This window comes from Echeneis naucrates, chromosome 12 (assembly GCF_900963305.1).
Source record: "Echeneis naucrates chromosome 12, fEcheNa1.1, whole genome shotgun sequence".
Classification (NCBI taxonomy): Eukaryota; Metazoa; Chordata; class Actinopteri; order Carangiformes; family Echeneidae; genus Echeneis; species Echeneis naucrates.
Genome location: NC_042522.1, coordinates 35,001 through 532,500, shown reverse-complemented (window position 1 = coordinate 532,500; position 497,500 = coordinate 35,001). Strand labels below are relative to the sequence as shown.

Below are 497,500 nucleotides of genomic sequence, written 5' to 3'. Positions count from 1 at the left end.
TGAACAGTTGACAGAAGGCATTAGCTATATCAGCTACAGCCACCGCAGCTGTCATCCCATCCATTGAGGCCTTTGGGAAGCACAAGTAAACCTCCATCCAGAGAGTGGAGGGACCTACTAGGACAGTAAGGAACTATCAGCTCTGAGATATGATGGAGCTTGGCCATTAAGAGCTTTATACGTTAACAGGATTTTAAATTCTACTGTGTTTTCCCGGCAGCCAATGAAGAACAGCTAACACAGGAGAGATGTGATCTCTTTTCCTACTTCCTGTTAATATTTGTGTAGCAGCATTCTGAATCAACTGAAGGCCTTTCAGTGATTTGCTTGGACATCCAGATATTAATGAGTTACAGTAGTCCAGCCTAGAAGTTACGAATGCATGGACTATATAGAAAAAACACAAGAAACTTGTGCGACAAAACAATGGACCACACTCAGTGATTACCATCCAAGCAACAAACTTTCGCCCTGCTCTATGTTCCCTACAGATAATATCCAACTAGGCCAGTGAGCGGTGATGCTATCATATCTTTGGGGTCATCAGGTGGGAACCTCCCAGAGTCCCCCCCTAATGCCAGCCTTCACCACTCCTCACACAAAGAACTATCTCAAACAGCACGACTGTAAACTACTCTGACCTTTCACCAACTGCACCAGTGAAAGCGGGGTGGGGATACAGACCCTGGTTCGGGAAGGGGGGAGAAATAGAAGAGGTGGAGATAAAAGTAGGGATGGGATACAGACCCTGGTTCGGGTAAGGAGCATGAAAGTATAGAGCGTGCAGGAGGTGGAGGCAATACAAGCTTCATTAGTAGATTCAGCAACTAAACTCGCCTAAACAGTCCTATATTCAAACAAAATCAACACACCAACACATTCCAACTCACCTGGACTAACCGCATGGTGGCAAAGAGGCTCAAACAGGCCACACCCTCCATTTAAATACACTTCCCCCTCCTGGATTTCTTCCTCTGCTTCTCCCTAGAGTCTGTCTATCTTAAGAGCTCCCCCTGCTGGGCCCGTTGCTACTATTACTTCTTACTGCCTCATCTGACATTTCCCTCACTGTTTTCCTCACCCTCTGTCCGCTTCCTCCTAACTCCTTCAACAAAGCAACAGCAGAGCTTGCGACAAACCCTCTACATCCTACTTCCACTGGACAAATCCTAATCTTCCATCCTCGCTGCATCCTTACGTAGATCTGCATACCTGAGCTTTTTCCTTTCATATGCTTCTTCAACTAAATCCTCCCACGGCACAGTCAGCTCTATGAGATATACTTTCTTTCTACTCCTAGACCACGAAATTATATCAGGCCTTAGCTTTGTGCAGGCTATTTCCTGGGGAGCCACAAGCTTTCCTCCTAAATCTACCTACATCTCCCAGTCACTAGCATCCTCTAAGCTGCCTTGCTTCCTTATTATCTTATTAACTTTCCCTCCTTCCTGCACAAATTGTATTGCAACTCTCTTTGTCTTAGACCCTCTAAAAATTGCCTGACTCCATATATCTTCAATGCCTGCAGCTAAGCTTTTAAAACCCGGTTATGTCGCCACATATATCGGCCTTGTGAGAGACTAACCTTACAACCGGACAAGATGTTCTTTAGAGTTGCAGTACCTGAACACAACGAACATAACGGGTCTCCATTTACCCAGAGTTTTAGGTTCTGGGGAGTTGGCAATACATTATATGTTGCCCCTATCAAAAATCGAATGCTACTTTCCTCCATACTCCACAGCGCTTTTCAACTAAGCTTTTTCTTCTCTACACTTTCCCAGTTCAATCACTGTCCCTGCTTAGCCTGAGCCACTGCACTTGCACCTCTTTATATTTCCTCCTGTCTACGAACCTTTTCCTCTACTTATTGAGATACTTCTAGACTTACTAGGCTTGATTCTCATATGAGCCCACTTTTGTGTTTTTATTAAGTCTCTCAAGTATTCTTTTCATACATGGCACCGTTGTAGTTATCAACGTCATGTCGTCCATATATGCACTAATTGGTGTAAGGCGCATCCCATCCTGCCGCCTCTCTCCACCTACAACCCACCTAGAAGCTCTAATAATTACCTCCATTGCCATTGTGAATGCTAATGGAGAAATCGTACACCCTGCCATAATACCTATTTCTAGCCTCTGCCAACCTGTTGTAAAGCCTGCCGTACTTAAACATAGTCTGATATCCTGGAAATATCTTCTTACTAAATTGACGACTGCTCCAGGCTCTCTAAAATAATCAAACGCCTCCCAAATAAGGCTATGTGGCAATGGCCAAAATGCATTTGCTAAGTCCAAGAATATCACATGCAAATCTCTTTTCTCACTCTTGGCTGCCTGAATTTGATGCCAAATCATGCTAGTGTGCTCCAAATACCCTGTGAAACCTGGTATTCCTGCCTTCTGTACTGAAGTATCTATTAAGCTATTCCTTTCTAAATAACTAGCTAGTCTCCGTGCAACTACACTAAAGAAAATCTTCCCCTCTACATTTAGGAGAGAGATCATACGGAACTGACTCAGCTCTAAAGACTCCTTCTCCTTAGGAATAAGAACACCTCCTGCCCTACACCATGCTCTGGGAATAGACGGTTTCTTCCAAACTATTCTTAATTGCCTCCACAAAAACTTTAGGGTATCAGGTGCGCTTTTATAGACCCGGTAGGGGACTCCATTTGGCCCTGGGGCCGAAGAAGCCTTCGCACGCCTGACTACCTCCTCTACCTCCTTCCACATAGATGGTCTAACATCCATTTCTTGACCTATCTCCCCTAATGGTGGCATGTCAGGTGGAAGTCCTACTACTCTATTCTGCTCAGAATCTGAATATGTATTTCTCAGGTACTCTTCTACTTCTATGTTTGTAGCTTTAAGCTGCCCTCCCTTTTCCTGGTTAAACAATCCTTTAACAAACTTGAATGGGTCCCTGTAAAATGCTGTTCTTACATATTCTTTCTTTTTTCTCTTTTTCCTAAGATGTTCGGCCCTTCTGAGTACAGCTAGGTTACTTCTCAACCCCTCTTGCAACACATTAATTCCCTCTCTCTCTTCCTCTGTAGCTCTTTTCCACTGCTTTCTTAATTGTCTTCTTTGTTTAACTAATTTCTCAATTTCTCTTTGACGTGTAGACTTAGCTACCTGTACTCTTTCAACCCTCTTTCTATCTTGCACCCCAAATCTTTCGACACCATAAGAGTCTCCCATTTTCTCTCATCTATCACTTGCGTCTCCTCCTAGTCTACTCAGAATTATTGACAAGTCCCTGTTGACTGTCTCCCATTCCTTGCTACTGTTTGCCCTCTGCCATCTAACTGTAGCTTTCTGCTCCATATTTCTCTCTCTGACTGGCTTGTTCACCTCAATATCAGCTGCATCCCTTCTTATAACCTCCTCCTCCACCTCTGTGGCTGAGTTGTTGATATCCTTCGAACTGTGGTTTTCTACCTGTCGCTGAATTTCATCTGACTTACTCAATTGACTTCTTAAAAAGTTCTGATCGATGCAGCCACACTGCCCTTCCTTTCCCACACATCTCATTCTTCCTTGATGCACTCTACAGCCTCTAACTAATGTTACTTTTTGCCAACTACAAGGACAAACCTGGAGCATCTTTCCCTCTAATCTACCATTTTTATTCTCTCCAGCCACACTCACTATACCCTTCAAACTATTCTGCCCACTTCTAGTCCTAGAGAATAGGTCTAGTTTTTCTGCATCATCCAGAGAGAGGATGTTTCAGATTTTCCTAATGTTTCTCAGATGGAAGAAAGCTGCCCTACTGACTTGTTTTATGTGAGGGACAAAGGACATGTCCTGGTCAAAAGTTATTCCAAGGTTTCTTACAGTGGAGCTGGAAGCCAAACTCATGCTGTCCAGACTGATTAGATGATTAGATAGCGTTTCTCTAAGGAGTACAATAGCTTCAGTTTTGTCCGAGTTAAGAAGTAAAAGGTTTTGGGTCATCCATACTTTTTTCTCTTCAAGACAGGTCTGACTCAAGACAATTTGATTATCTGACTGACTTCATTTGGCTTCATTGATAAGTGCAGCTGAGTGTCGTCTGCTTGACGGTGAAAGTTGATGCTGTTTCCTCATAATGTTGCCTAGAGGAAGCAGATAGAGCGTAAAGAAGATTGGTCCAAGTACCAAACCCTGTGGGATTCCATAACTGACTACAGTGCATGAGGAGGGGCTGTTGTTAACATGAACAATGTGATAAATAGGATTTGAACCACCTTAGTATAGTTCCTTTAATGCCAATTTAATTTTCCAGTCTCTGTAGCAAAATATTATGATCTCCGGTTTGGATTGCAGCAGTAAGCTCTAAGAGGAGAAGTATGTAGACTGATCCATTGTCTGAAGCCATTATAATATCATTGGAGACTTCAACCAGCACTGTTTCTGTGCTATGATGGAATCTAAATCCAGACTGAAACTCTTCAAGCAAACCGTTCCCATTCAGGCGGTCGTATAATTGGTTCGCTACTGCTTTCTCAATTATTTTAGAAATGAACAGAACATTCTATATGGGTCTATAGTTGGCCAAAACATCTGGATCAAGATTCGGCTTTTTCAGCTGGGGTTTAATAACTGTGGACTTAAGATTCTGAGGTACATAACCCAAAGGTAGGGTCAAATTAATCAGATATTGAATGAATCGCTCAATTAAGTAAAAAATCTCTTTAAAGAGGCTAGTTGGTACTGGGTCTAATAGAACGGTTGATGATCTGGATGATGAAACTACAGAAGCTAGCTTTGAAAGATTTAGAGGTGAGAATGATTCCAGATGTACAAGAGTCGTTGCAGTTGATTCAGGAGTTGCTGTATTCAGTAGATTATTGATTATTGTCTAATGTAGGTAAGAGCTGATTAATTCTTTCTCTAATTGTGAGAACTTTATCTGTAAAAATGTCCATAAAATCATCACTGCTGAGAGCTGAGGGGATCACTGGTTCAACTGAGCTATGACTCTCTGTCAGCCTGACTACAGTGCTCAAGAGAAACCTGGGGTTGTTCTTGTTTTCATCTATTAGTACTGAGTAATATGAACTTCTGGCACTGCGGAGAGCTCTTTAATACATTTTTAAGCTATCTTTCCAGGCTCGATGAGACTCTTCCGAGTTACTGGAACACCAACATCTTTCTAATTTCCTTGATGTCTGTTTTAAGGCACAAATTTGGGAAATATGCCAAGGAGCCAGCCTCCTCTGTTTGATTACTTTCTTTTTGAGAGGGGCCGCATCAAGAGTTGAACACAGTGTTGAACACAGTGTAATCACATAGTGTAATCACAAGGTCATCAACCTGTGTATGGGAGAAATCCTCATTTGAATTTAGATATGGCATTGTTGGAAATTATGACCAAATGTTCTCTTTAAATTTAGCCACAGCATCTTCAGATAAACATTTTCTATAGCTGAATTTATTTCTCAATGCTGTGCAGGCAATTAAAGTAAACTCAAATGTAATAAGGTAATGGTCGGTCAAAAGAGAGTTTTAAGGAAAGATTGTTAACTTGTCAATTTCAATGCCATATGTTAGAACAAGGAACAAGGTCAGGGATATGATTGTAGCGGTGAGTGGGTTAATTCACATGCTGGGAAAAGTCAATTGAGTCTAGTAGGGAAAGAAACCCAGAACTGAGGCTGTCGCTTACTACATCTACGTGTATATTGAAATCTCCCAGTATAATGATTTTATCTGTACTGAGTACTAACTCTAATATAAGCTCAGAAAACTCTGATTGGAATTCTGAGTACAGACCAGGTGGATGGTATACTGTAACTAACAGAACTGGTTTTTCACCTTTCCAGTTTGAGTGGGAAAGACTAAGAGTGAGTCTTTCAAAAGACATACAGCTAGATTTTGGTCTCTAGTTGATTAATAAGCTTGATTGAAATATCACAGCCACCCTCCCTCCTCGACCTGTGGTACGAGGGATATGAAAATTAACATGGGGGGGTGTGGCTTCATTAAGACAAGCATACTCATCCTGCTACAACCAGGTTTTTGCTATACAAAATAAATCTATAAGATGATCAGAGATCATTACTATTACGGATTTTGATGATAGTGATCAAATATTCAACAGTCCACATTTAATTGCAGTGTTATTTGAAATCAAATTTGTGGCTGTTTTGATTTCAGTTAAGTTTTTGTTTTTAGTTCCTCTTCTGTTTAATTTGGGTTTCATAACTTTTCTAAATTTAGGTGGTTGGGGGAGAGACACATTTTCTATAGAGCTAAACATAGACAGAGACTATATTCTATTCTCGGCAGGTGACCGCTCTGACTGAGGCGCAGATGAGCGTGTTAAACTGCCTCCTGGTCTCAACTCTGGTATGAGGGTTTTGGCTTTCTAATAAAATCGGCCATATTCCTAGATATGAGAGCGGCCCCATCCACGGTGGAATGGACACCATCGCTCCTAATCAGACCAGGTCTCCCCTAGAAAGACTTCCAGATATCTATGTAGCCCACATTGTTTTCGGGACACCACCTCGACAGCCAGTGGTTAAAACGATGACATGCGGCTGTAGATGTCATCACTGGTCCGATTGGGGAGGGGGCCAGAGAAAACTACAGTATCCGACATCATTTTGACAAATTTACACACTGATTCCACATTAATTTTTGTGACTTCCAACTGCCGAAGTCGGGTGTCTTTACTGCCGACGTGAATGACAATATTACCATATTTCCATTTATCCTTAGCCAGCAGTTTCAGATAAGACTGGATGTCGCCTGCTCTGGCCCCCGGGATACACTTAACTATGGCTGCTGGTGTTGCTAACTTCGCGTTCCTCAGAATAGAATCGCCAATCACTAGTCGGCTTTTCAGCGGGTGTGTTGGTGAGTGGGGAGAACCTGTTGGAAATGTTATAGCCTATGACTATGCCTCTCGGACAGTCACCCAGCTGCCCTGACTAGATCCCGGCTGCTCGAGAGCCACTGGGGGGGAGGAAATGAAGAAGTTAGAGGAAGAATAAGAAGAAAAAAAAATTTAAGTGTGCACAGAATCAATGAAGCTCCAGTGACTCAGTGCAGGGCCCGAGGCACTAATAAGAAATGTGAGAAAGAACAACAGTGACTCTGAGGTGTTCCCAGAGTCAATTGACCTCTGTTGTTATTGGTATGTGCAGGGTCCTGATGCATTAATGACTGACATAAAGAGTTATAATGGCGCATGCATATGTCCAGACAGAAATAATGGGGCCAAGGTAGAATGGCACATCATGGTCTTTTCTTGGGTTTTTTTGACAGCCCCAGAGGCTCTAATGCAGGCCCTGGAAGATCTGGACTACTTGGCAGCTCTGGATGATGATGGTAACCTTTCAGAGGTTGGGATCATCATGTCAGAACTGCCACTGGAACCCCCGCTGGCTAAAGCCCTGATTGCTGCCTGCGAATACGACTGTGTGGATGAACTGCTCACTATCGCTGCTATGCTCACAGGTGACACATGGCTGTAGGCAACTGACCTGAAAACTAAATGTGGACAGGCAGAGAGTTTTTGTTTTTTTGTTGTTTTTTTTTTTAATTAACTGTAAAGGTTTAATGTATTTCACAGTTCCTCAGTTAATATGTGATGTGATGTCTGCATCAGCTCCATCCTGCTTCATGACTGTGGAGCCCAGCAGGGAGGACACTGCTCTCTCTTACTGGAGACGGCTGCTTCACACAGAGGGAGACCACATGACCATGATCAACATCTATAAGGCCTTCACTGAGCGTATGTACTCTTAGCCATGCTCTTAGAGATAGACAAAAATGTGTTTTAACATAAGCACAATTTGCATTGATTAGGTAGATTTGGTTTGGAAAGTATTATCATTATTATTATTATTATTATTAACAGTTGACAGTTAAATTAAGTGGTGTTTCTGGTGATTGCAGATAATCAGGATGAGGCGTGGTGCATCGCAAACTTCCTCAGTCATGCATCCTTACAATTAGCTACAGTGATCAGGGCAGAGTTGTTGCATGTGATGCAGCGAATAGAGCTGCCCATCTCTCCTCCTGCTTTTGGTTGCCTGGACAACTGCTCAAATATCAAGCGGGCTCTCATCTCAGGCTTCTTCCTCAAAGTAGACAACATTTCTCTTACATTTCATTAGTTGTCTGTTTTATTTGTAAAATTTAATTCTCTTCATGCCCTGACATTTTTCTACCAAGTTGATGACTACTTTTGTTTCTTTTTTATGTGGTCCCTGTACTTTGTTTCCTTAGGTAGCTCATGATGTTGATGGCTCAGGTAACTACCTCTTGCTGACTCACCGCCATGTGTCCCACCTGCATCCCTTCTCTTCATACTTGTGTCGCCAGCCACGTTCCAACCCCCCCAGCTGGGTCCTCTACCATGAATTTACCATTTCCCGTGATAACTGCATCCGCATCGTTTCTGAAGTGCTCCCACAGATGTGAGTTCAGGTTTGAGACTGGATCTGGGAAAGTAAAATGCTGATTAGAAAAAGTTCAGATCCTCATCATATATTGTGCTCAGTCTGTAAAACAGGACTAATGGTTTTAGAGCTTCACAGGTGTTTACAGGTTTACTTTTGTTGGATAAGCTGTTCTCTATTTTGACTGTTAATGCTAGGGTGGCAATGTGGAAGCTATAGTCTTGATCTTTGTTTTTTACAAAAGACACTATTCACCTCACAAAGAAATAAAGCAGGAGGACTCTACAAACTGTTAGGAGCTAAATGAGAGAGAAACAGATCACAAGAAGGTGAGAGAGAGTGATATCACATCACCTGATCTCTAAAATGCTCTAATTTGGAGACCAGTGCTAAGTCTGCTCAGGACTCCAACCTTCAGAGTAACATATCAACGAGTTGCTCATATAGACTAGTAGCTAAGATAGGTGTCCCTTTGACAACAAAAAGCTTTCTTCCAGATTACAGGAGGCAGAAGCAGTTCCCATGCAGTCTGTAAATCCAAGTTAAGGTCTTTTTCTGACCACGAGTGTTGGAGAAAGGTTTAAAATAAAATGGCGTATGAAAGTAGATGAAAGCAGTGTCCTGTTGAACACACAAAGGGATCCAGGACTATATCTTCCTCAAATAGCAATAGTCCATTGACCTTCTGAGTCATGTCCCTTGTCTCTGCTGCAGGCTAGTGGAGCTGGCTCCCCAGTACTACTTGGGAAATCTTCCAACAAGTGACGGGAAGGAAATGTTATTGGAGCTGAAGCAGAGTCTGCAACAACAGGCTTACGAATGGCAGACCAGATCGGATGAGTGCAACAGGACTAAGAGAGATACTGAGATGATGGGAGAGACTCACAATCAGTCCAGCACTGAGCTCTGTGTTGTTCAATGAGATAACACCACACACAGCTGTCACTTATTAGTTCCATCTTTGCACCATTACTGTCTGATAAGACTGAAAACACTAATGTACAGTAAAATGTGTTTCAGTGGATTTAAAATATTTCAAACCTTAATTTTCTCCATCTCCTTTAAATGTTGATATTTAGATGTTTTTTTAAATTGAAAGAAGTTTTCTGCGGTTCTACAGAAATATACTGATAACGTTGTTTAACCTGGAAACAATGAAGGAATCAAAATAATTTGTCAATACTCAATAAGAGGCAATACATGCTCCTTTCCTTCACTTGTGTTATTGTATAATCTTAGACCTTTATCCAGATGCTGTTCTCAGCAATGGATGGCTTCTCAGGGTTGTGATGTATTGCAGAATTTCTATTTTCAGCTTTTCTTAACTTTGGATAATGTTTCTTCCCTGTTTTTCTTTGAGTGCCGCTAAGGATGAACCTGTGTGAAGAGGTTAGCTGATCCTGTGTGAAAGGTTGGATATGTTCATTCAGATGTGGCTTTAAATAAAAGTCTGGTTTTTCATGTTTGTTGGATGTCAGCCATATTTTTACCTGATTCCTTCCTACTCACCATCTGTAACAATGACACTGTTAAAGACAGTGCACAATTTCTCAGTTTTGCTCTTGTCCAGACCGCTCGCTTGTTGTTAGGCAGAGGACGATGTTACAATGCTAAACTTATGTCAAATCTATTGAATGATATCATGAAACTGAAAATCCAGAGTTAACCCAGAAGTTACCTTGCTAAGCTGAAATACAGTGCCACCAAATTGGTTTACTTTTTGTCGGGGCACATTCGCATGGTAATTTACACTGAATGCTTACCTGCCCTGGAGCAGGTTAAGTTTTGGATAAGAACCCTCCGGTAGGTATATGAGACTACCCACTGACCAATCAGTTTTCCTGGAAAATTATCTGCCCGAGTCCATTGATGTGGGTACTAGAATTGTAAGAAGAGCTCTGAGAAGAGAGAGGACATTCTGGGAAAAAGTCAACCCGTTTCATTTTCCATCCAGGGTACTGTACAAGAGATACAGATGTTGTGCAGCCACATTTTGGGAACAACAGCTCACTGACAGGTGCTGACAGTGACCCAGGCTGGATGTGTTGCACTGCGGTTCTTGTGATTCAACGTGTGCAAAACCAGGGTAAAAATCAAGATGACGTTTGGGGTCATCAAGGCCTATTTCACCTGCCACTGTGGGCTGTGGATGGCAAAATATATTCTGCATGCATTGTGCTCCACAAGTGACTATCCAGAAGAAGAGAACCCTTCTGTCAACTTTGAATCTGATGTACCATTGATTACCCTTCAGGGAGGGCAGTAAGAGATGCCATCACTGACTGAACATTTTTTAGTTAAGTACAAAAATAGTTTTTTGTCTTTTTTTTATTTCACTTTTTCCATTTTTTTTCCTCCTGTTCATGTAGAAAATTATACATTTTAGTTTCATAGTTTGCAATCCCTGAGAAAATAAATGTTTTTCTCATGCTGTACTTTTTCCACCTAGTTTTATTTTTTATTTTTATTTTTATATATCTGGTGTCTGTCTCCTTTTCCCCCCAATATACAATCAGCAGCAACAGATTGTATATAAATGTATATGATAGAATGAATTTACTGTTACCTGTCTACAGAACAGCATTTTTGTGAGGCCGGGTCACAGGGTCACTGTTAATGTCTCACAATCCAATGTGCAAAAAATATATCTTACTTACTTTCACACTAAATGGATAGTTGTGTTTTGTCAACCCAGTGTTTTAACACTGGCTCACTGAAGCAAACCATGTACAAATGTGGTGCTTTGTGAACTCCCACCTTCTCCATGGTGCAATTGGTCAGATACAGCAAACCATGCACTTTTATGTGAACGTGTACTGATCTTAATGGGGAAAACCCTGGGTTCAATTAGAAAGTTGAAAACTGGCTTTGTGACACAGCTGAACCGGAATGTTGATGTCTGGGTAAGTGAAGCCAGATATTGAAAGGAGATCCTAGGCAAACATGCATTTCTTTGGATGGTGGGAGGAAACCTGGACTGGCACGGGGAGGCCCCAGTCCCAGGAACTGAACCCGCGACCTTCTCATTGTGGGGCAACAGCGCTACTATGCCACTGTGCCTCTGGGGTGATACATCTGGTTGTAAAAAGAAGTCAGATTCTCTTGACGTCTATGTGAAAATGTCACTATTTCTCACTTGATTTATTAGCTCAGTAGAGGTCAACTAGAATCAGGTCAAAGGATAAGCAATGTGACTAATGTATGAATAGTAAATATTTATTCTTTTTTTCATGTGTCAGCAGCTGGCGGTTACTAAACACTCGCTGTTTTTACTAACCATGTTTTCCCGAAGTCTCTGTCTCTCCCAGCTCCTCCACTCTTTGCCTGTCCTCAGCCTGCAGGTGGTGACTCATCGCTATCCCATGTTCCTGCAACACCTGCTGCTCCCATATCTTCATAAATTCTGTACTACAGCCCATCCCCATGGACTTCATGCAGCGTCATGTTCATGCCTGCATCTGTTTTGGATTTCCCCCTCTCCTGTGTGTCTCTCTCTCTCTCTCTCCCACTCTCGACCCAATCGGTCGAGGCAGATGGCCGCCCGAGGTTTCTGCCTCTTAAAGGAAGTTTTTCCTTGCCACTGTCGCCAAGTGCTTGCTCATCGGGGGATCTGTTGGGTCTCTTTAAATAATTTTATGAAGAGTTTGGTCTAGACCTGCTCGATATGTAAAGTGCCTTGATGTAACTTTGTTATGATTTGGCGCTATACAAATAATTGATTTGATTTTAAATATTCTCATTTGGGCCTAGATCATTACATGAGTCTGCAGAGGCGTCTGTTTTCTTGTATCAGACTGACTGAGGAGGTGGAGCCTCAAAGACCCAAAGGGACTATAACTGCACCACATTTCTTCAGCAAATCATCAAGGGAAGTCTGTGTGCATTGTCATGTGTGTTGAAGATAGATTTTGTTCAGTTGATTGATGATTATATTTGAGTCAAAGTGTTTATAGTTTTTTGGTAATGAGTTATTTAAGAGGTGGCAACACACTGACTTGCTCCCAATTGTCAGGATTATTGTTTGTGCGTAAATGATTACAACACAACTCAACTCAATTTTTACTGTAGATACAAGCAGCATGTTATGTTTTTTTCACACACATGGGTTTATAGACATCAGGGTGACTCAAACTTAGTTCTGGACATGTGGAATACACCATTCCAGTCAAAAATTTGGACTTCCTTTCCTGTTCATTTGAATGGGAAAATGTGTCTAAAGTTTAGACTGGTGCTATATATGAATGTGAGTGCACAGACATGCATCAGAGCAAGGGTGAGTCATAATGTTAAAGGTGGCAATGACACTGGTCAGAGGGAGCTGCTCGTCACAGGCTGTTTCTTCAGAGCAGCATCCTCCATGGTTCGGTACTGGTACATCTTCAGCTCTATCTCAGTCTGTGAGCGCATGGACTAGAGGGTAAAATAAACAAGCAAATTATAGCACAACAAAATTAAAGTATGCCCACATGCTAAAATGATGCAAATGGTGTAAAACACACCTCAAGGTCTCTTGTGATAGCGTGGTTAGGTCCATGAGTTACCAAGAGGATGCTGTAGGCCTTGCAGATCATGCTGTGCCCCACTTCTATCTGACCAGCATGCCAGTGAGTGACACCTGCCCGCATGATGGCCATGCCCAGCTGGGGATTGTTGGGGTGGTACAACTTCCTGTTGGTAAGAGATGATCAGGTCCCTTACAAAAGCTCTACTTTAGTGCTGAGCAACATAAACTCTAGATGAATTACATGTATTTAAACTGAAGGATGTGTAAATGATTACAATTCTGGGGTAACTTTAGTGTTCAAGCTCAAAAAATACATTGAGGATAAAATGGATCTTGGATGGATCCAAGTTTAAATTGTCTTTTTTTCTGTTTTATTTATTTATTTATTTATTTATTGGGGTCTTTCCAAGGAGAAAACAAAGTAACCAGGTAAACTAAAGGTGAAGGAGATGTACAATGGGTACGGAAAGTATTCAAACCCTCTTACATTTTTCACTCTTTATTACATTGCAGCCATTTGCTTAGATCATTTAAGTTGATTTCTTTTTCCTCAATGTACACACAGCACCCAATTTTGACAGAAAACCACAAAAAATTCCAAGCTGATGCGCCATTATATTTCACTCAGGTTAAATATTTGTTACCATTTCTTCTGCTCATCCTTGAAATCTCTGGAGAGACCTGAAAATAGCTGTCCACCAACGTTCGCAATCCAACCTGACAGAACTGGAGAGGATCTGCAAGGAGGAATGGCAGGGGATCTCCAAAAACCGGGTTAGCTCAAAAGGGTGCTTCTACTCAATACTGAGCAAAGGGTCTGAATACTTTTGACTATGTGATATTTCAGTTTCTATTTAATAAATTTGCAAAAATGTCTACAGTTCTGGGTTTTTCTGTCAAAAGGGCATGCTGTGTGTATATTAATCAGGAAAAAAATCATCTTGAATGATTTTAGCAAATATCTGTAACAAAGAGTGATACATTGAAGGGGTCTGAATATTTTCTGTACCCACTGTATGTTGGTTGAAAAAAATATTCATTTTATTATCCACCTGTGGTCTCAGACCTCAGCCAAAGGCCGTATTGGAAGGAGCATGTATGGGTTTCCATCATATTTCAAGTTCAGAACCAACAGGAATTTCAGAACGGCATACTGGTTGTTATCTGACTAAGTCGGTTATTTGGGATTTGGAATGAGCTGAACTGCTGTAAACTCTACAATGATGGTCTCTTACAGTACGTGATGATCTTTCAGGACTGGGCTGACCTCAACCCCTTCAGTGGTTAAATTAAAGGTTCATAAGAGATGGAAACCTACAGATCTGTAATGTTTTCTACGAACCAGTTTTCGTGACCCACCCACCTCTTGAGGATTGACCACAAGTTCTCAATGGGATTAAGGTGTAGGTCTTGGCCATGGACCAAAACTTTTGTTCCCGGAGCCACTTAACACTTTTGCCTTATGGCAACATGCTCCATCATGCTGGAAAAGGCATTGTTTGTCTCCAAACTGTTCTTGCATAGTCGAGAGAAGTTGCTCTCGTGGATATTTTGGGACCATTCTTTATTCATCGCTCTGTTCTTAAGCAAAATTGTGAGTGAGCCCACTTCCTTTGTTGAGAAGCAACATAAATGGTCTCAGGATGCTCTACTGTTGCCGCGACACAGGACTGATGGTAGTGCTCACCTTTTCTTCTTCAGACAAGCTTTTTTCCAGATGCCCCAAACAATGATCAGAGAAAACAACTTTACCCGACTCTTCAGCAGTCCATTCCTGAGCAAGCTCTGCACTGATCCCACAGCTGAATCAACGTAAGGAGACACTTGCTGGACTTTCTTAGGTGCCATGAAGCCTTCTTCACAACAATTGAACCTCTCTCCTTGAAGTTCTTCATAATCCAATAAATCGTTGACTTAGGTACAATCTTAGTAGCAGCAATATCCTTTCCTGTGAAGCCCTTTTTGTGCTAAGCAATGATGACTGCACATGTTGCCTTGCAGGTAACCATGGTTAACAAATCTTAGCAGAAATGATTTTATGGGCTTTTTCACATATAAAATTATAACAATCAGAGAAAGAATTCATCAGCTTACCTGCATTAGACAATAATCTTCTACTAAATACAGAAACTCCTGAACCAACTGCAACGCCTGTTTTACATCTGGAATCATTCTCATCTCTGAACATCTCACAGCTAGCTTCCACTAACGGCCGGAGGGGGGGCTTAAATCCCCCTCAAAAAGTCTAAGCCCCCCCAAGCAAAAATAAAAATACTGTAAGCAGCATCCACAATCAACTGCTGCTCAGCTATGCCATTGCTGGGAGAGCTGTCAAAGCTGTAGCATATATATCAAACTAAATTAAATCACACACTACAAAAAAGTTATGCACATGAGAGATATGTGTGACCGACAAACAGTCAAAATTCATAAGGCTCCCCAAAGAAAAATCCAGCCCCCCATAGCTCCCCCATTTAAGAATTTCTGGCACCTAGCTTCTAGCTTCTATACTGTCATCATCATTGACCTGTCTATTAGACCCAGTATCGACTAGCCTCTTTCAAAAGATTTTCAACTTAATTAAGCCTTAATTTGACCCTATTGTTGGGTTATGTACCTCAGACTCTTAATCAAACCCCAGCTTAAAAAGCCGGATCTTGGTCCAGATGTTTTGGCTAACTATAGACCCATCAGAAACATCCTCTCTCAAGTGGATGCAGAAAAACTAGTCCATGCATTTGTAACTTTGAGGCTGGACTACTGTAACATATTATTATCTGGATGTCCAAACAAACCTCAGAAAGACCTTAAGTTGATTCAGATTTCTGCTGCACGAATATTAACGGGAACTAGGAAAAGAGACCGTATAGCTCTTGTTTTGGCTTCTCTTCATTGGCCGCTGGTAAAATTCTGAATAGATTTTAAAATCCTTCTTTTAACATATAAAGCTCTCAATGGCCCAGGTCTATCATATCCCAGAGAGCCCTAACCCTGTCCCAGTAGGCTACTCCGGTCTCTAGATGGAGGTTTACTTGGGGTTCCTAAAGTCTCCAAGAGTAAATTGGGAGGCAGATCTTTTAGTTATCGGGCTTGTTTGTCTCTGTCACCACTCACATGTATCCATCTGCCATCTTGTGGGAACACTCTGCAGCCTCACTGAATGACTGCAGGTAGGAGAGCACCTCACTGGCAACACTGAGAACGCGCAGCCTGTAGAGATTGGTGTCAGCCAAGATGTTGTCTTGCTTCCCCATACACTCATGGCACAATTTCATCAACTGAGAGAGGCGGGACAGGGATTTGTTGGACATATGAAACATATACAGCTTTGTGTAAACAGTCAGACAGCAAGGGGTGAAGGTGCTGACAGTAGCGTACCTCATGAAAATTCCCCTGAAGACGGAACTTCTCAATCTCCACCAGACACGCTTTACTGAAGGCAGTGACTTCGTCCACATCCTCAGCAGATGGCTGAGAGAGAAATAGCAAGAAGATAAAAACAGTGTGTAGTTAATGTGGCAGGTTTATATTTTTGCCCCTCTGTTGGATGATGATCAAGCCCACCCCACCACCACTCTTACTCACTTTGCTGCCCCCACTCTCTGCTGCTGCAGTCATCAGGTCGTCCTTTATGTGTTGGCTGCAGTGAGCACAGATGCACTCAAAGTGAAAATCTTCCTTGAGCTTCTTTTGGCGATCAGCAGACAGATTGAGGAAGTCCACATAACTGACTGTCAGCTCCTCCCCCTCAGGAATCTTTTCCAGAGCTCGCAGCTCGATCCTGGGGAGAGGAGGGTGGTATGGCTGGTGTCAGACAATTTCCTTCCTCTAGTTTCTCAATGAAAGAAAAAAATACAGTGCTGCACTTCGGAAAAACCTGATAATTGACTATGTATCAATTAAAAAAAATCTTCCTCCATTATAAATATTGACTTATATTGACATGATCTGCAATATATTCACATCTACATTAAATTCTCAGAATTCATATTAACCTCATCAATCACTTCTCTGCCTGTCCATCATCCACCATTTAATAATCTTTATTTGTCTATTATGGTGCAACAAGTGCTCACTAGAGTGTAAATCACATACAACAGTGAAACAGTGAACTGTGCAAGTGTTACGGTAAGCATGTTATGTCATTTCCTGTCACTGGTGGTTGTGCTCTGTTACCGTGTGTGCGGTCTCTGCTATTCTTTTGCTATTCACCTGATTAATCAAGAGTAAAAGGTTATAAAACTTATACTGGCCAAGAACTCCATCTCTTCCCCTTCCTAAGCTTCTGTAGCTCCACTAATCAAACGATACAATTAGCAAAGGCCTGTAGCTCTCTCTCTCCACTGCTCCCCCCCACTCCCGCCCCCGTACTGTGTGCCTCATGTCTATCTATTCTGCTTCCTTTTATGATAACACCTCTCGTCATAGATGCAGGAAGATGGTACAAATGGAGGCGAAAATTTAATTAGCGAGTTAGAATCAAGGTTCCACACCATAGCTAGCCCATCCTATTGCTAGTGTTGCTAGCTGCCCCCCTGTCACTCTATAGAAACTGTGTCTGTCCCCCAACTACCTAAATTTAGAAAAGTTACGAAACCCAAATTAAACAGAAGAGGAGCTAAAAACAAAAATAAAAACTTAACTGAAATCAAACAGCCACAAATTTTATCTCAAATAACACTGCAATTAAATGTGGACTGTTGAATATTCACCACTACAATCATATCCTTGACCTTGTTCTAACATATGGCATTGAAATTGACAAGTTAACAATCTTTCCTCAAAACTCTCTTTTGACCGACCATTACCTTATTACGTTTGAGTTTACTTGATTTGCCTACACAGCATAGAGGAATAAATTCAGCTATAGAAGATGTTTATCTGAAGATGCTGTGGCTAAAATTAAAGAGAACATTCGGTCATAATTTCCAACAATGCCATATCTAAATTCAAATGAGGATTTCTCCCATACACAGGTTGATGACCTTGTGATTACACTATGTGATTACACTGTGTTCAACACTGTGTTCAACTCTTGATGCGGCCCCTCTCAAAAAGAAAGTAATCCAACAGAGGAGGCTGGCTCCTTGGTATATTTCCCAAATTTGTGCCTTAAAACAGACATCAAGGAAATTAGGAAGATGTTGGGTGTTCCAGTAACTTGGAAGAGTCTCATCGAGCCTGGAAAGATAGCTTAAAAATGTATTAAAGTGCTCTCCGCAGTGCCAGAAGTTCATATTACTCAGTACTAATAGATGAAAACAAGAACAACCCCAGGTTTCTCTTGAGCACTGTAGTCAGGCTGACAGAGAGTCATAGCTCAATTGAACCAGTGATACCCTCAGCTCTCAGAAGTGATGATTTTATGGACATTTTTACAGGTAAAATTCTCACAATTAGAGAAAGAATTAATCAGCTCTTACCTACATTAGACAATAATCTTCTACTGAATACAGCAACTCCTGAATCAACTGCAACGACTCTTGTACATCTGGAATCATTCTCACCTCTGAATCTCTCAGAGGTAGCTTCTGTAATCTCATCAACATCAACCTGTCTAGTAGGCCCAGTACCAACTAGCCTCTCTAAAGAGATTTTTTAATTAATTGAGCCATTCATTCTAGATCTGATTAATTTGGCCTTATCTTTGGGTTATGTACCTCAGACTCTTTAGACCGCAGTTATTAAACCCCAGCTTAAAAAGCCGAATCTTGATCCAGATGTTTTGGCCAACTATAGACCCATATCCAACCTTCCATTCACCTCAAAAATCATTGAGAAAGCAGTAGCAAACCAATTATACGACCATCTGAATGGGAACGGTTTGCTTGAAGAGTTTCAGTCAGGATTTAGAACCCATCACAGAACAGAAACAGCGCTGGTTAAAGTCTCTAATGATATTCTAATGGCTTCAGGCAATGGATCAGCCTTAAGAACTGTCTTGTTCAAGAAACAGGGTCAATCCCTGAGAATGTGAAAGCCATGAACAATGACAATCCTGATCTCAGTGGGGTTCCAGAGTGTTATCATGATTTAAAAGAAGTTTTTAGCAAGGCTAGAGTGACTTTCCTGCCCCCTCATCACAAATATGACTGTGCTATAGATTTACTTCCTGGAGCTCCTAATCCTTAAGGCCGCCTTTATTCCCTTTTTGCACCTGAATGCAAAGTTATGGAAGAGTACATTCAAACCTCACTCAAGGCAAGGTTAATTCGGCAACAGAGTCCTCAAAGAGTCCTGCAGAGAGTAACTATTCTGTGGGGGACTGGGAGCTGTTGGCAGTGAAAGTGGCGCTGGAGGAATGGAGACACTGGCTGACACTGGCTGGAGGGGCGCCCCAGCCGTTCCAGATCACAAGAACTTAGAATATATAAAAGGCACCAAGAGACTCAATGTCCGACAGGCAAGATGATATGAGAAGTTATTTTTCTTAAGGTTCAATTTCACCTTGTCTTATCGTCCTGGCAGCAAGAACACAAAGTCAGATATCCTATTCCGCCTCCATGCCCCAGACACTGAAACCTCGGAGCCTGCACCCATACTCCAAGACATATGTGTGCTTGGGGGATTCAACTGGAGCATAGAATCTCAGGTAATAAAGGCTAATGAGTCTCTCCCAGCCCCTCGTGGGACACCTCCTAATAGATAGTTTGTTCCTCCTCCCTTACGTGGAGAAGTCATTGGTTGGGCTCATAAAAATAAGCTTTCTTGTCACCCAGGCATTCGCCGAACCCTCTTCAGAATGTTAGTGGTTTTGGTGGCCTGAAGCCCGCAAAGATATGTCGGATTACATTGCTGCATGTTCTGAAAGTTCACTGCAGAAAGTCTCTAATGCCTCGCCACCTGGCCTCCTACAGACCTTGTCCATGCCCCAGCACGCCTGGTTGGAAATCTCTGTGTTACCATCTGATGGAGGAAGCCCAGTTATGAAGTCCACAACCATTCTCACAATGGTCGACAGATTTTCCAAGATGGTTAACTGGTGGTTCAAAGACATTTGATACTTAACTGAGCCATTCATTATCGATATGATTTATTTTTGTATCTTTGGATTATGTACCCTAAACTCTAAAGACCACGGTCATCAAATCCCAACTTAAAGAGCCGAATCTTGATCCAGATGTTTTGGCCAATTATAGACCCATATTGAACCTTCCCTTCATTTTTAAAATCATGGAAAAAGCACAGCATAGAAACAGCACTGGCCAAAGTCTCCAATGATATTCAAATGATTTCAGACAATGGAGCAGCCTCCATACTCCATACTCCTCTTAGATCTCAGTGCTGCATTCGACACCATAGATCATAATATTTTACTACAGAGACTGGAACATGAAATTGGCATTAAAGAACCTGCACTAAATTAAAATAAATATTGCTTAAATAAGTGGTTGCACACTGGTGTTTTTTTATGAGGCAAGGTCAGAAAAAAATATAAAAAATATGGCACCAAGTGGTGCCAGAGACACAATAAAACACACTCTGGTGCTGGACCTGCTATGTGTATGTTTATGTCAAATAGGTGTGATTAGATCACATTGTGTGATAGTTTGAGCGATGAGCAGTGTGACATGTTTTAAAACCAATATACTAGGTTTGTGATATGTTTAATACTAACACATTTATAATGGTAATATGTTTAATATCAATACACTATGATCCTGCAATGCTTACTGTTACAAGTTTAGACAGTGTGAACCAGAGAGGAATAAACTGTTCATCTCAAGGCTACATTCACACAGAGGAGGAGATGAGTCAGCATAACAAGAGAAGGGAGACCACTTTGAAGGGCTAACATCTGCAGAGCTGTAGGAAAAGTATCAAACTCACTCTAATGGCAAGTTACTGATAAAAGCGTTTGCTATAGCTTTGTCCTTGAGAATAGAAGCACTGAAATGAGACATACGCATAACCTTTGGAATGTCTTAGATATTGAGGGGGGGGGGGGGGGGGCTGAAAAAAGTTTATAAAGCTGTGTTTGAGAAGGTTGGATCAGAGCTCACTGGTGTTGATGCAGAATTGACTCTGTATTGTGGGATCCCCAAAGACCTTTGCTTTTAAATAAATCTAGATGACAGTACTTCAATGGCTCCAACTGGTCTTCTCACATCAACCAAGTCGAGGAAGTCTGGTGACTTCAACAGCAGCTTGGCAGTACGTACCTCCTTTGAGAGTGGAGAGCAGAGCACAAAGCTGATTGGCTGTAACAGAAAGTGACATTCATTCAGTGTGTGTTAAGGTGTGTAACAGTGGGACTGGGCTCTAGTTTGCACCAGTATCAAGTCAGGTTTGCTCCCAATGACCTAAGACATGGTTAATGTTGTACATGATGATCATGATGATGATGTGGTTAATGACATTATCACAAACTAGCCCACAAGACACTAGAGCTATATTTTATTACAGCACAGAACAATTGCTGCTTTCTGCCTATCTGAGGATATTACAGTGAAATGTGGACAAGGCTATGTACACATTAAAACAGACTGGGTTGACCTAACCCAGCTCCAAGGTAGGCCACAGTCGACTCTGTATAGGTCCTTTAAAATCATCTGGACAATGCTAAGGATGTTCTGAACTAATCCACAAAGCCAGCGATGTTGTGGGGATGGATCTGCACACTGCAGTGGTGTCAAAGAGAAGGATGCTGGCTAAATTACAGGCTATCTTGGACAATGTCTCTCATCCATTCCATGGTGCACTGGCCAAAAACAGGATGTTTCAAACACCTCAGCCATAAAAAACTTCCCACCAAGATGCACCACAGGAAATCATTCTTGCCAGTGGCTATTAGACTTTATAACTCCACCCTCTGATCAACACTGTAATACTCACTGCTGTACCTGTAAATTTATTACTTAACTATATCTTTAATTTTGTCTTAATACTTCAGTATTTATTTTATTATTACTTTCTATAATAAAACTCTTCTTGTTAAATTTTTTATTGTAATCTAGAGCACTTAGAATGAACCTGATTTGCTCTGTGGATTCAAAGTATTTCTGATAAGAACATAGATGATCAATACTGTGTGTTTTTGTGCATGTGTGTGTGTGTGTTTCTATGTTGTGTCAAATGGTCAAACTATTCAAACTCATTACCGATACCATAAATATGTAATGGGACAGCATGGTTGTTCAAACTATGTAACTGATATGTTCAGTGTTGATAAACGACCCTGACAGTGAATTTCACAGGGTCAGCTGCTCAGACACGTACTTGCCATGGTTGAGGATGACTGTGCAGTTTGGCCAACAATCGTGGTTCACCAAACACAGGTTGGGGAAAAGACCCACACCAACAGCCTGGAGGCCTCTTTGATCGCTCAGAGTGAAGCCATTACATTTGATCTGCAGTCACAGGGTCAGAGGGTGAGGGAGAGACAAATTCATGAAGTAGGTGGGATTCAGATAAACAATGAAACATTCCAAATTACGATGCCAAAGATGTGAGAAATGTAGTCCACAGAGTGTTGCTTCCTCCCATGAGACCAGTACTCCTGGAAGTTATGCACATTAGTCTGGAGCTTCTTAAAGTCTTCTTCAAGCAGGTCAGAGATGTGGTCCTCTAGCTGGTCCACTGGGATCAGCTGACTGTCTGACACAATGCCTGTTTTCTTCTGAATACGCCACAGCACACGAGCTGCCAGACTGCATAGGAAAGGTTGGTCAAAAGGGGAAAGAGAATCATAATGAGATATGAGCCAGTTAGTATGTCCAGTACTAGTTAGATTTTAAAAACAATTTGAACTATGCACTATTAGACATTTAATTGAATTTTTGAAGTAACTTACTCGTCTACAGTACCTTTACTGTAAAGATGCTTCACGGTATAACCAATTTACTGTAGATATGTTTTACAGTACAACAGCTTTACTGTAAGTGAGGTTTACAGTTCAAAATTCATATTGTGAGTAAGTTTTACAGTAATTGTGGTTTATAGTATAATACTGTAATTCCTTTGTTCAGCATAACTAGTATATTCAGTAATTGTCCTTAAGACAATTTAAGACAAAGAGGTTACTCTTCGCTCAGTCCCCCTAGTGGGTGGGACGCTGGCATCCTCTATACAACAAATGTAGGCAGGGTTGAATGAAAATTTCAATGTTTTTAACACACTTTCAGCAACATGCACAAAAATTTGACGTTTCTAGGTGCTACGGTTTTATCATAGTTATTAAAATTTCTCAGACAGTAGAAGAAGACAGCAAGACCACAAGTGATGGGTACCATCTTTACACCGTTTCTTTCACCTCCAAAAAATCATATACTGTCATAGAAACAACAACAAAGAACAGAAATTGAGTTTATTTCCCAGTAAAGTTTTCAACAAGCCTGCTCACCAAAAACAAAAAAAGTTGGATGTTGGTTTTCTATCTCCGTGAAATACGAACATTCTTCGCTCAAACCCCGACTAAAACATTGCATAAAATCACAAGCTTGGCCTCAATTTAAAGCTGAAGATGTGCCCAACAATAATCCACAGTTTTTATTCATCCTGTCCAGTTAATCGGACATCTTGTCTTCTTTCCCCTCTGTGCTAATGCTAATTTAAAGGTCCGTCAGACTGCGCATCTACTACATGCAGGCAGCGTCTCCTGTCAAAGTCATGATGAAAACAAGTTTTCCATCCAATAGCAGAGGCCCTAAGGTTTCCTCTGATGTATAACAATCCCTGATTGGGCCATTTTTTCACCCCAAATAAGGCCTGCATAACGGAGCTGAGCCACACAGTCGGCACGGATTTCCCTTTATCTCTGTGTTTTCTCTGTTTTTATCGTCGTTTTTGTTGTTGTCGTGGGGAAATTTGACACTTTTTTACACCAATATGACGAATAGGGTGTTAGCACCGACGGAAGTGCTGCAAAAGTTGTATAGTGAGGACAAAAAGGAGGGCAACGTCGACGATGGCAGCCTACAGCCAGCTGGTCCCTTTGTTTGCTCTCTTCTCCATGTCAACACGTAAACAATGGACATCTCAACAAAAAGTGTGTTTTTACTGCCCCAAGTTTTAATGTAATTATGAAATTAATAATAAAAGACAACACATGAAATTTCATAAATTCATATTTTGAAGGTCTTTATTAATTTAAGTCATCACTGATAGTGATGGGTTTACTTCTGGAGTTACAAAGCTTCAAACTAACAACAGAAAACAGGCAAGAATAGGTCAAATTCATGTTTGGATAGGTTTTCGACACCATATTTTCATCCCTATAAATGCAATTTTCAAATGGAATTTTACTTATGTAACCAAAAAGCAATTATGTCTGCGATTGGCCCCAAAAGGTTATCTGTAAAAAAAAATGTATACGTGTATACATCATTGAAATCTTTTTCAGTGAAGTTTTTTATTTTTCCCAAAAATATAATATTTTAGGGAATGACTTAATTCAATCTTTTAATAGAATAATCAATAGATGTAAAGGGATGTAAAGGGATGTAAAGTGACAAATGTTTTCTTTCATTTAAGCCATCAGCCATAGTTCTGTGATTAGTACTTCTGTAGTTATAAAGCTTTATTTGCAATAATACAGAAACAGGCAGATTTTGCCAAAAACAGCCTCTGCATGAAGAGGTTAACAGCGTAACACATTAATATTGCAGTGTAATACGTTTAAACAGTTTACCACATTCAATATAAAACATTTTTCTATGAACAATATTATTTAATAAAATAAGAATTAGTCTGAGAATAGTAAATAGAATAGGCATTTACTAGCAACAGATTTTAAACAATTAAATCCATTTTCAATGGCATAAAAACTATGTCACAAACCAATGAACACTATAGGGCACTACACAAAAAAGTACATGGAAAACAACACAGCACATGAAAAAAATTGTACAATCAGTACATATAATACATAACAAAGAATGTCTCAATTATTATCAGTTATATTATTCAATAAGGGATCTAAATGGCTGAAGTTGTGTCAAAAAAGCAAAACTACCTTAAGATAACTGTTACTAACTTAAACATAAACCGTAACAGACCTTCAAACATTTAAGGGACAGAGAATCTTGGGAGGCCCTATCAAGCTAATGTTAAACCCTTAAACAATGGCACCTTAGATAACGTTGTGTAAATGTTAGCATAAACTAAGAATAAACTTTTACTAATTTGCTCTTTTGACCAAGCTAAGACTTTCCAGTATTTTCAAAATTTAACGAAACTAAGCCTGACTGACTTTAGTATATTAAGACAAAAAAATACATGCTCTCTTTCCCGCTTCAAAATGAATACATGAATAGGCAGGAGTGTCTCAGGATTCTGAGACACTTTACCTTATAACGTTGTGTGACACAGTGAGCACAAAGTGAAACAAATCTCAGCAGTCCAAAATTAAGTGGTTTTGAAAGCTGTCCACTAATAAACGCTGCAAATGGTAGTGAACTGGTCAAATGTGGCTTTGTAATATGACGTTAAAACTACGAACAAAACTGAACTGGAAAAAAAAAATTACAGTAAGGTTGGTGGAAAACATTTAGTTTGAAAGCTGTACACAGTTTAAAGAACACCAGTAAACTTTTCTAATTTTCTCAGCATCTCACTGTGCTTTATATTATTGGAGTAGATCAAGACACATTCCTTACTTACCTTGGACTCCTAGAATAAAGTGCTGATTTTGCTTCAGTCTGGAAGTCTTCTTTAAAATCTCGCACAGAACCAAGTTTTTGTCAACCAGTTAGACATATTAGATAGGTAAATTCAGATTTTTATATTTAAAATGTAATGCATTGTTGCAACCAACCACTGAAACTGTAAAAACACACAAACATGATGAATCATTCAAATCAAATCATATAATTACAGTAGCACTACTACTAATGTGTTAACAGTTCATTACCGCAATAAAAAAAAAAATACAGTAAGTTACTGTATTTAAGAGCACTATACCTTTAAGGCAAAGCAAATTAACCAACTGTAACAATGTGTTATGGTAGGTTTATTGGGCATTTTGTGGTATTTTACTGTAAAAAATACAACAAAGACTGACAGTGTGGGTGATTTTTATTCCATCAGGATTTGAGTGTCATTGAATATATGTCTCTGTGTCTCTCTCTCACTCTTTCTCCTTCTCTCTCCCTCTGTCGCTCTCTCTCTCTCTCTCTACCCAACCGATCGAGGCAGATGTCTGCCCCCCACTGAGTCTGGTTCTGCCCGAGGTTTGTGCCTCATCAAGGAAGTTTTTATAAAATTATTTAAGATTGTTATATAGTTAGATGGTTAAGATGATTATTTAGGATGGACAGGTTCTCACCGGACATGCTCGTTGGGGGCCTTGCCAATCTTCTTGATTGCCCCACACTCCTGCTTGTGTTCGTCCCAACATGCAGTCTGGCAGGTGCGGTCACAGTAGTGGGCGAATTTGCACTGAGCACAGCGGTGCAACTTTGCCTGATGCCGGAAACAGCTGTGACACACCTGGGAGGCCAAACTGCAAAGCAAACAGACAACAGAGGTGACAAAGCAGGAAAAAAAACCCATCTTGTCATGCCATTTTATAAAAAAAAATTTAAATGTTGAGAGAAATGATGTAGCAAACACAGCAAAAGGAATTTCTTTTTAAAGAATTTAAGAGAAAAAAAACACAGATCACTTATTACAAGATTGGGGGAAAAAAATTTTTCTTCAGTAAGTCATTTACCTCATGGACTCAGTTGAGATTCCTTCTCTTTGAACTTGATGAGATAAGATAACACGATAATCCTTACGTCTCCTCTTAGATCTTACTACTGCATTTTACACCATAGATCATAATATTTTACTGGAGACTGGAACATGAAATTGGGATTAAAGGAACTGCACTAGGGTGGTTCAAATCCTATTTATCAGATAGACATTAGTTTGTTTATGTCACTGCGTTTTTTGCAGTGAAGTGCAGTGGAGTGTGAGGACCCAATTGCAGGAGCCAGAAACCAGGTAGGTTACGAAAAAAAGGACTTTAATCTAAACTAAATTTACAACAAACTGAACAAGAAAACATGGACAGAGCATGGACAAAATGACAAGGCATGGACAAATCTAACAGGGCATGGGCAAAATGACAAGGAATAAGGAACAAGGATCCGACAAGGACTAGACTGAAAACAGGACTTAAATATGCAGTGCTAGACAAGACACAGGTGATCCACATTAGGGCAGGGAAGGCAATGAACATGGGACACAACCAGGAAGTAAAGTAACGGGGAACACAAAGGAACCAGGACTACAACATAAAACAGGAAGTTACAAGGACAGAACACTAGACAGACTAAACTCAAAACCTGACAGTTTAGGTTAACAATAGGTCCTCCTCATGCACTGGAGTCAGTTAGGGAGTCCCACAATGTTCGGTACTTGAAGTAATCCTCTTTACTCTTTATCTGTCTCCTCTAGGCAACTTTATGAGGAAACACAGCATCAGCTTTCATTGTTACGTAGACGACAGTCAAATTGCAGACATGTCTTGAAGACATAAAAATCTGGATGACCCAAAATGTTTCTCTCAACAACTCAACAACAACAAAACTCAAGTTATTGTACTCGGCCCCAAGTACCTCAGAGAAACGCTATCTAATCATCTAATCAGTCTGGATGGCATTACTTTGGCCTCCAGTGCCACTGTACCTTGGAGTAACTTTTGACCAGGACATGTGCTTTATCCCTCACATAAAACAAATCAGTAGGGCAGCTTTCTTCCACCTGAGAAACATTAGGAAAATCAGAAACATCCTTTCTCAGGAAGATGCAGAAAAACTAGTCCATGCATTTGTAACTTCTAGGTTGGACTACTGTAACTCATTACTGTCTGGAAGAAAAGAGATCACATCTCTCCTGTGTTAGTGTTCTTCATTGGCTGCCGGTAAAATACAGATTTGAATTTAAAATCCTTTTATTAACATATAAAGTTCTTGATGGCCAAGCTCCATCATATCTCAGAGAGCTCATAGTTCCTTACTGTCCCACTCCCTAGATGGAGGTTTACTTGGTTTACCTGATATAGGCCTAGGCTACTGGGAGCTGTCTTTCCCAGCTCCTCTCCTCTTTCCCTGTCCACATCCTGCAGGTGGTGACTCATCGCCATCCCATGTTCCTGCAATGCCTGCCGCTCCTTTATCTCCATGAAGTCCATACTACAGCATCATCTCCATGAACTTCATGCAGCATCATGCCCCCCGTGCTTCTCTCATTTTCTCTCTCTCTCCCTCTCTCAACCCAACCCTAAGCCTGGTTCTGCCCAAGGTTTCTGCCTCTTAAAGGAAATTTTCCTTGCCACTGTAGCAAAGTGTTTGCTCATCAGGGGATCTGTTGGATCTCTTTAAATCAGTTTATAAAGGGTTTGGTCTCAATCTGCTCAATATGTAAAGTGCCTTATTGTAACTTTGTTATGATTTGGCATTATACAATATAAATCTGATTTGATTTGATTTGATTTGAAATGTACAGACAGGCATTTAGTGTTAATTTTTCATAAGCCTGGTTGTCTGCTGTTCCGGACTCTGAGGCTGCCGTACCAACGGCAGCATCTGAAACAATCTGTGGTTGGGGTTAGGGTTAGAAATATATTTATGATACACTTGGAATATAATAGAACAGCTCAAAATATGTGTGCACTGTGGAGTAACCTCTGTTGCAATCTGTTTCACATGGTTACTACACAAGCATGGAAAGGGTTAGGGAGCTGCTTCATAGACAATGAATGCAAAAACTAATTTTGTATTTTTTTAAATACCCATGGAAAAATGAAGAGACCTGGATACAGCATTGGAGGTGGGGCCCATTCATTCCTACAAACGTTGCTTAGTGGCACATTCTTTTCCGTTTGTCATGCCGGGCATAAAAACACCCATATCTTCTGCATCGGTGACATTTGGAAAACTTTAGGGAGCTATTTATTTAACATTTCATTCAACTTTATGAGACATACTGCTGAGCCTGGGAGCTCCCTGCACTTTTTCATAGATTCTAAGAAGAAGTGCAGGGAGCTCCCAGGAAATAGACATCCTTGTTTTAAAATTCTAAGACAAGGATGTCTATTGTCTAAGATTAAAAAAAAACATTAACATGTTGTAAATCTGATAAGCTGTTTAATAAACATATGCTTAAAGGCAGTAATGTTGCCCGACTTCACCAGTCAGAAGTCAGAAAGATTAATGTGGAATCGGTGTGCAAGTTTGCTAAAACAATGTCGGACACTGGAGTCTTCTCCAGCCCCCTCCCCAATTGGACCAGTGGTGACATGTACAGTCGCATGTCGCCATTTAACCGCTGGCTGTCAAGGTGGTGTCCCGAAAACAATGTGGGCTACATAGATAAATGGAATACTTTCTGGGGGACACCTGGTCTGATTAGGAGAGATGGTGTCCATCCCACAGTGGGTGGTGCTGCTTCTTATATCTAGGAAAATGGCTGAGTATATCAGAAAGCCAAAACCCTGACAGCCCCAAGTCGAGTCCAGGAGGCATAGCCGCAGTTTAACACGTTCCTTTCCCACTTAAACTGGAAAGGTGAAAAACCAGTTCTGTTAGTTACAGTATACCGTCCACCTGGTCTGTACTCAGAATTCCTATCAGAGTTTTCTAAGTTTATATCAGATTTATTACAGATAAAATCATTATACTGGGTAATTTCAATATTCATGTAGATGTAAGAAAACGACAGCCTTAATTCTTGATTTCTTTCCCTATTAGACTCAATTGGCTTTTCCCAGCATGTGAATGAACCCACTCACTGCTTCAATCACATCCTTAATCTTGTTCTAACATATGGCATTGAAAATGACAAGTTAAAGATTCTTCCTCAAAACTCTCTTTTGACCAACCACTACCTCATTACATTTGAGTTTACTTTAATTGACTGCACAGCATCAAGGAATAAATTCAGCTACAGAAGATGTTTATCTGACGATGCTGTGGCTAAATTTAAAGAGAACATTCGGTCGTCATTTCCAGCAATGCCATATCTAAATTCAAATGAGGATTTCTCCCATACACAGATTGATGACTTTGTGATTAGCACTATGGCCACACTGTGTTCAAATCTTGATGATAAAATATTTAAACAAAATTTTATTACTAGTGACAGTCACTGACGGAATGAAATAACACAATCTTTTAATAATTATTTGCATCTTACAACATGTTTGGTTTTGTTTTGATTTTCATCTCTTGATTTGATGGGTGCAGTGCCCTAGTGCCCTCCACTCACCAACCACCACTGCTATGGTGGTACTGCTATGCTCACCAGGAATGCAGACCTCCTGTGCATCACCCTTGTAGAAATTTATAAGCACTGCATCTGCTGGGACATTATGACCCATCCAGATTTATTAGGTGAATATACAAAAATAATTTTAGTTTATTTATGTGTTTTATGTAAGACACGTTTTGTTAAAAGGTTAAAGAAAAAAAAATTGTGGACTCCTACCTGTCAAAGACCACAGCGGAGAAACTAGGCTCAGCAAAGACAATCTCTCCAGCGCTGAGCTCTCTGATAGCCCTCAGGCCTCGTCCTTTCTTCCCTGTGTCAAACAGTGCGGCACTCTCAATGTTCCCTACAGTCATTGTACTGGAGAAACACAACACACAGGAGCAGAGGAAGGCGAAAGCGGCTGAGGCCGGAACAGGCTGAAAGGTAATGCAGCACAGAGAGATAGGCTTGAAGTTCTCACAGTGCAACAGAGCACTTTCCTCTGCTATAGCTAAAAATAAACATGCCCCTTCTGGAGGGTAGAAAAGCTCCTAAGCGTATGGGGCCTAAGCTATGGGTGATGGGAGGGGCTGCTGGAGAGCAGGGGGAGGCAGCAGAGGTAGAGGTGGTCCATGGATGTTGTCCCCTTGTTTGGGTTGATTCCTCCTGTGATATTTTGGTCAGCTGCAGCTGTGGCTATCTGTCAAAGGCACATGATGGGAAACAGACTGCTTGGACAGATATAACATATCTGCTCCTTTTTTGTTTTCATATTGCAGTGGATGTGCCACTTGTTTTTTTTTTTTTTTAAAGAAGAGATGCAAAGCCAGTTAAACATTTTGAAACATCTCCTACATTCACATTCATTATGTTTGAACCATATTGTTCAACAATGTGTTGACTCCTGTCAAACAACACATTATAATGTGTTGCCTTGAAGTTAATAAATAATTTTAATTTAGGCAGCGTTGGCCCACAACAAGAAGGTCGTGAATTTGTTTCTGTGCGGAATTGATCTCCCTGTGCTTGCATGGGTCTCCTCAGGGTACTCCGGTTTCCTCCCACCTTCCAAAGACCTGCATGTTTACGTTCATTGGTGACTCTGTAGCTATGATTGTGAGTGGTTGTTCGTCTGTCTCTGTATGTTGGCCCTGTGATGGATTGGTAACCTGACCATGGTGTATCCTGTCCTCACCCAATGTGAGCTGGGATTGGCTCTGACCAGGAAATGGATAAGTGAAAAGTAGAAGATGGGACAGTGAGTGAGTGAGTGATAATTAGCAATCTTCAAGACTAGGCTTAAAAGTTTTCTGTATGACAGAGCTTATAGTTAAAAATTTAAAGTCCATCTTCTCTTTAGCTATGCTGCTATAGGCCTAGGCTGCTGGGGGAAGGACTGAGCTCCCCCACACACACACACACACACCTTGCATGCACTGACAATAACCATGCTTCATAGAAATCCCCATTCCTCCCAGCTCTAAGCATGTGTACTGCATTCACTACTAGCCATGTTCTCCCAAAGTCTCTGTCCCTCCCTGTCTCTCATCCTGCAGGTGGTGACTCATCGCCATCCCATGTTCCTGCAATGCCTGCTGCTCCCTTATCCTCATGAATTCCATACTACAGCATTATCTCCATGAACTTCATGCAGCATCATGTTCCTGCCTACACCTGTTTTGAATATCCCCCTCACCTGCTCTCATTCTCACCCTACGTTACACCCCCCATTCCTCTCTCTCTCTCTCTCTCTCTCTCTCTCTCTCTCTCTCTCCCCCTCTCAACCCAATCAGTCGAGGCAGATTGCCACCCCTCCAAGCCTGGTTCTGCCTGAGGTTTCTGCCTCTAAAGGAAGTTTTTCCTTGCCACTGTCACCAAGTGCTTGCTCATTAGGGGATCTGTTAGGTCTGTTTAAATCATTTTGTAAAGGGTTTGGTCTAGACCTGCTCTATAAGTGCCTTGAAGTAACTTTGATGATTTGGCACTATACAAATAAATCTGATTTAATTTTATTTAATTTTAGTTACATACTATTCAAGCTTAAAAATTGATTTTCTAAGTTAAACGGTTTGAAACAATTGATGAATCTGATTTGTTTAAGGCAGCATGGCAGCAGAGTGGTTAGTGCTGCTGCCTCATAGCAAGTACATTGTGAGTTGATTTTAGGCTTAGTCATGAGGTCTTTCTCTGTGGAATTTGCATGTCATTGACTGGGTCTCCTCCGACAATCTTGTTTCTTCCCACAGTCCAAAATAAGGCATGTCTAGGTTGATTGGTGACCCTAAATTGCCCTTAGGTCTGAGTGAGAGTGTAAATATTCATCTTGCTATGACTCTATGTAAATTAGTAGAAATGTCATGTGCAGGGCAGTACAAGCACAGAACTAGCTTTTTTGGCTTCCACCTCGACTGTAAGAAATTTTGGAATAACTTTTGACCAGGACATGTCCTTTGCCCCTCACATAAAACTAGTCTGTAGGGCATCCTTCTTTCACCTGCGAAACAAGTAGAAAAACTCGTCCATTCATTCATTACTTCTAGACTGGATTATTGTGACTCATGATCTGGATGTCTAAACAAATCTCTGAAAGGAACTCAGATTCCCTGAAGTCCCTTGTAATATACTGGGTTGGAGTCAATAACCAGACAAGGTGATGAACTTAAGAGCGTCTTTTACTCTAGACTTCAACAGGCAGAGAGACAGAATTTGAGCCCAAACCTGTTATTTGTTGGCCAACCAAAAAGTAACCATACAACTGCAATGACCAATACTTTCCTGGATGTGGCAACAAAAAAACACAACAGGTTTACATCCCTGTTTCTCCCAAGAGAGTAATATGCAACCCTTTTCGTCTAATTTGACAGGTCGTTTGATCTTGGTTGACCTTTGACCTAACCCTAGGTGACAAATGAAAGTGTTTTCCCACCCCTTAACCACTCCCCTAGCAATGAGGTCACGACCAATGAGAGCATCCCTAGGCCATGTCCAATGAGAAGCGTGTCCACGACCAATGAGAGCGTTCCAGGGCGGATAGAAGAAGAAGCGCGCCAAAGTCATTTACAGCAGTGGTCCCCAACCCCCGGGCCGCGGACCGGTACCGATCCGTGGATCAATCAGTACCGGGCCGCACAAGAATTAATTAGTTATTTCTGTTTTATTTATTATCTAAGTCTGGGACGATAATAAAGGGGGACTTACTACTTCATCTACAGACTGTAGGAGAAGAAGAAAATATTAAGTATAAATGCAAATTACAAAAGATAATTAATTGTGCGGGGTAGTTGTTAATTATTTTTGGGTTGATAATTCTTAACTGACTCATCGGATTTCACGGGCAACAAGCTACAATGCCTACTACATGTTCTCCGCGCTCTTTTGTTATTTGCATTCATACTTAATATTTTCTTCTTCTCCTACCAACTGTAGACTGAGTAGTAAGTCCCCCTCTATTATAGTCCCAGTCTAAGTCAAGCGGTCTTTTATTTTGAAATGACCTTATTCTCCTCACTTGCGCGCCAAAATTTAACCCATCTAGCAAAATGAGTAAGAAACAGGCGTCTTTGGAAAGTTTCTTTGCGAAATGTAAAAGGCACAATGAAGAGAGAGAAAAGCAGCATACGACTTCCAAGAAAAAGAAAGTTTTTAACAGACAGTACCAGGAGTCCTACTTGAAGTATAGATTTATCGCGACAGGTGATTCCCACACACCAAGCCCGTTCTGCATAATATGTGGCGACCGGCTCTCAAATGAGGCAATGAAGCCTTCAAAACTGCTTCGCCACTTAGAGACCAAACACCCAGGAATAAAAGACAAGCCCCCGGAGTATTTTGAAAGAAAAAACATTAACACGAAAGACAGAAGAAATTACTAAGGGCCTCCACATCAGTAAATGAAAATGCACTGAGAGTATCATACTTAGTGGCGAATCGCATTGCTAAGGCTAAAAAGCCATTCACTATTGGTGAAGAACTGATCATGCCCTCCACTAAAGACATTTGCCGTGAACTTCTAGGAAACCAACACCACAGCCGCAGAACTGTTCAAATCGCTGGATGGTTACATAACAGGAAAACTGAAATGGTCCTGTTGTGTCGGCATATGTACCGACGGCGCTGCTGCCATGACCGGACGGCTGTCTGGATTAACTGCTCGGATTAAGGAGGTTGCACCTGAGTGTGAATCCACGCATTGTATCATTCACAGGGAAATGCTTGCAAGCCGAAAAATGCCACCGGAATTAAACAGCGTAATGAATGATGTCGTTAAAGTTATTAACCACATCAAAGCACACACACACGCGCTTAACTCACGTCTGTTTGAGCAGCTTTGTGAGGAGATGGACGCGGAGCACAAACTGTCAGGTTTAAGCCACCTAGAACATTATGAAACACACAGGGAAGACAGACAAAGGACAACAGCGCTCAGTTTACTTGCAAGGAGAACAGACAGAGATATGTTCAGTTACATTCTCTACCTGCTCTGACGTATCTCCTCTGTTCTCCCATCTTTATTTCCTTAGGGTGGTCCCTAGTTACATGACGTTGCAGCTCTAAAGGGTGGGGAACACACAGCTGCAACGTAGTGGATAGATGCTTATTGTATAATCATATTCAAGGTACACCTCTGAAACATGACACACCAAACACTTTGAGAAGCTAGTTCATAACCGAAGTAATCTGGTTTCCGTCTCCTCCCTATCTTCATGGTCCTCTTCGAAGGTCGTTGCTTATCTTCCGGAGGTATGATCTAAGCTCCTGTGAGAAAAACACAAGTTTCTGCATTCTTGCAGGGTTAGTAAGAGTTTAGCAATATTGTGATAATCATTTTATGTACATTTATTCTAACATTTCCCTCCTGTTTATCACATTCTTTCTCAAATTCTCATATCACTCTATTCAGTCACTTCATGAAGATTTTCAACTGCGAGATCATTTTTATGAGCACAAGTGTCAGGACTGGGGGGGGGGGGGGCAGAACGCGGTAAGCGTGTTGCGGGTAGGACCCAGATGCAGGAGCCGGAAACCAGGTAGGTGGAAAAAAAAAAAAGACTTTACTCAAGAAGCAAAAAATCTACAGGGCATGGGCAAGACAACTAGGCAGGGCATAGACAAGGCCACAACATGGAGACCCGACAAAGACAACAACACAGCGAAACGACAGCGACAATGGCAATGACAGCGACAATGGCAATGACAGCGACAATGATCCAACAAGGACAAGACTGAAAACAGGACTTAAATACACAGTGGTAAACAAGACACAGGTGATCCACATCAGGGGAGGGAAGACAATCAACATGGGACACAACCAGGAAGTAACATAACCGGGAACATGAAGGGACCAGGACTACAAAATAAAACAGAAAGTGACATGGACAGAACACTAACCCCAGCTTTAACCCAAAACCTGACAACAAGAAAGTTTACACTCGGAGGTTATGTCTTTAATATTCATCTTTTTAACCAGTGAACAAATCCAGCAAATTTTCAACAGAGTCTGTTTTTGTACTATACTCCTCATCAGTTTGAAAAGCGCCATCCAGCAAGGGGTACATTTGAGCCACTTTATCTTCCATAGGTGAAATTGCTGTAGTAATCAGACGGTTAATAAGAGAACGCAGGCAGGGCACACAACAACATCCACACAAGGTTAAAATTGCAGCAAACACTGCTATAGAGACCAAAACAGAGGACACTAGAGCTTTATATTTTCCAAAGACATCCATCCAGGAATCCCACATTGAGGTGTCAACCCCAGAGTGTTCTTTCATCTTGCCATTGAGAGCTCGAAGACCCTCTATGGCCTTAGTAAGGCTGCCATCAGCAGCTGTGTTGTTGGGGATGAACGTGCAACATGGACACTGGTAGTAATAGTGTTACTAGAGCACAAAATCCTTTCACATTTTTAGGCAATTTGTCAAATAATTTGTCATCACCACACCACCACCAAATGTCCCCTCGTGGCACTGGTTTGAAATGTTTAGTCACAGTTATTATCTCAGAGCACCGTTCACTAGAGAGATTGCCCAAAGGCTCTCCACCTCCTGTTAGATTTATACAGGCGAAGTTTCCAGGTGCAACTCTGTTGGAAAAAATAGGTTTCTCTTTTCTGACATAGTGACGGGAAACCACAAAATCCCACTTTGCACAAGTGATGTTCGGATTTGTTTTATTCATCACTTCCACAACACATGCTTTATCAATCATTGCAGGTATTATTTTGTAGTATCGGTCTAGGACCCATACACACTACACAATCACCTATAGTCATGTTTGCAGCTTGTTCTACCATGAGTAACCAGTTGTTGCTTTGTCCTGAAATACCTGTTATAACTTGGAACCATTCATCAACTTTTATCTCACCATGATGGTTAACAATTTGTATGTTAGCAGTACTTTTGGGGCCAGTCGTGAGGCCTCCTATGATGTCATTTTTCTGTTCCGTTTGTCCTGCTTCAGCAGGACTGGTCATATTAGGGCAGAGACTCAATTGTACACAGTGGTCCTTAGCAGACTGTCTATATACACAAAGGCTTAAAACATGACACAGAGCCTGTGAAGCAGGATCTTCACTATTATCTTGCAAAGGAACTGCGGTGGTATTAAACTTCAAAACGATCTGGTTGTTATCTACGTCAAGTTGTAATCGTTTAGTCCAGTTCTGTGCACGTGGATGGTATCCATATGAACCATGTGACCATCCGCCTCCACTATATGCAAACACTTGGCCCCATCCGTTCCCTCCACATGTGAGTCTAGTAAAAACACATATCCTTCCACTGATCAGCTGCATATCCCCCCAGTTTAAATGAATTCCGGGCTATGTATACAGTGCTAACAAACTTGCTTGCATTATAACAACATAGAGTTCAGTGATGATTCTTTCCCCAGTATGGGGGACGATTACATGGATTGTATGGCAGATTAGGCCATTGTCGTTGAACTGATCTTGAACTACGTCTGATTCCTTCTTTCGTCTGATTTAACGTTTGTACTATATCTGTTCCATCCCTTCGGGGTGGCTCCCACAGGTACCATATTAACAGAAAGGTTATTATAAGGAATATAGTCACCAACCATCCTCCGATGGCCCGTGATAACCACTTAGGAGTCATTTTAGTCGAAAATCGGTCTCCTCTACTTGGTTTGGTGTCTTGTAAAAACTTCACTGACTTTCAGGTCTATCCAGCCTCTAAACATCTGGATCTACCCTATTATCAGTCTTTGGCTCACCTCCCCTATCGGAGCTTTCAACTGAAATGACCTTTTTACAGTGCGTTAAATGAATCCATGTTGATCTTTCTGCTATTTTTACGGCTGTAGGTGTGGTCAGCAGTACCTGATGGGGCCCTTCCCACTTGGGTGAATACCAGTATTTCTTCTTAATACTTCGTACCAGCACCCAATCTCCTGGTAGTACTAATTGGGCCTCCTGCTGAGAAACAGAAGGATTATGATCAACAGATGTTTGTTTTTGTTTTTCTAACATTCTCCTCATATAATCTGCCAAGTTTGCTTCGTCATCGGATTCCCACAGATTTTTGAATTGTGGTAATCTATAGGGTCTTCCAAATAGCGTTTCGTACGGAGTTAGACCTATTGAGCTTGTAATGTTGATATACAGTTTCACTAGATCAAGACACTGTGTCCATGGTCTTCCTGTTTCTTCAATACATTTCTTTAATCTATTTTTTATAGTTCCATTCATTCTTTCTACCAAACCTGCACTTTGAGGATGATAAGCACAATGATTCTTTAGATCGATATGGAACATTATTCCAATCTTTTTTACTGTCTGATTTACAAAATGTGCGCCGTTATCACTATATATTTTCTCAGGAATTCCGTATCTTGGTATTATGTCTTTACATAGTGCCTTAGCTACTGTTATCGCATCTGGATGTTTGTTGAAAAAGCTCTATCCATTTTGAAAAAGGCATCTATTATGACTAGACAGTATTTCTTTCCCTCACTTTGATTTAGCTCTATAAAGTCCATATGAGAATTTTGGAACGGATATTGAAGGTGTAGGGAATCGCCTCTACGTGGTCTTAAATTCCCTTGAGGATTGTGTCCTTGCACATGTTAAACATATCTACAAAAATTTTTTGAATAAGAGTTAAATCCATAAGTGGTATAATGCTGATGTATCTGTCCTACCATCCCTCCTGTTGAGACATGTGTTACACCATGGCTCAATATTGCCGCCCACTTGAATAAATTTTTTGGTAGGATAGGTTTGCCGTCTGGTCATACGTACATGTCGTTTTGCAGCTTCGCTCCATTTTTTAACCATATATCTTTTTCAGATTGAGGACTTTGTTGTTGCATGTCTTTTAGTGTAGTGTCCTCTAAGGTTGTACATTCTTCCACAGTTAGCACTTGAACCTGTCCTGCTGCTGCTGCTTTTGCTATTTTATCTGCAAATGCATTTCCTAAAGAAACTTCATCTGTGCTTGTCGTGTGAGCTGCACATTTACATATTGCAATGACTTTTGGCAGCTGCACTGCTTGCAGCAGGCCTGATAACAGTTCAGCATGAGTTACTGGTTTACCTGTAGAGGTAACCATGCCTCTGTTTTTCCAATATTGTGCAAAAGTGTGTACTGTAGCGAAAGCATATTGGCTGTCCGTATAAATTGTGGCTTCCTTATTCTTCATCAATTTACATGCTTCTGTTAATGCCACTAACTCTGCAGCTTGTGCTGAGTAGTGGGAGGGTAATTTTTCTGCTTTTAACACTGTGTTTTGTGTAACTACTGCATAGCCTGTCTGGGTTTTCCCTTGTTCATTCTTCTTTGAGGAACCATCTACAAATAACACTTCTCCTCTTTCTAGTGGTTGATCTTTAAGATCTGCTCTGCTTTTAGCGGTTTGCTCGGCTAATTCTTGACAATCGTGTTTCACTCCATCATCAGGTACTGGCAACAATGTTGCCGGGTTTAAAGCCGTGCATCTCTCTATTGTTAAATGAGGTTGGGATAAGAGAATAGACATACACGACAAGTGTCTGGCTGGTGATAGAAAAGTCCTATTAGTTTGTAACAATAGTGCTGAGACTGCATGTGGTACTTTTAGCACAAGTGGATGAAACAAAACTATGGCTGCACTTACTTCTACTGCCATAGATGCTGCTATGACTGCTCTGACACAGTGTGGTAGCGCACAGGCCACACTATCAAGTTTTGATGAGAAATATGCAATTGGCTTCATTTTATCACCATGCTGTTGCACCAGTACGGAAGTCATGAAGTGGCCTTTACAATCCACCATTTGAATAAAGAGTTTACTATAGTCTGGTAATGCTAGCGCTGTACTGGACACCAACATTTGTTTTATCTTACAGAATGCTTCTTCTGACTCTCTGGTCCAGCGTAAGGGCGAGGTCATCTTTAAATCTTCTTTATACATTAGCTTATTTAAAGGTGCGGTTATGTCTGCATAGTTTGGCACCCAGTTTCTGCAGTAATTTGTTAGGCCCAAAAATGACATCATTTCTCTTTTTGTTAATGGTTTAGGAGCTTGGAGGATAGCGGTTTTTCTGTCTTCCACTATTGTTCTTCCTCCAGCACTCAAATTGTGTCCTAAGTATTTCACTTGCGTCTTACATATTTGGAGTTTATTTTTACTTACTTTGTGTCCTTCTTCAGCTAAATGTTTTAACAGGGCTAGTGTGTCTATTCTACATGTTTCCATATTAGGAGATGCCAACAAAACATCATCCACATAAATTAAAATTTGACTATTTTGTGGAGTTTGGAACTTAGCCATGCTAGCGCTCATTACCTGAGAGTAGATAGTAGGACTCTCACAATAACCTTGAGGTAATCTCGTATATGTGTATCTTTGACTGTCAAAAGTGAATGCAAACCAAAATTGACTATCTCTATCTACTGGTACTGAGAAGAATGCATTGCTTATGTCAACTACAGTAAATACCTTTGCATCTGGCCTTAGTGTGTTTAATAGAGTATATGGATCTGGAACACATGGAGCTCTTTGTATTACAGCATTATTTACGGCTTGCAAGTCTTGTACCATGTGCCATCCTACTGATGGTGCTTGTTTCCTTACGGGGAATATTGGTGTGTTACATGGAGAGTCTTCACATTTTATAATTACTCCTGCTGCTATTAAGTCATCAATTACTGGTTTTATTCCTTCATGTGCATCTTGCTTTAGTGGATACTGTTTCACACATGGTCTATATTCTGTCTTTGGTCTGATTTGTACAGGTAAGGCTCCTTTAACCAACCCAACGTCAGTAGGTCCTTTAGACCATAGCTTTTCTGGTACACTTTTTAACATTTCTTCCTCATCTTCAGTGAGTATCATTATGCCTCATGTGTTTTCTGAGCGCAGGTGTATTCCCTCTTGTACTGAGAATAGCCAGAACAAAGTCTTCCTAATGAGGCCAGTGGATGCACTGGCCCACGCACATGCTGAGGTCTCTTTCCAGTCTGATGCTCTTTCCCCCTGACGCACTATGTCTCCCAAATCTTTCCATTGCTGATGTTTACCTTTGTACAGAGAAACATGAGGAGGTGACCACATCTTCAACAGCTTCGTTAAGTCTGTAGTTAATGTTATGCCTAAAACAGCAGTGCTTTTCCCGTCTGAGTATATGTAATTTCCTGTGACTCTAGCTGGTGTTGCTTTTGCTAACCTTTTTTCATATTCCTTATCTGATCCAGGTGTCTGCTTATACCAGAGGGTTATATGTAAGCTGTCTTTAGTCATTTGGTCCTGTAGTCGCGACAGTATTTTTCTGCCTTCCTCCATCAATGCTGTAGCCGTTTCATGTGGAGGTTTGTTTGGGACGTCAAGTGAATAGTAGCAATGTGGCTGACCTGATCCCTGAATTACATAGAGATCCCCTTTTTCTATTTCCTCTCGTCTTTTTACTGCAATGTGTCCGTGAGGAGTGGGTATTAGTGCTAATCCTAACAATAACAACCCATCACGTCCTAAAAGATTCACTGGGCACTCTGGGAACAACAAAATAGACAGCTGGCATGTCTGTCCTTGGGGGTCTCTCAACCACAATGGTTCTGACTCAGCTACTTTAGTTAACTTTCCACTAGCAGATCGCACGGTTACACTTTGATCACTGAGCTTGGCGTTTGGTATTATTTCTTTACATGTTGTTCTACACGCCCCTGTATCACACAGGAAAACAATGCTTTTGCCATTCACATATAAAGTTACCTCTGGTTTTGCTGTGTCTAATGCTAGTAGGTCTTGGAGATTTAAGATCTCCTCAGCTCCTAATGAGTTCTCCTCATCAATTCTTTTATCTGACTGGCCTAGTCATTTCAACTCGCCTAATTTTTGTGGACAGTTTCTAGCAATATGTCCCTCTTTTCCACAACACCAACACTCTCTAGAGTTTTGTTGATATCCTCCTCTGTAACTTCCTCCTCGGCCTCTGCCTCTAAAGCCTCCTCTCCCTCTGTATCCACCACGTCCTTGGCCTCTGCCGCTATCTTGGTAGAACACCTCTTTTTCCTCTTCTCTCTCCTGATAAAACACTCCCTTTTCACCTTTCTTCTCCTTAATTACTTTTTCTGCATGGAGGGCATGGTTAACATAGTCCTCCATGGTCCCTGTAGCGAATCCTATGTAATGTCTATTAACCCAGCAACGTATTCCATCTTTTGACCCTGCATGGAGAGCATTTTTTAATTGTTGCTGGAATACCCCATCTATATTTCCATCATCTTGCAATCCACTGTGGGTTTTGAATTTAGTTGTCATTCTTATCTTATATTCTTCAAAGGATTCATCCTCCTTTTGCTTTACTCTACCTATCTCGGTGTAGTTAGCTCTATGTCTAAACCGTAGAGTAACTCTGTCATTCAGGTCTCGTACACGGTTATTTAACTCAGGGTCATCATGACCCAGAACACGATCTGCTCTCATAGGGTTCCATGGACCCCTCACATAATGCCAGTCTGGTCCTAGCGCCTGCATCCAGACCTGCTGCACTTACTGCCCGTTTAAATGGTAGGAATGTCTCAAGTTCTCCATATCTTGAACGAATTGTGTGACATCCTCCTTATGGGAGGTCACTCCTTCTATAGCTTTCTTTACATCATCTATAGTCCATGTCCTATAAACTAGAATAACAGGGTTGTTGGCCTGATCTTCAACATTTGGATTTGCTACCTCAATCATTGGGTAAGTCCCTATCTCATCCTGCTGTATTACCGGTGGAGATTTCTCTCCCGGGGAAAAAACTTTTCCCATTATTTTGGACCAGTCTCCTACTCTTCCCCTAGATCGAGTACTTCTAGTGGTTTCTGTTGGTCCATCATATGGTGGTAACTCACTCAAGTCTGGGTAAAGTTCTCGTCCTGGTCCTGAGGGAGCTGTACCTGCAGCCCCCCCTTCTGCCCCTTGGCCTAAGTCTAGGTCGTCTCTGGGTCGTCTGTTAGGTCCCGTCTCATCATCTTCTTTTCTCTGATACATTAAGTCTTTTTCACAGTCTTTGTCTTTATTGTTTTGTCTGCATTCCTGCTCTTTCTGTTTTTTCTTTTTCTCTCCTCTTTCTCTCTGTCCTGCCACTTTCATCCAGTACTGTGTTTCTTCATAACCTTCCTGCTTCATTTTTTTTGGATTTCTTTTAGTTAATGTTGTAATGCTGTCTTGTAATACACTTATCTTTTGCGTATTTAAACTTCCGTCAAAGTTGTGTTTAACAATCCATCTGTCTAATTTTCGATTTTTACATGGATCCTGTTGTTCTATGAATTTCCAATCCTGACACTTTAATTTATCTCTTGGTTTTTCTTTACTCGACCCCTTCCCCATTTTAAGAATTTGGTTCGACCTTTGCAACACCTAGGGTATTCTAGAGGTCGATTTATCAGTGGGGTAGTCCTCTCAAATTCCTGTTGTGGTAATTCTCACTTCAACTCTTTTGAGTGGAGAATTTCTTGCCTTTGCATCCACACCAGTTGACTACTTACAAATCCCACTGTTTTATTTGAGACGAAATACCTAGTGGTATGTCAATCTCCTTTCACACTCACATTCACTCTCCTACTCGGAATTTAAGGGTGCACACCAGGACTCCGTCATCCTCTGCAGAGACTCCCTTGGTCTCTTTCTGGACTCCCTTGGTCCCCTGAGACTCCCTTGGTCTCTTTTTTTTCTTTACCTGCCAGTGTCTAGAATATTCAGGGCTTGTTTACGCGCAATGACCCCTAGTCATTCACCGTGGCCACTCACTCTTTTTAAGTCAAGACTCAACTCACCTCCGTTGTCTTTCCTTCTCGGAATCCCGTCAACCTTTGGAATCCCAGCTGGCGGGCCGATACTCAGTCCCGGAAAGGGTTTATTTCCGGACTCCTGTTTAGGAGTCCGCCGTGGCCACGGTTTTCCTGGAATCCACCCCGCCCGCTGGAATCCTCTGGTCTGTTGGAATCCGGCTCGAAGGACCAAGTTAATGTCAGGTTTAAGCCACCTAGAACATTATTAAACACACAGGGAAGAAAGACAAAGGACAACAGCGCTCAGTTTACTTGCAAGGAGAACAGACAGAAATATGTTCAGTTACATTCTCTACCTGCTCTGACTTATCTCCTCTGTTCTCCCATCTTTATTTCCTTAGGGTGGTCCCTAGTTACATGACGTTGCAGCTCTAAAGGGTGGGGAACACACAGCTGCAACGTAGTGGATAGATGCTTATTGTATAATCATATTCAAGGTACACCTCTGAAACATGACACACCAAACACTTTGAGAAGCTAGTTCATAACCGAAGTAATCTGGTTTCCGTCTCCTCCCTATCTTCATGGTCCTCTTCGAAGGTCGTTGCTTATCTTCCGGAGGTATGATCTCAGCTCCTGTGAGAAAAACACAAGTTTCTGCATTCTTGCAGGGTTAGTAAGAGTTTAGCAATATTGTGATAATCATTTTATGTACATTTATTCTAACACAAACGCCTTCTCTTATACACAGAGATAAGATGGTTATCTCGTGGGAAAACACTGGCCAGAGTGTTTGAACTACGAGAGCAGCTGCAAAGATTTCTCTCAGAAAAGAAGTCACCGCTGGCAGCACATTTCAGTGACCAGGAATGGGTCACAAAACTGGCTTATTTGTGCGACATATTCAGCTTGCTCAATAAACTCAACCTGTCACTCCAGGGGAAAATGACAACTATCTTTAAGTTGGCAGATAAAGTAGCTGCATTTAAAGCCAAACTGGATTTGTGGGGACGGCGCGTGAACAGAGGCATATTGGACATGTTTCAAACATTAGCGGGGATTTTGTGTGAGACTGAGTCTGCGCCCTCACTCACCAAGCTGGTGCACGATCACCTGTCTTCGCTGTTAAAGGAGTTTGAGCGCAACTTCCCAACCTCAAAGGACCCACGAACGGCCAAGGAATGGATACGTGACCCATTTGTCAACAAACCAGCTGAATCCAGCATGTCCGTGCAAGAAGAAGACCAACTGCTGAAGATCGCAAATGACGGCGGCCTTAAAACAGTGTTTGAGACAACAACTCTGCCGGTGTTCTGGATTAAAGTCATGGCAGAATACCCAGAGATCGCTAACACAGCGCTGAAGATCCTGTTGCCATTTCCAACATCCTATCTGTGTGAAGCGGGGTTTTCTGCATTGACAGCCACCAAAACAAGGCAAAGGAGTAGACTGGACATAAGCAACACACTTCGGGTGTCTTTGTCTGCCATTACCCCCAGATGGGACCATCTCGTTGCAAAGAAACAAGCTCAGGGCTCCCATTGATTTAGCGTTACGGACAGTTTTTGATGTTTTAATATGTTATATTGTTGGAGCAATGTGTTAATAAAGTTATTACTTCCTAATGTTATAATAGCATTGTAATGTTGGAGCAATGTGCTAATAAAGTTCCAAATGAGTACACAGTGGATTCACGTTTATTATTATTATTATTTCAAACCCCCGGTCCGCAGTAAAATTGTCAAGCGTTGACCGGTCCGCAGTTAGAAAAAGGTTGGAGACCACTGATTTACAGGATAGCTGGAGAAGAGGTAGGTCTTATCCACGGCTCTGGCCTCTGCTGTAGTGAAACGAGAGGGAACCCCAAAGTGTTGAGAGCAAATTGACTATTTTTGTGATCGGTGATCGGTGAGACTCTGGTAGTTATCACAAATTACGAGGAGCTCCCAAGAAGCGGATTACAGGATGTCGGATTCAGACTCCAGCGCCCGAGACTCTCCACAGAGAGTGGAAACTGTAGCCCCACGCACCACAGCGGTGCGTGGGGCTACATGTTCAACTATACCTCTTACAAGATGTTTTTTTGCAGTTGGCAAAGGAGGAGGTTTACAGCCGAACGAGATCAAGAGCAACACTCACCTCGATAGATTGGTCTGTGTTGATGTTGGTGGGTCTATCAAATTTGAGAGTGGATGATGAGAAAAAAGAAGAAGGGGAATCATCAGCAGTTTCGGAAAAAAGGAGAATTGCTGTCAGCATTGTGTGGGAGACCAAGAGTACCCCCTCGGGTCAATGGTACTACAAAACCGGTGAAGGGTGCGAAGATGAATTTGTTTTGGAGTATTACAACAATGAATGTAAAGTATTTCAGAGATGTTTGTGCATTCCGTTCAAGAACTGATTGAAAATGATGGAGGAATATGCGGAGAAAATTAAAAACGTAATGAATAACTCCTCCTCCTCACAGCACGCTTAAAAAACTTGTCTTTCCTACCTATAACAGTTCACTCACCCATTCCTCCTCCTCCTAAACCGCAACTCTTGCGGTCTCGCCCGAGAAGGCATCTCACACGGCTCGCTCCTTTTCCGTTTTTCAACAATCTGAAATTCAAAAGACACGTGTAACAGAAAATTGCCAACCTGTACGAGAAGCTGGTCAAAAAAGGAGAGGTCTGCAAGTTGAAAGGCATCACAGAAGCTGTTAGAATAAATGTACATAAAAAGATTATCACAGTATTGCTCTACTTTTACTAACCTTGCAGGAATGCAGAAACTTGTGTTTTTCTTACAGGAACTGAGATAATACCTCCGGAAGATAAGCAACGACCTTGGAAGAGGAACATGAAAACAGGAGGAGGCTGAAACCAGATTACTTCAGTTATCAACTAGCTCCTCAAAGTGTTCGTGTGTCATGTTTCAGAGGTGTACCTTGAATATGATTATACAACAAGCACCTATTCATCTACTACGTTGCAGCTGTGTGTTTCCCGCCCTTTAGAGCTGCAACGTCTTGTAACTAGGGACCACCCTAAGGAAATAAAAAGGGGCGAACAGAAGATATACGTCAGAGCAGTTAGAGAATGTAACTGAACATATCTCTGTCTGTTCTCCTTGCAAGTAAAAATGAGCGCTGTTGTCCTTTGTCTTTCTTCCCTGTGTGTTTAATAATGTTCTAGGTGGCTTAAACCTGACATTAACTTGGTCCTTCGAGCAGGATCCCAACAGACCGGAGGATTCTGGCAGGCAGGGTGGATTCCAGGAAAACCGTGGCCACGGCGGACTCCATAAACAGTGAGTCCAGAAATAGACCCTTTCCGGGACTGAGTATCAACCTGCCAGCTGGAATCCAAAGGTTGACGGGAGTCCGAGAGGGGAAAGACAACGGAGGTGAGTTGAGTCTTGACTTAAAAAGAGTGAGTGGCCACGGCGAATGACTGGGGGTCATTGCGTGTAAACAAGCCCTGAATATTCTAGACACTGGCAGGTAAAGAATAAGAGAGACCAAGGGAGTCTCAAGAGTTTTAAGAGGGACCAAGGGAGTCCCATAGAGAGACCAAGGGAGTCTCGTGAGACCAAGGGAGTCTCTGCAGAGGATGACGGAGTCCTGGTGTGCACCCTTAAATTCCGAGTAGGAGAGTGAATGTGAGTATGAAAGGAGACTGACATACCACTAGGTATTTTGTCTCATATAAAACAGTGGGATTTGTAAGTAGTCAACTGGTGTGGATGCAGAGGTAAGAATTCTCCACTCGAAAGAGTTCAAGTGAGAATTACCACAACAGGAAATTGAGAGACTACCCCACTGATAAAAATCGACCTCTAGAATACCCTAGGTGTTGCAAAGGTCGAACCAAATTATTAAAATGGGGAAGGGGTCGAGTAAAGAAAAACCAATAGATAAATTGCAGTGCCAAGATTGGAAATTCATAGAACAACAGGATCCATGTAAAAATCGATAGTTAGACAGATGGATCGTTAAACACAATTTCGATGGAAAATTAAGTACACAAAAGATAAGTGTGTTACAAGAAAGTATTACAAAAAAACTAAGAAAAAAAAATGAAGCAGGAAGGTTATGAAGAAACAGAGTACTGGATGAAAGTGGCAGGACGTGGTGGATACAGAGGAGGAGGAGGTTTTAGAGGCAGAGGCCGAGGAGGAAATTATAGAGGAGGGACATATTGCCAGAAACTGTCCACAAAGATCAGGCGAGTTGAGATGACCAGGCCAGTCAGATAAAAAAAGTTGATGAGGAGGACTCATTAGGAGCTGAGGAGATCTTAAATCTCCAAGACCTACTAGCATTAAACACAGCAAAACCAGAGGTAATTTTATATGTGAATGGCAAAAGCATTGTTTTCCTGTGTGATACGGGGGCGTGTAGAACAACATGCAAAGAAATGATACCAAACTCCAAGTTTAGCGATCAAAGTGTAACCGTGCGATCTGCTAGTGGAAAGTTAACTAAAGTAGCCGAGTCAGAACCATTGTGGTTGAGAGACCCCCAAGGACAGACATGCCAGCTGTCTATTTTGATGTTTCCAGAGTGTCCAGTTAATCTCTTAGGGCGCAATGGGTTGTTACTGTTAGGATTAGCACTAATGCCCACTCCTCAGGGACACATTGCAGTAAAAAGACGAGAGGAAATAGAAAAAGGGGATCTCTATGTAATTCAGGGATCAGGTCAGCCACACTACTACTGTTCACTTGACGTTCCAAATAAACCCCCACATGAAACAGCTACCGCATTGATGGAGGAAGGTAGAAAACTAGTGTCACGACAACAGGACCAAATGTCGGAAGACAGCCTACACATAACCCTCTGGTACAAGCAGACACCTGGACCAGACCGAGATTATGAGAAGAGATTAGCAAAAGTAACACCAGCTAGAATCACAGGAAATTATATATACTCAGACGGGGAAAGCACTGCTGTTTTAGGCGTAGCGTTGACACCAGACTTAAAGAAACTGTTAAAGATGTGGTTACTGCCTCATGTTTCTCTGTACAAAAGTAAAAATCAGCAGTGGAAAGATTTGGGAGAAATAGTGTACAGAGGAGAGAGAGCATCAGACTGGAAAGAGACCTCAGCATGTGCGTGGGCCAGTGCATCCACCGTCCTCACTAGGAAGACCTTGTTCACGCAATTCTCAGTGCAAGAGGGAATACACCTGCGCTCAGAAAACACATGAGGCATAATGATACTCACTGAAGATGAGGAAGAAATGTTAAAAAGTGTACCAGAAAAGCTATGGTCTAAAGGACCTACTGACGTTGGGTTGGTTAAAGGAGCCTTACCTGTACAAATCAGACCAAAGACAGAATATAGACCATGTGTGAAACAGTATCCACTAAAGCAAGATGCACATGAAGGAATAAAACCAGTAATTGATGACTTAATAGCAGCAGGAGTAATTATAAAATGTGAAGACTCTCCATGTAACACACCAATATTCCCCGTAAGGAAACAAGCACCATCAGTAGGATGGCACATGGTACAAGACTTGCAAGCCGTAAATAATGCTGTAATACAAAGAGCTCCATGTGTTCCAGATCCATATACTCTATTAAACACACTAAGGCCAGATGCAAAGGTATTTACTGTAGTTGACATAAGCAATGCATTCTTCTCAGTACCAGTAGATAGAGATAGTCAATTTTGGTTTGCATTCACTTTTGACAGCCAAAGATACACATACACAAGATTACCTCAAGGTTACTGTGAGAGTCCTACTATCTACTCTCAGGTAATGAACGCTAGCATGGCTAAGTTCCAAACTCCACAAAACAGTCAAATCTTAATTTATGTAGATGATGTCTTGTTGGCATCTCCTAATATGGAAACATGCAGAACAGACACACTAGCCCTGTTAAAACATTTGGCGAAAGAAGGGCATAAAGTAAGTAAAAATAAACTCCAAATATGTAAGACGCAAGTAAAATACTTAGGACACAATTTGAGTGCTGGATAGTAGTAACAATAGTGGAAGACAGAAAAACCGCTATCCTCCAAGCTCCTAAACCATTAACAAAAAGGCAAATGATGTCATTCTTAGGCCTAACAAATTACTGCAGAAACTGGGTGCCAAACTATGCAGACATAACCGCACCTTTAAATAAGCTAATATATGAAGAAGATTTAAAGATGACCTCGCCTTTATCCTGGACCAGAGAGTCAGATGAAGCATTCTGTAAGATAAAACAAGTGTTGGTGTCCAGTACAGCGCTAGCATTACCAGACTATAGTAAACCTTTTATTCAAATGGTGGACTGTAAAGGCCACTTCACGACTTCCGTACTGGTGCAACAGCATGGTGCTAAAATGAAGCCAATTGCATATTTCTCGTCAAAACTAGACAGCGTGGCCTGTGCGCTACCACACTGTGTCAGAGCAGTCATAGCAGCATCTATGGCAGTAGAAGCGAGTGCAGCCATAGTTTTGTTTCATCCATTTGTACTAAAAGTACCACATGCAGTCTCAGCACTATTGTTACAAACCAATTTGACTTTTCTATCACCAGCCAGACACTTGTCGTGTATGTCTATTCTCTTATCCCAACCTCATTTAACAATAGAGAGATGCACCGTGTTAAACCCGGCAACATTGTTGCCAGTACCTGATGATGGAGTGAAACACGATTGTCAAGAATTAGCCGAACAAACAGCTAAAAGCAGAGCAGATCTTAAAGATCAACCACTAGAAACAGGAGAAGTGTTATTTGTAGATGGTTCCTCAAAGAAGAATGAACAAGGGAAAACCCAGACAGGCTATGCAGTAGTCACACAAAACACAGTGTTAAAAGCAGAACAATTACCCTCCCACTACTCAGCGCAAGCTGCAGAGTTAGTGGCATTAACAGAAGCATGTAAATTGATGAAGAATAAAGAAGCCACAATTTATACATACAGCCAGTATGCTTTCGCAACAGTACACACTTTTGCACAATACTGGAAAAATAGAGGCATGGTTACCTCTACGGGTAAACCAGTAACTCATGCGGAACTCTTATCAGATTTGCTGCAGGCAGTGCAGCTGCCAAAAGCCGTTGCAATATGTAAAAGTACAACAGGCACAGATGAAGTTTCTCTAGGAAATGCATTTGCAGATAAAATAGCAAAAGCAACAGCAGCAGGATAGGTTCAAGCGCTAGCTGTGGAAGAATGTACAACTTTAGAGGACACTACACTAAAAGACATGCAACAACAAAGTCCTCAATCTGAAAAAGATATATGGTTAAAAAATGGAGCGAAGCTACAAAACGACATGTATGTATGACCAGACGGCAAACCTATCCTACCAAAAAATTTATACAAGTGGGCGGCAATATTGAGTCATGTTGTGACACATGTCTCAACAGGAGGGATGGTAGGACAGATACATCAGCATTATGCCACTTATGGATTTAACTCTTATTCAAAATATTTTTGTAGATCATGTTTAACATGTGCAAGACACAACCCTCAAGGGAATTTAAGGCCACGTAGAGGGCAATTCCCTACACCTCAATATCCATTCCAAATTATCCATATGGACTTTATAGAGCTAAATCGAAGTGAAGGAAAGAAATACTGTCTCGTCATAATAGACGCCTTTTCAAAATGGATAGAGCTTTTTCCAACAAAACATCCAGATGCAATAACAGTAGCTAAGGCACTATGCAAAGACATAATACCAAGATACGGAATTCCTGAGAAAATATATAGTGATAACGGCACACATTTTGTAAATCAGACAGAGAAAAAGATTGGAATAATGTTCCACATCGATTTAAAGAATCATTGTGCTTATCATCCTCAAAGTGCAGGCCTGGTAGAAAGAATGAATGGAACTATAAAAAATAGATTAAAGAAATGTATTGAAGAAACAGAATGATCAACATGGATTCATTTAACGCACTGTAAAAAGGTAATTTCAGTTGAAAGCTCCGATAGGGGAGGTGAGCCAAAGACTGATAATAGGGTAGATCCAGACGTTTAGAGGCTGGATAGACCTGAAAGTCAGTGAAGTTTTTACAAGACACCAAACCAAGTAGAGGAGACCGATTTTCGACTAAAATGACTCCTAAGTGGTTACCATGGGCCATCGGAGGATGGGTATAATAACCTTTCTGTTAGTATGGTACCTGTGGAAGCCACCCCAAGGGGCCCTAATATAACCACCCCCCCTGAAGCAGAAAAAACGGAACAGAAAAATTAAACCATAGGAGGCCTCATGACTGGCCCCAAAAAGTGCTGTTAACATACAAATTATTAACCATGATGGTGAGATAAAAGTCGATGAATGGTTTCAAGTTATAACAGGTATTTCAGGACAAAGCAACAACTGGTTACTTATGGTAGAACAAGCTGCAAACACGACTAAAAGTGATTGTGTAGTGTGTATGGGTCCTAGGCCGATACTACAAACAATACCTGCAACGATCGATAAACAATGTGTTGTGGAGGTGATAAATAGAACAAATCTGAACATCACTTGTGCAAAGTGGGATTTTGTGTTTCCAGTCACTACGTCAGAAAAAAAGAAACCTATATTTTCCAAAAGAGTTGCATTTGGAAACTTCACCTGTATAAATATAACAGGAGGTGGAGAGCCTTTGGGCAATCTCTCCAGTGAGTGGTGCTCCGAGATAATAACTGTTACTGGACATTTCAAACCGGTGCCTCGAGGGGACATTTGGTGGTGGTGTGGTGATGACAGATTATTTGATAAATTGCCTAAAAATGTGACAGGATTCTGTGGTCTAGTAACACTATTACTACCAGTGTCCATACACTCTATCTCTGCTAAAGAACTCACTGCTAGCTTATCTAGTGTTTTGCCTGAACAATGGCACCGCAAAAAAAAATCTGTAACATGGTTAGCAGACGGTGATCCTACATACATTGATGCAATTGGTATACCACAAGGTTTTCCAGATGAATACAAATTAGTAGATCAAGTAGCAGCAGGATTTGAGTCAACTTTATGTTGGTGGTGTACAATCAATAAAAATGTAGACAGGATCAACTACATCCACTACAACGTTCAAAAGTTAGGTAATTGGACACAAAGCGGCTTTGAGGCGGTACATGGATAGTTGTCCGCGACTTCTCTCATGGCATTCCAGAACAGGATAGCCCTGGACATGTTGTTGGCTGAGAAAGGAGGTGTGTGTGCTATGTTCAGAGAGCAGTGTTGCACGTTCATCCCCAACAACACAGCTGCTGATGGCAGCCTTACTAAGGCCATAGAGGGTCTTCGAGCTCTCAATGGCAAGATGAAAGAACACTCTGGGGTTGACACCTCAATGTGGGATTCCTGGATGGATGTCTTTGGAAAATATAAAGCTCTAGTGTCCTCTGTTTTGGTCTCTATAGCAGTGTTTGCTGCAATCTTAACCTTGTGTGGATGTTGTTGTGTGCCCTGCCTGCATTCTCTTATTAACCGTCTAATTACTACAGCAATTTCACCCATGGAAGATAAAGTGGCTCAAATGTACCCCTTGCTGGATAGTAATTCTCAAACTGATGTAGAGAGTAGTGGGGAAGAAGACTCTATTAAAAATTTACTGGATTTGTTCTCTGCTTAAAAAGATTATGAATGTTAAAGACATTACCTCCAAGTGTAAACTTACTTGTGCTCATAAAAATGATCTCGCAGTTGAAAATCTTCATGAAGTGCCTGAGTGATATGAGAATTTGAGCAAGAATGTGATAAACAGGAGGGAAATGTTAGAATAAATGTACATAAAATGATTATCACAGTATTGCTCTACTTTTACTAACCCTGCAGGAATGCAGAAACTTGTGTTTTTCTTACAGGAACTGAGCTCATACCTCCGGAAGATAAGCAACGAACTTTGAAGAGGAACATGAAAACAGGAGGAGGCTGAAACCAGATTACTTCGGTTATCAACTAGCTCCTCAAAGTGTTCGTGTGTCATGTTTCAGAGGTGTACCTTGAATATGATTATACAACAAGCATCTATTCATCTACTACGTTGCAGCTGTGTGTTCCCCACCCTTTAGAGCTGCAACGTCTTGTAAGTAGGGACCACCCTAAGGAAATAAAAAGGGGAGAACAGAAGAGATATGTCAGAGCAGTTAGAGAATGTAACTGAACATATCTCTGTCTGTTCTCCTTGCAAGTAAAAATGACCCTGTGTGTTTAATAATGTTCTAGATGGCTTAAACCTGACAGAAGCCTTTACCCTATGGAGTGGCAGAGCCGAGTTGGAAAAATGGGGGGTTATTGTGGAAAATTGATGGCACATTTGGAGGAACACTGGACTACCAGCCGTTTAGACTTTATTTTAGAAGGGGTGATTAAAAATGCAACGAATGATAAACACACGGATGAAATGAAAAAGAGGTTGGACTCGGTTCAACGTCACACAAGGCCCTTGTGGGGTGTACTCATCGTGGTTGCCTTGCAATTCACAAATGGTCATTACCCGGTGCATTTGATGTAATTAACAGAGAAATGAATTATGAGAATGCGGATAATCTATTTATGATATACGCTTTGTTTGTAGATGTCATAATTCAATGTATATGAAACAATGTACCTACAGATGTCTCAAATGAATTGTTGAAGCAGCACTGTGTTATTTGAGCTACCATCGGTACCTCAGTGTTGAGGCTGCTCTGTCCAACCTTGACGACATTTGAAGCGTGTACTACTACTACTACTACTGTGTTATATGTATGTGTTGTACTATTGCCATATATTTTTAATGTGTTATACTATCACCATATATTTTACTAGTGTGTAGATTTTATTTATTTATTTTTTTTTTATGCCGACATGTTCTAAGTTGTATGAACAAGTAGAGTTGATTTTTCATAAACTCTGGAGAGGGGCAGGGGGAAAACATGTCTGAGAAAAGTGTCATGAAAAAAGTGCATTATAACCCAGCTCACCCAGGAGCTTTGGAGGACTTGACAGGGCAACAGGGTAAGATGAAACAGGTAAAAAAGTAAATGTTGAAAAAATTAAACAATTTCTATCGGAGCAGACGCTTATACTCTGCATAAACCGGTCAGAGTAAATTTTCCACAAATGCTTGTACCACGACTGTTGGTTCAATTTCAGGCCGATGACAGTTATCGTTATCATTTGACGGTCATAGATGTATTTTCCAAAAAGGTCTATGGGAGAGTTTTAAAGAATAAAAGCTCCTCAGAGACAGCAAAGGCTTTAAAGAGGGCTGGACCCCCAAAAAGTTACAAACAGACTCAGTTTGTAGTCAGTTCAGCGCCGGGCTATTCTACAAAGACATGGCAGGAGCTATGTACTTACTGGTCATCACCAACGGACCTAACAAAGGGTCCCATGGGGACCATGTCCAAATACATTGTGTTGGCTATGGTGTACCACAAAGCTTTCACAGGCAGAAGAGATTTGTCTCCTTTCAATTTTATCCACAACGAAATGGAATACCTGACCCTCTGTCAGGACAGGAGAGAGTTTTACAACATGTTTACAGCCACGGGGAGACACTTGAAAGATTTACCTCTGAGCATCAACAGGGTAGAATTTTAGCAGGGCTACTCTCTGTTTGTCTTTAACCTCAACGAAGGAAGATGCCAACGCCTTGTCCCCTGTTTCCAATGGAAATTTAAGGCTGGAAATGAGATTCAGGGCGCTGCTACCTTATACCACCACTCTGATCGTTGATGCTTGCTACAAATCTATTTTGGAAATCAACTCCAAATGACAGCAGCAAGTCAAGGAGCACCGGTAAGTCCCATCCCAGTATAGCAGCTACAGGCAACTTCTCCACCGCCCCCACAGTCAGCAAATATGGTTGCTCATCTACCACCACAGTAAGATCAGCAGTAGGGTAGGAATGGATGTCCCTGTGCAAACACAAAATGTCCTCCTGCCTGCTAAATCACACTAAATCCCTACGGACCAGTGTCCAGAAGCTACCTGAGTTGGCTAGAGCAGTCACAGGCTCACTGTTAATGGTAATGTCTTGAAAACGCTGCTGCCTTCCCACAGCCTTTTCATCCTCAGCACAGGGAGTGTAGTGAGTATAGTATGGAGTGTAGCCATGCCCTGATAAAAAGTTTGAGAATGTGTTAATACTTCAGTGTAGGCTAAATGTCATACAATGTTGAGAAATGTGAATGGGGAGAGAACTATCAGTAGCATATCAAGATGTTACCTCTATAGACCTTTCTGGATACACCTCTGTAAAGGCAGCAGTTTCCTCATGCTCTTGGGGGGTGAGCTCAGAGGATGATCTGCCTCCAGGGATTCCCTCAGCCACTGGCCTTCCTAAATTCTGGCATAGGGCCAGCTCCTCTGCCTTGTTAGAGCTGGCAATGGTGGACCACCGCCCGTTTTACAGGCATCTGTCTTCTTTCTTTTGGGGTAGAAGTCTGTGTTAGTTTAAATAGGCCTAATTGTTTAACTAAACATGATATAGATGAGAAGACATTTATGTTTGTCAAAACAGCATTATGTTGGGGACAAAACAACTGCACACTCAAACAGCCACTTCATATTTACTTTAAAATGTAAAACTGTTCAAAGTTTTTACTGGAATGTGCAGTCCTCTAGTGCGTATCGCACAGAACATACTTGCATCATCTTTAGCCTCTGGGCGTATTTATTTAACAATAAAGTGGGAACTGGTATGAATGGCCATGGTATAGTCTCATCACCATGGCTAACACAACACAGAACAACTGGCTGAACAACTCAGATCACTACACCACAATAGATAAAAAAACAAACAAACAAACAAAAAAAAAACCCAGCAGTGCTGAACAGCTCTTCTCTCTTCACTGTGGGACAGAGAGATACAGAAAATTCTACATATCTACAGCCATCAGGCTTTCTAATTCTTCTGCAAATGGTAGATGAGCTGATGATGCCCCTTTTGGGTTTAATAAAGTCATCCTTATTCATGTGTTAATTTATTGTATGGAACACAATACTTTTAATATTCAATGAATCAACAATGATAGTTTAGGGCTTATCAGTAGTAGTTACAATGAACATACCATTTTGAATAAATTATTATTATTAAATAAACAAGAAAAAAAAACTCAAATTGGCTTCAAACAAGACAAAACCAATTAACAAATCATGTCCACCTCAAGAAATGGAGGTTCAAAAAGGCAAAAAGTATTTACACTGGTTTCACTGTGTTAGTCCACAAGCCCTGGATGGGACACTTAGAGACAGCCAAGCTCATGTCACCTGGTTTGCAGGCAGTGTCACTGTGGTGGGGTAAGGAGTATAGCGGGGGTGTTGGGTATCATAGCCTTGTAGCCCACAAACCATTTCAAATATGTTTGCACTCAGGCATCTGAGGTGTGCATTGTCTCCTTGTTTCTGTGGCAGAAAAATGGCTTTTCAACAATGTTGTGACATGTTGTAACAAGTTATTTTCTTGGCTCAAAAAGTGACAGGTAGCCCATTGATGCTGATCATCAAATTACAACAAAAGTGTCGATCTCTTATCTGTGCAAATATTGTTCATGAGACTGAAGCCCCTTTCACATTCAGCAGTGCTGCAAGGGATAGTCTGCATGCATGAGTGGTGTGAGGCTTTCAGGCTCACTGTGTGGATGCTCCAGGAACTCTCTCATACCACTGACTGCTTGGTCTTCACAAAGGTTGAACCACGTGCACAGCCATTTGACTTGTGCTTCGCCATGCCATATTGCAGGTGTCGATGGCCAATTGCCTGTATCAAGAACGCTGAAATTAAGCATTTCAACCTCAAATGAGAGGCGCTTCTCCGCATTGTTCAGACTCTGTAAGTGTTGCTTTGCATTGATCGTGTGAGCTTTGCATTTGACTCCAGGGGCACAGATCCAAAATGTCCCAAAACTTGCGCTATTAGTGTTTCCTCTGGTTTCTCCCCTCGGGTGTCTTTGAATGATGCCAGGACTTTGGTGTGCTTCAGAAGCTGCTCTGCTCTTAAGAGTGTGACTGAATGGGCCTGCAGTTGCTGAGACAGGTTTGCAAGTGTGGTGCTAAAAATTTTGGAGCCTTCAATTTAGTTGGAACACAAACCAATCATAAATTCATTGCTAGACAATGCTACCCTGGGAATTATTCACCTTTTAATAGCAGATTGTAAAACACACGAGTCACATATTTTAAGAAAATACACTTTCTTAAAAGAAAAAAAAAAACAAACATTCATACAAAAAGGGAGGGGAGAGTAAATCAGTGTTGTGACCTATTGGTGGGACAAGAGCTAGTGAAGGGGGGAAGGATGCCCACCAAAACAATCAAACATAAATCAGCCAAGCACGTGACCAACAAACCGTGTAGTGAAAAACCCCACATCCCAGGAAAACACACACAAAGGGGAGGAGGGACATCAGCACTGCCACTACTGGCTCTCAGCAACTGAAAGGGGGGAAAAAACAAAAAAAACAAAAGATTACTGGCAAACACTACCCAAAGTATGAAACCAAAAAAATATACAAAACTATAAACACATTTCAAGAATGCAGAAGCCGCAGCCAACAATGGCAGCTGTGGTAACATGATGAAAGCATGGCCTCAACCACTGGACCTGCAAATTTGATTCAGAAACAATTTTTTAAATTAATACAGTAATCGCACAAGTGGTTACATTATTTATGGCGATTTATGATAAATGCAGGCTAGGCTACCTTTTGTGGTTAAAAGTAGGGTAGAGTGAGTATAGTTGCGACAGTACAGTAGAACAACGGTAAGACAAATATGTTGTGTATATGCAAAATAAGCAGAAGTGATAAATATTTAGACGTGAGACAAGATGTATTATAAGTACATATATCTGCAAGTGTTCAGTGTACAGCCATATTTAGCCTACCGGTTGTAATAAAAACATCTGGAAATATTTTTTTGTTCTTCATGTCAAAGGTAACTTCAACAATGATCTGAAAAAGCTGGATATCTTAGTTACAACTTGACTGAGCTAGCAAAGCAGTTTTGTGTTGCCATTCAATTTTGGGAAATCACAATGTCTAGAAAGCATTAACTCAAGTTGGTCGGCTGAAAGGACTAACACCAGACCTCATGCATTAACATTGAAACAGGGAGACACAGCACATGCTTAAAATGACTTAAAATAGCTTAAAATGACTCTGAAGTCGGCAGATGTCATAATGCTAAGTCCATGAAAAAAAAATTTCCCGCGGATATCTTAGTTACATGATTGAGCTAGCAAAGCGTTTAGTGTTGCTATTATGTGCCAACTTATTTATTTTGTTAAGGCTCCTGACTAAACTTCCAAGTCACATAAACCCGACCAATTAAATATTAATATAAAATTCAGTCCTGTGGCCCGTTTTTCCATTTTGTATTTTTGATCCGAGCCTAAAATTGCAATATAAAAATCAGGCATCTTTTTGTTTTTGTGTTGTATTAAAAAACAAATAAAATAACAAATCACTTTTTCATTTTTTGAATTTTGATTGCCAATTGAAAATAGTAAGAACCAATGATACACGGATTGGGGGACCTCCACACAGCTTTTACATAATGGAAGCTGCTGCCAATTCGCAGCACTTGTGAGCCCACTTCTTGTGCTGCTTGTGTTTCTGTGATATTATTATTTTATTTTTTTTAATTGGACTGACTGTAGAGACTGTGGATCTTCTCAATGAACACTTTGAAGTAGTTGACTACCTTAACCTCATCCACAGCATCAGATACAGCCAGTTACAGTGCTCATACAATGCCATGTGAACAGGTTAGGGTACCTTGCGGTCAGCCTCGTTGCCACAGCTGAGACAAATGAGACCCAATTCTTTTGAAGCCACTCATCACTGAAGCCTGCAGTGTCCAACAGTTCAGGAGAGCTTTTTCTATATCCTCCGCACTTCGGCTCTCCAGCTCAACCAGCTCCAGGAACACAAATTCAGGTGTAGCTCCATCTACTGAAGCTTTCAGGTTCACAATCATGGCAGATTTGTGGCTAAGAGATGTAGCCTCATCAATGAGATGAGTCAACTTGCTTGAAGACAATACTGTGAACTATTTTATTCATCTCTTTTGACATGTGTTCAACCCTTTTTGCAGAACTGTACCTTGAGTGAAGACTAGTGCCCATGTTGACACAATTTCTCCCCTGAAGTTCATTCATCTCGGCAAGATAGTACGCTGTTCTGAAAACGGCATCTGTCTCACTCAACACAGACTCTGAAAACACCTCTCACCAAATTCCCCAGTACATCCTGTCCACCCTTTTCAGTGAGCACCAGGGATGTTTTGTGTGCTCTGGATAGCTCATGTAATTGAATCTTGTTCCTCAAAGAAGTTAGTGATGTTGATCTTTTTGGGTTTGAGGACTGTATCGTAAAGAATACCCACTCCTCAAATACAGACACTCTTTGCAGCTCCACAAAATCAACTGGCATCCTCACTGAGCAAACAGCACAGCCTGGAAGTAAACAAAATCATGAAAAATTAGAATCATTATAAAGGTTTCGTATTTACATTAGCAACAACATCTGCAGAAGCAGGCAAAAAATTACTCCAAAGTATTTAATTAACTGTTGACTATATTGACATCATGGCTAAAGCATGCATGAAATATAGACTGAAGGAGGAAAATATTCTACTCTTGCAAGAGCTAACTGACATCTGACAACTACTCAAATAGCATAGTTATTTAATGGTCCTAATAATTAATGCACTTCAAACATGACAATGAATTAACTAATATTTATGTAATTATTGAAATTATGAAAATCAGTTAAGCTCCTCTTTGCATGTGCTGACACACCTATCTTTCTGTTCCTCCACTCTAACCAGGGATGCCTGCTATTAAATTCCCTAGCCTAACTTTCACTCCACAAAGCTGGCCAGGAACTCTCATCTGTCTCATCTGAAACAAGGGGATATAAACGTTATTAATTCTTATTAGTTCTGCCGCACACACAGTCTCTTAGTTATTACTCTTTCTTATAGATATTGTATAACCGTTCATAGTTATGTGATTTCCCTGATGTTCATGAACGTAACATACCAGAGTCCCCCCCTAATGCCAGCCATCACCACTCCTCACACAAAGACAACTATCTCAAACAGCATGACTATCACCTACTCTGACCTCTCACCAACTGCACCAGTGAAAGCAGGGTGGAGATACAGACCCTGGTTCGGGTAGGGGGCATGAAAGTATAGATGGTGCAGGAGGTGGAGGCAATACAAGCTGCATTAGTAGATTCAGCAACTAAACTCACCTAAACAGTCCTATACTCAAACAACACCAACACTCCAACACAGGCCAGCTCACCTGTACTAACCGCATGGTGTCAAAAGAGGCACAAACACAAAGAAGTATTTCAAGCAACACCACTGTCAACTACTCTAACCTCTCACCAATTGCACCAGTGAAAGCGGGGTGGGGATACAGACCCTGGTTCGGGTAGGGGGGAGAAATAGAAGAGGTGGAGATAAAAGTAGGGATGGGATACAGACCCTGGTTCGGGTAGGGGGGAGAAATAGAAGAGGTGGAGATAAAAGTAGGGATGGGATACAGACCCTGGTTCGGGTAGGGGGCATGAAAGTATAGATGGTGCAGGAGGTGGAGGCAATACAAGCTACACTAGCAGATTCAGCAACTAAACTCATCTGAACAATCCTATATTCAAATAAAATCAACACACCAACACAGGCCAACTCACCTGGACTAACCACATGGTGGCAAAGAGGCTCAAACAGGCCACACCCTCCACTTAAATACACTTCCCCTTCCTGGATTTCTTCCTCTGCTTCTCCCTAGAGTCTGTCTATCTTAAGAGCTCCACCTGCTGGGCCCGTTGCTACTATTACTTCTTCTAACCAAAATCCACTGACTGGATCTTACTGCCTCATCTGACATTTCCTTCACTATTTTCACTCACTCTCTGTCCGCTTCCTCCTAACTCCTTCAACAAAGCAATGGCAGATCTTGCTACAAACCCTCTACATCCTACTTCTACTGGACAAATCCTAACCTTCCATCCTCGCTGCTCAGCATCCTTACCTAAATCTGCATACCTGAGCTTTTTCCTTTCATATGCTTCTTCAACTAAATCCTCCCAAGGCACAGTCAGCTCTATGAAATATACTTTCTTTCTACTCCTAGACCACAAAATTATATCAGGCCTTAGCTTTGTGCAGGCTATTTCCTGGGGAACAACAAGCTTTCCTCCTAAATCTACCTGCATCTCCCAGTCACTAGCATCCTCTAAGCTGCCTTGCTTCCTTATTATCTTATTAACTTTCCCTGCTTCCTGAACAAACTGTATTGCAACTCTCTTTGTCTTAGACCCACCTAGAATTGCCTGCCTCCGTATATCTTCAATGCCTGCAGCTAAGCTTTTAAAACCTGGTTATGTCGCCACGTATATCGGCCTTGTGAGAGACTAACCTTACAACTGGACAAGATGTGCTTTAGAGTTGCAGCACCTGAACACAACGAACATAACGGGTCTCCATTTACCCAGAGTTTTAGGTTCTGGGGAGTTGGCAAGACATCATATGTTGCCCCTATCAAAAATCTAATCCTACTTTCCTCCATACTCCACAGCTCTTTCCAACTAAGCTTTTTCTTCTCTACACCTTCCCAGTTCAACCACTGTCCCTGCTTAGCCTGACCCACTGCCCTCGCACCTCTTAATATTTCCTCCTGTCTACGAACCTGCTCTACAATTAGCTTCCTCTTCTCTTTGGGATCTGCTCTACTCCACACCGGTTTGCCTTAGCCAAGCCCCAAGCCTCCCCGGCCTATCTGTACATTACACACAATCTCTGTATGCCTAAGAGCTGCTTCTGCTTCCTGCACTGCCATTCTTGGATTCCATTTTCTCCCCTTGGTTGGGTTTGGAACTACTTTACTAACAACCACATCTTTACTCCCAGATAACAGGAGCTCTGTCCTAACCTTAGTACATTTAAACTCCTCCACTAGACTAAATACTGGGAGCTGAAGTACGCTTTTCCCATACAGTGCCACAGTGCTTAAACATCTTGGAACCCCGAGCCACTTCCTAATGTAAAAGCTTACTAGTCTTTCCATTTTCTCTGCAGCCGATATTGGAATCTCATATACTGACAGTGGCCACATCAACCTAGGAAACAATCCAAACTGCAAACACCACAACTTCAACTTTCCTGGAAGTCCTGATTTATCTATTCTATCCAGACCCTCAGCAACATCCTTCCTAAACTGCACTACCTGTCCTCCGTCATGCAAATCTGCCTTGTACCACCTACCTAAGCTCTTCACTGGTTTTTCCCTAATTATTGGAATTGCCTCTTCATCTATTACAAACTTTCGATCACTTAAACTTCCTCTACTTATTGAGATACTTCTAGACTTACTAGGCTTGATTCTCATACTAGCCCACTTTAAGTTTTTATTAAGTCTCTCAAGTATTCTTTTCATACACCGCTGTAGTTGTCAACGTCATGTCGTCCATATATGCCCTAATTGGTGTAAGGCGCATCCCATCCTGCCGCCTCTCTCCACCTACAACCGACCTAGAGGCTCTAAAAATTACCTCCATTGCCATTGTGAATGCTAATGGAGAAATCGTACACCCTGCCATAATACCTATTTCTAACTTCTGCCAACCTGTTGTAAAGCCTGCCGTACTTAAACATAGTCTGATATCTTGGAAATAGCTTCTTACTAAATTGACAACTACTCCAGGCACTGGAGGCACTAACCCTAACCCTAACCCTAACCCTAAAATAATCAAACGCCTCCCAAATAAGACTATGTGGCACTGACCCAAATGCATTCGCTAAGTCCAAGAATATCACATGCAAATCTCTTTTCTCACTCTTGGCTGCCTGAATTTGATGCCAAGTCATGCTAGTGTGCTCTAAACACCCTGCAATTCAACCCTGGTATTCCTGCCTTCTGTACTGAAGTATTTATTAAGCTATTCCTTTCTAAATAACTAGCTAGTCTCCGTGCAACTACACTAAAGAAAATCTTCCCCTCTACATTCAGGAGAGAGATCATACGGAACTGACTCAGCTCTGAGGACTCCTTCTCCTTAGGAATAAGAACACCTCCTGCCCTACGCCATGCTCTGGGAATAGACGGTTTCTTCCAAACTATTCTTAATTACCTCCACAAAAACTTTAGGATATCAGGTGCGCTTTTATAGACCCGGTAGGGGACTCCATTTGGCCCAGGGGCCGAAGAAGCCTTTGCACACCTGACTAACTCCTCTACCTCCTTCCACCTAGGTGGTCTAACATTTCTTGATCTATCTATCCCCTAATGGTGGCATGTCAGGTGGAAGTCCTACTACTCTATTCTGCTCAGAATCTGAATATGTATTTCTCAGGTACTCTTTTACTTCTATCTTTGTCGCTTTAAGCTACCCTCCCTTTTCCTGGTTAAACAATCCTTTAACAAACTTGAATGGGTCCCTGTAAAATGCTGTTCTTACATATTCTTTCTTTTTTCTCTTCTTCCTAAGATGTTCGGCCCTTCTGAGTACAGCTAGGTTACTTTTCAACCCCTCTTGCAACACATTAATTCCCTCTCTCTCTTCCTCTGTAGCTCTTTTCCACTGCTTTCTTAATTGTCTTCTTTGTTTAACTAATTTCTCAATTTCTCTTTGACGTCTAGACTTAGCTACCTGTACTAACCCTAACCCTAACCCTAACCCCAGCCCTGCTGTGGAGGACACTGCACTCAAAAAAATAACTTGTTGGGTGAACATAATAAAATTATGGAAAGAATTTCCACCTAAATGAAATGGTTTAATTTAATGAGAAAGAATTTTGTTGACTCAACTAAATGTAAATATGCTGGGTCAACATGATGTACTGGGGTTACGGTTAGTTAATTACCATGGTTCAGTCCAACTAGATTTGTATAGGCAAATGTAACATATTTACCATAGGTGGATCTGACTTGATTTTTTTGGGCTATTTAAACTTGTATGATATGATTATGAGTTACTTAATTTAATAGGGTAGTTACAACTTATTCTTAAAGTAGTACAATTACATGAAGTTAAGTTTATTCATCAAATAATGCTTTAGGCTGAGATATTAGCCTTTTAATTTTTTTTAAAGAAAATTAACATAATTACTCAGAAAAGTCATTTTTGAAGTTTATATAGTCAGGAATTAAAACACTTATGTTAATTTAGTTTACCCCCAGCTGGGGTCAAGTTTGGAAAAGAAAAACACAGCAAACCGAATTTGTTGGAATTAAACTTTACCAGAAAAGGCAATACTGACTTAGCAACTGCTTAGAAAGATGTTGCTGTGAAAACACAACAAGCAGACAGCCTAAAACTTAAGTTCAAACACAGACAGTGCATTATGTCATGTCTTTTAAAACAAACAAAAAAAAAAGAATAGCAAAAATTGTAGCTACTGAGTTAGAAAATTGCAGCCTGCCTCCAGTTAACATGTTACTCAAATTCAACATCAACATATAAAATTTATTCATTTCAGCAAAACGGATCTATAGAAACTCAGGTAGAAATCTTTGTATAAAACTATGAACATTTCTTAGACTGGATTCTTGGATTCTGACTATGTAGCCACGAAAGCTCAAGTGGTTTTTGAAAAATCAGTCTGCAACATACATTCCTATACAGATTTCAAGTGTAAACCATTTAACAATTAAACATTAGATATCTAAATTAAGAGCTTTCTGATTACCAAAATACGAATCAAAGCTGGTTACCAAGTTATGTGCAGAACGTGGTCCTGGCAACTGAGTGCAAACAAAAATGTTTGAGGACAAACTGAAAACACAGTATTGTACATCCTTATATTTCAAGTGTCAAAGAATTTTTTATAATATTCCGTCGTTTCCTTTTGAAAATAACAATTTTCACACATTTTTTCTTTAACTTTTTTAAAGAGATATTTCACAACATTCTATTTTCTAACCCCCAAATAGCAACAGTTGGAAGTGGTAAATGACAAACACAGCATGCCATTTTTTTTAAAAAGCAAACTGCTCATCATATGTCTTCAAATGCCTTCCAGCAAGAGTAACCCCTAGGTCACTATTGACGATGACTATAACGTGCAAGTAGAGTTTTCAGTGCTTGATTTTTTTTTGAGAGTCTGTTTCCATCAAGCTCCATGATGATCTTCTGCAAAGCTTCAAAGGTATATCTCAGCTGTGGAGGGTAGCTGAGGTTCAGAGCATATACAAGTGCGAACAACATGACCAAAGCAAGTGGTACATTTCCCAATTCATCCAGAACTTTCACACCCTCCAGAATGACACCTACATCTTCCGGGTCATCATCTGGCTCTGCACCTTCTTTGCGAATGACAAAGATTCCAAACATTGTCTCCATCACTGCAGCTTCACTGCTTTCACCATCTGTGTCCTTCACAGGAGGAAAAAAAAGGGGGGGGGGGGGGGTAAGAGAATGTATATGGAAATATGTTATACCACTCCCATTTTAACTCACATTACTGCTATAATTTACTTAATTTCCATGGTGAAAGATTCTATAATTACATTGTCTTTTTCTAAGTACATAACTGCTTTGTTTACAGATGTCAGAATAAGGACTAGAGAATAAAAACTAAATTACATACCATGTATTCTTTCACAAGGTTCTCGGGCTCTTCGTTCAGGTACACACACAGGGCTTTGATGATGCACTCTCTCCTGACATCAATGGCGTCGGTCTAGGAATGTAGGCCAGACATAGAAACCACAAAAATAAAAAAGGAAAAACCATTTTAATCAACAGTAGATGTTACACACACATAATACAACATTGAATGACACATTCTTTCAAATGTAACACAATCTTTGACAAATGTTTTGATATATGAACGTGCAATATCCATGGGTGCATCAGTAGTATGTAACTTTCACATATCAACTAAAGGAACCTTAGATAATGTTGGTTAAAAACTCAGCACAGTCTAAGCAATACACTTAATTAAAGAAATATGTAAAATAAAAGCATTTATGTGGTCCCAGGAAACAGTAACTACCATTATAACTTCAGTGGACATTTTCAAACGTTACATATTTCATCAGATCATTCTGAGAGAAAGTACTTTACCCCTTCTTTCCCTCCCTCTTACATTACCTCTTTCAAGCCTTTGGTGAAGTTTAAAATATTACAACTGTACAAGTTTGACAGTTTCTATTTTTTCCCCAATTATCATACCTGGCTTATGGGCATCATGATGCTCTTAATCTTTCTTCCTTGAACGCCGCCTTTCTTGCCAAACACCCTCATCAGGTTTGAAGAGTGAGCATCCAGCTCGGAGAAGAACTTGGACAGCAAACCGACTGTTGTGATCCTCTTAAATTCAGCAGTTAGCTTACATGTAAAAAAAAAAAAAAAAAAAAAAAAAAAAAATGGTACACAAAAGCAAGTTTGAATATCATATCTTCAATAGCATTGAAATTACCAGCTAGTTGAACAATTGTCATCTTTCACCAAATCTTGAATCAGCTAACTTCAATGGCTATATGAATAATACAGTACATGTTAAATGAAGACATCATATTCCAATCAAAGTAAATAATTGCTGCGCATTTATTCACCTACCTCACCTTTTGTAATCAGCAACCAAGGGTGCATCACAAAGAACTTCTTGTCTTCTGTGTGCAAATGTCTTCTCCATCATTGCTGCCACTGTGTCCTCAGTCCTCAGTACTTCTAAAAGAAGGGCCTCTCTTATCTTTTCCAGAGTCTCTGCAGATTCACCAGATGGGTAGGTGGGGCAGTAATTTACTTCAGCCTTTCTGGGCTTCTTGACACCATAAGCAGGACTGCATTTGTCTGCAGGTTTATTTGTGAGGGAATTCAGTTCAACCTCTGGGCATCCAAGTCGCTTGAGTTTCCGTCTGTAGTTGGCAAGTTTGTACTTTAAGCTGGCCTTCCAGCCACCATATCCAGTGGCAGAGCCTGGTTCTTTCAAACATGGGTGGGATGTTACAAGGGCTTCAGCAACCTCTTCAAACTCACTGTCTGAGGGGTACACTTTGTACTGAACAATCGCTTCAGCTAAGCTGTCAAGAATGGCAGTTTTAAGTCTAATGTCAGGATTCAAAAAAGTTCCATTTTCTTTGAAATCAGTATTGGCTTTGTCCAGCTGCAGTTCACAATCATATGGGAAACGGGGCACAAGAAAAACAACAGGCCATCCAGAGGATCTTGAAGGGGTGGACTCAGGAATGTCCGTGTCATACGAGCTACCAGATGTAAGTTGTGACTCATTACTAGAACATGGAGTGGAGTAGGGTGGAGGGGATGTGGAGTAGGGTGGAGCGGGTGTGGAGCCACCAGGCAGGTCAGATGCAGCTGAATCAAAAATGAGCTTTAAGGTACTTCTGTCCTGGATCTCTGACAATGAAGTCAAGTTGGTAAACTCATTGCCAAACTCAGCATCCATAAATTGCAGCCTGAAGTGGGCCTCTACCCCACAATGCCTCTTAATGTGCTGAATAAGTTCACCAACAGTGTCTGGAATCCCCTCTTGCAGGGTGAGTCTCTGGGAATTGTTTTCCCCAAGGATAATTCTGAGTTTCACTGGAGCAGCTATTTCACAACTATCTGTAAATAAAAAACAAAACACAAACATATAAATACACATGTATTTGTACAAGAGTAAATCTTATCTAAGAAACCTAAGAGTTTTTTCCATTGATTATATGTCTAGATTCATTATTTTATATGAGAAGCATTGCTTCAAAAAAAAAAAAAATCTATAACCTCCTGGCCAACTAAAACCAGAAAGTATGAGGCAGCATATGGTTAGTATGGCTTTACAGCCACACAGAAAAACAGCCATGACTGTCCAAAATGCATCCTCTGTCTGGAGACTCTCTCAAACGAGTGTGTAAAACCTTCAAAACTTCAGCATCACCTGATACAAAAACATCCGACAGAGGCTGAAAAAACAGTAGACTTCTTTTGTTGTGTTCTTGTTTATTAGCAGTTTGTTGAAAAGTTTATTATGCAGTGGAAATGTAATACAGTGTTGTAAATATGTTATTATTATGCTAAGCAAATGAAATCATTATTGAATATTGAATAAAATTAAGGAAATCATTCTAAGAGTTGATGTTTCTTCACATATTTTGTTGGTGGGTTTGCAAAGGGGCTCCCCGGCCAGAGGCTAATGTTGTTTGGGGAGCCATTGCGTGGAAAAGTTTGGGAACCCCTGAAGTAGACTACACCACTGCTACCATTCAAGCAGTTTTCCCTGGTAATATTATTGTCATTGGAAAGGACTACATTTAACATGTTCAAACTCTCTGTATGAGCACATTAAGATGTCCAATTCCAGTGGGGTGAAAAATGCTGCCCGCCTCTTCCCTGTTGCCATGGTGACTTGTGGGATCGGGGCTCCATTGATGCTGTCTTTTTATGCACGCACTTACCTTCAGGTGAAACTACCCCGAGTTGACCAAACTAGCTCAAATCAGCTGTTCTGGAACCAAAAACACAGAGTTTCCTATCTTAGAGTAGATCAACTCAGAGTTCAGGGTTAGACGCATAGTTTGTCAAATCTGCTTTGTGAACCGGGCCTTTGGTCGGTTCCTGAATCAAATAGAATTTTCGTAATGGGTTATACCTCGAGTCTGAGGTCTCATTAATATAAATCATAAATCCTCCAGTTGGCTGTTAAGTACACAAGGGGAGTCAGTAGACTCACTGGAAACAGTTCTGAGTGAGTGGAAACAGTTGAGAATCAGATCATTCAGATGCAACGTTTCACTGACTCGAGTCCTAGCCAGAAGCACCACAGATTCAAAATGCAAAGTTTGCTGACTCCCCCAAAAGTGGACTAGTCTCGCCCACTTAAAGTCAGCACCCCCAAAAGTTGTGTCGAAAAGTTATTGTTTTACACTTTTAATTCGTCTTTCACAAGCACAAATAATGTCCGAAGAAAGAGTCTTAAACATAATACATTCATATAATTAAAATGAACACCCGCACCGCTCACAAATGGTATGATCCTCCTCTCAAATGCTCTCCCAGTACCTGCACTGCTCTGAAGTAGTGATAAGAATTCTGGCTCTGTTTAGAGAGCCAGCTCTTTTGGCTCTCAAGTGGCTCCTCAGATTTTTTTTGTTGCTTCAATTAATTTATTACCATAAATAATGTAAATTGAATTACTAAATGTAACGGGGGAAGGGTGTGGCCACAATACACAATCTCCGTGCATTCACATGTGCAAGGCGCGTTCAGTATATACATACATTTATTTAATTATTAGAAAATATTATTTATTAATTATGTGTTATTACATTTAATATATATATTTATATATATTTAAACTAGACATTACTTTATCTCGTCATCAAGTTTCAGACCATGTCTGTACTCATGTATCTGGCAGCCTACAGATGCTCTTTAATTTCACAGGATTACTATACATTACCGTTATTACCATTTCACATCATACTCAAACTGAATCTTCAACAAAGGTACACATTTAAAGTTATTCACTCATCTTTATTAACTTTAATCACAATTCACATTTCAATTTGCATTAGAACAAAAGCACATAGATAAACACCAGTACATTTATATTAAGTGGAATAAGTCAGGAAAATCATATCCACCCTAAACATCCACTATGAGTACTATCCACTCCATCCATACCCTAAACAGCAAAGTAATAAGACAAAACATATCAAACAAACAACAGCGTTATTCATTCTGATTATACCGCTTATCCATTTCCATGTGGCAGGGGGCAACCCCAGCTCACATCTGGCGAGGGTGGGGTACACATGGATAAAGTGTTTTTTGACCAGGTTTGGAAATACTGAACAGTATATCATGTTGATATAGCCATTTCCTGGAAGGACATAATCATCAAAGTCACACCCTTGAACAAAATCTCATCAAAGTAAATCATTGACAAGTTCTTCAGCATTTTGGTCATCAGGTTTGGGGGTGGCTGAGGTCAACCTGTGAGGAACATGAGAATGTAAAACATGACATTTCCTATTGTCACTAAATGCACAACAAACAAAAAACAACAGTACAACAAAATATAGCTATGTGTGCAGGCTATGAATCTTAACAAGTTTGGGAAAGCTGAGACAATGCAACATGATTTCTAATGGTCAATTCTCTATGACAATTCATAAAAGTACATCATCCTTACCCTGCAAAAACTTGAAAGGAAATTCAAAATAGCAGACTTCCTGTTATGGATTTTTTTTTTTTTTTTTTTGGGGGGGGGGGTTATCTTAAGGGCACATGGGCAGGGTGAAAGTTTGTTCGGGAGTTAGTCAATGAGTCTGGTCTGTTTTTGTCACACAAGTTTCTTGTGCTTACTCATTAATACTCATTAATTCATTAATTCACTCATCTTCAACTGCTTATCTGTTTCTGGGTTCTGGGGGTGCTGGAGCCAATCCCAGCTCACTGGGCAAGGGAGGGGTACACCCTGGACAGGTCATCATTCCATCATAGGACCAACACACAGAGACAACAACCACTTATACTCAAACCCAGACCTACACACAATTTTGGAGCCCCAAATTAACTCAAACATGCATGCCTTGGACGGTGGGAGGAAACCGGAGTACCCGAAGGAAATCCTTGCAGGCATGGAAAGAAAATGCAAACTCCACACAGAAAGGTCCCAGGCCCGGGAACCGCTATGATGATGAATCATCTATTGTGAAATTGTTATGGTAGAAAGAACTGAGAAATGCCTTTACACTGGATGTATGGCTTATTATTTTTCACCTCACCATGGAAGTTCAAACAGTGCATGATCATGCACTTAATAGATGAATGCAATTAATAGAGGACAATAAGCACACAGGGGAAGTTAAAGAGAACATGATCAAATATAAAACTCGGTAGATTTTCAGGGAGGTTGTTAAGTAACACACTTTAATTTTCTAGTACTCAGTTTACGATAAGAGATTTGATGGATTATTAAGTTGCGATAGTGTTACTATTTATTGAGATGCAGCACATGATTTATACCACTACGAGTCGCAGTTATATAGGCCATAAGTCAATGCCATTTTGTCACATGCTGTGTTAAGCCACACCCATGTTCTTCTACTATGCGGGGAGAGAACTCGCCATGTTCAGTCGGTATTGGTCAGTAATGTTAATGTTAATGTACGTTGCTGGTCACGTAGTACAACACTAAGTTTACAGAATAATGCTATTAAAAAAAAAAAAAAAAACCAAGCACAAAACAAATGTCAATGGAGGACAAAAAGTTCATGAAAACCTTCAGAAACTCAGCCAACGTTTTGGATGTCAGACTACCATTTAATTTCTGTATCTACCATTTAACTTCCAGCATGGGTTGGCTGGAAGTTAGATCACCAGAAAATTACTGACTTCAAGGTTAGAAGATGTTTTGAGCTCAACAACTTTGCCACACAAACCCAGAAACAATTTCATAATTTTTCAGATCCATTGATGTTGCATTCATATGCATGATGATGCATTCAAGTAAGAGGATTTCCCCTCAAAATGATTCAAATCACTAAACTGGAGCTTGCTGCTGCAGTGCTGGCCACTAGAGCGGATAAAGTACTCTGAATAAAATTACAGCGGCATCAAAAAAATCAATACTTTGTACATACCCATACAAATTGTAACTTAAGTACATACCCAACGATCACAAAGTTCCACACAACAGAACTCACCACCACCTCCATCATGTGGATCTGCAGATGAAGCTTAGAGCAACATACCCAACGATCACAAAGTTCTCAGGACTATTAAGCATTTCTGATCTCATTGCAAGTGTTTCAGTTTAATTGTCATAAACTTTGGTTTGATGGTGGATCATTTACAAAAAGAAAGCAACACTAAAGATCAATGGTCAAGACACTTGGAAGTCATCAGGTCCCACATCTGAGGCATGCAGGTGCCACTGAGTCTAAACGTCGTAGATGTCAATGTGATCCCCTGATGTGTACTTGTCATCCAGCAGCAGCTTCATGAGTTTTTTACATGACTTCTCACATGTGAGCACCTGACCTTGATCAATCATGTCTGAAAAAGACTTCCTGACACCTGGATCAGCTGATCTGGTTCTGGCCACCATGTACATGTCTGTGTCCAGGGGTCCTGATTCAGTATAGAAGAGAAATGTTGAACATGATCTTGGTTAACGATGGTTACAGCATATATTTTAAGACTTTTTTTTTTTTTACAGTATGTCCATGACATAATTTAGATTTAGATAGATTTTAGTGGAAGAATAACAATTATTTAAAAATTAATATTTATAAAAAAAAAAAAAAAAAAAACGCCAAAAAGAAATGCAAGGCAATTAATTTGTTTGATTTTTTTTTTTTTTTTTTTGTGTTTCATTTTATATAACCAAAATTTCAATAAGGGTTAGGGTTTATTATTATTTTATTTTTTTAAATGTTTTGAACTATTTTAACATGTTGCTATTTTTGATTTTCAAGCTTAATATGAATTACTGAATTACTTTTAAATTTGAAATAAATTATATCACAAACAATAATGTATTTTACTATTATCCCTTCATGGTGTACATTTTAATCAATTAATGATGGCTCATCAGGTCATTGATAATTAAATGCCTTGTTAAGATGAAGATTTTTTAAAGACAGAGGCAACCTTATTTAAGCAGTAAAAAGAGGAAGGTAAAATATGGCTTTACTGGTTGGTTTTCAGCATAACTGCAACTTCAGGAATAACTAACCTGGAGAGTAGTTCAGCACACGCAGGTCTGGCTCTTCTTCTGCCAGCACCCTGAAAATCATGTCTCGGGCAGCCTTGCCGGTACAGTACAGAACCCAGGAGCTGAAAGGCTGGAGGGCGCAAAGTGAGGAGATGTTGATCACGGTGCGTCGCAGACCTGCACGCTGTGGAAATGCCTGCAGGATGCTAGCAGTGAGGCACAAGGATGAGCTGACATTGAAAGACAGGTAGGCATCTACCTCAGCCATGTTGGTGAAACTTATAGCGTAACGGGACACATCACCCAGAGAGGCTGGAAGAGAGACATTTTGACAAATGTAAAACCAGTTATATGGGACAAACTTACTTCTTTTCTGGCCTGAGTTACAGGAAAGGCAAAAATGGCTACAGAAGAGGAGAAACTTTGTCACAGGTGATATATTCTAATCATTGATGATACCGCCCCACGTAACTCCTAGATCCTGGGGCAGGTCCCCCCTCTCCCCACACACACACACAAACACAAACATTTTTATCAATAACATTGATGGATGATTTTTTGGACTCTGGATTTTGAACCTTTTTGTCTTTTCAATGGATGTTTTGAGAATGTTGGCTCCTTATATTGTAAGAGTAAGTAATTGTTTAGTTTTCTTACAAGAACAATTAGGCACATGTGAATAAAATGAATTTTATCATCTCAGGCTATTGTGATCTATTTATTTACTTACTTTCATGTCTTTTTTTTAGCTTATTGTTTCAGCATTATCATTTTCATAGTACCGTACATAGGCTTCTGTAATAATGCAAATTTAGTTTGGATCTGAACATACTGTCCATACTCATACTTTGTCTCTCAGTTCCAGTTTTCAACTCTTCTGAATTGTTGACATATAAATAAATTTGGTTTGATTTGTTTCTCTCCCTCTCCCTCTCTCTCTCTCTCTCTCTCTCTCTCTCTCTCTCTCTCTCACACACACACACACACACACACACACACACACACACACACACACACACACACACACATTTACTGTGACAGAGAGAAAAACTCAAACAGCAGAAGTATAAATTATCATTGAATGGAAATATGGATATAGTAAATATCTGCTCTTTATGTACGCGAGTACATCTTATTTTATTTCAGGACTTAAGACATTGATCATCTGCTGTTCTCCTTGGACAACAACGCTTTTAGTTTGTAGGTCAGATTCTTCCTTACCGGCGTTGTTGACCAGGATGATGTGATCCATGTCGTCAGAGAAACTCTCTTTGGAAACTCCGACGACGCTCTCCACCCCCTCAGTCTGACCCAGGTCTGCCACCACGCACTTAGCCACCAAGCCGGCTCTACCCTCCTCCGACTCGGCAAGCTCTTTCTGCAGAGAGCGCAGATCGTCCTCGGTACGGGCCACAAGGACTATCACCGATCTCGGCTTCATCAGCTGGGACATCTCCCTGGCCACTGCACGGCCGAACCCTCTGGAGGCCCCAGTGACGATACACAGCGCCTGGCCCAGGTCTGTACATTCGATGGACATGGTGCTTAGAGTGAGTGGAAGAACCTGTCAGAATGTAAAGAACGAAAAGTGAGCTCGTAACAGTGTGTGCGCGCGCGCGCGCGACTGTTCTTCTTCTGGGGTTTGTACCAGCGGTGTAAAATCCACGTGTTGCCCTGTCGCCATCTCCCGGTTTCACACTAATTCACACGCTTTACCACCGATGCAACAGTATGGACATACTGACACAGTATAAGCATGTACACGTCTGCAATCACAGAAGAGAAAGCATAATAATAAAAATAATAATGATTATTGGACTTTTATGGACTACAGATAAAATTCTCACAATCAGAGAAATAATTAATCAGCTCTTACCTACATTAGACAATAATCTTCTACTGAATTCAGCAGCTCCTGGATCAACTGCAATGCCTATTGTACATCTGGAATCATTCTCACCTCTGAATCTCTCAGAGCTAGCTTCTATAGTTTCATCACCAAATCCATCAACTTGTCTATTAGACCCAGTGTGAACTAGCCTCTTCAAATACAGCTTACAGATGACCGCAGTCATCAAGACCAGACTTAAAAAGCGGAATCTTGATCCAGATGTTTTGGCCAACTATAGACCCATGTCGAACCTTCCATTCATCTGTAAAATCCTTGGGAAAGCAGTAGCAAACCAATTACACAACAATCTGCATAGGAACAGTTTGTTTGAAGAGTTTCAATCAGGATTTAGAGCCAATCACAGCACAGAAACAGTGCTGGTTAAAGTCTCCAATGATATTCTAATGGCTTCAGACAATGGCTCAGCCTCCATACTTCTCCTCTTAGATCTCTGTGCTGCATTTGACACCATTGATGATAATATTTTATTACAGAGACTGGGCATGAAATTGGCATTAAATGAACTGCACTAAGATGGTTCAAATTCTATTTATCAGATATACATCAGTTTGTTCATGTTAACAATAGCTCGTCCTCACGCCCTATTGCCAGTTATGGAATCCCACAGGGCTCGGTACTTGTACCGATCCTCGTCACTTTATATCTGCTTCCTTTAGGCAACATTATGAGGAAACACAGCATCAACTTTCATTGTTACGCAGACAACACTCAGCTGTACTTCAATGAAGCCTATTAAGTCAGTCAGATAGTCAGACTGCAGACATGTTTTGAAGACATAAAAGTCTGGATGACCCAAAGTTTTTTACTACAAAATTCAGACAAAACTGAAGTTATTGTAGTCGGCCCTAAGCACTTCAGAGAAATACTATCTAATAATCTAATCAATCTGGTGGGCATTACTTTAGCTTCCAGCTCCACTGTGAGAAATTTATGAGTAACCTTTTGTCCTTTGTCCCTCACATAAAACAAGTCATGAGGGCAACTTTCTTTCACCTGTGTAACATTAGAAAAATCGGAAACATCTTGTCTCAAGAGAATGCAGAAAAACTAGCTCATGCATTCGTTACTTCTAGGCTGGACTACTGTAACTCATTACTATCTGCATGTCTATACAAATCTCTGAAAGGCCTTCAGTTGATTCAGAATGCTGCTGCACGAATATTAACAGGAACTAGGAAGAGAGAGGAAAATACAGAGTAGAATTTAAAAATCCTTCTGTGAACAAATAAAGCTCTTAATGGCCAAGCTCCATCATACCTCAGAGAGCTCATAGTTCCTTATTTTCCTAGTAGGCCACTCCGCTCTCTAGATGGAGGTTTACTTGTGGTCCCTAGAGTCTCCAAGAATGAATCTGGAGGCAGATCTTTCAGTTATCAGGCTCCTCTTCTATGGAACCAACTTCCAGTATTAGTCTGGGGAGCGGACTCTTTAGCAATTTTCAAAACCAGACTTAAAACTTTTCTGTATGACAGAGCTTATAGTTGATAATGTATAATGTATAATATAATGAAGCAAAGCAGTCATTCTTGTCATGGATGCAGGGAGTGTGTCAGGAGACCTCGCTGGCCAATTTCCACCTTCCCAGGCTTCCACGAAACACACCTGTTCCCCATATCACCTTCAGCAAGCTCTCCATAAAAGACTGGTTCAAATCCCACTACGCTGCCAGATAGTTCTGCCTTGTTGATACAGTGAACTCACGTATTTTTGTCTCTCGCCCTAGTGAACATTGTCAGTGCTTTTATGCCTGCATGATTTTCGCTAACTCTTGGAAATTCTGATTTTGGTTTTGTCCTTTTATTTTTTTCTCTAGTGTGGTGTGCCTCGTGCCTGAGTTTTTCTGTTCCTCATTGTTTCTGTGGCCAGCCTGCCTTCTGCCGCCGCCCTCTGGATTTTGTTTTTCTTATCCTCAAGTGGCTGGTGTTTTTGTTATTGTAAACTGATTGACTATTAAATACCGGAAGACTACTCCTTTTTCCATCACGCCTCTTGGTACTCTGGTCCATATCAAAACTTATGCCAACATCAAAATTCTTCGGCTTTGTATGTTTGTATATTTAAAGTTTTTGGTTTGTGTAATTGTTGTTTACCCTCTCTGAAGCAACAGTATCTTCTGGAGGCAATGTTTATTGCACTAAATGCATCCACATATATTGCAGCTGTAATACACTGACTTCTTAAAGGTGAAGACCAAGGTGTGACGTGTGCTGAAACTAATCTGATTTGATGTTTTACTGGATCAGCCACTGACTTTTACAGCAAGAGAAAAGCAGACAGTAGAATGCCTTTTTTTCCTTGAGTCAAATCTTTAATGTTTCGCACTTACAATGATTTAGAGACTCTTGTTTAAATTAACAATTAAACAACACATATAAAGATACACGTGTACATTTAAAATTCCAAGTCTTTCTACCTCAAAAAACAACCAAAAAAAAAAAAAAAACATAAAATGTCTAATGTTCTCGTAATAATAAACACCAAGCCGCTATTGTTGGGAAAATTTTGATTGAATTTTGAAAACATTGATTAAAGTGGTTAAGATGGTCCTACCTGACGCACAGACAGATGGCTAAATGAAAGGAGTTGATCTTTCATCAGTTTGGGTCAAAGAGGAATGTAAGAAATGTATTGCTTCTGGGATATGACAAAGAAATGTTAACAAAGCAAATTAAGTTATGGCAATAGCTCTATGGTTAACAACAACCTCTAAAATTTAGGTCCTCACCCAAAAAACTGAATCAGCTGTAATTGTTTGTGTATGTGGACAGATGTGGCAGATGTTTAAGGTTAAGTTACATGTTGGATTCACTATGTGCATGTTTATCATTTTCAAAATCACTATCCTGGGAGATGAGCTTGTACGGTTTCTTCCTTTCTTTTTCCTCCAGCACAGAATTCCCCATCTCCACATCTCTGCTGCGGAGCTCGTGTCGAGACAAGAATTCCACAATGCCAGCTCCAATCGAATCACCCAACACGTTCGTGGTGGTACGTAAACGGTCCCTGTATCCCAGCAGACAACAGAGAGAATATCACAGGGCAAAATGACAGGAAAATGTGATTGATATACAGATAACTAGCTGTATGTACCCAATCCTGGTGAAGTCCTTCTTACACAGTCACTCAACAAAGTGGTGATTTTAAATGTTCGACAGATTATAGTTTTTTTGGTTTTTTTTTTTGGTTTATGTTATTAAAAATAGGCTTTGGATTGGCTATGAAATGCTGGTGTCAACAAAATTCTACAATAATAACTGGCCACTACAAACTTTCGGTTTAAGCGGATGCTGGCACAACTTGCTGCACCTGGTAATTTTTTAAGCATTTTTATGATTTTGCCTGCCTGGACTTTCTGGTGGGTCAAAGAGGAATGTTTCTGGTGGAAACTCCAGACAGGCAGTCAATTGCCGTGCAGTAGTTGGCCTAACCAGGGTTGTCAAGGTCAAACTCCACCGCTGTCAACTTTGTTCTGCTTAACATCTGCTTACTCACAAGCAAGGGACATCTCATCCAGGATCTCCTCTCTGACCATAACCTTGATTTTCTATCTGACAGAAAATTGGCAACACCTTAATGGCCATTCTCAATTAAAAGTATACACTCCTCTGAGCCTTGTTTACATCAGCCATCCCCGTGGCAATGGCTAATGACAGCCACCTAACTCCTGATCCCCCTACTTGTACCAAACTGAGCCCTGTAAATCTTTAATGAGTAGTAGTAGTCTTTAATAACTATGGAGAAGATTAAGTAGTGCCCCATGCTTCGCACGTGGCACTTTTACAGCTTTTCCAACTGTAGAAAACTTCTCCTCTTAGATCTCAGTGCTGCATTCAACACCATAGATCATAATATTTTACTAGAGACTGGAACATGAAATTGGGATTAAAGGAACTGCACTAAGATGGTTCCAATCCTACTTATTAGATAGACATCAGTTTCTTCATTCTAACAATAGCTCCTCCTCATGCACTGTGGTCAGTTATTGAGTCCCACAGGCCTCAGTACTTGAAGCAATCCTCTTTACTCTTTATCTGTTTCCGCTAGGCAACATTATGAGGAAACACAGCATCAACTTTCACTGTTATGCAGACAACAATCAGCTGTACTTATCAATAAAGCCAAATGAAGTCAGTCAGATAGTCAAACTGCAGACATGTCTTGAAGACATAAAAGTCTGGATGACCCAAATTTTCTACTCCTTAACTCTGACAAAACTGAAGTTATTGTACTTGGCCCTTAGCACTTCAGGGAAACGCTATCTAATCAGTCTGGACGGCGTTACATTGGCTTCCAGCTCCACTGTAAGAAACCTTGGAGTAACTTTTGACCAGAACATGTCCTTTGTCCCTCACATAAAACAAGTCAGTAGGGCAGCTATCTTCCTCCTGAGAAACATAAGGAAAATTAGGCTGCCGGTAAAATACAGAGTACACTTTAAAATCCTTCTGTTAACATATTAAGCTTCATCATATCTCTGAGTAGTTCTTAATGTCACACTGTTTAGATGGAGGTTTGTTCCTAGAGTCTCCAAGAGTAAATCAGGAGGCAGATCTTTCAGTTATCAGGCGCCTCTTCTATGGAAGGACCCCCCGCCCCACATATGCTGACAATAACCATGCTGTGGTTATGCTGTGATGTGGAATAGAGCAGGTCCCAAAGAGAAGAGGAAGCTAGTTGTAGAGCAGGTTGGTAGACAGGAGGAAACATTAAGGGGTGCGAGGGCAGTGGCTCAGGCTAAGCAGGGACAGTGGTTGAACTGGGAAAGTGTAGAAAAGAAGAAGCTTAGTTGGAAAGAGCTGTGGAGTATGGAGGACAGGAGTATTAGATTTTTGATAGGGGCAACATATGATGTATTGCCAACTCCCCAGAACCTAAAACTCTGGGTAAATGGAGACCCGTTATGTTCGTTGTGTTCAGGTGCTGCAACTCTAAAGCACATCTTGTCCAGTTGTAAGGTTAGTCTCTCACAAGGCCGATATACGTGGCGACATAACCAGGTTTTAAAAGCTTAGCTGCAGGCATTGAAGATATACGGAGGCAGGCAATTCTAGGTGGGTCAAAGACAAAGAGAGTTGCAATACAGTTTGTTCAGGAAGGAGGGAAAGTTAATAAGATAATAAGGAAGCAAGGCAGCTTAGAGGATGCTAGTGACTGGGAGATGCAGGTAGATTTAGGAGGAAAGCTTGTTGTTCCCCAGGAAATAGCCTGCACAAAGCTAAGGCCTGATATAATTTTGTGGTCTAGGACTAGAAAGAAAGTATATTTCATAGCTGACTGTGCCGTGGGAGGATTCAGTTGAAGAAGCATATGAAAGGAAAAAGCTCAGGTATGCAGATCTAGGTAAGGATGCTGAGCAGCGAGGATGGAAGGTTAGGATTTGTCCAGTGCAAGTAGGATGTAGAGGGTTTTTAGTAAGATCTGCCGTTGCTTTGTTGAAGGTATTTTGGGGATCTGTCTGTCTCTTACTCTCTCTTGATTGTTTTTTCGAGTGGATCACCTGGCGGACCCTGCGAGAGGGAGGGATACCAACTTTGACGTCACCGGGAATTCCCCGGGAGTGCTCCGCCTACCTCGTGCCTTCACTGCTCCAGCTGTAGCCGGACTGCTGATCGGCTGGGCCCGCCTTTTGTCTCAACCCCCAAGTATAAAACAGCTGTCAATTCTTTGTTCTGGGTGAGCTGGGTTTCCCCATACCCTGACTTGCCGTCACGCTGTGGCCATATACTTATGCTACGTTAAAACAAAACCGATTTGGGGTTCTTGTTCTTCTCTGAGATCTAGCTTCGTAGACATTTTGTGTACGCTATTAGTTTGGGTTCATTATTTTATTTGTGCTGATGTTTTGACTGTGGCCCTTCTTGTGTTCCCCTTTGGCCACCTTCTTTTGTTAACTGTTTACTTTTATTAATAAATACCTTTTATTTTACCTCTTACCATCGGCTTTTTGTGTTACTTCCTTTTCCCCAAACGAGCTGGACGTAACATAAGTGGGGGCTCGTCTGGGATCACTAATCTGTTAATGGAGACCCGGAAACCAAAAGAAGCTTGTGCTTAATTTTTGGCAAGTAAGAGTGAAAATGGCGTCCTTTGATTTGAACAGCTTCTTAGAGAACCCGTCATTGGACGAAGTTCATAAATGCAGAAAAGATCATTTGATTGAGATAGCTGCCCATTTCAATATTTCTGTTGCAAAAACTATTCAAAAAAGAGACGTAAACACTTTAGTCATAGGTAAATTGGTGGAACTGGGATTAATCATGTAGCTGGTGCTTAGTGAGTCACCTGTGGGTGCATCTGTCCCTGAATCTAAAGCTGAGAGCAAAGCTGCTGTACAGAGGGAGACTGATGAGGTAAGTGAGCGGCATAAAACTCTGTTTGCCTTGCCTCGTTATGATCCCCTCTCACCAACAAGCCACGATTCTCTGGTTGAGGCCAGACTGAAAGTCCGCCTGGCACGGCTTCGGGTTGAACCAAGAGAGAGCCGAGGCTCGGCAGGACCAGCTGACTATCAGAAAAATGGAGATCGAAGCTGACAAAGCAGTCCGCCTATGTCAGTTGGAGCTGGAAGCTCAGCTGAAAGAAGGCAAAGCACCGAGAGCATCTGCGGATGCAAGTATGCCTTCCCCTTCTACCAGCTTTACCTGTGACTCTTTTGACATCAGTAAGCACATCTCTCTAGTTCCTCCATTCAGAGACAATGAGGTGTACAGTTATTTTGCTGCATTTGAATGCTTTGCATCTGCACTCCAGTGCCCCTACGACGTATGGCTACTCCTGCTACAATGTAAAATTCACGGTAAAGCTCAAGAAGCTGTTGCTGCTCTGCCGTTACAGGAGAGCTTAAATTATGATTCTGTTAAAATGTCTATTTTGCATGCCTATGAATAGGTCCCTGAAGCCTATCGGCAACAGTTTAGAAAACACCAAAAAGCCCTAGCACAAACTTATGTTGAGTTCGGAAGGGAAAAGGGAAATCTCTTTGACAAATGGTGTAATTCTTGTAAAGCAAGTGACTTTGATTCACTCCGTGAGTTAATTCTGCTTGAAGAGTTTAAGAAATGTTTGCCTGAGCGCACTGTGGTTTATTTAAACGAACAGAAAGTGTCCTCTCTCTCCACTGCCTCTGTACTGGCTGGCGAGTACGTGCTTACGCACAAGTCAGTGTTTCCGTCTGCCCCAGAAAAGCCTCGTGTTCCAGCACAGCATAATGTTCAGACCAAGACGGTTAACAGGCGAGATGAGAGAGAGTGTTACTACTGCCACCGATCTGGACATCTCATTGCCGACTGCCCCACTCTTAAGAGAAAAGAGCAGAATGTTATAGGTGTCGACTCCTAATATATGATATGAATCCTGTCTCTTCTGATCATATAGACCCCCATTTCAACCCATACATTTTTGAGGGGTTTGTATCTCTTACAGGTGAGTCTGATGATCAATGCCCAGTGCGCATTTTGAGAGACACCTGTGGCTCTCAATCCGTGATCCTGGCTAGTGCCTTGCCATTTTGTGGTTATAGTATTTCCATACAAGGGGTGGAAATGGGTTACATCCCTTGGCCTGTACACACAGTCCACATTAAATCCAAATTGATAAGTGGTGTTTTCCCTGTGGCTGTATGTCCTGTCCTGCCCATAAAAGGCGTAGTTCTGCTTATGGGTAACGATATTGCTGGCGGTAAGGTCACGCCTGCGCTGGAAGTGCTGGTTTCCCCAGTTTCCTTCTTGTGCTATAACCCGTGCTCAAGCCCGTCAGCGTGATGAATTCACTTTAACTGATACCGTGCTTAGGTCATGCTTTTTCAGACCAGAGAGCCGTGGAATCTGTGATGGAGAAAGTTCCCGCATCTCCACCTTCTAAAGCTGCTGAGCCCGTGCATACTGCTAGTCCATGAATGTCCTCATCGGACAGCCTGACGCTGCTGGTGAGCAGTGAACGACTCACCATTGAGCAGAGGGCTGACTTGACTTTAAAGCGTTGCTTTCAAAGTGTCTTAAGTGCCGACAAAGCAAATGATGAATCAATAGCCTATCTGATTAACAAAGGAATGGATGGACTCCTGCTGTGGTTGACCCTGATTCTAGTGCCTATCAGATTGTGGTTCCTGTTGTGTATCGGCAACACGTGCTTAAGTAACTGGTCAGGTCATTTGGGGATAAATAAGACCTACCAAATGATTTTGAAACATTTCTTCTGGCCAGGACTGAAATCTGACGTTGCGAAATTCTGCCGAAGTTGCCATGTTTGCCAGTTAATAGGTAAACCGAATCAAGTCCTTCCACCTGCTCCACTCCACCCTATCCCTGCAATAGGTGAGCCCTTTGAAAAAATAATCATGGACTGTGTAGGCCCATTACCCCGCACTAAAAATGGAAATCAATATCTACTCACTCTTATGTGCGCTGCCACTTGCTACCCTGAGGCAATCCCGCTACGTAAAATCACGTCTACCTCCGTAGTCAAAGCACTGACAAAATTCTTCTCTACATTCAACCTCCCTCGAGTAATTCAGACCGATCAAGGGACAAACTTTCAGTCGCGACTGTGTAAACAGTTTGGTCTAGACCAAACTCTTTACAAAATTTTTTAAAGCGACCCAACAGATCCCCCAATGAGCAAGCACTTGGTGACAGTAGCAAGGAAAAACTTTCTTTAGAGGCAGAAACCTCAGGCAGAGCCAGGCTCAGGGGCCATGGCCATCTGACTCAACTGGTTGGGTCAAGGCAGATGGCCGCTGGAAGGGGAGACCCTTAAGGATGACAAGTACCCAGCAAAATTCCTCCACAACTTCCAATACAAGTGGAAAGAGGAAACTGGAAGCCCGTGGAACACAAACAACACGATGGAAAAAGCCTGTTCAAGTTGATGGTAATATAAGCTATACTGAAAAAAAAAAAAAAGCTATACCGGTACAGAAACACCTGGATGGTGTTGTGGGATTGATGAAGATGGACTGGCAGCTGTTTTCAGAACAGGTCGTGCATCACATGGATAGATGCAGAAAGGAGAAACAAGATGCAGAAGAGCTGAATAAACAACTGGCCAATAAACTAACACGGCTCCAACTAAGGGAGCTGTCCAACCAGAAGAAAGAAAAAGAAAAAGTCAGGACACAAGCCCCAGTGGTATCTGCAGGACAGATCCAAGCCATAACCCAAAAAGAACCAACCACCCAAGCTCCACTGATGTCTCCAGCGGTGCCACATCGTCAACCTGTTTCCTGTGTTGGTTTTGTTCTCTTCTGTTTGTTGCCCCCCCCCCCTCCTTCTCCTTTGTTTCTCTCCAACAACGCAGGTGGTGGCTCGGGGGCATGGCTGACCTGAAGAGCACAGCGAGGCACACCTGATTTCCATCCCGCAATCACCCACCTCTCCAGAAAATCCCAGCTCGGTCTCCACTACTCTGCCAGATGATTCAGTCTCGCGTAGTACAGCTCACTAATGCCTCCCCAGAGTCTTCCAGAGAATAATTCAAGTGTTCCTTCCTAAATATAAAATATTTTTTTAAACCTGACCGTGTGGTCTCCAGTATTTTTGGGTCCACTCGTTCTGAGGCCATAACACTTTACCCCCTATTCATGTACATGTGAATGGCAAAATGGGAGGCAGCAAAGGTGCATACCAAAGGCAGACCATACCGGGCAGGACCAGCTTCCCCACAAGAGGAGGGAGTCCAGGGATGGCCAAAGGATGTAAAGGTGCCCTCCCACAACAACGATACAGGCAACCAGCCAGCAGGGTGGACCACCTCCTCAACAGCAGGGAGCTCCTCTATTCCAGTATGGATGTGCCCAGCCCACTCCAGACATGACCCAGGACCCCATGAACAACAACTGTTGGGAATGCAGACAGGCAGACTACCGCAAACGCAACTGTCCAGTGATACCGTGGAGAAGTGCCAATGGGGGCCAACCAGGGCCCTGGATGGGACCGGCAGCCCTCTGGGACTAGGGGTGCCTAGAGAAGCCAAGAGGGGAGACACAGGTGCAACTTATTTGTGTATCGGAAAGGCTGGCTCCACACTTCCCTTCTTAAATTCATCAGTAAAAACTGTAGGTTTCTCTGGGAAACATCTGGGAAACATCAAATCATAGCCCTAACATAGTGCATAGTGCATAGTAGCATTGCTTCTTTACTCAGATAACACACCAGTGACCCTGCTCGGAGGTGATGACTCATCGCCATCCCATGTTCGTCTGCTGCTCCCATATCCTCATAAATTCCATACTGCAGCATCATCTCCATGAACTTCATGAAGCATCATGTTCCTCCTGCCCTCCCCCCACTGTTGCTCTCTCTCACTCCGCTCCCCCGAGCCTGGTTCTGCCTGAGGTTTCTGCCTTTTAAAGGTTTTTCCTTGCCACTGTCGCCAAGTGCTTGCTCATCGGGGGATCTGTTGGTTCTCTTAAAATAATTTGTAAAGAGTTTGGTCGATACCGCTTCTCCATATGTAAAGTATATTGATGTAACTTTATGATTTGGTGCTATACAAATAAATCTGATTTAATTTGATTTGAAGCCATTCCATTTGTATGTGGCAGAACGATCGGGCTATGCAAGTGCAGTGCTGATGCAGGATTCCCCACCAGGGAAACACCCTGGGCGGACTCTTTAGTAATTTTCAAGACCAGGCTTAAAACTTTCCTGTATGACAGAGCTTATAGTTAAAAAGTTAAAGTCCTCTACTCTTTAGGTATGCTGCTATAGGCCTAGGCTGCTGGGGGAAGGACTGAGCTTCTCTCTCTCTCTCTCTCTGTCTCTCCCTGTCACCCTCTCTCCCCCTTTCCCTCGCTCTTTCCTCCCCCCTTTCATGCGTTGATAATAACCATCCTTCTTAAAAAAAAAACAGTTTCACCCAGTTCTAAGCATTTATACTTCATTTACTAACCATGTTCTGCCAAAGTCTCTGTCTCTCCCAGTTCCTCTCCTCTCTCTCATCGCCATCCCATGTTCCTGCAACACCTGCTGGTCCCATATTTCATGAATTCTGTATTACAGCTCAACTCCATGAACTTCATGCAGCAACATGTTCCTGCCTACACCCCCCCCCCCCCCTCCAAAATCTGTCTCACTCTCTCTCTCTCTCTCTCTCTCTCTCTCTCTCTCCCACTCTCAACCCAACCGGTCGAGGCAGATGGCCGCCCCCCCTGAGCCTGGTTCTGCTCGAGGTTTCTGCCACTCTTGCCAAGTGCTTGCTCATCGGGGGATCTGTTGGGTCTCTTTAAATAAATTTATAAAGAGTTTGGTCTAGACCTGCTCTATATGTAAAGTGCCTTGATGTAACTTTGTTATGATTTGGCGCTATACAAATAATTCTGATTTGACCCTTTTGCATTTTACAGCACCAAGCTGAACAAAGTAGGGGCGGGATTGCCACCCTGCCACTGGGGCCAGGGCAGTGGCAGTGTTTGCATTTCAAAAAGCCTCCTCCTTAACAATAGGGCATCCTGTGACCTTGTACACATCACACCAACTGCATGCATTACTCACTAGCCCACACTTAGTATCACCTCATAGCCAGTTTTCCTGGCCTGAGTCGGTACAATCAGCACCCGAACTTACAATCCAATGCTGCAACACCATAAACCCTGCTACCAAGATGGTGCTGCCCGATGAAGGTGAGCCACACAACTGCATACACAAACACATTCACATGCGCTCGTGAAGATTTGTTGACGGCTCCTGTTATTCAACTCAATAGGCACAAATTCAGGATATGCAGCAGTATAAGTGCATAAAAATGGCAACAGATTTTTAGAAATCCATGCCGTCAAGGTTTCTCAGCTTCGCTCTGCCCAGCTCACGGATATTAAGGCACTGACAGAAGCTTGCAAGTTAGGTGCTGATAAAAAGCTGAATGTGCATACTGACTCAGCCTACGCATACTTTGTATGTCATGTCCACAGCAACACGTGGAAACAGAGAGGGTTTCAGAGGGCCTTGGCACGCCAATAACACATGAAGACACCATTTCCCGGCTGTTAGAAGACACGCATCACCCCGAAGCAGTAGCTGTCATAAAGTGCCCGGCTCACCAGAAAATCGACACCTTAGTGGCTAGAGGTAACGACGCAGCTGATGAGGCTGCAGCACAGGGGAATATACAATAACTCATCGTCGCAAAAGCATAGATACTTCTGGGGGGGGGGGCAATCATGAACGCAATCATGAACACAGGATGGCCCACATAAAGGCCCCGCACCCTGGAAACAGATAAAGCGGTTGAAGATGAACAAATAAAAGCAAGGGCACAGATAATGCATATGATGTTCAGCAGAAAGGTATGAGATAAGGGAGCTTAGAAGAAAAGCGATGTGGGCAGAGACAAAGAAAACAGCGTTGGCCTTGAGAAAAGTGATATGGGCCGGGAGAAAAAGCAGAACAAGGGAGACAGAGGGTCAAGGGCCAGAATAGACATGCAGAAGAACTGTTTAAAAAAGTACTAGCCGATGAGAGTGTGCCACGAGTAGAAAAGAGGAATCAAAGACAAATGGGGGGTAAAGTCTAGCAGTGGCAGATAAAGAACACGAAGTAGGTGGAATTCCAATGGTGAGGGCTCTCCTCAGGCTTGGTGTCTCTAAAAGGAAGGGGAAGCTCCAGGCTAAGAAAACAAGGGACCGAAGGGGTATATAAGGAAGATAAGTGTTTTCAGACCCAGGGTCCCAACCACTCAGCTGTTTGCTTGAATACTTGCTGTATTTTGAATAACACTGCAACCTCAGAAGAATCTGTACACTCTGAGAGCCTTCTTTTTCCTGAAACTTTGGAAGAACTCAACATCTGATTTGGAACATTGGATGACCACGTTGGGCACCACTGCCATGTCTTATCTGGCCCACTGCCTGGCAGTTGGGAACCACAACATTACCAGTAAAATTCTCCTAATGACCAAGCTCCATCATATCTCATCGAGCTCATAAATCCTTATTGTCCCAGTTTACTCTCTGGATGTAGGTTTGTCCCTCCTGTCCTACAGGTGATGAATCATCTCTGGTGTCACAGTCTCCAGCCTGCTTCACTCGGTAAATTTCTACGACCACACCCCCAGCTCCAGTCAATTTGCATTTATCTCACCTGCTCTCAGCTAATCATCCATGCACCTGGGAAAGCCTTCTTAAGCCTCAGCTTCACAAACACCATCTGCCAGATCGTCTTCGCTCTCATGTAAGCCTTTCAAGCAAGTTGCCGACCAATTTCGTCCCCATTCAAATCAAATCAAATCAAATCAGATTTATTTGTATAGCGCCAAATCATAACAAAGTTACATCAAGGCACTCTACATATAAATCAAATCAAATCAAATCAAATCAGATTTATTTGTATAGCGCCAAATCATAACAAAGTTACATCAAGGCACTTTACATATAGAGCAGGTCTAGACCAAACTCTTTATAAATTTATTTAAAGAGACCCAACAGATCCCCCGATGAGCAAGCACTTGGCAACAGTGGCAAGGAAAAACTTCCTTTAAGAGGCAGAAACCTCGAGCAGAACCAGGCTCAGGGGGGACGGCCATCTGCCTCGACCGGTTGGGTTGAGAGAGAGAGAGAGAGACAGGCAGGCAGGCATTGGAGGGTGGGGGTGTAGGCAGGAACATGTTGTTGCATGAAGTTCATGGAGTTGAGCTGTAATACAGAATTCATGCTATATGGGACCAGCAGGTGTTGCAGGAACATGGGATGGAGATGAGTCACCACCTGCAGGATGAGGACAGGGAGAGAGAGGAGAGGAACTGGGAGAGACAGAGACTTTGGCAGAACATGGTTAGTAAATGCAGTATAAATGCTTAGAACTGGGTGAAACTGTTTTTTTTTTTTTTTTTTTTAAGAAGGATGGTTTTTATCAGCGCATGCAAGGAGGGAGTTAGAGAGAAAGAGGGAGAGAGGGTGACAGGGAGAGACAGAGAGCGAGAGAGAGAGAGAGAGAGAGAGAGAGAGAGAGAAGCTCAGTCCTTCCCCCAGCAGCCTAGGCCTATAGCAGCATACCTAAAGAGTAGAGGACTTTTTAACTGTACGCTCTGTCATACAGGAAAGTTTTAAGCCTGGTCTTGAAAGTTACTAAAGAGTCCGCCCCCCGGACCAATGCTGGGAGTTGGTTCCATAGAAGAGGAGCCTGATAACTGAACGATCTGCCTCCAGATTTACTCTTGGAGACTCTAGGAACCACAAGTAAACCTCCATCTTGAGAGCGGAGTGGCCTGCTAGGACAGTAAGGAACTATGAGCTCTCTGAGATACGATGGAGCTTGGCCATTAAGAGCTTTATACGTTAAAAGAAGGATTTTGAATTCTACTCTATATTTTACTGGCAGCCAATGAAGAGCAGCTAACACGGGAGAGATGTGATCTCTTTTCCTAGTTCCTGTTAATATTCGTGCAGCAGCGTTCTGAATTAACTGAAGGCCTTTTAGAGATTTGTTTGGACATGCAGATAGTAATGAGTTACAGTAGTCCAGCCTAGAAGTTACAAATGCATGGACTAGTTTTTCTGCATCATCCTGAGAAAGGATGTTTCTGATTTTCCTAATGTTTCTCAGGTGGAAGAAAGCTGCCCGACTAACTTGTTTTATGTGAGGGACAAAGGACATGTCCTGGTCAAAAATTACTCCAAGGTTTCTTACAGTTGAGCTGGAGGCCAAAGTAATGCCGTCCAAACTGATGAGATGATTAGATAGTATTTTTCTGAGGTGCTTAGGACCGAGTACAATAACTTCTGTTTTGTCAGAGTTGAGAAGTAAAAAATTTCCAGTCATCCAGACTTTTATGTCTTCAAGACATGCCTGCAGTCTGACTATCTGACTGACTTCATTTGGCTTCATTGATAGGTACAGCTGAGTATCGTCTGCGTAGCAGTGGAAATTGATGCTGTGTTTCCTGATAATGTTGCCTAGAGGAAGCAGATAAAGTGTAAAGAGGATTGGTCCAAGTACCGAACCCTGCGGGACTCCATGACTGACTACAGTACATGAGGAGGAGCTGTTGTTTACATGAACAAACTGATGTCTATCTGATAAGTAGGATTTGAACCACTTTAGTGCAGTTCCTTGAATTCCAATTTCATGTTCCAGTCTCTGTAGTAAAATATTATGATCTATGGTGTCGAATGCAGCACTAAGATCTAGAAGGAGAAGTATGGAGGCTGATCCATCGTCTGAGGCCATTAGAATGTCATTGGAGACTTTAACCAGCGCTGTTTCTGTACTATGATGGGCTCTAAATCCTGACTGAAACTCTTCAAACAAACTGTTCCCATCCAGATGCTCGTGTAGTTGTTTTGCTACAGCTTTCTCAATGATTTTAGAAATAAATGGAAGGTTCGATATGGGTCTATAGTTTGCCAAAATATCTGGATCAAGATTAGGCTTTTTAAGATGGGGTTTGATGACCGCAGTCTTAAGTGCCTGAGGTACATAACCCAGAAATAAAGTCAGATTAACCAAATCTAGAATGAACGGCTCAATTACATAAAAGATCTCTTTAAAGAGGCTAGTTGGTACTGGGTCTAATAGACAGGTTGACGGTCTGGATGATGAAACTATAGAAGCTAGTTCTGAGAGATTTAGAGGTGAGAATGATTCCAGATGTAAAAGAGGCGCCGCAGCTGATTCAGCAGTTGCCGTCTTCAGAAGGGGATTTTTATCTAACGTAGGCAAGAGCTGATAAATTCTTTCTCTGATCGTGAGAATTTTGTCTGAAAAAAAACTAATAAAATCATTACTGCTTAGAGCTAAGGGGATCACTGGTTCAACTGAGCTATGGCTCTCTGTCAGCCTGGCTACAGTGCTGAAGAGAAACCTGGGGTTGTTCTTGTTTTCTTCTATGAGTGCTGAGTAATATGAACTTCTAGCACTGCGGAGAGCTTTTTTATACGTTTTTAGGCTGTCTTTCCAGGCTCTGTGAGACTCTTCTGACTTACTGGAACGCCAGTTTCTTTCTAATTTCCTTGATGTCTGCTTCAAGATACGGATTTGGTAACTATACCAGGGAGCCATCCTCCTCAGATTGAATACTTTCTTTTTGAGAGGGGCGGCATTATCAAGATTCGAACGCAGTGTGGCCATAGTGCTAGTCACAAGGTCATCAACCTGCGTATGGGAGAAATCCTCATTTAAATTTAGATATGGCATTGTTGGGAATGATGACCAAATGTTCTCTTTAAATTTAGCCACAGCAGCTTCAGATAAACATCTTCTATAGCTGAATTTATTCCTCAATGCTGTGGAGCCCATTAAAGTAAACTCAAATGTAATAAGGTAATGGTCAGACAGGAGAGAATTTTGGGGAAGAATTGTTAGCTTGTCAATTTCAATGCCATAAGTTAGAACAAGATCAAGGATATGATTGTAAAAGTGAGTGGGTTCATTCACATGCTGGGAAAAGCCAATTGAGTCTAGTAGGGAAAGAAACCCAGAACTAAGGCTGTCGCTTTCTACATCAACATGTATATTGAAATCTCCCAGAATAATGATTTTATCTGTACTAAGTACTAACTCTGATATAAACTCAGAAAACTCTGATAGGAATTCTGAGTACGGACCAGGTGGACGGTATACTGTAACTAACAAAACTGGTTTTTCACCTTTCCAGTCCGAGTGGGAGAGACTAAGAGTGAGGCTTTCAAAAGACCTGCAGCCAGATTTTGGTCTGGGGTTGATTAATAGGCTTGACTGAAATATTGCAGCCACCCCACCTCCTCGACCTGTGGTACGAGGGATATGACAGTTAACATGAGTTGGGGGTGTAGCTTCATTAATGCTAACATACTCATCCTGCTGCAGCCACGTTTCAGTTATACAAAATAAATCAATATGGTGATCAGCTATGAGATCGTTAACTAGTAGAGATTTTGATGATAATGATCGAATGTTCAACAGTCCACATTTGATCGCAGTGTTATTTGAGACTAAATTTGTGGCTGTTTTAATTACAGTTAGGTTTTTGTTTTTAGCTCCTCTTTTGTTTAGTTTGGGTTTATTAACTTTTCTAAATTTAGGTGGTAATAGAGCAGGTCTAGACCAAACTCTTTATAAATTTATTTAAAGAGACCCAACAGATCCCCCGATGAGCAAGCACTTGGCAACAGTGGCAAGGAAAAACTTCCTTTAAGAGGTAGAAACTTCGAGCAGAACCAGGCTCAGGGGGGCGGCCATCTGCCTCGACCGGTTGGGTTGAGAGTGGGAGAGAGAGAGAGAGAGAGAGAGTGAGACAGGCATTGGAGCGGGGGGGGGGGTGTAGGCACGAACATGTTGCTGTATGGAGTTCATGGAGTTGAGCTGTAGTGCAGAATTCATGAAATATGGGACCAGCAGGTGTTGCAGGAACATGGGATGGCGATGAGTCACCACCTGCAGGATGAGGACAGGGAGAGCTAGCTTCTATAGTTTCATCATCCAGACCGTCAACCTGTCTATTAGACCCAGTACCAACTAGCCTCTTTAAGAGATCTTTTATGTAATTGAGCCGTTCATTCTAGATTTGGTTAATCTGACTTTATTTCTGGGTTATGTACCTCAGGCACTTAAGACTGCGGTCATCAAACCCCAGCTTAAAAAGCCTAATCTTGATCCAGATGTTTTGGCAAACTATAGACCCATATCGAACCTTCCATTTATTTCTAAAATCATTGAGAAAGCTGTAGCAAAACAACTACACGAGCATCTGGATGGGAACAGTTTGTTTGAAGAGTTTCAGTCAGGATTTAGAGCCCATCATAGCACAGAAACAGCGCTGGTTAAAGTCTCCAATGACATTCTAATGGCCTCAGACGATGGATCAGCCTCCATACTTCTCCTTCTAGATCTTAGTGCTGCATTCGACACCATAGATCATAATATTTTACTACAGAGACTGGAACATGAAATTGGAATTAAAGGAACTGCACTAAAGTGGTTCAAATCCTACTTATCAGATAGACATCAGTTTGTTCATGTAAACAACAGCTCCTCCTCATGTACTGTAGTCAGTCATGGAGTCCCGCAGGGTTTGGTACTTGGACCAATCCTCTTTACGCTTTATCTGCTTCCTCTAGGCAACATTATCAGGAAACACAGCATCAATTTCCACTGCTACGCAGACGATACTCAGCTGTACCTATCAATGAAGCCAAATGAAGTCAGTCAGATAGTCAGACTGCAGGCATGTCTTGAAGACATAAAAGTCTGGATGACTGGAAATTTTTTACTTCTCAACTCTGACAAAACAGAAGTTATTGTACTCGGTCCTAAGCACCTCAGTGTCAGGACTGGGGGGGCAGAACGCGGTGAGCGTGTTGCGGGTAGGACCCAGATGCAGGAGCCGGAAACCAGGTAGGTGGAAAAAAGGACTTTACTCAAGAAGCAAAAAATCTACAGGGCATGGGCAAGACAACTAGGCAGGGCATAGACAAGGCATGGACAAGGCATGGACAAGGCCACAACATGGAGACCCGACAAAGACAACGACACAGCGAAACGACAGCGACAGCGACAATGATCCAACAAGGACAAGACTGAAAACAGGACTTAAAGCCGGACAAAAGATGGCTGTGGCGGCGGCGGCCCAGCCGGGACAGGAACAAAAGACGGCTGCGGCGGCGGCGGCAGCTCAGCCGCAACTGGAGCGCAAGGTGGCTGCGGCGGCGGCCCAGCCGGGACAGGAACAAAAGACGGCTGCGGCGGCGGCCCAGCCGGGACAGGAACACAGGTCGGCTGCGGCGGCCCAGCCGGGACAGGAACACAGGTCGGCTGCGGCGGCGGCCCAGCCGGGACAGGAACACAGGTCGGCTGCGGCGGCCCAGCCGGGACGGGGAACCAGGACTGCTGCGGCGGCAGCCCAGCCGGAACAGGGAACCAGGACTGCTGCGGCGGCAGCCCAGCCGAGACCGGAAGACATGATGGCAGCGGCGGAACAGGAGGTGGCTGCGGAGGCAGCCCAGCCGGAACTGGAGCACAAAGTGGCTGCGGCGGCAGCCCAGCCGGAACAGGAAAAAAGGACTGCTGCGGCGGCAGCCCAGCCGGAACAGGGAATCAGGACTGCTGAGGCGGCAGCCCAGCCGGAACAGGGAACCAGGACTGCTGCGGCGGCAGCCCAGCCGTAACAGGGAACCAGGACTGCTGCGGTGGCAGCCCAGTCGAGACCGGAAGACATGATGGCAGCGGCGGCGGCAGCGCGGATGACAGCCGATCCACTGCTGCCATACACGCCTCATGCATAGCCACCTGGCGGGAGAGCTTGGGATCCAAAAAGTCAAGTTCTGGGAGCTGGGGAACCGCAGGCTCAACGGACAGCCGCACGGTCCCCAGAGCAAGCACCGACTCCGCTGGGTCCATTGGCGTTTGGATCATTCTGTCAGGACTGGGGGGGCAGAACGCGGTGAGCGTGTTGCGGGTAGGACCCAGATGCAGGAGCCGGAAACCAGGTAGGTGGAAAAAAGGACTTTACTCAAGAAGCAAAAAATCTACAGGGCATGGGCAAGACAACTAGGCAGGGCATAGACAAGGCATGGACAAGGCATGGACAAGGCCACAACATGGAGACCCGACAAAGACAACGACACAGCGAAACGACAGCGACAGCGACAATGATCCAACAAGGACAAGACTGAAAACAGGACTTAAATACACAGTGGTAAACAAGACACAGGTGATCCACATCAGGGGAGGGAAGACAATCAACATGGGACACAACCAGGAAGTAACATAACCGGGAACACGAAGGGACCAGGACTACAAAATAAAACAGAAAGTGACATGGACAGAACACTAACCCCAGCTTTAACCCAAAACCTGACACTCAGAAAAATACTATCTAATCATCTCATCAGTTTGGACGGCATTACTTTGGCCTCCAGCTCCACTGTAAGAAACCTTGGAGTAATTTTTGACCAGGACATGTCCTTCGTCCCTCACATAAAACAAGTTAGTCGGGCAGCTTTCTTCCACCTGAGAAACATTAGGAAAATCAGAAACATCCTTTCTCAGGATGATGCAGAAAAACTAGTCCATGCATTTGTAACTTCTAGGCTGGACTACTGTAACTCATTACTATCTGGATGTCCAAACAAATCTCTAAAAGGCCTTCAGTTAATTCAGAATGCTGCTGCACGAATATTAACAGGAACTAGGAAAAGAGATCACATCTCTCCCGTGTTAGCTGCTCTTCATTGGCTGCCAGTAAAATATAGAGTAGAATTCAAAATCCTTCTTTTAACGTATAAAGCTCTTAATGGCCAAGCTCCATCGTATCTCAGAGAGCTCATAGTTCCTTACTGTCCTAGCAGGCCACTCCGCTCTCAAGATGGAGGTTTACTTGTGGTTCCTAGAGTCTCCAAGAGTAAATCTGGAGGCAGATCGTTCAGTTATCAGGCTCCTCTTCTATGGAACCAACTCCCAGCATCGGTCTGGGGGGCGGACTCTTTAGTAACTTTCAAGACCAGGCTTAAAACTTTCCTGTATGACAGAGCGTACAGTTAAAAAGTCCTCTACTCTTTAGGTATGCTGCTATAGGCCTAGGCTGCTGGGGGAAGGACTGAGCTTCTCTCTCTCTCTCTCTCTCTCTCTCTCGCTCTCTGTCTCTCCCTGTCACCCTCTCTCCCTCTTTCTCTCTAACTCCCTCCTTGCATGCGCTGATAAAAACCATCTTTCTTAAAAAAAAAAAAAAAAAAAACAGTTTCACCCAGTTCTAAGCATTTATACTGCATTTACTAACCATGTTCTGCCAAAGTCTCTGTCTCTCCCAGTTCCTCTCCTCTCTCTCCCTGTCCTCATCCTGCAGGTGGTGACTCATCTCCATCCCATGTTCCTGCAACACCTGCTGGTCCCATATAGCATGAATTCTGTATTACAGCTCAACTCCATGAACTTCATGCAACAACATGTTCCTGCCTACACCCCCCCCCTCCAATGCCTGCCTGCCTGCCTGTCTCTCTCTCTCTCTCTCTCTCAACCCAACCGGTCGGGGCAGATGGCCGCCCCCCCTGAGCCTGGTTCTGCTCGAGGTTTCTGCCTCTTAAAGGAAGTTTTTCCTTGCCACTGTTGCCAAGTGCTTGCTCATCGGGGGATCTGTTGGGTCTCTTTAAATAAATTTATAAAGAGTTTGGTCTAGACCTGCTCTATATGTAAAGTGCCTTGATGTAACTTTGTTATGATTTGGCGCTATACAAATAAATCTGATTTGATTTGATTTGAGAGAGAGGAGAGGAATTGGGAGAGACAGAGACTTTGGCATTCCTGCCTACTTGCCTTGCCCTCATACTGATTGCCAGATCCTGACCTGTTTCTGTTTTGACCCTGCCTGCTTGCCTTGCCCTCATACTGATTGCCACATCCCGACCTGTTTCTGTTTTGACCCTGCCTGCTCGTCTGATCCCTGGCAACCGACCTCGCCTTCGGTCCCTGACAACGAGACAACCTGCAAGTCCTTTCTGTGCTGGCTATCTGACCCCTTGCTTGTCCCTGATGGTCCATCTGTCATCTCCCTTGTCCCTTGTCTGGACTGCTGAGCACATCAAAGACTGCTCCTGTTAAAATGAACACGTCACCACCTCGTGGCCTAGTGGAAACATCACTGACTCTCCCTCTGGTGATGCCGGTTTACACTCTGGCTGTTCCATTAGCACTGCATACTGAACATTCAATAAACCGCTACCTGTAGCAAGCTATCTTTAGTAGAGATTTAGTATTTGTGTTTTATCGTTCCATCTGTCAAGATATCTTATTTTAGCTCAAGGTCTGAAAATGATCAGAAGCAACTAGATTTCTATAAATTGCTCTCCCTATTTAAAATGTCATATACAGCGGGTAAAATAATAATATTGAACACGTCACCATTTTCTAAATATATTTCTAAAGGTGCTACTGACATGAAGTTTTCACCAGTTTGGTAACAACCCATGCAACCCACACATGCAAAGACATCAAACCTTAGATGTCCATAAATTAAGTTGTGTGTGACAAAATTGAATGAAACAAGTAAAAGGTACTGAACACGTGAAGAAATGGAGGTACCAAAAGACACCAGCTGAAATATATCAGTAATCAGAAAGCAATCCTGCACCTTGTCTGTGCAGATTAATATCAGCTGGTTCAGCCCCAACTGATGGCCTATCAAAAGGTGTCTCATTGCCAAAGTTTCACACAAGAAACATCTAATCATACTGATGGCATTGGTTACAGAAGGATTTCTAAACTTCTGAATGTTCCAGTGAGCACTGTTGTGGCCATAATCCGGAAGTGGAAACATCATTTCACAATAAACTGGTTGCAACCAGGTGTTCCTCACAAGGTTTCTGACACAGAGGAATCAAAAGAATTATCAGAAGTGTTGTCCAAGAGCCAAGGACCACTTGTGGAGCACTTCACAAAGACCTGGAATTAGCAGGTACAATTGTTTCAAAGAAAACAATAAGTAACACATTTAACAGCCTGTCTGATTCCATTTTATTACACAGAACTTAATTTATGGACATCTAAGGTTTTATTTCTTTGCATGTGTGGGTTGCACGGGTTGTTACCGACATCTGGTGAAAATGTCAGGTCAGTAGCACCTTTAGAAATATATTTACTGAGAAAAATAGTTCCATCTTAAATAGTTATTTTACCCACTTTATCATTAATTTTCAGTACAGCAGCGCGACAGCATAGTGGTTGGTGCCCACAATAAGAAGGTCACGTGTTCAATTCCCAGAGCTGGGGCCTTTCTGCCTTTGTGGGTTTCCTCCAGGCACTCCGGTTTCCTCCTACCGTTCAAAGATATGCACATTTGGGTTAATTGGTGACTCTAAATTATCTGTAGGTCTGAGTGTAAGTGGTTGTTTGTCTCTGTGTGTTGGCCCTGCGTTGGACTGGTGACCTGTCCAGGGTGTACCCTGCCCTCGCCCAGTGTGAGCTGGGATCGGCTCCAGCACCCCCACAACCCAGAAACAGATGAATTGAAGATGAATGAATGAATGGATGAATTTTCATTATATAATGCATCCAAATTCTGGCTCCAGGGGTTAGATGACATAGTAATCTTTCTTTATGAGACACCCCTCATGTTTAGACCACACAATCCTCTGCTATAGGCTGTACTTATCCCTTTTCAGTATGAGAAGGGCCCTGGTTAGAAAGGCTTCTCCAATTCATGTTTGATGCATCCTAGTAAAAGGAAAATAGGGTTTCTTCTTATTACCCCAGTTTGCTGAGTAATTTCTGGTAAAGGGTATTCTAATTGGAATGATTAATTTGGGAAACCTAATTATGTTTCTATGTTAAAACTTAGCAGAAGATATTCAATACAAAAGGCAAGATGTAGAGCAAGACTCCAGGGAGGCAGAAGAAGTGTGTCACTATGTGGTAGTAGATGCTGTTTTTGACCTTTAAAATAAAATAAATTATTAATGTAGGGGTGTGAGGTACACCTACAGCACAACCAGTCATACTCTTATTAATGTTAATAATGATAAACTACAAAACAACAGCATTTCCCTCCAGGGATTAGTAATGTATTTCTGATTCTAATTTAACTGGATTGTCTATTATTTTTCAAAGATTAATGACACGGTAAGCTACTCACAGAAACCAATCAACGGCAATGATGAGAGTTATGTCATCAGTAGGGAGTCCAACAGAGGTTAGAACAATCACCATTGTAACCAGGCCAGCCTGAGGGATTCCAGCAGCTCCAATACTTGCTGCAGTTGCTGTAATGCTGAAAGACAAAAACACAGGTGAAACACCAACTGTCATTGCAAGGGCTTATTTTCCATTATCCTGTTTTTAAGGCTAACCTGATGGTGATTATCTGACCGAAGTTCATCTCCATATTGTTGACCTGTGCAATGAAGATGGCTGCCAAGGCTTCATACAGAGCTGTTCCATCCATGTTGATGGTGGCGCCCACAGGCAGGACAAAACGTGTGATTCGTTTATCAATTCTGTTATTTTCCTCCAGACATTTAAAAGTTACAGGAAGGGTGGCTGAGCTGGGACATGAAAGGTAAACACAATAGTACAAGTGAACTATTTACATCAGTAAGAAATCACTTACTATAGTAACTCTGTCATATCCACTCAATGTCCCTCAATCTGTAATTTTTTGTGACCCTCTCTGTGTCATCACGCTTATCCTCACTGTTATCCTTTTATAACCTTCACTCGTTCTTACAATTTCAGCCTTGCTGTCATATTCACAAATTCTCACTGCCATCCCTACCTTGTCAAAATCACTCTGTAATCTAAAGATTCTGTTATTGTTATTCTGTTATTCTGTCACTCTCACTTACCCATTTACCCTTACAATCTCTTTTTTTATCCTCCCTCTCTCATATTGTATGTTTTACTTGTATTCCACTGTGTCTATCCTGCTCTCATTCTCTCCTTTTTGTACCTCCCGCTCTCTCCCTCTCTCTCTCTGTCTCCCTCTCACTCACTCACTCACTCTGACTCAATCAGTTGATGCGGATTGGTCCTCATCCCAAATCTGATTCGGCCTGAGGTTTCTGCCTCATAAAGGAAATTATTCGTACCCCTGTCATCAAGTACAAATGGTGAGATTTCTTTTGGTCCCTTTCATGATTCTAGAGAGAGTTGGAACTGCTCTATGTGAAAAGTGCCTAACTCTCTTATGTTTAAATTTGGTTTCATTTGATTTAACGCTGTCAACACTTTCTCAGCCTCTCTCTGTCACCATCACTTGGTCCTTACTTTGTTACACTAATTCCCTCATCTCTTTTTCAGCCTCAATCTGTCATCACTTTTTTAAGGTCACTGTCATCACTTTCTCAACATCACTTTGTTGCTCTCAATATGTAATTACTTTTTTAATGTCACTCACTCTGTCATCCCTTTTTAGAACTCATTCTGTCACCCTCTCTGTTATCACATTGTCGTCCTCATTTTTTAGATGGCACTATATCACCCCGACTTTGTCAGTAATTTCTCATCATCACTCATCAGCCTTGCTTTGTTATCAACTTTTTAAGGTGAATCGGTCATCACCTTTTTAATAACATTCTGTCAACCTCAATCAGAGGTCTTCGTCACCTTTCATTGTGTCTAAATTTCTCCTATCTCACCCTTTTGTCACTTGGTTACCCTCATTCTGTCATTACTTTTTGACCTTCCCTGTCATTCATTCATTCATTTTCTACTGCTTATCTGTGTTTGGGTCACGGGGGATGCTGGGGCCAATCCCAGCTCACATTGGGCGAGGGCAGGGTACACCCTGGACAGGTCGCCATTCCATCACAGGGCCAACAAATAGAAGAACAATCACTCACACTCAAACTACGAGCAATTTAAAGTCACCACCAGTCTTTGGATGGTGAGGGGAAACCAGAGTACCTGGACGAAAGCCAGGGAAGCACAGGGAGAACATGCGAAGTCCGCACAGAAAGGCCCCAGGCCTGGGTGAATCATGAGGACAATTCCAAAATCGGTGATACAGGGAGGGCACCAAGGCAATGTAGTAGTTAGTGCCTGGGAAACGAACCCATGACCTTCTTCTATTGAAGATTTAATTTAACTCTGCAAGGTGTGTCAACTTTTTTGACATTGATGCATTAATTGTCTAATTTCACCAATTGTCTTGCAACTAAATAATTATTTAGTGTATGTCTGTGTGTCTGTGATGGCAGTGCGACACTACAGTGAATCTAGGGGGAAACAAAGGACAAATGGGGCATGAAAAAATTAAAAAGGGAAGGGAAGATGGCAGCGCTGGTAGTAGCGAAGTGAAGGTTGCTCTGTTTTCCTTCCATCCCCCGCAGAATTATGATGATAATTTTTGAACCTTGGAGAAATGGGAGTCCCAGCAGATGAACAGTCAAAGAATTGTTGACAGTGGATATAGAATATGTTACTAGAGGGGCATTGACTGGATATGCTAAACTGCCAGAGCCAGCACACGGAGCATTGGGATGTGACGAAGAGGACAGGCTCAGGCTGCCAGTGCAAAGTACACACCAAGACCACAGCAGGGCATGCCAGGCTTTTTCATACCCACCCTCCACATGGAGGGAGGCTGGCCCAGCAGACCAATCAGAGCCAGAGATCAACCACAGGGTTGAAAGGAGCAGAACTCCCCTAATGCAGCCCTGTGGTTGGTGGAGCTGCAGTGGTATTCCTTAATGTGAGAAAAAAATTATATACTGTATTGGAGGGTGGATACATCTAAGTGCGGGGATGGCATGTGCTAGCAGGTAGAATTAAGATGCAGACTGAGATTTAGAGAGTTGATAAATACTGACCTTTTTTCTGTGAGGTAAATCATTAGATTTTTTTGGGCTTCTCCAATGATACTTATACTGTAGGGATGTTCAAGCAGTGGACAATCATGAGGGACTGGTTATTTTTTCCAGTTAAGGATTGCTTCCTTGGTGATGGCTAGAGCTACAAGTATAGATCAAGATTGACGTTTTGGAGGAATGAAATTGTCAAAACGCCAATTAGGCAGAAGTTATTGGTTGGTGGAATTCTGTGTGACTGTTGACCAAGATAAATACTCTGTTATCACAGTTTCAACCTCACCCTGCCATCACTCTGTTACCTTCACTCTGTCATTGCCTTTTTACACTCTTTGTCACCCTCACTCTGAGTTTGTTCCATTATCACTTTTAAATCTCACTCTATCATAACTTTTCAAATCTTGCTTTTCGCCTTTACTTAATCATCGCTTTTTACCCTCACTCTGTTGGAATTTTTTTAACATTCAGTTTTTATCACGTCACCCTCACTGTCATCAACTCTACTTTGTCACTGTCATTCTGTCATCACTTTTTGCCCCTCTGTAATTGGTTTTCACTCATGACTCTGTCAGCCTTCCTCGCTCAATGTGATCTTGTTGGATGTAACTCACCTGGAAGATGTCCCAAGGGCTGTTACCAGAGCTTGCAGGAGCCCAGCAATGAAGATAAAGGGGTTCTGACGAGTGATGACAAAATAAAGAGTGGGAAGAATAAGAATAGCATGGATCATTAAGCCAATGATGACTGTGATGGTGTACATGCCCAGCTGGCCACCCATCTGTGTGAGATCTTCCATCTCTACAATCTTTCCTGCTATGAGGAACAGGATACCAATGGGGGCGTACCTGAGAGGAGGACAGGAACAGTGAGTCACCGACATGATGGTATCATTTGTTGAAGTGTAAACATCTTCCCCGAAAGTGAAGTCTTACCACATGATGATGGCAACAAGACGCATGATTGCTTCATTGAGGCTGTCGAAGAAATCCCTTAGGAGCTGACCCTGCTCCTTCATATTACCAATTATCAAACCAAAGCACATGGAGAAGACCACCAGCCCAAGGGCATTGACCCCATTCACCTGACCTGGCACTGGGATCACTTCTTCCCGAGTAATTTCCATGATACCTTGGGTGTCATTGGTTGAGTTGAAGAGGGTATCATTCACTGTCACTGTCATATGAACCACTCGCTTTCCATATTTGGTTTTAAACTGGAGAATGACAGAATTGAAAGAGAGGTGATACCAGTGGACTTTGTGAGGATGAAATAGAGCATTGTACTCTTCGCAGCATAAAGCATTAGGTTTAGTACTATTTATTCCATTCCTGGTACAGTAAATATTCTACTTACAACTTTAAAACACTAACATTTCTAACTACCTCTGACTATGAAGTTCTTTTAAGTCACCTCTTTACTTGACCTCCTACTCTTATTATATAGATGCTGTACTTAATTCTAAACCGGCTTTCGATACTTCTCTGAAGCGTCAGTGAGCCCTGTGAGTAATTTTGTATGGAAATGAGTTGATGTGAATGTATTATGTAAACATGATACTTGTCTGATGATAATTGATTAGTAATATTAACATATTCATCCTCAGTTTGTGCTAGCCTTCAAGAATACTGTTGGATTTAAGCTGGGTCCTGTCTGAAAAATTTTTTGGGCTGTCGCATCTTAGAGAGCAAAGGGCCTACTTGAAATAGGCTGCCTTGGACCAAAGCCAATTTTCACTTGAAAGTTAAACACTAATGGGAAGATGGCTGAAGCCATTCATTCTCTTCAGAGGATAAAGGTGAAGGTCATTAAGATGTTAGATATTTTAATTTCTGAGGTCTGATGAATACTGCTGGGGCTATGAACTGCTTGCATTCTAAGACAATGTGCTACAGATTTTGTAAATATTAAATGTAAAGCTCACCTGCTGTGTGCAGGCTTGGACCAAGTTCGGCGGAAACATGTTTCTGAAATGAGAAATCACAATGATGTTAAGATGGGGCTGTGAAGTTATTTTAAATATGAAATGAGAATATCATCATTTTCACTTCCTTAGGGACGAGCAGGCTACCTGATTAGATCTAAGAACGCGTCAGCAGGACTGACTTGCTCTATCGTCTGTTGCTTCCCAAACTCATCTTTTGATCCTTTTCCTGGGTGGATGATGAGGACGATAATGATACCTATGAAGACTGCAATGAAGGTTGTGGTCATGTAGTAAATCACAGCTCTCATGCCCATCTTTCCCGATGCTTTGCTGTCCAAAGCTGCCATTCCTTTGACAGAGGGTGGAAATACAGTAGATCTGAGTCTAGAGACATGTAAATATTCTTTACAAACAGAGATGTTCTGTTGATCCTAGTTTAATTATATAACGGTATGTCAGTTACTTATTTACTCCTAATATTACTATAGTACATACCTTATTAAGCTAATAAGGTTGTTTTCAAATGGACACTTTGGAGTAGCACATGCTTCCAGTGGAAATAACATATTTTGTGGACAGCTCTCTGTTAAAATGACTTTCTGCTTTGTGTACTGAGCTTCCATTTGTTTTAGCAATCAGTACACAGCATGCATCAAATGGGCCTATAGCTTGCCACTCCTTAAAACATACTGTATTCTGCTAACCAATCTAGCCTGGGCCCTACCCATTTGATCATCAAACAAAAAAAACCTTTCCATTGGTAGCCGCATATCTGAAAATGCTTTATTATCTACATAGTGCGAATTACGGAAGGGTTTAGGGGGTTTGACCACCCTAATTACGACTGCATCCCCCATGAAAGAGGTACAAATAACAGATTTGGGGGGTTGAAACCTGGGTTCCCTTTACATCCAGCAGAAAATGTTGACCCCCCTCCCAATTGTCATTGTATAATTCGCATACTGGCTATCTATCCTCATGCACATGTCATTGTATCTGGAATTAATGGACACAACCAACTCTACAATAACTCTGAGTCATTATTTTACACAGTTTTTTGGGCAGTTTGTTTGAACCATCTGGTTCTATTACATGTTGCTACACAAGCAAATGAAATAATGCAATTAACATGAACCTCAACCATACTGAGTCACTGCGTGACATTATCAACAGTTAAATGCCAAACTGATTTCAGCAGCAGTAGATTGAACGTAAGTGTTCTGTTCTATGGTTGTGAAGAATATTAGTTTGTAAGGATAAACATTTAAATTGACCAAACCAAACCATAGTTTACCACTATACAGTAGAACAGAACAACTTTTTTGCATACACAAACAACTGTTTATAGACAGAATAACGTTTCCACTGTTTATTTGTTTTTGTCTTTTGTCAGCTATCACATATAACATTTGCAAAACATAATTCTGATTGTATATGTGTATCCCGGCATTTCACTGTACCAATGTTTGTGTCAGTAACAATATTTCTTCTAACAGTTTTTCTCTCTATGAGCTTTGAAAGGCATTCTCTAATGTTAGAATGAATTCAGTAGCAAAAATCACTTAGTTTTCATCAATGAATGATACTCTTCTAATCTACCTAACCAACAGTTTTTACAATAAACTTTTTGTTATGATTCATGCTAAAATGCTTAAAATCAATATTGGTCTGATGTTATAATCATTTTTAAATTGAGATGTTTGTTTTGGTGGTTTATTACATGATGCAAATTATTACATTTTCATGAAAAAAGTGCAAAAACCTCATTTTGTAATAACTGGAGAAACATGTAACCTGTATTAGGAAATGCAAAATATTTTATTCCAAAACATGGCTGATTTTTACATAATGCGTTAGGGTTATTATTACATTATTACATAATAAAGTTAACTTTTATATCAGGCTCACTGAGCCAGGCAGGACCCACAAGGCAGAGTTGCACACAGGGTTGTTTAATTGGTCCAAGGTCAGCAATGGGTAATCAGTCAGCACAGGCAATGGTACAGGTCCAAGATGCAAGGGGCAAAGCCAAAATCCAAAACAGGTCAATACACAAAAACTCATTCTAATGGCTTCAGACAGTCGGTCAGCCTCCATACTCAATATCTCCATATCTCAGTGCTAAATTCGACAATTTTACTACAGAGATTGGAACATGAAATTGGGATTAAAGGAACTGCACTAAGGTGGTTCCAATCCTATTTATCAGATAGACATCAGTTTGGTCATGTGAACAATAGCTCCTCACTGTAGTCAGTTATGGAGTCCCACAGGGTTCGGTACTTGGACCAGTCCTCTTCACTCTTTATCTGCTTCCTCTAGGCAACATTATCAGGAAACACAGCATTAACTTTCCCTTTTATACAGATGACACTCAGCTGTATTTATCAATGAAACCTGATGAAGTCAGTCAGATAGTCCGGCTGCAGACATGTCTTGAAGGCATAAAAATCTGGATGGCCCAAAATTTACTCCTTAATTCTGACAAAACTGAAGTTATTGTACTCGGCCCTAAGCACCTCAGAGAAAGGCTACCTAATTATCTAATCAGTCTGGACAGCATTATTTTGGCTTCCAGGTCAACTGTAATAAACCTTGGATGCCCATCTTCTATGGAACCAACTTCCAGCATTGGTCCAAGGGGCGGACTCTTGAGCAATTTTCAAGACTAGGCTTAAAACATTTATATACAACAGAGCTTATAGTTAAAAAGTTAAAGTCCATCTACTCTTTAGCTATGCTGCTATAGGCGTAGGCTGCTGGGGGAAGGACTGAGCATCTCTCTCTCGCTCCTTCTCCCCCTCCCACCCCCCCTTGAATGCACAGACAATAACCATGCTTCTCAGATATCACCAGTTCTCACAGTTCTAAGCATGTGTACTGCATTTACTAACCATGTTTTCCCCAGAGTCTCTGTCTCTCCCTGTCCTCATCCTGCAGGTTATGACTCATCGCCATCACATGCTGCAACGCCTGCTGCTCCCTTATCCTCACGAATTCCATACTACAGCATCATCTCCATGAACTTCATGTAACATTATGTTCCTGCCTAAAACTGTTTTGAATATCCCCTTTTCCTGCTCTCATTCTCTCCCTACACCACCCCCCCACCCCATGCTTCTCTCACTCTTGATCTCTCGCTCTCGCTCTACCTCTCTCTCAACCCGACCTGTCGAGGCAGATGGCGGCACCCCCTGAGCCTGGTTCTGCCTGAGGTTTCTTCTTCTTAAAGGAAGCTTTTCCTTGCAGTGCCCAACCCTAACCCTGTAATGCCTGCTTCGTGCAGCATCATGTTCCTGCCTACACCTGTTTTGAATATCCCCATCTCCTGCTCTCATTCTCACCCTACGCTACCCCCCCCCACACACCCCACACCCTGTGCCTCTCTCACTCTTGCTCTCTCACTCTCAACCCAAGCTGTTGAGGCAGATGGCCGTCCCCCCAAGCCTGGTTCTGTCAAAGCTTTCTGACTCTTGAAAGAAGTTTTCCTTGCCACTGTTGCCAAGTGCTTGCTCATCGGGGGATCTGTTGGTTCTCTTTAAATAATTTACATATAATAATAATAGTTTATATAGTTAATAATAATTTAAAGAGTTTGGTCTAGACCTGCTCAAATATGTAAAGTGCCTTACTTGTAACTTTATGAGTTGGCGCTATACAAATAAATCTGATTTGATTTGATTTAATTTGGGAGAAGGTCTGGCTTAATGTTCTTAGCTCTTGGGGGATTTGACAGGAAGACATTGAACCTGGAGAAAAACAGTGCCCATCGAGCTTTTTGTAGGTTCAGCCTATTGGCTTTCTTGAGGTATTCAAAATTTTTGTGAATACCTTGTGAATAGTTTGGTCTAGACCTGCTCAAATATGTAAAGTGCCTTACTTGTAACTTTATGAGTTGGCGCTATACAAATAAATCTGATTTGATTTGATTTAATTTGGGAGAAGGTCTGGTTTAATGTTCTTAGCTCTTGGGGGATTTGACAGGAAGACATTGAACCTGGAGAAAAACAGTGCCCATCGAGCTTTTTGTAGGTTCAGCCTATTGGCTTTCTTGAGGTATTCAAAATTTTTGTGAATACCTTGTGAATAGTTTGGTCTAGACCTGCTCTATATGTAAACTGCCTTACTTGTAACTTTATGAGTTGGCGCTATACAAATAAATCTGATTTGATTTGATTTAATTTGGGAGAAGGTCTGGCTTAATGTTCTTAGCTCTTGGGGGATTTGACAGGAAGACGTTGAACCTGGAGAAAAACAGTGCCCATCAAGCTTTTTGTAGGTTCAGCCTATTGGCTTTCTTGAGGTATTCAAAATTTTTGTGGTCGGTCTGTACCACAAAAGGTTGTTCCGCCCCTTCCAGCCAGTGTCTTCAAGCTTCCAGTGCGACTTTCACGGCCAGCAGTTCTCAGTCTCCTACCGTGTAGTTATCGTCTTTACCCAACCGCTGGGAAAGGACAGCTCCAATGCCTGCATCTGAAGCATCTATTTCAACAAGGAATTGACCCATGCAGTCTGGCATGATGAGAATTGGGGTGGAGGTGAAGCTTTGCTTCAGGTGCTGGAAGACTGCATCTGCAGGAGGCGTCCAGAAGAAGAAGACTTTGGAAGGGGTGAGAGCATGGATAGGGGCAGCAATGGAGCTAAAGTTTAAGTTTCCAATGAATTTTCTACAGAAATTAGCAAACCGAATGAAGCATTGCACTTCCTTCGTAGCGGATGGACTTGGCCAGTCCTAAATGGCCTGGATCTTGCTCTGGTCCATCTCCATCCGTCCTTCTGAGATATCATACCTCAGGAATGTGACTATGGGTGAGTGAACCTGACATTTCTCTGCTTTGAAAAACAATTAGTTTTTCAGGAGTCATTGCAGGACCTCTCTGACTATCTGTTTGTGGGTGGCTGAATCTGGGGAGAAGATTAATATGTTATCAAGATAAACATAGATCGAGTGGTCTCCCTAAGACATCATTTATGAGAGACTGAAAGACCGCTGGAGCATTGGAAAGACTGATGGGCATCACCAGGTACTCACAGTGACCAATAGGGGTGTTGAAAGTGGTCTTCCCCTCATCCCCTTCCCTTATTCTCACTAGGTGGTAGGCATTTCTCAGGTCTAGTTTGGTTAATGCCCCGATACCTTGAAGTTGATCAATGGCAGAAGTCATAAATGGAAGGGGGTATCTGTTTTTAACGGTGGGAAGGGGGCAGCTGGGAGAAGGTCAATGGGGCAATTATAATCTCTGTGATGAGTGAGTGGCATGGCCTGGGTTTTGCTTAACACTTCCTTTAAGTCCCAGTAACATTCGGGTACCCCAGTGAGGTTAGGGTTGTCAGCGGTTTTAAACGTGCAGTTCTCTCCCCAGCATAGGATCCTGTCAGTGGGCCAATCAATGCTGGGGTAATGCTGCTTCAGCCACTGGTACCGTAGGATGAGAGGATGGTGAGAAGAGTAGTACAAATGGAAAGACAAGTGTTCATCAATGCCCATCTTTCAAGGTCACGGTTAGAGGAGGTGTGTAGTGTGTGACTAGGCACATAAGATGGCCATCAGCTGTAGCAGATGTGAGCTGGAGCCTCTTGGCTAGCTCATAGCTCATCAGGTTAGCATCAGCATCAGTTGATTAGAGCCTGGTGGGCTAATGTTTGAGTGTCTGTGCTGAGGGTTATTGGGTTTAAATGTCTTTTTGAATGAGACTCGGGAGAAGAGTGTCTTACCCCCATTAGACCTGGAGACCCCTTGGCCAGGCAGGAAGTGATGAAGTGACCATTGTGACCGGAGTGGATGCACTTTCTTTTCTTTACCAGGCGTTGGCGTTCAGCAGGGGAGAGGGAGTGTTGCCGATCTTCATGGGCTCCCGATGGTCCACCATGGGGGGGGGGGGTGAACGGTGATCCTGGTGATCCTTGTTGATGCATGACGCCAGGGACACCAGAGCCTCCAGTTCCTCAGGTAGTTCGAGTAGTGGCGTCAGATTGTTCTTTAGGGTCTCTGATAGTCCATTAAAGAAGGCGTCTACCAGGGTGACCTGGTTCCAACCACTGTCTGCAGCAAGGGTGTGGTCCTTTTGCTTTGCTTCAGGACCACTAGTGCTTTGGCTGCATCTTGACCTGGCATTGCCATTTGAAAAACGGTTTCCAAAGCCTTTGTGAAATGGGGCATGGGGTCGTGAATGGCTGACTGGCAACTCCATTCTGCCGTTGCCCAAGCTTTAGCCCAGCCCATTAAATGAGAGATAACATAGGCTATTTTAGTTCAGTCAGAAGGAACGGTAGATGCCTGAAACTCAAATTGGAGGGTACAGTGAGTGAGGAACAGATGACAGTCCCTGACTCACTGGGGAACTGCTCTGGGTTCACCAGACGCAGACAAGGAGCTTTGGCTGGGACTGGGTGAGTGGCCGGTGGGTGCTGCGAGGCTGTGCTGACGGCAGTGACTTGTTCGGCTGCCAGCGTCCATGTTGCTAACATCCAGATGCTGGAGACGGCCGATGATGACGCTCAGCTGTGCCACGAGTGTGGCCTTCATGGCCTCATCCCACTGGGAACCATTGGCCAATGCTTGGCCGATGGCTAGCAGTTGCTCCTCCTGCTCATTCAGTTACCTACCCTGAGCGCGAAGGGCAGCGTGCACTGGATCCGACTCTGCAGGTTCCATGAATGGCCAGATTGTGCTATCAGGCTCACTGAAGCAGGCAGCACCCACAAAGCAGTGTCATACACAGGGAGTATAAGAGAGGTTGTTTAATCAGTCCCAGGGTAATCACCGAGCATAGCAACTGAACAGGTACAACAAGCAAGGGGCAAAGCCAAAAATCCAAAACAGGTCAATATACAAAACCTCCCTGAGAAACACTGGGGAAAAAAAACACGGGTTCTCTTACTGGGAAACAGACAAGGCAATCTGGCAGAGGAGGGAAGGGAAGACAGTTTAAATGCACTGGGTGAAGGAGGCAACGAGACACAGAGGCAGGAACTAGACAGAACATGGGGAACAGACTTTCAAAATATAACAAGAAACACAACTAGATTTGCAATTTGCATGATTAATTAACCTGTCCAGGTCTCTTGACAGACGTGGTAAGTCCAAACGTGTAGTGCGGGTGAACATTTGGAGGAGCCCCCTGGCTGGGAGGCCTTGAAGTCCCACCTCTGTTAGAGCTTTTCTGACATTGCTCTGGAGGCTGAGGTCATTAAGCTCGAGTGGTCAATGTTCAAATCCTTAATTGCCCAGGCTGCAGCGGTGAGCTGTGGCCTAAAGGTCCTGGGTGCCTCAAGGGGTGGCAACCCTCAGACACCAGTGGTCAGGGAAGCCATCCGACTGAGGAAGGAGGGCTTCCAGGGTATGTTATCTTGGGGGACTCTGGAGGCATTTGTTGGGCCATTGGAAATTTCCATAACGGAAGTCAATGAGGTAGTGAAACAACTCCACAGTGGCAAAGCCACAGGGATTGATGAGATCTGTCCTGAAATGTTGAAGGCTCTGGGTATTGAGGGGCTGTCGTAGATGACACACCTCTGCAACATTGCGAGAGGGTCAGGGGCAGGGCCAAAGGTGTGGCAGACCAGGCTGGTTTTCCCACTTTTTAAAAAGGGGGACCAGAGGGTGCGTGCCAGCTATTGAAGCAACACACTACTCAGCCTCCCTGGGTAAGTTTACTCCAAGGTGCTGGAAAGGAGGCTAAGGCCAATTGTCGAACCTCTGATTAAAGAGGAGCGATGCGCATTTGGTCCTGATCATGGAATCTCCAATCTCTGTATGCCCAAAGTGAGAGCTGTGTGCGGGGTATTCGGCAGTAAGTCTGACTTGTTCCAAGTGAGTGTTGGCCTCCGCCAGGGCTGCGCCATGTCACCAATCCTGTTCGGGATTTTCATGGACAATTTCTACGCTCAGTCGAGGAGGAGAGCGGTGGCAGCTCGGGGGGCTCAGGATTGCATCGCTGCTTTTGGTAGACAATGTGGTGCTGTTGGCACCATTGGTCTGTGATCTTCAGCTCTCACTGGACAGGTTCACAGCTGAGGGTCAGGTCAGTCTTCATTCCTACCCTCACCTATGGTCATGAGAACTGGATCATGACTGAAAGAACAAGATCACGCCTACAAGCAACCGAAATGAGCTTCCTCAGAAGGGTAGCTGGCTTCTCCCTTAGAGATAGGGTGAGGAGCTTGGTCATCCAAGATGCGCTCAGAAGGGAGCCGCTGCTCTTTTGCATTGAGAGGAGCCAATTGAGGTGGTTTTGGCGTCTGGTTGGATGTCGCCTGGGTGCCTCCTGTGGGAGGTGTTTCAGGCACTTCCAGCTGGGAGGAGGCCCCGGGGCAGACTGAGGACCAGGTGGAGAGATTATATCTCCACTCTGACCTGGGAACGCATCGGGATCACCCAGTCAGAGCTGGGGAAAGGAAAGTCTGGGGCTCTGTGCTGAAGTTGCTACCCCCATGACCCAACTTCAGATAAGTGGACGAAGATGAAGATGGATGATTAATTTGATTGAAATTTATCAACCAGAACCAGAACCAGGCTTGGGGGGGCCGGCCATCTGCCTCAACAGGTTGGGTTGAGAGAGGGAGAGTGAGAGAGGCAGTGGGGGGGGGGGGCTACCACTTGGTGGCAACACTGACTGCAAACTCCACCGAGGGACCTGCACAGGGGCCAAACAATGCCTGACTGCCTGCTAAGGGGAGGGGGTGCAACCCTTTATCTCCCACATTTTGCTGGGGCCATGGGATAGATGGGCAGTATGATGCTCTGGGCAACCCTAACACTCCCAAGCGGCTCTTCAGATTTTTTTGTTGTTTAAATTAATTTATTACCAACAATAATGTACAAATATATGCAAAATTAATAACTAATGTGAAAACACCATGAGTTTTGTTTTTATTTATTTATATATGTTTTTGTATTTTATAATTTATTTTTTGTAGCACTAATAAACTGAATTTATTAATTTATTTACAATTGAACTTTTAACTTTTTAACTCTGTTACTGCTGATGTGCAGGATTAGCTGCAACAGTTGCGGTACACACACCGGCACCTTATCACGTTCATCTGCTTGTGTTTTTTCTTCCCATTGCACTGATGGGTGGACAGTTCTCAAGTGCCCGTGCAGGTTGTTTTTTTGTTTTATTTTGAGACTCTACACTCTACACTCTACACTAAAATTTAAATGGGTCCAGATTTTACTCTTTTTTACTGCTGCCACTCATTTTCTTCACTATACCTTCCGATTGTGTTGTCTCTCCTTGTGGCCCCTTGCTCTCTTTCTCTCGTCTCCCTCCTTCCTCTGTTCTCCTGTTTGTGTGTGCTGTGTGTGTGTAACTGCCGCAGACACAGAGACTACGCCACACTTGTTGACCAATCATGTGTGGCTTGAAGAGAAAAAAGTGAGAGAAAAGGGGAGGAAAAAAAGCAGCTCCCAATCAGGAGCCAGCTCTCGTTGTTCGTGTCAAAGAACAGCCCCTAAGAGCCGTTTCATTTGCGACTGACACATCACTACTGGACACATACCACCTACCTAAGCATTGCTGCAGATCATGTAGACCTTTTCATGGAAACAATATGCCTGATAGCTGTGTCTTTATGCAGGATAATGCACCATACCACAAACCAAAATGGGTCAGGAATGGTTTAAGGAACCCAGCAATGAGTAAAGTGTTGAGATGGCCTCCAAATTACTCAGATTTCAATCCAATCGGGCATCTTAGGGATGTGCAGGGAAGAGAAGTCTGATACTTGAAGGTCTCACCTTACAACTTAACAAACTTAAAGGATCCACTGCCAAAACCAGATACCTAAGCAAGCCTTCAGTGCAGTACAGTCCATGCCTCAACAGCTCTGGGCTGTTTTGGTAACAGGAGGAGGCCCAAACAATACCAGGCACACTGTCATAATTTTGCCTGATTTGTGAGTGTCTTTTTCTGGTACCATTTTTTTCATTACATTAATAGGAAGCAGGCAGCACGGTGGCGTAGTGGTTAGCACTGTTGCCCAATAAGCTTGCGGGTTCAGTTCCTGACCTGGGTCCTTTCTGTACGGAGTTTGCATGTTCTCCCCATGTCTTTGTGGGTTTCCTCCCACCGTCCATAGACGTCCATGTCTAGGTTAACCGGTGATTCTAAATTGACCGTAGGTGTGAATGCGGGCGTGAGTGGTTGTTCATCTCTGTTTGTCTGTGTGTGTTGTGATGGACTGGTGACCTGTCCAGGGTGCACCCCACCCCTCCCCCGATGTGAGCTGGGATTGGCTCCAGCAGAAATGGGAAAAAGTGGTTGAAGGTGAGTGAGTAATAGGAAACTTAATCTGATTTATTTTCGTGAAACACTTGACAAATTTGGCCTCTTTTTCACAGATTAAGTTCTGCAGCAGAGATTTAGAGGAAGGGAGAGAGAAATATTGTAATATTCACCAAGTTCTTGTCATATGAAGACTCACTTATAGGAACTGAATCATTTCAACTTGACCAAGGTCCACTAGCCGATGACTTATGGGTCACATGAAATGTGAAGGTGTTGTACCTGTAATCAAACTGGAGATGAGTAAGGGTAGAACAAGCATCTGAAGCATCCTCATTAGCAGCTCTCCAGGGAAGGAGAAGTACTTCACCTCTCTATAGGTCATCTTATAGGGACGGAGTGCAAATCCCAAAACAATACCTGCAGAGAGAGACACAGGGAGTCCTGAGCATTGTGACGGGACTCTGAGTGAAGGAACTCAGAGACATTGAGCTCTCAGAGCCACACACACCTACAACGACTGCCCCAACTGTGAAGAGCACAAAGGCGTTCTTCTTAAGGAAAGCCTGGACATCCTCTCTTGAGATCTCTTCCACTTTCCTTTTTGCCTTCATGGTGCGTATATGAATGCCTTCCCTGATTCGCTGCATCCTGTTGTAGAAAACAAAATAGTTCACTACTGAGCAGAAAGATATACAGAGACAGTTATCTTACCGTAATGTCCAAGCAGATAAACTGATCTAAAGCTTTTAAAGGAAATATACATGTCTGTTTTAATATAATATTCACAGGAGCAGGTACCTGTTGATTAATGTAACTATGCTCCATTTCTTTATCAACCTTAAAATGACCCCTTATAGGGGATGGAAGACAAAAAAATCCACAGTTCTTCTTAAATCAACCTGAATGGATTGAAATCAGGTCAGCAGTCTGGCTTAGACAACCCTTGCATGGACAGTACTTCTTTGCTGAGCCCAAGGAGGGAAAATTTATTACCTCCCAAGTGGGCTCATAGTGAATTTGAAATGAATTTACGAGGGATGTGGTGTTTTATTATTGAAGTGGTTACCCTGACAGTGGCAGTGTTAATGGAAGTAACAAGAATGGATTGCTGGGGGTGGGGCCTCAGATGCAGGAGACGCAGATGGCGTGTCTCTGTGGCTGTGAACATGGCTCAAGAGAAAAAGACGACGATGCAAAAGACAAAGAGGCAAAAGATGAACAAAGACCTAATTGAAAACAACTTAAATACACAGTGAGTAAACAAGCCCCCATGGGACGGCTCCCAGACATCCCCAGCATCCCGTTTAAAAAAAAAAATAAACACGGTCTGGAGCCGTTGGAAAACGGAGGAGGCCAGGATTCCGGAGGGGGTGGCACCGGTGGGGTAGCCTTTGGCTCCAGCAGCTGCAGAAGTTGCGCCGCGAACTCTGGAAAGGATGCGGCGAAATCAGGAGGCAGCGGCAGAGGCGCTGTGAAGTCCGGGGGGAGCGCCTCGAACTCTGCAGGCGGCGGCAGGAGAGGCGGTGAAGTCTGGAGACGGCGGCAGCGGGAGTTCCGCGAAGTCCAGGGGGAGCGCCTTGAACTCTGGAAGGAGGGGCGGCGGCGGCCCAGCCCAGACAGGAGAGAGGGATGGCTGAGTGGGTGCAGCTGCAGGTGCCGCGAAGTTCCCACAGACTGGACAACAGCCGACCGAACTGAGCCATCATTGCCACCCAAATCTCCTCCTGGCGGGAGAGTCTAGCCTCCTGTGCCCGCAGCGCGGCCGCCAGCCAGCCGGTCTCCGCTGAGTCCATACGGATTCTTTTGTCGGGGGGGGGTAGGGGTGAGGACTCAGATGCAGGAGACGCAGACAGAGGTTCAGGTGAAAAATAAGTTTGTTTGTTTTAAACTAAAGTGTCTCTGTGGGCAATGTTCAAGATGTGTCCATGGATCAAGAGAAAAAGACTACGAGAATTCGACAAAGTCTAGAATGAAAACAAGACTTAAATACACAGTGACTAAACAAGACCACGTTAGGGCAGGGAACGCAATCACACGGGAGGGAGACACTACTTTCAAAATAAAACAGGACGTGAACAACACAAACAGAAAACTCAATCCCTGACAACCTGTAGGTATTTAGAAGAAGCATTTTTACATTTCCAAAGTCCGGGTTTAAATTGAAAAGATCTGTTCCTCCACCGGTGCTCAGGGGTTACAATGAGAGGAAGAAAAGAGGAGGAGGTACATCTCTTCATTTACCGAGACAATTGTTGTCTTGTCTCAGTCTCACAGTTCTTGCCCTATCCCATACATATCATATTAGGAATAGAATCAACTACGCACTCTTCAAGTCATGTTTTAAATAGACGCGTTCTCATCTGAGAGACGGCTGTTGAACAGGATGTTTTAAAAATACTTTCTAAAATTACATCACTAGGTCACAAGCAGTCGTGTAATTGTGTAAAACATATACACTATGCATTATTACAATCATCTTTCACTACTATTAAAACACTTTACACTTTGTAAGGGGTTCTCTGTTCCCCTCTGTAGTCATGTAACAGCTTTTGTTTCATTTAAACAGATTTTTTTTTCACCCCCCCCCCCAAAAAAAAAAAAACAAAAAACAATTCACATCCATTGCATTGGAGAAAATGCCTTAAAACCAGAGCAAATAAAAAACAATTCCTTTAAGTGAGCTTGATAGGTAAAGTAATCCTTTAATACCCATATTATCACCGTACTCTACCTGTGTCCACCTGATCCTTCACGCTGTTATAACAGAATACAAAGTTGATCCCATACCTGTGTGGACCAGTGGTCTTTGTTCTTCTGGTAAATCTGTTGACCTGGCAGCGAGTGGAGCAGCAGAGCAGGAGCTGTGTAGGAGGACAGAGTGACAGGGAGATGAAACTCTGAAGTGAAGCACAGAAAAGAATGCTCTCCTGTACCTCCTGTGATTGAAAAGGAAGGGAGGGGAGGCACAAGAACAAAGACAGAGGGGGTGGTGGTTGGTGGTAATGGGGAGTAAAGATAACAAATGAGAAAATACTCTTCCTACACTTAACATATAGCACTGTGACACAGTTTCAACTAGAACCCAAATGGATGAAAAGTTTGGGACATGGAGAGTTGAGGTGAATATCACGAAGGACTTATTTCAAGGTCTTCCTCAAATTTTTTCCTCTGTATATTTAACATATTTATCATATTTTCTTCCCTAAATTGGGTGTGAGCAGAGTATAGAGTGTAGAGACGTATGGTTTATTCTTTCACGAAACAAGTTCAACTTATACACATCATCTCACTTGGGAAGTGTTATAGTTAAAGGTAATTCCACAGAGTAAAAGTCATACCAAAATTAGTAGAAAAAAAGTAGAACTTGTAATAATTGACCTCACGACATGGAACAATATTCCCTGGTGATGATGAATATAATTAGTGAAGAATACCCCTCAAATCAGGTCATGTAGCCTTACAAACACTGTCACTGTCATTGTTATTCTAATGAATGAAATATTTCTGGATTTGTCAATGATTTAAAGTCTTTTTTTTTTTTAACCCTGCAATCAAGCTCTTTTCCAATAAAAACCTCAGATTCAGGCCAGGAGCATTCTCTGCATAACTGTTATAACCAGTATTTGTCACAGTCTTCCTCTGTTCCACAGCATGGATTCAGTGATTTTCCACTGCCCCCCAGCTTACTCTACACACCTATTTTCACCTGATCACCCACCTGCAGCTCATCTCCACCAATCAAGGCGTGTATATAAACTCCAGCCTCACACTCACCCAGTTGTTAGATTGTTCTTTTCCTTGAAAAGACTTTCCAGCATTTTTTTCTGCGCGATTTCCTTGTACCGACCCTGTCTGTCTCCCAGTAAATCATCTCAACCTTCTGTCCCTGACCACAAGTTCTGCCTTTGCATTCCTGGTGGCTGTTTTCCTGCCAGAATGATTGTGAATAATTCAGAGACTTTTCAACAGATCCTGTGTCTCACCATACTGCATCTGGGTTCACACAACGCTCATCACAGTATTGCAGGAAGTCTTCTCTACATCTAAACATGAAACAACAACATTTTATTGGACTTTTGGCATTAATATTTTATTTAAATCAGCACTGACCAAATTATTTTTTCTGGAAAAACGGCCCATGTGTTCCATGTGGATAATGAGCAAACCTTGCAGCTTAGCTCAGTTTTTGGAAGTGGGATTCCTATAAAATTGTGGTTTCACACTTTGTTCTTTATAATTTGGTATTAGCGTGGTCCCAGGCAAGCTAACTCTCAAGTTAAATTTAACATTCAATGTCAAAGAATACAAGATGGGCAGGAAAAAATCCATAATGACTATTGCCCTTGGTGATACTCCGTACTCACATCATGTTGTAACTTTAAGAATAAAACAAATTAAAAAACAAAAACTTTAAAAATCATGTCACATCACTTAATTTTTGTTCAAATTCAAATAATTAATAAAATCTATTTGTATATCCCAAGTTAGATGTCAAATGCAACTTTAAGGATTTAATATGAATGAAGGAAAAAGAAGTGTTGCAGTGCCATTAAAAAGCTCAAATTTAATCGCCACATACTATGAAGACATTTGCCTCTGATTGGCTGGTGAATAAATTATTCGATTAAGGTCAATCCCCACAAGACACTATTTCAGCATCCATGAAACCATTAGACCAACTAGTGGTGGTAAACTCGGTTCCTTTTATGAACTGGAGGGGTAGCAATGAGAGGAAGAAAAGAGGAGAAGGTACTTCTCTTCATTTTTCTAGACCAGTGATTCCCAACCTGTGGACCGCGAAGGTATTGCAAGTGGACCGTCAAATAATTTCTAAACAAGTATGATTTTATAATTAAATAAAATAAAAATATATCGAATAATGTTTAGAGAGAGAGGGAATTAATGTGTTGCAAGAGGGATTGAGAAATAGGCTAGCTGTGCTTAGAAGGGCTGAAAATCTTAGGAAAAAGAGAAAAAGAAAGAATATGTAAGAACAGCATTTTACAGGGACCCGTTCAAGTTTGTTAAAGGATTGTTTCTCTCTCCTGAATGTAGAGGGGAAGATTTTTTTTAGTGTATTTGCACGGAGACTAGTTAGTTATTTACAAAGGAATAGCTTAATAGATACTTCAGCACAGAAGGCAGGAATACCAGGTTTCGCAGGGTGTTTAGAGCACACTAGCATGATTTGGCATCAAATTCAGGCAGCCAAGAGCGAGAAAAGAGATTTGCATGTGATATTCTTGGACTTAGCAAATGCATTTGGGTCAGTGCCACATAGTCTTATTTGGGAGGCGTTTGATTATTTTAGAGTGCCTGGAGTAGTTTTCAATTTAGTAAGAATCCAGGATATCAGGCTATGTTTAAGTACGGCAGGCTTTACAACAGGTTGGCAGAAGTTAGAAATAGGGATTATGGCAGGGTGTACGATTTCTCCATTAGCATTCACAATGGCAATGGAGGTAATTATTAGAGCCTCTAGGTGGGTTGTAGGTGGAGAGAGGCGGCAGGATGGGATTCGCCTTACACCAATTAGGGCATATATGGACGACATGACGTTGATAACTACGACGGTGCCATGTATGAAAAGAATACTGGAGAGACTTAATAAAAACTTAAAGTGGGCTAGTATGAGAATCAAGCCTAGTAAGTCTAGAAGTATTTCAATAAGTAGAGGAAGATTAAGTGATCGAAAGTTTGTAATAGATGAAGAAGCAATTCCAATAATTAGGGAAAAACCAGTAAAGAGTTTAGGTAGGTGGTACAAGGCAGATTTGAATGACAGAGAACAGGTAGTGCAGTTTAGGAAAGCTGTTGCTGAGGGACTGGACAGAATAGATAAATCAGGACTTCCAGGAAAGTTGAAGTTGTGGTGTTTGCAGTTTGGATTGTTTCCTAGATTGATGTGGCCACTGTCAGTATATGAGATTACAATATCTGCTGCAGAGAAAATGGAAAGACTAGTAAGCTTTAACATTAGGAAGTGGCTCGGGGTTCCGAGATGTTTAAGCACTGTGGCACTGTATGGGAAAGGCATACTACAGCTCCCAGTATCTAGTCTAGTGGAGGAGTTTAAATGTACTAAGGTTAGGACAGAGCTCCTGTTATCTGGGAGTAAAGACGTGGTTGTTAGTAAAGTGGTTCCGAACCCAACCAAGGGGAGAAAATGGAATCCAAGAACGGCAGTGCAGGAAGCAGAAGCAGCTCTTAGGCATACCGAGATTGTGGGTAATGTACAGATAGGCCGGGGAGGCTTGGGGCTTGGCTCAGGCAAACCGGTGTGGAGTAGAGCAGGTCCCAAAGAGAAGAAGCTGGTTGTAGAGCAGGTGCGTAGACAGGAGGAAATATTAAGGAGTGCGAGGGCAGTGGCTCAGGCTAAGCAGGGACAGTGGTTGAACTGGGAAGGTGTAGAGAAGAAGAAGCTTAGTTGGAAAGAGCTGTGGAGTATGGAGGAAAGTAGGATTAGATTTTTGATAGGGGTAGCATATGATGTCTTGCCAACTCCCCAGAACCTAAAACTCTGGGTAAATGGAGACCAGTTATGTTCATTGTGTTCAGGTACTGCAACTTTAAAGCACATTTTGTCCGGTTGTAAGGTTAGTCTCTCACAAGGCCGATATACGTGGCGACATAACCAGGTTTTAAAAAGCTTAGCTGCAGGCATTGAAGATATACGGAGGCAGGCAGTTTTAGGAGGGTCTAAGACAGAGAGAGTTGCAATACAGTTTGTTCAGGAAGGAGGCAAAGTTAATAGGATAATGAGGAAGCAAGGCAGTTTAGAGGATGCTAGTGACTGGGAGATGCAAGTAGATTTAGGAGGAAAGCTTGTGGTTCCCCAGGAAATAGCCTGCACAAAGCTAAGGCCTAATATAGTTTTGTGGTCTAGGAGTAGAAAGAAAGTATATTTCATAGAGCTGACTGTGCCTTGGGAGGATTTAGTTGAAGAAGCTTATGAAAGGAAAAAGCTCAGGTATGCAGATTTAGGTAAGGATGCTGAGCAGCGAGGATGGAAGGTTAGGATTTGTCCAGTGGAAGTAGGATGTAGAGGGTTTGTAGCAAGATCTGCTGTTGCTTTGTTGAGGGAGTTAGGAGGAAGCGGCCAGAGGGTGAGGAAAATAGTGAAGGAAATGTCAGATGAGGCAGTAAGATCTAGTCAGTGGATTTGGGTTAGAAGAGGTAATAGTAGCTAGGGGCCCAGCAGGGGAAGTTCTTAAGATAGACAGACTCTAGGGAGAAGCAGAGGAAGAAATCCAGGAAGGGGAAGTGGATTTAAGTCGGGGGTGTGGCCTGTTTGAGCCTCTTTGCCACCATGCGGTTAGTCCAGGTGAGTTGGCCTGTGTTGGTGTGTTGATTTTACTTGAATATAGGATTGTGTAGATGAGGTTAGTTGCTGAATCTGCTAGTGTAGCTTGTAGCTTGTACTGCCTCCACCTCCTGCACCCTCTATACTTTCATGCCCCCTACCCGAACCAGGGTCTGTATCCCATCGCTACTTTTATCTCCACCTCTTCTATTTCTCCCCCCTACCAGAACCAGGGTCTGTATCCCCACCCCGCTTTCACTGGTGCAATCGGTGAGAGGTTAGAGTAGTTGACAGTGGTGTTGCTTGAAATAGCCTAGGAGAATTGGCCTGTGTTGGCCTTGGCTGTTCAGGTGAGTTTGGTTGCTGAATCTGCTGGTGTGCTAGCGTAGCTTGTAGTGCCTCCACTTCCTGCACACTCTATACTCTCATGCCCCCTACCCGAACCAGGGTCTGTATCCCCACCCCGCTTTCACTGGTGCAATTGGTGAGAGGTTAGAGTAGTTGACAGTGGTGTTTGAGATTTGTGTTTGTGCCTCTTTGACACCATGCAGTTAGTACAGGTGAGCTGGCCTGTGTTTGAGTGTTGTTTGAGTATAGGACCATTTAGGTGAGTTTAGTTGCTGAATCTATTAATGCAGCTTGTATTGCCTCCACCTCCTGCACCCTCTATACTTTCATGCCCCCCACCCGAACCAGGGTCTGTATCCCATCCCTACTTTTATCTCCACCTCTTCTATTTCTCCCCCCCTACCCAAACCAGGGTCTGTATCCCATCCCTACTTTTATCTCCACCTCTTCTATTTCCCCCCCCCTACCCGAACCAGGGTCTGTATCCCCACCCTGCTTTCACTGGTGCAGTTGGTGAGAGGTCAGAGTAGGTGATAGTAGTGCTGTTTGAGATAGTTGTCTTTGTGTGAGGAGTGGTGATGACTGGCATTAGGGGGGTGACGCTGGGTCGCCAGTGTTCACGGTCTAGCCTTCTGGAGGTGTTGTGGGCCTAACTAGACAAAACACCGGTGAAAGGAGGTTCCCACCTGATGACCCCAAAGACATGATAGCTATCACCGCTCACTGGCCTAGTTGGATATCATCTGTAGGGAGCATAGAGCAGTGTGAAAATTTGTTGCTAGGAGGGTGTTCACTGAGTCTGGTCCATTTTTTGTCGCACAAGTTTCTTGTGTTTCTCTAAATAAATGTTAAAATTCAGTTATGTTTAAAATGATATCACGTTTGAATATTATTTTCATTATTTTATATTGTCTGTAGGCCCATGATTTCATATAAAAAACCCTAACCCTAACCCTAACCCGCAACCCGCAACTTCTGTTGCTAATTTGTTGGTATCTTAAAATAAAATAAAATAAAAAGCAAAGAAACTCTGAAATACTTCTCATACGTAACTATTGGCAACTTAAGACTCTGAAAGAAGATATTTTTATATTTGGGTTTAAGATGTTGCCATGTCCTTTTTTGGCCACTGGGTTTGCTTCTATTGAAAGTGAAGTACATATAAATCAAGGGTTAATAGTGTAGTGGGATGTGGGGGGCAGCACAGCAGCGTAGTGTTTAGCGCCATTGCCTCACAGCAAGAAGGTAGTGGGTTCGATTCTAGGGCCTGTGGCCCTCCCTGTGCGGAGTTTGCATGTTCTCCCCGTGTCTGCATGTTTTTCCTCCAGGTAGCCCAGTTTCCTCCCACTGTCCAAAGACATGCATGTATTGGTTAACTGGAGACTTTAAATTGACTGTAGGTGTGAATGCCAGCGTGAGTGGTTGTTTGGCCTTGTGTGGCTGCGATGGACTGGCAACCTGTCCAGGGTGTACCACGGACAGAATAATATCCGTACCCCTGCACTATAACTGACGTGTCTAGGAGTAGTGGGCAGCTCCAGTGACAGCGCCCAGCCTCCCACGACCCAGATATGGATAAAGTGGATGAAGATGAGTGAGTAAAAGCAATTGGGCTGATTTTTTTTTTTTTTTTTAATCAAGGTGATAAATTATTTTACAGGATTAATGGCAAAACTCAAGTGGCTTATCAGCATTATTGGGGTGTAATATCTATAAGTGCAGTCGTAATTTATTCAACTTCATGCTTTCGACTGCCATAGTTTTTAGACACAATGCACACACTGGTCTTTGTTCATCTCCCACCATTTAATGGCATGCAACATGAAAGTTCCACTGGCACCTGCTCTGCTCACCTCAACTCACGGCCACTCCCAAGTCTAAGCCTATTTCCCTCACCTGCTAGACACAGTTGGTCCTGATCAGCAATCAGTCAGTATTTAAGCCTCTCTGCTTAGTCACTTCTTGCCAGATTATCCTTAGCTCTCATGCAAGACTTTCCAAGACTTTTCACTGGACTTCCCGTCACCAGTGGTGCATGCCTCTCATTTGTCTCTGCACTGGAAAACTGACCAGCCTCCTGACCTCACATATTCTCTGCTCGTTCAGAGCCTATCAGCACCTGCTCCAGGCCAGTGGCATGCAGCTTTTTGATCCAAACCCAGAACCCTCACAACAAGTGCATGCAGTAATGTAATGACATTTAGAGGAATACAAAACATCTCCTGACATATTCCTGTCAGAGTGGATAGCTAAATAATTAATGAACTCAATCTGAGCTCTTCTTGCATAGCATGCTCTTGCTCTGTTAATGTAGAAATATGGCTTTGTTTTCTTCTGGTCCAGGAAATATGATTATATCAACACATAAATACTTTGTCAGTTTCTGTGGTTAAGGCCACAGGGGGCATACTTTTTTTTGTTATGCTGCTATAGGACTAGACAATTGGGAGTTGCAGGTATAGGCAGGAAAAAGATGCTGTATGAAGTTCATGGAGATGACACTGTAGTATGGAATTCATGAGGCTATGGGAGCAGCAGCACTGAAAAAACGGGCATTGATAGTCTGTTCAGTGTATTAATATGAATCAAAGTCTACTTCATTTTTTCTAGTTTGTCCTGTAAACATGCTTTAATTCAGTATGAATATTATAATACTACAGAATGTGTAATCTACAAGTATGAATCATGTTCAAGATAATCTATTTACTTTTTGGACATCTATGCTCCTCCCCGTCATTGTATCTCAATGCACTGCGCACATGCGGACTGTCAGAATAGGTCATGTGTCGTTTTGATGAAGGTGGTCTACTCAGCTGCTTCATTCGACAGACTATTTTAAACGGTCAGCATGCGCGTCGCCAGACACTTTTTACCGGGGCACGGGCCCGGTAAACATGCGTTGTGCCCCCCCGTAAAATTCTCAATGAAATTTGATGAATGAGTGTTTTTTTATCACAATATAATATCCGTACCGCTGCGCTATGACTGACGAGTCTACCAGTAGCGGACAGCGACCAGCCTTATAGGGCTGCAGTAACATCACTTCAAAGAACGGAGAGGTTGCGTTGCACGTGCAGATGCTGGGTGAGTCTATGCTGCAACATAGCTGGAACAGGCGACACCTAGCGCGTGAAATTTAAATACAAACGCTGCTATTGCTACGCTGTCACTGGGGGCGGACTGGACGTACTCTCAGTGGAGAGTTATCCTACATACATGGACATGAGAAAGTTCTTCAAAAACAGAGGCGATCGGGACAGAGAAGCAGCAGGACGGAGGAAAAATGGAAATTAGATGAAGAGAGGTAGATTAAGTTGTTTTTGCTCGTGCACTGCGCCAGATGTTAATGTAAATTATTATATATTGGGAGGGAGTCCAGCTAAAGTAGCTAGCTTATCCACAGGACGTTAACACACTGACAGTGTCTGTTAACAAACTTTGTTCATGCATGTTAATGTCAATAAATACAAGGGGGGCTGTGCCCCCCAAAAGCTGCAGGCCTAGCAACGCCCCTGACGGTAAGTACCATTTTATTTAAAATTTAATGTGAAAACATTGTTAACGCTGGTAGTCAGTGGCGCTGGTGAAGTGTGAATTGTGAAGTGGTCTAGTCGCTAGCTAATACTCATAGATATATCTATGGCTAATACCTACCATTTACTTGTTAGCTGGCTAATGCTACAGCCAACATTTGTGCTGTGGAGATTTGCCTTCATCAAATACTTACATATTAGCCTAAACCCTAAAGTATGCATTAGCTACACACTATCGGATATTGTTGGATGCACAGAACATGAGGTAAATAACAGCTATGTTGTTATGCTGTTAAAAACATTTATCCTTGTTTATTTTTTGTCCTCTGTAAACATTTTGGTCCTTAAGCTGGTTTCAGTCAAATTGACCAGAGATGTCTTTGGAGTTAAAAAAAAAAAAAAAGTATAAATCTTTTAACTTAATAATTCAAAACATTGACTATCTGTGAGCTAATTGACGCATTGTAACGTTTTATATAATTTGATCTGAAGTCTGTATGTGAATTCTTATAACTACTGAATTTCAGCCCACTGCCTTTCCTGCCACTGGTGGCCAGTCCGAGGGTCTACACAAAGGCTCTGTAGTAGTGGTGAGTGGTGTAATCTACACATACATTGTGTTGTTAATGCTAAATGCTAACTCTGTGCATGCCTCACGTGACTGCAGTACGCAACAGACTGTCACACCATGACGTTCACCGCGCTGCTTTACTTAGACAAAGGCTTTGATTGTTTCTTTGCAAGGTGATTTTAAATCACGGGGTTGTAGGTGAGTGATAAATAAACTTTATACTGCACAATGTGCACTACACTTTTTATTTTTTTTTTAATCGAGGTACACAAAACTGTCCCACTTGGACTTTGATACAAAGCTGCTGTTTTCATGCTCTTATTGTGAAAGGGAAACTTCCAGAAAATAGTCATGTGTTTCATTTGAAAAAAAGTTGAAAAAGTACTTATATATTTTTAATTTTATCTTAATGAATGAATGAATGAATATGCCTTACTTTTTTCGAATGTGCAGTTAACACAAGAAAGTATGGGAACCAAAAAAAGACAGCAATGGACACATGGATGAAAACAGGGAGTAGGCAGAAGCAAAATGCTAATTTATAAGCCTAATCTTCCCAATAATCTATTATCGAACTGTCTTACCGAACTAATTAAACAGGATAAAGAAAAAAAAAGTGCCATGTTGAAACAGAAAAATTATATCGGGGTTTTGGAATAGGCTAAGAAACAATTTGTTATCCTTTTTTTTTTTTTTGGTACAAGAAGTACCAGTGATCATATTGGTATCGGTACTCTGTAAATTTTTGGTATTGCGACAACACTATAACCCCACTAGGGGTCAGTGTTGCCCCTTTCCCTAGAAATGTATTGCCTTCTTCTTCTTCTTTCTCATTACAGACTCAATCATCCACACTTTGGACGCACTACCTGTTACCCTTGTACTTATTTAAGCTGCCCATGCTCATTCAAAACATGGAATGTTTTAATTATTCACCAGAGTAGGGTTCATTCCACTCACGTAGATCAGAGACTAAGAGAGCTTACTGTATTTTCTTGTCACGTATGTGGATGTCAGGCTTTATCAACAGAAAGGGACTACTTTAATCATTAACACCCATCTTAAGTGGAATGAGAATGTTCCCTGTGCAGTTTTAGATTGCACATTTAAAATTCATCAAAGCCTTAAACACACACCCCATTCCTTAACTGACTGCAAGCCTGGTATAGTAAGAACCACCAGACTAGAAACTCTACCAGACGTACAATCTTCTGATGGAGAGGAAGATGATGGCCAAGAGGTTTCTTGTGGATCCTCTTCAAAAGATGCAAGCACACAGAACCGTCTTGTTTAATTGAACAACTGGTAGCTGCTTATTAAAATTAGAATATTTAGTCAATTTGCCTGGAACAGCCAAATTTTTACAAGAGCTTCACCACTTAATTAGCTGTAAGCACAGTATCTAAAAGTTTAGTTGCTGACATACTTTGGAGCAACAACATCCAACTACACAAATTGACTATAGCAGAAATTGCCACAGCAGTTTGCTCAACTACCCCTTTGCACAAGGCTCTAGAAAAGGGTGGTCCTTTAAGTACTTTGTATCAATGCAGACATTATCATAACAAAAAATTTGGGGTTGCTGAACCAGTTTCATATGTTACATATGAAAAGCATACATTTCTTGTATTCTTCTTGGATCTTTGGTAACCTGCCACCTGGGGTCCCACTCATCTTTATCATCAATCTACTTGGTGCTACTAGCCAAACGTAATCATATCAAAATGTATGGCTATATTCAGGCCTCTCTTACAGGACCTTAAACTCCTAGAGGATCAAGGTGTATACATCCCATTGTTAGGTAAATCTTTGAAAGGTACAGTTCAGACTGTGGTTGCGGACAACCTGGGAGCTCACAGCCTAGCTGGATTTCAGGAAGGCTTTTCTGGAGACATTGCACAGCAAAGAGTTGCGACGTTCAATCCCATTGCATTGCATCAGGTGTTTTTGACCCAAGAACAAAAGAGCTGCATGAGTCTCATGTAAAGTCAGCACAGGAGATTAACAAAGGTTGCTTTGCAGTTAAACAAGGGTGTATCCTATCAAAACATTACTTTCATGTCGTTAGTGGCTACCCCCTGATCTGGCTCACGTCCTTTTTGAAGGAATAGTACCAGTTGAGCTTGCTTACTGAATTGCACACTTTATATCTAAGTGTTTCTTCACATTTGATTAACTTAATAAGCCATATGTGGTACCAGGAAGTCTTCAAAGTTGTAAATCCATAGGTGAAAATGCTCACGAAAAACTGGGCTTTGTTGAGGTTGCTTCCATTTCTGATAGGGCATTGTGTACACCGAGGGTGAGCTAGAATGGCTGGTCCTCATGGATTTGAAAGAAATCGTTAAACTTGTTGTTGCGCCCGTACATAATGACCAATCCATGTCGTACCTTGAAAGTAAAATTATTGAGCACAGGCAAAGATATCAAGAGCAGTTTCCTGATATCAAATACTCTTTGAAGCCAGACACAGGTTTTTTTAAGCAGATTGTTAGACATAGCAGCTGCTTCAAGAACATACCTCTGACCTTGGCTTCAAGACATCAGCTGAGGATAGCTTTCCATCTGAACTCTCCATCTCATGTTAAATCTTCCCTAGAGGTTTCTGATGTATCCAAAGTCCCAATAGATGTGGTGAAAGATGAAATGGCCTGATACACATAAAGTGCATCTGGCCAAGAAAGCATCAAGCTGTTCATGGGTCAAAATCTGGACTACCAGATTTTTCAGAAACCTTTCAGATGTGTGTCATTGATAAGTTGTTCCTCATTGTGAATGTGTTGTGTGCTTGGTATAATGAGAATTACAGAGCCTTTGCACTAGACCAACCGTCAAAAACAATTAAACTTCTTGAGCTTGATGAGCTGATGGATGTTTATCCATTGAGCAATTACTGAGTTGGAACAAGCCACATGAGAGAGTAATATGTACACCTTCTTGTCAAATTTTGACAGGTCCTTTGATCTTAGTTAACCCCGCCCCTTGAACGATCTGATTGGTTCTTTTTCCCCGCCCAGGCGAAGAGGTAACAACCAATCAGATCATTCGAGAGTTGGGTCGAGTAAAATGGCGGCAAATTCATTTTGAGGTTGACGGTCAAAGAGGGAGGACGTGTTTTGTTAGAGTGAAAGGACCATATTGAGTATGTATTTAAAAATGTATTTCTTTACAAAGAGGGAGTACAAAACAATCACCATGTGTTTTCTCGGTGTGAAGGGGTTACTTACTAGGGTGTAATTTTCGTCCGTTGTTAAAATTTCGGTTGTAATGAAAGGAGAGGAGGAGGAGGATACAGAGTGTTTCTTTACAAAACAATCATCATGTGTTTTCTCCGTGTGAAGGGGTTACTTACTAGGGTGTAATTTTTCGTCCGTTGTTCAAACTTCTGTTGTAATGAAAGGAGAGGAGGAGGAGGAGGACACAGAGTGTTAGGGTTAGGGTTAAAGGTTAAAACCCTTTCTTTACTCAGGGCTGACTGGAGAGGAGGTAAGTTTTCACCCCCTCATTCGAGGGCGGGCCGAGCAGAACGGCGCTCGATTTATATAGAGGTTGTTTGACATGACAAGACAGTGTTTCATTCTCTCCTTCTCTCTCATCCGAAATTTAAGAGCCAAAGTTGTGAAGGAGGTGTTTTCACACGACAAGATAGACAGAGTGTTTGTGAAATAAGAGTCATTTTTAAGATTAATCTGAAAGGCATTTTTACTTCTTGATGCAGACCTTATAAAGAACAAGTCAACTTTCTCATTCACAACAAAAAAGTTGTTCACACCTGATAAACACAGGGGACGCTGAGTCGAGGGACAAGAAATTTCTGCTTATCTACCAGCTTGACTCTGGGGGGAGACTGTAATTTGTTTTATTACATATCTTAAAAAACAGGGTGAATGAAAGGTTAAGGACTCTGTCTTCACATTAAATCAAATCAAATCAGATTTATTTGTATAGCGCCAAATCATAACAAAGTTACATCAAGGCACTTTACATATAGAGCAGGTCTAGACCAAACTCTTTATAAATGTATTTATTTTGAGACCCAACAGATCCCCCGATGAGCAAGCACTGGGCAACAGTGGCAAGGAAAAACTTCCTTTAAAAGACAGAAACCTCGAGCAGAACCAGGCTCAGACAAGATAGAGTGTTTGTGAAATAAGAGTCGTTTTTAGATTAATCTGAAAGTTGTTATTCTCTAGATGTAAACCTATAAAGAACAAGTCAGTCTTCTCATTCCAAAAAAGGACAAGACCCCGAGTCTGATGCGTTTATTACACTTAGATAAGCAAAACTTTTTTTCTTTTTTTTTTTTTTACCATCAGCTAGAGTCTGGGGGACTGTAATTTGTTTAGTACATATCATAAAAACAGCGTGAATGAAAGGGTAAGGGAATCTGCGTTTACCATAAAAAAAATACTCGCTTGACCATCAATTGCAGATGATTTACACCTATGTGACAGGGAGGGGATTAAAAAACCCAAGATGCACCTGGATGGCCACAGCCACCACAGCCTGTTTATTGACAGAGCGACCGATTGACAAGTTGTGATCAGCTGACCGCTCGGAGCTAACAAAGAAAAGAAATGAACAACGGTAAGTGATTTAAGACAACGCAGTTAATTGATTGTTTCTGAAAAGTTTTTTGTTGTGATGTGTATATTTTCTTAAAAGACTTGTTTTTACAGACGGCGTTTTAGAGAGTGAGTTGGAGTGTCTGGCTTTTGGCGATTTTCCTGAGGGTAAGTCTTGCGTCTTTATCTAGATTATATTCACATTATTATTTTTATTTTTACGATATTTATTCCCGGTAGTTTGTGCGCTACATCTGGACGAAATCCAGAGAGCTTTCAGAGAAAGTTCTCCCGCGCCAGCAGCCGCTACAGCCGTGACCGACCCCGTACCAGAGACAGCTCGTCTCTGGTACGGGGAGACAACCGTGGCTTTCCGCCCCGGAAAGCCACGGTTGAAGAACCGCTATTCCAGGCCCCGGAGGTCTCAAGAACGGAGGAAGCTCGAGGAAAATCTAGGAAAAGAGCCAAGGAGTCTTCGACCCGCTCTTCTTCTTCTTCTTCTTCTTCATCTTCTTCCTCTGCCGCTAGCAGAAGAAAATGTAAGTTTATTTATTTTTTTTTTTTTTTTTTACATCAGCCTGTACTTCAAACTGTGTACCTGCATGAACAGTGAAACAGAGCGAAGCTGTTTCAACCGTGTATAGCTCCGTGGGAAATGATTTTATTTTTTTTATTTATTTTTTTTTTCAGACTATAGAAAGGAGAAGAGGGGGAGGAGGAATTCGCGCTCCAGAAGCAGCAGCAGGTCCCCATTCAGGAGAGCAAGATCAACCTCATTCAGGAGACCGAGGTCCTACGAGAGAAGGAGGTCCTCCTATAGGTCAACAAGAATTAGGACGCCGTCGCCAAACTGCAGGAGGATACCGTGCAGACACCTCGACAGATTTCTGGACAGGCTGTATGAACTGGCGTACGAGGTTTGAATTCAAAAAAGGTTTGACATGGAGCGCAAAGGGAATGCCGAATGTAGGGGTTTTTCAGAGGACCCTTTTCTAGCGACAAACCTTGCTATAGAGTTGAATCGCCCTGAAACTCTGACAAACGTTGTAAACGATCTTCGTTCTATAATAAACGAATTGACCTTTGAAAATGATTCTGCGACTGAGCCCCCCGTCTCTCCTCATTTCTCTCAGGTTGATTCACCTTCTCCACCGGTTGTTTCACACACAGAGTGTTTGAATGCCATAGACAGGGCAGTACACCTGTTTGAGGGAGGAAACGCAGGTGTACTTTCAGGGGCTGAGGAGAGGGAGAGGGTGGGGCAGGGGGGTAGAGAGGCAGAGCAAGAGGAGAGGGAGGGCGGGTTAGAGGAGAGGGAGGGGGAGAGGGTTGTGATTAGAAACAGATTTAATAATATAGAAATCAGGCAATTTTAAAATTTTCCGACTCCGACGGGCATACCCGATTATGGAGAATTTTACGGTTCTGTCATGGGAGCCGCTCATGACCTGTTTGAAAGAGCATTCTCGCAAGCGCAGCCTCGTGACGTTGTACAGATGGAGTTGAGGGGGGACAGACTGAGTAAGACCGTGTCCTCAATAGTCAGATCTGAGAACGCTGACGATGGTCTCTCCGCCTTTCAGAATCTCCTGGATGAACTGGTTCAGTCCAACATGTCTGTCATGACGGACGCCGGTCTTGAATTAGTGGTGCAATTGATACGCAACCCCCGAGGCGGAGGGAAAAGAAGCGTGGATAAAATGTTGGATGAGGAGGTTTTGAAAAAGAGGAGAAGATTTTTGTACGTGGTGGACAATCCCCGCAACAAAATGTGCTTTGCCATTAATTTGGCACACCTGCTGCATCCCCATCTCTGCGATAGAGAGGCTGAGAGAAAGGGCAGAGAGTTTCAGACGGCTGTAGGTTTTGATGATCAGACGGAGGTGACGTTTGATGATGTTTCAAAGTTTGAGAGGGTGTTGGATTGTAAAATTGTAGTGTTTTATAGAAACAAAGGCACACAAGCCCTCTCCAAATTCCCTAGCCCTAGAAAAGAAAAAACTGTGTTCATGTTTTTACACCAGAATCACTATTACGGTATAAAAAATGTACAATCTTTTCTAGGAGCCCGTCACGTGTGCGAGCACTGTTACACAGGATACGACAGCGTTTGCAGCTAAATCTTATTCGCACGACAGCATACAGTAGCTAGAATGGGTTTCTAATACCCACGGCATCTTTATACAGCACGCTATGAACACCGGGGAAAAACAGCTGGGAAAGTACTTTGTAGACGGTTACGCGGAAGCAGGAGGCTTTAAGTACATCTTTGAATATTTAGGCTGCTTCTTCCACGGATGTCTGCTATGCTTTCAAGCCCAAGAACGCTCTCCTCTCACAGGGACAACATTTGAGGAGCTCCATTCTAGCACAGTGAGGAGATTAGAGAGGCTGCGTTCGGAGCACGGCGTCACATCCGTAGTCATGTGGGAACACAGGTGGGCGGAGATGAAAAACACACAGCAGGGGGTGAAAGATTTTCTCAGATGTTACGACGCTCCTCAGCCTCTGTCACCTCACAAGGCTTTGTACGGAGGCAGGACGTGTGCAGTGAAGCTGAGGCACACGGCTGATCCTGACGAGACCATCCGTTACGTGGATGTGACCTCCCTGTATCCCTATGTAAATTGCAGTTTCCCTTATCCTCTGGGTCACCCTGAAATAATTCTTAAAGATTTTGAATACCCCAGCAGCTACTTTGGGCTGATCAAAGCTGTAGTGTATCCACCCAGAGGTTTGCTATTCCCCATTCTACCGTACAGAACTCTTTCCGGTAAGCTTGTGTTTACTCTGTGCCGCGCCTGCGCGGAGATGAATTTTCAGCAGGGGGCGTGCACTCACAGCGACGAGGCCAGGGCCTTAAAAGGGGTGTGGGTTACGCCAGAGTTTAACAAGGCTTTGGAGACGGGGTATCGTTTGGCCAAGATCACAGAAGTGTGGCATTTTGAGCGCAGGGACGACGCCGTCTTTCTAAAGTACATGCAGACGTTTTTGAAAGGTAAACAGGAGGCTTCAGGTTACCCGCCCGAGGTCGTAGATGAGGAGAGCAGGGAAAGATACGTCAGGGAGTATCAGACGCATCAGGGTATTTTGCTGGACGCCTCCCAAATTAAACCAAATCCGGCAAAAAACAAATTTCTAAATTGTGTCTCAACAGCTTCTGGGGAAAGTTTGCTCAGAGAAATAACCTCTGTCAGACGTCTCTCATCACAGAACCCGAAGAGTTTTTCTCGTTTATGTTTTCAGAAAAGCACAAAATCAAATACTTTAACTTTATCAACGACAGAGTGGCTCTGATCCAGTGGGTGCACGGAGATCGCTACATCGCCCCTCCCAACAAGGTAGACAATGTGTTTGTAGCCGTTTTCACCACGGCCTACGGCAGATTAAAATTGTATGGTTACTTGGAACAGATGCAGGACAGAGTTATTTATTTTGACACAGACAGCCTCATTTACACCACTAGAGAGGGCCAAAACACACTGCCTCTGGGTAACTACCTGGGAGAATTGACCGACGAATTAGACGGGGACAGCATACAAGAATTTGATGCAGCCGGTCCTAAAAGCTACGCCTATCAAACTAGGAACAAGAAAAAAGCGGTGTTCAAAGTCAAAGGTATTACGCAGACGCATGACAGCTGTCAAAGAGTCAACTTTGACAGCGTCAAACGACTGGTGGAGAGCTATGTGAGACAGCGTGGTGGTGACAGTGGGGAGGAGCAGGAGGGGGAGGGGTTCATTCAAACCCCCCAACAGAACATTCTAAGAGACAAAAGGGGATTTCTCTTAAAAAATTCTTCATTTCAGAAAAAGTTTCACGTTGTGTTTGACAAGAGACGGTTGCTGCCTACCGGCCGTACTTTGCCTTTTGGTTTTTAAAAGACAAATGTCACACCTTGTTGAAGAAATTGATTTTGATCCTAGATTGGTCCTACCCTTTTCATGTCAGATTGTGGGGCCCAGCGGTTGTGGAAAAACTTTTTTTGTAAAAAAAAACGTGTACCGTGTACCTGAGAATATTGTATGGATTTATACTTCTTATCAAAGCATGTACGAAGAACTGCAGAAGAAAAATAAATATATTAAATTTATCGAAGGACGGCCGGACTCTTTTGAAGACGCCCAATTATTTCCCCTCAACAAAACCATCTTATTATATTAGACGACGTGTTATTACAAGCGGCGGATCATCCGGAAGTGGTAAGAATTTTCACGCAATACAGACACCATAAAAATATGAGCGTGATGCTGCTGACCCAAAATGTATTTTACAAAGGTAAATACAGTCGCACCATCAGCTTAAACAGTAATTACCTGGTGCTGTTTAAAAACCCACGGGATAAATTGCAAATCAACGTATTGGCTCAACAAATATATCCCGGTCAAAAAGATTTTTTTTATTCAAAGTTTTGAAGACGCTACTGGAGATCCTTTCGGTTATTTATTGGTGGACCTCACCACCCACCTGCCCAGAAAGATTCAGACTCAGGTCGGGAATACTACCTCGCCGGTGGCCGGTGGTTTATTTGCCTAAAACAAAGTGAAATCATTTACATATTTGAAAAAAACAAAAAAAAACAAAACGGTATGTCGGCGCGTATAAAAAGGAACGCTCCTCTACTGAGGGCCTTGAGTCGAGCCACGCCGCTGAAATGTAAAGACATTCTCCAGCACTGTTCCACAGACTTTCTTCAGTGTCTCAGCGAGCTCTGTTTAAACGTGCTGAAAGGAAACGTGCCGTTGAACGCTTTTCAATATAAGAAACTCAGAAGCTGGAAGAAAACTATCAGGCTGCTGGCGGACAAAAAAACTAGTTTGAAGAGAAAACGAGGGGTAAGCGTGTAGTGTGGGTAAGCGTGCAGTAAGCGTGTTGCGTCATTTCCGGTCACTGGCGGTTGTGCTCTCTATTGTGCTTGTGTTGTTTCCACTGTTCTTCTGCTATTATTTCCTAATTCACTCGAGTAATCAGGCAGAAAATTATTTTCACACCAACACTAGGTTTTAGAAGTCAATATCTCCCCTTTCTCCAAAGTTTATAACCGTTTCTGTTCCTCCGCTAATCAAACTACCCGATTAGCAATGTCCTCTAGCTCTCTGTCTCCACTCTCTGTTCCTCCTTCTCCTCCTCCTCTCCTCTCCTGTTCTCTGTGCCTCATGTGTAGTTATTCTTCTGCCTCCTTTTATGATAGCACCTCTTGTCATAGATGTAGGATGATGGTAGAAATGGAGGCGAAGATTAATGAGTTAGAATCCCGGCTCCGCACTTTAGCTAGCCCAACTTATGCTAGTGTAGTTAGCCCCCCCCCGTAGCCGGTGCGGACCAACCTAGACGAGCTCATACGGCAGCTAAGATAGTTTCCTCCCCCCCAGTGGCTCCCGAGCAGCCGGCATCTAGTCAGGGCGGCTGGGTGACTGTCCGAGACAAGAGGAATAATCGTAGGCAGCAGCCCCCGGTTCACCACCGACCAGTTCACGTTTCCAACAGGTTCTCCCCTCTCAGCGACACACACCCGCTGAAAAGCCGACTCTAGTGATTGGTGATTCTATTCTGAGGAACGTGAAGTTAGCGACACCGGCGGCCATAGTGAAGTGTATCCCGGGGGCCAGGGCAGGCGACATCCAGTCTTATCTGAAACTGCTGGCTAAGGGTAAACGTAAATATGCTAATATTGTAGTTCACGTCGGCAGTAACGACACCCGACTTCGCCAGTCGGAAGTCACAAAAATGAATGTGGAATCGGTGTGTACTTTTGCTAAAACGATGTCGGACACTGTAGTTTTCTCAGGCCCCCTCCCCAATCGGACCAGTGATGACATGTACAGCCGCATGTCGTCATTTAACCGCTGGCTGTCGAGGTGGTGTCCCGAAAACAACGTGGGCTACATAGATAACTGGAAGTCTTTCTGGGGGAGACCTGGTCTAATTAGGAGAGATGGTGTCCATCCCACCGTGGACGGGGCCGCTCTCATTTCTAGAAATATGGCAGATTTTATTAGAAATCCAAAACCCTGACAATCCCGGGTCGAGACCAGGAGGCAGAGCCGCAGTTTAACACGCTCCTCTGCGCCTCAGTCAGAGCGGTCATCTGCCGAGAATAGAATAGAGTCTCTGTCTATGTTTAGGTCTATAGAAACCGTGTCTGTCCCCCGACGACCTAAATTTAGAAAAGTTAATAAACTCAAATTAAACAAAATAGGAGCTAAAAACAAAAACCTAACTGTAATTAAAACAGCCACAAACTTAGTCTCAAATAACACTGCGATCAAATGTGGACTGTTGAACATTCGATCATTATCATCAAAATCTCTACTAGTTAACGATCTCATAGCTGATCACCATATTGATTTATTTTGTATAACTGAAACGTGGCTGCAGCAGGATGAGTATGTTAGCATTAATGAAGCTACACCCCCAACTCATGTTAACTTTCATATCCCTCGTACCACAGGTCGAGGAGGTGGGGTGGCTGCAATATTTCAGTCAAGCCTATTAATCAACCCCAGACCAAAATCTGGCTGCAGGTCTTTTGAAAGCCTCACTCTTAGTCTCTCCCACTCGGACTGGAAAGGTGAAAAACCAGTTCTGTTAGTTACAGTATACCGTCCACCTGGTCCGTACTCAGAATTCCTATCAGAGTTTTCTGAGTTTATATCAGAGTTAGTACTTAGTACAGATAAAATCATTATTCTGGGAGATTTCAATATACATGTTGATGTAGAAAGCGACAGCCTTAGTTCTGGGTTTCTTTCCCTACTAGACTCAATTGGCTTTTCCCAGCATGTGAATGAACCCACTCACTTTTACAATCATATCCTTGATCTTGTTCTAACTTATGGCATTGAAATTGACAAGCTAACAATTCTTCCCCAAAATTCTCTCCTGTCTGACCATTACCTTATTACATTTGAGTTTACTTTAATGGGCTCCACAGCATTGAGGAATAAATTCAGCTATAGCAGATGTTTATCTGAAGCTGCTGTGGCTAAATTTAAAGAGAACATTTGGTCATCATTCCCAACAATGCCATATCTAAATCTAAATTTAAATGAGGATTTCTCCCATACGCAGGTTGATGACCTTGTGACTAGCACTATGGCCACACTGCGTTCGAATCTTGATAATGCTGCCCCTCTCAAAAAGAAAGTATTCAATCTGAGGAGGATGGCTCCCTGGTATAGTTACCAAATCTGTACCTTAAAGCAGACATCAAGGAAATTAGAAAGAAACTGGCGTTCCAGTAAGTCAGAAGAGTCTCACAGAGCCTGGAAAGACAGCCTAAAAACGTATAAAAAAGCTCTCCGCAGTGCTAGAAGTTCATATTACTCAGCACTCATAGAAGAAAACAAGAACAACCCCAGGTTTCTCTTCAGCACTGTAGCCAGGCTGACAGAGAGCCATAGCTCAGTTGAACCAGTGATCCCCTTAGCTCTAAGCAGTAATGATTTTATTAGTTTTTTTTCAGACAAAATTCTCACGATCAGACAAAGAATTTATCAGCTCTTGCCTACGTTAGATAAAAATCCCCTTCTGAAGACGGCAACTGCTGAATCAGCTGCAGCGCCTCTTTTACATCTGGAATCATTCTCACCTCTAAATCTCTCAGAGCTAGCTTCTATAGTTTCATCATCCAGACCGTCAACCTGTCTATTAGACCCAGTACCAACTAGCCTCTTTAAAGAGATCTTTTATGTAATTGAGCCGTTCATTCTAGATTTGGTTAATCTGACTTTATTTCTGGGTTATGTACCTCAGGCACTTAAGACTGCGGTCATCAAACCCCAGCTTAAAAAGCCTAATCTTGATCCAGATGTTTTGGCAAACTATAGACCCATATCGAACCTTCCATTTATTTCTAAAATCATTGAGAAAGCTGTAGCAAAACAACTACACGAGCATCTGAATGGGAACAGTTTGTTTGAAGAGTTTCAGTCAGGATTTAGAGCCCATCATAGCACAGAAACAGCGCTGGTTAAAGTCTCCAATGACATTCTAATGGCCTCAGACAATGGATCAGCCTCCATACTTCTCCTTCTAGATCTTAGTGCTGCATTCGACACCATAGATCATAATACTTTACTACAGAGACTGGAACATGAAATTGGAATTAAAGGAACTGCACTAAGGTGGTTCAAATCCTACTTATCAGATAGACATCAGTTTGTTCATGTAAACAACAGCTCCTCCTCATGTACTGTAGTCAGTCATGGAGTCCCGCAGGGTTCGGTACTTGGACCAATCCTCTTTACGCTTTATCTGCTTCCTCTAGGCAACATTATCAGGAAACACAGCATCAATTTCCACTGCTACGCAGACGATACTCAGCTGTACCTATCAATGAAGCCAAATGAAGTCAGTCAGATAGTCAGACTGCAGGCATGTCTTGAAGACATAAAAGTCTGGATGACTGGAAATTTTTTACTTCTCAACTCTGACAAAACAGAAGTTATTGTACTCGGTCCTAAGCACCTCAGAAAAATACTATCTAATCATCTCATCAGTTTGGACGGCATTACTTTGGCCTCCAGCTCCACTGTAAGAAACCTTGGAGTAATTTTTGACCAGGACATGTCCTTTGTCCCTCACATAAAACAAGTTAGTCGGGCAGCTTTCTTCCACCTGAGAAACATTAGGAAAATCAGAAACATCCTCTCTCAGGATGATGCAGAAAAACTAGTCCATGCATTTGTAACTTCTAGGCTGGACTACTGTAACTCATTACTATCTGCATGTCCAAACAAATCTCTAAAAGGCCTTCAGTTAATTCAGAACGCTGCTGCACGAATATTAACAGGAACTAGGAAAAGAGATCACATCTCTCCCGTGTTAGCTGCTCTTCATTGGCTGCCAGTAAATATAGAGTAGAATTCAAAATCCTTCTTTTAACGTATAAAGCTCTTAATGGCCAAGCTCCATCGTATCTCAGAGAGCTCATAGTTCCTTACTGTCCTAGCAGGCCACTCCGCTCTCTAGATGGAGGTTTACTTGTGGTTCCTAGAGTCTCCAAGAGTAAATCTGGAGGCAGATCGTTCAGTTATCAGGCTCCTCTTCTATGGAACCAACTCCCAGCATCGGTCCAGGGGGCGGACTCTTTAGTAACTTTCAAGACCAGGCTTAAAACTTTCCTGTATGACAGAGCGTACAGTTAAAAAGTCCTCTACTCTTTAGGTATGCTGCTATAGGGCTAGGCTGCTGGGGGAAGGACTGAGCGTCTCTCTCTCTCTCTCTCTCTCTCTCGCTCTCTATCTCTCCCTGTCACCCTTTCTCCCCCTCTCCCTCTTTCTCTCTAACTCCCTCCTTGCATGAGCTGATAAAAACCATCCTTCTTAAAAAAAAAAAAAAACAGTTTCACCCAGTTCTAAGCATTTATACTGCATTTACTAACCATGTTCTGCCAAAGTCTCTGTCTCTCCCAGTTCCTCTCCTCTCTCTCCCTGTCCTCATCCTGCAGGTGGTGACTCATCTCCATCCCATGTTCCTGCAACACCTGCTGGTCCCATATAGCATGAATTCTGTATTACAGCTCAACTCCATGAACTTCATGCAACAACATGTTCCTGCCTACACCCCCCCCTCTCCAATGCCTCTCTCTCTCTCTCTCTCTCTCTCTCTCTCTCAACCCAACCGGTCGAGGCAGATGGCCGCCCCCCCTGAGCCTGGTTCTGCTCGAGGTTTCTGCCTCTTAAAGGAAGTTTTTCCTTGCCACTGTTGCCAAGTGCTTGCTCATCGGGGGATCTGTTGGGTCTCTTTAAATAAATTTATAAAGAGTTTGGTCTAGACCTGCTCTATATGTAAAGTGCCTTGATGTAACTTTGTTATGATTTGGCGCTATACAAATAAATCTGATTTGATTTGATTTTGATGAAACAGACCGGAGGTTTTCTTTTGCTTTCTGCCGTGGTGCCCATGTTCGGTCAGCTTCTCAGCGGTCTGATTCACAAAAACTAAATCATGAGTCAGAAAACGAGCCAGAAGATGTTTCTGCTGAACCCTCAACAGCTGAGCCAACTGACGCAGACGTCTGGGTACGGAACTCCGGCTCAAACCATGAGACGTGAGGCCGAAAGTGATTTGGATGAAAAAATGAGGGCTGTATTAAACCCCTTACGAGAAAATTAAAAAATACAACGCTCTGTTGCAAAGATATCTCACCCTCGTCAAACAAGATGACAGAGAGGGGGCGGTGAAGAGACAACCTGCGCCCGATGCCGCTGCAGAAGAAGAAGCGGCGGAACCGTTGCCACAGCAACAGAAACAACAACAACAACAACAGGACGACACGGTCTCTGAAGTACTGCAAAACCTGGCTCCTCGCGATCGTAAAAATGCTTCCTATATCACGAAGAAATTAAGCAAGAGCACCGGCGGGTGGACTCCAAACGGTGAATTTGTGTATAGGGGAAAGACTGAGAGGTTCTCATATAGTGGACCTGTTTAAACATTTGTACTCGTCTTATAATAAAAAAATCTACAGACGCCACTGCCCAAGGGTTGGACGTTTTTTTAAAATACTCTAACGGAGGTCAACATTCCCCTATTCTCCGTGAATAACCCTCATGCTCGCAAACAATACAACATACTCAGAACGGGGGGTGAGGAAGAGGAAGATAGCGGTGCTTTGGAAACTGCTCGGAAGAAAATCATCCTCTCCCCAAGATGGATCACGCCCCCCAAAGAGAGAAGAGACGATGAGGATGATGAAGAAACAGCTCTGGTTTAGCGAACGCAAAGCCCTTTCTCACCAAAGGCGCTACAAAACGAAATAACTTGCTAAATACAGAGCCTATACCTCTCCCGTACATCACAGGGGATCCGTAAAAGCCAGGCAGCGCTCCCCCTACTTGATTTTCGTAATAACTCACAAAACGGTGAGGGTCTGTTTTGAGACTGTGAATCATTTTTTTTATACACCGGAAAGACTTTTGACGTGCCTGAAATGTAATTTCAACACAGTCTTGCTGAAGGTGAAATCGACGGGTAGGTTTTGATCCGATTTAATCTCTATGCGAATGTTTTCAATGTGGTTCTTGGCCACGGGCAGATAGTAAGCGGGGTTGAAATATTGTGTGACCACGTCTCCGTACGTTCCCTGCACATTGACGATTCTCAAGAGAGGAGCGTAAGCGTCACCCACCACCTGGTGTTGTACCACGTCTGTGTAACAGTAGAGGTGGTACATCCCCGCTTTTATATCCGCAGGATAAGGAGCCGTCTTCGATTCAAACTTGATCCATTCTCTGGGCTGTACACCTAGGATGTAAGCCACGGGCGGAAAACAACGAAGATGAAACTGACCCCCGGCGTGATATTCAAATTTCTTGTGAACGTCGTTAAAGACTAGTTTAACGTCTGATTCGATACATCTAAGAAACGTGTTGAACTCGTCCGCAAATTGCTCGGCGCTTCTGTAATAACCTTCCGTAATTCTTTGACGACGACCCACCGTCTCTTTCTTGGAAGAGCTCGCGACCGCCGCTACCTGAACGTCCTCTTTTCTCTTTATGAGAAGAACGGCCTTCACCTCTTCGCCTGCTTCCTCATCCTCTTTAGGTTTCTTTTTCCAATCAAAGTACCCCGCGCCTTTTGGTACGTTAAACCAGGTGTGCGGGTATGAAATTTCCGTCAAGGCCACCTGCCACGGGCCCTCTAAATCAATGTGTTGAAGTAAATCCACCTGGAAAATGGAGGCCGTATTATTTTTAAAGACGTCGCAGCTGGCGTTGGAGGGAAGTGTGATGTAAAAACCTTCGCTAGCCGTCCCGTTTATGATTTTTTGTACAAACCGTACGAGGGTTAAAAATGAAGTGCGTACACGGATGGCTCGCGGGTTTTGTTTTATACGTTTTTCAGATCGTCGGCTCTGATCCAACTGTTGAATTTTTCGGGCCAATTTTTCCAGCGCACCAAGGCTTGCTTTTCACCCCCCAACACCCTCCTGGCTAAAATTTTCTCCACTCTAGAGCTTATTGGGAGCCGTCTTTACTTTTTGCAACTCGGCTTCGTAAAAAGTACCCTCGATAGATTCTCCATCGTAATCTTTCAGTTTATATACCGGCGGTAGACGCGGTATGCATTCAGACACTGTAAATAGCTCGTTGGTGAAGCTCTGTTCGTATTTTTTATCAAACTTTCCCCTCAGTCGGGATATTCTCACCGTGTCCCCCTGTTTCAAATTCATCTTAAACCTAGCTTTGTATCTGAGAGGAAAAGAACCGTACAGGTTTTGAAAAACTCGAGAGGTATTTTCCTCGGTCACCTGCTGAGGGGTCATTTTTATACTTTTACGGTAGCTGTTGTTATAGCTTTTCACCAAATCCTGTAAAACCTCTACCCAAGTATCTACGGGTGTTTTTAGCGGTAAAATACCTCCACATTCTAGTTTTCAGCGTGTGGTTAAAACTTTCCACCACCGAAGCTTTCAGATCACTGGCCGTTGCAAAATGTTTTACCTTGTGTTTCTTCATCAGCCTGTGGAAATTCTTGTTGAAAAATTCTTTACCAGAGTCCGTTTGTAACTTTTCCGGGGTCTGGCTCTCTTTGAAAACAGATTCAAAAGCCTTTGGAGTCTCCAAGGCGCTTTTATTCTTTAAAACTCTCACGTAGGCCTTTTTGGAAAAAACATCTATGACCGTCAAGAGATAACGATAACCTTCGTTGTGCTCGCCCAAAGCCTGCATATCGCAGAGATCGGCCTGAAATTGAACCATCGGTCGTGGCACAAACACTCTATTCCTAGGAAAATTTACTCTCACCGGCTTGTGCAGAGTATAAGCATCCTGCTCTGATAGAAATTCATTTAACTTTTTCCGCATTTACTTTTTTACCCGTTTCATCTCACAAGGCTCTGCGGAGTCTGTCCGCTCCTCCAAAGCTGCCCGGGTGAACCGGGTTATAATATGCTTTCTTCATAACGCTTTTCTCAGACATGTTCACACCAGCGCCTCTCCGAAGTTTATGAAAAAAAAATCAGCGAGACTCTACTTTTTTAATACAATTTTTTAATTTTGTATAAAGCATCAGAAATACGTTGCAAATATATGATGGTTCAAAAATACATTGAAAATATATGATGGATCAACACACATTATAATATTCAAATATCGAGGCTGTACAGGGCCGTCCTCATCACCGAGGCTCCGATGGTGGTTCTAATAACACAATGCAGCTTCAACAATTCACTCGAGACGTTTGTAGGCACACTGTTTTCTACACGTCGATTTATGACATCTACAATCAAAGCATATATCATAAACAGATGATCCACATTGTCATAGTTCATCTCTCTGATCAGTTCACCAAATGCTTCAGGTAATGACTGTTCGTCCGTGAATTGCGAGGCAACCGTGATGAGCAAACCCCACAAGGGTCCTGCGTGACTTCGAACCAAGTCCAGCCTCTTTCTCATTTCATTGACACGAATATCATTTGTTGTGTTTTCAATCAGCCCTTCTAAAATATAGACTAACCGGCCGGTAGTCCAGTGATCCTCCAAATGCGCCGTCAGTTTTCCACAATCATCCCCCATTTCTTCAACTCTTCTCCACCGTTCCACAGGGTGAAGGCTTCTTCGATGCTTTTCAACTCCAGAGCATTTCCTTTTTCAACCAGTTTATCGTACAGGTCAGCAATTTTCTCGTTCACACGCCTTTTGAATTTCAGATCGTCGAGAAAGGCTTCTGCCAGACCTTGGATCCTCTCACCCGACACGTGGATGGAGCGATTTTTCAAGGCCGCAGCGATGGCGGGAACAAATTTAGCCGTCCAAAGTCTTTCGTTCACCTGCTCAAAGTACTTCAGGTAGAAGTAGTCCGGCGCATCCTCCAGACACTCGTGCTCCCTCTGACTGGAGTGGTTGGTGATACAACCGTAGCAGATTTCCGAACGAAAAACGGAGATGACGATATCCGATCAACGGATAAGGAGCGATCCGGGTCAGATGTCTTTTCCTGCGAGACCGAAAAGCCGAGGACTCAGCGGATGAGCACTCGGCGGACGGAGCGTTGTGGGTATGAAAGACATGATTTTATCTTCTTGTTCTCCTCGTTCCTTTTAAAGTATGGATGAGAGGAGTGACTAGCACGCTGTGTTAGAAGCGTGTTTCAATTGGTCGGGAGGAGAAGGAGGAGGAGGCCGAGGGGTTATTCGTAGACCTATGGCATGGAAGGGGTGGAGTCTAATACACCAGAATTTTTCTCACCAGCAGAATGTCTCTGAAACTCTGACTGCTTGCAAACAGAGTCTTAATTTTCTCTGTGTATTCCTCCATCACACTCAGCCAGTTCTTGAACGGAATGTGCAAACATCTCTGAAAAACTCCGCAGTCCTTGTTGAAATACTCCAACACAAACTCGTCCTCACACCCTTCACTCACCCAACGGGCGGCTCTGTAGTACCATCGACCCGACGGGGTGTTCTTGGTCTCCCACACAATGTGGGCTGCAATTCTTTTTTTCGGAGCTCCTGATGAGCCCTCTTCTTCTTTTTTCACACCATTCACTTTTAAATTTGTTACACCCACCAACGTCAACGCCGACCAGTCTGTTGAGGTGAGTGTCGCTCTTGATTCTGCTGGGCTGTAAACCTCATCTTTTTCCAACTGGTAAAAACACATCTCTTGACAGGTATAGTTGAACACGTACCCCCAGGCACCGCCGTCCGACAGTCTCCACTCTCTGTGGAGAGCCTCGGGTGCCGGAGTCTGAATCCGACACAAATACGTCACCCGCTTCTTCGGAGCTCCTCGTAATTCGTGATAACTCAATACAGTAGTCTCGCAGATCACAGCATTCGGGGCAGCAGACTCTGATCTCAAGTTGTTTTCAGCCATTTTTTTTTCTTACTCTTGCAAAAAAAACTTTTTCCTTTCAGTGCAACACACGTCCTCCCTCTTACCCCGTCAACCTCTATATGAATCGAGCGCCGTTCTGCTCGGCCCGCCCTCGAATGATCTGATTGGTTGTAACCTCAGGGGTGTGGACACACTAGGGGGCTGGCTGCTGACCGTTCGGGGTGAAAACTTACTTCCTCTCCAGTCAGCCCTGAGTAAAGAAAGGGAAAACACTCTGTGTCCTCCTCCTCCTCCTCTCCTTTCATTACAACAGAAGTTTGAACAACGGACGAAAAATTACACCCTAGTAAGTAACCCCTTCACACGGAGAAAACACATGATGATTGTTTTGTAAAGAAACACTCTGTATCCTCCTCCTCCTCTCCTTTCATTACAACAGAAGTTTGAACAACGGACGAAAATTACACCCTAGTAAGTAACCCCTTCACACCGAGAAAACACATGGTGATTGTTTTGTACTCCCTCTTTGTAAAGAAATAAATTTTTAAATACATACTCAATATGCTCCTTTCACTCTAACAAAACACGTCCTCCCTCTTTGACCGTCAACCTCAAAATGAATTTGCCGCCATTTTACTCGACCCCGCCCTCGAATGATCTGATTGGTTGTTACCTCTTCGCCTGGGCGGGGAAAAAGAACCAATCAGATCGTTCAAGGGGCGGGGTTAACTAAGATCAAAGGACCTGTCAAAATTTGACAAGAAGGTGTACATATTACTCTCTCACATGGTAACCTTAAAAAGGCACATCATCGTTAAAGGTTGGTTTGATTTGTGGTGGCTGAGGTGATATGTTGAGGGTGGAGGATCACAACTGGCACACCAATTGGCTCCCCCAATTGTCCTAGTTCATGTTTTCCCCTTCTGATTTGTGTGCTGTCTGTAATGCTGAGATTATAATTTACACAATAATTAGTTACTACAAGGCATATAATGATGCACCACAACTTGGATATAAATAGATTTGGGGGGGCCACAAAGCACATCATTTTGCTGCCATGCGTAACACCCATTGTTATGACCAAATAACTCAATCTTTGTTTCATCAATACGCAGGACCTTGTTATAAAATGAAGCTGGCTTGTCCAAATATGATGTTGCATACCTCAAGTCTATAGCATGTGTGCCGAAAAGGCTTCTTGTGCATCGCTCCCCCTTACAGATTTTCCCTGTGCAGAGTGTGCTGAGTTGTTGAACGATGCACAGTGACACCATCTGCAGCAAGATGATGTTGTAGGTCTTTGGTGGTGGTCTGTGGGTTGTCTTTGACCATTCTCACCATCTGTTACAACCAGCTCATTGGGGAAAAAGGAGGTAACATAAAAACCTGATGGTAAGAGGTTAAATAAAATGTATTCATTAATAAAAGTAAACAGTTAACAAAGGAAGGTGGCCAAGCAGGGCCACAGTCCAAACAAAAAACAAAACAAAAATAACAGCTTACGCAAAAGAGCTGCACTCAGATCTACCATTCACAATATCTTACGAAGCTAGCTCTCAAGAATCCGTTTTCTATAAACTAGCACAGGTACATGGCCACAGCAAGTCTGAGTATGGAGAAACCCAGCTTGCCCAGAACAAAGAAATGACAGTTTTTTTTATATTTGGGGGGTGGAGACGAAAGGCGGGCCCAGCTGATCAGCGGTCCGGCTACAGCTGGAGCAGCGAAGGCGTGAGGTAGGCGGAGCGCTCCCAGGGAATTCCCGGTGACGTCTTAGTTGGTACGCCCTCCCTCTCGCAGGATCCGCCAGGTGATCCGTTCAAAAACAACAACAACTACTGAGACAGAGAGAGACTGATCCCCAAAATATGGCAGCGGCTTTAACACCATCCTTCGCCTTTCCAATATTTTTCTTGGCCTGCCACTTCTGGCCTTGACAAGAACCATGCCTGTGGTCTTCCATTTCCTCACTATGTTCCTCACAGTGGAAACTGACAGCTGAAATCTCTGAGATAGCCTTTTGTAGCCTTCTCCTAAACCATGATGTTGAACTATCTGTTTTCAGGTCATTTGAGAGTTGTTTTGAGGCATCCATGTTGCCACTCTTTAGAGGAGAGTCAAAGACAAGAACAACTTGTAATTGGCCACCTTAAATACTTTTTCTCATTATTTGCTGCACCTGTCTATGAAGTTCAAGGCTTAATGATTTCACCAAACCAATTTTGTGTACCAATTAATCAGTTCTAAGTAATTACAGGTGTTCAAATCAACACAATGAAAAAGGTGCCCAAATTTTTGCACAGCCTAGTTTTCACGTCTGATTTAATTTCATACAACGTAAAATATTGCTACAATAAAAATCTTTGTCTGGAAAATACCTCAGTACTCAGCTTTTATTTGAAAATGAAATGCCAATGCGATCTTTTCCTGTAAAGTCAGAGTAAATTATTATGCAGCCTCAGAGGGGTGTCTAAACTTTTTCATACCACTGTATGATCAATATTTACGTGTTAACGATCATGTATGTCTCTGGTGGTGCCAGAGCTTTGTGCGCTGAACAATTTCCTGATATCTTAAAAGCTTTGTTTGAATATTTTGGCTCAAAAGTAATTCCTAGGATGCAAGGGATGAGAATGTCACAGCAAATCTCCGATCTAGCCCACGCATGCACTCATAGGTTATTGTATCGGCGACCCATATGATTGATGCGTTGTAAGAAGGTAGAATAATCAATAATCAAAATATCATTGTATATCTTGTATTTCATGTTCCTTCTTATCCCCTCCACGCATCCCACATCCATAAACCTTAATGTAAATTAATTTTATTAATCTCATAGCTTCCAGAAGAAGAAGGCTGGCTTCTTTCTGCTAAAAATTTGATAGCTGAAAATCCCTTGACAAATTCAAAGCTCTAATATTTGAGATGCATGCTTTTGCAGAGTGAGGACATTGAAGTCAGGAGGGACTATGTACTGTGTGCTTATCGCAATGAGAACAGCAACACTCTCATCAAGGTACTGTCATCAAGTACCTGGTAACAAACTGTTTAACTGTAAGCTTTCAGTCTTGCAATGCTTTATAAGTTTATTTCAAAATAGTCAAATTGTTTTTCACCATTAGAACACCTCAGGAGCTGCATCTCTGGGCATCAGATGGAGAGATACCCCGCCCCCTACTCTTTGTAACTGGTTCATGTGTTACCTTGCTTCAACAACTTGTGCTTGCTGTTGAACTTGCCTGGGCCTCTCAGCTGGTGAGGCAAAAAGTGTTTTTGGAGTTATTTATTTTTTTCTCTAACTTACAATGAAAAATTTCTGTATTTGTGTTTTCTTCTTTGATTTTATCTCTTTCAAATTAGTTGAAGATAATTGCATTGAACATTGAAATACCAATGGTTTGCATATGTCATGGGATCTGGGAAAACCAGTCACATGCTCAAATTGAACATTTTGGAGTAAAGAGTACTGTACTCTTTTAGTACTATTATTTTTTGAGTGCAGGATACTCTGGCTCTGAATTTGGCTTTGTGTATTTTAAAATATTTGCGTGCATACTACAGTATCTTGCACCATGTGCAACAACAGCAGGATCTACACTTTTCAACCCAAGTGTGGCAGCCAAAGAGCGCACAAGATTATCAACGCACAATGATTAAAACAAGGACCTTAAAGGTCCAGACAACGCCACCCTGGGAATTTCACACAGAAGAATAATTCTAAAATAAAAGACGAGCAAGCTTGTCGTCCCTGTCACCACCACCGGTGAGACATCCGATATTTGGTTCCCACATTGGAATTCCGCCGCCCACAGGACCAACCCAGAACAACTGATTCTACGGAGAGTGATACAAAATGATTGACAGTTTGTGTGAGATTGCAGCGAAAACAAGATTCGCCTATTGGTTTGATCTTCTGTTATTGTATTCGCCAGCCATTGTTTTTAAATGGGTTAAAGAGTTAACTGCGTATTTGTAATTTCTTAGCTCCGAGTTCACGCCTGTTTTCATTATAATTTTGAACGAATAAGTAAATACCATGCTATGTTGATGAATATTGTCTATGCAACAGTTTAACTTGTAGATCATCACAATGACACAATGTATGCCTATAGCCTATTTTATGGGCATGTCGTGCAACAGATAACAGATAATGGGTAGGCTTTCAGGAAATAATATTGTTCAGGGAATGGATCATTGATTTTCGTATGAATCATGCACTTACTCAGAACTACTTAGGGTGTAACCTAATTCCCAACCCCATTTCTCAAGGGCGCAAAGTTGATAAATTCGGGTGGCCAGGATGGGCGTCTATCACGTGAATGTATGTTCATGCTGGTAAAATGAGAAAATTATGTTTGACAAACTCGTGAATTCTAAAAATAATAGCATTTTCTATGTTTATATGTATACGTTTATGTATGTATGGATATATGTATATATATGTGTGTGTGTGTGTGTGTAACAATTTGTCAGTAGAACTTAACGTCAATTTTACAGTTACAGCAGTTGTATGTTATTGATTCAAGAATTGCATCAGTGTAACCTAAATGTAAAATGATTGTCTCAGTAAATTATTTTGTTTTATACTCGAATATATTTGAGCTGTCACACTCCTATTGTCATCCATATCTCAGTCGTTGGACGGTAGTGTCGCGAAACTGCAGCATAAAAAAACGTTAATTTATTTCTCTTACACTCTTTACTGTGGTGTATCCGCCTGAGCAGTTGCCAAAACAAAGCTTCAGGAGCGTGTCTCATCTAAATCACAAGGACGTATCCAATCATGTTCGACTTCACGCTACGTACGTACGTACACACTATTACGTGCCATGATTCAGGGGGCTTCCGGTGTACACACTTTCCTGTCTTCGCTTTCATCTGCTAATGTGTATACATTCTGTTTCTAAAGCGCGGAGCGGAGGTGTGCGTCGCTGGCTCGGTGAACTTTGGGGCGGAAGCTCACCCGGTCAAAGTGTGGGATATATGGTATTTGCTACAACTTGTGAGATAGCTACTTTTGGCGTTTTAACCCATATGGTTATGCAACGTTAGAACCTTACCCGCCACTCTTAGTAGCATCCGGTCAAATAGACAGCTGCAGTTCAGTTCGTTGATTGAGGGGTCTCTTGAGTCGTAAAGTAGTCCCCCGGGTCAGCCAGTAGTTAAGGCAAGGCCTGGTGTGTTTATGTGTGTGTATGTTTACCAGACTGTCTGAGTCTTGTGGATAAGACAAGACTGACATGACTCTTCAGGTGTAGCTGGACTTTCCGTTTATTTCATGACTGTGTTTTCACTAGTAAGCATGGGCCGCCGCGCTATTGTGACCCTGTTGTGCTTCGGAAGCAGAGTTCTCAACTCTGTGTACCAGCACTCTTCTCGCCCCCTTCAAACTTTATCTCAACCGAGAGTTGGATTCAAACCGGAAAAGGTCGCGGTGGTCACAAAGACAACGAGATACGAGTTCGAACAGCAGCGGTATCAATATGCAGGGCTGTCAGAGGAGGACTTAAAACACCTGGTAAGACTACATTTCACTCTGCCCCCTGTTCCTTTAGCTGAGTTGTGCTAAACTGTGACGTGGTTATGTTTTTGCAGCTTGCCATGAAAGGCTCCAGCTACAGCGGCCTGCTGGAGAGACACAATATCCACACTAAGAATGTGGACCATGTGGTTAAATGTCTGTGGTAAGACATGACCGCACACACACGTTCGTCAGAGGCAGCTGTTGTTTTAGTGTTGGGACACACCGCTGAACACCTTTGATTATGCAGGAGAGAAGGCATCAATGTACAAGTGGTGAAGAGAGGAGAGTATAATGAAGAAGTGGTGCGATGGGCTGATGCCATTATCTCTGCTGGAGGTGGGAACTGTTCTTTATTTTGTGACTTGAATTTGGAGTTTTAATACTGGGGAAGTCAAAGCATATTTAAAAAGGAGTTATAGTCTTTGCTTCTGTTGTTGGATAAAAGACAAGGATGCCATCTCTGGTCCAGTCATGATGTAGACAATAGGTGGGACTCGAACGTATTCATCTCAAAGGGAATAAGAGTAACGTGAACAAAGGATTCACATAACTAATGCAGATGCACAACACAAATTCTCTAACAGCAGTTTGTTTTGTTAGGTGATGGGACAATGCTACTTGTTGCCAGTAAGGTTTTGAGAAAGGACAAACCAGTTATTGGAGTAAACACAGACCCTGAGAGGTAAAGCGCTGACAAGTCTCTGGGATTCACTGGATTCTTTTGAAGTCACAGAGCAATTTGATCACTTGTAATATTGTGGCTCTTTGTAAAGGAATGTAGGAAGTTGGTCCATACATTGAAACAACACTAACCGTTGAGCTTCTTCTGTCTGTCTCTTTGACCTGAAGGTCAGAAGGTCATCTGTGTCTGCCTGTTCGCTACACTCGAGCCTTCCCAGAGGTACTGGAGAAACTCTGCCGGGGTGAGTTCAGGTGTGTATTTACCCAAGTGCTTTGAGCCTAACCCTCTTAGCTTTGTTACATTTCTTTATTAGTGACAAGTTACATGTGAGTTTCTTTATCAGCTACAGCCAAAGGAAGAAATCTGTATGAGATTACTTCGAGGAGTCCTTCATAACAGTGTTCTGCTTTCTGAAGGCTAGTGTATACTGCTCTACAATTAGCTCTCATTTCTTTCATTCATTCATTCATTCATCTATCTTCTACCGCTTATCTGTTCCCATTCCGTCACGGGGGGTGTTGGAGCCTATCCCAGCTCACATTGGGCGATGGCCGTCTATTGGAGGGCCAACATATAGAGAGAGACAAAGATAAACAGCCGTTCACAATCAGACCTATGGGGAAATTAGAGTCACCAGTTAACCTAAACATGCATGTCTTTTGACTGTGGGATGAAACTGGAGTACCCATGCTGCCGCACTCAGGTGAAGAAAATTTTAAACCTGTGTTTGAATCCACTTCCTGTGTCCAGTGTAAATCACATGGCTCCTGCTACTGCCTATGGTTTTTACTGAATCTGCTTCTCAGGGTGGTTTAAGTACAGTCAAGCTCAGGCTCTTGCAAAAGTCCCCAGTAAAAATTAATCTGAGTAGGAGGACTTCTTAATATGAATTAATTAATTACAAGATACAGAGGCATTAACATACAGACATTATGCTATGACTACAATTTACAGATATATTTGGAATTGGATCTCTTATTAAGCCCAGACATTATGTTGCTGGGAGACAGCAGGTCTGCGCCCATCACCTATCCCCTGCTGCAGGTGGCTTTGGCGTCAAAGGATCCGTTTACACTTGGAGGGCACAGGGATTAATCCTACACCGGTGGACCTGCATGAGGAGCAGCTGAGCCTGGAGCAGCACAGTCAAGCCCACCGCCTAACCACCATGGACTGCCAGCACAGTATGACTTGTACTCAGCATTCTCTTGTTTGACCTTGTTCTCTGATCTGTCCCTGTCCTCTGCCTGTCTTTCATAGTTTTCCAATCTGTTCCTGTCCTCTGATCTGTTGTGTATGTCCTCATGTGTGACCTAGTGAGATAGGAATTTATTATTTATATGTCAGGAATTTAAAATAAATCAAAAAGTTGATTTTATTTCTGTAGTTCAATTCAAAAAGTGAAACCCATATTACACACAGACTGATATCTTAAAGTTTTGTTTTGTTTTGCTTTTTTTGTTTTTTAAACTTTCATGATTTTTACTAATAGCTAATGAAAACCTCAAAATCAGTATCTCACAAAATTTGAATATTCTGAAAAAGTTAAATATTGGAGACTCATGGTGTCAAACTGTTATTTGGCTGCTTACAGCTAAATAACTCAAAACACCTGCAAATGTTTTCCTGAGCCTTCAAAGTCTTTCAGTGTGGTTCAGTAAGCTATGCAAACGTGGGAAAGACTTTACAGTTGTCTAGGAAGTCATCACTTACTGTGTTTACATGGTCTTTAGTATCCCGGCTTTGAGCATAACCAGGATATGATGTTTAAATGGAACAAAGAGAAACCCGGTTATTCATATACATGACAAATACCAGTAACCCATTTTCTGATCACTGCATCCCATCTGCGCAGGTGTGTTACATTTTATACGTCTTTTTTTTTTTTTTTTTTTTTTTTTTTTTTTTTTAAATAAAATAAAAATGACACCTCTATGGCTTCTAGCAGGCCTAGCCTTGTGAAATACCCTTGCCGCCACGTTGTTTGTATATCTAGTGCGTAACTGCACAGATGGTGCACAGTTGTCAGAAACCGGGATACGGCGCATACATGCTCCAGTATCCTGGCTTCTATCGGAATTCTCAGGTGGCAAAGTTTCTCAAAGCAGAGAAAAGAGGTTTTCTGAATTCAGGATACGTTGTTTACATTAGTGATGGTAAACTCGATTCTTTTCACTGAATCGAGTTTAAATGAGTCACTCACCAAAGTGAATTGAGTTTTTGAGTCATTTGAGTCACAGAGTCAGTTACACAGTAGGCGCATACTCCCAAGCTCAAGTTGAGTCGTTCATACAGGTCAGTGCCAGCAGGTTACACACTGCAAGCTCCTATGATTCAGCATGCAAGGAGGGATGAGATGTGTCAGTGAGTGATACGTTCATCTTTATGGCTCGAGTATATCGCAAGCTGCAGCCATTTGTAGCTCACCCCGAGGGAGGGGTGAGTTAATGACTTGTGCATGCTGACGCTATGTACTGTGAGCTTAGTGAGTCTTGTGTTTGAGTGGAGCTAGTAGTCAGCTTTGTAACAAGTGTTTTTCCTTCATTCACAGCTCATAGCAGGGAAGGAAATAGTGACGGTTCACCAGGGGAAATAGGGAGTTCAGTTTCTACACGTGCTGTTAGAATAGCAATTACACAGTAATAATATACTGATTGGTGTCTTCAGTTAGCTGTGCAACTAACTAGCAGTAGCAGGGATGAGTCAGTGGGGACCAAGAATTGTGCTTCATGAGTCAGTAAAGTGATTCTCAAGTACTGAACGAGTCGTTCATGACTCGCACAACACTAGTTTACATGCACAAACACGGAATACTTTTAAAACCCAATCCAAACCGGGATACTAAAGACCATGTAAATACAGTAACTGACACCCTGCACAAAGCACGGAGGACACAAAATGTCATTGCTAAAGAAGCTGGCTGTGCAGAGTGCTGTACTGTAATGTTAAATGGAAGGAAAAAAACGTGGTAGAAAAAGGTGCACAAACAGAAATATCTGCAGCCATAAGAGGATTGTGAAACAGAGCCCATTCAAGAATTTGGGGGATTTCACAAGGAGTGGACTGCAGCTGGAGTCAGTGCTTCAAGATGAATAGGATGATGAGACTAGAGACCCAACAGTGCAGAAGTGCTGAAGGCTGCTATTGTAACAACCTGGCCTTCCATAACACCTCAGCAGTACCACAGACCGACTGTTTTAATGGTACCCAGCATTGCTGCAGTAATGCGTGCAAAAAGAGTACTGATCAAATATTGAGTTCTGTAGACGTTAATACAATTATTAGTCCAATAATTGTTAAATTCCTTTTTCATTGGTCTAACTATAAGAATTTCCTGAGATACTGAATTTTGGTTTTTCCCTACCTGCGAGTTATAATAATTAAAATGAAACAAACTGTCAGTCTGTGTCTAAAGACTTTGTATGAGTTTAACTATTTGAATTGAATTACTTAAATAAATCAACTCTCAGATGATGGTGTAATTTATTGGGATATATATATATATATATATATATATATATATATATATATATATATATATATATATATATATATATATATATTATAGACCTGCTAATATCTTTTTTTTGGGGAGGGCAAACCGTATTCACACCCGGGGTACATGAATGGCATTTTATTAGCTCCCGGCAGCATTTATGTAAACACCCAGGTAAACTTGTAATGTCTGAGTACTGGTAGACACCTTTCCCCCATTGAGCATGGTAATATTAAATCAGGAACATAACTTGCTACATGTTTCTCCTTAGGGAGCTAAAGCTACAAACATTTTTATAAAGGAGCTGTCACAGACCTGTCAAATCATTTTGCATGGTGCTTCATGGCTCTCTCCCTCCCCATCTGTGCTTGTGGGTTCATTGCACAGTTCTACCTGCCCTCAGTCTGGAGAGAAAGGGGCACTTTTTAAGTTAGGTTTACCCACTCCTATAGAATCTGCCTGTACCCTGATTTAGGTGGGAGAAGTGTCTGGAAGGTGTTTGGTTTTCTATTAATTGAATGAGATTCCTCAGGGGCAGGGACACTACACAAGAGCTTCTCCAAGACGAGTCTGCTCCCCATCAGAGGTCTAAATGAAATCTTCATTGGAGAGTCTCTGTCCTCCAGGTACTTCACCTGAATACTGCATTTGAACCAAGCATGACACCCCCTCCACATCCCTTCAGGACTCATCTGGCCCATTTCTGTCCACCACAGGGAAAAGTTAATCTTTAAAACATCATGCTAATCTCTTGGTCCCTAGGGCATCCTACTATGAGATTTCTGTGGATGGTGGCCCATGGGAAAAGCAGAAGAGCTCAGGACTCAGCATCTGCACAGGAACCGGATCCAAAGCCTGGTACATGTTGCTATAATCAACATTTCATGTGGGCATGACCCAGGATCAGCACCAGCACAAGGATCAGAAAATGAATTCAGTCTAGTTGATCATTCAGCCATAATGTGTTGGTCTGTGTGAGTTCCCACAGGTCCTATAACATCAACAAGCTGTCTGAACAAGCTGTGGAGGAGATTTTGAAGATTGGTGAGAGCATATACACTTACATCAGATGGTTACATGTCTGTCGCGAGTGTCAAAACTGACACGATGGTTGCATGTCTTACTTGATTGTCAAATGACAGTCACGTCTGTTTTCAGGAAAGTCTGTGACAGGTCTTGAATTCCCATTTCATCCTGATTTCATTGAGAAGGGTAAGGTGATGACTGTCCTCTGTTTATTCCTGCCTTCTGTATTTTCAGGCTCTGTGTAGTGTAATGGCACCTATATTTGTTTTTAGTGACTGATGAATTCAATGAGTCTTTGGTGTTTGGGCCAGAGGACAAACGTCTGTTCTATAGCATCAGGGAGCCCATTGTCAACAGAGTGTTCTCCAGCAGCCACCAAAGAGGCTTTGCAAGCAAGTTAGTGACCACTCCTGATCCAAAGGATGAAGCTCTCGGTATCAGATCTTTAACTTGTCTTTGATCTTCCAGGGTGTGTGTCCGCTCCCGGTGCTGGGATGCCTGCATGGTGGTTGACGGTGGGACTTCATTTGAGTTCAACGACGGTGCAATTGCAACAATCGGCATGAGTGAGGAGGACCAACTCTGCACGGTGGTTCTTCAGGACTGAAATAACTATTCGTGGTGTGTTCAAAAAGATGTACCAGATTTTAGCTTCTTCAAATGTTCTTATTTTTACACCTGCCTATCTAGGTTACTGTTGTTTCTATTTAAAAATTTCCACAGCAGATATTTTCAAATGTTTTTTTAGTTTTTATCTGAGGTCTGACAGGTCCCCCCACCAGCTTGTAAAGATTCATTGTGTTAGAGATGAACCAGAGTGTCTAAGACGAACTTTGACCATGTAACTACAACTGATAATCAGACAAATGGACAGAGGATTGTGATCCTTTGCACTTGTGTCACCTGTTTAGTGAAGGAATCATCTTCAGTTATTATAAGTTTGTTTAAATGCCAGCTAATTTTATTTAGTCCTGACTTTGTTCTTGTTCTGTTTGTGGCTCCTGTGGAAGAGAGGAGTCTTGGAATCTGACATTTCAGTGTATTCCTCATAAATCATTGTAGTTATCACTCAACCAGGACAAACACACAATTGTCACAATTAACTAGTGTGGAGTCTCCTGCATCAGGCTGCAGATAGACAATGAGCAGTAGTTAAACAGGATAAAGTGGAAGCTGATTGGATTTGAAGATGGGATTTGTTCACAGTAATGAATATATCAAAGATTATCATAATTGTTTCAAAAGGATCAAAATTATGGTTCAACAGCAACTGAAGCACAGAGGCTTGTTATTGACTATATCTGTTTTTGGATCATAGCTTATATTTTTATAACTGAGCTATGCTGGAGATAGAATAAAGTGCACGCAAACTTCCCATGTGTTGTAACTGCCACAGGTTGGGAGGACGATTTTGACTGAACCAGCCATGTGTGTCTTAAACAAACCTGTCAGACATCCTACATTGCAGAGTTGAAAGGGCAATATGTTTAAAAAAAAAAAAAAAAAGTTCTCTGAAAGGGTATATTTTTGTAAGGCGATATTTGTGTTCTAAGAACCAAAAGCAATTTCATTGTAGTTTTACAGCTTCTCTTGGGCTTCCCTGTGTTGCTCTAGTGACAACAGTTCTGTTTAACTGTTGTACTATTTTAGACATCCAATACAAATGTAAGATTTCAGGCAAACACTGTTGTCATAACTAAGTTGAAAACACCCTCAGTCATGCCACAAGGCCAGACCACCTGGACCTACCACCCAACTGTTGCAGGATTTCATTTCAAAGTTTCAAAGTCCTGAGGGCGCGTTTATTTTCTGAATACAGGCTCTGAGTATTCCGCTGTGGACTGAGAGTTTGAAATGAGGTTTCAGTATTCTAAGCTCTGCAGGTCATCATTCAATATTATATATACCTTAGATCTATAGAACAGTAAAATGTAGGGTCTCAGCACACTCTTTTAAAGCATCTTACAAAGACCATGACTTGTGAAGGAAAGGTCAAATGAAACCAATTTGTCATCTCGTGGTTTTACTTGGACAAAAATAAACTATTTATGAAATACAACTCCATTCATGTAATTTCTGAGTGAAATGAGCGACAGCATCAACTACAGCAATCTTCATTAAAAGAAGAAAGTCAATAATGATCAGCTCCTGATCATTTACCTGGTTTCTCTTTAACAGCAAAACATTTCTCATTAAAACCTGATTAAAATCAACTGTTCTTATTAGCTTAAGACTTTGGCGACAAAACTGGTGAGCCATCCCATGACATGAACTGGGTCTAACATTCAGATTTGATTTTCTTAAAAAAAAAAAAGAAAAAAAAGAAGGGCCTAAGAGTGGTCTATAATGTGATTTTGGTATACTACCATAGATGTCACAAACTCAAAATTCCCCTTCAGTAGGAGCAGGAGACACTGAATCATGGCTCTAGGCTGGATTCCTTGAGTGTGCTCGAAACCGATTGTACTCAAAGGGAGACAAGCAGCAATCACAGCCTGAACCTCAGCCGGCACGTCCTGTTCCACATGGTGCGGTCGCTGAGGTACCTTAGAGGCCCAATGGCAGGTGTGGGCCGTGCCACACTAGAGAAGGGCCTGGAGTTGATGCTGACGTGAGGCATGCCCTTTTTCAAGGCTGGCAGGTTTTCGTCATGCACAAGGCCAAAGATGTCCAGAAAGCACAGAACGGGGAACATCTTTGATAAGTCCCTGCAGGGGTGACACAGGTGAGACCCAGACTTAACTCTCACAAACTCACAGCAAAACAGGCAGATGGACTTACGTAAGAGCGGCCAGGTGAATGTGATAGCAGCGGCTAAGGGACAAGTGTAACAGGTACTTCAGTTGTGCAAGGACAGGGAAGCTGTCAGCCATCAGCAGAGTGCTGTCACTGAAAAACAGGATGCACAGTGACAGTTAACGTCACAATATTTTCACAAGGGCTGGGCAATGATTTCAAATTAGCATATATAATCACAATAGAAAAAGTTTCAATAATGGTGATATCTTTAAAAAGCATTTCCAATTCGTATTTATAGCATATGCCACTTAGATTGATTACCTGTGAATGTGAACCTCTGACTGTAATACAAATAACACAAATGAGCTTTCAAAAGTCATAATCAATAAATAAGGGGGAGGTATTCAGATACTGTCACCATAGAAGTTTAAGCCAGCCTAAAACACATCACCACCCCACATTTACATTATATAATATTATTATTATATTGTTGCTCACTTTTTTTTCAGTAATCAGTTAGCAGCTCAGAGCACTTTTCATATTCTTTATTATACGGAAATAATTTTAAAAGCCTTTGTCAAATTTGAAAGTTTATGTATAGTGATAGAAGGAATAACATCACATCCCAAACCAAAGCAGTTAAACATCTGACAGATGGGACAGGCTTTTAGGGAGGAGTTCAGTTGTGTGTTGTACTCACATACCATACAAATTGTGCATTGGGTGTGTCCAACTCACAAACAAACTGCTCATGAGCAATGACACCAACCTTAAATCTAAAGTTTGAATGTCAGGACACCGCTCCACCAGCACCTTCACATCTGAAACACACATGCAACAGTCAGGTCTCATTGAGGCTCAAACACAACTGTTAACCTTCACTGGTGGTGCTGATGAACAGCTGATAGTGTGTGAGTGCATTAATGAAGAAAATATGTGACGCCAGTATTGTCTGAACATAGTTGAGCTTGAGATTTAAAACCTACTCCATCCTCCTGCTGAAACCTGACTAACCAAGATGCAATATTAAGAGGCAATAAGCTCAGATCTGTTGGAGGAAGGCCCTTAGTCACTGTGCATCACTTTGTCCATTTCCTGCATAGCACAATTCCAGAGAGCACAGGAATTTTTATTTCGGATTAAATGTGATGAAACTCTGAGTATGAAGTGCAGCTGAGTGTACCTGTAGAGAATAGCCTGGTCTATGGACCACCATGAACCATTGTGAACTCACCATCCAGTGACAGACGTTCTCTGTAGCCGCTGAAGTTGAGGTGAGTCACACCCGAGTTCAGGTTACTGACAACACTCTTCACATGATCGCTGCTGAATTCACACCATGATATGTTTAACTGCTTTATTCTGAACAGGAGAAGAGATCATTATCAAACAACCTATTAATAAGAGCATAAAAGGAACAGATGACTATCATCATGTTCTGAGCAGCTGACCTGGAGCAGAGCCTGAGCATTTCAGCCAGAGTTAGAGCAGAAAAACCGGAACAGCCACTCAAGTTGAGCTGCACAAGGTTCAGGTTCCTGGCCAGAGAACTGAGATAAAAAAGTAAATTTATACACACCTTTTTCTATTATTTCCGGTCTAACATTTACATTCATTTCTTTGAGATATAAAAATTTACATCCATGAACCTAGTAGTTTACATCACAGGACTTGACACCCACACTTGAACAAATTAAAAAAGCAAAACTGCAGAAACACAGACCGATGAGGTGCCCCAAGGCAGACTTACTTTACAATGGCATCAGAGAGCTGTAGACCCTCCAGGCTCAGGTACTGCAGCCTGCTGCACTGACACACAATGCTCTCCAGAACACAGGTAGGAATGATGGAGCTGGACAGATCCAACTCAACCAACGACAATGAGCTGACGCTGACACACACATGAAAAAAGAAAGAAAAAACCGACGAAGAAACAAAAACTTGACATCTCCTTTCGTAGGCCAGTTATGTTCATTGATATATTTAAAAAAATAATTACTGTCAATTGCAACATGTGTGCAAAGTGTTAAGTGATTTATAGCTTCAGTTAATGCTATACGACATGTGCTCATGACGTTGATGACAGGAAGAATGGAGAGTTACTTGAATAAGGCTCAGAATCCCACAGAACTGAATCCTGTCCTAAACAGACTAGAACAACTATCTACTGGACTCACCCTGTGCAGTGCAGCTCCTCCACAAAGCAGCGAGGGCAGCGCAACCTGCAGACACCAGTTTTCAGAACCTGCTGCAGAGCCATATCCATGTGGGTCAAGCCCTCCAGATCCACACTGTGCCACAGAGAATCATCAAACCTGACACACATAAACAAGATATGTGTTGTCACATAGTAAAGCTCTGTCATGTGGGACTGGAAGAACTGTGGCCAGTCATATGGACATCCATCTGCTTTGTGATTATCTAGTGTCAAGAATTTTAACTCCATAGAATCCATGATAGTACAAACCAGACTCACACCAAGCAATGCCAGTGCTTGCAGACTGTGGACATCCTGAGCAAGTCCTGCAAAGGGAGGTAGAGGAGAATCTTGAGAAGCAGCTCGTCTGGTAGGTGTTCCCATGAAATACCTGCAAAGGAATGCGAAAGTATAAATAGGAAAGCTACAGCCAACACAGGTCAGCTGCTGAGAGGAGGTCAGAAGAGTTTCCTGCCTGACGTGGAATTCCTCTTCCTCCTAGACCTCTTGGCTAGGGCAAACTGGTTATGGTCATTCTCCTTTCCCTTGTGGATGAGCTGATTGTGCTTGATTTGGGGGTAACACTGCTGGGCAAGCTCTATGGGAGTATATTTGGCATCCAGGCCCTCACTCAGACCCTTGGACCTGCGCTTGTTGGTCCTCTTGGGCTGAGACAACTTGGAACCCTGGTGGCTCAGACAGGGCAGGTTCTGCAGTGGCATACTGTGAGGGGGTGAGAGAATATGATGCAACACTCATCCTCTAAATGTTGATGATACCCCATGCACTTTCAATTGCTGCTGGCCAGCTCTAGCTAGAGCTGAAACAACAACCTCTCTGGCCGCGTGAACTCTGGCTGCTAAAGACAAAAAGAGGATTCGTTACCCGCCTCTGTGTAGTTCACTTGAGGCCCCAGTCACACATGATTCTTATTCGTCTATTGTCTTTCAGCGGGAATGAGGGTCGGGTGGCTGGAGGCCTGGTCCAATTCTAATCGCGCTTTTAGATTATTACCCTCAGTTTCCAGATGAAGCCGCTAAAGTGTAGATTTACAAACACGGTAACAAAAAAGGCTCACAACTCACCCAAACATCGACAGTTCAGGGGTAGTGCATGAATAGAAACTGCAGAGGTAACGCGTTACTCCGTTTAGCGCTGGTTCAGTTCCTTACTGCTCCGAGGCTTTGAGTTAACTTAAGAGCTGTTTTACACAAATATGGCGCAACATGATAGATTGTACCTGTCTAAGGGCATCTCCTCCTGGTCAGAGCTCACCATTCGGTCAATAGAGTCGGGGTGGTCCGTCGACAACATTAATAAACTGGCTGTTCCTCCTCAGCTCTCTTCTTCTTGATGTTTGGTTTAATGGCAGTTGGCAAAAAAAAAAAAAACGTTATGGCGTATTACCGCCACCGACTGGTATGGAGTGTGGACCGGGATTATTACTTGGTCGTTCTAGCGAAGGAAACTTGTACAATTAAATAAAGCAAAGTTATATTCTTTTAATCAATCCAGTTCTTCTAAGATATCGTATCAAATCTTTTCTTTCCTCCTTATACTTTGTACAGTACAGTATGGCATGTTCTACTGTTTCCTGCTGAACACAATAGTCACATTTTCCTTATGCATGTTTCTTTTTTTCTATATATACAGTGCAGTCCTGAATGACCAAATCGTAACCTTGATATTACTGTTTCCTCTCTGTATGATCTCGATGTCTCTCTTGTTACTCCAACTCTTCTTTGAATTCTATAAAACCATCTGCCTGTTCTTTCTTCTTCCCATTTCTTTTGCCACCTTTCTTTTAACTCATTCTTAATTTTGGTTTTCATTTCAGTTTTGCTTGATAGAACTTCAATGTTAATATGATTGTTTCTTATTCCTTCTTTTGCCCACCTGTCTGCTGTTTCATTCCCAGTTATTCCTATATGAACAGGTAACCAAACTAGTGTTGTATATCATATATCTTTTTGGCTAGCATATTTTATGCTCATCAGAGATGAGCTGGAGAGAACACTACTGACCTCCCTGGTCTCCCTGGTCTCACCCATTCAACCCACTGGACTGCCACTAACAATGCCATCATCTCGCCTGTATATGCTGATAACTCATCACGGATTCTCCTGCATTCTTCAATGTTAAATTCCGGAACTACAAATGAAACACTCGATCTGCTGTCCAAATTCCTTGATGCATCTGTATATATTTGAATGTGGTCTTTGTAGTTATTTCCTATATGATCCTTTATTAACTGTGGTTGTAGATTAAATCCCTTATCTTTATGCTTTTTGTTTAATAGAGTGAGGGCCGCGCTAGGGTCAGGAAGTATCCAAGGAACTGGAGCTGGAACTGTTAGACTGATATTTATTGCTGTTATATCAAGTCCTTTAACGTTTCCCTCTATTGCCCACCCAAAGCTTTTTGTTTCTCTCCTCTCTTTTTCCCAACACAGTTTCAGTACTTCTTGTACTTCAGCACTACTTGTGTTGGGTGATCTTTATTATGCCCTTTTAAATTCACCCAGTAGTTTAGAGCAAGCTGTATTCTCCTTAATTCTAAAGGCATTTCTCCCATTTCCACTTGTAATGCTGAAGTGGAGGTTGTTTTAACTGCACCTGTACACAATCTTGATGCCTGATATTGTATGTTGTCCAGTTTTTTTTACCCTTGTGCAGTCTTAACATTCTGTATACTCCCCTTGTCCTATGGGTCAAAAATTACCCGCCTTCACCAAAGCACTAAAATAAAGCAGCTTAATTGAATTTTAAATCCAACATCTATTTTGTACGATGACACATCCTGTTATTTATCACATTAACTCAATTTTATTCAATTTTATCATATATTTTTTTCTAACAGTGAAAAAAGATGTTAACCAGTGAACATGATTATTATTTTTTTATTTTACCACAATCCAACTGTCGTAATAGTTTTCCTTTATACATTAAAGGTTTATTATTATTTCTATTATATCAATGTGAAGAAATTACGATTGAATTAATTTTATTGAAAGGAAAAATAACAGTCAACAGTATGGAACTTTTCCAACAGTTTATTCTTTGTTAATATTCTTTAGGAAGTGAATTGTCAAATGCATCTCTTCTCTTTTCTTGTCTAATAACAAAACAGAAAAAGGTTGCTTAACATTGAACATTAGCACATGGACAAGAGTGGTGGTGGAGGTGAAGGCAAACTTTATTGAGAAGACGATTCTCCTTCTTGTTGCAAGGAGTGCAGGGGGGAGTTCAGGCTTGTTTTTCCGAACAGTACCAACAATGGTCATTTTCCTTTTCAGGAGCTCATAGGAGGTGAAAAATTGTCACGTGACGTTGTGCCCCCTCAGTCCAACCGTCAAATCAGGTACAACACGCATCCCATGGTTCTTCTCTGGTGCTCTACTGGGCAGCTTCCTGGTTGAGACTTGCATTTTCTATGCATAGCTGGATTTTGCATCACAGGCCACCCATATTTTGATGCCATATTTTGCTGGCTTGCTTGGCATATACTGCCGGAAAGGACAGCGACGTGATAAAAAGAAAAAAATAATAATAATAATAAAAAAAAATCACAATCAGTAGTGAGTGTGAGTGTCACAGAAAACAATCACATGAATCAATAAAGTAAAAATATACATTCCAGGTAAGTAACATTACGAAAATAAAAATGTACCTTTGAATGGAACCAACTGCTCATCTACTGTGACTTCAGGTCCAGGGTTGTAAAGGTAAGGCAGACGCTCAACCCACTTGTCCCAGACATCTCTGATGGCTGCCAGTTTGTCCGTCACACACCTTGCTGGTCTTGACTCACAGTTATCAGTTATCAAATCTTAGCATCCTTGAAAAAGTGTGGAAGACTTTCAGCGGCATTGTGGCACGAAAAATTGCCCTTGATAGGCTTGCTGCCATCGCCAAGCTGATCCTGGTGTTGCCCCATTCCAATGCAGACGCTGAGAGGGTGTTTTCAGTTGTGGGACTGAACAAAACTAAACTCAGAAGTAGCCTGGCATTGAATGGCACCCTGTCCTCGATAATGGCCATCAAAATGGCCGACCTGGAGCCCTGCTTCAGATGGGAGCCCCCCTCAGAAGTCATCAAGGCCTCCAAGATGGCCACAGGGCAGTACTTGCCAACAGAGCTTAGAAAATGCTAACCAGCTTCTGAGCCACACCCGTTACCTCTTGTTACTTTTTTGAAATTATTTTTTTCATGTGTTGACCTATTCTATTGCTTAAAAAGGCTACTGTTGACGCACTTTAAGTGCTTTATTTGTTGCACTTTTTTGTTTGATAATGATATCATCATTATCTGTGATCAAGATAATGACCACAAATTTAGAAGAAGTACTCTACCGCTTTAGACACAACCGCACACACAAGGACTGGGACGTTTGGCATTTAACATACTGACTGCAGTTCTGGAGCACTGATTTCTTGTTCTGTGTGTCAATGAAGACTATCAGTGGTCTAAAAAGTGGTCTGAGGTATTTACAATTGCTGATATTTTGTCATGTGTCATTTCATTGAAGTTGACTGTCATTGCAACAGTGTTTTTATATTCATTCATGTGGTATTTTTACTGTAACGGCTTTGTATTGTATTGCTATGCTAATGATAATGGCCACAGAGGACCCCATGACAGCAAGGAGTTTTGCAATGCTGCAGGTAGCATCAATTTCAACTTGTAACCATTAGTTTGTAATTTTTCTCAGTCAGAGCTGGATAATCACTATTTTTTGTTACAGCTTTCCCTTAAGTCATTGGTGCAGTGGATTGCACCCATATCAGAATCAAACGCCCCTCAGAGGAAAATGAGGGAGATTACATCAACAGGAAATCCTTCCACAGCATCAATGTTCAGGTAAGAGTGATTTGTGGTTATTATCACCTACATAAATTAATTCTGTGCATTAAATGACCTTAATAGGTTCCATCTTATCCTTTCAGATGATCTGTGATGCTAACAGCCTTGTCAGTATTTTAGAGGCAAAGTGGCCTGGCTCAGTCCATGATTTCAAGCTAGTCCAGTTTACGAGAGACCCTCTCAAGGCAAGCCACACATTTTATTTGTAAGCACCTTGTACTCTATGAGTGTTTCACTCTGCACTGTAGTTTTATAAATTATATCTTGTATTATCAGGCAAACTCTCTGGTATGCTGCTAGGAGACAAAGGCTATGCCTGTGAGTAACTCCTCTTGACTCCCCTTGCGGACCCCAAACATCACCAAATGCTCACCATAGGCTGTCTTGTACTCAAAGTAATTTAATTCTGCTAGATAACACTCGGCCCTAAATGTAGCATTCAAATGTTTGTGAATTCAAAAAGAAAAGAAAGAATGAAGACAGAGCCCTCAGTCAGTTTTCATAATCTTCTCTTTATTGGTGCCATGGTGTCTTCAGGAACCTGGAACAGGGACCTGGAGCAGCCACCAGCAGCCAATACAGCAGGAACAACAGAGCTTTTTGCAGGAATAATATTTAAAACAAAACTTCAAAAGATAAAAACAGAGCGTGTTGTTTAAGCTTTTTTTTTTTTTTTTTTTAAACATTGTCACTTTAGTTCTTTTTCTGAGACAGCTCAACGAACACATTTTCTCTCTCTTAGCACAATTAAAATGCTTTTGATCTCCAGGTTGTTTTATTACATTTGAATATTATTAAAACTGAAATTTCTTCTGGGTGCTCCAGCAGTGAAACCACAAACCCTCTTCTGATTTGTGCACCAATTGTATCCATGACTTCCAGTTAACTTTCAAAGGAGCTCCATACTCACAGGTTTAATGGTTTAAATTGAGAAATACCCGTTTGTTGGTTTTAAAGTCACAGACATACCTGATTTATGGCATTTCCAGCAACAAGCTGCGGTAACTTAATGCTGCACTAATTAATCATTTATCTGTTATCGCCGAGTTTAGCTGCAAAACGAATGATCATTAGGCAGCCAACTCAGATTAAAGTGCCACATCTCTCATAATTAATAATTCTTGGGTGAATAAAACAACCTGAGAAACTTTCATTCAGTCAAACAAGCTGAGCAGGAAAGGAAACACAACAAAGGTATTCATAGGAACATTTTTTACATCAGCATCTTGTTGACAGTCAAATTGCACTTCACTAGAAAACAAAAAATAATTAATAATTTTTTTTTTCTATCTGGGCTAGATATAATGACCTATACAGCAACATTCATACTTTAAATTTATTTGGATTTAGACTCAATGAAGACATAAATAGAGATGAAACCATGCAGTGAGTGATGGAAGGAAAGGAGACAGTAAAAACATAAATATGTGAAATGAAAGAAGAAAGTTGAAAATGTGGACAACAAATGCAAGTTGACAAACTGAAAAAACAGGATAGCGTGTGATACATGGGGTCAGATGTCAATTCTATTTTTTTTTAGGAAACATTTTAGATTTATTACTTTTTTTTTAAACCTTTTGTAAAACTTCTCCAACAAATGTTATTAATCAGAGAGTAGCAGCAATTTTTTGTTTTTTGAGTTTTTTGGGCTCTGTTTTCCTGCTGCATGGGATGATGGGAACTGACCTCAGGGCAGCTGAACAGCTCAAGGTCACAGTGGGGTTATTCACACCAAAACCAAGTCAACCTTTGACATCATTCCTCGCTGTATGTTTGAAAACAGCAACATGAAGGACAGTTCCCTCTGGCGACTCTGATGGGCAGCTTTCCCAAATGAGCTGCCTCTGTATTGCTTATTAATGCAGTCGCAAACACTGAACTAAATCTCTCTCTTATTTCTAGGTTGACTATTGCTGAGGGAGCTGCCCAGCACTGTTACCAGAAGAGCAGTCTAGATGTTGTCGTGTGGCCAAAATCCAATATAATTTTGAACACTTAGACAGGAGGAGTTTGATCTGATGTTGGTGTTGATGTGGTTTTGGTCAACAGCTCCTGTCGCTACGAGGCACTGATTGGCTGCAGAGGCGGGCAGGGGGAAGAACTGCCTTCCTGTCTGGACAACAGGACACTGCAGGTGCTCAGGCCTCCTCCTCCTCCATTTGATGTTATTGCCCCATCCTGGACGGCGATGGTGGTGGTAACATCTTCATTGTATAGGCGTTTGATGCCATCATAGAAGTCGTCATCCTCCATCTCCTCCACCTGAACTCACAGTCAGACATGTATTGTAAATAAAGCACAAATGCCAATTGTTTTCACTATCAATTACTATCATAACTGTCTCAAATAATCAATTGATCATTTAGTCCATCACATGACTGATAAGCCAGTAACCTTTACACATGAGAAGGTGGAATCACATACTGCTAATGAAATGGATGTAGGCTATATAGTGAAGCTATAATTAAGAGTGTTAAATCTACATTGGATCTAATAACCATCAGGGGAAGGATTACAAGGGAAATATAATCCAACAATGACATAACTAATGACTAAAGATTATTCATAATAATTATCTAATTGTTATGATTACTCTTGTCATGGCTAAGATTGTTATTACTTTATTATAGCACTGTTTTATAGATATATATTATTTATTTACCTGTATACTTATTTATTCATGGTGGTGATTATGATTATGACTCAATAATGCTAATTGATTAATATTTGAGAAAAAAGGGGATAAAAGAAACATGGTAGGGAGAGCATTATTATGTTATTGTTGTCATTACTGTTATTACTATTATTATCAATGCTTTGCTGAGGGTTTTTTGGGTTCTATCAATATATAACATACAAATGTTATGTTAGTACTATTGTTACTATTACTGCTACTGTCATTATTAAGGTCACTGTCATTACTGTTTTGATACTGTGTGTTTTTTTTTATTACTATTTACTTATTGCTATTATTGTTATTATGATTGTGGTTAAAAGCTGTGGTGGTAGTGACAATAATGACAATAATAATAATTCTTGTTGTTATTACTATTGATAGTTATTATTCTAATCACTATTTTTGTCATTACTGTATATATAAAAGCTATATAAAAGCTGTTGTTGTTGCTACTACTACCACCACTATTAAGGTCACCATCACTACTGTTCTTCTTCTTATTATTATTAGTAGTATCTAGAATTATTATTTATTAGTATTAATTGCTGCTCCTTTTGTTGCCATAAATGTTATTGTTGTTGTTTTTAGTACTATCATTTCTGTTCTTTAACACCTAATATTCAATCATCATTCAATCGTGTCACGATAAATATAACATGTTGACGGTGTTGAAAATGGCATTGTAATGATAATAATACTGCCCCGACAAATTATTTACTTATGTTTACAATCATTATATACTTAAGTTATTATTATTTATATACTGTTATTATTGTAGTGCTATTACAGTAATTATACTATTATTATTATTACTACAACTACTACTGCTACATATACAACTTTATGATTACACACGTATAGCAGAGAATACACACACCCCAGCAACACTCACCTTGCCCTTACACCACAATTGCTTTAAATCTTTTTTTTTGTTTGTGTTTTTGTATGCATGGAAGAGGTGTCCCCAGTCGGCTAGCTCCTTCCCTCTCCTCGCCTTTCCTTTAATATACACTAAAGAATCACAAAAGCCACAAAAACCTGACAAAGATAAACTTAATTTAAGGGAGGGGGGGGTATTTGTTTATTTAATGTTATTTATTTATTTCAATGTTGATTTTATTTTTCAATTAGTCCAATCCCCTCAATAATTTCACTTTTGTACATTTCCCTACTCCAGTTGTTTTCAAGCCATCTCCAATTTTTTGCCTCTCAACACACACACACTTCTGTCATGCAGCTGGTAGAATCATACAAAACAATGTATACACGCAGGCACACACATATTCACACTGCCCTTCAACACCTTCAACATATAATGTGAAAATAAACCACTAGTTCCTGCTTGTCTCTGTTTTGTCTTTTGTTTTTGTTCGTCCTGTCTTCACTGTATTAACTGGATACGTTTATCATGTCTCTCACCTGTTCTGTCCTGTATTGCATCACTTAATAAAAAAAAATAACCATCAGGGGGCGATTGGTTGTGATGATCAACTTACAAACTGGAGGCTTAAAAATGGCAGTTTAAGGCAAGTTTAGCTATAAACTTAACTTATCAAAACAGCTGCGATGAATTGTGAATGGATTTTGAATCTATTAGTTAGTCCAGACAGCTTCAATCATTGGTTCATCAACTCTTCACATAATGTAGAAAATGACATGGTGCTACCTTGCGCTTGGCGGAGGCCTTGGAGCGCAATGTGACCTTCTGCAGGCAGTTACGATAGTGGAGGTTTTTGGGTGGGGGGAGCAGACTTGGGATGTTGCTGTTTGAGGGGGAGAAGGTGGCGCTACAAGGCTGCGGACACCCCCTCTTCCCTCCAGGGCGACTGTGGTTCCAGGAAGACACTGCGGTGGAAGTGAGGGTCCCTGAAGAGAAAAATTACAGAAATAGTTAAATAATTATTTGTACTGAAAAAAAAAAAAAAAAAGAAAATCCTTATCTCTATCACATCATTGCTGGTAGCAGAAGATACAGATGAAACCTTGAACAGTTAGCTTCAAACAGAATAGAGAAATAGTCTTCAGCTTCCACCATGCTAACTGAATGATAACTTTACCCAGTGTGCAGTAGGGGAGCGTAGTGTCCTGGACAGTGTGCTGTGGAGTGGATTGCATTTGCAGGGGTTGGTAGATATAGACAGTGTTGGGAGGAAGGGAAGCTCTCAGTGTGGACAGACTACGAGCCACCAGCTCTCGACTCCTAATCAGCTCGGAGCTGTCGATCTGAGAGACATCATAGTAAAATAGGATTACATTTAGGACACAGGTGTGAATACAATTTATTGAATTTTAGTTCCAAATGAAAACAGGTATAAGGTCAATAAAGGAGGGGGATTACACCTGGTACCAGCACCAACAAATAGAAACAGATTGATTCAAAGTCACTGACCAGTTTAAAAAAAAAACTCATGATATTACTTTGTTTTTTTCTTGGTCTTTGTTTTGCTCTTCTTGTTTTTTCAGCCGTGTTTCAGAATTTTAGTTTTCTTTCCTTCCTTTTATTTTTATCATTACAACCAGGGCAGTTCTATAATGGTGAATGTCCCAGACTACCTGATCATATTTCCACCACTGCTTAGCCAAATACAATGTTACTGGATTGGTATGGTTGCTAAGTGTGGGATTAGAGCTACTCCTCATTTTACAGGCAGTCTACCAAGCTGTACTAGTTTTCCAGCTACTCTGCAGTTGAATTCTCCAGTCTTCTTTTTTTCTACTGCATCAGTATAGCAGTATGTACAAATTCTATAAGTTTTTAAGAAGCTGTAGATGCAGTTTTTCCAAAGAAGCTGAATATCAGCTTGCTGCTTTCTCTTCATTAAACTGTAGTTTGTTTACGTCAAGTCACTCCTAAAAGCTTTACTCATGACCATGTACATAATACTGAGTTACAGTAAGTCTGGTACCTGTGCCCTCTTCAACAGGTCAATGGTTAGAGCCAGCCAATCAGGACAGCAGGTCTCCAGCTCCAGGGTAATAAGGGCCAAGGCCAGCATGGATCCTCTGAGCTACAGAAACAAAGAAAGAGACAAACCTGCTCAGTGTCCTGGTAGGTGAAAAGCTTCAGGAACCAAAAATTACTCATGCTGCAAATAATAAACTTGTGTATGTACCTGCATGAGCGTATGGTCAACCAGACAGTGGCAGAGCCGCTGTGTGAGCAGCGTGAGGTGCTGAGAATGGTTCAGTCCTAACAAAGAGTCCAAAAACCCAGAACGACACGACAGCACCATTGCATGGAACTATGGGAGATTGTGAACACAAGAGGGTACAAATGGTTACGAAGAAGAAAACAGAATCCATAAAAACAAACAAAGGAAAGAAAAGAGATTTTACTACTGAACCTGATTTACATTTATTGAAGTAAACTGTGGGGGCAACACCTCTGATCAACCGATTGTGATTATTTATAATGGCCCTAGTATAATGGTAAAATGTATGATGGCCTATAATTGCCCTCATTTGTGCAGGGTACAATAAAAAGGTCACAAGTTCGGTTCCTGGGCCTTGCTGTGTGGAGTTTGCATGTCCTCCACCCACCGTCCAAAGACATGCATGTTTAGGTGAGTGTGAGTGCATGTGGTTGTCTTTCTCTATATGTTGGCCCCGTCCAGGGTGTACCCTGCCCTTACCCAATGTGAGTTGGGATCTGTGACCCAGAAATGGATAAGCGGTTGAAGATAGATTAATGAGTAAGTAAAAAGTAAAGTCAAATAAATTTAAAAAAGAAGTAAAAAACACATAGGAGCACTACCTTCCTTTTCCACCAGATGACACCAGCTGAACTGACAGATACACAGTTATTCATTGATGACAGATCTCAGTGTTCAAAAGCTGTGAACACTTTACTACAAATCAATCTAACACACCTTTAATATTGAAGGCCTTGGCTGTGGCCTAGATGCCATACATGGCGAAAGGCTGTTAGAGACTTACGATATGCAGGAAGTCTAGTGCTGTAGCAGTGTGCAGGTCCCAGTTCAACTTGTCCAGGATGATCCTTTCCATCCTCAGGATCTCTGACGGCAAACAGCCACAGCTGCTGGAGGCAGCCAGCTCCTTCAGAGAGGGCACACACTGACACACACACACACAAAAATATAGGATCATTTGTGAGGCATCAGTGCAGATATCCAAGTCGTCACAGTTGCTATTGTTTGATTGTGCGTATTCATATTGTGTTGATGCTCACCTCGTCCTCCTCACATGTCTTGGCAGCCAGGAAGAAGCAGGCAATGGCAATGCAGCGGAGGTACTTTGGACGGGCCTGAAGAAAATCAGTAAATCAATATCATCCTTTGAGGCAGTTTTACATAAGCGTGTTGAAGTCATCCGACAGGTCTGTTTTTGCTATCAATTCGCATGCTATCATGTGAAAAACTGCCACTGTGACTGACAGCTGGAAGTATGGTGCGTATGTAGGTGACCATAAAAGGTCAGAAATCAGCTAACACGACTAATGTTATAACTAGCAGTTTCAAATGTGCACAGATCTTTTCTGAGGGCACAGTATTTATACCTAGAAAGGGCATAAATATACACACTGAGCACATAATGCCAACTTTGTTTACAAAAAACCCCCAAAAATCCTCTACTGGGCTACGTTAACATATTTTGCCTTGTTCAGATGCATTTAAGAGTGTTGGGAAAAAGACCGGTCTGATGAGACAGAAACTGAGCCCTTTGGGCTGAACTCCAAGCACTGTGTCACTGCAGTGAAGTATGGGAGTGACAGCAACTTGCTATGGTGGGGGGGGGGTGGGGGTTGTCTTCTCAGCAGCAGTAGCAGTGAAATAGGTCAGAGCTGAAACAAACACATTTGTGTTTGTGTTTCTGAAATTGTCTTAAGAGTCCGGTAGTGATGTCTGTAAATTATGATTATTTGAGTTAGCTGTTTCACAGTGTTGGTGGATATCCCTGTAACAGCAGTTGTAAAATGCACAATAGCTGAGAGTTCAGGATGAGTTCAGGATTTCTAGTGAGCTTCCGGACAGATTTAAACTTTTATTTTTATACTTGGAGTGTCACATATATCACATGCTTTCAGTCTAGGAATCAGTTTTACATTTTATCAGTTAATTTTAATTTTCACTGAAAATGTATGAAACAATCATATTCCTTTAAGCACTACACAAATAATACTTTTGTAATTTATATTATATAGTACAATCAACTGTGCAGTTAGTTTTTCTGCAGTGCAGGACAAAAATCTTTGGTGAGGTTATTTTTGGCTTTTGTACTCTGAGCTGTTAGAGCTGTGAAGTGTACTGTTTCATTGTTACACATTTTTTATTACGTATTGTATCTATTGTTTTCTATGTGTTACGGCTTTTATTAGTTTTTAATTTTATCTAACTTTTTTTGCCTTATTTGTCTGTGAAACATTTGGAGCGTTTCTGATTTGTATGAAAAAATACAAATACAAATTAAGTTTAATTGATATTAATTATTGATTAATTTAATTGATTAATTAACTAAAGACCATGTTGAAGTTGTTCTGGCACGTCTCTCATTGCTGTAGCTCAGCACCTCCAAGAAATGAAGATTAATGTGGACCATCAATTTAGAATTTAAATCCAAAAAATTCTTAATATTGTGAATAGACCGTAATCTGTCAGTTGTAGAAGAGCGACAGTTACTTCCAAAAGTTAAACATATAAAGGTTCCCCTTATTTGCAGAAAATCACCTTGTGTTTGTATCACTGTAGCACTGATCAGTATCTGCTTCAGCCACTTATAACCAGTGGGCATTTCTTTCTGATAGTTCAGAACATGAATCAGCATTTTTGTATAAGAATTGAATAACAAACAAGAATGAAAGATGTGAAACAGCATGTCTTCTATTAGGAAAAGTCTGAATACAGATGATCCTGGAACTTTTTCTCCTTCATTTGAAATCTTCCTGTCTATTGTCTGGGATGGTCGTGAGTTGGCAGGTTGTTCAGAACTGGTACTTCCTGTTTCTTTGTAAACACTGACAATCACCTGAAAATAACTGAAAATCCAAAACAATACAAAACAAAGTGTTCGAGTCTCTGGGCCTCAGTTTATACTGCAGATTCTTTATCAACTTTCTAAGTTGCACCCTTCAACAAACCCTAAATCAAGTAAAATTAAGAATTTTAAAGCTTGTTCAGGCACATTTACATAAATAATCTGTAAATAATCTGTTATCAGAATTTTGTTTCACTAAATAATGTCTCTAATAATCAGAGTGGCTCAAATGCGACATAGATATAACAAAAACCTATATATATTACCAGTAGTAGCATTAACAGTGGTTTTAAGTTGAGCCTCTTCTTCTCGTAGCGCCACTTGGTAGCTGTCTCCTCCCTGATAATGATTATAACAGCTGCACCAGTGGGAGCGGTAGGGCTTAAATACCTTGATGGGGGCAAGGAAGCGGTCCAGGATGCTAACAGCTAACACCAGGGTCTCTGGGTAGAGCTGCAGCCTGCTGTGGAGCTCCGTCAACCATTGCACGGCCTCGTCCCGCTGAGCAGGGGAGATATCTGCATCCTACAGCAAACAACAGGGTGATCAACATCAACACCACTGTCCCATGAACTGCAGAACATATTATGATAATGTTGATTCTGTCTAATATAAAAACAGGCTGAAGTTAATTTTGTGCTTTCTCTGACTTAGTTATTGCTTGCTTTGGTTCCTACTTGAGTGTAGAAGGCTATAAATGTAGATCAAAAAAGGTCAAACTTGTTGAAAATTAATCTTGTTTTCTCATTTAATTTTTTCTTGTGATCCTGACAAAAAGTAGGTTTTGCAATTTAGAAAGTTATTCAAGAACCAAATAACTAGATATTAGGGGTAAAACAATTCCTCGAATAATTTGAGTACTTCGATTACAAAAAAATGATTGAAGATCTTCCTCTGCCTCGAGGAATCTCTTTATTTTTTAAAGAGCATCGCATTTCGTCCAGACTATAGTGTCCATATGCCAGCAAACATGAATGCTCAAAACTGCTGTGTGGTCAGGTGATCTACTAACAGGGTAAAGGGCCCTGATCTGAGTTTTTTGAAGCTGCAGAAAAGAAAAAACGAGCTACACATCAGCCCAGACCGGGCAGTCAGAGTCGGCTGGTTTATGGTTCATCATTTAACCTAATAGCAATTAAAATGTTACGCTTTAAAATGGCTTTTAATGGCCCAAACGTTTCATGTCTGCCCCATTTTATGGGCTTAAAATGTAGTTGGTGGATGTATGTTAGCCTTGGTTAGCTTTAGCTCCTACAGTTAGCCTTGACAATTCAGTAATTCTTTTTGTTTTAATAACTGGGTCACTGTTAAATAGCTGGAAAAAACCCTAAACAAAACAAACAAACAACAAAAAAACAACAACATTAGATTCTTTTGTCATCGTTTTATAAAACCAACAGCCAATTCTGAGCAAAATTCAAACTGGCACAAAAGAAACTGTTTCTAGCGAGAGGAAACCTCCAAACACCCAAAACAGGTCATCTGTAGTCTTTTCTCTCTGCAATCTTTGCTATTTCAGGGCAACACTTGGCCTGGTTTTCATACAGGACCTGACAGAGTAAGACCAAACTTGCTTCAGCCAATCACCTGGGGCCTTATTTATAAAACTGTGCGTAGGATCCTTACTAAAAGTGTGTGTATGCCTAAAAGCCAAAGATTGCGTATGCCAAAAAATATTCACATTTAGAAAATACTGCATACGCACATTTAAAGCAAACTTTCCTTCATAAATCACACTGTCGGCTTCATTTCGTGCCTTGTATATGCCCATTTTTAACCATAAATGTTCAAAGCAAAGCACCTCATGAATGCAGCCTGCATATTAAATAAGAGTCAGATACAAGTCTTGTTAGAAACAACAAAAACGCGGAAGTGGAGACGCTTGTCGGTGAGGTGGAGGCCTGAAAAACCATCCAGTTTGGTCACAGCACCGGAATCACAAACCAAAGGAAGCAAAGTGAGTGGCAACAGGTTGCTGCAGCTGTGAACCGCTGTGGGCTGTCGGGTACAGTCCTGATACAGTCCTGCAGCTACAAAGGGAGGCAATACAAGCAATCAACCACCTGACGGAGGATTCTAGACAAAGAAGAAATGTAATGGTGGGAATTGCAGAAATATTAAAAGGAAATGTGCAAAAATGAATCTTTAGTTGTCTTTATAAACGGCGCATGACATCCTGACGGCGTCGAGCACCCTGTTCATATCCCCCTTGTCTTGAGGGGGCTCTGCCTCCAGTCATAATGCTGGGGGGGTGTCACATTGTGTAACACACCACACACTCTTATAATGAGGCTCACTTTGGCAGGATGGTAAAGAAGCCTGCCCTCCGACTCACCCGAAGTCCACTACTGACCCCGCACTGGCATGGACCTCATTGAAAACAGGTTCCTCTGTGCTGTGTGCATTTAAAAACAGGGTGAGGACCTGCGTCTACATCGGCATGGCGTGGTTGAAAGTCAATTACTCATCTGTCATCATGTTGTTATTGTCTCAAAAAAGGTCTGATCTATAGTCAAAGTCAAGTCAAGTCAAGTCAAATTTATTTCTAGAGCAAATCTAAAACAGCAGCCAACCAAAATCTGTACAAAGGTTAAAAACATAATAGAAATAATAAATAGAAGCAAGAAAAAAAAAAAACAACACACAGAATATTACAGCAAACATAGTTAGTGTTCAGGCAGGATGAAATGTCAGGGAGGAAAAGGGGGTTTTCAGGGAAGATTTAAACACCTGTAGGGCCTGGGAAGATCTAACATAGAAGGGGAGACTGTTCCAGAGCCATGGGGCAGCCATCACAAAAGGTCCTGTCACCTCTAGATTTTAACCTTGTTTTTAGATGTACAAAGGGACTAGTATGTTTAGGGTGTATTTACAGTTTGAAATCAGCAAAGAGAAGCCAAGACTGGTCTAATGTGGTCATGTTATTTCTTGCCTGTGAAGACAGGTCCATGTTTACTTCCCGCAACCTTTAGCATTGCCTACAAATATGACAATAAAATGTCCTGTCCGTACTTTTGAATTCTTTTTAGAAAAAAGTGTTCACAGTATGGAACTCAAAGGACTACCTACAGAGGTCAAAGATCAGGGTGCAACAGACCCCATTGGCTGACTAAAGTGCAACTTGACACTGTTTGGCCTCTAAACCCTAAAGTGTCCAGACTAAAAACAACTGGCATGATTCCAGGTTGTTCCCATGGCGGAACAACTAAAGACACTGTTTTATCTCTCAATCTCTCGACAGTTCCTCTTCATCTGTGCCCTCGTCCAAACATGGACAAAGCTTTTTCCTACTTTGTTTCTTCTGTCTTCATTAACATTATCCCTGACCAGAGGTGGCATATGATATGGACATACAGAGAGACAGACTCAAACTTTACATTACCATTGCCTACATACCTACTAACCCAATCACATCACTGAACCTAGCCCAGCAAATTAATTAACACTGCAAAATAATAAGAAGCAGTGGTTTCATGGTGAACTGTGATTTCTTTGCCTGACATGTGATGCTCAGATTAAACTGGTAGAGTCACAGACGTGCAGCTGTGACTCAGCATTAGCAGCTGGCGATTAATGGTCAGAGATTAACCCTTTGCTAATTCCATTTGACTTGAAAACATCCACCACCAACGCCAAGAATGAACTGAAAAAATAGGGTGACAAAAGCACTGTCAACAGAGATGCAAATACGCCAAACACTGGAGAGGACAAAGAAAATCCCTCCAGCACTGACTTCATTAATGCCACAGGTGTATCCTACTAATGAATTAGTTTTTCAATTTATGAAGAGCAACTATCAGCCTGTGAAAACAGGAAATTTTATTCACACAGAAGAATGACATATGTGGTAATCCCTATCAAATGTCAGTTCATAGGGGTCCTCAGGTTCTGCTAGATTTAGATGCAAATTGAGAAAAAGTCAAAGGAAACATTCTCATGAAGGCAAAGGCATAGGTACCCTTTAGGTTTTAGACCTTTATGTGACATACTTGTACAAAAGAGATTATAATCTGAGCAGCTACTTCTTTAGGGCAAGCTGAAAGCTACAGTGAGTCATTACCAGAACTGAAGGGATTGGCCATTACTAACTGGTTAGCATGGTAACTTTAGCAAAAGAAAAGATTCGGGTGGATCCTTTGTAGGCCAGCCTATTCCAAGATTTACTGTAGATATACTGCATGCCTGTATATGCAGACACTGTCACAACATTTAAAACCAGGGTATTAAAAAAAAAAAAAAAAAAAAAAAAAAAAAATCACACATTGCACCTGATGATACAAGCAAAACTCTATTGACCAGACCATCTTGTTTCAGTCCACAACAGCTACAAAGGATCCCACCTGCATTTGTAGCCTGCATCCTTCAAAAGATGCAACTTCTGAATTGGGACAAAGCCATTCCAATTTGTTTCCCCCTTTCTTTGAAAAGGAAGGTAACCACAAAGCTGACTTGTCATAATAATAAGTAAAAATGATCATTTGGTAAAATGCCATTAAAAACTACATTATTCGACAAATGGTCAAAGAAGTCAGTGTTAAAATGATCGCCTGATGCCTTTTATCTGATGTAAGAAACTGGGTGGGACTAGCTGAGGGTGTGATAAAACTAAATATTTGTGACATCATGTGACGACTTCTCTTTCAATATGCAAACTGGGTGAGACCAGCTGAGTCTGTTGATGAGGAAAGAGTTGAATTTTGCTTCAGTGACTCACTGTGTTTCTGATGCCCTCCTGCTTTTTGATTAAATGTTACTACATGCCTCTGACATAATCTCTCCTGTATCTTGCATGGAACAACTGACATTATTTCATAAATGGCAGAAGAAAAAAAATGTTTTAGACTGAAAGTTTCCCGAGTTAACAAATACATTGCATTTCATCAGGCACTATGGTAGCGTAGTGATTAATACTGTTTCCTCACACCAAAAAGGCCGTTGGTTTGATTCCCAAGCCTGGGGCCTTTCTGGGTGGATTTTGCATGCTCTCCCCATGCCTGTGTTGCTTTCTTCCAGGTACTACCATTTCCCCCAACATTCCAAAGACATGCATGTCTAGGTTGGTTTGCGAATCAAAATTGCCCTTAAGTCTATGTGTTTGTTCATCTCAGTCTATTTTATCCACATTTGTGTCCATGTTCATCATATTTGGGTTTAGGGCTGCACATTATGGCAAAAACTGATAATCCCAATTATTTTCATCAATATTGAGATCAGGATTAATTATAACTTAATTAATCATTATAACGGCTCAGTGCTTCTCTTTAAAGAATAAATAAAAATAAATAAAACAAAGAAAACTGCATATGACCTGTTCATTGTTTTGTGTCACTTGCCTTGAATGCAAAATGCTTCCACACAATGGACGACGATCCGATTCTCGAACAAGCCCATCAGCCACATTTTTGTTTTCTTTCTTAAGATAGTTTATCATCTTCTGACCGGCGACTGCCATCTACTGCGGAGCTTTCCCCACGTTCACTGTTACTCTGCCCTCAGTGACTGTCGACTAGTAATACATCTAGAAACTAAGCTTCATGGTGATGCAGGGAACGGCTCTGATTGGCTCCTTGAGTCACGTGATCAGTCAGTGGGTTATGGCGCGACAGAGGCTAAAAGAAGGTTTTCTATCATTCTGAGGAGCACTAGATTGGCTGTGGGAAAAAGCTTATGATACGGAGCATTCTGTGAACAGTATGACGCATTTTAAATATTTTGTGATTCAATCACGTGAATTTGATCGTGGGAAGCCAAAATCGTGATTAAAATTCAATTAATTGTGCAGCCCTATTTGGTTTGCAGATGAACATTAGTGCGGAAACATTAGTAGGCAAAATTTATGTCACATAGACCTTTGCAGTTGTTTTTATTCATCAGTAGACAAAATTATTCATTAGTTAATTGACAAACTTGAAATTAAAATAGCTCCACTGATTAAATTCTCTCACCCATTTAGAAGATTGAGAGTTGTTTTTTTTTCCCTCCTTTCTCCAGCTCCGTGACTTGCATGATTGATTCAGCTACAGTTGTTACATTGGATGCCCTTCCTGATGCAACCTCATCATTTATCCAGGCTTCGGACCAGCATAAACCTACAATTACTTTTGCCTCTTGGCTGTGGTTTGAACCTGGGCGCACTGCATGCAATATATGCACTCTACCATTGAGGTATGTCCCTGGGCACAGAAGATTGACAGTATTTATTACCAGGTGATTCATCACCTTGTTATACAACAAAAATAATAAGTCCAATTGATATCTGTGTTCATGCAACAGTGGAATTGATACTATGTAATGGTAATAGGTAATTTCATCATAGGAGCATGACAAAAGTCATGTCTAATAAGTCTTGTCAGCTGTAAAAAACATACTTTTGCTGGTTTTCCTATCACGGGAACCTTCACTACCTTTGCTGACTGACTGTATTGCATTATGTTTGGGATTGAGATCATGTAATGGACAAGAAGAAACTTTTGTCTGCATTGATATGCATTTCGTATAATAAACACAGGCTCTTTAGAATCACTTCTCACCTGTGAGGAGAGCTTCTTTGGCACATAGACCTTCCACATTTTGGCTTCCCTAGAGGCGGCCTTTTCCAAAAGAAAAGACAGCCTCTGGTGTCCCCAGGGTTCGGTGAACTTCATTCTTTCCTTCCCTGGTTGAGCCTACCTCCCCACCGGATACAGCTACCTGCATGGTGACACAGCAAATAAGGTCAGCACACACTTGATTTTAATGCACCTACAAGAGCTTGAGCCAAACCAGCCGAACCAAAACACGGCCACTGTCACAGCAATTATTGGTAGTTTAAGAAAGCATTAAAGATGATCTCTTTATAAATTATATATTTTCCGTTGTTATGCTCTTAGGAAACAAGGTATGAACAAATTGTTATGACGTTTATTGACTCATGTCAGAGACTTTGAGATCACTGTCACCATCTTATCCCTCCCGGTGCGCTGGGCCATAATGGGGTTAGGTCAATGGTGTAATCCAATGAGCAGGCCAGGATTTTGGAGTAATGTTGTAGCAGTATTGAGTTCATTTATCTGTCAAATATGACATTTTATTGTCGCTCTGTTATTACACTACAATATATACTGGCAGATAGATACAAAAAGACATCTACTAGGGCACCAGATTCAGCCTATCATTCTCGATCCCTAAGGTCAGAGGTAGACATTATTTAAGTTGCTCTTTCCTACCCCATTATTGATGAAGCGAACTGTGTGAAGTCAAGCTAACAGCGATCCGGGCAGTTATTGTCTGGCTTGACATTTCCGTGTGTTTGCCGTGTCTCCTCCGGGAAGCACCGGGCCTCCCGGGGCAGGTGCATTACCAAGTGTTTCCTGCCATTATTGCACCGAACCTGGCTATTTCCTGAATTGGAGCTACATTGACAGTCTGCAGTTACTACGGCGTCGCCAGCAACTTGTTAGCTGCATTTAGCTAACATGTACATTTCTAACAAATATCTGTTCAAAACGTTGGATTTCATGCGTAATTGCTTTTTGTTAATAGATATTGCTTTTTGTCCACGGCGACGACACAGCTAACTACACAAGAGGGGCATTTAAATGTCTGAGTCAGACCCATGAAGTAGACGGAGCCCCGGCCCTTACCTCCCCTGCGAAGCGGAGAAAACCACGGCTGGATTTCATCCGGTCCACTCGATTCAAGGTTTGATTACGGGGTGAAATCGGGTACCCGTTCTTTAGTCGTCCATCTTGGCTTCCATGGCTGTCAGTACCGGGGAAAGGGGAGTTTCTGTAAAAAATGTATAAAAATAAAAGAACGGAATAGACAGATACGTCTACTTCCGAGGAGGGGACTCGGGGGGAAGAGAGAGGGTGATAGGCTCCGCCCACATAAAGCGGAGGGGGGTGTTCTCATTGTATCTGTCGAGAAAATATTATAAGAAAATTATACGATACAAAAATATAAAACGTCTACTGTACTTGATGACATTAACAGTGTTTTATGACTTTATTGCGTATTCTTAATTTATTTACCAGCGTATTGAATAACAACAACAAAAAAGCACATACACGACAACAAGAGTCGGATATGCCACAAATGACAAATGGTAAATAATCCGGAGATACAGGGGCCACGTGAATGTGTGAATTTTAGCGTCGATTGCTGTGATGTCGGAGAGAACACGATTTGTGAGCTTCTGTTTGAAAACACAGGGACGTTCTTCACGTGTTTCTGCGTCTGGCCCTGATGGCCACTAACACAGACAGCGGTGGCAGGGAGAAATCATGCTGTCCTCAGGGGGTTATCAGGGGTCGGCTGGTCAGACACACAATGTTTGTCTGCATTCTTAGATGCATTAACATCTGGCTCTACATGTCTCTGTACGCTCTGCTGTTGGTTCGGGCTCGCTGTTCTCACACACTTCACCACTAACACTAAAATAAAGTTTGTGTAGCCATTAAGACAAAACGGTCAAAAGGCACTACGTAATCCCCAAAATGTCGTCAGAACTCAGCCAATCAACGCGTCCCAATTTGGGCGGACAATTTGAACGCAGCAAACTGGGGCTCTCCAATTGGTTAATGGGCCCGTGAGTGACAGGGAAACAGTCACACATAATACGTACTGATTTACAGTTCCAGCCACTTTTAGCCATTAAACACTCATTATCAGTCTCAAGTAAGAGCCATTCAATGCATTTTCAGCAATTAAATCAAAACACTGTATGACTTAATAAGCAGCGTTTAGCCTGTAAAGAGTCATTTCGATTGTGGAATTCTAGAATTTGATTGGTTACTCTTGAGTGACGTAGGCCATGGGCGTGATCATTTGGAACATCAACAAAAGAAAAAAGAAAGGAAGAAAGAGGGCGAAAAGAAATAAGTCTGAGAGAACACACAACAGAGGATGAGGATTTAACCCACAAAGACAGGTAGAGTCGAGATTACACTTTAATTCGCATAGTTATCCAATTATATTTGCGTGGTTTGGCTATCAGAAGAACAAAAAATAGACGAACGTATTGATCGATATGGAGATGTTATTCTGTCTACAATCTTCATGAGCAAAAGCTACCAATAATCGAAAATGGATGATAAATACGGCTCCTTTTCGTCAACGAATATTTTTCTGTCACACAATTTGGACGGAACTCGCCCAGAAAGGACCGAAATTGTGTTGAAGTGTATTTTCCAGTCTCAGTCAGGAAACAGTGGCACTAAGTTAATCACTGGGGTTTTATTGGTATTTTTCGTGGTTTTACCGTGAAGGACAGATATCTCTCGTCTGTTGTTGAAGCCCCGGAGCAGACTCCAGTCGACCTCTCTGCTTTTTAAACTTAATTTAAAGCAGACACGCGTTGATCGGTTCATTTCATCAATATTGCCGTGTAACAGAAAACCCAGCTGTTTTCTGTGAATGCAGGTGTTTCAGCCTGATTTCATGGCGCTTAAGGTTACAGGAACGAAGGGCAGCCCCTCCCCCGCTCCGTCGGCTAGCATCGAGCTAAACCGTCGGACCGATGCAGGCTGTTTATTCACACTCAGAAGCCTGGAAACTGGCTTGTTTTTCGGCCGGAGGAGTGTGAAATGTGACACCGGAGCCCAGCTGGGGGAAGTGGGCTGGGCTCCGAGCTGCGGCCCGTCACAGACACCCAGAGAGACATGATGGCAGTTATTTGGCTGTCACAAGACCCGGATCAATAAAATACAACTGCTTACAACGGAGAAAAGCAGCAGTTGGCACGCCACTGATTTAGTAAATATTCGGTTATTAGTGTTGTTGTTGTTGTGGTTCTTATTATGTGAAAATTTGGTTATGAGTTGAATCTGAAAGTTAGTGCTCTCTTGTTCTTCAGGGTGATTAGTTGATTTAATTTCTTCTGGTGCCAGCTGAGACATGGACATCTTCAAGCTGACAAAGGAGCTGCGAATGAACTATGAGCAAGAGGCATATTATCTTCCTAAAGAGACAGGACTGAGCCTGATTGAGTCCACAACAGAGGTGAGCACATCTGCTGTATATTTAATAATGAAGCATTTTCTTCCCCTTATCAGTGTTGTGACACATAAACCAGTTTAATCACCAGCATGCCTTATTTTTTTTCCCCAGGATGACAGTCGGATCTCAGCCAAGTGCAGAGATGCCAAAGTGGAGGACCTGTGGAGTCTGACAAGCTTCTTTGGTTACAGCACACAGACCTTCGTCTTGGCTGTTAACTTGCTGGACAGATTCCTTGCAATGATGAGGGTGCGGTATGCTTACCAGATACTACTTACTAGTTTTTATGCTGTGGCATCACATTCTGGCTGCTTGTGTGTTTCCCCAAGGCCTGTAGCATTGGTTGAAAAGCAAAGGTAGAAGCAAAGAACTTTTAACAGGAACATTAGACGTAAAAGTCACTGCAGTGAGTGACTTGCTTTTTTGTGATGTTCTCAGCTGCCTCTCTTTCTTTGCTGTAAAATAAAATTCTTACTCAGCAAGTCATTTTTTAACAGTTCGTAACTCATCTCTCATCCTCCCTTAGGTCCAGCCAAAGCACCTTTCCTGCATCAGCCTCAGCTGCCTCCACATAGCGGCCAAAGTGACAGAGGAGGAGTGCAACCTGACGCCCACCGACGAGCTCATCCGTATAGGACAGTGCAGGTTCACTGTCTCTGACCTCAGCCGCATGGAGAAGATTATCACAGAGAAGCTCAACTTCAAATCCAAAGCAATCACCGCCTTAACCTTCCTGCACTTGTACTTCCGGATCACATGCTCACACTCCACAGACAGGTGAGTCCATCATGTACTCATTATGAAAATAATGTGCAGCTTCCCATCAGGGAAAGTGTACATTGAAGGTTTAATTTACCAAATTGTGTCACATTGAAATAGGGCTGCTGCTATCGAATATTTTAGTGATCGAGTATTCTGCTGAAAATTCCATCTATAAATCGAGTAATCGGATAAAACATATTTGTTTAGTCAATTACAAATATACATGAGAAAATAAGGCATTTCACTGAAGAATGACCAATTGGTTTCCTTTTTTAGACAATCAACATTTATCTTTATCATCGCTTTAGTTGTCGTCACATCTTTCCTCCATAGAGACAGAGCACATCTAAGCCCCGCCCACCCCAATCTCGCCATTGACTTTGCATTGTGTGAAGGTGTCTTTTGTCACTCTGTGTGTGCCAGCAAACACAAAGAAATGCCCCAAAGCTGCTGTGTGGTAGGGTGATCTACTAACAGGGTAAAAAACCCTGATCTACAATTTTAGAAGCTGCAGAACAGAAAAAAAAGAACCTTTAGCTTCTAAAATCGTAGATCAGGGTTCTTTACCCTGTTAGTAGATCACCCCACCACACAGCAGCTTTGGGGCATTTCTTTGTGTTTGCTGGCACACACAGAGTGACAAGAGACACCTGTAGTCCAGGCGAAATACCATGCTCTGTAAAAATTAAATGATTTCCCGAGGCAGAGGAAATTCCTTGATCATTTTTTGAGGAAGTCAAATTATTCGAGGAATCGTTTCAGCCCTACATTGAAACATGTTCATATCCCACTCTTCTCCAATTTACGTTGTGGAGCTTCTCCACAGCAGAGCTGCTCCGTGTTATGTAGGGCAGCCAACTGTCAGCCAACTCCACCGTCTCACTGAAGTGCACTGATAAGATTTGTTGTCAGCTGCTGCTGGCACGGATACCTTACATTTACATCACTGCAATCTGCTTTGTTGCACTTACATAACTCAGCAGCACCATTGTTTTGTTTTTCACAATATCTCAGGAAGCTTAGAATCTTGTTATGATTTACTAATGAATTTGGTTGATTTAAATTTTCCTGTCTCTTTTGAAAAGGTTCCATTTTTGAGTTGACAAACATTGATTCTGTCTGGGAAACACGTCTGACCTGGTAACACTGTAACCTGACTGTGTGTTTCTGGATCAGCAGGAAGGAGAGACTGAACCTTGAGAAACTGGAGGCTCAGCTCAAAGCCTGCCTTTGCCGGATCTCCTTCTCTAAAGCAAAGGTAGGAATTAAGTGCGTGGGTCAAAGGTCACACTGGATCACAGCAGCTCAGAATTTAGTGCCTACAAATTCATTGTACCTACTTGCCAATAAACCAGATTCTGGTTCTGATTTTCTTGTCTTCCTCCCTCTCTGTCCATTTGTCCATCCAGCCATCCGTCCTTGCCTTGTCTCTCGTGAGGCAAGAGATTGAAACCATTCAGTCAGAGGACATGTTGGAAATAGCACATCTCATCCAGAGACACCTGAAGGTAAAAAAGCACACTACTTCACTTCACTACACAACAGCTCATCCAGTGAGGGGAAGCGACACCTGGGAAAATCAACAGCAAATTAATTTTAGAGGAAAGCTTGTCATGTCTTGAAAATCTTGAAACATCCACAAGACACGAGATTCCAGCTTCTCTCTCAATGGAAATAAAAGTAAATCTAATGGATGTGATTCTTTTCTCAGCAGCAGCAACAATGTGAGGTTATTTTATTCATTTTAACCCAAAATATTTTTTTTTCTATGGCTATGGTGATGTAATCAGGTGTCTTGTTGTGGTGGCTCGATTCCAAAGTATTCCCATGACATATTTACATGTGGTTATTTAGGGACAGGCCTGACGGCTGGCCAGTAGTTATTTAAGAATATTGGTTGAGCATTTCATCCTGGGTTTATAAAGGGAACAGGATTATTTCAAATCTTTGCTGGTTGGTGTCTCAGTAATTCTGCAGGGCCCCTTGTTTGTTTTTCCAACCCTCCCACTTCCAAACATTTCAAAGTTCAGGTGTTGTATGGCCAGCTGATCAGGTTTCAGTACAAACACAGATGGATTTAACCTGGTTTCTCACAACCTCCTAACCCAGAAACAGAATCCTGGCCCCTGTTTATACTCACTGTGCTGCTATTTTGAATAAATTGATTATTTTAAATGACTGTTAATGTACAAGGCTAAGGACCAAGCAGCTTAACTGATCCGCTGTGCTGTCTGGTTTCAGATAGCAGATGGGGAGCTGCTGCTGTGGAGTGGACGTGTGGCTCAATGTCTGTCAGATTACGCTTCCCCTGAGTGCAGCAAACCAAACCACAAGAGGCTGCAGTGGATAGTGTCACGGCGAACTGCCCAGAACCTTCACAGCTACCGCAGTGTCCCTGAGCTGCCCACCATCCCAGAGTTAGGCTGGGATGAGAGCAAGAGGTCAGAGCAACACTCGCACACACAAAACAAGCAGGAGTTGATACATTTGCTGTTGTTGTTTATTATATATATATATATATATATATATATAGGGAGAGAGAGGAGGGAGAGAGAGCGATAAAAATAAATAAATACAATAAAAAATAAAGCTGGTGCTACTTGGAAGACGACCATTGTTCAACACAGCTGAATCAGAGCTCTCAGCTCTGGGCTTGACTCAAATGACACCACATGGCTGATCAGGTAGATACCAAACATTCCTGACAGCTTAAGGGACTTTTAAATTGGTGTGTCATCACACACGCCCAAGTGCTTCGGTTTTTCTAGCAACAAGCCCTGGATAAAAACATTAGAAAGTCTCATTCTGATTCTTCTGTGTGATCCAGTTCATCAGAACAAGCATCAAATCATCATCTCACTTGATTTAAATATTCTCAAGTTCTTTGCAGAAATGAAGTTTTAAGATGGCTCTTGTTACAGTTTAGCATTTCAATATTGACACTCCTGAGGCAAACAGCTGCGCAGCAACACACAAGCCTCTGTTATAACAACATGACATGCAAACACAGTGACCAACCCCTCTGAGTGTCTGGGCGTGTTAGGGCTTCTCATATCTCAGCTGTATGATGGGAGGTGTGCGAGTTACTGGTCACATCCCCCTAACAGATGTTTCCATGACATCACACAGCCTCAGACATCACGTTTGTTTAAAGTAATTTGAGTCATCTTGCAGAACAAACAGAAAGGGGAACTAAACATGGGGACTTTCCTCAGCTGAATGTTTTAAACAGAAATTTGGTCTGATGGAACACATCAGACAGATTATCAACCCTGCTCTTTCATCAACATGGATTTTGACACCTGAACTTGAAGTAGTGGAGCAGCTGTTAACAGACTGACAGCAGCTGATTTCAATTTAATAAATCAGCCCCTTTTCACAGAGTAACCCTGGATTATATTACTTTGATTTTTACATTTAAAATGGAAAAGCTGCAAGTCACAGTTCAGTTTGTTTGATTGACTGTGTTCTGATGGCTTATGTGTCTGTCTTTCAGTGAGGATGCAATGAGTTCAGGTGAAGAGTCTCTCAGCAGTTCCCTTGGCAGTGACGCTGAAGGGCCCTTCTTCCCCCTGCACTTCCGCTGCCAGAAACATCACCAACACGCCTGAAGCCTCAGCCTCCCTCCCCCGTCTTTTAATTTATTGTTGAAAACCTTGGTGCTGGTAGAGATTTGTACAATTGGCAGCTAAGTGGTCCAGGTTGCTCTGGTAGATGTAGTAGACATTAGTTGGTAGAAGCATCGGTGCATGATGATGCCACATTCCAGGATAAAAGCTGGTCGACTTCACGTGGCGACTAGTCTTGAGGTGCTGAGCTTTCGGACACTTGGCCGTTGGATCAGACAGTTTTTACTATCAACTGGAAGATCATTTGCTGAAATGGGTTGTTTATTTAATAGAATGCTATTTTGACTGTTATTATTCTAAGACTGTTTTTATTAATGCTAAGGAGGAGCTCTAGCTTTGTACCGAGGCTGAGCAACTAAAGTCACACCCACCTTGTAAGAGGAAATTATCTGGATCATAACTGTGCTACTATGTGATGAACACAATTGTTTTTAATTTCTTGAGATAACTTAAGTTGAGTAAAAGCCACGTGACTGCAGCTGCTCTGCTCCTGTGAGGCAAAGTTTAATTTGCACAATGTTCTTTTGAGTTCAGTTCAAGTGTTATGCCATTAAATGGAAGGTTGGTGTTTGTGTGTTAGTGGTGTTTATCTGAATCAGCATTGTTTGACACCACAGGGAATTCAGACAAACACATTTAGTGTGTATGTGTGTGAGCTGTATGATTCTGGTTTCAGTTTAAAGTTGCCAATGTTAGGATGTAACGTAGAGCGGTCATCAGTGTTTTGAAACTGTTCAGAGTGAATGTTAAATAGTTAAAAAAAAAAAAAAGTCAAAAAAATTTAAATCTGTAAATGATGTACAAAAAAATCTGTTAATAGATATTTGTAGATATAAAGTTATTTATTCTTTTTGTCATCTGTACTGCAAAAAAAAAAAAAATCTTATAAAAACGTTATTTTTAATCTATCGTTTGTGTTTTTCTTCCATGACATCTGTTTCAGCCACCATTAAGGTTGAGGCTAGAATAATTTTTTTCAGATTAGAATTAATATCTTGAGAAATAAATGTAAAAAGTTGTGTGGGACTAATCACTATTTGAAAATCTTAATCTCTAATTGTGAAAGTACATTATCCTGTAGCAGCTATTATGAATCAATCAAATTCAACTCTTATTCCCTACATCTGGTTTTCTCCACATTGGCCTTAATACCTTGTTGTGTAACCAACAATCATCATCATGTTGAAGTGTCATGGCAAACTCTCAATAAAAAAAAAATAAATAAAATGAAGGCATTGATATTTTCAATAAAGTTTTTCACGAGTTTTCAAACACAGTTTACTTGGCAAAAACAAACTGCAGTGATAGCTGACAAACAGTACTGACCTAAGTCCACCAACAGACAAATATTCCACTGCCTTGAAGCACATGCATGCACCCACAAACACACAAGATGCTTTTCTCTGGCTTGTTGACTTCTGATCATATTTATCATTTTTCATCATTGATCAACATTTGAGGCCTCAGTTATTGCATCGGTCCAGCTAATACTGTCTGACCCAGAGTCCAGAGGAAGGTCTGAACAGAATCACATCCACTGAAATGACTGAACCAGTAAACGTGAAACTTCAAAGTTGAAACATACAATCATGTGACAACAACGCAGCTATGTGCGTGCGCACGCGCACACACCTGTAAAACACATAAAAAGTGAGAAATTCCACTAAGTCGTACCAAACTAGTCTCCAGTCAGTCTTCTTCAGCGATCACTGAGACTCCCTTATCAAGTAACTTGTTACTCTTTGTTCGGATCCACTTCGTATTGTGTCTTTTATCTTATCAGTAAAAAATACCAATATAGATCCAAGCCCATGCCAGAAATCAGGGAGAACCTTCTCCTTGACTGACAGAACAGAAACTCCAGACCATGCACTCCTCCTCTGAGTGATGGAGAGACCTAACGTTAGATCAAAATCCCATGCGAGACTTCTTCCTCTTGAGTTGAGACCCATGGGATACCTGGGACAACCCCAGCCGACCCTGTGAACCCTGGGACAGGGGAACGGACTGCGAGAGTCCTGACCAGATGGAGCAATCCTGGGACAGATCCATCCTTTGGCTCTGCTGAGGAGCGGACTGAAAACTGTAGCGCTGAGAGGATGATGGCGTTGGAGGAGGTGCATCACTCTCCTCCAGGGAGGAAATGGTGTGTTGCCAGGGTTCATCCTGCGAATATACCAGAAATGATTGAGCATAAAGGTAAGTAATATTTATTCAAATGAGACTGTGAAACCAGGTCACCACCTCATGGCTGTATTCCACTGCCAACACTACACAACACTAGTTTTGGATTATGTCCTGTCTATCCAGACTCATAACATTATGTTTGAAGTCTTGAGTTAAAGTTGATATGTTTCAACCTTTGACCTTATACTACCTAAAGTGCATCAGCTCGACCTTACAAGTGAATGTTTGTTCTAAATCTGAAGACGCATCCTCAAAGTCTTACTGAGACATCACACATCCAGAACAAAAGGATGGACATACAGACAAACCAGACACCCTGATGCCTCCAGGCTGGAGGGAGAGAAATTGTGACATGGCTGTTTTAAAAACCTACCACCACCGTTTTAAGTTCATTAGTCATTAGTCTAAAAGGATTTTAAGTGCACCTTATAGTGCGAAAAATACGGTAATTAAGTAATCAGATATTTTTGTTTAGTTAAAGAGCAATTATAAATATACACGACAAAATAAGGCATTTCACTGAAGAATGACCAATTGGTTTCCTTTTTTAGGCAATCAACATTTATCTTTATCATCGCTTTAGTTGTCGTCACATCTTTCCTCCACAGAGACAGAGCACATCTAAGCCCCGCCCACCCCGATCTCTCCATTGACTCTGTATTGTGTGAAGGTGTCTTTTGTCACTCTGTGTGTGCCAGCAAACACAAAGAAATGCCCCAAAGCTGCTGTGTGGTAGGGTGATCTAATAACAGGGTAAAGAACTCTGATCTACGATTTTAGAAGCTGCAGAACAGAAAAATGAGCCTTGAAGACTGGTTTATGGTGGAACACTACTTGGATCCATTCACTTACAAAAAGAGTTACAAAGATCTGTAATTTCTCATTATTGTGTGAGTGGATATTCCTGACAAAAAGGAAGATAAATAATAAGCAGTTAGACCGATACTATTTTGTGACATGAGGGTTGAAATGTTACATTTAATAAAGCTATGCATATTCATTAAGTTTGAATTGGTAAGGCTAACTGTAGGAGCTGAAGCTAACCAAGGCTAACTGTAGGAGCTAAAGCTAACCGAGGCTAACTGTAGGAGCTAAAGCTAACCGAGGCTAACATACATCCACCAACTACGTTTTAACCCCATAAAAAGGGCAGATTGGAAACGTTTGGGTTATTAAAAGCCATTTTACAATGATGATGTAGTAGTGTGGATGTATCCTAACTTGTGCAGGACCTGGTTTTTATCACTATTAGGTTAAATGATGAACCATCAACCAGCCGACTCTGACTGCCCGGGCGAGATACCATGCTCTGTTAAAATTAAACGATTCCTCGAGGCAGAGGAAATTCCTCAATAATTTTTTGTAATCAAGGTACTCAAATTATTCAAGCAATCATTTCAGCCCTGGTTGCTTTAACAAAGCAATTTTTTTTTTTATTTTAACAGGTCAAGGAAGCAGTAAGGGAAGAGAATGCATTCTGAATCCCAGAGGCAGAATTGTAGCTACAGTCTGACTCATTCTCAAAAACTAGGATATCTCAGATTCACTCATTAACTGAAGTTTAAATTTTGCAGTCTTATCAGACTCAAATGATCCCATGATTCTGACAGCATCCATCTTACCCTCACCCTGCTGATATCAGGGGTTTGTGATCCGTGTCCTGCTGACGTCATTGTAAACAGCCACAGAATCTGTGATAAGATTATCATTGTCTCTATTATAACTTCTCAATGGCCATGAAAGGACTAGAGTTTCCAATTCGTAGAAACTAAACCTGTCAGAGCGGCCTGTTAGCTGATCTGGTGGGTGTATAAAAAGAGCAGGCGTGGCTAATCAAGCGGCTTTACTGTAATATTAACAGTGCTTGATATGTAATTTTATCAGAGAATGCAGGTCAAATGGAGTCAGTAATTGGTGTATGTCAGAAGGATTATCATCACTGAGCTTTTTGATATTTGCACAACTGGCCCATCAGACCAGTTAAGAAACAGATTGTATAGTTTTGTTTTTTTTTTTTTGTAAAAACAAGGACATGCATGATGCTGATGCTGCAATTGTCAAAAAAATCTAAAGATCTGACAGCAGTTATTAGGTGCCCAGTGTTATTCTTGTGTTGCTGTTACTTATTTGTACACATTTGATACTTGATTTTTTGTGTTATAAGTTGTAGATGCTCCTGACTCTATCTCAAATGTGGGAGTTAAAGGTAATGTTGTCCCATTCAGTAAGAGCTAAATATAGGTTGCCTGTGATTAGAGCCTAGCTCACATCTGCTGGGAAAAAATATGCTTTGGCTTGCTTTTAATGGCAGACATTTGAGCTCATTAGAATATCATCATTAGGGCTTGATAAAGGCATTACCAGTTGTGCAGCCTTTATCCAATCTTTAAAATGATTTATTCTTTAAACTGATGAATTTAAGTGATACAATATGTGCAGCAATGTCCCACCCACTGCACCATCTGAATATCCTTGAAAAAATATAAGTTGGCCCATGAATAGTATCTGTTCTATCAGACCTTCACCTCCTGATTCAGTCAACACATTTCTTCCAGTGCAACACCTTCTGACAAAACTGTCCTTCAGAGTGTAAGATGCAGATGACATGATGCAGAGCACACTGCCTTCCTCTTACCTGTGATGCAAACAGAGAGCGGAGGTGGTGTTCGTCTGATTTTTTGGTCCTCCTCTGACTGACAGCTGCAGAGAACGGTTTTACAGTCTGGGACAGAAACTGGGAGCTGCTGTGAGTCTGCTGGCCACCCTCTTTATTTTTTTGAGGTGTGGCAATTGGTTTAGGTATTTGGGAGTCAGCTTGTAGAGTGGAAGGTGTCAGGGCTCTTGGTGACCCAACCTTTAAAAAACCTTCCAACTGGGACAACGGCCCTGTAATATCTTCGTCAGACCATACCCCCTGGCTTGTCGCAGAGGACCAGCCCACTGAATCAGAGAAACTATCCAGATCTGACTGGTAGCTGACAGATGAAGTGAAGCTCCCTGACAGCTCCAGGCGTCGGCCAGAAGCTCTCTTTGCCTCCTTCTCCCTTTTCCTCTTTCTCCTCAGAGCCCTCAACTTGTCCTCCTTGTTGAGCCCCAGCTTGTCCTCCCACCATGCCCGCCATACTTCCTCCCCCTGCCAGGAGAGTGTCAGGCGGTGGCTGAGCTGATCTCTCCACATATCTGTGTCCACACAGTTTGGAACAGGTACAACATCTGGACCCTGAAGGGAAGAGTCATTGCTGTGAAGCAGCACCGAGTGTTTGGACATGCACGTTCTCATATCTTTCCTCAAACTCTGTACACACTCCTTCTCTGCCTCATCCTCAACATTAGGCAGATGGAGAATATCTTGAGTTCTGGTGGTGAGATGCCACAAACGGCATCCGCGGAGCTTTGTTTCATTAGTTTTTTGCATCAGTTTCTGGAGCCAACGCCTCCAGGTGAGAAGAGCAGCTTCGCTTAGCTGTACTTGTGATTTAGATTGGAGGAGCTCAGCTTTATTTCTACCGACCTTTTCAGCTTTCTCTACTCCATCCCAGCCACTCACATGATTCTCTTCTGGATCATCATTGGCTATGACCTGCAAACATAGTTGCTTCAGCTTTTTTGCTCTTCCACCTAAATCTGAAACATCAGAGTCTGTATTTTCTTCTGGTTGGTTCTTCTCAGGTGTTTCAGCCACAAAGGTCAGCGCAGCTGGAGCCTGAGTCGGACCAATCACACCTTCGTCGCTCAACATATCTGCAATGTCCAGCTGTGAATCTGGTACAAGTTGTTCTACCTTCCTCCCCAATGTTGTGGCTTCCTTCAAAGGGTTCTTGGCTGCTCCTGGAGGTGCTGGTTCATCTTCTGCTGCTGGAGGTCGAGATGTGCCGCCATCTGGGTGCTCAAGCTTGAGAATCTGGTAGAAAATATCTCCTGCCTCTGTTAGCTGGAGGATACATATACACTCCTCTCCATCTGATCTCCTCTCAAAACAGACAAGACCTGATAAACAAGACCAGACAACCTAGTGAGTGACTAATATATCATCAATGTGAGAAATTGTGCACATATTTTAAAACTTGTCAAAGTTCTGATTTTATAATCATGATGTCATCTGACAAAACAAGCTGCTTAATTAAACACAGGGATTGTACTGTGCTTAAAAATTGAAATGACAGAGCTTCTCAAATATATCTTTCATGAGTCTCTCTGGAAAACTATTGACCTTATTTATCACTCAATACTAGTGTTAGTAGAACAGCCTTCAGACATCACTCCATTTGTTTAGAATAATTTATAGAGCACAGAGAATAGACTAATTCAAAAACTCAATTAGGACTCTTAGATTTCCTATCCTGGTCCTTTCCTGGTTGTGCATCTGAAATGTCTATTTAAATTTATATTGACATTCGATATTAGATTGCTGTTTATGTAAACACATCTGCTTGCTGGTATTATTAATATGTATCCAAGTGCATGTTAAATCACTAACATTTTGTATCTGTTAATAATACGTCTTATTTTTTGTAGTTTTTGCTTCTAAAGCCAAATTGTAATGCGGAGCTGGTTACAGCTGTATTTAAGTTTGAAGCCCTGTGACTGATGACTATCTATTCCTCTTCCTTCTTTACTATTCACTATTTACTTTACTATCTTTACTAATAACACGTGATAGAAGTAGTGCTCCTTGCAGTATTTTTGTAGTTTCAGCCTCTTTAAATACTTTCTTCTTCATTAAAGACAGCACTTTCTTTTTCATTTTGGAGTCATGTACATTTTGTTCTAAGTTTTGTACAATGACAAAGAATCGTGAATCAGTAGTACTATTTGGTTTCAATGTTGTCCTCCTCTTTCCTGCATTTTCTAAGCAGACAGGAAAGCTGAGCCTCTCAGTAAACTGTCTGAAACAAGAGGTATAGCCCTGGGGTAAGCATCATTAAACAGGTTCTTACTCAGACAGTAGTTCAATACTCGGACAGTTCTCTAAAGGCTGAAGACTCACTGAACACCTCATTGGTAAAACATGAACCAGAAACTAAGTAATATGGCACTAGGTTAAGTGGTGGCGGAAACATGACCAGTAAATTGGTCAGCTGACTTTGGCATCATATGGGTATGACTTTTAGACTTACTGTTCATACTGTTGATGACAAAATGAAAAACCTTTCAACAATTCTTAAGATAGTTTGCATAACGCATCTCATTAGCTAACAAGCTAAACATTGATCCAGCCGGTGTCAGCTGAGTTGTGTTAGATGGTAGAATTAGGTCAAACCTGGTTAGGGATAGGGTTAACCTTACCTACCTAACACTAACCGTTACTTTTCAGATGTTTTAAGGTGTGAAGTCACAATTAGGGTTGCCAATGGTCCCTTAAAATATGGAATCATCCAATATTTGGAATCTAAAATATCCATTCCTTATTGAACTGCTAAGGGATGCACTATATTCCATCCCGTATTTTTCATACTGTAAGGCACACTTAAAAATCCTTAAATTTTCTCAAAAAGAAAAAAAAAAAAAAAAAATCGGCAGTGTGCCTAATGTATGAATCCTTGTTGTGCTTACTGACCTCGAACCAATTTAATGTGGTATGCTGCACTCAAAAATCTGTCAGAATGTTTTTGTGTGACTTTGGTAAGCAATGAAGCTGCTCTGCTTGATAGATTGTTGGAGCATTCCCAGCTGACACAGGGACTTTGTATTAACGTTGGTCCTTGGTTGGATATGGGTTGAAACGTCAAACAACGTTAGATAACTAATTATGTCATGCTGGCAACCAACCATCATCCAACATTTAGTCAGTATTACCTCACTATAAATAGACATCAAGCCAACATTAGGTTTTTAACGTAAACCCAATTTTCAAATCCCTATCACAATCGAATTGTAATAAAATGCTGTTCCAACGTCACACTAACTTCAGGTGTTTGCTGGCAGCGATAAACCAATCAGAGAACAGAACGTAGTACGCTGACCTCTGCCATTTTTTTAAATAATGGTATGTATTGTGTTTCAAAAAAATATTACTGTATATTAAAATTTGCGTGTATTTTTTGTATTTGTCACAACTGAACAATATTCTGAGTTATTGTGAATGAGTTGAATAAAGTTCGACATACTTGACTGTTTTGTTTAGCTTTATATATGTTTTATCTTGCGCCTTATGTATGAAAAAAGACCTGTTCATTGATATTGCACCTTATGCTCCACAAAATACGGCATTTAAAAGACTATCTTGGATGGTTTTTATTACAATTAAACTGTGCAGCTCTGACCACTGCTATGAACTCTCTGCCAGAGTAGAATGAGCTTCTTATCGACCAATGAAACAGCGCTGTGTAACTATCACTACTAAATTTCCTCTAATTTCTATTGTATCTTTGATCAATAGAAAGCTATCAGCTGCTGCTATGTTACGCCTGCGACGCGACTTCCAGAGCCATGTCTTATGGTTCAGTATGTATTTGGGTAATACATAAATTTCAAATGATTAGTTGTTACTTTGTTCAGGAGGTTTTCTTATCTGTATAGTACAAATTACTGTTGGAAGGCTTCACAAGTGAATGTTGAATGGCTTTTGCACTAATATCTTTGTTATCACAGAGAATATGTAAAATTTTAGGGCAGCTTGGCAGCATAGTAGTTTGCACTATTGCCCCACAACAAGAAGGTCGCTGGTTCGATCCCTGGGCTTAGGGCCTTTCTGTGTGGAGTTTGCATGTTCTCCCCACATGGGTTTCCTCCCACATTCCATAGGCATGCATATTTGGGTTAAATTAACCCAAACTCTAAATTCTCTGTAGGCCTGAGTGAGAGTGGTTGTTTGTCTCTGTGTGTCTGCCATGCAATAGACTTGTCCGGGGTGTACCCCGCCCTCGCGCAACGTGGGCTGGGATTGGCATTGGCATTGGCACCAGCACCCCCTGGCAACCTGGTATTGGATAAATGGTTGAAGATGAATGAGTTAAAGTAAAATTGTAGTTTATACTACCGAAGAACATATTAAATGTTCAAAGGAAGTTCTTAAATGCATGCCAATGCCAATGTGTAGACTGAACAGTTGAACTATTATATACTAACAAATAATAGTATGTTACATCAAGTTCATGTGTATCCACCTGTCTCCACCCAGAACCTGATCAAATTCAGTCCTGTGTTTTAGTGCATAGACAGAGACATTGCATATGGTTGAAAAAAAGTTCCTTATTTTGAATTCTTCAAGTTGGCAACCCCAGTCACAGGTTGTTTGTCAAAAGATAATTAAGATAACAACTGCCTTATAGCTAATTGTTGTTTAAAACAGCAATGTTTCCTTCTTGCACATTTTTTCTGCATTTCTGTAATGACCATGATACAACTACTTGTTTGAAGTTATTGTTAAAAATGTTTGAGCAGTTATTAAATCTGAGGGTTTAATAAGAATGATTGGTTAAATGATTTGACCAAATGATTGGTTACAATGTCTTCAATAAACACGGTAAGCGTGTTGCGTCATTTCCGGTCACTGGCGGTTGTGCTCTCTGCTGTGCTCTGTCATCTCTTGTGTTGTTTCCACTGTTCTTCTGCTATTATTTCCTAATTCACTCGATTAATCCGACAGAAAATTATTTTCACACCAACACTAGGTTTAAAAGTCAATATATCCCCTTTCTCCAAAGGTTATAACCGGTTCTGCTCCTCCGCTAATCGAACTACCCGATTAGCAATGTCCTCTAGCTCTCTGTTCCTCCTTCTCCTCCTCCTCTCCTCTCCTGTTCTGTTCTGTGTGCCTAATGTGTAGTTATTCTTCTGCCTCCTTTTATGATAGCACCTCTTATCATAGATGTAGGATGATGGTAGAAATGGAGGCGAAAATTAATGAGTTAGAATCCCGACTCCGCACTTTAGCTAGCCCAACTTATGCTAGTGTAGCTAGCCCCCCGTAGCCGGTGCGGGCCAACCTAGACGAGCTCATACGGCAGCCCAGACAGTTTCCTCCCCCCTGGGTGACTGTCCGAGACAAGAGGCATAGTCGTAGGCAGCAGCCCCCGGTTCACCACCGACCAGTTCACGTTTCCAACAGATTCTCCCCTCTCAGCGACACACCCGCTGAAGAGCCGACTCTAGTGATTGGTGATTCTATTCTGAGGAACGTGAAGTTAGCGACATAGGCGGCCATAGTGAAGTGTAAATATGCTAATATTGTTATTCACGTCGGCAGTAACGACACCCGACTTCGCCAGTCGGAAAGTCGAAAATTTATGTGGAATCGGTGTGTACTTTTGCTAAAACGATGTCGGACACTAGTTGGCTGCATTATTTCAGTCAAGCCTATTAATCAACTCTAGACCAAAATCTGGCTGCAGGTCTTTTGAAAGCCTCACTCTTAGTCTTTCCCACTCAGACTGGAAAGGTGAAAAATCAGTTCTGTTAGTTACAGTATACTGTCCACCTGGTCCGTACTCAGGATTCCTATCAGAGTTTTCTGAGTTTATATCAGATTTAGTACTCAGTACAGATAAAATCATTATACTGGGAGATTTCAATATACATGTTGATGTACAAAGCGACAGCCTTAGTTCTGGGTTTCTTTCCCAACTAGACTCAATTGGCTTTTCCCAGCATGTGAATGAACCCGCTAACTTCTACAATCATATCATTGATCTTGTTCTAATATATGGCATTGAAATTGACAACCTAACAATTCTTCCCCAAAATTCTCTCCTGTCTGACCATTACCTTATTACATTTGAGTTTACTTTAATGGGCTCCACAGCATTGAGGAATAAATTCAGCTAAAATTAAAGAGAACATTCGGTCATCATTCCTAACAATGCCATATCTAAATTCAAATGAGGATTTCTCCCATACGCAGGTTGATGACCTTGTGACTATCACTATGGCCACACTGTGTTCAAATCTCAACAATGCCGCCCCTCTCAAAAAGAAAGTATTTAAACTGAGGAGGCTGGCTGCCTGGTATAATTACCAAATCCGTGCCTTAAAGCAGACATCAAGGAAATTAGAAAGAAACTGGTGTTCCAGTAAGTCAGAAGAGTCTCACAGAGCCTGGAAAGATAGCCTAAAAACATATAAAAAAGCTCTCCGCAGTGCTAGAAGTTCATATTACTCAGCACTCATAGATGGAAACAAGAACAACCCCAGGTTCCTCTTCAGCACTGTAGCCAGGCTGACAGAGAGCCATAGCTCAGTTGAACCAGTGATCCCCTTAGCTCTAAGAAGTGATGATTTTATTAACTTTTTTACAGATAAAATTCTCACGATCAGAGAAAGAATTTATCAGCTCTTGCCTACGTTAGATAAAAATCCCCTACTGAACACAGCAACTCCTGAATCAGCTGCGACGCCATCTGAAATCATTCTCACCTCTGAATCTTTTAGAGCTAGCTTCTATAGTTTCATCATCCAGACCGTCAACCTGTCTATTAGACCCAGTACCAACTAGCCTCTTTAAAGAGATCTTTTATTTAATTGAGCCATTCATTCTAGATTTGATTAATCTGACTTTATTTCTGGGATATGTACCTCAGGCACTTAAGACTGTGGTCATCAAACCCCAGCTTAAAAAGCCTAATCTTGATCCAGATGTTTTGGCAAACTATAGACCCATATCGAACCTCCCATTTATTTCTAAAATCATTGAGAAAGCTGTAGCAAAACAACTACACAAGCATCTGGATGGGAACAGTTTGTTTGAAGAGTTTCAGTCAGGATTTAGTGCCCATCATAGCACAGAAACAGCGCTGGTTAAAGTCTCCAATGACATTCTAATGGCCTCAGACAATGGATCAGCCTCCACACTTCTCCTTCTAGATCTTAGTGCTGCATTCGACACCATAGATCATAATATTTTGCTACAGAGACTGGAACATGAAATTGGAATTAAAGGAACTGCACTAAGGTGGTTCAAATCCTACTTATCAGATAGACATCAGTTTGTTCATGTTAACAACAGCTCCTCCTCATGTACTGTAGTCAGTCATGGAGTCCCGCAGGGTTCGGTACTTGGACCAATCCTCTTTACGCTTTATCTGCTTCCTCTAGGCAACATTATCAGGAAACACAGCATACTCGGTCCTAAGCACCTCAGAAAAATACTATCTAATCATCTCATCAGTCTGGATGGCGTTACTTTGGCTTCCAGCTCCACTGTAAGAAACCTTTTTGACCAGGACATGTCCTTTGTCCCTCACATACAACAAGTTAGTCGGGCAGCTTTCTTCCACCTGAGAAACATTAGGAAAATCAGAAACATCCTTTCTCAGGATGATGCAGAAAAACTAGTGCATGCATTTGTAACTTCTAGGCTGGACTACTGTAACTCATTACTATCTGGATGTCCAAACAAATCTCTAAAAGGCCTTCAGTTAATTCAGAACGGTGCTGCACGAATATTAACAGGAACTAGGAAAAGAGATCATATCTCTCCTGTGTTAGCTGCTCTTCATTGTCTGCCAGTAAAATATAGAGTAGAATTCAAAATCCTTCTTTTACCATATAAAGCTCTTAATGGCCAAGCTCCATCATATCTAGCTCATAGAGCTCATAGTTCCTTACTGTCCTAGCAGGCCACTCGGCTCTCTAGATGGAGGTTTACTTGTGGCTCCTTTTCTCTCTCTCTCCCTCTCTCCCTCTCCCTCCCTCTCCCTCTCTCTCCCTCTCTCTCCCTCTCTCTCTCTCTCCCCCTCCCTCTCCCCCTCCCTCTCCCCCTCCCTCTCCCCCTCCCTCTCTCCCCCTCCCTCTCTCCCCCTCCCTCTCTCTCTCTCTCTCCCCCTCCCTCCCTCCCTCCCTCCCTCCCTCCCTCTCTCCCTCTCTCTCTCTCTCTCTCTCTCTCCCCCTCCCAACCGGTCGAGGCAGATGGCCGCCCCCCCTGAGCCTGGTTCTGCTCAAGGTTTCTGCCTCTTTAAGTTTTTCCTTGCCACTGTTGCCAAGTGCTTGCTCATTGGGGGATCTACCCGAACCAGGGTCTGTATCCCATCCCTACTTTTCTCTCTCCTGTATTTCTCCCCCCTACCCGAACCAGGGTCTGTATCCCCACCCCGCTTTCACTGGTGCAATTGGTGAGAGGTTAGAGTAGTTGACAGTGGTGCTGCTTGAGATAGTTCCTTTTGTGTTTGTGCCGCTTTGACACCATGCGGTTAGTACAGGTGAGCTGGCCTGTGTTGGAGTGTTGGTGTTGTTTGAGTATAGGACTGTTTAGGCGAGTTAAATTGCTGAATCTACTAATACAGCTTGTATTGCCTCCACCTCCCGCACCCTCTATATTTTCATGCCCCCTACCCGGACCAGGGTCTGTATCCCATCCCTACTTTTCTCTCCACCTCTTCTATTTCTCTCCCCTACCCGAACCAGGGTCTGTATCCCCACCCCGCTTTCACTGGTGCAGTTGGTGAGAGGTCAGAGTAGGTGATAGTCGTGCTGTTTGAGATGGTTGTCTTTGTGTGAGGAGTGGTGATGGCTGGCATTAGGGGGTGACTCTGGGATGCCAGTGCTCACGGTTTAGCCTTCCGGAGGTGTTGTGGGCCTAACTAGACGAAACACCGGTGAAAGGAGGTTCCCACCTGATGACCCCAAAGACATGATAGCTATCACCGCTCACTGGCCTAGCTGGATATTATCTGTAGGGAACATAGAGCAGGGTGAAAGTTTGTTGCTAGGAAGGTGATCACTGAGTCTGGTCCATTTTTTGTCGCACAAGTTTCTTGTGTTTTCTCTAAATTGGGTCTCTTTAAATAAATTTAGAAAGAGTTTGGTCTAGACCTGCTCTATATGTAAAGTGCCTTGATGTAACTTTGTTATGATTTGGCGCTATACAAATAAATCTGATTTGATTTGAGGGTTTAATTAGAATGATTGGTTAAAATGTCTCTAATAAATACATAAAATTGTAAGCTATGGCATTTTCATGCCACTGTATCTGAAGGTCCTCAGATTTGTTAAGCCCACTACATTTTAAAAGTTGAATATTACTGGCTCTGAAAGTCCAAACCAATCCTCATATAGAGGAACAGCTGCACACAGACCGTCCCCCTGTCTGTCCATACCTGCAGCTGGTGAGGACAGTCTGTTGTTGGCAGCATCCAGACGGTGAGGAATCTGGACTGGGAGTTGTTTCAGACTATCAATGGGTCTGAAGAGAGCCTGAGCAGGACCTCGACTGAAGCAGGCCTCTGTTTTGCCTCCTGATCAAACAGTGAAAGTAATACAGATGTGAGACTTGATGCAGAAAAACTGAAAATGGAAATGAAAGGGAGTAAACAGAACACAAGTTGACTAACCTGAATACTGTAGCAGGGTAATTTCCTGAGAACTGTGAGAGCCCAACAGGACTTTAGTGCTTCTGCTGCTTCCGACTGCATCCATTTCAATGCTAGAGGAAGTGGAGCCAGAGAGGACATGACAAAAGAGGGGTGGAGACTGCATCGCGTGATCCCACTTCAGCATTGGTACACATGGGAAACGCTCATCCATGATGTAGGCTGAGTACTGTCAAACCAAGAGAGAAAGTTGTTCAATATTTGGGGCCTTCTGTGTGGAGTTTGCATGTTCTCCTTGTATCTCTTTATATCTCTATGTGTTGGCCCTGTGATGGAGTAGCAACCTGTTGAAGGTGTACCCCACCCTCACTCAAAGTGAGCTGGGATTGGCTCCAGCATCCCTTGCAACATGGAAACCCATAGGCGGTATAAGGTGGATAAATGAATGAATGACTAGTGATGGTAATGGGTGGGGCCTTGGCCTCATCTCTGATATCTGATCTAAGAGGTGAGACACTGGAAGGAGCGGAGCTGTGTTGTGGGTTTGGGGGTTTGACAACTGATTCTGGCGTATAAGTATCTGCTGACGTCACAAAAGTTATGCATAGCTTTTGGGTGTTTGATGCCTGTTTCCTCTTTTCCAAAGTTTTCTCTATTGGCTCTCCTTCCTCAATTCCTCTTGTGCAGGGAGTTAAGAAAATGATATATGGGAGCAGGCTGTGTGGAGATGGGGGGGGGGGGGGGGGGGGGAGCAAACATAGAGGCTGGAGAGCACAAAGCAGGTGGTGTCTTTTACTTTTCTTCCCCAAGCATCCCCTGTATGCTGAGGTTGCTGGGTTTTGTATGTTTTACTTTTTGCCAAAGACCTAGGATAGATCATTTATTCCTCTTGTTTGATTGCGGTGAGGTCCTCTTCCAGTCAGAACAAGTGATGAATGTGTATTTAAAACTGTACTGTAACTGAATATACTGTACCTGAGTGGTGATGAGGTGGTGAAAGGAGTGGGCATCTCCAAGATATCTGGACAGAATAAGTCTCTCTCCCCTGCGACACTCAGGGGTGTTGCTAATACGAAACAGTGTGTGAGCAGTGCAGGGATTTGTCTGGAGGTAGGAGGGAAGAAGAGATAGAAAGATGGAAAGGGTGGTTGAGTTTATTACTATATCGCCAACCCACATCAAAATGCATAACTTAATAACTTAAATTTTATCACATCCAACAAAAAAATTTATTTAATTCACAATTGGAGTGAGTTCCATCAGCCTGAAAGAGTGTTGCAGATGGTTATGTTTTTCAGAACATTTTCAGAGCAGCCAAATATTTTCAGGTAAGGCTGTTATTGTTTTTTTTCTTGACTTTTGATTGCTTAAAGGCTGTTAATGTTCTGTCACAAATACCCCAATGCCAACATCCTTTTTTCTCACCCTCATGTCTGTGAGCTCCACGCCTGTCCTGTCTGCATACAGTATCACCCTTGGGTGGGCAGAGAATTCGCACCATCTCCATAGTGACTTGGCGTTGAAGTAGAGGTTGCTGCTCTCCTTTCGAACCACCTGCAACCTGACAGAGAAGAGCATCACTTCAATGTCAGCTCCACTTTAACAGATGTGAATCTGTAAAAAAAAAATTAATAATAATAATAAAAAAAAATTAATAATAATAATAATTAATGAAGAGGTTCTTCCTGTCCTCACCGTCTGCCAACAGTCCACAGGTTCACTGCTCCACTCTCACTTGCCACAAGAACTTCACCTAAAATATGAGGACTAACACACAATTTACTTTAACACTTTTACCTCAGTGGGAAGGTTTCCAGAACCAGACTCCCCCCGATGATCACTAACCTGACATTGACGCAGGTCGACACTTCTCTGGTGTTGACGACCTCCAGCAGGCGAGGTTCATTCCTCTCACTGACCCTCCAAACTCCACACAAATAATCTGATCGCACAGCAACACATGCTGCATCAAACAAAAACATGCACACCATTAAATGTTGGCAGGGCACAAAGAAACTTTGATAACACATTTGGCTGTTTGTTCTCACAATTGCTGAAAATTGAGGTGGCGCTGATCTGTCTAACAGGGCCTTTCAGTTGGAAGCTGAATGGGACGCTGCTGCTGGTGTCCAGAGTGAAGGAACTTCCTCTGTGGGTCTGCAGCTCCACTTTGTGGAAGTCTGAAGTACTATGTTAAGACCCAGAACCAAGGAGGCTAATGTTCTCCCTCCACCATAAGCAATTATTTTTCAACATCAGAAAATCTCTGTGTATTTTCTGTCATGTCCCCTCCAGTAAAAAAATAGGAGCAGGTTGGCATCACATTAGGTTGACCAGCAGCAAAACCTTAATGAATCAGATTTGAACATTCCAGATTCCAGGGCTGGTCCTGCTGTTGCAAGTGTAAGTATACATTTTTAAATGTTGACTGTCTTGACTGACATTTTTAGTGGTGGGACACAGGGATCTGAGAACTAGATTTAGCTTGCTGGGCATCATGAATCTCCACATTTAATCTGATTTGCAGGATACTGAGACAGTCCAATCCCTTGTTCCCAGAGTAGATGAGGCAGCCACTACCACTCTGTGAAAAGGGGATAAAGTTGAGAGCACCGCCAGTGGCTGCTTCAGAGAACAGCAAGCGGTTTCTCTGCTCAGTCAGCTCCTCGTGCAGCAGACTACCCAATAACTCAGGAGGGACTGAGTGAACCACATCTGACATGAGGACACTGTACATCTCCAAAGTCTTGGAGGAATACGCCCGATGACATCTGGGGAAAGATGCAAAATGAAGACAAAAAACAAACAGACAAGAATAGTTGTGCAATTTGTTTCAAATTTCTTTCTTGCTACTTTGTCAGGTACACTCACATTTTTAAGTTCAGCATATTAAGGAACTGATTCACCTTGAACATTTTGATTGAATCCTTCCGATCTATCTGTAAAACAAAGACATACACTGATCTGGACAACAGAAAAAAACCAACAACAACCAAATACTGTCTCTGGCTCAGTGTTACAGAAGTACAGCTGTAACAATTCCAAATGTTGTACACAGTTGATTGTCTCGGAAATAGTTGTGATTAACAATATAACTGTCTCTTTCGGTCCAATTTCTAAAATACTTCTTTCATTAGCCAAGTCTTATAGTAATCACTATTTATAAAACTATGTGTCAAAATAGTCATCACCGCTTCTTGATTTGCATTTTTGATATGAACATGTATACGGACAAATGCAAACAACTAACAGTTTAATAATAATAATAATAATAATACAAATATATAGTCACTTGAAAAAAGGACATGTGGGTGGTGGGTGATTAAAAAAAAAAAAAAGGTTATTTGTCAGAAACACAAGCATGTTGAGTTTCTCTGGCTAGAAGTTGGACCTCACTGCTGTCTCAAATTGGTTGTGCTTGCATTTTTTTTTTTTTTTTTAAATACACATCTCTTACATACTCTTCCAGATTTGCAGGCGCTCCCCTCTGATTTGGCTTGAAACCAAAATAATCCCACAACGGAGAAGTTGTACTACGTTTAGAAACAATCTCCATCTCATGTCTTTTTTTCCAAATTCAGTGTCAAAATGATGACAAAAGCTGAAAGCAGGGTGACAGTCTAGTCCCTCCTCAAATGACCGATCATCCAATCATAATTTATCTGAAACCAGATGAGCTTGCAGACTCCCTACATTATGACAGGACCAGCGGGACAATGCCAAGTGACACTTTGTTTTTAACTACCAACACTAAACGAAAACTCCAGTGAAAAACAAACATGTACCAGCTTAATGTTATTGGCATTACTCAATACCGCTTCTCACAAAACTACTCAATTCTCTTTGGATTGTTAACGTTAGAAATCTGAAAGCTGACAATCAATGGTGGGTGGAAGTGATTGCATTTCTAGGGTAAAAAATTACAATGTTTTCACCGAAAAGAAAAGAAAAACAAAAAATATTTCACAGACAATTAGCACAACTGTTCACAAGGCACACATTGCCATGGCAACATGCAGTGCAGTGTAAAAGTTCAATTAAAAGTGTTATATAATTTGGTGTAAAGTCACTGAGACATTTCACTCTGGACAGTTGCCATCTTGGTTAAGTCATCAAAGAGTGGCGTCCAACGTTTTTTTGTTGTTGTTGTTTTTTTTCATTGGCTCTGATTAATAAAAATAAAAACAATATATCTACCAGAGTAGGATTTTGTATTTGTCTAACAAACATCCAAACAAATAATTTTGTGAATAAAATATCTTGTTGTAGAAAGTTTGTTGTTGCGACACGCACCTCTTTCCTTCCTTCCTTGAAGTCGAAGTTTTTACCCAGAATGTCACTCATGCACCCAAAGGCATCCTGATAGTGATCCACAAAGAAGTTGTGCATCTAAATAAAAAGTTTGTTTTTATACATTAAAAGATGGGTAAAAGATGCTGCAGCATACAACCAAGTTCATACGGATTCTGTTATGAATATGCAAATAACTTGGACGACGATACATTCTTTCCATTAGCATATGCACCATGTTGTGCCACTGTTCATTATACACGTGAAGATCGGTCTTCTATGATCTACATGACTGTGGGCAAAATTTAAATTACAAATAAAATTAATTAATGACTCCAGATTTCTTCAATTTAAGCTCTTGTACTCACATGTTCGGTGAAGTCTTTTGGATCTGGAGGCTTTGAAGGCCAGAGGTAAGCTAGGGAAAAAACATTAATATCCACTTTTAAAATAGGAATGCTAAATTTACTAAAAAGATGGAAAGTGCGTTAAATGCAGAAGGACTCACAGTTTTTAGGAGACAGGAGGGGAAGTGGTACTGGCTCAGTGGGACGCCATTTCTCCCCACTAACATCATGACTGGGTGTAAACGTCCAGCTGGAGAGAGGACCAGAGCCACCCTGGAAAACAACTGCTTGATAAGAAAGTTGGACAATGAAAATAGAGTAGACACCATTTTCAAACTGCGGTTCCAGACCAACTAAAATGCCATATACTCCATGCCATATAATCCTGACAATGAAACACAGCTCATGTCCACAGTTTTGGTCTTCCTTACACAATTTGAATGTATAACAACCAAAATAATTTGCAATATTGATGGCGTAACTAATCCATTGATTTCAATTGTAATGACTCTTGTTCACACATCATGGAACTGAACAGACATCACTCTTATGTCTTAACTGTCCTTTTACATTACTTTACATTTTAACAAGTGTTATTGGCATGGAAGCCTCTTTCTTCTTGAAATAAATATAATACTTAATAAAACAGAACTATTATAATCAATAAATATGTTCAAAATCTACCACTAATAACGTTGATGCCATGCCATGAGTTAGTACTCTGAGTAAGCTAGTGAGTCCTCATCCCTCAGACTTGCTAATATTTTGGCTCATCTCGAACATTTTTACTTAAAATTTGACGCTGTTATTGACATTCGGCCTGATGGCCAATGACACAATTTGTGCGTATGTTTTCATAGGGCACAATTGTGTTGCCTGATGTCTGATGGCCCAGCTAGTGAGAATTTCCTTACTGTGTGCTCATGTAGTAGTTAGTTAGACACACCTGAGGTCTGACCCGGCCGTAGCTGCCCCAGCTTCCCCCGCCATAGCCCGTCGGGACGGAGTCTGGAGGACCGCAGTTGTAAAAGGTTGGGAAAAGCTGCTGCGGGAACTCGTAATCCATTGTGTTCGTTTTGTAAAAGATGGATGTTAGTTTGGCAAATGTCCCGAGTGCGGGCCTCCTGTCCTTGGTCTGGGACAAGTCCGGACGTGTCCTGCTGCTCAGCTGAAGTTAAGCTACAGCTCCGCGCTGTTAGCCGGCGACAACAGACCCATGTCTGCTGCTGTACGGCTGGCGACAGGCTCTCCACTTCAGGACTCCATCTTGGCCATGTCGACACTTACACCATTAAACGGAACAGTCTCTGTAGAGACGCCATGATCCGGACGGTCCGCGTGTCCCTGTCCACGTGCTGCCTACAGAGGAAGAAAGACAACATCCACGGTGAGCAGACGGCAATAACAGAGCCACTTCCGGGAAAAACAGCTAAACAAATTAAATTAAATTAATAAATAAGAAAAATTAAAAGTGAATAGCAGAGAAGCGATTTCCTTGGAAAACATCTAAATGTAGGGACTGCAAAAAAATTGATGTGAGGCGATGTGTAAGATAACCGTTGTTGCAATGCAGCTAAATTAAAATACAAATTAAACATCACGCATGATCTCGTGTTTAGGATCATTTCTCGGCGACAGTGGCTTAAAAAAACACCACAAGTACAAGCAAAAAAATTAAAATATGTTTGAGAGACTTTTTTAGGCTTTTATTTTGTAAAGGGTGGGGTGGAGGTTGTCATGTTTTTTTCTGAGGATGTTTCCAACAGCAATGAAACTTCCCGGAGGAGTTTCTTCTTCATTAAACTTTTAACGTTCAACATAGAAACAAGGTTTGCGTGTTCACAAAGGCGAAGTGGAGTACAAACGTTACAAATAAATCATTCTAATCACACACACACAAATACGTACATACTAATTTAAATTCATTCGACGGAGCCCCTATAATCCAAAAAGTTTTTTTTACCTTGTGATAAAAAAATAGCACCTTATGAGACTTTAGGGACTCCGTATTTATAGATGTTCTCATCTGCACTCACGATTACCCGGAGGATGTCGTGTTATGGTCCCGCCCACAACTCAATGAAATATGATTGGCTAAGACAGCTGTCAAACTCAAATTCACATTGACTTGAATTACACGGGCCTTCGTTTCAGCCACCGAAGGTCCGACAGGAGGAATAACTGATTTAACAGCCTACCCAGATACCATTCTATTATATTAACCCGTTGTTTCCTAAGACTAATATATATATATATATATATATATAGAGAGAGATAGATAGTAGTACAAAAATTCCTTCAATCATTTTTCTTAGGCCTTCACTGAATACCTCAAAGGCCCAGAGGGTTCCCCTGTGGTGCAACCCTCCCCTCCCCTCCACCTCTAGGCCAAAAAAAAAAAACAAGGGGTAAGGGCTTTATCATTTCTAGCAGTCCTATGTCTACTGTTTTTTAAGTAATCCTTATCAAGAACACATAAGTGAATGATGAACACAGTACACCAACATATTTTAATTAATACATGGTAGAGCAGACAATATGAGGGCCCTTTATAAAGCTGGATAGTCAGAAACAAGCTGAAAATCAATAAAGTAAAAGGTGAGCTTGAGCAAGTGGAGTATGAAAAAAAAAGTACTGCAGTAAATGCTACTTTAAAATGTTCTGTTAAGCATGATTGACATTGTACACTTAAGACTTTTCCTTTCCCCACAAAAGGCAGAACTTACATAATAAAACATATCCTGTGATTGGTGTTTGTTTGTTTTTTTTTGTCAAGTGAAAAACTGCGCCTTGATGGCTGCGTTACTGTAAGTGCATGGTTTCATTTGGTTGCATTACTTACATACAACCGTATGTAAGATTGCATATGTAACGTATTCCCTCAGCTGAGAATCTCATAGAGAATATCATCAGAAAATGACATTCTGGTCTGGAAAAACTCTCTCCCTCCAAAGAGCACCTCTAACAATTCAGGCACTTAATACAATAGAATAGAATAGAATTATTTTATTGTCATCATACACAATATACAACAAAACTTAAAAGACAACTCTGTGGTGCAAAAACACAATTATAAAATAAGAAAAATAAAAATAAAGTACAGTAAAACATAAAATGTATAAATATATTTACAAAAGGAACCAGTAAGAATATATGTACAGTTGAGAATTAGCATGACTGCGGACAACGGTGGAAATAAATATATTGCACTGTGGACATTGACTGAACACTTACAGCATACTGAAAAGTACTGTGTGTTCAGTACTCTTATTGCACATGGGTAGGTGTTAATGAATCTGGATGTGCGGGCCTGGATGGACCTGTACCTCTTCCCTGATGACAGCAGTGAGAACAGGCTGTGCCTGGTGCCTGTAGCCCTGCGCAGACATCTGGTGATGTAGATGTCCAACAGAGAGGACAGCTGTACTCCTATGATGCTCTATGCTCACTTCCTGACTCTTCCAGAGCCTTCTTGTCAGCCTGAGCTGCTCCTGGACCACACCAAGATGTTGTGGGTGAAGATACTCTATACAGAACACCTGTAGAAGGACATTCTAATGGCCTCAGACAATGGATCAGCCTCCATACTTCTCCTTCTAAATCTTAGTGCTGCATTCGACACCATAGATCATAATATTTTACTACAGAGACTGGAACATGAAATTGGAATTAAAGGAACTGCACTAAAGTGGTTCAAATCCTACTTATCAGATAGACATCAGTTTGTTCATGTAAACAACAGCTCCTCCTCATGTACTGTAGTCAGTCATGGAGTCCCGCAGGGTTCGGTACTTGGACCAATCCTCTTTACGCTTTATCTGCTTCCTCTAGGCAACATTATCAGGAAACACAGCATCAATTTCCACTGCTACGCAGACGATACTCAGCTGTACCTATCAATGAAGCCAAATGAAGTCAGTCAGATAGTCAGACTGCAGGCATGTCTTGAAGACATAAAAGTCTGGATGACTGGAAATTTTTTACTTCTCAACTCTGACAAAACAGAAGTTATTGTACTCGGCCTAAGCACCTCAGAAAAATACTATCTAATCATCTCATCAGTTTGGACGGCATCACTTTGGCTTCCAGCTCCACTGTAAGAAACCTTGGAGTAATTTTTGACCAGGACATGTCCTTTGTCCCTCACATAAAACAAGTTAGTCGGGCAGCTTTCTTCCACTTGAGAAACATTAGGAAAATCAGAAACATCCTTTCTCAGGATGATGCAGAAAAACTAGTCCATGCATTTGTAACTTCTAGGCTGGACTACTGTAACTCATTACTATCTGGATGTCCAAACAAATCTCTAAAAGGCCTTCAGTTAATTCAGAACGCTGCTGCACGAATATTAACAGGAACTAGGAAAAGAGATCACATCTCTCCTGTGTTAGCTGCTCTTCATTGGCTGCCAGTAAAATATAGATTAGAATTCAAAATCCTTCTTTTAACGTATAAAGCTCTTAATGGCCAAGCTCCATCGTATCTCAGAGAGCTCATAGTTCCTTACTCTCCTAGCAGGCCACTCCGCTCTCTAGATGGAAGTTTACTTGTGGTTCCTAGAGTCTCCAAGAGTAAATCTGGAGGCAGATCGTTCAGTTATCAGGCTCCTCTTCTATGGAACCAACTCCCAGCATCGGTCTGGGGGGCGGACTCTTTAGTAACTTTCAAGACCAGGCTTAAAACTTTCCTGTATGACAGAGCGTACAGTTAAAAAGTCCTCTACTCTTTAGGTATGCTGCTATAGGCCTAGGCTGCTGGGGGAAGGACCGAGCTTCTCTCTCTGTCTCTCTCTCTCTCTGTCTCTCCCTGTCACCCTCTCTCCCCCTCTCCCTCTTTCTCTCTAACTCCCTCCTTGCATGAGCTGATAAAAACCATCCTTCTTAAAAAAAAAAAAAAAAAAAAAAAAAAAAAAAACAGTTTCACCCAGTTCTAAGCATTTATACTGCATTTACTAACCATGTTCTGCCAAAGTCTCTGTCTCTCCCAGTTCCTCTCCTCTCTCTCCCTGTCCTCATCCTGCAGGTGGTGACTCCATCCCATGTTCCTGCAACACCTACTGGTCCCATATAGCATGAATTCTGTATTACAGCTCAACTCCATGAACTTCATGCAACAACATGTTCCTGCCTACACCCACCCCCCTCCAATGCCTGTCTCTCTCTCTCTGTCTCTCTCTCTCCCACTCTCAACCCAATCGGTCGAGGCAGATGGCCGCCCCCCCCCTGAGCCTGGTTCTGCTCGAGGTTTCTGCCTCTTAAAGGAAGTTTTTCCTTGCCACTGTTGCCAAGTGCTTGCTCATCGGGGGATCTGTTGGGTCTCTTTAAATAAATTTATAAAGAGTTTGGTCTAGACCTGCTCTATATGTAAAGTGCCTTGATGTAACTTTGTTATGATTTGGCGCTATACAAATAAATCTGATTTGATTTTGATTTGATTTGACAACAGCAGGCCCTGGGACACGTTGACCCTTAAGTGACCTTAAAAAGTACAGACACTGCTGTGCCTTTTTCACAAGGGCATTGGTGTTCGTGCACCCGGGAAATGTACGTCCCCAGAAACCTGAAGTCACGGACCCTCTCCACCACATCCCCTTGGATGAAAAGAGGGAGGGGATCTTCCCTCTTCCTCCTGAAGTCCAACACCAACTCCTTAGTTTTTGAGGAGTTGAGTGCCAGGTTATTGGAGGAGCACCAGGTAGGGAGGTTCAGGACCTCCTCTCTGTAGGCCATCTCATCAATGTTATCAATCAGCCCAATCAGCCTGTGCTAACCCTAGCACGGCGGGTCCTCTTGGCCTGGTCCATAATGGAGCTGCTTTATCTGACGCTAAAGTGTTTAACAGTGTAGTTTTAAACTATGCTGCATCTAACACAGAAAAATAATAGAAAAAGAAGCAACTTTTTTTACAAACACAAATAAATGTTGAATGGAAGCAATCTGCTTTTACAGCATGCTTTACCGAATAAAGAAGGATATGATCTGACTTCGCTCTTACAAACATGGTTTATGATACTGTGGTGAATCAATTCAGTTTGGTAGGTAAACAGTAAGAGCTGTCACAGAGCTAAAGACCACAGCTTTTTCTGAAATGTTTTCTTTATTCTTCCTGATGATTTTTACATGACAGTTAACCTCGATCAATCATCTTACAATCATCTTCTACATACTCCTATTCCATTTGGTCATATTTTAATAGCAACGTGCCGTAGATGAATAAGAGAAGAAGAGGTAAGAAGCTTAATAAAAAAAAGACTGTATAAAAACACAGATTATAACATTAATATAAAATTTAAATCCATGCATTAAAATATTAAATGTGACAGTGTGCAGTTGAGAACAGGGGCAGTCTTAAGTGTCTTCTTAAAACCAGTAACTGTTTGGGTTGATTTGAGCCACTGGGAGTTGGTTGCAGCATGAGTAGCATAGTGGCTGAAGACATTTAGCCCCGAATAGATTTAACTCTGGGCACCACTAACTGACCAGCTCCTGATCCACTGTAAGACATCACAAAAACAGTTTGGTCCCAGAACGTCTAGTGGCCCATATTTACAGTTCAGTACAGTACTATTCAGCAAAATTCTCCTCAAAGCAATGAAAACCTTACATTTCAGGATTTACTTTAAGGACACCGTCATTTCAAGAAGAATGTGATTTAATGTGGTTTGCATGTCTGTCATGTCTGGAAGCAGTCTAAGCGCCACCGATCCAACAATCCATACCGCACCGCAGCAAGTGTTGTGGTTCCTGCAGGCAGCGAAGAGGGGGTTGTTGATCACACCCCCACTGGAACCTCAATCCGACTCAGACCTTCTCACAAGCACTATGCAGACACACACTACGCAGCCTGTGTGTCCAAGTGGTTTGTTGGTTCTAGTAGTTTCTTGAAGATGGGGTTGTCCCCGAGGCTGTGAAGCGGAGCGACAGAGGACAAAACGACCGAAAGCAGAGGCAGACTGTTCGGATCACACTGTCAACCCCACTCGGTGAGTGAACCACTCAACTACTTAGCAAGTTAGCTAGCATTAGCAGCTACGGCAGACTCGGTGTCCTGAAGAGGCACGGTAGGCACACCGATACAGCGGGGACACTGACACACTCCACTGATGTGGAGGTGAAGGGGAGGCTGTAGGTGAGCTGGTAGACACCGCCGGCCCACCGACCTGACCACAGACACCACCGACCTGCTGACCGACTCGCCCGTTGGTCACAGCTGGTGCGATGCTACTATTAGCATGCTAGCTTGCTAGTCGTGTCGCATAGTTGGGTTATCGCTGCTGCTGGTAAGATATCTCTGATAAGCCACTGTTCAAATTAGGAGAGTAAGTGTGGCAAATACAGGCAGGATATTGTATAAGAGGATGATCTCCTGGGGTGGAAAAAGTCAACACGTTGGCTCAGGTGTCTGAACTGTTAGCAGTTTCTGTTTAACTACTGAACCCATGCCATGCCCAATCCCATGGATTCACGGCTACAGTTGATGATGAGCTGCTTCTCCTTATACAGACGTGTGACTTTTCTGGATTGTCCTGGTGTCACAGTGAATATGGTGAACAGTAGTTCATATCAAAGTGTCTTTTTAATGGCTTCAGAGATGCTGTCCAACGGTCTTTTTCAGTCAACACGTTCATTACTATATTATGAGTAGTCACATATGAGGCGATCGTCTGTATCAAAATGGCAGGGTGTATTAGACGTCTAATGAGCAGTGGAAGCTCATATATTGCCTATATACTTTACTCGACCCCAACTAGTTCTGTTGGTCTTTGAATATCTGCTAGAATAGCTTCCTCATCTTATCATGAACTAAACTAAGCCCCCGTGATAACCACTAGCACCATTTAATCAGGGAACAAGCTCAGGTACAAGACCTGGATACTGGGGATTTGTGTAAAAAAGCAAGAACAGGTTTTGCTGTGGGGTTTAACTGCTGGTTTACAGGATTTTACCAGAGTACATCACCATTATAATTTAGGGGATGCTCAGGTGGAATGTATGAAGATGCATGGAAAAGGCCATCCCAGTTATGCTGTGCTTTTGTCAGATGCACTGTTGTGTCAGCCTCTTCTAATCATAGTCACACTTATCAGATGTCGGCCGTCTGCTTAGAGTGGCATTTTCCTTACTTTACACTCCAGTGTGGGAGCAGCCTTCACATTTAAATTGGCTACTTTTGATGACGATTCAGACGTTGTAATCAGAGTCTACACATTGATGTGTTCTGTACATGCAAATATTCTACCAAAAATAACAGACCTGGTAAAAGGTTTACAGGAATACCGGCATTACATCCTGTGTGAAGCACCACCCAAGATGATTGTGGTTGGTTTACAGTAGTGCTCCAAACAAGAGCATTTTTTCTAAACAGCAGAATTGTAATAGTGCAGACAGGTTCTTCTCCGGGACTGGCACACCTCTGTGGAGATGCATCAAGCTATGAGAGACTTCCAAGTAACCAAACCTTTCAACTGAATGAGTTCTGTGTACAGTATAAATTTCTGTGGAGGTCATTGGTTGATTCTTGTGATGTGACCTGCATTGGGCTTGCTGGAGTCCTAAAATATAATCTCTGTGTGTTGTTTATACACACTCAGATGCATCTGATAGGATTAAATTCAATGCACGTCTCACTCTTTTGGTTGTGGGTCCATCTGACATGTGCCCCATTGATCATAATGTGTATGACTGAACTTGAAGTTTAAAGGTGAAGACACTTAGACACCACTAGTGCCAATAGGAAACATTTCCCGTCTCATTTGACTTCTAGAGCTATGACTCTTTAGGCATATTTTTGGGAATTCACTCTGTTGCAGAGTGAATATGGGTCATACAGCTCTTTATATCACTTGACTACTAGAAACTTATTCTGCCCTCATCGTTTGTGCACACATGAGAGACAGCGGCAGAGATGGCAAGAGATGGGGAGAGGGTAGTTGAGCTGTGAAGTACAAAACAGCCATTGTTTGAGAAAAGATTTTCATTAGGGCTGAGGCTGGAAATAGAGCAGTTGGATGGTGTGGTTTATTGAGGTGTGTCAGTGAATGCCCAGCCATATTGTCGGGATTGTGTTTTGGCCTTTATGCTCTAGAAGTTGTCATCCTCCAGAGGTGGTTATGTTGTAAATTTGCTTCAGTATCTTCCTGAATATATGCAGCCATCTGAGAGGCTCAACTCACTATATGCACAGATTACTTCCTCAGTCTTGCAAGATGCAGCATTGCAGGTGCATATATTTTAATACACTTGCCACATGCAAAACATGCCTTATTTAGAAATGAGTGTCTCTGACATTTTCTAGGCTAATCACGTTATTAACAGATTAAGCAAAAAACACCTGCTAAACAAACATAGTAATGTAAAGTGTATTTTCCTTTCAAACCTATCTTTGCTAGATCTCTGTCAAACAAGAGAAGGTTTATTTCCAAAAAAAAAAAAAAGACTCCCTTAAAATTTAAACATCCATGCAACATCCATTACATGGATATTTCTTCACTTTCAACTTTTGAATTTATCATAAAAGACCAGTGATGTGCCCATGATCAGACTTTCAGAAACGATTACTGTGCACTCTCTGGCTCAGGGCCCTGGTATGTCAGCTCATTGGTCTGCAGCTCTCTAGGGTCAGAAGAGCAACTTTCAGCCTTTTCTGGATCTTTTATTTTCTCTGTTTGTGTCACGGCGCTGAAGACAGAACTATAGTAGTCAAGGAGATGCTATGCATGAGGCCTCTGTTGTCTAGGCAGCTGCAAAAGGGTGTCTCCTTTGTGTAAAACACACACTGCCTCCTTCTTATTAATATGGTGCTGTGTTCCAGAGAACCCAAAAACTGAAGGGTTGAATTTTTTGAACCATCTGCGTCACAGTTTCGACTGAGTGAAGTCACATTTTCAAGGTGTTCTCTGACTCAAAAGAAACTGCAAAGTTGATTCGATGTGGATCTCTTGGCCTTGTGGATACACCCACTCCAGAGGGTTCACATATTCAGCAGTGCTAATTCAAGGAACTGGAGCTGTTTCACACTGCCTAAGTTTGTTTGCCTGTGTGGGTGAGGAAGTGTACTGTATAACTTTGTGGGCCGTTCTTATGAACTGATGTCACGCATAGGGAATGCTCGCTGCTGAGGGCTTGTTGGTTACATGGAGACTGATGTCACAGTGAGGATGTTCAGAGCTACTTAGTTTTGTTTTATGCTCATCTCTGTTTTCAGTTTGTGCTGGGGATTAATACTTCATATACTTGTGACTGACAGAAACTTTTTTTTATAGTTCATATTTGTTGTAGACATTGTATTCTAGAGGTGTGCAAAAAATCTCTCTCTCTCTTTTATCTACTGATACAGAATCAATTAATGCTTTCCTTCAGTTTTGTAACAGACACTGGCTTTACACTGTATAGAGCCTAGAGGATATACTTTGGGTTAGGGTTACGCAACTGTCTCAGATTAGTCAGTAAGATTGAGGTCCATTACCTAATGTATGACAGAAACAGAACTAGCTGCTCTCTCTCATGCCCTGAGTTTATTTATGTGTATGGCTCTCTCTTTCTCCTCCTCTCACCTCTCACTCTCTATGTAAGTGTCTGTGATTTATTTTTAACCATGAGAAGCAACAACTGAGAAAGCAAGTGAAGTGACATCTCCTGCCTGTCTATGGATGGATATCTTACTTTATGTTTATTAACTGGTCATCTGGTCAACGTCTGAGTGTGTACATGTCTAGATTCAGTTATATGTAGCTGTTGAACTGTTAATACTAGAGCAGTACGACATTCAATAAAAAATCATATTGAAGTTATGTTGGCAAATATTGTAATTTTACTTTTAATATTTGCGTTTTCATAAAATTTTTACAGAAAAAAATAGAATGATGATGTGATTTTTTTTATTTTTTTTTTTAAAGGGAGGGGGAGTGCCACTCTACTCAATCTTCAGACCAGGCATCAAGAAGTTTACCTGCTCATTTCTTTCTGTTTCAGAATCCACAAATATGCCTGAGGTTCGGGAGCTTTCTGAAGCTTTACCAGAGATGCCCATGGACCCAATCACTGGAGTTGGTGTAGTGGCCTCCAGGAACAGGGCACCCACTGGATATGATGTGGTAGGACACAGAACATTACTGAGCAGATGGGCATGGACACCAATTTATCATGCAAAACGGAAAGCAGCTTTTATTATTCCTGTCACTGAAGTGTGACTTCCTCCATCTTTTATTACCCTCTAAACCCCATCACATTGTTTTCATGTCAACCCCCCACCTCTATTTGGGGGGATGGGGCCTGGCTCTCCACTGCCTGTGACCATCATAAACTCCTTAGTTTAAAAGTTTTCAGGACAAAAAGTGACAACCTCCAATTTTAAAAGATCTGGGACATCATCAAAAACTTTCGTATGTCACCTTCCACGTAAAGGTTGTGATCTATAAAAAACAGACTTGATGGAAAAAGTTCGCACCCCTACGGAAACTCTGACCCATGCATACACACATTTTGGGAAAAAAAGGGCATTTGACGACCCAGACGGTGCAGTGGTGAACTGAAGTCAGATTGAAGAAATGAAGAATGGGAAGAACGATTATGTTTTTATTATTGCCACATTTAATTTCAACCCATATCATGTGTTAGAGCCATGTCATCAGAATGATTTAATTCAATTGCTTTATTTTGCATTACACTGAGTAGTTGTTTCGGAAACATCTCCTTAGAATCTGCCAGAAAATTCTAAGTCAAAATCCCTTCTCCATATTTAATCACCACCGTCTCTCCATCATATTGTTCACTCCTGGAGCTCAGGAGGAGGAGAGGACAACGCGGCAAGTGTGGAAAAGAAAGCCGTTAACAATCATTATATACTTTCCTGTTCTCAGTTCATCAGCTCTATGTGATGCTTTTCATAACAAAGCTGACATAAAGAAAAGGGTAACGTTCACACACTTCAGTCTAAAGAATATTTTTCGTGCTGGGGTTTAGCACAAACTGATTATCAGTCTGATTATTGTAAACCTATAAATACAGCAGTCAGCCCTGTGCATAATGCTGCACCATGGCACTCCTGGAGGACTACACCAGTGTCAGGATTAGTAGGGAGAAGGTCTTCAGGGACCATAATGACTTATTGGCCCATGATGATGACTGTCTTATGAACTGTTTATTTTCCCTAGAGCTATGCTCTTGGATCTATGTGCTGGACTGGGTCCAGCATTAGAGAGGGCAACATGGCACAACCACACAGAGGAAGACGCAGGTCCTCACCCCGTTTTTAAATGTGCATAGCGCAGAGGAATCCATCTTCAATGAGGTTCATGGCCGTGTGGAGTCAGTGGTGCCACCGGCACTTCAGGAGGCTGATGGCGTGCTTTGGATTCATTGGAGGGCAGGCTTCTTTACCATCCTGCCAAAGTGTGCCACATTATAAGAGTCTGTGGTGTGTTACACATTGTGACTCAGAGGAATGTTATCCTCCCCACCCCCCAGGATTATGACCTTTAGGCATGACCTGTAGCCCTTCAAGACAACGTTTCACAGCTGCAGGAACCTGTTGCCACTCAGTTTGCTTCCTTTGGTTTGTGATTCCAGTGCCTCGACCTACAAACTGGATGGTTTTTCAGGCCTCCACCTCACCAACAAGACATAACACTTGTATCTGAGTCTGATTTTATATGCAGGCCGCATTCATGAGGTGTTCTGCATTGACCATTTATGGTTAAAAATGGGCATGTACGGGGTGTGACATAAAGCCGACACAGCTGCACATACTTGTAGTCAGGAAAGTTTACTTTAAGTGTGCGTATACAGTGTTTTCTAAATGTGAACATTTTGTGGCATACTCAAACCTTGGTTTTTGATTATACACACACTTTTAGTAACGATCCTACGCACAGTTATATAAATGAGGCCCCTGGTCCGTTTGGTCTGCTATCAGACTATCATTATTTTTATATTTCTGTAATGGGATGTTCAGATGCTGTGCTTGTTATCACCAGTGTTTCTGCTTCCAGGTCTCTACAACAACAGATGGACTAGATGCCGACCTTTGGAAAGACGGCCTTTTCAAATCCAAGGTGACACGCTACCTCTGCTTCACCAGAGTCTTCTCCAAAGAAAATGTATGTAAATCATCCCACCTACCAGTTTTGGACATGACGATATTTTGCCATACTTAAAATATTTGAAACAAGTGGTGAAAACTTACAGGTGGTTAGATTCATTCATCCATTCTACCCCCCTTTTTTTCTTCTTGTTTTCCTACCCCACTCTCTATATCTGCCTCCACAGAGCCATTTAGGCAATGTTCTTGTGGACATGAAGCTGATAGATATTAAGGACACTCTGCCTGTGGGTTTCATCCCAATCCAGGAAACAGTCGATACTCGTAAGTTATCAAGTCAAGAAGGAAGCCACAGATAGAATCAGCATGTTAATGTTTCTGAATATGACAAATCCATACTCTGAGTGTGTTGTATGTCCCACAGAGGAGCAGGCTTTCAGGAAGAGGCGGCTCTGCATTAAGTTTATTCCTCGGGACTCCACAGAGGCAGCAATCTGTGATATTCGCATCCTGGGACGATCCAAGCAGGCCCCCCCCCAATATACCTTCATAGGGTCAGTATCTGAGTTTTGCATATCAGTCCTTGTTGTGTAATTATAATTGCCAAAGAAAATATAAAACAACCCAACAAATTCTGTTAAGATATTTTAATTGTTGCTGAATACAAATCACTTAGGCTGCACTTTCCTTTTTTGAGTTGATTTTTTTCAGTCGTCAGTGGTGTCCAAAATACACTAAAATACAGTAGCTCAGGTATGTTACAGATGGGGCATGATCAGTGATGGGAATAAATGTAACACGCCATTACTTTTTTCACAAACAGGTAATCTTTCCATTGTTATTAAGCCATTAAAATTTTTTGTGTGGGGGGGTGACCACTATGATGATTGGCTAAGGTAAAGTAAAATTTCATGGTAAGCCAGTTGAATTCAAAGTTATGATAAAAGGGGAAAAAACAACTTTTGGAAACTTTTGGAAATACTAAAAAAATCGGAACCCAATAGTTACTTTCCCTGGTAACTATTAACCAGGAAGTGCACAGGAGCAGACAGTAGTGGAACTGGTGTTCACAGAACCCCAAGTCATATAGCCAGAATATCAGCTTTTGTCTGAACATGTGCAAATTGTTCATGCATTCCAACTGAAAGAGATATAAACACAGTCTTCCACATCAGCTCAAGAGAGGCATATCATCCTTAGATATTAAAAGAAAAAAATTACATACATGCCCTTAGATTTTTAGAGTGATAAAATGTATCTGTACCTTTTAAATGTAACTTTAAAGGTATTTTAAGCTTTTTGTGTTTATTGATGCTTATTAACTTGTTGGACAGCGAACTCAACAATATGGGAATCTGGTATCGCATGGGGAACGTACCTCGGACCCAGGACTCCATACACACATCAACCACCAACAATGTGCAGAATATGAACTCTTCCTCCAGCTCAGCACCAGTCCCAGCAGCTCCTTTGCCCAAGTATGTTCACTCTGTGTCAGACTCATCCTCACTCATTCAACCAACTCACATATAAAATAAAGGAAAGAGGATGGTTTCCATCCTTGCTCAGAGGAGGCACACTTCCAAGTTTAATTCAGAGTGAAGTCCAATCACTACCATACTGACAGAAAGTAATGAAAGTTGCCAGCTGAAGATTTTTTAGTGAACATTGCATTATTGGATTTTTGATTACGCTCAATCACATTACCTATTTTGAATGGTCTGCTAATATTCTCCATATTATGTCCAAGACATTAGTATTAATATTTTAATCTCTATTGAGTCCTGAACATATGAACATGAGACAGATTTGAGACTGCTCAGCACTACCTTTACCCTGATAACATCAGATCAAATTTCACATTCAAAGAGGCATATTACTTTTCAAGTTGTGATTTCAGGACGAGCAGTGTCAATGACAAAAATAAAAAGTTACAAAACAAAACTTTTTACTATTCTGATCAAAGACAGATGATACATCATCATTATCAATATGTAGTGTTAGCATTGTCTGGCAAAGCATTCTCTTGGTTTGGATAAACTAATAAAGATTTCACAGCAAAGATGAAGTGTATACATTTCCTACAGAAGCAATCATCCATTCCTCTAAAGCTTTAAAGCTGTTGATGTATATGACTGCAGACATGTGCACACATTTAGACACAAACACAAACACATTCCACCCCCCGAGGACCCAGCTTTTTCCCATACCAGGGTCCTTTTCCTCTTGGCCTCTGCTCAGTTTCCAGCTCTGAGTGGACGTCACAATAATTGTACTCAGGTTTTCATTGAGTATCTGCACAGATGCACAGATTTAATGTTTCCTTCCTGTGCATTAACCAGGAAACATATCCAATATTACTAAGAGTATCATATCTAAAGTATTATGTTCTTTTTGTCCTAAGGCATATTTCCATGACTCTCCCAGCCAGTTTCAGAGGGAAAAACACCACCAGACCTGACTATGAGCACCAGAACTCCAACCTTTATGCCATCTCAGGTCAGCAAAAGTCCTCTATCATCTCTTTTCCCAACAGTCAACCTAACAACTGAATATCATTTGTAGGCTTTGCAACTCCCTAGTGCTTCATCTATAATAATATATGTATATAGTGGTAGCATCTGTAATCTTAGATAGTGTCTTGAGCCATATTAAGGTTTTTCATGAACTTTTAAGCCTTTCACACAAATTATTACTGTGAAAATTTTGACTTTTTAATGCTACAATTTTCCATATAGGCATCAACATAATTATAGCTTTGATAACAATACAATATACTGGTACAAATGTACTCATTAAAAGAAAAAAGAAAACTCTTAAACCAAAAGTTTTCATATAAAATATTAATCACAAAAATGTAAGAGAATTGAGTTAGTTAACTGATTATAATGTACACTCAGTGAAGTTAGGTTTATAAACCTAGTGTTGACCTCTGCTGTGACACAGGGACATACAGTACTGTTTTGTTGGTATTTATTATTTGTCCTTTTCAGCCATGGATGGAGTCCCCTTCATGATCTCTGAGAAGTTTGCCTGTGCTTCATCTGATGTAAGTTAGTTCACTGTAACTGAGTTGAGTCCAAAGCCTTTTCGTGTCAGGCTGAAATGGTAAGTTTAAATTATCGAGGGCACCATAATAGTATAGCTGGACTGTAAAGTGAAGTCAGTGTTGACAAGCCTTCAACCTTCATTCTCTCCAATGACCCTCAGCGGGTGCCTCCGCTGGTTGGAAAAAGAGGTTATTGAGTTATTAACTCAAAGACCATTTTACTAAAGAGTTTCAAAAAAATCTAAATTGTCGGTCCTCATAACAAACTGGAGAGTTCAAAACAGCAGATGACATCGCAGTCAGTTGCTTCTAAGGTTTTATGTCCAGTTGTCCAGGTTTTTCACACCTACTAAAATTCTTGACCTGCAGTTCAATGTAACAAGAGTAGAATCGTAAAAGTTGAGTAAAGAAGAACGTTTAACCTGTATGCCAATTGTCTTTTCTAACTGGTAAATGTTCTCTAAGGATGGAAAAAGACAGTAGAATGGGACATAGGAGTGCAAACAATCCTACACAAATTGTGTTATCCTGCTTTATTCTACTGACTGATGAAAAGTAGACAGGTTGAAACCTCCGGGCACAGGGAATAAGGGTATTAATTGAAGTATGAAGTACTTCAAAACAAGTTCATACACCTGAAGTATTAACAAATAATTTACCGCACTTGTTCTCTGTTCAGCTGCAGCAGGTGGATCTTATGGGCATCACAATCAAGTCACTGGCCGAGATTGAGAAAGAGGTGAGTTCATAGATGTCAGTGAATCATTTTTATTAATCTCAGACATGATCACTGAGAAATAGGGACACAGGAGATTCCTCCCAACGAAGAGTTGTGATGCCATCACGAGTATCAGAAACCCTCTTCAGACTGTCTAAAATAAAGGATCGGGTATCTCATTTTAATTTGTAATTTGTGATTACACTGTCCTATGGAAATAAGGTCTTTGCTGCTTTAAAATTTTTATCTGAATAGGAAGCTGATTTACAGCAACAGTGCTTGAAGCTTCTGCAGCTGTAGCCTTTATTATGTTTATTATGTTAATGTACAATTGAAAAATTTAAATGTCCTGTTTTAGAAACTACTTTTATGGCTTTTAGAAATTTGAATACTATCAAAACAGAGATTCTACAGCCTCACATTTCTGTTCATGGTTAGGGTTAGGGTTAGGGAGATGGGAGATGTAACCAGATTCAAAGAGATTAACCTGAGCCACACAATAATGCAATAGGTGATCACATCATACCCAACCAAATTTGGTAGGTATACAGCTGTTCATCAGGAAGAGATTGGGACTCTTTATCCAGGAATCAGCCTCTACCTGTTTTTAGCACGAAATTACTCGAGCGGCTTGACGTGACTGAAGTTATAGCTGATAAAATACTAATTCTGACCAGTAGAATAGTCCTATGATCACAGACCTGGGGCCTGTTCCACATGTCCAGGACCTGTTTTCATTATATGGCTTCACTTACCTAGACATCCACAATCCTGATAAGCGGCCTCACAAAGCCAGTTATCCACTTGTTGATTGAACCCAAGGTTTTCCCATCTAGTTCTGTGAATGCTCACATAAAAGAGGTGGGGTTTGCTCCATATGACCAATCGGACCATGAAGAAGACACAAAGCTATGTATTTCACAATAGAGGAGTAAACTATACTATTAAGAAAATATGAGCACTATATATCAATAATTAAGGCATAAAGTTACACAGTTGCAGCTGCCAGGAGCCGCAAATATTGCTGGGAAAAATAATAGACTCTGTCAATGTGCAAATTACAGGGGTTATAATATTAAATCTCCATATCAATTAGATGTGCTGTTTGTGTGCTCCATACATTTGTGCTGCAATTTATTTTATTTTCTTTATAAGCACTTCTTTGACAATTGTTACCTCTTTACTTAAGTTCCCACCTCACTGGAGCAAAGCGGACTTGGGAGCAAGTCTGTTTACGTCATCCAGAAAATCAAACAGGCTAACTCGGTCACAAATTTTCTCTCTCTCCTCAGAGTGCCTCTCATGATTCTGTCGCCCACATCAATGGGCTTGTCTGGGAATGAGCAGGCCTTTTCCAAGAAGACTGATTGGTTAATAGGCAGGCTGATATATCTGCTAAGCTCTTAATTCTGAATTTAACCCGGTCCGGGGCAGGTTAGGGGTTCCATGTAAATTACCATGGCAACGTGCCCCAATAGAAAGTAAACAGCCTATATGAGGCTGAAAATCCAGGGACGTTACTTTACTAAACTCAAATCCAGTTTTTGTGATGTAGGCCTCGGGTCAGTTTAGGCCAGAGGTTGAACATCTGGATTGTTGTTGTGTGTCTGAAATGAAAGTTTGTGGGTCCATGTCTCAAACTGTTCCACTCTTCTTCTGTCAGTATGATTACAGTTTCCGCACAGAGCACAGTGCAGCGGCTCGGCTCCCTCCCAGTCCGACACGGACGTCTCTGAGCTCTGAGGCCTGAGAATTCCCTCTGCACTCCAACCCCTCCAGGCCCTGGCAGGAGACACCTGTAAACAACTACTGACCTGCCCAAAGCCATCAGAGACACTCCAACACCTCAAACACAACTGAACTAAAAAAGAAGAAAAAAACTAACAAAAAAAAATCTGGGAGATATTGTGGTCTTGCTGTGTTAGTTGTGTTTTTGAAATGAAAATGAAACAAAAACTGAAAATGTTGAAAGACAAGCTGAACACACAGACTGTGTGGGGCTGAATCTCTGTACAACACTGATGCTTTTAAAAAGGAGACAGAAGTATTCAATGAAACTTTCGTCGTCTCCAACAAACAACCACAACCCTTTGTGAGACTCAACAAGACGAAGCAGACAGCATCTGTGTAAGTTGAACTTTAAGTGTGAACATAGATCATCCTTCCTCTGCTTCACGGGGCAGCTGCTGCCCTGACGGCTCCACAAGGAATCATCCAAGTTCACATGTTGGAATCACAAATGGGAAATTCATGATTTTTCATATTGTACTGAACTTCTTTTTCTTGTGTGTGTTTCTGTTAGTTCTATTGATGTTACTGTGATATACTGGTGTGACTGGTGTGGCAATTTTAGCGTCTTACCCTATACCACAGTCTGTACACGAGCCAGCAGCTTACTGTTAGTGTTTAAACCGGGGCACATACTACACACACGCGCTCAACACTATCCTTGTGATTTCATCATCTCAGCTTATGAAGAGTCTGCTGTTGCAGGGCTGGGTATTATCATCATCATCAAATCATGTTAGTGATCATTCAACCTGGACATTTTTCTGCTTTCTTCCTCAGAGTCGGGCTATTTACACTACCAGTCAAAGGTTTGGACACACTTTCTCACTCAAATGAATAGGAAAGTGTGTCCAAACTTTTGACTGGTAGTCTATGTTGTAGTCAGCCCATGTGTCTGCATCTGTCAGCCTCAGCTATATGTGTCATATATGTAACCAGAGTGATGAATTCTGGTTTCACTCCATTACACCACCTCCTTCAGCTCTATACACTCTACTAAGTTTTAGAGTTCTGATCTGCAGACTTTAAGCTTTTAGCATGTAGAAGTCTTTCAGAAACGCTCCTGGACCAATTTGAAAACTCCAGTGTTGTGTTTCGGATGAAACAGAAAGAGACCTTTGGTCATTTACCACAACCAGTGAAACAATGAACTACAGCCTTACTAACCTGTGTCTTTCTAGCAGTGTTATTCCTTTACATTCTGTATTTTATTGTTGCAACTATCTTCACTGATCTTTAGCATCCTTTATAGTGTTTAATGCAACTACTCAACTGTAGAGTAGACAATGTGCTTCCTGTTTCTTCTGGCTAACGTGTGCTCAGCGGACATGAAAGGTCGTGTTTTCAGGTGTGACGGTATAGATAGAGATGATTTTCATTAGTGTGGACACCTATTGAGAAAGAGAAATCTGCCTCTAGTGTTTGGTAAGTGGCAGGAGGATCAGGCAGACTTCCATATTAGAAGCAGAAATGTGTGATCAAAGCTGGCACAGAAAGAAAAGTTCAGCTCGCACTCTGTGCTCACTGGGTTTACAGAAACTGAATATATCACCATTATTTTTGTGTGTTGTGTTGACACATTCAGCCAGTGATGAGTTTGATACCCAGCCCTTACCTTATTCAGAAATATCTTCACTACTTCAAGTTACTTTTCTAAGCACAAGGTTGAACAAAGCTATTACACTTGGTTACTAATTGATACTTTATCATGTGAACAAAGTATTTTTTTTCTTATGCTGTGTAGATGTGAAATTTAGCATCTGCATGGTTATCCTGTGTAACATTGGTAGCTTTTTGATCAGCTTTTTTTCTTTTACCTGGAGGGAAAATTATTTTAGTCTGATTACATTCATTTAAGCTGTTGTCATGTTTGACATGTGAAGACCACTATTCAATGAGAACCACTAGAGTCCAGATCTAATGAGGTAGTGGGAGCTTTGGGACTGAGAAGGGGTCAGTGTGTTAGTGTCTTTTCAACCTACAAATGTTTTGTAGCTTCATAATTTTTATCACTGTTGTCTGTTTTTCCATATTTACATTTTTATTGTCAAATAACAATAGCAGGCTTCTCACATTATGTCACTGACTGTAGCAGCTTGAAGTGGCCGTGATGGTCCAGTGATGACGTCAACTGCCTCTTCTGGCCTCTGATTGTTAGAAACTGCAGACACGTGTTACTCTGTGATCTAAGTGGTTTTAGGCTCATCAGCTGGATTTTGACACCAATACTGATAACAGAAGGTCAGCAATACAAATGCAGTGTTGTTTATCTGTTCTGATTATTTCAATGAAATATGAATTTGCACAGAAATGAGTCATTCCATTTTTCATGTTAGCCCTGTTTTCTTTTTTTTCCCCAGTTGCTTTTCAGCTACAGATAAGAAGACTGGGTGACAAGACCTGTTATCCAGTCCTGCCACCAAGATTGTCAGTGGCTCAGTTGGCATAATCACTTGTCATTGAGGGTAGGCTTTTAATTTGTTGTTTTTGTTTTTGGTTGAGACATCACAGCGTCTGTGATTAGCTTAGAAGACTGTTACACATCATTTATACAAACAGCAGCTTTTGGGTCCAGTCCCGGTGACTTTACGTGTATCCAGTGTTAATACAGTGTTCTCCAGAAGCACTGAGGATTTAGGTGAATAGAAATGATCCAGTTTTACTCCTCTCCATTGACTCCATAAGACTTGATGGAATTAAGTACTTTGCTTTACTCTTTTCTTCAAAGTGTCTCTGTAATATTACCTAGTCCTAAATGCATGGATTAACTGCTTTTATGTTATGTTTTTGTTTGATTAGTGTATAGTCATTTCAGTATTGTGACTCTGTTGTGTCCTTAAAGACTCTTTGTTGTGTTAAACTGAACAGCTGTTTGTTTGAGTGAAAAGATAAACAGCTCATGTCTGTGACAGTATCTGTGATAAGCTCCACCTATATCATCTGTCAGCTATGTGTTCACCTCCAGACACAAACAACACAGCAGTCCTGCATCCATGGCTGTTACTTTGCATGCGTGGTGACATGGTTATTTTTGTAGGTTAATGATCAAAAGTCAGATTTTACTCACTAAAGAACAAACAAAAGCATCAGTTGACTTTGTATTCTAAGGAAGTTTTATTAAACTATGATGAACTTAATCTAAAGTTGTTTTTTGTTGTCCAAATAGCGATGGCTCAAGAATCAACCATTACAAATCGCCTGCACACCTGCGAATGTTACAGATGTAGAGTTCAAAGTCATTGTGAATGTAATGCACATATAAATACAACTGTTTCTTTGACGCATACAAGCATGGATGGATACAAGGGTACAAAGCTGCGCTGTGTTAATCAGTCGGCCAGCCCATGGCTCCACCCGCCATGCCATGCACTGACAGGCAAAGACCCCAATAAAGATCCCTGAGAAAAGAATGTCTTCAACTATATGTGTAACATATAGTTGAAGTCTAATTACAGAATTTGACATTAGAAATTAAATTTTACTGAAACCACAAATCAGTTTATTATTTTAGCACTTACTTCTCTCTCAACAGTGGCACAGTGCTACATTGCTAAGCACAGTTACCTCATAGAAAAAATATTATGGATTTGATTCCCGGGGTCTTGAGACCTTCTCTGTGGAGTTTGTATAATCTTACAGTGTCTGCGTGGGCTAGCCCAAGATACCCTCATCTAATGCAGGTTTAAGTTCAGCACTAAGTCTAAATAGGGCTAAGTGTTGGTGTGAATGGTGGTTTGTCTCAGCTGGCCCTGCAACAGACTGGCTACTGAATGTCATTTGGGATTGGCTCCACCCCCATTCTCTGATTTGATAGATCAATGGATGGATGTTTTGTCAACCCAAATGCTATGGGGGTTTTTGGATAGATTTTGAGTAGATGTCTGACATATGGTCTCTCTAAAACACTGTTGTCTGTACACAGGTATTCTAAACGATCAAGACAAGGCTAAGGATAAATCCAACAGTACAGCACCTGGAAAATAATGCTGGTGCGCACAAAGACCAACAGGCAACAGGGCACAATATGTTGCCCCTGAGATGTCATGGTCTTTGTAGAATGTTTTTGAGAGTGAGCTGCTCTGCTAATGCTGCTTTGGTAGTGCCTGACTGCACCCCTGATTCCCAGCTAACCCTAAAATGCATTAAGGGATCCGGCAGGTAGAGCCATTAAAAAAATTATGCAGGAAGTTTATTTAAAAATCTACCCTTTCTTTGTGAGCCTCCAGAGAAGGCCAGTTCAGCAGAAACCTCTAAATGTGCCCATCAACACCTTTGATTTTACACATTAGAGGATCTGAGAGCAAACTGATGTTGATTCACTTCTTCTGTACAATTTCCATTTCATTTGCTTTCAAGGTTTACTCACAAACACAAGTCAAATAGCACAAGCAAATGGATGATTTCTCATGTCCCTACTGCTGCAGGAGCTCTACAGGATGGAGTTGATGACAGCAACTGATCCAGATCTGTAACTGCAGTATCGCTGAGGGTGGAAGTGGAAAAATATGACCTTACTTGGAGTCAGGATCTAAAAACACCAGTCTTAGCAAAATTTTAATACATTCCCCAATTTAAACACTCCACAGTTATACAGCGTCATTATACTTTATACTGTTGACAAATGAAACACACTGTAACTGCCCAAAACACGTTCCTTAAGAGAAAATGGGTACAAATACAGAAACTCTACTGATTCAAAATATGTACATAAAAAATTTAAATACAAAACAAATAACCTAAACCTCCTGCAAATGAAACAACATGCTGCAGGAGGCTGTCCTGGCTAGAAGCTGAGGTTGTCTAACAGATGAGAAAACTACAGCTTGTGGATTCAAATGAGGTTATTTTCAAAGAAACTGAAGACTCAGAAATAGGGCTTGCATTTAATCCCTCATTATTTATTTTGGGGTCCAAACTATACTGCTACCTAACACATTCCACATCATGTAGGCACAACCAGGATACATAGAATATACCATAACGCCAAAAAAAAAAAACCTCATTGCATGAAGCTCCACAACAAATGCAACAGAAAGACTTGACCTATCCAGATAAAATGATGAGGAGCTCCAGGCCTCTTGGTCATTAAACGTGATTGTATTTCATTATAACTGTCACTAATCAGGGATCACAAGACTTTAAATCTTAAATCTCCAGACTCCAGGATGGTGTTTGTCTTCATGGCAGTCCTCAGTAGCCATCATCTTCAACATGCTTTAACAAGGAGCCACCCCCTCTCCTGCTGGTCCCACCCAGTCCTCAAGGACCAGCCCTTCAGTACAGAGGCCCAGAGAGCACACACGGCAGCCTAGCAATAAAACAGACAAAATGCAAACAAATTCCAGCAATTTGACTACATATGAGCTTCAAAACATTTTTGTACACTACGCTAAAAAGTGATGAAGTCGTGGCTGTTTGCTGCAGATCATCAGCTCCTTCCCTGACTCACCTGTTGCTATTGAAATAAACTGATGATGATTAAATTCATAAATTGAACTCACTTCCAAGTATGTATTGTATTGTAATAGATCTAGATTATAATTTAATATCCATCAAGGTCAAGGTCAATGTCACCTCACAAAAAACTTCAGCCACACATATTGCAGTGATTGTACACAATAGGTGTAAATGTATACAAATTAATCTTCTCCCCCAAGCATCAATTTTCACTTTTTCTTTTGATAATGAATTCCACTTTTCTTCATATTGTCTCTCTTTAAATGACTACATTTGCTGATGCAAGCTCTCTCAGTTAAAAGACATGTGTCTGATGTGTCCTGGGGTTTCTGGTACTTATTTCTATGTTCATTATTTAATATGTATTATAAACCATAAACCTTATATATTCTATAAACCATTTTTTAAGGCTGGGTGTATTTTAAAAGTATTAGTCTAACCACAGCTCACATACTTTCCTGTATCTCAGCTGGTTTCACCAAGGTAGGGGCTCATGCCTGCAAACAAGACACTTCTTTAATGAGGAAGCCTGGTTTCAGATCATCACCCTAAAAATTCTTTCAGGCAGAAACGTTTTGTGTCTTAGGACCTATGTGTCCCAGTCAGCCCACACTCACTAACTTCCTGCCTCACCACCTCATCAGTCACAATCTCTCTGGATGAACTCTGGATATTGAGAAAATTGATGTGGATTGTTACTCAGTTGCTGTGAGGATTTGAATAAAGACTCAAATCTATGCTCCTGCTGTTCATGCTCTTGGGTCCTGCCTGAACCTGTGAAATGATAAAACATCAGTGGATATCTGAGGAATAAAGTCTGGCGATAGGTCTGTGAAGTCCAGTGGTCCATCAAGTCTGATTCATGACTCATTATTACAAGCTGAGACCGTACAGTAAATAGAGATGAACAGTTTCCAACAGAGCCACCATAAAACTGAAGCAACCACTGGTGTAACACCAATCACAGTACAATGATCATGATCTCTCAGGAGTGTTGAACCTGCAAGATGGCCCAGATGTAGCATTACAACAGGTTTGCTTTGGTCCGAAGTTCTTCAGCTTCGTTATGGCTTTGAGCTTGTTGTTGAGATCCTACGTGCGCTCAACTCACTATGGGAGGATTTGGTTTCTTGAGCACTGATTGATTTTTAAACACATTCAAAGTGCTTCCACAACATTTCTGATTCATAAAATTCATGCTGATACTAAAATAATTCCACCAACCTGGTTGTGTTCTTTAAAAAAAAATGGAAATTAGAATTTTTGAATAATCCTAATCGGACCTGCTGATCTGAGTAAATTAAATGGATGACACAGACCACCAACACAGATGTTACAACATTTGGCTTGTGTTAATTTCAAAAAGACTTAACACATTTAACCTGGAGTGTTTTGTTGGTTGTTTTTAATTCTGTGGCTTTCTGGTGAATGTACAACTATTCAGAGGGCTTTATGTTGGTACCACCACAACCCCTTTAAGATGCTGCTTCATTTTCCACAGCCTTTCTCAGACCCATTACAGACACAGATATGGCAACTGGTGGCTGTTTCTTTTGAAACGAGAAAAAGGTTTTACAGATTTTTCTGCAGCTGCTTGTTAAAATAATAGGAATTCTGGAGGTCTATGTGTGTGGCACATTTCTTCAAAGAGTCTTCATGAGTGTTGTCAATCTTTTTATCTTCATGTTGTATACATGTGTTGCATTACATTAACAGGTGATGATGGTTAAACAGATCAAACCTCTTCTGCTCTTTGCCTCAGTTTTATATGATAGCTGCCGGAAAATTTGCATGAATGAGCAACAAGGATGCTGCACTAATTAGGTCTCACTCCGGGTAGGCATGTGACCACGGCCCAATTACCACAGGAGCACACCCAGCTTGTTACTAGTTAATCTTCTTCTAGCGTTTTGTTCTTCATCACCTTATAGTTTCCTTATTTTGTGAATGATGTATGTATGGGGCTAACAGATTGTTGAATTTCCCACAGATGAATAAACTCTATCTTTAATTCTTCAAGGACCTGACAAAGTCTTGACCAGATAGATGGTCAGGTGAAGGTGAGAGCATGAACTACCTGTATATGTTAATTTGACACCGTGCCATTTACAGATTTAAAAATTAGATGATAAGCAGGAGACAACAACAATAATTACATCTTGTGGTCACATCCAACACATAAAAAGTAAATCTAACGAATTAGACGTCTGAAGCATAAAACCCCCCCCCCCCCAAAAAAAAAAGAATCAAACATAATAGATTCCTGCTTTCAGTCCAACAAGGGTTATACACTATAGGTAGAATTAGGTTGAACACCCCACCCCTCATTGCTCCCTTTCCAAGGATGACGGAGAACGTGGGTGACTATCAGATAACCATCGCTACAGCAGTGTCCATGCTGGTTCTGTACAAGAAGACCTCCATGTGTCAGTGTGAGAGGCTCATTCTAAACTGATGAAAACTCCTCAGGTGACAATGCACTAATGAAGCCATAAATATGAGAATTTAATTCCATTTCATTACTCCTTAAATCCTGTGACCTAGTTCTTCAACATGTACAAAGGAGCATGACGAGGCAAAGAGCAGGACCAGAATTTGTACTGGAAATGTCAGGTGGTTGTTTTAAACAGGAGTAAGAATCTGTCACAATGAGCTGTGTTTACACTTCAAAGATGACCTGTCTGATTAAAGTGTTCATTTATGACATTTTTAAATAACTGACTGGTTTTACTCCATCACCACTGTTAAACGCACTACGTCCTGGGACAGAATGGACCCCGAGAGACCTGCAGGAGCCTCCAAACAACTATGCTTTCTAACAGTTTTGAATGTTTGTGTGTGACCTACCGGTTTAAGTGAACTTCACTTTTTGACCACAGGGCGTCAGGATTGGCCACTATATGGAGGTGGACTGGCCCGCTGAACGACGGAGAAGTAAAGAATTAATTTCATTTCGACAGTTATTTTTTATTAGCTTTTAATCATACAATGATTTTCTGTTGCCTAATAAGATCAACATAATAATTTCCTCTCCACGCACATGCAAATGCTTTTCAGAGCTATAAGCACCATGGCATAGCATAAAAATAATAATTATAAGAACAACAACAATCACCATCATAATCATAATAAGACACCATTATATTAATGGTACACCATTGAAATATAATATAAAAAGAGATAGTAATTTTAAAATAAGACCTGAAAACATGAGAGCAAAAAAACTGAAATATGTTTTGTTATGTTTTCGTTTTTTCAAGGGCCATATATATATATAATTCTTTGACATGGCCTTTAGAAAGCTTGCGATGTGGCTGAATTCAAAGCACTACATAACAAATTTTTGTCTCATCTAAAACATTCCACCTGCTCTCTCTGCTTTATTTAGCTTTCATTTCATTTTTCTCAAATAAATCCTGACACTTGGTGCCATGACTGAAGGCCCTTCCATCATCATCTGGTATTTGAACACGACTCACTCATCTCTCCATATTTCATTTCCCTCCAACTACAGCCACCTCCTGCTTTTCATGTATCCGCAAACTGACAGTGAACGCAACGCCAGAAAAGAGGCAGCTGACTCATGAGCGGTCTGATGGTGTATTTCACTGCCTTTATTATTTACTTCTTGTTGTGGCTGGTATCAACTCTTAGCGTGGATCTTTTAAATCGTCTTTAACAGCGTGGGCCATTATGCAATTTATACGATTATATCACGCTCATTTCAACGTTTTTATTATTATTATGACTTAAAAATTGTAATATATGCAATTATAATATCTGTTAATTTAAAAAGGGGGGTTACATGTGTATAAAATAATATTTTTTTTTAATTAATTTTGGGAGGGTTAATTTTCTTCTCCAATCAGCACGCGATCCTTCAGTTTGTTTGTTTGTTTTATTTTTATTTTATTGATTTATCTTTTTCATTCAGTCTTCTGAAGATTAGATGGATTAGGACAGAAAAATGGAGGCAGGTCTAAATGCTGAAAATGGATTTTCTCAGTAAGAAATCGAGCACCTGCACACACGTGTTTGCCGGTCCATGAAGTGAAGGCCTGAGCGGATTTCCAGTCCGGATCTGGGCTCCCGGTGCTGGTTTCTGTGGAGGTGGATCCAATACGGCGGCAGGGCTGCGTTAGGAGGGGGAGGGCTCTCACCCTCTCTAACAGGGACTCGGCCCGATGATGGCACAGCGCGCTTTCCGCCCCGCACCTCTGGATGTACATCAGCTGCTGCTCCTGGAGACCGGGGACTGGTGAACGGTCCAGCTTTACGGATTTTACCCACACATTTGCTCCACTTTATTCCCACAGCTGCAGGTCTCAGAGGAGACGGGGACCCGGATCCCTCATGGACGTTGCAACAAGTCTGGAGCGGCGCAGTGTTCGTCCTGCTGCCTGTCTGAAGATGCTGAATGACATTAAAATCGAGGACCGTCTGCGGACCGACGCCTGCTCCCTGGACATTATGATCGGTGAGTCCGTGTGTGTGCGCGGCAGACCTGCAGCCTTTGTGCTTTTTGACAACACTGCTGTCATCATGATTTTTGAATTTCTGGCCTATCACTCCAATGCATTTTTATTTCCGCTCTAAAAATCATCGTATTTAACATTATTACGGTATCACACGTCAACAACTGGAGGCCTGTCTTCGTGTTATTTCTTAATTGTTGGTGTTTTTTTTATCCAAATTAAAAGAGGAGCATTTCGCAAGTACACAACGATCTCTTTTTAAAATAAAAAACAACAAAACATGGACGTCATTCCTTTAGATAACACTAATTTAATAGCCCATAAATTCTCTGCAGGGGAATCTGTGGCCTCCTCCACTAATTTTCAGATTTCTTTTTAATGTTTATCTTTTTTCATAATTTATTTTTCCTTCTGTGTTTTACATGATTTGTTGGTTTTTGTGCTTTTAAAGGTTTAAAGGTATTATTGCAACTTTATATTGTGTTATTGTTATTGTTTTAGATCATATGAGACAAGATATAAATCTAAGCAAAAACAAAGGAGCTCCGCGCTTTCCTTAGGAAAACCAAAAACTGGGAATGTGACATTCAGCCACAGCTGATCCAGAATTATTTTGGTTTTATTTGGACCTTTTTGGTGTGAACAGTCAAACAGGCCTGCAGGTTCTTAAACACAGAGAAGGAGAAGTGAAACCGTGAATGGAGCCAGACTTTGGAGTGAGACTTTTGGAAACAACGAAGGTGAAAGGAAAGGTGGAACTACAGCATCACAAATTAAAGCCCGTTTCTCTCCACAGGGTCCATTTGAATCTTACAGTTGGGCCCTTTTCTATTATTCTAGTGAACAGGCAGTGATTGGTGATGAAGTGTTGAGTTCACGGACTCCTCTGTCCCTGTCGTGGCCCTGATGTGTGTCTTCCTCTCCGGCAGGCAGCCGCTCCCGGCGGGCCGTGTGTGAGGGCTGCACCCGGATCATCTCCGACCGCTTCCTGATGCGGGTCAACGACGCGTCCTGGCACGAGGACTGTCTGCAGTGCGCCGCGTGCCAGCAGCCGCTGACCGCCACCTGCTACTTCAGGGACACCAAAGTGTACTGCAAGAGCGACTACCAGCAGTAAGAGCCAGTCCAGTGGTCCGGGCCCCATGTGGGGGTCCGTCCGGTGCTCAGGCAGGGCCGCATGTGGGGGTCCGTTCGGTGCTCAGCCAGGCCACATGCTGGGATCTGCTAGGTGCTCAGCCAGAGCCAGATGTGAGGGTCCATTCACAGCTAATGTAAAGCCAGGTGTGGGGGTCCGTTTGGTGCTCAGAAAGGGCCACATGTGGGGGTTTCTCTGTACTCAGGCAGGATCACATGTGGGGCTCTGTTCAGTGCTCAGACAGAAGGCTCCTGTAGACCAGATCTAAAGCTAATCAGTCCCCAGTCAACCAGCTTCCATTTCCATTTTTTAGTCTCTCCAGACTTCAGTAGACTGTTTTTTATTTGAATGATAATCATCCAGTTAGAGGAACTCATTTGTCTTTATTTATTTATTTGTCTACATTTGTTATCATAGTTTAACACCACAGGGTGTCAACATTGTATGAGATTGATGCAGTTATAGTCTTGCAGCTAAATATTTTATTTCAGTGCATGCATTTGACCATCACCATCTCATTTGTCATTAGATATATTTAATTTCTTTTACTGGAGTACAGGCCTCATTTTTAAATATACACATTTCCATTACTTATTTTTTTTACCCTTATTTTTGTTCTTGCAGTGAATAAATATTGCAAAATATACATTTGAAAAGATAATTTAGCTGCAGTTACATCACAAGTTTTTAATTCTATGAAGTAATTTCAATAAATGGGTCATTTTATAGGCTAACTAAATATAACATGCTGGTTAAAGCTGATTATTTAATTATCACTTTTATTTTTAATGTAGATTAATATTAATTATAAAATTCATGGATATTGGTAAAACATAAAATTACACATTGGGATTTATTCTGAAATCTAGGCAATAAGTTACCTTGATTTTGTTATAAAATTTGAGAAATTGCCACATTTGTCTAATAATGCAAATCAGCAATGAATTTTAACACATATTTTTGCATAATTATACTTTCATAGGAAAATCAGTTATTCAATGTATTGACTCATTATTATTTTATAATATTTATGAGGCTTTGATGGATTGCGATACATTCAACGTTGCTTTGCAGTTCCTTATTCAGTGTCAAACAGTTACCAACAGAAAAGGGTTATCGCGCCGAGCTAAAAGAATTACGCATGAAGACATTTTGAGGCAAAGTGTTGGAGGTGGTGTGTGTTAGACATTTTCGTAAATGTACAAATGTATGAGCGTGTGAAGGGGCCCTGAATTCAGCAGAAGAATAGGATATGAGCTTTTGAAGAGTAAGATATTACACCTCATAGAAATCTTACAGTTTGAAGCCTTTGGTGTGGTTGTGGTTTGACAGTGCTGTGTTTATATGAGCCTTGTTGTTTGCGGGGTGTGGAGGGGGGGCTCGCCTACTGTGAGTGGGTGGTCTTGCCTGTTCTATTGAGGTTTTTTCCAGACAGCCTGGGCAGCATGCTGACAGCAGGCCGTCTGACTGTCAGATCATCTCTCTGCTGGGCTTCTCTGTGAGTCTGTCTGCTTTTCTTAACAAGTCTTTGTCCGAACCTGGAGCTTTAAACACTCACTGTCACTGCTGCATGCTGGATGTCTGGGCACCAACAAAGGGAAACATATAGTTTCAATGTCATCATACTACAGTTTCCTGCTAGCAAAAATAGATAAGAATTTGTTGATTTTTTTCAATCTTTAACCAAATTAAAGGTGCACGAAGATGAAACCCTTTATAAAACAGAGAAATAAGATAGAGTTTGGCATTCAAATGCGAGCAGAAGCACGCGAAGAAACAGAGAGATGATGTATTTAAAGAGCTGCCTGGCCTGGTTTTCTCAAACATGTTGAGGGGCCCTGTTGCTAAAGGCCTCGTGTTTTTTGTTTGTTTGTTTTTTGTCTTGACCTGGAAACTAATCCCAAAGTCCAGAGGATCACAGGGTCTATTCAGGTCACCCAGAAACTCAGGAAATTATCATTAATATACGAATCTACTGTAAAACATCACTAGATGTTCATGTGGGCAGAATTCTCTAAAAATAAAGGAATAAAACCCTGTTACACTATTAAAAAATATTTCTATCTATGGACTAAAATATTTGAGTGGCTGCAGTGAGATTGGTTTACTGTAGGTATATATGTTGATTAAAATGAAACTGATTACCAAATAATGTAGTGATGTGAAACTTAGCAAATATAGTTATTACTATTAAAATTAAGTATATATCATACATATAGTTTGAGGGAGAAATAATTGGACGCATTAATTGTTAATTGTTTAACAGTAACGCATTAAAGCTGTGTGATCGAGCATTACCTCCAGACAGGAGAAATAAAATTGTTATAGTAATAATAAAGTAATACTATTGTGCTGTTTAAACTGGTCCTGTAATATTATATGGATTTGAGAAAAACAGCAAATGTTTCAGGTAGACTTGATGCTGCCACATCATTGGCAAGATCCAATTTACAGAGCTAAATCAATTCAATTCACTTAATTTCAGTTCATTTCAGTTCACTCATTTAAAGGGCACACGCAAAAGCACAAATTACACAAAAAAAGAGGAAGACAGCCATATAAAAATAAACTCATAAACAACAGCTCAGGAAAATCACCTTTAAAACTAAAAATTCATTAATTTTTAAAGAGACCCAACTCCATCATGGCACACTGACACAACTAGTTAAAACAAATAACTGAGATGAATTACATAATGGACACATTTGATTAAAAAATTAGCTGGATTAACAGATAACCTTAATTCAATGAAACATTAAAATGTAAACTTTCAGTCTATGTGTTACTTTGGCTGTGAATGGAACATGTTTGAAGTTTGAAAATCTAAAAGAAGAGCCATGCACCCTTAGGACCCTGAACCATGGCAGTGGATCACTTTGTTTTATAAGATGATAGCTTATGTGTTTTACTGTGTGGTTTGATGGGCTCAATGGAGGCTTGCTAGAAATTGTCACATTATGATGACAATTGAATTACTTGTGTTAACTTTAGGTGGTGTGATTGCATTGTTTTGATCCAATTTTAGTATTATTTTGATCTTAATTAATAGTTGTTCAAGCTCAATCACATAAAGTGCAAGGCATAAAGTGTCTCATTATCTCATTATTACAAACAATAATTATCCTTATATTTGTTTATACTTCATGAACGGAACCTTTACGTCCTTTTATGAAAGCCAAAGTATGAAAAGTGCCCTAATGTGCCATCCTTGTGTGTTTGCTACATTTTGGTTACTGCTGACAGCGGCTCTCTAAACAGTGACTACTGGAGTGTCACTTTGTTGGATGTTGTTTTTAGTCCATCTCAGCTCAGGAGCAGCACACAGATGATAACAGGAGGATTTCTCACAGGCTGTTGCTTCTGTGTCTCAGCTCTGTCGTCCTTCATTAACAGAGAAAACAGTTTATCACCAATAAAAGGGAGATGTGGACGGCACAGTGGTGCAATTGTTTGTAATGTCAAAGCAAGAAGATTCTGAGTTTGAACCCTGGCCCTGGGGTCTTTTTGTGTGGAGTTTGTATGTTCTCCCTGTGCCTGTGTGGGTTCCAAACACATCCAGGTTTGGGTTCATTGGTGCATATAAATTGAACATAGGTGTTAACATAGGTGTGAGTGTTTGTAGGCCTCTGTATGTTAGCCCTATAATTGAACAGTCCAGGATATGTGCGCCACCGGCAACTGATTTCAGCTGGGTCTGGCTCCGGTCCTCTGCGCCTTTGAAGGGATAAATGGAGTAAATTTTGAAAGAACAAATTAAAAAAGAGATATTCGAGGTTAAAACAAGCTCAGTTCTCATAGATTCATCTTTAAGGAGGCAGATGTCTGTAGCATTGACATTCTTAGATGTAACTATAAATGTCGGTAAGGACGGTGGTGGAAATTTGACTGAAATTTTAGCTCCCCTTAGTTTTGCCACTTAGAGCTATGCAGAGATTGTGAGTTTTAACAGCCAGGTTTAGGTGCTTTGTGGAAATTGTTGGTTATTGTGAAAAAAGGGTGAAAGACTCGGATATGGGGGATGCTCAACAACGATCTTGAAAAATCAAAGACATGGCTGACCAGCTGTAGCAGAGCAGTAACAGAGATGGAGTTAGTGATGAGCTGCAGTCAATCCGAACCTCACTGCTTTTATCATTGAAAATTTTCAATTGACACAGTGTAAAGGTCTTCATCTCTCAATTAGCGGATATTATGTTTACATTTTGGTGGACCCAAAGTCTTTATAAATTTTTATTGTCAGTCTCTGTATAACTTTTTATAAACTCACCACCTGCTCCAGGCACATTCCCCTGTTCACACAGAGGAAACTAAATGAAAAACAAATAACCCCTTTAAAAACACATACCAGTTGTTAGGCTCTTTGTATCCAATTAACTACACATTTCTTACACTTTATGTTACCGCTGTCTATTGATCACTGCTTTCAAGTCATTGGACATGACCTGACTCTTGCTCCTTCTTTAAATTGTTTATCTCGTGATATTTTTTGTGATCAGAACTCATTCTTAAAACAAAGAGGTTTGTGTGACTTGTCATTGTAAAATTGGACAGCTTTATTTTACTAGAAACCAGAGGACCAATATTTGGCATTAATCAAAGCAGAGAACCCTGCAGGTGAGGATCCAGGAGTAAATCCTGGACCCGGACACAGCAGGCTCCATCCCCATGGGGTCGGGGGCAAAGAAAGGAGGAGGGTGGTGAACAACATTAACTCAAAGAAACAACACAGGAACCAGCAGGAGCTCCTTAAAGTCCTGTTCTGTTTGGGTACCACAGCTGATCAACAGCCAGCCCGAGCACTAAAAAAACATGCCTTCATGAAAACTTCTCAGATTAGGTTTCATCGCCTCTCCAAACTCTTGCCCCTGCAGCTGCGGGTTGTTCTCCTCCCACAGTCTCCGCCATCATCTAACTACAGTGATTTATACTATTGGTCCTCTGACCCCACCTTGACTTCAAACAGAGGCAACATGAAACAGTCTGTGGACTGTGCGCGGAGCTGTGGATGGAGAGTTTTCTGCCAACGGTGTGATCGGAGAGCAGCTACTGTCCGAAAAAAAGCATTGAAGTGAATGGAGACAAATGCATGTTAGAGTCATCATCATGTGGCATGAGGCAAACACATAACAATCAACTTATTTGAAATTGCACCTTTGTTGACAGATGCTAGTTCTACATCTGGACCAATCTGGCACAAAAAAATCTTTGGACTGTAATGTTGTGAAATATATGGGCCAGACTCGGGCCCACGCAGTTCACACACACACACAATAGAATGAACTACTTCATGTTCTTTTCTTCAGTTTTTTAAATGGACTGTTCAGAACTATTCCTTTTCTTTTGAAAACACATCATGTAGTGTGTATTTATTCACGGTCATCAAGTCTAGACCAGTTCTGCGATAGCTGCAACATGCCAGCTGAGGCGACCCTTCGGGGGCCTGTGCAGATGGGAGCGAACGGGGACTGTACCGGGGATCACAATGAGAAATGGTGCACATCAGCTATGGGAAGCTAGCTTGACTACCAACTGTTTCTTGATCAGTTATGATACTGCAGAATTATACACATGCAGAAACTAAACTTATGCAGTATTAAATGTTATGCAGAAAAAGTAAATGAAACAGAGCGAGAGAGAGATACTGGAATTTAAACAAATGCTGTAGTTCAACAACTTCCTCTGGAAGTCATTCCCACATCTTCCCCTTCTTCCTCCAGGAACGACACAAGTGGTTTATAGATGAATGTTTTTCTTTAAGGACAGCACGGCAGCATAGTGGTTATGGCTGTTGCCTCACAACAAGGAAGTTTTGGTGTTTGATTCCCTGGGTCCTTTCTGTGTGGAGTTTGCATGTTCTCCTTGCGTCTGCACAGGTTTCTTCCCACCATCCAAAGACATCATGTTTGGGTAAATTGTTGACTCTAAATTTACCGTAGGTCTGAGTGTGAGTATGAGTGTGATTGTTATCTGTCTATGAGCTGACCCTGCAATGGACTGGCGATCTGTCCAGGGTGACCCCTGCCCTACCATTGACTGGGATTGGCTCCAGCAACCCGCCCCCTTAGAAACTTAGAAATGGGTGAAACGGTAGAAGATGAGCATGAGAGTGTTATTCCTTGAGAACCAGATTCCTATTTGTTATAAAGCATCGTTAGAGTCATTGAAGTGATATGTGTTTCTTGCCATATAAGGTTAAAATTGATGACAACATTTAATTTTTGTTTTATATTCAAAAGGTCACAGTGCAAAAACTGTGACCATATTTGATATATGTTGGCCGGTTGGTTGAGCCAACGGTTGAGCAACACTGGGGTAGTGATTCTAGTTGACTCTCCTGTAAGTCCATCTCATGATGCAATATGCCTCCCAACAAGCCAACATCACAGCTGACTCCTATTAACATGTCAGAGGCATTGTAGTTCCTAAAAAATATATTTTCTCTTGCACATTAGCATTGAAGTGTAATTCTACAGGGCAGGCTTGATAATAAAGACCAGTAACCTCAGCAACAGCTTTCATGTTGGGTGGAGAGCGCCTCCAGCCGCCACTCCTGAGATGGTGCTGTGGTAAGACATTGCTCTCCTGATCCACAGCATCGGCAGCTCTCTCCTTCTCCTGTGTGAGCTCCCTGTGTGTTTTTTCTCACACTAACTCAGCTGGCACTGTAAAGTCAGTGGTCTCTTTTGGCAGGTTTAAAATAACTGCACGCTGTCATTTTAGTATAGCGAGAGTCCTAGTAATGTTGCTGACCTGCACTAAATCAAGCTGCAACTGAAGACAAATTGAGATAACAAAAATAATGACAAGAACAGATAATTCAGCTAAGTAAATACCAACAATCAAACCCATGGAAGCATAAATAGCTGAATAGCTGCTATTTAATACTTTGTTGCTGCACTGTGTGTTCACCGCACAGAGTACTTAGAACATTTTTTAGTTGACCAACAACATGTTTGTGATATTGGACAGAAAATTGTAACCAGAGACACAGGGTGTTTTTAGGGCCATGAGTCCTCCCCTGGCCTTTGCCTTGTTTAGGCCTGGGTGAAAGTCAATAGCCTATAAATGGCGTCTGGTCTGTGGGTTTTTTACTTCGTAGCACACATATCACATTTTACCGCTCAAAGTTTTATCTGGTTTTATCTTTGTCCAGCACCACCTCTGCACTTTGTCCATGTCTGACTACAGAGAGCTGCAGCTCTAAAAGTGTCTCTGACATAAAGCCATTTATGCAGCACATTCATAATGGGCCTGGGGATCAAAGAGTAGGCCACGGCAGCAGAGCCAAACCACCAAGCCACCAGGGGGTGGGAGGCACAGGCTATTTTGTCATATGGGCCATAACAGTCAGATTTATAGAGCGTTCTAGGGCGGGGCAGCCTGTCAGAGGAGTTTGTCGAATTAATTATTTTCATTACCGCAGACTAGCCAGAGAGAAAATTAGATCCTCCCTGTCGCTCACAACAATAGTTCATATGAGACAGACGGCAGACAGGCAGACGTCATGATGTGGACACAGTTTTTATATGTCCCACAATTCTTTACCCAAGGCTTGGCCAGGCTACTTATTGGTTTGTTGTCTTAGGTTCAATTCCCATAACAGCAAATAGTCTGTTTTTGTATTTACAGCTCACGTCTGTCTAGTCAGACACTGGCAGGTTTCAGGCTCATGTCCAACAATCAAACTTCAGTTCATCACAACATGGTTCAAATTTTTTATTCTTCTGGTGGTCTCTGTGATGGCACTGGACTTGTGTGGGGCCTTGGAGCGCATAGGAACAGCAGCTGAAGAAGAAAGGTCCTTCACATTATGGTTTGTTGTAGAACTTCTATAACATTAAAACATGAAGTACTTAAAAGGTGAGATGAAGTCTAACATCTTGTACACCCCAACTTGCCAACCAGCGACGAACGTTGCTGTCAGATGGGTTAGTGCTGCAAAAGGCCTGATTATGTTCAGAGACGTTTTTTTTAATTCTTTGCTTCCTGCACTAAGGTGCTATACTGTTCTAACCCTAACCCTAACCCTGTTGTGTTTGGTTTAGGGTTAGGGTTAGGGTTAGTACAGTACATTAAAAAGTAACTGATCAGCTCAGCTCAATGATGCCATATTGTGCTGCAGCAGAACTTCCCCCTTTTCTGGGCATGTATGAATAAGCAACTCACTTCTCCAATCCACCGGAACAGATCCCAGCTGACTTTCCAATTCAGAAAGTGTGACCTTTTGACTGATACTGTATTAATTACATTAAGATAAAATCTTGTTAGAAAATAACAGTGGCGTTCGTACCACGATGCTGCCCCATCGAAGGCAATTTTAATGTTGTTGTGTTGTTTTTTTTTTTTTTAATCTCCATCCTTTCTGTATTCTGTAGGGTTATTCTGTATTCTGTATTCTGTATTCAGATGTCACAAATATGACCTCTACAATTACATACTGTCCCTCTCAGTCCAGAAAGTACAGCTGTGGTGTCCTGTTGCTCTGCTGATGTAATGATCTGTCACTGTGCAGCCGCCACTTTAATATAACATAATATTATTGACTCACTGTTTGGGATTGTTAAGGGCCTCAGGCAGCTGTGGCATCTCAGAGGAGGCATGACCCCTGGAGGCATCACCAGGGCAAGCTGTTTGCTCCCTCTGTGTGTGTGTGTGTGTGTGTGTGTGTATGCACTCCATGGAGTTGTAATATTTCTGCTGCTTTAAACACACAGCCACCCTGCTGCTATATACTCTTTAACACAGCAAGCAGCAAACCTTGCTTTATCTTGTTATTTCTCTCCTGTCTCTGTGCTTGTCAAGAAAGAAAATGACAATGAAAGTCAAGCCTGAAATTCAACCTTAAGTGATCAAGAGAAAGGGGCATTTATATGGCACTTAATTGATGTAATTCACAATGTAGTTCTCGTATACAGGCCCCGCCCTCACCCAGTGTTAGCTGGGATTGTTGGAGCCAATCCCAGCTAACACTGGGTAAGGGCGGGGCCACCCTGGATAGGTCACCAGTCCATCGCAGGGTTAGGGTTAGGGTTAGACACAGAGACAGACAGAGACCAAGACCCACTCACACTGACTCAGACCTACAGACAATTTAGAGTCACCAGTTAACCCAAACATGATGTCTTTGGACGGAGGGAGGAAACCCACGCAGGCACAGTGACCTTCTTATTGTGGGACAACAGCACTAACCACTGTGCTGCTGTGCTGCCCCCAGGAGGTTTCCACTGGTTAGAAAAAGACGTGCTATTATATTGAAGTCTTTCTGAGAAGGTCCCACCTTCTCCCTTTATTAATTAGCTTAGTAAATGTTTTCCCTATTAGGTTTATGGTCTCAGTCTCCAGTTTCCAGTCAGTATGGCATGATTTAGAAGGAAATAGGCCATGAAGCAGGGTTTACATTAAAGCTTGCTTTCCTAGCTGTCCTAGCTGCAGCACCTCATCCTACAAGGGCCACCTTCTCTGCCCCTGTATTGGGACACAACTTGGAGGTCAAAGGTTCTATGATGAAATGTGTAAAGTCAGCCGTTTAATAATGGCAGGATTGATAGATATGTCCAAAAAACACAGGGAGCTCACAGAGTAAACCGATGTTTGATTCCCATGTGAAGCATGAGGCTTAGGTTGTTTCTGCCTGTTATGACAAACTTGTTAAATTTCAGGGAAGTATTCATTTAAACCCAAACCGAAACAGCTCTCTTAAACTAACCTGAGTTGTTTTTGTGTATAACAAAACCATTATCATTTATTGTTGTAACCGTGACAACAAAGGTCAGGTATGCCTGCCACTGTAGGGTCACTATTTCAGGAGAGACTCCTGTGTATTGGGTGGAAGGACTATAGATCCTGGTCTGGTTTAATAGAGAAAAGAGTTCACAGTGACTTCACGCACAACATCACCATCAAAGAGCTTTTGTTGGCTAAACTCCAAACGGTTCTCTGGACGACGACCCCAGCCTCTAGTCTGGTCTTACTGGTCCGGTCCTACACCCTGGACTCCTGCTGCTCATGCATCTTTCTTTCACTATATCATCCAACCAGAGGTAGCCTGCAATGCAAAGTATTTTATTCTGCATCAGTTTAGTTGTTTTTTGGATGCATACTGTGATGTGGGAAACAGGTTCAGACAGAAGCATGTCTGCCAGTCCTGGTTCTCTCTGACTGCCTTTGCTTTCTTCTTATTTCTCCTGTTGAATGGTTTTATTGGCGCTGCAGGCCCCTCTGCAGGAATCAGCTTGGCATTTAGTCTGAAATGACACAAGACCTCAAGAGCTCATCCAAAACCTGTCTGCCCCAAGCTGTCCTCATTATTAGCTCCCTGCTCTGAGACGAGACCTCAGACATTCACACAGGAAGCACACTGTCTGTCATCACTGTCTGTCTCCCTGTTTCCCCCTGTTAAAATCCCTCTGCTCTGTCCGGATAAAGACAAAAGTGTTTGTGTCCTCACTGAGCATCTCCTCCAGCCATTTAACAGTAATACCTGAATTGATATATTTTGTCTAATTACATGACAGCGTAGACATAGAGTAATTCTTTTTTTTATTGTGAGAACAAACAGATGCCTGTAATCATATTGTCACATCTGCCTCTGAGCACCGTCTCTGTTTCTGATTACCTGTCTCCCCTTCTCTTTCCTGACACTTAGTGTGACACTAATGTGAGCCACCGACAATAGCTAATTTTCTACTGCCACTTGCTGAAATCATCAGCATCTGTACGAGGCCACACAAATATGTTTGCGACGAAAGAACAAAAAGCTTCGACCTGTTTATGAAAATATAATTAGAGGAACAAAGGAGACATTTGAAGCAAAGTAACATTTCTGATGATGATCAGGAATCGAGCTTGAAGACGGGAAGGTCATCATGAGTGGGAGAGAGGGTTTGATTGGTGATGGTCAGGCATCTCCAGTCGAGTAAGTGGGTTTTTGTGGCGCTGACACAGCAGAGGAAGGCTTGACTTTGTGAGGTAGTGACTGGATGAAGATGAGAATGAGCAGGTGAGGCTTAGACATCCCATGAAACATTGCCTGTATACTGTGAGCTGTGTGTGGCTGCCAAGGCTGATTTGTGTTCACATTGCTGCTGCTCTGACTCTATAGAGAGCGGGACAGTCAACCTGTATTTTCAACTTCTCTTAATTTTTTATTATTTTATTTTTTATTATTTTATTGACAGTAAATGTTTGTCACATGTCTCCAAATGCAGTTGTTAAATGGTTTTAGCAACAAAAAGGTTTGGCTGTCTCAAAAATCAGATTCAGCCTCAGCACAGAGACATACAGGAGGTAGCAGGTTTAGGTGATATCGCTGGTATGATGCCAATATGACATTGACAGGTTTTTTCTTGACTTTTGCTGTAAGAAGTGTCCATCATCAATGAGAAATAGGTAATGCAGGACCTCCAGACCACACTGACCAGGATTGCAATTCTTCCCAGAGTTGCTGCAATTACATCATTACAATTATTTATTTTTATTGTGTAATTGTATAATTTATTTGTATTAGTTTTCAGTCATCTCTCTTTCACCCTTTTGTTACTTTTGCTGTGTTTGCATGTGTTGTGTCCGCTCCCTGTAATTATTCATTATTCATTTATTCATCTTCAACCACTCTCTCAAAGCTCCGTTTCCAGGTCATGGGGGGTGCTGGAGCCAATCCCAGCCCTGTAATTATATTGAACTATATTATTTGTCCTCACTCTGTAAATCCACCTCATTTATGCCCTGTGTTGATTTTTGTGCCAAAGCACTTGTAACTGACTGTGAGTTATTATGACTATTTTACAAATTACATGCAAACCATGATAAATACAACTCAAGGGAATGACAAAAGATAATACCCAAAACAAAAAGTGAAAGTATTACTTTCAGTAAAAACAACAATGACAAATATACATTTTACATGTAAAATCAGCAAACATTTGGTTCTCACAAATGAAAAAAAAAAAACCCTGGTAAATCAAAAATTCGTTTTGCATTGAATCCTGAGCTCAAGAAGTGAAATTTACTGAATTCGTAAGATTTTCTGAATTGTGCAGCTCTTAATGCACAATTCTTCTTCTTCTTCAGTAACAGCAATGATACTGCAGATGTGTCTGTTGCTGATTTGCAGAGTTTTTGTGGAAGATGAATTTTTGGTTGTATGAGCTTCCTTGAGTTTAGTCCAACCCCATCATTCAAATGCCATTTTTGATTAAATGAACACTGCTGTTTGTGGTTTGAGCAGTGAATTCTGTGGGGACAGCAATATTTAATGATAACAATGAACTGACCTTTTAATAATCTAATTCTGATGAAATGAGTCAACAGATTCTTAGTTACTAATGGCACAATCAAGAACAGAGGAGTAAAAGGGTATTATCTTCTAAAAGCAGAGTGGGTGTTTATGAGGCTCAAAGCCTGAGAGTAGACATCACAGTGAGACTACAGGAAAGTCCTCCAGAGATCGACGGCAGCGTTTCTAAGTCTGCCTCTCCCACTATTTCACCACCAAAATCACTGCTGTTCGCTCACACACCTCTTTTTTTCTTTTTCTTTTTCTTATTTTTTTTGTTCAATGTCAAGTTGTGTTGTGACTTTTTGCATTTGTGTGAGTGTGTATGGTAGAGAGTGTGTGTACATGCTGTGTATGTGTACATTGTTAGTGTCTCTAGCTGCGATGGGGACTTTGGTGAAATGTTTACTTTGGCCTGTGGTGAACACCACATTATAAAAATATACATTTCTAATCCCCTCAACTGTTGTATGCTTTAAAGAAACCTTTCCTATTCATTCATTTTTCCTCCTCTACATTGGACGACTGCAGAAAGATGCAAAGAGCAACCTGATGACATACAACATAAAGAAAGTCATTAACCAGACTAAACTACACAAGCTCATTGTGACAGCAAACCAGTTCTTCAAAAATTATGTAAAATTTGGTTTAAAACAGAAACGTCTTATTTCTTGGTCATGGCTTCATGCAGGCTTCATTCATCCCCTCTGCATTTAATGTACAGTCTGTAAACTAATACCAGCATGAACTCATAATAACATGACATCAGGTTATTGTGCTTTGTGCAGTTAGGACAATCCCAGTGATACATTGTTGGCCATCCAGCAACTTGTGTCACCTGGATTCGATAAATACAGCTGGATGACATCTATGCAACAATGTAAATATATATATCGTGCTTACTGATGATGTTGTCAAAAGGAATCTCATACAGGATTTAAAAAAAAAACAAAAACAAAAAACCAACACTCCAAGCAAAGGGCTTTGTGGACCTCATCCACCAACTTTTGTCTTCATGGAGTCTCACTTAAACCTGCCCAGTGAGGTCCTTTTATGTGTCTTTAATAGGGTATTTGTTCAGGTTAGTGTTAACTTAAATTTCTATTAAAAACATTAAAAAGCCTTTGGCTGTGGCCCAGGTGTTTGTCAAATTTCATTTTGGTCAGTCTTGTTCTGCTTCATGCTACAGAAAACACCCAAACAAACAGTGTCTTTGTTGTCTCACTGTTATGTACTATCAGGACTCTCAAGCTATTAGTCTACAACATTTAGGGTCAAATTCCACTAAATACCTACCGAAAACTGTGTGAATTCTGGCCTTCTAAATGTTGTTATTCATAGTCAGGTTTTAGCAACAATTATTTATTGTATCAAATTTATTCAGGGTCCAGGTTCATTTAGAATAAACTCTGGCATGCCCAAAACACAAATGTTGAAGTGGAAGATTAGGCATAAAGAGTCAGGGCCAGGTGTCACTGCTGTCTTATCCTGAGAGGAAAGTGGAGACTGGTCAGTGACACACAACCTGCACTATCAGCAGTAATGTATTCACCCTCATACAAATGTCAGGACTGGGGATGAGAGGACAGCTCCCCTGGGATATAAAGTCTGTCTCCACCCCCTTCTTTAGGGCTCTTCAAATCAGCTCAAAGCTTTGCCTATTTATGAGGCTACAAGTACTGCTAAGTACCTTTCCCCAGGATGATTATTACCAGCAGGTCCACACTGACAGACCTGCTGAACAGATTATGTTTCACCTCTAACCCATGTACATGAATCGGTCCAAAAACTCTCATCCAATGACAATGATTCAGTGGCAAAATGTAAAAATTGGATAAAAAGAACATTAGTGGAGCTGCTCTGAGTGGTCCATCACTGACATCATAGTCATCTTTCCAGTAGTTTGTGTGGCCTCAAGGCCTATTGTAAAAGTACATTCTATATTACTTTAACATAACCTTCGGGAAACAGCTAAAAGTCCGCTAAGACTCACAGGTTGTTCAGCAATAACATGTTTGGCAGTAGAAGAAAAATACAGACAAGCCATCGACCTAGAATGTCAAGAGAATTGTATAAATTCAGACAAACAATTTATGCCTTTTGGTTTTTGGTTTGGCAAATTGGGATGAAGAGGCAGTTTCTCTCCCAAGAGAGGGAATTCAAACATCTTGGGGCTTTGTTCACAAGGGAGGGTAAAACTGAGTCAGCTGTGGGAGGAAATGTTTTTTTTTATTTCTTCTATTAATGAGAGGAGGATGGAGGAGACTGACAGGTGGCTAAAGCAAGGTTAGCAGGAAAGGGAGCAGTTTAATGCAGAGATGTGGTGAAGAGGGAGCAGCATCAAGAGGTAAAGCTCTTGATTTACCAGTTGATTTTCACTTTGACCTGCACCTGTGGATGCACTTTGAGTACTGACTGAAAGAGTTAGATTTTGGGCTCAGCCTCAGAGATAAGGAGAGGAGCGCAGACAGCCAAAAGCTCGTTGAAGTGACTCAGGCACTTCATTGGTGCTTCCCCATGGAGGTCTCATATGAGGACATACAGTGAAAAGAATATTATACAAGCCAATATAGCAGTTTTATCTCAAACTGAACACAAGCGAAGAATTAAAATAGATCATCCATATCTAAAACAATGTAATAAGTCTGACTGAGCTCAAGTGAAAATGCAGTAATGAATAAAAAGTAAGCAGAGAGACTAAGTGAAAGTCCTCCAGTAATTAAGTTCATGCAGTCAAGTAAAATAAAGCCAATTCTGTTCTTTGGTCGAAATACTGAATAAAATCCCATCATTTAGTTTTTCTGGATGAAACCCAATTTCCAGCTAAGTCAAAATGTCGTATGAGCGCAACCAGTGGAGTGTGTTATTTTGCGCAATCCTGCCATTATTCACTGAAGCAGCTAAAACATGCCAATATTTTTGTTACCTACAGTTGTCCTTTTTTCAGGTTTCAGTTCTGTGGACTTAAGATGATGTATGAAAAGGCAAACTCTTATAAAACTGTCAGGAGGGGTTTGGTTTACACAGCAGTTGTATAATATTGGCTCTTGGTTTTTTTATTGTTAATGTTATAACTATAAATAGCAGTTACTCTGCGTGAAGAATCAGAGTAAATAGGAACACAGAGAAATACTCTGTTCTCATTCAGCTGCTGATTCAAATAGAACAGTGACTACAGAGTAAAGACACAGTGAATTTTCTTTCTCCGATGGACTGGTGACCTATCCAAGGTGAGCTGGGATTGGCTCCAGCACCCCTGCGACCAGGAAATGGATAAGTGTTAGAAGATGAATGAATGGATGAATTTTCTGTATACTGGTGGCTTTGATTGAGTATGTGCAGTCTCTTCTGATTTTAAAATTCATTTCAGGCCAGAAAGCCCATTATGTAGTCTATAGGCTTGAAATGTAAGTAATAAAAGGGGAGGATAGTACGTTTAGGACCTTAAAAACAGAATATTAAACCTGAACTAGAAGCAAGAAAGGCTCATGTCAGAAGCCCAGCTTCACTATTCTGGACCAGTTGTAGTGGGAGTCACTGAATGAGAGAAAAGGTTTGATGGGGGGGGGGGGGACATGGAGTCATAATTTAAGGTAGGAAAGAGTTTTTTAGTGATTTTACCAACTGGCTTCATGTAGAGGGAAGAGAAAATGAGGCAGAGGAGAAAGCCTTGTGGGCCCCTCCAAACAGGTTTTTTGGAAGAGAGAGAAATAATTTATGTTGGCTGATTTTAATATTTATGTTATATAGGGGTCTCTCACTGGCTACACTACCCATTAGCCCCAGCTTTGGAGTACCTGAGTTGGTAAAGGTTTGTTCAGAGGTGAGGACTGAACAGTGTAGACCTTTGTAGAGTACACTGATGGGTTTAATGGATATAAATCATTAGTATTATGGTGTGGGGCACATGTTCATCTATGATGTGGCAGCACTCATGGTAATGTAGACCCAGGCAGTATTGCAGTGTAATTGTTGTGTTGTTGTAGGATTGGTTGGTTTGTACTGGGTGTTGTCTGTGGGAAAGAAAAAACGATATGCAAAGGATCGAATTTCATTATTTCTAAAACTTGATCAGTGTCATGTCTTGTTTGGGGTTTTTAACCAGAGAAAAATCTCAGTATTTATTTGCAAGGTGTATATTTCAGGGCAATGTGCTAATTGTTTTAGTGTTGATTTTGATTACATTGACATCTGAGTGTCACAATTCAGTAGAGGTGAATGAAGATATACTTAAAGCTTTATAAATCAAAGAGACAGTGAAAATAAAACACACACAAGCGTACATATGCACAGACAGAGCCTTGAAAATCACAACAACCTGAGTGGTGACTAACTCAGCTCATGACTGATGAGGAACAACCCCCAGACGGAGATAAATATAAATATATGTAGCAGCGTGTCAGAGCAGGAGAGGGATCTTGTGAACTTTTCTATGTTGTGGTGGGAAGTCTAGACATTGTTACAGTCAGTCTCTCAGTTTGTCCTTCCATATTTGTGAGGACACTAACATCCCTGAGCCTCTTCCCCATCACAAGTGGAGGCCAAACCCAAAGCCTTCGCTTCAACCTGACCAAAGCCTGCTTCCACCCTGAACCCTCAAGTCTTAACTCTCGTACAGCCTTTACTTCTTTTCATCTTTGCAGATGAGTGATGTTTGTTCTACATTTCATTGTCTTTTGAAAAATAAAATTGAAATAAACATATTTACACGGGTAACAAATGAAGTGAGACGTAGGGCCATTTTTACACTAACTTCAATACAATCAAACTTTTTTGTCAACCAGTGGAGTCACTCCGGTTTCCTCCCACCGTCCAAAGACATCATGTTTGGATTGACTGGTGACTCTAAATTATCTGTGGGTCTGAGTGTGAGTGTGAGTGGTTGTTGATCTCTGTCTGTCTGTGTGTGTTGGCCCTGTGATGGACTGGCGACCTGTCCAGGGTGACCCCGCCCTCACCCAGTGTGAGCTGGGATTGGCTCCAGCACCCCCTGTGACCCGGAAACACATAAGTGGTTGAATATAAATGAATGAATTAATGATTTGTAGGCTGTGGGCATCTCTGCAGCACCACCACACTTGATAATAGGGAATGTTGTACAATTTAATTTTATATAAATTAAATTATATATATACAATTCAATTTTCAATGTTAATAGCTTAAATATAAAATAAAATTAAATAAAGTTTCTCTTGAAGTTGTTGCTGCAGGACAGAGAATACGCTTTAAGAAAAAACTGATTTGCATTTTTTCTTTCACTGACCTGATGATCTCCTGAGGACCTCTGTGTTGTTGACTCCCCCTCCTTCTCTTTGAGTCACTCTGTGTGGTACTTGGCATCAGCTTTGGTTCTGCTTAGTTGCCAAGAGAAGATAATTCCCAATTCAACTCCCTCTATTCTCTGTGCAGCAGAACTCAGCTGCTGGAACAGTGAAAGACACAGTCGTCCTCACCTGCTGTTTCCACAAGGAAGGAGCTGCTTTTAGACTTTAATATATGTGTGGTGATCTGCTCTGTCTATAAACACATGCACTGTAAAGAAATATCCACAGATAGTGTCCACTCACCAAGCCCTTTATCAGGCATCTGTTCACCTGATTGTTAATGCAACATCCAGACACTTGCTCCTGAAATCCTGTAGATTCTAAGGTGATTTGAGCTTCCAACGAAAAAACATCCAGTGAGCAGCAGTTCTGTGTTCATCGGAGGGGTAAAAGGTCTGAGATTGGAGGAGAGCACAGACTGGTTGGTATCTCAGATAATCCATTCTTTAGAACTGTGAGGAGGATGATCTACAACAGCAAAGACCACATTGGGTCCCACTTCCTGTCACCAAGACCAGAAACGTGAGGCTGCAGTGGATCAGACCCACCATCACTAGGTAGTTTAAGACATGGTCTAATGGATCTGGATTTCTGCTGAGGCAGCAGATGGCAGAGTCAGAGTCTGAATCTATGGACTCAACCTGCCTTGTGTCAACAATCCAGGCTGCTGGTAGTGATCTCATGATGAGAGGGGTGTTTCACTGCTGGTCTGAATGCTCAGTCTAAGTATTGTTGCTGATCATGGTCAGCTCTTCATGGCCGCAGTTCACCAGCTTCATGCAGAATCTTGCTCCAAGTCACAGTCATACAGTCACCTCAGACTGGTTTCTGGATCAGTGAACTCCAGATTTCATTCAAGTAGAAGTGGGATTTGGTGAAACAGAGAATGAGAAGCTGAAATATCTGTGGAAACACTCCACATGTGCTAGATGATGAATTTAGGCTCTTTGAGAACAGATGTAGAAAATTCCCGGTGTTGTTGTGGTGTTCCTAATAAACTGCTCACTCAGTCTTTATGCAAGAAGACCAAAATGCCTTGAGGAATTTATATACATGCCAACAACGGTTAACACATGTGGAGACACCCCTGAGAACAACAGAGTGACGATTCACCTACCTCATGCAGGGTGCCCACCAACAAAACACAGCCAAGATTTAGTATTATACAGACTGCCAACAGCTACCATGGCAACCAGCTCTTCCCCACAATACAATTTTTTCACTTTTTCTGAGCTTTTGTTTCCTTTCTCCCTGTTTTACTGGGGACAACAATAACACACTGCAGCCGGACAAACTTTTTAAAATATTACAAAATGTAATTATAGTAAAATACCAGTCAGTTTACCATCCTCTGGAATACATAGTCATACATTTTTTTTTAGTATTTTCCTGAAAATAATACTCTTTATCGTCAGAAAGGGAAATATTAAAAATGTAGCAGAGATACAAAACACAAACTGGTGGAATGAGAATTTGATTTCTCTGAAAGCATTTTTATGTCTGCATCAAATTCAATTTACAAGCATTATATACATAAAAAACTACATTATCTACTAATGGAAGATAAGATGTTTATGCTATGAATAATTGTAATTAACTTCATTGTTCCGTGTTATTATCTGATATAATAATATGTAAATACAGCATCAGTAGGTTTGTACTGAAGTACATTTCTCAACATAAAATACCAATAACTATTACAAACAGGGGAGCAGAGTACTATACCACTCAGCAAACACAGAGCCACCTCACTACAGGATTGGGTTTGGTGCGGAAGAACTGGTCTACATAGGCTCAACAAATCCCTGCAGCTAAATTCAGAATATCCAGGGCAAAGACTGAAACCAAAACAGAGGAGGCTGTAGTGGGAGTATACAGCATGCTGTGTTTGCGTGTCCACATACTTTAGGTCATGTGAGTGTGTGTATGGTTTCCTTTTTCTATGAATCGGTCTCACTGTCACCTCTTGCTCTTTGCATCAGCACCTTTGACACACTGCTTCAAGGTGCAGTGACAGTCCAGAAGGTGAATGAATTAGCGCATTTGATTGCTGAGATTATTCCCCTGCTGACAAACATGTTGAAGTGAGTCCCCTGAGATTCCTGAGGCCTTATTCTGACTTCTTGAGCTTTGGCTGAGCAAACAGCATATCCCCACTTTCTGAATCCTGCTTTTATTTCCTTCTGCCTCCTTCACAACCATATTTTAATTACACCTACTAATTAAAACCCCAACTAGCTGCCAGCCCGAAGCCACCACCCACCCACCCAGCCGCCTGCTTCAGGTCACACAGCCCTCGAGGAGGGAGAACAAACAAGAGAACAGTGAAGGAACACACACATTCTGTTTTTGCTGCTTCATCCTTTCTCTACTCCTCTTATCCACTTTAATCCTGTACCTATTTATGGTTGTTAAGCCACTGGAGCAGTGTGGAAGCATAGGGCATGAGGCCAGGGGGGTCAGGGAGGCTCCTCTAAAGAGGCTACCCCTAGTAGTGGTGGTCTAGATCCTCATTGAAATGAACTACTGAGCTCTGTTGGAACAAAAGTCCCCTAACACTAAAGCTGTACCAAACAAGATTTTAAAACAAACAAGACCAAAAGTCTACAGTCTCTGCAGAAGAGGTTTGTTAAAGTCCACTGCCTCACTAGCTGCTCTTTGAAGCTGCACCGTTCAATAGACTCCACATGTCTCAGGCACCAGAAACAGAATCCTGCAGTCATAGAGGGGGAAAAATATAAAATCTTTGCTGAGGAGATCAAGGACATTAAAATCTAAAAAAGTGAAACTAATAAAAATCAGCCCTTTGGATGATGAGACATCAGATTTTTGTCATTTTCATATATTTAGGTGATGTGTTTGACATTAGTTCATGTTAGACAAGGCAAGACAAGACAAGTTTATTTGTATAGCACAATTAATACACAAGGTAACTCAAAGTGCTTAGAGAGGCAGAGAAATATAATAAAAATCACACGTGATTAAAATACAAAAAATTTTGAAAAATCAATTTAACTTGAATAAATGATAAAAAAAATAAGCTAATAAAAATGGAAGAAACAAGAGTGAATGAGAATAAAACCAGTAAAACTGAATAATTGAATTTAGCAGAGAATGAGAGAATCAAATCAAATCAAATCAAATCAGATTTATTTGTATAGCGCCAAATCATAACAAAGTTACATCGAGGCACTTTACATATAGAGCAGGTCTAGACCAAAGTCTTTATAAAATTATTTAAAGAGACCCAACAGATCCCCCGATGAGCAAGCACTTGGCGACAGTGGCAAGGAAAAACTCCCTTCAACTGTACAACGTTACTGTTCCAGTGAGGCAGTCTGCCTGAGCCTCATGCAAAAACCAGTTGTATGAGAGGAAGTAGAAACAGAAAAAAAAAAAAAAATACAGATGTAGCCTCAGGTTTCTGAAAGTTGAGTTTGAAGCTCAGAGTAAGCCTGACTCTTACTCCCTAACTCCAGTTTATCCAGAAATAGTCGAAGAGTAGCCTTTGGAGAATTGTGGTCTGTGACTTCCATACACTCATCCACCTGTCCCACAAAGAGGCCGTCGAGTCTCAAGAAAATGTACACAGGTTAATTATATAAAAATTCACCCTTATACAGTCAATATAAAGTAGGAATCAGCAAGACCATGACTGTTTTAGTACAAGGCCGTAAACTTGTTTTTTTCTGCTGCAAAGTTGGACATCTTGACATGAGAGTCTACAGGGACCGACTCTTGGCACCAGTTTCTAGTGGTCTATAGAGAAACTGAAACATTTGGCTCATCAGTTTTGGCTTCATGTTGCTTCAACTTGGTTTACGAAAAACACTTGTAAAACCTCAGAATTGTAATGGTTTTATCTAAATCAATATGATTTGTTTTTTTGTGAAAAGGAAAATATTAAATAAAGGTATATATTAAATTTTATAGGAATAAGATAAAAAAAAATACTTGAACCCCTGTGACCCGGAAACAGATAAGGAGGTGAAAATGGATGAATGAATGAATGTAATGAATGTGTACAATGGCTTAGCAGTATGGTGATATCAGATATTTTTCAATTTTTGAATCATCATTCATGGCTGAATCACAGACAGTTAAGTTTTGTTATTAGAGTTTACCATATTCCAGGAAGTTAATTTGTTCTGGCAAATATTTAGGCCACATACTGTTTCTCGTGGCTAAATTTACGATCTATTGCTTGACCTAATTCCCAGCACATATACAACATAGCTGTCAGATGCTGCTTCCACATCTGGGCCAACTGGCATACACAGAAACCTTCCTGGCTGTCAGACAACACTGCAGCATAACAGCCAGAATCAGCCCAGATGTGGAAATATATGGATCTGCGATGGGCCAGATACTGGTCTGAGGAATGTCCAGCCTTTACAGTATGAGTGGACTGGCAGTAGTAGAGTTGAAGTGGAGTTGGAAGAGGTGAGCTGTTTGGGGCGCTTTGAACTCCAATGAAACTCCAATGAAAATCTGGGACGTTTAATCAATAGTCATCATGGTTAGGCCGTTTGTTTCTGAATTAATGATGGGATTACTTTCTTGAACACTTGTGTCACAGCTGGTCTTGATGAGTTCAGTGACCAAAAACAAACTGCTAGTGTTGTATACAAAGCCTTGATGCTCTTTATACTAACTTACTGCAATTTTCAAGATTTTGGTTTTTGTTTTTCTTTAGATTTATGTTACTCATTCTGTTTGTCCTCTGATGGGCTACAGAACAGTGCACAGTTGAATTTAATTAAAGTCTCGTCTTTTTCCTTTTCTTTTCTGTTGAGTTTATGTGTGAATCATGTGTCTTCAGCATCATGATATACACAACTGACCAGTCTAAAGCCACAATAGCCAATATCAACATTCTTACTCTTAAGGACTTACTGTAATTAAATCATATACTATTAGTTTTAAACTACAGTGTCTTGCATTATTAACATTTACAGTGATTTTGTGAATTTAATTTAAGTGTATAATGCACACAGGTGCTTTAGACAACAGCTATGAAATATTGGACAACATTGCTGTAGTAAGTGTTTGCAGCAGAATAACGTCATGTTGCTGGCTGTTTGAAAGCATTGGAGCTGGAATGAATTGATAATGCTCATTTCCAATTTGGACAACCACACAGTCAATTTTTTTTTTTATTGGACTGACTCCTGAAATAGTGCTGGAAGGTGTATTTGACTTTGGTTGTCATGGTTACTACAATAGTAGTTATAGTTCGGTTAGGTTGAGGAGAAAATGGTGATAGGGTATTAACATAAGGACTTCCTCACCATTAGATTATCTTTGTTGCTACAGTAAAAATCTAGTCAACCATGTTGAACAATAACTGATAAAGAGAGACAACATAAATTATTCCTCCTACCTGGGAATTGAACGCCAATCTCTTTTGTCATAGTCAATTTTCTATACTGTAGCAGTTAGTTCTACTGGAGTTTTGCAGCCAAACATGAAGCAATGCCTATAGTTCAGTCATTGACATGTACAATTGCGTGATTCTGTGACTGACAGAGAGACAGAGGCAGAGAAGGACGATGGAGGGGGATGGAGGCAGAGAGAAAAAGCTGCTGAATGGAGGAGGTGGTGTGCAGCTGTTCAACCACTGAGCCTTTCTGTACCTGCTCTGTATCTACTTCCCTCCTTTAACCCAGTTCCCAGATTCAGTCCTTGGCCTGCCGGCTAACACACTGTCACTGCTTCACAGTGTAACGCAGTGCAACTTCCTGCTGCTGCTCCAGGATGGAAGCACATCTTTCTTCACATCTACTGTTTCTTTCTTCTTCCTCAGAATGGATCATAATAACCGATTCTTCACTGTCACACGAACCTTTGTACAAATAACTAACACACAAATGCTGATTTGAATGCATTAATGTGTTCATTTCCTCAAGTAATGCAACTCATTCATAAGTAACTGAACCAAGTGTGAAATGATGTGTCCCTGTTACCCTTGAAATTGCCATGTGGGCTGTTTCATGGCACAGGGTACATGCACAACAGTAAAATATTCACTGTGAAGTCTGAAGATTAGAACGAGAACAGCAATCACAGTTACCTTGTAATTTCTAGTGAGAGCACAGGAGCCGTGTTAAAATTTGAGAGCTATGACAGTTAGTGTACTGTGTTCACAGAAATGATAAACCTTCCATACACCAGCATTAGCTTTGTCACTGCAATGTTACCACACTTAGAATTGCATGGCCAGGAGGAGCCATATTTCTCTCTTCTCCATTGTATTGTCTGAAAGATGGATATTTTGTAAGAAAATATAGTTGTTGTTTTAAAAACCTAAAATCATCTTGGTGTAGTTTTCTCTGTTAAGCTCTAGTAACAACAGGTCAGTCAGCCAATCAGAAGAGATGATCTGAGTCCTGAGAGCTGGTTTTAATGCTCACTTTCTGAATGCAGTGAACATTTCTCTGTGGCTGAGACCGTTGATATGTTCACTGCATTAATATAGAACCTAGATCTCAATGTTTTCTTGTCTTTATTATCAAATTAGATACATTTATGTAATGGTAAAATTTCAGAGAAAGAGCCTATGATGTTTGTCAGCTTGATCTGTAGAAAACTACTACAAGTTACTGGCAGATTGCACTGAAATCTGTGGGGTGAATACACGCTGTCAAGAGCGTAAAACCTTTGGTATTTTTAGGATCTCTTCGTCAAACAATACATTTTTTATAATATTTTTTTAAGCATGACCAATGTCCAATCTTGGGCAGGGAGGTACTGAAAGAAAGTATCTTACCTTCATCGAGTCCAACTCTCTCTCAGAACACACACACTCACCGTTCACTTTTCCAAAAGCACTCTCAACACAAATCTCTCTCTTTTGTTCCTGGTCCATCTTTTCTCTTTCCTTGGCTTCTATCATCTCTCTCTGTCTGGGAAGTGTTCTCACTTTCATTCTGAGCTGTCAGGAAGAAGAATGCGCTATAGAGATCTGTGCTGGCTCTGGCTCTTGGCTCCAGTCACTAGTTGCTCTACAGCTTGCGGTCATCATACTAATGCTATAGACCTAATCCACACACAACACCCTCTGTGAGTCCAAACAAGGCATGCAGATGATGAAATAGATGCATTTAAACAATCCCCTGAAGGACAACATGGCACCTGCAGCATTTTTACGTCCGTGCAGTTATTTCAACTATTTGTGAGCTACACTGATTGGCTTGCTGTGTTTCTTACAAATTATAGTTATATACAATTAAACTGCCATGAAAAATACATTTGGGAGTGACGGTTATTGTACACACTTACAGTACATTTCAGATTAACGTTATAATTTACAATAATAATTCATGTATTTTCAAATCACAAATATATTTATGCTGTTTTATCTTCCACCAAAATATCTGATCTAGCGCAATAATCAACATGACTGAACACACAGGACAGAGATGTGAATTCTGATCTGTGAGCTTCCCTCCCAGCAAACCAGCCTCTGCCAGGTGTGGTGAGAAACTACACCAGAAGTCACTAAAATGTGGACTGTGGTCGCACATGCTGAAACAATCATGTGCAGGCCTAGACATATAACTTAAAAAAAATGTTGTGAGGAAAATCTTTGTATTGTATAGCTTCTTAAACTTTCATGGTCCTGGTCACATGATGCTACAGAGCTGTCCACTGCAACTCCAGTTAGTGAGAGAGATAAGCTCAGGGTTGATTCCACTGGAGAGAAGTGGGAAAAGTTGTATAGAACAAGACTGAGAAAATGGCACGTGAAAGGTGTTTAACTCTTTTCTTTCTGCTTTTGTTATAAAATGGTTGATATTGTTGGTTAATCTCGTGACAAAGAAGAAAGGTCCATTCAGATCTATACTTTGTGCAACTTTGTCTAAAACATATTGTGTATGACCCCTGCATATGTTGGTAGTCGCATTACCCCACATTTAAGTGTTTTCTCAAGCAGCGCACCTGATTTAATATTTGTTAACTGAGGAAACACAGCGCATCACTTCTATCTAGGGCAAACACAGGCAGGTGTGTTTCCTTTATGTAGTAATGTGGAAAATGATGTAGACGATGGATTTACATGAAAAGCCTTTTCACTGCAACAGTTCACTTTCTTTAACAGAGTAGGCTGTCTACCTTTGCAATAGTCTGCCTTTTCCAGATTCAAGCCGTACCATACTAACCATAACCATAACCATATCTAGAATTATTGATAGTGATAGTGATAAGGAAACAGGAAACGACTTTGTTGTTTATTTTTAGGGGACAGGTTTTGATGGTGCCAAATGAAGTAGATTTAACTCAGGTTAGAGTTATTACAGTTTTCGGAGCGTGTGACATTTTAAAAACCTATTATTTTCTCTCTCTACTGTCTAAATTTCTCCTAATTATGGTGTAATGTGGCATTTGAAACTATTCACTTTGTGGTTTAATGAGCTATGCTTTCCTAAACATTTGGAAATTGACTTGTGGCTCATTTGATTTGATCTTCAATAAAACAAAAAAAGGAGTAATGAGCAAATAAATCAAACATGTTAAATTTGTCAAAGTGAATCAGACCCAGAACAGTCTGGTTCAGTAAAATTCCCTCATCTAATAGCATCCATTTCCTTTTTTCAAAGATGGCTTACTGTATTTCCTCATTAGGTGGTTGTGGTAAGTGGTTGGAAAATTTTCTCTGTTCTTTCCATCTGAGTGCCGTGTGGGCCCCTTACAACATCAAAAGGCCTTTCACATGCAGAGAGCTTGAAAGGGTTAAAAAATTAGCGCTAAGTAAGAGTGCATAAATATGGCCTGAACACATCTGGCTTCTTTTTTGGTATCTGGTTTTGCAGCATACCGTAATGACACGCTGCATAATACATGCAGAGATAGTTTGTTCGTCTCACAGATGACTGAAGTGAGGTGAAGTGTTCTTGCCAGTACATTCTCTTCTCACTTGTGTTGTCATTGACGCTTTTCTTTGTATTTCCTGAAGATGCACCAACCCAGTGTTATAGCAGCACAGTCGTAATTGGATGATCTGTACATTGGAAAATCTTATCACATTTCACAAGTAATTAAATTCTGCCACCATCAGGTGTTAGAGAGCTTTAAAATGGAGAAGTGCATGCTTTGGAAGGATCTTTGTTAATTCCAATATAGCAACACTGAACAGGCTACCTTGGTGAGTGAGCACATAAATCCATCACTTAGGTAAATATGTATTATGTTCTATGTTGTATGTTAATGTTCATGTTCGTGTGTTATTATTATTGTAGTGGTAAAAATTCTGGGTGAGTGTTGTCCCAATTAATTTTCTGGCCTGTATTCCTTCAGATTGTTTGCCACTAAGTGCAGTGGCTGTCTGGAGAAGATAGCACCCACAGAAATGGTGATGCGAGCTCTGGAGTGTGTTTACCACCTCAGCTGCTTCTACTGCTGCGTCTGTGAGCGCCGGCTGTGCAAAGGAGACGAGTTTGTCCTGAAAGAAGGTCAGCTGTTGTGCAAGAGTGATTATGAGAGGGAGAGGGAGCTCCTCAGTTCATTCAGTCCAGACAACTCTGACTCAGGTACTCTGGATTCCTCAATGGACAATTACAAACTCAGTGAACTTAACAATCCAATCCAATGTGTTGCATAATGTACAAATATCCAAGCTGAAGATTTTTTTACTTGTGTCTTGTGACAGACAAGAGTGAGGATGAGGATCTGATTATGAAGTCGGAGAACAGCACTGCAGCAGGGAAAGGCAGTGATGACAGCAAAGACCATCGCCGGCCCAAACGACCACGCACCATCCTCACCACCCAGCAGAGGAGAGCCTTCAAGGCCTCTTTCGAGGTCTCCTCCAAACCCTGCAGAAAGGTCAGGGTTGGCTCTCCTCTCATATGTTCCTGCCATGTTTATTTCTATAGCTAAACTCACTGACTTAATTGTACGCCATAACATTGATTTTATTTTAGTACCATGCAGGCAAACAGACCAAAAGAGTTGCAAAACTCTATTGACTTTTAAAAATGTATGAACAGATATATCCAGAAATATACTCAGTTCGGTCAGTATTTTTGAAATGATCAAAAAATATCCAATTGTCCCTTTTGGACAGAAATAGAATAAATATTGAAAAAAACGTCCAGGCTGATATATATACAATGCACACGTCAACAATGTCATACTACATCTACTGCTAATATATCTATTTCAATTCAGCAGCAATTCATGTCCAACATTTGGGAATGTTCTTTGATGTTCCTGTGTAAAAATGGCTGAGGGGCAACTGTGCTGTGACTTGCAGGTGAGAGAGACACTGGCTGCAGAGACAGGACTCAGTGTTCGTGTGGTCCAGGTCTGGTTCCAGAACCAGAGAGCAAAGGTCAGCAGCACTAGCAGTTGACATTCTGTATCACTGTACTGTGATACAGTGATAATGATGATGACCAGCTACGTGCAGGCAGTAACCGTGACCGACAAGAACAAATTAATAGCTTTCTCATACTTCCATGTATTCAGGTAGTGAGTTTGATTCTTTTAGTCCCCAGATGTCAGTCTCTTCAGCAGAGCTCAGAAAGCTTCAAAAGGCTCTCATTGATGAGGCTGATCAGAGAGCCCTAAAATTTAAAATAGGCTTTGCACAAAATCAGTCACATTTACAATTAGTTACTGTATGTGTACAACAGAATGAGAGGTAAGACACAGTTCAATGGGAGCCTTGTGTTTAATATCCTGCAGGATGGTTTAATCCACAGCAACAGCACTGACTTGACCTGCAGCCCGGAGAGACAGTTGTGAAAGAAATATATTGAAATCAAATGAAAAGAGGAGCATCCAATAATATGAGACAAGTACCCTCAAAGTACCTTGGCCTATAGGAATAATTTAGGTGTAACCAAGATGGTGATGTGATCACACACTGTGTTCTCTAGGCCTCTATGTAGCACAATACGTGGCTCCTACCACTGATTCAGGTCCCTTGAGTTTTTTGTTTCAGTTGAGTCCCAATCAAAGCTAGAGTCTGGGAGCTGGTGAGAAAGTCATGACATTCTCCAGATGAGCAGCACGTTCCCTTAGTACTCAACCTTAGAGCTTGTCTGGACAGAGGATTCAGTGTGAACCACCTTCTTCTCTTCCATAGTGATGAAATGAATGAAACATAACCATCTTAAGATTTCGGGTTCTTCTTTGAGCTCTATAGCTGTCAAATGACAATATTCATTTACAGTGACCTCGGGTGCATATTTGCACTTTCTGACATTACATAATTACTTCCTTTTGTGTCCTACAGTAAATTCACAATATATCCATATATAATATTCAAAGAACCCTGTTTCTTTTGCGACACATGAGGGAATTCCTTATGATACCTCAGACTTAATATAATGATTGAACTGTCTAAATAAGTTATTGGGTACTTTTTAATAATACCTTATGTATTAGTGGTAATATTTGAAAATTTACCATTGAGCAAATGTAACATTCTTTTTATATCATTTTCATATAGATTTATAATCTGGAAACTAAATATGTCATTTTGTTCAGTAACTTAGTATTTTAAGTATGGGATTTTTTCTATATTCCATATTCCAAATATATAGAAGATATTCATATGTTCTGTATTAAATTTCCTGAAAACATTCAAGAGCTGTCTATTTCAGTGAATTACAGTGAATGTTTCAGTAAATATAACATTTAGAAAATCTTATTTAATAGTTTGGTCTTTCGTGTTAATTATGTAATGATTTGACATTTTAATTTTAAATTATTTATTGATGAAAAATATATATTTTGCAGTGTTTCCTTGCAAAATGTCCTTCAGCATTTCATTTTCTTCTGTTTATTTACAGATGAAGAAATTAGCCCGCAGACAGCAGCAACAGCAGGAGCAACACAACAGCCAAAGGCTAGGCCAAGGTGAGGATTTATCATCTGTGTGTGTTTACTGTACTGGTTAACTAGTTGGCGGCTTCCTCCAATGTAACAAAAAGAAAAGCATCACTGATACCCATCTGCAAAAATCTGTCCTCAGTAATCTGTCCCTAATAATCAAAAGTTGAAATCTAGATTGTTCATGAATTATTTGGAGAAACAGCTTGAAATATGAAATTTATTATGGGAACAATAAACAGACTACAGTCACTCAGCAAACACTTCCAGTTTTGTGGGCTTTAGTGTGAGACCCATACTCTGAAGCCAGTGACATCTCTGCTGGTAAATATGAGTTTTTCCAACAGTAGAGCAGTAAAGAGGGAGCCATGGTTCTCTTCACGGCACAGCTCATCATGGTTAGTAGGCTTATTGCCGCTGTGGTCTCACAGCAGATATGAGCAGACAGTATAGATAAGTGTCTCAGTGCTTTGGCAAGCACTGCCTCTATCTGTGTGGGGACTTTCAGTGTGTCAATATTGACATAGCAGCTGGGTTTATTATAGTGGAAGCTGCTGCTGTTAACCAAATGAGCAGAGCAAACCAACAAATGGAGGTTGTTTGAAGTCGATGTTAAGATGAGATGAAGCCTCTTGGACGACAGTGAGAAATCTTCACAGTCAGACAGTGTTCACAATGCATTTAGAATAGACAGTATGCTTTTGTAGGATAGCATTTGATGTGCAGAATGGCTAGTCTCTAGAAAAAGCATGGATGTAGCATCCATGTTCTTATGAATAGGGATATTTGGTGTTTTGATGAACTCCAGCAAGATAAAACTAAATATATATTTCTTCTTATTAAAATTAATTATTAAATTATTGATAAGCATTTACAGCAACAAGGCCTATTTACATTCTTTCACTAATTCATTCATCATCTGCCGCTTAGATGACGTGGGGGTGCTGGAGCCAATCCCAGCTCACATTAGGTGAGGGCAGGGTCACCATGGACAGGTCAGCAGTCCATCAGAGGGCCAACACACAGAGACAGACAGAGACCAACAACCACTCATCCTCACACTCAGACCTATAGACAGTATAGAGTCACCAGTTAACCCAAACATGATGTCTTTGGACGGAGGGAATAAACCCACACAGGCACGGGGAGAAAAAGATCCATTTCAAATTGTCATATCAATTCCCGGATAAGATGTGGCATTTTGCTTTCGCATTCAAGCCCATTCACATGCAACCATTCGTAGCTTGGTAGGATAGAACACTGTGTGTTTGTTCTAATTGATGGATTATTACTAGTAACCATGACTGTTGATGTTGCACCTAAACACTTGAATTATACAGCCTCAGGTACAGTCCCATTCATTCCCAGATAGCTGTATGTTACCACCACCTTCAGTGCACAGTAGCATCCCCTGGTTTATATTGTATGTATCTATGGAAAACAAGTTAGTGATTGTGGCTAGATTACGTATTTAATCCTAGTTGAGGAAGACAGATCCATTTACATCTTTTCTTTGATACATCTTAGTACAGATATTTCTCACCACTCACTGCACATCCCAGTTGCATTTCATGTGTTCCTACCCTGACATCCCCTAAACCCCAGTGCCAGGACAAGCCAACACCAAAGACACCCACTGAGAGACCAAACTTATATCAGGCCATGTATACAATAATACAGTACCGAACCAACACCTTTGATCCAAAAGACACAAGATCAGTAACTTGTTGCTACATTGTAAGCCTGATGTTGTTTTTGCCACAGAGGTGATATCAGGGTGTATGGAGGGCCTGCTCAGCTCCTACTCTGGGACTCTTCCTCCAAACCAGCAGCAGCACCTGGTGACCATGGAACACAACAGCTACAACACTGACCCCTTCCAGCAGGGTCTTACCCCACCACAGATGCCAGGTGACCATATGAACCCCTATGGTGAGCTTCACACTCCATAAGCACCACTTGTGTGTCTTTAATGTCAATGCCTAATTTCTTCCAATGTAGACTCCAATGTAAATGAACACTGGAGACTCAGTGTCTCAGATGTCAAAATGAAATCTAGTGATAGCCAACACCACAGCTGCTGTGTTTGACCCCTGACCTCTCTCCTCCCACCAGGCACTGACTCCTTTGTTCATGACATTGACAGTGATAACTCGCTGACAAGTCTAAGTGACTGCTTCATGGCAACTACAGATGGAGGCTCCTTGCAGACTCAGGTGGAGAACCCCATTGACCGTCTCTATTCGATGCAGAGCTCCTACTTTGCCTCCTGAGATCCCACACCACCCCCCAGGCTGTGAACAGCGAGAACTCAAAGTGCAGGCATGTGACACAGGCCACAGGGTTCACCTCCAAGACAGGAATCGGGAAGCGGGGAAACGTGGCCACAGGACAGAATCCACCAAATATATCTGACTGACCTCCACCAGCCAAAGGAAAAGGATAACTTTAGAGTGACATTTGACTGGGACACATATCTTCCGATACACAACTGAACTAATTTTGTTGGACAGACAGCCATCAACATTTGTACAAATTTCACAAAAGAAGTGTTTCTTATGGAAAGTTCAAGTCAAAGATTGATTGGACATTTACTACAGGTAAACAGTGTAGCAGAAAAAATGGGCCACATGCTTCTCATTAGATAAAACAGTTAGATCCATTATTAATGTTGTGAGTTGTTGTCAATGGGACAATTGAGCAGATGTAGTTTGGTGATGTAATTTTAGCCAAGCACCAGATTTTTTTGGTCTTTAAGTCAACCAGTCAGTACCTGTTGCTGAACTCATACAAGATAATGTTGTATATGTAAAATATTGTTACTCACGATCATCCCGACTCGCATGTTACGAACGAACATTTATTTATTCCCACCAATGTGCTGGTTGCAATAAATAAAAAAAATAAATAAAATCTATTTAATATTACAATATGATCCCAATGTGATGTTAAAAAAAAAACATCTAAATTCACTGATTATTTTGAGTCTGATATTTATCATTGTATTTGTGTCGGTTTAACGATTGTGCAAATTCTTCTCTTTGCTATTTATTTTTCCATTGACATCCTTTGTAATGCATTTTAAATTTTCAAACTTAAAAGTGTTGGCACTTCAAATAAAAATGCATTTTCTTCAATTTTTATTGTTGTTTTGTTGAATTGAAGCAGTAAAGGTAGAGGTGTGTACCGGTGGACTGTTGCAACAAGTCTTTACCTGTCAGAAGGTAGTGATAAAAGAGAGCTGTATTTATAGCCTTGCCTTTTGTTTGGATTAATGAACAATTACTTTTAATCATTTGTTTGTTAACCTGTAAGCAAGTTAGTTTGTCCCAGTATATCCAGCTAGCACATGCTGTTCATGGCTAGAATGGTTGCAACATATTACTGAAATATTGTGATAAATATAATAAATAATATGATTTTTTAACATTACATATTTTCAGAATTCTATGGTGATCCAGACAACAAAAAGAAAAGTTAATGGCTGAATTTTTATTTTTATTTTTCAAGTTGCATCCTTGGTCAGTTGCAACACAAGTGTTGTGATAAATTAAAATATTATTAATAAAATTAAGGTGAGATGATCTGGGCCAATTTTCATATAATGGACTAGTGCATCAATTTGCAGACTTTTAATCAATGTTCATCAAATGTCTTTGTTTTTACTGTAACACCTCTAACCCCAGCCTCTCCTCTATCACCACTTGTAACCACAGAATCGAGGATTTAGAAAAATCACCAGATATCAGCGTTCATGAGGGTATTACTTCAGGTCGGCTCCACTCAGTTGCTGTCCAAAGTCCAAATTTTCTGACGTCTCCATTTTAATTGGGATAGAGGTTTCTTGAAATCAGTGAAGTATTGAGAAGAAAATAGGGAGAGGGGTGAGAACGGTAAGAGTAATGAGGAAAAAGAGGAATTCCCACACCCTAATGTGTATATCCATGTAAGAGGGCAACACCTGGCCAGATCCTGTGCCATCATAAAAGTAAATAACCAGATCACCACCACGCCATGTTTGTGTGGGTTTCCTCCCACCGTCCAAAGACATGCATATTTAGGTGAACTGACTCTAAATTGTCCGTGTCTGAGTGTGAATGGTTGTTGGTCTCTGTGTTGGCCCTGTGATGGACTGGTGACCTGTCCAGGGTGACTCCGCCCTCACCCAGTGTGAGCTGGGATTGGCTCCAGCACCCACTGTGATGGGTAAATGAATTCATGAATATCACACATGAGGCTGAATTTTTAGATGGCTTTTAGATTTTGTATCTCTACTTAATTAGTTTTCAAAGCTTGTTTGTGCTGTATCTGTACAGTGGCCAATGAGACATTTGATCCTTGTACAAACAGAGTACACATACACAGGTATGCATTATAAAGACCAATCCGCTGCACAGACTCTGCAAACACTCACAGCACATTTGAATCCAATTTCCCCGCAGCTTGATTTAGATTTTAGAGCTCTTACATGATAGACGCATGTGCTGCATCTGGGTCACTGAACAGTACAACTAATTTACCTGCCTCTCAACTTGGCTTTCTGAGTGACAGACGGCAACAATATTTACCCACTTTGAAACAAATCCCTTCCTCCTCTTTGTGTTAACTGCGAGTGAACATGAGTGGAATAACTCCATTTGTTCTGCTCCGTTGAGCTGCTGGGTGAAAGACAAACACCTGCCTCTTTGCTAAACAATTGATCATAAAAAATGATGCATACACACAGCAGCTCACAAAGAGAGCTCATGGTTCGAGTTTAGTCAGGTGGAAGATACAGAGGGAGACAGATGTCAGTGGCTTTCTGCACGATGAAACCTGCAACCCAACAACGTTTGGCTTCATTGTTACTGCAAACATCTCTCAGGTGATTCAGAGGCCAAGGTGACAAAATGTGCTCACAGCACTCCTCCCTGGGATTCAACAGGCATGTAATAATAATACTAAAAAAAGAAGTCATCTGAATAGTTCCAATGGTTTCAGACATTTTCTTTCCTACACACAGTTCTCAGCTGCTCCACAGTTAAGATCTTGGTGAACATCCAACAATCCATGTTACCCTGTGATAGACAGGTAGGAGACCAGTCAGATTGGCTCTAGTCAACATTGGATGGCTGAAAACTTAAGTTGATATTTACTGCTCATGATGGCTCTGGCCCAACCAACTGTTCAGGTCAGCCATGACAGTGTGACAGTAAGACCAGGACCCTGAAACTGAAACAGCTAAATAAAAGGTAATATTTTACATGTTTTGGCTGAGGATCAGCAGATGAGAGTCTGTATGTAATGGGAGGGGTAAGATGGACACAATATGGAGGAAAAGATTAGAAAAATTCATGTGATGCATGTTCTAACCAAACCATTTCAGGAGCAGCTTCCTGCTCCATCTCAGTCAAAAATGACTGACTCAGTCCACCGCCTGCACATCTGCTACGCATTTACTTGCTAATCCAGGAGAAGCTCTGTGTCTCTTGTGTCACGATCTGCCCTTTTGTTCCCCTCAGTCCATTTTTTCTGCCACCTCTCTCAGCACATAGTTTTCCCCTTATCTACATGTACTCCCTGTCAGACCTGTTATTTCTTTTCCCTGACATTAAAGCTAAAGTTTAATTTCTTTTAAAATACAACTTTAATTACACTTTTACTATGACGTCACAAAAGATAGCATTTTTTGTGTTTTTGGCACAAAAACAACAGCAGCTTTATCTGAGCATGAATGGCTTAAAAAATGTCATTCAATATATAAAATCATAAAAGCAGTGTGTGACGGTCTGGCAGGAAAACTGAGGCATTTTTAGAAAAAAGGCACATGTAAATCTTAATGTAAACAGCTGTTTTTTACATTAACAGTTGATCTCATTTGGATGTGAAGATCAGAAAGAAAAAACAAAAGCAGGTGAAGAACAGGTGAGACATTGTTAAACATGAGTGAATAAAGCTTTGCCTCCTCATATTGCTGCAGATTTAATCTCATTTACAGGAATACTAATCCTCACACATGCCACACTCTTGATGCTGTCATGAAAATCTGAGATAAATAGTGAGTGTCTGTTGCTGGCGTCCTGCAGGGCTCTGCTCTGGGCCCACTGCACTGAGCTGTAAGACAACATGTCATTTGTCTGTATGTATTCATCACAGCAATCTGACATTACAGGTTTGAGCAACCAGATCAGCCTATCAGTCCAAGCCGTCACTCAGACACAGCATGTCTCTCCCTGGCGGAGTGCTGTGCTTTCTGAACTTGAGCTAGTGGCTGACAAACAAACTCACTTTCTGTTCAAATCTGAAACCCACAGCACTCACTTATATTGCAACCATACTTATCTTCACCTAAAAGACAAAGACAGCCAAACTGAGTCTGAGACAGATGAGTGGACGAATCAGAAGAAACTAGACCATAAAGTGGGGATGTGCCTACTTGTACAAGTGACAGACTGTAACACACAGTCAGCCCTCAGTCCTTCTCAGCTCCACCTTCTCCTCCAAATATGCTTACAAATGACAATCTAATCTGTTTTATTCAGTGCTACTAATGACTACAATAAAAATAATAATGAATACTAATACCTCTCATGAATGGCTGACACAGAAACAATCCAAATCCAAAAAAATCCCATGATCCCATGCTGCTTCACAATATCATCTCATGCTGATTTATGTCATTGTTCGGATTGAGAGAGCCCTCAGTGCAGAAGTGAAAGACTGTGTCTTGCAGGTGGGGGACCTTTGTCAACAACAACAGTTGGTTAAAATTGGGAATACAAAGAAGTCAAAGACACAACCCTAACCCTAACCCTAACCCTCAGTAGGAATCTGGAAAATGAACAGCAGCCTGTGAAGCCAGATGATGGCGCTGTTAACCTATGACCTCAACCCCTCCCTCTTCTAGATATTAAATAATGATCTCACCTTATCATTCCATCATAATGAGCCAACTTTGGCCAACTTGTGGTTTCTCTGTCACCTGAACGGAGGCAGCTGTAGTTGTAGTTGTTGGGCTGTTCATCAGTCTCACCCCCCCTTCCCCAAAGGCCAGTGTTAAAGTCTGTGACTTCTCATTCCTCAATTTTTCCCAGCCATATGACAGAAATCAGGAAGAAAACCTCTATTTCTCCTCAAATTACCACTTTCCCTTTAAAGTGAATCAGAATACAGCCTCAGACTTTTGGACTCCACGATACAGGAGCCCAGTATTTAAGTGTGAAGCCAGGGCTGATTCCACACTCTTTCATTGCATGAGGCCCCTATAGGCCTGTTGTGGCCTGTAACATGAGTTGTTTCCCTGACTTATGACGTTGATTTGTTTATTGTTTTACAAAGTGCTCCTTCTCTCCCTCTGAGATCATTTGAAAGTAAGGAGTGATTTTAGGCCTGAACTTGTGCCGACACTTAAACTCCTGCTGCCAGACATTATTCACTAATAACAGCAAGCTCCTGATGACATCAGCAGCACACAGGGAAAAGAGCTCTGTCATAAACATTAGAGACGGCTGACACCTGTCTGCAGCTTCATTAGCAGCTCGCCACGGTGCAGGATGTATATGAGAGGCTTGTCCTTCTGTGACCTGCAGTTTCAGGTGAGTCTGAAAGGCATTTGTCACCAGCTAGCTCTGCTGTGTTTTACCATGTGAGCTGTTTCCATGTACTCCTAAGCAACCAGGTACACACTTGGAACAAAAGCTAATGCTGAAATTGGAGAGGAACCATAATCATTCATGGAAAGGTTTAAGAGCATGAAAGTATTTTTTCCTGACATGGAAGGCAGCAGGACATTTTGAGTTGAGTCTTCAGATGCTTTTCAGTGAAAAACTCTGAGTATAATATTGATGCACCGACTGAGCCACATCAGTGGCTCCAGTTGGTAATTACTGTTGATCTGCTGCACATTGCCTCTGGCTTTTCTCTATACTGTACAACAGCTGGAATGCAACATTTGTACAGTGTAGCACAACCATGACCAGGCCACCTTTAAATGCTCCATTTTTTCAAGTCAGAGTTATGTCTGTGATTCTTCAAAGAGTCAGTCTAAACAGTCATATAAAACAGTGTAAACTTCAAACGTGACCTTTGTAAGAATAATAATCCCTCTTTTTTTTGTCACGTAGACCAGTGGAGATGGGTGCTGGCACATATGTGCTCTGTGATAATTGTAATAATTGTTGACGTTCATCCAGCTATTATCCATCCTGATTATCCTCGTGGGGTCAAGGGGGTTAGTGCATGGACATGGCTGACAGGTACAGACAAACAACCATTCACACTCAAACTCAAACCTTCAGGCATTTTCTGAACAATGCCCCTAAACCCTCATGTGTCTAAACTGTGAGAGGAAGTCTTTCTGAAGAGGAATGTGCTGTACACCGTACACTGCCGTTGCTTCAAATCAGTGTGAACAGAGAACACATGTCCTCCATAACCAATATGAATTTAATAAGTGTGCACGAGCCTGAAGGAGAGTTCATAGCTGTTGTTGGCTCATGAACTCAGCTAGACCTCATGAGGATGGGCCACTCTTTGGACCCCTACAGCAGACCTTTAGCGGCCAATCCCTTTGGAGAGATGAGGTGCTGCAGGCACACTGTTTAGGATTAATGGTGCAGCAGGGTAACTTGCTGCACTAACAAAAAATTATCTATAGTGAAGACCTCATTAATTGTTATGAGGTTTTTTCAACCCTGTGACGGGACTGTCTCCTGAAAGGACTCCCCTCTGCAGCATGTGCCCTGGACTATTCTCCTTTGTCATGTTCTAGTGTTTTGTTGATCCATCAATCCACCACAATCTCCTGCTGACGTATACTCTATCATTCTATAGGTGGCCATTTTCCCGAGCAATCAATTTCACTTCTGCCTGAGACATCTTGGTCTAAAAACCTTTGTGCATAGCTCATAAATTAACATTAGAACTACAAGTAGGTAGTGCAAATAACAACAAAAATCCCACATTTTGATTATTTAACATCACCCAAATTCCAGAACACCAGCCTGAGGGATGGTGATTTCCATCAAAGGAGCTTAGGAGGTGCAATCAGAGCTGCTCATGAGTACCGTCCTTCTAGAGAAACATAAAATAGTCTTGGGCCTCAGAAGCTGAGGTGAATACTTGGGGCAAATGCTAAAATACTAGTACTATTACTACTACTACTGCTGCTGCTGCTAATAATAATAATAACAATAATACTTATCTGAACATTTGATACGACTGCAGTGTATATTGTTGTCTATGTTTGTTTAATGTTTTAATGTGAATGTTAAAAATGTGAGTAATAATCAGTCTGCAGTCACATTTTAGAAAAGGTTGCTGGGAGAAAAATGTGCCACTTTGAGGAGAGCCGAGATGAAGTCACAGTAAATCACTGTACGAAGCTGTGTTTTCTTTCCACTAATGCTAGCAGGAACAGTAAATAGGCAAAGAAGGTGTGTGTGTGGGTGTGTTGAGTCTGCAGAGCAGTAATGAAGGCTGTGTCCACTCTACTACATTCTACTCCATTTGTTAGATTTTCTCCTCTGTCCATAATGCAGAGCTGTGGACAGAGGAAACAGCCTTGTAGAAGCAAAGTTGTGACTATGTTGACGAAGGCCTGTACTATCAAATATCTTGAAAATTCCCACCTCTGTAAGTGATTTTATACAAGAAAGTCTAGACCTGCTTTTTTGGAAAGTGCCTTGTTGTGAACTGGTGCTGTATGAATTAAAATTGTCTTAGCTAGACCAGATGTGATATATTTTATGACAGAAACAGTTTTGAGAGAATACAGTACTGTTGATCTCTTATCAACTGCTCTGACTGACGATCACTCACACAAAGCCTGTCTGTTGAGTGAGACAGGAATACAAACAAGGATACGTGCTTCTTCCAAGCAGGAGGAAATACTTTGTTTAATAAAAGAGGATTGGTCCTAGCTGCATCTTCTGTATTTCTTTAACCCTCAGTCATATGTGATAGGATCCTAAAGTAGGATTAGAGTCTTTGGCCTCAGCCAACTTCAGGAAAGCCAGCCACTAACTGTAAGTCCAGCCACAGACGTGCCTAAACAGCTAAAATTTACCGATGGACATCAAATGTCACAGCTGATTACGGCAGCAGACTCTCTATTTACATCCCATACTCAAACAAGAGGAGAAGATTACTGACCTTAGTTTATTGCAACTGCCAGTAAGGAGAGCTTGGATATACTTTCTGTAAGAACCCTGGACAGTCTGGCTACCTCAGCTCCTGCCAGAAGTGCCTGCAGTCACCCTGAGCTCCTGGATCCTGCAAAGCTGTCCTATATTCCAGCAGATGCTCTGACCGCCTGTGAACTCCATCCAGATCCACAAGCTCTCAGCTTTCCTATCGGGGTTCACATTGGAAAGATTAAAAGTGCGAACCTCTACTGCTTCCTGATCTTTTGTGTATCTTCCCTGTGGCAGAGTTTATGAAACTCTTGGAAGGTTGACCATGGGTTTCATACCATAAAGAGCTGTTTGTACGTGTCACCACAAATGGAATGCAAATTTAACTGTTACCATCTGAGTCAAGAGGATCATATTCAATACTTATCATTAACCTTTCCACTCACTGAACAATATAAGAATGTAAATGAAAAACTTGGATGATGATGACATTATACAGGAATAACCATATCACAACATGTTTAATGCTATGTTATAAAGAACAAAGTTCATTGTATTCAAGATACATCTTGAATCTTTTTATCAGGTTTCACTGAGCCTAAATTTGGGCCGCATGTATAATCTAACCCTGGTTACTATATATATATAACTATATAAGCTGATATCTGTAGGTATATTTGTCAGGAAAAAGTGAAATTCACCAAGGTGAAAGTGAAAAAAGTGATTCAAGAAGTGTAAAAGCAAATAATCTTTGCATAATTAAAAGAAGCAATCATCATTATAATGTAGTTTTTTAATGTGAAAATACTTTACACATGAAAAGATTCAAAAAGAAAAACTATTCCCCCTTCTATAAAATGATCTTCTGCACTTTATTGTAAACTCTTTTGTCCCCATAGAGCATCTGTAGAATTGGTCAACCAGTTTTTGGGGCTTTACATCATCTATCCTCAACAAATGGTGAAAGAAATGATTACTGCAGTTTTTGGTTCTTTACAGTCTTGTAGCATTGAACAGCTGAGACAGTTAATGTCTTTAATTGTCTTTACTGGAGCATGAGCATGCTTTAGATTCTTTAACATGTTTGTTTAACGACAAAATTGGTAAATTGTGAAATAACAAAAACATAAGCCTCATCCGTGCCCCAAAAAGACCTGTTGCATGAAATTAAGGGCTTATTGAAAGCTACTACTACTAAATACTAATACTAATACTTCTACTACTAATAATAATAATCATCATCATCTCAATAATACGTTCCTACAAAGTTGTAAGATCAAGATATTCGTCAATATTTGTCAATATGATGTAACCACAGTGTCTCCAATTGCACATCCACCTCACCTCATCTCACCTCATCTAACCCTAACCCTGTTCCTGTTCATTTGGGTTCATGAATAAATTAAAAGCAGTAGATATTACATTTCCTTTGTACAACTGGGGAAATCGGCCAACAACATTTTTGTTGTGTAATGCAACACCTCCATCTACTGGTCATCAAAAACCATAGAAAACCATGAAATGGCCTTTTCACTGTCTCCCAGATTACACAAAAGTCTGCTATGTCTCTCAACAATGTTCCTTTGTGTTTATGTTTTCTGTCTTATATATGAAATAGGGTTCTGGGTCTGTCGAGAAGATGAAGAAGTGGAGTAAAAAATCAGCTGAACACATGGCAAAATATTTTCAAGAAGTCCTTCATTATTACAGATCAGGCCAAATGGAACAGCCAAATGTTTTTTAACAAGTGGTCCTGTCAGTCCAAATCTCCAGTCACTGCTCAGTTCAGAGCCTTGCATAATGTCAGCCAGGTTTTAGTTTTTTGTTTTTTTTTAGGTTAGGTTTTAGACCTGCTCATAACACTACGACTGATGGTGAAATTTACACCTTTAACTGATAGCATTATTTCGTACTCAGTTGTTTGTTGTTTTTGTTCATAAATAGCTTATTAAGCTTAAAACTGGTTAAAATCATATCTCTGATAGAGATGGACATAGCACACACACCGTTCACATTTAGCAGAACATTGGCCATTGTTGCGTTTAAGATACAAGAAGTTCCAATACATCCTGAGCAGCTACATCCTCAGGGTAAATGGGTAGGGAGCTAGCTGGTTGGTATGCTAACTTTAGCAGAAGAATAAAGTCATGAATAGAAGCAAAATGATATGGATTCTGGCCAGCCCTTATTTAGTAAAGGAATGAAGTTTAACACTGAGTTCACAATGTTTCTCATGTGTGGTAGAGTCTGACTTGCACTTCGTGATGTGCGCTAAACTGTGTGAGTTAAAACATGTATTCATTATTTGTTTATTGCAGCTCATGTGGTCATGAACATTGTGTATGTACAGCAGCTAAACTGTGAAAAGAGATATGTGATTCCAACTTGAAATATCAAATCAATCACTTTACATAAAGAAATAAAAGATAGCAGCCTGCAGCAGCAATCAAACAGAGTGGACACATGAATATAGTCTTAGAAGAACAGTGGAACTGAGGAAGAATCACCTGAGAGGATGGACTGCAGAGCGCAGTCTACTGATTGTAAAGTGCTCATTGGCTGGTGCTTCAGACCAGGTCAGCATCTGAGGCAGAACCATGAGGAGGGTCCTGCCACCACAGGGTGATGACATAAGAGCAGAGAGTCTCTGACCACTCACAGTCACAGCTTTAGGTTGGCAGACAGCTGAGGAAACCTTTACTCGCAATTTAACAGGTGACACAGGTGGAATTCAACTGTGTTCTTTCTTTTTCCACTATGGAGTCCAGACAAGATGTGGATTTGGAGGAGCTTTGTCCAGTTTGTGGAGATAAGGTCTCTGGGTACCATTATGGTCTGCTCACCTGTGAAAGCTGCAAGGTAAAAATTTTTGTTGCACTGGGAAGTTTAACTACAAAAGTTAATTGAATGTTTTTTTTTTTTTAGAAACTTCCTTTGGCACAACAGGTCAGTACATAAGATACATAAGTGCAAAAAGTGAAATTCCCCAGATATTATAATTATTTATATTTCAGATTGAGTTATTATAAAACTCTTGAAATGCAGAAACATGTTCTGTTAAAACTATTTGAGAGGAAGAAAGGATAAGTTTCTGATACTTTCAGATGGGGTTAAATCCAAAAATATAAATTTATCTCACAGCAAATTAAAGAAGAGGGGCTCCTTCAGAACATAACGCACTAAAGGTTAAATGGGTTTTCACTAAGTCAAATGTCTGGGCATCAGTTTTTCTCCATATTTTAGCACCAACAACACAATGCCTTTATCTTTACTTGATAATGACCTAAAGTTTAAAGAGTCAGGAAAAAGTAATTTAAATATAAATGACAGAGAATTGAAAAGCGAGATGGAAATAGAACAACCTGAGGTTTCCATTGATTCTCCTGGCAGACCTCTGCATCAGAAACCATTCAAGAGGGGATCTGAAACAGAGAGATCTGAGAAGATCATGCCTGTAGTGCTGTCTGTGCTGGGTTTACTGTGTTTAACAACAAGACCCAGTACAGGTTGCAACAACACAACTGCCTTCTTCAAGCGGGTCCTTCTTCTCCATCATCACACACAGGGTTTTTTCAAGAGAACAGTTCAGAACAACAAGAAGTATGTCTGTGCAGAGAACAAGGAGTGCAGGATCGATAAAGATCAGAGGAAACGTTGTCCCTTCTGCAGGTTTCAGAAGTGTCTTTATGTTGGCATGCGGCTGGAAGGTAAGGATGGCATCTTTCTTTTTAATTGAATTCTTGATGTACCAGATAGTGAAATAACTGATGTTGTCTGGAAAGCCCAAGAGTCAATCCTCCATGACTTCACCCATTGGTTTTGTAATTTGTCTGTCAACATTTTGACCTTGAAACCTGTAGAACCGTATTTGGAGGAAAAGGTGGAGTTGAGGAGAATTAATACCCCTAATTCATACCCTGCTGAGGGATCTTTTTTTCCTTTAAATGGGACCATCATTTAAAAAATGAACATCATGCTGCATTGAAAACTACAGACTGAGTCCATCAACTCATTAAGAAAATGTTTACTGAGGGGATAAATGAAGTGAAAAGTAGGAACATTTCCCCATACCCTTCAGTGCAATCTACTTCAATTCACTGGTTTCACTTCTCAGCTCTGCAACCTACATTCACTTTTATATACAGTCTGTTGGGAAACTCTGCAGTCATACATGGGTTTAATTAACACCACATGAATCTAAACTATGCAGTTTATCACCATACAGCCTGAACTGAGGTTTTCCATCCATGTTTTCCCTTTAATGCTTGCAATCTGTGTGAAATTGTTATCAGTGAACATCATTCTGATGAACTGCTCTTCACAAACTGTTCTCATCAGCTGTTCGTGCAGATCGGATGCGAGGTGGCAGAAACACATTTGGCCCCATGTACAAGCGAGATCGTGCCCTGAAGCAGCAGAGAAAGGCTTTAATACAAGCTGGTTCATTCAGCCTGGAGAGCAGCCCAGCTCTGGTTTACTCAGCCAACCAGATTGACACTGGTGGCCTCCAACCAGACTCCATCCTTCATCCTTCCTATTTCGTCCACAACAGCCCGCTACCCACAGCGCAGGTCAGTTACCAGCGCTCATCACTGTGTTCACCAGGTTCCTCCCATGACCAGAGCTTCTCCCTCTCAAAGTGGACTGTCAAGTCCAAGCACACTAATGACTGTGCAGGTCCACAAGACGCTGCTGAAGGACTTTACACTAACCCAGACAAGCCAGACTCAAGCTCTCCACAAGGTCCCAAGATGCCTCAGCTGGTGACGGAGTTCCTCCTCTGTGATCCAGATGAGCTACAACTACAGACTAAGATTAGTGCTCGCCTCCAGCAGGAGCAGACAAGCTGGAGGAAGCACGGGAACACCAGCACTTTCAGACTGTTGTGCCTCATGGCTGACCAGACTTTGCTCTCCATTGTGGAGTGGGCTCGTACGTCCATCTTCTTCAGACAACTTAAGGTTAGACCTTTTCTGCTGATGTTGGTTTTAGATAAATTAACAAAAGAGACACTGTCTCTCAGTTCACTTCATGCTGCTTCTATTTACCAGCTGTGCTGAATTCATATGTGGAGCATGTGATGAGGATGTATTTAAACTGTATTAGATCTTTCTTTTTGCTCCAAGGTGAGTGATCAGATGAAGTTGCTGTACAGCTGCTGGAGTGAACTGTTGATCCTTGACATCATCTCTAGGCAGGTCCTCTATGGAAAAGAGGGCAGTCTGCTCCTGGTTACAGGAGAGGAGGTGAGCTTTTTGAGGGAAATGGGCTAAGTGGGGTATATATCAGTTTGACTTTTTTGAATGCATGCTCACAGTTGAACTGAATAGGGAGCAGAATTTACATCAAAAGCACCCAAGCAAACACATACTTGCTAACACTTAGACCATACATAACAACATGCAAAAACATTACATACAACATATAAATAACATGCATGGACAGCAGCAGGCCCCAGAGACTTCAGTTATCTCTTTTATTCAGCACTTTTTTGTGTAGTCTAATTGCTGTGGGCAGTGATGATGCCTTCAGTCTGTTAGTTCAGTGCTCGAAGTCAGTGAGATGGTTTCTGCTACTTAGAGGCCTGTTGGTGTTTCTGTCTGTGGTCTGTGGTAGCAATTCATATAGTGGATGTCATTTCTTTGACAAGATGAATTGCTGCCCGCTCCCTCTCACTCCAAAGAGACAGGATGGCAGTTGAAGGCCATGGCCTCCATTCCATAGTTATTGTGCTTAATACAGTATTATGTTGTGGATCAATGTTGCTGAGATCAAATTCAAATCATGCCATCTTTCCATCCATCCATGGCCTTTAATGTTGAGCTGTTTTAAATGATTTAACATTGGAGGTTGGGCTCAATGTCTATAAGAGCATCCAGGAGAACATGCATCCTCCTCTTGTCTGGGATGCCTCTGGCCATTCTAAGTGGGAAGAGATGAGGGTGATCAGTATCACGCCCCAAAGATCCACAGTTAAATACCTCACTCACATCATCAGTCATTACTATCTTGATTACCATCTGCGATCATGACATCATGATGCACAGCTGTTCATGACATCACTCTCTGTAATCTTTGCTGCAGGTGCACTTTTCAAACATACCCTTTCATGCTGGTCCTACTTTGTACAGCCTGATCCAGAGGGGACTGAAACTGGTTGAGAAACTTCATATCCTAAAAGTAGACCGTCAAGAGTTTGCCTGTGTCAAGTTCCTGATCCTCTTTAATCCAGGTAAATTACAGCTAAATCCTTGTCATCTATTTTTACAAGCAATATGCTGTTTTATAATTTAGCTGGTGATTGTGGTTTTTAATTGTGGCAAAATACTTTTAAAGAATGATCATTATTAATTATCAGTCCACAGTGCAACTTGTGAGTGATGTGAGTTATTTTTACTATATATTTTTAGATTTTAGATTTAGATTTTATTAAATGTGTATTTATTACTACAATCCCTGAGAGAAATGCAATGTCAATTTGCTTGCATTACACTTGTGATGCATTGCAAAGTGAAAATGAAGTTTGATATGAATTTGTTTTGAATTAAATTTAGAATTTGAATTTATTATGATGCCAACATCTATATAATTGTGGCAAACACTTTAGGAAACCCAAGCGCAGATGTGGATGCAGAGATTTAGGGAAGGTTCAACAGTTTATTACAAGAAGTAAAAAGGTGAATGGATGGAAAAGTCCTGAAGAACATGATTACGCGATTTGTCGAAAGCATAAATATACAAAAGTAACACAATAGTAATTAAAGATAACAATAGGAAAAGCCTCTGAAATCCTCAAATTTATCATCTTGTGACATGAAAGGTTTAACAACTTTTGCTTCATTCATCTTTTCCTACCCAGATGTCAAAGATCTTGAAGAGCATCAATTTGTGGAGAGAGTGCATGAGCAGGCTAAGGGAGCCCTGCTGGAGTACACACTGTGCAACCTTGGACATTTTACTCATCTGTTGCTGTGTCTTTCTGAGTTACGCTCTCTCAGCACCCTGGCTGAAGACTACCTTTGCTGCAGAAACCTCAGTGGTGAGATGCCCTGCAACAACCTGCTCATTGAAATGCTCCATGCCAAGTGCAGCATGCCATGAAGACTGAAGCAAGAAACAGAAGCATAACATCTAATACAATAAGATCTGTGACTAAGGACAGGATTACAGTACTACAATTAATAATGTCCATAGAAAATGCTGTAATTTGTATCCAGTTGAACTTGGGACATCTGCTGTTTTGGTAATGATAATTATCTGCCGTCAAACTCAGCATCTGCATATTTGTGTTCTCAGTCCCTTAGTAAGATCAGTGGGTGGAATGATCATCATGCAGTGTTATTGTTGATATTATAAGATTGCAGTAATATAATAATATAATATAATATAATATAAAATATACCCAAACAATAATACAACATCATATATTATATTAATATAAGAATATATCCATACACAGAATAACTGTCTCTTTAGCTTCATGATCACCAGTGAGTGTGGAAATGTTGTGCTGTTTGTTCCAGCACAGTTTACAGCTGGCCTAACACACTTCTTCAATGAGAACAGCTCCCTACTCAGCCAGATGATGGTGCCGAAAAATGTAAAGAAAATTGAAAATGTTTTATTTATCAACTTACACCTCCAAACACAACAGATGTAGGTGTTCATGCTCTGGCTCAAGGTATTCATCATTCATCATATCGATTGGTTCATATGGGCGTGGTCTACCAGACCATCTATCAGTTTTGCTTTTAACTCACGATGCCTTGATCAATGCTGATTAAACTATCAGAAACATACTGAGTGCTCAGTTTGTGAATTAGTGCAGGCCTCATGATGACAAAGGGTGGGGAAAAGGTCTTTCTCTTTATTTTAAAAGAATAGAACAAGCTGAAGTGAAGCCCAAAACACTTGTTGGGTCTCACAGTCTTAATATTCCCTGATGGAGCTGCTTGTGTTTCTCTTATTTAATTGTAATGTTTTTTTTTTGTTGTTGTTGTTTATTCTCTTCTCTTATTATTATGTCTCTTTTATTCTAAGTAGTAAGCGGCAGAGAGGCCAACAGGGAGAGGAAAGGAAATGACCTGCAGCATGGCTCCCAGGCTGGAATCTAACCAATGCACAAACATGGCATGCACACTAACCACTCAGCCATCTGCACTGCTGCTGTGAAAACCAGGAACTGTTGCTTGTAACTAGAATTCTGACTTTGACTATGCTTCCATAAGCCAACAGTCATGATGCATTTCCAATCTAAAAACACTGATTATCTTAACTTCACTTGACTTAAAAGCTATGTTTTCCATGTGTGTCATGATACATGGAATGTCTTCGGCATATTTAATCCAAGCTTTGATTGTAACTATAAAATGTTCATTTTGATTTATATATCTTCACATCACATTAAATCACACTATACTTCTGGTGTATTATTTTCTCAAAAATGCAGCATGACATGGTAATTCTGAAACCTTTTGGATATGGAGAGATCCACAGGACTGAGTCATAAAGCCTGTCAATTACTTCGCTTTTTTGCACCTGAGATTTTGTTTGATGGTTACCCCAGTTATGATTCTTTGAACTTCTCTGTAACTAACTAATGACTAAATAAGACTACGGAGGTTGTTGGGACATCAAACTTCATCACATTGAACATGAGAACTGACTGACACATCAATTCATTTTTTACAGCATGGTTGTGTGTATACAAATTGTACTAACTGTTTCAGATAAAAGCTTTCGTGGAAGAATTCAGGGCTGAATCAGAATGCGTGGTCCAGTTGATTCATAATCGAGCATTAGTTTTATTTTACTTCTAGAGATTTCCTTTCAGCCCATATTTTGTTGGGAGAAGAATAGTACAATTTCAAACAAAGATGTGGGCTGAAGCTCTTGGGCATGCCCCAATGGCCTGAGAGCTCTTTCAGCTTCTTATAATAACAATTACAATAATGATAGTAGCAATAATAATGATAATAAAAAGAAAACATCTGCTTTAAGACTGCTTTTACCAATACTCAAATATGTGTTAAAGAATGAAACTCAATTAAAAACACTAAAACCTGAAGACTCAACTTGCACTTATTGCAGCAGACCAAAATTAGATGAGGGACTTCTTAGAGTCCAGGAATGAGATACAACTTCCTGACCTTATTACAATCGCACCATATATTGTATTTGTCCTACACAATTTCTACAGGATGAGGCCATTTCCACATTTAATAACATTAATTTTCTGAAATAGACTTAAAACTAATTGTAGTTATAATTATATCTTTTTTTATTTGGTGGCAAGTCCCATAAAAAAAAATAAAAATAAAATACAGTATAGTAATCTAGCCAATTTTGCCCCAGATGAACATAGCGGCAAAATTTATAATATATATATTGCTCTGACAACAACAAAATTAGAAGAAAGTTTGTGTGAATGGAGTTGACTCAGGCTGAGTATTTGTGCAGTCCACTGCTGGACAGACGACACATCCAAACAGAGAACATGTTGTGATGAAGCCACTGGTCAGTGTAGCGGGGATTATGTGGTTATGACTTTGAGCTTGCTTGGTCCATTTTAGGTGAACTTCAGTTTTTGGAAAACAAGCTCCAGTTCTAAACCTTTATGGGGTTACATATGAAGGTTGTTATTTAATATTTAATGGAACATGACAGCAGTGGATGATGAGAAAGAAGGCAGATTTCCTGCAGGTTAAAGTCAGTGCACATTAACCTTTGTTATCAGTTACTGAGATCCCACTGATTACACCTCAGACCACCTGTTTTCTCCAATCTGCAGAGATAAAAGGCTTAATCAACATAATGCATCCGCTTTACTGTGTGGAGGTGCCCTATCTGATCTTGTCCACCCCACTGGAGCCCATATCCTATCCGACCTCGAGATCCAGCTGGCATCAAGCTGGCACACATCCTGTTCAAGGGCACAAGATGGCAGCATGACTAAATACACAGTGTTAGGGTTGTACAACAAGTACACAAAGTGAAAAGTAATAGAATTAAAAGAGAAAAGCAAATTACCATTGCTATAATTTTGTGTAGAATTTTTTTAACAAATAGAATAATTCTGTTTTTAGAGAAAGCAACTCATAGCTTTTAGATCCTGACTGTGGTTTAGCCTACTCATCTGTGGTATCACCACTACAATACACCGATGCACAGACAAATTCAGTGGAAATATGCCCGGTGTTGGCATCCCAGGACCTTTCTGGAATAACTTTTCGCTAACTGAGCTAATGAGCGTGAATTTATGCCAGGTCCTTCACTGTGGTATTTCTTCTGTTTGAACTTGTTGGAACTGACAATATGTTCTGTAAAAAAAAAAAAAGGTTCACAAGCCAGATTTCCTTTAGTTAAATCAAGAAGAGATTTTTATAAGTAATCTACCAGTAAGCTGCAGCAAGATATTTATCAATTGAAATGAATATGAAAGAGGGTGATTTCTGATCAAAATCATCATATGATTTTAACTCCAAATAATAGCCTTCAGATCATTAGTTTTATTTTAGTTTTCATCCATAAAAGAAATTATTTGCTTAACTGAACAGTTATAGTCCTCTATTAACTGACTATAACCCCTTCCCAATTTAATTTCCAAGTGTGTTTAATATACTCACCTAACTCTGTTATGCTGTTACAGCTGGAAAGCCATCTGACTGTGTTGTTGTTTTGATTTATTGTGAGTTGATCCAGCCTTGTCTCTCTCTAGTCCCATGTTTTATTTTAATTAACATTATTTTATTTTCTTTTGTTATCAAGCTATAAAATTTTATTGCTATAAACGCTTGTGTACTTTTGATCCGTGTTAATCTTGAATCTTATAATCTTATTCATTGTATTCTTGTTCATATTTGTTGTTGATGGCTAACATTGAAACAAACTGGTGAATGGGTGAAACGGAAGTAGAAGAAGAAGAAGAAGAAAAGACTTCCTCCATTTCCCGGAAACGCAAACCTTCATTCACCAAGATGGCGACATTGAGTGTGAGGCGGCCACCGATCGGCGGTTTCAGTTTCGAAAACTGTAAGAGGTAAGAGGCTTTCAGTGAGGGAGATAGAGGCCAGAACGGCGACGAAGTCAAGTGTATGAAGTGTACATACTTTTGTGTTCCGGTTTGGACAGCGACAGGCGTGTTTTAGGGCGCTTTTCCCAGTGATGCTAACTCACGTTGACTTGGCTCCCGGACAATGACTCAGGCGTTTCTCACCGTTAGGCTGGTTTACGTATCACTTGTGTTTTTAGTATCAGGAACAAGTTCAGTGTTGGATGTATGTCATGCTTCCACACGGATGAACAAAAGTGTGTGTGTGTGTGTGTATATATATATATATATATATATATATATGTGTGTGTGTGTGTGTGTGTGTGTGTGTGTGTGTGTGTGTGTGTGTGTGTGTGCGCGCGCGCGTATGTATGTATGTGTATGGTACATGTCTATTTTTTTTTTTTTATCTGTGCTGATACTAAACCTGCTCCACATAAATAAACTAACACAAAAATGGCTCAGATTTCTAACAGCTAATTCAAGGGAAAACTGCTCAGCTCAGTAAGAATAAATATTAAATCGTCTCGAAATGTCATAAACTTTCAGGGATAAAGTGAAATTAAATGGAAAAAAACAAAACAAAAACCCAATCTATAGGAGCGGTGATGGGCTCTGGTGACTGCTCAGGGCTTTAGCATTTAGGCCTGAGCCCCATGGAACTGGTTTGGGAGGAATTTGAGAAAGGGGGGAAAAAAAAACATTTGTCATTATTGTGTCGTATTTAGTAAATTTGCCAGAAAGTGGAAAATGGGGGTATTGTAAAACTTTTGATTGGTAGTGCCATAAATGATTGGCTACTGTGAGAGTCATTGAGATTTGTATCAGTTGTCAGTCATTAAGTGACGTGTGCTTGTTTTTTGTTTTTTTTTTTTGTATCAGAAATGTACTTTTAGCAGGCGAAGTGAACAAAGTGGGCTGCAGTTTACCTGCTGCCCGTAAAACAGGAACCACAATCTGTGGGGTTGTCTTTAAGGTGAGTGATAACAATCAGTAGCTATGTGATAGATTAAGTTCCAATGGATTATTGAGAACAGTGTGATGATAAAGTCATTTGTATTTATTTGAATCTAGTTCACTGTGTTCCCACTGATATGTTTTAATCCTCCTGGCACAGGCCTAGGCTCAAATTAGGGTAAAAAGTAAAGCAATTTTCACTAATAACTTTAAGCTTTTTTGTATATCAACCTTATGTAAACATTTGAAGTAAATCTGTAGTGGAAAAGAAGTCTGTGCTAATTGTTTAATGTTTCTCTGTCAAGGATGGTGTTGTTCTTGGAGCTGACACCAGAGCCACTGAGGGCATGGTGGTGGCGGACAAGAACTGCTCCAAGATCCACTACATTTCTCCCAACATTTAGTAAGTGACAAGGTTTCAAGGTTGTTAGTTAAATGGGATGTTTCACTCAAGACTCATGCTGTCCTCATACGCAGTCTTTGTGTATTCAGATAACTTTAGTTAAGCATGTTTAAGTTTCCAGAGTCAACATCTGCTTGTGGGGGAGACATGTTATTTTCCTGTTAATTGCTTTTAAAAAATAATGTGGTTGTTGTCCAGCTGTTGCGGAGCAGGAACAGCAGCAGACACAGAGATGACAACTCAGATTATCTCCTCCAACCTGGAACTGCACTCACTCTCTACAGGCAGACTGCCACGTGTGGCCACTGCTAACCGCATGCTCAAACAGATGCTGTTCAGGTACACTGCTCTTCCTGCATCAGTGTTTAACGCGGTGTAGTTCATGTTCATGACATGCAGCTGAAATAAATACAATTATTATTCATGTGACTTTTGGTTTACTTAGGTGAAATCAGTATTCAACAAGAGTATATAAACAGAGATTACTTTAATTAGACCTGGTGACTCTGAAGCTCTGTCATCTTGCTCTTCCACTCTTTGTTCAGCTTCTTTTATTCCATACAGCATGAATCTGGACAAGCATGAATGTAAAACTGTAAAGTGAGTCGCGTAAGTGGAGGAGGCACACCTGGTTGTTTTTTTTAGGTGGTCTGATCTGTTGTTTCTGTGTGTATTCAGGTATCAGGGCTACATTGGAGCTGCTCTGGTCCTGGGTGGAGTGGACTGTAATGGTCCTCACCTTTACAGCATCTACCCTCACGGCTCCACCGACAAACTGCCCTATGTCACCATGGGTCAGTCTCAAATGGCAACACACCGCTCGCCCTTCACTTACAGTCTGACAGCTTGATGAATTAACACAAGCAACACTGTTTCTTGTAGCAGTTGTAGATTAAACCTTTCAGCAAATGCCTAACATACATACATAATTAAAAAAAAAAAACACAGGACAAAGTCCTTGGTGTTTCAGGGTCGAGATTTTGATCTTCCCTGGAATCATGTTTCTGCCATGATGGTCCTGCTGGAAACACTAATCCAGCTTTTCTTTTCTGAAGGTTCCGGGTCACTGGCTGCTATGGCTGTGTTTGAGGACCGCTACAAGCCTGATATGGAAGTGAGTCCACTGCCCTCATTCTCAAATTAAATAAACCAGCCAGTCCTGTAAAGTGTCTGACAATCTCAAACGGACTTCCTGTGACACTTCCTCTCTAAGGAGGAGGATGCTAAGCGGCTGGTGCGTGACGCCATCGCTGCAGGTATCTTCAACGACCTGGGCTCTGGCAGCAACATTGACCTGTGCGTCATCACCAAGAGCAAAGTGGACTACATCCGGCCCCACGATGAGGCCAACAAAAAGGGGGTCAGGTGAGGACTACATCAAAACCTCTAGTTTTATTTTATTTGAGATGAGATTGTTGATGTTGTATGGGACAGCAGGAAGGAAGCTGACCTGCTCTTCGATAGCTTTTCGTCAGCAAAACTGAGTTTCTCTCTCACCTTAATATTTCTGTGAATCCACTGATTTTAAGTGAAGACTTTCCTGGTAGAGTGTTGTGGGAAAGGTCTGAATCTGGCCCAGGCTCTTCTCTGCATGTCCACCTGTCTCTGCCATTAACAGTCACAGTAACACATGTAAGGAGGTGCTGCGGTTTTTCATGATGAGCTGCTGGATGACCTGTTGACTTGTTCTGTTTTAAAGAGTGAATGAGCTTGAAGCCCTGCAGCTGTGAGTACAGATATTGGTGTTGACTGAGGAGCAGCAGCCTCACACTGGCCAAACTACTTACACTTTGCAGATTTCTAGCAACCCCTCTTAAACCTACCCACCCCACTTACTCAGTTTGGCTTTCCATAACTTATGTGTGCAGTGCATCTGAGATGGTTGTGTGATACAGTGGCGTGTTGTGCTGATGAGAGAACCTGTGATTATAGACATTTCTGTCACTGACTCTTCTCGGGTTTTGTCCCATGTCCCCCCATGTAGAACTGGTGACTACAAGTACAAAAGAGGCACCACAGCTGTGTTGGAGAAAGTGGTGACCCCCCTGGACTTGGAGCTGGTGGAGGAAACTGTACAGACCATGGATACGTCCTAAAATACTGGACACTTGTCATAATTCCTAATGCAAATGCTTAATTTTTTCCATGATTAAGAATAAAAATGTTTGAGTGACTTGTTTTGTTCTTGTGTTATTGAAGTTGTTCAACTTGAATTTTTGACAGCATTGTGCAGACACAGTCTGTGTCTACACAAGTCTGTGGAGAGACAGGATCAGGTAGCAGATGTAAAGTGCATGACTGAAATTTAATTTTTAATCAATTAACTGTGGAATTATTTTAAGTTTGAATTATCATTTAAAATAGCCCAATACAGTCACAAATCCATTAGCAGTGTGACATCAGCAGAGGATAACTCACAAGACTCATTGACGTGATGTTTTATCCTGAGTCAACGGTTTCAGTCAGAGAAAATGTCATGTTATCAGTACAAGGTTAAAATGAAGCTGTAACTGTTTCTTTCATTAAAAAGGGCAAATGTCAGCTAGCCTCAGAAGGGCCACTTCAGTCCTGATGGTCTCGCTCACTGCCACTGCAAAAAAGGAAAAAAAAAATTCCCAACATTTCTTTGAAGGAAACAAAGGTCAACTTTACTGTGACATCATCAGCTCCGGGCACTCTTAAACACTAACTCAGGGAGAAAACAACCATCAGGTTATTTTTCTAGTTTCATCTTTAATCTTAAAAACATGTTTTACTAAAGATGCAAAAACTGGGAACACATGAACTCAGATCCATTTAATGACACATTCCACTAAAAAAATGGCACAAAGCTGGGGTGGGAGTCATAATAGATGCACAATGAAGAAAAGAGATACAAGCTTAAGTCTAAACATATTCCTGTGTGTGTGCGAGACAACAAACAACAAACTAGTGAACCTGCTGTTGAGTTGGTCTATTTCCCTGCTGAGGTTGAAACATCTAACATTCTGCTGCAGCTCTGTCCACGCTGTCAATGTCAACATTTGCAACTATAAAAATTATCATAAACTTCTTTCATGACACAGCTGTTGCAAGTCAACAACACCCACCACAATTACCCCATCACAATATAGTACAACTCTTTTTGTGCGTTCCTAGATCTGTAGCGATTGCTTTCAACAGAGGACTCTCAGTGCTCTGCTGCTTTAAAGATTTATGTATTTATGCAGCAGCAGAAAAGGAAATGTCCAGATGCCTAAAGGGCGAGAACATCTGTGGCGGATGATGGCAATAAAAGCCTGTTATGTAGTGAAACAGGCCACGGTGCCATCACCTCAGCTGTTTGTTCTGCAGCATTGAAACAGCTTTGGTCAAAACTGAGGCAGCAGAGGCTGACAGCCGCACAACTTTGAAGTGTGAGTTGGGCCCCAGAGACATTGAATCCTACATTTAGCCACAATGCAACTTGAATAGATACTTCCTGTGCTCACATCATGATATTTATTCTCAAAGGTCCAGAGTCACAGAAAACACATGGGCTGCAGTTAAAAAGGGCTGATGTGACAGAGAGGTCAATCCAGAAATAACCTTTTCAACCAACTGTATTTATAACACATGGATGATAGATATTCATTTTCTAATCACAATAACACACATGGAGCAAAGAAAGTTTATACATTTTCAAGAAAATTACAATCAAATTTAAAGAGAATAAATCTATATATATGTGTTTTGGAGCTCAGCCAGTCTCTACTGGATTATATTGCCCAATTTATGTGGATCTGCTATCACTTCAAATGTTGCTGCAGCACAGTATTGTGGGACATTTTCTCATTTGCTTTTGTCAAGGATGGTCCTGTGTTTCCTATGCTAAATAAAATAGGAAGCACTGAAGCTCTGATAGCTCATGGCTGCCTCTTGAATACTCCACTCAGCCTGATCCTTTCTAAGATAAAAAAACTATTAGACCGCCATGTGACCAGCAGAGTTTTGATATCATGTCTAAGACTAAATATAAAAATAGATGACAACACCAAATGTGGTTGTAAACTCTGGGGGAAAAGGCCAGTAAGTAGAACTTCAGTGGATTTTAAGCTGTCAAACAGAGAATCCAGGCCTTGAAGTCTACACCCAGACAACGATGAGAGGATGAAATGATCATCAGTCCCCACAGTGACACTCACCTTCTGATGCAGATAAATTTGGAGTGTCAAAGTGTCTGTCAATGTGTCACTGAGCGTTCACCCCTTTAGACCCCTACATTATTTACTCAAATTAATGATAAAAAACATGTTATGATATGAGTGTAATGACGGATGGTTAATAATGAAATTGCCTAGCTCCCCAGGATAAATCACTTCTAGCACAGGTTATGAAATTGGAATGCAACCCCTGTGGAGTTTCTGGAGAAAAAGCTTCAGTGGCTGTCAATGCGGTTACCTCTCAAATGGACCAGCATGGCATCATAGACCTTCCTCAAATGCTACACCACAAGCTCATCTCTTCAGGTCCTCAAGGACTGAAAATAAGCGTGTTCTTGAAGGAAGAGATACTACTGTCCTGCTGCGAGTCTTTTGTCAGGCTCCTCCTGTCAAAGTGAGGGTAACAAACACTTTGCTGCGAGACCAAGCAGAACTTACGGTCCGATTTTTTCAGGTCCTCACACTGAGCAGAGAGGAGGCCTGCTGAGAAATGTAAGTGGCACTCAAGTGCTGGAAGTCCACATGTGCATCTGTTTGGCAATCTGCAGCACAAAGACGATGTCTGGCCGCTGGTCTGGGTCCGGGTTGATGCACATGCTCACCAGCTCCCGCAGCTGTGGAGAAAGGTTGATGTTTTCTTACTGTCAACAGAGCTCAACGGCACAGCTACTATATAAACTATAAAAAAACCCATCAAATTTCCGACCACAGGTTTCATCAAACAGGAAGTAATGATGTAATATTTGTGTGATATTTTAGGGAGCCCATAATTCATCTTCATTCATCTTCTACCGCTTATCCGTTTCCAGGTTGCAGGGGCTGCTGGAGCCAATCCCAGCTCACACTGGGTGAGGGCGTGGTCACCCTGGACAGGTCACCAGTCCATCACAGGACCAACACACAGAGACAGAGACGGACACCAGCAACCTCTCACACTCACACTCAGACCTACGGATAATTTAGAGTCACCAGTTCACCCAAACATGATGTCTTTGGAGGGTGGGAGGAAACCAGAGTACCAGGAGGAAACCCATGCAGGCACTGTAACATGCAAACTCAACACAGAAAGGCCCCAGGGCAGGAACTGAACCTGTGGCCTTCTTATTGTGGGACAACAGTGCTAACTACTATGCTGCTGTGCTGCTTACATAAATATGTGTATTATATATGTATATGTATACACAATATATTACAAGCTCTACCTTCTCTGAGCTTTGATCAGGGGGAAGGGGAGGGTAATCACACTGCTCAATCTTCTGGCAGAGGGAGAGCAGGTTCATTTTGTCTCCATAAAATGGACTCTGCAGTGCTGCCATCTGGAGAAAAAGGAAGATGCATTGAATGAAAGAAATTGTTGAGAGAGAAAAAAAAAAGTGTGGGTATAGATGATGAATGTGATGAACATGATGTACATCAGAAACAAAAATGTATATTAGGTTCAACAGGGGCAACTTTTTTCCTGTGTAATTAAAAAAAAATGGAATGGATGTTTCTGGTACCTGGCATTTAAATAGCCACCTGCTGTTGCTATTTTGTGGTATATCTATGAATTTGATTGGACAACAGCCCAAATAATTTTTTGAACTGAAGGATAAGAAGAGATCGAGTCATCTTCACTGCAGATAGGCTGAAAGCAGAGACGTATGATATCCTTTATCCTAGATCAGAGCAAGCAAAACTGGAAGTAAAGGATGTCATAGGTAACCCTTGGAGATGGATTTACTTTTTTTATTAATTTGGGATTATAGGTATTATGGATTGGGGATATAATAAACTCAGGAGTCCATGGCAATCCCACAGGCTGAGAACATTTGTGTGGCTCACCTCATAGAGGAGACATCCCAGGGACCAGATATCTGACTTAAAGTTGTATCCATTCTCATGGATCCTCTCCGGTGACATGTAATACGGAGTCCCCACTGAGACAGAGAAAAAAGAAGAAAATTAAAAAATAATAAATGAGTCTTCAGCATTAAATAAACAGCTGAAATGATTGACATGACTTGTAATCTGTTATTTTGCTTGATGTGTACACTTGTGTGAAGCGTTCATAAAAACCAGATCATTACTTGTGTGTGTGTTCTTTACCTAAGGAGTGAGCTGCAGTGGTTTTAGAGCTGAAGAAGCGTCCCAAACCCAGGTCACCCAGCTTCACCTCCCCTGTGGCTGTGATGAACACGTTGGCTGGTTTAATATCTGGTTCACACACACACACAAGCACACACACATTTAAAGGCAGGGAAAACCCACACCTTTACATCAGTCAGGCTATACGTTTCTCCAGAGCCACACATCTCCTTTCTGTATACAATATCAACAATAAAACAAGAAAGAGGATAAAAATAACAATAAAGACATTAATGCAAACATGATGCATTTGGGACAGTTGGAGGAAAAAAATCTAGCTCTTTACCACGGTGCATTACTCTGCGGGAATGCATGTGCTCCACAGCACTGCAGAGCTGCACAAAATACTTCCATATCGTCCTCTCTGGGATGAGCCGGCGCTTCTTCTTAAAGTACTGAACACACAGAAGAATGAAGCATTCATATAAAGATGCACATTGGGACAGAAAATTTACTAGTAATAAACAAGTCTATCCTTCATTGTTAAATTGCTGTGTTTAATTTGAGGCAGGACTGTGAGTCATAACAGACCATTATCATCTGGGATAGATCTCCAGCGTCAGCCAACTCAAGAACAATGTTGAGTTCGTTGTCTTCAATAAATGAGTCCAGGTATTTGATCACATTGGGGTGATTCAGCTGCTGTAATGCACAAAGAGAAGAATGTGATCATTTATACACATTTGTAACAATTTATTACCATTTATTACTTATTTGCTGTTGGCGAGCCATTCAATAACTGATTTTACCTTCAGGAGATCTATCTCTTTGACGCAGTCCTGACGAGCCTTGGCATCCAACATTTCAAAGATCTGCAGTGATAAAAAATAAATGCATTTACATTTCCCCTATTATCATTTGCATACTCACTGATCTTATGAAATCTTATTGTCAGATATCATATTATTCAATGGACCATGATATTTCCTGGTGTTCAGAAAGAAAACGAAATTATTAAATTATTACAGTCACAATACCCTAAACCAAAATAATGAGAAACTTTGCTATGCACTGGTCTGTGGACACTTTTTGTTTTGGAGTTCCGCTTGTTTCCTGTTTTATTTGGACCTTGACATGTTAACATGTTTCAGTACCTTCCTGTCTTTGTCTCCTTTCCCTCCATGTGGGTTGTCTGCCCTGCCCCGTTGTGTTTCACCTGGGTATCTATGTGCTTTACTTTTGTTCTGTTACGATTGTGGGATTAAGTGAGAAAAAGGTCTTTTAGGTTGCCAGCTCATCACAGGACCAACACACAGAGACAGAGACAGACACCAGCAACCACTCACACTGAGACCTACAGACAATTTAGAGTCACCAGTTAACCCAAACATGATGTTTTAGGATGGTGAGAGGAAACTGGAGCACTCGGAGGAAACCAACGCAGGCACAGGGAGAGCATGCAAACTCCATACAGAAAGCCCCCAGGCCGGGAACTGAAACCATGACCTTCTTACTGTGGGGCAACGGTGCTAACAACTATGCCTCCATGTTGCCCATAATGAAGCATATGATATTTAAATATAACAGAACAGTAATAGTCCCATATGAATAAACTACAGAAAATAATGTAAAAATAAAACTGAAAGCACACAAAAGTCCAAACATAGTGCCGGGACATGACAAGATTTAGCATCTTAAAATAAAGAGTTAATAGCTCAAAAAAGGTGCATTCTTAAAATAGAGACAAAATCCAAACTATGACTTAGCATCTTGAAAATAACTGCATGTGATAGTTAAACAGGTTATGTTATTTAACGTGATTAAAAACTTGTGTTGTATTCAATAGTTTTAGTAACCAGCAGGGGGTGTATCAGGCCACACTGTTAATTCTGGTGAACAGTGAAATAATGACAGGATTTCATTCAGATGCTTAGCACACAGGAGTGAAGGTGCCAAAGTCGAAAATAAATATATAAATTACTAAAAACAATATTTAAAAACATATACAGGTATTGATACTATGTTAATCAAGAGCCTGTACACAAAGACAAAAGTGTAGATGATTCAGTTGTGATCCTGCCCCTGCAGATTACTGTACCTGGACTTTCTTGAGAGCAACCTGCTGTCCTTCCAGCAGGTATGTGGCTTTGTAGACCTCACTGAACTGGCCCCGACCAATCTTCTTCTCTATGCGGAAATTTGCCAGAGTGCAGCAAAACTTACAGCTGGAGGTGTTTTTCTGTGCAACAAGACACATTAAAAGGTTTGAAATGAGCACTTCAGTTGTTTATTAGCTGCTCAGCATCACCTGCTTATGCACAGATGGTCTGGTTTGGGCTGCATTCATCTCCTAACAGCACACGGTAGTCTGACTATTCATGAGGCACCATGAAATTTTCGGGGGTTTGGTGGCAGTGAGCACAGTGTCATCTGGTGGTTTGCAGACATTATAGCAGCCACCTAAGCCAGGGACTGAATCACAATGTCACCTCACTGTAGCAGATAAGTCCTGAGACCTGCATTTTATTGGTACTGTTAAAGATGTTACTGTAGTAATAAATAAATGCTTAGATATAAAATATTAATGTAGCTTATAGGTTTAGTTACTTTTGTCTTCTGGGGTATACTGCCAATCTTATTCTATTAATGAGCCCATTACAGTTTCACATCAAAACTTTCCATCAGATGAATTCTAAGTAGAACCAGTGGTGTCTGAGCTTTACTGGTCTCATGCTGTTTGAGCCTCCAAAGTTCATTCATAAGGTCAGGTGGTTGCAGTTATCTGAGGCCTTTTGTGTTGGGATGGTTCTCATCTGGGAACAGAGATTTCCTGGAGTCTCTGCCACCTGCCCGGCAACCTCATGGCAAAGCCGAGATTCCAGGAAGTTGGCTCGCCAAACAAACAAACAAACAAAAAAAAAAACTAAGATGCAAACCAACTGTAAAACCACAACATGTCACCCTGTCTCTCTTAGAATGAATTTTTTGTAAGGATTAAGATTGGATGCAACACATTCATCATTTAGCTTTAAGAGTCATCTAGCCCTTTTTCTCTAATAACATACAGGTCAGATGTCCTACCTGATCCTCCTGACCAGTTATCTTGTAGACATTGTTGTGGTTGTCTATGTTGGGCTGGTTGTTGTTTCTTGCTTCCATGTTGGCATCACATTCACCCACTGCTGTAACAAGGAAGGACAGTTAAGACAGATTTTATTTTTATTCTTCCCCACATTTACAGTCGGACTTCCATGTATCTTAAACTATTATAATGACCACGCACATTGAAAGTAATAGTGTGTGTGTGTGTGTGTGTGTGTGAGATGAACATCAGAATTCCTCAGGGGTTGTTATGTTATCTTCTCATTTGCGGTAGAGTGACCTCAACAGGAAAATTGTGGTATTATTTTATGAAGTTGATAAAAATGAAGTTTAAATCTGCCTCTATAATACTCAATGATAAAGGGCCAGCTGAGATAAGTATGAAATGTGACCTGATATCAAAACATAACCAGAACCAGAGCTTTTAACATGTGTCAACAATCTGCATCTGGATCTGGATCTAGGCCAAGATTGGCCTGGTAAAGTACAGGGGTGTTGTTTTTGGGAAAACAGCAGAATCCTTTCTGGGACTCTCACAAGCTTTAAAGCATAAATTGTGAAAGAAGAGAGCAATGACAACTGAGTTCTGGTTAAAAAAACAACAGACAAATCAGCTGTTGATGTTTGGGGTAATGTAGATTAATGTAATGATTTTTTCCTCATGCATGTTACTGCAGTGTGCACCCATGCTAAAGATAAAGACTAATGTGAAGCAAACATCTTAGGTATCCCGCTGACACAGATAAGACAGTCATCCCATGAAAGTGAGTGTATACAGAAACAAGGCTTTTATGGCCTTTACACACAACAACAATTTATGAATCCATGCAGTGACCTTTCCACTCATCTCATCACTCCACTATTGCAGTGCAGGAGGAGAGTAATTGGAGGTGTGCTCAGTCACTGTCGGTAAAATGATAAAGACATTGTTCTGTCAGTACATATTAATTATGATTAACAAACAAACTAATTTTTTCGTATTACTGTGGCCTCCTGCCAGTCAGCCAGTCAGCTGCAGTGTGATGTGCTCAGGAAACATCAAGGAAGTAATATCATCATATCAGGTCATACATTTTACTACCCTGCTAAGTGCTTTTATTTTTACATGAGGATGATTCACCAGTGAATGTTCCAAGTCCACAGCCTTCTCTGTGGAGTCACCAGAGGTCAAACCTTGCATTTTCAGCCCACATACCAACATGGTTCGAATGTTATCAAAATGTGTATGGTAAACAGAGTATAGAATAGTTTCAAACCACTTCATTTATATATACACAGACTGTGAGCCAACTACTAATCCACAGACACAAACGAGGACTAATGATGCATTCAGTGAGGTAACGCTTGCTGGGTGCCTGTGGTGGTGACTCATATTGATGGAGACTGCAATGGTTTTCACTGATATTTCAAGGGCAATTTCCAAACAAGTGAATCACTGAAAGCAAATGACAGCGTGAAATGGTGAATCGCCACATCATCTGTGCCCTCTCCTTCTGATGGGCTTCATTCAAATGAGGACAATCTGTGAAAGGGTGCCTGTAACACTCAAGTGTTCTAAAGACTCAACATCTGGAGTTCCCATTGCCAAGTACTGAAGTATTAATGACTTGTTTAACCACAAATAGCTGCTGAAATGTCTAAGCTGGGACATGCCAAAACATGCTCCCTGTACCTCCGCATTACAACCATTGTTCTTCAAACCCCCCCAGACACCCATCTCTGATGAGTCAGTTGTAGAATAAGTATTTAGCTCATACTTGAAACAAGAGTGTACAGTGTGCATGTGCTAACTTGAGCTCACCTTATCCTCCTCAGCTCCACTAAGCATTAAAATGTTAGCAATGCTGACTGGGCCTCATGCCATGACTTTGGTTACACATAAGAACAGATATGTGCGACATACATATGTCAGGCTGCTGTTAATAGTGGTAATGAGGACTATGCTGTTCTTGGCATTCAGGACTAGGAAATCTCTCAACAGAGGCCTCGCTGCCTATGCAGCATGTCTACAATATTTTGATGGGCCACATTGCCCTGCAGCTGTATGGTGTTTTACTAAAATCCACCAATATATAAAGAGTGTGCAGAGGACTCCTGCTGAGAAACTCTCCTGTGAAATAATGCCTTAGGTTTGTGAATTTTTCCTCTTATTTTCTAGCTCTAATAAACTTCTACAGTACTTTGGATACGAACCAGACGGAGCAGGGAAATATGAAGACGGTAAATGTTGGTGCTACAGAGCCTGTGTGTGGCTGCAGACTGAGGGGATAGCTGCATCAATGAAACTGTTTGGCAGGATACACAACATGCTATGACAGAACACTGAATCAGGACGTTCTGTTTTCTTGGAAATTTGCAGACTCCAATTACTCTTGTTTAAACCCCATACTCTCCAATCTGTTATGAAAAATGAAACTGCGGTTAGGTTTTCAGTTTTGACACCTGCATGCATCCACTCTGTTTTCACATGAAGCATCACAGACTTTAGGTGTACTGTTCAATTCAGCCTCCATCCCATCCCCTCTTCCATGGGCTATACATTTTCAACCTTTTTTGACCAAACTGTTTGAGGAGCTATAGAAACTCAGAAAGGAACTAAAAGTCCCATTCACACATTTCTGTTTGAATGTCACATCTTTAGGAAGACTGACACAACCAGAAGCCTATGCAGGTAGAAGCATTGGCATTGACAACGCTAACAGGCTGAAGTTAAGTAGACACCATACTACACCATGTTCAATGTTTTAGTTACGCATGCTAAAACTGCTTGTATACAGAACTGCCCTCTGTAACCTTTAAATTAGATGTGTGAAACTCTTACACTACACAATTACAAACTACTGCTGCTCAGATTAACACCTCCCCTTTGTAACTGTTTCCTGGACTTTCTGACTCACTGGCCACAGGCTATCAAAATCCCCAGCATCTTGTCTTCCTCCATCATCCTCAACACCAGCTCCCCCCAAGGAGGTGTCCTGAGCTTCATACTGTACACAGTATTCACATTCAACTGCTCAGCCAAACATCCAAGCAGCTGTGAAATTTGTAGATGACACAGCAGTAGTGGGACTGATATCCCACAATAATGACTCATCGTACCAGCAGGAGGTGAAAGAAGTGCTGGACTGGTGTGGGGGGAATAACCTCTACATCAGTGTGGGGAAGACAAAGTATTTTGGGAGGCTCAAATGCAGCTTCTACCTACAGGCTGTTAGACTGGTGAACTCCATGTCTTGCACTTTTACTTTCAACCCATTCTCAAAAGTGGCTCTTTCTGGCTTTAAAAAAAAATAAAGGGAGATAATCAACAGTTTATTTTATTTTAATTCTAATTATTTAATTTCTTGCACAGTTCTCTTGCAATTCAAAATGGCTCTTTTCATAGTAAAGGTTGCATACCCCTGGTATGACTTTTTATTATTATAATTTTCATGTTATTAAATTGTATGCTTCCTGACCTGAGTTCCTGATTACAAATTTTGTTTTATGTGCAAAAAAAATGAGAATAAATCAACCTTAAACAAGTGGCAATATTAATGTAACATTGAAATTGATCACATTCATATGAAAATGCTAGAGCTTCAGTCATGAGGAAAACATTACCAGAGTTCTTCACAGATTCCCATTGAGTTCATTGTGTCCAAATTGTATATAATTTGAGTCACTTTGGTCCACTGTCCATGTTAGTTTGGTTGTCAACAGGCTTCTGATCGCTGGGGAAATCTTTCAGTGTAAAAGTTAAAATCCGACATTTTGACAAATTTACCTACAGACCACAAGCTGTGGTTTATAGAGCACTAGTTGGCCACATACCAGACTGAGAAAGGCAAACTTAAACAATATTGTGACTTTTTGACGGTAATTGATTACTGTTCCAAAACTTAACCATGAAACTCTATACACAAAATTTTGTTTCTAGTCCTCACTCACATGGGCTCTCAGTCATGACTCCTTTTGGGGAATTACGAGACAACAAAACATTTAAATCAGTCAGTAACGCAAAATGTCATGGCCATGATCATTTGAGCAGCGTCAAACCCTCAGAGGACAGAACATTGTTTAATATCTCTTCTCATTCTCTGAGGGCTAAATATTGGCAAACCAATTCCAAAGAAGTTGCTATTGCGACATTGTAATAGCACATTCACTTTGGGCAATGTGTTTTGCTGCATATCGTAAATGTATTAACATGCCTCAGTACTGTGAAAACCACAGACCACAGTGAAAGCCACATAAAAATAATAATAAATAATGTCATAAGGGTGTGTGTATTATTAATCATGATGTATGCTGGTTTTAAATTCTTATCTTTTAATTTACTTTTTTTCTGCTTATCCTAACCAATTTCTTTGTCCAAATTTCAAATAATACCAGGAAATAATATTAACAGAAGCCAGAACGTATCAGGCGCTTTCCAAAGATACGGCTTATGTTTTTTCATTTGTGGTAAGCTCTTGACCATGGTCTGAGAAACAATGTTAACTTCAACCCTAACAGCTGTTTCCTCTTCCTCTGTCACTGTTTCTTAAGAATGAGTTATGAAAACAGAGAGATGATAATGGGTCAGACAGAAAAGTCTTAATTGTGACTGTGAAAATGTTTGTGTGTGTGAGTGTTGCAGTGATAGAAGGTGTACCCTGCCTCCCACCCAAAGCATTCTATGAAAGATATCCACCCGTTGTGGTGCATAGTTAGTTATCTGTCCACTGCACTTAAAAAGATAAAACATGATTCCAGTGAGTGTTTAAGCAAATGTAGTTTTCAGCGGGACAGTATCAGTTATGTTAATGCAAACAGCCACCAGGTTTCACAGTGGAGGACTGACTCAGCCACCCTAGCCAATAAATGTCAATGCTGACAGTATAAAACTAAACAGGCAACTGTTCCAGGACTGACAGTGGAAGTACGTTTCTGATTTTAGACTGCTCCATAGTCTGGTAATTCAGCGGACGAGAGAGGGATATAGCCTGTGACTGTCATATGATGTACATGCCAGTTATGCGTAGCTTACACTTCTATCACTTCAAACAAGCAATATAATTGTGCTAATTCAATACTTTGTTGGTACAACAGTTGCATGAAGAATCATCCAGCTCCTGTTCCCAGCTGCACGGGAACTGATGCTGACCAGGACCACATCCTGGACTCATTGCTTAAATATGATGGTAAGATTGAATGGTAAATCATTCAATCTTTGTACAGCCTTTTGGTGTCTTTTATACAAACTGAATGTAACCAAAATCACCACCTCATGGTGGCTTCCACCACCAACCAGCCAAGACAAGGGTGGGGTACAACCTGGTCAGCTTGCCAACCCATCACAGGGCCAATGCATCGAGACAGAGAGACAAGCAACAACATACAGGCAATTTAGAGTCACCAATTAACCAGACATACATGTCGGAGTACCCAGAGGAAACCCACACAAGCATGGGGAGAGCATAAAAACTCCATACAGAAAGGCCCCAGGCCCCGAACCAAACCCACAAGCTTCTTGGTGTACGGGAATAGCACTAACCACTATACTGCCATGCTATTCCATCATTTCCAGCTGTAAAAAGAGTCAAAGTGACTTTTTGTGCCAAAGCACAGGGAAAACCAAATACGAACTTTAGTCTGAGAACAATTAGACAATTCTGATGAATGATGAGACAGAAAGCATGTTTAAAGATCTCATCATCCCGCCAAAACTCCACCCCTCATTTTGTCTTTCTAGACCTTTTACTAACATTGATTGAAGTCCTGGCATTATTTCCCTGGTGCATCTTCCCAGCTAAACCCTTCTGTGATGTCATTTGATATCTGCCTTCACCATTATCAAAAAGTAAAGTTGTATTAATCCAGTTTAAAACTTAACAACGTATTGGCACCTTGTACTCGCACTGACCCCTCCACCAAAGGATGGGGTAATCATCTCGGCATACAGATACCTGCCTACACCTGTTAAAGTGTAGTTATGAAAGGCTTTAAGTTTTTTGTAAATAATTTTGTGGCCAGTTCAACTGTCAGGTGAACTAATGTGCAGTATGCACCATATCTGCGCTACCCACACCCTACCTCTTTGCCCAATGTTTGATTAAATGGGAGTTAGGGGACAGGCTCTGCCAAGATGGTCACATTTGAGCCACACACTCAAATGTGAGTTTCCACACCACTCTTCAAAAACCTGTGGCTGATTTTATGAAGGCTACATTCATTTTTTATAAAGCATTTGCCTTGAACTTGAAATAATATGTGGATCATGTCCTTCTTGCACACTTCAGGTCAATCAAAAGTGCATTTTTAAAGGCCAATTTAATGATGACAGAGTTGAGTGGAAAAGCCAATAGCTGATCAATCTTTGATTTGGTATGTTACATCAGTGGAGGCAGCACGGCAGCAGAGTGGTTAGTGCCACAATGCCACAATAAAAAGGTCACTGACTGAAGTCCTGCTGACTTCAACTACTCCTATCATCCTAACAGTAATTCAATACTTAACTTCCATTGTACCCAGCTGTACACATTGTCATTTTTAACTTGGTGAAACACTATAAAATTTGGTGCTAAGCGGTGTTAAAAAAGCCCACCAAATTAACACTCAAAAAAATGACAGTAGTTCATTTAGGTGCTTAAACTAAACCGCATCCATCATTAATAATATATGAGCAAAATGATTTTGTTTCTCTTGCCAGCTGTTGCATGTAGCTTCGCTGTCTGAATTCTCGATGGGGTTGTGGATGTGGTTGCAGTTGCAAGGTAAAAGGTTAATTTTATTATTTCCTTCTGGCAGAGGGATTACCAATGTGAAACTAGCCTTTACATTTTATTTTAAAATGTTCATTAATGTGCATTGTCCCTCTACAACAAATAAAGTTAATAATAATTATTATTATTATTATTATTTAATCTTCAAATCCAATAAAAGTATGGTCATGACCTCTAGGCAATCATTGCTTCTGAGACAGTAACTTAAAAAAGAGAGAATAATCGTGGGAAAACCAGGGAGTGTGAAAAACCCTGCAGCACAAACTGTGTTTTTTCCCCACTGTCAATGCAAAGGAGACACAAAGCAAGCAGGTGAATAGGATCAGGTGGTAAATTATGTTGGGCCTCCATCACGAGGTCAGACACAGAAAAGCTTACATGTAAACCCTGAGGCCTGACCACAAGGTCACATCTGTCCCTTTGCTCTCTGGAGAGAAAATATTCCATCCACAGACTCCATTTCCCTTCATCCCTTGCAGTTCACGCCAGGATGTGAACTCACCAGGCGGTGGCAGGATCTCGTCTCTGATTGGCAGAGATGTATCCACAACACAGGGAGCCAAGTTAATGGGGCTGTGACGTCACGCTTCCTTTAAATACAGACCGGGAACTTATCTTGTCCTCTTTCTGGTATTCTTGTTCAGGAGAAGGCTAGACGATCACAGACGAAAGTGACTCGTGTGTGCTGTGTGCAACCCAGCGACCTCTCAGTTATTACTTGCAGAAGGAAGAAAGAGTTTCTTCACTGAGATGCAAATATTTTCTACGCCCCATTGTCTACCAAATCGCTGCCCCGCCGAGAAACCTGCACCATCGGCACCATGCACCGGAGGACCTGCTCCTGGATCAAACTTACGGACTTGTACACACACTGGTTCGCTCAGGAGAGCGACACAAGTAAGAGGTTGTCTGGGCAGAGACTGGGCAGAAAATGTGTGTTATACGAGCTTAGTGCTCAGCTAGTGTTGTGTGTCTTTTACAGACCACCAAGTCCGCCCTCTGCTGCCCTCTGAGGAGTAATTTTAAGTTGTTGCCTTTTTAGTTTTGTGTTCATCATGCTAAACTGTGTGTGTTATCCCATTTTGGATAATTATTATTTTTGTGTGTCCCCCGTGAGTGAAAAGTAAGTTGCTATGTCATTCTACAACCAGACAACGTGCTACAGACTACCATCTGTATGTTCTCTGTAGTCAAGGCAAATGCTGCTCTTGTCTCGCGGTTGTGCGACAGAATCAGTTTCCCTTATTCTCTCTTTCTTCTCTCTCTTACTAACACACACTACACACGCACACCCACACTTACACGTCCATTCAGTTGTGCGCGGTTTGCTCCGCACAGCCGATCGTCAGATAACCAGTATAGTGCCACTTTATCCCTTCATTATCTACTATCAGATTTGTGCATGTGCAGAAACGCCTTCAACCACCAGTTGGCGCTGTCTGCTATTTTTAACTGGAACCTTGCGGCAGCTCCGCTGGTTTTTTACGTGTGACCTAGCCTTCCTCGGAGGCCGCGCCATCTTGACACACATACACATATACACAGTAGTTAAACTTTTTACCGTTACACCGCTGCTGTCTTTATGTATTTTGCCTACCATTAGTTGGTAGTATAGTATTTATAAATCAAAACAGTTGTTGGCTTTGTCATTTACTGTGGGAGTTGATAAATACTATTTGTAGCTTTAAAAAAATGTCTTTTCATTATTGTGCATATTTTATTGTGATAGGTGGCTGATTGAGAGAGTAAGAGCTCGGATTTCACACCTTCACCGTTCACCTAGTGGTGCTGATATTTCAGATATTGGCCCCTCTAACTGTTTATGAGGTAATCTTTACACTTTGGTTAGTGGTCCCAGTTTCTGGGTGGTGCCTCATATTATTAATTGAATTTAATATTTTTTGATTTAATAATTCCTAATTGCCTCTGATGATTAGGAATTGTGAAATCGAAAATCTCTGATTATTAGGAATTATAGCCGATAACCAAACGCACCCTTTTCAAACCCAACAATGAACTGCTGAGGTCAAACAGGGTCAGACATTACAAAGCGCTGCAGCAGGGTGCACAGAGCTTTCTGTGGATGAATGATTCACATCTCCACAACTTTCTGAGTGACAGGAAGACTATAGGCAGCATCTCATCCTCTGGGAGTTGGACACTTACTTACACAAACTTAAACACTCTTGGAGTGTTTAAGTTTGTGTAACTTGGAATCTAAGGCAAAGCTTCAACTTTGTGTTTATATTTGGGAAAAAAAAAATAAAAATAAATAAATCCAAAAAACAAAAATCACTTTCATGCTTCTCCTCTACCATTTCAGGACAGACATCCATCCATCTTCAAACGCTTATGCAAAGTTGGGTCACGGGGTGTAACAGCTTTAGCAAGGAGCCCCAGACTTGCTTTTCCCTGGCAACCTTGGCCAACTCTGAATGGGGGAAGCGAGGCACTCCCTAGGTGCTCCCACCCCAGTGAGGAAATATAATCTTTCCATCTGGTCCTGGGTCTTTCTCAAGGTCTCCTCCCAGTTGGAATTGCCAGGACCACCTCCCTAGGGAGGTGCCCTAGTGTTATTCTTATCAGAGGCCCGAACCACCTCCACTGGCACTTTTCCACACAAAAGTGTCTCTACTACAAGTCTTTTCTGGATGACTGAACTTCTCAACCTATCTCTAAGGGACCCTACCCACCCTGCGGAGAAAACCCATTTTGGCCACTTGTATCCATGATCTTGTATTTTCAGTGATGACCCATCAATCATGACCATAGGTGAGGGTAGGAACTAAGACTGACTGGCAGATCGAGAGTTTTGCATTCTGGCTCAGCTCCCTTTTCATGACAACGGTGCAGTACTGTCAGTACAGCTGCCCCAATTGTCTGGTCAATCTCACGGTCCATCTGCAACCCCTCCTCACCATGACTGCGCCTTGAAATCCCATCCATGAATATCACAAACAGGAAGAAATACAAGGCACAGCTCTGGCAGAAGCCAACACCCACCAGAAACAAGTCCGACTTACTGCTGAGTATCTGCGCACAGCTCTCACTTTGGGCATATGGGGATCGGATGGCACTCAAAAGTGTCAGCTTCACCCCGTACTCCCGCAGCACCTTTCCAGTACTTCAGAGTAAAAATTTCCACAGAGGCTGAGTAATGCAATGCCCCTGTATTAGCCACATACACTCTGGTTCCCCTTCTTAAAGAGAGGGACCAGCACCCAGCTCTCCCTCTCCTTCACCACTGTCCCCAACTTCCACACAATGTTGAAAAGGCGTGTCAACCCAGACAGCTCCTCAACACCCAGAGCCTTTAGCTTTTCAGGGGGTATCTTATCAACCCCTGGGGCTTTGCCACACTGCAGTTGTTGAACTACCACAGTGAGTCCACAAAAGAAATTGATGATGACTCCCCCTCTCATCCTCTAGCCCTCTCTCCATTGAAGAGGGTGTATTAGTGGGGTTCAGAAGTTCCTCAAGTACCCTTTCCACCATCCTATCACCTCCTCAGTTGAGGTCAGTGTTCCATGTTTGCTGTACACAGCTTGGATGGTCCCCTGTCTCCCCCTCCATCCAAAAGTCCTTCTCAACGTCCTCACTGAACTCCTCCAACACACGCTGCTTTGCCTCTGCCACAGCCACAGCTGTTGTCCTGTTCGGCCCATTGGTACCTCACAAATTTTTTGGAGGTGGGAGATGAAGGCTTCTGGGACAGTGGCTTCCCCCACATGTTCCAAGTTTGCCAGGTCTGTCCAGGGGTTTCCCCTGCCACCTGACCCAACTCACCAGCAGATGGTGATCAGTTGACAGCTCTGCCCCTCTCTTTATCCAAGTGTCAAAAACACATTGTCTCAGGTCAGATAATAATTAGAACAGTTGGCTTTCATTTAAAACTATTGAGTCCTTTGAACACATTTTAGAGTAGTTCTGCATTAGAATCTTTATAATGGCAGAAGTCTCCAGCAGAAATGAGGAGTGGACCACAGGGATCTGGTGAGCTAGTTTTTCAGTCTAATGTCTCAGTTGATCCAGTTCGACAACAAGATCTGTGAGGGAATTTCTTCAGAGCCTTACTTAAATACGACCCAATTTAGGTGATCAAGTGTCATAGTGGTATCATGAAACTCAAAAAAATTTAAGCACTAATGATCAAAGGTTTCTTATGACATTTAACCTGTGTTTTCTGCTCCTCCTCCTCTCCAAAAGTTTTTGAATGAAATTTCTTTTTCTCTTTCCCTTCTTTTCCTCACTTTTCTGCCAATTTGTCTTCTCCTCACCTACCCTCTGCTGCTTTCCTCCAGTCTCCTCCTCAAAGATTTTACTCCTTCACACTTCTCTTTAATGTAGTAATCATTCCTTTCACCCTGATTTCTCTCCTGCTCCACAGATTTTGTCCTTCTTTCCTCTTTAGTCTCTCGCTCATTCTGACCTAGAGATATCATCTACCTAGTAAACAAGCTCTGCTGATTAGCAGGTTCACTCTGCAACCTGATGAAACAAAGCTGAAGTTACATTAAAACATTAAAATTCAGGAAAAATTCTGGAATTGAAGCCTGAGCTGACCCTGTGATCTGCTTTAATTACATTACTATGAATCATTTAAATCCATCTGAATAAACACATAAATCACTGACCAACACTCCTTATAGAGTGTGTATTTATTTAGGCTTCCAGTATCTTGCTTTACATTTTGTATTTTGGAAATATTGAGTTGCTTGTCAAGTGCAAAATATTGAAACACAACTAAGTTCCTTGTTCTCCTCACCAAAATATCTCAATTGTTAGTCATCTCTTGCTCTGTCAACTTCCTTTCAGACATTCTCTGATCAGTTTCATCTTTCGACAGCCCATCAAGCTCTTTACTTTTTGGATTATGTCAGACCCTTTTTTTTATTTATTCTTCTTTTTAATGCTAAGTAATTTGAAAGTGTGTCTTTGTTAATCTTCATGAAGTGTAACATGATTATTTTGAAATAGTGAAATAAAAGTACAAAACAAAGAAATTAAACCTCACTGAAGCGAGTTATTGTTATCTTTGCAAATAAAAACTGACTTTAATTTTAATTAAGTCTTTAATTCATAAACCCTTTCTGTGTGTGCTCGTTTTTCCTTTACAACATTTGCATTTTTTTCTTGCAGAATCAATACTCTATATGCCGACTTGTGGATGATGCCAGAATTTGCGTAAAATGTTAGTAGAGCATTGAAAACCACTAAGCAGAGTTTCACTGCCAAGATTTGCAACACTTGCTGTTTTGAGATCATGTTCTCCTTTTGAAAATGGTGATGACATGGTCATTCAAATACCAGAATACTGTAAAACATGTGTGTCACAGTTTCCTAAACCTTGGAAGCTTGCCTTCCACATGGCAAGCTTTCACATTCCATATTTCAAATGATAAATTTAAAACATGATTTTTTTTGGAGGTTTTTAATGATTCACAGGTGAAACGTTGTTCAATGAAAAATAAATCTATTCATGAGTTATGAAACATGTTTGTCATAATAAACATTCCCCCTCCTTCTAAATCTAATGCCCACAGATTGAATGATGCCAGATGACCTGCAACAAGGTGTTTCACACTTGTTTGAAACCTCAGATAGTGAAAATGGTTCAGCAAAGCAGCATTAATAATACTCACTGAGGATGTGTGAAAAGCAGCTTCCTGTTAACCAACCCTCTAAGTCACACAGGACACTGGCTCCCTGTCACAGCTGACATGTGACTAATTTTAGACAGCTATTTGACCTTGGATGCCCAGGCATCCTCACTGCCGCCAGCGTCCCTACAAAAAACTTTTCAACATGGTGTTTTCCATGCAGGAGGTTTGCATTTGTGTGTGTGTGTGCGTGTGTGTCTGTATGTGTTTGTGTTAAGATATCACTAGTATTACACTTTTCACATCACAGGGCATATTCAATATTTTTTCCTTCATTTCAAAGGACAGAAAGGGGACCCATTTTGCATTACATCATTAAAAGTAATTTGTTTTATACAGAAACTTAGAAACTTTTGAGGAAAAACTAACCTGCAGGAGTTGGCAATGTGTTGCTGTGGTTTCCTGTTCTGAAAGTACCATAGATGACATATCTTAATATCATAGACTGATAATGGCAAATAAAAGTCCCTTAGTTGCACAGAAGCTAAAAATGATTGACTAACTTCGCAGAGTACACATGAAAATAAATGAGTGAGAATTTGGATAATCACAATGTTATGGATTTTGATAAACCTCTGTATTGGATTCTGTCCTGGTCTGACATGGCTCAGGTTTAGGGCTCTCTTCCAAATCGAAAAAAACAAACAAACAAACAAACAATGTTTACAGCAAAGCGCAGGAATGAATGCTGGCAGCGAGTAAATATAATTTCCATATGTCCCAGAGCGGCAGGCTAACGCTGCTGCTAGCTCGCTGTGTGCTAGCTGGGTGCTGCAGAGTCCACACGCAGTAAACACAGCGAGCTCTGGACTCTTAATGCGACACAAACACACACACACATTAACGTCAACAAAGATGGCTCGTGCACCCCTCCGGGGGCACACCACCCGTACAGACGGCTGTTCGGGGCTAGAGCTGCCGGTCTTACCTGAGCAGGAGTCGGTCACTGTCCCGGTCACCTCCAGGCTTTCAGCCGTTTCCACGAGTTACAGTTACAGTGGTCCGTGTTGTTGTGCAACTGCTCACACTTCCAGACAAACCCCCTCCCCCTCTATGTGCGTGCGCGCGCGCGCGTGTGTGTGTGTGCTGCCACGCAGGCTGCTCGGCCGAGCGTTCAGAGACAGACAGCTTAATGAATGAGTGGAGGGGACTTCACAGTCTCCGGGCTCCGTAGTAAGGCGGCCGTCAGACTGAAGCAAGTGCTGCTCAGAAAGTAGGTCAAACGACACGGCTCCGTCTCTCCCAGCTCAGCCCCCAGCACGTGCGCTGGGGCCATTGTTCAAGTATGATGTTAGACTATTTATGCACGTGACGGACCAGAAGAAGCGCATCATTGAGCCACGGCATTAACCAAGACTTAGCAAACCCTGAGGTCATACACCCCCCATCTGAAGATAATGTGACAAGGTGTGAGACAGTCTGATGTGAACTTCACTGTGTTTTTTTCTCAAGTAATTTCAGGAACACTTGTTAAAATACCATGGCCCTGAGAGCTTGGCAGGCTGTGACTGAATGAAATGTTATAAACACCGCAGACTGTAAATAAAGATGGATGTAACCTCTGTGTTTAGAGTTTAAGTTTAGAGCAACAATTCCCCAAGCCATCTGTCACTCAAAGAAGCCACACTGTAAATTATGAAGAACTGTAATCCTCAATAAATGTTAACAGGGGGGTTATATAAAATGTAGCCCCATCTATAGACTGTATAAAGGAGTATATTAGCTGTAGAGACCATGTAAACATGTTTATTTCTGCTGTAAAGTTTAACATTTTAACATGGGAGTACATGAGGAATGATTCACTGCTGGAGCAGAGTCTGGTGGTCTTGTAAAAATAAACCTGTTCTTCTTGGGTGTGCTTTTGACTACAAAAGTCACAAAGTATTGAACAATGCATGACCAAGCAAAGACCTCATTGTACAAAGATTCAAAACCTTAATCTAAATAGATGAACAAGCTCTCACTAACAGTGTGTTTAAAACTATGAGAATAAGCTCAAGAGACTCAGCAGACCTTTATCCATCTGGACAAATCAACATATTCACCACCTCCACAATCATCACCAGTACACTGCACAAGGCAGCACGTTTTTCATGAATGATCATTCTTTTTTGCAGATATAGCAAGCAGCACTGAAGGTGTCCTGGACGCTCAGTGTCACCTTGCTAAAACACAGTTTCGGGTTGGATTTCACGAGCACAACTCCTTGATTTGTAGATCTTATTTTAGATGTATAAAGTTTTCAATTTCAGGCACTTCATTGAATATTTTCTAGATGCTCTTTTGGTGGCAGATGGTCGCTGATAACACACTGACTCTCTTCACAGTCATAGATTAGATATAAACTTTAAACAAAAGCTTGAAAAACAAACAAACAAACCCTAACCCTAACCCTAATCACATATATGTTTACTGTATATGGCATGACTGTGCATAACAACTGGAATCTCCCCAGATGAGTAAGAAAGTCGTCCAAATTTAAGCACATCACCCTGGTATGTGATGCGTCAGGCCTTTCATTTACATTAATTTTGGAGGGAGGTTACATAGAATAAAGGCTTCCACACTGAGTAAGAATAAAGTTATAGTCATCAACAGCAGCAGCAGCAGTAGCCTTATCGTTAATAGTTTAGCAATTATAAAGCATGCATTACATGAAATAATCGTAATTAGATGAATAATGATAATCTTTTTGAACAGTATAGTGTTTACACATTTTTATAATCCGAGCTACTGCAGTAATAGTGTTTTTATATAATATTGGGATTATCTCAAATTTGACTCAATTTTGACAAATTTGATCTCTAAACATCGGTAAGTCGTTTCTTACTTTCACTCTATTAAAGAATATTTGAAGGTATTAGTGAGCCATAAATTCTGTAAAGCAAAATCTACCTGAAGTAACGGGTCAGTGAACATATATCCTTATCATTCAACTACATCGTCAGCAGCTTGCATTATGGGAGCTGTAGTTTCTCATGCTGCATTACTGCGTGTGACAACCGAACGTCGCTGCCACGACAGAAATACAAGTCCCAGAGTTGGTTGCGCGGCGGAGCGTGATCTACGCGTGTGGACACTATGGCGTAGCAGAGCTCTGTGTGACAGGCTCACATCAGAAAAACATCTCCGGACCGCGGACTGAAAACTGCTGCCAGCGACGGCGGGGCGAGGAAACAGGATGGGGTCAAGAATAAAGTAAGAGCGTTACACCGTCGTTTAAAGGAGGCTCTTAGCAGCAGCTGCTCTGTCAGCTTTGTTTCTGTGAGTCATTGGGAAAGATACGGACACAGTGCGAGGCCCTGACTTGTTGCGACACAGGCTAAAAACAGTGGTGGCTCTCAGCTGTACTGACCACAAAAACAATACGCTTGCATGGCTCTCATGGTCGGGAGCTCCGCCAGTCCACTGCAAGCTGACACAGGTGGAAACTGAGGTGCATTGGAGTCACATCTGTGTCCGTAGAAACATGGTAACTGTGTCAGGTTTTCATCCTGGGCCGGATCCTGGGCATGAAGTCTGAAGTTCAGGGCAGAGATGCTTGGGGGAACACATGTCCTTGTGCTCGCCTGTGGCCTAACGCACTCCCCCCGTCACAATGCAAATAATGCTGAGCTACAGCTGAACTGTCATTAGTTTTCTAGCTAGAACATTTAGTCACTTGTAGTTGTTTTTTTTTTTTTTTTTTTTTTTTTTTAGTTTTTTTGGTGCGATGCAGAAAGTTGTGGAATTTCTGCAGAATCAGCCTGTCAGCAGGACTCCTCTTACGGAGCGCCTACAATGTGAAAAGTGTTAAACATTTACAAATGTGCCATCAAACCAGTCTATTAATTTTCCAAATTCCACAATTTATGACATGAGCACATTCCACGTTAAATATTAACAATTATTTACACCTAATTGTGTATTAAATGTTGTGGTTTTTCCATAAGAAAACTGACTTAACCTTTTGATGTCACCTACACTCACCGGCCACTTTATTAGGTCACTCTTGCTCGTAAAAGGTTGGACCCCCTTTTGCCTTCAGAACTGTCTTAATTCTTTGCAGCATACTTTCAACAAGGTGCTGAAAACATTCCTCAAAGATTTTGATCCATATTGACATGACACCATCACACAGTTGCTGCAGATTTGTCGGCTGGACATATATTATGGGAATTTCCCATTCTACAACATCCCAAAGGTGCTCTATTGGATTGAGATCTGGTGACTGTGGAGGCCATTGGAGTACAGGGAACTCATTGCCAAGCTCCAGAAACCAGTTTGAGATGATATGAGCTTTTTGACATAGTACATTGTACTGCTGGAAGTATCCATTAGAAGATGTGTACTTTGTGACCATAGAGGGATGGACATGGTCAGCAACAATACTCAGGTAGGCTGCAGAGTTTAAACAATGCTCAATTGGTACTAAGGGGCCCAAAGTGTGCCCAGAAAAAATCCCACCTGCTTAAATGCATTGATTTGCAACCATGCGATTGCCTGATTTAGCTATTTGTGTTAACAAGCAATTAAACAAGTGTACCTAATAAGGTGGCTGATGAGTGTACGTTAAGTGCAGAGAGTAAAAAAAACAAAACAGATATTGTAAAAACCAAGTTACTTGTGTTAAAAATCTGTTAAAGATCAACTGCATCCCTGTCAGACTTGTAAAAATTAAAGGTAGTGTAAGCAGTTGGAGACAAACTGTTGATATTTGAACAAGAGGGCTTCTTCCAGTAGAGGCTGCATTTGAAGACCAGTTGAGTGGAAGCAGAGTGGCTAGGTTGCCCCATTTCAAAGGCTCCTTCATACATGGCAGACAATTGTGTCTTCCTTTCCCACCAGGTGAAACCTTTGTGTCCAAAAATATCCCAAGATACATTGCACATCAGTAATCCAAAATATGGATCCAACAAAATAAATCCCATTAGCTAGTAAACGTGTTTGTAGGTGAGTTTGGAACTATAAAAACCTTCAATTGCTGAAGGAAAGAATACACTCATAAAAAGCAACGGGAAGCAGTTTCTGTTCCAAAGCGAACATGCAGAGAGGATGAGGCAGTTATAGTATCACCTGCAGTGATACTATAACTGCCATCGCAGTCAGCGATGCTCAATTCTGCCGCTGCTATAGGCGAACACCAACAGTGTCATAGCAAAGCAAGCAAGCCCAATGTCTGTGGGCAAATAATGGAAGATACTGAACACATACGTTTAGCCACTAGTCAGGGTAAGCTATATTTTTAGCAAAGACTGACATATTAGCTCTGATTTTACCCATCTGGCAAACTTAAAAAGCCACTTCAAAATCTTCATGCTCTTCAAATCTCAGAGGTTTTTCACTCATAATAAAACTGACCATTATGAAAAATCCTGGGTGGGCCAGTGTCAAGTGGTTGCTGCATTGATTTCTATCAATTTTAATGCAGCTCTTTGACTTATAAAAAGAAAATTTCTTTGGAGGTTTTTTCTAGACCTTTTTTGTCTTTTGTCATTTATTGTCCACCTCTTCTCCTTGACAAATGGGTATCCTGTTGACTATGTCACTATTCCACCATCACACCAACAGAGGTCTGCATTTCTTCCATGTGCTTGCTTTGCCAACTGTCTGTCCACCTGAAGGTGCATTTGATCGCATTCAAAACTTGCTTTCTGCTCAGTAATGTGCCAACAACAAGATCACTAGTCAAACAACATGAATGCAGGAAAATAACAACTTTCTAAACCAAACAATATGTTTATTTTGCACTTTGAGCATAAGTGTTCACTTATTGCATTAGATAAAAGTCTTGGTCAATTGACTAAATGCAATGTAATGAATTTGTGTACTACATGTAAAGAACACACTGATGATCAAGCTTTCTGTCTTCCAGGGAGAGCCCAGAGTCCACCTTTGAGGCGTATCTGGAGGTAACCTACCCAGGCACACAGAGCTCTAGTAAGTTTGTGGGGTGGAGGTATGGCTGCATACATGTTCTTTTTAACACTGATCATAGCAATAAATCCAACCACTAAGAATAATTCTGTGTATAAAGTCATGTTGCAGATCAGTTTCCAAAAAGACAACTAATTCTACTCTGGTTTCTTCCTGAAATTATGCTTAAACCAGAGTCAAACTTGTCAGTCTTGGTTTTATCAGACCAGAGAATTTAGTTTCTCACAGTCTCAGATTCCCTTTGTTAAGTTTCCCTGAGGAGATGTTTCTGTCTGCTGCAGTAAGTTGTATTCCTGTCCCACAAAATGGAGAATGGCAGTTCTTGGAGTAGGGGAGACCAGGGATGGTTGTAACATTTTGACATTTCTGTCTGTAGTTTGAGGCTCTTTTAAGTCAGTGCATTCAAAATCTGATACAAAGTAGTTACTTGTATCAGCTATTGAACTGTGTAGTTGTTGTCTCTGCAACACAAACAGAAAAGTCTTGGTTTAGTCTCAAACACAAGGAGTGAATTGTTACAATCTACCCAATAGTCTGGGTTAGTTGTACCATAGGATGAAATGCAACATTATGAAAAAAGAATATGACAAGAACTTAAGATACTAAAAAAGTCTTTAACAAATTAACACTTGTGTGTGCGTGTGTGTTTTCTCAAGGCTGACCTGTGTGTGGTTTGCAAAGTGCAAATTTCCACTTCAATACTTCCTACTGGCGCATCTTGAACAAAGTGGTCTGCGTGAACGCCTTTCTGCTGCTGTCATGGCCCCAACCTGTTCAGTGCCTAGTTTTGCAATCACTGTCTGGTGTTTGCGCAGTGGTTATGCCAGACTTATTGACATTCCAAATGTCGTTTGGATTGAAGTTGTTCCCCCTTATCACTTCATCAAGTTTTCCAAAGAACATTGCCACATTGTTTTTGTTAAGCTAAGCTTGTGGCTTTGGCACTTCTAATGGTCAGAGTTAGGTTTGTTTTCGAGTAGGCTGAAAACCAGCCTGCTCCAGCCTTTGAAGATTCGTCCCATGACTTTGGATGTTTGTACTCATATTTCACTGCAAGTTGCCACCTGAGACCTCTCTCAGGTTTTTAACACACAAATTTAAACTTATTGTCTTTGAACATTTCACTAACTTTTGTTTTGGCATGTGAAATTATTGTTTTACACCAAGACTCACAAATCTTCAAGTGCAACAATCTGAGCAATCTATTGGAGTTGTTAAGTGCTGTTAGTCATATGCAAATCAGGGTCATCCCTGAACAAGTGGTCATAAGTCACAAATCTGTTTAAGGCTCATGATAAATGCTGGTTAATTTTGTGTCTGTCTGAGGCTTTTTTAAGTCTGCTGCATGTGACTAATTTCCTGGGTACTGAGCAGAGATCGTCGGCCTTATTTCTAAGAATTTCTTCCTGTTGGAGTCTTTTGCCGCTCATCATTTCCTGTTCAGTGTTCAAGATGAATATTCAATTCAGCTCATCAATCTTACAACATTTTTTTTCTAAAACTTGAAACTTTCCACCAGTTTCAAATGTTCACTTCAGACCAGCATTTTGGCCTTGTGCACTGGAGTAAAGAAATAAACCGAATTTTATTTGAAATAAATTGGAATCATACACATTGCAGTATTTTTCTCTAGTTATGGTTTGCACAATATTCTGGTTCTTTTGAAAAACACAAGAACTCCAGTCTAGTTATAAACTTTGGAAGATGATACCTGACATCCCTAAACAACACCTTGAACATTTTCAAGTTTGTGAACACTTAGCATTTTGCAGTGACATTCAAAACTGACTCCACCTGCTGGAATTAATATACAACAGCAGTGACAGAGCATTATCTTTAAATGATCTGAAATTATTGGTTACCATTAAAAATAACAATCAAATGGAAATGATTAATTTGTGTTTCTAACGTGTGACAAAACAGCAGAAATTTTCGGGTTGGATGGGTTAATTAGTATGTTGTAGAAATGCGGTGGCCGATTGCTGATCTGTTTTGTACCATTACGTCTTCCCACTTTCCCACCTGCTGGCTTTATGTACAACTTCATGTGACATAACTGCATTTTGAGCTGTGCCACTACTCCAGTGTACACCTAAGCACTGTTAAGGTAATGGCTGAGGCTTTTCTTAAAGCTCTCTACCACAGTTAAAGGGACTTCCATTCTCAGTCCCAGAGCATATCCCAAAGGAAGTTTGTAGACTGAGACTTTCAACTTGCCAGGTGAATTAAAGTCTTTCCACATATTTTACCTTAGACATTAGAGCCTTCCTCTTGGCAAGAAGGCCATGAGTTCAATTCCTGGGCCTGGGGCCTTTTTGTTTGGAGTGTACATGTTCTCCCTGTGCCTGCGTCGGTTTCCGCCGGGTACTCCGGTTTCCTCCCTCAGTCTAGGTGAATTGATGACTCTAAATTATCCGTAGGTCTGAGTGTGAGTGGCTGTTCGTCTCTGTCTGTCTCTTTGTGTTGGCCCTGTGATGGACTGCTGACCTGTCCATGGTGATCCCACCCTGAATGCTGGCTGGGATTGACTCCAGCACCACCTGTGACCGTTATAGATAAGGGATTGAAAATGAGTGAGTGATGAGAGCCTGATTGGCTTGGTGTGTCAAGGCTTAATCAGGCTGATTATTTAATGATTAGAGCTTTATTAATTTAATTTATTTATTTTATTTTCTTTGAACTTGTCTGTCAAGACATGAATTTTGAAAAATTTTTAGAGTCACAAAGAAAGTGCTCTATTATGTCCTGATCACTTATTGACAGTCATTTCATGCTTGTCTTTTCTAACAGAGCCAGAAGTCCGACGGCAGTTTCCTGAAGACTACACAGACCAGGTTTAAATCCACTACTACCTTTAGCTTTTGTCTGAGTCTCACCGCCCTCACAGATACCACTTCACCCTTCACTCCCCCATATCGTACACACATTTAACTCTAACCACTGTGTTTACATTTCTACTTAAACTTCTTAAAGACCCCCTAACCCAAAATTTGTGTTTTTCAAATTATTAACATGTCTATGTAGTGTTTGGGTTCTGCTACTAGACGTTTCAGCTGTGAAGTCTCACATTTTAGATTTGAAAATACAGTTTCAAAACCAGATGTGAAAAAGTTGGATTCAGTTTTTCAGCTCCTCAGTTGGATTTCATCGGTCAGAAATCCTACCAACCAATCCCAGTTCATTTACATAATATATGCAAAGACAGGAATGCGGGAGAAACGTAAAACAGACAGCGATGGCGAACACTTGCTCTGTGTTTGGGTGTGGAGAGGCTAATCGTGATACCAGCCTTCATCTTTTACCAAAGGATCATACTGCAGGAGAAATGGTTGCAATTTATTTGGAATGATAATGTCCCCGAAAACATTCCAGCTTAAACACGGGTCTGCAGCAGGCATTTTGAGGACAGCTGCTTCTTGAACCTGGCGCAAAAATGGATGGGTTTCACCAAGAAGCTCATCTTGAAGCAAGATGCTTTTCCAGCGTTCTTCCTGGGGTTGGACAGCACACCGCTGTTACCGAGCAACCCAGATCAGGCAGTGTGCGGGCGCAAGTCTGACGTGTTTGCATACTCATGAATATTCATAAAACCTGGATTTTTTTTCAATCAGGGAGAAATAGTTGACGTGTTTTTAGCCTCTTTGAGAGCTTTTTTTTTTTTTTGTGGGAAAGCAGAGCATTTTTACATTTTTGGGTTAGGGGGTCTTCAACATTTTAAGGTCGCTCCTGTTACATGGATTACCTCCTGCATATTAAGTCCTTCCCGTTAGCTCCTCTAACTGTTTTAACTTTAAAGTAATATTATGTAATGCTACTGCATTAAACTGTCTATTAATGAGTAGAAATTAGTTAACAGGCTGTTTAATTTGATCACCTTACATCATGACTATGTACATTGCTCAATATTTCCAACGTTGCTATTGTTTTAATGGACAGACTCCTAGTGGAAGAAAAGTAATATATTGCATATTAGATTTCAATCTCATTATTAATAGATACTGATTGAAATACACTTAGCTACTGTACTGCATTTAACTTTTAACCTTTGTCTGCATCTTACAGGAAGCTCTTCAGACTGTTCCCAAGTTCTGCTTCCCCTTCAGCATGGACAGGTGCACATAAATGCACGCACATATGCACATATGGTTTGACCCACACTGATTTTAGGGACAGCACATTGGCACACCGTCAGTAGTCAGTCACAGATAAAGCTGCATCTTTAAGTTGACAATTAAACGCCAAGTACTTACAATTGGCCAAGAACATCTGCATATAGTACAGAGCATATAGCTCTACTGGGCTGTGAAGTATTGTACTCTGCATCATTCATTTCTCCCTGCCTCTCTCTCTGTCTTCTCAAACTCTCTTGCCCTCCAGCCTGACAGTCAACCAGGTCAACCAAGTCGGCCAGAACTTCACCTTTGTGTTGACTGACATTGAGAGCAAACAGAGATTTGGCTTCTGTCGCCTATCCTCAGGTGCACACACCTGTTACTGCATTCTCAGGTGAGAGTGTGTGTGACTGCCTCTTTGATTGACTGCCCGACTTTGTCCCTACAATAGTATATCCTGTAGCCGAGATTACAGTGACAGTTGCATTCAGAGATGATTGTTTTCCAGGAAGGGCAATGGATATTATGGTTTATGTATTATTAACATACTATAAATATTTTTATTTATTCAATGTGAGGATATTGTCAGTACAATTACTTAGCAAGACTCCAAATTAGAAATGAGGAACCAGATTAACTAGCTCAATCTGTTGGGATTCTGGGTAAGACAGGAAACTAATTTGGGTCTTTCAGTTGTAAAGGCTCAGTGAAGATGCGTATGTCAAATGAACTGAAACATGCTCAGCTGTCTAAAAGCAGAAATCTCCTCTTTACTCACACAGCTACCTGCCGTGGTTTGAAGTCTTCTACAAACTGCTAAATATCTTGGCGGACTACACTATCAAAAGCCAGGTGAGTGAAGACGGGGGACAGGTGATCTGACACATTCATTGGTTAGCCTATTGACCAATTACTCAAAGTTCTAATCTGCATTTTACATCTTTATCAGAGAGGACATTGCATGGAGACAAGAACTCAGTGGAGAGAGAAAGGGGGCAAGCTGGGAGTTAAACTGGGGCTTTATTTCCTCAGAGTGTATGAGCTCAGTCTCATGCTATTGCATGGAGTTTTAAGACATATTTTTTATATTCGCTTTTTACACCTTGGTTTTTAAATTTCCGATTATCTAAGCAACGATTTAAGCGTCAGTTGTCAGAGGAATCCGCTCTGACATGTCCTGTGTTCTCCCTGTAGTGCTGGTAAAATTAAGCGGTTTTTTCATAGTTTTCATTGATGAATGGTGTGACTTTTTGTCAGCTGTCATCAGTTTTTGTTTTGAGCAAAATTTCCACTTTTCTTTCTTGTTCTGTCAATTAAATTTTTCCATATTTTATCCTAACGGGTCTTGTTGGCTGCACATCACAATAAAAGATATTAAAGCAGTGGAGAAGGTATTTGCCCAAATTTAGTTTAAGATGAAACAATTATAAGACTGATAAATGATTATACATATGTGGTCTTGTGGACAATATCTGAAGGAAAGAAGCCATGTATTTAGATGCTTTTCCCAACAGAATATGAATTGACCAGTGTATCCATCACATTGATCCATGATGATGACATGACTCCATAATTTCTTGAATGATTTTATTATTTTGTGCTAACTATACCACTCACTCAGTAAATACACCTGACCTTGGGTTATTTTGAGTTATGTTTGTTTGCCTTGCATGTGAACATGACTGTTTGTGGATTTTGTATGTACTTGATCTTTCAGGAAAGCCACTGGAAAGAGCTCCTAGTGTCACTACATGAACTCCCCATCCCTGAGCCTGGGGTCCCTGTTCATCTTGGTGTGGTGAGTCTGACTTCAGCACCTCATATCTATGGTCCATGGACCAACCTCAACCTTAAGTGTATTACTAATGTAGAACTTGCAACTGGCCCTTGGACCACTGGACACAAATGTTTTTACATTTACTTACACTTTCCGTCATTGTCGCAAAAGTCTGTCATGAATGAATTGCATAAATAAGTGGACAAAAATTCACAACTGCAGAACCATTTTATTCAAAAGTAACTGTTCTGAATGGATGCAGTTTAAGGAGGAATAAGGGTCTGAAGCCTCGACTTTGTCTCCTGGATGACATTCATATTGTCAACTCTGTTATTCTAGCATTCCTTCTTCACTGTGCCCGACACAAGGGAACTGCCCAGCATACCCGAGAATGTGAGTAGTACTGGTTGTGTCTTTACTCTATTTTATTTGTTCACTTCCTTTCAGACTGGCACAACTGGTAACTTTTAATTATTGATAAACCTGTATGATGATCAGACCTAAAGGTAAAAAAATTTTTAGAGACATTTACATGAGATTTGACCATGAAAATAAATTAATACATGACAATATAGGAGTAGATTAGATGTAATGACTCTGGCTTTTTGAAAATTGTCAACTATGTGCAATAGAGAAAGTCATCATTCTTTTTAACCTTAGAAAAATGCATAATGAAAAATGCTTGACCTATCATGAAAACTGTATTTTTTTTTTTATTTTTTTATTTTTTTTTTGTCACAAGCTGTGGGCAAAACATGATGTATTACTGTTTAATAAATATCAACTGTTTACCGCATATGTTCTGTTATGTATTGCGTTGAACCAGTTTATACTGTTCATATTGAATCAAGGTTTTGTTGGTCTCCACTTTCACAATTAATTCTGCTGTTGTTTTTCTTGTGTTTAACCCTTGCAGAGAAATCTAACAGAGTACTTTGTAGCAGTAGATGTCAATAACATGCTTCATCTGTATGCTAGTATGCTTTATGAACGCCGAATCCTCATCTGCTGTAGCAAACTAAGCACTGTAAGTAGAGTCCACTTCCTGTTTCTTCTCTCCTGTATAGCTTTGTCCATTTTGTTTTGTTAAATTCTCCAATGATAAAAATGTCCATTAGAATCTGTAGGCTGCTGTGACCTTCCTGTAAAGAGTGCAGTAATGTGGATTCATGCTGAAAGAAATAAGATTTCTTACGAAATTGGATTCATGTGAGGCAAAAATTGTCAGGACGCAATTTGAATATTGCATGAAATCAGCAAAGAGAACATTTCATGATATCTGGAACAAATATATCAAAACACTTACTGACAAGCTTAAAGTGGGGTGGTATAATGTCACAATAACATCAACAGGTCTTTGCTTTCTATTCTGGGAGACATACAGTTCATAACATTGTCCGATATATTTGATCATATATGTTTACATTGTAATATTTTTGTTTTGTTTCTGTTTTCACTTCATGTATTTTGTATTGTTGAAGTAACTGCATAATACAACATAAAATCACACATCATGTACTGGTTGTCCACAGTTAACGGCTTGTGTCCATGGGTCTGCAGCCATGTTATATCCAATGCACTGGCAACATGTTTACATACCTGTCCTGCCTCAGCATCTGTTAGACTACTGCTGGTGAGTGAACTGACTGTCAACCGTGCACATTTTTAAGTTAGTTGTTTTGATCATGTATTATGAGGAATGTAAATACATTCTTGGTTCACTGTTAAACTGTGGTGAACAGATTCAGTTAGTAGTATGTGATGAAAGAAAAACACTGTGGCTCAATCATTTATACCACTAACTTAAGACCAGGTTTTTGTAGGTGCATCACTTTCCCAATTCCAAGATAGAAAAGCTTCTAACCTCACCTCATTATCAGACTAATGCACCCATGGGGGCTCACCTGGGTGCAGATGTGCTTTCTGGTTAAGCAAGTGGCATTGAACGGCACAATGGCAATTGTAAAAGTCTGAAAACACTGCTGTGTGTTGAGTATAAGATTGAGCCCTTTGTGTTTAGAGACTGTGAGAACAGTATGAGTTGTGAGAATGACTGCTGCTGAGAAGTTGATCTTAAAAATGAAAATATTTATATTTCATTATTATATTATTACAAACGAGCGACAGTGTTAACTTTCGCTCTCATTAAATAGTAGAAAAGCAGCATTTTTTTCAACTTGATTCAAGTTTAGAGGGAGTGTTTAAAAATAAAAAAAATCTCATTTAGCATTTAAAATCTGCCCAGAAAATTGTTACAATAGTAAAACCCAGAGAGTGGCTCCATGAACCATGTATACATTTTTGAAACTGCTTTGTTTGTCTGTTTTCAGTGCCCCAATGCCATACCTCATCGGAGTTCATTCTAGCCTCATTGAGGTGGGTGGACCTCTTGCACCAGATCATTAATAAGTTAAGACAAAGAGTCTTGGTAATTCATCTTTTTGTGTTTTTAGTTGACAGTATGTGTTCTTCTCATAGAAAGTTCGAGGAATGGCTCTAGATGATGTTGTGGTGCTGAATGTGGACACAAACACCCTGGAAACCCCCTACGACGATTTACAAAGCCTGCCCAATGATGTGGTGAGGATCTACTGTACAGTGCACAACATGAATTTTAGTGTCAGCCCTAGATAACTCGGTGTCTGTGATCTGCTGTCTCACAGGTGTCATCTCTGAAAAGTCGTTTGAAGAAGGTTTCAACAACAACAGGGGACGGGGTGGCTCGGGCCTTTCTTAAGAGTCAGGCAGCTCTGTTTGGCAGCTACAGAAATGCTCTGCAGATTGAGTCGGTCAGTACAGGATGTAGACAGTGATGCATTGTGATAGAGAGGGTTAGGGTTTCACATGGTTTTTGCTATGAGGGCACACTGGTGTGTCCACTTCATAGGGATAGAATGCTGGGCTGCTGGACATTTTTATCTCACAGTTGATGTGTTTTCCTGCATTTTCAGGGTGAGCCAATAACATTTAATGAAGAAACCTTTGTCAATCATCGTTCCAGTGCCATGAGACAGTTTCTCCAAAATGCCATTCAGCTACAGCTCTTCAAACAGGTGAGACTTCTGTGAGGACCCTCATGACAGGATGCAATCCCAAATCTCTAGGGTTACTGATAAGATTCCTTTGTTCATGTATGGATAAACACCAGTTGCTGTACTGTGTCATTGTTAGCATATTGCTCCTGTACCTTGTGTCTGTCTGGACAGTGAAACTTTTTTTAAACCTTAACCATAAAACAAAGTCAGCACCTTCAGTCCTGTTATGTAGGGAGGTCTGGTCAAAATGTCCTCCATCAGATCTGTTAAAAGTAAATTGGTTCTGATAAAGGTAGTAGTGTCACTTTTTGAGAGTTAAATTTAACAATTTAACTCATGTTAAACACGTTACACACACACACACACACACAGACCTTTATTTGTCTCTGTCTTAACTGTGTAACAGCCTAATGTCGCACTTGTCCCTGCAGTTCATTGATGGCCGTCTGGACTTGTTGAACTCAGGAGAAGGTTTTAGTGACATCTTTGAGGAGGAGATCAACATGAGTGAATATGCAGGTGAAACAGACAGGACCAGAAACACAGACAATTTGTGGTCAAGTGCCTAAAATCTATCAAGAGATGGCAGACTACATTCTTTGACCTCCCCAGCTTGTGCTCTTGACCTTTTACTGTTGTGACTTTCCACACAGGCAGTGACAAAACCTACCATCAGTGGCTCTTCACTGTGAAGGTGAGCTGGTCACAATGCTGTTACTCAGACAGACATCATAGTTAAAGTAATCACAGACAACTGCTAACACTTTATACCTTAATTGTTAAGTGTCCTTAATACCTTAAGTGTGACACTTAAGGTATTAAGTGTTAGTAATTGTCTGAAATTACTTACTAATTTACATCTCAGCAGTGCACCAATAGATTTTATTGGTGTACCTAATAAAGTGGTCACTGAGAGTATACTACAGTAATTAAACTGATCAAAATGGCTGAATAACAGACAAACCTGCGCCAGCAGGGGTGGTGCAAGCAGCACATCAAATCAACCTGAATCATGTTAGCTGCGACATTTAATTATATGTCTGTCACTGAGTTTTGTGTGGTTTCTTACAGAAAGGGGGTGGGGCTATATTCAACACAGTGAAGACCAAGGCAAACCCGGCCATGAAGACTGTTTACAAGTTTGTAAGCACATCACTGGATTGTTTTGGAGAAAATAGAGGATCACTAATGATACAGGAGTGAACAGGAGAGTGATGCGGCTTTATGTGTTTGTTGACAGGCCAAAGATCACGCAAAAATGCGTATCAAGGAAGTTAAGAGCCGATTGAAGCAGAAAGTGAGTCTCTGGGTTCTGATGACAGACACGTGGCATTCCACCACTCCAGCTATGGTGCACAACCTCCCTCACCCTCTCAATCTTCCTCACCCCCTCACCCATTTGCCAACCCTCTTCAGGAGCAGGCACAGAACGGTCTTTCTACAGGGGGGTCAGCAGTCATCGATGATGATGGGACAGCAGACATAACCTCTTCCACTAGTGCAGTCAGGAGGGAGGGTCCACTGCAAATCTGGGATGACCACAGGCCAATCACTGTGCACTTCGGACAGGTTGGCAGAAATTACCATGAAATGGTATAAATTTTTGTGCTTCTTCAGATTTCTCCTGACGATTGGCATCAGCTGTGGCCCAACATTTTCAAACTCTGACAAGGTTCAGGGACCATTATACTTGGGTGTTGACCGAAGGAACAGATCCAGTCAATTTTACAATGTTTTTGTCAACTTTAATACTTCGCACAATTTGATGCTACAAATCCATAATCATATTTGAATGTGATCAGTTTGGATTGTTTGGAGGAATGCACTTCACTGCCAGATTTTTTTATTAATTTTATTTAGGCGTTTAAATAAAAAAAAGAAAATTCATCTTGATCTTGTTTTAATTATAAATTGAGACACTGTATCTGGCGGTGGGCACTGTGAAAAGCTGCAGTATTTTTAAAATATCTTGGCACCTTCATGACCATCGAGAGTAGTAGCTGTTCAAAAATCCACACAGCGACTCCATCTTCAGAGAGGATTGAATGATTGGTAACAAAGAATTTGGTATAAAGCTCCCCTTTTTTTTTTTTTTTTTTTTTTTTAATGATCATATTGTTTTAAATTTATTTGTTAGGTATAGACATGACAATGACAGTGAAATTACAGGAAAACTACCAAAAGGTGAGAAATATTAAATGCCAGAATAAAGCTTGAATAAGAGTATGATGCATCTCTTGCCACTCATTCTTACCTATGACTTCCACACATCAAAGTTTTGGTCTTATCCACACCATCCAGCTGATCCAGGATCCATGGTATTAATATCAGCTTCTGCTGTTCCAGCTTCTGATTGATTTGGTAATGACAACAAGGAATAGCAGCCATACTACAAAAAAGCCAAAGCAAACTTAAATACCTACACATCTGTTTTAAGGTCTAATTATCTCTAACTGGGACCACAGTTTTAAGCATGTACATTATTCATTGAAGAAGAATTGAAACTAGAGACTGAGAAAATACAGTCATTAGGAAAATTATTAACTGAGCTAATAAATCAAGTGAGAAGGTCAGTAAGTTTTTTTTTTTTTTGTAGACTTTAATAGAATCTGACTTCTTTTATAACCAGTGGAGTCACCCCCCGATGGTCATTACATAGAATAAAGTTTTGAGACCACCGCATTGGATTCACATATCAGCATCTGCATTTAAATAGAATTTATAGATGTGTCCCCATTTCTTTCATTTTCGATTTACTGCATTAGCCAAAGAAATGAATTTTTGGTCTCTTCACCAGATTTCACGGAGAACAATTTTTTCAGTATGGTGGGCTCTCTGGTAAGGATGCAGTTTCAGTTCTGTTTTGTTCATCTTATTTATTTGCCTCTACAGGCTCGACCTCCTATGTTGTTGAAGAGACCAAGCAGCAATGTGAGTCTGGAAAGCAGCATTGACCAGTAAGCCTATTTCCATTATATGCAGCCCAGGACACAGGTAGCAAATGACATTACCTATTAAGATAGTGATAGCAGAGAGCAAAAACTGTTTTGAGGGTCCTTTCTAGTTTAAAGCCAGTGTCATACCAGTCTGTGAATGATCACATTAAGGTAAAAAAATGACACATCGTCATGAATTAGGCCAGGAAAGAAAAAATTCTTTGAATGTGCAAATAACCAGTAGAACTGTTGATAATAATAATCCTTCACTTCTATAGATTCAAGTGACTGTAGAAGGGACCATGTTATGTAAAATTTACCTCCATGTTATTTGAATGAAGATGTTTTTTTTGTCAGCACTGTCTGCACTACACTCAGTAGCTTCATCTATCAAACAAACATAGAAACGAGAATCCAAAAGATCAGGTGGTGATAAATGCAGTGGCTGAAAACAATCTTAGTTTAAATATGTCATGCACCTAAATAGTCTCAGTTCAGATGCTTTGCCCCTACATTTTACAACACAGATTGGCAGAATCCATCCAAGAGGAAAAAGAAGAAAGAAAGGAAGAAAGCAGAAATGTAAATTAGGATGTCAGAAGGCTATCATTACAAAGTGGCTTTATTTGACAGCCTGTGGCATCAGGGGCTGCCAAAAGGCAAATCATTAGTTATCTTGTTCACATAATCCCTCAAGGATGTGGGGATCTGGATTAAAAGATGAGAAATGTTAACTGCTCTCCAGATATGAATAGCTTTGGAAGTGGAACAGATGGGGTCAGTGTCAAACAGTATTCACAGATGTTTGTTGGTTTGTCTTATTGTGAAATCGTGGTCTAATCTCCTCTTTTACTGCCTTCACTGCCTTCAATTTTTTGTTTTATTTTATTATTATAATTTTTTTTTTATTTAACCCTTTTTCCACTTAAAAAACCTTATTCATATTAAAATTCTCTTTTACAAGAATATCCTGCCCAAGACAGGGAGCAGCACAGACATCAAACGTTTCACACAAACAATAAGCAGCTATACATGCATGCAAACATAAAGTGCATAAATACATTGAAAGAATAAACAAATCAGCATGCTATGTAAAAACTGAATAGTCAGTTCACATCAACTTATTCACATCATGTGGTTTATTCACATGATGTAAATATCCATAACAAAGTAATCCTAAAGCACTGCATGAGAATAAATATGAAACTTGATGCTGTATCAATACTCATCCTTCTCCTCTTTACTGCTCCTGTTTATAAACTAAATTAACACACCTTTAAATGAGCTATGTGTTTCCTGTTGTTTCCTTCTCCTCGCTGTAGCTCTATCCGTCCTACTCGTCACTACACAGTATTTCTGTCAGAGGATTCTTCCGGAGATGAGCTCCAGTATGACGATGATTCCATCTCTGGGTTTCCTGACAGCTTACTCTTCTCCGTCCCTTTTGAGTGGTCACCTCTGTACGCATCTCTCTTTCTGGCTTTGCACAGAACGACTTCTTTTTTACTTTGAGTAACGTGTGTGTGTGTATGTGTGTGCGCCCGCATCTGCTGTTTTAGGCTTTATGAGGAATTAGAGTTTTTGTTGCTGGAAATATTGGGATTTTTTTTTATTATTATTATTTTTTTTTTTTTTTTTTTTTTTTTTGGGGGGGGGGAAGGTATGTTTGTGAAAAATGTCTCAGAAGCAAAAACCCAACCCAGTACCAATTGTGTAAATGTGTATTAAGGAAGTATCAACAGGACTAAGATATGTGCCTTTCCTGCTTTATGTGGAAAACAAAAATGCTGCTCCTCTGTCCTGTAATGGTACTTATGTTACCAGTATGTATGCATTTATGTATGTATATGTGACACAAATAGTCTACACCAATCTTAGTGTGCTCAAAATGGCTATAATATTATAAACAATACATGACACAGTATCTAGGAATTTTGTGGATATTCGACCCAAATCTGGCCCATATACGTGCATCTGGGCAGGTTCCAGAGTTTTAAAGGGTCCAGGAAGATTTACACCAGTGTGTGTGCACCACAATAGGTCTAAATGTGGACACATCGTCAGTAAGTTTGAAGCAGATAGAATCATAGAAGCATACCACTCAACAAGTCTGGATAAATCTAAATACTTAAAAACAAAATCACTTTCAGCCAAACTTCAGCTAAATGAAACGAATGAAAATGTATTCATCATACTCACCCTGCTTGGTCCATATGTTGCTGCCTCTGCCAGTGCTGTTAAAGCCTTACAGTAGAATTGACATATATAGACGTGTTAGAGATTCAGTCTCCACTAGCTCTCCTTTTGATATCTCAGGTTGCATCTGACCTTTCTATATATATATATATATATATATTTTTTATTTTTTATTTTTTATTTTTTATTTTTTTTAAATGGGCTGGCCATAAAAACACAAATTTAGCCCCCACATTTGAGGGTGTTTCTTTCTGGTAAAAGGTCAATGATCTTCTATAAATTTGACTTAATTTAAGAAATTAACAATCATAATCCATACACCACCCTGCAGGCCACAGCCGTACCGCTCCCTGAAAGAGGTTGAGTTGATGGAAGGGGATGACCCTGGTTTTGGTGCAGAGAGTCACACAGCTCCTCCAAGCCCAGTCAATGAGAAGTTCTCCAACATCAACCTGCTTGGTGATATCTTTGGCTGCCATGATGAGCCAGACACTCAGCCAATCACCTTGGCTAAAAGTCTCGAGGACCTGAGGACTCCCAAAGACACAGGGGAGCTACAAGCCAAGTTCACCTACCAGGTCAGCCTTCGACATGTTCATCTCAATTGTGTCAATTTCCTAAAAGACAACAATTAGTCCAGAGTCTACTTTTTAAATTTTTACTTTATTTAATTTTTTTTTTTTTTAAGATTCAAATTATTTCTTGCTTTTGCAGCGGATGGACCTAAGTGCCAGCGAACACTCACGGACACTTCCAGGCCTCAAGCTGTCCAACCCCTACAACAAGTTGTGGAGTATAGGGCAGGATGAATCAGCCCTGCCTGTTTTTATGCCTTCTACCTGTGAGAGACCTGCATCTGCCCAACCTCCTGTGCAGCCTGAAGCCCATTCCCCAAGTTGTGAAAGCTCTGGCTTCATACCTGACCCTTTGGAGGCCTCCACACCTGGCAACATCACTATTCCACGTCCCCATGGAAGAAAGACACCCGAACCTGGTACTGTCCTTGCACCTCCTGTGGCCCAGTCACGTTCTAATGTAGCAGGAACTAGTGAAGGAAGGACTACATCAGCAGGCCAAGAGTTTAGGCAAGCACTGAGCATGACTACAGATGAGGACCTGCTGAAGCCAAGCAAGGACAGTATAGATCTGATAAGCCTCCTAGACCCCCTGAACAGCTCAGCACAGACCAGTTCCACATCAGTAAATGATGGGACAGATACTGGTATTTCGTCATCTTCCTGCAAACCAACACTACCGGCCAGGCCTTACCCACAGGGCTTGCCTCCTTTCCAAGTGCACCCTCACATATCACGTAACCCTTTTGCCCAGTCCCTGCAACGCACCTCCCCTCAGATGCACTACTCACCAACTATAAGTGGGAACCCCTTCAGTACAGTCTGTGGGCTTCCACCAGCCTCTTACTGTCACACTCCACCCCAGCCACAGTCCTTCACCACACTACCAGGGATATACAGACAACCTTCACCAGGCAGTTCGACTTTGCCACCCAGCTATGGACTGCTCCAGTCAGCCTTCCCACCCTCAGTTAACTCTCTCCCTCATGCCTCTGCCAGCAATTATGCCCTTTCAAGCCTGGCGGACTCCATGTCTGTCACCCCTACAGCCGTGAATATGCTGGCAAAGCCCCTTCGTGCTGAGGGCGACAGCAAGAAGACTCAGGATCCTTTTGGGGACCTGCTAACAATGGCCAAGCCACCGACACCACAGAAAAAGAAGGTGGAGGACCTTCGGAGGAGGTGGGAAACGTTTGACTGAAACCTGTGAATGTTTGTACTCGCTACACAAACTTCCTTTACTACTGTATCAGTACCTTCTGTTGCAGTTACTGACACTTTAGCTCAGACACACTTTGGTGACTTCAGGTTACATCACATATTACATATTAGAAAATTTTTGATTGTGGATTACTAATAGTAGAAGGAGTGATTATGAACATCACTCGATAAATAATAAACAATAACAATAACTAAAGAGAATTTCCTCTTTGAGCTACATACTAACATCATGGGTGCTTCTCAAAAAGAACAGGAGTTTTTCATCTTTTTGTTAAAACAATGTCACCATGGCTCATTTATACAAGCATCTGAGCTCTCCGAACCATACACCTCCACTGTTGACATCACAATAGTACAAACCATATCCTCTGCGTTTCTTCTTCTGCTGCAAACATGTTTTTCTTTTTTCTGTTGAGTCCTGAGATTGAACACAGGAAGCTGTGTTGCCATTGTACAGATGGTAACTGTGTCCTCCTGTCCATTTGAGTATAACTTGCATTGTTGTCAGGACCACTGTCTGTCTTCTAGAGCATAAGATTTTTATTCATCTCAGTCATTTTCATGTCCTCACTAACTTTACGCATTATATATGATGGTCTGTATTTTTAAGCTTTTGGATGTTTGCATTCTGTAATTTTTATGTGGTTGTTTCCTTATTTTGGTGGGGACTGTCCATCCTCTGCAGGATTCATGTTGTGCTCCGATGGAAAGGGATTAACAGTCAACTGTGTGCTGGACATGATGGAAATAATATAATGACTAAGGACAGTCAACAGGTCTCACCATAGTAACCAGTACTGAAATGTTATGTAAATGTTTTATTGCCAAGACACATTAATTAAGCAAGTAAGGGGTGCACTGATGTCTGATCTGATGTCTCCTGCGATTTAATTCCTCTTATAGAATGTAATATGTATGTAATGTCATATTTCCTTCTTCTCTGGTACACATGCACAGGTAAAGCAGAAATAATGTGTCATTAACTGCAACAGAAGGTTCTTGTCCAGTAGGTAGGCTATGTACTGAAAGGCCCTCCTTAACCCCATCCACCACCATCAGACCTACTGATGACAAACTATGTGTCTGAAGAACAAGTGGAAAGTGTGGACTGTCTTGTCAGCCGAACAACATTCTGGACTCTACATGTCTGAATTTTGAATATTTTGTGTTGTTTCATTTTCATTCTACTGAGGAAACCGCACATTATGCCGGCCAGCCTTGCTTTAAGATGCTATGATGCCAACAGTTCTCTGCCTGTTGCCACCTCGCTGACAAATTGCTAACACAGTTCTTTGCACAGCATCCTTTCCATGCCGCCTGTCTTTAATGCCACCATATTAGAACAGTGCTCATTGTAGAACAGTAATAGATTCATGACTTTAAAAAATAGCATGCACAATTCCAGAGATAGGACGTTTTTCACACTCACAACAGCATAACAGTGACCGTCTCGATGATCTGCTTGTCCAATTAATGGTAGCTAGTCTGCTATACTCAGTCAACTTTGTAATAGCTGCAAAATGTGGTGCACCTGAGTCATTTAGTTCACCTGTTGATGTTTTGGTAGCTTCACAGTGCACAGTGCTGCTGTTCTTTCTTTTCTTTTGTGGCCTTCATGATTGACCTTCTGCCTCCTACTGTTTTTAAAAAGATGTTTTAAGAAACCCCTGAAGTGTCCAATAGACTCTACTGTGGCTGAGAAAATTTTACACATTTCAGTCTATTTAAATATGATTATATTATGATTTTCAAAGGATCCTATTTTCCTGCTGATATATGCATTCTATATTTACACTTGCTGGTCTTGCCTTAGTCCAGCCTTACTTTGTGTTTGACAGTAATGGCCAATGAGTTGTAGTTTTGGGATGTCTATGTGTAGCTATAACACCTTGTCAGCCTTCACTGCTCGTCAAGTGACTGTCAGGGTGTCTGTGTGTTGACAGCAAGTAAGTCCAAATGCTATAAAGTGCAGTACAGGTGTTGTTGCTGTTGTATGTGTACAGGTGACACTGTATTTATTATTAGACAGATTAAAGAGTGGAAACTAAAATCTCACTGCACCTACTGAAAATACAAAACCTCACTTAATTCAAATTCCATGGCTGACAGACTCTGCACAGGACATATCCATTACCATCCTCTCATCTATCTGTTGGTCCAAATGTCCTGTTTGGTGCTCCTGTTCCTGTGAAATTAAATATGAATATTCATGCTCCCTAAAGGAGGTCTCCAGTCCTTTTCATCCAGCATCACCATCCCATTTTTTCAGCTTCTCCATGACACTACCAAACAGAAACACTGTCCTCTGTCCTCAGGTTTTGGTTTTCAAAGGATGCATCCCATGTTTTCAGAGACTGTCGGATATTTTAGCATCACCAAGACACTAAAATGTCCAGTTGTACAAAAGAAATATTAAAATCACTATCAAACTATTGATACTTGCAAAATTTTTATTTTGTCTGGTTTTCTTAGATAAATGACATCAATGAGGAAGGCAGAAACAATAAGGTCATCTCTGCTTCTGTTGATGCTCTGTCTTGGCCCTGTATAAAAGTCATGTAGGAGCTTAAAATGGAGTTCAGTAGTAACCATCTTATAGATATGCTGCCAACATTGGCTTAATGTTAATCTGTCAAGACTTCCTTCAAAGGGATCAATCCCTGAGAATGAAACACAAAGTCAACATTGAAGAGCCAAACCTGCAGTTCCTCTACAGACCATTGAATGTGACTTCAACAGTGAGTCAGTCCTCATAGACTTTCATATTAAAATTTCTAACTTCACAGCATATATAAACATGTTTACAGTTTTAGTCTATTTAATTTCCTTGTTTATGACCTCTGCAGGGTTTTAATTTGTACATAACTCCTGTTTACAAGAGCACGGGCTGAAAGAGCTGTCATTGCCTAGGTGATGAGGGGTCTGTCTAACCGGTGGTGGACTAACCAAAAGATCGTGCCCCATCAACACCTGGTATTAAAATCTAACCCTAGTCCTGAATACCTGGATGATGAAAGTTGATCCATAGGTCTTCAATACAGTCTCATTATGACTGGATGATTAATTCCCTGAAGGTCCAGAGATCAACACACTCTTTGTAGCAGGAAGAGGTGTGATCAGCTGACCTTTCAACTCCCTGCCCTCTATTTCTCTGGAGAAAGTGCCCATGCTGTCCAGAATACACCGAACTGAGATCCAATAACAACACAAAGCTGACCACCTGCAAATGTGGTCTGCCATTTTGTCCTTACTCAGGCAGCATGTATCTGAGGTAAGATTACAGTTGGACAAGTAGCAGCTCTGGTTAAGGCTCCAGGAAATATATATATATATATATATATAGTCAATATCCAGGTTTTGGTCACATTCGCATACAGTATGTGTATGTGTATCATTCTTAGTGGGTTAGACACTTGAGAATGTTTAACTTTATTGCATGTTTACAATACATCATCAGTGGAACATCTTGGATGTTGTACATCAAAATGAAGAAAACAATGAAACTAAGTGAGAATAAAAACAAACAAACAAATCCACTAATACTGTTCTTTGTGTTTTTCAAATTAAAGTATGCTAGAAGTTGCTTCGGTAGTGCGGAGGTGAGGACTTTAATTCCCTTCATCATTTCTTTTGGTGAAGTCTCTCCTCCATCCTGTACATGCTGGCAACTTCCTCCAAAGAAGTTTGTTTAATCTTGTGTACTTTGCTGATGGTAAACAAATGTGAAGTAGTTTCTGAGGAGAGTGAAATAAGAGTGTCCCTTTGTGCACATGATGCGCTAAACTTAAAATACAACAGTCAAAACTCATAAAATTCAAATTGTACAGGCTACAAGAACATCAGGTTGTGGTCTGTGTTCCTAATGTAACAAAAAGCTTTGTAAACTGAAAGTAAAAGAACATTTTAATGTATGCATTAGGTGCTTTGTTTGTTTTGATAGCCTTTTTCACATTGCTCCCCAGTTTACTTTGACTCCCTAGAGTTCTGATTTATTGTGTAAAGGGGAGAACATCTCTGTAACAGTTTTAATAGGGTTTTGTTTTGTGTTGTGTGTTGACATCACAGGGATACACAAACAGCTGGTGGATGCAATTTTCAATTAAACTACAGGAGAGAAAGATTTAAAAAATGATGGAAATCAGTTTTTTTACATAATGCCATGAAGAAGGTTCCAGACCCCTCTTCATAATGACTCCACACAGACCTGATCATTTCGCTGACTTTAAGCCACATGTTCACACAGGATGCACCAGTGCTTGCTCATTGAGTCTGTTTCCATTGTGCTTTGTCTTAATTATTAAAAAACACTCATCAGTTTAATTATTTAATTAAAATTCCCCAACCTTCCAAATAAAGCCAGCTGAATTCATGTGTCTCCCCCTTGGATCAGCATGGAGAGGCTTCTCGTTGGGCCCCTAACATCTACTAATGATGGATCCCAAAAATTCAATCCAGTCTCCAGCAGCTGCTAGCGCCAGCTGTGTCCTGATGCTCTGACTATGGAAACACCAGACTATAGTTTGTGTGCTCATATTTTTAATCCTTTAAAGCCCTTGAAGCAGCAGGCTGAGGCCCTGCCACAAATAGACAACATGATTGAGCATGAGCCTGTTGAATGACAGAGCAACAGTACAAGCTCAGTAGCTGTCTGCAGCAGTAGGGGGGCTATATCCTAAAACACCTGTCCTTCAGTTCAGCCAAAGAGTTCACTACATCATCACAGTTAATCCGGTACACCTGCCTGCAGTGCTCGGATTATCTCTGTATCCCTCCCCAATCAGATAAGTCTTTCCTCTGGTGGTACTTTGAGCATGCTGTCCATCTCCAGCCGAGCTCCAGCCAGCTCCTGAGAGCTGGGGCTGTATGCTCCTTCTGACTGGCGTTTCTTCCTCGCCGTTAGTACCATGAAAGTCAAGCTGATGATTAGTATCAGCACACACAAGCAGAGCAGGGGGATGGCAACCACCAGCCAAGGGACGCCTTGTTTATGAGCTTGTTTCTGCAAAAGAAATCACATGGATGTTAAAGTTCCCAAATGTCATTATGTCATTGTTATTATTCTATTTAAAAATAAACAAGAAATATATAAATAAATGGACTATAAAAGGAACAATGTAAGAAATGTACATTGGTATCACAGATGGGACCACTGTATCCAGGTGGACATTCACACATAAACATGTTGAATCGATCCAAACAGGTGCCACCGTTTCGACAAGGATTGGACTCACACTCATCGACCTCTGTTTCACAGCTGCAAGAAGGAAGATATATAAAGTGCCATACAGTATTAACAGAATATAAACACAGATATTTAGCACTATGCAAACCACATTAAGAATTTATACAAGCAGTATTTGGTTTGTCTCTCTTTTACTTCAGTTGTATGAATATTGTGACTGTCAGATTTGGAAGACTGCTCCCGCTGTAATATCAATAAGTTATTATAGATGTCTCCAAGATAGAAAAACCAAATCAACAATTTTGTATTGTATAAATAATATTCAACATTTAAGTTTGGTCAGTCTACCCCAAATAGTCTCTTAGTAAAACAAAAGGGTTGTGACCGTTCCACCAATTTCTAACAAAATTTGAAGATAAAGGAGAAATCTGTCAACTTACCTTCTGCCAGTGAAACCTGGCACACATGTGCAGTTAGCCCCCCAGAGCCCATCATTGCACACACCATCATTTTCACACTGGACATCTTTCCCACACTGCAGAGGAGGATAGTCCCACCTGTAGGGAAATGAATGAGACCTTGTCTTAATCAAGGAATGAAATGCCAGAGCGACTTTGTGTTATTTTGTGCACTGACTGAACAACAAGATGACTGAGTGCTCACTGGCAGCGGGGGCCTCTGTAATCTTTAGGGCATGTACAAGTGTACATGTTGGGACCATCCTGACAAGTGCCTCCATGTTCACAGGCGTGATGTTCACATTCATCAAGATCCTCATCACAAAATGTGCCAGCAAAGCCTTGGTGGCAGTGGCACTCGAAACCAGCCAAGTAGTCCTTACAGGTCCCATGAGCACAAGGCTGAGACGCACAGTCATCAATATCAGTCTCGCACTGTTCTCCCTCCCAGCCAGAATCACAAACACAGCTGAACTTATTAAACAGGTCCTCACATGTGGCTCCATTTAGACAGGGACCTGAATCACAAACAGGGTCACTGGTACAACCTAAATGAATGTTTGATTTTCCCACTAGATGGAACTGAGATGGCTGTGGGGCTTTATAGTCATCCATAAAGGGAAGATAGACCCCCCCCATTCTCAGTGCGCCCAGGCAGCCAGTGAAGCTCTCTGCAATAGCCAGTGTGGCTCCCTCCTCATTGAGGAAGTGCAGGCTCCCTGTGCGCTCTGGCACACTGCTGGCATCTGTGATTCCATCCACAGTGATGACCCAGGGGGAGGCCTCACGTTCTTGCTCAGCCATTGAGATGTTCACACGATGCCAGCTCCCGTCAGCCACCCGACGAACTCCTGTAAAGGTCAGTGACTCCACACTGTTGCCTATGTGGATCTCTACTCGCACCGCGGAGTCCAGCAAGCCCACCAACAGCAGGTCAGAGCCCCAGGAGGCCCTCAGTAGTACAGCATTGTCCGATCGTGTCCGCAGCTCCATGTATATATCAGAGACTGGCTCAGCCAAGGAGCCTCCAGCGCTGTACTGTATAGGGTTGTTCTCAAAAGTGGCGTTGTATATACCTGAGGGTCGACATGGAGAAACAGTTCTTATTTTTGCAATATTGCAATCTTTTGACATTGATAATCAAGGAACAGACTGACAATCAGGATTAGCATTTGGCTGTTGTCAACCCAACAGCCTAGTTCAGGGTATCTAATACAGGACAAGTGGGAATGATTGGGCTTTTTAATCAAATCAAATCAAATCAGATTTATTTGTATAGCGCCAAATCATAACAAAGTTACATCAAGGCACTTTACATATAGCGCAGGTCTAGACCAAACTCTTTATAAATTTATTTATTTTATTGTCTTATATTGAAATGTTGAGGCCCATATTTGAACTTTTCCAGTATTTTCTATGATGAGATGATGTCCATCAGACAATTTACTCCATGGGACTTGTGAAAAGTTAGTCTTCACATCAAAGCCAACGGAGGAGCAACTGCAGCCTTCTCTCGCTCTCTCTCTCTCTCATCATCCATATCTGGGTCATGGGGCTGCTGGAGCCAAACCCAGCTCACATCAGGCAAGGGACAGGGTACACCCTGGGCAGGTCGCCAGTCCATCACAGGGCCAACACACAAGAACATACAGAGACAAACAACCACTCACACTCGCATTCACACCTACGGTCAATTTAGAATTGCCAGTTAACCTATACATGCATGTCTTTGGACGGTGGGAGGAAACCGGAGTACCTGGAGGAAATCCACGCAGACACGGGGAGATGCAAACTTCACACAGGAAGGACCCAGGCCAGGAACCAAACCCACAACCCTCTTATTGTGGGGCAACAGCGCTAATCACTACGCCACCATGCTGCCAACTGCAGCCTTATTTTTTATTTTTATTTTTTCATATTAGAGCATAAAGGATGAGACTCCTAAACATACAGTTGTACTCATAAGTTTAAAACTGGCGGAATTTGTGAAATATTGGCAGTTTTTGAGAAAATATGTTTGATCATGCCTAAACCTTTCTTTCATTCATGGTAAATGATCAGGAAAAGCTATTTCTAATCACACAACTGTGCTTGATCTTAATGACTCGAGCAATCACCCAAGCAAGATAGATAGATAGATAGATAGATAGATAGATACTTTATTTATCCCAGACTGGGAAATTGCAATGTAACAGCAGCATTACATATAGGGAATAAAATATATTAAATATATGCAATAGGAATAAAAAATATATACAGTAGAGTAAAGTGCACATTGACTGTAAGTAATGACCAGGGTTATTTAGCTGTTATTGTATAGTGTGGCATGTGGCAGGAAATATTTCTTGTATCTGTTTCTTCGACAACGGAGCTGCAGTAGCCTGTGGGAGAAGTTGCTCCGCTGTCGGTCCACTGTGTAATGGAGAGGGTGCTGCTCATTGTCCATAATGGATAACAGTTTGTTCAGTATCCTCCTCTCCACTACAGTCTCAAAGGAGTCCAGTCTCAGACCAAGTACAGAGCCAGCCTTCTTGATGATCTTGTCAAGTCTGTTGGTGTCGCTGGCTCTGATGCTGCTGCCCCAACATGCAACAGCAAAGAAGATGGTGCTGGCAACAACAGACTGGTAGAAGATCTCCAACATCTTGCTGCACACGTTGAAGGATCTCAGCTTCCTCAGGAAGTAGAGTCTGCTCATCCCCTTCTTGTACACAGACTCGGTGTTGGATTTCCAGTCCAGTCTGTTGTCAATCATCACTCCCAGGTATTTGTAGTCCTCTACCTCCTCCACCACCTCCCCCCTGATCCGTAGTGGCTGTGAAAGTGTCTTCTTCCTCCTGAAGTCGATCACCATCTCTCTGGTCTTGTTGATGTTCAGCTTCAAGTGATTCAGTTCAGACCACTCGACAAAGTTGTCTGTCATTGTCCTGTACTCCCCCTCCTCTCCCTCTTTTATACACCCGACAACAGCTGAGTCATCTTCTGCAGGAACTTCTGCAGGTGACATGACTCAGAGTTGTACTTAAAGTCGGTGGTGTATAAGGTGAAGAGGAAGGGAGAGAGCACAGTCCCCTGTGGAGCTCCAGTATCACTGACCACCACATCAGACAGCACACTGCCCAGACGGACAAACTGTGGCCGGCCTGTCAAGTAGTCAGTAATCCAGGAGATCACTTCGTCGTCAACACCCATCACCCGCAGCTTCTCACCCAGTAGCAGAGGCTGAATGGTGTTGAAAGCACTGAAGAAATCAAGGAATGTGATCCTCACAGTGCCTCCCCCACCATCCAGATGCAAATGGGCTCGTTGCAGCAGGTAAATGACAGCGTCCAGAAACATCCTCACCTCAGCTGGGCTAGGACCAGTCTCTCCAGAACCTTCATCACATGGGATGTGAGGGCGATTGGTCTGAAGTCAGCAGGGACGGATGATCTTGGCTTCTTTGGGACTGGAACCAAGCAGGACGTCTTCCACAGCATCGGGACTTTCTTCTGACTCAGGCTCAGGTTGAATAGATGTCTCAGTACAGGAGACAGCTGGCAGGCACAGGCCTTAAGAATCCTGGGTGTGATGCCATCAGGGCCTGCTGCCTTTCGCTGGTTCAGTCTCTCCAGCTGCCTCTTTACCTGGCCTGTAGTCACTGTTGGTGGTTGATGCTGGTGTCCTCAGTTGGGGGGTGGAGAAAGAGGGGGGTCAGATGGAGAGGTGATGTACAGGAGAATGCTGGGGGGTGGTGCCAGCCATTTGGGACAGTGTGGGTGTGTGGGGGGCAGGGGGTGAGCTGAACTTGTTAAAAAACTGGTTAAACTGGTTTGCTCTGTCCAGGCTCCCTGATGTCTGCCTGTCTTTCCCTTTCATCCTTGTGATGTGCTTCATTCCCGTCCACACATCCTTCACGACTGTTTTGTTGGAGTTTGGCTTCCAGCTTTCTCCTGTAATTGTCCTTGCAAGTCCTCAGCATATCTCTGAGTTCATGCTGCACTCTCCTCTGCTCTTCTCTGTCTCCAGACCTGAAGGCCCTTTTCTTCTCGTTCAGAAGTGCCTTCAGGTCGCTGGTGATCCAGGGCTTGTTGTTGGAGAAGCAGCGTACGGTCCGGGCTGGCATGGTGGTGTCCTCACAGAATCTGATGTACTCAGTGATGCAGTCAGTCACAGAGTACATCCCAGTATGTTGACTCAAAGCAGTCCTGCAGTGCTTCAGTGGCCTCATGCGTTCATTTCCTCACTGTCCTGGTGCACATGGGTTGTCTTCTCACCAGAGGGACATACTTTGGAGTCATCTTGATTAAGTTGTGGTCTGACCTGCCGAGGGGGGGGTTGTGGCGTCATATGCATCAATGGCATTAGCATAGAGGAGATCCAGCGTTTTATTTTCTCACTCTCACAACACTGATAAATCGGATCTCAGGGTCTTTAATTCAGTCCAAGGTCAAAACCAGAAAGGCAGTCAGACAGGTAGAAATACAACGTCAGCAGGCAAAGGGCTCGAGATAAAAAAAAATCTGGTAGGCAGAGGTACAAAACTGGCAGCCAAAGACTCTTACTTAGATACAATAACACTGGATGCTGCTCTATGAGACAAGACAATCTGGCACTGACACACATACGCACAGGAGGGAAGGGCTAACACATATCAGAGCGGGGACTGGTGATCACACAGGGGCAGGAAGTAAACACAGAAACAAGACTATCACAATAAAACAGGAAACTGGAAATGCACACAGAGATGAGTAAACAAAATCAGACTAACAAATGACGGACCCTGACAGTCACAGGTGTGTATAAATGAGTTTCGAGGCTCTCAACAGACCCCTTCCCATTTTATCCAGTTCTGGCTCTGATGAATTCTGAGCCAATGGCAAAACAAAGGAGCTATCAAAGGGCCTGCAAGAGCAGGTAGTTGGACTATATAAAACAGGAAAGGTTATAAAAAGATATCCAGAGACTTAAAATGGTGATATGTAGTGGTCAAACATTGTTGACACCAAGCTATGGTCAGGGAGACAGACAAAATTTTCAGGAACAAATGCCAGAAAAATGATTCAGGATGTAGAGAAAAACCACAAACAAATTCAGCCGGCATACAGGATGGGGTTGACATTTCAAGATATCCAATCAGGAGGTACTTGAACAAAAATGGGCTGCATGGTCGAGTCACCAGAAAAAATCCATTACACCAATGCCACAAAACAGCCCGCTTACAATATGCCAAACAGCAACAAGACAAGCTGCTGTTTAGCATATATAAACAGCAGCTGAGCTTTTGTTAAAAAAAAAAAAGAAAAAAGAGAAAGACATTTGGAGTGATGAGACTTAAAGTGAATTTTATAGTCAGAACCATGTTGAGAGAGGCATTAAGAAGTGGGAATTTAATCAAAAATGGTAGCATCATGATTGCAGCGTGTTCTTAGAAAATACTGGAGGAAAATCTGCACTCATCAGCCCAGAAACTGCACATGGCACGCCCTGCGACTTTCTGCCATGACAATGACCCATCAATGGTATACAAACTTTTGAGCAGATTTCACATCCGTATTCTCTTTATTTTTAAATTTTATTTGGTGGTTGTGGTTGAATCCTATTTAAAATAAATGAAATATTTTTTGCCTGATGACTCATACTTTCTTTGAAGAACGGTACACATTTTCCAAATTCTGCCAGGCTGTAAACTCATGAGGACAACTCTATACTGATTGATCCTGCAAGACTTCTTTATAGTTCAGTGTTGTTCTTCACTGGATGTGTCTTGTCCAAGATCATAGACATAGATGGTCAATTAATGAATAGTCGGGCACTTCCCTTAAATTAAAGAAGAATGATTAAACTAATAGTTTTGGTTTAAACTCAGAGCCACAAGGCTAGATGTATCTGCTGAATCTGACTTTCACACACAAACATAATTCACTCATGACGTTTCATTAGAATTATGATTTATGTACTTTGCAAAGACTTCTGCCTTATTCAAAGTAAGTTGCAGTGGCTCTGAATGGGAGAATTTTTACATGATATCTCAGGATATGAAATGATGATATTAAAGACGTATCAGTGGAACTACTTTTAGGTATAAACAAATGTAGGCGATTTTCCACTGATTCTTTGAGCTGGGCAACTGGGCAAAAAGAAAAAATACAAAAATGTTCTTACATTCATATCCATGGTCAAGGTCCACACAATAGCCACCATTGACGCAGGGATCACTGACACACCACACACGTTTTTCACAGGTCTTTCCTGTGTATTCCTCTACACAGTAACACGTGAAATCATTGAACGTGATGGTACATTCTCCTCCATTCTGACAAGGCCCCATCTGCAGAGAGAAGCACAGAGGCTTTACATCATCTACACACAGGGAATCTAAGAAGAGCTTCGGTAGCTACGGCACATTGGCAGGTATCCACAACTGTCAAGTGTATCTGTCTCATTTTGAGGCTTGTGTTTTGACACAATTTTGGAACTATTATTCAGTATTTAATTTTGAAGTATCAGTATTTTTCTTACTTAAGGAAACACCAAATAGGCTAACGGAAAAAAAAAAAAACAGTGAAAATATTGTTTATATATAGTGCATATAGGATTTTGCCTAAGCTTTGCAGCTCATTAATTCTCAAAGTGTCAGGCCCCCAGGGGTTCTTGTGGGGGTTCCCTGGAAGTCTGGGTAGCAAAAAGGGGAACAACTTATTTCACTATAAAGCCTATAGAAGTCTGTCTGTAATCTGGGACCTTTAGACGATGTGAGCTTAAAGTAGTCTTTGTTGTAGGTAGTCTTTGTAAGGAGGCAACATCTCAGTTTTTGTTGAGCTTCACTGAGAATTTAGATAAACTCTTTGGTGCATCATTCCAAGGTAAGCTTAAAATATGCATAAACAGTGTATCAAATAGAATTCAGTCTTACATGAGCACGAGCTGAGTGGTGTCAGGGGTCCAACAGACAGAGCTCAGACTTGTTGGTACAGTCATATCAACACCACTTGCTGTCATTTTGTGAATGCAAGATAAGCTTTGAAAGAGACAGGCCTTGATATGGAGCAACTGTAAGGAACAAAGAGGATAAAGAAACGGTTTCCTACCTTGCAGGTATCATCACTGATACAACCCTCCTTTACGTTTTCAGCATCATTTGGTAAATACACTTCCTCATTGTCCGAGTTGTTCCAGGCATCCACATCCAAATGCACTGAATCTAAACGAAAATCTTGCAGACAACCTTTGAAATTCCCCCCCCAAACATCCGAGTCCCAGAGTCCTGGAAGTCCTCCAATGTAGGCCTGGTCTCCACTCTCAATGTTCACCTGAGGGATCTCTCCGATTCCATAGCGAAGACCTGCATGCTCAAAGATCACCTGTCTGTGTTGGACCTCCACCTGCAGAAGCTGCTTCTCACCAGTGGTCACAAATACCGGGGCTGTGAGTGGGGAACTGCTGGGCAGGGAGCTGACCAAAACCCTCCCCATGCCCAGATAGACTGAGAAGTAGACCTCTCCCATCTCTTCCTCTGTTGGCTTCCTCAGCTGGAACAGCAGTCCATCTGGCTTTAATGACCTCAGGAAGAAGGACAGGTTAAAGCTGCTACCCAGGTCCTTACCCACATCGTAGGAACTGAAACTCATTGTGTCTTCATGGCTGTAGGTCCATGATGGGAATTCTGTCAAGGCAGAGTTGGGAGTTTTGATTGGTAAATACATTCAGGAACAGGACAAACATAAACAGTCATTTATAAATTATAGTATATAGTATATATATATACTATATAGTATAGTATAGTATATAGTAGATATTATAATAAAGTATAGACAATAGTGAAAACAAGGCTGTTGTATGCAGTGAAGTCTCAAATCCAAAACATGAATGTATCTTTGCTCATTTATGGATTATCTGGGAATGAGGTGCAGTTACGCACTGCAAGGAAAGCAATGGTAGATCAGACCTACAGACTGTTTCAAAAGTGGAGTCAGACCTGAGCTCTCCAAATCCGGTCCTGGAGGGCCACTGTCCTGCATGTTTTAGATGTTTCCTGCGCCAACACACCTGATTCAAATGAGTGGCTCCTGATCAGACCTCAGCAGAGCTAGATGATGAGCTCATCATTTCAATCAGTGTGTTGGAGCAGGAAACATCTAAAACATGCAGGATAGTAGCTCTCCAGGACCGGAGCTGGAGACCTCTGATGTAGACTCTGATGTCTGAAAAAATTAGTCCAACGCCAAAGAGCTATAAATTTGCAGTCTTTCTAGTGACCTTCAGGTGGTGACTCCAATGGTTGGGAAAAAAACTGATTGTCTGTGAGAAGTCTGTGGGAAAATGATCCTATTCTTGGTCTGTAGATTAAAGTCTTCATCAATTGTGATGTTAATTTGTTAATTATGGTCCCATTTTGAAGTAAATAGACCATAAAGCAGGAGATAGAGAGCGTGGCTACTGTGTGATAGACGGACTGTACCACCCAACAGGATAGAGTACACAGCAGGTCAGATCCAGCCCTCACTCCTCTTCAGCGCCTTCTCCTCCAAATATGTTTTTTTTTTTATTTTTTTTTTTTATTGTTCATAACTAATACACAACAAATATATCACCTGCTGGTGGTAACTGTTTACCTTCAGAGCAGCTATCACTGTGGAATGGGCGGTAGCAGTCACACTGGTAGCTGGTCCACAAGTCCACGCAGCGTCCATGTCCATTGCAGGGATCAAGCTTACACCATTCAGTCTTACTGCATCCCAGCTCATGTCCTTGATCCTTTGGAAGAGTCTGGGGTAGGACTGGCTTGGAATCTATCATCAGGTCTTCTATGCATCCAATGAAGCCTGCACCACTTTCAGAGAACTCCAAAAGCTCCTCTGGTGCCCCACCTACATAAATGCTTGTGAAGGCCTCTGAGGGCTGGAAAGGTGACTCATCTGTACCACCATCTATAATTCTGCACCCATCCCTGTCACAGCCAGGGCCTTTCAGAATCAAAACCAGACCTTCTCTATCTGTAACATACACATGAGCGTCCCGCCAGTCTCCATCACTGACCAAGCCAGGAAATGTTACATCCAGTTCAGACTCTTCAGAAAAGGCCTTTGCACGAAGACCACCATTCACAATCTCCATGAGAAGGTGATTATCCACATCCCCTCTGTAGAAGAGCAACATATTGGGTATGGTGGTCCGGAAGCGAAGCTGTACCCCAACACCTTTGTGAACTCGGTGCTCAACCTCCCTCCGGGTCCTTTCCTCCAGAGCCACATGGATGTGAATGAATCCTGGGCTGGAGAAGGAGAAGGTTGTTCTCGTTGAGCACTGCTTATCATAGAAGCCATGGGCACACAGGCACGTGTGGCCGTGTTCGCCATCCTCCAGCCATGGGTGGCAGGTTGCTCCATTCTGACATTCATGGTCCACACAGCCATGGAGTTTCACTTCACAGTGATCTCCTCCCCAAGGAAGGTCACCTAGTTCAGCCTCGGGACAATGGCAGGTGTATGACGCCCTGCCGTCCTCACACCTCCCTCCATTCTGACAGGGCTGGCTCTCACATTCATCAATGTTCATCTCGCATAGCTCACCTGGAAGAAGACAACACTGATGGTAAGGTATGGTGGTGTCCACTCTCCAGCGTTCCAGCATTTTTCCTAGTATTTTGATTTAGTTAGTTAGTTTACTCTGACCTCTAGTCTCAGCTCTGCCTGTTTGTTTGCTCTATTTTTATGTTGATATTATTCAAACAAGTGGAAATATTCCAGATCAGTTTTTTGTTTGTTTGTTTGTTTTTTTGTAATAAAGTGGCTGATACCTTTGAAATGCCTCGAAGAATAGAGTGTTGATATAGATCTGATGGTTGTTGTAGAGGTAGTATAGTTCTGTCTGTTTATTTGAAAGTGCTCACCCAGAAACCCATCAGGGCATGTACACGTATAGCCAGCGATCTTATCCTCACAGGTGCCTCCGTTCTGACAGGGCTCAGATTCACACTCATTGATGTTGACTGAGCAGTTTTCTCCTATTAGGTGAAGGAAACAGTAGTCAGAAGTTTTAAAATGAGTGATACATGAGAATATTGATGATTGGTTTCTTTGGATTCACTGACCTGCAAATCCAGGCTGACACTGACAGATATATCCAGCTGCATCTGCAAAGCTAAGCTCCCAGTCCAGCTCCCAGTGAGACGGGTCTGAACGCTCAAAACACTCTCCACCGTTCTCACAAGGCCGATCAGCACACTCGTCTATGTCAAGCTCACAGTTTGGCCCATCATAACCTGGAAAAGCAACACCAGTTCTGTTGAATGGTTTTATTTTACCTACATCTAACACATGAAATGCTTCACACTGCTACAGAAAAGAAATGTCTGACTTTAGATCAGCTCATCTGAAGTTTCAGGAAAGCTGGTCTGTGTGTTGGGTCTGAAATGGTGTGCAGCATGGAGTTTAGTACCTGGCCAGCAGAGGCAGGTATATCCTTTGATCCCCTCCACACACGTGGCACCATGCTGACAGGGATCAGAAGCACATTCAGGGATGTCCACTTCACAGTGGTCACCCTGGAAGCCTGTATCACTGCAGTCACATGCATAGCTGAAACAGACACATGAGGGGATTTTACATAGCAGCAACATTTGAATAACTATCAGAGAAAGAAACTCTGAGCAGAAGAAGTTGGCCTCTACCTCTAAATTTAACCACCACTGCTGGGCAAACAGATGTGACATACAAATCAATAAAGACAACTCACATGGTCCCAGGTGATAGCAGGATTTTTCAAGTTCATATTTTTGACCATCCCTTTTTCTGCACAGCCTCCTCTCATCCTTCACCCTGACTATCCAGTGTCCCTCTCACTGTTAATACCTGATTAAAGGCAAAAAATGCCTTAAACAGAACTTAAAATATTAAAACAATAATGGAACTTTTATATCAACAAAACAGAGCTGGAAAGATTCTGCAGCAGACTGACCAGCGTTCACAGTATAATATAAAAGAGTATCATCAGCAAAAAGATGAAAATTACAGTTAATATTTGCAGCAGAATCAATATTGTTTGTCTGAAGAGTAAACAAGCGCTGTGGACTATGCACAAGACCTCCTGTTGGTGCATAGTGAGGCATTATAGGATGCCCTGCAGCACCACCTCGTCTTTCAGAGGTCCAGAGGGATTCTTGGCCACCAGAACTGTGGTTGTGGACCACATGATAGCATGAAGGACAGTGACGCTATCTATCTATCTATCTATCTGGCCTGACTGAGACAACTTCTAAATTAGGACCAGGACCAATAACAGTCTTCATTTAGGATTTTTTCAGGTTTAAATTCCTGGCCTTGGAGCCATTCCCTGTCTTTATTTTTGGGCACTTGTATTTTGCTTTTGCCAATCTTTGTGATATTTATTTTAAAATATAATACTGTGGTCTTATTCTTGTTACTCTCCTGAGGAAAAGGCTTTCAGGGGCTGTATTGTGCAGTTAGTTGTTTTTTTTTTTTTTTTTTTTCATTATACAGTATTATTATGGCATTTGATTTACATAGGTAAATGTGTGTGTTTGTCTACAATTTTTCCAGTCACACTATTCACCAATAACTTCCCTACCTGTTCACCATGTCATGACAGACAGCTCCATTTTGGCAGGGTTGACTGACACACTCATCAACATCAACTTCACAATCTGTGCCATCAAACCCAAGTGGACATTCACAGGAGTACATGGCAATCAGATCATGGCATGTGGCCCCATTGAGACAGGGACTGGACTCACATTCGTCTATTTCAATTTCACAGTTGACTCCTGATGGAGGAGAGGAAAGTCAGAATGTGAGTAGATAGCACTAGGAGAGAAACATGAAAACAGTGATGACGATGAGTAAGTTCCTATCAAGTAATTGTAGCCATAATGTTCACAGTGAGCTGATCAGTCACATTTATCAGAATCAGTGTGTATATGGAGCAGTGGAAGCATTTTGCTTCCAATCCGGAAAAGAAAATCAGTCACATTACAAGTTTAGCAAAATAATTTCTATTTTCATATTTTTCCGCATACAAAATGCCCACATCATAACATTAATTATGCATGTATACACAAATTTAATTGAGGAAACAATAAGCCTTCAATTTATTCTTCACACATTTTCTCATTCTCATTCAGTTTGAAGGTATCTGTAAATATAGAAAGTCACAAGTGATACGTTAACCCATTACAAAGTGAAACATTTTATATTTGCAATGTCAGTGGTGTGTCCACAAAATTTTCAGAAAGCAATGAAGTTTTTGCATTCTACAATGATTTTTTGCATTTATTTCTTCGGGCAGTAATACTTTGGTGTGCCGGCCTGCAGATATCTGTGCTGATAACAGTCTTTCTCTACATTCTCTGACCTATGAGAGTGACAGGGGAATGCTCCACTCACTGATAACACAAAGCTCCAGTGACACACAACAGGCTCACTTGGAAAGTAAGACGTGCAAGAAAAGTAAGATGGGAGTATTTTCTCTCACTCCAACAGAAGACGTTATCTCAGCTGAAGATAAGACGCCTGACTAAAAACGGCTTAGTGTGCACTTAAAATACCCTTCGTGTTCAGTTTATCGGAAACAAACAAAACACTTTGGAAATGACAAATGACTGTGAAGAACAAGACGTAGAAAGACCCCCAGAGGCACAAATAAATGCAGAGTCATTGTCTTAGCACTCTATCTTTGAGGAAATGTTACTGGGCTTCTATGTCTGAATATTACGGCATTTACTACTTTACCTTCAGTCCACTTTCTGCCTAGGAAACACTGAATACGATGAAAGCAGAGGCCTTATTTCACTTGCATCCCTCCCCCTTTTCTTAGACCCAAAAAGAAAATGCAAGGAATGTAAGTATTAAGGATATGTGCATGTGCATTTTAGACAGTAGCAGCACACCTACACCAGCTGTCTATCAGATGTCATAGCTGTATGCTATTGTCTGTCCCTCTACTTAGGACGTTCTCTTTCTGCATCATGTGGGCAAGTCTAACAAGTAACTGCACATGCAGTAGAAAAACACTTGTGTTCTCTTTGCAAAGCCAATATTATGTTTTACAGGCTCGTGATATACCTAATTGGAATATCTGTTATGTCTTCATGTTTGTTTGTATATTACGTGATATATCTATCACGTGTAATATCATAAAATGCGGCCAAACGTGTCTGACATGTACCTGCGAAGCCGTCCAGGCACTCACACTCGTAGTGGTCCTTCTCATTGATACAGGTGGCATTGTTCTCACAGGGCCGTGATGCACACTCGTTGATGTCAATCTCACAATTGTAGCCCTGGAAGCCAGGAACACAGAAACAGTGGAACTGGGCCATTCCGTCCATACAGATGGCTCCGTTCTGACAGGGCTCTGACAAACACTCATTCACATCTTCCTCACAGGTGTGCCCCTCGAACCCTGGTGCACAGTGGCATTCAAAGCCCTCTGGTTGTAACACACAGGTCCCATTATTCCTGCAGGGTTGGTCAATGCAGTCGGTCACATGTGTCCTGCAGTCCTGTCCTCCTAGCCCTGCAGGACATCTGCAGAAGTATCCATTCATCTGGTCCACACACATGGAGTGGGGTTCAGAGCAGGGGTTGCTCTGACACTCGTCCACCTCCTCTGTACAGTTATCCCCAGTGAGTCCATCAGGGCAGATACAGTAGTATTCTGCTGTACCAGGGATGCTGGAGCAGTCTTCACAGGGTGCAAAGGAGCAGGCATCGTAGAGTTGGTCACAGTTTTTGCCCATGTATCGGACCCCATCTCTGGCACAGATGCAGGCGTAGTCATCCATGGTATCCACACAGGTGGCTCCATTGTGGCAGGGAGCAGAAAGACATTTATCTGATGTGGCATTACAGAAGATTCCTGGAACAGAAATAAAAAGTTGTGCTGAGGTTCTTCACATCAACGGATGTAAAGCAGGTGGTACCCTCTCCTATTTAATTCATTTAAATTATATGCCTTCATTGTCACTGAACAATTGTACAACAACACTTGAATGCAACTCTGTTGTCTATAAATGAATAGTAGGCTACTATAGAAACTGTTGAATTATGTAGTTGTTTCCCTGCACAGAGGTTTTAATTGTTACTTGTTATTGTTAGGCTTTCATGACTCTTTCTCAGTGGATTAGAGAAGAAGAAACTGTCACAGTAAAATGATTTAATTCTTCAGGTAAAAGGTGGTTAAGAAGCACCTGCAGTAGCAGTTGTAACAGAGAACCTGGAGACTGGCTGTTACCAACAGTGCCATGTTTCTATATTTATATAGACTCACTGAGGACATGACCTGCTTATTCATGTCCTCACAGGTGTGTTCGGTTGGAAGGGGTTTAAAGTTTTAACATCACATCAAACAAAGAAGAAATCATATGACCCTCCTGATTTGGTCCCTGACATGATTGTTGGTGGTTTGAGTGTTTCAGAAACTGAACATTTCCTGGGGCTAGTTAGTTTTTACACAGAATGGAGCAAAAAAGAAAAAAATCTGGGCAGCAGCCACTTTGTGGAGGAGACACCTTGATGGTAGAAGTCATAGGCCACACTGCAGTTATTTATAACCGTGGGGCGCAGAAATCCTTCAATGTACAACACATGCCTCAGTCTGCCTCAGTATTGTTCATCCCTTATGTTCACAGTTTACGATCTTCTAAAGACTTCCTGCAGGATAATGCTCACAGACCAGACACTTCGTTTCATGGTGGGACTGTTACATCAGTAACAGTGTTGCTGCTGGCACAGTGCAGGTTAGGCATGGCCTAGCTGCTCATTACAAATTTGTAAATGACAAAGTCTGTTTGCACAGAGCAGCAACAAAACACAGTGGATAAACTGAAATCTCCAAGATAGGTCACCTACTTTTAAACCTTTAACTCTTATTCATCCTGACATTGCCTCTAATCTGCTATCACTTCATTGGAAAAGACGGATGTGCCAGAGACTTCTGGCAAGTGGGAAATCCTTTGATATATAATTGAACCCTGCAAAACAGGTCTCATGGCATGTTGAGTTTTAATCTGACTAATCATCAAGAGTTTTAATGCAGTGTATTAAAAAGAATATTCAATATGCATTAAAACATTTTGCAAAGAGTTGACATTCAATAACATCTGTATTATAATAAATAAGCCTGTTATATGTCTGAAAGACTTGTACATATGTTGTAAGAAAATACATGTGAGTCAATTGAAAAAGATTGCAGATGACTCAGAGGGGTCCTGGGAGGGTGGACCAGAGGCCCATTTTCTCATAGTCTATCCATACAGTGTTTGTTTGGTTGTTTTTTTTTTTTCTTGGTCTTATTTTAGAAAGCATGCACACAAGTTCCACTGCTAATGAACACTGGTCCATCCCATCAAGTTGTTCCACTAATTAGCTCTGACTGTGGAGTTGTGTAAATAATGACTGTACTGTGCATTTCCCTCCCATGAATAACTATTCTCTAAAGGGCTCTTCTGTACATCAGTTCACAAAGTGCATGTGAAGACTTTGAGGGGGGTTGCGGTGGTTTAGCAAAGATTCACAATACACTGCCCCCCCACCCCCGCCACCAGCCAATACCAAGTGGTCTCTGTGGAATCAGGCTGCATTCCTGTTAATAGGCTACTCTCAACTCCCTGTGCATAACCCTCCCAGCCTCCCCACCCCCAACACTTTGATCAGTGTCCTGTTCCCAAATTCTAAATGAGTGGGGAGATACTGAGGGTGAAGGGGGTTATATGGAGAATGAAGGAGGGCAAAGAGAGGAAGAATATTTAATGAATTAAATAGTAATAAATCTGGTTGCTCTCATTTACTGCAAATGTAGGTCATCACACAACAAGAGGCAGATAGAGACTTTCAGAAGGACAGGAAGTTGTCACTCCCCTCATCACTACACACAAGTTCAGTGCGTGTGAAGAGACATAGTCTGCTATTATAGTCTGTCATTGGCAGTTATAATTTATTTATTCATCTTCAATCGCTTATCTGTTTCCAGGTTGCAGAGGGTGCTGGAGCCAATCCCAGCTCACACTAGTCACCCTGGACAGGTCGGTAGTACATCACAGGGCCAACACACAGAGACAGACAGAGACTCACATCCACTCACACTCACGCACAGACCTACGGACAACTTAGAGTCAGCAGTTAACCCTAACATGATGTCTTTGGACGTGGGAGGAAACCGGAGTACCTGGAGTAAACCCAGGCAGACACAGGGAGAATATGTAAACTCCACACGGAAAGGCACCAGGGCAGGGAATGAATCCCACAAAGTTCTTGCTGTGAGGCAACAGCGCTAACCACTATGCTGCTGTGCTGCCCCATTGACAATTAACTCTCCTTAAAATGTGGAGTCAAACCTCTCAGTTTAAAGGTTCTGGCAATATATTTCCTCGATCAGCCTTGAGTTAATTGGATACATGACCACACAACTTCATAGCCAAAGCTGCGTTTTACAGAGAAACATTTTTGTACGTTTTCCCCATTCTTCTTCTAAGTGATGAAGTATCTGTATCTGTTTCAGATTCCGCATATTCCAGTACACTAATAAAAGCGTTGAATTTGTGCATCTGAAAACAGTTGTGGGCTGATTTTTCCACTCGGCCTGGCCATTGTGATTTTCTTTCAGGGTTGATAAAGTGTCTATTTCTATATCTGTCTATCAAATCTGATAAACAGTCTCACACAGTCTAGTGATCCAGATAATCCAGATGCAGATTATCAATTGTGCTGCCTGTTTCTTAACCCGTTTGTCTATTTGTTCAGCTTGTTGTCTGTTTTCTCACTCTTAAAGTAACTGAATTATCTATCTATGAGATGCTGTGCTTTTGGTGCAGATACGAGAATACCCCAAACTTTGACTGACTAGCAAAATTATAAGATAAAGATAAAGTTTTTGTATAATTGTTAAAAAAAAAAAGGAAAAAAAGAAGGTACATGGTATAGCAAACATGTTAACTTATACTGATATTAATACTTAACACATTTTTAGCACCAGTGTGTTGCAAATAAAGTTCTCATTGCAAGTCTGATGGGCTGGACGATCACTACATCAACTGCAGCTCAATCAGATCTTTTTACACACCCAAACATATTGAAAACATGTAAATACATCCAATCACCAAATTTTTTACACATTATATTACCAATTATTGTTGTTGCTGTTAATAGCCTTGGTCCAAACAGCTGATTGTGGGTGGGGAGATTTCTCATTTCTTGAAATGTCTTAATTTAATAACTTTTATAGTCACTTCTGGAATGGGAAATGTTCATGACTTGAGTTTGAGTGAAAAAAATCTATATATAATTCAAACAAGTGTTACAGTTAAATAATACAGCTTGTAAACCTCTGGTAAAAATACTGTGGTCACTTCTAATTGTGACATGACTGTAATTTAGTCACATATTTAATTTGTATGTCAGGCCAGGTTTTATAACTATCATGAGAAAACAGCAGCTACTGTAAAAACACCTATAAAACCAAATAGCAAGACCTTCACAGCCCATGATGCATCATCAATTTTGTATATTTGATACGTTCTTTAGTAGCTGGTCTCTGACTGGCTGGCAGGTGAGCCCGACCCAGCGTCCCTTGTCTGAGCAGAAGGTTGGTGTCAATTCCAATTGCGTCCAAGCTGAACCCCCTCTTATTCTGAGGAGTAGACCCTAACTGTGTTTGAGCGTCACAGATTATAATGAGGCTACAGAAGAGTGTTAGCCACCTGTGGCTCTGAAGAGTTCCAGGTGGCTGGCAAGGGCTTCAAGATTAGATTCAAGTCATTTAGATGTGAGAGGAAAACCAGGATAAGCATGTGAACTGAAGGAGGAGATGATCCTTTGCTTGTGTTGATAAGAAACTTAAGTGGTGTTGAGTCCAACACATAGAGAACACTGTCCTGTCATCACAGAGGGCTGAGTGCGTTCACACATTTATTCATAGGCTGATTGAAATGTGGCCATTTCTTCAGAAATTCTTATTTTCTCCAATCTCCATGAGATGAGGGTATGGTTAAAGTTGCGGGAAGACTGTGTTTATGGCTAATTACACTACGAACTATGTTTAAGTAGGGTTAGACAGCTGCAGGTTAGAGTATGGTCAGTGTCAGTCAACAGAAACACATGGCGAAGGTGAGAAAAGCTCAATTCAATTAAAAGGCAAACATCAGTTCTTGCTCTGTGCTGCAAGGTAAAGTTTCACACCAGACAAACTACTTCCTGTCACTACTGTACAAACTTCGTGATATGGATAAAACTCCAACTCGAATGCAACCCACTGGAATGTGTCTCCTCAAGTAGCGCCCAGGCAGCAGCAGTTATACTGGAGCTTGGTTGTTACTGTAACAAAAATAACAGTCATAGCCTGGTTAGGTTTGGGAAAACTGGGGGTTAAAATAAGGACTTTTTGAACATTAGATGATCTCTGTTGTCACAGCAACAGTATTAACAAAATGATTAACTTTGTGGAACTGTGACGGATAATAGAAACACTATAAACCGCAAAGTTCACATGAGAATCGAACACTGATATCCTCTGTTATGATCTTTTTGTATGTTCCCCCAACAATCCTATACATCCTCCTCCTGACATGTCACTTTATAAACTACATCACCCCACTTTGCAATTTGCTCTTGTCATAGGTACTACAACCATTAGATATTGCCTAGCAACAGACTTGTGAACCTTACAGTTGACGGCTGGATGTGGTGATGTCCTTAAATAAAACAGCAGCTGTAGATAAAAGGAAATCCTCTGTGGAGCAGACTGTGTGATTTAGAGACCAGGCCTCTGAATATGTTGGAAATAATGATTCAGTGATTCAGTATTGATATGTATAGATGAGTGGCAATGGCAGTTTTCTCTCGTTCTTGATCCCTGTCTTCACCACCTTCTTCTTCAACCTCCACTTCCACTTTTCATGCTACTTTCCCTCCCCCTCTCTCAGTCAAGCAGGTTTAATGGCCTCAGTGACCTCCACCTTGTAATCCCGCTGGCTTCTTTAGGCCAATCTCCTTGCTCCTCTAATCTCCTAGTGCCAGGATACCTGCACAGATTATAGCCTAATAGCCTCACCCTCCAGCATGTGTCCTCTCTATCACCAACTCTGTCACCATCTTCTCTTTCCCATGTTCCTCCCTCACAGCCCATCAGCTTCCCACACTTCAAACTTAATGTGTGACAGTAGTGGGACACTGGCAGTTACACTGCTTACCATCACACACAGTTTATTAGTGCTGGGGTGGCCAAAGTAAATCAGCCTATTCTCCAGTATTGCTCCTATAAAATTACAGGAGAAACACAGACTGATTCGTTGATATTGAATTGTCACTTTACACATCAATTCAAAGTAAATTATTGTGTAGTAGTCAACTGTGTGACAGAAGAAGTGTTGTTGTATATCCAGTTTATGATGTGCTCAGCCTGGTCATTTTGTTGCTAATACCAGATCACTCGGTGCAGATGATCAGGTGTCTGAACAGTCAGGATCAGACATGTCCCAGAGGAGAAAGGTCAGATCGTGACAGCCAAGAGGACAGATGTCTTATCTGACACAGTGCCAAGTAATACAGACACACTTGTCATGTCTAGGCAGCTGAGCCTTTAAGACTTGAGCCACGCACATACCTTGCCGTCCTCACATTTCCTGTCAAATAAAGGTGACAACGCCATGGAAAAGGCTTTAGAAAATTATCATTATTATCATTAAATCATTATATCAGCTTCGGTCTCACTCACTCACACTCACACCAACCCCAATCATAAGGACACAAACACACCTTCTCCTCATTATGAGAGTCCACTCTCAGTGCTATCATGCCTCATCCTGTGACTAATCTGTCTCTTCTAACCTCTTTGTGAGGCAGATTATCATTGTCTATTTATTTATAGGTGAACAGACCTCTCTCAGCCCTGGACCTGCATTGCTCTGCTGTCCCTGTCCACTGACCTGATGACCTCAGACGCTCAGTGGATACACTGCTGTTGGTCAACTGTCTCAGTAAGTGTCACTTCAATTCCGAATTTACTCTACAAACATACACAATACACATACACATGGTTATTGAGAACACTCAGGAAACAGGACATTTACCTAATAGTACAATTGTACAAAAGTACAATTAGGTCCATAAAAAATAGGAATTTTTAAACAAAGAAGTGGAATGTTCAACAAGACAACCACCTGACCTGAATACAACTGAGTATGCACTTCACTCGCTGAAGACAAAACTGAAGGGAAAATGCCAAAAGAACAAGCAGGAACTGCAGACAGCTGCAGTATAGACGCCTGGCAGAGCTTCACCTGGTGATATCTATTGGCTCGACACTTAAGGTTGATCTTGACGTAAAGGATTTGCAAACAAGTAATAGAACAGACAGTTTGATTTATGATTATATTAATATGTCCAATTACTATTGTTCCCTTAAAAAGGTGGAGGACACATACAAAATGTGTTCTAATTCCTACACCCTCAAATTCAAGCTTAAAGTCAGCACTTAAATGTCATCTTGATTGTTTCATTTCAAATCCATTGCGGTGGTTTACAGAGCTGAAATGCTGAAAAACTATGTGAATGTCCAAATATTATGGACCTGTGTGTCGAAGTAGGAGAACGTGATACTTTCATTTTTATAAGAAACCAGTCATTTAATGTTATTTATCTGCATTCTGTAATGATCTGTGATTAAACTGTATTGGAAAAGAAGCAATGGACAAGAATTGAGTCCTTTTCAACACAAAATCTCGCAGAAACATGAACATTTTAAAGCCTGATTTGTTTACTTTCTGTCTTTCTCTATGAACCAAACTTGTTGGACAGTCCCACAGGGGCAGAATGTAAACTGTGGGCGTTTTGTGACCTCATTGTGCACCTCCATTCATAAACAGGCTGAAGTGAACGAGCTGCTCTCTGTTCCTCTCAGTCCCGTTTGCTCCGTTTGAGTATGCATGACTGGGGAGCACTGCCTCTGATTCTGAATCAGTCATGTGTCAAATCTGATGGAGAGCGTCAGCTACTAAAAACTAGTGCATGGTTTGTATCGCCAAAGCCACGCCTTCTACAATAAACCGTACAATAACACCTCAGCTGTAAAAGTAGGTTCATTTTAACAAAGCCCATCAGCATTAGCCATTAAAATAGTTGCTGCTGATTTCTTCTTGTGAAAATAACCCAATCATCTCATTGCTGTTGAACATAACGATCAAGCCACAACATGGCTCCGTCTGTTCAAATCTCTTCATACTGTAGATTAGGAGACTCCTTTTGTTGTGAGAGTGGCACAAAGCACCGCAACAAGTACCTCCCAGAAACCACTTGTTCATGGAGCAGCATCTCTGAGCAAAGGCCACATTCCTTTTACCTGCTGCTGTTCACTGCTCAAGACTCAGGCTCCCATAAATGATCAGACACAAGCTAATGTGTGTTCTGTTAGTCAACAAGCCAACCAGAGGGAGGTACAGTACGACTTAAGTGTTCTTATGTTATTATTAACCCTTCTTGTTACAAATGCAGTAGGCATCACAAGGGATTAACAACCTCAAACAACAACGATGCAACCCAACACAGATCATTTACCAGTTTAACAAACTCTTCTCAGACAATACAACTGTTACTTCTACTCACCCCATTTGAACATCATCATGGTTAGCAGCACTGTCTTCAGGTTCAGGTGAACTTTGCGCAGCTCCATGGTGAATATAGATCCGTATGAGAGCAGGTGAATGCAGTGAGTCCTACAGGTCTGACATGCTGCTTTGTGATGGAGAAGCTCTTTACTGTGTCACTGTGGCTCTGGGTCTAAAGGCTGCCACGCCACACTCTGACACTGGCCATGCTTAGTAAAGTAATGAGTGCAGCACCAAACTCAAACTGCTCCAGACTCACAGTGTGATCAGCCATGAGAGCAGAGACAACAGAAAAACATGAGCTGGATTAACACCTGCTGACACTGATGCTCAGCCTCAGCTCCAGCTATAGAGGGGTGGGAGATTGATAAAAAGGAGACAGATAACAAGGAGTCATCATGAAAAGACAGTACAATAAAAGAAAAACAAGCATGTTGATGAATTGGTGGTTGCCACTATTGTCCAGTATGCCCTCTTGGTCGTAATTTCTTTGGATTCATTAAATAATTTTTTACAATTGTTGAGTCAATGAATTTGATGTCCCTATTACAAAAACAACCGACACAGAAATAATTACAATTATTGTGGTACCTGTTTCTGTTTCACAGTTTGATCCTCAAAGACACAACAAACATTAATTTACACTAAATGTAGACATTTATAAAAGTGAAATAAAATGTTTTAAACTACACGAATTGTTTGGATAAGAGAAATGTGTAAAACAAAATACTGTTGGGTCTCTTTAAATAATTTTATAAAGAGTTTGGTCTACACCTGCTCTATAAGTAAAGTGCCTTGATGTAACTTTGTTATGATTTGTAATTTTGTTATGATCATGATTGAACATCAGATCTGTGAGGATGTTAATATCCATAAGTTATTGTGTTTTACCCCAGCTTTATTTCTGTTCTATTTCCCAAAAATATTGGAAAAATTGCCTAAAACTAATTCATTCAAACTAGATTTCTGCAGCCGTCATAATCTTTGTTTGACTTGACTCATGAAAGATCTGTCAAAGACATAATTTAAAACAGCTACATCTGTATCATAAATGAACCATCAGAAGGTTGTGAAGACTGGATGGAAGACCCACCATTCAGCCAGTAAACTATCAAAACCCATATCAACTTATAAATGTTCCATAGAAGTATCTTTAAAACTGTGTAAAGTATATGTAATGTGCAGGTTTGAACTGGTGTGATTATTGAAAGTAAAGTTATAAAATAAAAATAAAAACAAATATGTTTAACACACAGTTTAAAATAGGATTAATTGGTGGTTATATATTTATTTATATTTACATAGACTCATTAATCTGGCAGTATATTGGATTAGGAATTTTAAATCCACGAGACATCCTTGTGTGACCCAGTCAGCCTGAGGTATTGTGTCCTCATCGTGGGCAGTCCAGTGAATCCAGGCCAGGTTTTAGTCACTAGCTCATTAGTGTCTTCAGCGGCTTTAGTGGCTCCTTTGTACTGCAGACCTTAGCAGTCAGACATCCATCACTTAGCTGTAACAGACTTGTTGCTCCCTCTACTCCCCCCCCCCACCTGCCCCTCCCTGAACGCCAACAGTGCCTGACTGGACAGATCTGCACCCATGAACTTTGTGTCACCTACAGTAACTCCCACATGACCGGGATATTGTGGATATGGGCACATTTGTGTGAATAATGTGAATTAAACTTCAGAGAACAGCTAAACCTGCTGGGGTTAAAAACTGCAGATCAGCATCACTGTGAAGATAAAACAGGACAAGATAAATAAGTGTAAAACTGATTCATGATTCTTGAGCTATATGATGGGGCTATTTTTTTTTTTTTAGAAACGTGATTGAATAACTCACTGTGTTTATTGATGCAGCTCTATCCAGTGGTGAATTTAGACTTTTTGACCCCAGTGAAAATCAAAAACAACCATTTATAATTAATGTGATAAACATTCAATCAGAAGCAGCAGCACAGTAGCACAGAGGGAGGTTTGTTGCCACGGGAAAAAGGTAATTTTAAGGCTGACAATTAGATCTTATGCAGAATTAATTAAACAAACACCTGTTTGTGCTCATATTGAGTCTTCAGCAGGTGGCATTCTAGCCACTAGTCTAATCATAACAAAGTTACATCGAGGCACTTTACATATAGAACAGGTCTAGACAAAACTCTTTATTGAATTATATAAAGAGACTAAAACATATCCCTCCATGAGCAAGGACTAATAGTGGCAAGGAAAAACTTCCTTTAAGAGGCAGAAACCTCGGGCAGAACCAGGCTCAGGGGGGGCAGCTATCTGCCTCACCCGGTCGGATAGAGAGAGAGAGAGAGAGAGAGAGAGAGAGAGAGAGAGAGAGAGAGAGAGAGAGAGAGAGAGAGAGAGAGAGAGAGTGTGTCCTGCAGTGTCCAGTGTGCATTTCATATGGATGGATGAATTTTGTGTTCATGTCTGTGCACTGTGCACACTGTATGGAGAGAAGTTCAGACAACACACAGCCATGCACAACACTTCACTTCACTTCAATCACTTTATCAGTTTTATCACTGAGCAACTTCCAGTTATTTGTCCTCATATGCTGTAACTCCATAATGAATAAAAAACCAACTCACAGCTGAACTGCAGACTTAATGCTCTCCTAGTATCCCCACACAATGAAAAAGAAATGCAAGATGTGCTAAAATACAGAATGATATATGGGACTAGACAGCAGGTCTTCTCTTCTGTGCTTGGCAAGTTCCTTGCTAATCTGGACTAGATAAAGGTGGAGTGGTAAACAAAAGTGAGTAATAAAAACGACATTATTACCATCAGTTAGTCACCCATCTGAAGGACAATGTTCTTTGCATCTTGAGACCATGATCTCCTTAGTACAGCTCTTTTTTTTTGTCTTTGTCAGCATAACAAAAAAGCTTCCTGTTTGTCGCAGTGAGTTGATCAGGACATGAAGCTCTGTGCCACACGCAACTCAGACTTGACTTATGACTTGAGGCAAATAGACACAACAATTTATTAGTAATTTTTAGCTGATGCAAGTTCTTTCCTACTTCCCACCAAATATATAGAACCATCTTTAAATCTATTATGCTTTTTTTATGCTTGCTTTTTTTAAATTCTTTTTTCCCTCCTTTTTTCTCTTTTTTTCTTCTTTCTTTATCCACAAAAGCATTCAATCTTCAATCAATCTTCATTCAATCTCTCCCACCCCCCATCGAACTATATGGTCTCATGAATTGTCCCCCCAACTCTAAGAAACTTATTTCACGATTTGTTCTCTTACGCCGGCCCCTTCACAACACCTAAAGGAGGCATGGGAGAGAGATCTGTCTCCAACAATAAGTGATCAGGACTGGGAAACCCATCTCAGGGATATTCACAGATGCTCAATTAATTCAAGACACCAACTCATTCAATTTAAGATAATCCAAAGATTGAATTACTCCTTCACTAAATTGCACTCCTTTTACCCCTTAGTTTCCCAGTCCTGTCCGAATTGCAAATCAGCTGAAGGAACCTTGGGCCATCTCTTTTGGTTCTGTCCCAAATTAAACCAATTCTGGTCTGATATTTTTAAATGTTTCTCTCATATTTACAACTGATGTATACCCCCAGATCTTCACATTGCAATTTTAGGTGGCTCTTGACACCTTTCTGCACTTATGAAGATCCATTGTGAAACAATACACTATAGTATGGCTGTTGCTAAAAGGATAATTTTAACCCACTGGAGAAGTGATGCAGTGCCTTCTTACAAGGCCTCGCTTTCAGAAGTCACCTGTCTTTTGTACATGGAAAGGATTCGATACAATAAGGCAGCATTTGACAAGAAGTGGCAACCATTTTTGTTGTACTTGTCAAGCTATGTCTAACAACTATATGCACTTCTTGTTTTTTCTTCTTATTAACATAATCCTTTGACTTTATTGACTGCTGGTGCTATGTATGTTTATCGTATGGAACAATACTTTTTTTGTGTGTATATTTGTATGTGAAGGTTTTTTTTTTCCTTTTCCTCATGTCTTTAATTATTATCATGAATCATGGTGACTATAAGCATATCTTAAAACTAATGAACCTTTTGAAACTCCACTTATTTATCAGTAACCTTGCATTTTAAGAATAAAAACAGTTTTTTCTAGTTCTTGAACCAGAACAACTGGAAACCACCTAGCATTTAATTAATTTACTCAGGTGTAGGCAAAACTGGATTACGATTTTTTGAAATTTTTTGAGGACCCAAACTTACTTCCTGATCTTAAGACCTTGTATCACAATATAGTGTTGAGCTGCTCATTATCCACTGATGCTGCATGTACACATTCCATTGGAAACATTTTTGGATTTACATTTTAGCCCAGAGGTCTGGAGCAGGTCAATCTGACTGTTGGCACAGGGGTTCCTGTTAATCTCAGAGTTAAACAGAGACCTAGCAATCATCTATTGTAAAGTTAATCGAATGACTTCCAAACAAATGCCAATTGATGCCCACTGGGAAGGAGAAAATCATTGAAAAGGCTTTGCCAGGTTGTAGTTCCATGATTTGGCACAGAGATGCTAGGAGGGTGCCAGGGATGTTACCCTCCTCACTCAAATTCCTGAATTAGGGATTAGATTTGGAAACAGGCTCAGAAAGTAAATTCTTTGGGAAACAAAAGACCCAACCCAAGCCTCTGCATGCTACATGCCCTGAGAGATGGATATAAAAACAGGAAAATGTGAAATTTACTATAGCAAATCCATTGTTTGGATGAACAATTTAAAAAATTCTCTACATACTAAAGCCAAATTTGTAAATTTAGAACATTGATATGATCTATATTTTGTTTTTGAAAATGTATGTCCACATATGGAATTTATGTAGAAATGTTATATGGTTTTACGTATTTCTTTTTTTCCCAGTGATTTTAAACATGCCATGGCAGCTTTCGGCACGGACATTTTTAAGACACATTTTTAAGCAGCATGCGTGTCAATACATGAAATTGTCCCAAAGTCTACCATTTGTCCTGTTTTTATTCTATGATTAGGTTACGTGTTGTTTACTCGCATTTGCCCTCTTCTGGCGATCCGGCCTCATTTCAGTAAGATGACCCGGACCAGCGGACTGTTTATCCCTGATGATGGGACAGTGTCCTGTCCCGTGTCTCCAACATGACGGGACACTGTCCCATCAGTCGAGGTTCCTGTCCCGTGTCTCCAACATGACAGGACACTGTCCCATCAGTCCAGGTTCCTGTCGGGGACACGGTGTCTGAAGTCTCTTCACACGGACTCACCTCTGAGCGCCTGACAGTCCGGAACCACCGTCAGACACCCCGAACAGCCAGCCCGGTCTGGTCTCACACCGGCCCACATTGTACGTGACACCGGAAGCTACCTGCGGGGAGAGTTGTCTATGTGTCCGCAGTTTTGTCTCAAAGGCATTTTAAGTCATGTGGGGAGAAAGAAAATACTAGAAAAAAATAATGAATTAATGTGAGTTTTTAGGCGGCTCGATGGCCAACTTTCCTCCCAGAATATGCTCAGTCGCTGCATGTTGTTTCCGGGGCAGCGTTAGCAAACACTCCTCCGCCGCCTCCGGTAAGACAGAGTGGAGGGACAAACTGGCCCACATGAGGCAGCGTTTCCATTATCTTTTGGTTTTCAAGCTGTCAAAACCTGCTATCGCTATCACCCACGACTTAGCCCAAATATTCTCCTATTCGGAAATTAACAGAAATGTGCTCCAGCAGAGACATTGTGTGATTTTTAGCTAACAGAGTCGGGTCCTCTCATCATGGTGGTCAGCTAACGTTAGCTAGGAGGCTAGGTTACTTGGACCATCCTTTCAACTTGCTCGCTGACAAGTTAGCTTGTTACAGCTAACTTCGATATGTGAACTGACTCAGCCCAGGAAAGTGGCGATAAAGGAACGACCTGCAACTCTCTGGTTGGTGGAAATTCTGGGTTTACATTTTTAAAGGTCTTTTTATTCATTAACACACTCCTTTCGTTTTTTGAAGATGTTACCATTCATGGCTAACTTGCTATTAAATTGTAGTAGTGTTACTTAGCTATCGTTAGCTGCAAAAGTTGCTGACTAGCCAGCTAGCTAACTCAGACATAGATGCAGAAGCAGGTGTAATGATCTGCCATTGTGAGTTTGTTCTATCTAAATGCTGTAACTGAAAGCAGATGTATTCAGAGGCCAGTGTTGTGTCTGTAGCTTGGTAAAGCTGGGTGGTCTGCTGAAGCTGCCCCTTCAGCTCACTGATACCGTCTCACTAACATATGGACGTATCAGCCCGATAATACTGGATGATAACTACTACTACTACATCATCTCTAACTGCACAGCACAGTAGTGACAGCAGTTTGCCCCAGTCAAGCATGACATGTCAGATCTGTAAAGCCCTCTATCTGTTATTGGCCAACTAAACATATCATACGTAGGATAATCATTTCATTATATTTGTGGATATCATCTCTGTTAACAGGCAATCCACCACTTGTGTCTTGTGTTTTTTTGGTTTTGTGTCGTTCTTTGTGTAAACTGCTGCCTGAACTATTTAATGATTCGCCGTTACAAGGTCCCTACTGAAGTAGTAGAGACATTTTGTAATGTATCCTATTAATGTTACCTATATTCTAACATCATTTACATCTAAATATATTTACAGTTCATCATTTTTGAAAATCACTCTGCTTTGCTATGTTCATGTTATTCAGATCTGTAATTAATAAATGGTAACTTTAAAAAAATTACTGTAATTGAACAAATGTGAAGACATTTTTCATCAAGTTTGATATTTAAAAGAGCTGGTTATCAAACAAAGTTTGTGTTGGCTGATTGAATTGGTCAGATAGTATTAAGGAATGACAAATATGTTATCAGTGGAGGCCAAATTTCAATACCAAAGCGTTAAGTGTATCAGAAACAGGGTCAATAGGCAGCCTGCTTCTAAATGGTATTCATTTACAAGGAAAGATTTTGTTGAGTAAAGAAACTTAGTATAATTAGTACTGTATTCATATATTATTTAAAATGGATCAGATGAAGTAAAGATCTTCTATTGTTCATGCAGGTGTTGCAGGTTGCTCTCATGTGCCCATGGAGAAGGCAGCCTTTCAGGGGTGGCTGGAGTCAGTCTCTGCCACTTTCCTTACTCTAAATGACCAGCAGCGAAACCAGTCTCTGGACCACCTCATATCTTTAAGTGGTGCTGTCCAGCTCCGTCATCTGTCTAATGGGCTGGAGACGCTGCTCAAGCGTGACTTCCTGCGCCTTCTTCCTCTGGAGCTGGCCTTCTACCTTCTACGCTGGCTGGACCCTCAGACCCTGCTCACCTGCTGCCTGGTCTGCAAGCAGTGGAATAAGGTAAATATCATGCTCCCTGCTGGTCTGATAGTTTTTGCAGGCTGTTTCAGTCTCAAAGTCTCCTTGTTTCCCTAACTAGAGCCGTTTCCTCCTATGCAAGACAAGATACAGGGGAAGGGTGTCAGGAGAGACAGTCAAGGAAAACATTTCCAATGACCTGAAGTTCTCCTCCTTCACAGGCATCCTCTCACGAAGCATCACTGTCTGATAAAGGCAGCACAGCTTGAGTAACTGCCAGTTTACTCTTGACAAAGAAAGTCACCACTACTGTCCTTGGGTCATCTTCAGTGTATGAAGTGCTGCAATGTGATAGGATTCTGTTTTCTTGCAGGTGATTAACTCTTGCACAGAGGTGTGGCAGGGGGTGTGTCGGGAGTTAGGCTGGAGGATTGATGAGTCCATTCAGGATGCATCACATTGGAAGGGGATCTACTTGAAGGCTAAACTGCGTATGATGCAGCTGAAGGACCAGGAGGCCTTTGAAACGTCGTCTCTCATTGGCCACAGCGCTCGAGTATACGCCCTCTACTATAAGGATGGCCTCCTCTGCACAGGTCAGCCTGCACTTACTATACATTATACATATTATACATAGAGTGTGTGTGTGTGTGTCACTGCGTTATTACATCATTGTGTTACTGTGTGTGACTGGAGTTTTTTCTGAAGCAGCCACACCTTCTTGTTTTCCAGGATCTGATGACCTCTCTGCCAAATTATGGGATGTGCGCACTGGGCAGTGCATTTATGGAATTCAGACGCACACCTGCGCCACAGTGAAATTTGATGAACAGAAGCTAGTGACAGGTTCTTTCGACAACACTATTGCATGCTGGGAGTGGAGCACAGGGGCTAAAATCCAACAGTTCCGTGGCCACACAGGAGCAGGTCAGTTTAAAATAGAACCTCTGTTTGGGTTCAGGGTTTAAATAAAGATATTTTAGGGTAAAACATGTATTTAAACGTATATACACTTACATACATAGCAAAAACTAAAGTCCGACTTGGCCAAATAAAATAGGGTCTGTCAGAAGTTTTGCTGCGGGTCTGACCAAACTGGATAATTTGTAGTGAGAATGGGTCCCAATAAGGGAGACAAAGTTTTCACAATTTTGAAAGGTGCATGAATTCACTAAAATTTACACTTTGTGCTCAGTCTTCAGTGTGGACTATAACGATGAACTGGATGTGCTGGTCAGCGGTTCTGCAGACTTCTCTGTGAAGGTCTGGGCTCTGTCTGCTGGGGCTTGTCTGAACACCCTGACCGGGCACACAGAGTGGGTCACCAAGGTCGGCTCAACTCATTTCTTCTCTGATCAGGGTTCAACCTTTGCCGTACTTGATGGATCGTTTGATTCCCTTTCCTCCACAGGTGATACTGCAGAAAAGTGAGGTAGAGTCTGTGCTGCACAGTCCCGGTGACTACATCCTCTTAAGTGCTGATAAATATGAGATTAAGGTAATGCAGGCATTTCTTTTTTCATCTTCATTCACATTTGAGCTGCTAAACCTGCTAGATCCTGATGATGAATCAATCAAACGCGTCTTTTGTCTCTTGTGCAGGTTTGGCCTTTAGGGAGAGAAATCAACTGCAAGTGTCTGAAGACTCTGTCAGTGTCAGAGGACCGCAGCATCAGTCTGCAGCCTCGCTTGCAGTTTGACGGACGCTACATTGTCTGCAGCTCTGACCTCGGAGTTTATCAGTGGGACTTTGCCAGTTTCAAGATTCTCAGGTAAAAAGTTGGATGTGAAAAACTATGTCTGTTTGTGATCAAGTAATGAAACTTTTCTGTGGCTGCTGTGTGTGACCTTTTTTGAGCAAAAGTATTTAACAGAACTAATAATTGAAATGAAAGTCGCACAGGGATGAAATGAAGAGTCAGGTACTAATTCTAGCTCCTGGCTCTGGTTTTGTGCAGTTTTATAGAAACTGCATTATATCAGTATATTGCCCTTCGGTTCTTAAAGCAAACTGTTAACTGAAAGGTTTAAACCTAATGTAGTTCTTCACCTCAGATTCAACTGGCTACAAATTCCCTTTCTATACTAGAAAACTGTATTTATTCAATTCATTATCAATAGTCCTTGAAAATGCTGAAAATGCTGTAATTTTTAGTCATATTCCTTTAAAAGGCCGCATCATCCTCACTACAGTCAGAGCTCTCAGACCAGTGAGTGTCTGTTCAGCTCTGATCCATTTAACCTTAACCCTGTCCCAGCTGGTTATTGTACCAGCTGATAACAAAGCATGATGCTGTATTTTAACACTTGCAACACGCCCCCTGTTCTGTGTGGTAGATATAACCAGTGAATCACTCTAGCTTTCACTTCTATCGATGCAAAGCAGCCAGGTCGGATTGCTTATTCTGACCCCGTAGCATGTAGTTCTTGTCTGGAGGTGTAATAAGAACAGGGATTTTATGATGGCAAGTTTTCCTCTCTTTCGTCACATGAATTTGAAGCAGAAATTGTACTCGTATTCAACGATTCTCCTGATCCTGCTTGCTTTTCTGTTCCCAGGGTGATAAAAACACAGGACTCAGCCAACCTGTGTCTGCTCAGCTTCGGCGAGGTGTTTGCGCTCCTTTTTGACAACCACTTCCTGTATGTGATGGACCTGAGGACAGAGGCCATCTCAGGCCGCTGGCCCCTCCCAGCCTACAGGAAATCCAAACGAGGATCCAGCTTTCTGGCCGGTGTGACCTCTTGGCTCAACGGCCTAGATGGGGGAAACGACTCTGGACTGGTTTTTGCCACCAGCATGCCTGACCATAGCATTCATCTAGTACTGTGGAAGGAGAACGGGTAGATGCAGGCAACTCCACAAAGCAGACTGTGAGGATTTGAGGCGCCATCCCGTGCTCTGGATTATATAAACCTGAACAGGCCAGATAGTGTGCATGGACCAAAGCATTTTATTTTTATGTTTATTCCTCAGAGTTGTCCTCTGGACACAAAACACACAAACAATCTCAGCTAGACATGGAGGCAGACTGAGACAGATGACGAGACTGTTACTGACATGCTTCATCCTGATCTTTGCAGGAACCTTCAGACCTCTCACTGGTCGTCTGATGTCAGACACAGACAGACACAAAACCTGAGATGTGTTGGCAACAACAAAGGATCCTACACAAACACAACTATGAAGTAACAGTATTTAACATGGACGCAAAAATGCTTGTGACAAATTCCCTCTTTGATCAGTTTATAATTGCGCAGTGAGGATATTTGTAGCCAAACTTTAATCCAGTCCAGTCATTGGGTGCCAACCTCTGAGCTTTTCTTACAAGGGGGAGACGTTGTCTGTCACTGAGCTGATCGGAAGAAAACAGGGCTGCCTTAAACTCAGTCGCTGTAAATATTGGAGAACATCTCTGGTTTCAAGGCAGATGTTTCCCAAAGTTTTTACAGACCATCCCAGAGGAAGATGTATCCTGAAGTGTCTGTTCAAAGTGGTTTAGTACATTTAGTACATTGTGAGGTTCCATGTAATTACACTAAGGGATGTCTGGTTTAAATGTCAGCTTGAGACATGTGATGTGCCTTTTCAGTTGGTTTGATTTTGCAGGATCTGGGGAGCTCTGGAACACTGCAGCGAGGTGGTCACTGCGTTGTAAATCTTACTCATGTTGAATTTTCCATATTTACTGTGCTCTAACAGTCTAAGATGTCTGTAATTTTATAGCTCTCTATCTGATTTGACTTGCTCAGTGAAATAGCTTTTATGAATCATTGACTGTGTTAAACATCAGGTTTATTTTTCTATAGGCCTCAATGCATCATGGGACAGCTGAAGAAGGAACTCGACAGGCGATGGGTTCTGTGCAAAATTAGTATTTTACACGTAAAAAAAGAGAAGCTGCTCAGGTGGTTTTCCTGCTGCTGCCTCAATCTGAGCATCACTTTTAAAATCATGTCTGCAGAAGGGAGATTGCAGACCAGACTGACTGATGTCTGCTTTTACTTTGGCAGGCCGCAGACTACAATGATCCCGATATGCATCAAACCTCATGTATGACATTTAAGTTGGTCTTGTACACAGACTGTAACCTGTCACCTGCATAACTGTACCCACAGATGTACAGACTGTTTGTAGTTTAGGTTGTTCAAACCCAATTAAAACACCAAAATACTGTTTTCTGGACTGTAGCCTCACTGCTGCACCAGTCTGTTCTCACAGAAATACATACACTTTAAGGATTTGTACATAAAGTGACAGAGAGAAGGAGAGATGTGGAATATTCAAGTTTTAGTTGATGAGTTTCTTCATGGTAACTGCCCTTGCATCCAAGCACTGTACAGTGTTATTCATAGAGTCCTTTGCTACACAGCTTTTCAGTCTCTTGCACCCACCAACAATCTGCTTCGATGCTACAGTCTCAAATAAATCACAGTAGCAAATACACTTTGTGTCTGTCTGATCTTTACAGCATTTAGAAATTATTCAGTTGAAAATACTACGTTAGAATGGGTAATGTTAAACAAGCTGAAAACATCAGGTAATCACAGCAGGGAGTGTCACTGACACACTTCTCTTCTTCATCACATCCTCAGTTCTGTTTTCAACATTGCTTATGTGATTAATGTCTCTTTTTAGCTGTTCAATAATTTGTGACCCTTTACATTTTTTAACTGTAAAAAAAATTTATCTGCATCTATTCTTAGTTTAAGCTTGTGACTCTTGACAGTGTTAGTGGTGGTGCTCATGTTAACTGGCTATCTGTACTGATATGGATTCAGGTTTTCTTATGAATCTGTTTACATGGGACTATAATCAGTGCAAGTGGCTCTTTAGTAAAAGCTCATGTATTTCTAAAAGTTGTGTTGATCCAGCAACACAACTTTCACTAGGATCACTAGGGTGTCGTTTCTAACACACACACACACAGTCCCTTTGGACTTCTAAAGACAAAAACAAGTTAATTTATTTTTGTTTCTTAATCCAGATAATGTTAATTAACAAAAATGTAAGTGCTGAATGTTCAACACAGTGCAATTTAGAACAACACATGTAAACAGCATTTTAAAAACAGCACAGCCAAACATAGTCCTGACTGAGTCCATTAGTCAGCTGAAAGCCTATTGAATAATCAGTCAAATGTTGGTATTGCCTCTTTGGCCAATGCTTCAGAAAGAATTGGTTTCTAAGACGTTAGCTGCAGATTTAGAAATCCTGGTGACAATCCAAGAGACTCTTGGCAAACCCTCAAAGAGAGGCACCATTAATAGTAACCTTGGATTAATCAGGAATTGAACACAGAGAGAGACACACACAGGAGGGAAGCCCCTGACAGCACTTTTCTGATTGGTTCATCTTCGAGTCCAAAAAAAAAAAAAAAAAAAAAAAATCCCCTGACAACATTACTGAGACATCAATTTGAAAAACAGGAGAGCCAACTCTCCACCAACTCTCCACATGCAGGTATAGTGTCGTAATCGAGACTGGATTTTGTAATGAAGCCATCAAATCATTTTTAGGTTGTGTCGCTTCATGCCTACAGTTTGCATACTAATGTACAGACAAAAAGTCTTGCAGATTACCGCAGATGGAAATCAGTCAACAAGTCAACAAGTTTCTGTACAGAAATTTTATTCCCAATTCAGTGTCTCAAGCTGAAAAACACAGCAACATATAGCAATGTCATGGTAAGAAATAACTTAGCAAAATTATCACAGACTGATAATCACAACCTAGTGGTTATCTTTTTCAGTTAGAACTCCAAAAACTGTGTACACAAAAATACATGCAATGTCGCATAAAACACAACTTATTCCTCAGTGGAACTGGATAAAAACAGAAATCTGACCAAGTATCAAAAGAAGTGAATGGAATAGAGTTCATACTCGTTTAAATACTTTATGGAAAGTGACCATGTAGAATGTACACAACATTTGGATAGTCAGTAATTTAAAAAAAAGCACAGGTGAAATGCTGCTGGAGTCAGTATTAGTGTCTAAGCTAATGCTACGTTGCACATGCTGACGTGTGATGAGATGCTTGTCAGTGTCAGTGAGCAACAGAAAATAGGAAATTAACATTTTTAAATTCATTACCTGCAGTTAGGCTAAACCTTAGTGCTGTTTTGATCACTTACTCAAGCATCCATCAGCACTGGTTATTAAAAAAAAAACAAACAAAAAAAACAAAAAACATTTAGAACAACTAGTTCATAAAATTTGGTGGCACACACTTAATCCCAATAAGTCAAGTGTTTGACAGTATGGAGAATGTGCTGCTCTGGTTCTTCACATACCAACATCCTTACATCCCTCCATCCTGCTATGATAAGACTGCACTAAGCAGACAGCACATCTGAAATGATGACATGAAGTCAGACCAGCTGGACACCGAACAACAACAATGGCAGACTCTGCTACTTTCAGTCTTTACATGATCATCATGTTCAGCTCTGCAAAGTTCAGGCTCTATCTACCAATAGTTTAATAATTCAGTTTGGTTTCACACACACACAACCTAATAAACCATTGTCAGCAACCTAAGATTCTGCAGTATCTTCGTACATTTCCTTATCTCATAACAATCACAAAGATCAGTTTTGTGGTCTTTGGTGACACACATCACTACACATGGCGCTCCAGGTTTGTTTGTGAACCCCTTTATTTCATTTGGAGTTAGTGTTGATTCATTTAACCTGTTCATGGCCAATTTTTAATTGCTAACTTAAAAGTGAGTAATGGCAACACATACATTTTAGATTAATATTATTATTCCACAAAGCAACGTTTTACAAAATTGAAACACTTGATTCACATTCACATCATGGTACCTGCTGCATCAGGCCCCAGGGAGCCTCAAACCAGAGTCTGACCACTGGAAATCCCTCTTCACATTTCATTGGAACAATAGCACAAGAGATTTATTCACATTACATCACTCACTGGACACCAGAAGCTGCCTGCTCTACTGCAGGATGCTGGATGGTGAAGTGCCACTGTTAAGGCCCCAGCTTGTCATTTTCAAAATGATTTTAGTTCAATAGTTCTTTTAGCAGGCATTTTATTTTCTTCCAGTGATTTCTATCCTGTTATATTGTGTCATTCTCTTTGTCGTATGACAAGATATAACAACATATTATCTTGTTATTATGACATTCCCAATTATTAAATTTTAACATCTTATTACTTATTTTGGTATAAAAAATATTACTTTATCTTGTTGTATCACAAATCGTTCATCCCCACCTCCGGTATAAAAATATTGACAGTCCACGTCATTGTGATCTTCACTAGGGAACAACAACTGTAGATTTCCATACCGAGACAGACAGGATACTTCTCAGATTATTATTATTATTATTTTAAGATAATTTCATTCAAATAATAAAATAATAAATCTGACCAGACCGGGGAGGGGGGCAAAAACATACCATTGTGTTGCTCCTGTGACTGTATACCTGTCGACACTGGCAAATGTCACTTACTGTCACTTGTGACCCAAAACACGGTCAAGTTTTATCCCGCAAACTGCTCACCAAAAGCAGAAGTGATAGCAAAGATATTTCCACCCAGAATCAGACAGATAGATTAACACTCAATCAGTGCTGCAAGCATTTTCCGATCAAGCACAATAATAATAAAAAAAATCAAATAAAATAAATAGTACACAGAACTCACGGCTGAGTCTACCGATACAACGTTTATAGATGTGCTGGTCTTTCTTCATTACAGAAGCTGAGAAAGGTCATACTTGTTATGTTAGACAAGTGTTTCAGGTACTTTTTATGTCCAGCCCATGTTCATATCAGTACTTGGCAGAGGGTGCGGTCAGGTCACCTAAACTCACTGAGATATTATCAGAGAAAATCTGACTGAATGTTTTTCTCCTGATAATACCTACAGTAATTATATTGAGTAGACAAAGTTTCTAATAAGAAACATTTGTATGGCTTTTCTTGGCTTCTGTCATTAACAGGCCTAATAAGTGATCATTCCAGGCAATCTTTGGTTTCCATTCTGAAGCTCAATTTGCAAACACTTGACACTTTTGTGATGTAACCCAATGCAGGTAACCTGCAAGATTTTTTAAACATTACAATATCACCACTTAATAATGTGATAAAGCAGTCTCATCAGGACAAACCAAGATGACCAGATAAAGCTGAAAATAGAAAAGTGACGAATGTCTGTCCCATATGTGGTCTGTGTCTGTGACTGCGAGGCCTGTTCTTTCAGAGCAGCCAAATGGTAACAGGTTAAGCAGGCTAATAAGCATTAAGCAGCATCTTTAATATGTTAACATCCCAACATATGTCTAGTACCATTAAAAACACAAAGGACAGCTGAGACAGATATAAATGGAATTAGTTTTGCAGGGATTATAAACTGGCAGATGAGGAAGTGAAAGGATGAGAGAGAATTTTCCAGGGACACATGAGGTCTCTCCAGCAGACAGAAGTGGTAATAGACTCTGAAGAGTCTTAAACATGCATCCTATCTAAGGATCATCAGGAGGCGACTCCACTGGTTGGGAAAGGGGGGGAATAAAAAAAAAAACAAAAAAAAAAAACAACAACAACTGATTGTATTGAAGTGTATAGGAAAATGATCCTACTTCTCATTTGATTAATGAGCTCAATCAGTGCCTTCCTAATGAGTTTATGGTGTCAGTTTCTAGTTTCACATCTTTAATACAACATGATGTTTGCAGGTTAACAATGCTGTGGGCTACTGACTGACATGCAGTAAACACCAATACTTCCAGCAGTATTAGTGTAAATGTCCATCAACATACAATCTAAATTCAGCCTGCCTGAAATTAAAAGATGAAATTTTCTGATTGATTTTCCTCGCTACAGAAAAAGAATGGAAACCAATAAATGTCTGGGACTGTAGAAATATTCAGTTCCAGTTTGTAAAACCAGAAGTAGAATGAGTGAAGAAAATTACAAACAATTTGTAGTAAATAAACAGTCACTCAATGACTTCATGTGTAGATGGAGAATCAAACCACTAGTAGAAGGGAATCTATTCATCAACGCTAATTTTAGTTGAGGACAATTTATGAGGGAGTTCTGAAAGTCAAAGCATGGGGTTAGAAAAGAATATCAAACCTGTACATGTTTAACAATGTGATGAATTCATTACTGTTACTGCCACCACGATGGTTGCTTTTATAAATGTCAATAGGGAAACATTAGAAATAATATGACATGTATTAGTAATATTTAACTTCATTTACATTTTTATGAGTCTTACTCTTAAAGGATTACTCTGCTTTATTACAACTTGGATCTTCATGTCTGTCATCATTATTTCCTCAGTTATGTGAACAGAAATAACAAAACCTGACAGGCCAGGAAACCAACACTTCCCTCTTATCCTCACTTCAAATATGATACAAGTTGTAATAAAGAAGGACAATCCTTTAAATTCAACACAACACTTAGCTTTTATAGTACGCTGTTGAACAGTACCAATGCTGATGGAGTCTTCTCTTCTCCTAGTGTCCTTCATTGTGAGATCAGGAGAACTACATTTTAGGGTGGTCTCCCACCAACAGTCTCTGTGAGGAGCCACTTCCTTCAACAGGTCGACAATTTCCCTTTGTTGGTCAATTGCCAAAAAATAAACTCTTTTACAAATAAATACAGTATTTACACACATCACACACGTTTGTTGAAAACGTGGTACTTCATTGTAAATTGCTTCAGATTGGCGGGATCAATTGCCTGGACCTTGGTGTGGACGATAGCTGGCTGCTCTCTGCAGTTTTGACGATAGTTTTTACCTTGTTCAGAGCTGTTGAAATTGTGTTTGATTTGATCTGTAAAAAAGATTGATTGTTGCTATTTGTAAACCTCAGTAAACACCTTTTACAGGAGGACTACCCACTGAGGTAGCAAGGGGTCAACAGCTCAACTGATCCAGGGTTGCATCCTCATGTTATCCCAATATTCAGCTCTCAAACCAAACTTGTGGCTCTGTAATGTTTTTGTACAACTACAAATTCAGTCCACCATTTTTTTCACAGGGCTGCACATGAAGAGTCGGCATCCATCCTTTCTGCAACAGTGCCAATGTGTCATAGTATTATTTTAGGCCTTCAGATGGGGACTCTTTTTCATGCTCCACATCTTCTCTGATAGTTCCACAGCTGCATCTGGGTTGATATTGTTTCCTTGATATGATGTGAAGAAGCTGAAAAAAATATTTCACCTTGTTTGACAACACAAAATAGGCATCCACAACTTTCCTCATCTTTTCCATCTATCCATATAGAAAACCTGAGCTCCATCTGAAGGCCATTCAATACTGGTCTGTGAGCCTGAGCTCATCCTCAACGTCAGCTAACACTGTTGTCCACATGTGTGCATCCATGCATCTTTTCATCCAAGCAAAAACCCAACATGGGCCAAAAAAACTATGTGCTTGCTCACATGTTTATAGCAGCATAACAAATGACAGTGAACAAGGAAGCTCAGTGAAAGAAACAGGGGGAAAACCTCACCAGCTCCTCCACTGACAGGATTTTCACATGGTGAGGACTGCAGGAGTATTGGCAGGTGCATGAGCTTCTTCAGATGCTTTTTGACTCTCCCAGCTTACTAGATACCAATCAACTGTGGTCAGTTTATATTTCCCGGAAAAATGGGTTTGGCACGATGATGCCCCCTCTCCCAGAAAAAGTCTCATTCAAATGACATGAGGTTTGCTGGTATCTGTTGAGAGAATACTAGAAGAGGTGAGTAATGCCAGTTCAAAGACAAAAACAAGCAAACAAACAAAAAAGAAAAACAATACCCCTTTACCTCTCTCTTTCTCTCTCTGATACACACACAACTGTCTCAGTTAAGGCTGCTCTGCAACTGTACTACTCTGGGAATGTAGTGGGCAGTGCCTTTTTAGAGACTTTTTAGAGTTCCCTGCTGTTGGTGGGAAAGAGTAGGTCAGAGTAGGTCATATGTTATAGGTCATATTAGGAGCAACCTGGTGGATGAAAGCTCTGTGAATCAACCAGAATAAATTGCAGAGATAATGGTCTGATAAATCTCTGTGGCTTTATCACATTACATACATTCATCAGCCCCACTGCCAAATAAAACATTGATAGGTCATGCTGTTCTTCAAGCCTCTATGCTGCATACATTTTTGATGAACAAAAACATTTTATGCCTTATGAAATGGAACACAGAGAAATGGCGCACAAGAAAGAGACTGTCCGGCTTAAAGTCTGCTCAGAGCTTTGACATTAATATGGAATGTGCCCTAATCACTTGGCCATCAAGTTACTGTACGCCACTTCCATTTTAGCAGATTTATCCAGTATTAATCCAGTGTCTATGTGTGGCAATGTTGTAAATATATCTAATTAATCAGTTAATTATAATGGGAACTTTGCCTGCTGTAATATCACTACTTCACTTGAGGAAAAAGAGTTCTGAGAGGCTTGAACTGGCCCACAGTCCAAACAGGTGATTTAGAACGGTCAATGTACCTGAGGTCTGCTGCTCCTACAAGCCTCCTCCAGGTTTTTGTGCCAGATTATTGCTGAAAATCTGGATCCAGTCTGGAACTTGTAAACATTGCCTGTGAAGTGACACAAACAGCTGTGTGTGATTATCTGTTGGGAAACAAAGCAGCAGTAGGTCTAAGGTGGTGTGAGGCTGACCTTTGTCTGGGTCGTTGAGCTGGAAGATGTTGGGTCTGGCTGGATCATCTGGCAGCACCACCATCCAGCCAGTCACACATACCTTCTTACAGGGGTTGGATTTGTACTGTTGCACATAGAGGGTTACAGCACAGATGTGAACACAACATGACAAAGGTATCACTGTGCATCTCCACTTGTGTTCATGAAACTTAGGACAGTGAAGAGAATGTTAGAAATACATTCACTGATACATACAAGATGTTTAGGGATATCAGGATGATGTGGTAAACCAATAGCTGACCATTTTCATACACTTTGGAGTGGCCCTTTGAGTTGCAAAACAATTGCCATACAAACATTTCTAGAATACAGATTAGTGGCTATTTTTTCACAATTGACAAGGACACATTTATAAGAAAGTTCTGGTTTCAAGTAAGGACACCATCACACTTAATGGACTTTTTCAGACTGATTCTGGTACAAACCAAACCCTGCTCTTGGTTTTCTGTCAGAAGAAATAATAAAAAAGTTAAATATTGATGGATTCTAAGGACATGCTGCCGTAGCTGAGCATCAGATACTGTAAGACAATAAGAATAATGAGAGTCATCTCTAACAAGCGGCACTCTTTTATAATATTTAAGGCTTAGTGTGTTTTGCAAAAAGAAGAAACTGAGAGATCTGTGATATGGTCTGTCAGCAGAATAACAGCCAAAAGCCTCATTGTTCAACATTGCGACATCTTGAGACTGCTTGTTTGTATTGAGCCTAAAACTTCCTGTTGCTACCAGGTACTACCATTACTCTAAATCCATTTTGGTCTGGAGCTTGTCTTGTCTCCTTTGATAAGACTCATATCGTAAGTCAAGTCTAGAAAAGAGCCGACAAAATGGAATCAATATACAACAGTTTAGCTTTTAATCTAGATGTGTACATTTGCCATGTACCCAAGGCAATAAAAATTTATAAGCTTCAGTGGATTAACCCTAACCCTAACCCTAACCCTTTCTGACCATCTTCAATGCATGCAGATGAAAGCTTCTCAGAGTGTTGGAGCCATTAGCACCTCAAGCATGCTTTGCATGCTGAAAAATAGAAATATTTTGTTCACCTACAATCTAAACAGTGTCAAGTTCTTCAAGCATCACACTCACATGTTTTCTCTCAGAGGCCCTTAGAGCTTTTGCCCCATAAAACGTCAGTGTTGATCCCGACAGTGTGATCCAAAACCTGGTCCACGATGACAACTGCATGGCAGCAAATAGTGAAGTTGCTGAAAACATTCCACACTCTATTCTTTTCTACCTTAAGCTACTCAGTCAAAGACCAGAAGTGAAGTGAGACCTTGGGCTTCCGTCCCTCCTTCAGCATCGTCTTCCTCCTCAGGGGCCCTTCAATGGTCACACCCCCCGCCTCACTGCATCCATAGCAAGAGTTGGCAGCAGAGGAGCTGAAGATTTACAGATAAAAACATTATGACTTACTGGAACAGGCTCTAGTCAGCATTCAGAGACCAGTTTGACCTAATATTTCATTTCAATCAAACTGAGTTCACTGGTTATTATCAAAGATAAACTGGTCCCTGTTTATTAAAATCACACCATATACTGATTTATTGCCATTACTGCAAAGTCCAAGTCACGGATTCATCAGTATGTTAACATCACAGTGTTTGACAGTGACAGTGAATCATCTGGATATAGGGACGACATGTAAGACACCAACTGACATTATGGTTTCCAGCTCTTCTCATGACTCAGCTAGACACAAGACAAACACATGCTCTTTTTCATGCTGATGGATGTGTGTTATGCCTGGGTTACATTGTGACCGACTAAAAGGTCAAACTGACCCTGAGCTGTGCCAAAAGACTCCAATCAAGAAATATTGCATCTATGGCACACACTGAAGCGATATTACAAACTCTCAACTCTCATCTTAAGTGAGTTCAAACACTGCAGCAGTAATGATTTTAAGTAGATTGAGAAAATATTAGCATTTTAGATAAGATTTATCTTTGCTGCCACTCAGCCTGTGTCAGATCAAACATTATGATGCTTTTACTGACACTGACACTGTCCGTCCCCAGAGTTAAAAGAACATCTGCTAGCTGCAGCACCTCTTCCCATCTAGCTAATGCTTCCCTCTTTCTGGAAAAACCTCCCTTCTGAGATCAGACTGACTTAAACTTTCAGTCATCTTCTTATTCTTTCAGTATGCACAGTTTAGTACCCATTAATCTTTTTTTGTGTGTCATTAAATCACAGCGGAGTCCATGTTGTCCTGCTGTTGAGATCACTCAACTTCGCTGTGTTTGTACATGAGTGTCCAGTCCGTGCTTCTCTCTGTCTCTTCCTTGTTCTCTCCTCCTGTCTCGTCTCTGCAGGTATTTCTGGCTCTGGAGATGGAGTAGTGGAGTCTGAACTGTAAATTACCTGCAGCCCCCATGATCCGGCTGCAAAGACTATTATTGCTGGTCTTAGTACTGTATGTTAGATTATGGACTATATATAACCATACATAATATAAGAAGAAGAATATTAGATCATGACAACATGATACTGACAACTGCCATCAAAACTCATTTCAAACAGCATCCAGGCCTGGAGACTCCCTTCTTACAAACAACAGTGAGACTGAAGAAGTCAGAGTCTTTGTTTCTCTGAATGATCTCCAAGATCCAAGTCATTGTTTTGCCAACTACTGTGTTTTAGATTTTTTAATATTTTAAATAATGTGGCGAACTGAGGATTCGCACAACGCTATTACAGCCAAAGAACCTGGAGCTAGAAAAGTGGCAAGCATACCCAGTAGAGGTGAGATTAAAGACAGTCCCCAGTAAAGATAAAGCCATTCTTATTAAAGCTGATATTGACTTGTCCCTCTTAACTGTACCTGTAAACATAGCTGCGGCTCCGGGGGGAGTTGCGAAGTGGGACCCTCCAGTTTGGGCCCAGTGTTGCATACATGCGTCCCCTGTTTGTCACATATTATTGCCATAGTCAGTCTGAATGTGTGTTTAAACCATAGACAATTCAAACTATTCACATTTAAAGTCATTACTTGTTTCTCATAAATATATATATATATATTTTTAACAAGCAAATATATAGTATGTTTAACTTGACATAGGATGTTAGCAACATTCAAAAACAATGAAACAGCAATGAATATGCTACAGGTACAGATGCAACTTGGTGACAGAGAGGTTAATTTCTCACACAAAGTCATATGAAGTTTAAACTTTTACATTTTCCTTACTATCAATGAATCTATGTGAGAACAAAAATCCAAAGTCTAATAAAATGTCTTCCAGTTAAAACATTTCTGAAAATAGTCCACAACTAAGACACCATTTTGTGTTGTTTGAGCAACATTTGATACAAAAATTACAGCGTTCAGCTGTGAATCCTAATCCCTAACCCTTTTAAAACGGAAAATATTTGTGACCAGTTTTTAAAGTCTTTAGTAGGACTGTTCATTGGCTGATGAAATGGAATTATATGCAATAGAAAATATATAAAAATGTTTTTGCCTAATTTTAGGAAAACTGTCATACTATAAAAACACATCACAATATGTATACAGTCTGAGTCCTCAACTTTTCTTGACCTTCAGTAGTTACATGAATGACTGTCGATATACACTTTTTCCCCAAGTGATTAAATGATTTCAAAGCCTACGGGTGATGACTGGCTCTCACCTCTCCATCCCAGTTGACAGCTCCTCCCCAAACGAACTTTCACTGCTGCCTGTAATAAAAAAAAAAATAAAAGCAACATTCAGGCGTAAGGATGAGCCGATGAGGTCACTACATCTGAATAAATCATAGAGTATACGAACCTAAAGACAGGCCATTGGACACAGATGTGCTGTGTGGATCATTTCTGACGGGACTCTGAGACTCTAAGAAACTGTCATCCAGCAGGTGTCGTGCTTTCTCTATGGGAAAAGTGGCACTCCTGCTCTCTGTCATGCCGTATTGACACATCATACTGTGAGGAAAAACATCAAAAACATACAGGTGGTTGTAGATGTTACAGGGGTAACAATGGATTGTGCATTCCTTTAAAGCTCATTTTAGTATTTCCCCACCAGAGTTTTGATTTTTTATGGCATCATCTGATAATGTTTCAATTTGAGGCAACTGTTCAGACCATTAGGAATGCTGGCGACAGGAAATGTAGGACTACCATGAACACAGCCTCAAAAAGTATATTTATTCAACAACTGTATTTTTTACATCTGTGACTCATAGTTTGCACATTACTGAAGACCCCAATGTGATTGGATTTAAGGTGTGCATGGGCTTCAATGCTAATATTAATGACTATCTTACTGCTAAGTCGTCCCATGTCTGACTACTACTCTGTCGCTATCTATGTTTTGTTGTGTTGTCTTTTACAGCAGTGACCTACAGCTTATGCATTTGGTGCATGGTTATATAATTTTACTAAATGTAATTGCATCTTTACATATTTTATCATAATCACTTTTAAACATTGTTATTTTTGTATGAGCCATATTCATTTTGTATTATTTCATGCAATTTTCATCCATGCCACTATGGGGCTGAATGTATTGTGTGGCTCAGCTGATCTCGGATCAGCCCAGGTAGGCCTTTTTTCCGAGGGAAACCCAAACACAGGTGTTGCTGAGGTGGGAAGCAAACAGTTTCTTGACTGTGCCTGTGTGTTGTTGTGGTTTATTGTGGTGAGCAATTTGGTTTGTTATTTTGGTTACATTTATTATGAGTTAAAGTTATTGCCGCTGTAATGTTATATGAATCATAAAATAAACCTGCAAATTAATTGTAACTTGATTGAACTCTCCGTTTACTATGTTCGAGCACACTGGGCGCATGCTCTTCTGTATTAGCAACCAGTACTAGACTTTGTTTAGAAGTTAGTCAGTACAATGATTCTATATTTGCAGGCTTGTTGTTTAGAGCTGCTCTATATCTGAACATGTTCATTATCAGTGTTGCTTAGCGATGTTTAGTTGCCTCGTGTTGTTTGCATGCCTGCAGGAATTGCATAGTGGATTGTCAACTAATATTTTGTTGTTTACTGCTGCTCAGTCTGAAGATGACTTCTTGTTGTACTATTGTTTTCTTTTCTTGTCTGTCTGTAATATCTAACTATCTGTTCACTTGTTTCAGCTGTACGAGATATTGATCAATCCCAGCTCACACTGGGTGAAGGTGGGGTCACCCTGGACAGGCCACCAGTCCATCACAGGGCCAACACACAGAGACAGACAGAGACCAACAACCACTCAGACCTATGGACAATTTAGTCACCAGTTAACCCAAACATGATGTCTTTGGACGGTGGGAGGAAACCGGAGTACCTGGAGGAAACTCACACAAACACAAGGAGAACATGCAAACATCCCAGGCCTGGGAACCGAACCTGTGACTTTCTTGTTGTGGTGCAATAACACCAAACACTATGCTGTACTGCACTGGCATAGATTTAGTGTGATTTTAATTACCCTGTAATAGAAATGCCTTGTTGTACTCACTTGTTTCCCAGACTATGGCTCTTTCTGTGATGGGAGGGTGGAGGGGTGGGTATGTGAACCCCCACGGAGGCATCTGGGCAGGTGGGTCTTCGGTTGTACCTCATGGAGGCAGATACGTCTGACAGACCTGAAATATAGCGAGTGTTTAATCATCACTAAATGCTTCAAAACCTACTTACTTTGTAATTACATCAGTATTTATGGAGGTTAGTGGGTAATAGTTTCTATAGAGTGTCATGTGTGAATTTGTTAAAGGTGGACTAAAGCCAAATTCAGTTAGTTCGCCACACTGTTCACTTGATACTTATTTGTTCACATACCTGCAGCACATCCCAGTCCTAATATTTGCATGCAACAAACCCCTTTTTAACCTGAAACCCTTCAGACTACTTTAAGTGGCCAAACCCCCCTTGCCACTGGGGAAAAACTCATCCACTAGATGGAGATAATGTGACAAAGAAGCATTATTTGACCAAAAACCAATTTTAATTTTATTCAATGACTGCATCTATATTTTCCGCCTTTGTGTAAATGTGTCATAAGGCTGTCCATATAATCCTGTCATTAGTCTGACCACAGCTCTGCCTTCAAGCAGCAGTGGAGTTAATGCCGCGTTACTATGTGCATTATGTGGACCCCTTGAGTCACTGGCTCCATGCACTGGAGACCCACTGGGGCCATTTAATCAATTGTAATGGAGTTTTTTGGCTCCAGCAGAGGGAAATCTGTGCTCATGGTGTTCATTTGGAACACAGAGACTTGAATGAAGAGAAGAAAAGCTCAGACACTGCAGAGGACACAGAGACAGCTACTGTGCTTACATATATTTCCCCTGGTGAAGTTTTTTTATTTTATTTTTTTACTTAAATTTAGTAATCACGAGTAATAAGCTGGTAAAATTAGAATTGAAGGAATCTATTTACTGTGGCAGGATCATGTGACCCCAGAACGACAAAAGCTGCCTCATGATGCCTTCCTGCTTGTAAAAGTCCTGGTTTGGGCTGTGCAACTGCCGCCTGGACACTCACAATCCAAATACAGCAAATTTCTTCCTTTCTATACTGTCATGAATCCACAAAAACCATTTAACAACAACTTTGAGATTTAAAGTCTTTAAATTCTTTAAAGTCGCAATTTCAGAAGTATTCTTTGAATGTTACTTCTATTCACTAGATTAGATTTTGACAAAAAAGAGATTTGCACAAAACTTTTCAATAATTTATGGAGAAAATATTAATTAATCAAAACACATTTTTTGTGAGAATGAGATGACAAGCATTTTTTGAGAATTTTGCCCTTTACCCTAATTGGTGGTGACAATGCAGAAATGGTTTCAGGTTAAGGCTATGGAACCCAGATAATAAATCCCAATGAGTTTGTTGACATCCAACTTCAACTTCAGCTGCCATCTACTTTTGTGTTTGAGGGAAATGTCTCAACAATTGCTGGATGGATTGATGGATTCGGTACTCACATTCATTTATTCATTAATGTTGAACTAGGCCTCAAAGAACTGCCAGCATGACTTTTGAATTTTGAACTTAGTTTATAATTCTTGTTTTTATTCTTGCTGTATGGTATTTTATTAGATTCTTATTCCTTTCTGTAGAGCCACCCTATTTTTTTTTTACTGTTTTGTTTGTGTATATCACAAATTATGAATACTCAATTTTGAGAGAAACAGCAATGACATGTTATCCATATACTTACTACTATTTATTTGACATTGCTTTTTTGACATAATGATACAAATGCACAGCCCTTGCCACATCGATGTATGGTTTACTTACGCCAATGCAGGAAAATAGATAAATAATCAATCTTGTTCATGCTAAAAGCTCATCTGCTTATTCACAAGAATATTTTCTTATCTTTGTTGTAAAAAGATACGTATCATATATTAAGCTCATTTATACCATTATGTAGTAGCTAAATATTTAAATAATATACCCCGACATTGTGATTCACCACGTTTAAAAAAATAATAATCACAATCCATTTTATTTATAAGCGCCTTTCAACACACCCAAGGACACTGTACAATGAATGAAAACAATAAATAAAATCAACATACAAACCAACTGAAAAACAAGGGAAGAATACGGAAAGTACTCTCCACCAACGTCATCACTGTCATCAAAGTATCCCTGACGCTGCCCCAGAGGCTCAAGCCGATTACTAACAGATGGTTTTAATATTGTACATCATCCATTCGCACTTTCTGTTACTTCTTAACTATTTTAACTATTATTAACTTCCCTAAATCTCCCTAAATCTTAACTTCACAGAACCAGAAAATGAAGCTGACAGGCAACTAAAGTAATATAGCAGGTTCAACACAGGACAGCTGTGATTTCATAACAGGAATATGTCCCAAAAATTGCTATATTCTTGTTGATTAATGTTAGTTCTTAGCTCATATCTAACCCTCCGGCTGTGTTCACCTCCCGCCCCTTACTTTAGTGTTCCCGGTCAAAATTGACCATTCTGTTTTAACTGCTCTTAAATTAACACAAAAACCATTTTTCACCACCAAATTTTTATTCAACATTCTTTAGCTGTGAACAATGTCTCAAAGTAGTGTTTAACACGAATTTATAGAATTAGATAAAATAACTGCAGTGAAAATACAAATAGGCACTGAAAATGTATTACAAAATGAGCATGTCATGTAAAAACTAAATGGAAAACCAAAGACCAAAGTCAACATGAAGTTGTGTGTGTGCATGTGAATTCATGCACATGAGTGGCATGTGACACTCAGGTCAGAGTGGGCCTTGCAAACATAGGCATCACATTTGCAGCATCTCAGGCTTGTTTTGTTGTCTTTAGGGGCACAGAGCTCACAGCGCTTACTTTTCTGCCCACGTCCTTCTTGGGGGAGAGCAGCCAGGGCAGTGGCTGGGGCTGGGGCTTGCACACTCCTGACCAGACTGGCATAGGCTGGTGTGCAGGGAATGTGCTGATGCCTTTGAATAAGAGGAGTCACCAAAGCTGCCCAGATCTTTATTCTATATTTCCCTGGTTTGCTTGGAATGTACACCTTGAAGGAACAGCGACCTCTGAAAGGAACCAGGCGCTCATCAACTGTCACGTCAGGGCCTGGATTGTACATAAGTGGTACGCGCTACACCCACCTGTCCCAAATGTTCCTGATGGCAGCCAGTTTGTCATTTCGCCAGCGGATGGGTCGTGTATCTCTGTTATCAAATCGAATAATTCTTGAAAGGACATGAAGCTGTTGTAAGGTCATAGTTGCCTGGAATATAGGCCTCCCAGACTGTCGTGTTGGCCCTAGTCTGGATACCTATTCATTTCCTATGGTGGTCACTTTTGACCGGGAACACCACAGGTGTACCAAGGTTGATTAAAACACTCAACATTCAATGAAAGAGGTGATCATCACTTTTATATGTTCAAGTGCATAGTGTGGAGGACATCATAAGGCCTTGAGGCAATCTGATGTAAAACACAATATTTTAAGTTGTAAATCGGTCAGATTTGACCCGAACATGACAGGAGGGCTAAGGACGTGCACACTGTTTACTCAGTTACTTGAACTACTCTAAAAGACTACGAAGCAGTTGGATAAATGAGCCAGATTGTGATCTGAAACAGCCACAAGCTTCCAGAATTAGATTATTACAATGGACTCTCAAAATATTTGCTCACTTGAATGAGTTAATTTTGTAATAGCTTAAGTCACTAAAGCACCAGAATCTGAAGGGTTTTCTCTCCATTCACATACACAGCTGCAAGGATGTGTGAACTGGGGTCACGTGTCATTCCTCTTTTTGTTCTTGCACATGCTCTGCTCAGTCCACCCTCTTGCCAACTTGTAACATGGAGAGAGTGAGTAAACCAGATTTTTCTATTTGGCAGCCTGTGAGGTGAATGAGACTTGTTTACGCTGAAGGAGCCAACAAGGCACTAGACATAGTCAGAAAAGCCAGAGAAGCCAGAGCTGCCTTTTTTTGCCAGGTTATATAACTTCAAATGATCATCTGACCAGCTTGAGCAGTACAGCACCATCAGCCCATAGACACCCATGGGATACTCATGATCCCTGTAAGTTGTTGTCACTCAAATCGGGATAGCTATAAATGCAGAAGGCAAACCATAAAAATGTTGTACACTCATGTTCCTGCTTGCACACTGTAAACTATAGTTTAAGTGAACTGGGTAAAAACATGCGTTTTCATATGTTGGTGTGTTGAACGGTGCAACACATGTAGGTTACACCCATCCAAATAGAAAAAAAGGCCAGTGGTGTCAGAGACTTTTATATCAAGTGGTGTTTTCCACTCTCCTCATCTCATTGAGTAAAAGCAAAGACTTTGTGAAACTTGCATTTGTGAAACCTTTGCCTGTAATCCATTTATTTGTGGTATGTGATATTTCTTTAGAAGAGGTACATGTATGAGTCTTTTTTAGGGCTGTCTGAATACCTATTTATGGTTAGTTATACTCACCATATAATATCTAAATATCAGGAGATATTTTTAAATGAGAGTGAATATGGCTTATAAGGTTTTGGTGTGTATTTGTGGCTATATTACATTATAGAAACAATATGCACTTTATTTTCTTTTCGGATACTTCCAATCTATTTAATGTGTTTCTGATATGTGTAACACACAGAGAATAACTGTAAATAATCCATGAGCGGGCAATGAATTCTACAGCTGGCGGTTCCACCAAAGCTTCTGTAATGCCACTGAACTTTTTTCAATGAAGTACCCCCTGTAAATAATTTTTTCAGCTGGTTAGGGGGTAAATCTCATGTACCCTCTGGACTGCCCTCAAGGACCCTGATTTGAGAACCACTGCTATAGATAAACAATATTTGGATTTCCAACATTTTATTTATTTATTTTTATGAAAAATAATTATGACAGTTCAACAACAATTTCAGACTTTATGTATTTAAATTAATAAAGGGTGAGAGTTATTTGGGGAATGCATTATTATTGTATATCATCAGACAGAAAAGTCAGAGAGGGACAGCAAGAGAGAGCCCTTGTTGACAGGAAACGAGAAGCTGTGAGCTGGAATCACACATGACTGCTGAGCCACTGAGCACCAAATGCGTTATGTGTGAATACTGTGATTTTGATATGTGTTTCTTGCTATAAGACAGATGCATTAGCAGAGTGACATTAAAGCCCCTGAGGACAAGTCAAGTCGTTATTGGTTTCCTAACTTAACTTTGTTTTGTCACAGTGATGGAAAACAAACATTTCCCCTCTGGCCTTGTGATGTTTCCAGTCACATCTTTCCATATTACTGCTCAGACACATGCCTCATTCCTCTGTTGGTGGCCTGTGTGTTATTATTAGAGCGACTGCAGCGTATTACAATCTTGGCATACAGAGATACTTTTGCAGTTAAAATGCACTGAACTTGAAACCTTTTTTCCTTCGTTGCACTAGCCCTTCTGTTAAGTCCAGTAAGAAGACCATAATGGCCCTGACACTCTATTAGAAAAATATCACCAAGCCAACTTAATCATAATTACACTAAATGCCAGATAAGTGAGAGAGGGACAGAGTTACTGTGGTAACCATTACAAACAAGTCTCAGCATGGGGCTGGCCTGCCTGTGAGACATGAGTCTATGGAAAAAGATTTCTGAGCTCAGGATGTGATGTACAAAGGTTGACTTGTTGCCACTGCCATTAGTTGCATTGTTAAACCACTCATGGAATGTTTGAGTTGTACACAAGCCCTATGTGACTTTAAAAAATTGACTGATCTAACTGGCTGTGAATGATATGAGCTTTAAGATGTAGTTTTAATTATATCGAAGTGTGTTTCTTCCCATAAATCCTCAGCAACCAAACTAAATCAAAACAGAGCTGTGATGTAATCATATACAGGACAGATCAAAGCCATCATCATTTTCTGAAGGCCAAACGGCTGGACAGTTTTATGGATGTACATCTACTTTTCACCTTCACTGATTTGTTTTTTTTTTTTTTTTTTTCAAGGGGTCATTAAAACTCTCAATATCAGTAATGATGTGATGCAAGACTTTAACGAGGCCTGTGTTAATTCATGGTAGGTATTAATGTCACTAGAGAGTACTACTGTAATGAGTCACCCTAATATCTGTTTTTTTCCCCAAGACATTTTCAGGATTTATTTTATAACATAACATTTATTTTATTTTATAAGATTATAAAACATAAAATAAATCAATCTAAGTCAAATTGCCTGGTCTTCATTCTTGATGTTTCTTGCCTGCTCTCATTCTGTCCCTACTGGTGCTATATAAATAAATCTGATTTGATTTTATTTGATTTTGCCTCTGTTAAATAAAGCCTGGTTCCTACCAAGCGACTAACTGAGACAACAGAGGCTGTTGTGGGCGTTAAACATGAACACAGATCTACCCTCCAGTTCACCTTTACAGCCTGGTTGTGTTTCTACAAGTTGTTACTAACTGTCAGAGGAAAGTCTATAGAAAAGGTCAGAGCTGACTCAAGCTACAAGCTTAAGTTTAGTGATGGTGAGGAAAATATCTTCTGACAGTGGTGTCGTTGGTTTATTAGAATCACATCCAGAAATACTTAATGAATCCCCAAAGTCCATAATCTAACATGAGCTTTTAGCTTCTGCTGATTGAATTGAGACTCCCAACATCACAACGTGGAAAATTTGAGAAAGATTATCTTGCTGAATGTTAGGTCAGAAAGTGTTTATTTTCTGGAATCATCCAGAAGACAATGGAAAACTCCAGTGGAGGGAAGCAGGTGATGATGACTACAAAGATATGTCATTCCTGCAGCAGTGTGTTAGAAAGACATTCAATGCCAGTGAATAACCGATCACATGTGCTGATGAAGTAATGCTAATATATATATACAAAGTTAATACTTTGTCAGATGGGGCATCTTCTCCATTCTTGATGTTGAGTTCAAACTATAAACAGCAATAGATTTACATTAGTTTTTGTTATTATAACTTTAATGGTAATAGTTCACAATAGACCTGGGCTAAATTCAATAATATCAAATGTTATTTTTCATAAGATCCTTGCTGTCCTGAAGCACAGTTCAACTCTGGTGTGTAACGATAACCTGTTATTGATCCAACTGAACCTGCCTCATTGTGTATTGCACCATCATTATGCTTCTGACCATAGAAGTGGAAGTGACACCTGATTTGGTCTTTGCTGAGTCCATCCTCCAGGTTGATAAGTTGGCCACTCTGAAGGAACCGTGTGAGCTCAGTAATTATTTGAGTGACTGTGGCATTTCTGTCTGTCCATTCTCCTCTGGCCTCTCTCATGAGCAAGGTGTTTCCAGCACAGAGCTGTTGTGGCTCACGTGATGTTTTTTGTTCTTGGCTGTTATGTGTGAAAACATTTGCCACTAAATCTGTGAAAGAGAAACTCTGCATCCACTGATTAGACTGTGGTGTCACCACTTTAAATCACTGAGTTCACGATCAAATGTCTTCAGTGATACACATGGAGAGGAAAGCCTTGCTTTCATACAGAGCACCCTGCTGTCTTTGATGTGGCCCTGGGTCCATCCCCCACTTTTTTTTTTTTTTTACCCTGACCTATATCCAGCACTTGGACTGAATTTTCAGTATTACATCACCCCAGACTGCACCAAATCACCTTCCAAATTCCAGCACAACACATGAGAGGAAAATAAAAGAGGCTGCAAAATGTTCTCATGGAACTTTTCACTCAGCTCCAACAATACTGGTTTGTCAGCACAGTTAGACATGCATGAGGAAAGCTACCATTCTGCAGTGCTATGTCCTGCTCAGGATTGGTATTACCATACATCTCAGATAATCCAATCGCAGGTAGGTAGCTCAAGGTTCAGGTGTGATTGCATCAAGGACACATCTGAGCTCTGGTCATTCCAACACTCAGACATAATCAGTGGTGGTCTTGGCCACATTCTTTTATCAGTGTGAATGTCTCCTAACTTCACTGAAGGACTGTCTCCTCTCCTGATTAGTTCCAACACAGTTTATTTCAAATTGGAAATATCTTACTGTTTAATAGACAAACTTCTTCCATGCAGAATAAAGCAATGATTCACTAAAGATGACAACACATGCCTGGTTATTCGAATATAAAGCAGAGAAGTAAGATCAGATTACCAGTGGAAATCCATCTTAAAGTAGGTGTAAACTGACGTGCTCAGAGCTGGCCAATGGTGATCAGATGGCACACTACCACAGTGATCCAAAATTACTCCAGGTAATTTCTTTCTGCCCGAGTCATGCCTAAGGACAGTCTTGCCCTGGTCTTACAGCTTATTTGCTCTCATTCAGTTCCTTGTAGAGTCGACCGTAGTGCAGCTGGGTGTACCTAACCATTCCATTAAAGGGACATTAAAGGTCAGCCCCATTTCTATCTCACTTCTAATTGATGTGATTTGTGGGTTTTTTTTTCTAAGGAAAATATTATTTATTTCGTCTTTATTGCAAGTTCTGTCTGTATTTTGTTATGACCAAAGAACTGGGTGGTGACATAATACACCAAGTAAACAACAATCTCCCAACCTTTCATCAAATAACTTGTCTGAAAAGAATTCGTAACATAATAAATTTGACAAAGGATCTTACCTGCTAGGTCTTCTTTCGAGGAAGCAATGCGAGGGGAACTGTTGCCAGGCTCAATCTTCAGAGACAGCCTGCAACACAAAGGGTTAAAAGGCTTCAATTTATTAACCCACAGATGATTAAGAGATCTGAATCAGCTAATGGTGCATCAGACTAGACTTCGCATCGTCACAACTTACATTCAGATTCACAGCTATGATCAGCAGCCAAAAAAGCTTTGTCAGTTGTTTACACAGGAAGTATTTCTTCCACATTATTCACATCCTAGTGTGACCTTATGAATATTTTTTGTTTCAAAAGGCACAAACAAAGTGAGAGTTGGTAGAAAGAGGGTGTAGAAGAGCAATGGTCATGTTAGCCTTACAACTGCTGTGTCACTTGAATTTAAATTTTTTAATATTTTAACTATCCACAACCCGAAAACAGATTAAGCAGTTGAAGATGAATTAAAGAATACTTAAGCTGCACAGGGAACAATTTATGAGATTGACCCCTGGTGGAGATTTGCTGTAGCGTTTTCAAGATGTGAGCTCAATAGGTGTCTGCCTGGGTATAACATCATTGCATTGTTTAAACATGATCAAAATCCTTGTAAATGATACAGTAAACGTTGGTCACAGCTGGAAAGATCCCATTGGAAAATGTTTGCTTGCGGGTTAAGGGTACATTTGTCTGTAGGCGTTGAGGCCCCTGAATGTACAGATTTCACCACATAGCAAAACCCAATTAATTTACTGAATGTTCGGTAAACATGAAGAGACGTAGTAGGGTCTGTATTTAATGTTTCCATGATAGTCTTTCAGTTCTCTGGACCCCAATGAGCCTTGTTATGGTCCTCGCCTACTGTGCACACAGCACATGCTCAGATTGCTCGAGCAGTGCTGGGGACAATCAAAATAAATGTTTTTTCTTGGTAAATGGGATGCTGCCCCTCATCATCACATTTGGAAAATATTTCTTGAAACATTTGGTGGAAGGACCTGTCGGTAAAATAGTCATTAATTACTGACTGTGGGTTTGGTTGCGTTTACAAATGACTTTAAATGACTGTAGATTCAAAAGAAAAAAACACAAGGGGAGTGCCATGCAAAATTCTAATTCAATCCATCACGTGTAATATCCAGATTACATCACATGATCAGCCTGGTTTCATCTGTGCATCTGTTTTTGCTCTGCAGAGCGCTGACATTAGTAGTACTCTATGACAATCTCACCATCTAAAGCCCAGGAAGAATTTCCAACAGAGCTGCACGATACAGACTTTAGTCATTTACAATGTAACTGATTCATGGTACAAACCTCCACTGACACGTTGTTCTGAAACTGTTATGTATTACTGAGCTATTTTTTTTCTCTGGAACCCTTCTGCTTGTGTTAAATGTGTTTTTTTTACATTTGCAGTGGCTATGAGAGAGGTAGTGTTCATTTGTCTCAGAAAAGTGAGCAGGACTAGGGTTTAATTAAATTTGTCAAAATATTTGACTAAAACAGTATGATGTATTACTTCAGGATTAATTTTAATCATGACGTTTTCATTTGAAAATTTAAGGCCCAACCTTGCCAAACATAAACTGAAGGAACTAATTGGGCCAGATGTTCAAATACTAATGATATGCCTGATGAATTATTTCTCAACATTGAGTCTTAATTATTTTACAACAATCTCAGGCATGACTTTCACTAAAAACACACAGGAATTAAACATATATGTTAGTAGCATATGGACTGATACAAAGGTGCTGGAATGATGTGTAAATTTGAAGATTACATTATTATAGCCAACATTACTTTGGCTTGACTGTCTGTTATTTTCACTGCAGGACATTTCCAAGGTCCAGAGGGGATTTTTTCCCTTTGAGCTGTCCGTCTGGCTCTGGAGGACTGTCCAGACACCACAGGGGCTTCATTTATAAACGCTGCGCACGCACAAAACCGGACCAAAACGTGCGTATGTCACCTTCCACGTAAAGTTTGTGATCTATAAAAAACAGACTTGATGGAAAATGTTTGCACCCCTACGGAAACTCTGACCCATGCATACACACATTTTGGAAAAAAAGGGCATTTGATGACCCAGACGGTGCAGTGGTGAACTGAAGTCAGATTGAAGAAATGAAGAATGGGAAGAATGATTATGTTTTTATTATTGCCCTTCACACATTTAATTTCAACCCGTATCATGTGTTAGAGCCATGTCATCAGAAGGATTTAATTCAATTGCTTTATTTTGCATTACACTGAGTAGTTGTTTCGGAAACATCTCCTTAGAATCTGCCAGAAAATCCTAAGTCAAAATCCCTTCTCCATATTTAATCACCACCGTCTCTCCGTTATATTGTTCACTCCCGGAGCTCAGGAGGAGGAGAGGACAACGCGGCATCTGCCTAACATGTGTAAATAATATAATATTTTCCTGTGATACTGTGAACACATAATCAAATGCCAATGAAATCCTAAGTGTGGAAAAGAAAGCTGTTAACAATTATAGTTACACTATATACTTATATATCTATACTATATATCCTGTTCTCAGTTCATCAGCTCTATGTGATGCTTTTCATTACAGAGCAGGCATAAAGAAAATGGTCATGTTCACGCACTGCAGTCTAAAGAATATTTTGTGGTGGGGGTTAGCAAGAACTGATTATTTAAGGTGTTACCAACGAATCTGATTATTGTAAACCTATAAATACAGCCCTGTGCACTGCTGGAGGACTACGCCAATAGCAGAATTAGGAGGGAGAGGGTCTTCAGGGACCATAACGACTGTCTTATGAGCCGTTTTAGATTCCCTAGAGCTATGCTCTTGGATCTATGTACTGAACTGGGTCCAGCATTAGAGAGGGCAACGCACCGGAACCACGCCATCCCGATGTAGACACAGGTCTTCACCCCGTTCTTAAATTCGCAAAGCCATTTAGTCCAGCGCCATCAGGTCAGGAGTACTGCCCCCCACAGCTGCAGGAATCTGTTGCCACTCACCTTGCTTCCTTTGGTTTGTGATTCCGGTGCTGTGACCAAACAGGATGGCTTTTTGGGCCTCTACCTCACCGACAAGCGTCTCCACTTCCGCCTTTTTGTTGTTTCTAACAATGCTTGTATCTGAGTCTTATTTAATATGCAGGCCGCATTCATAAGGTGCTTTGCTTTGACCATTTAAGGTTAAAAATGGGTTAGGGTTGAAGCCGACAGCTGCGCACACTTGTAGTCAAGTCTGATTTATAAAGGAAAGTTTGCTTAAAATGTGCGTATGCAATATTTTCTAAATGTGAATATTTTCTGCCGTACGCAATTTTTGGCTTTTAGGCGCGCACACACAACGATCCTACGCACAGTTTTATAAATGGGGCCCCAGGTCCCGTTCCTCCCGTTTCACTTATGTTGTCCACTGTGTTCCTTTCCCTTGTGCGTATGTTTATCTTCTTCCCGCTGCCGCGATCGCTCTCGCTCTCGCTCGCTCGCTCTCTCTCTCTCTCTCTCTCTCTCTCTCTCTCTATGTGCGTGCGCGCGCACGTGCAGCTGGGTATGGTCTCACATTTTCACGCCTGATCTTCATTGTACCTTTGCCGCCACTGCCTACTGCAATATAAAATGATGACTTCCTCTTACCATTTTTCTCCCAATTGCTCTGCCACAGTGGTATTATGCTACAAATAACTCATGTTTTATAATGTAGCATTCTCGTTTTTGATGACTAGTATTTTCTCCTGTGGTTCAGGCTCAGTTTTACATCTCTACGTTCTATGTAATTTAAAGCTCTGTTTTTCATGACTGTCCAGGCTGCTGGATTGTACTGATTCCTCTCAGTATCAATTCGAGCTTTTAAATGAGCTTCTATCAAGCCTCTATATGTGCTTTTGTATAAGCCTGTATATGAAACTATATGAGCTTTTATATGAATGCATTACACTGTAACACACAGCAGACACACACATGAAATAGCACTGATGAAATTGTTGAGATTGAGGACAGTAGTGAAGTTGTACACTGCAGAGTCAAAACTAAAAGGACATAGATTCCAAAACTCACTATGCAGAGATGGTCTTAAATCACTAAATCACAACTGTTTAAGTAGTGTAAATGTGGGTTGTTCAACATGAACAGATCTTGCTTGTAAATTCAAGCATGAGGATTTGAGTTGGTGAATGAATCTGTGACACCAGGTCTACTCACATCATCAGTTTACAGTTCTTTACATTATTTATTAAAAAAAATAGGCTGACATTTAACACTGATCAAGCACAGAAGCTGGACAGATGATGATGATATATTGATGCTACATTAATAGCACCACTTGTTGGTGTGCAACGAGCGAGGAAGTGTTCCTAATGATTAAAATTCTGCGTTGACTTGGGCCTAACTAATAGCTGAACGAGGGGGGAAACCACATGGTTACATTTACCCTGCGTGGAGGGTCCCCAGCAGGTGTTTCCTGTCTCTTTTCATTGCTTTATCTAATGCACATGTTAAAAATGCCTGATAAACTCACATTTGTCCTCGTGACACTCTATTTAAGCTTATCACAAGACAACTGAAGCAGTAGTCTCTGCTGGCGGTTCCAGAAACGGTACTGCATAAGCATAATAACTAATTTGTCTAGCTTGTCGAGCTGACTTGTTCCTCTCACAGTATAAATGTAAAAGATTTTTATGAAATTCTCTTCTACAAATCATAAATCGTGACCTAGATAGTTCTACTCCATTCATAAGTCCACTGTCACCTTAATCCTTTTACATAAATTATTTGGCACAAAAAAAGATCAATGTAAATGAATAATTATTCACTGACTCAACTGTGAGTGAACTTCTTTATGTTGCATAGATAGATGGATAAAAGGATGCAGGAGCAGTTTTACTTTATTGGCTTGTTAATTACTACTACATTTGACCTGAAAAGTTGTCAAGAAAATTGTTTAGGGAGGCTCAATCCTCAAGTAAAAAAGAAGGTTGAGAAGAAGAAGGTTTCATGAATGATTATTTCATTCAAATTTCCACAAGTTCAGCATTGTACATTATATAATGTCTGAGACAAAAGCATCCAGGGGCAGATTTGCTTATTCTCTGTTGGTTGATAGCATTAAGCTTACATTAATTACAGTTATTTAAGATTCTTTAACCTGAAAAGAGACAACCTTGATTAAGTTTAAGGCAAGTAGGAATCTGATCTGTAACAGAATCAGTGGCCTCTGACTAGTCAAGCCAAACGCATGAAAGACCCAGAGCTATCACATCTTTGTACTAAATGTCAACTGATTTGTGAAGCTGCCCCTCAGGTCTGCTTGTATTGGATTGCAAATGTTCAACTACTGAAGATCCTTTAAAATCTTGTTGCAAAAACTTGTCTGCTGAGACTGAATGATGAAATTTTATTGTACCTTGCTCAGAAGTGTATCCTCTTAATGTAAGAGGTCTTACTGGATGCCTGTTGTCATAGGCACCTCTGAGACCCTTAGCAGCTGTTATTCTGTGAATGCTGGGATCCTTCTTTGATCTGATAAAAGATGTGGAATTATAGAATGGTCTGATCTTGAATTTAATGTATGTTGGCTTTTTTTTTTTTTTAACTTCTGATGTTTTCTTTAATAATGATAATATTGCAGTTTTTTTTTCTTTATTGGGATGTAATATGTTTCATCCTCATTGGAAAACACTCCCCTACGTAGAGAGTGGGTTACCATTTTTATCTTAAGGGTGCTCAAAATGCAAGACTTTTGTTTAATGTGATCTCCAGATCGGAGTACAGAGTTGACCTTTTCAGAATCAACAGTATCGGTTTCACTCTCAGTTGTTTGGTTCTGCATTTAAAACAAATACACATAAGAGTACATTGTTACATTCATGTCGCTTGTAAATTTTAGCTGCATCTTCTTTGATCCTATTACTGCTGGTCAAAATTTTCCATTTCCCCATCTCTAAGAATGGAAACTGTTGGAGCAGATTTTAATTTACTGGCTCTGAAGACTTCTTCCAGCTGACCCCACAGTGACTCTGGATTTAACACATTACTGCCTTACAGAGCAGATAACTGGCTCCAAGCTCTCGCCCACACACAGAATAGTTCTTCTCACGTTTCAACTTCAACTGAAATGCACAGGTCTGGAAAGTGTATTTCATATCTGGCTGATGTCATTGTGTGTGTGTGTGCAGGTTAATGGGGACCTCTGACCACTTTGATCATTGTGCAGCCCGCTGTGGACTGTTCATCTCTCTCCACTTGAACATTTTAGGCAGCATACCTTTTGAGCATGGTCATCCTCTCAGGGATAAACAAACTTTATAATTACAGAGGACTGATAAAATAATTCTTCCAAAAGTTATTTATCATCATGTTGTTAAAATGATAGTCATGAGAAAATGTCGTAAAGAGGAAAACTGCTGTAAAATCAAATGATTCCAGAAGTAACAAGAAATACAGAAATACTTGATGTTACAGGTATGTTAAAAATAGTGTAGTATGTATCAAGTTTAGTATGGTGCAGCAGTGAATCAAAATATTGTAGTTATTGATTCACAGCTACAGTAACAAAATATTTTTCTTACTAATTGATAAAATTACTTTTACTTACAATTTGTGCTTGTCATGATAAACCCAGAGAGAATCACTTTAGCATCCTTAAGCTCCCATGAACCTAGAGCTGCCGCAGACAGCTATGAGTTGTTAGTTAGCAATTAGCATATATGTATATTGTCCAGTTTCCTATCAGACAGCCTACAATAGTGGTCCCTAACCTGATGATTACAACTAAGTCCTGTTGACTATTCTGAAATGTCTTATCTGTTGGAGCATATCCATGCCAATATTTTCAGGGAATTAGATAGATAATTAGGTTTTGATTGTTCATAAATGATCAGGCGTGCTTTGTTTTACTTTTATTATTATTTATTTTTTTGTAGATAGTCTGTGTTTTGCCTACACATTTCTACATTCACCCGAATTGGAAGGTAGTTTCAGACTTTTGGACCACACTGTGTTCATTTTTTATTGTGTCTGTTTGATGTGTTTTATCAGCTTAAGCACAGGTAAATGTAAAAAGTATAACTAGTACCGCAAAAATTACGTCCCATTCCCAGAAGTGCTTAATTAAGACAGTGTAATGAGCCATGGCAGACAACCAGACCTATTTCTGAGGGGAGGATCTGAGATGCTGCCTGCTGGATGAATGAACTCCCTGTGGAGAAAGATAAAATCCATTGCCTGTCATTTTACATCCTGCTTCCTGTTGACCCCCGTTAATTTCACGTTCACATCCATGTTTCCATGTGCTAGAAAAGCATGTGGCATGAAGTGAAGGTTTGGGCAATTAAAGAGCTAAAAACCAACCAAACAACCAAAAAAAAAGAAAAAAAGAAAAAAGAGAGGCATATCCTCCACTCTTTTTACTACAGCCACTGCAGTGCCACAAACTAAAATAACACTTACTTGAAGTTGTCATCCTCTACAAATTTCTGGAGCTCCTCTATGTACCGAACCGACAACAGATACTTCTGGACATGTGGCAAAGTCACAAGATGATCTGAAGAAAGAAATGTTACAGAAAATCAATGAAAGTGAACCACCTGACATGCTTTCTACAGATTTAGGCTCAATGCTTTTCACTGAAGGAAACAGAAATTAAATGAATGAGAAATAAAATGTTCGCTTCACAATGGTGACCAAATGATAACTGCTGAAAACTAACAAATTTAGGGTTAGGAAAAAGTTAATCTGACACAAATGTCAGTGGTCATGAAGAGAAAATACATAATCAAAATAGAATTTGTATTCGTTATATCAACCACATAAAAATATAGATGGTTTCAGGACTGCTCTAGCCTGCTCCAACGAGTTGATCTAGTTTCTCTCTGATCTTCTCACTGAAATGTGCGCTTGTTCCTTTAACAACTGTTGGATGTTAAATTGCGTGTCATGCTACTCTCTATGGACTTTTTAGCAATTCCTTTAGCATCTGTGCTCCATCTCTGGCAGAGATTACATCTATGTTGTCTTTCCTTGATTAGCATAGCTATCTCTATATACTTTACTTCTTAGAAGTTTTTGCTACAACAGTCTATGAGGCCTACCACACATGAAAACGGAGAGTTTCTAGTCAGTAGTCAGTGTGGTGCTTCCATCATTGCATGTGCCTCAACTTTCGACAATACTTGGTTTGTACTTGAAAGAAGTGAAAGGTGTTGCAATACATTTAATCAAATCTGCCACCACCAGCCAGGGACGGCATTCACCATTCTGCAGGGCCACATGGCAAACATGACATTTTGGGGAGGCCATTTTCCTTCCACTAGAAGCTGTTAGAAAACAACATTGTGGTGCATGATTAATACTGACTGAAATGGGAATCCATAGAGGCGCACACTGTAGCTGGAGTGTGAATAAAATCACACATGCCCTGAAGACCAAAGAAAATTTTACAGCTGTCCAAACCAATAAATACATCAGAGAGGAAGAGGCATATTAACCAGGGTGCTCTTTTGGCCAATCATCCCTCAGGTCAGTCAGTGAGTTTTAACATATAACCTCAACAAAACGTGGAAGGACATAACATTTGTGGTGAAAACTATGGTGATGGCCTTTGAAATTATAGATCTAGTCTGGTAGTCTAAAGAATATTGGGGTGAAATTCCAAATCTGAAATACTGTTTCAGTCCACTGCGATGGGAACATTTTAAACTTAAATAAATAAATAAATAAAATGGTAATAAAAAAAATTTATAATGTAGATTTTGTCATTTGCCTCTTACCATAGTTACATGACATCTGCAGGTCAGAAATGACCCTCAGAAGGTTGTTCATCTGATTTGTCCGTTGCTCTGTCTCTATGATACTGTCAGATGCAGGATAGGCTGAATCAATGTAGATCATGTCCAACAGGTAGATACCTTGATGAGAAAGCACAAGAGAGCAAATCAGTGAGTGTAACCCAACACTGACACCAACCATGCTTTGAAAAATGTATGATTTATCGAATCAAGTTCATGGCCTCTACCCAGACAGAGATAGACAGATAGATGAAGATCCAAAACATTTGCATTTGCCAAGTGATGGCACAGCAGCCAACTATTATGGCTGGTTTTTCAACATGTGGTGTCTCTCCAAACCAACTCTGTTCCACTTGTTCCACTGTCCAACTATATATTGTGCTGAAAACCCCTATAAACAGGACTTTCAACATGTTGTCTGACACCATGTTTTCCATTGAAAACCAAACCAATTAAATCCATTATGGTTAGTTACATTCATTTGTGAAATATAAAGCCTCATTTAGGGCTCATGGTGTAAGACAGACATCAAAGTTTTTGGGTTGCCTCAACTCCAGTCCAGAGGTTGAAGCTGGGCGGTATGACCAAAATTCTTTATCACCGTATTTTTTAGAATAATTTATTACGACATTTTCCACCGATTGAGAGAAGATTTACTGCATATTGGCTAAGAATAGCCTATTCCTCAGTCAGAAACTCTCAGAAACGCACATGTTGTTGTTGTTGTTTACATCTAGCAAGCTGTAAACACACAACTCGCGGCTCTTCTGATCACGTGACTCGGATGGACCAGTTCAATATGCTGCGGGCTGGGAGGTGTTTTCGAAAAACACTGGACTAAGTTACCTAAAAAATATTTTGAATTGACACACATACTTTTATTCCACATTTATTAATTAGTAGACAATACTTTAATGGCGTAATCGATACCAAAACGGGCAACGTGCGGGTATTGATCTGCCCACTAATACTTTCAATCGCATTATCTGGTTGTGTTAGTTGGACAATCATAAATTCGGCTTCAGTCGAGCTTATATGTTTACATGTACTTTCAAAGTCCAGCTTTGGTCGGGCTAATACAATACATCATAATTTTTTAAGTGTCATGTACGCGTAGTGACTATGAGCACTGACTTATCTCAGAGATTAGTAGTTAAAGATCAGTGTCAAGCTATCAAGTTATATCCTTAGTAAAATCAGTCTCAACAGAGTAGAGTTTCTCCAAGTCCTCGATTTGAAGGTCACATTTCGATTATATGTTTGCAATTTACCACACTAACGCCTGCTAGTCAAATCGTGTCTGCCTATTAGGATCCCACAGGAAAAGTACACAATCTGGGATAAAATGAGCTCAAGGTTTGTATGGAACGGGAAAAAAACAAAACAAAACACAGAGTCCTTGATTGGTAATGGAAAATGAAGTCACTATAAGACACAATGGCTCCAATAACTCTACACACATTAAATATCTGGTTTGACTTTATCAAACAACACAAATTAAAGAGGGATTAAAAGTTGCTAAATTGGTTTGCGTATGATGACAGATTCAAACCAAGCCTAAGTGACCACAACTTCAGAGACTGGGGCAGGAAAGGGCTCACAGCCATATGTACATTAACAAAGAATGGGAAGGTAATGAACTTCCAGGAGTTAAAAACGAGCTATGGATTAGGAAATGGGAACCGTTTTAGATATCTACAGTTAAGGGACTAATTTGTAAGGGAAATACAACTTTAAATGGTGTACTTGATGTAATAAACAGGACATACAGTGGAACTAAACTCAAGGCAATCTCAGTACTGTACCTACATCTGAGAGACACTGAAGCTGCTCCCACTCTAAACATTAAAAGAAAAGTGGAAGAGGGAACTGAACCCAATATACATGTTGGCGGCTATGTGGAGAGAGAGAGAGAGAAGCAAACCACACATTCGAAGTGTCATAAACCGAAGCTGTTCTGAGGAAGTGTACATAACATAATTAAAGACATTTTGGGATATGCAATACCCAGGGAATGTAAAGTTATGCATCTTGGAAGTTTAAATTATCATGTTCCAGAAAAACACAGATATTTAACTAAAGTATTATTGGTCACATGTAAAAAAGCAATAACAACAAAGTTGTGCAAGGCTGGACCACCCACTCCAATTCAGTGGCTAGAGATTAAAAGAGAAGTTTACACTATGGAGAGAATGACCCACCGGCTTAGAATGAAAGAGTGTTTGCGAATAAGTGGGAGAAATGGAAACAGTACGACACAGTGAATGATGCTTAGGGATTCTCTGACTCAATTATATGTACCTTGTCTTGGATAATAGATAACAGTAACCATGACTGTAATTTTTCTGTTTTGTTGTTTCTTACTTAATACATGCATCCTAATTCTATACCTAATTCTACAAAGGAATACCGAAATATGTACCTCTCATTTGTTTAAATGCAAAAACTTCAATAAAAAGGTGAGTGTTGAAAAAAAGAAAAAAATTTAACAATATCCTGTTTCAGTTAGTAAACTGGAAACTTGACTTAGCGTGGTTCCAGTATGGGCATTGAATGTTTAAATCTAGAGTTTTCGATCACTGAATAAAGTTGCAAGTATGATGCTACAATCCAACTATAGTGAGTTATAGCTAAAGCACGAGTAGAATTCTATGAGGTTTAGCTCTAAACAAGGACAGAGAGTTGACTGCATTTATAATGAAGATGATGATGATGATGATGATGTTAATAGAATATGGAAGGATAGTCTGCGTTAACTGTTGGTTTCACAGTTGCGTTTACTTATTAGTGATGCCTGGAGAAATCCTGTCATATTTGTTCTGTTGCCTGTGGAGTTTGCTACATTACTGTATTTTTCTTGTTGACATAACTCAGGAGGAAAGAAAAATATTTTCTATATTAATATATTCAGTTAAGCAGGAGGAGGTTTGTTCAGTAAATTTGTCTTCTATATCAGCAATTTCCATGATGTGCTTAACTGGCTGCAGATTCAAGTAAGAGGAAACCTGCCAAATGTCAACGTGGCTGCTTTTCTTGACACATGTGGGACCTGACATTGTGGGCATGGCTATAATCTTGATTCCACCTTTGATTTTGAATGCTGTATCTCTGAACGTGCAAACAAATCAATTCCATGTATGAAAAATGTTGAAAATGTCTGATGTTAATGTCGACTGGCAACTTTATTTCCATTTCAACCCTAACCCTAGCCCTGAACCTCCAACTTTCTGTTATGGGACAGGATAATTAACAATTACTGAGCAGCAGATGAAAGAGTTTCCCACATTTCTACTCCAGCATAACACTGGCAGTTGTCTTTGTATAATCTTCTCCCTGCTATTGGCCACATGCAACCAAAAACCAAGACTGCACACACTCATGCTATTTACCTATCACCATGAATATGTTTGAAAAAGATTTAGGAATACAAATAGGACAATACATCTTCAATGTAGCACCTGAAGGATGTGGCTCCTATTCTGGGATCCAGCTTGAGAGGTTTCAGGCGTACATCTAATGCCAAATCACTGCGGCTGAAGTTAATTATCAGATTGATTAATACACAGATGATTTCATCTTTTTTTGTACAGACTGTAAATATGAATCTCCCCTGATTTATATCATAGTGACAACTGGCTACCATCAACAGCTTGTCAGATTTAAGCGCCATCCGCTCTTTTCACCTTGATCTCTTTGTTTAGTCTAAATCGCAGGCACATGCAGCATCTACTGACTGAAGCACATGTTAAGCTTCAGCTTCATGCTTGTGTGGATCATAAAATCAGTAGATTCTCACAGTGTATTTTCCTGTGGGAACCTCCTATCATTGGGTTCATGCAGTGTCATCCATGGAGAACAGATGTGGAAGCTCTACAGAAACACATAGTTGTTTGCCTCCAGCACGTGGAAAAAGCTCTTTGACTAATACACACCAAGCAGCTGAGGCTCTTGAAGTGCCATGAATATACAGTAGCACATACACACAAGTAGCAGGCTACTACACGTTGGCTCCTATGGGATTTTTTAAACCAGGAAAAAAGAAAGAAGCAAGGTTTCTATTTAGTATTTGCCACAACTTTAATGTACACAGGGCTGAGCTTAGCTTTACTTAACATCAAACAGGAGATAATTCATGTTCAGTTAGATATTGATATGAGATCAGAGCTCATCTCATACCCATAATTTCAGTTGTTAATACTGGTAGACACATGATTGACTGGTAGAACACTCCGTTTAAGCTCCTCTGTACAATTATAAGTCAGCTATTCACTAAAAACTTCAGTTGTCAAACTTATACAGATAATACAGCATGTTATATTTGAAAATACTTCCTGTCGTTCAGCTGCTCATGCAACAATATTCTAAGTGTGTGAAAAATTCATAAACTTTTTGTGTGGAAAATTATGATTTCATTTTTATAGGCTAGACACACAGAAACTGAAGCAGCAGGGGCAGTCTTCCTCACTAATGATCACACACCAAGTTTACAAGATATGTGCAGACTGTTTCCATCCCAGGACAGCAAAGTGTAAAGGACTCGACCAATGAGGATGAGATGGAAAACACTGGAAATACTGGGCAGCAGCTCTGGCAACATTTTAATTCAGTCTATTAAATTATAAGAAACAAGACTCAGTTTCAGGCTTCAAGGCTGTGATCACAGACTTCATTCGAGGTCATACTTTTGCTGATTCAAATAAACTTAACTGGACTGGACTGGAAAAATTATTATGCCCAATTGTTAAGGTGTGTTTCAGTATTCACAATAATCTTATCTAAAACTGCAACAGTTCTTCAAATTCCAGGAACTGTAACTGCTGTCCAGGTAGAAAAACAGTGCGAGTTACTACGTACTACACTGTTTCAAAATCTGATTAAAAAAAAAAAAAAAAAGGGTAGGAGTTGCAAGGATATTAGAGGTGCACATGCTACAGAATCCCACATGATACAGTATACTCAATAATAAAATAGTCTAACCTGCAGTCCAATCAACAACAGTACAACCAGAACAATGACAGTGTATGTTTTCTTTTCTTAATATTACTGCAGTGGATGTTTGTAAAGTTGTGACGATTGGTTTATTGTGGTGTATGCGCACACCAAGACCGGGGGAACTAGGGGACTTCCGGTGCAGTGCTACAACAAGATGGACACATAATAGCAAGCTCCTGCAAATCAGTTTGACTGAAGTACCTAATAAAAAGTACATAATAAAGTTTGAATAAAGTGGACTAACAGCAATATGTATAGTAATTAAAAACGGGAATTTCATGATTCATGTGATGTAAGTAGCCAAGACCATTTCAGATATTTGCAGATAAGGGACTGCTTTTTAACAAAGAAATAAAACACAAGTGTAAATTTGGATAATAATGCAATAATCGGAACCTTAACCGAAGGCTACAACGCAAAGAAATTCAGAATAATCTCTACAATATATGGGCAACTAATGGAGGCAAAAGGGAACACTAAATCATATGTAAAACTGAAGTGGGAGAGAGAGCTGGATGTGAATATCTCAGAAGATGAATGGTCACATATTTGGAAAACACAGCAGTCAACTGCATCATCACGTGTTTGGAGATTACATCGCTGGAAAAACTTAATTAGATTCTTTATAACACCCAAAATTCTGAAAAAAATATACTTTAGATAGCCATGTTGGAGAAGCTGTGGAGATATAAATTTGCATCATTCACATGTTTTTTGGCTTTATCCTAAAATCCCACCTAGTACATACAGTGTACATTATGATATCTTGGCATCGTGATGGGGAATGTGTTAAAGATGACAGATATATACTGAAAATCATGTTAGTAGCCTGTAAGAAGGCAATCACAAGAATGCGGTACAAGCCAGACCCACCAACAGAAGAAGATTGGGTGAAAATTATGGACAAAATACATATTATGGAACAACTGACTCATAAAATTCGGACTTAAAGAGGATCAATGCCGCCGGAAGTGGGAGAAATGGACTGACTACATAACGACAGGACAAGGACCATCACACTGACATTAAAACAGGAACGAACTGTAGAAGCATGGTGAGCCAAGATGCTCTTTTTCTGATGTTTGTTTTTTATTTGTTACCACCCCGCATGTATACTGTTTATACACTGCTAAAGAAGAAAACAATAAAAAGAAAGTATAAAAAAAAATACAGAGGGAACTAATATGTATGTGGATGTGCAGTTTAGTGTTGAGAGTATTCCCTTTCCCACATGCTACCTGTAATCAGTGAAGGGTCTTCTTCATATACACCCATAACCCATAGAGATACTGGCTGGCCATGATATCAGCTGTGTTGGCAACTCAAATTTAAGTATAACATCTGCACAGCACAACACAAAATGCTTAACAAATATTTGCAGATTGTGTCATCCTGTCACACAGATTGTGGGGTGTAATGTGTTTCAGCTGTGGTCAGGCGGGAGCACTGCAGTGCTTCTTGTCTCCCTGCTTCTCTGACACTCAGCAAAGACTGGACACAAGGTGTCAACCAATTGAGTGGTGAGTAATATGGAGAGATGGGATCAATGAATGTTTATAATGTATGCTGATTCCAGTTGATTTATTCCAATCAACTGATCAGTTCAGATCTACAGTCCTGGTTGGTTTCAGGCAGAATATGGAATGTGCCATTGACAGTTTACTGCTGGTATAAGCTGTCACGCGGTAGCTGTCCAGTAAACACTATTCCAAATCTGCTCAGCTTCACACCTGAACTAAAAGTTGTGTTTGTTATGACACTTGAAACCTGAGTCCATAAAACCCTTGATGCAGGTCTTTGGTCCCGCACTGAGACCAGTCAACAGGACCACTTCACAGGAAGACTGATAGCTTCAGGTTTAGAAATTACACTAATTCAGCAGCAGTTTGACTTGACCTAACTACACACGACATCAATCAGTTAAGACCAAAAGGATGTATTAATATAACCCTCAAATGTAATGTAAAGTTATTCGTTTATCCAACATATAAGTTTAACTGATGTATCTTCTTATCAACTGCTAAAAGTGCTTTTCTAAATATAGTTTAGAATTTGTTGCGCACGCACACACACACCTCGGGGGTAATTTGAGCTTGAGTGTCTCTTCTAGGGACACGTCAACATGCAGACAGAATGGAATCCAAAGAATACTATGTGTCGTGGAGTCCTGATAAAAAAAAAAAAAAAAAGTTCTCTCTATCTCAATTCCCCATCTCCCACTAATTCAGTTTTTACCCCCTTGAATAAAATTCTTATTTATCTATGTACTTCCCTTTTGAACATATTTTTTGTTTGATGTGCTTATTTACTTTTCAACAAATAACTCAAATAATTAAAAAAGACTTTGTTCACAAACTGCTTATCCCTTTAGCCACATTTTGTTCATTGATGTGTATCATTATAGCATTTCTTCTGATGAATATTTATTTGCTTTATTGACTCACGTGAATACAATTTTCACATATTTTCTTATATATTGAGCTGAGCAATACTGACTCATGTTTTATGAATTAATAGGTAATTAATAGGTGTGTGTTTTTCGCCTGTCGGACAGAAATTGCACTCATTGCTCAGACTGGAAAATTATCTGGGTCCTCACTTCCTGTGTAACACTCATTTTCTTCATCAACCAATCAAACCGCAGCTCAGTAAAATGGCTGCTCTAGGGAGCAGCAGTGCTTCACAGCCCACTGCTTCTTCCTGGACACTTGTTGCCTGGCTAAGCTGTGGATACTTCCCAGACCCAGCAGAGCAGGCTACAAACATGAATGGAGAGGACAGAGAGTGTATAGTAGTTACAGGCCAGGGCACGTCATCCTTTATGAAGCACAGGAAGAGAAGAGGCACAAGACTGCATGTTGCACAAATGTTTTCTCTTTGCAAAACTCACACCCAGGAAGGATCTCGACAAAGAGAAGAAAAGAAGGCTCTTTTATGCTCTGCTGCATGTGTCTACTGAAGATAAAGGCACTTAAATAAGTATAGTAATATTTTCTTAAGGGACTGGACTTGGCCTCTGACGTATTTACAGTTCTCAGCACAGACCTGCCACGTTTCAATAAGAACATAGCCCATTGAGGGTAGACCATTAAACCATCATATCACTTCTCTGTTGATCATTTTGGGCATAGGATAAAATTTACCAATCAACACAAGAGTCTCCTCTTGACTTTCAAGCCAACAGCAATAAGCATCATCCTCACCCTTCCGACCTCTGTAAGACAAGGTTTTTTCCATCACGCATCAATAGTGTGTAAGCATTTCATGCAATTAGAAACAAATACGATGAGTCACTGAATATTTGTGTTGGTCGGGTGTTTGTCCGGTGTTATGTAACCAGTAATTACTATGACAACATAACAAACTATATCCAAACTCTTCCATCTATGCTTCTGGCACACTGAGAATGTGGACAGTCTCTGCCTGTTTCACCGATAAACATCTCAGCTCACAGTTGCCTCAGGGGAGGGAAATACAGTAAAATATCCAGCTCAAGTTGGGGGAGACTACATGTTTCTGTTACAGTCCAGGACACCAGTGTGACTGATGCCACAAAGATTAGAGCAAACATATGTGTTCAAACTGGAATTAGAGTTCATTTGATCCAGATACATGCAGTGCTGTGGAAAAGATGTTGGTACACTGCCTTCACAGTCAGCAGAGAACACAAAGACAATAAATCCTGGAGAAGATGGTCTGACACTGACTGAACCCTGGTCTCAGCATCATATAGTCAGTCTGGGATCACATGATAAGACAAACACTGAAACAGAACTGAAGCAGGTTCTTCAAGATGCTACAACAACCTACATGATGAGTAAGTGTACCAAGGAGAACTGATGCTAGGTGAAAGGCAAAAGGTGTCACAGGAAATACTGATCTGAGTCGGCTTTTAACTCATTACTGAAGTTGACTGAGAAATAAAGTAAAACATTTCCTACAGACAATTGAGAGTCACCAGTTAACACAAACATGTCGTCTTTGGACGGTGGGAGGAAACCCACACAGTCACGGGGAGAGCATGCAAACCCCAGGCCAGAAACCGACCCCAAAACCTTCTTGCCACAAGGACACGGTGCTAACTATTATGCTGTGGTGTTTCCCTATTTTTGGCATTAACCAGCAAATATTTCAATTGAGGAGCTTGGTCTAGTATCTTGTCAATTAATACATTAAATTTCCACTGCTCATTTGACAGTGCTGTAGACAGGAGAGTCACACAAAACAGTAACCTCTGAATCATAAAGCCACCACTGAAAAGCAGTTCCTCTGTAGACCCCAAGAGTCTTCTAGAATGTCCAACTTTTCAGCAGCAATAAACCAGTTTTAGTGTCAACTTGTTTATTTCTGCTGATGCTCTGAAACATTATTGGTGTCTGTAGCTAATTTCCTTCTTCATAATTGCAGTACAGGAGGCATATTTATATGTAACAATTTTTTTTAAGGATGCCTCACTTTACTTTAGACCCTAAAACTTAGTGCAGAGCGGTAATTCTTTTGAATTGTGTGCATTAAAATGGTACCTCTACTTATCACTTAGCTCTGCCTTTATGACTCCACACATAGTGCGGCACCAGATCAGTTGCTGTGTTTGTGTTGGGATGAAGAAATATTGTATTAACATCTTTTCAGCACCCATTCAACACACAAATTCTATTATTACATCACAACACACAATAAAACAAAAATCCCAGCACACTGTATCCAGACTTCACTGCAGCAGCATGAACAGATGTGCAGTGAAATTACCCCATTAGCTCCTATATAAATACAGGTTCAGTCAGTTCCAACAGTCTAAGTGGCTCTGTGGCTGAACCAAAGTAAAAACAAACGGTAGGAATCTGAGGTAAACCTCTTTGTCCTGTAGCTTCCCTAAGTAGGAACAGAAAAAGATCCACATGCTCCAAACCTGTGACCTTCCTGTAACACATGCAGCTGCTGGTCAGCTTTCCCATACTCCTCCACAGAGAGGTGGGAGGTTGTGGAAAAAGAGGACTGTGGAGCTGAGAGGTACAGGGGAAGACTACAGGGCACAAGGGTTTAGGTGGGGCGAACCGGGAGCGTCTGCCTCCACGTTCTCCCTCCATGTTCTCCCTGTTGTCAAGGGGAGGGGAAAGGGGAGTCACCGTGGCTCACAACTTAATTGCTTGGAGCAACAACAAGTATCTCATTTGTGATGGCAGAAAGTAAGAGGGAGGCTGAGTGGCTGGGAGAAGCAGATTTTGTGAAGGAAAAGGTGACACCGCTCAGCTCAGGACGCATTATTAGACTAAGGTAGAAAAGCCCACTGCTGCAGATGAATGAAGTTTGGTCCTTGTGCCTGATTCGACACTTGGAGACGTCTCTCTCCACAGAGACATCATCACAGCTGGAAGGTTTTCCTTGTGGCCATTTTGAAGGGGAGTTGATTGGCTGTCATTAGGTAAAAAAAATTATGTGTCATAACAGGTTCCACTGACACAGTTAAGGAAAAAGACAGGAAATGTGGACTGACTGACTGCTGAGGACGTGGAGTCAAACTTGCCACAAGGGAAAGGCATATAAGGAAACAGACGAGAGGAGGTGAGTTTCAGCACTTTACTCCTTTTTGTCTTACAAAGCTCAGAACCTGACAAATGAAGTAGTTTCTCTGAATAAGATTCATTTTGTTCTGACTAAATTACTAGTGTGACGGGTCATTTCCAGTTTCAGTGCAAGGAAACAGACGAGAGGAGGTGAGTTTCAGCACTTTACTCCTTTTTGTCTTACAAAGCTCAGAACCTGACAAATGAAGTAGTTTCTCTGAATAAGATTCATTTTGTTCTGACTAAATTACTAGTGTGACGGGTCATTTCCAGTTTCAGTGCACTTATGTACAGTACAGAGCTGAGATACGTCATATAAATACATTTGTTTTATTTATGCTTTGCAGCCTGTTGTGTCACTGTCATGGAACAGCTAAGCTGATAAACAACTTGGTTTTATTTCATTCACTTCAAAGATTCATAATCAGCAAAATCAGTTACTTCTGAACTATTTTAAAACCACTTTTAGAAACTTGCTTTAATGTGATCAGTCATCTTTCTTATTGTCGTTGGTACCTTCACATTTGAGTATATTATCTGTTTTCACTTTTTACCTGAATTCTGTCCTCTCACTGTCATGCCCTCTTTTGTTATATTCCCTTCAGAGCCCATTTTCTGTCATCACTTTTGCCTCTTTTTCACTTCTAAATGTTGTGCTGAAAAATCATAAAAATACAAATAACAGCCATCATCATCTGCATTATCAATTCTCTTACATCAGTTTTTCTTTTAATATTACCTATGGGGAACTGGCACTTAAATCATCATTCAGGACCGTCATCATCCCAACTTGCATGGACAATGATTTGAAGACTTAATTTTTTCCAATTTAAGAACATAAACATAAATTTGTAATGTGTCATGTAGGGATGAAAAACCTATTATTGCAAGACATGTCCATATATCCATACAAATCAAGCACTGATCCTGCTTTGATTGACGCTAGTTGCAACATGGCTAAAGCTAGAGTATGTTTAGGTGGACTTGATGCTACTTTACTGGATAAACATATAAAGCCACTGTCTACTACCTGTTCAGAAGCAAACAGCAGACAGACCCAGTCAGAGAGCAGCTGTTGAACATAGTGGAGCATTCAGATGTTCTTTCAGGAGAATGTGGAGACAAAAACACAGAGCCAAAAGGAAGTAAATAATAGACCAAAATTCATTACATGCTAATGTTCCCCTGAAGGATGATCAAATAGTAAACTCCAAGGATAAGCAGGCTTATGTTAAACTGTTTTCCTTATAGTAAGTATTTCTCAACAGATCTCACTGTTCAGTGAAATTTGTTTAGAATGTAAAATAGATTTCTTGCAAAGTTGCATCTTGTCCAGGAACTTCAAAACATATTAGTATTTGCTTAATGATGCAGTTTAATTACATGGACATGATGTCCCAGGTTCTCCAATTGTGTGTGTGATGTCACAGGGTTCTTGGTTTACTCAGTCTTCAGGTGGCCCATAAATACACATACATAATTTATGGGACAGAGAACTGTTTTGAGATCAGTGCTAAAGGAAATACTGCTTCTATTTCAATATAGTACCATCCATCCATCTTCTACCAATTTTCTTACCAAGTTTTTGGGTCGCGGGGGCTGCTGGAGCCAATCCCAGCTCACTCTGGGCGAGGGCAGGGTACACCCTGGACAGGTTGCCAGTCCATCACAGGGCAATATAGTACCAATTAATGTCTATTTTTAAATGTTTAAACACTGGCTGTTAACAACTGGCTGCAACAAATTGGCTAAATAAATAAATTTCTCTATTGCTTTTGCAAATTATTATTATTTTTTTTTTATGGTCATCCATTGCTATTATTTGTGCAACCAGAGTGAGAGATATAGGCAGGAGAATCAGGGAGAAAGGGTAGGGTAGGCATGCAGAAAAGGGCAACAGCTTGGATTCAAACCCCTGGATCTTTGCTGTAAAAACAACTGTACTTTAGGAGGTGAACCGTTGCCACCGCAAGCTCTGCAAAATGTTTGATCTGCATCACAAATCCTTCATCCTTCGAATGAAAGACTGTAGCAGGAACTATCCCTCTTCAGTTTGTTGGTGTATGACTGCATTTCCTGAAGATCAGTGGAACAGCGTCAAGCTCTTGGCAGGATTGAGTATGATGTCATCCATGAGTGCGTTTATGAGAAACAAAGGTCAGGAAATGCATGCATGTGCACACACAAAGGGGTTTAAAAAAAAAAAATAATAATAATAAAAAAAACCCCCTCCAAAGTACTACTAGAAGTCAATCAAACACACCATGAGGAACAAAGCCTCCAGGATATGTTATTTAGCAGTAAAACATCCCGACGTGTTTATCTCCTAAATCACTTCTTGACGTGATCAGATCATTGACTGGCTAAATTTTCCTGTAACAAATCAATAAATAATGATGTAAGTGAAGCATGAAAGTCACGCACAGTGAACAAAACCAGGACCCCGGTTGAGGTATTAGACATTAATGACAGAACAACTCTCCTGCTTCATCAATTCAGCTGAAGTTGAACACAAAGCAAACTGAACTATAGTCATTTAAGCAGTTGCTTCTTTAAGATCCTTTGTCAGCCGCCACTTAAAACAGACCTGTCATCTCCCAGACCTGCCTTGCCTTTATGCACAGATAAGTGTCGGCCACTAGCAACTGCTCCTGCTGTTTGCTAGCATTGTATGTGGCTGAGAGCAAGTGCCGGAGACTGACACAGAGAGAAAGACAGAGGTAGGAGACGATAGAAGGACAAAGCAAGCGTGACAAATTGATTGGCTGCTGAATGATTCTGACTTCTGAGAGAAGCTGGAGTTTTGTTCTCTGTGTGGTCGTATACATGTCTGCTGACGCCTTTCAGAAGTTTGGGTGACAGATGGTGACTTGTCTCTGCAGCTTTGGACTGGATTTATGGGACTGTGCTGTATTTCTGACAGAAATATAAACAATGGAGCTACAGACAGAATCCTAACATCCCTGCAGAGCCATGCAGTCTCTGGTTTGGATGGCTTGTTGATTGCTTATTCTAGCCATGTATTGACAACTAACCAATACACACACAAGTAATTGCAAACGTGAACTTGAATGCATGCCAATGCACTCAAACATTGGATAGAAGCAATATGTTTTCTTGGTTACAATTTTTTCCACAAAAATGCATGGAAGACTAACGAAATGACATTTAGTTGTATTTAAGGAGGTTTCTGAAACAATGAAATAATTCTTTAATATCTAAGATTTTAAAGCAGGGATATAAGGGCTGAAATGACCAGTACCCTTTTTTAAGCAGGTCAACTTTTGAACTGAGCCCTTTAGCAGCTGGCATGAAGATCAGCACCTTCAAGACTGAAGCCAGGCTTCTTTGGCTGGTGGCCTTATCGATTTGGATTGGTATGAAGTTTCTGCCACAAGTGAGTTTAAATCTCTTGAGGGTAGGACGAAGAAATAGGACTGGGCAGATCAGTCCAGCATCAGCTGGAATTGGGAGTTGTATCAGACCGTTGTGAAGAGGTTACCGAGCTGGAAGGCAAAGCTCCTGATTTACCAGTCAAACTAAAATTTATGACAGCATATCTGCTTATGTGAAAACATATCAGCAAATACTGACACTGACATTTGTATAAACAGAACCATATGCATCAGTGTTTAGAGAGGGAGCAGCAGAGATGGAAAGAAAGGATCTTTTGACTGGTTCTATCCATTTTGTGTGCTGGGGTTTATAGTAACAGTAACACAACTGCTAACCTGTGGAGTAAGGGGGAAAAAAACAAACAAACAAACAAAAAAAAAAAAAAAAACAACACAACATCCATGCAAAAGCACGGCTCAACGGCTAAAATTATGACACCCAAGGACAGAAACATCAACACTAAAATATACTTCTATTCACATGTTGAACTCATCCATTGCCCACTTACGCAAGTCATGAGTTTGACTTAAGGCCTTTCAGCATGAGGTAAACTTCTATTACTTCAAATACACTAGACCCCACTATATGATGGGAAAATAGATGATGTCCAGTCCAAATGGCTCTGGCTAGACGTAGGAATTGGCAGAACATGATATTATATAGAAACTACCATCTCTAACAACAGAAGCTGTATTGTCAGAGGAGATTCTCTTTGTGTTATTGAACATTCCAGTGCTATGATGCATTTTTTTTTATCCCAACACCAAGAGAACAAGAGAAACAACACAACACAGCATGCCATTAAATTAGATCTAAGGCAACACTTCAGATGGGGGATAAATATATTTGACAAAAGTCATATGTCTGAGAGGAGAAGAGCAATGTTTCTGTTGAAAGGGATCAAGTTCAGTCCAGACTGAGCCATTTGTGGGTGTCTGAAATTCATGAATTACACTAATATAGAACAATCAAACTTGCCATTTTCAAAATAGCGTGCTAACCAGAAAAGGAAAAAAAAAAACCAAAACATTTTCTTTCATACATATACAAGCAAAAGCCAAGCAGTGGACAGAGAATGATCTACAGCTCATCTCTAAATGTCATAATTGCTCAATGTTTTTACAGATGTGCTTTTTGAATGAAATGGAAAAATCCTAACTACTAAGGATGATTTTGGTTCCAGAACAATGCTTTAAGAAGTGCTCCATTCACTTGGATGAGACAGGACTGAAGATGCTACAGAGAGCATTGCTATGGATCAAATAATAGTGTATGAAATTTCACAGAGTGGTGTTGACATTATGCATGGCAAGAAACAAATAAATAAATAAAAAAATACAGTGGCAACATCAAAATTTACATTTTATTTACTTTTATGTTCCCCTATATTATATTATCTAAGCTTGAAAATATTATTCGTTGTTATTTCCTGCCAACAAGATGACAACTGTCATCACAAAAATATGCAAATATTGAAATCACACTGGCATTAAAAACATGTCAATTCCCCAAGTGATGTGAGTTATTATTTTAAATTCAACTCTTTCTTCTCCATTCCAGGCATCATGCTGGTTCAGGTGGAACAGGACTGTGCCAAGATTCTCCCTGTAGTAGTTTCACTGGTGCTCTTGTTGCTCTCTGGACCAGGGTCCTCTCTCCAGGGAGAAACTCAGGAAATTGGGAACAGTGAAGAGATCCCAGAGGGAGAGTTCATCTATGCACCCAAACGGCAAAAACGCTCCATGGTGGACTACAGTGGCCATCAAACAGACAAATGCTCTTACACATTTATTGTCCCTCAGCAGAAAAACACTGGGGCCATCTGTGTGAACTCCAAGGAGCCGGAGGAGCTGCTGGGGAATCGGGTCAACAAACAGGAGCTGGAGCTGCTCAACACTGAGCTACAAAAGCAGAGACTGCAGATTGAAGCACTCCAGCAGTTGGTAGAGGTCGATGGAGGTGTGATCAATGAAGTCAAGTTACTGCGCAAAGAGAGTCGTAACATGAACTCCAGAGTAACGCAGCTTTACATGCAGCTGTTGCATGAGATCATCCGTAAACGGGACAACGCTTTAGAGGTGTCACAGCTAGAGACCCGTGTGCTCAACCACACCAACGAGATGGGGAGGATAGCCATACGCTACCGTGACCTGGAACACAAGTACCATCACCTGTCTGCCCTTGCCAGAAACCAGAGCGCCCTCCTGGTGCAGCTGGAGGACCAGTGCAAGCGGGGAGGATACTCGTACGCTGGCGTGGTGCAGGAGCAGAGCCGTCCAGTCCGCCCACAGCCTCGTGCAATGCCTCAGCCTCCTCCACAAAGACCCGAATTGTCTCCTGGAGGCTACAGACCCTTCCATCCGCCTACCTACACACGACATAACCACCACCAACCCTTAACCAATGAGATACAGAATGACCAGAACACCAAAGCACTGCCACCTCCTGTTCCCACAATCCCAAGTGGTACATACAGCTTCACAAACAGGCCCTCTGGTAAGTGGCCATCCATGTCTTCCTCTGAGGTCCATCCCTTAATAATCACTGACCACATATTGTCTAATACTTCATAAAGCTGAGGGAAACCTTTCTTCTGCAGAGATGAACCTTACTAAAAGCATGCCTCAGTTACTAAAGCTCCAACTGAAGCATCAGAATCACATCATTTCCTACCTGTGGTTGTGGTGGTAGGTTTGCAATAATGCAAGCTTGGATCAAACATGAACATCTACCAAAGTCAGTTAAATCAGTATCACAATCTTGTACATTTTTATCTAGTGTAGCAATGAGAAATTTTACTTTTAAGCTCATACAAGGAAAATATTAATATGACACTGACTGCACTATAGAGTTGTCACAAAGTAAAACAAATGTTTTCAAATCATCTCATATGATTTCAGATCATAATTTATTCAACAAACCTTTTTAGAAAATGTCATTACATTTAAAACTCTCAGTCAGTTTGTCCACATGGCCAGAACATGCAACTTGAATGCTCAGTCAATGGTCAAAGAAAATTAAAGCAAGTACAATATGATTTAATGCTCAGTGTCTGAGCTGAGAGAAAGATGTCATTATTATGGGTCAGTCCCCAGTCTAAACAATTATCTGCTTTCCCCAGATAATTGTGTCTGTATCTGCTCCACCCCCAAGACACCTTAGAGGTTAGGATTTGCTTCTTCTTGCTGAAAATTTGTTGTAGGATTGTTGTTGTGTTTTGTTTTTTTTTTTGTTTTTTTTAATGCACAAAGTACATGTGGCAGACAAATTTGCTAAAGCAGACTCTAGCTCCATATTAATAGATGCTCTCAACAACAGCAGAAGAGAAGCAGAGTACAATGTGATTGTTAATGTGTATAGCCTGTTAAGAATCAAACTGGGCTAACCACTGGTAAGAGGTCAACATGGGACCTGGGGGTCAAACACCATATGAGTCCTTAAGGTTAACAAATTTCTTATTACACATTACTTATTACTGCTATTCGTGTGCAGTTGTTTCTGATAGACCCAGGACTGTGTGTGTGCAACAGTGGCAGCTTTTTCCATATTTTGTTACACATGGTGAATAGCAATTACATGATTGAGACCATAAATTCATTAGGGAAATGTTTACTGAGCTAATAAATCAAGTGAGAAGTAGGAACATTTTTACATAGACTTCCACACAGTTTGAATTCTACTTACAGCCAGTGGATTTACTTCCTGATGGGCTTTAGATAGAATGAAGGTTAAAGGCTCTTCATCATTGGCTTCACTTTACAGAGCCGTAGTCTATGTATACTTTTATACAGTTTATGGATAAACTGTATCTATCTCTCTTTGTGTGTCTCTGTCTGCATGGTTTTAATCTTGGCCTACAGTATTCATCTGGTTCCTGTTGTTGCGGATACACAAGTTTGAAACCGAAACCAAAGCTTGCAAATGTATTGCTCTATTTGATGTTGCAGTGTCTGTTATTTGCACACATTGCTGTATATTTTCACAATAATAATGACTATAATGAAAATAGCACGTCACGTGATATTGAATGACAATCAAGGACCAGCATGCAAAACGCATTCATCAGTTCAGTATCACTTTATCAGTTTCCATCTCTCCTGCAGGTCCTTTCAAAGACTGTCTGGATACACTAGAGGGTGGATACGCTGCTAGTGGAATGTATCTTCTGAAACCAGACAATGGAAATCGACTCATGCAGGTTTGGTGTGAGCAAACACATGACCCTGGTGGCTGGACTGTCATTCAGAGGCGTCAGGATGGGTCTGTCAACTTTTTTCGGAACTGGGAGACATACAAGGTAATAAGGAAGATCTGACCACTGAATTATACACTTCAATTCTGAGATATCAAGCTGAAAAAGTGCATCTTTTAAAATGGACGACTGTTCATTATCTATACAACCTGTCTGATAATGTTATAGGGGACATACATATAAAAACAAACAAAGAAAACTATAGAACTGTGTATGAGATCTTACTGAACAATTACCAGCCCAAAGTATGCCTGTGAACAATTATAAACCTCAGAGACTCACAAATTTCCTAGACCCTTTTATCTTCTACCACTTATCCATTTTCAAGTTGCAAGGGGTGTTGGAGCCAGTCCCAGCTCACATTGGGTGAGGGCGGGGTACACCCTGGACAAACAGCCAGTCACACTCAAACCTCAGGCAACTTAGGACTGTGAGGAAACTGAAGAATAGCAGAGCATGTAAGCTCCCAACAGAAAGGCCCCAGGCCTGGGAATGAAACCCACAACTTTCTTGCTGTGAGGCAACAGCGCTAACCACTATGCCGCCATGCTGCCCATTTCTTAGATCTGCTGATTAAAATGTTTAATGTCAAATGCAACATTTTCTTACTGCATCCATACAGAATTGCGAATAAGTGACAAAAGAGAAACCAACATTAAGTGTCTTTAGCGAGAGGTTGGGCCACCACGCTTTCTAACAAGCCAGTCCAAAATTTTAAATTGCTGTTCAATTAGCGTGCGATCTGGTGATTGCTAAAGCCACTCATGATCTACAGGCTGGGGAATAGTCATCCTGTTTCTCCACCAAGTGTTTTCCTGTGACTGGAACACCCCAACATGCTACTGTTGGTTAGACAATCAAGTCGAGAATCAAGATTACCAGAAGACAAAGTTGTACAGTAGCTGTACTAATGAGAGCAACATCCCATTAGATAACATCTTCTGCAGACTTGATGCATCACGCTTAGTGCATTCAGCCAGAAAACACAAAAAGAAGTATTCAAGATATCGTAATCCTAGTAGTTTGTGTATTGTATTGTAATATAATTTAGTTAGGATAAAATGTACTTTGAGTTGCACTTACACGATGATGAGCTGTATAGATTCAAATGGTAAAGACTTAATGGGCAGATGCCATCCTGTCTGGAAAGCCCTGTACTTTAAAAAGGTATTAGCCCCAACCGCAAATCATTATAGCCACTTTCAATTTAGCCTTCAGCTGCACTTGAATCTGCTACACAATTGATTTTGCAATACAGGGTTTCATACTGTGACATTGGCAGGTTTTAAAGCATTGAGCAACTACAGCTCCCACAAAGTCTTGGCTTGAGGAAGACTTGTTTGAGGAACACACCAAAAGTCATGTGTTGGTTGGTTGTGTCCTGTGCACCAACATTTGACAGGATCAGCTATTGGGTAGTTCTGAATGATAAAGGCCATATTTTTCAGAATGCGATGGGTTAAGAGGAGGGATTTTATAACAGACAGAGCCCTCAACTATATCAGTCTTACTTAAAGAAAATTAGAACATATACAAAAACAGCTAAGAAAAGTGTAATGGATATATAAAGAAGCACCAAATGAAATTGTACCTGCTATAAACTGATTTAAATGTAATTTAGTCCCCACAGCTGAAATTTATCTTTAATAAAACAGACCTTTTAGCCTACCCTGCACATTGTGTAACACAAGTAATCTTAGAAAAACTCAACAAAATAAAATGTGTGAGATCATAACAACAGAGCTGAAACCACTTTCAATGACCTAAACCTGCTTTCTGTGTTGCACCCAGCCCAGTGATCCGAGGATATCATAATCATACTGTGTTGTCCGCTAACTACAAGCAGAAGCCAACATTATGGGTTTAGTTCTCAAATGTTATTAAGTGGCCTAAAGTGGGGACATCCCAATTTGGATACTCTTCACAGTAATTTAAATTCTAGACCAAACCCCAGCAGAATACTTCCAAGTTGTCCCCCAACCCATTTATTCCCTAGCCCACCCTCAATGAGTCAACAATGCATTTTAGGCCAGTTACTCACTCAGATTTGGCAGCGGTACGGACATCCTTCTGATTGAACCCATGTGTTAAACAAAAGAAGCCAGGGATTCAGACACATAGTGAGGTCCAGTGGAGAGGATGTTAAACATGTCCTGCTTTTATGCCACTGTTGTTGGCCTTTCGTTTTGAAATCATACCAGTGTTTAACAGATTCTTGGAAAACAAGGGTGGATTCTTGCTTGAGTTCAGCATTTGGTTTAGAGGAAAGAAATACAACACAAAGTGCATGTAAATCTTAAAATAAGAAAGCTGCTGTAGCATTTGTGATGATGAGGAGGGATGATTTCCTGAGCCTAACTCAAATGTGTTCTTTTACAGCAAGGGTTTGGAAACATTGATGGTGAATACTGGTTAGGCCTAGAGAACATATATTGGTTGACAAACCAGGGCACGTACAAGCTGCTGGTGACCCTGGAAGACTGGGCTGGACGCAAGACCTTTGCAGAGTACGCCAGCTTTCGTGTTGAGTCAGAGGAAGACTCCTACAGGCTGCGGGTGGGACAGTACCATGGCAACGCTGGAGACTCTTTGACCTGGCACAACAGCAAGCAGTTTACCACACTAGACAAAGACCATGATGTCTACACAGGTGAGTTGAGTGTTGAGCAAACTATATATGCCACTACATGAGGGTAAGATAAAGGTAAGTCATATTTGTCTGTATTCATGGTTGAGTATGTGCTCATGTAAAAGTGACCTTTCAGAATTTCCAAAAGTAACCTTTTTTTTTTTTTTTCATCTGAAAAAGGACCAAATAAACAGAGAAGAGACAAAAGCGCAAGGGTACTGGCAATGGGTAAATAAATGGACATCCATGGATATTTATGTGAATGTCAATCAATCCAATGGTTAATTTCTTCTGCACTTGGACTGCAGTCAGATATCATTCATTCAGCCAACCAAATGATGTAGGCATTGCTGTGGAGTGTTTTAACAGCAACACTAGTGAGTTTGTGGTGGTTGTGTTTAGATTGTTTTTGGTAACTCTTGCAAACAGTAACTTTACACAGTTGTGCCTCTTGTTGTGTATTTAGTGGTATCTTTCACCTGTTTTTAATAACACCTTGCTGACTGAGAAAGCGAAGGAAGGAGATAGAGGATTTCCAAACTGAGGGCCTAAGTGTGGCTGAATAAGCATTTGTTTTGGTTTGAAATACTGGAAATCTAATGCAGCATTTAGTGGTGAGCAAGAATGATTGATGCAAATGTAATGGATCAGACTTAAGTTTACAGTCACAACAAAGAGTCTTTTTAAGAGAATATTTTTGTATGAGAGATTTTCAGTTAAAACATGTTTAAGTGGTCCTGAAAAAAGATACTGTATGACATGATTCAGGCTCAGCTTAGCAGAGAACAGTAACTTTGTCCAGCGTTTCCAAGGATGTGTTATTGTGTTTTGAAGTAGTTTAAAAATCAGAGGAATTGTCGTCATCTTTGTTGTATCCACAGTTGTTCTGCCCAAGACTCATTGACATATAATCAGAAAGCTGAATATACTGCTGAACTTTGTATTTCTTGGCATTGTTTGCTTGAAAAATAACATTCATATTACTGTTGACTGTACACAACAAAATGGCGCCATCTTGTAACTGCAGCAATAAAGCATGAATTTGGCAATCAATAATCCAATTTACCAATATTCAGTGATGGCTCATTAAATAGTTTTACTCCATGACTGAAGACATGCTTACAGAAAAAAAAATAAAAAAATAAATGGATTTTTGGAGATTTAGATCTGGTGAGCAAGTGACTTGTGTAATATCTGGTTAATTTCAACGATCTGAATATGTTGCCCAAAAATTTACTAAACAAATACACACATTCGAATATGCATAACCTCAGACTGTGAACTTAGGTAAGCAGAGAAAAAAAATGGCAGCTATAAAGCGTGGATAAAAGTTCAGCTCTCAAGTGGGTTTAGTATTACATAAGCATTGTCTTAGGGAGACGTGGCGTACTGGATGCTTCCTGAATTTGGCTCGGCAAAAAAAAAACAAAAAAAACCCTGTAAACCTCTGCAAGAGCATGAGGTTGATATGTAGAACCACACAGCTCATTGGTTTGTGGGACATCTGGCTCAATCACTTTCTTTTTCACCATCCACAACACACCAGTCATCAGATAAATAAGGTTAGCATTAGTGAAGATAGAATTGCAAGTAGCGAACAGCAAACACACTTCACAACCGCCACATACAACCACTGCGACAGTTATAGATTTGTCCACAACTCTTTCCACAGTGGGTGTCATACTAAGTATAGTGATTTGATTCCTTGTGCCTCCAGGTAACTGTGCCCACTACCAGAAGGGAGGATGGTGGTATAATGCCTGTGCTCATTCCAACCTGAATGGTGTGTGGTATCGTGGAGGACATTACCGCAGCCGTTACCAGGATGGTGTCTACTGGGCCGAGTTCAGAGGAGGAGCTTATTCTCTCAAGAAAGTGACCATGATGATACGGCCCAGTGCAAACACCTTCCATTAACACTTCAGTCCGAACTTAAACAGATTCATACAGAAAGGTCTCTTCATTTCATTATTGCATCTTCTTTCTCCTTCAGTCATAATTTTTTTTGTTCATTTGTTTTATTCTTCCTCCAGGCTTACATTTTACTTATCTAATTTAGACACACACACACACACACACACACACAATAAAACATACTATTACATACATACATACATGGCTGAAATATAAAATTTGTTCTATGGTCCATTTTGTTGAAACACAACAACTTACAACTTGAATTTTATATCTCTGGAAATAAATTCTTGTGTAGCTATTTTATAGAGATCAACATCACTGTTGGCAAACAATACATGAGCTTATTATTGGTGCTTATAATACATCTGTATTACATATGTATTGGGATAATTTAGGAAAGAAATCTGGTTATTTATTTAAATACAATTTTCTAGAAGATTGTAATAACTCATCTCATTTGTTGGGTAATTTCAACATAATTTAATTGAATATTTGTATTTAACATCAGATAAAGTTCCACGGGGGGAAAAAAAAATAAAAAATAAAAAATAAAAAAAAATACACCACTCATGACTCTTGCATTCAAGGGCAAACGTGGTTTGTAACAACTCTATAATGTCTAATCTGTCTTTGTAATGAGACATGATTTAGTAAGACAGAACTACAGTCCAATTTTCTAAAATCATTATCTAGTTTTTAAAGGCTCATTACGTTTTGAGACTGAATATTTTGGTACTTGATGTTTTGTTTCACCAACTTTATATTTTATGCTCACAAAGGTATCCACTTAAACTCTCCAAAGTGACATATCTGTCAATACTTCGTTATCTTAGGTTAGTCACAACATGGTTAACCTTGCATGCAGACTGTAAACAGGGAACAGCTAGATAAAATTCAATCTCAACCTCCCTTATTAAAAGGAGCCATTTGTAAGTTTAGCTATTGTTACAGGGTTAAATTACCAGGATAAAAGGCGATGATTAAGCATTAAACTTAATTTCTTTACTTGCCCACAGCTGCCTCTAGAAGTAAAGAACCACTGGCATTCACTCTTAGTAAGATGTTAACTCTACGTTACCATGCTAATCAGCTTGCCACAGTCCATCTTGTTACCAACAACTCACTGTAGCCTTGAGTATGCCTGAAAACAGACATAGAAGACTTCTCTCATCTTGTCAAAGCAGCAATGGCTGAAGTTGTTCAAGGAGCAATCATTACCACCTGATCCTGACAAGAAACCAGATCAGCACCAGGGAAAATGTACAAATAGCCCCCTTTATCTGTTTAATCTTTTATCTGCATCTGTTGTATCTGTATTTGTTTAACTTAGCAAGTTCTCATTTTAGGGAGAGCTATTATTGGCTCAAACTAGTAAGATACAGCAAAAGCTAGGCTATTGTGATTTAGTACCAAGGACCAAGTAACAAGGACCATTAAATTTACCAAAAAATAAATTATGAATTACATTAAAGTCTTTGAATGTGGAGGTAATTTTCACAAGTATTTGTAAGTATCAATGAATCAATCAAATATACTTTCATTCCATGTATAAAAAACAGAAAACACAAACAGCTCAGTGTTATTCGCTCTACACACCAAAGGTTTCAGTCATTGTATTAGTGTCTAGATATAGTACAGTATGTGCCAGGTACTCTGTGTATATATGCTCTTTTTTAAGATAATTTTTTTATAGTCTGTTATCAATCTTGCAATAAGCCATGTACAACCCTGTTTATGATCTCATTTTAGTCAGACAGTGAAGCATGCATCAGTAAGGGATAATTACAGAGCAGAGTCACTTCACATATGGCAACACAGATTCATTAGTTCTCAAATCAGTTCATGCAAGTAGTATGAGTGTGAGTGATCATCATGAGTGACCAAGACCTGGGTAGAGTACAAAGTCAGCAAAGATCTGATTTTCAGTGATACTGTTCATGCAAAATGGCAGGGCAGAGAAACAGATGCTATACCATCAGGAGCTGTGTGATGGTTCTCCTTATACAGCGTTCATGTTGAAGAGGGCATTTGGGCAAATGGTGAAGGCAATCAAAAACAATACAAGACATAAATCATTTCTTAATGGAGCTCTAATTTCACATGATATTCTACATGGTGTTGATGTGCTGCAGCTTAAGTAAAAAATAAATAAATAAATGCATTTCATGTATGCATATAAGACTTAAAAATGTCCACTGGAGGTCAGATTTGCAGTGTGAGATGTTGCAGAGCTCAAAATTCATGGATATGGAAATAGAACTGAGACATAGCTGAAGGACTCACCGAGGTAAGGAATACAGGGCACCATCTTCAGGGAACGGATGTACTCTCTCATGCGAGTGTAGTTCTCCTCCTTGGAGGTCAGATAGTTTAGCTTCTCAAACGTGGCTTTGTCTTTTCGACTGATCAACTGAAACAGAAAAGAAAAAGCAAGTTTGATACACATTCTGTTACCTGAGTGGGAATTATGGGATATGTCACAGTAACCATGTGAGGTGTGTGTGTGTGTGAGGTGTTCCAGCAACCATAAGTATACAGTTAAAATGTCAAGACTGGCGAAGCTGGTGGTTTATTTACTAAGGATTACACTCAGACACAATTCTGGATTTTCCTTTGTCTGCTGGATTCTGCTGCAGGCAACACATCAGGCTCTGCTCATGTACAGTGATGCAGAGGAGGCTTGCTTTCTCACTATTTGGCTAGGACTGGCTATATTCGTTTCCAATTCATGATCCAAGACTTTCGCTACAGCACAAAGTTTATTTTTGAGTGCTAATGGTTTCATCAATGCACAAACAAAAAAGAAAAAAAAAAAAAAATAGAAGGTGCTGGTGGGCAAACAACACATAAAAACTTTTAATGAGGAAGCAATGCAGCATGACATCATGCAGAAATTATTTCTATACTAATTTTAATATTAAGGCATATACATTTTCGAAAAGTTACTATGGGGTATTTTTTGTAATCACAATAATAATATATTATTTGACTGAGAGGTACATTGTAAAAAGGGCTATGGTCTTTATACAACAGGAAAAAGTGCAACTTGCAAGCCAAGTGATCAAGCATACACACACCAAAAAAAAAACCAAAAAAAAAAAAAACCTATCTATCTATCTCTCTATATACACACACATTATATTCATTATATTATATTTATCATTTAATATTTTGAGGTTTTGGAGCATTTGTAGAGACAAAACCATTAACATGCAGCTGTTATCCTAAGCAGTGAGAAGTTAATTTTATCCAGCAAAACACTGGCAGTATAAATAGTTGATTGATAGTTGCAGACTTTTTTGGACTACAGTTCAGCTCTAATGTATTTCAGATCAATAGTTAAAGCAGCGCTCCTTCAGCATTTGGATTAAGAACGATAGTTGCTGAAAATGACACATTCAATGTTCTCAGTTTCTCATTACATCTCTGATGTGTTGTGTCTGTGTTGTCTTCCTGGTGAACATACAGAGCATGTCTCCATGTGTCTTGGCACTAAGGCCTTTTCATGGTCCCATGTCCGCCAGAATTCTTTTTCAAACATTAAGACCACATCCAAACAGACTGCTTGTTAATGGGCTGGCAGAAAAGCAGCTGTGTGACTTGGAACTAATCACTCAAGCACCATGGTTGGGGAAAACAGAAAAAAGACAGCAGTGTCGGCTGGCAACACGTTTGTGATCATAAACACAGAATCTGATCTATTTGTAAAATATCTGAAAATCATTTTTTATCTTCTCTGAGGGGCAGTCTTCCATGAGGCGTAAAAAACATCCTCCTACTTCTGATCTTGCTACAATCTGCTGATGAGTCCATTAGGACAGCATAATAAACTCCACCCTGATGCTTAGGAAACTTTGAATCATTATCATTATCATTCATATCCTGTAAGAAAAATTAAAACACAGTCTATGCTATATCTATATTTGAGTTCTGCCCTCACATCGTCACAAAAACCTTTATCAATTCTCAAATCACTGATTTTCATCATGGTCACATTGTTTCATTGATGTCACTTCTTGTGTCAAAGTTTGTCTGACTCAGGCTCAGTTTGAAGTCATATTGTTCAAATCAATCATTTTTACCTAACCCTAACCCTACCTTTCCAGCTCTGTATGTGAACAAGATGAAAGAATCAGCCAGAATCAGCTGCTTTCTGCTGAGTAGCATAATCTTTTAAAAGAAAGTACTGACACCAAAATTTTCCCTTGAAGTAATATGTTAGAGTGATGTCTTACCGCCCAGGTTTTACTGAGTCTGAAGATGGGAGCACTCTGCAGAGCAGATACCACCGACACGAGAGAATGAAGATTGTTGAGCTCCAATAGTTTCTGAAGATGAACACAGATGCTTTTATGAACAAAATGACTGAACGGATACCAAAGTCTAATAAATAATTTACCAAACTTATCATGATAAACAACATGTGAAGTAAAAGGTGGGTTAGGGATTAACATGCCTACTGTAAACCGAGTGAGTTTTGTTCACTCTGAAGGGGCAGACAATAGCTGGTAATATAACACAGGCTATTTGATATTTTAGTTGCTCTGTATGTAAAGAGTCAAACATGAGCGATAGCTGTAACAGCTAATGATCTCATCAAAGAGACCATCACCATCATCACAGAGATCATCTCCTGGAGCCCAGACGACATTAGGTAGTCACACTGCCGCACTTGTTCCTTTTAACTATGATCACTACCGCACCCAGGGGCTCCAACTCTTTTACAGGAGCAACAATCAGGTAATAGATCAATTTTTAAATCAGTTTGCACATTCTCAGTCCACATTTCAATTTCATTCGAAAAACGTGATTGAGAGCAGCTTTGGGTGCATTTATCATATACAAGAGCACAAAAAGCAAAAAGAGCAAAAAAAATAAATACATAAATAAGGAACCAGTCTGATTTCACCTAAACTGTTGTTGAACCCTAAACCATAACTGCAGTGATTCCCATAATGACACATGCTGGGTCTGCCAACGGTTACATAAGATAACATCAGTCACATGATGTCGCATTATTATTGGGAGTTTGAATTTTTGTAAACTGCCAAAAACATTATGTGATACTTCCACGTTTCCATTCCACTCTGACTAGGATTTACTCTACTAGGAGAAACTCCTTCTCTACTACTCCCTAAACAGAATCACCACTTAGTTTCTGCTTTCTCCATCACTGCTCATGTATTGTAATGAAGTGCCTAAGTTGCGTCTGTGCACTGCCGCTTCACACACTGTATGACATTCCCTGTTGAAATTGCTTTACAATGCAACAGGCAACAACCCTAGCAATTTACAGAACGCTCCATTACATTCAACAACCTTATACTATAAGACTGCACAAATGTGCAAGTGCAGCTGCAAAATTAATATGAATATTTTCTGATTCCAAACAATGTTAAGAAAATTAAAGCATCTCATCAATAAACTGAACTCACCTTTGCAATTTTGACAAAGTGGCTCAGTATTTCTGCACGGATCTTCAGTGTCTGGGCAGTTAATATTTCCCTCACCAGCCAGAAGCTCACCTGAAACATGATATACAAAGACGTATGTTATAAAACACACATTTGCAGACACAAAAGCCTAGACGTAATGATCAATCGACTCATTTTGTGCTTTCCTAAAGTAAGAGACTTATTATTGACAGCTGGAAAAAAAGGATGGTCATGAGGAAAGCGGCACAAGCTCGGATGTCCTGACAATTAGTCCCACAAATGAATCAGTATTTGGAAACAACCCCAATGACATCATACAGCTGTGCAAGTAATCATTTAAACATTAGTTTAATGTGTATGTGGGCTTGGTGCCCCTTTAATAGACATTCATTATGATTCAAATACATTTTTCCAGGTGTTACAAAGAGTGAATTTTGTGTCTCTAGAGGGAGTAGTGTAAAGTTTGAAGAAGTCCAGAAGACAGATTATCAATTAAGAAAAATGCGTACAAAAAAAAAAAAAAAAAAGACAATATCGTAAATGCAAAGTGTTAAAACCAGCAGTTCCTCTACAGCCCACTGGAGTCTGGCTCCAGCAGTGAGTTGGTCCTTATATACTCATGTTAAATGTCAAACTTTACAGCAGAAATAAACATGTTTACAGGCTTGCACTAAAACAGTCTTTGTGGCTAATTTCCCCCTCCATGATAACTGTACAGGGGTGAACTTATATACAACTCTAACAACATCTATGCAACGTTGCTTTCATTTTATTAAGAATTAATGTTATCCCACCTTGTCACCCATTTTTGGATTCACTGGGGGTGAGGGGTGGAGTCAAGCACTGCCAAAATGGTGACTTTGAGCTTCAAAGTTATACTTATTATACATAATTACAAAGTGTAAGAAAATGGGATGATGATAACAGATCACTAGAGCAATGTATCTACCAGAGTACTTTATATTTATGTATTTTCTTTAAGAAACTAGATGAATTTCAAATTTACACAGGTACCAACCATAATGCAAGGGACCAATTTAGAATCAGAAAGTCGTTTATCCTACTCTAATATCCCAAACTATGCAAAAGCTGGCACAGACCTAAGAGTTCAACAAAAGCCTATAACCTCTTTATTCAATTTGGGTTTTCATTCATGAGTTTTTAAAACATATTCTTACATGTCTTTTTCCCTTCTCATTCTTCTCATCCCTCTCATAACCCTTTGTTTAATTTAATTGTCTTTAATTGTCTTTCTAGATGGTTCTTCATGAATGCTTCCAAACAGTTTTACTTCACCTTCATCAAAAGTATTTGGGTTGTGACCTAGAGTCACCAATTAACCCAAACATGATGTCTTCGGATTGGTGGGAGGAAACCGGAGTACCGGGAGGAAACAAATGTAGGCACAGGGAGAATATGCAAACAAGCCAGGCAGGGAACCTAATCCACAACCTTCTTGTTGTGGGGCAATAGCGCTAAATACTAAACCTAACCCTGCTACCTGTAAGGAAATATTTGATGTAGAACTCTTGTGAGACAAACCTGATTGAACCTCCGTGTGAACGCAACCACATTGGGAGCCAAACTGTGTTTCTCCTTCCCGTTCCATCCACAGCTAGCCAGCTCCTGGCAAAGAGAAAAATCACAGCAGCCAACAGATGTAAGAGGCATGTGATGACAACCAACATCATCATGAGAACGAGTCAGATTGTTAAGAAAATTAGTCAACGACAATAACGCACTGGACTGTAGCCGACATCTACTTATCATTTCATTCAGGATTAAATCCCCATGTTAGACCACAGTCATTACAAGACATTAAATAAGTACACCAACAGAAATGCAGATTCACTGTGGCCAAGTTTAATATGGCTGTGAGTCTATGAATTTAAAATGATATAAAATGTTTTTCATTTTTAACATCAAAGTCAACCTAATAATGGATAAAAGGAAAAGGAGAAACAAGACTCTACAGCCATGGTACAGCTCTGTGACTATATGTGGTGTTTTGGGCTAAACACTACACTACCATCAGCATACTAACATGCTGTTAGTGTTGATGTGAATCGGACACCTTTTTCACAATCACTACCTTATTTTGGTGTGTCAGCATTTTGATGTGTGTTAGTTCACTCCATGATGTCATCAGTTTAGGTTAATGGATCACTAAACCCACACTTCTCGAAATGAATTTCAAACTCATGGACATTGATCCAGTAGTTGTGGGAATATTTAATATTAAACGTTAACCACGTGGATGTCCAGTGTCAGGAGTCAGTGTCATTTATCCTCTTAATGAATTTGGTGTCAAATCTTAAGATTTTTCCATAGAGCAATGGAGCTATTGATATGTTCTAAGACTGGCCCTGGATGGACTGGTCTTTTGTTAGAGGCATTTAAACTAGTAAAAACAACAGGGACTGTTCTTGTTCTTTCACCAGTGGAAAACTTGTCTTTTAGTTTCTGCCAGTGTGAATTCGAATGACTTTTTAATTCTTCACAGGACTCTTTCTAGTTTTTGACACCCTTCAAGAAAGCCATTAACAACAATTCCCATCCTTAGGTCCAAAGCCAAATTCCATTTTAAATAACATTATTGTCACTTGGCTCCCTTGTTGTTCTTTTCATTACAAGTAAAAATTTTCAGTTCAAGCAGGCATGCATGTTCTCTATGCAAGGCTATAAAATAAATTATTATATTTTATATGATGGTTAGGTTTAGGGTTAGGGTTAGGTTGAAGTTTTTTGGTTCTTTTATTTTGGTGTAACTTGAGTAGGGTCAGTTGTGGGCTGAAATCTATAAAGGTCACTGCACAACACTCAAATAAGTTTTCATCAAGAAGGAATGAAAAAGACTTGAAACAGTCCATGAAGTACATTGTGCATAGCCTACACTGCAGGATCTAAAACCCGTTATGGATCAGATTTTGGACATGAGCTCAAAGACACAGCTCTTCTTAGAAATAAAAAGTTTGGAGCCATGCCCATTGCTATTACTGTATAGACATTTTGAAAAATTAAAAGCCTGAGTGAATTGAGTTCTATGCCATGTGAGAACCTCATTTTTAGTTTGTTTCTTATTATCAGTTGTTAATGTTTGTACCATTGCTGCTGCCCTGCAGAAAGCTGTGACTGGCTAGTTTCCAGTAGAGTTCATGCACCAAAACCAGCTGTGAAGATCATTATGGCTGCATCAGGAGGGCTGGAAACAGATGTAGATCAAACAGAACTGTCCACAGAATCATGTGTAGAGTTTCCTCAGGACAACTAAAAGTTGTCTTAAATTCCTTGTAGATTTTGTGTGTCCCCCACATACATCACAGCTAGAGTCTCCCAATCGATCAGGGCTGAACTCATGAGAGCAACCACTTACCTCAGGGTGTATCGCTTTGAACACTGGTGCATCCATCAGTGTGATCTGACTCTGAAATAAGAAAGAAAGGAATTCATGCCATGTCAATTAGCAGGAAGGTTATATATATTTGACTATTTTTATTGTGTTTGTATATTTTGTTGAAATGTGAATAAAAGATGAGAAATTTTCCACAATGATGCTTCTTGTACATTGTTTTAGCTTTTTGGAGAAGCCTGTGTCATTTCCAATCCCCTAAAAAAATATTTGGTTGAATAAAACTAACTTTAAAGGCAAAAGTTGCCAAGTGTATGAATAATTTTGGTCTCAACTGTGTGCAATGGCCAAACTTCATATTACTTCTCACATTTGTTTGATACAGACAGACACACACACCCACTATGTACCAAACAAATGTGAGAAGTAATATGAAGTTTGGACATTGCATCTCTGCAGCAAGACATTTTCATTCTTTCATTTCATCAAAAAGTTCTGTGAGTTCTGTACTCCTGTGATCCAAATGAAACTGAGGTGACCATACAAATGGATTCAACATTAGACAAAAGTCTTGAATTATTTCTTGAGCTCTTCTTCGTGAGATCCATGATTTGTTCAGCTGTTTCAGAGCTATGAAATCAGTGGTGTGCTTGTGATTGAGTGTATCTATTGAATAAATTGTTGATTTTACATTTTTGGCCACTCCAGAGCAGAGTGGCCAAAAGCAGTTTCCTACTGGAACCGAAGATGATGAAAATAAACAGCAACAACTGAGAAGCAGAGACTTGTAGAGTTGTAGTGGCTGCAAAGAGCAACTTCCTGCGAACGCTACAGCTTTATTGAACAAAGTTGCAGTTTCTTTTGGAAACAAAAATAATTATAGTTAGTAAATGGCACGGCATCTCTGATACTAATATTGATGTTGGAACAGGTCTAGTTGTAGTTTAAGTGAAGAGTGAGCGAAGAGACCCTCCTACTGTAAACATTGTTTTCCTGCAGCTGTGTAGTAAATGGCCTAAAACCAGAAGAGGAGCTGTTAATATCTGAGGTCACAGCATCCTACTTGAAGTAATGTCATCTCAAAAACAAACTCAAGCTGCCTCCTAAAATGTGAAAAAGGCTTGACACAAAACAAATATAATCAAAGGTTTACGCACAGCAAACTCCTCAGGTGTCACTTTCAGCACATCGAAGACAACAGCATCGTAGCTCTTAGCATAGTCCACACAGGGTCCATCCAGAGAGTCAGAGCTGCTGCTAGCCTGAAAGGCAGACAGCAGTTAGCATTTATGATCTTTGAAGAAAAACTCACAAGCCTCCCATAAATTCACTGTAACTTTCACATACATCATCAGTTTCAGGTGATAATACATATTTATCTATAAACATATTTATAGAGTACTTTTCATACTTCATTGACAGCTCTACTTAAAATGAAGAAAATTAGTTTTTTTTCCCCCCATATGTAATATTATCAAATCAAAAGAAAAAAAACACAATTAGACGAATAAATAAAATAAGAAGAAATAATACGAATTAAACTTAATTTAGCTTTTTTTAAATTGTCTTTGAGTGTTGTTAAAGGCGCTATATAAATAAAATGTATTATTAATTTTAAACAAAGACAGCGTCGAGTGCAATAAACACATAATAAAAGACTTTCAAGCTAAATGTGAAATGCAGGTGATATAAATCACATGTTGAGAAACACAGATGTGTCAAATACAGACAGGAGGAAAAGAGGAAGAGAATGGAAGACTCATCAAAAGGAATGACACTCAGAAAAATACTCGATATCTTGGACATGGACAAATGGCATCACATACACTTAAAAGCAGATTTTCTTTTCAGCTGTAACTCACTGTAATAAATCAGTGCCTCAGCCAAGTAAAAACAGGTGCTTTATTCCTGGCACATCATCCATTTCAAATCACAATACTGCTCTCATCATAAATGCTCTAATGTTTCGTTAGCCACGACTGAATCTACTTTACATGCTGACTTCAGCTTTCATAGTTACTAAAGTTCAACTTTGACATTTTCATTAACAAAAACCCAGTGGAAAGATTTTCTAATTTCAATCTTACTCTGGAAAAGGAGAACACTAGACATACAAGACAGCATATGTCTTGACTTCACTTGTTTTGGAAAATGACGGTACAAATACTCTGATAAGAAACTGGTTCATTCAACACTGATCAGATGGTCAGACACATACTGTACATCATGTAAGGTGATCACCAGGCCAACTGATAACAGACATGACCATTCAGTACATAAATTATCATAGAGAATTAAGTTGTGTAATGTTAATGTAGTTTCTATCCAAGTCAGTAATCAGTAATATAGAGTGGTTGATGACTTTTGACCAAAAAAAAACAAAAAAACACTAGCTTTGTAAAGAATTGCTACCCTAACCCTATTTATTGTTAATTTCTTCTCAAAAGTAATGCACTTTTTTTTTTTTAAACCAGGATGAAACAATAAATTGTTAGAATCAAACCATTGTTTGAATATCTGCAGTTCCTTCCCCTCCATATCCAGAAGTTGCCCTAAATGATCTCTACGCAGTTGTATCAGCATCAAATTAAATAGTTAAGTGGCTTTGAAACCAAAGTTATGTTGTAAATATACAAAAGGAAAAGCATGGTACAAGGACCAAACCCCCATTATTATTATTATTATGGTTATTACTTTAAATATGAATATGAAATTCACTCCAGACCAAATAAACTACAACAGTAAACAGAGATGGTTCTTACCTCTGAGGTGACCGAGTTGATGCTGGTGCCATCTGAGAGCCCGTTCCTACGATACATGCTCACACAGGGACTGGTGGGATCTGCAGGTCAAGGCCTTTAGCTGGGGGGCACACATAACCTCTCATCCATACCTGGGGACAGATGACACATTTACCTTTGCTTAAATTTTCAGAAACAAGTTTTCCAGACAGAAAAAGTTTGACAGACTTGAGGAACATTTCCTTCTTGAGAAATTTGTGTTGACTCAATTGTTGATATCCAATGAATATATATTTATGGTTTTAAGAATCACAAACCTCCATGTAGTTTTAAATTTTTTATCTCTGGCTATTTTCAAGCGCTAACACCACATCAGTAAGCAAGTCAGAGTAGAGGATCCTTTCATCTGATTGGTTTTGAAACTTTCAGTAGACCTGATTTATACTCAAATATGACATTTATATAAAATGGGACCCTTAAAGCTCCACTTTAATAAGAAGCCTTTATCCCCAGGCCACCAAGCCCCTCCAACTCTGCAGTCTGACATTGAACAGTCAATCTTTGTCCAAAGAAGACATGTGAGAAACAAAGAGTATGAGAAATTTGAACTATTAATGTACATGAGTCCTCTCATTTGGTCTTAAAAGACTGGTTCTAATTATAGACTAAAGTTTCAATTTAGCTTTCAGTTCCAGTCATGAGAACAGGAAAAGAAAAACATAAAAAAAACCCCACATACTTAGGAATGAGAAGAGGCAGATTTCATTATGTACTTATTATTGGCATGTATTGAGATATATGTCATGACTTCAGTTGGAATAATCAATGCCATTTCTTTTCTACTGTTTTTTTTTTTTTGGTGGTCTGTTCCCTTGCAACAGAAGATGATGATTTGCAAGCTGGCAGGTCTTCACCCAAACCATTACCTATTTCCTAGAATGAGGGAATAGATTAGTTTCAAGACGTATATTTAGTGTAAACATAATGACAGGCAGCACATTAAAGAGGGGGATTATCAGCAGAAATAAGACTGACTCTACTTCTAGTGCCCTTATCCCTTCAACATGAACCTTCTGATCATCTCCTTTATTTGCAGGATATTATACTAAGTGATATAATTTTTTTGTAGATTTAAATCTCAACTCTAATGAAATCTGCATACATGACACACAATAAGTCACACATGAAACAAACAGTGTGCACAACCTGGACTTGATGTGCAATACAAGTCAGACGTGACAGGAGAAGTATCACAAACAAAGAAGCCGTTGTCAATGTTGATATGCCATCTAATGTGCAGTGGGAATGCTGCAGGTGTCCAGTCACATGGTTCCATACAAATACCAACACCTGCATGAAACAGGCTTAGTAGTATTAACTACCTCACATCGGCAGCTACAATGGCTACAGAGTTGATATATGCAGTTTTTTGCCAGCAGGAAACCTTGAAGCAACATAGCAGGTGCCATTACTCAGCATGGGGGAAAAAAGCTGCATAATGTCAGCTGTGTTTTTGAAGTGAGAAATGGAACCTGTTGGACTGGAACATAAAACTTGTGAATACACAAACAAAGGGGCACTAAAAACATTTAACCAGTAGATGGCAATAGACACCAACACTACTCAGAGCATTAGTCCCACAGGGTCCACTACACTTTTGTGGGTTCACACCATGAAAGTCACACAAACACAAACATAACAATTATTATGCATTTTGAGTGGTGTATCAATATCCCACAATGCAATGCATAAAGCTGATGGGTAAATAATATTTATGAGAGGGTGGTGGTGAAAAATGTGATGCTAAGTAATTGAAGAAAAACTTGATTTTGGATTGTTCTCATTATATTGAAAAACCCAAAACAATTCTGAAGATGAGCTAACTAAATACTTCTGACAAGTTGCTGAGGTTTCATTAAAAAGGCCTCATATTTCATATAGGTGGAACATAACAGTCTTCAACCCTTTGATACGATGATTCTTGTGGTTACGAGGACTGTGTCAAGAGTGGCAAATCTATCTCTGCAGCCATTGTTACTGGGATGGCTTACTTCAGGTTAGGAAAATATGGTACTTTGGGCCAAAATAAACCTATCTTCAACATTTGATGGTCTCTGTTGTCATGGTTAAAATAGTAACAACATGGTTAACTTCATTGAGAGTCATGGACAAGAGAAACAAGATAAACTTGTACTTAACATGGGAATCAAACACTGCTCTCCTGTGTCATTCCTGATTTGTTGACCAATAATAAATTCCGCTCATTCTCCTGACATGGACTTTGTTGCTCCATAAACTAAGTCATTTCACTTTTCCCTTTGCTCTAGTTAGAGTTACAACCACCACTATTATTACTATTGGTAATAATAATCTGCCGACAGTCAGCATCTGGGCCACTTTTTTTGCAGGACAGTCTCTGAGAATTGCAGGGAATTTCAGATGTCTCTGTGCCCTGGAATACTTTCTAGAGCTTCTTTGGGAACCTCGAGACACCCCCAGGCCAGATAGGATTCATAGTCCCTCCTGCAAGATCTCCTACTAGTTGCACATACCCAGAAAACATCCAGAAGGACGTGGGCAGGGGGCATCATCCTTATCAGACATACAAACCACCTCAACTGGCTCTTTCCAGCAAAAACAATTAGCAGTCCTACACCTTCTCCTGCTGGCTGTCATCTTATCCCAACAACACCCAACAGATCTTGTTCTTTTCGTTACTACCTTAAGGTCATGGTTATAGGAGATGACTGGAACAAAGATCACTTGGTAAATTGAGAACTGTGAGTTTTGACTTCTGGCTCATCCTGTACCCAAAGTGTCCAGTCAACTTGTTTCCATCTGAAAATCATGGCCTCAGACTTAGAGATGCTCGACCTCATCCAGTTGAGAATGACATCAAGGAACACTGGAAGTCACACTCTGGTGAAGTCGACAGAACCACATTACCCACGAAAAGCAAAAAGGTACAATCCTGAGCTTGATAAAGCAGACACACTACTGAACAGAGCTGCATCTTGAGACTATTGACAAGCTAAAAAAAAATAAATAACACAGCAGTCTGTAAATACTGTAGCAAAACTCAAGAATGTTTAAGGTTATCATCAAGGAATTGTTTTAGCCAAAAAATACTCAGGACATCCCATTAGCCTAGCTTAATTTCAACTTTATTTCAATACTGTCTTATATTAATTTGTTCGCTTGAGTGGATGTTTGGAAAATGTGGTGGGTTAGGGTTAGGGTTAGGGTTACTTGCACCACCAAAGTAAAGACAGCCTTCATATGGATTCACAACATTTTTGTTTTCATTTACCTACAGAAGTCAACAGGTCTGTTCAGTTTATGTCTGACTCTGAGTTTGTCTGTGTGATATATAGAAATGGTCACAGTTGTGCCTCAGATGATTTCACACTCTCTCGCTGTCCTCTGTGTTTTTCTTCTTCCTCTTCTACTTATACAAATAATACAAGTGGTCATATTTGTCCCGTCCTTATCCCCTAGTCCTCCTAATTTTTCTAAATCTCAGCTCAGCAGACTGTCTGTTAAAAGAGGTGTAACCCGGAGGATCCATACATGGTCCAGACATGGAGTAACTTTACACCCAGTTAGAAAAAATGCAGACTGTAAACACCCACTATTAGAAACTAACTCCAAAAGTGACATGCTGATGAATGGTCAGTCTGACAATGTATCTTGTAGGGTTCTCCCTGCTGTTGCAGTCCTAAGCGAAGAAGAAGAAGAAGAAGAAGAAGAAGAAGAAGAAAAAGAAGAAAAATGGAAGTCAAAGTCACAAACAGTACATTGATACATGAGTAGAGAGAATAGGATGTCACTGCCAGACAACAGTCACTGATTTCTACAGTTTGGGAACTGGTAAAAACATTTGTAATAATGCAAGAACACAGCTCAAAAACATAAAGCACAGGTCCAGTCGTTTTAATGTTGCGTGATACAATTTTAATATACAGCATTGTTTCCTCTACATTATTTTAGGGGCACCTCCCCATAAGGTGAAGTTAATTTTATTTTCCTATATAGCACCTGATTACAACAGAAGCCTGATTTTTCAGCATGTCAACATGGTAATTGCAGTAGCCAAATTTAGATTTTGTTTATTCTAATACTTTCTTGTTTTTTATCATTAGTATGTGAGTGTGTGAGTAATGCAGTATGGCCATAGGTGGATCAAACCCCTTCAGTGGACACTTGAAGGCTGAAGGTGGGGAATGGTCTATTACCCAGAAGTCACAACTGCCATGGGTAGCTGAGAGAGGCAACAGTTTTTTGACCGTGCACCCATGGCTCTAAACAATATTAAGTTCATTTTCGTTTGTTAAGCTATCTGTCAAGCAAATATTCAGCAATAACTGGTCACTGGGACAGACTGGAACACTTCATCTCCTCATCTTTCAATTGCATGTGTCAAACCTTGGGTCCACTACAGCCACCAGCAGAAACAAAGGAACCAAAAGTCAACTGAAATTGCAGATACAGTAAACATAAAATTAGAAACCAGCATTCAGATTTTGTAGTTTTAGTTTTGCTGCAGTTTCAGTTCACTAACGTCAGGCTAGTTTTTGTGTAGTCAGTCAGTGCAAGCTCCAATGTCACTGTACATGCACTGCTGATGAACAGAGGAAGTTCAGTGGGTTTGAGTCAAAGGTGGGATAGTGGTGCCGTGTTGAGCACTGCCGCCACACAGGTTCAAACCGGGGCTTCTGTATGTTCTCTGTGTCTCTCTGGGTTCCCTCCTGGAACAGTGTCTTCCCACAGCCTAAAGATATACATGCACAGGTGTGTTTGTGTAATTCTGTGTGAGTTAGAACAGTATACTATTCTATATATTGTTACTGTACAGTATTCTATACTGTAGGTAAGAGTCAAGTGTAATGGATGAGTCCCACTTGGTGATTTAAAAAAAAAAAAAAAAAAAAAAACCTAATCTAAAAATATGTCTGACAGTTAAAATCAACTGTTACCAATCACAATGCCTGACATGGCTTTCTGCATATGAGTCAGACACATTGCTGAGTTTTGGTGACTGGACCATCAGCAGGAGTCACATTACACCACGATCTAAATTCAGTCAGTATAGTAGTGAACTGAACACCCAGGGGACAGAGACCCCAGCCACAAGGAAAACCAGTGGTAGGCCTGTGCTTGTCCCAAGCTTAGGTTAATGGGGAGTGTTGCAACAGGAAGGGTATCAGGGGTATACTACAAAGGAAACTCAGACCCGGGCTGTCTTTGGGTGAGCTGGCTCGACAAAACCGAAAGCTCCAATCACAGATAAGGAGTATCACGACGGTGGCTATCAGCTTGATTTGTCGATCCAGGCTTGCCTCATCAGGCTGTGTGTGTTCACATAAAAAAGGGCGTTTAGGCGTCATTTGACACCATTTCCACAGAGAAATTACCAAAAATTACCAAATAACCAATTACATGCCATATACTTCAGCCAAGAGGAGCAGATTATGATAATGGAGAGCTATGAAGAGTTCAGACCAATAATAAGACCAATGAAAAGCAATTGCTGCAAACAAGGCAAGAGAGGAAGCCAGACAAAAAAATTTCTGATCGTGTAAATGCGCAAGTTAATATAGCCTATATAATATATGTTATTATATAACTTTAATTCCCTCCCTGTCTCACAATGAAGGATGCATGGAAATCACATAGATTTGGGCCAAATCAAAGTGAAATTTATTTGATTTGTCTTATTTGTGATAAAGTCTAAGCAACTGGTGTTATTTGTCGTGCCAGCTGTGCAAAACGGTCTTGGCGGCAAATCCGGACCAAGTACAAAAATATAATCCAAAGTGGTATGTACACATGGACAATAGTAATCTTCCTCTCACCAGAGACTTTTCATAATGTCTAGACAGTTTCGGTTTCCACCAATTTGCTGATTTCCCCACTCACATTTAAGGTCATATTCTGCACTTAATCTGCTGTTCTGGTCTATCCCCCTCCAACTGCACAGCTGATGAATTCGGCATTACCGACCATTTCCTTATCTCATTTAGTACGTCATTCCATCTCTCCATCACCAAGACACCACGCCTCATCTCATTTTGGAATATTAAGGACACCCTCTCCTCCTCCATCGACAATATTCCCACTCGACTGTTGTTCTACCCCCGACGAGCTGGTTTATCACTACAACAACAGCCTAACAACATCCTTAACAGTCTTGCTCCAGTGTAAACTTGGTCTGTTACTGATCTCATTCATAAATCCAAGCCCTCCACCTGCCATCTGGATCCCCTTCCAACAGCTTTGGTCAAAGTCTGCCTCGTCTCTCTGCCCCCCCATCTGCCATCATCCACTCCTCACTTACCTCTGGAATTGTTCCCTCACTCTTTAAAGTTGCACTTGTCACCCCAATATTAAAGAAACCTGGTTCAGATCTCAAAGACTACAATAACCTCCACCCCATTTTTAACCACCCTTTCCTTTCCAAAATTCTTACAAAAAATTAATAAAAATAAATAAATGCAAAAAAAAAAAAAAAAAAAAAAAAAAAAAAAAAACTGTTGCCAATCAACTTCATTCCCACCTATTTCGCAACTGCCTTTATGAACATTTCCAGTCTGGTTTCCGCCCCCGCCACAGCACAGAAACTGCTATCACAAAAATCAGTAATGACCTCCTCATGGCAGCTGATTCTGGTTTACTCTTCATCCTCATCCTCCTTGATGTGAGCGCGGGCTTTGACACCATCTTTCACACCATCCTCCTAAGCAGATTATCCTCTATTGGGATCACTCACACCCCCTTGACTGATTTCATTCATATCTCTCAGGCGGCACTCAGTTCATCCAACTCAAGTCTTTCCGATCCCAGCCTTCCCCCATCTCTTCAGGTGTGCCCCAGGGCTCTATCCTGGGGGCCCTCCTCTTCATTACTTACCTCCTCCCCCTTGGCTATATCTTCTGCAAATTCAATATCAATTTACACCGTGGATGATGAACCCCACACCACTTGGGGGCTGAGGAACTAATTCTCTTCTTTTTGGTCTTCCTCACAAATCCCTCCATAAGCTTCAAACGGTCCAGAACTCAGCTGTCCACATTATCACTACAACCCCTTCATTTCACCACATTACCCCTGTGCTGCAGCAACTCCACTGGCTTACGGTTAAATTCAGAATATACAACAAAATTCTTCTGTATACCTTCAAGGCCATTCATAACCTTGCCCCTCCCCATCTGTCAGACCTCCTCCACATTGCCTCATTCTCCCATTCCCTCAGATCCTCCTCCATCCACCTCACTGTGCGCTCCACTCACCTCAGCACCATTGGAAGGAGAACCTTCAGCCGCTCTGCTCCAAAACTCTGGAACTCACTCCCTGCGGACATCCATAACATCGACTCTCTTCCTGAGTTCAAAACTCATCTGTCCAAAACTGCATATTCTCTGTAACTGCACTGCTTCCATTTTATATCGTTTGCCTGTTTTTTTTTACTGTTTGTTTCACCTTTTGTAAAGTGTCCTTGAGTGTTTTTGAAAGGCACTTATAAATAAAATGTATTATTATTAATTATTATTATTATTATTATTATTATTATTATTATTATTATTATTGTTATTATTATTATTATTATTATTATTATTATAATATCGCTCATAGGGAATGTCATCAGTAAAAGCCAACAGATCACACCGGTCTCAAAAAAAAAAATTTCTCTCCCTCCAAAGAGCACCTCTAACTATTCGGGCACCTAATATCCACTGAATTTTCCAAAAACAGTGAGGCCATGCTGAAGGAGGATGCTCAGTGAAAGGGCAGTGTTTTTTACAGCCGACTTTAAGCTGAAACTTGGAACATAACCTGGTCCTGACCAGGTTATGTTTGCAGCACAAGTTACCATGGCTTAAAACAGAGCAAACTTAGTGACACAGAAAAGTCTGGCTTTATGCTTAACATACTTCCTTAGCCAAATTAATCATGCAAGGCACAGAGCTAACTTTCTGTGGTGACCCCAAATAGGGAAAAGCCAAAAATGTGGGAGTGGGGGGGTAATATAATAATCATAATAAAAGATGAAAAGAAGCATCATAAATACTAATAATACTACTACTAATAAATAATAACATAACGAAAAATGGGGGGCGAAATACCCAATTATGCTGGCTCTGCATAGTGTGTGAGACCAGATGTAAAAAAACAGAAGCATCAGCATCAATCCAGCAATAGCTGTCCTCCCTTTTACACAACCATCCAACTCTGTGTCTTACCCTCCAATTTGTAATTTGCCCATCACCATCTTGTTTTTTTTTTTTTTTAAAGAGAAGTTAAGGATGACTGACGTGCTCTCTACTCTGGCTGGATTCCTACTTCATTATTTTGACAGATATTGCAATTAATAAATGAGGCAAAGCACAGTGCTTTATCATACACAGAGGCCCTTTAACATGTCTAACACAAGTAAGAGAGGCATAAAAATGAAAAGCATAAGAGGAAAACAGTATTTAAAAAAAAAAAAAAAAACTGATGAGATCACTGACTCCCTCTGCCTTACTCATTACCCACGGACTTCTAGGTGGAGGGCTGAACACACTGAACTGATCAGTTAAACTGAAACACACTTTCAGGCACTACTTGAGTAATTTTCTCTGCACTGTTTCTGTCTTTCCCTACAAGGTGGGTGGGGTACACTGCCATTAGTGTCCATTTGTTGTCCAGTTCTTTCCTATATGTATTAAAGTCCTCCACAGTAATTCTGGGTCTTGTACAAAACAACAAAATAAATTATTTTTAACTTCTGATGTTACAGAGGAAGAGATTGACTAATTAATATCCTCCAACTGAAGAAATAAATAAATATCAAATTCAGCATAATGCAGAGGAAAGTCCACTTGTTTTTCATTTAGTGTGAGGGACGTGTGGTCAGTCCATGACTGTGATAATGCAGCTGTTCGCGATCAGCAGTAACTCCACATCTCTGTGGTCTTTAGTAACTAATCATATCAGACATGCTCATGTTCAGCAGTCGCAGCTCCTGCAGGGGCGGTCTGGTGATGGTGGATGGTGGGAGGGTCATACCTTGTGTAAGGCCCAATAAAAGCTGGCACCGGCCCTGTGCCACAGACATGTTTTGACACCTGAGACTCACGTCAAGTGTCCCAGAGACACATCTGCGGCTGAACGTGGACAGGATGTAAACACACCAGCTGTGTACGTGAATCACGGAGCAAGTGTCTGCGGACACGTTGTCCCATCACGACAGCAGCCCCGCTGAAGCCCCGAGCCGGGCCTGCCGCCGTGAGCATCAGCGTCGCGACTCGGTGATGCCTACCTCTCCTCCAGTCAGACTCCCCCGCTGCTGCTGCTGCTGCTCTTCTGAATACAGACGACGACGGGATCCTCATTAAAGGCAGCACAGCCGCGGTAGGTAGTTAAGCCCAGACGGTGTTTTCCCAGCAGCGTCCTGGGGGGTTACTCCGCCTTTGAGACGAACATGGAGCCAAGGTCGTAACGTCTGGTCCGCGGGATCCACAAACCGCGCGGAATACATCAGACGAAATCATACAATCATGGCAGTGACGCGCCAGACCATCTCCAGCACAGGAAGGGAATGGAAACGAATAAATACCGACAGCAGGAAGTGACAGGTAGGCGCTTTTATCTTGACAGCCAGGTGTCTTGCCTAATCATCCGCGCAGCTCCGCACCGAGCTCCCGCCTCTACTGACCGCTGGCCAATCAGAAAGCGGCTCTCAGCCAGCGTCTTTCAGACGCAGGTGCATCTCGTGATGCCTTTACGAGCAGCCTGTGGGCTCGTACACCACACAATCTCTGTGTTAATCCTCTACAAGGTCTGAGCGCTTCACAACAACCATCTAATCCTACAACCTGGACAAATTAAGATTTACAAATAAAAATTATTAGAACATAAATGCATAAGCACGCATTTTCCAGATCCTTAAAGACAATTTGCCTTCCTGGATGAATAGATAGTCCGGTAATACTGTAATGTTAATGCAATAAAAATAAAATTCTGCCAAAACTGAAAGGAAGTTAATGAAATTGAATCTGCAAAAAATACCGACAGATATCTGTGGCTCTGACTCAGTCTATTGTGGTTTTGTGATACGCCCCGTATCAGCGATTACATGGGGAGTTTTAATTTTGTGCGTCACATCTGGTGTGTGCAGCTGATCAGGATGGCGATCTCTTTGTGTTTCTTTTAGTTTTTAATTGTTTCTGGGAAATAACTTTTTCCTTATCGGTATTTCCGGGTCAGTTCGTGTATTGACCAACTTTATCACGCATATTAAATCGCAGAACATCTGATTCATGTGATACATATATGAAAGGCCAAAAAACCTGTCAGAATGTGGAATCAAAGTCACATGCCTGGTTTCCACTATGATCCTGAGGTGCAGGCTGGTACCATGACAGGGACACAGTCACACCTCGCACCATCAAAAATAAAATAGCGATAGCAATTATACAATTATACATCAGTCTCCCTCTGCTGACTTACTTAGCATCCATTTTTCTGTTGGTTTTTACACAAGCTGTTATTCTACACAGCTATGACATGCATCAGTTATATTTTTACAATCTGTTTAAGAGGCATCTATATTATATACATAGATGTGCTGTTATGAACTCAGTTAGCCATTCATATCTATGTCTCAGAAACAAAGTATTTTACACAACAAATTCTAAGTTGGTTCTACACTTCGATGTTCACTGTGTGTAACACCACTCTCCACAGTGTGCTGCAGCACATCAGGAAAAATTTAAACATTGCTCATCAATTAGTTTGGATATGTCTTTAGATTGGCTCTAATACATTTAGACTCTTTGGATCTTAATTGCTATCTGCCAATTAACCACTCCAGCATGGATGGATCCCTATAAATAGAAAAACAATAATATTGAACCTGCTTTATTAATCCGTCACCCTCTTTCTGACCCCTGTATCAATCGCTACTAATAAATGACATGGAGAGCAGGCTGCAACACAGACTTCAGCAGGACCTCCATACATATTGTACAATAGCATCCCCCGCTGTTCAGTTTCATATGTTGCGTCATATGTGCTCCTGTGTGCCTTCTGGTGGCCATAGACAGTGCCTACAGTGAGTGTGTATGGTAAAGGAATCCCAAGATGACCTGAAAGGACAGTGTGAGGGACATCCAGGAGCTACTTATACATCTGCAGCCTTAGATTAAAAGTTTCCCTTCTGACAGAAAATAATCCAGACTAAGTTTAACATACACTCAGAGGAAAAATGTCAGATTTGTGAGGTAGATATCTGAATTAGGGAACCTCTTTAGTGGGCTCCAGCAGCCCCGCGACTCGCAAACAGACAAAGCGGTAGAAGATGAGTGGATGGAACCTCCTCAGTACCAAGATTGGACAGTCTCATAATCTAAGTGGAGAACAATGACCAACTGCCTCCACTTCCCTGATGACCCCCAGCTCCACCCAACCAGGAATCTGCATGAAAACATATCAAACACAACGTAACACAACACAAAACATCACAAATAATTCCTGCTTGGGCCCTCACATAAAGCAGGCTATCAGTATTAGATTCAGTCACACATTCACACAGTGCATTTCCTATCCATACTCCATTACTACATGACCTGCTCTGTCTCCTGCGCCAAATACATCCACTTAGAAATGACAATAATGCTATATCTTCCTTAAACCAACAAACCAACCAACAAAATCCTTTTGTTCTTGTTTTGGAAAATAAGATGATAGTGGGCAGAATTTGATATAAAACCAGTTTTGAAAATAGAATATAAATTTTCTTCTTTTGCCCATTAATGTCTTTTGGAAATAAAGAAAATGTTAATATATACTTGTTGCTCATCCTCAGTATGGTGGCCTTATTCTGCATTATTACGAATTTTCTCTTTTCTGTAGCATCGAGGGAAATCAGGAATAAACCATTTACAGTGGACAGAACAGCACTGTAAAGATCCATGTAGAAAAACACTTGTTCATATCCAATGACACAATGAATATAAAGCTTATGATACTGTGTGCACACAAAAATTTAATACATTTGGAAAATTTTTATGTTTTATTGGTGTTTTCATGAGTTCACTTAAATGTTAAATCTTATAATAGTTTATCTTCGGTTTATTAGAGGAAAACATAATATATAACATATATGTGATGTATAGCAAATATCACCTTTGAGAAGTTCAAATTGTAGTTTAATTAGCAGTAAAAAAAAAATTCCCGTAACAAACTGTACCTTCATAATTCCTCTCTCATGAAGATTTGACCAAACTTCATTCATGGGTTTTTTTTTTGTTTGTTTGTTTGTTTTGTTTGGTTTTTGTGCTTGCTCAAATAAACCTTATGTCTATATATTTCTTAATTATTAGTGACTCGGGCTCCGAACAGAGTCACTATTGTTATCCTGCGCGTTTATTATTCTTTTTTTTTTTTTAATTATTGAAGTTTTTATTCCGCTTCCGTAAAATTTTGATTTGCTTCTTGTCGGAGGGCTTTGAATTTAGCCCCACGGACCAAAGCCCATCATCGGGGGCCTATTTGGGATCGGTGTGCTATCCGATATCTGGGTAGAATACGATATTTTGGCGCCGTAAACGGTGAAAACGTGGCCAAAAAACTCCATTCATTCCAGCTACACAGTCCATTTTACCATCAAAACGGAGGAAAATGTGTTGTCTTTCAAATGGTGTTTTCATCTTTCTGATATCTTTTATACTTTTCGAACAGCGAGTGTTCAAGCGTGATGTTCATTTCACCTCATTTCCCCTGAAAGTTTTAGTTTCCCATGTGTGTGTATTGGACGGAATGTTGGTGGCTTAGAGTGGAGGAATCTTCAGAGTGCGTGAGTGAGCTGAAAATTCTCAAAAAAATTATTTTTAACTCGCCCTCACGGCCACATAGTTTAAGGTACGCGCCTCATTTTCTCCAAAGTAGTAGAGATTCTTGTCATCTCTTGAAAAATGTCTTTACTTTAACTGTCGGACAAACCAAATTTGAACTGTGCCCCTCTAAAGGACCTGCTCACCCCTCCTCTCTCCTATTACTCCCCATGTATTTTTCTCTGGCCGGAAGGAGAGGAGTTCACATTTTCATGTGATTTTAACTCGCTCCCCTGTCCACATTTTACATCCTAGAAAAACCAAAATACACACACAGCTTCAGACACTTGTTGTGGCGCTCAGCGTCTGCTCGCTTTTCTGATAGGAGTTACCGTTTTGTCACAAATTGCCTCAGAGTGAGAGGCTCACCGACAGAAATTAATCTGTTTTCTAATGGGCTTTCTGAGAAGGCTGATGCAATCCTAGCTCAGACACACAGCTGCAGTCAGTGATGTCATCAGACTGCTGATACTTTGGCATACATCCAGCTAGACAGTCCATTTTACCATCAAAATGTAGGAAAACTTGTCTTTCAAGTGGTGTTTTCATCTTTCTGATATCTTTTATACTTTTCGAACAGCTATTGTTCAAGCGTGATGTTCATCTCACCTCATTTCTGCTGTTTCCCATGTGTGTGTATTGCACGGAATGTTGGTGGCTTAGAGTGGAGGAATCGTCAGTTAGAGTGCGTGAGTGAGCTGAAGATTCTCTAAAAATGTATTTTTAAATCGCCCTCACGGCCACATAGTTTAAGGTACGCAGCTCATTTTCTCCAAAGTAGTAGAGATTCTTGTCCTCTCTTGGAAAATGTTGTTACTTTAACTGTGGGACAAACCAAATTTGAACTGTGCCCCTCTAAAGGACATGATCACCTCTCCTCTCTCCTATTACTCCCCATGTATTTTTCTCTGGCCGGAAGGAGAGGAGTTCACATTTTCATGTGTTTTTAACTCGCTCCCCTGTCCACATTTTACATCCTAGAAACACCAAAATACACACAGCTTCAGAAACTTGTTGTGGCGCTCAGCGTCTGCTCGGTTTTCTGATAGCAGTTACCGTTTTGTCATAAATTGCCTAAGAGTGAGAGGCTTGCCGACAGAAATGAACCTGTTTTCGAACGGGCTCTGTGAGAAGGATGACGCAATCCAGGCTCAGACACACAGCTGCAGTCAATTAAGTCATCAGACTGCTGAACAACTGCTACCACTGACATTTGTGTTAGACTGCAGGACACACACAGAGACTGATCCAAACATACACACAAATACATATAGACGCGCAAAGTCCCGGCAACAGCAGCGCCCCGAGTCACTCTCAAAATTTCTGCCAAGGAATTCTTCTAGTTAGATATATAATTAATTAGACTCAGTGCAACTCATAACTCATATAACATAACATAGATCGTATTTTATCTCATTAGACATTTCACCAGAAATAACATCAGCCACGTTGCATAGTGTACTGTACTGTACATAAAAATGACATGTGTATGCAGACAGCATGAAGACCAAGTGTTCAATGTCAAATAAATAAATAAAAGCACAACAGTGGTATGAAAAAATTGTGTAAAATAATTCAGTGAAGTAAGAATTACAGAATTGAAAAGAAAGCATTTATGCAAACCAGGATTTTGAAATGTTAATGCGTAATTATTCCTTTCACCGCAGGTTTATAGGATTTCACTTTGATTTTGTGTTAAATAACTCAAGATTATTTTAAAATGACTTTTCCAGCCTATACTTTTCAGAACATTACTTTTGATTTCTGTGGCGGGTGTAGCTCACAGGAGCTAGCTAACACAGCCTCTTTAAGCCTAATCTACCAACATAGACAGGTAGCATTAGCAGGCTTATTTAGCTAAACATGAAGTTACTGAGGTTTAGTTAGCATGTGTGTTAGTTCTTAAGTTAAGTGTTAAGTTTTTCCATGTCACTGTCACCAAGTGCTTACTTTTGGAGGGATGTGTTGGTTCTCTTTAACAACTCCATAAAGAGTTTGGTGTTGACCTGCTCTATGTGTAAAGTGCCTTGATTTAATTCTACTATTATTTGGCATTATATGAATAAATTTGATTTGAGGTGATTTGTGTCACTGGGCTCAGGTAGAGCTTTGTGTCATCGTCGCTGCTCTAGCTAATGACAACCAACCAGCCAATTCAGATAGCCTAGTTGAGCTAGCTAGCTAAACACCACCGTCATGAGAATTGGCATCTTCTGACAAAATGAGACAACAATAAACAAATTTATTATGTAGACAAATATAATAATAAACTTGACATTGGTTTAAAATAAATAAATCCTAAACAAACAGCTGTGTGGGAAAATATGAACGATACTTTGCAGCTTAATAATACAGTAGTTGGAGATCTGTTACAGTGAAAACTTTTTCTACACATCTGACCAGTTATCCTTTTGTCTGTATTTCATTTTGGCTATTGTTATACATTTCTCAACTTGTCCTCCAATCTCTTAGTAAAGCATTAAAGCAGTGACATGAAGCAGTGACTTGAAGGCAACTGGACATGCTGTTTTCCTCTTCAATGTTAGCTAAGCCAAGAAGCTTTATTAGTTCTACTCACTCTACCCACAAAATTAAACCCAAACCATCCAAAATCATCAGTATCACATGTGATGGACCTGGGGACTGTGGTCAAGAGGGTATTTTTAGTAGGTGTTAAGTGGTGTATGAATACCTATGATACGAATATGATAGGGTTAAGGTTAGGGTCAGGTGATGTATTGAGGTGCTTAAGTCAATCATAATAATATACAGCTGGTCACTAAGGCACCAACTGGCTTCATAATGATAAATGATTAATCTGATAAACACCATCACATTGGGGTTCCTTTGACAATAATATGCTGTAGTCTAGTCTTTTATAGGCTCTTATCAATGATGTCAAATGCAGCACTAAGATCTATACACTAAGATCTGTACTTGTCCTATCTATCGATAGGACAAGTACAGAGCTGAGTCCTTTGTATGAAGCCATGAAGAGATGACTGTTAACATTAACCATCCTGTTCATAAAGATACACACATACAGATGTGTTGATTTAGAGGACAAGCTGATGTTAGGTGAAGACAGTGTTGGGAGTTAGTTCATAGTGGAGCAGATAGATTATAAATCAATCAAAAGTTTAATGCTACTGGGGGTCAGTCATTGGAAGAACTTGGTTATTTTTTTCTAATGGGTACAATTTCATTTTTTATGAAGTCATAACCAAGGATTTTAAGACTAGACAGCTCAATAGAGCCATGACTGTCTGTCAGCCTGGCTCCAGTGCTCAACAAAAACAAGGCATTGTTCTGTTTTTCCTTCATTTACACTGTGTCATATTGTGAACACAAACCTATATAAGAGGACAGATGTTTTTTTGGGAAATATTATTAAATACAATGGCGAACCATGGACCCAGACCCTGGGCCTTCACGTAGCAATAAAAGATTAAACATAGCAATACCAATAATAGCCAGAGCCCTGTCACGTGGATGTTCAGCATATTAAAGGTTTATTTGCCCAAACTGGCTTCACAACACACCAAAGTGATTCAAAGCTGGCTATCATGACTTCATTTAATTACAAAAACTAGCTAGTTAAACAAGCAAATCAAACATTCACTTCCCTCACATATTTGTTTAGCTGGAATGAAAGTAAAATGTCTAGAATAATCATTAGCTACTGTTCAACAGCTAAAGATGGCTCCAATGCTGATCCAATATTTTTTGTGTTTGTTTCAACTTAGACACAACTGAATTGCCATACAGATTTAATATTTCTTCCAATCCTGGCAAGTCAGGTGATGGTCGATCTTTTTGGATAATATCTAGTTTTGCCTGAAAAGGCAATCTTGAAAAAGGAGTATCCAAAATATAAGCCACACAGTCTTTTTGTTCTTCACTACCTCCCACCATTTCCCTGCTCCCTAAGTCGTCTTCTGTCTTTCTTCACTCCACTCACTGTTTTAGTGGGTCGCTTTACTCATAAAGTAGATGTTCTCCTCAGTAGTCATGAATACCCGGAGGATGTCGTGTTATGGTCCCGCCCAGTGGCCTTCGTTACAGCCACCGAAGGGCCGACAGGAGGAATAACTGATTTAACAGCCTACCCAGATACCATTCTATTATATTAACCCGTTGTTTCCCAAGAAATATTAGTCCAAGTTTATAACAATGATCAAGAAATTATTACTAGTACTGACTGAATAAAAATCATTGAACATATATATCATTAATAGTGCAAAAATTCTTTCAATATTTTTTCCTATGCCTTCACTGAATACCTTAAAGGCCAAGAGGGTTCCCCTCTGCTGCCATATATGAATCGTCCTTTTTTCCAAGCACTCCTATCAAAAACATTTATGATAGATCTCTCTGGTAAATTGATGGTAACAGTGCATGCCACAAAACATCCATGAGGCTAGTCCAGACAGACCTAAGTTATAAGACAGACACAAGCATACTCAGCTGCTCTGACTCAAACAACCTACCGTTTTCCCAAAGCTTAAGTAACATCAGTGTTAATGTACTATTTACTGATGGGAGTCAAGTATTGATCGGTCTGAGTGTGTTTACTATGAAGCTTGTGTCCTTCCTGACATTTACTGCCCAGTCTAATATGTACATTTTGTCAGTATCAGTATCAGAAATACTTTTTTTAATTTGTGGAGGAAAATTCTGCTATTTGGTATCTTATCTTCTAATAGTTAAGGAGTTGTAAAGTCTCATGGCAGTGGGATGCCCTGAGACAATAAATGATTTTCTGCATCTTTCCATCCTGCATTGTAGATTGATTAACTGTCCACTGCTGTGGTTTGTCTGATCCACTAGGATGTTATGAGGTAACACCCTAGCTTTGTCCAGTTTAACTGTTTGACAAGCCCTGTTCTTCCTAGATTTTGATTGTAATGTACAGTTTTTGAGTATAAAGACACAGGTGATTCCAGTGACGTGACTTTTGTGTTAAATATCTGAGACTATCCCCCAGTCAATTGAACTGACGCAGCCTATTTACCAAGAAGTAAAAAGTCTTCCAAAGCAGGAAGTCCATTTGCCATTGACTTAGCATTTCAGCTGATTTAAAATTTTGTGGCAAAAAAAGTGGCAAAATTAGACACTTCAGGATAAAAACTGTCAAGTCTCCAGCCTCACACTTCCTGGATTGAAACAGTAGGTACACATTCTTAACATACTTCTGAAGCAAACAAATATCATTTTGATGTAAGGAAGCTCTTTGTGCAAATCTCAAGTGCAGAGAAAAATGTATACACATAACCATGGCTGGCAATGTCTCAGAGTAACAAAATAATGAACATAAAAGACAAATATACATTTTATCTGATTAAAGAAAATTAGGTTAAAAAAGTTATATCAAAAGCTCAACTGTATGTCATTCTCACCTTCATTTTAAAGTTAGGAGAGCCATCGGGAAAAAGCTGAGTTTCTTTTTCTGTCAAAACTCAAGTGAAAAGTGGGAGCAAGAGGCCCAGAGAAAACAACTTTGGCATCAACAGATGTCCCTGGATCACTGTGTAATGTCAAAACAAAATGATGTTTCCACAGTCGCTGCTCCCTCTCTGATGTGCGATGACTTAAGAGCAGACAGACCTACTGCATGAGATGGTGGGGTTTTGGTGGTGTTGGGGGGTCTCAGGTTGTGTCAGTGGGCAGAGTGGTGAGCTGAGGCTTTCTTTGGTGGCAAGGACAAGATGCTTTCTGCCTCTTCATACAGCTGAGAAATACACATGCAGGTCATCAACATGTGTCTGCCGATTTACAATTGTGCATTTAAGTAAAGTTGATACTTTGCAGTAAACCACCTGCTGAAATGCCAGTTAACATGCTGAGGACTGAGCAGATGATAGCAATCAGAAAACCTCATTTACCATTTCACCTCTGTGGTTCTCTCCTGTAGTCATATACACAGAACATTAAGACCGCATTGGGACCTTGACCTTTAAGATATAGTATCAAAATTTCATTTTATACTTCTAGATTTTTATTTCAGTTGCAACAAATTTGGTGTTTGAGATAATGAGTAATGGCCAAAACATGTAAACATAGTTTCCAAGGTCACCCTAACCCTTTAGCTACCACAGTCAAAGGTCAGTTACTCCAAGTCCAAGTGATTGTTAATTATGAACTGTATGTTCCTATGTATGTATACATATTGATAACTGAAAAATAAAAATGATCTGTCCCTGGTTGTGACAAGGCCAAGGGACAAAAACAAATAAATTTTGCTTCTATGCAACATGAGTCACATTACTTATTATTGTTAATAATACACTGTACACAACTGCTGCTTCAATCATTCACCAGTGTTTTTTAATCATTGTCTTTAAGTCTGAGTTTTAAGCCTATCGGGTAATGTGAATCAAATCAAATCAAATCAAATCAGATTTATTTGTATAGCGCCAAATCATAACAAAGTTACATCAAGGCACTTTACATATAGAGCAGGTCTAGACCAAACTCTTTATAATTCATTCATTTAAAAGCAAAAAACACACGTTTTTCTTGCCCTTTTTTTGAGATATTTATTTCATATGTATTAACAGATAGATGTATCCCAGATAGACAGGTGCTATTTTGTTTGCCTCCAAAATATGAATGCGTGAGGGACTTTCATATAGGATACTGGGGCGTCAATCTGTCTGTTAATTGATTTATTCACTCATTCTTTCCATTTGGAAAATTTCCTGAAAAATAATCTCCCCTCACCCCAAAATTTTCATCTAAGAAAATGTCAAAATATATTTTGGGGGAAGATTATTTAAGGATAAGTTGTTTTGAGTTTTTTTTTTGTTTGTTTGTTTGTTTGTTTGTTTGTTTTTTTTACTGAAAAAAATAAAGTCTTTCATGGCATGAAAAAAACAAAAATGCCACAGTAATTATCCTGGCATATAAAAAACTATTGTTGGCTTATTAAATTTGTAAAATGTTGTCTTTCCTGAACTGTGTTTTGACCCTATCTTTTGAGCCACTGTAAAGTTGAGAGTAAAATATTGAAAACTAACTAAAACTGAAAAGGACTTGTATACGAAAGAGCTAATTACCGGGATAAAGGGCACATCCTGGAAGAGCTCCTGAATGAAGCGGCGTGAAGGCAGGCGGAACATACAGTGAGCCAACAGATAGCACACCTCTGAATACAGACAGATGTCATCGAATGCATAGGGGAACTTCTCCTTGATCCTACAAGAGAGCACCAGCATTTAGCCAACACATTAGAACAGGCTGAATGGATGTAAACCATGTATAGCGCCAGCACAGCTTCAGCCTCACGTTAACAGACTGGTCTCATGGTTTTTGATCCCCACGGAGGAGCTGAGGTTAATGACCAGACGAAGCACCTCCTTCCTCAGCAGGACCCTGCCAGCCGGTGTGTCCTCTGTAATGGACTTCACACCTACCAAGGTGAACAATGCCAAACAACGATCTGATGGTGAGGATGCATCAAAAAGTAATTTGAGATTTAATTTAGGAAATGTAACTTTTTTGTATGACAGAGCTTATAGTTAAAAGGTCCTCTACTCTTTAGCTATGCTGCTGTAGGCCTAGGCTGTTGGGGGAAGGACTGAGCATCTCTTTCTCTCGCTCTCTCCCGCTCCCTCTCCCTCTCTTTCTCTCCCCCTTGCATGCGCTGATAAGAACCATGCTTCTTAAAAATCACAGTTTCTCCCAGTTTCTAAGCATGTGTACTGCATTTACTAATCATGTTCTCCCAAAGTCTCTGTCTCTCCCAGTTCCTCTCCTCTCTCTCCCTGTCCTCATCCTGCAGGTGGTGACTTATTGCCATCCCATGTTCCTGCAACGCCTGCTGCTCCCATATCTTCATGAATTCTGTACTACAGCTCAATTCCATGAACTTCATGCAGCATCAAGTTCCTGCCTGTAACCCCCCCCATGCCTATCTCCCTCTCTCTCTCTTTCTCAACCCAACCAGTCGAGGCAGATGGCCACCCCCCTGAGCCTGATTCTGCCTGAGGTTTCTTTCTCTTAAAGGAAGTTTTTCCTTGCCACTGTTGCCAAATGTAGCTTTGCTATGATTTGGCGCTATAAAAAATAAAACTGATTTGATTTGATTTGCTTTGACTAACAAACCCTATTTTTCTAATAGCCCAACAGCGAAACAAAGATCATTTCCAATTAATGTAACCTACCCAAAACAAATTCGGTGCTGTGACCACTGCCCCCAGATCCCTGGGACCAAGTGTCACTGAATCCAGACACCCCTGACAGCTTGCCTTGGACCACAACTTCTAGAGGGCTTGGTGAAGTTGGACTGTACCACTCAGATAAAGGGGTCACCTCTGTAAGATCTGAGCATGAGTATGAAAAGACGTTTCACAAATTTACAGTGGAAAACAATATGTTTTTAGTTCATTCAGATCGCAGTTGTGTGACAGCAGTGTTTCATCAAACAAGAAACAGGAAGTCACCTGAGTTCCTGTGATGAGAGCCTAAGCTGAGCATGGACAGCCCAGCACAGTACAGACAGTTATTATCACTGTGTTCCTGCAGACCCGTCTCTTCTGAGCTCAGCATCAGCTGTTGTTCCTCCTGACTCACTGCTATCAGCTCACTAAAGCTGAGTTTAGCGCAAAGCTTTGCCTGCTCACATCCATCACTTGAGCCTGAGCACAGAAACAGCAGAAGCTGAGAAAATGGTAAAGCCAACATAAGCTATGTAAATGGCCATCTCACACTAGATGGCGGCAGGACTAAAGACCCTTAGGTTAGTGTTAGTTAGGGACAGAACACAAAATATTCAAGAGTCAACGCATTTGACCTAATCAGAAAAAAATGTAATGCTTCTGTGTTAAAAACTCCACAGCACTGAAACTCATAACTACTCATAACTACAGACAAACATGGTCCGATTAATGTGAAATATCATCAGATTTAGAAAGAAGACACAAAGCCAGATAGTGCCCAGCAGTTTTAACGTAGCTGTTTGGAAATTCAGGAGTCCCATCCTTCGGGGGAGGAAAAAACAGGTGGCTTTGCAATCTACTACATCTACAAAGGACCAGACCTTCATAGACCAAATCCACCGAAGGATGCGGCACCTGAATGGGGACCGAGTTAGTATTTGTTATGTAAGTAGGAGGGAAAGTTTCACTCTCGATACATAGACATAATGAAAAAAGGTTCTAGAAGAGATGTTTTTAAGGGTTGGGGTTTCAGCAGACAAAGAATGCAGATACACGCATTTGCAAGTGGTGATGGGCGCCAGGCACCACAAATACACTACCATTCAAAAGTTTGGACACCCTTTCTCATAAAAATGAATAGGAAAGTGTGTCCAAACTTAACTGGTAGTGTATACAATTGTTGTTTAATTTTCTTTTGTCTAGTTAGAAGAAAAGAAAATATTTCAGGTGTTTGAGAGCTTGTGAGAGATGAGTGTTGGATATTCTGACCATCAGAGCCTGAAGGGGAGACTTTAGCAGGGCAGGTCTTCTTTTGGAAATACACCGTTTCTTTAATCTGGATCAAGAAAAAAACATTCTAATTTCCTAGTTCAGGAAGTTAGTGGAGAACCAAATATTTCCTTAGGTTACTTGCCTTACCTGGAACATGTTGTCAATATTGACAGGCAAAGCTAGGCCCATGTAGTCGACAGAGGAGCCACAGGTTGCAGTGGACACTATGGAACGCAGAGATGAGGAACGCTGCAGCGTGGTCTGGTTGATCGGGCTCAGCAGGTCTTCTTTATTCAGAGTCACAAAGCTCAGAGCATTCAGAAACCTGAGGAGAGATGAACCAATTTTCTGTTCATCTGTGTATAACTGACTTCCCTCACAGCATAACACAGAGAAGGGTTTAAGGGTTTATTCGTTTACAATAACTCTCTTACACCTACAAACACAAGACAAACATTACAGTACCTTTTTGAGGTGAGTCTGGAATCCAGGCTGTTTGTGCTCATGGTAATAGCATCAGTGAAGAGTATATCTTTGGCTGGGGAAGCTATGGCTTCATTGTGGGACAGTGATGGCTGAATGCGTTGCTGCTGGAGCCTCCTGAGGGTGGCGTAGCCTAGAGCATCCCGAGGACTTGTGCAGCCATTGTGGGTGGAGTAGCCCATCGCCTCTCTGGAGCTGGAGCACATGTGGCTGCAGTCAGATAAGCTGCTCAGGGTGGCGGCAGAGGGAAGCCTGAGGGACTGGCCACGGCGGGGTAAGGTGTGGGAGGAGCCGGGAGGTACGAGTGGTGTAGAGCAAGACTTGGGAATAGATGGGGTTGTAGAACTGGGCTGGGCTGTCAGCAAGTGTGTATTCTGGATGGTTTGGATGCCGACCACAGTGTTGAGGCCGATACAGGAGGGCAGGTTCTCTCTGGAGGGGCTGGAGGTCATGGAACTGATGCCACTGGTGGTTGTGTTCGTGTTGAAGCTCTGGCCGCAGCTTTCAAGGTGAGCACTGCTGCCTCCTTCCTCAGGTTCCTTCTCCTGCTGGTTCTCCCCGGTGCTGGGCGTGCTTTCACCACTCTCCTTTTTATCTGAGAAGCTTTGGGTAAGATGATTAGGGAGAAAATCTGCTGCTCCAAATGAGCCCAAATGAACCCCTCCCTGGCTTTTCCTTTTGGGGTAAGAGCTGGTGTGAGGCTTCCTTCCTGGTAGAGACAGTGAGTAGAGAAGGCGGCTGCGGAGGCAGCCAGAGGCCCCCACAGTGAAAGGGCTTAGGTCCTTCATCAGTTTTGGGCACATATACAAAGACAACTCCTCTGAGTGTTCACAGCCTTCAAGCTTCTCATCATCCACATTACACAAACCTGCAGATGGCACACAGGCAGGTCATGTATTTAGAGAAGTAATTCAACCAATATTTGCCTTCATTGGAAGGTTTGGACTCACTGGGCTCTAAGTTGGTTGTTTCGCGCTCTGAGCTGGAGGAATTGTTGAGTCTGACCATGCCGGGGACAGAGGAGAGCAGGCTGTGGGATTTGGCCTGCGGCTCCAACTCATCCATTAGCACAGGCCACAGTTTGCCACGGCTGTGCCTCACAGCGTCCCAGCCTTGCTGTTTCAGCGTGTTGCAGCCTTGCCTCGTCTTACTGATGAGACCCAGCACATAAAGACACGTTCTGCACAGACACCACACACAACCAGAGACTCACACTGGTGGCAACTCATAAGGCACAACGATTCCAACTGATCTGAACGTATGAAATGTACCACAATCTCTCCGCAATTGAAGTTGGACTTAAACCACAGAGAAATAAATTTCTTCATGTTTTATTTCGGACTCATCAGTGTATGAACACCAGCAGGACTATGACCGCTGTCGAGACAAACAAACTACACTAAATTCTTGGTCCAAATGTTCAGCAATCAAGTCTGGGGCCTTTCTGTGTTGGGGTTTGGATGTTCTTCCTTTGTCTGTGTAGGTTCCCTCACAGACAAACATTATGTGGATTGGTAACACTGAACCAGGCGGTACATGTAAACATGAATGTGAACGGTTGCTCATCTGCAGACCCTTGGGGTTCAAGGGTCTTGGTCTTTGAGTCCTACCCTCGGATGGACAGAACCTCACAGTGGTGGGCCAGATCCACAATTTCAGGGATCACTTTCTCCTCCAGCAGCAGGTTCAGACCCCAATTTGATGAGCCTATGTTTCCCTGTAAGAAATAATTTGTGAAAACCACCTGCTGATTTCTTTCCCTAGAAATTAAAAATTTTCTTTTGTTAATGACAAAAGTGGAAATCCTAACCAGAGCCCAAAGAGCCGCTTTCAGTTGTTTGATGCCCTCCCACTTGTCTAAAACTGGACATCGAACAGTGAAACCTAAATCAGGAACCACATTCTGAGGGAAGAAAGGGGAAAGAAGAGTTACTACATCAGCACCATCACTATGAAATCTTCCCAAAGTCTTTGTTGAAGTGTTGATGTCTTTCCTTTGGGACTTTTTAATCCTGCCTGGTTTGTGCACTCATTCCCAGATATTTAACCAGTGCTCCTTTCTGCTTTTGTTGAAATTGTAATGAATTTAAATGTGACATTTTAAGGCTAGACGTTTGTAATTTGGCCATCTTTGTTTGTTGAAATTAGAAGGAATCATATTTAGTGGAGAAGGTGGAGTTGAAGATGTGTGATCACTGGATCTGACCTGCTGTGGTCATCACACAGTAGCACCTCCCCTAATTCATACCCTACTTTATAGTGTAGTTTCTTCTAAATAAAACTATCATTTAACAAATAAATTTCATATTGTGTTGAAACTCAAGACTGAAACCAACTCATTAAGAAAATGTTTACGTTATGTTTTAGCTAATAAATCAGGTGGATGTAGGACCATTTTCACATGGGCTTCAAGTTGCACCATAGCCTCAACCACTTTGTAGAATGTAATCTTCTCTTCAGCGATGGTTTCACTTTTCAGAGCTAGTCTATTTTCATGGGAGTAAGCCACAGATGACTCACCTTGGCTTCAAGAAGCTGGCAGCCTGTCTTATCATAAACCAGTTGACCATACAAGTGCACAGGAAGGTAAACATTTGGCCTCTGTGACCTGCCATAGAGTTAAAAGTTAAAACAGTGCTTGACACAGTTAAATCATGCTCTGCAGCAAGTACAAAAATATGGATTCAGTTGATTCTGATTTTGTATCAAAAGGAAACTCAGTGGCTTTTAAAGAAGTTTAATTGCTGTGGCACAGACTTGTGTTTTTGTTTTTAGATAAAAACTCGACCACAACTCATTAGTGAAAGGCCTTTGTTCCGTTGAGACTTTGTCATACAGAAGTAGGTAATGAGTAATTGATGAAGAGAGCTTCAGGCTCAAAGATGCTCGACTGTCCGCTATTTCCATTGGAACAGAGACTAACTTGCATTTGGATCTATGGGACAATAAAGTGGTGCAGAGACCAGAGAACTGGTCTACAGAGATGTTCCTCAGCATGTCCCCACAGGTGGATGAGGTTATGCATGGTGAACACACTTACGCTGTAGTGAGTGGAGTCTGGGGGCTTTTTACTAATGTGGGGGCCATTTGGGGGTCTGGTTTGAGTACACTTGACCCTGAGTCGGAGGTGTAGCCTTTATCCCATAATAAAACATTTTAGTCATTCACCATCATCCAAAAAAAGGGGGCAAGTAGGTGCTGAAACTTCATATAATGCTAGTTTTCAAAAATGTTGACAGTGATCAGTCAGTCACCTCTGGTTGCTGCAACGCACATAGTTGTCTCCATTGACAGGCTTACGGTATGTGGTGAGGGCTTCATTCAGCTGCTCCTCTACCATGTCCACATACTTCAGGTTATACTCCTACAAAGACACACAGTAACATGGAGCAGTGCAGCAGCCAGTTCAGGTTCGGATAACGTCAGAGGTAGACACTAGAATGGAGCTGGTTAAATGTACCTTCTGCCATTTCTCCATCTGTTGAGTGATGAAACCTCGGTCATTGAGATAAGAGAAGCCCTTTGGAATAGATAAAAACCTGGTGATCACATAAAAGAGGTTGTTGTCATAGCTCCCATCAACAACTGTTCAAAGAAATATAATAAAAAAACAATGCAATATGGAAAGATACACGAGTATGATTTAATAGACAGTTTTTAGCATTGACAGGGACCATAAGAAGGGAAAGAAGGCAGATTCAGTCACTCCAGCACGAACACCACCCGACAAACAGTGGGAATTACAGCTGTAATTACTTACGAGCTGAAAAATGACCCACATACACAAGCGTGTCACCGACTTGCATCAACCCACCTAACACAGAAACATATATCCAGTGTAAATTGGCTGTATTATATTACCTTAACAGCAGTAGCACACCTTTGTCCCCCAGATGTGTCACGGCAGGTCTCATCTCCGTCAGTGCATGAAGGTTGGTCTGAGGTTTAATGCGGAAGGAAAAGGCTTATGAGTGGATTTAAACCCCAGATGGAACACTTCATGAAAGTTGTTTTCTTACTATTCTCACCTTGTCTTCACAGGCTTCATCCAGAATGTCCAGCGCCTCCATGCAAATGCTTTTGTTGCGGTCATGAAGCTGAGTCACCAGAAGCTCTATGCCCCAGTTACTGAAGAACTGTACACTGGCACGCAGCAGGACCCTCAGGTGCTTAGTGGCATACAGCCTGCAGGTCTACATTCGACCCACAAAGAGAAAAAGTAACATTTATTTCATTTCAGTTAGTGAATATATTTTTCAAGTATTGGTCCTTGACTTGAGCATTATTTGTTTCGGAATGTTATGACTTTTAATCAAGAAGGTTCTGGGTTTTATTTCCAAGCCTGGGCTCTTTCTGTGTTGAGTTTGCATTCTCTCCCTGTGCCCTACGTGGGTTTCCTCTGGGTGCTGCCGGTTCCTCCCACAGTACAAAGACACACACATTGCCTGTAGGTGTGAGTCTGAGTGTGAGTGTGAATAGCTGCCTTTCTTTGTATGTCTCTGTGTGTTGGCCCTGCAATAGACACACCACCTCCCTAGGGTAACTCCGCCCTGGCTCAGAAAGGTCAATGGGATTGGCTCCAGCACCCTGCCAGCTAAACGATTGAAAATTGATAGATAATGTTTAATCCACTATACTTAAAACAAATGGTGTACTTCTGTAGTACTGAGGAATGATGATCTTTTTTTTTATTTCCTGGGTTTTCATATTTTGCAGCTTCATTTCTGAACAGTTCAGTCTGAACTTGTTTACTACAACCAAACAAAGCATCGTTTGTAACTTTTGTTTAACTCCAAATGCATTTTAAAATTTTTGTTGATTCAAATATGTTTTCAAATCTGTTTCTTTTTACTGTCTCATAATTCTCAGCCTTATATTACCAAGGTTCTACAGTCAGTTTACAGTAACTGAATTATTAAATTCTGTTACAATCCAAAAATGAGTTGACCTAAGAAAATCAATTTTTTCTAAACACTGATTTATAACATGATCCAGTCAGTGCACCTCTAATTGAATGAAAAGCTAGTGTGCTGACTCTTACATCAGTAGCAGCTGTGAGGATTTTGGACAAAATGACACGAGCCAAACCGTCTCGACTGTAGTCCAACGTAGAGACCGTCAGCTTCAGCAGGTGCTCTTGGTTCTTCAGACTACACAGATTTAACATACTGACAGAGCAAAATGCAAGCTGATTAAAAGACAGGAATTTGAATCCTGTATTACTCATCTGGCCAATGAGGCTATATTTAGGCACATACACTATTGTGTATTTGGTTGTTTTCCTTACTGTCTTGTGTGATTGCCCGCCCTGCCCCATACTGTTGCACCTCTAGACTGTAGCTAAAGATGGACATGGCCTCTGTGATGTCAAAATGAGTTGCTCCATTGCAGCCACCTTAGCAAAGCTTAACTCTGCCAAAATAGGGCAGACAAAAAGGCACGTACATGTGGAGCCAAGACTTGGCTGTTTGCTGCAGGCTGTCACTCACCTGTCACTCAAAGGAGTCTCATCCTCAGTTATGCAGAACTCAATAAAATATAAATGGATGAGTTGTATAAATCCTGTGGGCAGTTGTCATGAAGATAAATACATTTCTTCATATAGTACCCATATATTTATATATGGTGTTTTTAAAAAGTCAGTAATATCATAATCATGGAATTATTCGTAACTGCAGCGCCCATTATTTATTTTGTGTTAGTAAAATTGAACGTTTTCCAGAGTTAGGGAAAATTTAAACCTTGTGTCTGGGAGAAAAGCAGATCAGTGGTCAAAGTTAACTGGATTTGATCCATCTGAGATACTTGTTATTCTACCCTAACCCCAAACTGGAATGGTAGACTGACCAATAAACTTAATAATAATCCTTTTAGCAGTGTTGTGGTCACCATTGAAGGTATTTGTAGTGAAACTGAATAAAAAAAAAAACCTCTCAAGAGAAGATGCTACTCTAAGACTTAAGACGCAGCTGGACTGAAGTGGGGAAGTGGATTCTATTGTAGCTACTCACCACTGGAAGACATTGCACTTCTCCAGTATCTTGACACCATGTGGGTTGGCTGACAGGGTGCCCAGGAAGAGGAAATAGTGCTGGCTGAGCGTGGTTAGCAGCCCGCTGCCCTTCAAACTGTGCTCAGGTTTCCGCCTTGGAGAATAAAACAACCACTGGACAATGTCTTTCACCAGGTCCTCCAAATACCCCATGCCTTCCTAAGAGACAAGGAAAAGGGAGAAGAAGAAAGGTGCATGTTACAGGTGACAGCTACATTTACTCCAATGATTTTTCCTTTGATGTAGTAAATTATTCTGATGGACTAAACCTCAAGCTCAATGATTTTGTGACTGAGGTTGGAACAGCTGGTGCAGTGGAGGGAGAGAAGAGAGGACACAGCTTGTTCCCTAGGAATTGTGCTTGTGGTGGGGCTTTGAAAATATTTCTGTCCCAAAGATGAAACTTTGATTCCATTTGCTGACTAAATTGGCCATTTAGGATTGGTATTTTTTCTTCTACAGACAAATGAAAATGTCAACAATTAACCAAAACATGCATGTTTTCGGTACGCTGGGAGGAAACTGCAGTACCTGGTGGAAATCCACACAGGCACAGGGAGATGCACAGAAAGACCGCATGCCAGGAACCAAATCCGCAACCTTCTTATTGTGGGGCAACAGCACTAACCACTATGCCGTGCTGCCCAGATTACTGCCAATTGTAGGTAAAAGCTGTTGCACTTTGGCTCTGATTGTAAAAATAGCCCATAAGGTCATCCCTGCTAAGAGCTCAAGGAATCAGTGATTCCACTGAGCGATGAGTCTGTCAGCCTGGCTACAGTGCTTAGGGGGGGCACCTGAGCCTGGGACTGTTCTTCTATCAATACTGAATAGTCGGAGATTCTGGCAAACCAAAGAGTTTTTTTTTATATATATTTGCAATGTATTGCACAAATTTGAGGGATATACCAAGGTGCCAGACTCCTCTGTTTCATTACTTTCTTTTTCAAAGGAGCCAGAGATATAGCTGAATTTATTCCCAGATGGTGCAGCCATTTATTGTAAACTCAATTGTTATTAAGTAGTGGTCGGAGCCCTGCAATAGACTGGCGACCTGTCCAGGGTGAACCCTCCCCTCACCCTATAGGAGCTGGGATTGGCACCAGCCTCCCATGACCATGCTTTAATAAACAGTGGAAATAACTGATGGATGGATTCTGTGCTTCTATATGACAGGTAATGGGAAAGAGAGCAGTGGAATGACATATCGGAAAGAATTTGCGCCAGCCAGGAATTAAATTGACATGGTTTGTCCCCTAACCACCAAACCACCTGAACTGATTTTTGATGCTGGTGTTACACATTGACAAATTTCAGAGACCAAGAGGTTTAGCTGTAGAGAGCTGTTTCCTCTCACCTCCTCAGATAGTAGCAGGAACTCTATAAATTGACATCCAACAACAGTGAGCTGTGTGGCCTTGGGATGCTTCAGCTCCAGGCTGCTGTACACTTTATTGCTGGGCTTATAGAAGAAAAGCAACCTCTGCACAAACCTGCATATAAACAAACGCACACACACGCACGCACACACACACACATCCACGCGTGGTGAAACTTAGACAGTGCTTATATGAAAGTCAAATAAAATAAAAAAAAAAAGTTAGGGCAAGAAAACATACTTGTGCATATGTTCATCCTTATTGGTCCGAAGGCTAATTTTAGGCCACTAGAGAAAAGAACTTCACATCATTATCAGCTTCTAACCTTCAGCATTGATACAACACAAAAAGCTGTGGCAGGAGAAAATCATCCAGCCACTCATTACAAAAGAAACATGTGTCAGTGTCGGATATACACAGAAACCAAGTTGCATTATAATCTGTATTTCACCTTTAAAATGGTTCCAATGAGGCACCAGTTCCAGTCCAGGTTGAGGTTGTGGTTGAGTATGTTACTGTCTCTCATGTTGGCCATTAGAGCGTCCTCAGTGTCCTAAATAACAAACACATAGTGATGCTTTCAGATAATGGATTGATTTATTACGATGTGTTTTTGAATTTCAGTTTATTATTTCTTCATTTTTGGAACATTTAGTCTGTACATAATTGAGGAGTGTGTGATGTGAGGTGTGCACCTTGACAGGGAACAGGTCTCTATGAACTCTAAAGGTCGGGTCTCGACAGTAGTGCAGTGCTCCTGATGTGTGGAGGATGTGTTCCAAGTAGAGACTGTGAGGTCTCACTCCTCTTTTCTTCCTCTCATGAAAGCACTTCAAGTAGTTGAGGGCCGCACTCGCCTTCCTGACAAAAATAAATAAATAAATAATAGAAATCACCTGAGATCAGACACCTTGTTGATCCTGACCCTTCACCAAGCTAGTTCTCACAGTCTCTTCTCAGGAGCAATATCAAAGGACGCTGCCAGGTTCATGAGGGTGGGAAGGCAGTGCAGGTGGTGGCTGTGGCTCTGAGGGAGGATGATGTTGGCCTGTGTGAGAAACAGCAGAGTCGCACACTGAAAGCAACTGAGGAATCTCCTGCTCTGGTCAGCTCATTGGAGCAGAGGAGGACCGTACCAGGTGGAGGACTTCCCCTACCAGGATGGTGGCACGGATGGACGTAACATCATCGCTGCTGGTGATTACCTCAACCAGACCCTGTGAAGGTCAGACACAGTAAAACACAAAAACTGACAGGGTGATAATCTCTGTAATCAATGGCTGTACCTCCAGCAGTCCACTCTTTATGAAGGCAGAAAGCACCAGAGCCAGGTAGTTGTCCATGAGGTCCATTCTAGACCCAGATTTAAACACATCATCACATGCTCACACACCCTGAGAGATTATATCAGGGCATTCTGTGCATACTCACCTTGAGCGTGATCTATATGGAAGGACTGTTTTAGCCTCAGAGGCCACAAATCCATCAGAGAACCTCCAGCTGTCCTGAAACCTGCTGGGGTCTAAAACAGGAAACAGTATGAGTTAAGTCTCTATGAAGTCCAGAAGGAAGCAGTTGACTGCGGTGCTGTCACTACACTCACCTACACTGGTAAGAGCTTCACTGAAGTCAGCAGTCGCTACAGGAATGACTAGCTGGAAGATATCATACAACACCTCCAACAAACCTTTCTATGGAGAGAGAGACTTTGTTCACTCTGCTTTTAAAACAGATTTAACACAGTCAATAGAGTCTGTGCTTTTATGGGCTAAGATTAAATCTCTGCAATCACAATTTGATTTTATAACCCAATAACCCACAGCTCAACTCAAATTTGTGGTTGATTATGATGATAATATTTGATTAAAAATGTCTTTACAGAAGCACACGCTGGGTGAGAGTTGTGTCCATGTATCACGAAAACAGTGTGACTGTTCCATTACACATTATGTGAGTGCCTACCATCATTTCCATATTTGGTATACAGAGTAGACCAATGAGCGACTCAATTCCAGAATTGCCTGACTTGCAGAGGTTAATGATGCCTGGAAGGTGAAGTGAAGTTAGTCAGAGGAACACAGTACTGTACTGTATAGTCAAACATCTTGACAGGCTATAAACCATGAAATGTTAATGAGGCATGGAGAGAGGAACATCATGTACAGAGGGTTCAATGTTTTACGAAGATTAAGAAAGAAGACTTTCAAAATTCAAAATTTACCAGACCAGGAACGAAATGAGGCCACTATTGACATTTTACTGGCCATGAATCGAGACTCCCTGTCTTCCCTGAAGGACACACAAAAGATTTATTGTGATAAAACCAGGCCTATTAGGTTTATGGTACAACAGAGTTGGTCGAACTCACTTGAACTTCCCCTCTGCTATGTCAGGAGCATGTCTGTAGTGGAAGTCTGTGTAGGGGGCCAGGATTTGCTGGATAATTACACAATGTGTTTTAAAAATAAAATGACGCACACTAATAATGTTACGCACAGTAATAGTGAACGTCTATAGTGTAATTTGTGTTGGTACCTCCAGTTCAACGTCAGGGCGGACATACTGTCTGGTGTGAGGGTGGTTCAGGAGGTGCAGGACAGTGGTGATGAGAGCTTCATTGATGCGACTCAGCTGACAGTCAGTCACGCTCCTCAGGATGGTGCTGAGACCGCCCCGCTGTGCCACCACAACAGGGTTCTTTAAGGCTGCAGAATAAAGGGGCCACACAGAGTTCTGTTACACTGCTGACGTCAGAGTGGGCATGTGTACGTGTGTGAGCATGTCTGTTTACACTTTGTTTCACTCACAGAGCTCGCAGATTATGGCCACACAGGCCCGCACCATATGATCTTGTTGGCGTGGCCCATCATTGCCCACGGCAATGAGGGAGTTAGTGACAGAGGAGGGGAAAAGCAGCGCATTCACGCTAATCATCTGCACCATAAACACAATGAATGCGTCATTATCGGGCCTCTGCAGAGCTTGGTGATGAGCTGATCCTTTCAATCAGGTGTTCAGAGCAGGGAAACATGTAAAATATGAAGGGGTGAGGTCTTCCAGGACCAGGGTCAGTGATCTATGCCCTACATAACCAATAGGAAGAGTACTTGATGGAAATAGAGCTCACCTTGCGTGCAAGTCTGAGAGCCTGTGTTCTCTCAACCTCATTACTTTGCTGGATATCTATACACCTGGGACATAACAGAAAAGACAAGTGGATAAATGGGGAATGCAATGATTTTTCCAACAGAGAACATTGTATGACTCACAGAGTACCTCTAAGGCTTGGACAGTCAAAATGTCCTGGTTGAATCATCAGTAAAACAGATGAAATCATCTGACTCTAAAGAAACTTGTTCTTTCACAAAAGACAGAGTGACAAGCTTGCATAAATTAAAAACCTAAAAGACATGTACATTAAATCCAAAGATGCTTTTGAGCTATCCACTCATTACACTCAAACTTCTGTGGTATAAATTGCTAAACACTGCAATATCTATTTTTAGTAACATAAAGTTTGTTGTACAAACATGTGAAGGAGCCACAGTGATAGTGTCAGGACCAAAATCTCCATCTATTCTATTTCAGAGATATCTACTGAATTCAGCATGCTAACCAGCTAGCTCTAGCCTCTTGCAATACCAGTATGTGGCACTAAATGCTATGTCCTTCACTATAAGCTTCACTTTCTCCTCCTGGTTTCAAAACATCAAGATGGCCAGCAGCCAAATTAAAAACTGGAAGTTTCAGAACAGCAGCTTCCAAACCAATGGCTGATGTTATGGTGCAGTGACACTTTGTCTAGTCTGACAGGTGACTGATCTAGTATTGGCCCTTTTTGCAGGACTGAGGACTATTTCAACTAGCATAAATACATGATAAACAAACTAATAACTGCGCCATATTGTAACCACTTTACATCACTATTATGAGCTTAGGCAGGACTGAACAAGAGAGGGAGTAGGAGAAGAGGAGATAAAGATGAAAAAAGCTGCCACTTATACATGTCAAGTAAGTACTAGGATCTTACATTAAATTTTACCTTTAAATAAGAAATGTGAATCTTAGGGCAGCTAAAGACTAAGAACCACCAACACCCCTTGTTTTGTCCCTCTACATTACACCCAACAGTGTCATATTCATTCACCTGGCAATCAAATAGTCCACTTGCAGTTGCAGCACCTTCTCCAGTACATTGCTGTCGCTGATAAAGAACCGAAGGGCTCGTAACCCAGCTGCACGGACCTCCTTGGCCTCATTCAACAATGCTAACCGAAGACTATGGAGAAGAAACATCAGAACACACTTGCAATTAACAACGAAGAGTCGTTTTTGACAAAAAAACTCCAAAATGCAAACTGTGACAGAGCTTCAGCTAATATGTCCAAATGCTCACCAAATAATAATCTCCTCATATGTGAAGCCAAGCTTCTCCTCTGAATTGCCGACAATGCAGAGAAGCTGTTGGGGGGAAAGTCCAAATATAAAACTTCATCAGCCATGTTATATTTATCCAGCACATTATCATTAATTACAAAATGCATGCATGTTAAATGTCGATGCTGGCCCCTGTTTACTGCCAAAAGCACATAAGGGCACATGAGCAGCAAGACTGGACCATGGAGCAAAGGATGAAATCGAATATTCTGCTGGGAAACCTCAGACCCGACCATAATCCACCTAACATGTACCACCTGTCATCTAATCACGTTCAGACCAAGATCTAGCGACCTACACAATATTAGGCAGTGATCGTAATGTGATGGCTGATCAGTGTATGTCTGTTACACTCAACATTTTTCTTGAGACTATGAAGTATCCCCACGAAGATACAGGAGGAACTGAAGACAGCTGACCTCCTTATCTGAGATGCAAACTTGATGAAATGGGGCTTGGATGTCAGAGTTCCTGCTTCAGGCTCTTGACTAAATCGAATGAGGACTCAGATAAGACCATTTGCCAGATCAATCATGTCCCATTTGTACTCTATTATATTGTCAAGCACAACTCTCACCAAAAAGGGGAGCTGAGAAAATTTTAACTTGCTTTTCAATAAAGACAAAAATCCGCAAATACTGCTTTATGACCAGTTCACAATTATTTACTAAATCACAATCACACCATTGGGATGAAACTGAATAATTCTCGTCATGTTAGATGATGAGTCTAATTCCTTCATATTGATCAGTTATCAAATAAAAAAATATGTAAATGAACCAAAACTTTCTATGATAGATGCATAAATAGTAATTTGTATCATTAGCTTATCCATCATAAAAGGTTAGCACTAACAATAGAGATTTTTCAAACAATAATAAAAATGAAAGGAATACATACTTGGATGAATAAATTATCTAAAAAAAAAAAAAGACAAACAACAAAACAAACAAGTTGTTAACTGGCTCCTACATTAAATTTAAAATCTTATATATGTGTGCAAATTTTGTATCCATCTTGTGTTTCATACATCTGAGAACTTGGATGACATCAGTAAAATATAAAACCCATGGATGTATGTATTAGGATTATTGATAATTTATAAAGGTTGAGGACAGTCTTGAGGATTATGCTGTTTCTGTTTCATCTGTTCCCCAGACAAATTAACGTCCTCAACTGAAAGGCAAACTTGTAAAGTCTGAAACAACTGCACAAACCTTCACAAAGTTGTTCAGGTGACCGAGCTTGTGCATGTTAGAGACTCCCTGTTGCTTTGAAATATTTTGAAGGATTTCTTGAAGGTTTTCTGATGGATCTAAAATAAGGAAAGAACAGCATTGACTTTGATTCACAATGACACACATTCAGACACTATTCTGGATTTTTGATTGTCAAACACAAAGTATTGTGTTACCATCACACTAAAACGACCATTTCAAAATGGAAGAACAGATATGATGGGCATAAATACTGGTACCCACACTAGAGGAATTGTTTCCCTTTATTTGACAGTCCACGTGTTACTTTCCGTCTGTCACTGTATCAGTTGAGGTGTTGTAGTTATCAGAATGTTGTAAATATTGGGTGAGTATTGCTGTGGGCAAAAAGCTGCTGAGCCCAGATAGGTGAAGTCATTTCACCCACACTTGGTGTGCCTTTAACTTCCTGAATAAAAAAGAATATGTGAACTGAGTAATACCCTGTGCAAACAGAATTGGAAACAAAATGAATGGACAATTCTTTGATCTCAGTTAATTAAATATTTAAAAAAAACTTTTCGAAAAAGAGATACGTGGGAAATAAATCCAAACATGTAAAATACGAGTATTTTTCTTGTATTTTTCTGATTTATTTATTCATCAATTTTTTGCAGAGAATGAAACAAAAGGACTGATAATTATTATGTATTATCATTAAAGTGCCGATTTCACATTTGTATTATCATTAAAGTGCCGAGTTCACATTTGCACAGAACCACCTGTAAAAGCAGATTTTGCGTGGGCTGATGTTGAACTAAATGTGAATATAATTTCGGGAGCCTGTGAGGAAACTAAATGAAATGAAATGACTCGTCTAAAAAAGTACAAGTGACTTTCATAAAACGAAAACTGAAAGAGATTTATCTAGTAACAGTAAACATATTTCTAATTTTTGACTTTGAGCATGACATCACCCACAGAGACACACCTGCCCCCTTGGTATGCAGTGCTCTAAGCCCGGGGCCACAGCGCTGCTCCCCTGGGATCTACCCCCTTTCTACCGCCGCTTGTTCCGGGGCTCACACCTACCTCTGGACAGATCCAGCGGCACGGTCTCCTCCCCGCTGTCATTCCGACCTGTCGATACAGACAAAGAGTTTAGACCGGGATCCGCAGCTCTCAGGGTCCACGCTGGCTCTCAGCTGAGTCTCACCTCGCATCCGGCTGTTGCGCGACGGCCGGCCGCGGATGCTGCACGCCGCCATCTTTACCGGAGCCGCACCGACTGGAGTTGTAACATACTGTGCTGTCGCGAGAATCCACATCCTGACCGTGTATCGTCCCACTGTCCATGGCCTCATCCGAGGACTCCCCCTGCCAGCAGAGTCCGCTCCGTGCAGGAGCGGTGGAGGACACACTGAGGAGGTCCATCAATGGGACACAAAATCTTCAAATGCAACGTTAAATCTGTCAAAGAGTAACACGTCCACACAAATCTCTTATCCATAATCAACCTCATCCATTCATTACTACATTTATGTCCTCAGACCTTCCTATCCTCTTATCCTCTGTCCTAACCCTAACCTCATGTCCTCAGGCTTTGTGTTCTCAGAATCTGTGTTCTTAAACCATTTCTCCTTAGACTCTCTGTCCTAAAACCCTAATGTTCTCAGATGGTGTGTCATCAGCCTCTCTGTCTTTAGACCCGCATATCCTCAGATCCTCTGTCCTCGGTCTCGTTTAAACACCCTTCAACTCTGTGAATGCTTATGTTCCTTTGAACTTGATTTGGAAATGACGACAGTAATTTAATCCTTCTTGTCCATGGGGACAAGACTTTGTAGAACGATTTTGCCCTAATAGAAAAAGCAACGCGTCATACTTAGAAAGCCACGCCCACCACAAGGGAAAACAATCGGCGGCACAATTTAAAATGCACTGTCCAGTAGCTCGCTTAAAACATTATTTCGGCATGCCAGATGATTATTTTAACACACTAGTTGTATTGGGGGGAAACTGTACAATGAAAAACTGAGATATGTGGGTCTTTCTTATTGTCCCTTCATTTTCATGGAGAAATTATCCCACTGAATGGCAGATGGTGATATTTCCACCTACCTGATCGAGTCCCCCGGTAAAACCATCATTTAGCCTAATCGCAGTAAAAAGTTAGGCTAAGTCCACACTACGACATCATCCTTTTAAAATTGCTTTTTATAACCCAAACGTTTCATCTGTCCCGCTTTATGGGGTTGAATCTTAGTTGGGTAGATGTACGTTAGCCTTGGTAAGCTTCAGTTCCTACAGTTAGCCTTGCCAATTTGTTTGCTGGCAAACAAGGAGAGTAACAAGACACTAAAGACACTTTCACACAATACAAAGTCAATGGAGAGCTAATGATTGTTTTCCCACTGGTGTGGGCGGGGCTTAAATACGCTCTGTCTCTTTTGTAATAACCTGTGTGATTCCCTTTGTAAAATAATTTTGAATATTCATCCACAAAGTTTTCGTTTTCATTTAATCTGGTTTGGGATGATTTATTGAAATTAAAGGATCATACCATCTTTTACTTGGATTTCATTTTGGCGAGCGATACAGAAAAAAATGCTATTATGACATTGCTATACATATTGGTAATCCCTTAACAAACACGTCGAGCCATCAAGTTTGCAGTTATACATGCTGTCTGCAGTATCCTGCTGATTCAGCGACCTGAATGTCTTCCAATGAATGAGTTATAACTATAACTTCTGTTAATTATATCGTTAAAACATTAGCTAAGATTTATAAACTTTATTGAAAGCTTGACTTATAAAAAAAATCGTCATCTTTATATTTATCAAAGTATGAACTCCACTCGCTATTTCAATAGAATTCTTGTGAAATCAGTTATTCAGAGAATGTTTGTATTTTTATTTACACATTTCGGTATTCAAGATTCAACGTTTAGTAATAGTCAATGTTGCCACCTTTTCCTCCATATGCGGAAATTGACATAATTTGTCTAATAGTTTAACTTTTCATTTATTTATTTTGTTGGCTTCACTGCTAAATCAACCTGCTATTTTGGCAGCATCAGTTAAACCGGACACATTATATAACAGTAGAGAGAGACAGAGGTGAGGTCAGTGTCTCAGAGTCTTGTCTCCAGTCCTTTCCTGTGTTGTCTCTCATCTGAGTCTGAAGGCCGATGATTCATGTTTGACAACTTGCTTCTTTTTTGTCCCACGTGATTGAACGCATCACCTTTCGCTTTGTGGAATGACGTGTCAACAAAGTGCCGGAAGCGACCAGTCTGCCCAAAATGGCTTACCAGACTCTACAGCAGGAGTACCTTCAGATTCCTGTTGTTACCAGGGCATATACGACCGCATGTGTCCTCACAACTGCTGCAGTGGTAAGACTGACTCATGTTCTCCTTGTGTTGGCTCTGCCACAGCTGGGAGCCGCTCTGCATCGCTAACACGGCGTCGCTCCGTTGGAGCTAGCTCGGAGGTTTAGCTACAGCAGCTGTGAGGAGGATACGTGTCTGTGCCTGGTTTCTCAGGATGTCAGTTCTTATTTCGGCAGAGCCGGCTGCGTTCGCTGCCTCGGTCCGACTGGACCCAGTCCGGACCGTCCGCTAACTTTAGCTGGTCATGCCGCAGCTAACTGCTCTGCTCTACCCTGAGGGGAACCCGGGAACTTCAACTCCTGAAACTGCACTTGTTCATATGTTTACACCTTAAATAGCATGACGTGCTACATTGGTAATGTCATTATCTTCTATTTAAAATAAGTTAACCGCCTACTGTTTATACTTCATTGCCTAGCCTGTCAGTCATTTTCTGTACTGGTACAATGGGATGATGAAGCACCGTGAGCTGGACTGTCTGTTAGGCGCTACACAAATAAAGTTCATTTATTTTTAGAAAGCATGATCCAACACCTCTATGTACCCTAGAAACTAAATATAAATGCGATCTGTTCTGAGAAATACTCCGTCGATCTAGTCGTTAAAAATGTAAACAGACTTTTTACGGCACTAAAGTAGTGAGTAAAAACGTCAAAAAACTGGTCCCCTTCAAGTTGTAGACTCCCTTATTGTTATGGACTCGTTACAGTAAATGTTTTCAGATGGTCAAAGTAGAGCAGATGTTAATTACTTTATATGCTAATTTGTATTTTTTTTTTAATCACAAAGTAAATATGCTGTTTTCACACAGTCAGGTAGAATACATGTGAGGCAGTTCTGATTTTACTTTTTAAACAAACCTATTGAATTGTATATTTGTCGAAGTTAGAGCTGTGTGTCGGAGTGATTCAGGTTTTGTACAGGACTTAGGATACATACAGTGATACTGTATATTGCAATATTACTGCATTTGGAATGACATAATTTTCACTAATAATAATAATAATGATAATGATGCTGTCTTCATTGGAACTTGTACCAAACAAGCATTTCCAGACCCTGTGTTTACACAAGAGCTCTTGTGATCTAGCAAGGTTTGAAGTTTGGATATTGCTCTTGATCATATTTTGATTTTGATTTACTGTGCAGCCCTGCATTGGTACCAGTGAATTTTGTCATTGTGTTGGTATTGGGAGGGTTTTGTATGTGTTGGCTGTCACTTTGAAGTCATATATCACAGTAAACTGGTGTAAAAACATGCACTTCACATCTCATTTGTTCCTTGTACTCTGCTGTTGTTTATATGCAGCACAGGAAGGAATGACATGGCTTACACACAGCAGCACATAGTTAAACAGTCTATTTTGTTTCCACCAAGGTTTTCTCCTTAAGAGTAAAGGTCACTAGACAGACTGTAGTCTAGGTGTGGAGCTAATGTGGGCAGATTAATAAATTATTTGGTTTAAACATTGTGTTATTATTTTGGAACCTAAGATCATGTACTATGAATATTAATTACTTTGAACATAATCTGTGTGTTGACCATACGTACTGTTATGTGAACCTCATATTTAGTTTGTGATGAATAGATGTATTAAAGTAATAAAACACAGATTAACTGTTTCTACACATATAGATGTAGCCTCCACAAAGAGACTTCTTTTATAATGTCTTTGTCTCCTGTCTCCACAGCAACTAGAGATCATCACACCGTTTCAACTATACTTCAATCCAGATTTGATTCTCAGGAATTACCAGGTGAGTAAACCCTCCCACTCTTCATCCTAATCCTCAGGAAGTGGATGAACATTTCATACACTGAACAGCACAAGTAACCTAGGCTTCCTGACTTAGTGAACAACAGTCAGGTTAAATCTAAAGTCAATGTAATTCAAGTCGTCAAAATAGTTTATCAGTTTATGATTAAATCAGTTATTATTATTTAATTTCAGTATACATAAGCACATTATGTGTTGGAGTTCACCCATTTGCTCTTATGTATTAGTTTCAGTTACCTTATCAGTGAAGCATTTATAGGAAGTTATTCACAGCAAGTTTGACTGACCATTGTTGAATTAGGAACTGGCCTCTGTGAATCTTTATTCTGGTGTGTGTTTTTTGTGTTCAGCTGAGTCTCTCTCATTTTTTAGGTATGGCGGTTAATAACCAACTTCCTGTTTTTCGGTCCAGTTGGCTTCAATTTCCTGTTCAATATGATTTTCCTGTATCCTTCTCAGCTCCCAGTCTCATTTCATTTTGTTTGTGGTGTAAGTTTGCATGTTCTCTGTTTCACAGAAGAACAGGTGCACATATTATAGAACACACAATATTTTACAGTAAGACAAATTGGTAGAATGTGCTAGTTGTTGGGAGGTGATGATGAAATGTATGTTTGTTTGAGAATTTCCTTAACACTTTGCTTTCAGGTACAGATACTGTCGTATGCTAGAGGAGGGCTCTTTCAGGGGACGCACGGCTGACTTTGTCTTCATGTTCCTCTTTGGTGGCCTTTTGATGACTGTATCCTTCATTTACTTCAGATTCATTTGTTTTTAAAACAAACAATAAAACAAAATAATTAGCCAAAAAAAAAAAAGATTCCAGACAAAATTTAAAGCAGTGAGATCATATATACATGGACAGGCGATTCCACAGTCTGGGGTCCATGATGGAAAAAGCTTGGTCACCTCTGTGTTTAAGATGACTATGACTATGCATTACAGTGAGTTATAGTAGTGAAACCTTTGATTGAAGAGTACGGTGACTCCAAGCAAATAAAAGAGAGGAAGCGCCATCGCTCTCCTTGAATGTCAGATTTAAGTGTCCTGTCTAAGTAAAATGCCTAAAGCATATCAGCTGTATCTGAAATGAACAAACGGCTCTATGTCTGGCTCGATTCTGTTTCTATCCTCAGATCCATTTCTTTGTTGGGTTCTTTACCAAGGTTTCAGATATTTGGCACTTTTGTGAGCCTGGTGTTCCTGGGCCAGGCTTTCACCATCATGCTGGTTTACGTGTGGAGTCGACGAAACCCAAATGTTCGCATGAATTTCTTCGGCTTGTTGAATTTCCAGGCACCCTTCCTGCCCTGGGTGCTGATGGGATTCTCACTTCTGTTGGGCAACTCCATCATCGTAGATCTTTTAGGTATTTGTCATCATTTGGGTGGTTTATAGTGCAGACAGTACTTGTATTAAAATGCTTCTTTTATCTCTCTTAAGGTATTGCAGTTGGTCATGTGTACTTCTTCCTGGAGGATGTTTTCCCCAACCAGCCAGGTGGTGGGAGGTGGCTCAAGACCCCATCGATAATGTGAGCATCTACGTTGCTTTGTTGCATGAGGCATTATCATGCTAGATGTAGCTATTAGTGGGGTGAGTGAGCTTGATTAGTAATTGTACTCAGATTGTGGCACCAGTACTGCTTTGTATGAGGAGACTTTTGCCCCCCCTCCAACAATAAGAGTAAATACACAAACACTTAAGAATACAGAGGAATCAAAGACGATCCATGGGTCCAAGAAAATTCACTGCTTTGTTATTTGTAAGTAGAATACATATAACAGTTACAAAATATGCACCAAGAGCAGTAAGGATACAGTTAGATCCGCTCAGTCCTTTCTCATCATACAAGTCAATACTAATCTATGGCTTGTAATCTGTCTTTCTTTTTGGAACTTTTTTTTATTTGTATATTATTTATGGAATAAAAAAATTTACCTGGAATACAGCTTCATACTATTAAGATGAATGTTGACTGTGCCATCCCAGTGAATCATCCATTTTAAACCAGTCAAGCAACAATCAGGTTATTCTTGCACAAGTATTCTTTATTTTCATAACAAGTAGGGAACAAAAATACACTTTAGTTATGAACAGGTCAGATATGGCCAGCTATTAAATCCACTCACTCACCTCTTCTGTGTATCTCCAACAGAAAGATGCTGTTTGACACTCCAGAGGAAGATGCCAACTACAACCCCTTACCTGAAGAGCGCCCAGGAGGGTTCGCCTGGGGGGAGGGACAGCGCCTTGGAGGTTAAATCTGACCCCAGATCATCCCTGATTGTCAGGTCACTTCTAAGGACATTCCCTCAAAGAGATGAAGGGAGCAAACATGGTCTTTGTTCTCGACATGTTTGTTTAGTTCTGGATGAAGAATGCCAAAACAATCACAACTGGTTTGGAGAGAACCATTCGTTGTCTTTGTATATGGGCATAAATCATCCTCTGAAACTCTTCTCGATGCCAGATTGTTGCTCTAAGACTATTTGAGAGAACTTCGCACAGAACTTTGGACAGTGAGCCTTTGGGCCTGGGTGATGTTTTTCCTCATCTCTGAAAAAACATTGATATACATGACTGTCATGTGAGAGGGAAAATGACAGCAGTAAAATATTATCAAAATGAATCTGTTCAGATGGCAAATGCATTTTTTGTCATTTAACTTTTTTAAAGATTAAATGTGTGTGGCAAATGATGCTTTGGTTTTATCTCTTTTGACTGTGCTAGTGCTGCATGAAACCAGAGGCTTCACACTAATCATGCCACCCAGTAAAACACTCTCTATAACGCTTCTCTTTTATACAGATATCAACATTTTTCTTGTGTCCTCAGCATCACAGACCAGTTCTTCTTCATCTCCAATATTTATGTTGTTTTTTAATTCACTGTTAGAAAGAGGCCTACATTAGATGTGTAGGTGTGTAAATAAACAATAGGGTTGAGTCCTGCTTATTGTTTGTCACACATGGTGTCTCACATGGTGAGGAGGGGTGATCAATCAATGAATAATCTTAAGACATCTATCCAAAAAACGAGACTTTCTCTTATTACATGCACGTTTTCGTTTCACAGCTCCTTAGATTTATTAGAAGATTTGATGGGACCCTGATCAAAAAAGATTTCTTTGTTCAGATCACATGGGGCGGTGATGCACTTTGGAAATTATTCCTCCACCTTGAAACGAAAGTGTAAGGTTTTTGAAAAAAAAAAAAAAAAAAAAAGACACAACAAACACGTAGCGGGGTTTCATAGTCATTACTTTTGGTCATTTTTTGTTTTGCTCTGTGGTTGTTCAGCAGACAAAACTATTTAATGTAGTGATATGAGGTGCACGCCACGTTACAGTGGAACTCAGCAATTCCAATTTTTAACCGTGCTCTTGAACGCACCAGAAGAAGACGGCTACATAGCAGCTAGCTGGTTAGCGACTGCGGGAAGATGCAACTGGCTTTAAGTAAAACGTTTGGTCAGAAACCAGTGAAATTTCAGTTAGAACAAGATGGCGACTTTTACATGGTTGGGTCGGAGGTATGTGGTCCCCTGTACTTTAGCGTTCAGTTCTCAGCTTGCTAATGTTAGCCTCAGGTATCCATTATTCTGGCCAGCTAATGTTAGCATGCTAACGAGTTCCATTCATGGCTTCCAAACCACCAACAAAGAAATGCCTGAAAACCAAGGACCTCGTTTAAAATGATGAAGTAGCAATTTAATAAACAGTACCCATCGTTACCCTGCCTCAAAATATGGAACAACAGTGAGTCCAAGATTTAAAACTGAACTAAATGTAGTTTAAAAGTGAGTCTTTTCTGGGAGGCTGCAAATGGTCTAAACTTGCTTCAACAACATTTTAACTCTACTCTGCTCTGCAGCTAGAGCCGACAAGCTCCTCTCAGAATGAGTCATCAGGGTTAAATTCGGATCGCTTTTTGCATAATCTCCACCCCTGGTTGCTGGTCTGGTGTCTCTAAGTAGCATGGTTGTTCTTCATCATAGCGCTGTTTTACACAGAATGTTCAATGTTCACAGTCACAGCATCGCCTTTCACATATTTCACATAATTCATTCCATAACCTAATTTCTAGATATTTCCTCTCTTAAATTCATTCTCCTCACCTATTTTGATTGTGTTTACGTTTCACACACACCAAGACAGAGGCACTATGAATTCCCTTTAGACATATCTAAAAAAGAGATGATAATGCCTAACTGGGTTGTACAATGCCGAAAGACTTATTCCAGATGTTCCAGAGGAGAAGAGGGGTCAGGTTCTGTATTTGGCTCAGATGATCTGAACTCATCTTGCGTGACTTGTCCTGCTTCAGTCTACATATTATGAGAATCACGATGAATGCTGGATGTCTTGACTTCCATGAATTACAGGAGAGCATTTATTAACTTTTCCTATTGGTGGTAAATATCAGAACTGCTGTTGCATAGCTTACTCTCAGATGTGGATCAGGTGTTTTTGGATGTGAGATCAACATTTGTGCCAAGCTGGTTGTTAGAAAAGAGAGCTGAATGAAGAGAAATATGGCCCATGACTAGGAAAAAAAATCTAATTTTTTGTTTGTATGTTTGTTTTTTCTTTTTTTTTTTCCTATTAAGTAACTACTATGGGACATACCCCAGTGAGATCACATCAGCCATGACACAGGCGAAGATGCTGATGTGACTACATCTTGAAACTCAGCACAGATGTTTTGCAACTGTATGTTGCACAGTTTTGATGCTTTTATGATGACACCTAAACAAAACATGCACACTGCTATTATTGAAACACCAAACATTAAATGATGTTGGAAGGTGAACTTTGTGACGACCAAATAAAGTACCAAAGGGCATCACTCTGGTGATGGTTCTCTATCGCTGCAGAGACCTTGCAATGAGAGATGCTCAGTTCACTGCAGACAGATCCTGGGCCTAAACCTGTTGCTGTATAGGAGTTTCAGTCATTTCAAACGATCAAGGCTGAAACTGCTCCTTCTCCTGAACTGTTTTCTCTATGAATGTGTTTGATTAGTATCAAAATTAATCACTTGTAGATTTAAACTGGCAGCAGCTCTCTGACCCCCCCCCCCCCAAAAAAAAACAAAACAAAACAAAACAAACAAAAAACATTTCATGGACTTGTTTAAATATACAATAATGAATCACAGCACTTATTAACACTTTTGATTTGTTCTAAATATATCATACAAATCTCGATGATTATTCAGACTTTGTTTTAAGCAGGTTTGACTCTAGTGGCCAAATATTAATTTTGGACCTTTGTTCTCCAGGTTGGAAATTATTTGCGCATGTTCAGAGGCTCACTGTATAAAAGATACCCATCTTTATGGAGGAGACTGGCTTCAGTGGAGGAGAGGAAGAAAATTGTAGCATCATCACATGGTGAGTGTCTTGTTTTTGTACTGTGGAGCATCAGGTGGTCAGTTCCTCCTGGTCTGGATTATAAATGTTGCTGATTGAAATAGCTCTGATCTCCTTGCAGCCACCAGCGTCACTCTGCTGAAAGCGTCTGAGTGTGAAGAGATCTTTGAGGGTAATGATGAGAAATACAAGGCAGTGTCCATCAGCACAGAGCCCCCAGCTTACCTCAGGTAATTTCCTCTCTGTAATAATTCTCAGTCTTGTTCCTTTTTGGTTTGTGTGTTTGTTTACCTAATGAGCACAGTGCATGCTGATGGATATTGCTGTTAATACACCATGTTGGAATGTAGCAAAAATAATAATTTACATCTCGACAGGAAATACAACAAACAAAAAAAACATGACAAATCACAACACATAGATACAGTTAGGAAACACAAGTAAAAGTTCATTTTGCATCTTGACTTAAGAGTGATCATAGATTTGTTTTGACTGAAGATAAAGTTCACAATGTTTTTTAAAGATGAGATATGTTGGAATCTCTGTTTTCTTCTCTTTACTGACAGAATAGTTTGGACCAGTATATTGTCAAACATTCAACTGTAGATGTGTAGCTAAACTTGTGAATGTTGGCAGTTGAATGAGATGGATTGTAGTGCAACAGAAAAGCAACCAAGACTTAACAGACAAAAAGACCTGTTATTTTCAAACTAGCAATGTTGCATCAGACACTGTCAACTGTATTTTCATTGTCTGTGAGTGAGACAACTGCCGTGCAAGGCAGACAGTGTGTTGACCTCTGTGTAGTCTCATTGCTTGCATCAGGCCTTTTTTTAGTTCTAACTGTACTGACAGGAATAACTGATTTTTCAGAAGCATAACATTTAAAATTCTCAGTCAATTTTAGTGACTAATTTTAACAGTCAAGAATTCATGATCAACGTGGAATAAAAGTACGTTTATCCTCCCAATGTCCCTCTGACCCAATGTCACCTGGAACTGACTCCAGTATCCCTTTGCGCTACCCCACACAGACAAGCATGAGAACAACACAATATTAAATAAGTTACCATATTTTGCAAACCATAAGGCGCAAGGCACAATATGAATGAACGGGTCTATTTTCATACATAAGGGGCACCAGGTTATAAGGCGCATGATAAAACATATATAAAGCTAAACAAAACAGTCAGGTAAGTTGAACTTTATTCAATTCATTCACAATAACTCAGAATATCGTTCAGTTGTGACAAATAGGAAAAAAAATACACTCGCATTTTAAATCATTTGTTTTCCACAAATCCATCAAATTCCTGATATGAATTTGAAAATTGGGTTTACATTAAAAACCTAACGTTTGCTTGACGTCTAATTATAGTAAGTTAACATTGACTAAACATTGGATGATGGTTGGTTGCCAGCACTACATAATTAGTTATCTAACATTCTCTGACGCTGCAACACATATCCAACCAAGGACCAACATTAACACAACGTCCCTGTGTCAGCTGGGAATGCTACGACAATCGATCAAGCGGAGCGGCTTCGACGCTTACCAAAGTCACACTAAAATATTTTGACTGATTTTGAGCGCAGCGTACCACATAAAATTGGTTAATTGGTTAATAGGTTAGAAAGCACAACAAGAATTCATACATAAGGTGCACTGCCGATTTTTGAGAAAATTTAAGGATTTTAAGTGTGCCTTGTAGTGCGAAAAATACGGTATATGAAGTATCTATGTGTGAACTGGGATTGGCTCCAGCACCCCCCACAAAGTTCTCCCTGTGCCTGCATGGGTTTTCTCCAGGTACTCCAGTTTCCTCCCACCCTCCAAAGACATACTGTTTGGGTTCATTGGTGACTCTAAATTGTCCATAGGTCTGAGTGTGAGTGTGAGAGTGAGTGGTTGTTGGTCTCTGTCTGTCTCTGTATGTTGGCCCTGTGATGGACTGGCAACCTGTCCAGGGTGACCTCGCCCCTCGCCCAGTGTGAGCTGGGATTGGAAACCTGGAAACGGATAAGCAGTTGAATTAATGAAAAAGTAACTATGTCCCATTAGATTTTACTCAGTTACTCACCTGCCTCAAGTCCACTGATGAATGGCTGGATTTTGTTTTTGTTTAGTATTTTGGGGCTATTAAAGTAAGTGTGTGTTGAGATTTTTGACACTTTCGCCCACATAGTTTTTCATGAATGGGGCCAAGTGACATAACCATACCTAGTCTAGGTTAATCTGTTAGCACAGCAGTCTCATTGAAAAGCCATACTCTACTGACAGATAAAACATCTCCTCTACATGGTGTATATTGTTGTCTCTGTGAAGGGAGCAGAAAGCAAAGAGGAGCAGTCAGTGGGTCCCCACGCTGCCCAACAGCTCCCACCACCTCGACGCTGTGCCTTGTTCCACCACCATCAATCGCAACAGGATGGGCCGCGACAAGAAGAGGACCTTCCCCCTTTGGTGAGTACGAGCTCTAGCCCTGGCCCTATCTGTCTTGTATCTTTCTGTTATGCATGGACGTCATTCTGTTTGACATTTTCTTTTGATGTGATTTTGTTTCCACCTTTGTTTGATATATTTCCATTATTTTAATGCTGATAATCCAACACGGTTTCAGCTTTGATGACCATGACCCTGCAGTGATCCATGAGAATGCTGCTCAGGTGGAGGCTCTGGTTCCCATTCGTCTGGACATGGAGATAGATGGACAGAAACTGAGAGACGCCTTCACATGGAACATGAACGGTACATATACATCCTGAGAGTTTACCAAGACATTTTCCTGTTGTTTGCCATTGTTTTTATTATTGCCTCATTTTATCCAAATTCACCACCGCCAGAGAAACTGATGACCCCGGAGATGTTTGCAGAGATTCTGTGTGATGACCTGGACCTGAATCCTCTAGCCTTTGTCCCTGCTATTGCCTCAGCCATTCGCCAGCAGATTGAGTCCTACCCTACTGACAGCATTTTGGAAGAGCAGGCAGACCAGAGAGTCATCATCAAAGTGGGTGCTGAGCTCAGACAACGAGTATTCCTCAAAAATATAATACAATCAAGTGCATCTAGTGAAAGTTCATCATACAGGAGGAGAAACATGCAAGTTTTAGGTTGTAGTTTATCCATCCATGGACCTAGTTTGCTGAGTATTTATATTTTTATTATATTTTATATTTTTACATGATGGCATCCTCAGGAAGTTCCACTGACTCTAAAGACATTTGCATCATCTTTGTGCTCAAATTTCATTGGGATGAATGCCACAGGACATGATGTTTGTCTGTGTTCTCAGCTCAACATTCACGTAGGGAACATCTCTCTGGTGGACCAGTTTGAGTGGGACATGTCGGAGAGGGAAAACTCCCCAGAGTCATTTGCATTGAAACTATGTTCAGAGCTTGGCCTGGGCGGAGAGTTCGTCACCACTATCGCCTACAGCATCCGCGGTCAACTTAGTTGGCACCAGAGGACCTACGCCTTCAGGTGACTGCCTGCCTGACTGATTGACATTCTCACTCTCTGTCTCTCTCTGTATTTCATTCTGCGTAGTTTGAACATTCATCTATTTTGGAAGCACAATGTATAATTTGTGTTAAAAGTTTGGTGATATTTTGTCTGTTGTGAACTGGTTCCAGAATGTCATGTTTGTGATACTCCCACAGTGAGAACCCACTTCCCACAGTAGAGATTGCTATCCGCAATACAGGAGACGCAGACCAGTGGTGCCCCCTGCTGGAGACCCTCACAGATGCTGAAATGGAGAAGAAGATCCGTGACCAGGATAGGAACACAAGGTAAGACAGGAAACACAGCCAATCACTGTCCTCAAATCAAGAAATTAAATCACATTTGAAAGAAAACACACAGCTCCTTGTGCTGTTATGTTGATAAAGAATGATCTTTGAGACACAACACCCCAAAGCATGAAGACCACATGATGTAGACACAACGTGAAGCCAAGAAGATGGGAGTTTGATCATCTGTTCTAGAAAAGACTGAGCTCAAAAGTTAGTTGGGCTCTGTCTGAGTTCATACAAAATAGAGGCCCACTGACTGGAGAAAGGGACTGAACAGTAACAGTTTTGGATGTGAAGAAGAGGTCTTTACTTTAAGAACCATTGGGGGGGGGGGCGACTAACAGAGGAGAGGTGTGATCTCCTCTCCTAGTTCCTGTTATTATTGGAGTTATAGCTTGCTGAATCACTGATACAATAGTTGATTGTAAAACAACAAATGTATGGACAAGTTGTTCATCTTTTTGCAGATGGGAACCGTCTATCCTTAGAAAGTAGCTCCATGTATGAGGGAAAGAGTCAGCACCACATCAAATTCATATTTCTGTCCCCATGTGATGAAAACAGATGCTGTGCCATCTACTTAATTAACCCGTAGCTGAAATGGATTGTCCTTTTAGAGATATGCTCATTTTCTGTGAACATGCATATCTCAGATTAGCTGCTGTGGACCAGAAGCTGTTCATAAATGTAGACATACACCTTGGGTCTGTAAAGTGAAATCAATCACGAAGAGCCTTAAACCTAGGCAGCAACTCTTTGGTTGTGAAAAGTAGCCAGATTTGATAAAAGTCTATGTTATATCCCTTGATTTATTAGCTCAGCTATTGTTTTCTCAATCTTCAATTCAAATCTTCAATACAATATGATGTTATTCATTTTCATATGATAGTCCAACTTAAAGGAAAATACACCATAAAGCAGGATATGAATTGTGTGGGCATGGCTACTGTGCGACTGACAATCTGTACCACCCAGTCATTTTAGACAACATTCAACACAAAAGAAATTTGAGGTTTCACCAGATAAGCACAAGTTCATGTCTTTCCTCTCTTTAAACGTAAATCTTGTTAAATTGCCTGTAATGATGTGAATAAAATTTGTTTTGTGTATTTTCCAGGCGTATGAGGAGACTGGCCAACACGGCTCCGTCATGGTAGGAGACGTGAATCTACATTGGTGAATACAACCTGTCGATGGAAGCTGTTGTTATTCTATTCAAGTAAACACGGACACACAGCGTTTCACTGCACGCACACACACACACACACACACACGCACACACGCACACACACACACTAAGCTGAAGCATTTGGATGTTCCTGTGAGCATGAACACAAATGTGGTCAGTCTCCATGAGTATCTCACTGATTAAACACTGGAGACACACATCCAGGCATTCCTCTTCATCATCATCATCATCCTCACTCCGCTCAGTGAAAACAATAGCTCATCTTTAGTGTTATGTCTGTTACTGTTACACACACCAGGCAACCTTCATCTGCACAGCAAAAAAAAAGAAAAATCAGTAAGTGAGCTAAATAATCAGTACAAAAGAGTTTGTGAGTGTAACACTGATATGTATACCATCAACGCTGACAACGCTGAAACCCGTCACCTGTCATCTCTGCTCACCTCAGCCAACGACTGTGCGCCTTGTGATCGAACTAATCCAGATCTTGTCCTGATCCACATCCAGTGCTGCTCTATCAGACTCAGCTAACAACACAAATGCTGCAGCTGAGCAGCCGTTAGTTTATCTAACTCTATGAATATGGGTTGGATTACTGAGGCATTTTGTCCTTGCTTATTAATCAAAGATACCATCAGGAAAACATAATGAATGTCGATTAATCATTTCTGTCACCTACTAAACAAAAATAATTTTGTTCCAACTTCTCAGATGAGAGGCCACAAACAGAAATAATGGGACTAAAATTTGTGAATCAATAATAAAATGATTATTAGCTGCAGCCCTGCTTTCCTGGGGCAGGGGTTTTGTTGCATGATTGTAGAGATGTGGTTTACCTTTGAACCATCCTAACTGACATTGAGAAGAAAGAAACAAACAATAAAAACTGCAAAAACTGATGCTGCAAAATTATAGTCATGAAGCGAGGAGGAAAACACTCTTCAGGCACAAGGAGATTAGAGGCATTTTTGCATCGCTCTGCTCAGTGTGACAGGATGCGTTGGAGAAAGGCATAAAAACCTATCCTGTCCTACGCCTCTAAAAACCTTTCCGGTTGTTTGCTGTGCTCAGTTTTCATCTTCAGCACTGTAAGACTCCCTGGATCTTAAACCCTTCAACTAGCTGACATGTATTTGTCCTGCAGCTGGTGATGTTTAACCTGGCTGTAATGACCAGTGTGCATGTGTAAACTCTAACTCTTAGTCCTCACACAGTGCTCCAAGTGTCCCAGTCAGAGGTGGTCTGATCTTAGGGTTGTGGACTGGTTCTGACTCTGGTCTCTGTGAATGAATGTGATCAGTTGTCTGTTCATCTGCATGCTGAAACGTAGATAGATCATACTGTACCCTGAGCATGAGGGACTAAATGTTCGCACTGTTACCTCTGTTTGCACTGTGCCTCTTGCTGCATCAGTGTCAAACTGGAGCCTGTTTTACTCTGGAATGGGAGGGGCTGTTAAGATGGGAGGGGGACAAAGGTGATAATAACCAACAGTGTCTTTTTATGGTTATAATTTTCAACTTGAACATACTCTGAAAACAATGTTCACATATGAACCGTTGCTTCTTGTTCTCTTCTTTTGTAAAATTGCTTTACCTTTATAGTGGACTTGTTTTTTTATATGAAAAATTCCAATAAAGACATTTTAAAAAATGCATGTTTTTATTAACTTGTGGGTTATTTTGAATTGAATTTTTTTTTTTTATTTCTCTCATTGAGGTGGTTGAATAATATGAAGGTACAAAAGTCTATGCAGGAATCAGTGGGCAGCAAAGTGAAGTCAATGCTGAAGAGCCTTAAACCTTTGTTCTGTCTACTAACCATAAGAGTGCGACTGCACTGCTTATGAAAGGTCAGATTCTGTTGAAGTTAATGGAAAAATGGGAGAACAGCATGATGTTTTGTTGTTAAATTTTTTTAAACGTTGGTTCCATTTAGGGGAAAAGAGACCATCAGGCAGAATATGCACTAGAGGGCGTGGGTCTTGTGTGATTGATAGACTGTACCACACAATCAGGATAGAGTACAGAGCAGGTCAGATACAGCCCTCACTCATCCTCACTTATCCAAATAGGGCTTTATCTTATTAAAGAAACATTTAAAAAAATTATGGCAACAGAGAAATTACCATCTAATGGCTGCCTGTCTCTGATATCCCCATTTCCTGTTTGTCTATAGCATATTATGAAAATAAAGTAGTAAACATGCCCTGAAAATCAGAAAATAACATGCTCTCCAGCACCATTATCTAAACACCTGAGGAAATATGTGGATGAAGAGTCCAGAGACAGAATGAAGAAGACTGAGTCTCCTCTTATTGGGCACCTCTATGTAGATGCAGATGTCTGCTCTCCCCCTCAAAGATCACAAGTTGCTGAACACCAGGGGATCAATTGAGTTCATTCCTTTTCAAAGGCAACCTGCAACCTGACTGACGCTCAAACCTGGAAAGCATCAGCATGTGGAGTTCTTTGTCTCCATAACTGGATCATGCTTGACTTTTGACTCACAGGCAGCTGTCTTCTTCTTCAGGGAATGGTAATACATTTTATTTATATACACTTTTCCAAAAAACAACTAAGCTGTCACTGAATGATGGACAGAAGAACTGAGAAGGTGAGTGATTTAAAATCTAGACCTTTCTCCCAGATGGATTCAGTTTCTCAGAGTCACCCTGGATTGACTGGTTTGGCTCATAAAGTTGAGATGTCGTCTTTTGGGGGAGCATCTCTGGAGCTCAGCCAGATTTCTTTCATATATTGTGAAGCACAATACACAAAAATAGATATGGTAGAAAATACATTTCATGTCTCCATCTCTTCTTCCAAAGAAAAGTCTCAAAACCATTCATCTGAACATTCCATTTTAGGAACAAATTGAATGAACTGACTCATCCTAATGCTTTCCAGAAAGAGCAAGTAAATGAATTGTGTTTGAAAACACGGGATCAGACATTTAATGATGATGCTTTGACAATATAAACAAAAGGGCAAGAAATATACAAAGAGGTCGTGCTACCTGTTATGTTCAAAATGATATTCCAGAGGAAATTAGGAAGGATATCATGCTAAGGGAAATTGAGGTATCATGGCCTCAGGTTAACTTGCCCCGTGTTAATTCAATTTTAGTGGGTTTCTTCACCACCAAACTCAAGTTGGAAATAATTTTGATGGGCGAGTATTTGGGAATATGTGGGGTGTTTTTACAGGACATCACACATATATCCCTTAGAACTGTCATGATTTTGAGTTCTGTCTGGTTTCTAGTTAGATCTGTTTGTGTTGTCACATCCTGTTTTATTTTGAAAATCTTGTTCTGGTTCCCTCCTGTGATTGCCTTCCCTGTCCCAATGTGGTTCACCTGTGTCTTGTTTAGTTCAATGTGTATTTAAGGCCTGTTTTCTGTTTAGTCTGTGTCAGATCCTTGTTTTTCTGTTATCGCTTGTCTCTCTGTTGTCTGCTCCCAATCTCCAGCCTTGTTGATTGTCGTCTCTTGTCTCAGCCTGTTGTATCTCTTCAGCCTCAGTCATTTTGTAGTTTTTGGTTTTGCCCCGTTTTGGTTTTAAGTGCTGTGAGAAAGGATTAGTAAAAAGTGCTAAAAATTACTAAAAAACAAGGCACGGCATGCTTAAAAATCCTTGTAAATTATTAAGAAGTAAAAAGTTAGTTTAATTTAAAGATCCCCTATTCTAGTGAATAAAGCCGAGAGCGCCTTATATAATATATTAAAAAAAAAAAAAATGGAGGGGGGGGTTTGTTTTCAGTAGTGGATTTGAACCTTGGTCTCCAGGGTAGAAGGTCTGGGTTTGATCCATTAGGTTACATGTAAGGGGGTGAGGAACTCTATTTTCTACGTAGGGTGAGAAGAGAGTGGGAGAGGCAAAAAAAGAAAGCATGATATATATATATATATAGTAGGCATATGAGCATGTGTATCCTTGTGCAAGAATAGAGGAGGAAGACAGTAGGGGTTGGGATTTATATTCGGTCAGTGTCGGTCATTGAGGCCCCCTGGTATAGTGGTCAAGTCTGTGTATCCAGATCCTCTCTGCTCTCCTCCTCTGACTGCAGGACCAGCGGTCATTATTTTCTAAGCCTGTGATGATGAGGTGGTTGGGAGGATGGAATTGAAAATGTTTGACTAAAGGGGTGCTAAGACGGCCCTCCCCAATGTTGTACATATGCTGAGATAAACGAGTGTGAATGGTATGTTTAGTTTCGCCAGTATAGTGTTTATTACAAAGTGTGCAGGTGATGATGTAAACTACATTGGCTGTATTGATGGAGTACGTGCCTAGCGTAGGAGAGGCAGAGTGGGTGTAGGGATTATTAATGAATTTCCTGTTTTTGTAATGATGACTGTAGGTGTGGGTAACATTGTGTGGTTAGTGTATTGTGATCTTACTAAGATAGCTTGTAGATTTTTATGTTTCCTAAAAGCTGAAATTATTTTGTAATTCTGGAAAGTCGGATTAGTGAGTTGTAATGTAGAAAAATTATGTTTGATAGTGTGATGTATGCCAATAATTCGGTGGGAGTAGGTAGAAACAAAGGGTATTATATGTGATTTTGTAAGTGTATTGAGGTCTGTACTGGTCTCAGCTCGGGGGAGGAAGGGCCGGGTGTGGGAACGGGGATACAAACTCAGGTTCGGGTAGGGGGGATCCGGCTGGGGCGGTCCAGAGAGATGAACCTGGGCTGGAGATAGAGAGCGAGTGGGAGCAAGGGAGGCCAGGGTATTATTTTTAATGTATCTTAAAAATCGCTTGGAGTAGCCTCTCTGGCGTAGGCTATGGAAGAGGGTTGTCGTGGCTTCATGGAAGTCTAGGGGGTTTGAACAGATATGGTGGAATCTGATTAATTGAGATTTTATTATACCCTTAAATGTATGTTTTGGGTGATAGCTTGATTTATGTAAGAGTGCGTGAGTGTTTGTTGGTTTAAAATAGACTTTAGTTTGTAAAGTTTTATGGCTCTTGCAATCCAGAAAGAGAATAGTCGTGTCTAGAAAGTTAATTTGGGTTAGGGTTAGGGTTAGGGTTCAAATTTATTGTATGTTTAATTGAAATGGAGGAGTGATGATGATTGACAATGTCTATAAACTGTTGAAATTGTGTAAGGTTATGCGTCCATATGCCGAAAATATCATCTAAAAAGCGGAGATATAATAAAGGTTGCAGGGGGCATTTGGCTCAGGCCTCTCGCTCCCACACGCTCATATAAATGTTAGCATAGGATGGTGCAAACCTTTGACCCATGGCTGTCCCACTGATTTGTAGATATTTGTAGATATTGACCTGCGGGAAGGTGGTGGAATGGGGAGGGGAGCTGACCTCCACTCAGGGAACTCAGGTTCAAACCCCAGACAGAGCGAACAGACAGAGCGAACTGGCAGAGCGAGAAGAGGAACCTGTTGGGGGAAATTTAGCAAGTTTACTGGGATGGGTCCTTAATGAAGTTAAGGTAAGTGGATAACTTTTAGTTAATGTGGTGAGTACTGCCCAGATCTACATATTGATGGAGATGGTTGGAGACATAAAGTTAAGTGAGGCTATACTTATAATTAAAGGTGTAATTATAAAAGAAATAATAATGATGACACAGATTATAAGGGTGAGTATCCATATAGAATGAAAATATGATTTAATTAAAGGCTGGAAGGCAGAGAATAGTAATGATAGTGAATTAAAAAATAGAAATATTGTAATGGGCGACTTGCAGAGAAACACCAACATTGTAAGTTAAATCATTTTAATAGGCATACATAAGAGATCAAGTAAAATAATGAAAAACTTAAAAGAGTCAGTAATATAAAAATGATGCAATGACAGTAGTAGGAGGTTGAGCACAGAGGTCCTGGAGGCTTGTATTAGGAGTGATAGAGTGATGAACTGGTAAAGGGGGCTAGTAAAGGTCAAAATTGGAATGGGGGAGAAGAGTGAGGGGAATAGTGGGATTCCAGATGGTAGATGGGGGGAGGAAATAAAGTTAGGGTTAGGAAATGGAAGATTGGTTTGATAGATGGTGATAATTAAGGTTAGGGAATGGGAAGTCGGGTTGTTAGGGTTAGGGTAAAGGTCGGGTTAGGGTTAGGGTTAGGGGTAAAGGGTTAGGGGGGTCATCCCCGTGAGGGGATGACCCGCATGCACTCGCACTTCCCGGGGGGGGTCCACCGGCCCCCTCACCAAAAATTATTAATTTTTTGTTTGCATTTATTTAAAATTAAAATTAAATTGCAAAAAAAATTCAAAACCAACTGATTCCCATAAAAAAATATACACAAAATAGGCCTTCTAGCACACACTGCCGCGACGTTTCGACACTCAAATCGGGTCTTCTTCAGGCTGTTAAGTGTGTGCTCTTCCCCCCAGAAACAAAACAAAAATGAAACCTATCTCCTGCTCTCCTCTTTATATAGTCTCTGTGGCTCCTCCCATATTGCCTTTTCAGAGAAGTTAAGTTTTTAGAAACCGAATTGGTGTTTTTAAATTTTTAGCTAGAGCCAATGGTTTTTTTGTTTTTATATCAATGAATTTTATATAGTAATAGATTTTTTATCAGGTAAGTATTCTTTTTAAGGTAAGTATATATTTTTATCAAATTTTGATCAATTTTTCAGGTAAGTATGTCCTTTTATTCCATTTTTTAATTAATTTTTTGAGGTAAGTATGATTAATTCCTTTTCTCCTCCTTCCTAAGCCTTCCTATCCATCCCACTCAATCTTCCTTAACTCCTTCCTACCAACTCCTCACTCCTTTCCTATCGCTACACTCTCCTATCCTTCCTCCTAATTAGCCTCGGCACTGATAGCTGCTGAATTGGGCCTCGACGGGGTCTCTATTAGCCCGCGGGCATCTTTGACACGCATATTGGGTCTGTATAAATAGGCTTCACGGGGTCCACAACCTCCCGGAGCAAATAACGCTAAGCTAACCAGCGGACTAACAAGTGAGGTTAGGGTTAGGGTTGCGAGACATTAGGGTTAGGGTTGGGTTAGGGTTTGGGTTTGTAAATCATAGTATGATTTAAGTTGCACGGGCCTACCAAAAAGAATTTTTCATAATCCGCAATAGTTGAGGAAAAAAAGAAAAAAAAAAAAAAAAGAAAAAAAAAAAAAAAAAAAAAAAAGGTTTTTTTTCCCGAAAAGAAATGGGGATTATGTTAACATTATATGCAGTGAGACCTAGGCAGCCTGTAGACCAGTGGCAACACAGCGGCCCCAGGAGCAAAAGAACAGGGATCGAAACCCAGCAGGGACAAGACAAAAGAAACAGCCCGAGGAAGGGAAAACAAAAGCAACTCCATTTTATGTGGGCAATGTCAGGAAGATAGTGGTTAAAAGGGGGAGACTATATAGTTGACAAATAGTCCTGTGCTTGTAGCCAAGCAGGATAGGTCATGGACCACCCTGCCGGGGCCCAGGGTACGAGTCCAGGAGGGGACGAAGGGAAAGAGGGAGGAACACATGTCCAGTGTGACTGCTGAACGATGGCAGACGGTCAGAAGCCACAGCACCCAGAGTTGGGCTCTCCAGCGGCTGAGTTTTGTGCAATAATATAACGGTGAGGGGAAAAGAAAAAAAGGGGAATAAATAATTTAGAAATCAATATAACAATAAAGAGAAATAGGAAATTTAAATAACAAAAATATAATAATAATATTTATAATTATGTATCCAACTCAGAAAGCGACTGGTTAAAATTAAGTATAAGAGTGTAAGTGCTGTAGGTTAGGAAAATGTTACAATAAAATTAAGAAGTTAAAGTTTAAAATTAAGTAAAATTATTAGGGTTAGGGTTAGGGTTAGGGGTTAGGGTTAGGGTTAGGGTTGGGGTTGGGTTAGGGTTAAGTGTTTGGGTTAAACTAAGGAGCACTGGCCTACTGACCTGCGGGAAGGTGGTGGAGCGGATAGGGGAGCTGACCTCCACTCGAGAGACCCGGGTTCGAACCCCAGACAGAGCAAGTCAGCAGAGCAAGAAGAGGAGCCTGTCGAGAGAAATTTAACAAGTTTACTGGGATGGGTCCTAATTGAGGTTAAGGTAAGTGGATACCATCCCAGTCTACATCACACGGATCTCGGTGTGGAAAGGGTTAGGGTTAGGGTTAGGTTAGGGTTAGGGTTAGGAAAAAGGGTTTGATACCCCCTCCCGAAGGAGGAGGCAATTGCACTCTCCATTCCCCGGCCAGACCCCCGAATCCCGTCCCAAAATGGTGAACGGGTGCACTTCCCGCGCTTTCCGTACTGCACGGTCCGCCACCCGTCCTCCTCCATGTTGTGTCTTGTTTTTTGTGTATTTATTTGTATTTATTTATTTATTTATTTATTTATTTATTTAGAAAAAAATTATTAACTAAGGAAGGTGTGCCTCAAAAAAAACAAAAATGCGACGTTTCGACCGTATATGGTCTTCTTCAGGCAAAAAAAATAAAATAAAAAATTAATTAAATGGCACACAAATAACTTTTTTTTATTGTTGCTGCTAGGCAGGAGTCATAAATTTTTAATGTTCTCCCCTCAAGAGCTAAGTGAAAATGAGCTCTGTCAGTTTGTTTTACCCTTTTTATAACCTTGCTTCGGCTTTTTAACTTTTGTTCGGGTTAGGGTTAGGGTTAGGGTTAGGGTTAGGGGTTAGGGTTAGGGTTAGGGTTAGGGTTAGGGTTAGGGGTTAGGGGTTAGGGGTTAGGGTTAGGGTTAGGGTTAGGGTTAGGGGTTAGGGTTAGGGTTAGGGTTAGGGTTAGGAATAGGGATGATTACCACGATTAGACATTTGAGGATTAGACATTCTTGAATAACTTTTGATAGGAAGGTGATAGAGACACGAAACCAAGCTCTATCCCCACTAATTCGGGTACGCCCTTTCCAACGGTACCACCCCCGAGTCCGTAGGAGCTTCCGTTCGGGAGATACGTCACTTCCCGTTACGACAAGGTCATATCTCGGGAACGGAAGGTCGTAGAGACACGGGACCAGGACCAGCGCGTTCAGCGCCCCCGAATTATGTCTGGCGGACGCCACCCCCGAGCGTCTAGGACGTTCGGTTCCGGAGTTACAGACGATTAGACGTTCCCATTGGGAACGAATGGGATACGAGCGTAAGGAAAATTTGACCAAGTGCGGAGGCCAAAATCCACCAGGTAGAAAGTGGTTAGGAGCACGTTTCGGAGCATTTGGAGTCATTTGGTACGTATTTTGAAGTGTCGTTTTGGAAAAAGTGTTGGGGTTATAACTAGTTAGGGTTAGTAACTAGAGCCAAATTAGGGTTAGGGTTAGGGTTATGGGTTAGGGTTAGGGTTAGGGTTAGGGGGTTAGGGTTAGGGTTAGGGTTAGGGTTAGGAATAGGGATGATTACCACGATTAGACATTTGAGGATTAGACATTCTTGAATAACTTTTGATAGGAAGGTGAGGGTTAGGGTTAGGGTTAGGGTTAGGTTAGGGTTAGGGTTAGGGTTAGGGTTAGGGGTTAGGGTTAGGGTTAGGGTTAGGGTTAGGGTTAGGGTTAGGGTTAGGAATAGGGATGATTACCACGATTAGACATTTGAGGATTAGACATTCTTGAATAACTTTTGATAGGAAGGTGATAGAGACACGAAACCAAGCTCTATCCCCACTAATTCGGGTACGCCCTTTCCAACGGTACCACCCCCGAGTCCGTAGGAGCTTCCGTTCGGGAGATACGTCACTTCCCGTTACGACAAGGTCATATCTCGGGAACGGAAGGTCGTAGAGACACGGGACCAGGACCAGCGCGTTCAGCGCCCCCGAATTATGTCTGGCGGACGCCACCCCCGAGCGTCTAGGACGTTCGGTTCCGGAGTTACAGACGATTAGACGTTCCCATTGGGAACGAATGGGATACGAGCGTAAGGAAAATTTGACCAAGTGCGGAGGCCAAAATCCACCAGGTAGAAAGTGGTTAGGAGCACGTTTCGGAGCATTTGGAGTCATTTGGTACGTATTTTGAAGTGTCGTTTTGGAAAAAGTGTTGGGGTTATAACTAGTTAGGGTTAGTAACTAGAGCCAAATTAGGGTTAGGGTTAGGGTTATGGGTTAGGGTTAGGGTTAGGGTTAGGGGGTTAGGGTTAGGGTTAGGGTTAGGGTTAGGGTTAGGAATAGGGATGATTACCACGATTAGACATTTGAGGATTAGACATTCTTGAATAACTTTTGATAGGAAGGTGAGGGTTAGGGTTAGGGTTAGGGTTAGGTTAGGGTTAGGGTTAGGGTTAGGGTTAGGGTTAGGGGTTAGGGTTAGGGTTAGGGTTAGGGTTAGGGGGTTAGGGTTAGGGTTAGGGTTAGGAATAGGGATGATTACCACGATTAGACATTTGAGGATTAGACATTCTTGAATAACTTTTGATAGGAAGGTGATAGAGACACGAAACCAAGCTCTATCCCCACTAATTCGGGTACGCCCTTTCCAACGGTACCACCCCCGAGTCCGTAGGAGCTTCCGTTCGGGAGATACGTCACTTCCCGTTACGACAAGGTCATATCTCGGGAACGGAAGGTCGTAGAGACACGGGACCAGGACCAGCGCGTTCAGCGCCCCCGAATTATGTCTGGCGGACGCCACCCCCGAGCGTCTAGGACGTTCGGTTCCGGAGTTACAGACGATTAGACGTTCCCATTGGGAACGAATGGGATACGAGCGTAAGGAAAATTTGACCAAGTGCGGAGGCCAAAATCCACCAGGTAGAAAG

The 497,500-nt window shown here is 40.9% G+C and overlaps 23 protein-coding genes across 65 annotated transcripts in view; 13 read left to right on the top strand and 10 right to left on the bottom strand.

Moving 5' to 3' along the window:
• Positions 1 to 9,877, top strand: part of dqx1 (DEAQ box RNA-dependent ATPase 1) — a 36,688-nt gene extending 26,811 nt beyond the window's left edge. For 5 of the 7 annotated variants that reach the window (XM_029515005.1, XM_029515010.1, XM_029515007.1 and 2 more), the window contains 5 exons: positions 7,267 to 7,458; positions 7,574 to 7,735; positions 7,900 to 8,090; positions 8,233 to 8,423; positions 9,120 to 9,877. In XM_029515005.1, the coding sequence (XP_029370865.1) occupies positions 7,267 to 7,458; positions 7,574 to 7,735; positions 7,900 to 8,090; positions 8,233 to 8,423; positions 9,120 to 9,327 (944 nt within the window). In that variant the 3' untranslated portion in view covers positions 9,328 to 9,877. The remainder of the gene's footprint in view (positions 1 to 7,266; positions 7,459 to 7,573; positions 7,736 to 7,899; positions 8,091 to 8,232; positions 8,424 to 9,119) is intronic. The other 2 variants (XM_029515006.1, XM_029515011.1) reach the window with 1 other exon arrangement.
• A 2,268-nt stretch (positions 9,878 to 12,145) lies between these two features.
• On the bottom strand, positions 12,146 to 30,611 carry LOC115052364 (histone-lysine N-methyltransferase Smyd1-like). Of its 3 annotated transcripts, none has more exons than XM_029516435.1 (10): positions 30,322 to 30,611; positions 26,174 to 26,350; positions 22,376 to 22,559; positions 22,129 to 22,259; positions 21,072 to 21,110; positions 16,495 to 16,690; positions 16,288 to 16,380; positions 16,024 to 16,187; positions 12,905 to 13,073; positions 12,146 to 12,815 (listed from the first exon to the last, which is right to left on the bottom strand). In XM_029516435.1, exons 1-10 carry the CDS (start codon positions 30,456 to 30,458, stop codon positions 12,714 to 12,716), a joined length of 1,392 nt encoding a protein of 463 aa, XP_029372295.1. In that variant the 5' UTR covers positions 30,459 to 30,611; the 3' UTR covers positions 12,146 to 12,713. The 3 variants fall into 3 exon arrangements, with proteins under 3 accessions (XP_029372295.1, XP_029372296.1, XP_029372294.1); XM_029516434.1 differs by having other exon boundaries at positions 12,152 to 12,815; positions 22,346 to 22,559; XM_029516436.1 differs by lacking the exon at positions 21,072 to 21,110 and having other exon boundaries at positions 12,149 to 12,815; positions 22,346 to 22,559.
• LOC115052322 (SCAN domain-containing protein 3-like) lies at positions 30,608 to 44,843 on the top strand. Its single transcript, XM_029516389.1, has 4 exons — positions 30,608 to 30,703; positions 31,129 to 31,200; positions 34,098 to 34,431; positions 44,023 to 44,843. Exons 1-4 carry the CDS (start codon positions 30,608 to 30,610, stop codon positions 44,841 to 44,843), a joined length of 1,323 nt encoding a protein of 440 aa, XP_029372249.1.
• A 25,742-nt stretch (positions 44,844 to 70,585) lies between these two features.
• spra (sepiapterin reductase a) lies at positions 70,586 to 74,513 on the bottom strand. Of its 2 annotated transcripts, XM_029516015.1 has the most exons (4): positions 74,128 to 74,513; positions 73,166 to 73,218; positions 72,928 to 73,036; positions 70,586 to 72,320 (listed from the first exon to the last, which is right to left on the bottom strand). In XM_029516015.1, the coding sequence occupies exons 1-4, from the start codon at positions 74,444 to 74,446 to the stop codon at positions 72,130 to 72,132; spliced, it is 672 nt and encodes a 223-aa protein (XP_029371875.1). In that variant the 5' UTR covers positions 74,447 to 74,513; the 3' UTR covers positions 70,586 to 72,129. The 2 variants fall into 2 exon arrangements, with proteins under 2 accessions (XP_029371875.1, XP_029371873.1); XM_029516013.1 differs by having other exon boundaries at positions 72,928 to 73,218.
• Positions 74,514 to 77,610: 3,097 nt separating this feature from the next.
• LOC115051808 (excitatory amino acid transporter 1) lies at positions 77,611 to 113,821 on the bottom strand. The gene is made up of 9 exons (XM_029515479.1): positions 113,683 to 113,821; positions 113,454 to 113,591; positions 103,087 to 103,291; positions 102,940 to 102,982; positions 101,951 to 102,231; positions 101,630 to 101,863; positions 98,562 to 98,756; positions 98,348 to 98,482; positions 77,611 to 77,821 (listed from the first exon to the last, which is right to left on the bottom strand). Exons 1-9 carry the CDS (start codon positions 113,819 to 113,821, stop codon positions 77,611 to 77,613), a joined length of 1,581 nt encoding a protein of 526 aa, XP_029371339.1.
• Positions 113,822 to 149,123: 35,302 nt separating this feature from the next.
• nadk2 (NAD kinase 2, mitochondrial) lies at positions 149,124 to 156,562 on the top strand. 5 transcript variants are annotated; one of them, XM_029515353.1, is made up of 12 exons: positions 149,124 to 149,800; positions 149,878 to 149,966; positions 150,054 to 150,142; positions 150,407 to 150,488; positions 150,656 to 150,729; positions 151,499 to 151,672; positions 154,517 to 154,610; positions 154,747 to 154,842; positions 154,973 to 155,028; positions 155,143 to 155,196; positions 155,283 to 155,406; positions 155,479 to 156,562. In XM_029515353.1, exons 1-12 carry the CDS (start codon positions 149,561 to 149,563, stop codon positions 155,615 to 155,617), a joined length of 1,311 nt encoding a protein of 436 aa, XP_029371213.1. In that variant the 5' UTR covers positions 149,124 to 149,560; the 3' UTR covers positions 155,618 to 156,562. The 5 variants fall into 5 exon arrangements, with proteins under 5 accessions (XP_029371213.1, XP_029371212.1, XP_029371214.1 ...); XM_029515352.1 differs by having other exon boundaries at positions 154,964 to 155,028; XM_029515354.1 differs by having other exon boundaries at positions 150,656 to 150,739; positions 151,533 to 151,672; positions 154,523 to 154,610.
• A 454-nt stretch (positions 156,563 to 157,016) lies between these two features.
• On the bottom strand, positions 157,017 to 161,316 carry skp2 (S-phase kinase-associated protein 2, E3 ubiquitin protein ligase). Of its 6 annotated transcripts, none has more exons than XM_029515357.1 (10): positions 161,187 to 161,316; positions 160,422 to 160,669; positions 160,226 to 160,337; positions 159,927 to 160,064; positions 159,500 to 159,640; positions 159,201 to 159,299; positions 158,984 to 159,111; positions 158,519 to 158,570; positions 157,792 to 157,899; positions 157,017 to 157,718 (listed from the first exon to the last, which is right to left on the bottom strand). In XM_029515357.1, the coding sequence occupies exons 1-10, from the start codon at positions 161,258 to 161,260 to the stop codon at positions 157,499 to 157,501; spliced, it is 1,320 nt and encodes a 439-aa protein (XP_029371217.1). In that variant the 5' UTR covers positions 161,261 to 161,316; the 3' UTR covers positions 157,017 to 157,498. The 6 variants fall into 6 exon arrangements, 4 of the variants coding, with proteins under 4 accessions (XP_029371217.1, XP_029371219.1, XP_029371221.1 ...); XM_029515359.1 differs by having other exon boundaries at positions 159,927 to 160,040; XM_029515361.1 differs by having other exon boundaries at positions 161,222 to 161,296.
• A 4,086-nt stretch (positions 161,317 to 165,402) lies between these two features.
• On the bottom strand, positions 165,403 to 181,329 carry ccni (cyclin I). Its single transcript, XM_029516147.1, has 10 exons — positions 181,102 to 181,329; positions 180,010 to 180,169; positions 173,870 to 174,004; positions 171,678 to 171,752; positions 171,422 to 171,562; positions 170,599 to 170,727; positions 170,392 to 170,493; positions 169,543 to 169,708; positions 169,152 to 169,351; positions 165,403 to 167,070 (listed from the first exon to the last, which is right to left on the bottom strand). The coding sequence occupies exons 2-10, from the start codon at positions 180,121 to 180,123 to the stop codon at positions 166,867 to 166,869; spliced, it is 1,266 nt and encodes a 421-aa protein (XP_029372007.1). The 5' UTR covers positions 180,124 to 180,169; positions 181,102 to 181,329; the 3' UTR covers positions 165,403 to 166,866.
• Positions 181,330 to 182,287: 958 nt separating this feature from the next.
• On the top strand, positions 182,288 to 188,669 carry ccng2 (cyclin G2). 2 transcript variants are annotated; one of them, XM_029515433.1, is made up of 8 exons: positions 182,288 to 182,390; positions 183,315 to 183,460; positions 183,569 to 183,706; positions 183,984 to 184,234; positions 185,399 to 185,477; positions 185,629 to 185,727; positions 186,461 to 186,660; positions 187,716 to 188,669. In XM_029515433.1, the coding sequence occupies exons 2-8, from the start codon at positions 183,356 to 183,358 to the stop codon at positions 187,828 to 187,830; spliced, it is 987 nt and encodes a 328-aa protein (XP_029371293.1). In that variant the 5' UTR covers positions 182,288 to 182,390; positions 183,315 to 183,355; the 3' UTR covers positions 187,831 to 188,669. The 2 variants fall into 2 exon arrangements, with proteins under 2 accessions (XP_029371293.1, XP_029371292.1); XM_029515432.1 differs by having other exon boundaries at positions 185,396 to 185,477.
• Positions 188,670 to 188,738: 69 nt separating this feature from the next.
• taf1c (TATA-box binding protein associated factor, RNA polymerase I subunit C) lies at positions 188,739 to 208,896 on the bottom strand. 4 transcript variants are annotated; one of them, XM_029515429.1, is made up of 16 exons: positions 208,881 to 208,896; positions 207,864 to 208,276; positions 207,079 to 207,190; positions 206,939 to 206,988; positions 206,574 to 206,669; positions 205,152 to 205,219; positions 204,813 to 205,051; positions 204,329 to 204,460; positions 204,126 to 204,243; positions 203,976 to 204,047; positions 203,706 to 203,841; positions 203,256 to 203,384; positions 202,302 to 202,509; positions 202,068 to 202,205; positions 192,671 to 194,022; positions 188,739 to 190,014 (listed from the first exon to the last, which is right to left on the bottom strand). In XM_029515429.1, the coding sequence occupies exons 2-16, from the start codon at positions 207,981 to 207,983 to the stop codon at positions 189,757 to 189,759; spliced, it is 3,228 nt and encodes a 1,075-aa protein (XP_029371289.1). In that variant the 5' UTR covers positions 207,984 to 208,276; positions 208,881 to 208,896; the 3' UTR covers positions 188,739 to 189,756. The 4 variants fall into 4 exon arrangements, with proteins under 4 accessions (XP_029371289.1, XP_029371290.1, XP_029371288.1 ...); XM_029515430.1 differs by lacking the exon at positions 208,881 to 208,896 and having other exon boundaries at positions 205,152 to 205,215; positions 206,570 to 206,669; positions 207,864 to 208,322; XM_029515428.1 differs by lacking the exon at positions 208,881 to 208,896 and having other exon boundaries at positions 207,864 to 208,322.
• A 4,739-nt stretch (positions 208,897 to 213,635) lies between these two features.
• Positions 213,636 to 228,641, top strand: mvb12ba (multivesicular body subunit 12Ba). Of its 4 annotated transcripts, XR_003841360.1 has the most exons (11): positions 217,532 to 217,615; positions 217,888 to 218,009; positions 219,906 to 220,013; positions 220,183 to 220,279; positions 220,380 to 220,509; positions 221,290 to 221,433; positions 222,360 to 222,454; positions 222,949 to 223,004; positions 223,684 to 223,743; positions 225,386 to 227,751; positions 227,871 to 228,641. XR_003841360.1 is itself a non-coding variant. In XM_029516558.1 (10 exons), exons 2-10 carry the CDS (start codon positions 217,899 to 217,901, stop codon positions 225,470 to 225,472), a joined length of 888 nt encoding a protein of 295 aa, XP_029372418.1. In that variant the 5' UTR covers positions 213,636 to 213,899; positions 217,888 to 217,898; the 3' UTR covers positions 225,473 to 228,641. The 4 variants fall into 4 exon arrangements, 3 of the variants coding, with proteins under 3 accessions (XP_029372418.1, XP_029372419.1, XP_029372417.1); XM_029516558.1 differs by lacking the exon at positions 217,532 to 217,615 and adding an exon at positions 213,636 to 213,899 and having other exon boundaries at positions 225,386 to 228,641; XM_029516559.1 differs by lacking the exon at positions 217,532 to 217,615 and adding an exon at positions 213,926 to 214,196 and having other exon boundaries at positions 225,386 to 228,641.
• A 6,679-nt stretch (positions 228,642 to 235,320) lies between these two features.
• LOC115052155 (LIM/homeobox protein LMX-1.2-like) lies at positions 235,321 to 268,512 on the top strand. 2 transcript variants are annotated; one of them, XM_029516107.1, is made up of 9 exons: positions 235,378 to 235,444; positions 236,290 to 236,299; positions 236,376 to 236,555; positions 263,473 to 263,705; positions 263,825 to 264,000; positions 264,431 to 264,508; positions 265,977 to 266,043; positions 267,781 to 267,948; positions 268,132 to 268,512. In XM_029516107.1, the coding sequence occupies exons 1-9, from the start codon at positions 235,378 to 235,380 to the stop codon at positions 268,287 to 268,289; spliced, it is 1,137 nt and encodes a 378-aa protein (XP_029371967.1). In that variant the 3' UTR covers positions 268,290 to 268,512. The 2 variants fall into 2 exon arrangements, with proteins under 2 accessions (XP_029371966.1, XP_029371967.1); XM_029516106.1 differs by lacking the exon at positions 236,290 to 236,299 and having other exon boundaries at positions 235,321 to 235,444; positions 236,372 to 236,555.
• A 10,373-nt stretch (positions 268,513 to 278,885) lies between these two features.
• On the top strand, positions 278,886 to 283,229 carry nr5a1b (nuclear receptor subfamily 5, group A, member 1b). The gene is made up of 6 exons (XM_029516388.1): positions 278,886 to 278,987; positions 279,694 to 279,835; positions 280,467 to 281,089; positions 281,255 to 281,374; positions 282,213 to 282,360; positions 282,988 to 283,229. The coding sequence occupies exons 1-6, from the start codon at positions 278,886 to 278,888 to the stop codon at positions 283,227 to 283,229; spliced, it is 1,377 nt and encodes a 458-aa protein (XP_029372248.1).
• Positions 283,230 to 287,089: 3,860 nt separating this feature from the next.
• Positions 287,090 to 290,711, top strand: psmb7 (proteasome 20S subunit beta 7). Its single transcript, XM_029516608.1, has 8 exons — positions 287,090 to 287,166; positions 288,061 to 288,154; positions 288,441 to 288,538; positions 288,737 to 288,877; positions 289,217 to 289,332; positions 289,594 to 289,652; positions 289,752 to 289,903; positions 290,523 to 290,711. Exons 1-8 carry the CDS (start codon positions 287,105 to 287,107, stop codon positions 290,632 to 290,634), a joined length of 834 nt encoding a protein of 277 aa, XP_029372468.1. The 5' UTR covers positions 287,090 to 287,104; the 3' UTR covers positions 290,635 to 290,711.
• Positions 290,712 to 291,313: 602 nt separating this feature from the next.
• nek6 (NIMA-related kinase 6) lies at positions 291,314 to 311,488 on the bottom strand. Of its 6 annotated transcripts, XM_029515498.1 has the most exons (11): positions 311,223 to 311,488; positions 310,664 to 310,701; positions 297,868 to 297,968; positions 296,885 to 297,025; positions 295,596 to 295,658; positions 295,378 to 295,488; positions 295,133 to 295,241; positions 294,808 to 294,915; positions 294,544 to 294,638; positions 293,922 to 294,035; positions 291,314 to 293,333 (listed from the first exon to the last, which is right to left on the bottom strand). In XM_029515498.1, the coding sequence occupies exons 3-11, from the start codon at positions 297,943 to 297,945 to the stop codon at positions 293,223 to 293,225; spliced, it is 930 nt and encodes a 309-aa protein (XP_029371358.1). In that variant the 5' UTR covers positions 297,946 to 297,968; positions 310,664 to 310,701; positions 311,223 to 311,488; the 3' UTR covers positions 291,314 to 293,222. The 6 variants fall into 6 exon arrangements, with proteins under 6 accessions (XP_029371358.1, XP_029371360.1, XP_029371359.1 ...); XM_029515500.1 differs by lacking the exon at positions 310,664 to 310,701 and having other exon boundaries at positions 294,808 to 294,885; XM_029515499.1 differs by lacking the exon at positions 310,664 to 310,701 and having other exon boundaries at positions 295,378 to 295,485.
• Positions 311,489 to 313,360: 1,872 nt separating this feature from the next.
• dennd1a (DENN/MADD domain containing 1A) lies at positions 313,361 to 334,496 on the top strand. 3 transcript variants are annotated; one of them, XM_029515928.1, is made up of 23 exons: positions 313,361 to 313,492; positions 316,149 to 316,213; positions 319,001 to 319,044; positions 320,273 to 320,322; positions 320,588 to 320,716; positions 321,105 to 321,174; positions 322,040 to 322,120; positions 322,439 to 322,492; positions 323,016 to 323,126; positions 323,632 to 323,732; positions 324,430 to 324,475; positions 324,578 to 324,679; positions 324,763 to 324,888; positions 325,051 to 325,152; positions 325,566 to 325,653; positions 325,788 to 325,828; positions 326,206 to 326,277; positions 326,375 to 326,431; positions 326,551 to 326,703; positions 328,027 to 328,091; positions 329,393 to 329,530; positions 330,598 to 330,844; positions 330,981 to 334,496. In XM_029515928.1, the coding sequence occupies exons 1-23, from the start codon at positions 313,476 to 313,478 to the stop codon at positions 332,040 to 332,042; spliced, it is 3,021 nt and encodes a 1,006-aa protein (XP_029371788.1). In that variant the 5' UTR covers positions 313,361 to 313,475; the 3' UTR covers positions 332,043 to 334,496. The 3 variants fall into 3 exon arrangements, with proteins under 3 accessions (XP_029371788.1, XP_029371787.1, XP_029371789.1); XM_029515927.1 differs by having other exon boundaries at positions 326,551 to 326,727; XM_029515929.1 differs by lacking the exon at positions 329,393 to 329,530.
• A 2,343-nt stretch (positions 334,497 to 336,839) lies between these two features.
• On the bottom strand, positions 336,840 to 359,362 carry crb2a (crumbs cell polarity complex component 2a). The gene is made up of 13 exons (XM_029516335.1): positions 359,296 to 359,362; positions 350,867 to 351,559; positions 349,271 to 349,466; positions 348,122 to 348,261; positions 347,775 to 347,945; positions 347,574 to 347,687; positions 346,297 to 347,253; positions 344,773 to 345,347; positions 343,847 to 344,012; positions 337,908 to 338,778; positions 337,685 to 337,801; positions 337,190 to 337,316; positions 336,840 to 337,061 (listed from the first exon to the last, which is right to left on the bottom strand). Exons 1-13 carry the CDS (start codon positions 359,360 to 359,362, stop codon positions 336,840 to 336,842), a joined length of 4,416 nt encoding a protein of 1,471 aa, XP_029372195.1.
• A 5,419-nt stretch (positions 359,363 to 364,781) lies between these two features.
• On the top strand, positions 364,782 to 371,025 carry fbxw2 (F-box and WD repeat domain containing 2). Of its 2 annotated transcripts, XM_029516025.1 has the most exons (8): positions 364,782 to 365,216; positions 366,352 to 366,644; positions 366,976 to 367,198; positions 367,335 to 367,529; positions 367,798 to 367,931; positions 368,014 to 368,100; positions 368,205 to 368,374; positions 369,162 to 371,025. In XM_029516025.1, exons 2-8 carry the CDS (start codon positions 366,378 to 366,380, stop codon positions 369,448 to 369,450), a joined length of 1,365 nt encoding a protein of 454 aa, XP_029371885.1. In that variant the 5' UTR covers positions 364,782 to 365,216; positions 366,352 to 366,377; the 3' UTR covers positions 369,451 to 371,025. The 2 variants fall into 2 exon arrangements, with proteins under 2 accessions (XP_029371885.1, XP_029371886.1); XM_029516026.1 differs by lacking the exon at positions 364,782 to 365,216 and having other exon boundaries at positions 366,348 to 366,644.
• A 1,198-nt stretch (positions 371,026 to 372,223) lies between these two features.
• LOC115051634 (ras-specific guanine nucleotide-releasing factor RalGPS1) lies at positions 372,224 to 444,978 on the bottom strand. Of its 4 annotated transcripts, XR_003841306.1 has the most exons (21): positions 444,705 to 444,978; positions 435,425 to 435,555; positions 433,820 to 433,924; positions 432,687 to 432,737; positions 430,856 to 430,939; positions 429,314 to 429,403; positions 428,114 to 428,206; positions 426,162 to 426,288; positions 401,111 to 401,248; positions 399,792 to 399,885; positions 392,376 to 392,443; positions 383,782 to 383,908; positions 382,099 to 382,250; positions 381,959 to 382,007; positions 381,151 to 381,231; positions 379,600 to 379,705; positions 379,410 to 379,502; positions 378,274 to 378,379; positions 378,100 to 378,191; positions 377,113 to 377,323; positions 372,224 to 376,802 (listed from the first exon to the last, which is right to left on the bottom strand). XR_003841306.1 is itself a non-coding variant. In XM_029515140.1 (20 exons), the coding sequence occupies exons 2-20, from the start codon at positions 435,479 to 435,481 to the stop codon at positions 377,294 to 377,296; spliced, it is 1,743 nt and encodes a 580-aa protein (XP_029371000.1). In that variant the 5' UTR covers positions 435,482 to 435,555; positions 444,705 to 444,978; the 3' UTR covers positions 372,224 to 377,293. The 4 variants fall into 4 exon arrangements, 3 of the variants coding, with proteins under 3 accessions (XP_029371000.1, XP_029371001.1, XP_029371002.1); XM_029515140.1 differs by having other exon boundaries at positions 372,224 to 377,323; XM_029515141.1 differs by lacking the exons at positions 435,425 to 435,555; positions 444,705 to 444,978 and adding an exon at positions 432,417 to 432,515 and having other exon boundaries at positions 372,224 to 377,323; positions 433,820 to 433,902.
• On the top strand, positions 411,319 to 426,006 carry LOC115051636 (angiopoietin-related protein 2-like). 3 transcript variants are annotated; one of them, XM_029515143.1, is made up of 6 exons: positions 411,319 to 411,682; positions 411,787 to 411,834; positions 416,641 to 417,576; positions 419,184 to 419,377; positions 421,712 to 421,982; positions 423,679 to 426,006. In XM_029515143.1, the coding sequence occupies exons 3-6, from the start codon at positions 416,646 to 416,648 to the stop codon at positions 423,876 to 423,878; spliced, it is 1,596 nt and encodes a 531-aa protein (XP_029371003.1). In that variant the 5' UTR covers positions 411,319 to 411,682; positions 411,787 to 411,834; positions 416,641 to 416,645; the 3' UTR covers positions 423,879 to 426,006. The 3 variants fall into 3 exon arrangements, with proteins under 3 accessions (XP_029371003.1, XP_029371004.1, XP_029371005.1); XM_029515144.1 differs by lacking the exon at positions 411,787 to 411,834; XM_029515145.1 differs by lacking the exons at positions 411,319 to 411,682; positions 411,787 to 411,834 and having other exon boundaries at positions 416,459 to 417,576.
• Positions 444,979 to 449,660: 4,682 nt separating the features above from the next.
• Positions 449,661 to 472,891, bottom strand: LOC115051707 (rapamycin-insensitive companion of mTOR-like). The gene is made up of 38 exons (XM_029515287.1): positions 472,473 to 472,891; positions 472,349 to 472,396; positions 471,278 to 471,375; positions 470,020 to 470,084; positions 469,771 to 469,902; positions 468,751 to 468,814; positions 468,431 to 468,557; positions 468,159 to 468,328; positions 467,992 to 468,059; positions 467,845 to 467,912; positions 467,586 to 467,668; positions 467,227 to 467,314; positions 467,055 to 467,145; positions 466,910 to 466,976; positions 466,760 to 466,840; positions 466,571 to 466,671; positions 466,319 to 466,484; positions 466,075 to 466,176; positions 465,864 to 465,910; positions 465,602 to 465,737; positions 464,204 to 464,403; positions 463,234 to 463,360; positions 462,221 to 462,385; positions 462,054 to 462,130; positions 461,653 to 461,731; positions 461,447 to 461,556; positions 460,713 to 460,800; positions 460,003 to 460,095; positions 459,803 to 459,909; positions 459,143 to 459,372; positions 458,175 to 459,060; positions 457,857 to 458,034; positions 457,707 to 457,773; positions 456,723 to 456,917; positions 456,444 to 456,602; positions 455,566 to 455,689; positions 455,337 to 455,475; positions 449,661 to 454,009 (listed from the first exon to the last, which is right to left on the bottom strand). The coding sequence occupies exons 1-38, from the start codon at positions 472,618 to 472,620 to the stop codon at positions 453,938 to 453,940; spliced, it is 5,046 nt and encodes a 1,681-aa protein (XP_029371147.1). The 5' UTR covers positions 472,621 to 472,891; the 3' UTR covers positions 449,661 to 453,937.
• Positions 472,892 to 474,531: 1,640 nt separating this feature from the next.
• Positions 474,532 to 479,385, top strand: derl2 (derlin 2). Of its 2 annotated transcripts, none has more exons than XM_029515990.1 (7): positions 474,532 to 474,656; positions 476,346 to 476,411; positions 476,804 to 476,877; positions 477,080 to 477,173; positions 477,605 to 477,800; positions 477,875 to 477,965; positions 478,590 to 479,385. In XM_029515990.1, exons 1-7 carry the CDS (start codon positions 474,564 to 474,566, stop codon positions 478,693 to 478,695), a joined length of 720 nt encoding a protein of 239 aa, XP_029371850.1. In that variant the 5' UTR covers positions 474,532 to 474,563; the 3' UTR covers positions 478,696 to 479,385. The 2 variants fall into 2 exon arrangements, with proteins under 2 accessions (XP_029371850.1, XP_029371851.1); XM_029515991.1 differs by having other exon boundaries at positions 474,564 to 474,653.
• Positions 479,386 to 479,830: 445 nt separating this feature from the next.
• LOC115052082 (SWI/SNF-related matrix-associated actin-dependent regulator of chromatin subfamily B member 1) lies at positions 479,831 to 488,441 on the top strand. 3 transcript variants are annotated; one of them, XM_029515989.1, is made up of 9 exons: positions 479,831 to 479,965; positions 481,717 to 481,828; positions 481,929 to 482,037; positions 484,134 to 484,271; positions 484,429 to 484,556; positions 484,652 to 484,818; positions 485,104 to 485,294; positions 485,474 to 485,605; positions 486,726 to 488,441. In XM_029515989.1, the coding sequence occupies exons 1-9, from the start codon at positions 479,876 to 479,878 to the stop codon at positions 486,763 to 486,765; spliced, it is 1,107 nt and encodes a 368-aa protein (XP_029371849.1). In that variant the 5' UTR covers positions 479,831 to 479,875; the 3' UTR covers positions 486,766 to 488,441. The 3 variants fall into 3 exon arrangements, with proteins under 3 accessions (XP_029371849.1, XP_029371848.1, XP_029371847.1); XM_029515988.1 differs by having other exon boundaries at positions 481,717 to 481,832; positions 481,912 to 482,037; XM_029515987.1 differs by having other exon boundaries at positions 481,717 to 481,850; positions 481,912 to 482,037.
• Positions 488,442 to 497,500: the final 9,059 nt, after the last annotated feature.

Bases quoted from the DNA above. Each gene is read 5' to 3' on its own strand.
- LOC115052364 (XM_029516434.1), bottom strand. From the start codon at position 30,458: ATGACTGTAGGGAACATTGAGAGTGCCGCACTGTTTGACACAGGGAAG. The intron at 16,691-21,071 runs GTACGTACTGCC...TCCTCTCCCCAG, and splicing joins GCTCTCCACTCTCAAAGGAG to GATCGAGCTGCGAGCTCTGG. The intron at 16,381-16,494 runs GTGAGTAAGAGT...TTTCTCTCTCAG, and splicing joins CAGAGAGTGGGGGCAGCAAA to CCATCTGCTGAGGATGTGGA.
- LOC115052322 (XM_029516389.1), top strand. From the start codon at position 30,608: ATGCCCCTTCTGGAGGGTAGAAAAGCTCCTAAGCGTATGGGGCCTAAG. The intron at 30,704-31,128 runs GTAGAGGTGGTC...GGGTCTCCTCAG, and splicing joins AGCAGGGGGAGGCAGCAGAG to GGTACTCCGGTTTCCTCCCA. The intron at 34,432-44,022 runs AGCACAAACTGT...TACATTTATTCT, and splicing joins TTGTGAGGAGATGGACGCGG to AACACAAACGCCTTCTCTTA.
- spra (XM_029516013.1), bottom strand. From the start codon at position 74,446: ATGTCCATCGAATGTACAGACCTGGGCCAGGCGCTGTGTATCGTCACT. The intron at 73,219-74,127 runs GTAAGGAAGAAT...TCTCTCTTCCAG, and splicing joins CATCCTGGTCAACAACGCCG to CCTCTCTGGGTGATGTGTCC. The intron at 72,321-72,927 runs GTTAGTTATTCC...ATACTGAATCAG, and splicing joins TGTGCTGAACTACTCTCCAG to GACCCCTGGACACAGACATG.
- LOC115051808 (XM_029515479.1), bottom strand. From the start codon at position 113,821: ATGCAGCGAATCAGGGAAGGCATTCATATACGCACCATGAAGGCAAAA. The intron at 102,983-103,086 runs GTAGCCTGCTCG...TTCTCATTTCAG, and splicing joins GCGTTCTTAGATCTAATCAG to AAACATGTTTCCGCCGAACT. The intron at 101,864-101,950 runs GTAAGACTTCAC...TCCTCCTCTCAG, and splicing joins CTTGTTGCCATCATCATGTG to GTACGCCCCCATTGGTATCC.
- nadk2 (XM_029515352.1), top strand. From the start codon at position 149,561: ATGACTGTGTTTTCACTAGTAAGCATGGGCCGCCGCGCTATTGTGACC. The intron at 155,029-155,142 runs GTGAGAGCATAT...GTCTGTTTTCAG, and splicing joins GGAGGAGATTTTGAAGATTG to GAAAGTCTGTGACAGGTCTT. The intron at 155,197-155,282 runs GTAAGGTGATGA...ATTTGTTTTTAG, and splicing joins TCCTGATTTCATTGAGAAGG to TGACTGATGAATTCAATGAG.
- skp2 (XM_029515357.1), bottom strand. From the start codon at position 161,260: ATGTTGTCGACGGACCACCCCGACTCTATTGACCGAATGGTGAGCTCT. The intron at 159,641-159,926 runs GTGAGTCCAGTA...TGTGTGTGTCAG, and splicing joins GAGGAGCTGCACTGCACAGG to CGTCAGCTCATTGTCGTTGG. The intron at 158,571-158,983 runs GTGAGTTCACAA...TGTGTGTTTCAG, and splicing joins AGAACGTCTGTCACTGGATG to ATGTGAAGGTGCTGGTGGAG.
- ccni (XM_029516147.1), bottom strand. From the start codon at position 180,123: ATGAAGTTCACCGAACCCTGGGGACACCAGAGGCTGTCTTTTCTTTTG. The intron at 169,709-170,391 runs GTACCAGACTTA...GATGTCTCTCAG, and splicing joins ACCTGTTGAAGAGGGCACAG to ATCGACAGCTCCGAGCTGAT. The intron at 167,071-169,151 runs GTAGCACCATGT...CTGTGAGTTCAG, and splicing joins AGGCCTCCGCCAAGCGCAAG to GTGGAGGAGATGGAGGATGA.
- ccng2 (XM_029515432.1), top strand. From the start codon at position 183,356: ATGGACATCTTCAAGCTGACAAAGGAGCTGCGAATGAACTATGAGCAA. The intron at 185,478-185,628 runs GTAGGAATTAAG...TTGTCCATCCAG, and splicing joins TCTCCTTCTCTAAAGCAAAG to CCATCCGTCCTTGCCTTGTC. The intron at 185,728-186,460 runs GTAAAAAAGCAC...GTCTGGTTTCAG, and splicing joins TCATCCAGAGACACCTGAAG to ATAGCAGATGGGGAGCTGCT.
- taf1c (XM_029515429.1), bottom strand. From the start codon at position 207,983: ATGGATTACGAGTTCCCGCAGCAGCTTTTCCCAACCTTTTACAACTGC. The intron at 204,244-204,328 runs GTGAGAACAAAC...TGTTTGATGCAG, and splicing joins CACCTCAATTTTCAGCAATT to CATGTGTTGCTGTGCGATCA. The intron at 203,842-203,975 runs GTGAGGACAGGA...CTTCTCTGTCAG, and splicing joins CTGTGGACTGTTGGCAGACG to GTTGCAGGTGGTTCGAAAGG.
- mvb12ba (XM_029516557.1), top strand. From the start codon at position 217,582: ATGTTTATTAACTGGTCATCTGGTCAACGTCTGA. The intron at 217,616-217,887 runs GTGTGTACATGT...TTTCTGTTTCAG, and splicing joins GTCATCTGGTCAACGTCTGA to AATCCACAAATATGCCTGAG. The intron at 223,005-223,683 runs GTAAGTTAGTTC...TTCTCTGTTCAG, and splicing joins TTGCCTGTGCTTCATCTGAT to CTGCAGCAGGTGGATCTTAT.
- LOC115052155 (XM_029516106.1), top strand. From the start codon at position 235,321: ATGGACGTTGCAACAAGTCTGGAGCGGCGCAGTGTTCGTCCTGCTGCC. The intron at 264,001-264,430 runs GTCAGGGTTGGC...TGTGACTTGCAG, and splicing joins CCTCCAAACCCTGCAGAAAG to GTGAGAGAGACACTGGCTGC. The intron at 266,044-267,780 runs GTGAGGATTTAT...TTTTTGCCACAG, and splicing joins CAGCCAAAGGCTAGGCCAAG to AGGTGATATCAGGGTGTATG.
- nr5a1b (XM_029516388.1), top strand. From the start codon at position 278,886: ATGGAGTCCAGACAAGATGTGGATTTGGAGGAGCTTTGTCCAGTTTGT. The intron at 279,836-280,466 runs GTAAGGATGGCA...TGTTCTCATCAG, and splicing joins TGTTGGCATGCGGCTGGAAG to CTGTTCGTGCAGATCGGATG. The intron at 281,375-282,212 runs GTGAGCTTTTTG...TCTTTGCTGCAG, and splicing joins TCCTGGTTACAGGAGAGGAG to GTGCACTTTTCAAACATACC.
- psmb7 (XM_029516608.1), top strand. From the start codon at position 287,105: ATGGCGACATTGAGTGTGAGGCGGCCACCGATCGGCGGTTTCAGTTTC. The intron at 288,155-288,440 runs GTGAGTGATAAC...TTCTCTGTCAAG, and splicing joins TCTGTGGGGTTGTCTTTAAG to GATGGTGTTGTTCTTGGAGC. The intron at 289,904-290,522 runs GTGAGGACTACA...CCCCCCATGTAG, and splicing joins GCCAACAAAAAGGGGGTCAG to AACTGGTGACTACAAGTACA.
- nek6 (XM_029515498.1), bottom strand. From the start codon at position 297,945: ATGGAAGCAAGAAACAACAACCAGCCCAACATAGACAACCACAACAAT. The intron at 295,242-295,377 runs GTCTGTTATGAC...CTGTGTGTTCAG, and splicing joins ATCTATCCCAGATGATAATG to TACTTTAAGAAGAAGCGCCG. The intron at 294,036-294,543 runs GTGAGCCACACA...CTTTTTCTCCAG, and splicing joins TGGGATGTCTCCTCTATGAG to ATGGCAGCACTGCAGAGTCC.
- dennd1a (XM_029515927.1), top strand. The intron at 324,476-324,577 runs GTGGGTGGACCT...TTCTTCTCATAG, and splicing joins TTCATTCTAGCCTCATTGAG to AAAGTTCGAGGAATGGCTCT. The intron at 326,432-326,550 runs GTGAGTCTCTGG...AACCCTCTTCAG, and splicing joins AGAGCCGATTGAAGCAGAAA to GAGCAGGCACAGAACGGTCT.
- crb2a (XM_029516335.1), bottom strand. From the start codon at position 359,362: ATGGAGCTGCGCAAAGTTCACCTGAACCTGAAGACAGTGCTGCTAACC. The intron at 349,467-350,866 runs GTACATGTCAGA...CTCCTCCATCAG, and splicing joins GTGCCTGGACGGCTTCGCAG to GAGTCAACTGTGAAATTGAA. The intron at 337,062-337,189 runs GTACATTTCTTA...TTTCTTTTGCAG, and splicing joins GTCCCATCTGTGATACCAAT to AAACAAGCTCATAAACAAGG.
- fbxw2 (XM_029516025.1), top strand. From the start codon at position 366,378: ATGGAGAAGGCAGCCTTTCAGGGGTGGCTGGAGTCAGTCTCTGCCACT. The intron at 366,645-366,975 runs GTAAATATCATG...GTTTTCTTGCAG, and splicing joins TCTGCAAGCAGTGGAATAAG to GTGATTAACTCTTGCACAGA. The intron at 367,199-367,334 runs GTCAGCCTGCAC...CTTGTTTTCCAG, and splicing joins GGATGGCCTCCTCTGCACAG to GATCTGATGACCTCTCTGCC.
- LOC115051636 (XM_029515144.1), top strand. From the start codon at position 416,646: ATGCTGGTTCAGGTGGAACAGGACTGTGCCAAGATTCTCCCTGTAGTA. The intron at 419,378-421,711 runs GTAATAAGGAAG...GTTCTTTTACAG, and splicing joins GGAACTGGGAGACATACAAG to CAAGGGTTTGGAAACATTGA. The intron at 421,983-423,678 runs GTGAGTTGAGTG...TTGTGCCTCCAG, and splicing joins AGACCATGATGTCTACACAG to GTAACTGTGCCCACTACCAG.
- LOC115051634 (XM_029515140.1), bottom strand. From the start codon at position 435,481: ATGTATCGTAGGAACGGGCTCTCAGATGGCACCAGCATCAACTCGGTC. The intron at 426,289-428,113 runs GTAAGACATCAC...TTTCTGTTTCAG, and splicing joins GACTCAGTAAAACCTGGGCG to TTGATCAGTCGAAAAGACAA. The intron at 381,232-381,958 runs GTGAGAGCCAGT...TGTGACAAACAG, and splicing joins CTGTCAACTGGGATGGAGAG to GGGACGCATGTATGCAACAC.
- LOC115051707 (XM_029515287.1), bottom strand. From the start codon at position 472,620: ATGAGGCCATGGACAGTGGGACGATACACGGTCAGGATGTGGATTCTC. The intron at 468,815-469,770 runs GTGAATGAATAT...GTTATGTCCCAG, and splicing joins GTGGACTATTTGATTGCCAG to GTGTATAGATATCCAGCAAA. The intron at 455,476-455,565 runs GTGAGGCTGAAG...GCTCTCTTGTAG, and splicing joins CATGAGACCAGTCTGTTAAC to GATCAAGGAGAAGTTCCCCT.
- derl2 (XM_029515990.1), top strand. From the start codon at position 474,564: ATGGCTTACCAGACTCTACAGCAGGAGTACCTTCAGATTCCTGTTGTT. The intron at 477,174-477,604 runs GTATCCTTCATT...CCAAGGTTTCAG, and splicing joins TTGGTGGCCTTTTGATGACT to ATATTTGGCACTTTTGTGAG. The intron at 477,966-478,589 runs GTGAGCATCTAC...TATCTCCAACAG, and splicing joins CTCAAGACCCCATCGATAAT to AAAGATGCTGTTTGACACTC.
- LOC115052082 (XM_029515987.1), top strand. From the start codon at position 479,876: ATGCAACTGGCTTTAAGTAAAACGTTTGGTCAGAAACCAGTGAAATTT. The intron at 484,272-484,428 runs GTGAGTACGAGC...ACACGGTTTCAG, and splicing joins AAGAGGACCTTCCCCCTTTG to CTTTGATGACCATGACCCTG. The intron at 484,819-485,103 runs GTGGGTGCTGAG...CTGTGTTCTCAG, and splicing joins ACCAGAGAGTCATCATCAAA to CTCAACATTCACGTAGGGAA.